Source organism: Marmota monax, unplaced genomic scaffold, assembly GCF_021218885.2.
Source record: "Marmota monax isolate L192 unplaced genomic scaffold, Marmota_monax_Labrador192_F-V1.1 WCK01_AAM20220418_F8-fsc00081, whole genome shotgun sequence".
NCBI lineage: Eukaryota > Metazoa > Chordata > Mammalia > Rodentia > Sciuridae > Marmota > Marmota monax.
In genome coordinates this window covers 3,334,978-3,877,254 of record NW_026695234.1, presented here as the reverse complement: position 1 = coordinate 3,877,254, position 542,277 = coordinate 3,334,978, and the positions used below count along the sequence as shown (strand labels likewise).

At 43.7% G+C, this 542,277-nt stretch overlaps 5 protein-coding genes and 3 long non-coding RNA genes across 21 annotated transcripts; 4 read left to right on the top strand and 4 right to left on the bottom strand.

Annotated features, from left to right (window-relative positions):
* Positions 1 to 36,327: 36,327 nt before the first annotated feature.
* LOC124088930 (uncharacterized) lies at positions 36,328 to 53,443 on the bottom strand. Its single transcript, XR_006850513.2, has 3 exons — positions 53,048 to 53,443; positions 41,394 to 41,467; positions 36,328 to 36,703 (listed from the first exon to the last, which is right to left on the bottom strand). It is a non-coding gene; the product is annotated as an uncharacterized LOC124088930 (long non-coding RNA).
* A 49,905-nt stretch (positions 53,444 to 103,348) lies between these two features.
* Positions 103,349 to 110,663, bottom strand: LOC124088805 (uncharacterized). Its single transcript, XR_006850477.2, has 3 exons — positions 110,548 to 110,663; positions 108,390 to 108,580; positions 103,349 to 103,682 (listed from the first exon to the last, which is right to left on the bottom strand). It is a non-coding gene; the product is annotated as an uncharacterized LOC124088805 (long non-coding RNA).
* A 42,735-nt stretch (positions 110,664 to 153,398) lies between these two features.
* Positions 153,399 to 179,164, bottom strand: Trim29 (tripartite motif containing 29). Of its 3 annotated transcripts, none has more exons than XM_058577146.1 (10): positions 178,181 to 179,164; positions 169,961 to 170,056; positions 168,950 to 169,183; positions 167,396 to 167,594; positions 164,655 to 164,756; positions 162,304 to 162,396; positions 160,162 to 160,257; positions 158,630 to 158,731; positions 157,167 to 157,243; positions 153,399 to 154,486 (listed from the first exon to the last, which is right to left on the bottom strand). In XM_058577146.1, the coding sequence occupies exons 1-10, from the start codon at positions 178,970 to 178,972 to the stop codon at positions 154,424 to 154,426; spliced, it is 1,854 nt and encodes a 617-aa protein (XP_058433129.1). In that variant the 5' UTR covers positions 178,973 to 179,164; the 3' UTR covers positions 153,399 to 154,423. The 3 variants fall into 3 exon arrangements, with proteins under 3 accessions (XP_058433129.1, XP_058433130.1, XP_046294645.1); XM_058577147.1 differs by having other exon boundaries at positions 158,630 to 158,728; XM_046438689.2 differs by lacking the exon at positions 158,630 to 158,731 and having other exon boundaries at positions 153,400 to 154,486; positions 178,181 to 179,162.
* Positions 179,165 to 224,001: 44,837 nt separating this feature from the next.
* Positions 224,002 to 231,659, bottom strand: LOC124088879 (uncharacterized). Its single transcript, XR_006850494.2, has 2 exons — positions 231,537 to 231,659; positions 224,002 to 229,159 (listed from the first exon to the last, which is right to left on the bottom strand). It is a non-coding gene; the product is annotated as an uncharacterized LOC124088879 (long non-coding RNA).
* Positions 231,660 to 255,243: 23,584 nt separating this feature from the next.
* Positions 255,244 to 272,100, top strand: Oaf (out at first homolog). The gene is made up of 4 exons (XM_046438625.2): positions 255,244 to 255,956; positions 268,396 to 268,530; positions 269,365 to 269,545; positions 271,102 to 272,100. Exons 1-4 carry the CDS (start codon positions 255,693 to 255,695, stop codon positions 271,365 to 271,367), a joined length of 846 nt encoding a protein of 281 aa, XP_046294581.1. The 5' UTR covers positions 255,244 to 255,692; the 3' UTR covers positions 271,368 to 272,100.
* A 10,503-nt stretch (positions 272,101 to 282,603) lies between these two features.
* On the top strand, positions 282,604 to 363,706 carry Pou2f3 (POU class 2 homeobox 3). 3 transcript variants are annotated; one of them, XM_046438624.2, is made up of 13 exons: positions 282,606 to 282,761; positions 289,053 to 289,121; positions 310,365 to 310,399; positions 342,418 to 342,522; positions 343,746 to 343,848; positions 346,193 to 346,272; positions 349,015 to 349,197; positions 349,597 to 349,738; positions 351,534 to 351,670; positions 353,308 to 353,469; positions 359,434 to 359,500; positions 361,031 to 361,166; positions 362,237 to 363,706. In XM_046438624.2, the coding sequence occupies exons 1-13, from the start codon at positions 282,734 to 282,736 to the stop codon at positions 362,274 to 362,276; spliced, it is 1,287 nt and encodes a 428-aa protein (XP_046294580.1). In that variant the 5' UTR covers positions 282,606 to 282,733; the 3' UTR covers positions 362,277 to 363,706. The 3 variants fall into 3 exon arrangements, with proteins under 3 accessions (XP_058433080.1, XP_046294580.1, XP_058433079.1); XM_058577096.1 differs by lacking the exon at positions 310,365 to 310,399 and having other exon boundaries at positions 282,693 to 282,761; XM_058577097.1 differs by lacking the exons at positions 359,434 to 359,500; positions 362,237 to 363,706 and having other exon boundaries at positions 282,604 to 282,761; positions 361,031 to 361,150.
* Positions 363,707 to 370,752: 7,046 nt separating this feature from the next.
* Positions 370,753 to 378,331, top strand: Tlcd5 (TLC domain containing 5). Its single transcript, XM_046438727.2, has 3 exons — positions 370,753 to 370,866; positions 373,305 to 373,504; positions 374,789 to 378,331. The coding sequence occupies exons 2-3, from the start codon at positions 373,306 to 373,308 to the stop codon at positions 375,325 to 375,327; spliced, it is 738 nt and encodes a 245-aa protein (XP_046294683.1). The 5' UTR covers positions 370,753 to 370,866; position 373,305; the 3' UTR covers positions 375,328 to 378,331.
* Positions 378,332 to 381,948: 3,617 nt separating this feature from the next.
* Positions 381,949 to 540,953, top strand: Arhgef12 (Rho guanine nucleotide exchange factor 12). 10 transcript variants are annotated; one of them, XM_058577123.1, is made up of 42 exons: positions 381,963 to 382,085; positions 430,949 to 431,089; positions 464,402 to 464,425; positions 465,741 to 465,826; positions 467,534 to 467,590; positions 478,889 to 478,987; positions 479,738 to 479,787; positions 481,849 to 481,906; positions 483,914 to 484,092; positions 485,341 to 485,418; positions 485,613 to 485,732; positions 487,374 to 487,514; positions 492,479 to 492,553; positions 494,948 to 495,040; positions 497,068 to 497,178; positions 497,482 to 497,580; positions 500,493 to 500,535; positions 500,849 to 500,954; positions 502,705 to 502,842; positions 503,579 to 503,611; positions 503,946 to 504,060; positions 504,926 to 505,031; positions 506,339 to 506,551; positions 510,092 to 510,224; positions 511,328 to 511,363; positions 511,687 to 511,841; positions 512,970 to 513,116; positions 514,229 to 514,314; positions 519,069 to 519,194; positions 520,764 to 520,878; positions 523,058 to 523,158; positions 526,377 to 526,454; positions 527,794 to 527,869; positions 528,734 to 528,901; positions 529,694 to 529,781; positions 530,355 to 530,438; positions 530,586 to 530,665; positions 531,065 to 531,298; positions 533,578 to 534,045; positions 535,021 to 535,337; positions 536,362 to 536,431; positions 537,014 to 540,953. In XM_058577123.1, exons 2-42 carry the CDS (start codon positions 431,028 to 431,030, stop codon positions 537,022 to 537,024), a joined length of 4,659 nt encoding a protein of 1,552 aa, XP_058433106.1. In that variant the 5' UTR covers positions 381,963 to 382,085; positions 430,949 to 431,027; the 3' UTR covers positions 537,025 to 540,953. The 10 variants fall into 10 exon arrangements, with proteins under 10 accessions (XP_058433112.1, XP_058433111.1, XP_046294540.1 ...); XM_058577122.1 differs by having other exon boundaries at positions 494,945 to 495,040; XM_058577128.1 differs by lacking the exons at positions 430,949 to 431,089; positions 467,534 to 467,590 and adding an exon at positions 407,715 to 407,815 and having other exon boundaries at positions 381,959 to 382,085; positions 494,945 to 495,040.
* Positions 540,954 to 542,277: the final 1,324 nt, after the last annotated feature.

Below are 542,277 nucleotides of genomic sequence, written 5' to 3'. Positions count from 1 at the left end.
GGAGAGAATAGGGAGGGGAGGAAAGGGAGAAGGAAGGGAGGGGAGGAGAGCAGGGCTCCTCGCACGTAGTAAGGGAATTACTGTTTGATGAAACTTTTGTTGTGACCATCCTTTGTTACAGTGGATCATGGTCTAAGCAACGTGTGTGGCTCCCTGGAGTCCGCACTCTGCTTTGAGGTCAGCGCTGCCCCTGATCTCAGGCAACGTGGGCCAAGGCACTGCACCTTTCAGAAACTCTCTTCACCATCAGAAAATGGGACTGATGCTTCCTGCCTGGGCTGGTCACCTTCCCAGATTTGTTGTGAGTCTGCAATAAGATAAGTTATGTGAAAGTGCTTTATAAACTAAAAACTCCAAGTGAGAATCATTCATTATCACTGGATGATATTCATCTGAAACCTATTCCAAAGACATAACAGAAGAAAAAGGAGGAGGAGGAGGAGGAGGAGAAGGAAGAGGAGGAGGAGGAAAGCTAATGCTTAGATGGTGCTTGCTAGATGTTGCAGGATTGCTGTCCTGTGATGGGCAAAATACAGACCATGGGGAAGGAAGAGGCCATTCTCTTTGGCTAGGGATTTGGGACTGAGCTATTCCCAGGACTGTAATTAGAAAGCTGAGTTACTGGTCCAGCAGCAAATGGCAAGTTACACCCAACACAGATGGTAAAGGTGGGTGCAGGGTCCCTTTGGCACAGGGACAGGTAATCTGGAGTATGGACTGGTTACATTTGTGTGACACCAAAATCCCCAGCAGACAAGTGCTAAAATTTATCTAACCCCTGCTGTAGGACAGAGCAGAAAGAAGCAGCCTTGCTTTGAAGCATGGCGTGGTCCCTCTGCCAGGGAGGAGCCGTGAGATGGGAAACGCTGCCTTTCTTTCCCTAGTCTGTGCGAAGCTGTGTCAGCCTCCCTTGTTCAGAAAAATCAGTTATTGCTCTAGGCCAGGTGCCCAGGGGCACCTCTCCTCCTGGTCAGAGGCTCATGCCCACTTGGGATGGGTGCCTGAAGGAGAAATTCCGGGCCACAATGGGAGGGCTGTGATCAGCCAGCAATTGAAGACCAGCTGCAGGAAATTGGAGCTGCCAATCTCTTAACAATTGGAATGGTTTTTTACACTCTGCATTTCAGGAATGTATGGTAAGTGCTTGGGAATCACAAAGGTCCTATAAGTGCTCAGTATTACAAGTCAAATCCTGTTAACGAAAGTACCATTGCAATGAAACTTTCTGTATGACAAAAGCAATTTCCATGTCCTAGTCGATGGCCCACTTATTTCAAACAATATTCAATGTGCCGACAGTGATAGCTCCCTTCTCTGAGCACTCAGCATGCTGATTGTCCGTCCTGCTCACTCTGTAACCATGTACCATCTTGTACCAGTCACCATTGTTCACTGCGTGTCATCCCTGCCTTCCCGTCTGAATTGAGGTGGTTCTCAAGGACGGGCTGGTCTTAGCTGGGGGGAACGGAGGTGGACTGGTCAGCCCTTCATTAGTTCCTATACTGGATGCTTCAAGCTGTGAAATGCTGACTCTGCTCTCCAGGGCTCACAGGCTGGCAGTGGAAGCAGACAAGTAAACCGCCATTGTGATTCAGAGAGAGAGGCTCATCCCGCAACAGGACTCACCACAGGGATCCATGGAAATACACCTAACACAGACAGATGAGCCAGAAAGACTTCCTGGAGGAAGTGACATCTACAATCACTTGAAAGATGAATGGTCATCTAGGAGCAGAAAGGGAAGGGCCAAGGCAGTGGGGAACCAGACTGGAATTCCAGGTGCTTGGGCCAGCACCATGGATCGTACAGCAGCTCACTTTGATGGAACACGTGCCATTCCCAGGCACGCCATAAAGGTTTTTCGTGTGTTTGTTTGTTTTGGTACTGGGGATCCAACCCAGGGCGCTTTACCACTGAGCCACATCCCTAGCCATTTTCATTTTTTATTTTGAGACAGGGTCTCACTAAGTTGCTTAAGGCCTTGCTAAGTTGCTGAGGCTGACCTCAAATTTGCAATCCTCCTGCCTCAGCCTCCTGAGTTGCTGGGATTACAGGCATGTACCACTTCACCCAGCACGTGATAGAGGTTTATACATATGCTTATCATTGAAGCCTCACATCAACCCCACTATTCCATTCTGCAGATGGGGAAACTGCTGCTTGGGTTAATTTGCACCATCTAAATAGTAGCTGTCATTATTATCATAATCATCACTATTAGCATGACCTTCAAACTCTAAGTCAAAATTCATCTTTTCTGGTGAATTGGGTTTGTGATTAACCTCACTGAATGACAAGGTCACACCGCTAATGATGAGCTGCATTGGGATTGGGAAGTGTTCTTGCACTTTAGAGATGAGAGAAACCACCAAGCTGTGGGGATGGGAACTGGCTCGTCTAGCCCGGTGAGGCAGGAAGGCTGAGTGAGAAGGCAGCTTGGTAAGTGGGGTGGTTTTGAGCGGCAGGAAGGAAGTGGAAAGACATCCATCCAAGTGTCCCAGGTAGGGGAGGACATGGCAGCCTGTGGTTTTGGAGATTCAAGGAAGCACAGCTAAAAGCAGGGAGATGCATTTGGGACTGGGTTCCAATCTAAGCAAGAGATGGGCAGCCTGGAGCCAGGCTTGGTGCAGATGGAGGGGCAGGGAGCACTTCAGGGACGAACTAGATGGCATCCCAGCTGCACGAACTGATGAGGAGGAGAAGGAAGCTGGGACAAGTGGGGTGGGATAGGGAAGAGATGCAATTACAGAGGCTGGCTCCAGGGGAGGGAGAGGGCACCCTGAGGTCAGGAGAGAGGCAGGAGGGGCTGTATAGGTGGCCAGGCTGCTGTGTGGTGGATGTTTGGGTCCAGCAGGAACAAACAGCCCCCTCACCAAAGGTGACACAGCAGTCCCCTGGGGATGGTCTAATGGCCATCAGTTGTAGACAGGCAGGCTGCTTTCCAAATAGTAGGGAGCTGGGGAGTTAGGACCAGAAAGCAAACAACTTTCTAGATCCACATGAGCAGGTTGGCATAGCCAGGAAGGGCTAGGGTTGCTGCTCCAGAGCTTTCTTAGTTCGTTGTGTATTGCTATAACAGAATACCACAGATTGGGTCATTTATAAACAATACAGGTTTGTTTGGCTCACAGTTCTGGAGGCTGAAAGTCCAGTAACAAGGTGCTGGTATTTGGCAAGGGCCTTTGTGTCATGTCATTCCATGATGGAAAGCAGAAGGGTAAGCATGTGCAAGAAGGAGAGAGGGGAGCCAGACCAAACTCGCCCTTCTATCGGGAACCCACTCCTGTGATAATAGCATTCATCCATTAACCCACGAGGCTCTGTCCTCAGGACTTCATCACCTCCAGAAGGAAGTTTCCTGAACATGCTTTTTTAAAAATATTTTTTAGTTGTAGTTGGACACAATACCTTTATTTTATCTATTTATTTTTATGTAGTGCTGAGGATTGAACCCAGGGCCTCGTACATGGCAGGTGAGTGCTCTACTCCTGAGCCACAACCGCAGCCCCTGAAAATGCCTTTTGAGAAACACATTCAAACCACAGTAGAGGTGTTAGCAGGCTCCACGATTAACAGCAGAACCCATCTGATGGTGCACCTGATAAACTGGTGACCACCTGAAGTCCTTCCTGAGAACTGGGGCATCAGGGACTCCACCTAGGATGGCCTTAGACAGGAGCAGGACAAGAAGCAGTGTCCTTGTCCTGGGTGGTTTTATTTCTTCCCCAGAGCGAGGCCCACAGTGGGCACTTGGTAAACATTGTTAAAATCAGAGTCCAGCATTGTATTCCCAAGCACATGCCCCCCTCCAAGTTTTGAAGTTTGGGTATTGACAGTGTGTACTTTGGAAATCCTGGAAGGAGACAAAGTGCTCAAGGGGGTGGTTCTAAAATAGCTAGTGATGCTCCCCAGCCAGTCTGTTGTGGGTTGCAGGAAAAAGAAATATTTCCAGAGATAGTGACATCAGAGTGCTACGGGAAAGCTCTAGAGAATTTAGTGCCTCTGTGTCTCTTCTCCCTCTCATTAGGAGAGAGCAGTGGTGTTTTAAATGCTTTAAAGTGGCTCTTCAGTCAAGGAGGAGTTTATAAAAACCATTTCTGTAGCAGGAGGACAGAGGGCAACAAGGAGCAGCTGGGTATGGGGTTGAGAGGGCCGGGAGGGGAGGCCGAGGAGGCTGGAAGCAGGAGCCGCTGGGCAAACAGGGAAGACCCCTGAGCTCCAGAGTCAGTTGAGGAGGTTCCATCACAAACGGCCGTGGACAGCTTAGAAGCACAGAACAGGGAGGGGCTCAGTGGGTTCATGGCTGGGCTGACGGCTGGCAGGTCTCCACTGGTGGCTTCTCAAGCCCGATTGTAGCATGGTCACTTCAGTCCATACAGAGCCTCTTTAGCAATGAGGTTGGGAACCTGCTCGAGGCAGATGCAGCTTTGCCCTGAGATAACATGACTTGGAAGGCAGAACCTGGCCAGGTGCCCCTCTGGTCAGGTACCCTGGTGCAGAACGACCTGCCCTCCTGCCCACAGCAGTCCAAGGGCATAGGCTGGGCTCCATATTTGTGAAGCACGAAAGCCAGAAAGCAAAACTGGAAATCATGGCAACCCAAGAGAACTGAGGACGTTTTAAATGAAGCCAAAAAAAAAAAAGTCCATTTGAAGATTCAGAAGCAGAGAAAGCTCCTGGTTAGCCAAGGCACAAGGGTGGCAGGGTGGGACCCAAACAATCCTGCCCCCTCTAGAGAAGCTGTCACGGGCAGAGTGCTTGGCCATGCAGGGCAAGTCGGGAGACTCCAATGGAAGGGCCTATACAGAGGAGGCAGCCACAACTCTGAGGTCTCACTATTTGCCCAGGTCTCTCGGCAAGGCAGGGGAGAGTGGGACTTGAACCCAGGTCATCTGTCTTCAAATGCAACCTTTCTCTTAGGCAGCCCCATGCCACCCACATTTCTGCCAACTCTCTACATATCTGCCCCTTTTCATCCAGAGGAGGAATTTATTACCCCTCTCCTCAAATCTGGACTGACTTTGTGACTTGCTTTGACCAACAAAATGTGAAAGTGGCCCCATGGTAGGTCCACATCCTGGTCTAAGACACCCAGGGGCTTCCACTGGAGACCTGGCAGCCTCCGCATCACAGTTGGATGTGGCTTGTTCCCCTGAAGGTGCACCATCAGATGGGTTCTGCTGTTAATCGTGGAGCCTGCTAACACCTCTACTGTGGTTTGACTGCGTTTCTCAAAAGGCATTTTCAGGGGCTGCAGGAGTTGGATCTTCAATATGAGGTGTTAAGAGCGTGGAAACTTAACGCTACCATGTGTTCAGAGGGGAGGGCTTGAGGTGATTGGAGTTGGACAAGATTATATCCTGGTGGCTTTGTAAGAAGACAAAGAGAGAGGCCACCCTGTGATGTCCCACACCACCTGGGAACTCCACTAGCCAGAAAGCCATCACCAGTTTCAGACCCTGGTCCTTTGGACTTCCAGAACCATGAGCCCAAATAAGCCTCTTGAAAATCTACCCTATCTGCAGTATTGTGCTGTTAGTAGCTAAAAACAGACTAACACCCGTGGTGAGAGGCACAGATTTCATGCCTGGCTGGGGGAGATCTCATGAATCAGTGGATCATATGAATCTTTAGATCCCGTGGAGGAGGAGAGGCCTGGCCAGTCCTACAGCCCCTCCAGCTACCTGATAGGCCAGGGAAGCTACATGGTGTTCCAGCCCCCGGCTAAATCCAGCTTCACAAATGACCCAACCTGGCACCCCGCGAAGGAGAAGCCTAGTCGCCCCACAGGACTGTGGAAAATAATAAATCACAGGTGTTTCTTATACAGCACTGGATACCAGGACACTCAATTAGTGCAGACTTCCCTCCTGGGGTCCGCCTGGCTTTGCTAACCGAATGAAACCGGCCAGGATTGATCTACAGAGACTGACTGCCATTCATAATCTCCCTGCTTCTCCAGCCCTGCTGCATAGCTGGGGTACCTTGCCCCTGCTCCAGCTGTCTGGTTGCTTACCTTCGACTGGGAATTCCATGAGGATGGGACCATTCTTTGCTTTGCTTTCTCTCCAGACTTATGGACAATTCTCTATAAAAAAATGTGCTTGGTCATGATATTGGTGGGTCAGTAGGTCCTGGCTGAGTTTTAGGTTAAATGCCCAAATCAGACTCCACTGATAATTCACTGAAAGTGGCTCTCTAGTGAGTGACTTTTTTCGGTAGAATAATTCAGTTTCCTTTTCTACTCTGTTGCTAACTAGGAGAGCTTGGTCCAGCTGGGGAGAGCAGGCTTTTCAGCTTCACTGTATAGGTCTGTGTGTCAGAGTCCATCATGGGCGGCTCAGAGGTTTCGGAGTGCGACCCCACCCCAGCCCGCCCATCCCCTAACTGGCTGTACCTTGTCGAGCACGCTGTGCCCTGGCTAATAATGTGTTGTCATATAAATTAATTACACAATGACTAATGTCAATTTCCCTTTCACCACAGATGACAGAAGGACCGGGGACCAGGGGAGGAGAGAGGAGGAGAGTGGAGGATGGTAAGTGGAGCCATATCTTTCCCACCAACAGAAAACTCCACGGGATCCAGGCACTCCCTGCATTTCTCTACCTTCAGCCGCCCCCATGAGCCTCTGCAGGGAGATTTTTCTGAATAATGGAACATTTTCCTGTTTTAATCAGATGCAATTTTGCAAGCAGTTTTTATGATTTAGCAAGTCCATTAAAACTGGCATTTGTTCTGCTCTGACACTCGAAAGGGGCTCCACAGAGCATAAACATTGGAAATTACTTGTAGGGAAAGACAATATTAAAATTCCCCAGCCTGGGCCTGTTGTCTGAGAAATTCTGTTATCAAGCATCATGCCAGCTACGATCAGAGGCGCTTGAGATAGATGCTGCTTCCTCTTCGTGTGCTAGCTGGGGGCGCTGGAACTCAGGCAGCAATAAAGACGCAATGTTGTTATCATTCAGCATTTGGGGCATTAGGAGAGGAGTGGTCTTAAAGGGAACTCCATGGAAAAGTGGGTCACAAAGTGCAATACCTCGAGGAAGAGGGTGGGTGAGCACAGCTTTAAGGGCAAGCCAGGAAATTACTCTCCTGCCTACAGTGAGTGAAAAGGTCTACTGGCATATAATTAAGAAGGTCAGCTTTGTCAATTTCACTTGTAGTCAATTCTCAATTATCCGTGTACTAACAGATGACCAGGTCAAATGGAAATCCTCCTAGTGCCTGCTCTCTGCTTCCCCCCAGAGTCTCCTTTTCCCATAGAACCAAAGAATAGAAGAGCCACAGCGGTTCTGGCAGCATCTCCACCCTCCCAATCAACACGGAAGCCATAGAAGAAAACATGTAAGGTAAATCCTGGCAAACCAAACTACAGAAAATTAAGAATGTGTGTGCATAACCCACTATTTTAATAATAAACAAAAATTGAAGAAAGCATTTACCTCCAATATTTCAAAATATTAATATCTTTGGAATAAATAATTGATATAGAACCTGATAGGAACATTCTAGGAGCTGAGATGTGTTGGGACTGGGTGAGGAAAATACACACAAAACAGGCAAAGGATGTAAATAACAGTTTATTCCACAAGAAGATTTGGAAAAGGAACATATATTGAGAAGGGCACCCTCCCAATGAAAGAGAAACAAAGCTAACATACTGTTTGGACTTACAGCTAAACATGGAGGATTGAACATGTGTGTTTATTTTCTCTCTCTTCCAAATCTCCACTAAGATGAAAATAAAATACAAAAGAAAACGATAAGCTCACAAGAATCAAAAGAACAGAAAGGGAGACAGCAATAATCAGACATCAGCCACTGGCGGACGATCGAAGGCTGCTGGAGAGGGGTAACTGGGGAGGATACAAAGACAGGGACTTCAGAGAGAGAACAGCCTGGAAGCCTGGCGACTGACTGTGAAGCTCCAAAGGCTCTAGACCTAGAGGGTACTTGGCCCAGGGATGGGCAGGAAAACCCCAGAGGCAGATCCCGCAGGCTTCCTGGGCTGAGAGAAGGATACAGACATTGGGTCATATAGCATTCAAAGTGGAGGAAGAAGGTGCAAGACTTTTGGTTACAGCGAGGTAGTGGTTCAGATAACCAGAATGTGCGCCCGGGTCGAAGACCAAGAAAGGCAGGCAAGCATCCTTCAAATGCATAACTGACTCTTAAAGAGAGTAAGACAATTGACAACAAACCTGAGCAGGAAGTGCTTGACTTTACCAGTATATGGGGCTGATGCTCAGGTGGGACCCAGTGACTGGCACTGGGCTTTCTGAAGAGAAGTGTAAAACTAAGAGCTTTGCATAGATCCTTGATCTTCAAATGACAACATACTCATGAAAAAAATGCAATAGAAAATGTCCACCACTGGTCCAGGAACATGAGAGGAAGTTGGTCTGTTTCAATTTGGTCAAATTCTCACCTGGTTATTTGTAGCCATGGACCAACTCTTCATGCAGATTTGGTCTTTGACTTTACACCAGCTTCTCAATGAAAAAAAAAAGAAAAGAAAAACATGTACACTGATAATATATTAAAAAGCAGTCCTGGATTAGTGATACATTTGGGACTTCTAACATAAGCCAACACAAAATGTCCTTAAAATATCATGTTCTTATGTAAGTTTGCTCAGGATTCCAGAGATAAAGCCCTGTCAAAGATAAGTTTATAATCTAAAATTCAAAAGCACATGAAGAACTTAGGTATTAAAAGGAGGAAGAAAAGGAAAGAAGATTGCCACAAGTCAAGACAGTGATTTTTTTTTTTTTTTTAAGAGAAGGAGTTCTGTCTGGGAAGAGAGGGAAGATGACTCTGGGTGTTGGAGAAATTCTATTTCCTTTTTTTGGTACTAGGATTGAACCCCGAGGCACTTGACCACTGAGCCACATCCCAGCCTTCTTTTGTATTTTATTTAGAGACAGGGTTTCACTTAGGGCCTTGCTAAGTTGCTGAGAGTGACTTGTGATTCTCTGGCCACAGTTTCCTGAGCTGCTGGGGATTACAGGTGTGTGCCAGGATACCCGGCTTTATTTCTTAAACTAATTGAAGACATAAAAGAGGGAATTAAAAACACAAAAAGAAATGAAGAAAACATGAGGTAAATTTGACCCCCCCCCACTAAAAGTTTTAGAAATATGTAGAGTTATTCAAGCCAAAATTCAGTAGGGAGTTTAGATAGTATATTAGGCATGGCTAAAGAGTTAATGAATTAAAAAATAAATCTTAAGAAATTTTCCACAGTGCGGCACAGACTATAAAGAGATTAAAACAATTAGAGATTGAGAGACATGGAGCCTGGAATGAGAATATTCAGTGTATGTTTAGTAGTAGTTTAAAAAGCACAGAATAAAAAGACTAGGAAAGAGGCAATATTCAAAGAGATAATAAGTGAGAATTTTCCAGAATTAGAAATCCTCATATTCAGTAATAGGAAGAATTCAAAGTAGGATACATAAAACTAAATGCATACTTGGTGTGTTAGTCAGCTTTGCATTGCTGTGACACAATATCAGAGATAAGCAACTTAAAAGGAGAAAATGTTTACTTAGGATCAGTTTCAGAGATTTCTGTTCATGATCTCTTGGCCCTGTTGTTTTGGGGCCTGTGATGAGGCAGAACATCATGGTAAAAACATGTGGCACAGGAAAGCTACTCAAGAGAGAGGAAGGATCAGGGCCCTAGTATATCCATCAAGGGTATGCCCCCTGTTAGGGTCTGTAAACAAGTCAGGATGGCGCCTGGCATTTTGTCAGAGGGAGTGGTTTGTGAAGTAACACCACAAGAGATTCCTTATTGGTTGACTGCTGTATCTAGTTTATGTTAATTAAGATAAGCTGTGTGGAATGTATATATACCCCTCCGGTCCTACAATAAACAGCTCCCACTCCTGCTGTATCAATCTATACAAGTTGCTCGTCACCCCCTGGTTATTTTGCTGCAGCTGGACTTCGGCAGATGGTGGCCCGTACCGGGAGCCCCGGGACACTCGGGGGTAAGTTGACGAGGAAAAGCTGCCTGTCCCTAGGTAGGACGGGAGCAAATCTGCTCGTCCCTAGGCAGATAGGGCGAGAGGAAAAATGGCCATTTCGAAAAAATGGAGAGGATTGATGCAGTATGTTTGTGTCTTGTTTTGTCTCAGTGTATTGTATTTGTGATAAAAATATGGAAGAGGTGTTAAGTAAATTGATAAGGGAAAGAGGCACCCCAATGGAACCAAGAATAGTTAGGGCATGTGTTGTTGGAAGCCCAAGAACTCTAGTCAGAAAGAAGAAAGTTCAAAAGAAGAAAGATTATCAGGAAAAAAGTTGCAGCAAAAGGCTATTACTGAATACTTTTCGTTACCGGAGGGTGCGTGAATCAGTGCGGTGGCTGCCAAGTGCTCGAGCTGGTCATGGCGCAGTAAGGACTTTCCAAGCGGTGGCAGCCAGCTCTTCCCTGCCCACCGCCGGGGGAGCGGGACGCCACTGCGAGAGCCCAAATCCAAACCTGACCCGGAGGCACAGTCTCGCAGGCTCTTGCTCCCTGTGCCCAGTGGCAGTTTGAGTCCGGAACACTCCCCAGACTCTCCCCAGGGCCATCTGGGGCTGCCCTGGACACTGCAGGGGGAAGATGGCCCGAGTCCCTGAAGTTTGATCATTTCCAAGGCCAGTAACTACAATGGTTCTCCCACACCTGGAAGCTAATGAGTAATGAGCGCCATTAAGGCTTATTTCAAATGTAAAAAACCTTGAGATAATGTACTAAATTGTTCAAAAGGTTATTTTCTTAGTGCCTGCTGGAATACTACAGGATTTTCTTTAGCATCATTGCCGGAGTTCCTGCCTTCGTCCCAGTGCTGGTAAGGACGAGGATAGAAGAATTTCCAGTGTTGCTGAGAACTGGATGAGACTTCGGATCAAGCTAGCTGCCTGCAGAACTTACCTGGACTGTGAACTTACCTGGACTGTGATTTACTTGGACTGTGAGTTAATCTATTGAGACACTGCTTTACCTGGACTGAGACAACAAACTGTAATCTACAATAAATTGTAACTCGGTATCTTTGCTAACGGTATCATTGCTGGTATAATTTTTCCAAGGGCTTCTTGCATGGAGCCATCAATTGGCTTGGTATTGTGGCATTTTGTATCCTCCCCTTCTGCTTGTAGCAGGTTATTTATGGTGTTTCTGTAAAAACCACTATGGTCATTATTTAAATTAACAAAAGGGGGAAATGTTAGGGTCTGTAAACAAGTCAAGATGGCACCTGGCATTTTGCCAGAGGGAGTGGTTTGTGAAGTAACACCAGCGAGCCATTAAGTGTGGAGATTCCTTATTGGTTGACTGCTGTATCTAGTTTATGTTAATTAAGATAAGCTGTGTGGAATGTATATATACCCCTCCTGTCCTACAATAAACGGCTCCCACTCCTGCTGTATCAATGTACACAAGTTGCTTGTCACCCCCCAGTTATTTTGCTGCAGCCGGACTGCGGCAGCCCCCCAGTGATGTACTTCCTCCAAGTAGACCTCACCTCCTAAAGCTTTTACCACCTCCTAATAGTGCCATCAGCTAGGGACAAAACCCTCTACACATGGGCCTTTCAGAGATATTTAAGATCCAAATCATAGCATACACGTAGCAATATTGTTTTGATGTTTGAAAACAACAGGGGCAAATAAGGTCTTTGAAGCAAGCGGAGATGCTAGGTACAGATTACTTTCAAAGACGCTTGTACTGACTCCAGACTTCTCAAGAACAGTCGTAGACTCCAGAAATTAGTGGAAGAACATATCTAAAGTTCTGAGAGAAAAAAGACTGTTGGCTTTAATTTTATACATGGTGAAATCATTTTTACAAGAGTGAGGGTGAAATAAAGACATTCCCAGATAAACAGTTAGATAAACAGAAGTGTTTAACTTAGAACTTTGCTGCAAGTAACACAATGGAGCAGATGCAAGAAAACAGTAAAAACACAGTATAAAAAAAAAAAGAAAGAAAATCTCATCGAGTGAGGTGGAGCACACTTCTAACCCCAGCGACTCAGGAGGCTGAGGCAGGAGGATTGCCACTTCAAAGTCAGCCTCAACAACTAAGCAAGGCCCTCATAAACTTAGTGAGACCTATTTGAGAATAAAAAAATCTTTAAAAAGGACTGAGGATGTGGCTCAGTGGTGAAGTGTTCCTGGGTTTAATTCCTGGTACCAAAAAAACCCAAAACCAAAAAACATGGATCATGTCAGTAAGTTGAAACAAACCCATGTTGTTAAAAAAGCAAATAATAATAATAGTGAATTAGGGTATATATCAAAGTGGAATTAAAATATGAACAACCTAATATATAAGTTGGGAAAAGTGTGATAGAAGTAGAATGAGTTTTAAGATCCTTGTTTTGTTTGGTAAGAAAATAGAGATTTATTCACTTATGATTTTATGTTAAATATAGATACAAAAACCTTAGGGGAATACACTTAAAAAGTCAAAATATATAAATTCCAAAACAGTAGGCAGAACATGAGAGAAAAAAATATTTTTATAAGCTTCAATTATTCCAATAGAAATCAGAGACAAAGAAAGATGAAGCAAATGAAAAGCAGGTGTGATAGATTGCACTTTCTGAAAATTTCCCCCCAATAATATTTCTAATCCCAACAAGCTATTCCAGGACTTTGATACTACCCATCAAGAGATGGAGTCTGTTACTCCTTCCCCAAACCTGGGAAGGACTTTGTTACTACCTTAACCAATAGAATGTGGTAGAAAAGTACTACTGTCTAGTTTCCGAGCTAGATCATAAAGGAGATACAGCTTCCACTTGGCATTTTCTCTCTCTCTCAAGAATCCTTGCCCTTGAAACTTAGCTGCCATATTGTGAGGAACCTCCAGCCATATGAATAGGCTACCTGAAGGTCATTTGGACCAATAGCTCCAGCTAAAGTTTTGGCAGAGAGTCAGCATCAAACACCAGACGTATGTCAAAGGACAAAATTACAGCAACTGAAAGACCTTATTTGATTTTATTTTGTGATTCTAGAATTGGGCAAAACTTCATTCTATGAAATAGAATAAATTCCCCAATGGGCTAGGTAAAAGAGTTTGATTTTATAAACAGAGAAGTGCTGAGAAAAACAGAAACAAAGAACAGAGAGAGGATTAGTCATAAGTTTCTTTCCCTGTAAGACAGGAACAGAGACAGAATGAGAGAAAAATAACTGATAATAGCTGATCGGTTAACATGAGGTTATATTTTGTGAGGATTAAAGCATGCAAGAATTAAAGCAGAGGGAAATTCGTTGTCGTGCCACTTGGCCTGTTTGGGAAACTTGGCTATCTCTCATTCTCCTGATTGCTCTGAAGGTCAGGAAATGACTTAATTTTCGTTTGGTAACTTGAAACTTTACTACAAATAACTCTGTTTTGACATTTTAAAATATAATTTTATACTTAAGTAATGATTAGTAAGTGTATGTATTTATGGGATGCAGTGTGACAGTTTGATACATGCATATAATGTCTAATAATCACATCAGGGTAACTGTCATGTCTGTCATGTCAGACAATTGTCATTTCTTTCATGTTCAGTCTGGCATGTGGGGACTCAGCACAGGAGCCTAGCTCAAAACAATGGCCTCCTGTAATTTTTTTTTTTTTAATACATATAAGTGAGAGAGTCCTGTGATGATTCCAGTTCTCTGAGGCTTCCAGATAAGGCCTCAAGCATGATGGCGCTATGTACCCTGCCCAGTTCCTGACCCACAGCATCCGTGAGCATCATAAACGGCTGCCTTGTACCGCTAAGTTTGGAGGAATTTGTTATGTAGAAACAATAACTGGAATACAGAGTAAACAAAGGGCTCAAAATACAATGAAAGCATTAAATCCAATCTATAAATAATCACAAAAATGTAAATGGACCAAAGTTACTTGCTAGGTGCTTGTCAGTCCTGACTTTTAAGAAATCTATGTGCTGCTTATAAGAGGCCCATCTTATAAGTAAGGGCAGATAAAGGTTGAACATAACGCATTAGAGTCACATACCAACCTAAAAATACTCACATAGAATTATTTTGTTATATATCAATATACTTTTATTATTAAGAAAAGAGATTGTTACCACATAATATTAAAAGGAACAATTTGCTACGAATATGTAGCGATTCTTAATTGGCATGAAGCTAATAATGTAGACTTCAAATACATGAAGTCAAAACTGGCATAATTTCAAAGAGAACGTTACATATCTAAAATCATAATGATAATTGTAACACAGCTGTCAGCAATTATAATTTAAGCAGATTAAGAGACAAAAGGTTAGAAAAATACAGGCAGCAAACCTGAGCTACATCTAACAAGCGGAGAATACCCATCCTTTCAAACACACACTGCACATCTACAAAACTGGGCCATGGGCAGGTTCCTAACACAAGTCTCAACAAATACCAAGGAACTAATCGCATCTAGGCCGTGCACTTGATCCACAGTGTAATTAAGTGAGAAATAAATTTTAAAGTATTTTTAGAACATCCTATATAAGCATAAATTTAAAGATACCTTTCTATAACTCATGGGTCAAAGAAGAAATAAAAATGGAAATTAGAAAGCATTTAGACCTAAAAGATAATAAAAATGAGACATATCAAAACATGTAAGATGCTCCCTACAGTGGTAATTAGTGAGAAAAACGCAGCTTTAAATGCTTACCTCACAAAATGAGAGTTAGAGAGTTAAGGTTCCACACAAAGAGTTGGAAGAGGAAGTCAGGGTAAAGCCAAAGAAAGTAAAAGGGAGAAGACACGGGAAGGAACTCATGAACCAGTGAGTGTTGTAGGACAGGAGTTCAAAACAAGAGCTGGGTTCTCTGAAGCAATGAGTAAAACAGACAAATTCTGGCAGGGTCAACTGGAGGTGGAGGAGGAGAGAGAGAGGGAGTATGAAGGTAGAAAATGGAGATACAACTTCACATACAACAGAGAACTTTTAAATCATGGTTTATATGAATATTTTTTTATAAATACACTAAGAACGATAGATAAAACCTATAGTTTTCTAGAAAAAATATATACATTTTTCTCAGAAGATATTTAAAAATCAGAATGGGCCTATAACCATTAAATAAATTGAATAAGTAAGAATTTGCCTGTATCCGACCACAATAGCTACCTCTAACAAACATTTGCCGCCGCCAGTGGTTGTGCAGGGAAATTATCCCAACTATCCAAGAAGCAGAGAATCCCAGTCTTATATTCAATTTTCAAACCGGTGTTTCTCAAATCACCTGACTTGTTTAAGTGAAGATTATGATCCCAGACCCTGTGTGAGGGCTTGGGAGTCCACATTTCTAACAAGCTACCAGGGTGTACCAGATACAAGGACTTCTATAAATCAATGAAATAAACAACCCAATAGAAAATGGTAAAAGTCATACACATTCAGTTTACATATGCAGAAACTTGAATGCCAATAAAAAGTTGTCCAAATTGACTGTTTTTAACAAATGCAAACTAAAAACTGGATCCTGTTTCTTACTGAGCAAATCAGCAAATCTGGTATGACGACGATGTGCGCTACCAGCAAAGACAGGGAGCAAGAAAACCCCCTGGTAGAGGAGGCAGCTCGGGGTCATGCACAGGGTTAGCTTACACAGGGCCATGGGCTTGGTCCCAACACCAAAATGAAAGAAAAGCGCCGGGGGAGAGGGAGGAAGAAAGGAAGGAAGGAAGGAAAAGAAAGTTCTTTAATTCTCTAATGGCAGGTGGGAGGATAAATTAATACACCTACTTTGGAGAGCAATTTGACAACATCCAGTGATATTGAAGTAGCATGTTTGCTATTACATAAACACACCATAGATGTCTAGAGAGAATTTTCACATGTGCTCATGGAGAAAAGTACAATCATGTTCAAACTAGCATGGTATGGCAGGGTGAGAAGATGAAAATAATCTAAACCTCCATAAATGGGAGAATGATTGAATAATTAAACATTATATAGCAATAAAGTTATAGGTACAACATTAATAGATCCAAATTTTTGAAAGAAGCAATTTGAAGATTAATAGGTGTGTTCTGATGCCTTTAAATGAAAATACAAAAAATGCAATGCATAGCATGTATCATATTTCATGTAACAAAAGAATAAAAATACACATGGAAGTGAAACATACCAAAGTCTAGAGAGTGACTACAACTGGGGAGGGAGGGGAATGTTTCTGCGTACGAAAGGATGGGATAGGGATATAAGTCAATTGAACACATATTTTATTCCCCCCCGAAAAAAAAAAAAACTTAAAAAAAAAACAGTAAAGGCTCTATAGAGATCATAAGGGAAATTAAGAAGATAATGTACACATACAACAAGAATAGGAGGCTATCAGAAAGAAACAATCAAAACACAAGCACATTTTTTAAATTATCTATTTATATCCCAATTTTTAAAATTTAGTAGAAAGTTAAGAAGATAAGTCAAGGAGATCTTTTCTCAAAGAGAATAAAAAGAAAGAAAAATATGAAAGACAAAGTAAAAGACATAGAGGATCAATTCAGGTATCACATCATCTGATTAAAAGAATTCGGAAAGAAGACAGGGAAATGGGGGAAGGAAATCTTCAGAAAATACTACAAAAGAATTTCTCAGAATTGAAGAGAATATTGACTAATTCTAAGGACTGCTCATGAAAATTTAGAACAACAGAGCTGGAGAAAAGTGGAGTGTGGAGGATGGTGTAACAGGTGAGAGAAGATTCTGGGTCATCTACAAAGAGCTGGAATAGACTGCCATGCACTTCTTACCTGTAATGTAGATGTAAGAAGACATGGGAGGGCTCAGGGGATAGCTCAGTGGTAGAGGGTTTGTCCAGCATGTGTGAAGCCCTGGGTTTAATCACCAGCACCAAAAAAGAAAAAGAAAAGAAAAGAAAAAAGACATTGATTGAAGCAAGCCTTTCACAATCAAATAATTTTCAGCCCAGAAACCTAGCCTCCTATACCTAGGTACAACAGTAGAACAAATATACTTTGAGGCACATGGGACTGAGGTCATTCATCTTGCATGCACTCTGTCTTAGCAATTTACTTGGAGAGTGCTCCCAATAAATTGAACAAATCAGGAGAGAGGAAGAAACGGACTGAAGATATCACTGACTCCATCTCAGGCAAGAAGTAAGGGGCAGCCCCAGGATGGACAGCTGCCTAGACCATCCTGAGGGCACATCCAGATTGGAACAGGTGGACCAAGACAAAATAGCCATAGGAGTTCTATAAAGGCAAACTAATACAAGACCCAGGAAAAGGAATTAGAAACTCCAGAGAGAATCAAAAACCATACAAAAAGGATGCATAACTAATTTGATGAGACAGTAACCTATATTTCCATGAGCAAAGCAATAGACATCATTTATTGATTTTTACCCAAAATAGTAACATTGGAAGGATGAGGAAGGGAGTGAAAGGTGGAATAAGAAAATTAAACACCCAGCCATCATAATGGGATCTATAGATAATGTGTAATCAATAGATAAAGTCAAGATGTATCCTTGAAAACATATTATTTGGAGATATAAAAGTAACTGCCAGAAAAAATAATCAAAAAGATTAAATTGATGGCCCCCAATGAGTAGGACTGAAATTATTGGGAGGGATAGGACCAGGGACTGCTGTATTTCATCATAAGCCCTTTGGTACATTTGGCTTTTAAATTGTTCGTCTTATTTTGATTTTTTTAAAAGCAACCTCATTCAGGTTCTGGCAAGCTTTAAATGCTTCCAGACTAAAGAGATTGCACTCTATTCTGTATGCACAGGGAGCCTGGGAGATTTGGAAACCTAGGAGGGACATAATCAGATGTAGACCCTGGTACAGCAAAGCCCCTCTCCAAGTGGGCCTTCCAGGGCTGAATTCGTTGCCCATGGTGCTGGCAGATCCAATGTATAAACTAATCAAATGCCTAGGGCTACAGCAAAGGAAAGGCACTAACTTTTAAAAATCTGATCTTTTTTACTTCAAACATAATCAAAACCACTTTGATGATAAAAGGTAAAATGTTCTAGACTTGACTTACCCTTATTTTATGGTTTACTATTGATTTATTCTGTATTACATAAGAGAGTTGGGGGTAGGCGTGTCATTCAATTTTTTTTGGTGCTTATGATTTTTAAAGTTTGCAGTTCGACCTTGACTCTAGACATCTTAATCTCTCATATCCCAGGCCCTATAGTTCTACTGACAAAGCCTAAGGTGGTACTGACCTTTACAGCGGCCACATATATGGCTCAAGTTGAGCTCCTTAGTCTAGTTCTCCCTACTTCTCTTCACAAACCACTGTTGAGCCCTGACACCCACTCACCTGTTCTTATGCAATTTATTTGTAGACTCAAGTGTGGTAACTGTAAAATCAAGAGAAACTGTAAAATCACTCCTTAGTTTCCATCCCATATTATACTCAGATATTTCTAAATATTGACCCTATCATCTTTCCCTCCCAACTTTAAGTCGTTCAGAAATTGAATATAGTAGTGTTCTAGGTTTTTTGTTGCCCCCGCCCCGCCCCCTGCATCATGGCCTTCTAAGCCTTTCTATCCATTGGGAGCAGATTGGGTTAAAAAAAAAAAAAAGGAAAAAAGAGCCCTATTGTTCATACCTGAGATTTCTCTAAAAGTCAAGAATCACTCATAGGTTGCAGCTGGAGAAACCTACTGGCTGACAGCTAATGGCTGCTTGGGTCCTGAGCAGAGGAGGATTCGGGAGATGGGCGTAGGTGGGTAGGAAAGGAGAGATGCAATGACTAGCCATGTCTGTCTAGGGTGCAGTGGGGGCAAGGTGCCACTGGTGTCAAGACGCCTTACCCACTCTGAACAGCCTCGAAGCCATTAAATGGTACCATTTGCATTTGTTTTTCCATCTCCTTTCAATCTGCTAAACAGTGCTGTCCTCCAGCCCACATTTCTCTACCTCATTCACAGGTCAAATATACTATGGAATCAATACACATTAAATCCGTAACATTCTCTTTATCTACCAGTCTAGTAACCCTATTAAAGAGGAAAATGAGGTGTTTGGAATGTTTCATTCTTGGTGAACCCGAGGCTGAGTTCCTAATGACAACTACTTTATTTTCTAAAATTGGGTGCAGCATCTTCAGATTCCCTGTCTCCTGGATGTTTCCCAGCCCCCGTGAGTTCTCCACATTTTCAGATCATGGCTGAGATCCTATCAGTAAGTTTTCAGCACCAGGGAAATCAGTCACTTAGACCTGGAGATGTGAGCTGGAAAAGAAACTAAGACTTCCCTTAATATCTCCTTATCCATCAATTACCATGTTTGTGTGTCTCATATTCATTACAAAAATAATGCATGCTTATTATAGAACACCAGGAACAGATGGAAAGATGGAAGAAAAATTATCCATTGTCTCGACTTATTTTCCTTGCATGAATTTTGAGAGCCAGCATCTATGTCATTTTACATAGCCATGATGCAATGTATGTGCAAATTTGTATTGGTTTCCTGGTTTTCCATAATAATATCCTATAAATTTTTCAAGTCAGTATTAATTTTTCATTAGCATAATTTTAATATCTGCATAATATTCTGTCTAGGGGATGTGTTGTGGTTTCCTTAACCATTCTGCTACAGTGTTCCCATAATTTCACAATGCCTGTTCTTTTATGTGTTTCTTACCTGATAAATATGGATTATGTGTGACGCCCTGTGCTGGGAGCTGAGATGCAAAGATGAATGAGGACTTCAGGAAATACACAAATAATGACATTTCCCGCATGAAGAAAACAGCCTGTAGGCAAGTTAGGGAAGTCTCAGCATAAAGGGAGATGGGTGCAGCTCATCGGGAGTTTTGTATGCCAAATAAGCAACCCAAGGACTTGGGGGCTGCAGAAGACCTGCAAGGAACAGCCAGAAATCCTAGGTGGGAGTTCTAGCTCTGCTCTTACAAATTGGGTGACCTTAGGCAATTCATTTCACCTCTTACCCCTTCTGAGTCATTTTCTTTTCCTGACAATTAAAGATGCTAATTGATCTGCTACTTGCTTTTCAGGGTTACCCTGAGAATCAAAGGGAGGTAGTACACATAAGTTTTGTCCACCCTAAATAATACAGAGCACTGTGGTAGAGGCTGGATAAATTCCTGTGGAGTTGAATTTGATTCTCTTTCTCAGAAATTTAGGTGGAAATGGGGGAGGGGGAGGAGAAGACAGGGCAGAGGTGGAGAGTGCCACCCCTCCTAGGCACGTATAGAAGTATGAGTAGAAATTTAGTGAAGCAAGTATGAGACGGAGGCATCCCTGGGTGACACTGATGAATCATATGTAATCCATACATTTATGTACATACACCTCTTGGAAATCTTTTTTGAAAAGTGTCCATTACTTGAAGTCTCCCCACCATGAGAAGAGAACCAATAAGATCTTATTATTGTTCCCATTTTGCACAGGAGAAAACAGAGGCTCTGAGCAGTAAAATACCCTGCCCAAGAGCAGACTGTTAAAAAGCAGAAGTCAGTCTCCCACAGGATGCCCTGGGCTTTTCTTTGTGTTCCTTCAGGCTACACTTGCGCAGACAGAGTTAAAACAGGCAGCCTCTAGCAGGGATGAAAGAACACTGGGAGGTGAAGCCCAGCCCCGGTCAGCATCCTCCTCCTGTTTCCCAGCAATCTCCCTACAGCATGAGGAGCTCTGCCTGTGGACGCCTGGAAGACTTGCAGCGACCCCAGAAACCCAGAAAGAACTGGCTCCCCTGTTTCTCCTAAATTGGACTAAACAGCCCTGGAAGCCAGCAGATGAAAGGGAAACCTTAGGATATTTGATGTGTTGCAACAGTGTAACAGACTCCAAATTGTCTTGGCAAGATCAAACCCCAAGGCTAGGAAGGTAATTCCATCCTAAGGAATGTCTCTTGTTTCTTTGTTCTGGTTTTCACTTCTAATTTCAGGCAACAGGGTAAATAAGCAAACAAAAGTGCTCATGCAAATCTCAGAGTCTCAGGAAGGGGAAGACTTAGGCTCTGACATTCTCTGCATTTTTTGTCCCCAAGCTTTTGGAAGTAACAATTGCCCATTGAGGGGACTTGAGCCACAGATGCCAGGAGAGCCAGACTTTCCTCAGCCAGAACAAAGCCATTCCTGTGAGGTCTAAATTCTGGGCGAGGTTTTGCGGAGTTAGTGCTACACCCGACCTTGCCCTTGCCTGTGCTCCCTTGCTGATTTTCTTAAGGATCAAGTGAGAGCTCTGGGGTCTGGGGGTTCTTTCTGCTTTCCAAGGGCACCTGAGAAGGACACCTGGACAGACCAAAAGTTTTGGTGTCCCATTTGGGGCCCTACAATCAAATCCACTCTTTTCTCCCATCAAGCTGTGGAGTATTAGAAAAATTGCCACACCTTTCTGTGATTTGGCATCTGTAAAGAAAACCATCCCTTGTTCACAACTGGACCCATGTTTGTGCTACTGTCTTAGTTAACCTGTAGGGGGCACCTGTAAGAAGATGGACTCAGAAGGGATCAGTAATGTAATTATCAAAGAAAAAGAGGAAACCTGTAAATGGTACTTGGGTGAATGCGATGGGCATGGACACTGAGGACTGTAATTGTCTTATCTGAGCTGTGTTAGGTGATGAACACTAAAATGATAGCTTCCCCGTGGAGACAAATACAGAGATATGGAACTCTTGGGACCAGCAGGGATGGAATAGGGCCTTCAAGTCCTGGAAGGCTCATCACAGCTGGTAAACCAGATGGCCCAGCTGCATCACATTCCCTGTTTTTCCCTTTTGCTATCCCCAAGTTCCTCATAAAGTATTACTTGAAGCAAATTCCAACTTTGTCTTCCCTGTGCCACGGGGAAGGAAGGGGATTCTGTCCCTCCCCTGAGGCTGAGTGTTAGGGACAGCAGGTTAGGGTTAGCAGCAGTCATACACAAGGATCCCAAAGGGAAGATGACTCTTAGATACAGAGAAGACACGTGGGCCACCCCACCCTCCCCATCATATAGACAATCCTCTCCAATAGCCACTTTGGGCTTTTCTTGTTTTTATTTTTAAAAGATGGCATTTTATAGTAAAATATATAAAAAGTTCATTCCAAATCATTTTCTTCTTCTCGAACAAAGGGACGATGGGAGGGAGTGGCTCTAGGGATGACAGATCATGTAAATATACTGACTTTCATACTTTTATGTTAGCAGCAAGTCCCCCTCCCCCCAAAAAAAATCTTCTTGCAGAGTTACTGCTACACCCGACCTTGCTCTTGATATCAAGATATAAAACTTATCAAAATGAAGGTGTTCAAGTTGAAGAGAAAGATCTGGAAAAGTTTTTCCCAGCTGAACCCTTTCTGTTCCTGTTCCATCCCAAATTATCCCCTGTAGCACTTCCCCAGAATCCCAGGGATCCATGACAACATTTGACAAACATCAATTTTATTCAAATCCTCCATTTATAAATGGGGAAACTCAAGTTTAGAGAAGTGAGGGATCCCACCCGAGGACACACAACTGCTCACTGGTAGACCCCAGTGCAAATGTTCAGAGTACATCCTCCACAATGGAGTGCCATGGCTCACTGGTGTGAGGCCTCTGGGCCTCAAAGTTCTGCAGACAGACAGGTGAGGGCTGGGGCCACTGGATTCCCTTGCTGAGGTTGCTTGGAGACTGCAGGAGCTGAGCAGGATATGATGGGGTTTTCCCATAGTTCTTGTCCACTGAGAGTGACCCTGAGCAACTTCATCACAGTTTGCTGACCGTGACATGCTAGATGTAATCTAGGAGATGCTCCACCACCAGATGTCCATTTGAATTGCCAGGTCAGAATAGGTCACTACCTTTTAGGGCAAGAGGCCCATGAAGTTGCTGGGGACTTTGGGTTTTAAGTGCCCAAGAAGCACGGCACAGACCCCAAGGTGCTGCTAGGTAGGGGTGGGGGCAGGGAGGCTGGGTGGCGTTTCTGGTAGACGCAGCTCTAGACAGTGCTGGACTCTCAGTCTTCACAAACATCAAATACTTGTAAACACTGACAGCTTCTGTGTCCTTTTACTGGCCTCCAAAGTGCAGAATGACTGCTTGATCAGTGCCCTCACCTGCTACAGGTTAAAGCATCTATTTTGAAATACTTGATATGAAAAAGTTTGATAGCATTCAAATCCATTAGCATTATCACTAGATATTTTAACATTACATCTGTCAATGAAAGAAAGGGGACAGCTCTGTGAGAGACTTTAGATGTAATTTCAACTGCTGTAAATTTTTTAATGTGCAGCTGGCTTTTGCACATAAAGCTTCTTGTCAATGGAGATTATCGAGAATCTGAAGAGAATGGTATTAAAAATCTGGATCAAGAATTACATGGAGCCATCAAACGTAAAGCCAGATTTAAAACATTACGTTCAGGAGGAAAATATGAAGTTATCATTTAAAAATTAAAAATTATTTCTAATGTCTAACATCTAAATTCTATGCAAATTTAAATTTTAATATCATCCCTAGAACTTTGCATTTCTATTCACTCCTTCCTCAGCTCTAAGTTGAGAGCCAGGCAGAGAATATATCATTGAGCAAACAGACATTAGGAGTTGACATTCTAATGGAGAGAAGCAAAGAATAAGTAAATAATAAAATAAATAAAGCATGTCAGATCGTGGGAATTAAGGGGGGAAATGAGCAGAGTAAAATAGACTGAGAAAATAAGGTGGTCAGGGCAGGCCTTATTAGAAGGCAACGCTGAGCAAAGATTTGGAAGAGGAAAGGAAGGAAGCCATGCAGACATCTGGGAAAGAGTACCTGGGCAGAGGAAGGAGCAGTGCAAAGGCCCAGAGGCAGAGCAAACTGACAGGTTCACACAACAGGAAGGAGGCCTTTGTAGCTGGAGAGGAGTCCGCACGGGAGAGTGGTAGAAAATGAAGTCATGGAGGTGATGGATGGAGACCGGATTGAGGGTCTCCATCACGTGGGGCATTGTGAGAATGCCTCTGGGTTGGCAGCCACAGGAGATTGAAAGCAAAAGAGTGATATTATCTGTTATATGCTTTGTAAGGATCACTCTGGCCATTGTACTGAGAAAAGCCTCAAAGGGTGGAGATCAGAAATAAGGGGATTAGCCGGGCGTGGTAGCACACACCCACAATTCCAGGAGCTCGACTGGCTGAGGCAGGAGGATCCCAAGTTCAAAGCCAGCCTCAGCAATTTAGCAAGGCCCTAAGCAATTTAGCAAGACCCTACCTCTAAATAAAATATTAAAAAGGCTGGGGATGTGGCTCAGTGGTAATGCACCCTTTGGTTCAATCCCTCATATCTCTACCCCATCCCCCCATCAAAAAAAGAAAACAAGGATTTGTTAGGTTGCCATTGTAAGAACCTGAGGAGGACCTGATGTTGGTTGAAACAAAATGGTCAAAGCAAAGGTGGCAAGTTCATTAACATGAGCTCAGGGTCAAGCCAGAGGGTTTTCTGATATACAACATGTAGGATATGCACATATTTTTGCAATTCAGATAGGCAGACAGACTGTATGGAGGATGGGACCATGAGAGTCGGAGACGACTCTGAAGGCTGGGGAGAACCAGGTAGGGCAGTTGGTTGTGAAGGAGGGGAGAACAGGTGTGCAGGTATCAGTGTACTCTTCCTGAGAAATCTATTGTGTGGTTAAGTGGAGATGTCAAGTAAGCAGTTGGATATAACAGCCTGGAGTTCAAGGGGCTTTTACTGGATTTTTATCATCATAATATGATGTGAACAATGTATCTTTTATACTAATTTTATTTCTATCTATCTATTCATTCATCTATTTTAATCCCCTCAGCTGACCTGTTGACTGTTATCATTTTCTATGAAAAAGTTTGGGGAGCATGGTCCTAGTAGCAAGGGACTCCATCCTGGGCATCCAGGAGCCCTGAGTCCTAATTTTGCTCTATTAGTGTGTAGAACCGATAGTCAGTTGGTGGGCACTACTGTGTGGTTGAACTTGCTATTTCTTCTGGCTTCTATATTCCCTGGCCCCCTAGTATGGATCAAGCCCAAGGGCCTTACAAATGCTAAACTGGCACACTACCACTAAGCCATACCCCTAGCCTTTTTTATTTTTAACTTTGAGATAGGGTCTCACAAAATGACAGTGCTGGCCTTGAAATTGGGATCCTCCTGCCTCAGCCTCTCAAGTCACTGGGATTCCAGGCATGAGCCACACTCCTGGCCTCTATTCTGATTGGCCAGAACCAAGGCCCCACCGGTTTTTCAATAGTTCGATCTTCTCCCCTGATTGTGGTAGAAGGAGAACATGACTTGGAGCCAGGAGATGTAACTTGCCCTTGCTGGGCCTCTTACCAGTGGTGCAGTAGCTGGGAACAGTGGGTTGGTTTGCTGGCTCATCAGGTGTGGCTGCTGAGCTTGGAAACTCCTTTTCAGTGTTGGGAACTCATCACGTGACTCTTGGTCAGAGCCAGAGTCCACCAAAGTGGCCCTGCCTCCTGTAAATGAGGTGTGGCACAGGCTTGCCAACCCTCAGATGATCCCACTTGAGAACTTGGGTGTTAAGGTATAGGAAGGGTTTGAAATGCATTTTTCCTGGCATCCAGTGTCCAGGGCAGTATTCTCCTAAAGACTCTTTGTAGTGTGGTCTTGGCCCTGACCCTGAACATCGTGGTTTGTGCCTGTTTTTTAATCTCCATACACTCTGTGAGCTCTCCATCTCTTTCTCCTGAATTTCCATTCTGTTTTAGTCATCTAGAGTCAGTTTGGGCTGCTTGCTGTCATGAACACCAACTGAAAACCTGACCCAGGGCAGACTATGTACCTATTCTGAGTCTCTGTTTCTCTTTTCTAAAATGAAGATAATGTCTATTGTGCAAAATTCAACTATGACGCAGTAGTTTTTCAAGCACCTAGTACAGTACTAGGCAAACAGCAGACACTGAAATGATGTTACTTCCCAACGATAGAGCTTTCTTTCCCCCAGCTAGCCCTAGTCACTTCATCTTGGCAGTAGAGATGACAGAGGATGCTAATGCATCTTACTGCAGACTGGTTCATAGGTTCATAAGACCTGGCCTGCTTAAAAGGCTAGAGAATCAGGAAGAGGGCACAATTAGGGCAGTTGCAGGCTTGCTGGTGTCAAGAGTCTCGTTAGCTAGTCCATAACTCAGCAGATCGTCATGTCTGTGCCCCTGATTCCTGAGCCTTCTGCAGCATGGGGCTCGCAGCCTCATCCATCAGCCGGCAGTGCAGGCAGCAGACAGGTGCGGCTGCATTGGCCTGAGTCAGCCACGGAGCAGTTAGTTCTGGAGGGAGGCCGAGGCAGCGAGGCGTCGGTTCCACCAGCACCTGGCATCTCCAAGGCTGTATTAGCAGGGGGCTGTCAATCTCCAGGCAGAAAAACAAGAGACTAAAAGGAAAGAAATAATCAAGAATCAGACAGCAACAAGAGAGAGGCAGTGAGAAGCCGGGGGACTATTTTAGGTAATATTTGATAAATCACCTGCCTGACCTGATCTCCTCATAAAGGAGATGCTGTGGAGTTGATGTTCACATTTGACAACTCAGAAAACAGTAGGCTGCAGGGAGGGAGCAGACAAGGCTGGAGGAGTTAGCTGTGTGCTTTCAGAGCAGGTGCCCCCGTGGGGGACCAAGGCTGTTGGTTACAGGCTCACACAGGGCCACACGTGCAGAACTATACACAGGCCTAGAAACATCCACACCCACTGGGCATGAGATGGCCATGCTCATTCTTACACACAGCCACTCATACAGCCACAGGCACGTCCAACCCATGTTTCCACAAGTTACACATGAGACACTGCCCTTACCAGATCAAGGGCAATGGCAGTACACCTTCCTTGGTTAAGGAGCTATCCAGGTGGGCAAGAGAAGACGCCCAGCTGGCAGCAGGCACCTTAATTGTTGGCATTGTAATTTTCCAGAAGTTAGCTGCTCCCTTCTGCATCTTGCTTAGATCTTTGTGCTGCCCCAGGGAACTCCCCGAAGACCTATTTAGTAAGGATAATTAATTTAAATAATAGCCTTCTATGGAAGTGGTAAGATTGATGTTGCAAGAATGTTTCTAGAGTATGAGGTCTGGCTGCCCTATCTTGCATTTCCTAACATCTAAACTGCCTCCTGTCACCCCCAATAGAACCATCTGGGCACAGGTCAGCACCCCAGATCGCCTTCTATAAAATGGGGATGAAACATTACTGCAGTATCTGCAGATTCCACATTTGACAATTCAACCAACTGCAGGCCAAAAATATCTGAGGAAAAAAAATGCATCTGTACTGAACATGTACAGACTTTTTTCTTGTCATTGTTCCCTTGACGATCCAGCATACACCTATTTACATAGCATTTACATTATATTAGATATCATAAGTAGTCTGGAGATGAGGTAAAGTATACAGGAGAATGCGCATAGGTTCAATGCAAATACCACTGTGATATTTTACATCAGGGACTTGAGTATCCATGGATTTTAGCAGCTGCAAGGGGGTCATGAAAGCTATCTCCAACCCCCTGGACACTGAACAATGGCTGCCGTACCTACTTTCATTTCCCTCTCAGGATTGTAATGAAACTAAAATGAGATCGTTAGAGTGTTCTTCATTTTGTCAAATATTAGAGAAGGCTCTGGCTGCCACATAAATCCAGAAGGCCTCAGTTGGGATCCCTCAAGTGACCTCGGGCAGTGTTGAATCTCTGCTCCTTAGTTTTCTCATCTGTTAACTGGAGAGAGCTACTCCTTCCTCTGCTACGGTTTTAATACATGGAGCCCTCAAATGTTCATATATTGAAATCCCTCCCTTCTAGATGATGGCATTAAGAGGTAGAGTCTTTGGGAACCTCATGATTAGGGTTTAGTGCACTTATGAGAGACCTTCCTCTATGTGAGGACACAGTGAGAAGGTGTCATCCATGAGCCAGTAAACAGGCCTCCCCTAGACTCTGAATCTGCCAGCATCTTGATCCGGGACTTCCTGGCCTCCAGAACAGTGAGAAATCACTTCCTGTTGTTTGTGAGCCTATGGCTTTTGTTACAGCAGCCTGACAGACCAAGACAGACTTCTACCCTCTCTACCTTGTTGTTTCTCAGGTCCATTGAGACAGTGCCTGGAAAAGTACTTTATCATTGTAACTTTTATAGAAGTGCAAGTCACACTGGATCACTATGCTGATGATGGCACCCACAGGACCTGGCCTTCCCCACGGTGATGCTGAAGTTAATTGGGGAATGGGCTGGCCACTGGGATGCTGGCACTGTAAGATTTCAGGAGGCCAGTGCCCTTCTAGTACAACATGCAAGAAGTCTAGCAGGGACTAGCACCTGTTGGAAGACGTCACTGGGGCTGTGATGTCTCTGTCCTGGACCTCACAATCAGAAAGGGGACAGACTAGATGTTTCTCCTAGAATTTTGACCACTGTCATAGACTTTACAATAAATCTAATCATACCATTCCTTCCTCTTCCACAGTCCTGGGGATTCTCTATAAAAAAGGGAGACCCTGTACATCTTTGAGAAATGCTAATCCCCATGCCTCCTTGCATCTCCACAGTTCCAACTGCATGATGCCACATGGTGCTTCCAATTCCTGCTCTATAAACAGGGCAGTATTGGCCGTACAAGGAAATGGCGAAAACTCATCCAGAAAGACCCATACAGCCTGAGTGGCAGAACATGGCTCAGCTCGGCTCCTCACAAATGAGACGCTCACCACTGCTCACCAGCCTCGTGGCACATGGGACTTGCTTTCCTGCCTCAGCAAAATGACAAAGGGCCACATGTGAAGGAACGATGAGGACACTCAAGAATGGCAAAATGGAAATCTAGGAATGCCATCTGGAATTCCCCTATAACAAGTATCCCAAAGTTTGTGGTTTTCCATGGCTCACCCAGGGCTCAACCCCAAATAGGTCATAAAGTCCACCAGGCTGCATCCCTCCACCAGAACTCCACCATGCACTCTGCTATCTTTTGGGCCTCCATGAGCTTTTCTGACCAGTGGGAGTAACATTTGTGCCATTGGAATGCCCTGAAAGAATAGATAAAGCATTGTGTGAGAAACCAGGGGTCCCAGCCAGCCTTTCCTGGGCCTCGTCCAGCCAAGGGGAGCTGGGCAGCTGGAGATGCTGTGGCTAACATGTGGGGAGGAAGGGAAGAATGTGCTGAACTGTTCTAACCTCCCCGTGTCTGTGGCTGCCAGATGTGGGGCCTGGTCAGAGCTCGCTCCTGCTCTCTTCTCTAAGGTTTGCCCATCCAGATGCCCCTGATGACCTGGGTCAGGGAGAAGAGACGGACCCCTGAGCCACAGAAAGGACAGCAACAGTGCCACCTTTCATCTCCAAGCCAGTTACTATCTTCCCCATGAGGGAAGATGGTCTGAGCATTTGTTCTTCCCTGAAATGTTTGTTGAGATCAACACGCAGGCGGGTTCAGAGGGAACCATGTAATGGAACATTGTCTTCCAAGTTCTGAGCTGTCTCCCAGGACTCCAGAAGGCCAACCATGGCTGCCTGCCCAGCAAGAGCCCCGTGCAGATCTCTGCAGCGTTGTCAGGATTCTCCCCATCAGTATCAACTCACTCCTCAGCCGGTGGACACACAAATCCTTCCTCTGACCAGGAAGAAATGTGTTGAGGCAGGAAGAACCCTGAACTAGGAAACAGGAATCCCAGGGTTTTGTCCACCTCAGCCACCAATTCATGTGTTAATAAATCCTCTTGTTTAAAATAGGATGAACAATATCCATTGTGCTTGCCTCATGGACTTGAATGAACTAAAGAGGGCAAAGTCATTTTGAACAAGGGATTAAAAGACACAAGCATGAAACATCTATGTTGTGCCAAGTGTCCTCTGCAGCATGGGCATACTTAAAGAGGTAGCTGTTATTGACTCCTTATTACACATGAGATTAAATAATATGCTCCAGGTCTCACAGCCAGTAGATGGTGAGGCCAGATCATCTGGGTCTTACTGCATCCCCGTCACCTGGGAGTTTCAAGAAATGCAAACTCCCAGACTCCATGTCCAATGTAGGAATCAGAGCCTGCATTTAAATAAGATCTCAGCTACCTGCTGGACACAATGTTGATTTTTTCCCCCTAAGTGTTCCGATGCAAGCCCCAGTATGAAGTGCTATGAGCAGCATAATAATAGTGTCATTATTCCAGGGGCAAATTCTCCCTCCAGGAGAAGTTTTTGAAAAACTCATGAATGGCTGAAATGGAAATGTTCTGCCCTCTGTAGTAATTCAGAAAGTTAGAAGCCCCAAGTCCATCTAGGCTTCCCTGCATGGCACCTTTGGACAGCCTGATAGTCACCCTCTTCCCCTACCCACCTTGGCCCGCAGCCAGTTCTCCTTCCCCAGAGATGAGGCAGAAGTCCTGCCTCCTGCCTCCTTAGTTAGTTAGTTCCTTCGTTTGTTAGTTCGGGGACTTTGATGAGTTCTCCAGTTGGAAAGGCTGTTGAAAGTTCCTGGGGCCCAGGAAGGCTTTGAAGCCTTTGCCCTCTGTGGTTAACGCTGCCGGCCCCCCACAGGGTATGATTGGCCCCCGCCCCTCCTTGCTGGGCACAGAAGCCACTCCTGCCGGGTGCCCCCCGTAGGTGACTTGATCTCCAGGCACGAGGCGAGCTGTCAGAGCTGCAGCTGCCTTGGCTGTGCCCCCCGCCCCCCAGGAGCACTCCAGTCATTTAGTTCTGTGACAGGCTTGGAGCCAAAATTAACGGAGCTTCCTGTGGGCCCTCAAAGCTCTCCACCCACTGCTCTGGCTCACTGTCACTCAGTAGAGAGGCAGCAGGGAGCAGGCCCGGGCCCATTCTCCCTGCCCAACACCCTCCTGCTCCAAGAGAACAACACATCTCCCAGGAAGAAGCCAGCTGGGACTGGAGCGGGGAGGGGAACCTTCCCTTGGGTGTTCATGCAGGTTGTGCCCAGCACAAAGGGACAACAGCCGTGGAGCGCTACAGACACAAACACATGGCTAAGGCCTGGGACACCTGAGCCACCTCCCACCCCTGGCTGGCTTCTCAGGGGCTAGGCCAGGTAGGCCAGCCCAGGGAGTGTCTGGTGGTAGTGTAGCCCACAAGCCCAAATCTTGGAGTTGGACACACTTGGGTTCAAGTGAAGGCTTTAATAGTTCACTGTATGTCTTTCAAGGTAGTTACCCTCTCTGAGCCTCAGTTTTCCTATCTGTAAAATGGAGATGATAATGCACAGTAGTACCCACCTTATATAATGAAGACTTAACATACATTAAGAGTTTGGCAGATGTTCATCTGCTAAATGTTAACAATTTTGAAGATGCTCAACAAGTAGTAAGCACTTAATGAACTGTAGCCATCATTATTATTTTTTTAAATATGTATTTTTTAGTTGTAGTTGGACACAGTACCTTTATTTTGTTTATTTTTTTTAATGTGGTGCTGAGAATTGAACCTAGGGCCTCGCACATGCTAGGCGAGCACTCTACTGCTGAGCCACAACCCCAGACCCCCTCCCCGGACCCCTGCTGCCTCATTATTATTTTGTAGGCCTGTGTTAGTTAGCTTTCTGTCACTGTTAACAAGTACCTGAGAGAGCCAACTTATAAAGAGAAAAGGTTCATTGTGGCTTATAGTGTTGGAAGTTGCTGTCCATGGTTGTTGGCACTGTTGCTTTGGGCCTGTGTTGAGGCAGCGTCTTCTGACAGGAGTGTGTGGTAGAGCAAAGCCTCTTCCCTCATGCCCAGGAAGTAAAACTAAAGAGAAAGAAGAAGGGGTTGGGGTCCCAATATCCCCTTCATTCCTTCAAAAATACACCCCAGTGACCTCCCACTAGGCCCCACCTCTTAGTTTCTACTATCAAGCTGAGGCTTAAGTCTTCAACACATGGGTCTCTGGGGAGCATTCCAGATCTAAATTAGAGCAAGGCCTGACCCTGCTTCTGAGCATAGAAGTTAAAAAGAATAAAAAGAAAAGCTATAAGCAAGAGTCAATGAATTTGGTTGCTCCTGCAACAGCCCCTCCTCTGAGAACCTACTGTGTGCAGAGTGTCTCAGTCCATGTAAGCTGCTATGACAAAAATACCACAAACCACGTGGTTTATACACAGCAGAAATTTATTTCTCACAGTCTGGAGGCTGGGAAGTCCAAGATTAAAGCACCAGCAAATTCCATGTCTGGCAAGGGTTCACTTTCAGTTTCATTGATGGCACCTTCTCACTGTGTCCTTGCCTGGAGGAAGAGGCAAACCACAGCCTCCCCTAAGCCGCTTTGATAAGGGCACTGAGTGCAAAGCCCTTATGACTTAATCACTGCCCAAGGGCCCCACCTCCTCATACTGTCACCTTGGGGGTTAGGATTCATTGTATGAACCTGGGGAGGGACACATCCATAGTCCACAGCACAAGATGTTGGGGAGGGGAGGTGTATGCTGAGGTCCAGCTCACAGAGGGAGGGGAGCCTGGTGCACCACCAGTGTAGATTACAGAGGATAAGTGCAGTGGGGGTGGGGGATGCTGCAGAAGCCGGGGGCCACACTCACACAAGTCTGAGGGGCCCTCCTATAGGTTTCTAGGTGGGGGAAATGGCATCAGAACAGAGTCTAAGATGAGTTAATGAAGTCTAGAGGGGCTGGTGGGGCAAGAGGAGGAGGAAGGCGTCACAGGAAGGGCTGAGCAACTTGGCATTCTTGGGGACCTGCAAATGGTCCTCATGTCTGGCACCCAGGGAGGGGTTGGGGGCTTGGGGCAGGGCCAGGAAGCCCAGGACCTTGTGTGTGTGCCCAGAGCACATGGCGCACAGTGGGTCTTAGCAAATACTGTTGCTGAACGAAAGGATAATACTAAGCCTAAGGATTTTAAGCCAGGGAGTCACGTGGTCAGGTTTTTCATTCAGAAAACTCACTCTGGGGTGGTGGAGAGAGGATGTCCAGAGGGGGGCAGCTGACATGACACAGTGACTCAAGGGAAGGTAGACAGGGAGGGTTCAGGGTCATGGTGATCAGGGTGCTGTCATCCCCAGGGTGTCAGGCCCAGGCAGGAGTAGCCATCATAGAGGAAGGATGAGGTGGGATCACCAGGGTAGGGCTAGACTGGCTAAGACACTGTACAGAGATGTGGAAGAACAACCCAAGGGGTGGCAAGTCTGCTGGGTGAGGAAGCAAGGAAGAAAGTTCCAGGCCCTGTCCACAGGCTCCCAGGCTGGGAAAGGCAGAGCAGCCTAGCTACCATCCGTTCTGCGGAGCAAAAGACCACGTCCAGCATCGTGCAGGCCGCCGAGGACAAAGCCGGTGCTAGACTCAGTGTTTGCTGATAAAAATGTCATGAGGCTCTCACTACATGGTTCCGCCTCCCTGGAGGAGAGCCTCCTGAGCAGATGTGTCCTGGAGAAACCCCCTCTGAGGTCACACATTGGTTGACACTCAGTGAAGAGGCAGCAGGGAGAGGACAAAAACGGTGAGAATGGAGATGGACCTCCTGTCCACTGCAATTCCCCTGCAGGACGAATGCTGGGTATGAATTCAAAATCAAAACTCAGCCAGTGGTGCAACATCTCACTTCATCTCCAGCCTTCCAGCAGAGGACTTTTGCATCCTAACAGCTCCCTGGAGTCCCCCTGCCCTTCAGGAGGTCCTGGATTTCCTCCTTAATGATCCCCAGGACAGTTTGAAACCTGTTCCCAGGAGACAGCAGGGACTGAGAGGCACCACCAGCCCCTCCTTCGTGCTTGCAACGAAGGCATCCTGCAAGAAGGAATTCCGTGCTCTTCCACACAACTAGAGACCAGCACCTGTGGGAAAGAAGGCCCAGGTCCTTCAGCAGGTGGCCTGCAAATGAGAGTAGGAGGATGAGCCCGGCATAGGACCAGACAGGAGAGGAAGAGCTGCCCGACAGAGGGCGATGAGCTTGCCCTCCCTTCTCCCAGGCCCCTCTTCCCACCCTCCCAGGTCCCTGCCAGGTCCCTCCCAGGCCACTGACCCCTTTATGCTTCTGCTCTAGGAACCAAGGTTCCAAAGTCCCAAGATGAAGGTACAGTTTAGGCCAGGGAGGATGGGGTGTGCCTTGCAGACACCCTGAGGTCTTAGGCCTCCATCAGAAACATCAGAGACGACCCACTTCCAGAGAGTAAGATCAGAAGGGGACAGACTGTTCCAGCCCACACTACAACCCCTTGTCCTTTCATTCAGTCACTCATTTAACACATTCTAAGCACCTACTGTGTACCTGGCATCAGACCAACCTCTGGGAATGAGCAAAACCGGCAGGGTTCCTGCCCTCAGGAGGCTTCTAGCGGGCACCACTGCACCCAGCTTTGTGCCCTTCTTGGAGCCAGGCAGCAGGGGAGACCCAGTTGAATGGCTAGGACCTCTGCCCTCAGGAGCTCCCCGCAGGGGCACATGAGCTGGTGAGATGTGCTTTGCTCAGCATACACGATAGCCTCTACATCCTAAAAGGAAAGGGTTCCCTCGACCTCCCTCTCCCTCTCTTTTCTTCCAATACCCTTTGTACCTCTTTACTGCATTTTAAAACGATGTCTTGCTCTTTTCAGTTGCAATGGCAGTCCTTCTTGCTCCAGAAACTTCCACTCGTGACTGTAACTCTGAGGAAAGGAGACTGGGGAACTAGGGGCTGGGGCTGGGGCTGGATGGGAAGGTGGCACAGCTCCACCACTTCGATTGTGACCATGGGGCAACACTCTACTCAACCCAGCCTTCTTTTCTCCATGGGGACAATGACTCTTACCAGGTGTGCTGCACAGGGTTGTGAGGACCTCATAAGATACTAAGCAAAGCAATATAACAATGCCTGCCATTCATTGAGTGCCTGCTGTATTTCAGCTCTGGTCAGAGGGCTTTACACCTGATATCTCAGAGAATTCTCCTCTGGACTTGGAAAGGCTGACCAAGGGCCCACATTTCCATGGGTTGAAAGTAGCCAGCTTCACATCTGAACCAGGTTCACTCCGAAGTCCGAAGCCCAAATATCACCAGCACTGCTGTCACCAAAAGCGCTTCACCGAATTGAATCGGGGCCGCAGGAGCCCACAATGAGGATTCCTCTCAGAATGCAGAGTCCTGCATGGAAAGTGCTCCAGGCCACAGTTCCAAGGCCCAGATGCCTCTTCCCTCACCCTGTTCTGGGTGGGGCCTCTCCTCCTCCCCCTGTAGCCCATTCCCTCTACCGAAGGCGGTGGGATGCCCAGGACAGCGCACTGTTGTTGTGAGATTCATTTACTCTAATAAAAGTTGAATCTCCTTGGCTCCATCTCCATCCACAAACCATCAATATTTCAGGACTATTGCTCAGCCCTGGGTGGCAGAAATGGCCCCCTCCGTGTCTGAACAGCGGCTTCCAGTTAAAAGTTCACCACAGAAAATTTGATGCCTAATAAATTGGAGCCTTCCCTGCTTTAAATCATTTTTAAACCACGATTGCCTCACAAAATATAATTATTACAAACTGGTCATTTGTAACAGAGAAATCTCATTAAAGCGATTCCATGCTGGAAAGGCAGGTGGGAGGGGTAGGCGAGGGGGCGGTGGTGGCGGGGGCAGGCGGGGGGCTGAAGGAGCGGGAGGTCTGGGGAAGGCTTGGAGAGGGCCGGGGGATGCTCTTAATTACAGATTGATTATTTCTGGTGATTGAGCATGGAATATAATCAACTCAACATTTCCAGGCTAGAGCAGAAGGGGTAGGAACAGGCAGGGTGACAAGGATTGAGGAAAATTCTAGACTCTTCTATTCTGAGCTAAGCAACTGATTCAGGGATGGGTCAGAGGGGCATGAACCAGGTGGCAGCAGACTCCCCCATCAGACTTCGGCAGGTCCCTGGCCCTGGGAGGTGTCGGTAGGGCTGAGGAGCTGCCTGCCTCATCCACACAGGAAGGAGGCTACTCTAGTGCCAGAAGGGCTGTGGGCAGCTATCAGGGAGACAGGAGGCTGGACTTGGGGTCAAAGGGCCTGGGGTTAATCCCAGCTCTGCTTCTCTGGAGCTGGTCCTGCAGGGAATTGATTCTCCTAAAGCACCCCAAGCCACATTCCCAGTGACTGAAATGGTCATCTTCCAGCCCCATAGGCCTGCGGGGAACCTCACCCTAGGGGAACCTTACCCTAGATGGTGGCATATATGTAAATTACTTTGCTTGGCTCAGAGAAGACTCTGGGAATCTGGCAAACTTGCATTTCCTGACAAAGATTGTGAGAGGTAGAAAGCTGCTGCGGGACCAAGTAGTGGATCCTATGGTGCATGCCTGTCAGCCCAGGGACTTGAGAGGCTGAGGCAAGAGGATCTCAAGTTTGAGGCCAGCCTAGGCAACTTATTCAGACCCTGTCTCAAAATAAAATAAAAAAGACTGGGGATGCAGATCAGTGGTAGAGCATCCTAGGTTCAATTCCCAGTACCCAATCAATCAATAAACAAACAAACAACAAGACACACTTCTCTTCCAGGGAAGGTCCTGGGGGTTTTCTTCTACAGAGGAGGAAGGAGGTTCTGGCCACAGAGAAGCACCTGTGCTGGCTGCCTGGCCGCTGCTGGGCTCTGGGTGTGATCACGTAGTTAGTCAGCATCTTGGGTTTGTTTCTTTGTTGTTTTGTGGTGCTGGGGATTGAACCCAGGGCCTAGCAAGTGCTCTGGGTGGGTGCCTCTGCATGCTGTCCCATTTGGGGGTTTTCATCCTCTTCTGTCACCTATCCTGGGCGCTCTGGTAGGAGCTGGGGAAGCCACAGGCCCATCTCCTCCATGCATCTGGGAGGCTGCAGAAGAGGCCCGGCTGAGAAGATGCGGGGAGGTCCAGAGCCTCCTAGTTCTGGTCCTTAGCTCCAGGCCTATGGAGACCCATGCCTCACGCTCTCCCCTTCCTTCCTCCAGGCCTCTGCCTTCCAGCCTCGTTTCTGAGGTGACATTCAGCAAAGCCCAGAGTGCCTCCTGTCAGCCTTGGTCATGGGCTTGGATTAGCACTCTGAGAGCAGGACCAGAAAGTCCTAACTCCATATGGCCCTCAGGAACCCCAGGTGGAAGCAGCTCACTGCCTCCTGCATCGTGGTGGGAGCCTCAGTCCTCCTTGGAGGGTCCTTAGGAAAGGCGAAAGCCATTCCCAGGGGACAACGGCCTCACAGCTCCAGGAGGAGGCCACTGACTGTCAACCCAGCTTTATGAGAGGCCAAAGAACAGGGACTGAGGGCATGTGGTCATTCATGGGAGCACAGGTGTACAGAGGGCTCCCGAGCATGCCCTCTATCCTGCAGAAGCTTCCTAAGGGCAGGGACACAGATGCTCCATTTTCCTCTGCCCCTGCCCTACCCCTGGCAAAACCTACACAGAGCAGACACAGATCTCCCCAGACACCCTCAAACCAGACTTCCACCATATACTGGGTTTGAGACCATCATTTCCAACTGCGTGGCCTTGAGTAGGTCACTTAACCATGATGGTAACAACTGTTCTGCTTACTTCAGGAGGACACAAGTTTGGCATGGTGGGATTAACAGGAGTTTGTCCATTGTGATCCTCAGTACTGACTAGCCCTGGTCCTGGTGGGGGAACTACAGGGTGCCAGAGAGTGCACCCTCCTTCTTAGAGCTCTGGCCTCTGATTTCTTTGGTCTTCCCTGTCCGACCCCTGGAGAAGGAGGAGGTGTCCAGGCCACGCCTGCCCCAGGGTCTCCACGTCCCACACTTTTCATATCCCTCTGGGATTGGCCAGCCAACACAGCCCCCTATAGTCTGGACAGTTTGCGGGTGGGAGCCACGGGTGGGTAGAAACCAGGAGCCCAGAGAAGTGACACCTGTGAGCATGTTGGAGTGGCCATGGATGCCTGGGTAGGCAGAGGCCTCCCCTGCTCTGAAATAGCTCTACAGCTCTGTGGGGGGTGGGGGGGACAGACCAGTCCACACAGCCGGGAGTGGGAGCTGCCTGAGGGTTGCCAGGGAAACCATGGCTGCGGGAGCCCCCAGCCATTTGCCTCTTCACCATGGAGACAGTGAGCTGTGGGCAGCAAGGGTGGTGGAACAGGTGGCCCCCACCACGGGCTTCAGGAAACCACAGCGCAGCCTCGGCCCATCGCTGGGGGGGGGGGGGGGAGCGACCCTGGGATCAATTTTCCGATTACAAAACCATGTTCAAATGTCAATTCCTTCTCTCCTGCTTGTGAGCTGCCCCTGCCCATTTCATCAATCCATCCCCCTCCTCTCTCCTGTTCCTGGCTAGCGTCTCATGCTAGCACAACTCCGGTCTTTGAAGAATGAAATTTGGCAGCAGTCGAGTGCCTAATATGACCTCATCCTGTCTGGTGTTTTCGGGGAAAAATAAACTTCTGAAAGGGAGATAGGGGTACTTAGGGTGAGAGGCCTGGAAACCCAGCCCCGGTGCCTGTGGGCGTGAGGCCCAGCGTGGGGATGTCCCGGATGTTGGGTGTGGGGCTCTTCTTCTTGCACCAACCCCAGCCCAGCTCATTACTGACTAAGGAAGACCTTCAGCTTGGCCAGCTGGCAGGTTCCCAAAACTCTTCAAACTTCTTGCACCAACACTTCCCTTCTAGTCCTCTTGAGGTGCAGAGAGGTGGCTGCTGCAAAGTGGGTCAGGGGACTCACAGGAGTGGACTACTTATCCACTGTGCCCAGGACAAATGGCTGCCTCTAGGAAGCAAACGTGCCTCCCAGGTCCCCAATCCAACCCTTTCGCACTGCCACCTACATCCCTGCTCTGGATGACCGGGCTCACGAGAGGGGAGAGGTTCTCAGCAGCTCCTCAAAAAACACCCCAGGCCTGCCTCAGAGGGAGAAAAAGCCCCTTTCCATCTTCTCATCCTGCCCCTCCCACTCATCTGCTCCCCAGGCTCCAGAAGTGTTGGGTTTTGTTTGTTAATGTTGATCAAGAGTCATTGGCAATTTCTCCGGATAAACAGAGGACTCGGAGATTTAGACCCATAAAACTCACCAATTTATAGGGAATGGTCCATGCCCTACCTACCTCCTCCTACACCGCTGCCCTGCCCCTCCACTGGGCTCCTCACACAGGGACATGACCATGCCTCTTGACCCCTCCTACTCAGGTACCAGGTGGTCAGCTAAAATGACCTACCCACTTGTCTGTCCCACCCACCCTGGCCGTCTGTCCATCTGCCCATCTGACCGACTCTCAGAAGTATCTCTTGCCCGTTTGATGTTCAAGCCCTTGGTTGTGACAATCATATCTGATCATTAATAATGCAATAATAGAATAGTGACTGGAGAGACACTTGGATAATCAGCTAGCACAGGCTCATTAGTGGCACAGAACAATCACAGCGATGTAATAACAGATCCCAGGAAATTTCAATTAAACCTGGAACTTTGTTAGGGTTTCATTTTATTTTCAGCAAGGAGAAGGACAGTGTAATTGCAATCAACTAAAGACAATGCAAATCTCTTCCAAAAGAGACCCCTTCCCCTGGGTATGTGAGAGAATTAAGCCTCGCTCTTCCTTAGCTCCTGCCCATCTTAATTCTGAGCTGCTTAATGAAATCCTTCTCTGCCCTAAAGAATGTTCCAACTGAGTCTCTGGCTTCACTTAACAACGGGATCATTCTGGCCTCTGGCTGTATGATAAAGAAGCTGATGCTAAGAATTTGCATTTAGTGAGAGCTCAACACGTGCCCAGCACTGTGCTTACTCCTTGATGGGGGTTTTATCATTTAAACCATGATATAGCTTATTGAGGTTCTGATTAATATTATCATCATTTGACCACTGAGTCTCAAAGAAGGTAAGAAACATGCTCTGGGTAACATATTTCTAACTATTAGTGGTGCTGCCAGAATGCAAAGCCAGACTCGCCTAAGTCCAAAGCCCGTGACGGCTTGTACACTCTCTGTTTCATCTCTCTTCTCTCCCTCCTCCTTTTCCTTTTCTCTTCCTCCTTTCCTCCTCCTCCTCCTCCTTTTTTTTTTCCTCTCTCTCTCTCTGTCTGGATTAGGCATCAGGCGAGACTTGAAAATGCTCAAGGAGTGGGGCAACCCAAATACTACACAGCACAGGTCTCTCCTATCAGGTCCTTGGTCTCCAGCCTACAGTGAGCAGCTGGGGAAAGGTTTTCTTGGTTTTTTTTTTTTTTCTTATTTTTTTTCTTTTTTAAAATAGCTTCCCTGAATCGTGCCTCCAAATCAAACCACCTAATCAGAATCTCTGGGGATGGAGCCCAAGCCTTAACATTTCTTCAAGGCTCTTTAGGTTAATTGAAAACCCACTCTGTTGTCCATTTGGAGTGGTGGGTTGCCTGTAGGTTAAACTTACAGGCTTTGGGGCTGGCTCTGGCTTAAGATTTGTGCTATTCATGGCAAAGTATTAACCTATCTCAGTTCCAGTTTCCTCACCTGTTAACCAGGGACCCTATAAGGACCCTGTGAGATGATTGTTGCAAAGTGCTCCGCTGAGTGCTTGGAAAAATGAGCTCTCAGAAAAACTGCTTTAGTTATTTTTTGATTTTTAAGTAAAAATTCTAGTTTTGGGTTGGGACAGACCTGGACTCCAATGCTAGATTTTGGACTTCACTCTGTATGTGGCCTTGAGTTTGACTTCTTTGAGCCTTGTGTTCTCATTGATAAAGAGGGTGCTAATAGTGGCCTCTCAGACAAAGATATAAAAACAAGGTCCCTGATGTTTTCCACTCCAACTACAGCCTGGGTCTCAGCCTGGAGGCCACATGCCCAGCCAGCACAGGGTCAGGTCCAGAGTGTCCCTGTTCCCACAGATTCTGTCTCACACCCAGCCCAGAGGAGCCCTTCCCAGGTGCTCTTGCTTTTTGATAATGAATTTCATCACCCTGAGCTCCACTGCACCAAAAGGACAGGACCCATCATCCACTGCTAGATCAAAGCTGGTCACCCATGGTGGACAACATTGCCACTGACCATGACAAGGGCCATGTGCCATTTGGAGGGAGAGAAGGAAGCACCTCCCTGGGTGAGATCAGAGTGAAGGGCTGTGGAGAGAGGAAGGGATGGAGGTGGTGGGAGGAGAGAAAAGAGAACATATCCCCTCCCTTCTCCCTTTCTCCACCCTCATCCCTCCCAGCTCATTCACACCCTCACCAGGTCCCTGAAACTCTTCAAGGGGTGGCTGTGGCACAGAGACCAGAACTTCTTACAGAAACTATGTATTGGAATTCTGTTGCTGCCCTTGCCAGGTGAACTGCCCAGCAAGCCAGGACACCTTCATCACCACCCACCTGGGGACATGCAGAAGCCCATATCTTCAGGACATTAATGATGTAATTAACTCTGAGTTCAGGTCAGCATAGCCTGGAAGACCCTTTTTCGGTGATTAGAGAAGGGACAGATGGTTCCTGCCCCCCAAAGAGTAATATTAGAGAAAATGAATGAGATTTGACACTGACCTCAGAAGGCACCCCACCCTGCCCCAGGCCCTGGAGGGAAGATGCCCCCTCCCAACTCTGCGCCTCCCTCACCTGGTATTCTGGGCAAGAAGTCGGCCGGTCCTCAGTCCACTCTGAAGTACCCCAAGCTCCATGCAAACGAGAGTCTGTTTGAAGCAAAAAAAAAAAAAAAATCCCTTAGCAATTACCTGGAGAAACAGGATGGAGAGTGCTTGGAACAGAGAGAGGAATTTATTTATTTGTTCTCTGTGCTTTGAGTTAGTTTTAAATTGTCCTCCTATAGATAAAGGCATCTCTCCAACCGCTTAGCCCCAGATCGCAGCAGCTAATCTGCATCCGGTGGATCAAAATAGCCTTCAAACCAGATGGAGACCCAGAGCACACTAGGAAACCAGAACCGGTTCTGAGTACTCAGAGTGGGGATTTAAGAGTCACGAGAAGCCTTCTTGGGATTTTCTGGGGCAAGGGTGGGAGGGTGGGGGGGGTGGGGGACCAGGGATTTCCAGGACCAGGAAGATGCTGGAGGGAGGAGAGAAGCAGTTAAGGAAGGGAAGCGAGAGCTCTCTCGGACACTCTCGTATCATTTTCTTCCAAACTTGAGTGGGAGCAATTATTCAGGGGGTCAAGCTGTCAGTGTGTCTGCGGTACACAGCAGGAGAATGAGGGCTCTGTATGTTTCCCAGAGACAAATGAAGGAGATTGGGGAAGAGGCATAGGCTCTGCAGCCAGACCTGGTGATGTGCCACCAGCAGAATTTTGGATGACATGATTTGCTCTCTTGAGCATCCGCTTCCTGGTCTGTAAATTGAGACTGTACTGTTTATCTCTTAGGGTTTGGGTGAGGATTGAATTAAAGAATGTGGAACGTCCAAGTCCAGGTCTGGCACTTTAGGAACTGATCAAATGTTAGTTCCCAGTCCCCACACCCATTCTCTGGAACCCATCTTTGGGAAGGGTTTTGGAGAGGATGGTAAACTTTTTGCCTGGTGTAGGAGGAGTGGTTCCATTTGGATCCCTGCACAGTCTTGACACAAACTTCAGTCTCCTTTCTGGACCTGCCTGTCCCTCCCTGGACACCAGGGTGATTTTCAGGTCAACAGATGGGCTGCTTGTTTCCAGAGGCAGATCCTGCAGAGGGCAGGGCATGTCGGTTTTGCTTACCTCTGTATGCCCAGCGCCAAGCACGTGCCGGGCACGCAGCGGGCACTCAGCAAGCACCTGCCGATGGAGGGACTGAGTGAATGAGCCATTGCATCAGACCCTCCCTGTGACTGGAAGAGGACAGAGTGCAGGCATGAGTGCTGGCTGATGCCAAGGATGGAGCTTTGGAACAAGGGAAGTGACTATTATGTTGCCTACAAGAACTTCGCAAAATGTTCCCATCTGGCAGCTCCCCAGCCCCAGACCTGAGTCCCTGGCTTAGGTAACATTCAGAAAGAAGTACCAGCCAGGCTGCCCTGTCTTGGGCTGTTTCCTCTGCTTTCCTCTGATCCCCAGTATTCCAGGACCCCCATGGTGGGGGGCAACCAACACACATGGGGCACCCCAGGAGTAGGAGGATCTCCATTAGTACCTGCAGCCTCAGCTTGTTTCCAGAGACCCTTTTGCCCCTGGCCCTTAATAGCCCTTGGAGAGTTGACCCTTCAGTCCTCCCAGTCCTCAAAATGAGGGAGGAGGAGCAGGGAGAAGCTCCAGGCCTTTGAGTCCCTCGGACATCCTCCCACTCAAGTGCTCACACTTCATGTGAGTTGGAGGCAAAGAGAGAATGAGCAGGAAGGGAGGGCAGGCAGCGCTCAGGAGAGAAAGTGTAGGCTGAGGGCTGAGGGGGCAAGAGGACAGCCACATCCCCCCTTGCCATTGCCAGGACTCTGCTGGCCTGAGGACATGAGGGCAACCCCATCCAGGTGCTCCCTGTCTGACCCCAACTGACCCATCAGGCAAAGGGAAGGAGAGTTGGAAAAACGAGCAGCTCTGACTGCTGGCCTCATCTTGACTTTGTGCTTCAGAATCTAAATTGTCTAAAATTTCTCCAGTGAGTCACCTCGAAAATCAAGAACCGGAAGTTAGGGGAAATGCTTTAGTTGAAATACTCTGCCTCTAGCAAACTTAATCTCTGAATTGGGAATAACAGGAATGATTCTGGTGCTGCAGGACCTGGGTCCAGCCTGGGGGTGTCTGTTTGGGCCTGCTCTCCCACGGAGCAGGAGCTCCTTGTGGGCTGGAGTCGAGTCATTAGCAGTTCTGACCTCGTGTGCCCAGCACAAGGCCTGAGAGGTGTTTGGTGTTGGGACAATGGCAGGAAGTGCAGGTGGGAGCAGGTGCTAGATCCCTGGACAGGGTTCCTGCTGGTCCTGGGGATCCTGGAGCCCAGTTCCCACCCTTCTGGTCAGAGCAGAGGAAGGGACTCCAAGACATCCCACCTGAGCCTTACCCTTCTCACCCACCCTGCCCCACCCAGGGCCCCCCTCTGCAACACAGCCCAACACTCCTCACGGCAGGCTGCCCTCCAGGTCCTGGCCTGGCTTCCTGCTCACATGTTTTTCCTCCAGCTGTCCCCTGGGACAGTCAGGACTTAATGAACTGCTGAGTTGCTGAGGTAGCCTTTGATCCCAGCAGTTCAGTGGAAGAAATCAATACAATTAATGGAGAAAATCTAGGTTGCGATGTGGAGATTGGGGTGGGCCTTGTGGCCACGTGCCTGCCTGCCCACCTGCTGGAATCGGAAGAGAAGGCACAGAAGGAATCTGGGCCTGTCTCCCAGGACAGAGCCCTGCCTCTAGGTAGTCAGAACCCTAGGACACTTCCAGACCTGGGCTGGGCAAGGGTCAGAGATGAGAGAGGAGTCTGAATAGGCAGGAAATGCTAGGAAGGAGGGCAGCTGGCTTGGTTGAAGGGAGGCTGGGGAGGGAGAGGGCACAGAGAGGAGAAGATGGGGAGAGGCTGGCGCGGAGCAGAAGAATTAGTGAGCTGCAGCTTGGCAGTTGGCAGTTGGTCCAGTGATCCTTGGAAGCCAGCCTAAAGCCCGTGGAGCTTGAGGTAGATGGTGTGGCAGTAAAGGGCACCACGGGGTCCACTGGGATGGAAATAAGTAAGCAGCGCAGCCCGAGGCCCTGAAAGAAGAGAGCCATGACAGTATGCACCCCACACGGTCCGTCTCGCCCGCCCCATGCCAGCCCCAGGTTTGCCATGCCCCCTGCCCCTCAGCAGGCCCCAGGACGGGCCCTGCTATGATCTGTGGGCATCCTCCATCCTTGGTCACAGTCCCAGCCAGGAACACCTAGGTGGAGCCCCACCCAGCACACTCCGCAGGCTAGCGGGGCCAGCTCTGACACCTGGAGAGGTGAGGGAGAGCTCCGTGAGGCACTCCCTGTCGCAGCCACCTGAACAAGGAGTCTGAGTACACAGATGATCCGCGTCCTCCATTGTCTGCCCCCACCTCACCCCAGGGGGAGGGGGAGGGGCAGGGCAGGTGTTCTGGGGCCTGGAGCCAGAAGACTGTTCTCAGAGGGGCCAGGACGGGGATCTGACGTCAGGGAAAGGTGCCAGCCAAGGGGGTGCGTGCCAGTGGGACTTGGTGGAGGCAAGTCCCAGCAAGGCCACTTGCTCAAGCACCTGAAACCAGCAGCCTTGTTTCCTCCCCAGCTCTGAACCCGGCTGGAGCTCCCTTGGGACTTCCCGCCAAGTCACCCCTGCCCCGGCTAGGGATTGAGATGGGCTCTGTGATGCTTCCCAGGAACTGTGACTCTCATAAGAATAGGACAGACCCTGGGGACTGGGGTCTGCAGTAAGTCTAGAAGAGGTGGCAGAGCTACCATGGCTTTGGCCAAGGCTGCCCAAGTCACACTTTCAAGAGTTGTGATTCACCAAGGCCAGAGTGAGAACTGGCCTCCAACCAGGAGACTCAGTCAGCTACTCAGAGCCTAAACCTAGGGCAAGTCATGGAATCTCTCCAAGCCTCAGTTTCCTCATCTGGAAAATGGGCATGCTATATCCACTTCCCAGGTTCATTGTGAGTATGAATGAAAGCCCAGTCTGGAGTGTGTAGCAAGGTATCCAGGCACCCTCCTCTGTTCTCTTTTCCTCTTTCCTCCTTCCCTCTCCCTTTCTGGATTTCATTTTCCTGAATTGAAAAAAGAAAGATAAACAGAAGTGGTGTCTATTGTGTCTACTCACCCCCCATTTCCAACTCTTAATTCACTTCAATAATCTCTAGTGGCCCAATGGAGCAATCAAACACATTCTGCATAACACCCCTTCACCACACACACACACACACACACACATACACACACACACACACACACACGCTCCAGGCACACGGACTCTGCACCAAAAAATAGAATTTCAGCCCTGGGTGACACTTGCCCTTTGAATTTAGCATTCATAGGTTTTTCAGGAACCGTTCTGACTTACACCTGTTTGTCATCCAAACAGTGACATTTTTAGAATGAAAGTGTTGCCAGGACAACAGGTATAAACCAGGAATGTCCTGGGAACCCTATGAATACTCATCAGGACCTGTTCTATTAAGTGAAGAAACTTCTGCCCAGAACCCTGCCTGGGATGCACATCATCATTCTTAGGAGAGCCCTGCGCCCCAGACCAGGCTCTCTGCCCCTTCCCTGGCCTGTCAACACACAATGCTCGCTTCTTTCTTCACCATCAATTGCTGCCCTAGTGTCACCTATTTGCTTCTCTGTGTCTCATACTCACCGTGAGCAACTTAGGCATGCCAACTCGGCCTGGCATGTAGTAGATGCTCAATAAATGTGTATGGAAAGAAACACCCACCTAGAAGAGAAAGCTAGGCAGAGAGTAGGGGTTAACATAGCTCCTGGAGGGAGCTGGAAGAAATCAGCTTAACAGTAAAGAAGAGAGCTGTTGTTTCCAACCAGGCAAGTCGGAGCATCTTTGGCCCCCTCCCCTCCACCCTCCATGTGCACAACTCTGCGAATGGCACCTGGTGGTTGGCCAGAGCTGACATCTTCATGCCTGCAGGTGACGAGTCAAGAGGACACTGAGTGCTTTGTTGAAATGCTTTCAGAGTTAGAGACTGTACCCAAAAGAGTGAAGGCAATTCAGAACCACCTCCTGGGAGGGTTCCCCATTTCCCCTCCCTGGCATCCAGAGTGGGTCCCCTGTATACTCTAGCCAGCTGCCTGGGTGCTGTCACTTGTCAGTTGACAATGGAGAAGGATGTTTCTCTATTTTCTAGCTCAGATGAGCTTTCGAAGACGCTATCTGGCTGTGATATAAATCCATTGAGAAAGCCCTGGAGGGAGCCCCTGCAAAGCCCTAAATTGGACACTAAAAACAGATAAAAGCCGATGGTTTAAAGGCTTTATGTGAGCTCCATGTGGGGGAAGGAATGAAAACAGGGATTTAGTTTGTCCTCTCCTACCACATACTTGGGGCAGCTGTGGCCTGAGGTCTTAAATACTTTGCGTCCCAATTGCATGGATCTGAGGAGTAAGGAGCCAGTGAGAGACGCAGGCACTCCATCTACACAACAAGCCCTACTCCCCAGTCCCCCTTACCCCTCACCCCACAGCCCTGCTCTGACACCAAGTGCAGGGTCAGGACTAAATGACCGAACGGATGGATCCCAGCCCTGCGCAGCCCCCAGCTGCCCCAGGGAGCACCCAGTGTTTCTGCAGCTCCAGGCCCTGGTCTCCTCGGACCCAGGTGGTGGGTGGCAGGCTAAGCAGAAAGACATTGCTTCCCACCTGGCTTCCACCCCTCTTGCCTCTGCCTTTCTTGGTCACTACCCTGTAGCCAAAGAAAATTTGGAATTTGGGAGAATAGAAAGGCCAGAATGAAAATTCCAGAAGGTTTTAGCCCAACACGCAGCACACAGGGATGTCTGGAGTGACGAAGGACACAGGACAATCTCGTAGCCTCTCTTTGAGGTGAATAATGAAAGCGAGGCTATTCCAATCAAGAGGATAGGCCGTCACTTTCTCCAAATAGAGCCTCAGTGGCTGGAGGGGTAATGCCACTCCTGTTCAACTCAGTGGTTCTCAATCTACACCCTAGAATTTCCCAGGCAGATTTTTTTAATCCCAATGCTCAGGCCATGCCCCAGGCTAATCACTCAGAATTTTAGGGCTGAGACCCAGGCAGCAACATTCAAATTGGTTCCACCATTTTCCAGGTGACTTCACTGTGCATTTAATGTTGGACCACTCTTCTAATCCACTAGGCCTGCTAATGAACACCAGAGGGTAGGATCAAGGGCTCCCATCTTTGTCAAATCCCTTCCCACTCCTGCCTTAACTCCCACCCTTTGATTTAGACCTTTAGTGAAGAGATGTCCATTGATGAAGGTCAAGTTAAGAATCTACCCTTCCCTTCCTACTAGGCAGGGTGAGCCTGACGCAGGTCTAATCTGCATCAAGATTTGCATGGTATGGAAGCAGTTTGAGGTCATGTCAGATCTGGGCGGGAGGCTGGGAGTCATATAAGCCAACCTCCCTCCTATCTTACAGGTGGGGACACAAAAGAGACTGAAAGTGAGATGTCACCCTCACTGAGATGGTCAGTGAGCACTTATCTGAGTCCTGGATTCTGTCCTTTATGCAATAGTGTCTAGCTTGAGGGTTCCAGATCCTTGGGAATTCTAGCTCTTCCATCAAATGCTGAAGGCCTAGAACAGCAAAACCTTCTGATTTCTGAAAACCCCTCTATGAATGCGTTTCCGAGGGAGGAGAAGAGGAAGAGTCATAGCACCATGTTGATCAATGCTATCTAGAACCTTGGTTTTGCCATTTAGAAGCTCTGTGACCTTGAAGTCCATCTTAACCTTTCTGAGTTTCTGTTCTACTTATTTATAAGCTAGGAAAGTATTAATTATCACACAAGGTTGATAAGTAATACTTTGATGAGATTGAGCCTGTCAAGTACTAGGGCCACACCAACAGCTTAGCAAAAGCTACTCATCCCTTCCTTCGCATGTCCTTGTCCTCTCCTAGAATCAAGGAAAAGCTTACTTCTTCCTCTGCAGTGTAGAAATTGTGTCCCCAAAACAACATGGAATCTTGGGGACCTCCCCAAGATAATCTCTTGGGTTACAATAGGAAGCATGGGTTGAGATCCTTCAAGGTTCATAGCGTTGCTCTCAGGAAGTCACACCTCTCAGCAGAAGGTTCTGAGTTCCTGGCTGGCCCTGACCACTTGAGATATGGCATGTTCGTGTCCCTTGTCCTAACTGGCCTGGAATTAAAGGGAAATAGTACGTGATTTTTTTCAACAAGTCACACCTGATGGCCTACTCCATACTGGGGATAAAGGAGGGACGAGCCACACATGGTCCCTGCTCTCCCAGAGATTCCAGGTGAAGACAAACGTTTGACAAATGACTTCAGTTCATTGATGATTTCATCTGATTTTGTGTCCCCACAGTATTCACATATTAAAATCCTGACCCTCAAGTGATAACATTAGGAGGTGGGAGTTTTAGGAGCCCTCATGAATGGAATTAGTACCCTATAAAAGAGGCCCTATTATGGTTAGAATGTGAGGTGTCCCACACAAGCTCACGTGTGAGACCATGCAAGAAGGTTTGGAGGAGAAATGATTTGGGTTATAGCCCTAACCTGATCAGTGGATTGATCCCTGAAGGATTAACTGAGTGGTAACTGGAGGCAGGTGGGCTGTGGCTGGAAGGAGTAGAGAATGGGAGACGTGGTTATGGGGTATATATTGTGTTATCTGGACAGTGGAAATTCTCTCTCTGCTTCCTGATCATCCTGTGAGCTGCTTCCCTACGCCGCACATTCTGCCATGATGTTCAGCCTCACCCGAGCACCAAGGAATGGAGCCCATGGACTGAGACCTCTGAAACTGTGAGTCCCTAAATAAATTTTTCCTCCTCTACAGTTGTTCTGGTCAGGTCTTTTAGTCACAGCAGCAAAAAGCTGAATAAAACAGGCCCCAAGGTTTGCCTTCCCGCTTTCCATCGTGTGAGGACACTGTGGGAAGACGGCTGTATGGACCAGGAAGCAGGCCCCAGCAGACACTGAATTTGCCCGCCCCTTGCTCTTGGATTTACATCTCTAGAACTGTGAGAAGTACATTTCCATGATTTATAAGCTCCCCAGTCGGTGGTATCTTGGCATAGCAGTCCCAATGGACAAAATAAAAATTGTTACCTAGAAGTGCAGGTGCTCCTGTAATGAACACCTAAAAACTGGGGAAGTGGCTTTGGAAGTGGGTAATGGGTAGAGGCTGGAAAGGTTTTGAGGTGCATGCTAGCAAAAGCCTACTCTGCCATGGACCTGTTCTTAAAAAGGCAGGAGAAAGGAAGGCTCAGAAGAAGAGAAGAACCATAAAGAAAATTTCAGTTTTCTTAAAGAATATGTAAGTGTTCATGAATAGAATGTTCAAAGAAATATGGAGGGTAAAGGCCATTCTTATAAGGTCTTAGAAATAAGGGATATAGTATCAGAAATTAGAAGAAGGACAATTTTTATTACAGAGTGGCCAAAAACCTTGGCTGAATTTTGTTCATGTTCTAGTGTTTTCTGGAAATGCTATTTGGCTGAAGAAATTTCTAAGCAAAAGATCGAAGGCATGACTTGGCTTCTCTTCAATGCTTGCAGTAAAATGTTTGAAGAGAGAAATGATTTAAAGATAGAATTTTTAATAAACAGGGAAGTAGGATTTAAAGATTTAGAAAATCCTTAGCCTATTCATGTTGTAAAATTTGAGAACGTGTGTCAGAGAGAAAACACCAAAGTTTGGTCAAAAGGCCAAGTGACCATTTGATAAGGAGATTAGGCATGTATTATCCAGGTGTTATTCATCAAGATAATAGAAGAATGACCCTGAAGACATGTTGGAGATTATTGGAAGTGCCCCTTCTATCTCAGATCCAGAGTGCCAGGCCTGGGAACAGAATGACTTCAAAAAAAAAGCTATAGACACTTGTGGGGCCTGGGGTTTGCTGCCTAGAACCACTCAAGGCTCTGCTCCCACATTCTGGCACAGCCGGCCTCAGCTACCCCAGGTTTGGCTCCAGCAGTTCCAGGAGTGGTGTGGCCTTGATAGTTGCCCCCAGGAGGGCACAAACAGTAAACTGTGGTGTCATCCATGCAGTGCCACCTCTGCCAGTGCACAGAGCACATAAGTCATGTGGCTACCTGCACCTAGAGAGTTCTCGCCAAAGCAAAGCCTAGCGGAGCTGTGGGCAGAGCCCCAGCAGGCCATGCCAGGCTGGGAGAGCTCCTGGCACCAGACTCCACCCCAGGAGAGCTACAGAGCAAAGCTCTGCCCCAGGAAAGTCATGAGGTTAGGACTACCCAGAACCTTGGGGGCCCAGGCCCTGGCCTAGTATGTCTGGAAGATTAACATCAACTCAAAGTAAAAACAGGTCTTAAGATTTAATGTTTGCTCTGCTAAGCTTCAAACTTACTTGGGGCCTATAACTCCTTTCTTCTTCCCTATTCTTCCTTTTGGAATAGGAATATCTGTTCCACTATTGAATTTTGGAAGCACATCATGTTTGATTTCACAGGTTCACAGCTGGAGAGCAGCTTGCTTCAGGATGAATCCTACCTTGCATCTCATCCATATCTGATTTAGATGATATTTACATGAGACCCTGGATTTCAGACTTTAGAGTTGAAATGAGAATAAGGTAAGACTTTGGGGGTTAATGAGGTGGAATGGATATATTTGCATGTGAGAAGGACAAGAATTTGGGGTAGGGGGAGCCAGGAATAGAATGCTAAGGTCAGAATGTTTGCCTCAATTCCAAATTTGCATGGATGAAATCCTAACCCACAAGGCCATGGTGTTAGAAGGTGGGGTGTTTGGTCAGGTGATTAGGTCCTCAGGATAAAGTGGGGTGAATGTTGCGATGGGGGAGAGAGAAGGAGCTTAAGCAGTAAATAAGGAGACTTGCCCAGACTTGGAGGAGGTCAGAGGAACTTCCTGGAGAAGATGACTACTAACTGGAGAACTGAAGAACAGGTAGGACTCATCTATGAGAATTCCAGGGGACAGAATGGTGTTCTTGGCAAAGGGAAGAACACAGGTGGTAAAGACTACAGTGAAAGAGAACGTTGTGTTTTCAAAGATCTGGCAAATTGAGAAGATCTGGCAAAATGAGAATTGTTGAGAGATGAGACTGGAGTTGCAAGAGTCAGATCATGACTCTTCTGGTCCCGTAGTTCTCAAATTGGAGTGTGAATCAGAATCATCAAGAAGGCATGTTAAATATGGATGGCTGGACCCCACTCCAGAATATCTGATTTTCTAGCTGTGAGAAATAGAAAGTTAGGTGGTCCATTTCCTTAGCCTTAATTGGGACATAAGATCCAATTGTAGCCATTTTAACTATAACACTTCCCTTTGCCCACCCCAGTTTTAAAATTAGCCAATCTTGTAGATGATAACCCTGAGCTCCTCCTGTCAGGGCAAGGAACATCGCAGCCTTAGGGATAAAACTAGGAGCACTGCCTGCTCAGGTGCACTTGCTAGCCAGAGGGGAATATGCCCTCTAGCAGAAGTGAAGCTTGCCTTGCCTACACAATTCCAAGCATGTGTCTGAATTCTCACTGCAGATTTCTAACAGCTCTGGTGTGCAGCCTAAGAATTTGCATTTCCTAAACAGCTTCCAGGTGATACTGATCAGTAGTCCCCAGTACCACTTCGTTCTAGGCTGTGTTAAGTAGTGAAGACCTTAGTCTAAAAGAAAGAAGAGTGAAAACATTTTCAGCTCAGGGGGAGACGTATGCTTTTCAGAGATCTTGCCTGGTTGCAGTATAAAGAAAAAAAATGCTGTGGAATGAGTGGGTGCCTGCTGGGAGCTGCTGGGACCCCAATGTGTCTGTGGCTCCCCACTGAAATCACAAGTAGATCTCAGTTGAGAAGACTTTCTGCTCTACTTCAAGATAGAGTCCTCTCTTGGGAGAAATTTTTCCATAGGCCTCTTGTGTTTCTGCATATTGTGCTATTAATTGACTGTTTGGAACAAACTTTTCAAGGATATTTGTATAGCAATCAGCCTTGGGAAATAGAGATTGCGTCTCTTCAAAGCAAAGAGAAATTTAGTTTAGTGTCCAATATAAAAAGACAATGTTTCCTTCTAGGGCAAAATGTAAGCCAGCTTTCTTGCCTATATAAATGCTTCAGGCTTCCAGAGCTCAGAATTATTCTTCAGTAGCATAACACACTGGATTTGCAGGTGTCAGCTGACCATCTCCAGTCACCCTGTAGGAATTGGGGTTTCGGAAATCATGCTAGTGCTGACCCTCTGGCTACTGCTATTGCTGAATGTAATGAAGTCCTTTGTCTCTGACCCAAGAGTCTCATGTCTTCCACCAGCATCCATGAAACTATGGGAGGCTAACTTGTCAGCTTGCAATTGGATAAAATATGAGACTCTCCACATCCTCCTATCTCGATGGACAAAAGTGCAACATCTGCAAGGGAGAGATAAAGAATGTCCACGTGTTTCTGCCCTTTTCAATGTTTTATTACTCAAATCACTTAATACAATTTCATTCTATATGTTCTTAATCAAGGAATGACAATCCTGAATGCTAGGGGCATTGCAATAGACATAATCAATTCAAAGCAAACAATTCTAAGTTAACTCTAAGCACTGCAAACACACTTAATCAAGACAGACCTATTATAGACATTCCCTCTGCATACTTAGCTTAAGTGCTAGATTTAAAGTCTTAAGTCTTAGGTCTCAAGTCCATCAGATGCATACTCACTCAGACCTCAGCGGCCAGGTCAGGAACCGATAGAGGCTTCTCCTGAGGTGGAGTTGACGGCTGGCTGAGGAGACGGTCATAACGACTTTCCCCACCAGAGTCAAGAGGCTGCTGTAGAGTTTGAGAGTGGTGAGGACAACGCAGAGGATCAGGCAGATGAGAAGAGTTGTGATGTCAGTCCAGGCCCTCATCAGGCTCTAGGCTGATGTGCATCAGTGTCGGCTGGCTGAATGTCCTTTTGCTCTATTATTTTTTTTTTAAAGATAGAGTGAGAGAGGGAAGGAGAGAGAGAGAGAGAATTTTTAATATTTATTTTTTAGTTTTCGGCGGACACAACATCTTTGTTTGTATGTGGTGCTGAGGATCGAACCCGGGTCGCACGCATGCCAGGCGAGCGCGCTACCGCTTGAGCCACATCCCCAGCCCTTGCTCTATTATTTATACTAAATTTGGGGGCTTCTCCCACCCTTTGGGTTCCTGTCAGCTGTTAACAGCTTTCCTAGTGACATCCTGCCTCCTAGAGTCAGGACATATGGTCTGGTGTTTTCCACCCTGATACCACACTTCTGACTCTTTATCAGGGTTACAACAAATGACAGGTGACTTCACCCTGACTCTTACAAGGATTGTGGAAAGTGACTTGCTTTTATCAAGCTATGCCTGTTAGACATATTGGAGGGCTCTGTGGCTTGCCTAGTGAGACTGCAGGTTTATTTTAAGATGAAGTTTTAAAACGGAGTTGCTTAGGCTAAGGCCTGAGGCCATCCTGCCCCCTCCCCATCCTACTGCCCCACTCTGCCTCCTTCAGTGGCCTCTCTGGCCGACCTTCCTCTACACACAAAGCACATCAGCCCAGCAGATACGCTGAAATAGTTGTCACAGCCTCCTCCAAGGAGCATTGCAGCAGTATTATCTGCATCCAGGCTCCATGTTTCCCTGCAAGTGGGCTTTCTCTTAGCCTCCCATCCCCAGGAATCCAGTGTCAGAGGGCAATAGCACAGTTTTCTTGACCCACCTTGACCTTGGGTTTTCAAAAATCAATGGGTGCTTTGGCATCCATCGTGGTATTTTATCTTCCAAACCATGCTACAGGGGACTAGCAAAGCTTCATCTCACAGGAAGGGAAACTGAGGTAGGCAGACAGCGAGACTCATTAGCGGGGCAGGACCAACCTCAGACTCTGTGCTCTTTTCACAATGCCATGGTGTTGCTCGTTTTCATGTTTTAATGTCAACCTGAGCCGAGCATGATTAGGTAGGTAAGGCTTGATAGAAGAAAGGGAAAAACCCTATAAAGCAAAAGAGGAATGGTTGGAAATTACATTAGCATTTATGATGGAGAGCTGCCTGTGTGTGCATTTCAACATTTCCAGGCACAGTTCTCACCCAGTGCAGGGAACAGAGCCGTGAGTCATAGTGCACCCTTAAGTAGGGGTGAGGCTTGGGACTGGAGGATGTTCCCTGTTAATAGTCCAGTGGAAAGGAGCGAGCCTCCCAGGTGGTGATGGTGGAGGGGAGGCTGCAGGCTCACTCCAGGTAGCCCGTTGTTTTTGAATTGTAGATTGCCAGGTTTGATTGGAAAGTCAGAAGTCTAGCCAGGCCCCCTGCAGACCTATTTATGTGCAACTGGTCTCCTCTCTGAGAGGAAATAAACATCAGAGACTGACTACCCAACCTGCCTGACACAGCCCTTCCTGTAGCCAAAGCAGCTGCCACGATGGAGCTGAAGCTGAATATTGGGGGGTTGCTGGGACCCTAAACAGCTCCCTGTGTGCTATCTGAATTTCCTTTCCCACCGCCACATGAAACTTTTAGCATCTGCCTCCTGCCCAGCAGCTCCTGTTAAGCCCCATCCCTTCTTTCTCCTCTACCACTTCCGTTTCATCTCTAAATGATCTAATATTAATGTTCTCGTCATTACAGTGTTCAGAGGAAAAGAACGAATTTCGTCCGCAGAGAGAGGGAGTTGAGAAATTAATATAATATTTGTTCAGGATTGATTTCAAGCCGTAATCCTTGCTGCCAGAGAGACCCATCTGTTTAAAACTATCAGACACTAATTACCTAGCTCGTGAACACAATAGCAGGATTGAGGAGTGATGTCCTGATACTCCCCCACACACTTGCAATTTAGCATTGTTATTTATTAGAGGGAAAAAAATCTCTCCGGGAAGACGGATCTCCCATCCTCTTGACTGGCAGAGGCTCCCAGAGGGCTGAGCCCAGCATGAACAGGCCCGGAATTTCTTGATCAAAGAATCCCAGGAACTGCATTCATCTGGCTATAAAGGTCAAATCCATTCCAAATTCATCCCCTCTCCCCTTTCTGACTCAGTCCAGACTCTCCACCAAAGCTCCTTTTTGGTAAGGCTTAATAAAAAGACTCTGGGTAAACCACGGTTCAAAGTGCTGATTCATCCTCGCATCTTCCCTCTCCTTCATCCTCCTGAGGAATCCAACGCCACGGCCTGCAAGGTCTATTTCCACCACCGCCCTCCTTTCCTTTAAAGGCTAGCACGTTATGGACGTCCACCTCTGGTCTCTCTCCCCTTTTAATCAGTATCTGCTTGCAGCTATCATGATCCTTGTCACCAATAGAGATGGAGGAGGAGGGAGAGGAGGAGGAAGGGGAAGAGGAAGGTGGAGGGAGGAGAGGAGGAGGAGGCCCAGGGGAGGAGGATGGGGAGGAGGAGGCAGCTTTGGCATAGCTGATTTAGTTGTTCACCTGTTCAGAAATCTTCAATGGCTCCCCTTGGTCACCAACTAATTGGATATTTAACACCCTCCAAGTTCTAGCCCCGAGGCCTTTCCAGCTGTCCTTGTGACTAGTCTCTTCATTCTGTGAGTGAATAATCTGGATCAAATGAACGGCTCTAGTCTCCACATCCCACATTTGTGGCAGAATGTCTGGCTGTCCTTCCTAGCATTAAGTTCACTCTTACTGCACGAAGGGTTGGAACCCCTCCCGCCCTACAGGATCTCCCCCTCTCCCCAAGCACAGGGCCATGCTTCAGGGCAGCTGTCATTTGCCTAATAAGTTCACATTGGTCCGAGGAGTCTTGAAAACTCATTACAATTGGTGAGCTGTATGGGACCCCTGAACGAGGGGATGCTCATTAACCAAAAGACATGGTTCCTTCTTTTATGAAGAAGAACATGTGCAGCTGGGAAGACAGACCGTAAGTGAAGGATAATTTTGCATTTATGACAGTACCAACTACTACTGCCAAGGGGCTCAGGGTGCTCCTAGGAGGCACACCTAGCCTGGGGTTGGGGACTATCTCTATGAAGAAGCAATGTTTAAGGTTAAGATTATCTAGACAAGGAGAGCAGAACAACACTTTCATTTTTATATTTTATCTGGAAGAAAAAGCATTATTAAGGAGCCTTAGAGACCATACACAGGTTCTGGAAATCTCCCCTTGGTAGAGTTAGAGTTTAAAGAAGGGAAAAAAAAATTAAAGCAAAGAGTGGGAATGGGGACAGAGCCACATGACTGGAAACCAGTAAATGAGTTAGGCAGCTGCTATGGTTCGAAGGTCCCCAAGACCCAGGTGTTAGAGGCCTAGTCCTCCACACAGTGTGGGTAGATGGATCTTTAAGGAGTGAGACCTAGTGAGAGGTTCTTAGGTCAATTGGGGTTGTGCCCTCAAAAGGGATTATGGGACTCCAGTCTCTCTGGCTTCTTGTATCAAAATGTAATCTCCTGTTCCCACTATTGCAATCTCTCATGATGTGACACAGCCAAGAGAGCCCTCTGAGCAGATGCCAGCACCATAACCTCTAAAATTGTGAGCCACATAACCCTCTTTTCTTCACAAGTAGTCTGCTTTGGGTATTTAATTCTAGCAACAAAAAGCTGACAAATTCAGAAATATTATAAGAGTTTATATTTGAGGTGATGATAATCTAGGCTGGAGAGAAGAGATTGGATAAGAGATATTGAGGAAAGAGAATGGCTAGAACTTAATTTCCAATGGGCTGTGGGTTGAAGAAGAGAGAAATTCAATGACTCAGTTTTCTAGGCTCTGGATAAATGGTAGGGTCATAACCAGCAAAGGATGTTTTAGGAGCAAGAATAAATGGGAGGTAGGTCAGAAAAGGAGTTGCAACTTGATTGCACTAAGTCTGACCTACTGGCAAGATATTAGAGGGAATATCCCAGCCCTGTCATGGGACCTGTCATGGTGTTCTTTATAACTGCTCCATCAAGGTACAATTGACATAAGAGCAACTGCATATATTTAAGAGGTAGTTTGACAAGTTCGTGTGTGTGTGTGTGTGTGTGTGTGTGTGTGTGAGAGAGAGAGAGAGAGAGACAGACAGACAGACACAGAGAGAGAGAGAATCACCACAGTAAAAATAGTGCTCCCCCCAAGTTTCCCCAAGCACAATTGTAATCCTTCCCTCCCACCCACTCCCCAGGCAAACCCTGATCTGTTCTGATTATGTTGTGTTTTCTAAAGTTTTACATAAATGAAAGTGTACAGAATATATGTACCTTCTACAGTCTTTTGTGTGTATCTTTTTCATTCAGCACAATTGAGAATCACCCATGTTTTCATGTTTCATTAATTCATCCTTTTTATTAATGAATACTATCCTATTGATTGACTACACCGCAATTTATCTATTCCCCTACTGATGGGCACTTGGGTTGTTTCCAGTTTGGGATTATTAAAAATAAAGCTGCTATGAGCCTCCTTATACAAGTCTTTCACCTGGTGGAAAAACATACATTTTCTTCTCTCTTGGGTAAATACCTACAGTGGATGGTGTATACCATGGTTTCCATAGCCCAGTGAAATTCTGACACTGGTTACTTGACACACATGCCACAGATTAAGGGCACAGTCCCCAGAAAACTGTCCTCACTTCATATGCCAGCTGAAGTTTGGGGATTCCCAAGTTCACCTGCACTTCTTACCAACTGGCTGCTAATTCAGGGGTTCCCACAACTTTTTCCAGCTTTATAATTACCTACACTGATTTATAAAACTCTGGAAAGCATCCATTTATAGATTTATTATAAAGGATACAAGTCAGGACCAACTAACCAAATGAGGAGACACTCTGAGTGAATGCAGAGCTCCCAGGTCCCCTCCTCCCAGAGTCAGGACACGTCACTTCCCCTGTACACCCCTGTGTTCGCCAACCAGGAAGCTCCACTGAGCTTCAGAATCCAGAGTTCTTCCTGGGATCTCACTACGTAGGTGGGATTGGCTGAATCACTAACCTGTGACTGATCTCAACCTCCAGCTCCCTCTCCTCCCTGGAGGAGGCCCTCTACACACTTGGTCTCTCTGGCATGAGCTGCCCCTTTCTGAGTCATCTCCTTGGTGATAAACTCAGGGTGGTCCATGGACCCCCATGAGTAACAAAGACACTTCTATTCATTTGGGAGATTCCAAGGATTTTTAAGTTCCCTTCCAAGAATCAGGATCAAAAATCAGCTAAATTCTTTATTTTATAACCATGGTGTTTATGTTCAATTAATCTTTAATTCATAAATTAATAAATGAATACATGCATAAGTGAATGACCAAGAATAAATTTTCAGTTGCATGTCACTAAGTTCAAACCAAGTAAAATGTTGGCTGTCATATGGGAAAAAATAATTGACAGTGTCAAAGAATGAAGGAAGAGTTTTTAGGTGTTCAACAACCAGGAGTTAAAACCAGGACCTGGGACCATCAGAAATCTGTCTCTTCATCTGTCTATTTGTCTCTATTTCATCTGAAGAAATCCCACAATACCCTGCCAGCTTTTATTCTGCCCCGTGGAAGGAAACTAATATAAATCAACTACTCTTGATTCATAGCTTTATTTCTCTTAGCACAAATTTGTATAAGTTTCCAGGAAGAACTTGAATTGGTCCTATTTGGATTATGTGCTAAATACTTGGACCAATCATTGTCCCAAATAAGGGGGTGACTGCCCAGGCCTGGATCACATGCCCGTCTTTATGACCTGCTACTGTGATTGGCACACCAAAGGAGACCATGAAGATGGGTGCGTCCCCAAAGGGAGAAATGAAAAATAGATAAACAGGAGACATCTACATCGTTTCATGTCTACATAGTGCATTAATATTTAGGAAGGGGTTTCCACATACATTGTCTTGTAACCCTATGAAGTAGGATTGCATTCCACAGTTGAAGATAGGGATCTTGGTAAGATTAAAGGTTCTAAACTAAAAAATGTGAGCTAAAAAAAAAAAGTAACTGAAAATTGTTAACAATGACTAGATCTTTTAATCATGGGTCCAGAAAAATGTGTGTTTGGTTTGTTTTTCATTATCCAGACAGCATTTTTTCCATATTCTTCCATCAATTCGTTTACCTACTAATTGAATGCTTATAATATGTTTGTTATGGGAGCCAACGATGAACAAGACAGTGTCATGCCCTTGTGGAACTTCCAGTGGGGAAAATGGACCAGGAAGGCTAACAGGACTATGAAGGAAATAAAACAGGTTAGCAGGATTGGGGACACTTGGGTAAATGATCAGGGAAGGTCATTAGTCCCAAGAGTGGAATGGACACCACCTGGCTTTGGCTGAGACTTGAGAAAACAAACTCTGCTGCTCAGCATTGATGCTAATGGCTGACCACAGCCCACCCAGAACACCCACCACAGCCTCCAGGGCTATTTCTAACTCCTCAGTGATGAGTTTGCCAGGCTTGAAATGTGGAGGAAACCAGGAGAACAAATGAAGAACCACCAAAACTGCAGCTTGAATTCCTTAAACATAACTAAGGATGATATTTCAGACTCTTCGGAAAAGAAATTCATGGATTCTCCCTGGCAATGGCAACTATTTTCACCTGGCTAGGGTAGTCCGCGGAGGACCTTGTGTGGTCTTCCCAGGGGCAGGAACATGAACTAACTAGGGTCTGTTCCAGCCCTAACCTTTGAAGTTGTGATGAAAACCAAGCCCGTTTCTGGCTCTTGATACAAAGCGAACATAAAGAAAGCAACATTCCCATTCCTTTGGGAAGCCGGCCCAGTCTCTCTGGTAGCCAGGAAGTCATGTAATATATCCATGTCAAAACCAGTGACTGCTCTGGGAGATTATCAAATTAAGATCTTTCAATCGAAATGCCTAATGCTATTGATTAAAGAGCAGACACCAAAAGCAGACCTCCCCTGGCCCTGTGGTTGGATGGATTTATGTTCTTGCTGTGTCTGAACCTTGAGCTAGAACACATCTGGTGCCCCTGGGAACTCCGGACTCGGACAGTAAGCAGAGCCCTCTGTTTTTCTGTAACATTTCCACATCAGCCTCTGTGAGGGGTGGAGGGCTTGCCTGACTCCAGATCCGAACTTCCTGAGCATTCTGTGTGCCCTGATGTTCTCACCCTTTCTGAGTAGCAGTTAATGCCACATGCAAAGCACCCCAGAATAAAGAGCTGGTCATAATGAAGATACCCATCACCTGACTGAACGAATTAATGGTATATTTCATGATTTTGCATTTGGTGCTCTTTGTATTGAAGGAAAAAACCACAGAAAGTGATTGAAATTGACCAGCTGGTCTAAACTATTATAAAAGAACTATTATAAAATAAATATATTTTTCCTTCTACCCTTCAAAAATTCATGGCTGGGCCCTATGACAGAAGACAGGATTACAAGAGAAAAAAACATACAAATGTGTTTAATCTGTGTTCTTCACAAGGAAATGAAGATCCAAAGAATTAGTTAAATCAGGTATTTATTACAGTGGTTTTGAGGGAGAGTGGGCAGTTGTGGAGAAATGTAATAAGGCAGATGATGAGGTGGGGTCTTCCCAGGGGCAGGACCATGGGGGGTGGGACTCAGCAAGTTCTGTCTGTCCAGACTCTTGTCTGTGTCCACTCGTGTCTGGAGAAAGGGACGCTCCTTCCTTCCACATATAGGAAGGGCATCTCACATCAGAAAATGTCCTGTTTCAGGGGAGGGCAGGGAATCCTTCCTAGGGTTTTGACCTGCTTCAGGGGAAGGCCAGAGTGATCCTCCTACTCCTGTCCATTTCTCAGATCCCTTCAGTTTAGGATATTCAGTCTACAAAGACACTATGCTTTGGGTGGCAGGTACTGTTCAAGCGTTCCCACATTTCCTCCAAAGGCCCAGTTCCATGTCATCTCTGTGAGCTGCTCTCCTGAGTCCCCAGGCCCAGCCAGTCGCATTCCTTCCGGGCGGCTTTGCCCCTAGGTGGCATTGTCACTTGGTGCTGCAGTGTGCACGTGTACGCACTTGTCTTCTCCAGGACTTCAAGTGTCCAGGGAAGAAGCTCCACGTTACCTTGATCTCAGTCTTCCCTGTGCTCTGCACAGAGACTGGCGGAGACTAGAAAGTCAGAGATGAGTCATTCTGTGAGAGGATGAATGGGCAGACCCGGGCCTTCCCTCACTTTGAAATCTCTATGCACTGGGTTACAGGTCTGAGAATATGGATCAGAAGCTTGGCCTGGTTCAATGGTATGATGGTCTCACCATCCAATAAACAGTTCCCCCACGCCTGCCCCATGGTGTGCTTTCTCTGAGAAAACGTCTCCATTCCATTCCCACTGGGAATTGCGTAGGAAGAGCAAAAGGTACCAACAGAACCACCACCCGTGGGACCCAAACCAAAGACCTGAGTGAGATGGTTAAGTCATGAAAGAGACAGTGTGCCTTCAGCTGACCTGCCGGACCAGCCTTAGAGATCAGCGGGGGAGCAAGAACATGGCCAGATCCCTCACTTCTACAGGTGAGCCCCTCTGAAACGACAGTGGGCAGGCTTTGGGCTATTGCTATTGGTTCCCATAGGAAAATTCCAAGACAGGGAGCATGGAAGAAGGAACATAGAATTCCTTTTCACACTTCTTCAAACAGGATCTGACTTCTCTCACACCAGCACCCCTCCTCAATCTGTGTAGACTGACTGTGGGACAGTCCTGTGTGGAGGCTGGGATCTCCACCAGCCAGGGGATTGTGAGAGTATCCTAGTATTCTGTTGCCAGGATACTGATCAGACCACCAGAAATGATGTAGAGGCTTCTCCAAGACCTGATTCCAGGCACAGTGATGTCAGTAATTAAAGCTCATTTCTTCCTGACATCAGCAGAGGTCGGTGGTCTCCCACGGAGTAAGGCCAAGCAGAGGCTGCAGGCTGCAGGCCTTTCCTCCCCGAAGGTGGGAGGCAAAGCCAGGTGCAGGAAGAGCTGAATTAAACAATGTCCTGGGGGTGAGAGGGGGGCTGTGATACAAGGAAATGCTCAATCTGACAAAAGGAAAATCAAAGCCCCAAATGATCCCGCAGGGAGGAAAGGTGAGCAAGGGGGAAATGAAATGGAAAACACTGGCAAATTGGAAATCAGGCCCAGAGATGGAGGAAAGGAATTGAAATGCTCTGGAGCAGGGAGACAGTTCCCCAAAGAACTGGTTCTTTCCAGAGAGGACCTGAGATCCCACAGGTCTGAACTTCATCTCCATGGAGTCAGGGGAACCCAACTGCTGCTGCTTCCTCAGCCCAGAGATGGCCCAAGCCAAGACCAATATTTCTGTCATTCTACATGAAGGCCAGTCTGGCAGACCCAGTCACCTCCAAAGATTGGTGGACTCTCTTGCAAATGATGATGTCCTGGTAAGGTAAAGGGCTACCTGGATACTCTGAGACACTTCCACACTCAACTTCAGTGCTGGGGGCCGACACATACTGGACAAAGATACCAGAATGCAGGAGTGGACGCCAAAAAGTTCCATGTCTAAAAGGCTCTCTGTCCTTTGAGAGTCCACTGGGGATTCAGCAATGTCTCCATTTGAAAGACAAGGAAGCACGTTTGCTACACGGATGTTCAGCTGGAATTCTATGCAAGATCTCTCCCCACACTCACCCTAATTTCCTGGGACCCCTAGCACAGCTTTTTGGCTCCTTCCAGCTTTCCAGCCCCCTCACATGATTCAATCTCTGACTTCTGCCCTTGGAAAGGTCTTCTTCATTCTCTGGCTCTCAGCTTCCTCCTACACATGGACCCAACTGCCTCCCGGGTCACCTGGGCACGCTTCCATCATTCGCACTGTCTGCGTCCGACTCCTCTGGGCTGCTTTGTGAATGTCATTAGGCTCTTTCTCATGCTTCCTTGAGCCTGCTTTATTCTGAGGGCCTCACAGGAGCTAGTTTGGGCCTCCTCTTCTTCTGAGGCTTTCTAGAGAAGGCCAGTGCTCCACCAGCTGAGTGACTCCTGGAAGTCTGAACTCCACCAGTGGGACAGATTTTTTCAGGGCTAAATTACTTTGGAGCAGTATCCATGATGTCACCTTTATAAACCCAAATGCTGAGCCCTGAGCTGTCCGTGTTACCTCCTAAGGCTCCCAGGAGGGGGTCTGACTTGAGGTGGATCTCAAATATTCAAAGGGGACTAAAACCTCTGCTGTGAGGAAGTAGGACTTGCTCTGCTTGGAGAGGGAAGCCCTGAGTTTGCCTGCTAACCTCCTCCCAGCTTGGGCCTGGCTGCCATGGGGAAGCATGAGAGGCCTGGGCTCCATGGGGCGCAGAACGAGAACCCAAGTGAATCATCCCAGTGTGGACATAATTCAGCTCAATGGAAGGAAAGCGATGGCACAGTCCAGGGGACCCTGAGTCTTGACACATGCTGAGCATCCTTTTACGAGAAAGGCACAAATGGAATGAGGACCAATTTGTAGAGTTTGGCATGGAATGGGGACAAGAAGACAGCATCAGATGGAAAGGGTATACCAGTGTACCAGAGGACCTTTGAAGTCTCTCCAGCCCTGGGAATCTGACCATTACTATGGAAGATCATGAGCCTCGACAGCAGGAGACTTACTTCAAAGACCTCCAACAATATTTACTCTAATCATGACATCAGAAAATCTGGAAAGAAGTCCAGAGGTCATTTTCTACAACCTCCCCAGCCCTGCCCAACGGCATGAAGTTTCTACAGGACTGCAGCCAGAGGTGGTAGCAGGTTCTGTGTGGCAGGTAGAGTGGAAGGGAGCTTTCTGGGTTGGGCGTCAAACTCCAAAAATGTTGCTGAGAGCCCCACCTTCAGCTCAGGATCTCTGCAGATGTGCTCCCCCCCGTGCTGGAGGGAGAGAGCTTGGCGAGGGAGCCCTGCTCGGCTGGAAGCAGGGCAGCAAGCCCATTGCACTGTGGAGCTGCCTTGCCAGCTGCTGACAGGGGAGGGGCTCGCAGACAGACCGAACCCCTGGAGGGGTGCAAGTCACTCTCAGACAAACACAGGCACTCACAGAGTTTCCTGCGCTCGTGAGCTGTTTGGAAGCTCCTGTCACACGCACTTCGAGCAAAGAGAAAGGAGGCGAGTGGGAATGACGGCTGCGATGGAGGTTGGGCATGTTTCCCCAACGCTGCCGCTGCTCTGTAATTCTCCTCCTTCATTGCGGAAGCTTCCTTTCAAAATAATTGGGGAGCCGTGTGACTCATGATCACAGTGCTTCTGCTCCCCAAGGAGTGAGGAACCGGTGGGCTTGCCGCAGGGCAGCTGGGGGGATTTGCGCCTGGTTGGGGGTGTTCCCAGACCCCCCTGGGGCTGCAGCATGCTGGCTAACACAGGCCTCTGAACCTCAGAAGCATCTGGTGAGCTTTTCACTCTCTGCACAGGTGGTTGGCATCCTGTGGGCACAACCGTAGGATCTCAGAGTGGGCACGGGCCAAATTGTCCTTCTGATGATGGAACAAGAAGATTAACTGGGCTGGGATCCCATTACAGGGAAGTCTGTGATACTGATTAACTCCTGCTGTGACTTTCCCTCAAAGCCCCGTCCCTCCAAGGTCTGGCTCACATGTCAGTCCATGGTCCTCATCATGCCTCTACCTCTAAGTCACAACATACAGGCGTCTTGTTCACTCACCCAGTAGATTCTATGATCCCGGAGGGTATTCTCTGAGCCTTATTAAACCTCCAAGTCTGTGCCCAAGGTTACAACGTGCTCCCGGTCAGGGCAGGGCTGGAACCAGGTGAGCAGGGGAGACCCCAGGTTGTGAAATTCAAGGAGGTCCACACTCTTGGGCTCCCACATGCCCAGATCAGCCCCTGAGAATGAATGCTTTCTAATGATTTAAACCGCCTAGCAGGCTCACACCAGTCCTAGCCCTGGGGAAATGGGAGCGGGAAGGAAAGAATATTAATTGCTGAGAACCAACCAGGTAGAGGCACTACATTATTTCATTTATCCTCAAAGTAATCCTATAAAATAGATACTGACACCCTCATCTATTAAACATGAAGGAACTGAGGCTTGGTACGGGTTTGTGCCTTATTGATGGTCCCAGAAGGAATACCACGGAGCCTGAACTTGAACCCCAGATCTTCCTTCTGCCAAAGCCCTGCTCACTGTACTACACCACACCGCCTCCAGCAAGAGTATGGCTGTGTCCCTGGCCAGGTAACCATGCCTCGGAAAGGAAACTCTTGGAGGGCACTGAGGCCCCACCATTCTAGACAGGAAGAGGGCAGGTGGTGTTCTGTCCAGTGCCCCCAGATCTGGCTCAGTAGGTGTGGCTGGAGCCTGGGAATCTGTTTACCGAGATCTGCAGCTAGTCTCCGTGTACAGGTGGTAGGGACATCGCCTCCCTTTGCAGCACCTTGTGTCACCTCACCATTTAGAACCAGGAAGTCCTCCTTTAGGTCAGCCCTAATCCTCAGGCCTTTTACTGCAAACCCCTTTCCTCCTACCTCGGCCTTCTTGGAGACTCTCTGCATGGGCTTCCAGCCCTGGTGAACAGGCTGCCAAATCATGCTGCTACTGTTAGCACTCGGGGGACCCCTGGGAGCAGCAGCCACCACTAGAGAAGCCTGTTTGGCCAGCGCCCCAGGCTGCAGGAGCCCCAGTAGGGGCCTGGTGCTGCCCCTGTTGCTCTGCACCGAGTTAGAGAGCGCTGAGCGGCAGGCAGATAAGGATGGGGGTCTTTTCTGAATCCCCAGGCATCACTCCTGTGGGTCTCATCTTCATTTCTATACTCCCTTTCCACCGTGTCACCACCAGGGAGTGCAGCCCAGCTGGCCTGGCACCAGGCAGGGAAGGACAGGATGCATGGAGAATGTCAACTAGGGAGAGCTGGTGCCTGGGCCAGCCTGAGGGGCCTCTTGTGCTCCCAGCCACCCCCACCCCTGCAGCAGCGGAGCCAGTGGCAGCCAGAGCCCCAGTCACAGGCCAGACTTCCAGAATGGGGAACAAAGGATCCAGCCCCAGGATGGGTTCCAGGGTGGTGAGATCAGCAGGTGGCCCACGTGGAGCCAACCTGTCTATTCAGAGAAGAGACCAGAGGCCCTCCCAGTAAATTGGACTGGGGGAGGGTTGCCAGCCCCTCCCCGCTACCACCACCCTCATTACCTCACACCTGACCTAAGGCCTCAGGTCACCGTCCTCAGCTGCCCTTCCTGCCCCCAACCCCTCCAGGCCATTCACCTTCCCCGCAGAGCTCCACCTCTGAGCTGGGTTCAACCTGCCCTGCCTCCCTGGCCTGCTCCCACCCTCTTCCGCCTCCGGGTCTGTGCCAGGCCTTGGGAAGATTCTCTGCTGCTCCTCGTGCACCCATATTCTCCCATCTCCTGCCCACCACCCCTGCCCACCCCAGCCCCTGTGCCCACCTCCCACGGTTCTGTTCTTCATCTGCCAACCATCGATTTACCTGCAAGATCCATTTCAAATGTGCCTCCTCCTTCTCCTTCTGTATCTCCTAACCTTTGACCTCCTGGGGCCCTCGGCCTAGTGGTCAGCCATTTGTTTTGCTCCCCTCACACAGCCCAAGTCCATCTGAATTCCATGGGGGTGCAGAGCACTCTACCTGAATCTTTGTATTTCCCCCTCACCCACGGAGCCCCACCATGTCCACAGCTCCTCCCCACATGAGTGTTGTTAATAGACCATAGTTGAGTCCAGATATGAGACTGTCCGTGGGTTTTGATGCTGCAGAAGTTTCTCTCTTTAGAAGATCATCAAAGAAAGGAAGTTCTGCCTCACATCTAGCTTCACTCCACCCTACCTGGGGCCCATTTTCCTTCCTCGGTGGAGATGGATAGCAGTGGATTATCTTCTCTAAAATAATACCCTTCTCAGGCTGAACACTATCATTAAGTCACCTTTGAGCCACCTTTCTTCTTCAGGCTAAATAATCCCACTTCTTTTCATGTGCCTTCAAAATATTCCTCGCCACCCTGTAATTAGCTTGGCAACACTTCTGAATTCTCCCCAAACTCTCACACCCAGAACAAAGAAGAGACTTGATGGTAAAAGGGAAGGAACTGAACTGAGGGCCTACTGTGTGCCCTGACTCCCCCTGACTACACTTAATCTTCCTAACAACCCACAGGTTCTAGTCTCTTTGCCCCATTTTACAGATGAGGAAACAGAAACTCAATAGGGTAGACAGAGCTTCTCAACCTTCCCACTGTGGACACTAGGGGCCAGATGACCCTTTGTTGCGGGGGAGCTGGGGGCTGCCCTGCACACTGTAGGATGTTTAGCAGTGCCCCTGGCGTCTGCCCACTGGATGCCAGGAGCTACATCTTCCCACAACTGTGACAACAAAAAATGTATCCAGATTTTACCAGATGTCCTGGGGCTGGGGAGGGAGGGCAAAATCACCTCCAGCTGAAAACTACTTTGTTAAAGGAATTTTCCAGAAATCAATCAACTCATAAGTAAAAGAGACAAACTCAAATCTGTCAGCTTCAAGGAATTTCCTTCCTATTACCCCCGCACAACCTCCTAAGATAAAGTCTTACCTGGGAAAACAATAGGAGAAAGCCATTATGTTTTCTACTTTTATCACTCCAGATCCCAGCATTTAATTTTCTATATGTGTCACTGGGATCAGCTAATAGATTACTTTGCTCTAAATCTAACCCACACTATGTTTACCCATACTCAATTTGAAAGCATTACCTTGGGTCCACTGTGACCACAGGAACTCCCCCGCTCCCAATCAATTGTTCAGTATCATTGACTTCCGTGTTAGCAGAGAAAATAGGAAACAGATGCCCCTCCTCCTAGAGCAAAAGGTCTAACCCGGGGGCTGGATATACACATGAGCAATTCTCACACTTACTGAGAAATGCACAGACCATTCTGCACTGTCCCTAAGCAGGCTGTTGGAAAGTAGGAACACGACGTCCACAGAGCAGTTGCTGAGACTGAAGATGCCAAACAGTCGGTCTAAGGAGTCAGTTGAGACCAGCCTTTGGCACAGTGAAGATGCTGCCATAAACCGAAGCAGATGAATATTGTGGACAGCGAGTTGTGAGGGGGACGTGCGTACGGATGGGACACAGGGTTATGGAACCAGGTGTCTGTGTGCTGCATTTGCTAATTTGAAACACGAGACTAGACTGGAGCTGCACTGTCCTCTGAAGCAGCCTCCCTGGCCCCACCTCCCCCTCCTCTGTCCCAGATGTCAAGGGTGGGAAGACACCAGCTCGGCACACAGTGAACTTTTCCACCTTGTTCTCCTGGCATCCACCCCAAACCACACCAGGCCTGTGACAGCTCCTGCATTCCCTTCCACCCATCCAAATCTGACTTACCTGCCCTCCTTTCATCCCGCCACCCACTCTCCACCCTGGCAAAGCAGTCGGCTGATCTGACCCAAACACTCCCCCTTTCCCGTCTGCGGTTCCATTTTCTTCTCCATTCTTCCCAACATGCATCTTCAAAGAGGTTGCTCTGTACCAGGCACCATGGAGGGACTGGAGAGCAGCAGGGGACAAAGCAGGCAGAAATCCTTGCCCTCGTCCGGGGCGGGAGACACCGACATTCTGGTCACGGTTGCCACCTGAATGGTTTGGCCTCGCACGTTCCATCTTGAACTTCATAAATTCAGCCCTTCCTTGAGCCTGAGGTCATGTACCTTGCCTCCTCCATGAAGCTCTCCTCTTTCAGCGCAGGCAGTGTCCCTTCTCCTCACTCCCTGTCGACCTGGGCAGCTGTTGCATAGCAGAATCACCTTTTCTTATCCTGGTGTGTCTGTCCTCTCTCCCAACTCAATGTAAGGTCCCAGGAGGGCAGGGACTCTGCTTTATCTCCAGACCTGCAGCCCCTAGCAGAGTGTCTGGCACCGAGAAGCCATAACAGCATATGAGAAAAATAAGAATAATAACTCATCTGGATAGCACGCTTTAAAGGGCCAACCATGGCTTGTGAGTACTGAATACCTATCCGCTCATTTGATCCTGACTACAAGCCTATGGAGCCACTGGGGGCGCACACAGGAAGTGGAAACACAGGTGGAGGTGGCTTGGTGGCGGTGGCAGCGGCAGAACGGCTAATTCCCAGTGCCAGGGGAGCAGAGCAGGTGGATTCAGAGTGAAGCTTTGGAGCAGGACCCGGACTGGAGTCCTGGCTTCGTCACTTACCAGCTGGGTGACCCTGGGCAAGTGGCTTTTCTTTCCTTGGCTTTGTTTCCTTAACTGTAAAATGGGGACAATTATAGTGCCCATGTCTAGAGGTATCTGCCAACCACGTGAACGAACGCAGGCAGCGCACCCCAGCCTACAGTTTGACACTGGAAACACTCAGCGCGTGGTGCCAGCTGTTTTTATTGCTATTATCATGATGCTAGCCCTCTTCCAAGAATCACCCACACCCGCTTCCGGTTCTCCCCCACCCCAACACTTTCTTCCCACCCTCAACTGAGTGGAGGAAAATCTAAGTGCAACGTACTAAGACACACTCTTCCGTTTCTACCTCATTCCTCCTCTTCCAACAAATGAGCTCTGAAACAAAATAGATCCCAGAGCCATCGACAGTAGCCCAGACCCTTGGGACCAGAGAGGGGGTGGAAGCTCTGCTCAGGCGGGCGTTGACAGAGCATTGAGGACTCAGAATCCAGGAGGACAGCCCAGGGAGCCAGGCTGCATGTGAGATGGCTATCGTCTCTTCTCTGCCACTGCGGAAATCAGCTGGGCTCTTTCCTGAGAAATCTGATGCTGCTGTAAAAAATAATAATAATAAAAATGCACAGCAGCTTCAAATGTGGGCATAAAGCGATCTCCCTGGGGAAGCGGCTCTAGTTATGTCCGCTACTAATACTCAGGGTTCGTTCAACAACCGTTTCTTTGTGTTGTTCAGCTCCCCAGCGCACAACCCGTGTTCGATCCGTGTTTTGCAGGGGACCAGGAGTGCTAACCTCCCTGCATTTCTCCTCCTTTCATAGCAGTTGGGATCCATGGCAGCCTTCTTCTCCCGGGCTTTCATCTCTGCATCCCTCCATTTCTGCCTGCAGCAGTGAAGCATCAATTATACACTCCAATTATGTGATTATACATATTTTCACTAATTAATAATAATTCTTGCTACGCATCCCGCCAACTCCCGTTGGAGGACTTCAGAGGGCATTTCAGAGGATAACTGCGGCTTTACCACCTGGGGGGAATGAACTGGGCTATAGAACTCTGGGGATAAAAGGGAAACTGAGGCACCACCATGTACCTTCAGGAAGTCTGTGACAGAGGCAACCACTGAATCTAATACTTGGCTTTGTCTTGGCAGAGGATTTGTTCAAGCAGATGGCCCACTGGATGGGGAGATGGCAGGAAGAAGAAAGTAATTTATTAGCCCAGGGATAGTACTTTGTAGGTGTTCATTTGGCTGTCATTAAGGTTCAAAGTTCCTCTTATTTACAGAAATCTGGATGTTTTGGATACACATTATACTATGACTTCTCCTCTTGAGACTACATGTGGGGAAGGAAAGTGACTTTATGATCTAATAAAAGCTTAGCTCTATTTCCCAGAGTCCTATGCAGGAGGGGACTGGTCTGGTATACTCAGGCAGACGCCTGAAACCCAGAACCAATGAAAACCAAGTGTATCCCTCAATATCATGTCCATTGTCAAATTTAATCCTCAAAACAAGATCGTAAGGCAAATTTTACTGTCCCCATATTACAGAGGAATTCAGTTTCTTAAGAGTGACTTATCCAAAGTCACGCTGACTATAAGTGACACAACTGTGACTAAACCCAGGTTCCAGTACATTCCAGAACCTGTGCCTTTTCCACTGTGTCATGTCGATAGCACAACCAATTAGTGGCAGAAGACTCCAGCACTTTGATGCATATGACAAATCCTGAGCTCTAGGAATCAGAGATAAGCCAAACTGACAAAGAGAACAAGACATTCCACACTTAAGCCGAGTCTTCCTGAAGCCAGATTTCATTTTGATTGGGGCACTTAGACAGCAGTCCTAGTCATCGAAAAAAAAATCAATCAAAGCAGTTTTCAGACTGAACAGACTGGTCAGTTGATGGACCCCACCAGCCCAAATCAATTCGTTCATCCAGACTGAGTTAAAACCTTGGTGCCAGCAAGTTGAGTGATGTTGAGATTCAGCCGCACACTCAGCTGCAGAGACTGTGCAGAACTTGGTCCATTCTATGTGTGGACCAGCTCCTCCCCCATAGCCCGACTGCAAGGGGCTGGGGACAGCAGAGATAGCCAGGAGCCCTGAGCCCTCATAGACTTGGAGAGTCCAGGCAGGCTCAGACCTTATGCCCAGGAACAGCAAACCTAATAAAAGGAAGTGAGGCTCTGAGTCCGCCGCCTGCCACTCTGTCTATCAATGTTTCACCCCAGAGGGATCTGCTCGGCAGGGGAGCCCAACAAGGCAGGAGCCAGGCCCTGAATCATCCTCAGGTCTGAGAACCCTGCCTGTCACTTGCCCTAACTGCTCTGGAAAAATGACAGAATCTCAGCATTCTAGCTCCAGCTCAGAAATGTATGCTCGTCTACAGCTCGTCAGTCCTTTTCATAGAACTGATTTGCTGTACTGTGCACTAATTATCTGCATAATCTTCTATTGCCTCTATTAGAGGTTGAAAGAGTTGGCATTAAGATGCTGTTATACACGAAAAGACATACAAATGGTTCATAAGTACATGAAAAGATGTTCAACATCATTAGTCATCAGGGAAATGCAAATTGAAACCACAATGAGATGCCACTACACACTCATTAGAATGGCTACAATTTAAAAGAAAGGAATTGCAAGTGTTGGCAAGGACGCTGAGCTCTGCGTAGCCCTGCACGGCTCCATGAAGTGGACTCTCAGACATTCTCGGGGGAAAGCAAAATGGTACAACAACCACTTTGGAAGAATAGGCAGTTCATTAAAAAGTTAAATATGCACTTTACCCTAAGACCCACCAATTCCACTTACAGGTATCTACCCATGAGAAACAAAGTTCTGTGTCCACACAAATACCTCTACATGAATGTTCATATCAGACTTCTTTGTAATACTCCAAACTAAAAGCAACCCAAATATTCATGATCAGTAGGAAAATGGATAACAAACCATAGTGCATCTGTGCAATCAATGGAATATTGCTGGGAGTAGGGGGAGGAACCAATTACTCATAAATGCAATAAAATGGATGAATCTCCAAAAAAAATATATGCCAAGTGAAAGAATACAGGCACAAAAGGGTATGTGTTATATGATTCCATTTATCTGAAACTCTAGAAAAGAGAAATCTAATCTCTTGTGGCAAGAAAGCAGATCAGTGATTGCCTGGGACCAGGAGCGACTGGGAGATTGAGTAGGAAGTCGCAGCGGGGATGCTTGGGGGTAATGGAAATGTTTATATCTTGATTGTGGTGGTGGTTTCGTGAGAGTTTCATTCATCAAAACTCACTGAGCTCTAAACGCTTAAAATAGGTCTATAAATTATACCTCAATAAAGTTGGGGGAAGGCCGTGGATAAGATTATTACGAACAACCTCAACTTTGGATTTAAATAGATGACTTGGAGTTAACAGCACTTAAATCTAACCCAAAGTTAAAATAGAACGAATATCAGATAAATGTTCAAAAAGGAACACACACACACACTTATATATACTCAACATACACACGAAGCTTACATGCACTCACAGATACATACACATGCACTCACACACTCCCAGACACACACACACACACACACATGCATACACACAGACACACAGAGGTCACACATATATGCACTTACATGCTATTATGAGACTGTCCTGGGGACCCAGGAATTCCTGAAAACTGCCCCTAACGTGTTTTCTTAAAAGGATGGGCTATATACAACAAAGGAATAAGGCAAGACAAAGAAATGTGGTTTTGTGAGCCCTGGCTTTGTTCTCAAACCTACTACAGAGCTCCTGTGAAAGGTTCCATTTCCTAGATCAGTTTGCCTTGAAAGGCATAAACCAAATAAGCCCCCATCTCTCCTCCTGCTCCCAATACCTACACCCAAGTCTCCCAGTGTGCCCTTCCCATCTACGTGGCACCACCAGCACCAACAAGGAGCCACAGAAGGGCAGTCACCCCTCAGGCATATTTCACTCTCTAGGGCATCAGCCACTGGTCCCAAAGCCTAATCCATGTCAGCTGTGTCCTTACTCTAAAACAGAGCTCAAAGAATCAAATTCCTTCAGGGCCTGCCAGGCAAGGTCAATAAATGGGTGAAATGGGCCACTGTGAGGCAAGAGAGGGAGGGGGAATTGTGTTTGGCCAAGAAACCCTCAAGTCCTGAATAAGAAGAGCACAAGGCCAGAGCTGTCCATTGTTGGTGTTTGGGAATATGGAACCAGTATGGTCAGGATTGCTGGTTTTTTCAAAAGAAGCCAAAAATTCAGACTTCCATATCAACTTCTTAATTTTAGATACTGGCAGCAATAAAAATATTCGAAACATGGCATGAATCAAGCAAAACACACCCAGTCAATGTCCCCTTTGGGCAGAGACCATGGCACTGTGTAAGGGCTGTATTCCCTGAAGAAAGGAATGGGCTTAGCCTTCCAGTCAACGCATGAATCAATTCAACATCCCCAGCAAGTCATTTTCCAGCCCATTCTTAAAATATCCAATGACTGGGAGACTGACCACTCCATCATGGGACTGTGTGTTCTCCCTCCTGTCCCCTTCAGCTGGCTCTGATCATTCCTTCAGGACTCAGCCAAGATGTTACCTACTTTGGGAATCTGTTCCTGATCCCTCATGTCTACCTTGGATACTCCTGATGTGTGTTTCCATGTCCTGTCCCCAGATTTCTCTTATCTCAATTCGGTCCATACTTCAATACATATCTGTCTCCCCCAGGCTGAGAGTTCCTACAAACAGAGATTAAAAAACAGTGGTTAGCACACATAGTAGGTACATCAGCTAGCATTTTCTGATCGCAAGTGATAAAAATTCCATCAGACTCCATTCAATGCTCAGGAAATGTATTCTCCATATAAGTGACCAGGACAGCTCGAGAATGACTTGAGTTGGGGGTTCATACAATGTCAACCACGCCTGTCTCACCAGTCTCTCCTCTGTACTCAACTTCCCTGTCAGCACCCAGGCAGTAGCAAGACAGTGACCAAAAAGAGCTGATCCCAAGTGTATTTGGATACCTCATGAATAATCCCTTTTATAGATGAGTAAATAGAGACTTGAAGATGTAAAGTAGCATGCTCAGGGTCACATAGCTGTGAGTTACAGAAGGGAGGAAGCCAAGTAAACTATTGGCCTCCAGCCCGCGCATTGAACACCATGCAATTGTGCCTTTTTCCTAGTTAGCTCCAGAAGTGGCCTCTTACAGCCAGGCAACTTTGGTTTAAATGGTACAATTACAGGTGGCTGAGAGACATACCACCCTCCTTTATACCACCTGTGATGTCAACAGAATACAGAGGTGGAGGGAGCAGAATAATGTCAAAAAAGAGAAGTGCAACAGGGACACCCATCCATGGCACACCTGGATCTCAACCACTGGCAGAGAGGGGTTCCCTGTCATTTGGTGTGATTTCTGAGCTCTTCCCTGGCCACTGTCCTCCAAGACCACATTCCGTATGGGCAATGGGGAAGATGTAGCCTTTGGAAGCAGCTCTCTACCTGATGGGGTAGTGGGACCCACCAGTTGATTTCCTTGGATGATGAGCATCTTAGATAGGTTATTGGACAGATGGATGTCTCTCTTACTGAAGAATCCTCAGATCTTTGGGAAGTTATTGGTGTCCACCTTCTGTCTGCTCCATAGTTACACCTGAAGCCCCACTGTTCATGAGCCATAGTCTTTGAATGCACAATCTGCCAGTGCTCTGACCAGGCCCCCAGCCAAATCTGGCTGGTCTCCATCTTGACCCCACATCCCTCAGCAAAAACAATGGCCTGGAGGCTGGGAGTGGAGTCTTGGTTCTTTGATCCCAGCTGCTCTGAGCAGGGGGCTCATCACAGGGGGTGCCTGGGAAAGGTCTAGAGGACTCACATGTTTCTGGGTTGCCGCTCTCCTATCTTCTTGGATGCTACTTTTAGTTGGGAAAGATCATTCAGCTTTCTAATTATGCAGGTCTCCACATTTCTGATTCTCAGCTGTTATGGATTTCAGGTCACAAGTAGGGAATGGATGTCTCAGGAGATCTCACCAGGAGCCTAATATAAATGTGGCTGGCTTTCAAGAAAGCCACATTCAACCTAAGCTTGTCACTGTCTACAGGACCTTACTAAAGGTCACTTCTATTTAACAAGGACTTCAACCTTTCAGCCCAGGAACCATGAGTCCTCACCACCCAGGGCTGCCACTCAGCCAACTCCACATGTGTGCTCTGTCACCTGTATACCCCCACTCCTAGAACTAATATCTTCATCCATTTTGTTCAAAATAACAAAGGAAACAAAACCAACACAAGTGAATATAAGTATATGGCCTCATAGATGTGAAAATGCTGAACTGGGGCTCCAAGAACAGCTAGATCCAGGAGCTCATGCAAGCACGGGTGTGGTTTTTTGGTTTCTTGGGTCTGCTGTCTTCCACATTTTGTTTTCTTCTCCGGTGTTCTATGGTTGTGCATGGATCCAGACCCCCCACATCCTCACCAATTATTATCCAGCAGGTTAAAGCTAGAACTTTCTTCTTCAACAGTCAAAGAAAAACTCCAAATCCTTTCTTATTGGTCTAAATTGGTCATACGTCCATTCTTGAAAGAATTACAGATGATCCCTGACTTACAGTGGTTTGACTTAAAGTTTTTTTTTATCTTAACCATGGTACAAAAGAGATACACATTCAATAGAAATCACACTTGGAATTTCACATTTTGATCTTTTACTGGGAGAGCAATGCCATTTGATCCTCTCTTGTGATGCTGGGCAGGGGCAGAGAGCCACAGTTCCTGGGCAGCCCTGTGATCGCGAGTGGAAACAACCACTGTGTTCTGCTGCCAAGATGGGATGTTTCATAGGTTAAGTGTACTCAATGCATTTTCAACCTAATGGTTTTTTCAACTTACAACGGGTTCTTCAGTACATAACTCCATCCTAAGTCAAGCCAGAGAGATCCAGTGCTCTGATTGGCCAGCACGGGTCACATGCCCACCTAGAGGCAGAGTCAACCTTACCCAAAAGACATGGGGTAAGAAAAGGGGACCTCTTCAGAAAGAGTCTGGAGTATGGCCATCTCCTACAAGATGACCCTCCTACACAGATACAGAGGAAGAGATGCTCAAGGTGAGGTGCCGGGGAAGGGGCACAGCTTCAGTGTCCTCTCTGGATTTGTGGTCTTCCAGGAACCTCCTACAGGATGGAGTAGACAAGAAATCTACATGATTGGTGCTCAGCAGATATTCATCTTGTGAGTGAACAAATGAGTGACCAACCCTCTCACCTGAGCAGAAGAGCATTCTGGAAAGAAGGAAGACAGAGCAGTTTTCTTCTCTGCTCAAAGAAGAGCTGGAGATGAGAGCATTCACATGGGTGTATGCCCCTCCGTGGCTTGGGATTACCCACCTCACTGAGGCAGTAGGCAAATGCTGAGCCCTGAGGACCTGTCTGCAGGTAGCCAGTTCTCAATGGTCTGTATGTGGCAGACGCTCCCTGGATTATCCAGGTCAGTCTTTAACCCTAGCCTAGAGTCCCCTGGTACTATGGGATTCCAAACAAAACCCAAGGGGCCAGGCTACATGACTTGAAAGGTCTCTTTCTTCAATAAGCTTTGCCCCATCTACTACCATCCACAGTGCATGCCCAGGGAACGCTGGTTCACTTCCATGACTGTCTGAGCAAAGCAGACAGGAAAGCAAATCCGCTCATGGCAGGAGTCGGCAGGGCGTGGGGCTGGAGTGGGCGGCCATAAAAGTCCTCCCAGAGAAGGGCAGGGGAGGGGATGAAGAGAGGATGATTAATGGGTACAGGGGTGCAGGCAGGATAAGAGGAACAACTCAACGTTCTCTAGCACAGTAGGGTGACTGTGGTTGACAACAACTAATTGGATATTTTCAAATAGCTAGTAGAGAGGGTTTGGAATGTTCCCATCACAAAGAAACAGTAAATGTCTGGGGTGATGGATGTGCCAATTACCCCAATCTGATTGTTACACATTGTATACATGTATTGAAATGTCCCATTGCACCCCATAAATATGCACAATTATTACGTGTCAATTAAAAATAAGAATATATTGAAAAACCACCCCAGACCCAGACCTGGAGATGAGAACATGCACCTGGGTGTATTCCTACTCCGTGACTCAGGGCTGTCCATCCACCTTGCCACCTCCAGCCTCTGGCATGGGTACTAGGATATCACATTCCTGGCCAGTGGTCGCACTGTATGACCAGAGTGTTTGTACTAACTGCCACTGACCATGAGTCCCTTCCAAACTTGCTTAGGGGCCATCATGAGTTGGGTTCCCAGAAGCAAATCCTGAGAAAGGGACACATGTTCAAGGCATTCTTTGGGGGAAGGGGGTGGTTTTTTGGGTGGTGGAACCTGAAGAGACCAGCCAGGTAGTGGGACAGTTGGAACAGGAAAGAAGACAAAGGGACTGGTTTCAGAAGTCCAGCCTCAGCCTGAACCCCTGGAATGCTCTGGAGCGTAGGTTAAACCGCGGAGCTGTTTGCTTTCCCGTCTTGGGGCAAAGGTACTGGGCTGGATTTCCCATACTGCCCTGCCTACTCCCAGGCAGGCTGGGTGGCGAAAAGGAAAGGTCTGTTTTGTCTTTCCTCAGCTCTCAGTCAGCACACAAGGTGTCTGGCCCTGGATGTGTAGGGGGCAGTCCCCACACACCAAGCCATCATTTCTAGAGCAGAGACCAGCTGAGCATCCTCTAATGTTGCATTTAGTTATTTATTTATTGGTACCGGGGATTGAACCCAGGGGCACTTAACCACTGAGCCACGTCCCCAGCCCTTTTTACATTTTATTAGAGTTGCTTAGGGCCTCGATAACTTGCTAAGGCTGACATGATCTCCTGCCTCAGCCTCCTGAGTCGCTGGGATCATAGGTGTGTGCCACCGCGCCCAGCAGCCTTCTCTAATTTAAACCATTTCTGACACCGTCTACCAGGAGGCAGCTCTGATCCCACAGGCGGGGGCCCAGTCCCCAAGACTTCCCTCTTCCACACACCAGATGCCAGTCTCAGCCCCAGGTTGTTTTGCCTTTGCTTCTGGCCAGGAATCACACTATAAATGGGTGTTCCTGCAGCCCCCTACCTGGGTACAATTAAATTGCTTAAGCAGCTCAAGGAATGCAGGGAAACATGGTTCTGGTTTATTATTAAGGAGTCAGAAAGACTGCGGATGAAGAGAGGCTCACAGTGAGGTGCAGGGGAAGGGGCAGGGAGCCTCCATACCCTCTCTGGATGTGTCGTCTTCCAGGAGCCTCTACTGTCTGGAGGCTCCCCAAACCGTGTCCTTGTGGGGTTTTATGGGGACTTCATTGCATAGGCATGAGTGCTAACAGACCTGGTGGGGGAACCCAGCAAGGCCTGTCCGGATTCTTCTTGGCCTCCTCCCTCCAGGGCGTGGGGCCGGGCCCTCTGGAATGAGGAGGGTCAGTAAGAATTCCTTTATGATAAGCTCTAAGACAGGAAGGCAGGAAAGGCCAGAGTGAGAAGAGAGCCTCTAGTTTTTATGGCCTGATTTGGGAAGGGAGTTATGAGTCAGGAATCACGTTCAAAAACAAAACAAAACAAAATACGTGACATAATAACACACACGCCCAGCTGTGGTGCTTCCGGGGCCCAGGAGTGATCCTTGAGGTTCTGTAGGTGTGAACTGCAGGCAGAAGAAGCAGGGACCAGCGCACAGAAGCGGGGACCCAGGCCAGCACCACCTGTGTCTACAACAGAGGAAAAGCCCAGAGGTGTCATCACCTTCCCCAGGCCCCACGGGAGCAGGCAAGTGGGAGCCTCCAGGGCCCCGGGCTCCTAACTTCTAGAAGGTTCCCCCCAGCTCCCCGACTCCTGCCCTTGCTAGTGTGTCATCTCTCCTTGGTTCATCAAGCAGGACACTGGGTGTGAATCTTGCTGGAATCTGCCCCGAACACTCCCCTGCCTCCACCTCAGGGCTTCAGCCTCAGACACTGCTCTGCATCCTGATTTTCCCTGAAACTGCTCTTCTGCCTCCATTTCCTCCTCACCAGATGGATTATAGCAAGTCCGCTTTCTGCATCCATTACGTCACAAATCATTAAGCATATTGACACAAAGTGGAGTGGCCTGGTGATTGCAAAGGGGATAGGTGTTTTTCCATTGCTGAGCAGAAAGTTGCTGTCACCTTGTTCAAATTGTCTAGGGTCCCACACACTCCAGGGGCCAAAAGCCAGTGGCCCCCTTCCTGCTCCTTAGGCTTACGGGGTGGAACAGAGGTCATGGTGGTTGGTCCTCTGCAGGAATCTTTCCCAGGTCACCACTCTGAGAGCTGATCTTCAGAAACCAGAGACAGCAGGGCTTGCCAAAGGGCAGCTCAGCTCTGAATCCATCCAACAGCAAAAGCCGGTTGAACATACAGACATGGCTTCCTCATGTAGGGTGCAGCCCAAGATGCCCTCCTTCAAGGAGCCCAGGATGCCCTCCAAGGCTGTCTCCCCAGCCCCTGCTTCTGGGTATCATTTTCTAACACTGTCTCACTAAGCTCACAATAGCGGCTTGTGGCTCCTATTTTTGTCAGCATTGTATGAGGGAGGCCCAGAGAAGGACAGTGACTCTCCCCAGGTCACACGGCTAAAAAGTACCAAGGGTCGGTTTCCAAACCCAAGACTGTCTGGCTTTGCATTCAGTATCATGCCCACAAAGCTGACTTTTTTGTCTTTCAGCTGAGGTTCTCCCTCTGAAGTCCCACTCAACAGTCCCCAGTATAAGTGCCTTTGGATATTTAAATCAATTCCAATCTATTTGTAACCTAATTCCACCAAAATGAGAGCCATCTCTTTATTTACCCCACGAACAGGTATTTACTAGACCCGCAGGCTTCCTTTTCCAAGATATTCCTTCATGTGTGTTTTTTAACTGTATTTTATTTATTTATTTGTTTACTTATTTATTTTTATGTGGTGCTCAGGATCGAACCCAGGGCCTTGCACATGCAAGGCGGGCGCTCTACCGCTGAGCCACAATCCCAGCCCCTTCATGTTTGTTTTTAACACACGTGGAGGGAGAAGAAAGCAGTGAGGAGGGGGTAATCATGAGATGTGGTAGACCAAGAACGCCCCCACCCCCTGCAGAGGAGACCACTCACATACCCCCAGGACAAGGCCCTCTCCGGTTTTGTGTTGGAGGTGCCTTGTGGGTCTCCTCTGATAGGGGGTGTGGCCTGTGTGCACGGTCCTGGGGTTCCCCCAGCTCCACCTTTCCCTGGTCCCTCCCCACAGGTCCTCCCCACCCTCGTGGCTCACGGGATTCACCCTCACCTCTGTGGGAAGCCCCCACAAGCTCTCCCTGTTGGTCTCTCCCGGGAGGTGCGCAGGTCAGGAGCAGACTCCCACTGCTCCGGCAGAAGCCTCCATGGAAGAATAACTGTGTTGTGATTTTCAAAGGAAATTGAAATCTCCTCTTTACTGCTTTCTAAATGAACCTTATAATTTTTTTCCCTGTCTACAACATCCCTGTGAACTGCCTCCTCTGTGAAGGAGAATGTGGAGATGGCAGGCCACCAGGCTGGGCACGCGCCCCTGGCAGGTCCCTAGCGGGAGGCAGGGTCCACTACTGAGGCCAGGAGCCTCCACCACCAAGCAGCCTCTCCCTCCCCACTCCTTTCCCACAGATCCGAGCCTCTGAAATGGAACCAGCCCTATCAAGCCTTAGGATCAAGCCTGAGTTGTCAAGGGGTTCCTGGGTCAGACCCCCTGGCCTGTCAGCAGGAGCCGGGCTGGGGCAGGAGGAAGACACCATAAGACAGGAATAGCAGGGTTTTCCCGGGTGGGAGCTCTGGAGGGCAGTGGGGGTGTGGTTTAAAGGGTGGGAGGAAGATCATGGGGAGGCTGAGAACAAAAGGGAGCACTGATAGAAAAGTCATAGAAGATTCTAGAAGGGATGCAAGGGGGCTGGGGCAGGGAAGAGAAGGAACCCAATCAAGGGCAGCATGGGCAATGGCAGGCACAGCAATGACTGTCCCTCACAGGTCTGGGCCACACATAAGCCTGAACTTCTCCAGGCCTGCTTTTTGGGGACTGGGGGCAGAGGGTGGGGGCGATAAATGAGGGACACATTGTGGCCTCATTAGGAGCAGGAAGAAAGAAGTAAGTGCAGTCAAGGGGTGAGCCAAGCCATTCCTGTGCCTTGGTGAGAGCCTGTCCCAAGTAACAGGCTCCCTTGAGGTGGCAGTCTTGGCTATCTGGGCTGCAAATCTACCATTTTCCACTACACGCTACTGGCTACTCGTGAAAACAAAGGCGCAATCCTCAGTTAGGTGCAGACCTCTTAGCTTACTGAAGGGCCGACCCACCCCTGTGGCTGTGTGCCGGGGCCAGGGCCAGGGGAGGGCAGAGCCTCACTCAGCACCTTCTCTCCTGTCGGAAAGCTGTGTGCAGGTGGGGACTGGTGCTTCCCTCACGCGTGTGTCGTGGGGTTGCAGGTCTAAGGTCCTTTAGAGATGGGAAGGGCTGCAAGAACAGGACTTGGGGACCTCGCCTCCTGGCAGGAGGACATTGCCTAAGGCAGCAGACTTGCTGAACTGCCTGGTGTCCACCTCAACAGGAGATAGGAAGTTGGGGATGGCAGAGTGGAGCAAGGACACGGGGGTGGGGGGTGGCTTGCCACACCGTGGATGTGATGAGAATGGAGGAACTTTTTGTGGATCAAGGGACACTGCAGAAGGTAGTGGCTTTAGCCACAGGTAGCCTCCCATGAGGACAGCCTGTGAAGCAAAGGGACAGTTCCCCCAATTCAGAGGAGCCAGGATCTTAAAGAGTTGGAAGGAGCTGACTGACCTAGATCTGCAATTTGGAAAGTTTGGTGGCAGGAAATCGGCATTACCCTGAGGAGTAGTGACACCCAGACACCCAGAGCCCCAGTCAGTGGGTCAGTATGTGGTACTAGGCAAATGTCCCTCCCTTCCCTCTCGTCACCTGTGTACCTGGTGAGGGAAGTCACGGGGAAGTTGTCCCCCCCCAATCACTACCAGGGTGGGTGGAGGAGGTGGCGCCCAGCCCCATTCCAGCCCCAGGGCGCAGCTTCCAGTGGGGAAGAAGGTGGATTTCAATCCTCTGGGAGACTGGAGTCTGAGGCTTGATTTATTTATCAGCCAAAAGGAAGCTATAGAGTCTGCCCAAGATGTTGTCAAGGGACAGAAAAGCACACAGTTTCACCAGCCTGCAGTTGAAACAGCAACATGAGAAGAACATTTTAAATAAATATTTCATGTTAATGCCACCAGCCGAATCTAACCTGAATGATAAATCAATTACACAAGGGACAAGGACTCCCTTAGACAAGCTCAGGTACACACACATATTAGAAAGAGACATACGGAATAATAAACAAGGGATGCAGGAGCCCAGGGACATCTAAAGTGAGGCCAAGCTCCCAGGCAGGAGAGCCAAGACCTGCCGGGGAACTGAAGCTGTCCAGTCTCCAGCCAGCCCAGGTCACAGTAGAGATCCTGGCTCTGCCACCTGTCTATGTGAGCTTGGGAGAGCCAGTAAACACCTCTGTGCCTCAGTTTCCTCATCTATAAAGTGGGAGAATAGCTCCTACCCAGGAGATAGGTATGAGGATTAAATGAGTTGATACAGGGACGGGTCTTAGATCAGCACCGGGCTGGCCTTCATCCCTGCCTCTGGCGTCCCACAGTGTGGCTCTCCAAGCCCCTGCATCTCTCTCTTCTCTTCTCCCCTTGCCACCTGCTGACACCTTGCCTGTTGCTGATCCTGCTGAGGGCTCAGAGAGCCTGGATGGAGCTGGTCCGTGGAGATCTTCCCGGGGGTCTGACGGCAGAGCAAGATGGGGACTGATGGACTGTCCCTATGAAGATCCTGCGGGGACACTGCCTCCTGCCTTGTCCACCAGGAACTGGGGAAGCTGGAATCCCTGTTCTGCTCTAGGAGGCTCCTGCTCCTCCAGGGACCTCCAGTTTCATTCTGGAATCTTCTCTGATGCCTCTCCCACCTTGTCAGCCATAGAGAGCACACTGCATCTCAGGCCTCTTTACTCCAGATGGGCAAGGAAATTGTGTCACTAGCCTGGCAGGAACAACATCTAGAGACCACAAAGGGATTTTGCAAACCCCCACCTCTCCCTCCCACTTCCTCCTTGGAAGATACTGGATGGTGTTTGTCTATATTTCTTAGAGTATCCTCCTCCCACCCAGCCACTCAACTGGGGATGCACCAGAGTAAGGAAGATCCATATTTACTGAGCTCACACTAAATGCTCTGCTTGTAGCATTATCTCATTTAATCCATTAGTAGGAGGTCCTGAATGCCCTCAGGGAACTCCTTGGAATTATGGATAGTTTCAGGAAACAAACCCCAGGATTTCAAAGGTTTGAAGACAGCTTCCACTTCCCCTAGCATCCCCTCAACAGTTCTTATTTCTGCCTCTTTCCTGAATGCAGATCATCAACCCTAAACCCTGGAGTCATCTGGGCAGATGTTTTGATAATCGAGGCGAATGCCCTGCCCCTCTGAAGAGAGTCAGGGTAAGAATGCGTTGGCTAGGCAACCCCTGGTGCAGCCCAAAGACTGGGCACCTCTGTTACACCGGTGCCAAGGAAGCTTCCACAGTGGCCTGTTTGTCCCACCTTCTTATTGAACTGATGTAGACCCGTGGAGCAGAGAGGAGAAGTGACTGGCCACAGGTCCCCCGGAGCCTGGTCTCTAGCATCGTGAACTTCCTTCCCACCATGCTCAGCAAAGGTCTCTTCTGTCCTCCAAACCAGCTTGCCCTGGAAGAGCCTTCAAGAGAGATGTCAGATGGCTGAGCTGGTGCTGGGCCCCTCCCCTCCTCAGCCCGCCTCCTTCCTCCCAGGATCCAGCAGCCTCCCTCCACCAGGCCTCAGCCTTGGGCTGTTGCAGAACAGGACAGAACAGAATGCTGGTCCCGCAGCCTCGTCATGCTGAACTGTAATTGCTTGTTTCCCTGCTGCATTCACGCAGGAGAAAAGAGCTCTATTGTAGTCCTGGTGTCCCCAGAGCCCCGCGCAGGGCCTGGCCGAGCCAAGGAGCTCAGTGTTTTCTGGTGAATTCTATAAAGGGACTGAGTTAATGACTTCATTCCTTACTCTTTTTAAGGTATTAGCTGATATTTTAAGGGCAACGCTTAGCCCAAAGGCAAAACATGTTAATGGTGGAATTTTAGCATCCTCGCCTGAGGAGATTTCCTGAAGTTTCTCAAGTCACCTGTAATTGAGTCCTGCAAGCTCCAAGAGAGGCTTTTTCTAGCTCTACTCCCTTGACCATCAGATGGGCCCCGAGACCCTTTCACGTCTCCATGAGGGATCACCAGGCCTCTCCCCTCTTTCTCAGGGTTCCAGGTGGCTCTAGCTGACTGAGGAGCCAGCTCACCTCGGATCCGCTTCCCATCCCTCCTCCTGTCAGCAAACACACCGCCCCAGGCTCTGAACCGACCAGGAGAAGGAGTCTGACAGCCCCATTTAGCAGCCTCTTCCAGGCCTTAGCAGGTGGGGCTGCTCCTACCGGGGCCAGGAGGGACAGGGCCTTTCTTTGGGGGACAGTGAGTGGCAGGCCAGTGACTGGCATCAGAAGCCTCTTGGTGACCTACAACCTAACCAAGCCACTCCTCTCAGCCGTTGGACTTGTAAGAGGGGGATGGACGACAGGAGAGGCAGCCTGCTGGGGTCCCAGGCCCAGCTGAGTAGAAAGGCCGAGGAAGCCTTTCTGAGTGACTGATTCACTGAGCAGGGTGCTGGCGGGAAAGGAAGAAGCCAAGCTATTTCCTGGGCTCCTGCTCTGCCTTGTGAGACAGGCTTACTGCAATACAGGGCCCAGAGTCCCTGTGGCACTTACTTACCCAATGTCTCCCCTTCCCAGCACTCTGGACGTCCCTGGGAGGTGCTATTCAATCCCCTCCCTCCTTTGCTTCTCAGGGAACCCTCAGAGCCTGTCTATCCTTCCTGCTGCCCCCCTGAAAGCATTGAGACTCCAGGACCTGAAAACCTCAAGCTCCTGGGTCCTCATGCACCAATAGCCAACAGGCCCTGAGGCCCTGAGGCCCTCTGTAGAGAGTGCCTGCCTCACTGCACACCATGGCTGCCAGCCTCCCTCAACCCCATGTGGTTTATTCTCTTCTTGGACATCGGAGGCACAGGAAGCCCAGAGCAGTTCAGACACTATCCAGAGTCAAGGCATGCAGCAGAGCCAGGAATCAAATCTGGGCTTCAGAGTTCATCTGTCATTTGTCTTCTATAACCAGAAATCTTCACTCTGGCCAACCCTGAGGGAGAAGTGGGAGGTGGCTTCTGCCCAGTGCTCTCCAGACACCCCAGCAACAAACCAGTGGGGGAGGGCAGGCGTCACCGTAAGCTTCTAGAACAAGATGGGGCTTGAAGAAAGACTCAGGCGAACACTGTCTAGATGAGAAAAATTGGGAATATTTTCATGAGCCTGAGAAATGTACTGGAGTTTAACTCTTAAGGTTAGATTTTTTTCCTGACTTTTTTTTCCTCTCAAGTTTTTGCTACAGAAGAATATTTCACACATACAGAAAACTTCAAAATATAATACAATAATATCCCTCATGCTCACAATTAACATTTTGTCAAGTTTGCTTTGTGTGTGTTCCTAGACTATTTGCGTAAAAGCTACAGACACGAAAACAGTAGCCTCCTAAATTTTAAGACCTTTTCTTTTAAAAACAAGTACATTCTCCTACCAAAATGTCATTGCTACACTTAAGAAAAATCAAAAACTTGCTAATATTATCTAATATCTAGTCCATTTTTAAATTTTGATAATTGTCCCCAAATGTCTTTTATAGATGATTTTTATTTTTATTTTATTTTATTTTTTTAATTTTTTATTGTTGGCTGTTCAAAACATTACATAGTTCTTGATATATCATATTTCACACTTTGATTCAAGTGGGTTATGAGCTCCCATTTTTACCCCATATACAGATTGCAGAATCACATCAGTTACACATCCATTGATTTACATATTAGATGATTTTTAATACCAAACTCCAATCAGAAGTATTTCATCGGGTTGTGACTTTGACTTCTATTTAGTCTCTTCTATCTAAAATTGTCGTCTAAAATGGTCCCTCCATAAACTATACTACAGAGCAAAGTAACAAAAACAGCATAGTATTGGTACCAAAACAGACTGGTAGACCAATGGTACAGAATACAGGACACAGAGACTAACCCATAAAACATGTCAAGAACATGCATTGGAGAAAAGATAGCCTCTTCAATTAATGGTGCCGGGAAAACTGGAAATCCATATGCAATAAAATGAGATTAAACCCCTATCTCTCAACATGCACAAAACTCAACTCAAAATGGACCAAGGACTTAGGAATACAACCGGTGACCCTGCGTCTAACAGAAGAAAAAGTAGGCCCTAATCTCCATCATGTGGGATTAGGCCCCAAATTCCTTAATGACTCCTGTAGTGCAAGAATTAAAATCAAGAATCAATAAATGGGATGAACTCAAACTAAAAAGTTTCTTCTCAGCCAAAGAAACAATCTGTGGGGTGAATAGAGAACCTACCTACATCTTGGGAGCAAATCTTTACCCCTCACACATCAGGTAGAGCATAATCTTTAGGGTATATAAAGAACAGAAAAAGTTAAACACCAAAAATAAATAAATAAATAAAAATAACTTAATAAATGGGCCAAGGACCTGTAGAGACACTTCTCAGAAAAGGATATACAATCAATCAACAAATACATGAAAAAATGTTCATCAACACTAGCAATTAGAGAAATGCAAATCAAAACCACTCTAAGATTTCATCTCACTCCAATCAGAATGGCAACAATTATGAAGACAAACAACAATAAGTGTTGGTGAGGATGTGGGGGAAAAGGCACACTCATACATTGCTGGTGGGACTGCAAATTGGTGCAGCCAATATGGAAAGCAGTATGGAGATTTCTTGGAAAATTGGGAATGGAACCACCATTTGACCCAGCTATCCCTCTCCTCCGTCTATACCCAAAGGACTTAAAAACAGCATACTTCAGGGTCACAGCCACATCAATGTTTATAGCAGCACAATTCACAATAGCTAAACTGTGGAATCAACCTAGATGCCCTTCAGTAGGTGAATGGATAAAACAAAAAAATGTGGCATATATACACAATGGAATATTATTCAGCAATAAAAGAGAATAAAATCATGGCATTCGCAGGTAAATGGATGGAGTTAGAGAAGATAATGCTAAGTGAAGTTAGCCAATCCCCCAAAACCCAAGGCTGAATGTTTTTTTTTGTTGTTGTTGTTTTGTTTGTTTGTTTTTGATATAAGGAGGCTGATTCATAGTGGGGTAGGGAGCAAGAGCATGGGAGGAATAGATGAACTCTATATAGGGCAGAAGGGTTGGAGGGGAAGGGACAGGACATGGGGTTATTAATGATGGTGGAATGTGATGATCATTATTATCCAAAGTACAGGTATGAAGACACGAATTGGTATGAATATATTACGTATACAACCAGAGATATGAAAAATTGTGCTCTATATGTGTAATAAGAATTGTAATGCATTCCACTGTCATATAAAAATTAAAATTGAAATAAAATGGTCCCTCCACCAGTCCCCGCCCCCCACACCCCCGTCATGATATTGATTTTGTTGAAAAGGTCAAACTGGTGGACTTAAGAAATTCCCACTTTCTGATTATTTCCCTGTGGTGCTATTTAACTTGTTACTTTACGTCCTGAATTTCCTGTAGACTGGATGTTAGATCTTGAGTGTGATCAACAATCAAGTCCAAGTTTGTTGGCAAACCAGGCATGGTGGCTCATGCTTGTAATACCAGTAGCTCCAGAGGCCAAGGAAGACTGTAAATTTGAGGCCAGCCTTGGCAATTTAGCAAAGCCCTCAGCAACCTAGTGAGACTCTGTCTCAAAATTAAAAATAAAAAGGACTGAGGAGCTAACTCAGTGGTAAAACTGAGTTCAATCCCTGAGTTCAATCCCCAGTACCCCCCCCCCAAAAAAAAAGAAAGAAAAAAAGTTAGCTTGGGGCTGGGGCTATAGGTCAGTGGTAAAGTGCTTGCTTCAAAAGTGTGAGGCGCTAGGTTCCATCCTCAGCACCACATAAAAAAAATAAATAAATAAAGATACTGCATGTTCATCTACAACTAAATAAATATTTTTTTAAAAAGTTGGCAAGAATACGTTTATAGTAGACAAGATGTCTCTCGTATTCACACCTGTGTATCAGCCCTCTCCTTGAGTGTGAGCTGAATTTTGTGACTGGCTTCTAGTGAAGAGAATACAGCAGACACCAGTTCAGAGATTAGATTATTTTAAAACTGCAGGTTCTGTCTTGAGTTTTTCTCTGTCTGTCTCTTCACCCTGCAGGAAACTAACTCCCCTGTGGAGATCCCAGCTAGCAAGGGGAAAAGTCCTACCCATCACCAGATCTCCCCCACCCCAGTTAAGCCTTCAGATGAGACCCCAGCCCCCGCCAACCACTCAACTGCAACCTATGAGAGACTTTGAGGCAAAGGCTCCCACCCGACCTGTGCCTGGATCACCGACAAGGAGAAGGAGTGCCAGGATCCTTAAGTCACAGAAACTCTGTGGTAATACATATTGCTCGTTTTAAGCTACTGAGTTTTGGGGTATTTGTTTTGTATAGCTTTGGACTGAATGTGTCCTCCCTTTAGACCCCCAAGTTCCTATGTTGAAGCGGTAGCCCCCAGTGTAAATATTTGGAGACAGGCCTTAGGAGGCAATCAGGCTAAAAGAGGTCATAAAAGTGGGGCCCCGGTCTTATAGGACTTTGGCCTTATAAGAAAAAGAAAAGTGTGAGGACCCAGGGAGAATATGGCTTGTCCGCAAGCCAGGAAGAGAGCCCAGCAGAAAGGGAATTGGCAGGCACCTTGATCTGACTTTCCACACTACAGAACTGTGAGAAAATAGATGTCTGTCGTTTGAGCCAACCAGTCTTGTATCTTGCTGTCCCTCCAAGCTACAGGAACACTATTTTGAATTTTAGACACCTAAGAAAAAGTTTGCCAAGGGGACTCTCTCCAGACATCTCTCCACGATTCTTAGAAATCCCTGCTAGACACTTTTAATGGTCAGGGGAAGTGAAGGGAAAGAGTAATGAGGGAAAATGGGCAGGGGGCACTTGAGCAGTCATTTTGTTTCAGGAATGAGCTATACTGGAAAAAGAAACCGAGCCTCCAGACCCCTGAGGTCTGGTCCTCACAGCATTACCAACTTGCTAAGACCAGTGAGCGGGCCCTCCATGTCACATGCAGGTTTGCTATGGGGCCTGGAGAAGATACTGCATGTAGTGGAATGTGGAAAGACACATAGGATAGCATCCCTAGGGCTTGTGCCCCCAGAATCATGTGCCAGAGGAGGACAGGGAGGTGCAGGTGAAGGATCCGAGCATGTGAAGTGTCCTCCCCACAGCTGAGGGCTGTTCACTGGGAGACGGTTGTAAATAACTCAGCACTGCAGTAAGGGAGGGAGGAAGAAATTGGTCCAAGAGAGCTCCCAACTTCCAGCAGGATGCAGAAGGTGGTCAGTGCAGCTCCTCTGGGATACCAGCCTGCAGCCACCTCCATAGCCCAGAGCATATGACATTAACAGCACAATGAATTGGGCAGAGGAAACTGGCTTTGATGCCCACACAACCCCCAGTTTCCAGGACTTGCTCTCTCTCCACTGGGATGGGCTGAATGAAGCTTTCCCACCTCACTTCTCCCGCCCTCCTTCCTGCCTGACTCTATTCCCACCTCTGATTTAAACTTCCTAAAGACAGTTAATCCTGATCAATGGAAACTATTATGGTTGCTTACTCCTGAGCCCTCTGATATTGATGCATGGCAAGAAGGCTTCCTGGGCCTCCACCTGGAGTAATCATACACACTTGGCCTACTTTGAGAAGATTGGAGGCTCCTTACTCCAAATCTTTCCTTCTGCTCAGGTTCAACTCATACTCGCCAGTAGCCACCCCCAGAAACTTCCCATCCCCAGTCCTTTGAGACTAGATGCTGAGGCTCCCTAAAAGCCCATGGCTTAGTGAGCTGGAGGCAAGCATTTCCCATCTCTACAATCAAGATGGTGAAGTGCACCTCAGTGAGTTACTTACACAGGTGCCACCGACCCAGGTCACCGGCAAAGCGCAGAGTGGATCGTTAACAGCCTAAAGGCATGCCAAAGTGCAACAGAGACGCTGGGTGTCTTCTGCCATCAGTCCCTCTCAGCAAAGGAGCCTCACCTGGGTGGGGAGCTGCAGGTGTTTTTCCAGTCTCTGTGAGGCTGGACCTGTCATGCCAGCCCTACGCACGCACGTTCACAGCCATTGTTCAAAAACAACAGGCAGAAATCACTACAAGGAAAGCACAGCCAGCAGGTCCTCAGCCTGCTCAGGAGCCAGGGAGCAGGTTTCCCTGCACACCCTCTCCATCTGAGCACACACAGAACACTCCTACCCATCTCCCTCCACCCTCACGGGAGACCTTCCCCTCAGCTTCTCCCTCCCACCACCTCCACTCACAACACTCAACAGGCCTCACGTCCCTGCCAGGCCCTCGCTTGATCTGAGGAAGTCAGGCTAAGTTCCTGGACTGGCCCACACTTTCCAGAGACACCCTGCTGCACTGTGAGCAGCTGAGGCTCATCTCTGCCTGTCAGCCCTCGCCAGCGTCACACAGTTTTAAGTGCTCCTGTCTTCTGTTCAGCTCAACACACAAGACCTAGTGTTATGAACAGAAGGGTGTTCCCCAAATTTGTATGTTGAAAACTAACCTCCAATGTGCCTATGTTTGGAGATAGGGACTTTAATGAATGTTAAGGCGAGTGGGGAGAGGCCCTGACCCAAAGGATTACTGTCCTTATAGGAAGAAGAAGAGGTATTGGGGATATACACACAGAGAAAAGGCCATGTGAGGACATAGCAAGAAGGCCGCCACCTGCAGGTGAGGAAAGAGGCCACAGGAGAAACCAAACCTACTGGACCTTGATCTGGACTTCAGCCTCCAAAACTGAGAAAATAAGTTTCTGCTGTTTAAGCCACCCAGGGTGTTGTGTTTCGTTGTATCAGCCCTAGCAGACTAATATACCCATATTTACCTATATTTATCCAGACCCAAAGGAAACCAGGGGTATGAAAAGAATAAGGCCTGGCTCCTGTCTGAAGGAGCTTCATAAGAATATGTAAATCTCTGGGCATGGTGGCACACACTATGATCCCAGTCACCCAAGGTGCTGAGACAGGAGGATGGCAAATTCAAGGCCAGCCTGGGCAACATAGCAAGGCCCCGTCTCAAAATAAAAAAAATAAAAAAGGTCTGGGGATGTGGCTCAATGGGAAAGTGCCTCTGGGTTCCAGCTCCAGTACAAAAAAGGAAGGAGGAGGAGGAGGAGGAGGAGAAGACATAAATTAATGAAATAGAATTGAGAATCTGGAAGTAAGTCCTCGCATTTAATAAGCACTCACCTTAGGTGATTTTTCAACACGGATGCCAAGACTATGGTGCTGGAGCTAATGGGCATCTACATGTAAAAGCATGAACTCAGATCACTACCTCACAACATATACCAGAATTAACTCAAATTAAAGGCCTAAATGTAAGAGCTAAAACTATAAAACTCCTAGAAGAAAACATTGGCATTAATCTTTATGGTCTTGGATTAGAGAGTGCTTTTTAGCACAATCAACCAATGAAAAAAATAGATCCATTGGATATCATCAATTAAAACATTTATGCTTCAAAGAACACCAATAAGATAGTATAACTATGATCCACAAAATGAAGAAAATCCTTGCAAATCATGTTCTGATAAGGGACTTGTATCTAGAACATATAAAGAGTTATTAAAACAATAACAATGAGACAAATAAAATTTTCTAATTTAAAAATGGGCAAAGGCTCAAAATAGACTGTTTTCCAAAGAAGACACACAAATGGAAAATAATCACAAGGAAAGATGCTCAGCATCATTAGTCATCAATACAATGCAGATCAAAACCACAAATGAAATAACACTAGGATGGCTGTAATCAAAGAGCGATAATAACCGGCATTGGCAAGGATGTGGAGAATTTGCAGCCCTCATACATTGCTGGTGGGAATGAAAATGAAGCAGCCACTTTGGGAAGCAGGCTGGCAGTCTGGCATGGGGAGACTTGGTTACCATATGATCTGGCAATTCCATTCCTAGGTATTTATACAAGAGAAATAAAAGCATATGTTCAACAACAACTTGGACAGAAATGCTCAGAGCAGCATTATTCATAGCAGCAAAAGGCATAAACAGCCCAAATGTTTCCATTCATCAGCTGATTGTGAAAAGATAAAATGTGGTATATCCTTACCACGGAATAATATTCAGCAACAAAAAGAAATGAAGTACTGATACATACTGTGACATGGAGAAACTCGGAAAACATTATGCCAAGTGAAAGAAACCAATCATAAAGGACCACATATTGCATGACTCCACTTGAATGAAATGTCCAGGATAGGCAAATCTACAGAGACAGGAAGTAGATTTACAGTTATCTAGAACTGGGAGACTGTGTGTGGGTGGGGGTGTGTTTAAGTTTTCTTCTGGGAGTAATAAAAATGTTCTGAAATTTATTGCAGCGATCATCTATGAATGCACTAATCCACTGAATTGTACTCTTTAAATATGTGAATTGTTTTGCATATGAATTATATCTCAATTAAGCTGTTAAAAATATAGTAGGGAGGCTTTCGCTTCTGGAAAAGAGAGTAGATGTACTTTTCTCTGTTTTCTCACTAAGTACAACTGAAAACCCTGAAAATTATATGTAAAGCAAATTTAAGACTCTGAAACATAAAGAGAAGATAGATTTTCCAGGGACCTCAGGACCCAAGCAATGGTGAGTTCTCCAGGTTTCATTTTTTACCTCATATATCCCAGACTTGAAGCAACCTTAAAACACCGACAGAAGCCTGCTGTCTCCAGTAAGACAACAACTTTTAGACAATAACATCTCTACTGCAAATGCCACAGAAAAAACATGGCCCCACTCTCACTTATGCCAAAAAAGGTTTGAGTGAGGAACCTTGACTTCCACCCTTGTAAAGTAGTGACCAAGTACTCCAACTCTGCTGCTGAGGTGAAAGCTGAGTCTTACACTCCGCCTACAAGCCCACCACCAGCCATCCCATGGGATCACAGGGGAGATCACATAGGGACCACCACCATCACACAGTGTCATGGGAGAGGACATGGGGAACCGTGGACTTCCATCCCCACCCAACAGTAATGAAGTGCCTTTCCTCTTCTCCTCTGGGGTGGTACTAGAGGAGGTCTGGTGGAGAGTCAGGACTCTCCCCACTGTCCATTAGTAACAAGGACACACCCACTGTGTTGTCAATGCAGACCACCTGGGAATCTGAAATTCCCATCATTGTCCAGCAAAACAGGGAGCCAGCATCTCAAATCAAGTCTCAACAAAGGCTGAATAGGGATTAGAGACTGCTACCTGCACCTGACAGTAACAATAAATAAACAAGATTCAAATAAGGCCCAGAATCCCATAATATGAAAGTGTCCAGGTTTCAATTGAAATAATTTGTTGTACCAAGAACCAGGAAAATCTCAAACTGAACTATATAATTATAATCAATTAATGCAACACCAAAAGGATGGGGCTATTTGGATTACCTGACAAAAATTTTAAAGTAGCCATGATATTTTAAGAAAATATTTCAGTGAACGATTATAAACAAATTAAAATATAGTATCAGCAAAGAAAGAACACATGTAAGGAACAATCCAGTGGAAATGTTTGAAAAGAAAAACGTAATAATGAAAATGAAAACCCAGTGGATGGGTTCAACAGAAGAATGAAGAGGAGAAAAAAAAAAGTGAGCTGGAAGATAGGAAATAAAAGTTATCCACATGAACAATAGAAAAAACAGATTTTTAAAAACATAAATGCAGCCCCAGGGACCTGTGGGACTATAATAAAAGACCTAATCACATTATCAGAATTCTAGAAGAAGATAAATAAGGTTGAGAAGTTTTCAAGGAAATAATGGTTGGACACTTTTGGAACTTAGCAAGAGACATCAGCCTACAGATTCAAGGATTGTGAACTCCAAACAGAATAAACTCAAAGAAATCCATATAAAGGGGCTGGGATTGTGGCCCAGTGGTAGAGCACTTACCTTGCACATATGAGGCACTGGGTTCGATCCTCAGCACCACCTAAAAATAAAAAAATGAAATGAAGGTATTGTGACCATCTACAACTAAAAGAATATTTAAAAAAAAGAAACCCACATAATGACATATCATAATTAAACTAACAAAAACTAAAGACAAAGAAAACACATCTTAAAATCAATTAGGGGTGAAAAAGGGACAATTTACCTATAGAAAGACGATTTACCGGTATGTAATATAAATTGTAATACATTCTGCTGTCATATATAACAAATTAAAATAAAAATTTTAAAATAATAATAATAAAACATAACCTGCTCTTTAAAAAAAGGAAAAAAGAAAGGAAGGAAGGCAATTTACCTGTAGGCAGAAACTACTGCATTACAGCAGATTTCTTCTATGAAACCATGGAGGACAGAAGGAAATAGAACAATATTTTTCAAGTGCTGAAAGACAAGCACTGTAACCCAGAATCCTATAGGCAGACAAGTAGCCTTTGGGAATGAAAGAAAAATCAGGACATTCTATAATAAGGAAACACGAAGAGAATTTGTCATAAACACCTACCCTAAAGAATGGCTATAAGAAGTTCTTAAACAGAAAGGAAAAGATAATAGAAGGAAACTTGAAACATCAGAAAGGAGAAGGAACAGCAAAAATATGGGTTGACATGGTAGAACCTTCCTTTTTCTCTTGGGTTATCTAAATTATGTTTCGTGGTAGAAGCAAAAAATTATAATAGTCTCTGATGTGATTCTAACTGTATAAAGAGAAAATATTTAAGACATTCAAAACCAGGGGAGGGGTAAATGATGTAAATCTACTTTAATAGATCATCCCACCCAGCAATAGCAGAAAACACGTTTTTTTCAAGTTCCGATAGGTCATATATCAAGATGGCCCATATCCTAGGCCATACAACAAAACTAACAAGAATTGAACAGAATATAGTTTAAAAGAATTGAAAACATACAGAGCATATTTTCCAATTACAATGGAAATTAATAACAGAAAAATAGCAGGGAAATCTCCAAACATTTGAAAATTAAACAACACACTTCTAAACAATGGGTCAAAGAGGTAGTGTCAAAGCAAATTTTAAAAAATGCATTAAATTGAATGAAAATGAAAATACAATAATATTTTCCTTAATGATGGTGATACATTCTGAGAAAAAATGTTGCACTATTTTGTTATGTGAACACATTATAGAGTGTACTTTTAGAAAATAGGACAATATGTTACAGTCTTTGGGACTATTGCCGAATACACAGTCTATCATTTATCCAAGTAGCTCTATAGGGCACAAGACTGAACAGCATATAAAAATGTGCTAAAGGGATACTGAGGAAAATGCTCTTAGCACTAAAAACATGTGTTAGATAAAAGGAAAAGTCTCAAATCCTTTAATCTAAGTTCCTCCCTCAAAAATCTAGAAAAGAAGAGAAAGTAAACCCAAAGAAGGAAATAATGCAAAACAGAGCAAAAGTAATAACACCAAAAAGAAAAAGATAATAGAGAAAATCAATGAAAAAAAAGAGCAGCACTCGAAAAGATCAATAAGGTTGACTGACAACAGATAGGGAGAGAGAGAGGGAGAAAAAGGAAGGTCACGAATTGCAGTATCAGGAATAAAAGGAATCAATTTCTTGGAAAACACGAGTCATCACAGTTCACCCAGATGCAGTAAGAATTGCATTTAAATAATTGCTATACCTCTTGAATTCATAATTTTATATTTTTACTTTTATTTGTTTGTTTGTTTGTTTTTGGTACCAGAGATTGAAACTAAAGGGGCTTAACCACTAAGCCCCATTCCCAGCCCTTTTTACTTTGAGACAGGGTCTTGCTAAGTTGCTTAGGGCCTTCCTAAGTTGCTGAGGCTGGCTTTGAATTTTTGATCCTCCTGCCTTAGCCTCCCAAACCACTGGGATTACAAGTGTGTGCGCCCACGCCTGGCTAAATTTAAATTTTAAAACTCATCCAAAGAGAAATCTCTAGGCCCAAATGACTTCACTGGATAATTCTACTACTGGTTTAAGTAAACGTTAGCACCAGTTGTATGGGGGCGGGAGGCTGAAAAAGAAAGATCTTTCAAGTGATGCAGATGCAGCAAAAGCATTTGACAAAATTCAGTATCCATTAAAGACAAAGGGGAAAAAACTTTCAGATAAATAAGAATAAAGGAAGATGTCCTCAACTTGATAAAGAACATCTACCAAAGACTCCTCAGCCTACATTATGCTTAACTATGGAAGAATGAATGCACACGTAGACACCAAAATTTAAAAATACAAAACCATTTACCATAACTAAAAAAAAAAAATTGCTTAGTTGTAAATGCAACAAAACACGCACTGGACACACCTACTGATAACTATAAATGGAAAAATAAAGTATTCATGGATTGGGAGATTTGACTTAGGAAAGATATTAATTCTCTCCAAAAAATTTTTTTAAAAAGAATTAAAATGAGAAGAAGCAATCTATCCAATTTCAAGATTTGCTATACAGCTATAATAATTAAGACTGATGTATTGTGAGAGGAACAGAAATTTAAATTAATGGACCAGAATTAGATCCACACACTTATCCTTCTGATGAAAATTAGACCCACACATTTATTCATCTGATTTTGACAAAAACATGAAAGCAATTCAGTGGAGCAAAAATAAACTTTTCAACTTATGCTATAGTTTTGCAAGATGTTACCATTAGAGACATAGGGTGAAGGTGCATTACAACTGCATGTGAATCTACAATTATCTCAAAATAAAAAGTCCATTTTTTTTTAAATAGCTCATTGTTATGTTTGGGATATGAAATGTCCCATAAAGACACGTGTGTTGAGGTCCTGGTCCCCAGTGCAGCAATGTCCCAAGGTGGGGCTTTGGAAAGTAAGAGGGTTCTGACCTCAACAATGGATTAATCCATTGACAGTTGACTGGACTACTGGAGGTGTTAGGAACTGTAGGTGGTAGGGCTCAGTTGGAGGCAGTAGGTCACTCCAGACATGTCCTTGGGGATTATATCTTGTCCCTATCCTCTCTCTTTTACTCCTCTCTCTGCTTCCCAGTTGCTCTGAGCTGAGAAACTTTTCCTTTTTTACACCCATCCTCCATGATGTTTCTGCCTTGGAGCCAACCATGAACTAACATCTTTGAAACCATGAGCCAAAATAAACCTTTCCTCCTCTAAGTTGTTTTTCACAGGTGTGTGTGTGTGTGTGTGTGTGTGTGTGTGGTCACTCCGAAGGGGTCCTAGCCTTCTAAGCATGTCAGCAGCTGAGCATGCATCTATGTGGGAATTATCAGGGAACCGTGCCTACTGAAAATGGTGCAGTGAGCCCCTGCAGGGATAAGGGAGGAGCAGATTGTGGTAGGAGGGAGGATAAAATAGGCTCTGCTTCAGACATCTTGTACTTCCGATGCCATGGGTGGAGATTTCTAGATGCCTGGTGCGTCGTGTATGGGTTGTAAGCTCAGAAGAGAAATCTAGACCAAGTTACTCCATACATCTTATATTTGATAGGATACAGATTCAGTCGTTGTTCCCAAACCCCAAAGTCATAGTGGCTTAACAAGATAAGGTTTTGTTCTCATATGTGTAGAGCCTGTGTGGTTTCCTAAGGGGCCAAGGGGCCAGGTTCCTGTCTTTTGCATGTGCATAGTCCAAGATGTCTTGCTACTGCCTGCATTCCAGCCAGAAGAAAAGGCAAGGGAAGGACCAGCTCTTTCCCTTCAGGGAAATAACCCCAAGAAATGCAGACATCACCTCTGCATCCTAGAAATTGGTCAGAAAGGTCCATCTAGCTCAATATAGTCATTATTCCAAGCAGCCAGGAGCACAATTTATTTCTATTATTATGAAAGAAGGGAGAATGAATATTCCAAGACAGCTAGGAGTCCCCACCACACATTCCTGTCAGTAAAGTATTTTTAAAAAACATACCCTTGACTATAAATGTATTTGTTTATAATTAACAGGCATGTCAATATGTATATTAACTAGTTATAAAACTTATTTTTTTTTTACTTTTTAGATTAAAACAAACATAATTCTGTCTTCTTGTACCTCAAAAGATCATTGGGCACATGCCCCCTTAGAGACCACTGCCTAGATTAAAGATATAGATTTATCAGATAGGTAGTGATGGAGGCTCTGGAGCTGAGTAAGACCACCCAAGGAGAAGGCACATAAGGGAGAAGAAAGCTCCAAGGATCAGAATTTGGAGGACATTGATACTGGTATTAATTAGGTTTTTGTCACTGTGATCAAAATACTTGACAACAACTTAGAGGAAGAAAAATCTATTTTGGATCATAGTTTCAGAGGCTCAGTCCTTGAACTCCATTGCTCTGGGCCCAAGGAGAGGCAGAACAACATGGTGGAAAGGTGGAAAGGTGTGGCAGAAGACCACTGCTCTGCTCATGGCAATCAGGAAGTGGGGTGGTGGTGGTGGCGTGTCTCAGGGAAGATTCCAGCCAGAAGAAAGGGCAAGGGAAGGACCAGCTCTTTCCCTGCAGGGAAATAACTCCAAGAAATGCAGACATCATCTCTGCATACTAGATTGGTCAGAAAGGTCCATCTAGCTCAAAGGGAGGCAGGGCAATGTAGTCATTATTCCAGGACACAACCCCAGTGACTCACCTCTAGCCATGCCTACCTGCCTGCAGTTACCTCCCAGTCAGTCCATCTAATCTAGGATGGATTGATGAAGTAACAGCTCTCATAATCCCATCATTTCACCTCTGAATATTTCTGCATTAACACAGGAACTTTTGGGAGACAGCTCATATCCAAACATAACAATATTTAAGAATTGAGCTGCAAGAAAAGAAGCAGGGAGCCACACAGTGGTGCACACTTATTATCCCAGCTACTCAGAAGGCTGAGGCATAAGAATCTACAAGTTCAAGGCCAGCCTAGACAACTCAACAAACTCTGTCTTGAAATAAAACAAAAAGGGCTGGGGATATAGCTCAGTGATAGAGTATTTGCCTAGCAAGTACAAGGCCTTGAGTTGGATCCCCAGTGCTGGAAAAGAAAAGGAAAGAAAAAGAGTGGTCTGAGAAACTGAGTAGGAGCTATCCAATAAATGAAATATCTGGAAATCTGGGGCAGAGTTTCAGGAAAAGTCACGTGGGATGGGGACTAAAAGGGAGCTTTTAATTTACCAGTATGAGGTAATTGGTACCCAGGGTTGACAAGAGAAGAAAACTAGGGTGAAGAGGTAAGAAAAAAATTAATAGTACATTCAATTCTATGACCAGGAAGGAGGCACCCATTGAAGGTTTTTGAGCCTCAGTGAGAGCATTTCTGTGAATTCCAGGAAACAGAGTCTGAAACCCGAGGCCAGCGAGGATGCCCAGAGTTCAAACAGCTTCAATTGAAAGATTTGGCTGAGGAGAAATGAAAATGACCTAGTGGCCAACCTGATCTGGAGACTTATGGAGAAGGAAGGGAAAACGGACTCCAAGGCTGTGAACGCTGGGAGCTGAGAGAGCAGGGGTGCCATGCAGAGAGCACTGTTGGATGAGGTCCTGATGGGTGACAAGCATCATGTGCTTCCCAGAAACGCTTCCTGGAGAGGCTGCTGAAGTGCCCATCCCCACGGCTTGCCCACCTGCAGCAACGCCCACGCCTCCGCTACACAAACTCAAGTTCAGAGCTCCCACTCACTCCCTGGCAGTGCCGACCACATGATTGCCACTCCATGCTGTTCCAGAGCCATGACCAGCCAAGCTGACTTTACCGGGGTACCAGGACAATGGGGTTGTCACTGAGGACAAATGGAGCAACCTCTTTCTGCACAGTGACAAGCTCCCTGGAGTGCCAGCAGCAAGAGCTGTCAGCTGGCCAGAAAATAGGGCATATTGGGGCCACCCTGTGGCTCATCTCCAAGGCAACCCCACACACAACTCCAGGAGTGAGGACAGAGGTCACACTTGCCAGAATCATCCTCAGCCATGGGCACGGCCTTCCTCTCTGGCCTACTTCCCATTGATTAAGATGATCAGGAATTGAGCCAAAGGAAAGAGTTGATCTCTGGAAACATGTGAGGAAGAAGGATGCTGTTCTTAACCACAGCAGTGTCTGTCCCTAAGGAAGGACCGCGACTGTTTGTTCCTCCTGGGCCTCTCCCATGGATTCTGGTCCACTTGGCTTACTGACTGCACTGGAGCAGGAGGCCAGAACCCTCCCTGGGGATGCTCCCTGCTGCTGCTTCAGGCCCCTCATCGGTTGGGTGGAAGTTGGGCTGCAGGACAAGAATGACAGAATTTGGGAAAGTGCTCACTAGTCCTACTTCTTGAACATCCATTCTTGGGGTCTGGATGAGCCTGGGCACCAGGAGACAGGACTGCTGTTCTAACAGCTCCCTCTGAGTTATGTCTGGAGCCAGGCCCAATACTATCCAGGGTGGGGAACCTCAGTGTGGTCCTGGGAATTGGGGAGACCTTCTCCAACATGCTGGCCTGAGGCAGTAGTTGTCCTTGGAGACACTAATGGGGAGAACTACCTACCTCCTCACTGGCAACAAAGGCTTCTTACTGCCCTGGCTGCCTCTAAATTGACACTTCCACCATCAAATTATTTTAAAGATGAAATAGGAAACTATGAATCTCATAAAAATTGATGAGCAAGTTCTGTGGTGCAGGCAAAATAATACTAAAAACCTCAAGGATAATGTAGTTATATGGTGCCCTGAACACATCTGTAGGGCCAATCCTAGATTGCTTGGGCAGCTCAGAGAGTGGAATTTGCTTAACACTTATTATGCTCCAGATGCACCCTCCAAATCTTGATGGAGGAGGAAGAGTTAAAGCCACGAGTGGAAGGTGCTTCCAGCTAAAGAAACAGCTTGTCCAATCAACCAAGTGACAGGAAGCATTCTATGCCATGGGGTTCACACCTCACACCCCAAATTAAATTCAGTTGGCTACAACACAAGGAGGGAGGGAGGGAGGGAGGGAGGGAGAGGATCAGCACTTCCAAAGCCCCTGGGTGAATCCCAGTCAGATCCAGTCTTGTGTGGTAGGGAGCTTGTGTTTTAACCAGAGGGCAACAAGGAGCCATTGAAAGATTTTAAGTAGAGAAGAGACATGATCCGATTTGTTTTAGAATTGTAGCAGGGGGGTTTAAGAGCGTCATGTGGCAGAATAGCTATGAGAGAGAGACTAGCTGTGTCTTGCTTTCTCCACTGTAGCTTCCTGGTAAAGAATGCAAGGTATTCCCACCCCTCCTCCTCCCCCCCCTACCCCAGGAGGGGAGCTGAGCCCTTCTATCTCTGAAGACTGAGCTTTCCCTGACTACAGGGGGGAGCTGGCAGTACTTTCATGTGTTCTGAGGTTAAAAAAAAAAGCCAGGATTTTTTCCCTCTTTGTTTTAGAAGGCCTAGGTCCAGATAGGGCTAGGAATTAAGGAGGGGAATAACAGCACTCAGAGTTTATAAGATGTATAAACACAAGGCTTCAGGAGAGGCTATCTCAGGACTGGTTAGCTATGAGGGAAGGAGAGGAGGGAGTAGAGAATCTGAGTTTTCAAATGGACTCATGTGCTGGGAGCCATTAGCCAAGTAGGTATGACAATTTCCTTGCCAGCGTTTGGGACCTCCTGTTCCTTCCAGCCTGCTCCTTCTGAGCCTGTAAAGACTCACTCAAGGGCCACAAAGCAGAATGCACTCTCACAGCACATCGGCAGCCAGACCCCAGCATCATCAGGGGAGGATTCCCGGAGAGAGTGTGGGAACCTGGCTGTAAGTCAGTTGAGGGCAGCATCACCTTTGTCTGCCCCGCAAGGCCAAGGGCAGAGCGGGCGCTGGTTCCTACCTGTTGACCGGGGTCCTTCAATCCACCAGATTCCTTGCTCATAGCTCTCTCTCTTCAACTCCCAATGCCTCTTGGGAATGCCCTGACAATAACAAAGGTGCTTTCAGAAGCCTCTGTCCCTTTTCCCCATTCTTTAAGCTATTCTCTGCTCCTTCCCTACTTTCTAGTATGCCCAGCCTCCTCCATCTGAGATGGGAATTTGGGAATAAGGGGGAGAGATACTGAGTCTCAAAGGAAGCACCCAGGAAACAATGAAATGCAGGAACGACCTATGAACCACTGAGATGCAGAAAGCACCCCATGAACCCATGAACCGTTGAGCAAAGCAGCCCTGGCCCTGGACCTAAGCTCTTGTCTGCAGAAGTAACTTAAGGGCCATGTGAACTTAGCAGGAAATTGTGTAACTGCCTTGGCTCCATCCCCAGTTCAGCTCCTATCCTCTCTATAAATAATAACAGCGCACACCAACCTGTGGCTCTGTACCTCCGGAGATGGCTCACATTCTCCCTTGAATATGTGTACTTTGCCCCCAAAGGAGTGTCTTTCTTGAGATTGAATATGTATCTATTCGCTCTTGAATATGTATCTACTTTCCTAAATAAGCCTGTCTATGTCTTTGACTGGCGCGTGCTAAAATTGTTTTCTGTCATATGCCAAGAGCCCCACTGGTCAAGAGTCAAGTTCCACCTTGTCTCTGTGAACTCCTTGGATTCTTCTTCAGAGACAGCTCTCTTCCGGTGACACTTCCTCATTGCGGAGTTCATACTTTCTCATTACCTTCCCCAGGGGTAGACACCTCTGAGGGACAGGAGCATATCTGACGCATAGCCTGACGTCCTAGAAGGGTCAGAAGGGAAGCGGTCCGTGGATATACTCAACAAGGACTCACAGTCCAACTCACATGGAAGTCAATACTACACTATTTTTTGTGGAAATAAAAAGCTTTATTGCAAGGTTGACTAGCAAAAAGGACAGAAGCAAAGCTCAAATCTTCTTCTCTGACCAGTTGGCAGTGGGGGAATTTATAGAAAGGGAGAGAGAAGAGGCTGCCTGTCGGTTAGATGGAGAGAAAGGGAAGCTTAAGGGACCTTTTTTCAAGCATAGATGGCCATGCCTCTTCATGTCCCGCGTTGTTCTGCAAGAGGAATTTTGAGCTTGTGACATCAAAAGGTTATTGACCAGACTAATTGGTATCTTTTGTGCATGTCCATTCTCGAAAAGTCAGTTTCAAGCTGGTTGAGTGGATCTGGAGATATTTCCTGAAAAACAACCTGAAGACACTTTGTTACTTAAGCAATTTATGTCCTGGTGTGCCCAGGCCTTAGCTGCTTTCAATGGCAGGAGAATGTAACTAACTTAATAGATCACACTGCTACCGACCAGGCTTTACAATTGCAGTAGGTGGGGTAGTCTGAGGAGGGAGTGTTATCACCTTTTACAGATGAGGAAACTGAGTCCCACGGCATGAAATAACTTGCCCAAGACAACAAATGCAATCAAGTCAGGACTAAATATCTTTGTGCTTCCTTTTTGTGTTCCCCTTCCATCCTCTCAAAAAGCATTTATTGGTTTTCTACTTTGCACCAAACGCTGCACATTTACAAGGGAGTCAAAGAAAAATGTAGCCCTTGCAGGCTAGGCAGAAGACAGACACCAGTAATGGACATACTGGAGGATCCTACAAAGTCCTGTGGGACCTCAGAAAGGGGAGAGGCCCAGCAAGGCTTTCCAGGGAAGGGACCAGGCAGAGAACTGGGCAGAAGGCCATGCTGGCCAAAAGGCCAGTGTGTGTGGAGACACCTGGGCATGAAAGCAGACAACTCGGTTCTCCAGTTGAGCAGAATTCCTGTACACCTCCAAGATGCCCCCCACCAGTATCTAAAGGGTCCGGGCAATGTCCTCCCTACCCTGGTGGATTGTTTAGTTTTTTATTTCTTTTAGTGTTGGGGCGAAGCTCAGGGCCTCATGCGTGCTGGGCAAGCCCCTATCACTGAACCCAGGATCCCCACTTTGGCGGATTTCCAAGGGTGTTGACTGGGGATTGCCCTGGGCTTGACTTCCTAGGGGCGGGCTCTGCCAGTGCCCTAGGTCCTCCTCACAGCTGCGCCCCCCTCTCTCAGCCCGATCTTCAGTTTAGCTAAGCCACTGGATCCCTTTGGGTTTGATACCATCTAATTGGTTGTGGCTAATCCCATATTAACTTCTACTGCAGAAGCTAGAGGGCCTCTCCCACCCTCCATCACGTCCCCGGCCCCTACAGAAGCTGCTGTTATCATGTTTATGAGCCTCCACAGCCACCGACAGGCAAATTTGCATATAAATAACCTGCCAGTACTGGAGGCTGCAAGAGGTACCTGGTAACGACTCTGTTTATTACTCATGGGAGAGAAGAGGAGCACGAAGGCCTTCTGCGCCGGGTGGCCTAGTCGGGATGGCTACATTTCCACCCACTGATTCGCTGAGAAAGGGTCGGTGACCCCCAAACAGCAGAAGAGGAAGAGCTGCAAGCCTCCAGCTCCTCTTCTTTGGGAAACCCTGGCTGAGCAGCGCAAGACTCTCCTTGATACTGAGGATGGACCTGTCTGAAAATTAATTTAAGTGGCCAGGTTTGGCCCTGGGCTTGGTGCAGGTTGGCATACAAGGTAAACAGAGATGGATCAAGTTCTAAAAGAACTTGTCAATTGCAAAGGACATGCCACAGACCTGGCAGGGAGGCACTACCCAACAAAACAGGAAAAGAATGGGGCTTTGGTTAGGGGCCCTATGTGAATGCTTGCAATGAATGGCTTCCTGGAGGAAGGGGATTTGGAACCAGCCCTTGCCTCCCTAGGGGGCAGAGGAAGACAAAGCATCCCAGACTGGCCAGCAAAAGCATGTTACAGGAATGCTTTGAGTGGACTGTTGGGTGGCTGGAAGGAGAGCCAGGAGTCAGCTGTAGGTCCCCACATTACAAAGTTGTGTCTTCATTTCCTAAACCTTGAAGAGAGACCAGCATTAGTGGGGAACTCTGTAGGCTCATGCTATTCTGCTGAAATCTACACTAAAAGTTGATCTCCCCATGGGTTGAGAGTGTAGTTCAGTGACAGAGGACTCACCTAACATGCATGAGGCCTGGGCTCAATCCTTGGCACCGCCCCAGGGTTACCCAAGCTTAATTCAGAACAGAGGCCCCATCCCCAAAAGACTGAGGAATGGAGGTAAATGGCAGTTGGGGCCTTGGAGGGAGGAGGTGGGTTGAGGACAAGTTGGGAAGACTGGAAACCTGTGGTAGAAGTCAACCCACTACACATGTTCTCAAGACAAACAATACCTAGTCCTCAAGTAAGAGGACTCATTGCGTCATTGGCAACACATGGTCCATTCTAACTTCATCTGTAAGTGAGCTGATTACTTTTCCTGTAATCTGTGTCAGCGTTTTTACTTAATCCAGAGGAAAAACAAACTTCTCCTCTTCTGACAGGTGGTAGTTTTTGCACATTGGAGCCGGCCGCCCACCAGTTAGGCTCTTTGCCTCCCTCAAGAGCTGGGAGATGGGAGCACTGTCCCTCTTCCTATTCCCAGATCCCCAAAACATTCATGAGTTGCAAGACTGGCACGAGGCTTTTTTTGGCCATGATGAAAACTGGCAAACATTTAGAAAGGACAGAGAAAGAAATTATGAAAGAGAAAAAGAGAAGGGAAGCAGTCTCTTCCCATATTTTCAACAGGTTGAATTCAGTCTCTTATTTTTAATTTGTATTAGCCCTCCCATAGACTGGGAAGTAACCGGATTATCCTGGAAGAAGCACTGAGCACATCTTGACACCTGGGCTCCAATGCTGTCTTTGCCCTATGCTTATTGAATGGACAGATCAACTTCTCTGCATTGGTTCCTCATCTTTTAAGTGAGAGTTATAATTGCTGCCTCACAAGGACATGAGGAAAAAATGGGACTTTTCCCCCCAATACTAGGGATTGAACCCAGAGATGCTCTACCACTGAGCTACCTTTGCATTTTGAAATAGTGTCTCACTAAGTGGCCCAGGCCAGCCTTGAACTGGAGATCTTCCTGCCTCAGCCTCCCACTAGCTGGGATTAGAGGCTTGCACCACTGCACCCAACTATGAGATCATATTTTAAAGTTACCTCAAATGCAGTATGCTCTTTGAAACATTTATCTTTGAAGTAAATTATATAATATAATGGGGATTGGAACAGTTAGAATGGAGAATAGTTCACCAAATCCCAAAACACTAATACCAGGGATTCCTTTTGAGAGCATCAGAAGCTTCCAGGGTCAATCATTGTAGCTGGTCATAAATTCAGAAAGCTGGTTTCCCTAAGAGGTGTCATGGTCAGAAAATATAAATGAGTTAGGAAGGGTTTAGGACACTCATGAACAGATAGCTGTACTCAGGCTGCTGAAGAAGGGCAGATGTTGGACCTGATCCTAACTCTGAGATTGACAGCTTCTAGGGTAAAGCCTTGCCCATCAAATGTCTTAGAAACACTGCCACATACAAGAGCTAGCCACACAGATGCTGTGTGGGTTAGTGTCGAGGGGATAATTTCTCTATTTCTGTGCTCCATGTCCTGACAGTGCCCCAGATCCCCAAGACAATAGGCTGGATTTGCAGTTGGTACCACTTCTACAGTCCTCTTGCCATTTCTGCCAAAAAGCAGCATTGCATAGCCAGCTCTCTTCCTACACAGCACCTGCCCACCTATGCTCTAGAAAAGTCGCTTCTCTTGAGATAGAGCAAGGAGGTCACAACGGCCATCAGGCCCCAGGCAGACACAGCTTGGAGAGCAACAGTGACAAACATCTTGGCCCTCCGTACTCTCCAGGCCCCCATCTTCTGCACCTATGGGATGCCTTCCCATTGCTGGGGCGATTGGATTCCAGGGAATCAGCCTGTGGGCCCCAGCCGCCATGTTGAAGAACTGCTGATGGCTGGTGTCCTTCAAATTGCAGAGTTTTTCCCAAGGCCCAATAGCATAGCCCTAAGCTAGAGAGAGAGGTGTCTTTTGGTGAAACTGCATTTGGGGGTTTTTGACTATTTGGAGCTGAAGAAGTGTTGAGAAGAGCCATAGGCTATGGTGGTCAGAGATTTCTGGGTTTTCCCATCTGGCTTTGGTGAAGTCATCCCACCTTGGCCAGCGATTGTGGAGGCCGAAAGGAGGAGGCTTCCCCTCCTACCCCCCCCCCCCACCTTCCCACTACTTCTGCCTCTTCCAAAGTCTGAAAGTGGCCAAGCACAGTGGGTGGTACAATGTGCTATGATGGTGGGTGGATGGGGACAGAGAGCAAGTATAGCGACAGCGGGAAGAAGTAGGTTTTCATCTGAGGTGACTTGGGGCATGGAGGGGGCTACTGGAGCAGATGGCAGGATCAGGACAGGGAGATCAGGGTGACAGAGCCAACAGGGAGGGCTAGAGCAGAGCTAAGCCCGGTGCCAGGGGATGATTGAACAGCAGCTCTGGAGGGATTGAAGCGGGAGACAAAGGATTTGTTGCAGAGCCCAGAGCCCTGATGACTAGGGGACGCTTTGATGCCAGAGATAGCAGCAGCTGCAGTGGGCCTGGGGGCAGGGACCAGGGGTGATTTAGCACCTTGGAAGACAGGACAGCAGGACCTGTGCTTCTGGGACAGAGCTGTGGGCTATTGCCATCCATCCCCCACTAAAAGCAGCAGTCGCTGAGAAGGGAGGATGGCAGAGGGAGGGGTGGTGGCCACGGGGATAAGCACAAAAGTGGGTTCCAAATGCAGCCCAGGAGCACGCTCGGCCTGCAGCAGGCAGAGAGATTCCAGAGCAGTTTTACTCAGGGAAAAGGAAGCAAGGTTCAAAGAGAACGTAATGACTTGGCTGAAATAAATAGCTAATTAGCTCCAGATCACTTAGGAAGTTTACAGAAGAACTCATGGAGCAGTCACCAGTCAACAGCCTCCCCTGCCCCCCTGGACACAGGGACGCCCAGCAGAGCCCAAGAGCACATACCAAAGCCAGTAGTCAGCAGCCCAGCTAGACCCTTTTCCTTGCTGCCCAGCCACCTTCATAGGTCATCACTGAGAGGCCGCCTGGCACTAGGGAGAGACAGGCAGGTGGAGACAGGAGCCCAGCATTCAGTCCAGGCTCTGTATCTGCCACCTTAGACACCTTGAATGTCTTCTCCGAGTCCATTTTCTCGACTGAAAAAAGAGCCAAAACCAAACTGACTGCTTCCAGGATTTTTGTGAGAATCAAATGAGAAAAGGTTACGGCACAAATACAGGTAATTATTGTCCATGAGACACCAAGCTTCCTGAGAGAAGGGGGTCTGTATTATTCTCTTTGTACCCCTGCATTTAGCATAAAGCATGGCAAAAATGTTTGTTGAATGTTGATGAGTAAACGGGAACTATTTACTTCTCCAGTGGTACCTCCAGTTATCCACAGATAGACTAAGCCCAGGAAAGGTGGGGGTCCAAGGAATTCAGGTGGGAACCCGGCCCCAAATCAACCTCCAGTCATGTTCAGATGGGTTATCATTTTAACTTAGCCATAGCTTTGTTGTCCTGGAAGGCTTGTCCTGGGGTATTATTTAAATTTTAATGGAGGGGTGATCCAGGAGCCCCACCTTAGGAGTAGAGCTGGGCCCCTCCCTGGGCCTCCCTCTTGTCTTTCCTGTCCCCTTAAGCTTTCTGATTCAGAGATGAGGACAGACAGGGTCACTTTATAACCTCCATGCACTATTCAGTCTGAAATTTGAAGGCCCCACAATATATCAATCTTCTTAAGCCTGCATACACACTCCACATTAATTCTAATTTGGATACAACCAGGAGTTAAGTGGCAGTTGACTAGTTGACATGTTTTGTAGACATGTAATCAAACACTTATTAATTTTGATTTTGCAGTTCACTTTTTGCCTCTTGGGTCCAATCCATTCTTTTTTCAGGTATTGAACATTTCTGGAGGCGCTTGCAAAGGTCAAAGGAGCCAGGCGCCAGGTCCTTTGGATGACAAAGCATCTGGGAGGGGAGCTGGGGGCCCCTGACACCTCATGGTCTCCTAGAGAGGGGAAAATCAGCCTGGCCTATGGCTTTCACACTTTTCCAGGAAAAAGTAATACCGCCGGTTACCAGTGACGAGTCCTGCTCCCTCACATATTGAAATACAACATTAGAGAAGCACGCCAAGACAAGCACATAAAGCAGGTTTATTTAAAAAGGGGTAACATAGACTTCTCCCAGGAGGGAGAAGGGGGCCATAGCTGGTGTCCTGGTATCCTGAGAAGCAAGGCGGTCTGCCTTTTTTATATGTCCTAGGCTTCCTTTGTTCTCCTGCTCTCTTCCCCTTCTCTCTCTCCTTCCTGCATAAGTGACTAGGCCCAGGAGATGCTCCATGGGATGGCCGAAAGGTGAGAAGCAGATGGAGCAGTCCAGGACACATTAGTTAACAACTTTATAACTTCTGTAAGGAGGGGCAATTCCTAGGATAGGTTACTTTAGCAACAGGTTGGAGCAGGGGCAAGTTATCTTGATAGAGTGGAGAAAGGGCTCTGAAGGAATTAACATTGCAAGTCCTCCATTCTCTGGATCTGACCCTTGCCTATCTGCCTAATTCTGGCTTCAAAAGGAGATATGAATTCTGTCCCCAGAAACAGCCGCGATATGCTATATGTGCCTGGGCAAGCTGTCTGACTGTCTAGGCTTCAGGGTTCCCCTTAGAATAGGACTTGAGAAGCAGGGATGGAGCCTCTGGGGAAAGGGAGGTCACCAAGCCTCTTCTGCCCTGAGTCAGAAGATGGGACTGTGAGTGGGCAGGGGGCTCAGGGGCAGTAGGAGCCTGGATACCTGGAAGCTGGGCTGGGGCCCTATCTGTTTTCCCCTGGAAGACAGAGACTCTTTGTCACATGGAGTGAACCAGCCCACCCTCCACTGGCCCTGCAGAACAGGATGGGCCCAGTTGGATTCAAGTCCCATTACATCAGCTCCCTGCAGGCAATGGGCCAAATTTTGGTATCCCCTACCTGTCACGAGCGGTTTCTACAGACTCAGTCTGAGGCACACTCAGACTCAATCAAATCTATTTTATTAATTCTCATCACACTTCAGACACACATCCTGATGCTAAGTCCTTACTGACTCTACACCCAAGGGTCCCAGACACTCACCGTGACGTGTCTTAAGTCTGGTTGCTGGAACTCAATCTGAGCTAGAGGTGTCTGGTGCAGCGGGGACAATAGTGGTAGAGATCTCGGTCTTTCTGTCCGGGTCCTGTTAGCCCTGCCAGCCCCCACATTTAATTCCCACATTTAGTTCTTAGTGTTTAAGTCCCAGTTGTGCTTGCAGTTGATAACTGGGTGGGCCCTGGGGTGTGGGCCCTGGGGTGTATGCCCCAGTGTAGACTTTTACATCAGTATTTTAAGTTTATCTAAGTTCTGCAGTTTATCTAAGTGCTGCAGTTCACATTACATCATGGGCATATTGCTTATAGTCTTTTTTTCTACACACACACTCATTAATATAATCAACAGTCAATAATCCTATAATATTTCTGGTACTCAGTCAGTACTGAAATTCATATATTAAAGCCCAATCCCACTGTGACTCTATTAGGAGAGGCTTTAAGGAAGCAAGTAAGGTTAACTGAGGTCATAAGGGTGGGGCCCTGATCTGATTGAATTAGTATCCCTATAAGAAGAGATAGAAGAGCTCCACCTCCTTCCTCTGCCCCTCCCCTGCTCCCCCTCATCTCTCTATCCCTCTCTCTCTCCATCTTCTGAGAACACAGTGAGAAGGTGGCCATCTGCAAGTCACAAAAAGGGTCCTCACCACAACCCAGACCTTGGCGTTGGCCTTTTAGCCTCCAGAACCTTAAGAATAAATGTCTATAGCTTAAGCCCCCCAGTCTGGTGCTTTGTCAGGGCAATCCTGTAGACCAGACTGTGCTTCCCCCAGATGTTGGGAAAATCACCAGGAGGGAGCCAGTGTTTCACAGTTGCTGTCCAGAGCCCTTAGGGCAAGAAAGAGGAGAGGATCACCACCACTGATTCAGAGTTTATATCAAACCAGGCACTGCTCAAGACATTTTATGTATGTTAATAAACACATTTAATTCTCACAGCTTTAAAATATTGATACTATTAATACCCCCACTTTACAGCTGAGGAAACTGGGGCACAAATTGAGAAGTAATTTGCTCAGGGTCACCCAGCTATAAAACAGCACGGTCTTTGCAGGAGCTCACAGTTCAATCAGCCCGTGAGAGGGAACTGAACCGTGGCTGTACTCAGACATGCATCAAGTGTGTGGGAGATGAGAAGGAAGCTAAGATTGATCCTGCCTTTCAAGGAGTCTTACCAGGAAAAGAAGACAAGCCCCTAAATTCTACAAGGCAGAGACCTGGTCACCACCCATTCCCAGTGTCAGCATGGTTCTCTCAATAAATATTTCTTGAATGATGCATTTAATGATGTATTGGAATATATTATTAGTTTTCTATGGCTACTTCAATAAATTGCTACAAATTAAGTGGCTTAAAACAATGCAAACTTTCTGCCTTTGAGTTCTGTTTACATCATTATCTAAAATGGCTCTTGCTGGGTTAAAGCCACCAGGTGGGCAGGGCTGTGTTTCTTCTAGAGGCTCCGGGGGAGAGTTTCTTGGCTTTTCCAGCTTCTAGAGGATGCCTGCATTCCTTGGGTCATGGCTCCATTCTCCATCTTCAAACCAGAAGTACAGCATCTTTGACTCTTTCCTCTGACTCTGTCCCTCACTCCCCTGACTCACCCATTTACTTCTAAGGAACCCTTCTAAGACCATTGGATGTGTGTGGATCATCCAGAATAATCTCCCTGTCTCACTACTGATTAATAATCTTCATTTCATCTGTGATGTTCATTTCCTTTCCATGTAACGTAACATACCTATAGGTTCTGGTACTTAGAACTTAGACATCTGGGTAGGGGGACCATTAGTCAACTTACCACAAGGGTTTTGACTATGGCAAGTTAACTTCTCTGAGCCTCTAGTTTATTCCCCTAGATTAGGGGTCGTTCCATTTTCCCAAGTGTTCCAACGGACCTGAACTCTCAGTGCCCTCCACGACATGTCCATCTTCCTTGGCCTTCAGCTCCAGTCCTTCAGCAAGTTCTGTCAATGGAACTTCCCAAGTGACTCCCAAATCCTTTTCCCCATTTTTGCTAACAAATTCCAGGTCACCCTTCAATAGCTGCATGCCTGACCAATTGCAGTGACTTTACCCTGTTGTGGGGTAGGTCGCTCAGAAAACACACCAAATCCCAGTTTTGTCCAAATTGAAGAGTATTTAGCTGGCCGTTGACTGCTCCCCACAGGACCCATAACAGACTCTGCAAGGAACAGCCCTGAGCTTGAGCATTTTAGGATATTTAAAGGCAAAAACTGCAAAAACCACATCTGGGTTGACATAGCTGCAAGCAAGCAGGTACAAATGCTAAAACAGCTATTAGCAGAACAACTCAGTCAACCTCATCTTGGGTCTGAGCAGGTGCTAGACAACCGTTGAGCGGGTGATCAGTGGGGGCAATAATCTACTTCAAAGTCATATAGGTCACAAAGACCACCATATCCTGGGTTGAGTACATTTTGTGGGGTACAAAGTACAGAAGACAATATATTTTTTGAATTTAGCAGCTTTCATTTTGCTTTCTCAGAAATGGGTTCTGCAGCTGTCTCTTCACGGAGCAGTAACAGAAAAACTAAGGTGGAGTCTAGGACAGTTGACATGGAGTCCCTACAGCCATACTGCTTGTTCGTATAGCCATACTGACTCCATTCTTGCTACTCCAGCAAGGAACTGTTACAAGTGATCAGGTAGCTTTACCACAGCAGTTGCTATTTAGTGTTGCCAAGTTTGCTATGCCAGGCAACTATTAATGGGGACAGAGGCTGGGCTTTCCCATGGGAGAAGCAATTCTTACATGATACGGAGTCTCAGGGTAAAATGGAGTCTGTTTGGTCATTGCCCGTATGGCCTGGCCCATAACAACCCCACCTCCCAGCACCTACTACGGCCCTTCCTTCACCTCCTCATGACCTTCCCCTCTCCAACAGTCTTGTGCCATCTCCACTCACTCACAGAATCCAGCCCACTGGCTCTGTGTCTGAGATGGGCCCACCTTGATTCCTCCCCACAGTCCTTGCTCCTGGGGTCTTGTCACCCTGCACCCGTCTCATCCTGTACATACGGCTGGTTTCTTCAGTCAGCCTTTGACTTCAAGGTCACCACATCAAAGGGGCTTTCTCTGATGATCCTTTCCAGTGACCCTGACTAGTCCTCTCCCTTCTGTAAGTATCACCCTGTTTTATGTCAGTCTGGGCACATGGAGCCTGGGAGAACTGGGCTTTGGCTAGGTAGTGTCACTTTTCTAACACTAAAGCAATTCCGTAATTCTCCAACTTCAACTGAGCATCCTGCGGTTCAATCCTACCCTGACACTACCACCACTTCAAGGGCTCAATCCCACTAAATGGCCCTCACTTCAGATGCCGGTCACAAGTCCTGGGAACCACCTGTATTGTCTACTAATGGGTTATAAATCAGAGATTCTCACAAACTCCCCTCAGATTCAGTAATTCCCTCAAACATTCTAAAGACTCTCCAGGAACAGTGAAATGGAAGTATGCACAGGATGAGTTTGAAGGGAGGACTTGGGTTCGGGGCTCCTGTGCTCTCTTTAGGACATTCAGCTTCTTGGCCTATCAGTGTGCTCCCCAACCTGGAAGTTCCAACACTGGTGTGGAGTTTTCATAGAAGTTTCCTCACATAGGCAAGGTCGATTCAATCCTCGGTCACCTGGTGACTGAACTCAGTTTCCATCCCTTCTTTCTTCCCCAGAAGGAGGCTGGTGGAGTGGAGTAGAAATTTCTAGGCCTCTAATCCTGGCTCAGTTTTTCTGGCCACGAGGCCACATCCTGGAAGTATCCACAACTCCAGACACACCCATCTGCCTGGCCTAGCTCCCGCCATGAGCGTACAAGGACAATCTTATCACTTAGGAAACTCCAAGAATTTTAGGACCTCTGCCAGGAACAAGGACAAAGACCAAATATGTTTCTCCAAAGTCTCCCCCAGTGCACACGAGGAGTGTGTCACCCAGAGAGACCTTGGCTTCTTTTGGAACTTTTTTTCAGACCAACATCATCCTCTGCTTCACAGGGGTCAGCAGCCCTAAAAGGCAGCCTGGAAAGATGGAAATGAAGACAAATGCTCTTCTGTCTCCCCCCTCCTCACCCCAGAAACCTCCGTGGAGGATCAAGCATCCATCTCCCCTCCACTTCCCAGGCTGAATCTTTGTGTCCGGGGAGAGCGTGCAGACTCTCTATGACCAATAAGGTGCCTAGCCCCGGGAGCTCCCATGGTTTGGGCTAGGTAGATTCCTGATGGGGGCTTCTCTTCCTACTCCTCTCCCTGAGCTTACAGACCTTCCAAGACCCCAGAGGATGGAGAAGTCAGAGCAAGATTCTGGGAACGTGTGAACACAAAGATGGGGGGAAAAATGATCTTTTTTTTTTGATGTGGGGCTTTCTCACCTCCTACCTCTTGGTGATTTTTCTCTCTGGATTTTATAAGCCAGCACAGTTTCTGAGTGAAATCTCATCCATGTGGTCCTGATTCCTTTACACACTGGGAAAAGGTTCATGCATGAAAGAGATGGAGATCCCAAAGGACTCTTTTATTTGATTTAACAAATCCCTTTCAAATTTTTATTTTTTCATTAGGAACAGAAGCTGTGCACTCACAAACCACACACACACACACACACACATACACACACCCAGAGGCACACATACACATCCCTCACTCCTACCTACACCACCACTAGCTTCAGATTCTATACCTCTGTAAGCCCCAAGACCGGAATATTTCCATGAACCAAGAGTTAGGAGACACTTTCCATCTTCTCCATTTAGTGCCTACTGGGAAATTAAAGGGATCTTGGAAGAAATCTCAGAAACTGAGAGGAAGAAGGCAAAGTGTCCCTCCTGCTCCAGGAAGCCAGAATTCCTGCAAGGCCCTCTGTCATCTACGTGCCTCACTCACTCCCCCCACTTTACCCCCAACACACACACACCCATGGCCCTGTGCCAAGGAGAATATCATAAGGACCCTGTGGCTCCAGACCCACATCCACAGCCTAGATTTAATTTCGGTTTTGTTGGGAGGATACTGCCACCAAAGACCTGAAGGGTATGGAGGAGGCCCAAGACAGATCATTGACTTTCCATCCTCTGTGGTGGGCAGGACTTTCTAGAGGCATCTAGGGCAGCCCTCTATTCTCAATGGCAGATGCAGCATCAGATGAATGGACCCCCAGAATAGGAGCCCAGAGACCTCAGTTGTGCCCCAGCTCCCCGGTGACTGCTGAGCCTATTTTCTCCATCTGTGGAAGTCAGTGAAATCCAAATGCTTTACAGGAACAAACGAGAATGGACGCTTTGTAAAGCATTTATGATACTTCGTAAATTGCCGAGTCTTAGGGAAGGGTGAGATATTAGAGGCACCTGTCTTAGATGGTATCAGTAGCAATCCTGTTTGTAAAATCTTGTCAGAGCAAAAGATATGGCAGCTCCTTCCTGCAGGAAAAGCTGTCCCTGTCCCATATCAGTTTGGGAAAGTCCTTCCTTGCATCCAACTGAATTGCTTCTGAAATAAATTTGTCTTTTATGTCTCAAGTGGAACTAAGAATACATGGTGATTGATTTGTCCTGATTGTTGCACGTCGTGCACGCGCTGTGCCCACCCCACCAGGGAAGGATGGTGAGGGAGAGGAAGGCAGGATTCTGGGAGGTTCTCTCTCTCAAGCTTGGACCACATAGAACCTCGAGCCGTGCTCCTTTACCCAAAGAGTCACGGAGGGAAGTTGGACTGCTGGGAGGGAGTTCACTTTCCTCATCAGAAAGAGAAGTCTGAGCAGCTTTGGCTGTTTTTCAAATCAATGGGTGTGAAAGTCCACCCAGAACTGGCTTGTGGAATGTGTCATTTTCGTCTGGGAAATTTGTACCCACTGACCTCATATCTTCCCTGAAGATGTGGGGCTTTCTCACCTCCTACCTCCAATGCAATCTGTATCTGATGTGCTAGCAGACCTCAGCCCCTCAGCCCCATCTGCATCTCTTAGAGCCATTTCCTTCCACTTAGGAGTGAATGATGCTTCCCAGGAGCCGGGCTGATGGGAACCACGCCCACGCCATGTGGTGCTTCCCCTTCTCTCCTGCCCTTTCAGCCCTCAGCCAGCAAACAGAGGCTCTGCTCGCTGATATTTTCAGCCTGACTCTATCTGTACCCACAGTCCAATCACGCAACCCCATCTGGGGGCATAGGAACAGATTTTCTCTTCTAATGGCTTCCTTATCTGAGCTGATGGCTGCCCTCCCTCGGGATCCCGTGGGTAAGAGTGCTGAGCAGAAGACCCCTTGCCTCTCTGCCACTCTGCCCCTCTGCCCCTCCTCACCTCCCTCTCTCTAGGCAGAGGTGCCCAGAGCTGAAAAAGAGCAGGATGAGGGACAGGAGGTGGACTGTGTGGTCCCCTCAGGGCTCTCCCACTCCCGCCAGCTCCATCTCGATTCCATTAACCTCACTCTGTGCACCATGTTAATGGGCTAGGAAGCACCAGTCACCCCCTCTCGCCTGCAGAGAAGAGGGGGTTGCCCTTGTTGCCAACCTCGGAGTGGGCACGGGGTGCTGGGAAGGCAAGACTCAGGGCCCAGGCAGGCCCAGGCGGGCCCTGGCGTGCGACCTGGCTTCCCTGTTCCCTGCCTATAGATGAGGAGCAGCTCTCCCGGGGTGCGGTGATGGACAGCTGCAGTGCTGACGGGGCTGGCAGGAAAATTCCTCATGTTCACTTTCCCCTCCATTGATCCTCAGATCTCCTCCTCAATAGCTAGGGAGACTCCATAATGTGTACTTCCTAAGTGCAGTGAAAGGACCTGTGAATGATAACCCCTTTTATTTGATTAACTCTTCCACATCTGCCATGGGCATCTCGAGTGATGTGCTTGTAAGGCAGAGAAGGCCACGGGCTGTGGGAAACGCCACTCAGCAAGGTCACACATCATAGACATGGGGACCAAAGCCCACTGGTACCTCTGTGGCTCCACCTCGTTTGCAGTCTCCATGCAAATGCCATGTTCCGTCTCGCCATCTCCCAGGGTGAGAGTACACATGGTATTATTGACTGAGGCAGGAGCACAGACTGAGGGGATGGAGCCCGGCGGACCCCAACGTAGCTCCAGTTTAGAGCCTAGTTGGATGTGGGGGGGAATACGATCCCAAGGACATCCAATTCATAGGGTGACCACAGACCTGGGAAATGAACAGGTGCAGGAAGCAATGAGTTCACCAGCCATTAGCTGAGTGCATCGGACTCTCAATGGAACAGAAAAGAAAGAAGCTGTTGGTGGGAGGGGAGAAGTGAGAAGGTCCTGCAGCTCTGGCTGTTCAGGGGCTTTGGAGAACTCTATCCAAAGAGCAACACCTCTTAGAACCTCCATCTCACCCAGTCTTTTAGCCCAAGCCCCAGGAGTGCCCCATGCCACAGCTCCAGTCCTGGAGAATTATCAAGAATATCCTTGCTGGGTGCGGTGGTGCACGCCTGTTATCCCAGCAGCTTGGGAGGCTGAGACAGGAGGATCGCAAGTTCAAAGCCAGCCTCAGCAAAAAGCGAGGCACTAAGCAACTCGGTGAGACCGTCTCTAAATAAAATACAAAAAATAGGGCTGATGATGTGGCTCCATGATTGAATGTCCCTGAGTTCAATCCCTGGTACCAAAAAAAAAAGAATATCTTTGCAATGAGTGTCCGTGCTCTGGCAGCCTGGATAGACTGGGAAACAACACAGGGTTTTGCTAATTTGCCTGATTAAAACTCACATGGGTAGTTTGTCAAGCTGCCAGACTCCAGGGTGCCCTCCCAATGCACCAAATCAGAATCTCCAAGATGGATTAGGAGATGCACCCAGGGTGTTTGAGACCCATGAGGCAGGTCTCAGGGCAAACTTGGGAAGCACCCCCTTATTCCAGCCTCCTTAATTCACCCACTTGAGTCCACAAAATTGAATGTGCAACACTGAGTTGTTTATAAAGAGGATACGTCACCACTCTGAGAGTTGGTGGGGCAAAAGAAGTTGTACTAATTTATTTTTCCCTTTATCTTTCCTCTGGCCCTCAGAAAGAATATTCTAGTAGCTGGAGCAGCTCCCTCAGGACAGATGTACCAGGTGGACTTATGCTTCACTGGACCTCTGCCAACTGTTGAAGAAAGGAAGGAAGTCCTGGTTCTGTGGAACAAACCCCTGGCTGACCCTGAATATTCATTTTTCTTTCTCTGCATGGGAATAGGATTTTAGGTGGACATCTAGAAGCCTCTCTGGCAGCTAGCTGTGGCCATATGACTAACTTATGCCTATGAGATGGGATCAGAAGTGATGAACAAATTACAGATCCAGGCTTATGGGAAAGTAAATGCCGTCCCCTCCCTCTGGACCCTTGCCTCTGGCTGGAACACAGACCTTTCTGGTGGAGCCACTTGAACAGGGCAAATCAGGGATGCCACAGCAACAAGACAGAAAGGGTCTGGGTTCCTATACCATGGAGCTACAGCCTTGTGGCAGGAGAGAGAATACAGTTTAATTTTGTAAAGCCATGTTTGCATCAGAGTCTATCGTAACATTGTTGCAGTTAAACTTGTACCTTAACTTTGGGTCTTAGGCAATTTCCACGCAGGTGCGTTCACCATAGCAAGGTTCAACTCCCGAGAAAGTTCTCCAACCTATCTTGTCCATCAGAACAGAGCCTGCATTCCATGGGTCCTTGTCCCCAGGGCTAGGACACCAGAAGCAGGGGTTGCCTTCCATTGGTACATTCCATTGACATATTCAGTGACCAACTAGTATATTCCACACTCTGAGTGGAGGACTTTAAAAAATTCTTTCCTTTATTCAACAAAGGTATTTTCTTTATAATCATGAAATAAAACAAATAATAATAACAGTCAGAAAAAAACACAAACAGTGAAAAAGTTCTTGTTATTAAACCTCATCTATATAGGATCATTCCAATGGAAGAATTTTAAAAAATAATATTTGGGATAAATAATTGCCTAGTAATTTAATAAGTAAATTTTAATAAAACCTAAGAATTTGCAAATGGCACACCTTAGGCAAATGATAAATGGTGCCAATGACATTACATTTTCTCTTTGGGAGGGATTCATTCTTTAACTTTCAGCAAACAATTAACAGTTAATACTTTAAAAAGAATAATAAATTTTAATTTTAAAGATATTAGAGATATGAGGATAATAATAATTATTTTAAAGATATTTAAATTAAACAAAATATTTTATATATGAACTAAAATTTGCACTTAGAAAACAAAACCACCTTACTTCATAGCTTTCCTTTGCTTCATCATTTTAAATTTTAAACACAGATAAAAATTCCAAGTGGTCCCATAGAAGGACAAAATTGAAATAACTCCATATCTGATTTTTTTGTTTTCAGTGTTGGGGATTGAACCCAGGGCTGCCAGCGTCCTAGGCATGCACAGCTGAGCTACAACCCGGCCCAGCTGGTTATTCTTTAATGTGCTCTACCTGCCCTGTGGATGGAGAGTCTGCTCCTTCAATGCAGGACTGGAGCACCCCAGAGGTAGAGGCAAATTCTATCTGAAGGAGCCCCATTCCCAACAACCAGAGCCTCGATTCAACAATCCCATGGCTCAGAGTCCAGGTGTGTAGGAGGCCGACTGATTAACCAGAAATTCTCTGAATTAACATCCGTGTCTAATAAATAATAATCGATAAGGGCTGGGGTGAAGCTCAGTGGTAGAGGGCTTGCCTAGCTTATGTTCAATTCCTAGGACCACAAAAGGAGAAACAAAGTCATAATGTGCCAAACTAAAGCTTCCATAGCTGTCACTACACTCAACGGGTACAGTGGCAATCCCTAGGACTTAGGCCAACCAAAAACTCCTGGGAGGAATATTTTATCACTGACAATGTTTGGAATTTCCAGTACTTTGGAGTCACAAACAGCAGACTGACCCTCAGGCCGTGTGGATTCTGAATTCTCCACTGGGGGCCCCTCTGCCTGCGCCTGGGCAGACCCCCCTATACACCCCTATAGCCCTGGCCTCTTGCTCTGGCCTCCCTTCATCCACCGCTTTTTCTGCCTTAGAAGGCAAAGTTTGGGCACGCCAGAACCCAAAACACTAGTTTTCAAGTCTTGCCAACCCAAACTTGTTTGTTATTTTTGCTTTATGTCACATATTAGCACTTGCGTTTCATGAATGGGCTGGTGGTTAATTGTCCCTCTTTACTGACCAAAGTAAATAACCACAGTGACATTCCTCAGGAATTCCTGTGCACACTCTTTCACTTGGAGAAGCCTGAGGGTCTTTTGTTCTCAAAGTCGAAAGAGGCTCACTCAAGAGGACAAGGGCCTTTTGCCTGGAATGAGAAGGTCCAGGTGGGGGTGGAGGTGGGAAGGATTGGAAGCCAAGAGGAGGGGGACATGGAGCCAGGAGATGAGAGGGCACAAGCAAGCAGTCCAGGATCAAGGAAGGCAGTTATTGTAAGAGCTAGCTGGGCACTGTGGTGCACCCCTGTAATCCAGTGACTAGGGAGGCTGAGGCTGGAGGACTGTAAATTTGAGGCTAGCCTGGTATCTTAGCCAGCCTATCACAAAATATAAATAAGGAGTGGGGATGTAGCTCAGTAATGTGCCCTGGGTTCAATCCCCATTACCAGAGTAAATAAATAAAGAGCTACTCTTGATCTTTTTTTTTTTTTAATGTTTATTTGTTGTCTCTTTTCATCTATTCCAATATTTGGTAAAATAGGCTCAGGGAGGTTAATTAATATTTGCCACATAGTCTGTCAGCTAGGAAGAGAGGACTTGAACTCATGGCTTGCCCCTTCCCTGTACTGTCCTGTGCTAGCAGGGGCCCAGCCTGGGGGCTGAGATTCACAGGTGGGGGGCACCTGGGGACAGTGTCATGGTAAGTCCAGACAGGCAGGGCAGGCTCTCTCTGTGCCACACCAGGCACAGGTTTGGGGCACAGGTGCCAAAGCAAGTGCCCTGTCTCAGAATTGCTGGCAAGGTCAAGGTCTCATCAGTAGCAAACATAACTTGAAGCTATCCCTGAGCCCAGGATGGAAATAAAGCCTGGCTCCATGTCACAGTGCCAGTGACTGACTGCTTGTGTGTCCCGTCAGATTGTACCGGAGCTGAAACACTCCTGGCTCCTAGCAGCTCGTAGCCATCACAGCAATGTAGAAGAAGGCACTACTCCTGTTTGTCATGGTGTTTGCATAACCAAACCTACTGCTCCGCCAGTCGTGACAAAGTGCAGCTCACGGAATTACCCGCACTGTGTGTGGTAGGTACTGTCTACGTTAGCTTAAGCACTCTTTGGGGTACTGTGCTAACTCCCTGGCCTGGGGCCAAAAGCAGAGCACTATTGAGCACTGAGACCCAGCCAGTCTCATGAGGCACTGAGTTTGTCCTTTTTTAAGAATACCAGGGAAAATGAGAAATTATACCCATTTATGTATGATATGTCAAAGTCCATTCTACCATCATGTGTAACTAATTTTAAAAATTAAAAAAAAAGAAAGAAAAGAAAAAAGAAAACCAGGGATAGCTCTGGAACCTGCCAAGCTGGGGTGAGCCCCAGGCCTGGCAGCCACGTGGCCGCTACGAAGCCAGCTCCTCCAGGGAGTTTGACCGAGCAAGAATAGCAGCAAGGGCACTTCTAGGTAAGCTCCACATCACAGCCCGGCCATGCACAGGTTTTCTAAGACTGAGGCCGAATGCCCAAATGCCTCTTTCTGTCTGAGGTGGTCAGTGAGGCTCAGGAAACTTCCACCATAGCAAATGAACAGCTGAGTAGGGAGTGGGCAGTGGGGTGGTGAACTGGAAGTCAGAGTCGGGGAGGATGGCGATGGGGACATAGGAGCAGGGTGTCCCATGGCCTACTCTCTCCCTCGGGGATCCAAGTCCCCTGGAGTCCCAAGACCTCAGGCCCCGTCTGAGCCCCAGTTACCAGGCGTTTGATCAAAATGCTCTGTGAGTCTCCAGAGCCCAGAGGCAAATCTGTGGGGACAGAGGGAAGGGGAAGAGATAGCCACCTTCTTCAGAGGAGTGGGGCAAGCACAGGAGAAAAGGGCACAAGGCGTGCACAGAGAGCAGAGGAACAAATGCCAATTAATGTGATGCAAACTGGCCATCTGTCAGACTGCAAGGGACAGCTGCATGTGGGGGAGGGGTGGCACCAGTGGTCTCTACAGTGACTCTCTACAGAGTACAACCTGAATGTCACAGGCTTCCACAGCCAGGAAATAAAGCCGAGGTTCTATTTACCTTAATGCCTAAGTCTCAAGGTCCCAAGCCCCCAGCTGTGGGTGGCAGAGAGGGTATAGGCTTTCAGGGAGTCACGGGTTCCCTGAGACTCTTCAGGTAAGTCCCATGTGGACACAGAGGCCTCCTGGCCCTGCTCTCTACTCCTACCCAAGTCCCAGGGCCAAAAGTGTCCCTGAGGTTCCCTTTCTTGGACTTCATTCTCTCTGTGGTTTGTGGCCACCATTCCCCGGTGACCACTGTGGTGAAGCCCAAATTAGTGAACAGAAATGCTGCCTAGGATTTTACCACCCCTGGAAAAGCTGACCCTCAGAAGAGCAGCCCTCTGTATCTATGGGTTCTGCTCCCACAGACCCAACCAACTGTGGATCAAAAAAAATTCTTTTAATTGCATCTGTACTAAACATGTATAGACTTTGTTTTCTTATTGGTCCCTAAACAACATAACAATCTTTACGTAGCATTTAAATTGTATTAGGTATTGTAAGTAATCTAGAGATGACTTAAAGTACCCAGGAGGATGTGTGTAGATTGTATGCAAATATTATGACATTTTATATAAGGGATTTGAGCATCCACAAGGTGTTCATGAGGGGTCCTGAAGCCATAGTCCTGGGATACCAAGAGATGACTGTTACTTTTGTAAAGTCAGAGAGAAAACACTCAGCACAGAGAGCAACGTGAGGTTGGCACCAAAAATGTCACCGAGTAGCCAAGCAGCTTTTCCACAGCCACATTGGGCCCACCTGCTCCCCTGGGCTCTCCATCCATGGTGGTTTTGCCAAAAACCAGCACCAGGACAGGTGCTGTTCCAATGACCCACTGCCCACAAGCCCAACTTCTACCCCAAGTGCATCCCTGACCCCACCTCTCCAGAGATCTATCTGTGCCAGTTCCGCCAGCAACTCTGACTTTGCAAACTGTGAGGATGATGCTTCTCACTAAGTCAAGGGTGCTCACACAGCACAGGTTTCTGAGTGGCCACATGGTCTAGAGATTTCAGTTCATGAGCATATATGTGCCCCTTTATCATATGCCGCATGCCTGTCACCAAGAGGCCGGGTCAGGAAGATGGAAGTATCGACAGTCCCCTATGAAGGTTGAGACCTGTGAGGGGTCTGAACTACTGTTCTAGACACCCTTCTCCCTTGGTAAGTACCCTGTCATCCTCATCCATCAGACATGTTTGTGTCCAGTCCCCAACAGTAGACAAGGTATGTACTTCCATCTCAGGAGCCCCTGGTCCCTGTGCATACACACCAAGAGAAGCACTGCTCAACAATTGCCAGAAACACCCAAACCCCAGCATGGAACAGGGGGTGTAAGGACTGACATCCAGTTTATTATGTGGTCAGGATGCTCCACATCTCATGCTGCACGTAATGCGCATTTAGCAAGATCAAGTTTCTCTAGTGAATGTTTTCATGAAATAAAAGCTCTTCACAGGAGACTGGCTGAACACACCTGGTGTATACACACAGTGGAATACTATGCAGCTGTCCAAAAGTGAAGGAATCACTACGAACTGACAGAGAGCGGGCTCCAGATGTTGGTGGGTTAAAAAAAAGCAAAGCACAAAGAGCATATGCGGTCTGCTATCTTTTGTGTAAGAAATAAGGGAAAATGAGGAATTGAACATATATCTGCTTAAAAAAAAAACAGCAAGAAACACAGGAAGCATAAACTAGAAAATAATGAAGTTGAATACCTCCAAAGAGCAGGAAGGAATTGGGGTGAATGGGACCTGGGAGTATGTGACATTTCTGAGCACACTTTAAAAAAAATAATTTTGACTTTTGAAAGCATGCCAATAATACGCCAACTCAAAAATTAATTTTGTAAAAATAAGAAGAGGGAAAAGACTGAAGTACATGAACCTAATTTCATCTTAAGTGTGATTATAACCACACTGAAGTGGGGGAGAAGAGAAAGAACTAATCTCAGTTAACTGATGAAAATAGTATCTGACCACATACACTCAGTCTGGGGCAGGATAGGCTGTGTGTGTGCTGGGGTGTGGAGGGAAGGGGGTGGGGAAGAAGTGCAAATAAATCCTGAAATCTTTACAGTAGATTTGTTTGTGGTAGTGGAATAAACTGCAGGGTTTTCACATGGAAGAAGGGCCCTTGCAAATAGGGAATGGAGGAAGAGAATCCCATCAGAACATACTTGAATTGGAAGCATTGGTGAGAACTCAGGATTTCTAAAATATGTGTGTCAATGTTTACATACACATGCATAAACACGTATGTGCATGTGCATATGCATGTGTGTATGTATATATATATATATATATATATATATATATATATATATATATATATATATATACATGTGTGCATACATATGTATATTCCTAGCTCTGACCACTGAAAGAGCCAACAATCCAAGACACCTCATTAACAGTGAGCACACCTAATGTCCATATGCTGGCCTCTAATACCATTTCCCACTAAAAGGAACCAGGATTCCAGGACTGGGCAGAGTAGGCAAAGATAAGCCTGAAAGATCTTATTATGCAAAAAAGTAAGAAAATGCTCCCCCCAAATGATGGGGAATGTCACAGAATAGAAGAGTCATATTGGAAGGGCCCAATCTGGGGCAATTTGAGCAACAAAATAATTAACTATAAAAATGAATGTTTAACCATTGGAATAAAGAAGGAATTCATGAGTCCCTATCAATAATAGATATGGAGGGACTAGGGTTGTGGCTCAGTGGTAGAGCGCTTGCCTAGCATGTGTGAGGCACTGGGTTTGATTCTCAGCACCAAGTATAAATAAATGAATAAAATAATTGTTCATCAACATGTAAAAAATATTAAAAAGTAGATAGGGATAGATGGATGGATAGAATAGAGCTTAGAGAGGCAGACAGGAATACTGAAGGCCAACAGGTCAATGTAGAGGGAGTGCTGGAGTTGGGACATTAGTGTTTTGCAATAACCATGACTGGGGAGTCATGAGTCTTTAATGGATATTAAATGTAGGGGAAATTTTGACCAGAAACTTTCTTAAGGTGTCTCCTTACTAGTTACAAAGAAGGGGAAAATAAGAAATAGTAAGGAAATCACACAACACATTGACCAAACAATCTCACCCAGGAGGGACAGGGGGCGTTATCTGCCTCCAGGTGTGATACCCCAAGAAGTACAGAGCATCGCCTATGTTGTGCTGTTACTGTTGTGTTATACTGAAAAAGCATAACCCCAGTCTAATCACAAAGAAACACCAGAAACATACAAAAGAAGAAATGCAGTATTTAAAAAGGGGGCAGGTGCTCTTCCAAAATATCAAAGTCACACATGACAAAGAAAGGCTGAGGATGTTTTTGATTCAAGGAGGCTGAAAGAGACATGAGAAACAAATGCAATGTCTGACCCTAGACCAGATCTATACCACAGGGGGAGATGCCATAAAGGGGATTATTAGATCAAATAAACAACAACAACAACAAATATATATATATATACACATACACATATATACACATACATATAAAACATGGTGATAGATTAGCTAAAAGTAGCATATCAATGCAAATCTATGAAACTGATCACTATACATGTGTATATATATATGTATATATATATATATATATATACATATATATATACACACACATATGTGTGTTGTTTATATAAATATGTATAAAAGAAAATCCTATTTTTAGGAATACACGTTGAAAATTTTAAGGTAAAAAGCTACAATACATACAAAAAGATTCAGAAAAAATATTGTGTGTAAACAAAGTCTACAACTACATATGCATAAATGTATATACATGAGAAAGAATAAACAATAAACGGGATAAACTGCAAATAATAGTTGAATCCAGGTCAAGTGTATATGAATGTTTTTTGCACTAATTTAGTATTGCAATTCTTTGTAAATTTGAAATTATTTTCCAAATAAAATGCCTAACAATGCCTTTGCATTTGCCTTGTTCTTAATTATTTTCTGGCATGTTCTTATGCAATGATAATTTTGACCCTCAGAGCATCTCTGGGAGAAAAGCAGGACAGGCTTTGTTATTGAGGGAGCGAGGCCCAGAGATGGGGATGGCTTGCCCAGGAGCGAATCCTGGCCAATGGAGCTGGGACCTGCCCCTCCGACTGCAAGTCCAGGCGTCTTCTGGGAATATCCACAAACTCTCTCCCCATCAGGCCAGAATCTGTTTGCGGTTGCTGCTAGTGATCTCCCCAGGAGCTAACGAGCTCCTTGACTTCACTTCCATGAGTTTATCCAGCTCCAGCGTCTGTTCTTCCCCATCCCCTTGCCTCCCCAGAGTTACAGCTGACCCTCGAGGGCCGTGCTATCCCATCCCTGAGACATTCTTTCACTTCTGAACTGATTGCACATATTGTAGTGACACCCTCTTTGTTTCTGTTTCCTCTGGGCAGGAGCCAATGTTCTTCGGCCTTGTGGCTGGCTCTGTGAATGGCTGATGGATAAATGACTATGTGGCTGGATGAAGCCTGCTCTTATTTGACCTAAACTCACCTCAATCAAATCTCCAAGTGAGCCTTTCATCATGGAATCGGAATTAAGCAGGATTATCATTAACACCGTCCCGGCTGATGTGCCTTTCTGGCTCCTTCTCCTCCTCCTCACGGAGCGGAGCGTGCAGGTTTTAGGAGCAGCATGGGATTATTTGTACTGCACGAAGAAGAGCTTCCTGTTGTACGTGGTCTAGGGGGCGGGAGGCAGTCAGGCCAACCCCCAGCAAGCAGGTGGGCTAGCAGGAAACTACTACTGAGTCACAGGCCCCCTCTGAGTTCAAGGGCCAGCCCTTTTATAAAATGACATACAATACAGGTGAGGCGACCACCTCCCCCAGGTGAGTAGACCACCAAACACCCAAGGGAGGCGCGTTGTGCACTGGTTTCAGGAAACCTGACTCACTTCTACCTTTCTGGTTCGTTGTACTCAGGAGACAGGGCTGTGATCTCTCTCACACAGTTCTCTGAAGAGTGGAAGAAGATGGAACTTCCAAATAAACCCCTGGATTTGAGACGAGGCTGAAATCTTATTTGAAGGGATTTGCTTTCGATTTCATTTTTTAAAATGCATTTTTAATAACAAGCCTATTCAATCAAAAGGGGGTATTTGACTGCCTGGAACAGCAGTGGGATCTCCCTCAATGTAATTTGGATCCTTTCCTAAACCCGCTTCTTTTGATTCTGCCAGCTTAGATCTCTCCTCAGTCAGTAACTCACAAAGCCTTGTTGTCAATGGTGTGGAAGAATTTCAGTTAGCAGCATCCCTAAAGACACCTCCAGACTCAGCCCTGCAAAGCAGGAGAGGAAGTAAGTCCCTGCAAACTTAGGGCTATGACACAAATGTAGTAAAGGTCAGAGGGGGAAGGACTGTGGAGGCCATAGAGGCCAGGCCCCTCTCCCCACCTGGAGACCCTGGCCAATCTGATAGACCCCCCATGGAGACATGGAGACAGCCTCACCCGGCTCCACTGTCCTTTGTCCTTTCAGAGCAAAAATCTGGAAAAGGTGATGTGCCTCTAGGGCATCTCCCTTCTGGTTTGGGGATCATGGAAAGAGCAATGAGGTGCATTCTTGCTCTCCGATGGGTAAGTCCAGGAGTCTTTAGATTAAAACTCCCAAGAAAACCAGAGACTGTAGTCCTTGGGGTTGGGACGCTCCCAGGTAGCACAGAAGTCAATCCAAAGTCAGAGAGCTCAGGTACTAGAGCTTGGACAGATTCAAGCTGGTTGCAGGGAGATTTTGCACAGATTCCTCAGTTCAGGAGCGGGAGCTGTAATGTTGGCCTGAGATTGTTCCCTCAGCTTGGAGAGCCACAGGAGTGCAGGGGAGAAGGACAGGGCTGCACTGGGGGATCCCGCAGGACCATGGGGAGAGCAGCAGCCCTGAATGAGGTCCTGTGTGGCAGATTGGGAACCAGTACTCTGCAAAAACGAGAGGCACAGAGGGGACCAGGACAGGAGCTGGCTTCGGTTAGTGTCCCTAATGCCACGGTGGGCAGATGAGGCAAGGCTCATACCTAGATTGAGCCAAGTCTGCCTCCCTGTAACTTTGTTCATTGGTACAAATTTGTGACACGTTCAGTTCAATGTTTTCCTAGAAATGTTCTAATCCCAGTAGAGTTTAGATAATCTTGTCATCACGTACACCACCTGCAGTTTAGTGATGAGGAACTAATCTAAGCAGCTGATATCTAAGATTCTACATACTCTGTACGCCTCAGCCAGAGGGATCCTACAAGAGCCCAGAGGTCCCAGCCCTGTGGCTTCCCTCTGCTCCTGGAGAGCTTTCCCAATGGAGGCCAAGCCCAGCGCAATCTGGCCCCGTGATGTCTTGTACCTCATCCTTGTGGTTCTGTCCCTTGTCACCCGCTGCAGCCTTGCAGGTCCCCTCCGGGTCATGGCGCGTGCTGGTCCCCCTGCCTGGTCTTCTCCCAGAGGTCCCCAGGACTCCAGCTCTCACCTCCTTTTGTTCTTGGCTGGAGCAGCATCTTCTCAGAGAGTCCTCCTCTGATCACCCCAGTTTAATTTATGTCACACCCACACCCCCTATGCCCCTCTCCTGACATAGACCACTTGCCATCTGACATGCTAAATGTCTGAATGATCTCCTGGGATCCTGCTCTCCCAGGGGACAGTAAATCTGTTAGGGCTGGGAGCTTGGTCTCCTTCACTCACCACCCACTCGTGAGGACCAAGTTCCTGGCACACAGCAGGTGCTCCAGACACACGTGTTGAATGCAGGGGAATAAGAAGGCAAAGACTGCCAGGCATATGGTGGTGCACACCTGTGATCCCAGCGGCTCGGAAGGCTGAGGCAGGAGGATCCTGAATTCAAAGCCAGCCTCAGCAAAAGCGAGGTGCTGAGCAACTCAGTGAGACCCTGTCTCTAAATAAAATACAAAATAGGGCTGGGGGTGTGGTCGAGTTCCCCTGAGTTCAATCCTCGGTACCCCCCTGCAAGAGAAGGTGAAGACCACTGCTCTCAGCTGGGCTGCTAGCCTGAGCCCCAAATCAGACCACCTTCCAAGCAGGCTTCCGCCCCACCCCGGCTTTGCTCAGCTCCTGCTTCCTGACTTCTCTTCCTGCTTTCTGCCCCGCCCTCCTCCCTTGTCTGCCTCAACTTTGTCCTCATCCATGACAACAGGGGCCCAAGCACTTGGGCCTAACCCCAGCCTGTCCCTTAGTAGTGGATCCACCATCTCCAGAACAAACTTCCTTCACTTGGCAACTTGATTGGTCCCCAATCACCCACTACATTCTTTTTTGGACCAAAAGCAATCTTAATATCTTGAAAAAGAAAAGGTCGGGATTCCACCTCTTGGGTCCCCTCCTTCCTCCGGGAGAAGTCTTTTCTGCTGTCCTTTAATAAACTTCTAATTTCCACTCTGAAAAAAAGAAAAGAAAAGAAAAGAAAAGGTCCTGTTACTATTACATTTAGGCAAAAAAAAAAAAAAAGCCAGTATTTGACCACAACTGATCCTATAACCACAAAGAAGCCTCCTCCAATGGAAGGCTGGTTGGGACAGCAGGGTGTCTTTCTGAGACTGGCCTGCCTATAAGCCTCAGCAGTGAGCAAACCTGATCAGGGCTTCCTCTCAAGAGCCAGAATCAAGGAGAGGCTGACATCAATGTTTAGCTCAATTTATAATAGCTAAGCTATGAAGCCAATCTAAATGCCCTTCAACCGATAAATAAATAAAGAAAATGTGGCATATATACATAATGGAATATTACTCGGCAATAAAGAAGAATGACTTTGTGACATTTGCCAATAAATGGATGGATCTGGAGACTATCATGCTAAGTGAAATAAGTCAATCTCCCCAAACCAAAGGTCAAATGTTTTCTCTGATATGTGGATGCCAACCCACAATAAGGGGTGGAAGGAAGAATAGAAGTTTGTTGGAGTAGACAGGGGGTATGAAGGGATGGGAGAGGAAAAGGAAGAGGGACAACAGCAGAATGAATCTAACACAACTTTCCTATGTTTATATATGAATACACCACAGTGAGTCTCACCATTGTGTATATCCACAAGACTGGGATCCTAATTAGAATAAGATATACTCCATACTTTTTTAATTATATCAAAATGGATTTCATTGTCATGTATAACTACAAAGTACCAATAAAATTAAAAAATAAATAAAGCGGGGAGGCTGTTCCTAAACCAAAGGAACAAGCATCTTCAGAATCATAAAGCACACGAGGACCGGAAGAGAAATTCAGTGGACACATGCTCCATTCTTCCAAGGTAAATCTGACATTAACCACGTGAGCTGGTGTCTAAACAGCCCCATACAGACTGAGGATTTCTCAGGGCAGTAGAGCAAACCAAAACGCCAGTTATCTATTGAAATTTTCAAGGAGACACAGTACCCCTTAGCTTGAAGATGCATTAAGCCTATATTAGGGCTTGGATACAAAGTGTCCCCTGAAGATTCACGTGTTAAAGGCTTGTTCCCCAATGTAGCGAGTCCCCCTGAGGTGGGACTTTTGGGGAGTGATTGATTCATGAAGGCTCTGAAATCATCAATGGATTAATCCATTGATAGCTGAGTGGAGTGTTGGGAGGTGGTGGAAACTCTAGGTGGTGGGGCATGGTTGGAGGAAGTAGTTCACTGGGGGCATGCCCTGGAAAGAGGGCATTTCTTGTCCCCAGCATCACCGCCCCCTCCTCCCTGGCTGCTATATGCTGAGCTTTCCTCCACCTTGCCATTCTGCCATGATGTTCTCCTCCATCTCAGACCCAAAGCAATGGAGCCAACCAACAAGCGTCTGAAACCATGAGCCAGAATAAATCTCTCCTCCTTCAAATTGTCTATGCCATGAATGTTGGTGTCTCACATCTACACAGGGTGGTGGGAGCGGAATGTTCACAGACCTTCCCTTGGAGGCTGTGAGGCTTAAGCAGTCAGATCCCCCACCCCAAGCAGGATCCGTGAAGTTCTACAGACACCGAGGGCTGCCTGCTAGAAAGCTGAGGAGGGAGAACAAACCCCGTCGAGCAATATTCCCAATCACTCTGGGCCAAATTCAGCTGAAATAAGATACTTTTCAAAAACAATTTCTGGGTAAGTGGTGGAGAAAATAAGAACACTCTGGACACGTGGAGCAGAGAAAGGAGCAGCACCCAGTGCAGAGACGGGTCCTCTTCCGCTAGGCGTCAGGCCCAGTGAGCCCGGACAAAGGCGTTCCACACACCTTCACACAGAGCCATCGCTGGGACAATGACTTGTGTGGGTTGTCATGACGATGAAATTGAAACTGGGATAAACAATAGCCACTCAGCCAGCAGCCTCACCTCTGGGCTGACCTGTCATTTTGATAGCAGCTGCCCAGGCCCCTGCACAGACGTCAGGAGATAAGCATCTCTGGGGGAAGGTGGCTAACTAACAGAAGATGGGAATCCACTGGGTCTTTTTGCCCCTTCTTAAGCCAGACTAGAGAATGGAGCATCCTCCCTTAAAAGGTCCCCAGAATCTGGAGAGGGACAACAAAGCCCAGAAAATTAATGCACTGGACCCAAGAACACATAGCATGTCAACAGAAAAGGCAAAGAGCAATGATTTGGAAATCAACCCTCCCTGACTGGGGATAGCACCCCCAAAGCTTGAGAGGTCTCCCAAGCATTCCTCATCAAATCGACAAGGCAACATTTAATTATTGAACTAATAATTGAAAATCCCAGCCAGGCATAGGGTGCCCACGTATAATCTCAGCCACTTGGGAAGTTGAGGCAGGAAGATGGCAATTTCTAGGCAATCCTGACAGCTTAGCAAGACCTGTCTATAAATAAAAAATAAAAATGGCTGAGGAAGTAAGTCAGTGGTAGAGCACTTGCCTAGCATGTGCAAGGCCCTGGGTTCAATGCCCAGGACTGCTAAAGAAGAAGAAGAAGAAAATCCCTTTGAGTTCAAAGGCAAATGCAAGTGCCCAGCTTTGACAGCACTCGGCTCCACCTGCCCTTCCATCTCTGGCTGCCTCAGATACATCTGTAGAGTCTGAGCACCAGGAAAGAGAATAGAATATGCCCCAAAGGGCTCAACTTGGCTTTTAAAAAATGGTATTGTTATTTATATTTAATATCGGCTTCCAAAAAAGCTGCAGATCCTAGGGCACAGTAGAAATGTAAATGCTAACTGATTGTTATTCTTACAGAAACTTAGAATTCAAAAGTTTAATCATCCTTATTAGCATAATTTGGGCGACTTCAGTCCATAACCTTACCCTGGAGTTGATTATTTATGGCGCCTTGAACAGAAGTTGAAAATTAATTTTGATTTAATGTAACAATTCCATCCCCAATATAATTCATAATGCAGATATATTCGTCAAAAATAAATCTGGCCGCTCCCCCAGTTCGGAATAGGAAACCAAGAAAGGGATAGAAAGAGAATCCTTATCTTTTGTTTCTGTATTCATTGTCGCTGTCCCTTCCTTTCCTTGAGTCTGTGCATGCTGAAAGACTAGCTCTAGAATATCAGGATGTTCCAAGAAAAATCTAGAGATGAGGCAGATGGGCCAGGAGGGAGGGGCTCCCCAAGAAGGGACATCCTGTCTCCCCTGAGGGTTTTATCCAAGTCCACTTTCTAACAAGGCTGAGGGAGGAGAATGCCCACAGGGGGCTAGTCTGGTGGACAGCACATCACAGTTCCTACACTGTAGCTCACGGCTGCCTTCCACCCAATCTTTGTGACAGCTGATAGGGGAGCTGGAAACTGAGGCCCCGGGGAAGCTAAGCAACTTGTCCGCATCCCATGGCTTGTAAAAGGCAGCGTGGACCCTGGGATCCTGGGATACCAGTCCATGTACAGTGCTATCGATCTGTCCGCAGATGGAAAGAAAGGTGCCCTGCTGAGCAGCCTGACTCATGCCCCCGAAAGCTGAGTCCCATGGATACCATCAAGGCAGGGCTTAGGGTGACGATGGGAAACAATGCTCCCAGAGCAGGCAGGTGCAATTCCGAAGATGTCATCAGCTTGCCAATTTTTAAGAGCTCAGAAGTGGCATCTATTATCCCTGCAAGAAAAACTTAGAAAATGCAAGTTCCAGACATATGGGGCAAAAGCCCCCTAAGGAACCACTCCTACAGGATGGCATCACAGTCATCCTGGGATCATGGGTAGATCTACCCCACTACATGTAGATTTGCCTGTGCAATGTTCCAACCTCTCTGCTAAGAAAGAACTATGTTTCCATGGGCAGTACCAAGGAGCCAGACTGGCACTGCTGTGGGCTCATTCTCCTTGCTAATTCTGTCTGGGCTGCTGCAGCCGCCCAGACGTGCCAAGTTTTAGTGGCAACAGGTTTGCCTGCCAGTAACCAGCCTCCTCTCCCTCCCCGCCAGGAGCACCTCCAGGCCAGCAATGCCAACCCGCCCCTCTCCATGCCAGGCAGAACTGATGCTGTCTCACCATGGGCAGCAGAGCGGTGTGCCAACAGCCAGAGCCTGGCCCAGTGACTGGCAGGAAGTGACCACATCAGATTCTGCCATTTGGCTCTTTGGCTTCTGCAATGGGGGAAAAAAAAAAAACCTGGCTGGGAAGAGGTAAAATCTGTTGGCAGAAAGATCAGCTTGGGGTCCTCTCGGTCTCAACTCAGTGGGGATAATAACAAGTTGGTATGCCTTCTGTGTGCGTGTGCACGCACATGTGTGTATGTGTGTGTGCCCACGTGTGTGTCCTCGTGCTCAATTACAGATTTGTAACAGCTGTAAAATTAAGATGGAACAAGGCCAAGAGGCTCACTGTGAAAGAGAAAGCACCAGGGCCTTGGATAAATCGTGGCCAATCTTAGACTGGGTCACCACGACACCAGAACAAAGAATTGATTCATTCAATTAAAACAATCAATTGGTTCATCCAATTCAAACAACCACCTGATCCCACCAGTGGGGAAAAAAATGTCAGTCATTAGAGTCTTTGTTGACCAAACACTCAAGGAGCTGGCCAAATTGATGTTTTACCAACTGAAGGTTGTGGTGCTGTGTGGATGTGGGTTTTGCCTCCCTTCTTCCCAGGTACTGCTTTGCTGAAATAAAGGACAATATTTTGGTCTCTCCTGCTTTCATCTCTGAATATGTGTTATGAATAATAACAATAGCAATAATAATAGGTGCACATAAGGACAGGTATGTCTGCTAAGCCAAACGCTCTATGGCATATTTCATATAATTTCCTTCAAATAACCTTCACAACATGCTATGAAATCAGTGTTATTTCAATAGTCCTGACCTTAAAGATGAGAAATTGAGGCTCAGAGCAATTGAATAACCTGCCCAAGACCACACAGCTAGGATGTGACATATCCTAAATGCAGACTCAAATCCAGCCCTTTGTCTTCTTCTTTAAATATTCTCACGTGCATTCTGACATCTCCCCAACTAGAATGTTCTGTCCATGACAGAAGGGACCTTGTCTCTTTTGTTTGTGCCTGGATCTCCACATCCAAAACAGAGCCAGTTCAGGAGCAGAGAACAGACTCCCAATAAATAACTATTGGATGAATTAATCAGCCCCACCTTATCTTTGTCCTGAAACCAAACAGCTCATACCCACCCTCTGAGCTGTAGCCCCAGCACAGAGCCAAGGATGGGTATCGGGGCGTGGCATTCCCAGAGGACAGGGCTGGGGTGTGCCCACTCTCTGCTGCTGCCAGGTTCAGGAGAGGAGAGACATCCACCCCAGTCAGTGCAGGCTCCACACCAGTCATCTGTCTCCTGAGAGGCCCCTGCACTGGGAGCACTCAGTGCCTCTGGCTCCCAGTGTCCCTGCACAGGTGTGCCCACTCCCCTTGCCAAGCAGCTGTTGGAGCAGGTAGCAGATGACCCTGGCATCTTGGCAATCCAGCCAGACAAGTTTCTGCCTGAATTTTGTCTCCACTATTGACTAGTGGAGATGTGGGCGATGGAGTGTTTCTTCTAGTTTCCCATTCCCAACCACACGGGGCCAGGGGGTAGGGATGTGCCCAGGATGGTGGGAAATGCCATTGGAAACATTCATCCTTTGGGCATCAGGAGCTCAGGTCTCTAGTTCATCCCTTTGCTTTCAGACATGCCCACTCACAACTCTCCCAGGACGGATCTGTCTTTCCACGGTCCCCAGGCATGGAGCTGCTGCCATATTACAACTGCTCCTCCATGTTCAGAACAGAGATCCCTCCCAATGGGCAAAGCCAGAAGAGGAGCAATCCAACAGTCTGACGATTCTCTCCAGGGCTCAAGATGGAGCAAGGACCCATTCTCAGTCACCCTCCTGAATATGTATGATGTGGCTGCAGTTGATTTCAAAGGCCCCAGCCTTGCTTCGCCTCCTAGGGACATGAGAAGCTCTGTCCTTCCTTGGCATGGGCAGGAACTCACCAGAGATGAGAAGTTTGCAAGATTAACACCTTGGGCTTGGCAACATGCTTCCTTTTGGAGAAGTAAGCTGTGAGATGAGGGCTTCCATTTTAAGTCTATATTCTAGGTGAGAAATGGAGACTGCATCAGGGCCATTGAGGTTGTTCTAAGCTACCTCTCCTCTCCTCTTTACCCAGGTTCTGGGTCCTGGGGCACAGGGAGAAGAGGAACAGCGGTGAGACCTGCCACGTAGACAGCAGCGTTGCCCACGTGGTGGAAGGTACGGTCACCCAGCCTGCAGCACCCGCGCGCCTTCTGCTCCACAGGGACTAGGACAGGCAGACGGATGTGCTAATGACACTGCTGGCTCATTTTCATTGTTTCACTTGCTTTTCTCCCCAATAACATGAGTGAAATATCAACACACATTCAACGGCGAGTCTCAGGACTTATCAGCCTCCGTAACTCCTCATAATGAATCCCTTTTTACTTACATATATAAATGTAAACAACATGTTGTAAACAACACGATCAACAGTCCCTGATGGTGCAGAGCAGGAGATGGGGTGAGGTGGCCTGAGGCCGGGGTGCCTGTGGGCTGTGGTGAAGACACTAAAGGGGGAGGTAATTGAGGTCCAGCAGGGGACCTAATTTGGGATTTGAAAGGATGCCAATAGCTACATGTAGAGGGGACAAGGATAGAAGAGGAGAAGCCATTTAGGAGGTTCTTGCCAAAAGCCAGGTCACAGGTAACACCTCCCCTAGGTGCTGCCACTGGTAGGGCTCTGGAAGGAGCCAGGAAAAGGTAGAGATGCTCCCAAAGCTGAGCCAACAAGTGCCAGGGCCTTGGGCACTCTGCTCTGTGCCCAGAGAAGCACCCTAAGGACAACTTCTCTTCCAGGACTCCAGAGTGAAAGGCCCAGCCACAGCTAGGGACATCTTGCTCTGGTGGGGGTTGGGAAAGGTAATGAGGAGGTCAAGGATTATCTCTCCCCCCAATATCTGGTGGAGTTACTAAGGGCAGATGGCACCATATGGGACCTAGAGCTGAGACAGAGACAGGAAAGAAGAGGATAATGTCCTCTTGTGTGGACATTGTGCTGTCAAATTTAACAACTGGCTCTCCAGGAAAAATGTGTGTTGGTGCACACGTATGGGGCTGATTTTACTGATACAAAGGATGCGTGGCCCATATTTTACAAACAATAATAAAATATGAAATACCCTTTATTGCAAAGTCCATATAAACAATTGATTCGCATAGAATGCTCTAGATGATTTTTTGCAGGACGCCTGTACTTGTAGCCAGTGATGACTGCGGTTGACAAATGAATGTAGTTCCCACATGAATGTTGGCTGATTTTTTTCATTTACATTATTGGGGGAAAAGACAGTGAAACAACGAAAATATTTGTTGGAAATTCCTCTGTTCATCAGCTACATGAGCGACTTCTTTGCTGCATCAGATAATAGTTTTCACTTAAAGAATGTTTCCTCCATTTGGGGGGCTATTTGCAACATAATAGCTGCAGACACAGCGTACATTGAGGTTTAAGACGCATTATTAAGATTTTTCTCCATCACTTTTTAAAGTCTAGACAAATACAAAACAATAAAGTTCTGATTTACAGCATTTGCCTATTTTCATGTTGTGAATATTTTTACCCTGGCCAATTTCAAGCCAGCCATATAACGTTCCTGAATGTGGCATAGGGAAGAGATGTTTGGTAGGCTGCCCTTATATAGAATTTTCCCCAGACAGATACAGTCCAATGTAAATAACCTCAAGAGCATAGATAATAGTAAAATGCAGTAAAATAATTAGGAAGTAATGAGTTTTGAGTATTTATTACCTTTGTGTTTAATGTAACTTGTTTAATTGTATTTATATAATTTAATTTTAGTAATAGCTATGTTTATCAACCAGCTCACAAAATCACTAGAAATTGAACACTCAACTCTCGTGAGCCCATAGAAGCCGGCTCCTCCATCCGCACAGCACTGATGAGAGGTATCTTCACAGAGATCAGGACTCTGCTGCTGTTAGAAATTGGGGAGACTGAGGCCTCCAGGGTGGGGCAAGTTGCCCAAGGCCCCTGGTAGCTGACATCTTAGGGCAAAGGTGGTCTCAAGGGATGTGTCTGGTTTGGGGACAGAGGAAGCAGAGCCAGAGGAAGCGGTGTCACACAAGGGCAGCGAGGGCTGATGGAGGTTCCTGAGCGTGAGGGTCTTGCCAGCCCATGCCCACGTCACCATCACTGCTCCCCCAGCCTGGAGGATCTTCACCCAAGTCACACAAGCTGTGGCTGATTAACAAATTAGCTGCAAATCACATGCCCAGCAACATAATAACAAGTTTGTCCATGGGGTGGAAACTCTGCCAGTGCCAGCCTCCTCAGCTGGACAGTCAGTCGCAGGGAGTCCGGGGGAGGCTCTGGGCCCCACTGGACCAACAATGCGCTATTGTTTCATTGTCCCAGAATGCAGGGAAGACCAGGAGAGGGTGTGAGAGACAGGTGCTGGCACCTCAAGGATCACAGCTGCCCCTTCCGTGTGGTTAGTACCTGTTCTCCCCGGAACACCCTCCTTTTTCCCTCTGAGTAATCTTAAAGTCCTGGCTCCTCAAGTTCCTTCTGTACCATCAGTGCCTCCAAAATGCCCATTTGATCTTATGATCCTCAAAAGGAGAGCAATAGTAATTCTAAGACCTCCCCAGGCTCCCCAGGCTCCCCAGGCTCCCCAGGCCCACCCAGGTCCTGGATGTTGAGGAAGCAGCTACAATCAGGGAAACTGAGCCGTGGCCTTGAATGGTCACTCTGAATTTGGCCCAACAGAGCAGGCTTCCAGAAGTTCCAGATGCTGAAAGGGGTGAGGGCAGCAAAGACAGTATAGCCAAGAACAGGCCAGAGTGACCCATAGCCTCGCTTTCATGGTTAGGAGGGAGAGTTGGCCCAGCCCACAGTTTTTTGTTTTTTTTTTTTTTTTTTTTTTTGTTGTTGTTTGTTTTTTTCTGAATCCATTAGGTGTGCAATCTTGGACAAGTTAAAAAGTCTCTCTGAACTTCCATTTGATCCATGTTAAAAATGAGTTGATACAATAAATCCTTGGCCTTCATAAACTTAATATGGGCTGTTTGTGTTTAATTGTTTCATGACCTTGCCAGGGCAGCACCCACTGGTGGCCCCTGTTTACTTCTGCAGAAGCCCTTAGTCTGTTGCTTTACTGTCCCTGATAAATGCTTGGGAAGGAGAATCCAGTGTCTGCTTCTGCCCTCCCTGATCCCAGGCCTCAGCACAGAAGCTCAGCCCCTGAATCCCTTCCCACGAGGACCTGGAATCGGGGTTGCTGCTCCTCATGCCCCAGGATCCGTGGCAAGGCACTAGGACCTCCACCCAGGGGTCTATGGCCATGTGGAGCAGTTCTGCTCACAGCCCTGGTGCCCCGGCATTGAGGACCCTTCGTATGGTGACACTCATCACTCATGGGCCTGGAGTCACAGACCTCTGCTCAAATGTCCTTTGCCCACTGCCCGGGCACCTGCCAGCTGCCCGCCCCGCCTCCAGTCCCCCCTCCACCTCCCCAGCTGCTGGCCTCCAACAGCTCAGCACCAGGCCTCAGCCCCAGAAAGGAAGGAGATGAAACTAGGGCCAGCTCAGCCTTGGGCAACTGGGGAAGAGGGCGCAGTAGGAGGTGAGTGGCAGCCCTGGGAAAAGCAGGGCGAGAGTGGCAGATAAAAGGAGGCAGAGACCAGAGTGGGAAGGTAGGCGCGGGAGTGAAATGCTGACACAGCGCTCAGTCTGCGGCTCCTGCCATAAATCACTCAGGGCGGCAGAGCCCTCGCCGTGGGAGGGCGAGGACTCAGAAATCCCAGTCTAAGCTCAGAACCTTCCACCACCGGAGGGCCAGGGGACCACGGGCGGGTCTTTGTTCCTGCCAGAGCTTCAGTTTACCTCATTGCAAAAGGGATGCCAGGTCCCGCCCCCTGGGTCCTGTGCAGAGGCCATGGTGTCTCATCGCTGGGTCCACGTGCAGAGGTGCGTGGATCCGCCACGGGCTCATTGTTAAGTCATTCTTAATCTGACTTGTATTATAATACAGTGATCATTCTAATTGGTTTCAATAAAATTAAAAAATATTTTAAATTAATAAAAAAATAATTTAAAAATTAAAAAAAAAAAACAGCACAGAAATGCGCCTGCTCTGGGGTGCAGTGTCCTAACAGAGGAGGACTCGAAGCATGAACACCATAATCATGGATAGTTTTCTCATCGATTCCCACAATGAAGTCATGCAGGTAAGACAAAATTTTCTTTCCTCCCCCTTTGTTTATTTAACAAAACAGAAATTTCAGGTTCGAAGGGGCAAGGGGGTCTTCCAGGCCATGAAACCAGGTACTGGGGAGCAGAAACCTGAACACAAGGGTCAAGTCTGTTGCTTTACTGTCCCTGATGAATGCTTGGGAAGGAGAATCCAGTGTCTGCATATCTGTTTCCTTTCCCCACCCTGGAGGAGCTGGGAATTGCATTGGATCCTGGAAAGACAGCGATCACGGGACTTTGGGGTTGGGTTTGGCTCCCAGCTATGTGACCTCACCATCCTGGACAATGGAGCCAGACTGCAGCATCACCCACTCCTAGGGGGGCTGAGGTGCATTGGAGGCAATAATGGATACAAAGATGCCGGCACTGATGCTCTGTGAACATTAGCGACTGTGATTATCTTTCCTGTGGTGCAGGAAGAGGGAGCTTCTTACCACCTGGCTTATCTGCCTCCAGAGGCCAAGAGATGGACATGGTGACCTCCCACTTCTCACCCACCTTGAGGAGCCTAGGAAGTGATTTCTCCTTTCCCCCTAAAGGTCCCTCCCTATACAGCCTTTGGGGCTTCTGGCCATAGTCACTGACCTCTCAAATAGTGTTGGGGACACCCCCAGGTGATGGCTATCCTGAGCTGAAACTGGAGGGAAGCAGGGCCTGGGCCCTGGGGAATTATAGGCTGTGTCCTGACCTTGGGCTTGGAGCTGACCCAGAGCAGGATATTGACTTCTCACCAAAGCCAGGATTTAGGAGGAGGTTCAGAGCCATGCAGAGAACATGATCCAACACCTAATCCTGCCCCAGTTTCCTCAGTCATAAGGTGGGGTTCATGGCAGTTCCTCTGAGCAGGGCCCAAATGTGGTCATCTGGAAAAGTGTCCCCCCTGCCTTCAGTCCAGATTAAGCCCAGGACGCCAGGCTCTCCTCCTTCAAGTGACTCTCGCTGGGGAGGAAACTTATCAGGCAGGTCTGATGGGAAAGAGTGGCAGTCACAGGGGCATATGGGATCCTGCCCACTTCTCCAGAGGAGTTGTCTACCCCTCCTGCTGCTGCGATCCTTCAGGCACTGCCCATGCCCCTCTATGGCTGTCTGAATGCCTGCCTCCCTGTGGAGCCATCACCTGTCCCCCAGCCCTACTGCAGAGCCACTTCACTGGCCCTGCTGCACGTGGGTGTCCTGTGCCCCTCAGAAGCCAGCAGGGCCCTCCTGGCCCCGCCTCTTGGCAGCGAGCAGGTCAGGTGACTCGTGGCAGGCTTGGAGGGCTCCACGGCTAAGTGGTGTAATTTAGCCCGGGTTCTGTGTTTTGATTTTGCCCAGCTGCGTCTGTGTGCATTTAGATTAATCCTGTTAGCCGGCGGGGAGCGGAGCCGCCTGCTGTTTATCAAGAGTGCTTGTGCGATTCCCGTTTGATATGCAGCCACCTTCCCTGGGCAGAGCAGGCTCGGGTCTCTTCATCTCTCCTCAGCCACTGGAGAGGCAGAAAGGTCCCCTGAGGGGAATCACTTGGTTCCCCACCCTTGGTCTTGCAAATGGTGGCACAGGGTCTACCAGCCCACAGACCCCTGCACCTGCGCACACCTCCTGGCCCCCCCTCAGTTCCTGCAGAGAGACTTGCTTCCATCGCCAGGACCGTGGACAGGGCTGCTCTGAAGTCCGCAGCAGGTGGGGTGCTCTGGCCCTTCCCCCACTGGATCCAGTTGGCTACTAGGTTGAGGGAGGAAAGTTACAGTGTCCCAGCCCAAGGCTGTCAGTTATAGGACCTCAGGCGCTTCCTGTTTTCCCACCTGGGAGAGGGGTCTAATGAGACCTGTCCTGCTTATGCAGAAGTGTGCCTTCATTGGCTGAACGAACGCCAGAATATCTTGACAGAGCTCTTGCAGGTGTCCACCTTGCCCGGTTCAGGAGCCAGGCAGGGAGGATATGATGGTGGACGTGCGTTCACAGTGGAGTCCTGCTCCTCTTGGCAATTGTATGCTTTGGAATCACCAATGCTCATCAACCCTCTGTTTCTTCATCTGTAAAATGGGGATAATCACAGCTCTGCAGCTGCTCACAGGGTGGACTCCAAGTCCAGGATCCACTGAAGTCAATTTCTGTCCACCAGCTGTACTTTACCCTGTGCATTTTTTTTTTTTGGTACCAAGGATTGAACCCAAGGGTGCTTAACCATTGAGCCATATCCCCAGCCCTTTTTTATTTCTTTATTTTGAGAAAGGGTCTCACGAGTTTCCTTACAGCCTTGCTAAATTGCTGAGGCTGTCTTTGAACCTGGGATCCTCCTGCCTCAGCCTCTTGAGCTGCTGGGATGATAGGCGTGCGCCACAGCACCAGGCTCCTGTGATTTTAATAGAACTCCTTCTGCCATGCTGGCAACTCAGTGAGGGGGGAACTGCACCCAAGGCCACTGATAAGAAGACAGAAGCCAGAGATTCCCACCCTCCCTGTCTGTTCACCTGTCACCTATGTTCTGCCCCAGGGGACACTGAGTGGGTCATTTTTGTCCATCTTCAGAGAATCAAGTTGGTGGTGGGATGAACTCTGCATGGAGGGACAGGGTACTGTGAGGTGGGACAGGGTACAGCCCCTGGGAACTGCACAGCACCAGAGAAACTGCCAGTGGATGGGGACCCCCATCAGAACTCCCCACCCACCGCTGAGAAACCTTCCCCTGCGGAAGGCCATGGCACTGCCAGCCTCCACTGCCTCAACCCCATGTCATCTCTGCACCTCCTGGCTGCGCCCAACAGCACCTCTTCCCCAGAAGGCATTCCTCCAAGGGCTGTCCACTCTCCCGCCCAGGAAAGTCCTCCAAGCAAGGCCCGAGACCTCAAGGTGTCCGCTTGCTGCTGTGCCGTGTCTCCAGCCACCACCTCCACCACACCTCACACTCAGCCTCAAATTTTCTTTGTGGGTTTATCTCCCTTCCTTTTTAAACAGCTTTATTGAGACATAATTCACATAGGACACAATTCACCCATTTAAAGTGTGCACCGCCATGGTTTTTAATATATTCACAGATCTGTGAGTATATCTGTGATCTGTGCAAACTCTGCCACAATCAATCTTAGAACATTTTCATCACTTCAAAAGGAAAAGCCTATGCCACTTAGCCGTCTCCTCTCTGTCCCCTTCCTCCAGCCCAAAGCAGACTGTTCGTCTCCACAGATTTGCTTATTCTGGGCTCTCATATGGATGGGAGTCCCACGCTCCGTGGACTCCTGACTGGCTTATTTCAGTTGGCACAGTGCGTCAAGGCTCCGCCATGGAACATTCTACGGCTGAATCGAGTTGTATGGATCAAATACATTTTATCGGTTCATCAGTTGATGGACATTTTCCTTGTTTTCACTTGGGGCTATTATTAATTATGCTTTCATGAACACTTCTGTACAAGTTGCTTGTGTGGAAATACGTTTTCAACTTTCTTGAATACACAGCTAGGAATGGAATTGCTGGGTCACCTGGTAATTCTACAATTGACCATTTGAGGACCTGCCAGTCTGGTTTCCAAAGTGGCCGCATCATTTGACATTCTCACCAACTGTGTTATGAAGGTTCAAAAAAAATTTTTTTTTTTTACATTCTCACCAATGTTTGTTATCATCCTTTTTTTTTTTTTTGGTATCAGGAATTGAGCCCCAGGGCACTTTAACCACTAAGCTACACCTCCAGCCCTTTTGGTTTTATATTTTAAGACAGGGTCTTGCTAAATTTCTCAGGCCAGCCTCGAACTTGGATCCTCCTGCTTCAGCCTCCTGAGTAGCTGGGAAAACAGGTGTGCGTTGGCACCAGGTTTCACTGTAGCTTTGATGTGTATTCCCCTGATGACTTATAATATAAAGAGTCTTTTTGCTTTTGGGGTTTTTTGTTTGTTTTCAGTTTGTTTGTTTTGCATCATTTTTTCTGTATATCTTCCACAGAGAAATTATATATTCAGATCCTTTGCCTATTTTATAATTAAGTTCTTATTATTGAGTCATAAGTGTTTTTTATGTATCCTAGATAGAAGTCCCTCAGCTCAGATTTGAACAAAATTCTTTCTGCCATGGAGCAAGCGTGGTCCATCCCCCATACAGCTCCTTCCCACTGTCTTCTAGAGGACATCTGAGGCCCAAGGCTTGTGTCCCCTCCGCTGACTCCAACTGACTCAGGAACACAGGCGCTCCCTTCCCCTCACCCACTCATGCTGAAGTCCTCAGGCCCTCTGACCTGGGGACTGAGACTGGGGAGTGCAGCCCACATGTCCAGCCAGCCTCTCCCACTGCAGAGAGCCGGGCCCCCTTCCCAGGGATCAGGGTTTGTGACCACCACAGGGAGATGAGGCCCTCTTCAATGGTGAAGGGGACCCGTGAATACAGGCTTCACAGCTCTGCACAACTCTGCTGACCCATCAGGATCCAGGTGAGAATAGCAGAGCAGTGGCCTGTGGCTGGATGATGGGACAAGGGTACCCCAGGGAACCACTCATTCCAGCAAGCTGAGCCGTCCCACACTAGGTCAGCTCTTCAAGTGACACCATTTCAAAAGTTACCTGTTGTGACCTTGAGGCTTATCTGACCAGAGGGCCTGAGCCCCAGCCCCACTGGAGGTAGGAGGGACCCCCAAGTCCACATCCGCCCAGACCCCTTCCCCATAGAAGTCCTGAGGAGGGGCCCCTTCTGTCCACCCTGGAGAAGTCAGGCTGCAGTGACAGGCCGGCACTGCCCTTCCAGCCTCTAGGACAGGACCTATAGCAGTGTTCTGGAGTCCACGGTGACTACCGGGGCATGAGGAGAACTGAGGGCCTTTAGTTCAAGTGGCATCTACCACTCAGTGTCACATCTGAGAGCCTGGCCGGGGGCGGGGTGACCGGAGCTTGATCCTGCCTCTGCAAGTTACTTCACTGCCAGAAACTTGCATTTTCTGTAAAATGGGATGGCAGTGTGTGTCTCACCTGCCAAGTTGTTTAATTCAGAGGGCTTTTCAAGCCAATTCCCCCAAGGTAGCACACTGTATGGTTCCAATTCATAAATGAAAGGATTAGTGATTGTCGGGTCAGGCAGGAAGAGAGGAGGGAAAAGGAGAAGTAATCTGGTTTGGACCTTTCTTTGGGTGGTGAACCACTGAGCCACATCCCCATCCTCTTTTTTGTATTTTATTTAGAGACAGGGTCTCACTAAGTTGCTTGGAGACTCACTAAGTTGCTGAGGCTGCCTTTGAACTTGCATTCTCCTGCCTCAGCCTCCAGAGTCAATGGGATTACAGGCATGTGCCACCAAGCGGTCCTATCAAGCGGTTCCACCATGATGTTCTGCCTCACTACAGGCCTAAAAGCAACTGGGCCAAGTGATCATGGACTAAAACTTGAACCCAAATAATCCTTTCCTCCTTTAAGTTGATTTCTCTCAGGCATTTAGTCACAGCAATGGAAAACTGACTAACACAAGGAGCCCATGAAAGGGCAACAGCAGAGGTTCTGTAAAGAAATTGCTCTGAATCTTGACCATCAGCAACATCCTGGTCATGATACTGTGCTACGGTTTTGCAATATTGGGGGGAACTGGGTCAAGAGTACACAGGTTCTGTTATTTCTTAAAATAGCATATGAATCTATAATTATCTCAAAATAAAATGTTTAATTGTTTAAAAAGGAAAGTGACTTAAGTAATGTCAGGTGGAGAGTCAGCGTCTCTAACATTAGCTGCTCTTGCTCCTGGTACCCCTGTGGCTCCTCTGTGGACCTGGGAATTGGCGTCATATAAGACCATCAAGGCAAACGGGGAGAGGGCTCAGGTAGGAAGAGCCCGACTGTGGGTTTAGCACCTTTTATTTCTGTGCCTGCTTTGAGTGCTAAATAAATGTGGGAGAGAGGGATGGAGGAGTAATGAACTGAGGATGAATAAATGAATGGATGAATGAATGCATGGATAAATGTTAGCAAAGACCTATTGACCTCTCAGGAAATGAAATGGATTTAAAGCAAAAGGCACTTGGCATAGACCCAGTGACAGTCTCAGCTCTTGGTTGGCCAGCCCAGGCCCCTGCCTTGCTCATCCATGGGTGCTGGGGCAGGCTGTGTGCCTGCAAGGACAGCAGAGAGATGCACTTTAATTAGTGAAAGAGTAAATTACATCGGACCAAGAGAGTCCCGACTTCTCCCGACGGCACAGGGAAAATGGAAGCCTAGCATTTTCAATTTAAGGTTTAGTTAGATAATGCCTATTGGTGCCAGTAGATTACAGAGTGGATATTAAATCCTGCAGGATTTGGAATCGGAGTATACAAGTGGAATCCATAAGTAGGGGGAGGCAGCCAGAAGGAGCTGGCCCGTGGTGCTCAGCTAATGAGACAGTGTCTCTGTGCAGAACTGGGTCCTAAAGTGCCCACTTACTGCTCCAGCTGGGTCCGTGATCACTGGATCCTAGGGGCTGGGCTGGCTTTCCTTAGCAGCTCTTGAGCAGTGTCCCAAGGCTCTGGTCCTGACAGGACCTGCACTTCAGTCACATTCAACCCTTCTTCCTTTCCCTATCCAGTCAGCTCGTATACCACCTGCAAAACTCCTCAAGCATCCCTTCCTCCAGGAAGTCCTACTGAGCTACCCACTTTGATTCCTCTATGGATCAGAGGACCTGGGCTTCCCTGGGGGACCCATTCACCAGCCGTCATCATAAACAAAGACTTACCTTTTTTCTTCATCCCTTGCTCTCTGAAAGCTGTGACCATCACTCTCCTACACCTTGGTTCCCACGCCCAAAGGGGCACCCAACATACATACCCTGCACAGGTGGATTTTGCCTTACGTTTGTATTGATCTCTCAACATTTTTGAACATGTGATGTATTCATGGTACTCGAGAACTCAAGAAGTACAAACAGACCTCCAGGGAGAGTCTCCCTGCTGCGCCTGGAAGCTTCCAGCTCTTCCCTGGGGACCGCCCATCTCTCACATACCCAACCAGGAGCTTTCTCCCCATCCAGGCAGATATGTACATGCGTCTCCCCCTTCTTGACAAAATAGCAGAACGTGACACATATTATTTCCACTCCACTACATTTGCTTTACCACCTTTAGTAGAGACAGATGTTCATCACCTCACACAGGACATCTTCGTGTTCCCAGACCTCTGTGCCCAACCCTGCTCAGAGGCAGGGTGAGCTGGCAGGGCAGGGGCTGGAAGGGTGGGATCCCAGGGCAAGCTTCTCCTCCAGATGGGTGTACAGGGTCCTCTGCGGGGGCTTGGTTCCAGGACCCACATGGTACCCCAATCCAGGGATGCACAAATCCTTACATAAGATGGTGCAGTGATTCTATATAACTACCCACATCCTCCCAGATACTTTCAATCATCTCTAGATTACTTATAACAGCTAATTCAATGTAAATGCTCTGTAAATAGGTATCATTGTTTAGGGAATGATGACAGAAAAATTCTGTCTGTGTCCAGTGCAGGCGTAAATACTCTCTATCTGCAGTTTGTTGAACACACGGGTGCAAAACCTGTGGGTAGGGAGGGCCCACTGCACTTGTAGATGGGCACCTCCGGATGGCTCTGGGGCATTCCTGGTCCAGCAGGTCAGGAACTGGACCCAGGGCCTTGGAGCCTGGGGCCAGGGCATGCACAACAGTGGGGAACGTCAGCCTCCCCAGGGGCCAGTGTGACGTCTCTGGCAGGCCCAGCATGAAGGCTCAGGCTTGGCAAAGGCGGAGCAGGAAAGCTTATTAGTTTAAGCAGGATGAAATGTGTAAATTAATTACCCCAGCCACCCGTGCATGTAGCGGCCAGCCCTGTGCGCAGGGAGTAGAAGCTCTGGTCTCCTGCAATCTGGCTCCCTTGCCAGCTGCAGCCCAGAGGACCTGTGGCTGCATGCCCACCAGGGGAGGAAGGGCCCAGGAGCCACAGCCAGGTGGCCTGGAGGAGATAAGCAGGCTTTTCCCCAGGCCACCACCAATGAAATCAGGAGCCTCCCAGAAACAACAGGGAGGGAGGAAAAGTCCAGCCCTCCGCCTTGCTCTGTTATTAAGCTCCTGTTTACCAAGTGATTACAATGTGCAGGCGCTGTGGTGACCCTTCGCCTGCTTCCTTTCATTTAATCCTCACCAAAAAGAAAGAAAGAAAGAAAGAAATTTGGTCACAAATATTAATCCCATTTTGCAGATGAGAAAACTGAGTATCAGGAAGAAAAATATCTTGTGCCATGGACCAAGATGCTGCCTGGCGGGGTCAGGATTCCAGCCCAAGGGAGCACGCTGCCTCTCACATGGTCATAGAGGAGGGGTGAATTCTGGGGTCAGGTCTCTGCTTCCCCACTGAGCCTACAGCAGAAGTCACCCCTCCCTGGTGTTAGTGTCCCCCGCAGCTGGGACCTGACCCCTCCTCTGCCTACCAGATCTCTGCCCCTAGGAATTTCCCAAACCATGAGATTCAGCTCTGTATCCTGCTTCTGTGTCTGTCTATCCCTCCACCTGTCACAGTCAGTCCCTAATCTATGTCCCAAGCCACCCTCCTAGACCTCCACTGCAGTGCATCCTGAGCCCTTTTCTGAGAGCACTGATCTGATCCTTCCTGTGCCTAGGAAGCCGTCAGGGCACCTGCAGATCCCAGCTCTTTATGCAGCCAAGTTATGGGGCCCTAACCTTGCTGCTCCTGGGCTGGCCTCTGCCCTCCTCACACCCAGGGACAACTCCAAGTCTGGTCTCCCCAGATCTTCCCAGCATGAGTTCCAGCACAGCGGTCCCCTCCTCAGAGAGCACAGCTCCCACCACCCTGTGTAGTGCTCCTGCTTCCCACACCTGGAGGAGCCCACAGCCCATCCACCCTCACCTCCCCCAGGGGATGAGGGGGGACCTTGCGTCCCTGCTTCTTATCACCCCATGTCTTGTCACAACACAGATACAGTCACCCTTGGTGTGCACAGGGGATTGGGTCCAGGTTCCTTCTGTCCCGTGAATATCCAAACCCATAGATGTGCAAGTTCTTTATATAAAAGGATGTCAAATTTGCACACATCCTCCTGTAGGCTTTAAATCATCTCTAGATTACTTATAGCTAATACAATGTAAATGCTCTGTAATTAGTTGTTACACTGTATTGTTTAGGGAATATTGACAAGAAAAATGTCTACATGATCAGTACAGACGCCATTTCTAGTATTTTTATCCACGGTTGTTTGCATCAGGATGCAGAACCTCAGATGCAGAGGGAACATCATATCTGGAAAAGAACAAGGTCTTTTCTCTCCCACTGCTCCTGTCCTGCTCCTCCACAGGACCCTCTGCTCCTCTGTCTCACCTGGGTGTGGGTCATCTAGTCAGTCCTCATCCCTAGGCCAACATGGGAGCCCCAGGCATAGGCTCTGGGGCTGTACCTTCCGCAGCCAGATCAACCTCCTGCAAGCTGCCAATCAAGAATGGGGTTTGCAGCCCATCAGTTCAGCCCACAGAGGGTCTTAACATAATAATGAGACCAAACCTAGAGAAATTTAGAGTTTGGTACCAAAGGCCCACCACAGGCCAGTGAGGAACCTGTCCATATGAGGTTATTTTCCTGATAACCATAAACCCAGCCAAAGACCTCCCATCCCTCCCTCACCCAGCTCCCTGTCGGAGACCCCGGGGGAATCACTCTCATCCCCTGGGGAGGGGCTTTCTGGCTCTCCCACTCACTGCCACATTCTCTTGAAGGAGGGTCTGTTGGCCCCAGAGGTCCGGTTGCCAGCCATCTCTTCTCTCCCTTTGCCTGTTCTTAGCCTCGGCTTTGGCAAGGTGATGAATTAGGAACCAGAAGTTGGCACATCCACCAAGCAATTAGCGTTTATCTCCCTCGTTTATGTGGCTGAACAACAGCTCATTTTCAAACTTAATAGTCAATACTCAGAAAGATAAAATTGACTGGGTCACTCTTGGGGGATGATTTGAGGGCTTGATGGAGAAACAGGCAGGGGTCACGAGGCTGCAGAAATGAACGGGGCATGCCCACCCCACCAGTCCTCAGGCCAGCCCCCCGCAGACAGAGCCAAGGTGGTGCCCACAGAGAGGGGACCTTCCCCCTGTCCTACCTTTGGCCTCCATACCCCTGGTGGGGTCAGGAGCCCACCCTTCACTCCTGCTCAGACTGGAGGTCTGCCATCCTGTGGTCACACATTCCAGTCTAGGACGGAAGGGTCTAGAAGTAGAAGAAAGGGGCTTAGCGCTAGGGCTGTGGAACCCAGTGCTGCTGACCACCGGGGCTGGGGAGGGAGGCAGAGTGCCCATTAACCACGGTAAAATGCTGCCACCTGCTGGTCATGATTCAGAACTGCAGGAGCCCTGGCCCAGGTTCTGTGGCTGGGAAAGACATGGGAAAGGGAAACTAGTCAGATTGCATTCACCCTGTCCCTCCTCAGGTGCAGAAGGCTAAAAAAGATGGGAAACTCAAGCTTCCTCCAAGTTTGAGCTGTTTCACTGTTGCTTTGTTGTTAATTTGACAATAATACTAATGATAATAATATGACCTCTCTATTACTGAGCACTTGCTCTGCAGGTATTTGCACACATTGGTTTTGTTGCTCAAAACATTAAGTTGTTATCCCAACGGAGACTCAGACAGGCTGGGCAGCCTGCCAAGGTCACATAGATGGTGGGTGGCACAGCCAGGATGCCAACAAGGGCCACAGCTGGTGGTCTGGCTCCAGACTACCAGCTGCCCTTGGAAATTTGTCTCGGCCCCAAGAGGGCCCTAGGCGCCCCTCACTGGACACCTTCATGACTCCCCTTTGTTACTCTCACCCTCCTCTCCCACCACCTCCTCCCAGATAATTGCATCTCAGCTTCTGGGACCCGTCCAGAGCTGGGAACCATTCTAGGACAAAATAGAGTCCAGATCCAGGGGTCCAAGAGGACCAGAGCAGAGACTAGAAGATTCTGAGTCCCCCAACCTCCCTCCATTCTGGGCCAGAAGGCTTGGAACCAGAATCTTTGAAGTCAGGTCTAAAGGAGAGTCAGACCACTGGACTGGGCAGGAAGTCCAGGGGATCTGGGAGTACAAACTGCCTGACCCAGTCCTGATCACAGAGCTCCAGTCTGTGACCTATCCCAAGTTTCCAGTCTCTTTCAATTCCCTCATTGTTGTCTCTATTTCACAGACTATGAGAGCTAGGAAAGAGCCCCAGAAATGATCTGGTAAATAGACTTCATCTTATAGATGAAGTAGATCAGGACCAGAGAGGGCAAGTGGCTTGCTCAGATCACACAGCCAGAGGTGACAGAGCCAGGATGCAAACTCAGGTCTCCCAGCCATCCAACCAGAGCTTGCTACTGAGCACAGGGCCACCCCCCACCTCCCTTGTCTGCCAGCAGGCTGCCAATGTCATGCCCAGAACTGCTTACAGCCTTGAGCTGGGTAAGGAGAGGGAATGGGAGCACAAGCCAGCCCTCTGCTCCGGGTCTGGGTCACACCCACAGTGGTGATGGAGTCTTGCTGCGCTCCTTCCTCCTGGGAAGAGCTGCCTCCACCCCCACCCCCCACACCCCCCGCCCCAGCCCTGGGACCTGCCCAAGGCTCCTGTCTTCACCCTCACTGCCGGGGGCAGAGTCTTAAAAACAGGAGAGAGAATTCTTTGACTGCTGTGTAAGCACAGCTCCGAGGGCTGTGGAACCCGCCGGGATTGACTGGGAATGGGATGCTTGGGACATCCTCCCAGTTCCCAGCAGAGCGCCAGGGCCTCCAATCACTGTGGCCTTCCTGACTTCCCATCTTGGACCCTCCACACTGTCGGTGGAGGAGGCCCGGGTCCAGGTCAGGCGGCACCCGGCTGCCCCCACAACTTTCAGCCTGGGGAATCAGCCCAACCTGGTTTCCCAACCAGGGCCAGGTGGGCTTAGGGCAGGGCCCAGAGGAGGCCCTGGGCCTCAGAGTGTAGGCAACATGGGGCCCAAGAGCGTGGCCTCCCCTGTCACAGCCACAAGGACTGCGGGTCCTAAAGGCCAGGAGGCTCCATGACACCTGTGAGCTGGCCCTGCTGGAGCCCTGAAGGGGCACTCCTCAGAGGACACTGCTGGGAAGACCAGCACCTGGGCAGGGGCTGCAGGGAGCAGCAGCCAACCCAGCAGCTCTCTGTCCTCCCTGCTTCCACGGGAGGAGCCCCGGGTGGCCATAGCCACTGTATGGGCCACTGGATCTGGCCACTGTGTGGGCGTATCTCCACCCGGCAGCACCGAGGTCCCCCCTCCCGGGGCCGGCCCTCTCCTGTGCCTGCTGAACCCTCCCCTCTTCTCTCTCTTCCTGTTCTTTTCCCCCCTCCCTTTTCTGGCTTCAAGGAGCCTCCCCCTGGGAATCCCGGCCCCTGGCTTGGACCCAGAGCCTCCAGGGCCCAGCAGCACTGGGAAAGGGAGGAGGGACAGGTCCCCTCGGGAACCCGCAGCAGTGGGCCTGTTCCCAGGGTTGGGGGCTGCTGCTCCTAGTGCAGCGTGAGGACCAGGACAGAGAGGGCCTCGGTGCGCCGGCCACGTCAGAGAGAAGGCCGTGGCTTCTGCATCCTTTTAACCCCCTGGCTCACACACCTCCTCCAGGACGCCTGCCCTGACTGCCCCTCCAGGCCTCTCTGGGCCTCCCAGGGACTGAAAGGCCTCTCCTCCACCAAGCCCAGGATGGAGCTGTCCTCAGGCTCCCCTGCCTCGGAGGCCCTCCCCACACTGAGGAGGCCCCCAGGTCCAGAGTCTCCAATCGGCCTCTACCTCTGGCATCTGAGCATCAGAGGGCTCTGGGTTCCAGGCTCCCCAAGACTCTCTGGGGACCTGGTGCAGGCTGGCCAGAATCCCCAGGCTCCCACCCTTTGTGCTTAATGTCAATCAAGACCTGTTTCAGAAAGTTCCAGTCTCCTGCACCCCAGAGAATCAGCCTGGGGTGGAGAGGGGTGGAGGGAGACCCCAGCGTGCCCCGTCTTCAAGGTGAAAGAGGGAAGATATCCAAAGACTCGGAGCCCTCCAGGGACCCTGGAGAGCCAGTCATTCAACACAAGAGAAATGAGTGACAACGGTTTATTCGGGAGGGGAAAGCCCAAGCTGAAAGTCTGCCACCCCCTGCAAGCTGGCCACCTCGAGCCCCCATTGGAACTGGGGTCAAAGACAACCCCGCCGTGCTGCTCCTGATTTGGTCTGTCTCCCTGAGCCCCGTGGCGTGTGACACAGAGGGCAGTCAGGGGAAGAGGCAGGCTCCCCTTGGGGGCAACGCAAGGTAAACAGCACTGGCCGCTACTAGCCAGTTGGCTGTCCATCGCCGGGGCGAACCATCAATTAGAAGTTAATGAGATTCTAAGGTAAGTGGTACTTCCCTGGCGCGGCCGGGCCAGTAGCTATTTTCATGGGTAGATTATCTCACGTCAGGGAATTGCTCATCCTGGCAGGTGGAGGAGAGAACTCTCTTGGCTACAGTCAACCTGCTCACCCTCTGCGGACCCAGACTCAAAGTGGATATGGCACAGACCCATGGCCCACCCTGTCTTGGGTGAGACCAAGACAGTGGCCTCTCTGTGGCCACGCCTGTAGTTTCTTCCAGGGTGGGGGCTGTTGGTAGGACCCCAGAGGACACAGGGGCCTCTCAACACAAAAGCCCTCTCCTCTCAGGGCCAACCTGCTGGAAAGAAGGCAGGTCTTTGGGGATGGGAGGGAGGCAGCTGCTTCACCAGGCACCAGGTGGAAGAGGCCTGGAGACCACGGGGCCTGGGCAGGAGGGCAGGCTGATACCCCGTGGGCCTCGGTGACCCCACCCCAGAGGAGAAGGGTGGTGGGTCGGAGAGAGAGTGACCCTGTTCTCCCCCTGTGGTGGGTTGGCCTCGGCATAGGAACAAGGGGCCCACCCAAAGTCACCAAGCAAGACGGGGCCTGGGTGAAGTCCTGAGAGGGCTGGCAGGGGGCCGGGGCAGCAGGGAAGGGCCAGGCCACCACCCGGAAGAGCACAGTGGCTTAGAAGGCAGGAACAGCAGGAGCAGCGGAGAGGGCAGGGGTGGCAGTGCCTCATCCCTCGTGCCGGAGCTCAGGGGGCCTCGTTAGAGCCCATCGCGTTGCCTTTGTTGACGTAGAACGGCCGGTAGTGAGACTGTGGGGAGACAGAGAGGTTAGGGAAGCTGACGGCCCCGAGCCCGCCGGCCAGCCCTCCCCACGCCCGGCCCCCTGGAAACAGCAATGGCCCAAACCCCAACAAGTCCAGGGGCCCCGTGGCCAGACCCATGAGATCTATCTACTCAGGGGGCCCCTACTGTCACCAGAATCTGTGAGCTCGGATCCTAACTGGAGTTCACTCCTGCCAGATGGCTGATGCGCTGCAGCCTCCGCCCGCACCAAGGTTGTGGTGCCTTCCACTCCATAAAGCCCAACAACACTGTGCTGAGGGTTTTATATGGACGAACTCGTTTAATTTTTACAACCACCCAATTAAATAGGTTACTGTTATCGTATCCACTTTATAGTCGAGCAAACCAAGGCACAGAGAGGCTAGGCAACTTGCCCAAGGTCACTCAGCAGGTGAGTAAGGGATCCAGGACTGACGCCCCAGCAGCGTGGCTCAGAGTCCACCCCACCTCCCACCCCCAGGCTTCCATATCGCTTCTTGAGTCTCAAGGACTTCAAGCATCTGCTTGTCCCCAACAAAGAAGGTGCAGACAGGCAAACAACTGCACCTGCTCCCCGTGGGCCTGGGCCCCACAGCCCTGGGCTCCCCACAGCCCTGTTGCCTCCCTCAGAGGTATTCAGGGAGCGTCTTCTCGGGACACTGCCAGCGACATCTCTCCCAGTCTTCTCTGTGTATTGCGACTTGTACCAAGCAGTGTCCCCCTCTCCTCCTAACCCCTTTTCCAGGTCCTGAGAATTTAGCTGGTCTTTCAGGATGAAATGCAAAAGCAAAATTTAGCTGTTGCTTGGCCATGTGAACTGTCCCCCTAGAGGTCTCAGGAAGTGGGCTTGTCCCTGAGCTGGGTCAGAGACTGAGCTTGCCCTGCCCACTGACCCCCATACAGAAGACACCACCCTCCCACACCCCCCAGGCTGTTCTCAGCCCCCGCCTGGCCCTGCCTGCCCTGGCCCTGCCCCTCCAGCCAGCACCCTGCCTGCACTTGGTCCGCAGCTGGACTAGGCCCAGAGGGTGCAGGCCTGAGCGTCAGAGCTCAGACCTCGGCTAAACCACTGGTTACCAATGGAAGAAACTGAGACCCAGGGAGACAAAGTCACATGGCTACTCTGCAGGGCTCAAAGCAGAGCTGGGAACAGGTCTCTAACTACCCCCATGCTGGCCTGGACCCCCAAACGGTTCACAAGGTGAAGTGAGTGGCGCTGGGCATGGCAGAAGCCTTTCCTTCAGGAAGGCCAGGTCCGTAACGTGGACTGCAGGTCAGTGAACAGCACCGTCTTAAGAGCCTGGAGTGGTGGGTGAGCAGGAATGTGGCCCCGTGACACCCACAGGTGCCCTCTCTCCATTCCTGCCTGGCTCAGGGGCCTAGCTCCGGAGAGTTAGAAGGGCATGAAATCATCCAAGCCATCTGATTCCTGTTTCAGGTAGAGAAACTGAGGCACAGGGGAGAATGACTCATACAAGGTCACACAGCAGGTTGGCAAGAGGACTGGGGCTGAGGCCAGCCTCTGCCTGCTAGCACCTGGCCCCCTTCTCCCAGCCCTGAGAGCTCGCTGGACACTGGGACCCTGTCCTGCCAGAGTCTCATGTGGTGATGCCCTTTCTCTGCAGGGACCAGGCTCTGGGAAGGTAGGAGGAATGTGGCAGGGAGGCCAAGGGCCGAGTCCCAGAGGAGGAGGCTTCTTTTCCTCTCCTATCTGTTTTTGCAGCGCCGCTGCTGTGGTGCCCCGGGGCCCAGCTCCAAATTACACACGCGATCACTTAACTCCCATCACCAGCAAATTAAAGTTTGTTTCCAATTAAACCAGCCCCAGACACTCTTTGTGGTCCAGAGCGCGTCACCTCCCCATGTTCCAAATGCAAAGATGGCAGGAGCCCAGGGCTCAGGCCTGTTCCCAGCAAACCCCTGATGCTATCCGCACGGCAGAGCCATCGGCGGCTCCTCAGCAGGGCCTGGTGTGGGCCTCAGAGAAAAGCTTCAGGAAGCTGGAGAGCAGCCTGGGAGTCCCTGACCCCCGAGGTCCTGGGCAAGGCTCGGGCACATGAGGTCTAAGGGGCCGAGGGGATCACTAACCCCACAGAGGTTTTCCCACTCCTCCAAGATGCCAGGGCCGGGGTGGCCTGGAGCCCTCGCGGTGCTGCTCTTCTGATGGCCTGGCTTAGGATCATGTTCTACTGAACCCCCAATACGCCTCTTCCTAGCATCCCAGCCTCTCCCACGCCATCTCCCCCACATTATCATCCCAATGGCCTCTGTGCTGTCAGAGCTGGAAAAGTGCCCCAGAGAGGTGGGACCCATCTCCAGGCCTATCCTTTGGAGGAGACTTTTACAGTCTCAGAGCTGGTGGAGGATGAGCCACCAAGTGCAGAATCCAACAGTCACTCACCGAATAAAGAACCAGGTGGCCCACTTCACAGATTAGAAAACTGAGGCCCAGACAGAATGTGCTTACCCAACTCCCTCCCCATAAGCCCTGGATCTCTATGGGTGTTATGGCCACTGCTGCCTCCTCCCCCATGCATGGCCCAGAAAAGGCCTCCTCCTCCCACAGACCCTGGGACATGAAGACCAGTGGCCCTGGGAAACCCCTTCCATGCCCAGGCTTCTGGTCATGCCTGTGCCCAGCTGGTCCCCTGGCAGCATCTTACTCACCAGCACAGACTGCTTGCCGGATTTCCAGGTCTGGGGCTGGGCCTTAGGGGTCTGGCTGCGGATGAGGGAGGGATAGCCTGGGAAGACAGGAGGCTCCGTCAGAGGCAGGACCGGCTGGTAGTGGAGCAGCACAGCTGCTATCTCTAGGACCACCAAGCGCCATCCAGCCCCTTACCCAAGACGGCCACCTGAAGAGGTGTGCAGCAGCCTGGCACTGCCACTGACAACTGAAAACCTGGGGAGGCCAGCCAAAGGAGGAAGCAGGGAGGCAGGCAGAGGAGGAGCCTGCCAAGCAGCAGGCGAGGTGGCCCCAGCCAGGTCAGCACCACACTGCCCTGCAGGGATTTCCACCCACCCACATGGCTCACACCATGGCCCCTCCCCGCCCCACCCCCAGCCCATAGCACTGCCTGCAGAACCTTCCTGCAGGAGGCGCTCCGGACTCCCCAGTGCTGGGAGGATACGAGGCTTCCTCTTTGCCAAGCCCCACTTGTGCCAAGCACCGAGCCAGGCACTTGGCTTGCAGCGGGCTCCTCATTCAGCCCTCCCTGTGTCCGGGAGCTCAGCAGTGTGCCTGACTCGCCCAGCGGGCAAGCAGCGGTCAGGACTGGAAATCAGATTTTGCCAAACTCCAAAACCCTTATGCCTGCTCCTTCCACCAGGCTCCACCGCTCCACGGCCTCTAGCAGGAGACTGGGGCCCACAGAATGGCAGTGAGTTTCCAGGGTGGCTGCCCCCCAGGGTTAGGACAGCAGGCCAAGAGAGGACCAGAGCAGGTGGCACTGCCTGGGCTTGATCAGAAGGTGCCAGCCCCAGGCCCAGCAGCCACTTTCCTTGCCCTTCCCCTCAGTCCAGGGGATCTGTAAGGAGCGCTGGTCCTCAGAACAGGGAAAAGCACTCTCAGCCTTGGCCATCAGCCTGCAGGGACAGGACACCGTCTGGGGAAAAAATAGGCTGTGACTTGGATGCTGAGAAGCTCAGGAAATAAACGGGGTTTGTCCTTGGACAGTCCCCTGTCCAGCAAGACTGTGCCTGCCCCCCTGGGGACAGCCTTCTCCTGCCCTACTCTGCACCAAGATGAGCAGGCCAGGCCCAGATCACCTGCAGCACTTCCCCATGACACTGAGCAAGGTGGCAGGGCAAGGAGACAGAGCCAGGACCCCAGGGTCCTGAGTGGAGATTGAGAGAGGAGGATTCACACCTCACCTCCCAATAACCAGAAAGAAAGGGGGAGGATGGGGCTGGGCAGGGAGGGGTGGCCCAGGGAAGCAACCTTGAGCAGTGGTAGAAATCCAGATAGAGAGTGAGTGAGGGTGGTAGCTGGGGACATGCATCCCTCTGGGGAGGAGGGACCAGGGCACCCTAGAAGTGTCAGAGAACCCCCACAAGGTTCTGGTCATGCCTGTGCCCAGCTGCCCTGGTATGAGAGAGGGAAAAGGAAGGGTTGGAAAACGGGCAGGTACCAGGATTATTTTTAAACAGCCCACTGCGGTCCAGTGGCTTGGAAAACTCGGCAGTGGCCTGTCCCAAGGTGGTGAACTGATAGGGGGTTTTCCCAGTGCCTGCTGGGAGAGAGAGAGGTGTTAGTGGCAAGCACTGGCCAGCAGGTCGGAAGCCCTCACTCCCTGCCGGATCTATTCTGCACGCTCTGTGCTTGGCAGCCCTTTCTCAGGCCCTGGAGCCCGCAGACAGCCCAGGCACTGTCCCCACCTGTGGGCTGCTGACAGAGAGTGGATGGGCTGGGTCCTGGCAGGTTGGGGCTCTCCTGGCACACAGGGCAGCACCTATCTGGAACCCTCTTGAGGGCCATTCCTGAAGGGCTCCACAAACTGATCTGCATGAAAGTAGGAATGTTCTGGGCTCATCCTCCGAGGCATGGGAGTCCCTCCCAGGACCAGGCCTGAGACAGGAGAGTCTGTGCAGGCCCATGGGGCGATGTCAGGAGGCATCCAAACCATGCCCAAGGGTGGCTGTCTTCCGGGCCAGGTGACCTTCAGGCCAGGCTTGACCGAAAGCAAGGAAGATGTCTGCTGGTCAAGACGAGCCCCAGAGCCGCCCAGGCCAAGCTCAGAGACAGGACATGCCCTCCTTTCTGTTCCTTTCTCCTCCACCTGGCTGGTTCAGCCAAGAACCCTGCTCCAGGTATGGGCTGGACTAGCCTGGAAGAGACTGCTGGGTGATAAAGCCACCCTAGAGGCCTCGCTGATGAGTGACTGTCTCACAGCCCCTTCCCTCCTGCTCTCTGCCCACCCCCGGACTGCTGATCCTTTCTTCCAGGCCAGTAATTTGGGTGTCAGAGGAGTTGGGGTACTCTCACCACAGCCCACCAGAGCTGACCCTAGGACCTAACAGGAGAGACGGGAGGGCCCTAGGCCTTCTGTAAACCAGGGTCTGGTTCAAGTCTGCCCCTCAAGATGACCCCAACCCTCTAGGGGGCGGGAGACACCAATCCCTCAGGCTGGCCCAAGAATTCTGGGGAGCACAATAGGCAGGGGGTGTCAGAGTTCAGGGGAAAGAGATCACACCTGGGAGGCCTCGCAGGCATCTGACCCACCTTCTCCAGAGTGGCTCCCTCTGGACTGGCTCTGTAGGATACCGAGGGTGCGCCATGGCCCAGGGGCCTGGGAGTCACTGGGCCCACAAAGTTAAATCATCTCTGCAGCAGGAAGACCCTGCCCTAAGCTCTAGTATCCTGGGCTCATGGCCCATGGGGGCAGGGCACAAGAGTACTGAGGAGTCATCCTTCCCCCACCTGAGTCCTCTTGTCACAGCACATCTTGAGGGACGAGTGTATGACGCAAGGAACCCTGAGAATGCTGGTGTGGCCCAGCCCCATCTTCTGCCCTCCTTACAGCAAAGCTTTTGGCCGTTTTGTTTTGTTTTGTTTCTGGCCAGGACTCTGGTCTCCAGAAGGCGAGGGAGGAAGGCAGGAGAGCGGGCAAAGACAAGCAGGACAGCTGCAGAGGAACAGCAGGCGACCAGCTGGAGGGCTCACCTTTCAGGGAGAAGGAGGAGCTGCCCTGGACTGCGGGCAGGTCATCGGAACTCTGAATGCTGGAGGAGTACTCCCAGACCCGGGAGGTGTAGTTACCTGGCGAGGCAAAGAGAGGCATCAGACCTCAGCGGGGCACAGAGGAGGGAGAGCAAGACCAGGCCACTGCTGATTCTGTGAGTCTCTCCAGCCTCTTGCCACCTCCCAAGACAGGATGCTGATGTCCCTAGTCATGCCTTCCCCCATTTTTCCATCAAAGTTATCTTTTTAAAACTTAAAATGGTCCTGCCCTACCTAAAGGCCACTGTCCTCAGAATAAGGAGCCAAGTCCTTTAAACAGGCCCCCACCACCCTACCCTCTTCCTGGCTGCATCCCCTCCTCTCTGTCCCTCAGCATCCCTCACTTTCTCTCCTGCCTCCTCCCCAAAGTGAAATCATGGAGTGAGTCTTCACGTGTGAGCATCCACACCACCTCCACCAAGTCCACCAAGTCGGGGTGTGCCTCAGCCCTACACCTCACAGCACTTACATTCCCTGTCCTCTGGGATGCAATTACTTAATTAAATCCCAATGGGGCTCCATGGGGCCTGTGGAAATACCTGACTGGCCCTGAACCACACCTGGTGCCTGGCCCAGAGCCCGGCCTCTGAAAGGTGCTCACTGTCTGGTGGATGGTGAATGTATGAGTGACTGAATAAACACATTCCAACACATCCTGAAACTTGGGTACAGAGGCAGCTGATAGAACACCTGGATTCCTGTTTGCCAGGTTGAACAGGCTAACAGATGTTCCTGTGCAAATACGTCCCTGTCATCTAGAGGAGAACGTGGTGGGGAGGTGGTGGGAGGAACAGCAGGGTACCATGAGGATGTCCCAGCCTGGACTTGGGCCCCAGACATGACGAACGCTCTCCAGCCCCTTCTCAGTAGGCCCAGAGCCTCTCCAGTCAGCTCTGCTCTGCAGCAGGGGCCACCGGTCCCTGTGTCCTCTGACATAGCTGCCTGGGGGAGGACAAGGATACCATTTGGGCTCAGTGGTCAGAGGTGCTGGGGCTGGGCCCTCCCTGGTGCACATCCTTCCCACAAGGATCTTGGGAAGCTCCCGTGCCAGGCCTTCATGGCCCAAGACCCTGGGAGACAGAGAACTTGCCCTTTTCTTCTTCCTTCCCTCTCTCTGGCTTTCAATGACTGTTTTCTAGGCTCTTCCACTCTGGGCCCTGAGCTTGCAGCTGTGAGCAGGGCAGATACCACTGCTGCGTATTGCAGATATGGAGGAGAGGGCCGTGGTGGGTCCCAGCTGGGAATCTCATGCTGAACAGAGAGGCCTGGGCATGCCCTGTCCACTCCAATCTCCATGGGCCTGGTCATCACTGAAGTGTCCTTCCAGTGTTGGTATTGCGTCTGGGTAGAACTGGTGGAGCTGGCCTAGTCCCCTTCCTCTCCACACATGGTAGGCAGCACCCAGGAGCCAGGGTCTCCCAAAGCTGGTGTTTACTGAGCACATGGCCCTGTCCTGGCACATAGTGGACCTCTCACCACACGAAACAGAGGGAGACCCTGTGCTTGGCGCCTCCCCCAGGGGAAGGCATGTCCCAGCCCCCATTTCACCTCTTTTGGGTCTTAAGGGATCTCCTGCTCAGCCCATGTGACAGTGGTGGCTCCTGGATTTGCAGGGGTGGCTCCATTTCCTACCATGCCTTCCTTTCCATCCACAGCTAAGCTCATTTGTTTTAACCAACATACAACTTCTCAGTGCAGGAGTACACAAACCAGCAGAGGTCTTCTGCAGAGACACTTGCTGGGAGAGGTCCCCAGACCTTACCCCAGGGGTGCCGCTCACCCTGTTTCCTCCAACTCATCCTCAGGGACAAGAAGAGCACATGGACCCAGGGATCTACAGTGATGCTGAGGTTCCAGCAGCTTCTCTCCAGCCTAACTAATGATGCTGTGTACACCTGTGCACACCCACGTGTAGACACACACACACACACACACACTTCAAGCTCAGTAGAAGCCCATCCTGTCCCAGCTCCCCACATTCATCTTCCTGGGAGCTCCTGGCCCCCACCCCAGCCCTGGCCCCCAGCCCACCTCCGCCTATACCTCACATGAGTTCTGCCCAGCCTTGAGATGAGCCCCTCCTACCTTTGGTGCCATAAAGGTTGTTGAAATTCTTCTGATTGGTCTCCTTGGAGAGGCGGCTGGGGGACCCCGGCTGGTAGGATGTCCGGGCGCCCCCTATGAAGCATACAAGGAAAGCTTGTCATTGCAGAAAGGTGGGTCTGGCTCAACTTGGAGTGCCATAGACTCTAATTTGGGGTCTTGGGCAGGATCCTAAACAGGTCTCCAACTGCCCACCAAGGGACCTGGACTCCACATTAAGAGGAGTCACTGGGTCTAGCATTAGGCTGTCACTTAATTACCATCTAAATGGAGACCCCTTAGGGAGTGAAGAGGCTCAAGGTTCCCTGAGCACTGGGGTTCACCTGGAGAGTCCTGAACATACTAATACATAGGATCACTCTGTTTAGGTGGCCTGGGGGCCATGAGGAGGCTGACAAGCCAACAATTCCCTCCTGAGCCAGTCCCCTGTGCGTGAGAGGAAGGAGAGGCCCTGGTGATGACAGGAGCAGCTGGGCCACTGGCTGAGCGAGGGCTGAGTCACCAGCAGGTGGCCAGGTAATCTGGTACCAGCACAGCACTGTGGCTTACCCCAGGCTATGGGAGCCTTACAGCCCATGAACAAGACAGAGTGGATCAGTATCCCCACTTCCCAGATGCAGAAAATGAGCTCCCGTGTGTGTGTGCCAGGACCCTCCTGTTGGGTCCACCCATTCCACTCCCCAAGCCTGGCCCACCAGGGCCAGCACCAGCCAGTCCTTCTAAACTCCTGCACCTGTGCTGGGGATCCCCTGCACCCTCCTCCTGGGCACACAGCTCCTCATTCAGGGAGCCACCAGACCCACTTCTCCTGAGAAGTCCCAGCACTGCCGGACCTCCCAGGCCCAGGGCCTGGTGACCTTAAGTGGCCTTGTTTCCCTGATATTGACAAATCTCCTTGACTTCTCCCTTGCATCTCCTCTACCCAGCCCTCCAGAAGACAGATGTCCTGCCCCTCCTGTCCCCAATGCAGGGCTCTGCTTACTGTGCTGGGACAGGCATACCGGGAGAACCGGTTTCTTCCACCTACAGATGTCACAGATTGACTCAGAGGGGCAGAGCTGGGAGGGCTTCTAGCCCTGGGGGCAACTGCATCTTCTCAGACATGAACGCTGAAGCCAGATGGAACACTGACCACCCCAGGTCACCCAGACCCTGGGACTCTCCAGGTGACACCTAGGCAGGTTGATTCTTCCCTCCTTGTGGCCTGAAGGGAGGTCACACTGGCCCTCAGTCTCTCACTGAGCAAATAGTCAAGGAGGAGCCATTTGGGGACTCGCTGGGTCAACAGGGCTGATCTAGGGACAAGGGGGAGAGCCACAGGCACCCAACAGTCATATTGGGTCCTTCCGAGGAAAGTGACACTGGGGTTGTCTGGTTAGTGCATTTCATACTCTCACACAACTGGCCCAAAGAGGCAGTGCCCTGGGAAGGGGAGTGGGCACACTGGCTAGGAGGCCTGGCCCACACCAGGAATGTTGAGGAGGGGACTGGGCACCTGGCCACTGGAAGAAGCTCAGGTATTGTTTTCAAATTGGGCTGGGCACAAAGGTTCCTCTCCAGTGAGCTCATTCCTCCAAATCCCCAGCCCCTCCTGTTGTAGGTATGTGAGTGACAGCTCAGAGCCTCGGGTTCACCTTCCCCAGGTCTCCTTCGTCCCCTTCCCAGAGGTCCCCACTCTTCTCCTGGTCCCCCAGTCCCACATGTGCAAGTGTACAACCCCCTCCATCCTGGGCTGATGGCCTGGCACACCCTCCTTTATGTAACAGGCATTGCTGTGGTTTGTTGTTGGTGTCCAAGAATGTGCCAGTGCTCTCCCAGGACAAGGACAGGGAGGCCCTGGTCTAGACCCCACCAGACTGTAACCCGGCAGGCTGGGCTTCTGCAGGACCTAGGGAGAGAAGGTTCAGGGGCCAAGTGGCCAGGTGAGGAACGAGGAGAAGCAGCAGCTGACCCCAGAGGAGGCCCCAGAGAAGGCAGCCCTCCCAGGGCCTGAGCCCTAAGAAACCTAAGTGGAAGCTCCACACAGCTCCAGCCCAGCAGAGGGGAGCGAGAGGCAGGGGCAGGACAAGCTGCCTGGGTCAGGGATGGAGCCCTCTGAGGAGTAGGGTGCTGGGTAATTTGTCATCTAGTTAGTTTACACTTGTCACTTGTGAGGGTGAAAGCAGGTGCTGTTCATAATCACACCAAGACAACAGCCAGGACTTCCCCAGGCATGTTGGAGGTAGTGTCACTCCACCTAAGAGGAACCTGGCTGAGAGTTGCTCCATGGACTCAGGGGGGCTCTTGAGAAGCAAGAGGGGTGCCAGACCTAGGCCAAGGAGGCTTGTCCTTACCCTTGGGTGTGAGGTACATGGAGTATCTCTTCATGGTGTCGGGCGCACTCCACTCGCTCCCGTAGCTGGTTGTGTAGTTGTTGATGTAGCGATGGTCACCACCTGGGCAGAAAGAGGTCAGAAAATGGAGAGGAGGAACTGACCCACTGGGACATGCCTGGCTGGCTGAGAACCCATAGCCCACCCGCTCTGTGCTGGGGACAATCAAGGTCCCACAGCCTCAGAGTGCTGCTCTTCAGTCTTTGGAGTGGGGCAGGGGAAGTCTTGCCTTGAGTCACTCACTCTGTTAGACTGTCCCCTTGTGAGCAAGGTCGTGTGCACAGTACTTTCAGTTTATAAGGGACTATGATATCCATTTCTCATTTGGTCTGTACTTTGACCCTTGAGCAGGTATATAAACCTCTCTCTGTGACAGGTAAGAAAAAAAGGCTCAAGAGATGAGAGAAGCAAATTGACCCATGTCACATAGGTCAAGAAGAGCAACAATGGAGTTTGAGTCCTGATTCCCCACTTCACAGCTCAGCCCCAGTCACTCCTGGCAGTCACAGGTGGTGGATCAAGGTCCCAGTAAAGACTTCCATGGTCCAGGAATCAAGGCAGCTGAGCTCTTAGATGCACCCACCTGAAGACTCTGACCAAAAGAAATCTACCGCTCGATGCTCCACCTCTCCAAGCTGTCCTCCACCCCATTCCTGTCTCCTACTACTTCCCTTTCTTCTACTTTCTCTGTCCTTCCCTTTCTCTCTCTCCTGGGCAAGAGAAGGGAAGTGTGGCTCAGACACATCCTTCCTCTCCAGCCCCTGCATCTAGCAGGTCCTGGCACTCAGCAGTAGTTCAAAGAATAAATGCAGCCAGATGCAGTGGCACATGCCTGTGATCCCAGCAACTCGGCAGGCTGAGGCAGGAGGATCACAAGTTCAAAGCCAGCGTCAGCAACTTAAGAGAGGCCCTAAACAACTTAGCGAGACCCTGTCTCAAAATAAAAAAGGGCTAGGGATATGGCTTTGTGGTTAACCATCCCTGGGTTCAATCCATGGAACCAAAAAAAAAAAAAAAAGAATAAATGCATACACAACAAGGTAGCCCCGCCACCTGCCCACTGACCCAGGATGAAGGTGGCCTGCTGCCTCTTACCCCCTGTCTGTGAGGGTGGGAATGAGTCTACTATCAGGGAGCAGTAGATAGTCACTCCACAGTTCACCTCACCAGCCTCCTATCCACCACCTCTTACAGAAGACACCAAAAATAACAACAGAGGCAAAGGAGGCTCCCCGGGTGACTCCAGGCACAGGTGCAGAGCTGCTGATTCAGCAGCTCCCCTTGCTCTCGGCTGCCACCTCACCACAGACCTTGTAGGGGATGCAGGGTCACACCTGCACAGGGACCAGGCCAGCACCTTCATGACCTAGAAATGGGATGTGAGCAACTGGAAGGCTGGGTGGTTCCTGCAAGGGCCTGGCCATCTTCCCAGGTCTTGTCAAGGTTTGAACCCTGGGACGATGATCACCACACCCATCAACCGATGACACCTTCCAGATGAGAAGACCCAGGGGACTGCATAGCACCCCTGCCCAGCGACCTGCACTTTGAGAACATGCTTCTCTGAGTCTCAGCCTTCTCATCTGTAAAATGCAATGCTCCACAAGGGGACCGTAAAGCAACAGAAGTGAAGAGCTCAGCCCTATGCCCGGGCTTTCAGGGAGCTCAGTCATCTTCTGCCATCTCTATCACCACCAGGAGCACTGCTATTGTCATGAGGAAGAGGCTGTCAGTGCCATTTAAAGTCAAATGATTGTCTTGCTAAAATGTCTTATCTGTCCTCAGGTATAATTGAATGTCCCTTTGTATTTTACAGGGAGGCTGTGTGAAATCACCAAGATATATAGGTGTCCCTGTTCCTGACCCTGGTCAGTGACCTACTCAGCCCCTCTCCTCCTGCAAGAATCCTGAGCTCCATCTAGGATAGACAGGGATTATTTCCTTTAGTGTGCACGGGTGGAAGATCTTAATCAGGCTGCATTCTGAAAACCTCATTCTAAAAGCTGGGCTGGGCTTGGGCCACTGGGTGGGTCCTTGGGGAAAGTGTTCAGGCTTCAGGCCCTAAAGGGACTGGGTAGAAAAAGACTTAATAGGGGTAGTTTCTCAGGTTTGGAGAGTCTGTGAGATGATTCAGTTGACCTCTGCAAGGATAGCATGATTCAGAAGAGGTGCTGATTTCAGGGACACATTGAGTCACAGAGACAGGCTATATCCTGTCGTCCCCAGCCTATCAGGCCAAGTGCAGCCTCTGGGCTCAACACTACTCAACACAGCCATGGTGACAGGTAAGTCCTCCCTCTAAGAACAGGTGCAGTTCTAAGTCACTTCTGCTGGAGTTTGTAAAGCTACCAGCTTGGCATCTAGCCCACACGGCAACAGCATGCACACATCTGCTGGGTTGGGCTGGACAATCAGATGTAGATCTGACTGAAACCAATCCCCAGGTTTGAGAATGATCCACAGAGAGGAGGCACTTATTCAGCCAATGCCCAGGAATCACCCTCCTCTGGAGACCCCTTGTAATAGCTGCAAACTCAATGGGGATTAGAATCCCTGAGCCTGAGTTCAAATCCCCATAAAGGGATGGGTGGATGAAAACCATGAGGGGCCAGCTAGCTAGGTGCCAACCTGCACCAGGAGGCAGGAACTGACCTGGGAGGGAAAAGCTCATGACCTTGGGCCTCCACACAGATGGGACCTACCGTTCTCCATGTGGTTCCTCTCAATGAAGTTACGGCTCAAATCAGCCTTGCACATCTTCTCAACATGGCGCATGCACACGTTGAGCAGGTCATCCTTGAAGTTGCCCAGTGACTGCCCCAGGCCCTCTCCCTCCAGCAGGACATGATAGGTGGGTAGAGGTGGGGGGAGAGAGTAATTGCTCATCAAAGCACCAAATTCCTACCAAGAAAGGAAAGAAGCCATTAGTTTCCTGAGTTTTTCTGGATCTTTTGTCAACAAGGGGGCTCTTATAGCCCAGCTGGAAGACTCAGTGCTGGGAGCCAGAGGAGCTGGGTTCTAAAATCAGCTAATTAACTAGCCTCACTTTTTCTCACTAGGCAAAAGTTCAATTAAAATCTACAGATGCAGCTGGGTGCAGTGGTGTGCACACCTGTAATAGCAGCAGTTCAGGAGGCTGAGGTAGGAAGATCACGTGTTCAAAGCCAACCTCAGCAATTTAGCGAGGCCCTAAGCGACTCAGCAAGATCCTGATAATAAAATATTGAAAAGGGACTTGGATGTGGCTCAATGGTTAAGCTTCCCTGGGTTCAATCCCTGGTACTTAAAAAAAAAAAAAAAAAAGTCCACAGATGCTAACATCCTGATGGCTTTAGCAATCAGATATATGACTCCATGGTTTATACCTCTAATCTGGGTGCAGGATTCCTACATCACAGGGGTTTTTGAGAGGGACACAGGCTACAGTGAGATTCCAGGAGAAAGCAGAAAGAAGTGCAAGGAATTACCAGAGCATTCTGGGTCAGTCTGCAGTTTGGGTGAGACAGGGACCTTCCACCTTTACACGCCTCATTCCATCCTGCCTCTGCACATTCGTGCTTCTCCCCTCCCTTCCCCTCACTGGAGAATCCCTCCTCCTTCTCAAATTCTAAGTGGCCTGCAAGACCTTATTCAGACTCCTTCTCCTGCACAAAGTTGTCCTTAGATTGCTCCAGCCTGCTCACCCTTCCCTGAGTTTCCACAGGCACTTATCTCCTGAGCCACATGCTTTATCATTTAATTACATGTTTTCCTATATTGTTCCCTAATTGTACATGTCTTATCTTCCCAGCTGGATTGCAGCTGCTTGGGGGCAGAAAAACATGTTTTATACTTCTCTATTCACCACAACACCTAATAGAGTCTGGGCATCAAGGAGTGCACAAAACATTCTAGCAGACAGAAAGATGGATGCATAAATAGCCAAACTGACTAGATCAAAGATAACAAGTATGCAGCACTCACACCATTCCTCCCTTATCCACGGCAGACATTACTAATCCACCACAGAACTCCTTCCCACTGTAACCCAGAGCACTGCTAGGACATATCAATTGAAGATGGTACAAGGTGGTGTTTGTGTACCATCTTTAGAGGAGGTAGGGAAATAGATTGGGTGGAAAAATTAAATGGGCAGATGGAAGGAAGCATGGATGGATGGATGGAAGGATGATTAATGAGGATGTGGGAAAGTGGATAGAATGAGAAGGGAGAGGATGGCGGGATTTAGGGACTGAATGGTGGAAGACTGTTTTCACCTGCAGAAATAGCACCGAGTCGCTGATGCTATGAAGCTGTTCCCGGATCTGCTTGTCCTCATGAAGCACCTTGGCCCTCTCGTCCAGGGCATCCACGATCACCTTCACTTGGTCCACAGCATCCTGCTCCCGCTGCTCCAGGGCAGCCCTCACTTCCTCTTTCTGCTTCTCCAGGTCACGCACCAGGTCCCGGAAGTTCTGCTCCAGGATAGCCTTCTCATTGGTGGTGAAGCTCTAGGTCCAGAATCAGAGGAGGGATGAGAGTTTCATTAAGGAAAACTACCTCCCTAGGGGAGCACACCCTTAGGTTCTCAACTCAGGATCAGGGCATTCCCAGAGCCCTAACTTGGCGAGACTGTCTGGCTATGAATCTCATTTAAAGGCATCAAAGAGGGACAGAGATAGCCAGTGTTTTTACAGCCCACCCTTCCTTATCCACCTGTGGCTCCTTCCTCTGGGGGGCCAGGGGTTAACCCAAGCAACCATTCCACACTTGAGTGATTCCCTGTGTGCCTAGACATTCTCCCAAGAGTCAAGGTGTGCTCACTCAAACCCCAACCAGAACAAAACACCAAATCAAAAAGTGTATTGTCTGGCTGTTGGTGTGGCCAGGATCAAGAGACAACGATTTCAGATATGATTTATAAATCCCCAAACCGTGGCAGACATACTTCCAGTCACAGTGGCACAAGTAGAAGAGAAATGGTGTGTATTTGGTGGCTGGGGAGTCTGGGGGGATGGGCAGAGCACACATTAGCAGACACTAGACAACACACTGGAGGGTGGGTCTGGGATGTGCTCTGCTAAGATGATATACAATGAGTGTTAGGTGACAGGTGGGATCCTATCTGGGTGCTAGGTGGGAATGCAAAAGGGTCAGGGAGAGAATCTACAACAAACAAGTGTGGGATGTCACTGAGGGCCAAAACCTTGAACAGGAACCAAGGCCTGCCTCCTCCCAGGCAGGACAGGCAGGGCAAGTGCGGTGAAGGGAGCCTGGGGGCTGCTCACCTTGATGCGGTCCTTCTCCTTTTGCCACTTTTCAGCTTCATCCTCAATCTCAATGATTTTCAGCTGCAGCTGTTCCTTTTGCAGTGACAGCTCTGTCTGCAGGAAAAGAGTCAGGGTTGGAGAAATTGAGAAGAAAGGGGCACAGACACAGAGATCTAGGGCATGGGCCCACCCAGGGATCCAAGTCTCAGGCAGGGCTCACTTGCATCCATTTCTCTGCCCAACAAACATCCCTCAGGACCTCAGACATGCCAGGCTCCATGCCAGACTCCATGCCAGTTACCAAGGGTCAAACACCATCTCCTTGTTCTCAGGTAACTAGGGCTGGCTGCCCTCATCATGCCTTTGTGGGGACTAAACCTCCCTTATCCCTGCACCCAACATGAGTGGGAGGGTGCTCACTTTGGGGGTTCTTGCTCCTTTCAACGGACCTGGGGCCACAGAGGGAGAAAAGAAGAGAACTGAGCCCAACCCAGCCAGGGAGTGTCTTGTGGCTGTAACTGTGTGCAACGTTTCTATGGCATGATGTGGGGTGTGTGTTGCAAGCAGGAACCGGGTTGCCGCCGGCCTGGGCTCTGTCTGGGCAGGCACAGCTATAAACCTGTTTATGGGAAGGAACACATTCTGCAGTTTGGGTGAGACAGGGACTTTTACCTGGGGTCTCTGGAGGAGGAGAAGGCTAGAGAATGAGGCTCGAAGGGTGGAAAAGGCTGGGATGGAGGGAGAGGACCTAGGACCCCTGCCCTCAGGCACATGGATGGTAGGGGTGTAGAGTGGGTTGGGAAGAGTCTCTATCAGGATGTGCTCATATCCACACTTGCCTTCCATGTGGGGAAAGGCCCTTCTCGGAAAAGCATGTCCAACTGAGGCAAGAAGTCAAGGCCAAGGCCACCAGTCTAGTCAAGAGGCACCTCTTTTGTTCTTCTGGGTCTCCTCTAGTGCTTCCAAAGTGCCTTCCAGCATGGAAGACAAGGGGTGATTTCTACCCAATAAGCAAGCAGCCAAGAAGCCTCGGATTGCTCAGGGTCTCCAGGACCACTGGGTTTTGAATGCGGAGGCCTACCTCTTTCTCTAGCCATCTCTCGGGGGAGCTCGTGAGAACAGTCAAGGTTCAACAAACCATGAGGAACATGGGCTCCATCAGCAGGAGTCATGAGCAGCCGGGGCCCAGAGCATCGCCACACAGCACACCTCTGAACATCCCATCAGGCTGAGCAGGGGCCTGTGGGGTATCTGCTGAAAACACCCAGGGAAGTGGATCTGATGGTGCTTAGGTCTTCCTGGCCTTTGAGGAAATGGCACCAGAGGGTGTGGAAGGCATGGGGCATGAGGTACCGAGCTCCCCAGACAGGGAGCCCCTGCCTCCCCACAGCCTGCCCTTCAGCGACCACCACACTGTTGGGCTCCCCATGATCAAGACAAAGACGGGCTGTAGATCCCACAGCATAGAAAATGTCATTACCAGAGATGGAGATGGGTTGTTGAGAGGAGAGGAGCACAAGAAGAGGAGGGTAGGGACTTGGCCCGGTCCCTGGAACAAGGCTGGGAGAAGACACTGTGGTAGTAGAAACTTGATCCTCAGACACTCTGAGGATCCAGAGCTGGAAAGCCCAGAAAACAGGTTGGCAGATCCAGTGGCCAAGACCCTGAGAAGGCCAGGCCTGGGTGGCAGATCTGGGCTCTAGGGAAGAGACCAAGAGGCTGGACAACAGGTCTTTCCCAGGCGACTTTCCCATCCATGAAGAACTCCTGAGTGAGGCTTGAGGTGGGGGAGTGCTGCAAAACTCCCACCACACAGCTGAGGCATCCTAACCTGAAGGATGGAGGAGTTGGCATGTGGAGGAGGAGCACTTCACAAGGGCTGGTGACAGAGAGCAAAAGCACACCCTTTCCCACCCTCAGGCCCAGGCCCAACCCCAGTAAAAGCCCTTTTGCCAGTAAGCGGATGGGTCACCCTTCCATGAAATGAGCTATTGGGGAGTGGGGCATCCAGAAGGGAGCCTGCCCAGAGCACATGATGGGGAATCCAACAGTTAGCATCTGGTAACCGCCACCTACAGGCAAGGGCTTTTGTGAGTTGCTTAACTTCTCTGAGCCTCAGTAGGTCCAACTGTCCCACGGAGGTAGTAAGAGGACCTGCCTCCCATGGAGGATGTGGGATGGAAGATGATCAGGGACTGAAGATCCCAGAAAGCATCTGGCACAGAGAAAGCCTTGACTGAACAATGGTCCCCATCATCATTATTGTCACCATAATTGCAGGAATGAGGACAGAGGGATGGGCAGGTCTGTGGGACATAAGCAAGTGAAGGGAGAGGGCCGACGTGGTCAGGTGAGGTCTCAGGGGTGTTGGGTGGTGATTTCAGCGTATGTCATTGAATTGGGGTTTAGAAGTGGTATGGACACAGTCCAGGCACAGAGAGCAGTGTAAGGGGTACACAGAGGCCGGGAAGTCAAGACATTAGACTGAAAATGCAAAATAAAGGGTTAGATCATGAGTAACTGACGGTGGAAGGATACTAGGGAAACAGAACAGAGGTCAGAAGAGGGGAAGAGGGTAGGCTAAGCACTGCCCGTGGGAGGAGGTTTGACTAGAGAAGGTGAAGGTTAAGGAGCTGAATGTCAGGAGTGAACAGCTGTGCCAAAGGAACACCTAATAGAAGCTGTATGGTCAGCCCACAGGTGAGAAAATGTCTCACTTAGGTGAGCATGGAGGGAAAGAGAAAGGAGGGATGGAGTACAGGGGACCAGGGCACAGAGAGTCCAGTGCTGCCTAGAACATCTGGGCAAAGGCAGAGACAGGTCAGCCCCCTGGGAGTCCATCCTGTGTAAGAGAGGGTGGGGAGAGGGCAGCCAGCTAGCTGAGGTCTGAGAGCTGGAGTATCTGCCAGCAGCCTGGGAGGGGAGGAGAAGAAGTGGCTAGTCTGGACATGTGTAAGGGCAGGGTCAGAAGTGGAGACGAGCTGTCTGCAGCAGTGGGTGGAAGAATCGGCCAGGGTGGAGAGGAGACTGGTCCTCCTTTTCTTTGGGGCACTAGGGAAGTCAGGCTTGGCTGGGAGGGGCCTGGCTCCCATAGCACAGCCAGCAAGATCAGACTTGCAGGGCACAGAGGGTTCTGAAAGGGTCCTGGGACCAGGATCTGTATGCTGCTAGAATGATCCTTTCTCTGGGATGAGTCCTACCCTGTCAAGGAGGAAGGCTCAGGGTAAGAGCTCTACGGATGTCTAAGAAGGCACTTCATGTATGTTTAGCTCTTTGAGACTTATCCTATACAGGAAGTAATAGAACCTGGGAAGTTTCCAAAGATACTTTGTTCTCCTGCAACTCTAGGCGAGGAAAGGAAAAGAACTTTAATTACTAAGTACATACTAAGTGCCAGGAATTTTCTTCTTTTTCAGGGTACTGGGTTGAACCCAGGGCCTCATGCATGCTGGACATGCACTCTACCACTGGGCTACATTCCCAGCCCAGGAATTTTCTTTAATTCTGTAAAAGCCCCCTTTTGCAAAAGTGGCGAGGTCTGAGTCCTCACAGTCAGAAAGAAAGCAGCAGTAAGGTCAAAAGGCAATGACAGGTCTCAGATCCTATTCTTCGACCTTCAGAGGCAATTCCAAAGGTGGTGGTACCAGGTTCTCCTCTAGAACATTGCCCTTCCTCCTTCATTCCTGCTAAACTAAGTCTACCTCATGGACTTCATCAATTCAACCTCTTCTCTTATTACCTCCCTTTTCCTCCCCATACCTTTGCCCGAGGCCCCAGTTTTCTCTCTCCTGATCCTCCCCCTACAGAATGCAGTTGAAGCCCCTGATGTCTGACAGGGCCTCAGCTCTCCACAGTCCCTCCCCTACTCATACCTCCCTCCTGCCTACTTCCTACTCCTCCCTGATTTTTCCCCTTCACCCTGCCTAGGCCTGTCCCTAAATGCTTCCTTTGTTTCGCTCTCCCACACTGGGTTGCATATCTCTCTCTCTCTCTCTCTCTCTCCCTCTCTCTCTCTCTCATACCTGAGATGGCACCTGTGTGGTCCACCCAACCTTGAAATTCTTCGAGGAGTGGAAGAGTCTGGCAATGCCTCAGCCTGGACCAGGCCTTTGGGTAGGTGTTGGCACACCCAAATACTCACCTTGACAGTTGTACCTGCATGGCCCCCAGGGAAGGGGAGATAGACCATGATCTTCCCCTAGTCTGAAATAACCTCATGGGCCGTGGGCTGTGACATTTGCCAAGTGAGTTAGTTAATTGCCAAATTTGTACTTCCAGACAAATGGTAATTATCCAGATAGGAATCTGAAATGCTGGGTAGATTTCCCTGTTTCCGTTCAGATGTCAAATGCCTGATATCAGTGCAACTGCTGGATTGGACACCCCCAGTCCCTTGTGCTTCCTCAGAGCCTCTGGACAGAGGAAGTACAAGCTGGGCCAAGAAAGGGCTCCCCCTGGCAGATGAGCAGGGGGGCCTTTCAGAAGTCACCTCAGCTCCCTGGGTCTTGGTTTCCTCGTGACATTGGACTAGATTTCTGATTCCCACTCTGGCTGCACATCAGAATCCCTGATGTGTAAACATCATAGATTAACATTCAGACCCCAGGCCCCCAATTCCCTGAATCAGAACGTCCTGGGATAAAGCCTGTTAATCTGTGTTTTAATAAGTCATCAAGTGATACCAACCCAAGGACAGCCACCTGGAAGCCACTGAACTCAGTGATCTCAAGGAGACCCTTCCAATTCTATGGGGAGAAAAGGTTTAAAATGGTGGCGAGAAATCCCAGCTTCACCCTCTCCCACACTGTGCCTTGACAAGTCTTTCAGCATCTTTAAACCTGTTTCTTCTATAAAATAGGTACAATTCCCCACCCACAAGACCAGGCATTTGTAACCACGCACACGCCAGGCTCAGCACTAGCACACAGATGTGCTCCACACAGACTGAATTGCTACCTGCCTAGCTGTTGGTCACTTTGCTCCTGATTCCTCTCTCTAAATCTTTTATTTGGTTGTTTCCTCTCAGAATCTGGACAGGTCATCCCACCTCCTGTTTCGTGCCCTTCCCAGAGCAGACATTTCTCCCTGAAAATCTCCTGGGACTGGGTCCAGGGCACCCTGGCCGATAGCCTGGCTCCTCATCTGAAATCTCAGCCCCACTGTCTGTCCAAAGAGCTTGCCTGCCCAGACCAGTATAGCTAGAAACTCAAAGACAAGGGGCATGCAACCCAGCAGTCTGTCAGCTCAGCCTTCCTGGAAGAGTTGGGCAAAAAGATAAGAAATAAAGTCCAGGGCATGGAGAAAGGAATGAACTGAACAAAGCCATGCAGTGGAGACTGGATGAAGCTCCCAGGCTGAGCCCCTCCAAGTGACACTGGCTGGGTGTGATGGGCATGCGTATTACTATGCTGATGATATTGTTACCCCAGAACCTAGGCTGGATGGGGCGGTGCCTCCAGAACAGCCTGTCATCCCCCCAAGACAGGTCCTAACACCCTGGCCTGCTGCATAGGAGGGAACTAGACTAGATGGCAGGGACATTCGACACAGGAAAGGAGATACCTAATCCATTTTCATTTCACTAATTAACCTGTCTTGGAAAATATCCAGAGTTGGAGGGTGGACCAGTTGACATCATGGGACCCCCTTGTGATATTTGGGGTGAGAGGGGAAACATTGTGACATGGGTCTACCAGGGAAAAGACCATCTTATTGCTACAAACAGAGCCAAGTGATCTTTTCAGAGCATGGAGTTTGGGGATAACCAAGGCCCAGGAGGCGAGCACTTGCAGCCATGGGTGTCATCTTCAGCTCTAAGCGACTAACCCACGCTAGGCTGGGTTACCCCACCTGGCCTTCACCAACAGGCCTGCAGAACAGGTTCTTCCCAGGCTCCTTGCAAGAAGCTGTGTGTGGGCTGATGTCTGGGTCTGCAGGAGATGCCTCCCAAGGATGCCAGGATTGACATACTCAGTCCCTCTGATCCATCGACCCAAGACCCCTGCTCTATGCTATACCCCCCACCAACATTCCAGCAGAGCCAGGTCTAGACAAATGGCTTCAGCTTAGTCCCCTGGCTTCTCATCCCTGCTCTGCCTGCATATCCCTGTGCTTCAGGTGCACACATGTGTATACACACAGGCTGCCCAAAGATCCCCATCACAGCCCTGGTCAGAGGATCAGGCATTTTCTCCTAAAGCACACACATCCTGAATTCCATGCCCCCATGCCCTTCCCCTGAGGTGCTCTCAGACATTGGAAGAAGACTTAGGGGGCTTCTTCCTCCCACCAGGATCTTGAACAGGTCCTTTGTTTCTCTGGGCCTGTGTCCTTATCCACAAGGTGCAAGAGGAGGCATTGGGATTTCAAGAATTCCATGAGGCCTGGCTTTCTGTCCTCTGTTTATTGTTTATTTTGTCATTCCATGTTTACTCCCAGCTGCTACTATGTAACTGGGAGGGTGCTCCCCAGTCCTGTTGTGTGTTTGAGCTCTGCCTCCTGACCTACATCATGGAGGCCCCTGGAACCAGAACTTGAAACAAGACCCCAAACCCTCCTGCCCACCTCTTCCACAGGCACTCTGGATGTTCTTAAATGGTGACACCTTTGTTTCAGATGATATTTGGGGCCAACCCTGCATAGAAAACAGGTCAGTAAGTGTGATTTGCTTGCAATAGAAGTGGTAACCTGGATCCTGTGTCTTCTGAGCACCTCCTTGTTCTGGGTACCTCTTGTCACCCTGATTCTTGTCCAAGAATCCTAGGCTCCACAGAGAAATCTAACCCAACCACTCAGCTTCACATAGAGAGAAGCCAAGGCTGAGAGAATGGAAAGGATTTATTCACTGTCCTACCATTACTTAGATATAAAAATCAGGACTAGAATTTGGTCACATTTCCTAAAACTCAGTCTGAGGTTCTGCAATGTCTTTGCTTCTGTGGCTGAAGGTGACTACCTTTTGTTCTTTTTCAACTTTCCAAGTAAGGTCCTTGAGAATGGGTTCCATGGTCATGTCCCACCTCTAGCTCCCCGTACAAAGCAGGGACCAGAGGGAGCGGGGATGTCTTCTTTTGAGGCCAAATGAAGTTTCTGGAAGGGATCTTTGATTCTGTTCCCATCTCGGTCTCATCCCTCCCTGCCCAGGGGTATGAGCAGGAGGTAGAGAGAGAGAGAATAATCGCAAGTTACTGGTCAGAAAAGCTGGGCAGGGAGGGACCCTGTGTTGCCTCATTCTGAGGGGTACAAAAACTCTTGAGAATGCAGAGTTGCCAGCATTGGCCCCCCATAGAGTCCTCCTGCAGTAAGGAGGGCCAGATGGTGGGCTCAGCATCTGTGGGGCAAGAAGCAATGGCCACAGCTGGACTCTCAGCACAGAATATCTTCCCCAGGTGTGCCACATACACAAGCCTCCACTTGCCTCTGCTCTGCCTCATGGAAGTAGCGCATAATCACATACATGGAATTCATGCAAAACAATTACGTATCCCATACACAAATATGTGCAAACATCCACATGCACACATAGACACCCACATGCATAGAAAACACATACGCATTTACCTACGCCCCACCTCCATACAAAATCCAGAAACGTCCACCCACAGGCACAGGCATGTCCACCTGCAACCACACACAAAGCACAGTCAGCCCTGCTGAGCAAAGGATAAAGGAGGCTGGGAGCAAAGTGAAGAACCTGGAGGGAATCACACCGAACAAGGAGCCACTGTCCTGCAAATGCAAACCAGAAGCCAGCCCAAAGGGACAATTTAGTGGCCCCCAAACTCGGTCCTTCCAATATCTTCCTTCACTTGTGACCTATTCCCCAGGGGCCAGTCCTACTCAGGTGGGAAGGGGGTGGAGGGGAGAGAAAGAGAAGGAACAGGAGGAAAAGGAGAGATAACCCTAGCCAGGCAGAGCCCAGTAGAGAGTTCTGCACCATTAGGTCTGACTCTTTGCCTAGACTTGAATGTAACCTATGACCTTGGTCAAGCAATCTTTTCTGAGCCTCTCTTGGCTTATCTAAAAAAATGCCCCTGCCTTCTAAAACTTTAGTTGGTTGGGAGCCACCTCTGATTCCCAGCCGGCAGGTACAGAGGGGAAAGAAATGTTTTCTAAAAGGGCCAAGCCTGGAATGATCTTAAGCCCCCATAGTTAGGAAGCCCCAGGAGGATCAAGGTCAGAGGGCAGGTGAGGGAGGCCAGGTCTGGAGGGACAGCAAACAGCTCAGCACTCAGTTACCTCTTTTTCGGCCTTGGCCTCTTCCACCGTCACGGTGCTGTGGTTCTTGTGCTCCTGGAACATACAAAGGTAGCAGATGCAGGTCTGGTCGGTCTGGCAGAAGAGCTCCATGGTCTTGCCGTGCAGGGGGCACTTGCGGGCCTCGAAGTCCCGGATGGGCTCGAGCAGCTGGTGGTCGCGGAAGGCCGCGCCCTCCAGGTGGGGCTTGAGGTGCAGCTCGCAGAAGGAGGCCTGGCACACCAGGCAGGACTTGACGGCCTTCTGCTTGTTGCCGATGCAGGAATCGCACAGCACCTCCTCGGAGCCCGACTTGGAGCGCAGGAGGCTCCCGTCGGCCCGCGGGTAGCTGTTCCTGCGGACCTCCCCGGGCTCCACGATGGACACCGAGGGCTTCCGGGGCTCCGAGAAGATGGACTTCTTCTCCGAAAAGGTGACGGGCGGCTTCTTGGCGGCCCCCAGCTGGAGCCCCGCGTAGGGCGACCTCCTGCCTTCCGCAGAGTCCATGCTGAAGTAGTTGGAACCCTTGTCATCCACCGACTCCACGAACTGAATGATGGGCCGCCGCCACTCGTTGCCGGAGAACAGGGCGCTCTTTCCCTCCCCCTTCAGGGCGCTGCCCAGGCTCTTGCCCTCGGCCACCTCCCCTCCGTGCCCATGCCCGTTGGCGGTCTTCGTCTCCTTGCCATCGACCTTGGTGCCGTTCTCCAGGCTGCCATTGGGGCCCGACGGGCTGCGGGCGTCCCTAGCTTCAGGGCTCGACCCATTGCTCCTGGAGGCATCTGCGGCTTCCATGGCAGATCACCAAGCTGGTCTGTCTGGCTTGCTGGGACTGCGGTGGGTGACCTCTCAGCGGGTGTCTCTGCAGGGAGTGGGGCAGGCAGCCGCGGGCCCGGGACACACCTGCCCGGAGGAGGAGCTGCAGACGGAGGGGAGGAGCGGCTCAGCCTGACACAACGGGCCAGGGAGAGGCGGTGGCTCCGCCAATTATTCAGGCCCACGCCCTGCACATTCATCCCTAACCTGGTTTTTTAAAGAAGTGTGTTTTTTTTTTTTTTCTCCCCCAGTTTAATTATTTTTCACAACTCAGCAACCAGTTGGGCTGCTTCTATGTGACGCATTTGTTTCTCATCAGGGAAGCGGGAGCCTCTATCCTCAGGTGGACAGGATTTTCTGAGCCCAGCAGCCCCTGGGGCAGAAGCCGAGGTGTCTGCAGAGGGCCACAGGACAGAGGGCTGTTAATTGGGTCACACAAGCCAAATAGCCTTGTAATTTGCGGGGCTGGATTTCACAGGAGACAGACTCCACCTGGGGAGAGTGGAGATGCTTCTCACCCTACGGGGAGATATGGCTTCAATTTGATTTGGATTTTAGGATATGGAGTGATGTGGCCACCTATTATTACCAACTTCCAGGCACTGTCCTAGGTCCTTTACATGTGAATTTATTTAAGCTTCACTTCAATCTGTGCCTTTTTTTTTTTTTTTTTTGGTACCAGGGATTAAACTTAAGAGCATTAATCACTGGGCAAGATTCCCAGCCCTTTTTATTTTTCATTTTGAGACAGGGTCTTGCTAAGTTGTTTAGGGCCTGGCTAAATTGCTGAGACTAGCCTCCAAGTTGTGATCCTCCTTCCTCAGCCACCCAAGTTGCTGAAATTACAGCACTGGGAATACAGACATGTGTCACCGTACCCAGCTCCATCACGCCTTTTGAGTAGTTGAGAAAAATGAAGCTAAGCCAACTTATTGGTGTCAGTCAAGTGGCAGAGCTGGGATTGAACCAAAGACCTTTATGGTTCTCAAGTCCCTTCTTCAGCCTGGGTACCATGAAGCCACCTAAATATCTCTCCACAATATTGTTTCTGAAGTCTTTCTTATCCTGGTGGCCCTAACAAGATACATATGGACCTTAAGAATTTCACCAGAGCATGTCAGAACTTGCTTACATCTAAAGGCCAGAGACACAGTAATGGAGGGAATACAGGCAACACAAGCCAGGTGGCTTGGTCCTTCGGGCTAAAACACTTGAGTCTCACCTTTCTCCACAGTAAGTTTGTTGTGTGACTCAGAAAAATCTTCCCACCTTCCCCAGGCAAGCCATAGGTAATATCCTGCAAAATGAGGTCAGTGCAGTGTGGGATTCAGATGATTCTGCACTCTCCAGAAGAAAAGTGAGAGCTATCCCACTTCTTCCTCTCCCTGAATCCTACAAAAATCCTGGGACCCTCATCTCTCCTGGTCACTTTGTGGGAAGCCAGCACCCACCCACGCACCCCCCACCCCACGACATACACCCAATATAAGGCTATGCCTCTCTGGGCTGCGCTGGTCAGGGTGGAGCAGACAGTGGGTGTGGCTGGAGTGGCAGGTTCAGGGCTGTGCGGAGGGGAGTGGGTTTCCCATCTTTCCTCTCCAATCTAGGTCAGGCTCCAGGAGCCCCCGCCCCTTGGCTCACCAGGCTTTGACAGCTAATCCTTTGCAATAACAGCCCTGGGAACAAGGGCAGAGACAAGGTTAGCTCACAAAGTAGCCAAGTGTTAAGAGGAGGTATGTGTAGGGGTGGGTAGTGCTGACTTCATGATAGGGGTTCCCCTTTACCTGAGGCTCCTGTCCTCAGATTCCACAGGAGCCCCCTCTTGTTCATTAACTGTAAGATCTCATGGGAACTTTTAGGATGAGGAATCCCTTTCTCAAAAAGCTTGAGCTCTTAGCCAGACTTGGTGGTACATGCGGATAATTTCAGCAGCTTGGGAAGTTGAGGCAGGAGGATCACAAGTTCAAGGCCAGCTTCAGCAACTTAGCAAGGCCCTAAGAAACTTAGCAAGACTCTGCCCCAAAATAAAAAGTAAAAAGGGCTGGGAATGCGGCTCAGTGGTTAAGCACCCCTGAGTTTTTTCCCCAAAAGGGGAAAAAAAATCTGGGCTTTTGCCTGAAGCTGGAGCCGGAGGGAGAGAGCAAAGCATTCTTCTGGTCTGGGGTTGGGACATGCACCTCCCTCTTCCCCTGAGAAGGTCCTTTACCCTGGGAGAATACACTATAAGAATAAAAGAAAAGAGAGGACAAGAAGACACAGAAGGCCAGAGGAGTCCAGGTAAAGATTCAATATCAATGCTGGCTGAGCCTGGCAGGCCTCTGCTAGACCTTAGAGTTCATGTACCTGCCATGCAGCAATCTCCATGAATTTTCTGAACCTTAGGAATAAGTTGACAGAGAGAAGATGCCCAGAAAACACTTGTGTGTAGATGGATAGATGGACATATGGACAGAAGGAAGAAATAAAAATTAGATGGATATGAATGGAAACGGATGAATGATGGATAGGAGTTAGGTAGTAAGGGATGAGTGGGTGGAGAGAGAATGGATGGAAGGAAGGAAGAAAACAAACAGATGGAGAATTGGATAAAATAATAGAACAAAAAGAAGAAAGGAAAGATGGAGGGAAAGGGGGAGGAAGGAATATAAGTAGGAAGGAGAGAGAAAAGAGAAAGGTGTATACACAGTAGGTAATGGAGTGGATTGCAGGTGTGTGCTAGTGGAAGCTTAGCAACTGGCTCTTCCAGGATGAAAAAAAAAAATACTGGTTTCTAGTGTTTTCGAATTTCTGCACCCTGGCCAATCTCAAGGTACCATTGAGAGGCATGCTGGGAAAAGAAGCACAGCTACCATCCTAAGCCAAAGTGAGCCCATTCCAACACAACCTGGGAGGACCAGCAGATGATGATCGAGGCAGGTGAATGGACCACAGGAGGAAGGATAGAAGGATGCTGGAGAGTGCCCATTTCAGTTGTCCTAAGGGAAGGAAGCAGGTTTCAGTGCTTCAAGGCAGATGGGAAGAGGTATGGTTCTGTCTTCTAGGAGGCTGTCCCACGGAGCCCACAACCTTTATCGCTGCAACCTCCCTGTCTGTCCTACTCAGAAAGCATTTAGCTCAGACCACCAGTGCCCTTTACTATTCATTCATTCACATCTTTACTGCACAGTCTACCATGACCAGGTGGTAAGCAAGGACTGGTCAGACAGCCAGAAATGAGTTGCCCATCTTGCCACTGGGGTTGTCAGTCCAGTGGGAAAAGAGATCAGTAAGCAAATAGCTTGAATTTGGAGTTAACAATGAATAAGAGAAATATGTGCAAGGGCTTGAGCTGCCCAGAGGAGTGACAGCTCAGGACAACCTGAGAGAGGCCTGTCTCTCCAACCAGGCTGGGCAGGGCTGGATGTCCACGCTCAGAAGTATCCTCCCCGCCAGACAGAGGTGGGCGGCCTTTGCTTTGACTCAGCAGAAAGTTTATTCAGTTGAACTCTCAGCTGGTGTAGACTGATTGGTCTTTTGGTCTTCATGTGCTAGAAGGCAGGCTTCCCCTCCTGTGTGGGGCTATTCACCTCAAATACCTGGTGGAAAGTAGATTCTCCTGTGATCCCCAAAAATTCCAATGCCAAAAAGAACTCCCTAGAGAAAGAAATCAAAGAAACATTGTCTTTCCAGTTCCAGTCCAAGTCCTTAGACCACCTCTGTTCCCACCACTCCCCAAAGAGGCAAGGGCTTCCACACTCTAGTTCTGAGGTCTGAGGTGGACATCAAGGACCCTCCAGGGACGGCGATGGTTCCTCAAGCTCCCCCAGGTCCCTCTCTCTGGCTTTGCCCACTGAAGAACCTGACTATGCACAAAGTCCCCTGCGAGGCTCCTGCCCTTCACCAGCTCAACTCCACTGCACCGCTTCCCTGAAAGGATGTTTCTTGGTGGCCCCCAGATCTTATTTGTCACATGCCAACTGGCAAAAAAAATCTCCAAAGGCTATCAGATCTACCACTGTGACTGACAGAGGACCTCAAAGCAGAGGGAACTTTTCATTTTAAAAAGCCTTGAAAGAAAGAAAGGGATTCAGTGACCCCCCCCCCTCAGGAGATCATCTCCCACCCTATTCTGTTCTCCCTCTGCAACCCGAGGGACTCTAGCTGCTGGCCCCGACCTCATCCCTAAAGGACCAGGAGGAAGGAGGAGCTGGCAGGTGTGGCTTCCAGAGAAAAATCCTTATGAAGCAGAGGCGACTTCTACCTGTTCTCTTGGGCTCTCTCAGATCAGGTGTGGCCTGCCAGCCAGCCCCCACGGAGTCCTCTCCCACGCCCTCCCCCAGCCAGCCCCAGGCTTCCTCCCAAGCTTCCTTCATTAGACATCTTACAGCCATTCTCCTCCCCTCCTGGCAGCCTCCCTTGATTCAGCAGGTGGAGCAGCCTCACCCACCCACTGCAGTGGCCCGGTAACACCTATCACCAATCATCTTCTCATGAAAGAGGAAACCCCTTAAAAGGGAAAAAAATAACCTCCTCCACCTTCCCTGGAACCCCAGGATTGGAGGAGAGCAACCACCAGTTTTATCCCCCTGCCGAAAAAAAAAAATATGTATATATATATATATATATATATATATATATATATATATAGCCTTTAAAAGACCTAGGAGGAAAATGATTTCACAGCCTCTCTCATCTGTTTATTTCAAGCATTAGAACTATTTGCTGCAGGCAGTTCTTCTTTGAGTCTAACTTAAACACTCTAGAAATGACAGTTTACTATGCAGTTGATGTTGAGGAACTGAGCCTTTGGTTCTGCCAAGGATGAGCTGAGAATCAATGAGGAGGGCTCTGGTTGGGTCCTAATGTCTCTGTGGTTCTTTTAAGGTCATGGTAACTTTGTTCTCTTAGAGTGCCTCTAGCTACAGACAGCGCAGGGAGCCTGCAGTGGTTTGACATTTTATAGTAATAATAAAATGTCTGAAGTCTAATTTTCTCATTTATGCTAGCCTAATACAACAAAGTTTATCCTGAAACCCGGGAATGGGGGTTTCAATCACGGATTAAGAAGAACTCTTTGGATTGAGAAGTACTGTTCCTGCTATCATAATTCCCTTCTCGAAGCACTTTAAAAGCAGGACTGATTTCTACCTGCCTAGAATATTTTAGGTGCGGAGGGGGAGGCAAAGGAACAAACATGCATAGCACATCTCCAGGGACCCAGGCATGGTCCCAACCCTGGGATGCGAGGAGAAAGGAGACACTAGCTCCATGCTCAAGGGGTCCCTCGGGATTCAAGCAATAACCCTCTCCCCCAACCCCAAGAACTACCCTGTGATCTTTCCAGGTCTTTGTCCCCTGAGAATACACTGGATCCCAAAGTGGCTCTCAGGTAAGCAGAAACCGGGTGGGGCCTCCCTGAGGTAGGGGGTCAGGCCTGGGGCTGGTGGCGAAATCTGACTGATCCACGATGGTTCCCCAAGACCCCTTCCTCAGCACCTCGTCAACACTAGCCAGGAAAAATGCCCCCTGCATCAGGCCAGCCTCTGTCCGTGGCTCTCTACCAACACCATCAAGGATGCCGTGCTGTTAAGCGCTGTCACCTGGCTAAGCCGTGAGAGTCAGTTATCTAACACTAATCTAGGTGTTGCCTTGAAAGTATTCATCCGAGTGGTTAACACCTACAGCCAGCTGACCTTAAATGAAGATTACCCTCAGTGACAGTGACATGGGTGCGCCTCATCTCATCAGCCCAAAGGCCTTAAGAGTTAAAGACTGAAGTTTCTCCAAAGAAAACGTTCTGCCTCCCACAGCAGCATCAGCTCCAGCCCAGATTCCCCCCTGGTAGCATACCCCCTGGATTTCAGGCTCGCCAGCCCTACAATCACCTGAGCCAGTTTGTGGAAATAAATTTCTTCATAGAAATACATATCCTGCTGGTTCCATTTCACGGTGGAATTTGACTTTTTGCCCCCACAGCCCAGCTTCGGCTCCCTGGGGCCTGAACAGCTTCTCAATGAGAGAGGAGCTTCCCTGAGGGCCCATAGGTCTGGCTCTCTGTGGGGACGGTAGGAATTGAGGTGACAGCAGCAGGCCAGGGAGCATGGGTGCAGGAGCCCAGGGACTTTCCTGTGTGAATTTGGGCAGGTTACTTAAACTCTCTCCGCTGGTTTCCATGCCTGCAAACGAAGTTGCTCCTCACTCCCTGGCCAGACTACTGAGGGATTAAGAAGGTCATCATTGTGCAGAGCATCAAAAGTTTAACTTTTGGTTTGGTTTTTGTTTAACTTATGGCTTTGAAGGAAAATGAGCAGGGTTTTCCTCTGCTGGAGGAGGAATGGGGAAGGGCTTCGCAAAGAAGAATTGACCAGTTAGTTTCCTTCCTGTTCTTGCAGCTGGGGAGGGTGAGGCTCACAACCCTCTGCTCGTGGCTCTTCTGACGGCATGTCCCAGGTCACTCTTAGCTGTAAAATTCTGTGATTATAGGGCTGCATCCTACAATACACAGAAACAAAAGCAGCAGAGATAATTAAAGACTTAAAAAATAGGACCTGAGAGGAAAGGGTTAAAGGTGGTGGAATTATTTAGCCTGAAGAAGGAGTAGTTTCCTAACACCCTACCTAAGCTAGGGAGGGATGTTTGGATGCAGGCCTAACCAGCTTCCCTCTATCCCTCTAGAGGGAAAATTTGAGAGGAAACTGGCTAACAGGCGCAAGAAGGACAGAAGTTAGATTGCAGTGTGTCTGCCTTGCTGAGATAGCATCCATGCTTTCTATCTGTGTTGGAAACAGATTGGATGACCTCTGGGTTCTCTTCCTGCTATTTGAATTCTAGAAGCTAATCTTTACAAAATTGCAAGAGATAGGAGGAAAAAGACAGGTGGACAGAGCAAACTGAACATGGGTATGGGAGAGGGATGCTGGCCCAGGGGCATTCCACTGACTCTGGGCACAATGGAGTCACCAGGGAAGCCCCAAGGTCATGAAGGCTATTCGGAGTGAAGTCTGTGCTCCAGGCTGGCTCCTCTGACGCCAGAAGATGCCCTCCTCCCCGTTCCTTTCACACACAAGCTGCCCAGGTGCAGGTAATGCTGATCTCCCAGGAAGAATGTGATGTTTTTCTCATCCTGAGCCTGGGACTCAGCCAGGCCTCTCCTGTAAGAACCTCCGCCTCATCAGCATTACTTCGTTGGAACAGCAATGCTAGTTACTGTTTTGGTTGAGGGCCTCCTCTCTGCCAGGTACTCCCCCAGGGCCACCCAGCAGAGCCGGGAGTCAGCCCTGAGCTATTCACCCCTGCCATCTGAACTTCACTTCTGACCACGAGATAACATTATCCCCATCTTAATCAAGAGGAAATAAGACTGAGTTGAGCTAATTGCCCTCAGTCACTCAGTATCAACCAAAGAAGCCAGGTGTTCCAGCTCCAAAACATTTCCCCTCCTGAGAACAGTGGTGCATTTCCACTTGCTGCAGCATTTTCATCTCTAGGGTTAGAGAGAGAGATCCCTGGGAGGCTCTCCAGTGAGTGGCAGACAAGGGTCACTCACCTGTCCATCAGAGGGACTGGACAGAATAAAAATAAATAGCATTTTCATCATTATTTGCTAAGCATGTACCAAGCAAGGTACCTGGCACAAACCCCTGACATGGGTCTCCCAGTCAGTCCTCCCGTAATTTGAAGTGATGCTCTCCCCCATTTTAAAGAAACTGACACAGAAAGGTTACGTAAATTGCCCAAGTCACAAGAATTAATAACTAGCAGAACTGGGTTTTGAACTCCACATAATCTCACGCTAGAACTTTCTCTCTAATCCTTTAAACTATGCTGGCAATTTTCTTCCTCCTGGCTGAGCAGGCTAACTGATTTTAAAGTCAAACAGCTACCTTTGTGATGTCTCTAACAATTCTTTCCAAGTCCTCCATGTTCTTCCAGTCTCCATCTCTGGGAAGGTCACTCGTAGCCAGTCACCACCGCATGACTGCCCCTGCACATACCTTGGCCTCCGGAGCTCAGGAATCCAGAGAGGCCCTTCTCCAGGAGGAGGCTGTGTAGTCAGAATCCTGGCCTGTCCCCGGCAAGGCCTGGCTTCTCATGTACGGCCTCACCCGGGGGCACAGCTAAGCCCAAGGCCAGAACCAGACTCAGAGCCCAACCAAAACTTGACCCAGAGCCAGAGGACTCCCTGAGAGCAGGAGGAGACAACCTGAGCCCACAGCGGCAGAAGGAAGGTGTGAGTCACATGGAAGGCAATGAGGCCAGCTCTGCCTGAGTCACTGTCCAGCCTGAGGCCCCTGGTGAAGAAGACAGCCTAGTGAGAGGGACACGGAGGCCCCAGCATAGCACTGTCCTCCTGGAGTGGAGTCTTTGCTGCTCCTACTCCAGGAGAGGCCAGTGACCCCCCTGGAGTCCTCCTGATCCATACAGGGATGGGGAGCTCTGGGAGGCTGGACGAGGCTGCTTCTGGCAGGGAGGTTACTGGCTCTCCAGGCTCCTCTCTTGCTGGACCCCCCCCCCTTCACTGCCCCTCCAAGGAGTGCACATCCTAAAGCCATCCCCCATGCTGTTCCTGTGCCCCCCCACCCATTTTGGTTTTTAGCTTAGTTGGCATTTCCTCTAGAATTAGTACTGGACCTCCTCACTCCAATCTAGGCTGAGTGAGCCCCACAGCTTTCCCAAGGACTCCAGGAACAGTCCCTGACCATAATGTCATAATGTATCGTGACCATCTGTTTATGCCACTTCCACCACCAGACCATAACCCAGGCTCATCTCTATGGCCACAGCATCAACACGGCACCCAGCAAACAATGGATGTTCAATAAATATCCCTTGAGTTCACGGATGGTTAAAAGAGAACAAAGGTGAGCACAGAGCACGGGCATCTCCTAGGTACTGTCCCTAAGCCAGCGTTTCCAGAGCAGTGCCAGGTGCTCAGCTGGTTCCTGGCAAAAGCGAGTCAGGTGCAAGGGCTGGGTGCTGACAGTGCAGTGAGGCTGTCACCCGTCAGCTGGGAGCCAGGGAAGAGGTGGAGGGCTGGGTGGGGCAGAGTGCAGGACTGGGAACCAGAGCCAGACTTCCCTGTACTCTGAGAGTTTTCAGGGAAACCAGGTGGAGGTGACAAGTCAGGGCCACACAGCCTGTCTGCCCTGTTACCGGTGCTGGCTCTCAGACAATAATGCAGCAAAGCATCGCCTGTCACCTGCTTCCCTGTCTGGGGAGACATACGGGTGGAGGAGTGGAGCAGAGCAAGGGACAAGGAGAAACGGCAAGAAGCACCTTGGCGGGGGGGGGGGGGGGGGGGGCAAGCCCCCTCTATATCATCTCCCTCAAAGTCAGGGACAGATGCCATGGAGCTCCAGGATAAATCTGGAGCCACCTGGACAAAGGGTAATTGAGGCAAAGAAGGGATCTAGGCAGATGGGAGAGAGGAAAACAGGGAGTTCAGGAAGGAGAACAAGAGGGAGCAAAGAGAACAAGAACCCCAGCAGAGGGAGAGGGGGGCAGATTCCACGGAGAGAGCTTATGTCAGCCGCACTTCACAGCCTACAAAACCTCTCCCCAGCCTCGCCTCGCACCAACACATCAGCCCTGGGAGGTATAATTATCCTTTTCTTCCCCTTTATTTTATTTCACTTTTTATTATGGAAAACTTAAAAAATACACCAAGTAAACATAATAGTATAATTTAAATCCCTGGGTGCCCATCACCCTGCTTCAACAACCATCCCACTTTGCCATTCTCATTTCCTCCTACTTTTACCCACTCGGTTTTTTATTGTTTTTGACATTACTATGTTTTAGGAAAATTTACATACATTAAAATGTACAAATATTAGCTGTACCGTGTTGATAAATGTTTATCTCCAAGTACCCCACATGCCTATCATAATAGGCACATTACCACCTCACCGCAAAATTCTCTCATTCTTTCAGAGTCAATCTCACCACCCACCTCCACTCCAGACTAACCTAGTTTCCAAATATAGATCTGTAGTGCCTAATCTAGAACTTGACATGAGTGGAGTCACGTGACATGTGCTGCTTACTTAGTGCCCTGCTTTTTTCCTCAGTATTACGTTTTTGAGATTCGTCTGTCTTGATGCACAGGAGTCATTTCTTGGGACCCCGCTGTGTGACTACACTGGAATTTGTCTAGCAATTCTGATGTTGAGCGTTTGGATTGTTTCTGGTGTGTGACTATCGTAAATAAACCTTCTATGAATGTTTGGTTTTGTGAGCATGTTTTCATTTCTCTTGGATAAATACCTAGGAGTGGAATTACCATGTCAAACAGTAGATGTCTGTTGGACTTTATGGGAAACAAACCTGGTTTCAAAGCAGCTGCCCTACTTCGCCTTCCTGCCAGCAGCGCGGAGACATCCCAGTTGCTCCAGGGACCCATCAGTGCTGAGTTGTTATTAGGCTTTTTAAATTTAGTCATTCTGGCGCGTGTGTAGTAGCTTCTCTTTTTAGTTACCTAATGGCTAACAATGTCAAGCAGTGTTTTGTGTACATATTGACACTCGTGTATTTTCTTTTCGAAGTATCTATTCAAGTCTTTTGTCCATTTTTAATAGGGTTGCTTATTTGTTTATTTATTTGTGCTTAGGCTTGAACCCAGACTCTTCCATATGCCAAGTCTACCACTCAGCTTCACCCCCAACCCCTATTGTCGAATCATAGGAGTTCTTTGTATATTTTGGTGGCTCTGAGTCTTTATCAGATATGTGGATATTTTCTTCAAATTTGTGGCTTGCCTCTTAATTTTCTTAATGGTATCCTTTTATTGGAGTTATTGAAGTATAGATTATATAAAACATAATTAATACAACATAAATTACATAAGGCATAGTATCCATGAATCAATTTTAAATGTACCAATCAATGAGTTTCAGACAAATATATTCAGTCATGAAACCACCCTGAGAAGCAAGATACAGAAACGTTCCTGTTGCTCCAGAAACTTTCCTCATGGTCCCTTGTGGTAAATCAACTACTGCTAGCCCCTAGAAATCACTGATCTGCTTTCTGACACCAGATTTTTGCCTTTTCTAGAATTTCACATTAATGGAAACTTACAGTATATAATCTTTTTTTGCCTGCCTTCTTTCACTTAGCAAAACGTTGTTGAGATTCATCAGGGTTGTTGCCTGGATACGTGGTTCCTTTTTAATATCAGATAGTATTCCATTGTAAGGAGAGTGTGTAACTTATTTATTCATTCACTTTTACGGACATTTGTCTTTGTTTCACCTTGGGGTATTATAGATAGAGCTGCTGTGAATAATTACATAAGTGTCACTGAGTGATTATTTTTATTACTCTGGATAAGTACCTGGAAGTGGATTTACTGGGTTATAGTAAGAGGGTTAACTTATAGGTAACTATCAAAACTGTTTCCTGAAGTGGCTGTGCTATTTTGCATTCGCTCCAACAAATCATACGGCTCTCTGTTGTTTCTCATCTTGCCAACATAGGGTGTAATCAGTCTTTTAAAAATTTTAGCCATTCAAGTAGTTGTGTGGTATCTCGGTGTGATTGTAAAGCTTATTTATCACATGATTAATGATGTTGAGCATCCTTTCATGTGCCTATTTGTCATTTGCTTACCTTTAGTGGAGAAATGTCACTCCAGAGCTTTTGCCCAGTTCTTAATCAGACTGATTGTCTTCTTACTGAACAGAAAGAAATTTTGTAAAAATATTCTGTAGCCAAGTACTTGTTAGATAAATGTTTCGCAAATATTTTCAACCCCTACTTTCTTAGCCAGGTCTTTTTAAAAACAAGAGTTTTTCATTTTGATGGACTCCAATTTATTGATTTATTGTTGTTGTAGGTTGTGTTTTCTATGTTTGACTTAGGATATTATTTATTTATTTATTGGTACTGGAGATTGAACTCAGGGATACTTTTACCACTGAACTATATCCCCAGCCCTTTTTATTTTTATTATTCTATCGCTACATGTTAAAAAAATACTATTATTTCCACCATTGAATTACCTTAGCATCTTTGTGAAAAAAATCTATTAACCATATATGCATAAATCTATTTCCAGACTCTCTATTCTATTCCAGTGATCTAAATATGTATTCTGTACTACAATTATCTAACAAGTACTCATTTTATTGTAGGTTTTGAAATAAAGTAATAAGTTTCCTAGACTTTTCTTTGTTCTTCATATTTTTTGTAGTTATTGTAGACTTTGATGTTTCTATATAAATTTTAGAATCAGCTGATCAGTTTCTCAAAAATACTGCTGTGATTTTGACTGAGGATACATTAAAACTGAAAACCAATTCAGGGAGATATTGAAAATATCAAGTCTTCTTGTCTATGAATATGGTATATCTCTGTGTTTATTTAAATCTGCTTTAATTTCTCCCAGCTGTGTTTTGTGGTTTTCAATGTATTGTATAAATTTTGCTAATTTCCCCCAAGTGTTTCATGCCTTTATGCTACATAAATGTCATTTTCAATTAAAATTCCCAATTGTTAGTTTCTAGTATATAGAATACAATTAATTTTTGCATATTTAACTCTAACATTGCTAACCTCACTTATTTCTAGTTTCTTAGCTTATTTGTGGATTTCTTAAGACTTTCTAAGTGGAAAATTTTGTTGTCTGTAAAGACAGTTTTTAATCTTCTTATCCAAGCAATATGCCCTGTGTTTCTTTATCTTGAATTATTGCACTAAGACCTCTGGTAAACTTTTGTCTATAAGCAGTTATAATAGACTTCCTTTCCTTGTTCCTGAGAAGAAAAATGTTCAGTCTTTCACAACTAAGTATGATATTAGCTGTAGGATTCTTTTTATAGATGCCCTTTTCCAGATTGGGTAAGTTCCCATCTGTTCCCAAATTGCTAAGACTATATCATTATGAATCTATGTTGAATTTTGTCAAAAACTTTGCCTACTCCTATTGATATGATCCCATTCAAATGAATGTGAAGAATGTGAAGAAATCTTTTTAGGTTCTTTTTTTACGGGATAACAGTTTCCTATTCCTGACATAACTAACTTAGTGAATAAAAACACGAATTCATTATTTGGTGATTCTGGAGATCAAAAGCCCAAATGAATCTAATGAAGCTAAAAACAAGGTGTTGACAGGGCTGCATTCCTTCTGGAAGCTCTAGGAGAATCCATTTTCTTGTCTTTTCCAGTTTCTAAAGGGTGCCCACATTCTTTGGTTCATTTGTCATTTCCATCTTCGAAGCCAGCAATTGTGTCAGTTAAATCAGTCCAATCCCTATTTTTTTTCCCTCTTCTTGATTGAACCCAGGGGCATTTAGCCACTGATACATATCTCTAGCCCTCCAATACCTAATTCTGACATCACAGATCTCTTCATCTGACTTTCACCCCCCTGCCTCCTCTCTTCATGTATAAGGACCCTTGTGATTATATTGGGCCCACCCAGGTAATCCACTGTCTCCACCTCCTTAACTCAATCACTTCTGCAAAACCAATTGGCTATGTAAAATAGCTTATTTAAAGGTTCTGGAGAGTAGGAGATAAATATTCTGCTAATTGCCTGTGGTAAAGTGTAGATGGACTTTTCTTTAAATTATGATGAAAAAGCAACCAACAACACAATTGTTAAATGTACCATCTTAGCCATTAATTGTTCAATAGTGTTATCTGTATTCACATAGTCATATGATAGATCTCTAGAACTTTTTTATCTTTCAAAACTGAGACATAACTATTGAACAATTCCTGTTTATTTTCCCCTCTTCCCAGCTCCTGGAAACCACCATTCTACTTTCTGTTTCAATTATTTTGACCGCTCTAGATGTGTTATGTAAGCAGAATCATATAGCATTTGTCCTTTGGTTACTACTTATTTCAGTCAGTACAATGTCTTCAAGAGTCATCCAAGTTATGTATAATTTTACTTTTGAATATTTAATCAATATTGAATTTCTAGGACAAATGCTATTTTATCATGATTTATTATAGCTTTTATATATTGCTGAATTTGATTTGCTAAAAATTTTGTTAAGAATTTTGGTATTTGACTGGGCCCAGTGGTGCATGCCTGTAATCCCAGTGGCTCAGGAGGCTAAGACAGGAGGATCGTGAGTTCAAAGTCAGCCTCAGCACAAAGCAAGGTGCTAATCAACTCAGTTGAGACCTTGTCTCTAAATAAAATACAAAATAGGGCTGGGGATGTGGCTCAGTGGTTGAGTGTCCCTGAGTTCAATACCCAGTACAAAAAAAAAAAAAAAAAGGAAAGAGAATTCAGTATCTGGAGCCTGGTCCATGTCTGTAATCCCAGGTACTCAGGAGATGGGAGTATCACAACTTCAAGGCCAGCCTGGGCAACTTGGTGAGACCCTTTCTCAAAAAAAAAGGGGGGGGGGGGTGCTGGGGGTGTAGTTCAGTGATAGAATCCTCAGTATGCCACCACCACCAAAAAAAAAAGAACGAAAGAAAGAATTTCTATATCTCTTCTTGAAGAATTGTAGTTGGTAGTTTGTTTTTGTTTTGTTTTATTTTTCCATATAATGTCTTTGCCTAGTTTGGTATCCATGTAATACTGGACTCCTAAAATAAACTTGAAAGTGTTCCCTCCTCTTCTATTTTCTGTAACAGTTGTTTATAAAAAGAAGTATTAGTTTTTCCTTAAATGTGTAGTATCCCAGAATTGGCTTTGACTCTCCTGCTCATGAAAACCTATTGTAAATTTTTAGGAATTTTGTGAATGAGTTGTTTGACAAAGCCATAATTTAAAGTTCAATACACTTCCAGGTGCAGTGGCAGGTCTGGCAAAGTAGCTCAGTGGCAGAGTACCATGGATTTGAACCCCAGTACCACAAAAAATAAAAAAGACTTTCATCCATATGGCCTTCTTCTGCCCGCCTCTTCCCTGCTCCATGATCAGTGGCATTAATGCCCTGAAACTGGTCATAGTGGGAATATTTACCATGGAAATTGGCAAATACTGTAAAACAGGGATTTTTTTTTTCTCTTGTGAGCGAGATATAAAACATGCATTAATGAAATCATCTGATCCTGGAGTCTCCTTTATAGGAAGGGTTTATTTTTTAACTATGAATTTAATTCACTTAATAGGTATAGGGTATTCAAATTATTTATTTATTATTGAGTGACCTTTACAATTTCTGTTTGAGGAATATTTTCTGTTTTGTGTAGGTTGCTGAATTTACTGGCATATAGTTGCTCATAAAATTCCCTTTTTTTTTTCCACTATCTTTTTAGATCTGAAGGGACACGATCTCTTTCATTCTTGATATTGGTAATTTGTATCTTCTCCCTTAGTTCCGTCAGGCTAGTGTGTTATCAATGGCATTAATCTTTCTGTGGTATAAGGCCTAAGAGTAAGGTCCAGAATTGCATGCTGCCTTGACATCTGGTGAAACTGAGGGCCTCATCCAGTCTAACCATGAGTTTCCCTCCTGACTTCTCTGTGATAAATGTCCCCTGGGCAAATGCTCTTCATCAAGAGGACCAGGTACAATTGCTTATCCACAAATAGCAAGATAATTCCTTGATGGCCCTTAGAATTATTCAAACAAGCCAATCACTTCTTCCTGCAGGAACCATGGGGCACCCTTCTCCTCTTGGTACTGCCTCCCAGAGCCTCTGATTAGCTCTGCTCCCAAGTATAACCCCCATGTAGTTGTTCATCTCTGTTGCCAATTATAACACCCCTGTATGCTATGCTGTATCTTTCCCACCCTGGCTGTGTGCATATGTGACTAATAAACTTTTCTTCTCATCTATCCAGTGTCAGGTATTGTATGTTCAACCACTCCCATAACCCTAGAGTAGGAATCCCTCACCAACTGGGTGAATAGGAGACAATTAAAATTATTTCCAAAGAATAAGTTTGGGATTTTGCAAACCTTTCTGTTTCTTTCTCTTTTCCCCTTATTTCATTGATTTCTGCTAACATCTTTTTATTTCCCTCATTGTTTAATTGCATTTAATTTTCTCTTTTTTCTAGTTTCTTTTGGTAGACACTCAGATGGTTTATTTGAAAACATTTTTTCTAATAAGTATAATGAGCACTTGATGCTATTTGTTTTTTGTGTTTTGTTTTGTCTTGTTTTGTTCTGTGGTACCAGGAATTGATCCCAGGGGGCACTTATTCACTAAACTACAATCCCAGCCATTTTATTTTGAGTGAGGGTTTTGCTAAGTTGTTAAAGGCCTCGCTAAGTTGCTGAGGCTGGCTTTGAACTTGCAATCCTCCTACCTCAGGCTCCCAAGCCACCAGGATTACAAGAGTGTACCACCATGCCTGGCAATGCTAATTATATCTAAGCACATACCATTTAACTGCATACCAGAAATTTTATATATTATGTGTATACTTTTTTATAGGAATAAAAAACATTTTCTAATTATCTTTTTGATTCAGTTTATTTAGAAGTATATTGTCTAATTTCCAAATACTTAGTGGATTTTCCATATACATTTTGGTTATTGATTTCTATCTTTATTTCACTGGGTCAGAGAACATACTTTATATGATTTCATACTTCTTAAATCATATACCTGTTTTATAGCCCAGAACAATGTATATCTTAGTAAATCTTCCCTGTACACTTGGAAAGAATGTGTATTCTGCTTTCATTGGGTACAGTGCTCTATAAATGTCAATTCAATCAAGGCAATAAATGTTGTTCAAACCTTCAGTACCCCAACTGATATCTTTTCCAGTCATTCTATTAGTTGAGTGTTGAAATCTACAACTATAATTATAAATTTGCTCATTTCTCTTTCAGATCTATCAGTTTTCACTACATATAGTTTGAAACTCTGTAATTAAATTTAGGATCTGTGCTAGTCAGCTTTTCATCACCATGACCAAAATACCTGCCATAAACAACTTAAAGGAGGAAAATATATTTTGACTCCCGGTATCAGAGGTTTCAGTCATGGTCGGCCAACTCCATTGCTTTGGGCTGAAGTGGGGAAGAACATCATGGCAGATGGAAGCTGCTCAGCTCATGGTAGACAGGAAACCAAGAGAGAGTGAGCAAGTAAGGGACTAGGGACAAGCTACAGTCCCCAGAGCCATTTGCCTAGTGACCTACTTCCTCCAACCATGTCCCCACCTGCAGGTAGTTTCCACCTCCTCTTAGTAGTCCATTCAAACTATTAATCCATCTGTAGATTAATGCACTGATGAAGCTGCATTTTCCATGATCCAATCACTAACCCAAAGCCCCTCCTGGACATTGCTGCACTGGGGACCAAGTCTTCAACACTTGAGCTTTAGGAGGACATTTCAGATCCAAACTAAAACAGGATCTTTGTGTAGTATTAATTATTTTATCCATTTTTCAATGTGAATATTTCTCTTTGTTCTTTATAATGTTCTTTGTTATGAAGTCTACTTTGAACAATATTAATATAGTCTCCCTAATATCTTATCAGAGTTTGCATGGCATGTATTTTCACATAATTTTACTTTTAATTAATTTATATATTTATATCTAGAATTTATGTTCTGTAAACAACATATATCTTGAATCTCACCTTTTTATTCAATCTAACTATCTCTGAAATTTAATTGAGGTATTTAGACCATTTACATTAACTGTAATTATCACTTTTGCTAGATATAATCCTACCTTCTTCATATTTATTTATTATTAGTCCAATTTGTTCTATTGTCTTTCTTTTCTGACTTTTTGGGGAATAATTGAGCATTTTTTGATTATTCCTTTCTATCTCCACAAGTGGTATATTAGTTGTTTCTCTTTATTTTAATTTTAGTAGTTGTACTAAACTTTATAATGTGCTTTTTAACTTATTATAAATAAGTTAAAAATATTTATCATTTCACATATTGTTTAAAATGGAGGTCAGTAAACTTTTTTTTTTTTTTTTTGGTACCTGGGATTGAACCCAGGGATACTCAACCACTGAACTAGCCTTTTTTAATTTTCATTTTGAGATAGGTTCTCCCTAAGTTGCTTAGGTCCTCACTAAGTTGCTGAGGTAGGCTTTGACATTGCAATCCTCCTGCCTCAGCCTTGCAAGCCACTTTGATCACAGGCATGCACTAGCATGCCTAGCTCAGTAAACATGTTTGTGGAAAAGGTCACATAGTAAATATCAAGCACTGTGGGCTGTTAAGTTTCTGTTGCAATACTCAGTTTGTGACTGTGGAAATAATAGCCACAGCCTATACATAAATGAATTAGCATCGCTGTGTTGCAATAAAATTATTTTTACAAACACTGAAATTTGAATTTTATATAATTTCACATGTTACAACATATTATTCATCATTTGATTTTTTCCAACTATTTAAAAATATAAAACTACTCAACTTGTGGGCCATCAAACATAGATGGCTAAATTTATCTGGCAGGTCAACTCCTATTTTAAAAGCTTTATAACAATATACATCCCCTCCTTCTGTTACATAGTTGTCACATAATTTCACTTCTACATATTATAAACTCAAAATATATTATCATTATTTTTGCTTCAAAAATCCTATTAAACTTTTTAATAGCTCAGTGATAGAGCACCTGCCTATCATGCATAGAGCCCTGGATTCTCTTCTCATCACTGAAAAAGAAAAAAAAAACAACTCTTTATCATCACTGAAAAAAACTATTGAAAAAAATATATATATATATACCCTCATATCTATTATTTTCAGTGCTTTTTATTTCTTTAGGTAGATTCAGATTTCCATCTGGCATTATTTGTCTTCTGCCTGAGACATTCCTTTACTTTTTTTTTTGGTGGGGGGGGGCGGGTAGTGTGATTCTATTGGCAATGAATTTTCTGTTTCTGTTTGTCTGAAGATCCTATATTGCATCTTCATTTTTAAAAGATATTTAACTTTCTGTAGCTGTCTAGCTTTCAAAGATTGGTTTTTGTATTTATTTTCCTTGCAGTATTCTAAAGATGTTGCACTCTTAATCTGGCTTGCATTTTTTGACAATAACTGTCATTCTGATCTTTGTGCTCTGTGCAAAATATCTTTTTCTCTGCCTACTTTTAAGATATTTTCTTTATCACTGACTATATCACATTAGAATGTGCCTCTGTCAATTTTTTTCATCTTTATTTTACTAGATCTATTGAACTTTTTGGATCTGTGGGTTTATACGTTTTTATCAAATTTGAGGACATTGTAGTTATGAATATTTCAAAAATTTTTATTCCTCTCCTCAATCCTCTCCTTGTGAGAGTTCAATTATACCTGTAATCAGATTGTTTCACCTTGTTCCATAAGTCACTAGAGTTCATTTTTTAACCCAGCATCTTTCTCTCTGTGATTCACTTTTTATATTTCTGGATCTTCAAGTTCATTGATCCTTTCCTCTGCAGTTTCTTATCTGTTAATCTCAGTCACTGTATTTTTCACTTCAGACATTATATTTTTCCACTCTAGAAGGTTCACTGGAGTTTTTTATATTGTTCATTTCTCTCTCCTTATGAGCATAGTGTCCTCTATAGTCTTCAACCTATAAAACATATTTATAACTCTTAGTATTATTGTCTGTTAATTTCATTGTATATGCTTTTCTTTTGCTTGATTTATCTACTGATTATGGCTTATATTTCTCCATTTTTATTCATGTAAATTTTTTTAAGATGTTTATTTTTATTTTATGTGGTGCTGAGGATCGAACCCAGGGCTGCATACATGCTGGGTGAGCGCTCTACCGCTGAGCCACAACCCCAGCCATGTAAATTTTTATAATGCTAGCCATTATGAATTTTGTGTCTTGAATGCTGGATTTTGTCATATTCCTTTTAGGTGTTTTGAACTTTCCTCTGGTGCACAGTTAAGCTGGGGCCTTTCAAGCTTTATGTTGAAGCTTTGTAAAAGTAGGCCCGCTGCAGCCTTTAAACTAGAATTAATTCCATAGCTATTGATTCAATACTATTAACACAATAGCCTTCTGAACATTCTATCCAAGGACATTGTAGTTAGTTATGTCTTATGGATTATAAGGCTTTCAACTCTGACTGGTAGAAACACAAGTTCTTAGAAGTTCTGTGTAAGCTCTAGAAACTGTTCTGCTCATTCCTGCTTGGTGATTCTTCTCAGCTTTGGGTCATTTCCTCTCAGACATTGCAAACCAATAGCCAAAGACTCAGGGCCCGCGGGTGCTGGCATCAGAGCTCTGTGTTTCTGTGGATAGCTCTCTTCTCTTTGGTACTCTGCCTTGAACGTTCTAGCATCTTGGCTTCCCTGAAATCCAGCCACCTCCTCCTCAATTCAGCGAGACCATCAGTTCTGTTTAGCTTCTCTGTTCTTGCTCTGTGACCTAGAAACTTCCTCCGTGGAATACATTGAAGCAATTGTAGGACATTCTTCATTCACTCCCTTCTCTCAGTGGTCAGAGCCTTGCACTGACTATTGTCTAGTATCTGAAAAACATTATTTATTTTGTCCAATTTTCTAGTTGTTTAAAATGGAAAGGTAAATCTGGTCCCTATTATTCCATCATGCTGAAAGTAGAAGTGTGTATTGTTGAGCAAAGGGTTTTTTTTTTTATTTTAATGGAGTATAATTCATCATTTTTTTCTTTCGTGGTTTTTGATGTCTAGATTCTGTTCTAGACATCTTCGAGTAACTTTGAGTCTCAAAAATATTCTCCTGTGCTTTCAAAAACCTCATAGATTTAGCTGCTATATTTAGATTCATGACCCAACTCTAATTAATTTTTTAATATATGATGTAAGGTTTAGGGGTCAAAGTTAATTTTTTTTCTGTATAAAGATGTCCAATTATTTCTGCACCATTTGTTGAAAGATTTTCTTTTCTCCATAGAATTGCTTTGGTACCTCTGTCCAAAATCAATTACCTGTGATTACTAATGCAAGTCTGTTTCTAGATTCTCTATTGGGTTTTATTGATCTACTTGTCTATATGCCAATACAACACTGTCTTAATTGCTATGGCTTTATAGTAAAGTCTTAAAGCAATATAGTACAGATTCTTCTGCTTTGTTTTTCTTTTACAAGATTATGTTGGCTTTGTACTTTCATATACTTTCAAAATAAACCTGTAAAATACTACCAGCAAAGCCTTTTAGGATCATGAGTGAAATTACATTAAATTTATAAATTAATTTGGCAAAAAATATATCTTAATATTGAGTCTTCCTATTCATAAGTGGTGGCACATCTTTCTATTTATTTAGGTACTCTTTAATTTTTCTCAGCATTATGTTGTTGTTTTTTAATTTTCAGTGTACAATTTTTGCATAGCTTTTGCTAAGGCTTCCTTAAGTATTTTTTAAATAATTCTATTATTTGATATTTTCCCTTTTCCAGCTACTTCTCCAATTGTTAGTATGTAGAAACATGATTTATTTGTAATATTGACTTTGTATCCTGCAATCTTTCTAAATTCACTTATTAATTTTAGTAGATTTTTATCAACATAAACTATCGTGTCATCTGTGAATACATAATGTTTATTTTTTCCTTTCCCGTATCCATTTCTTTTTCTTGCCTTGTTTCAAAGGCTGTGATCTTCAGCATGATCTTCATCAGCAGTGAAGTTTTCTTGATCTATGGAAAAAGTGTTTAATCTTTCATCAGAAAGGATTATTTTAACTAGTTTTTTCATAGATGACTTTTGTATTATTCATCTTTTGTCACTGTGACCAAAATACCTAACAAGAACAACTTAGAGTTGGTAAAGTTTATTTTGGTTCATAGTTTAAGAGGTCTCAGTCCATGATGGCCAAATGCATTGCTCTAGGCAGAAGTGAGGCAGACTAACATGATCCAAGGGCAGGGTGGAGGAAAGTTGTTTAGCCTATGACAGATAGAAAAGCAGCAGCCAGGGACAGTATATATAATCCCCAAGGCACGCTTATAGTGTCCTATTTCCTCCAACCACTCCCCACCTGTCCATAGCTACCACCTACTAATCCATTCAACTTATTGATCCACCAAAAGGATTGATCCACTGATTAGGTTATAGCTATTATAATCTAATCATTGTACCTCTGAACATTCATGCATTAATACAGGAACTTTGGGGGTACATCTCATATCTAAACCATAACACATTTTATCAGATTGAAAGTCTTTCATTTTCCTAGTTTTCTAAAAGTTTTGACCATGAATGGGTAGAATTTTTTTCAAATGTTTTTGTGCATTTATTGATATAATAGTGTAGAGATCCAGTTTGACTTGACTAACACCATCTTGGTTATAACTACCATTTTACCCACCAGGTGAACCTGCACCCATTCTAAACCCTATAAACAGTCATTAAGATAGTCAACCAGGGGCTGGGATTGTGGCTCAGTGGTATAGCCCTTGCCTAGCATGTGTGAGGCCCTGGGTTTGATCCTTAGCACCACATTAAATAAATAAATAAATTTATTTATTTTTTAAAAAAAGATACCCAGCCAAAGTCAGATGTGGTGGCACATGTGTATAATCCCAGTGACTCAGGAGGCTGAGGCAGGAGGATAGCAAGTTCAGGGCCAGCCTGGAAAACCCTGTCTCAAAGCAAAAGATAAAACAGGGCTGGAGATATACCTCAGTGGTAGAGTTCTTGAGAAAGCCCAGGTACATTCTGGTTAACTGAGGCCCAACTTTGTCTAGCTTAGCATATAAACCCCTTCCTTCTGCCTTGGAATGTGGCATCCTCCTGTCTTGCTGCCCAAGACACACTTCCATAGTGTGTCCATAAGTTCCTGGTAAATTGCCTTTTGTGCAGTTCTGGACATGGCCGCCTCTTTCTTCAGTCTCAGTACCTTCCACTTTGGGCAGCTGGTTCTCATACATCAGGTTTCTCTGAAACTAATAACATGAATCTTCTCCTTAATTCTGTAAGAAAAGTGGGTTACATTAATTGATTTATAAATATAAAACGGATAGGCCTCATTAGTCAGATGATATATAGTCTTTTTTTATACATATAATCCTTAACTTGCAAAGGTTTCACTTGTGATTTTTTTGACTTTATGTTGGTAGGAAAGTGACATACATCAGTAAAAAACCACACTTCAAATTTTGAGTTCTGATCTTTTCCTGAGCTAATGATATTCGTGCAGCTCAATACTCCCATGATGACGGGCAGCAGCAGTGGACCGAGATCCAGTCAGCCACTGACTGGAATACAGGTCACTGACACTCCAAAGCATACGGCACTGTTCAGCTCTGATATCAGCAGGTTGGACATAGTAAACCCATTTTTTAAATTTATAATATTTTCAACTTACGATGAGTTTTTTGAGACATAATGAGAATTTATTGACATAAGTTGAGAAACATATTATTGGATTCAGTTTGAAATTATATAGCTTTATATAATTCATGGGTCAAAGAAAAAGCTAAAACACAAATTAAAAAGTATCGCCCTCCCTCTTAGCCCCTGGCCAGTGTGAGATGAGCTTCTTTCCTCTGTCCTACCCTTCAGCCACGATATCCTGCTTCACCTGGGGCCCAGAGCAATGGACTCAGCTGGTCTATGGAGTCTGAAACTATGAGCTTCTAGAAAGAAAGAGAGAAAGAAAGAAGGAAGGAAGGAAATAAGGAAGGAAGGAAGGATTGAGTGAGTATTTTGAAGTTGGGTGCAGTGTTGTTGCATGCCTATAATTCTGGCAACTTGGGAGACTGAGGCAGCAGGTTGGTAAATTTGAAGCCAAACTAGACAATTTAGCGAGATTCTGTCTCAAAATAAAATATAAATACAAAATACTGGGGATATCTATAGCTCTGTGGTAGAGTGCCCTGGGTTCAATCCATAATACCAAAAGCAAAAAGGTATTTTGATCTAAATGATAGTGAAAACATGACATATCAAAAATTTATTTAATTTGTTCAAGGCACAGTGGCTCATGCCTGTAATCTCAGCGACTCAGGAGGTTGGGATAGTAGGATCACGAGTTCAAAGCCAGCCTCAGCAACAGTAAGACACTAAGCAACTCAGTGGGACCCTGTCTCTAAATGAAATGCAAAAAAAAAAAAAAAAAAAGGGTTGGGAATGTGGCTCAGTGGTTGAGTGCCCCTGAGTTCAATCCCTGGTACAAAAATAAATAAGTAAATAAACCAGCCTCAGGATCTTAGAGAAAAATAGAGTTGCCCTAAAGCAACTCAGAGAGACCCTAGCTCTAAATAAAATACAAAAAAGGGCTGGAGATGTGGTTCTGTGGTTAAGTGCCCCTGAGTTCAATCCCCAGTACCAATAAGAATAAGAATAAGAATAAGAATAAATAAATAAGGCAGGGAATGTAGCTCAGTGGTAAAGCACCTGTGGCTTAAATTCCCAGTACAGAAACAAGGTGGATGGGGGGCGGGAGTTCTACTTAATTTGTAAACATTTGAAAATTTTCTAAATATTTATTGATTTCTAATTTAATTCCATTTTGGTCAGAAAACATTCTCCGTACTCTTGAAATGTATTGAACTTTATGTTTTACCCACCATCTGGCTCACCGTGGTGAATGTTTCCGTATACTTGGGTGGAATGAGGGTTCAGCAGTGGTCCTGTGTGGGATTCCATAAAAGTCAGTTGAGTCAAAGGGTCAGTAGTAGGATTCAGATCTTCTCTATTCTAACTGAATTTTTGTCTAACTATGCTATCAATTATTGAGAAGAAAGTGATAAAATCTGCAAACTGAGATTGTGAATTTGTCTATTTTTCTCTTTTGTTCTGTCAGTTTTTGCTTCGTGCATTTTGAAGCCCTGTTATTAGTTTCGGTACAGACTTCCATAATTGTTATGACTCGATTTTAGAACACATTTATAATTATTATGCTTCCTTAATTTCTGACCCTTTTGTCGTTATGAAATATCACTTTCATTTCTGGTAATAATCCTGTCTTGAAGTCTGTTTTGTTTGGTATTAATATCATTACTACAGCGTTTTGATGATTTATGTTTGAACGGTGTCAGAGTTCATCCAGAGAAACAGACCCTACTGGAGAGCTGTACATAGATATATTGGCAGGGGGATGTGTGGAGAAGTAGGGGGAATGAAGGTTAAGGAATTGGTTTATGTGACTGTGGGCTGGCAAGTCGGAAATCTGTGGGGGTAGGGGGCCAGCTGGCAACTCACCAGCAGGAACTGAGTCTGTATTCCACAGGCAGAATTTCCTCTTTCTCAGTTTTGCTTTTAAAGCCTTTTAGCTAATCAGATGAAACCCACCCAAATGCTGGAAAATAATTTCAAACTTTAAGTCATGTGGGTATTGATGTTAACCACATCTACAATATACCTTCACAGTAACAACTGGATTAGGGTTGAATTGAGCAAATGAGTACTACATCTAAGCCAAATTGGCACATAAAATTAACCATCACAGCTGGGCACGGTGGGACATACCTGTAATCCCAGTGGCTAGGGAGGCTGAGGCAGGAGGATCGAAATTTCAAAGCCAGCTTCATCAACTTAGTGAGGCCCTAAGCAACTTAGCAAGACCCTGTCTTAAAAAAATAAAAAGGGCTGGGGTTGTGGCTCAATGGTTAATCCCCCCTGGGTTCAATCCCCAGTACCAAAAACAACAACAACAACAAAACAAAGAAACTAACAATCACAAATGATTAACTTTTTTCTATCCTTCCACTTTCAAATTGTTTGGTTCTGCATTTAAGGTGTCCTTCTTACAGTCAGTACACACTTGGTTCCAGACTCTTAATCTAGTCATATAATCTACACCTTTTAATTAAAGTGTTTAATTCATTCGTTTTATCAATAATCACATCAAATGACATTTAATTACATCAAATGATATTTGATGTGATTATTGATAAATTTGCATTTAGGTTTGCTATTTTCTATTTGTTTTCTATTTCTTTCATTTGTTCCATTCCTTTACTCCTCCTTTTCTGATTTATTTGCAACTAATCAAATATTTTTAAATTTTTTATTTTAATTTCTGTATTAGCTTTTTGGCTATTTTTCTTTGCATTTTCAGAAGTTGTTCTAGGTATTATAATGTGTTATTTTTTATGGGTGCATTGTAACTATACATATAGTGGGATTCATTCTGTCATATTCACACATGCACATAGCATAATATGTTCAATCCTATTCCTCTCCCCCTATAATATGCACCTTTAATTTACAAAAATGTTAATATTATAGTGGTTCACATGAAATATAGGAATCTTGAAATGTATAGTTTTATGTACATTTACCCCCTTCTTCTCATGGACTTTTAGTAATTCATATTAACTTACAAAGATAATAAGGCCCTCACTACTAGTATTATAATTTTTATTTTAAACAGTCATATGTCTTTTATAGAATGCAAGAAAGGATAAGATAATATATCTTTTATATTTACCCACCTATTTATCGTGTCTGATAGTCCTTGGTTTTCCTGAAAATCTGAGTTACCATTCGCTGCCATTTCCCTTCAACCTAAAAAATTCCTCTAACATTTCTTATAGTGTAGTTGTGCTGCTAATGAATTTTCTTTATTTTTATCTTGAAATTTATTTTGTCTTCGTTTTAAAGTCAGTTTTGCTGAATTGAGTTGGCAGGATTTTGTTGTTTTGTTTGAGCATCTTAAAGATGTTGTTTGGAACTGGGCACAGTGGCGCATTCCAGTAATCCCAATAACTAGGGAGGCTGAGGCAGGAGGATCACAAATTCAAGGCCAGCCTCAGCAACTTACAGAGACCCTGCCTCAAAATAAAATAATTAAAAGGGCTGAGGAGGTAGCTCAGTAGTAGAGCACCCATGAGTTCAATCCCTAGTACTGCAAAAAATAAAATAAAGATGCTGCTGAGTTGTGTTGTGGCCTCTATCACTTCTTATGGGAAGTCAGTCGTCATCTGTATCTCCTCCAGGGATGCTTTCAGCATGTCCTCTTATCTGTGGACGTAAGCAGTTTGGTCCTCAGGTGCGTAGGTGGGGTTTTCTGTTTTTTTCTTGCTTGGGGTTCACTGAGATTCTCAGATCTCTTAAGTTGATATCTTTCACCAAATTCATAAATTCTTTGGTCATTTTTTTTAATATTTGCTGATTCATTCTCTCATCCCTTTCCTTTTTTAACTCCATTTAGATTCTTCATAGAATGCTTTAACACAGCAAAAAGCTAAGACAACTACTAGATACAGACATATACTTATTAAAGCAAAAAGAGGGAATTGGAAAGGGGTATATATCCCCCAAAGTTAATCTTAAAATAACCCTTTTTACTCTAAACTTTTTAAATTTGGATTCATCAGGACTTAGTGCTGCGGAAAGGCATATGTATCCAAAAAATGTACATAAGCCTAAAGTACTTTGGAAAGATATTCTAACAGGACAATGGAAAGGTCCTGACCCAGTGATTGTCTGGAGTCGGGGGTCTGTTTGTGTTTTTCCACAGGGAGAACAGCAGCCCATTTGGATTCCAGAGAGATTAACTAAAACAGTTTCTACAGATCGAAAAGAAGATGATTTGACTCAAATCCATAACAGTTGATATCCAGAACTCCAGCTTGGCCATTCTTACATCTGCGACAGTGATTAACCAGGATGCTTTTTTCAATAGCTATTTTATTATTGCATTTTTCCACATCATAAGGTTCTATTTTTATTTTTTGAGCTCATACAAACCTAGGTTAATGTTTTTCTGATCAGTTTTATTTTTTGACTGTGGAGTTTTTAAACATTGCAATGGAGATTTCACCTAGGTAAAGCTACAAGGCCTTTACTATTTTCTTATGTGTTGTACGTTTGTGTACACTCTTGTGTTTTGTGTTGTATGTCTGTATGTGCGTATGTCCATATTTCTTATATGAGGAGCGCTCATGAAAAAATGGATCCGAATTATTATTTTTTTATTCACGTGATTTAAATGGTTTAATTTAAATTATGTAAACAGCTGTTAAGGATTGTTTTTAAAGGTGGTTAACAGATCTGTTTGTTTACTAGTTTAAATTAGGTAAAAGGCTGTTAAGCATTGTTTTTAAAGTAGGTTAACAGATCTGTTTGTTTACTTTCACCTTTCCTTTTCATTATATTTAATAATTCTTTTCAGGATAATGTCTCTTTAGCATCATTGCCAGAATTCCTATCTCCATCCCAGTGCCAGTGAAGAACTCAACAAGTAATGCTCAATCAAAGAGTCAACTTACTTTGGGAGGAAACGGATTTTGGGAGGAAATGGACATATTGATAGATTCCTCTGCTTTGAACTGCTTGCAGAACTTGCCTGGACTATGTAACTATCGTTTGGTGCAGCGAATTGTGGTAATGCTGGCATATCTTTGCTGATGGTGTCACTAGTGATGCAATTTTTATTTCCTTGCCAGCGCACCCCATGTTAATTGTGGTAGTGCTGACATATCTTTGCTGATGGTGTCACCAGTGATGCAATTTTTCCCAAGGAGCCGTCAATTGGCTTGGTGTCGTGGCATTTCTGTATCCTCCTCCCTTCTGCTAGTGATGGTCTAAAATTTGGGGGCCAATGGCTTATGCTGGACCGGTAGTCAGTGACGGGTATGATCCAATTGCAGTGGTATCAACCTAAGACAGGAGGCTGACGCCTAAAGGTCAGTTTTCCGATGACGGGTAAGAACCATATGTTGAATTGGACAACCTACCAGGCACGGTCCATAAGCCACATTAACCTCACTCCCCCACTGGCACCAAGGCCAAATTTGGGGGCCAACAGAGGTGAGGCAAAGAACCTCACCCCCCCCACTGGTGCATAGACCTATCCACAAGTATGGCTGTATGCTGGACCGGTAGTCAGTGACGGGTATGATTCAATTGCAGTGGTATCAACCTAAGACAGGAGGCTGACGCCTAAAGGTCAGTTTTCCGATGACGGGTAAGAACCATATGTTGAATTGGACAACCTACCAGGCACGGTCCTTAAGCCACATTGCTTGTTGTTTAATTAATCAGAAGGGGGGAGATGCTGGGAGCCATTAGCCAAGTAGGTATGACAATTTCCTTGCCAGCGTACCCCATGTTGCAGTGACATTGAATGTACATGACCTTGCTCAAGGACCAAGGCAGATTAGGGTGTTCCCGGTTTTAAGATAATCTTGTTTAGGGCATTCCCAGTTTAGGTTCCAGGTTTAAGGTTTAAGATTATTCCTGCTGGGACCTGCAAAAAACTCTTCAATTTTCTTTAGTATTTTTATCTTTGTTCTTCCAACAGAATAGTCTCTATTAGTCTATTTACAAGTTCACTAACTCTGTTTCCTGACATCTATAATTTGCTGTTAAGTCCTTCCAGTGATGTTTTATTTCATCTGTTGGTATTTTTAGATCTAGAATTTCCATTTGGTTCTTTCATTATAGTATTTTTTGTCATTTTTTCCATCTGTTCATTCATAATTAAAATATTTTCTTTCAAATTCTCAAATACATTGTAACAACTGCTTTAAAATCTTTAATAATTGCGATAACTGTATCATCTCAGGGCTGTGATCAACTGATTTTTAAATTGAGTGTGGATAATGTTTTCCTATTTCTTTGCATGTCTAGTGAGTGCTGATTAAATACTTATGAATGATTTGTTATAGAGACTCTGGGTTCTGTTGTATTTATGTGAATGGTCATTCTATTATTATTATTATTCTATATTCTATTATTATTCTAGCTCTCAGTTAACTTGGAGGGAATCAAACTCCAAACTGTCTTCCCTATGGTGAGCAACATCTGATATCTTTGCTCGGTTCTTTCAGCTTCTAGTTGTCACTTTTTTGCAAGGGTCGCCTTTGTATTTGATAGTTTTAACTTAATAACTTAGCCATCAGCCAAGGGTTTGAGCCACTTTTATATGGATAGATTTTATAAAGACTTTGGATTTCAACTGCTCTTCAATACCTTCCCTTTCAGCTCCCCTCCCCAATTTTCTGGTTGTTCCACCCAAACACTTCACACTAGTAAGCCCGCAGATTCTACTCCTAGATTCACTCATCATGGTGTGCCTTCACAAAAAGGCTGCACACTCACAAACATCATTTCTTGCAAATCATTTTTATTACTTCCTTTTATTTGTTCTTTTTAGTTATACATGACAATAGAATGCATTTTGACATATTATACATGCATCCCTATTCTTGCAGTTGTACATGATGTGGAGTTACTGGCCATGTATTTACATGTGAATGCAGGAAAGTTACATCCAATTCATTCTCCTGTCTTTCCCACTCCCACCTCCCGCGCCCCAGGTCATTTTTTTGCTTTTAGTCATTCTCCAATGTCTTCAAATAATCGTTTTTCTTTTTTAATGATGGTCAAAGGGCTAGTGGCATAACTCAGTGGTAGAGCACCTGCCTAACATGCACAAGGCCCTGGGTTCCAGCCCCAGCACTTAACAAAGTAATAATAATTAAATTAAATTTCAAAAATTATAAAATTTTAATTATAAATAATAATTAAATTAAATTTTAAAAATTTGTCTGGATTTTATAATTGCTATCTGCTCCAGGTGGCTGTTTGGGGTTGGAAAGTTAGTCCAACAAAGCCATTTTTAGACTACTGGAAAACAGAACTTTAGTATCCCTTTTACATAGTTGGAAACTGAGGCCCAGAGAGAAGTGATATACCTGGCCCAAAGTCTTGCAGCTAACAATCAACTCCAATATACAGGTCTTGCCACAGTTGGATGGTGGGAGGGCCTATCCTTTTCTGTTCTGAAATGCCTCTTCTCACCTATAACAGAGGGGTGTGGGGGATGAACACTCCACTGTTCATGAGTTGAGCTTGCTTTTTTCATCCACTGTCAGCACAACTGATGAGGTGTGATGGGGCTTTTGGCCACACCAGTGCTGAACAGTGATGCTGGTAGTGAGGAGGTCACCAGCAGCAGCAGCCTGGACATGGCAGGTGCTTGTTGTTTACCAGTTGTACAGGGAAGGCAGAGAACTGGAAATGGGATCTGGGAGCACGAGTGCTGAGGGCAGCTCTCAATCTGGCACATAACCAATGATAAGAGAACTGGGACCACTCTAATGGTTGCTCTGAACTTCAGTTTCCTATGTGTATAGGTGAATGATAATTCACAGGATCATGGTGTTGTTCTGAAGATCAAAGAGAAGAGTGTTTGTGTGTGTGTGCACTATAATTTTGTGAAATTGAGTCCTCATTGTCATCAGTGCCTGGTGAGGATGGCAGGTGGTGAACCTGGCCACATGCATACAGTGGTTTTTGCCAGCAATGAGGACAGAGGGAAGCCTCCAGGGGTAATCCTCCAAGAGTTAACCTGGGTAGTAACTACAAAGGAAAGGTATAGAGGTGACCCAAGAGATGGCCCATAAATATGAAGCTGAAAAGATGCAGAAACCTAAAAGTTCAGTCACAGGAACAAAGGTATGTGCAGAGAAGCAGAACTGACTATACTCAGAACTAGAAATAAGAAATACAAATGTTTGATGCACATCCTGTATGGAGAAAGATTGTGGGAATCAAAAATCAATGGGTTAGCCAGGTGCAGAGGCACATGCCTATAGTCCCAGCAACCCCAGAGGCAAGGCAGGAGTTTTGCAAGTTCAAAGTCAGCCTCAGCAACTTAGTAAGACCCTTTTCAAAAAACACAAAAGAGGGTTTGGGGCTGTAGCTCAGTGGTAAAGTGCCTGCCTCGCACATGTGAGACACTGGGTTCAATCCTCAGCTACCCTCAGCACTCATGTTCCCAGATCCCATTTCCAGTTCTCTGCCTTCCCTGTGCAACTGATAACCAAAAAGAAAAAAAAATAGAAAGGGGTGGGGATGTAGCACAGTGGTGGAGTGCTCCTGATATGGAAAAAAAGAAAAAGTGGTGGATGGCAGAGAGCCAGAAAAAAGAAGAAAGAGGATGTTTCCGTGTCATCTCACAGTTCCTTGGGAGACCAGAGGAGACCTGCCATATACCTGGAGAACAGAGACATTCCAGGTACCAGAGAGGCATTTTCCAACTGTTGGAAAGGGGCAGATCATCAGGCCTCACTAAGGACTTCCTGGTGACAGTTGTCAATAATGGATGAACCATCATGTGTTCTGATTACAAGCCCAATGAGAAGACATAATCTGCCTCCCAGAGAAGAACCATATTTGGCAGATCCAAATACTGCCCTCTCATTATGTAGTTCATTATGTAGTAGCTAACATGCTTGGCACAGGCACTGTTCTGACCCCTATGTGTGTGTACCAAACTTCACAATTGTAAGGATGTCTCACAACAACACTGTGAGGGCTGCATGCACGACATTGCCATTGTGCCTTCTCTTTCAGTCTCCCAGAGGTCTGATTATCATGAATCAGTTCCCTGGAGATGGACTGCCTCAGGTCATGCTGACAGGATAGGGTGCAGGGTCTGAAAACAGGAAACAGATCCCAAATTGTGGTGATCCCGTCCCCCCATACATATACTAGGTTTACAGCCTGTTGAGGGTTTGACATGGGGTCCTATGGGCACATGGCTGTGGGCCTGGTGACAGTGATTATGGTTACAGCTTAGTGGTGGTGTGGCAAATTGGGACCTAGCCTTAGGACAGGCACATCATGACTTGGGGAAAGAGTCTACGTCCAACAAGTAATGACTTGAGGAGGCTACAAGGAGTGAGGAAGGGATACACAAGACCTGAATCCCACAAACCTAAAATTCTCTAGATCTGCATGTGTGTGACCCTGTGGCTGCCACCACCCTGATGCTCTCCCTACAGTGACTCTGGCTCGTTCGGATCCGATGTCCATATAGAAGCCAGAGGAATCTTTCTGAAACATAAACTTGATCTTCATACAAAGAAACACACACACACACACACACACACACAGAGAGAGAGAGAGAGAGAGAGAGAGAGAGAGAGACCCTCTTCAACCTAAATCCCTTCATGGCCTCCGGTTGCTCTCAGGATGGAGTCCAAGTCCTTCAGAGGGTCCAAAGCCCCGCAGCCTGGCCCCACCTTGCATGCTCAGGATTTAGCAGTAGGAGTTTAGGGGATGAGTGACCGTCCTGGGCCAGGACGCATCCTAAAGCCTCCTTAGCTGGTGAAACAGATCAAAGGAGTCCAGTCAGGTTCAAGTGCTTCCTGCAGTTACAAAGCACTACACAAGCGGTGGGCGTCGTTCACACCCAAGAGGAGGGCAGGAAGGATGCCAGCAAGGGCCCCGGCAAAGAGAGCAAGGGCCTGGCAAGCGGGGCGAGGTCGGGCGCGGCGGGACGCGGAGGGGCGCGCGCCCCCGTGCGGCGAGGGGTGACGCAGCCGTGGAGCCGGGCTGTGGGAAGCCGGCGGCACCCAGGCTCTCAGCGCTGCCGGGGCCTGCCCCAGCTCGCTGGGCTTTGATGGCAGCTCCCGCCCGCCACAAAGGCCTGTTTCCTGGCCCGCGCGGGAACGGGCTTTATGACCGCCCGCGGGTTCCCTGCAGCGGCACAAGGCTGCTCTGAAATCCACTGTCCAGCGATCCCTCCCGTGTGGGCTGGTGTTGAGCTCTGTTCTGGGCTCTGCTGTGAGACCTATTTGGGTGTCAAGGTTCCTGTCCCTGGGTCCGTGTCCCTGCCCCTAGGACCCCTCCTGTCTTTGTGAGGAGGCACCATGTTGAACTAATTCATTTCCCGTCCCTAGCACCAACAAGTGTGGTTCAGAGCAGGTAGTTAGCAAAGGCTCGCTTAAGGGACATATGAGCTCACTTAACGCTCCCAAGTACCCTCTGCAAGGGCCATTTATTATCATTATTGCTTTAATGAGGAACCTGGGGCCCAGGGAGGTCACCTGCCCAGCATCATGCCACGTAGAAGTGAGCAGCAGGTGCAGGGATGCTGAATGGATAAAATGGACTTCTGAAGGGAGCTTCCCTGAGCTGGGTGAGTTTTAAATCGCCAGCTCCAGGGCAGAGAGCCCACCCTGAGACAGACTGAGCCCACCCAAAGAGCATCAAAGCAATCAGAGAAGGAGTGGGCTGCTTGTGCCCGGCACCCAAGAGCATAGTGGCAGCTGTTGAAATGGAGTCTGCTATACTGAGCACCTGGCACCTGGCAGGATTCGGACACCAAGTGACTCCCTGCTGGGGCTGCTCTAAGGACAAGCTTCCTATCTCTTTTTCAACATGAAAATGATAAATGGCGCATTGGAGCAAGGCGATGAGCTGCTGTCAACTAGAGGCTTCCCAGGACCCCAGACCACTGGGAGAACCAGGTGTGAGACAATCGTCTTGACCACACACCTGTAACCATGTCTTGCACACTGATGTATCCTGCCTCAGGTCAGACTCTGTTCTTGGAGACAGGACTATGCAGCCTCCAACCCCTCTCTAAGAGTGTTCGCCTTCAAAGGGGTCTGACAACACTGGTTCTTTCCTCACAAATTCCCCCCATCTTTTTAAGTCCCCACTGCCCAGTAGGTCCTGAAGCTTCCTGCCCCCAACTCTCCCCCCACTGACTGCATAGCGCCACTTTCTGTGGAGTCAAACTTCACTATTCCTTATGCAGACTGTTGGGCACCGTGAAGGAAAGTATGGCTGTGGCGTTGGGTGACCTGGGTTCAACTCCCAGCTCCACTGTCTTCTTGCTGTGTGACCTTGGGCCAGTTCCTCTGTTTCTCTGTCTCCGTTTCTCATTGGTAAAATGGACGGAGTGCTGAATCTGTGTCATGGGGTTGTTGGGAGGGCTAGTGGGCTCACTGCTGCTGGCACAAGGAAGATCAGAGGGGGTGTTAGCTAACCTTCTCCATATCACACATGACTCAGCAACTTCACTCTCACCCATCCTGTCCTGACACTCAGCTCTCAGCCTGAATCAGCACCTTTGGCAAACCCATGGCATGGGCACATGGCAGAGTGGGCAGGACTCTAAGGAGGACTTACTGGCTACCCAGAATTGTCACTGAGTACAGCTGGGATTTGGTCTGGGCATTTGAGGGCCAAGGAGTTCGCAATGTATTCTTTACTTGCTGTGTCCACAGTGTATCAGGACAGTAGGTTCAAGCCACTGGCCAATGGGGACCAGCTCTGAGGTGGTCATCTGAGCCCCCTAGTCTGTCTCCTTCCTTTATCTTCTATCACCGAATGTGCCCAGCAGAGATTTCTGTGCCACTCAGTCTCTTCTAGAATCCAGCTACAGTCCCTCTTGCCAGTTTACTCAGGGCACTCTGGCCTGAGAGGTGTGAAGGATGGATCCTCACCCTCCTTGCCCTCTCCCAGGGCAGTTGGTCATACTGAGGAGGGAGGCGTTCCTGAACATAGAGTGAGCATATAAGGAGAACTACAAACTCAGGGCACCTCAGTCTTCCTCTGGGATCAGGAGCCTGGCACCCAGACAGACGCCCCACAGCTCAGACTGACCAACTCCAGGTGTAACCCCTAAGGGTGGGCAGCCCAGGATCCTGTGCCTACATCCTGAGTTTCCTTATCCCTAACAGAGGTGCACAAACACATCCACATACAGACAAGCCCTGCAGCAGCAGCCTGTGAAAGGTCTCAGGACCAGAGGAAAGCCAGGCCAGCAGTTGCCTTAGCCAGAGCTCTAAGACCCTGGCCTGGTGGCCTGGCCTCCCAGGGTTCTAGCATATTCCAAGTGAGGTCCCATACTGACTCTGGATGGGCTGCCAGCACAGGAGACCACCCTATCCCCCAGGGACCTGAATCAAACTAGGACCCAACCAGCGACTACTTATTCTGTCCATTTTATTTTTCACCCCTGCTATTTCCTCTGAGAGATGAAAGGAGGAAATGAGGTTTGCTAGCAGGGCAGCTCTCCTGAACACAACCAGGGCACCAAAGCAGGGTCACAGATGTACAGGCTTGCACTTGTCCTCTTGTCCCTAACAATTCCCTAGGACTGTCCTTAGAGAATGAAGAATAGCAGGGAAGGAAAGCTGTCCAGTGACAGGTGTCCTGCAGCAGCTCAGGTGGGTGGGCTGGTTGGGGCAGTGTCTGAACTTCAGTCCCACAGCCCCGTATCCTTTGGCCAGTTCAGTGGTTCAGTCTTGTCCAGGCCACAAGGACCACTGGAGCCTATGATCCTCTTTGAAATGGAAGGGAGACAGTCCCCCTCCATACCAAGGACGAGTCCTGCAGGAATGTAGGTGAAGGGGCCAAGAAGGAACAGGAGAACCCAAGAGCATCACCCACCCACCAGAGATCTTGCTCTCTCATTGGCTGGAGTGGCATGCCAGGTGTGACTGATCAACTACCTCTTACCCCACCTGCTGTGAGGTCTATCTCCCCTTGTGAGGAGGGTTCACGTGGGCTTGGGGTCCAAGCTCTCCTGCAAGGTAGGTCCCTGACTAGCTATGAGACATTGGGCAAGATGTCTCTACGAACAGCTGAACTTTACTTGGCTCTTATTCCATGCCAGACCTTGGGATAAGCACTTGCTGCCACCTCTGTGGCACCCCTGTGGCTTCCAGAGGTCATGTAAGTTGCTGGTTAGTGGAACTGGAAGGTGGGCAGTGGCCGAGACTGGGCCCCTGTTGCATGCTGAAGGTAGCATTGGCATGTCGACTTCCCAGAGCTTCTGTGAGAAGCCAAGGAGATCCATCTGGAAAGCCCCGGCCAGCACAGGGCTGACTGGAATCAGGCTCCCTCCTGGTTCTTCTGCTCCATCACCTTTCATGGGGAGCCAAAATGTGGTTCCTCGTTCTCACCACAGGGTGTCTCCACACCACTGCTCAACCAGTCGCCCAGGGCCGGCCAGTTCTTAGCACTTCATGGCTCTGGCTCAATCCTGGCTGCTACTCTAGTGGATCTCCTCCTGTTTTGTCTTCATTGGACACAGGCCCTGACTCCTGGGAGCCTGAGGACTGCCACGACCCATCCATACCCCTGCTCCATTGGATTCGGCTGAGTGGCCTGGAACAGCAGTTGCTTTCATATAGGACCCCATTCTGCGGATCCCTGGGGAGCCTCCTCTCTGACCTCCTCCAAGTTCCAAGTTCCCCCACCACTTTGGCATCTTGTAGGGAGTCTCAGGTATCAGCACCTCAGTCCCCAGAGAGTCATGATGAATGCATTTTTAGGGGGCTGGGGTTGTGGCTCAGTGGTAGAGCACTTGCCCAGCATGCATGAGGCACTGGGTTCAATCCCAACACCACATAAACAAACTAAGTAAAGAAAATAAAGGTATTGTGTCCATCTACAACTAAAAATATATATTTTTTAAAAATGAATTTTTAGGAAATTCTGGAATCTCCAGGATGGCCATGAGTAGCCTAGAGACAGGCTCATGCCACCTGCTCAGGGTGGCATAGTAACTGCTGACCTCTGTATTGCTTCCTGTTCTATACACCTGCATTTTCCTGAACCTTCCCCTGTGATGATAATCTAAAGAGCCATAATTTTCTCCTTTTGGAAGATTCAATGAGACTAGGTAGGGGAAAAACATTTGTAAATTCTTTATTCCAATATAAATGTTGGTTGCCAAAGACAAGGAAACTGAGGCCCCACAAGGTTAAATGACTTTTCCAAAAGCAAGTCAGTGTGAAAATCGGTGCAACCACTCTGGAAAGCAGTATGGAGATTCCTCAGAAAACTTGGAATGGAACAACCGTTTGACTGAGTTATCCCACTGCTCAGTATGTACTCAAAGGACTTCATATCAGCATACTACAGTGACACAGCCACATCAATGTTTATAGCAGCTCAATTCACAATAGGTAAGCTATGAAACCAACTTAGGAGCCCGTCAACAAATGAATGGGTAAAGAAAGTGTGAGATATACATATATATATATATATATATATATAAATATAATGGAATATTACTCAGCCATAAAGGAGAACAAAATTTTGGCATTGGCCAGTAAATGGATGGAGCTGGAGAATATCATGCTAAGTGAAATAAGCCAATCCCAAAGAACCAAAGACTGAATGTTTTTTGTTTTGCTGTTGCTGTTGTTGGGTTTTTTGTTTTTGTTTTGTTGTTGTTGTTTTGCTATGTGGATACTAACTCACAATTGGGGGAGCTAGGGAAGAACAGAGGTACTTTGGATTAGGCAGAGGGTAGTGAAGGGAGGGGAGGGGGATTGGGGGAGGAAGGATAGTAGAATGAATTGGATATTATTATACTATGCGCATATATGATTATATGAGTGGTGTAATTCTACATCATGTACAACCAGAAGAATGAGAAGTTATGCTCCATTTATGTATGATGTGTCAAAATGCTTTCTACTGCCATGTATAACTAATTAGAATAAATTAAAAAAAAAAAAAGCAAGTCAGTGGTGGCCCCAGGAGAGGAGCTCAGGCCTCCTGATCCCAACCTAGTGATTCTCCCAAGAAACTGCACTTAACTCTGGAATGGCCTCCTCTGTGTGCCCCTAGTCCAGGGTGATGGAGAGGCAGCAGATCAGAGGTACCAGGAGGAAGAGGAAGCCAGGGGTGCAGGGTTGAGGGAGCCAGGGGTGCAGGGTTGAGGGAGCCTGGAGCCAGCGTGGCCAACAGGAACTAACAAGCAGTAGTAGAAGAGGAGGCCAGGGAGGCGTCTGGCTTTGATTAGGCTCCCAAGGCCATCAGGAGAATCAGACTCTGGAGATTGGTTGACTTCACAGGGGACAGATGGCCTCAATTATAGGGACTTTCATGAGCAGAGGGATGTTTCCCACAGTGCCTCTGAAAGGGTTGCACCGGGGACCTCCTTCCTAGCCGCCAGGATCAATCCCCTCTGCTCTGACTCCTGCGCTTCCCTGCCTGCAGCACAGGACCCACCCCCAGCCCACCAGGACCTGAGAGGACATGCCACCACCCACAGGGAACAAACACCTTCTGCTCACTCCACAGGAGCCACATCAGGACAAACCAACACCTGCCCAACAATTCATGAGCAGCCAGCTGGATGAGCATAGCCATGTCCCATCCGTCCCCAAGCTGACATGGGATCTGGGACAGTCATCAGATCACATCCTTGATGGTGAGGGGCTTGTTGACCTTCCTGTCCAAATGCTTCCCCAGAGACCCAGGGCCACATGGCTAATGGAACTCAGCACTGGACTTGGACCCTAGACTCTCTAATTCTTGAACCAGTACCTTCTAAGGACCATACTCCATCATCACGTGGCCTCTCTGGTCTCAGTTTTGTCATCTAACCTTTGATGCCTCTGGCCTCCCTCATAGCTGAAAGGCAACAAAATTGGTTGCAAAAGGCTTTTAAAAATTAGAACCACGGTGCAAGTGATTAGCATTACTGCAGCTTCAGGAGCAGAGGTGGAGCACCCCAGGATGGCCTGCTCTGTGGAGAAGCTCAGCAGATGCCCAGTGTGGGGGAGGGGGTGTCCTGTTCTTTGCAGTTCTGCTCAGGAGCAAGCAGCATTAGAGGATGGAGTGCTCTGCAAGAAAAGAAAACCAGGCACAATGGCGCACACCTGTGACCCCAGCAGCTTGGGAGGCTGAGGCAGGAGGACTGAGAGTTCAAAGCCAGCCTCAGCTATTTATCAGGCGCTAAGCAACTCAGGGAGACCCTGTCCTCTAAATAAACTACAAAAAGGGGCTGGAGATGGGGCTCAGTGTCCCTGGGTTCAATCCCCAGTACTAGAAGACAGAAAACCATCTCTTCATGTCCTCCAAAGCCCATCAGAAATGATTTTCAATTTACCCCGAGGGGGAATTACCCACGCCATTGCATCACTTTCCTACACAGGGGAGGGGACAGGGATGTAGGTTGATAACCCACTCACCCACCACTTTGGAGAAGATCTTGGCTCATCATAAAACAATCTGAGCAGTTCCTGTTAAACTGAAGGTACTTACCTCTGTGGCAGTAATCCCTCTTCCAGAAAGTACCCCATGTATGTGTACAGGGCTGACCACTACAGTTTTCACTGTAATAACAAAAGACTGAAAACAACTTAAAAGCCCTTCATTAGAGGATGAGAAAGATAAACTGTGGTCCCCATTCTGTACAGTACTAGGCAAAAAGTGAAATAGATTTATATGTGTACATAAATGATTATGTATATATAAGTGAAATAGATTTATATGAAAATCTCTGAGATAGATTGTTAAGAGCAAGTCACATATGGAAAAGTGTATACAATATGTTCCCCTAAAATGGCAAAAAAAAAAAAGACAAGAGGCACATACAACACATATTTTTTTTATTTTATTTTTGCAGTACTGGGAATTGAACAAAGGGCCTTACACATGATAGCAAGCTCTCAGACACTGAACTACACCCTGGCCAGAATATTTTTAAATGATACGCAAATGCTGATAATACTAAATTGCCTGCATTTGGGGAGATAGGTGGCCTGCAGTAAAGGGGGACTTAGTTTTCATTATGCTTCTACTTTAGCATATAAGCGTGTGCTGCTTTTTCAGTCAAATGGAGGAGGAAGAAGTGGAGGAGGAAGGAGAAAGAGGAAGTAGAGATGGGAAACCGTCTGCCTGGGCTTAACCATACTTCTCAGTTCCATCCACCTTCCAACTTCCAGATCTCATCCCTGCTCCCTTCCCCCAACTCTGACCCGCTGCAGCCTCTGTGCCTCAGTTTCCACCTAGTCATCGCCCCTGGGGGCAGCTCCCCTTCATTCTGTAGGGACCAAGGGCTGCCTTTCATGCCAAGCCACAGAAGCTTCAAGGGTCCCCACACAGGACCTCAAATGCTTGGAGGAGGGGAGTTGCCCCAGGTGGAGTCCGGTGAGCAAGCCAAGGGGCTTGGTTTCCTATTAAGTGCGTGGAAGGAGTGGCTGTTAAACACCAAGCTTCAAAGAGCTTAGGATTTTCAAAAATCGCTTTTGGGGAATATGCAGCTTTTATTGGAGGTGTCAGACATTAACGAGGTTCTGGATCTTTCCCAGCCTGGTGAGCACTCTCTCTCTCTCTCTTCTCCGCCCCCACTCATTCCATCAACCAGCTAGCCCCTCTTTGATCAATCCAGAGAGGTTGGGGGTTCAAGGGGTACTCCTGTCCCCGTCCACAACCCACCTCCTCCCCTTCTCCCTTCTCACTTCAGAAGCTGAGAGAAGCAAGGGGAGGGCAGTGGGAACCCAGGGAAGGGCTGGGGAGCAGGTTCAGACAGAGCAAAGAGGCCAACCTTGCTCCCGCTCCTCCAGGAAGGGTTTCATGGCAAAGAATTAGGAGAGCTGGCCTGCCCTCTGCCAGCCCAGACACAAAACCCTCAGCACACACGTGCTGCCTCTGGAAATGATCAGGCTTTTATATATTTGAGATCCTTAAACAGGAGGAGTTGTAGAAGCTCCATTTTTGTCCCAACATGTCATTACAAATGAGTTTTTCTTGACGACATTTTTAATGCTGGTTCATTTCTCAGTGTTAGAATGTACGTAGTGAGCTTGAAATGTAAGTAGTGCGTCCAAAATAGAAGGGCATCATCCACTTCAACTGGAATAGATGACACATTCAAGAATATGGGTGAGGGGCTGGGGGTGTAGCTCAGTTGGTAGAGTGCTTGTCTCGCTAGCACAAGGCCGTGGGTTCAATCCCCAGCACCAAAAAAAAAAAAAAAAGTGTATGGAATGAATGCATGAATTCATGTTTGCCTGTAGGAATGAATGAATGACCCTGCTTTACGTTCATCTTTGTTTATAAAATGAAAGCATTAAATATTAGATACTTGGTGAGATTAGACCTCTACATTTAGAAATTATTCCTTATTCCAGTTGGCTGGGCCTTGGAATAACTGGGAAAAGTATTATGAGCTGTTAGTTTTTTATTTTTGTGGATGGAACCCAGGGTCTTACACATGCTTGGCAAGTGCCCTCCTACTGAGCAACATCCGCGCCCTATACTAAGAGTCTTCAGGAAAAGGAACCTTACCTTGTTCATCCTCAATAAACTATGGATGGCTGGATGCACAGGTGAATGGGTGGGTGAGTAGAATAAAACATAATATGGTGATCCCTGGAGATATAGGGAAACAAGAAGACAACCATATATCAAAATTTAGTCAGTCCTGCCTGAGGCAGGAAGATGGACAAAATAACCTCTTGGCTATGTTTCCAGTCCAATCATCGGTGCCAGAATGGGCATTGAGGAATATGTGAATCCAGATCCTGAACATATCTTATTCCTTTGGTCTCCCTCAAGTCATTCCTTGCTAACCTGAACAGCCTTCAGGGAATTCAGTCTCTCACATGTGTGTGTGGATGGTCATCTCTACCACTACTAGCCCCCTGGATCCTCCTTCTGCTCCCAGTAACCATGGGGACTCGCCAGTCACCCACCACCAGGATTTAGTGTTTCTCTATCCCATCTCAGCAAGATCCCCTGCAAGAAAATAGGGGATGAGTTCTAGCCTTTTTCTGGATAACTTCTTCCTGGAGAATGGGTCCCAGGTCAACTATGGAGAGCTAAAATGGAGATATGCAAGGCCTATTGGTTCATCTCACTGGAGGATCAGGCAGGTCTGAACAGCAACACACAACACAACCTCCAAAGAAAGTTCCATTTCTTATTTTATTTTTTGTTTTTCCTTTTTCCAGGACTGGCGATTCAACCCAGTGGTACTGTTCCACTGAGCTACATCCCTGGTCCTTTTTATTTTTTATTTTGAAACAAGGTCTTGCTGAGGCTGGCCTCATACTTGCAATCCTTCTGCCTCAGCCTCCTGTATAGCTGAATAGCCTATAAAAGCGTGTGCCACAGGGCCCGGCAAAAGGGCTGATTTCTTACAAATTCCAACAAAGAAGACCTTGAGACAGAGTTCTGTCCCATTCCCTTGCAGACCTGTTGGTCTTGCTCTTTGATTTCCTGTCCTTTAGGAAACTACAGTCTCTTTTTTCCCATCACCTGGACCACATCACTCCCATATTTCCATCTTTTTCTAACCCAGAGTTTGGCCACTTGCTCATGCACACCCTCCCCTGGGCAGCAGCAGCTGGCTCAGGAGAGCAGCAGTGGCCCTCTGGAGCCCTCAGGCTCCCACAGAGAGCAGCAGCCAATGTCCTCCTCAGGCCGGGAACAGGCGTGTCTACATCCACCATGAGCACTGGTGGGTTTTTCCCTCAGCACCTGGTTCTCACCAGGGGAAGGCCACTGCTCCCAGCTTGTCTCTGACTCTGCCCCTTATAAAACAGCATCCCAGCATTCGTTCACTCAGGAGCATCACCCCTTCCCAAGCTTAGCTCACAGGGCAGCGTCACCACGTTCATCATTGAGGGTTCTTAGCATCTGGAATGACTAATTTGATTTTTAATAATTCCTATTGTCCCCTGATGAGAGGAAGGAGGCTGCCAGGTTGTCCATTCTGCCATTATGAGAGGTCTCATTTTGGATGGCCCATCCAATTAGGCCCTCTCTGGGAGGGGGATGGAAGGTTGCACTGTCCTCAAGATGTCCCATAGGAACAGAGCTGGATGCCGTGGTGTGCACGCCTGTAATCCCAGCTACTGGGGAGGCCAAGGCAGGAGGATCACAAGTTTAAGGCTAGCCTGGACAACTGAGCAAGACCCTAGATCAAAATTTTTTTTGAAAATTTAAAAGGCTGGGAATACATTCAGTTGTAGAGTTCTTGCTAATGGATGTGAGGCCCTGGACTCAGTCCCCAGTATTAGAAAAGAAAAAAGAATGAGAAAGAGGAGAAAGGGAGGGAAGGGAAAAGAAAAAGACAACGAAAGCCAGCTGGGGAAAATGTGTCCCAACTCTCCAACATCTCCAGTCGGTATTTATGAATGGCTGATACCTTCTCTTTTACCCAGAATGCTCTTCACACTGTGTCTTCTAATCCAACCCCCACGCCCCACCATTGTACAGTTCAGGAGAGTGAAGTCCAAAGATTGCCCAGGGTCCTGTACTTGGTAAAAGGCTGGTTGAGCCTAGAGCACAGGCTCCCTGACCCCCTCTTTCTCCACTTTACCATTGCAAACACTTTTACATTTTCAACTAGAAGCCACGTCGTTGCCATGACTGCCACTATGCCAGGTGACAGTGATGAAACCACTTTCCTCTTCCCCCGGGCAGGGCAGAAGCTAGGTTCTGAAGCTGCAGAGCCAAACATTGGCATTTGGGTGGGGGTGGGGGGGTACCAGGGATTGAACTCAAGGGCACTCAGCCCCTGAGCCACATTCCCCAGCCCTATTTTGCATTTTATGTAGAGTCTCATTGAGTTGCTTAGTGCCTCACTTTTGCTGAGGCTGGCTTTGAACTCTTGATCCTCCTGCCTCAGCCTCCCAAACCACTGGAATTACAGGCATGCACCACCATGCTGGGCTAACACTGTCATTTCTGATTCCATGAAGCTTAGGGGGAAAAAAAAAAAAAAAAAAAAAAACATGTCGTGAGCAAAAACAGTCCACTTCTGAGGCAGTCACACACAGTTGAAAATACAAACCCCATACAAGAACACACGTGCATATGCCACACAGATATCTGTATTGAGAGTGTAAAGGGATGAGCGTGGGCTCTGGATTCAGGTGGACTTGATTCATTTCCCAGAGCTAACATTATTGGCTTTGAGTCTGTAAGTAAATTACCAGATCCTTCTAAGCCTTTGTACGCAAAATGGGGAAATTAACACTCATTCAAAGACGTCAAAAAGCTCAACATGAACCAGGCCAGGTGCAGCTGCATGCATGCCTGTAAGCCCGGCTACTTGGGAGGCTGAAGCAGGAGGATCACATGTTCAAGGTTAGTCTGGGCAACTTAGCAAGACTGGCTCCAAATTAAAAATTTTAAAGGGCTTGAGATGTAACTCACTGATAAAGCACCTCTGGGTTTAGTCTCCTCTACTGAAAGGGCAGGGGCAGTTGAGCCAGAGGCCAGAGAAGGAATGGAGGAATATGAGGAGTGAGAGACAGAGGGGGTCCTAATGGGAAGATACTTGGAAACCTCAGATAATGATCTAAGAAGTCATACTGCAGAAATTATTCACTAGAATGCACAAACCCCAGAAGAAAGTTCAAATTCTTTTCTCCTTATGATCTGGATACCCAGCCCAGGTCCCCTCCCTCTGAAGAATCCTTCCCATTCGTCACCACCCTATTGTGTCTTCAAGACTTGGCCAGAGGACTCTCCAGCTGTCTCCCTTCCACCAGGCTTTCTCATCTCCCCACACAGGGTCCTGTGCCAGACCAAGCAGCCACCCACAGACAGGCAGACCTGAAACAAGCCTGGGCTTTCTGGCCTGAGCCAGGCCTCATCAGGGCCCACTGCAGAAAGTGAAGCTGAGAGAGAGGCTAACAGAGAAGGCTGCAGGGATTCATCTGCCACTGAGAGTTTTCTAAAGTACAGGGTGGGAAGGGGGCCGGGCCGAAGCATGCCCTGTGTCTGTCTATGCAAAGACCAAAGACAAAATTGAGTCAGATGCCAAGGTCACTGAACAGATAAACTAGGGTGAGTCCAGAGCCACTGTCCAGGACAAAGAGAGATGGAGGTGGGGGCTGATGTGCAGAAGCCAGTGAAAGCCAGAGAGAGAAGCTTGGCATTGATGAGATGGACAGCCACAGGCCCCCTGGACATCAAGCCAGGGGCTGAGTCAGCCACCCAAGCTGGAGGCGGCAGGAGGACAACTGGGCTAAAACAGGCCTCTTCAGAAACAAGCGGGGGCGGGAGCTGGCCATGAGGGAAACGGAGGCAGCTACATCAAGCAGGCCCCCGTGAGAAGCTCGAGTGTTAGTGGCCCCAGCACTCTTCCCCGTTCCCAGGGAATGGAGCACAGGACAGCTTTGATCCCTGCAGTATGAAGCATCATCACGGGGGCGGGCAGCCCTCCGTCCAGGGAGCCTGAACCTGTCCTCTTCCACTGCCTTATAAAAGTGGCCCTTCCCCCACTCCCGCTCTTCCTTGTGCAACATCCTGGGTTCTCCTCGGCCCCAGCTTCCCCACGACACCCCACCTGCACACTCCCTTTCTTATCCCGGCATGCTGAGCTCAGCCTCTCCCCCTGACTCAGCACCCAGCGAAGCCGCCTCATCCCACCTAGAAAGGCACAAACACACTCCCTTTGAAGGTTTCTCATGACAACGCAGGTTCCCTGGTTGTGTGACCTGAGGAACGCCATGTCATCTATCTGCCCTGTTCCCTGAGGGACATGAAGGAGGTTCCTGCCAACCCCTATACTCTGTGTCCCCCATGGTTGGGGTGTTAGTAGGTTGGGGTCTTCTGCAGTCTAGATACTGAGCCAAAGAGTCTTTGAGGCAGTTGAAGTTCAGAGAGGTTAAGGACCCAAGTTTGCACAGCCAGGCAGCACCTGAGCAGGATTTAGAACTGTGCTGTTTGCCTCAGACTGGGTACACAGCAGCCCAGCAATCATTGGTTGAATTGTTGGATAAATCTCCTAACAGTGAAGATGGGAGAAACTCAATAGAATCCGCTGGCTAATACGGCTCAGGGTCTCCACAGCCTAGGTATTAGTAATGCTTCCCCCAGGGGGGGACGATCTCCCCAAACCAAACTGCGTCTACTCCTAGAATGTGTTCACTCACCTTAGCCCTTCTCTCCGGCTTGGAAAAACACGTTCTATATAAGTTCCTCCTGAGCAACAACTGTGAGGATGGTGGGCACTGAAATGTTTTGGTTTTTTATTGTTGTTTTGATGGTTTTGTTTTGTTTTATTTGGGTACTAGGGATTGAACCTAGAGGTATTTAACCACTGAGCTACATCTCCACTCCTTTTTATTTGTTCTTTTAAGGCAGAGTCACACTAAGTTGGTTAGAGCTTTGCTAAATTCCTGAGGTTGGCCTCAAACTCTCAATCCTCTTCTCTCAGCCTCCCTGGCCTCTGGGTTTACAGGCGTGTGCCACCACATGGCACCTGGCATCACTGAACTGTTCTCTAGGAAATTCCAGCACTGCCAATATCCCCTCCAGGTCCTCATGCAAGACCTTGATCCTTGCTTGGAGTGACAGGCAAGGGCAAATCGGCCCCCTCCTGCTTGCTCCACAGCAGGCCCCTGCAGCCAACCCGGAGTGAGGTCAGAAGCCTGGGGCTGGGAAGTTCTGGCTGCCCAGGCTTAATTCAGAAGAAAGTTGCCCCCACCAGCCTGGGCCTCAGCTTTCTCCTGTTAATTGAGATAATGACCCAGCTCCCAGGGCTGCTTCCAGCTTGAAAGGGGCTTTGAGATGCTGGGATGAAAGGAACAGGGCTGAGCACAAAGCTCCCTGCAAGCTGTCCCAGAGTGGGAGGCTGGCCCGGCCTTCCCAGCCCCTGCTGAGTCACTTCCTCCTCCCTCCTGGCAGGACTTGGCCTCTGTAATCCAGGCACAGTAATCCCCTTCAGGACAGTCGTTGGGGTGCACGTGGGGGGAATCCCACAGTCTGTAGGACATAGGTTGGGCTTGAACCTCAATTCACCACCTCCTGGGTTGGGGAGGGAGGCGCTGCTGGCCTTGGTGCAGGTGGGGACGCTGTCCCACATTCTTAGCTTCCTGACTCTCCTGACGTGTCTGGGAGCGCTAGGTGGCTGAGCAATGAGCATCCTTTGTTACACTCGGAGAAGCTGAGGAACAAAGAGCAGAGGAGCCTTCCCAAAGCGGAGGAGCACATCTGAGGAAAGCAGAGCTGAAGCCCTCGGGCTCCTTCCCATGGGGCAGCCAGGCCTCAGGTCACTCTCTCATTTAATTGTGGCGCCCTCCAGTGAGCTCACAGCATTTTTATGTGCTTTGGTTACCAGAAGGTGATGGTTGCATAGATGTGGTCTTGGCCTTCAAGGAATTTCTCCCTCTGCTAGACCAGTACCTCTTTAGTTCCTAGAGGATCACTAGATATCTTGGGATTAAAACAATAAAATTGAATTGAAAAGCCTGGCACAGTGAACACACGCCTGTAAGCCCAGCACCTCAGAAGATTGAGGCAGGAGGATTGCAAATTCAAGGCCAGCCTCAGCAACTTAGCAAGACCCTCAGCAGCTTAGTGAGAACTTGTCTCAGAATAAAAAATAAAAAGGAATAGAGATGTCGCTTCATGGCAAAGTATCCCTGGGTTCCATCCCAGATACAAATTTAAAAAAAAAAAAAAAACACAAAACTGGGTGTTGAGCAAAGGAATGAGGTCTTCTGGAAGGTCAAAGGCAAAGAGGTGAGAGCTGCTAAGGAGTAGGGTGTCCAGGGTGGCCTGGCCAACGGACCAGAACTACAAGATCCAGCAGAAAATTCTCCAGCTGGTCTGCGGTTGGTACCATGGGGCCGAGCTCCCCTAACCCAGCTCCTTCAGAGTCTCATGACCTCAGGGAACTAAAATTTTTGTACCTCCCAAGGATCTAGGATTCCTTCCCCTTCAGCATTCAGACATGAAATTAATATTGAGCCACGGCCTGCTTTGGAACAGATTTTGTTCGGTGCAAAAAGAAGGCATGGACCCTGCCCTCAGAGTAGAGAAGAACCACATGCAGGTGACCAGACTACAAGTGGCATGTGCTGAGATGGAAGGCACCACAGCTGCAGGCTGTGGGGCCAGGAAGGAAGGACTGGAGGGGGCAAAGCCGTGAAGGCTGTCACTGGTACTTAGACCCTCCTCTTTCCAGTTTTGAGGCATCTCTCCCCAGTTTGAGGGCTGCCATGTGGTTCTTTAAACCAGCCAGACCTTGCTGGAGTCACCCCAGGCTCCTAGCAGTTTGTTCCATTGGGATCTTTCCCACAAAATTGAGCAAACACTCATGAAGTCTTAGGACAGCATCGAACTCACAGCAAGCATCTCTTCGGGTTTGTTCCTTTGCTCCTGGTACTTCCAAGTCTATCCTTACTAGAAAGCAATGCAGAGTGTTGGTGTGGACCGTAAAGAACTCTCCAAAGCAAGGGTGGTTAAACCCCAGAACCGCAGCGTGAGGGAGACTATGCAATGGCTTTAAAACAGAGCTGGTGCTGGCTGCCCAGCTGCTTGACGTGGCTTGGGAAGTCCGGCCTGGAGACAGAGGGCTTGCTGCAAAGACCTTGCAGATTTGCTCTGGGCTGGGACAGACCTGAAGGCTGCAAGGGAGGGCACGGTAAGGAGTAGGCGTGTGAGAGGCCCTTGGGGTTGTTTTCCTATTTTTCTGGGCACTGGGGCTCAAGGCTCGCTCCTCTTGGCACTGGTCCTTGCTGGGCGCCGGCTCCAGCTTGTTAGTTTTAACTGGAGCAATTTCCTTTGAACTCAGCTTGAATTAGCATCACCATGGCGATGGATCAGGGTTTTCACAAGTCGACCTGGTCTTCACCTTTGAGCAATTAGTTCGAAGAAGAAAAGAAGGGGGAAGGAGGGGGGGAGATAAAAGATAGGGAGAAAAAATGGGGAGGAAGGAAAGGAGAAAGCAAGATGAGTGGGAAAGGAAGAAGAAATTAATGGAGTAGGAAAAGGCAAAAGATGAAGAGGGGGAGATGGAATGTGAGAAGGCTGGAGAGGAGCTGGAGGAGGTGGGAGGAAGAGGGGATGATGCAGAAGCCAAGGAACATTCTGTGCACCCCACCAGGCTTAGCCCAGGGACTTAGAACATCTACTTCCGGGCCTTCCCAGCCCTTCCCAGCCCTTCCCATGGCCCCACCTACTGGGAGAAGAGAGAGAAGCAGGAGAAAACTGAATACTAGACCCAGGTTACAAAGAAAAGTACCTGATTTTCTATTTCTAGGAAAAAGGACATTGAAATTTCGATGGGGGTTGCACTGAACTGCAGATCGCATTGGGAAATATGGAGATTTTAGCTGTATTAATTATTCCGATTCCAATCCATGAACAGGGGATCTCTTTCCATTTACTTCTGTCTTCTTTAATCCACATTTCATTGTTTTTATTACACGAGTCTTTCTCTTCCTTGGTTAAATTTATTCCTAAGTATTTTTTGTAGCCATTGTAAATGGAGTTGTTCTCTTAATTTCTCTACATTTAGTTTTTCACAAAATTCCTTGTTGGCAAATAGAAACGTTCCTGATTTGTGTGTGTTGGTTTTTGTACACTGCGATGAATTCTAACGGTTTTGTAACGGACTCCTTATAGCTTCCTACTCATGTGATCATATCAGCAGTGATAGTTTCACTTCTTCCTTTCCTATTGAATGTCTTCAATTTCTTCTCTTGCCTAATTGCCCACCCCACACCCAGTCACCCTTAGGTAGCAAGCTTACTTTCAGCCCCTATTTTTCTGCAAGGACCACCCAAGTATGAGACAAGAACAGGCGCTCAGGGCCTGACGACTGAGGTGGGGCCTCAGATTCCCTGTGTACTTGCCCTATGGCTTGGACAAGCCACCACCTCTGTAAAATGGCCATCGTGGCTTCTCCTCCTTGACTTGAGGCCTTTCTCTGAGAGAACAGATTCCACGTGGGCTCTGTGGGGTCCTTGCTTGCCTGCTTGGTGGTTCTCACTGGTCTGGCAGCTTCAGGAAGGCAGCAAGTCGGTCTTCACCATTGGTGAATTCCAAACACCAGCACAGTGCCTGGCACACATTCTGCAGTGCATTAGCGAATGGATGAATGGCTGTTGTTTTCCAAAAATGGGTTGTAAGAGCAGAGAAAAGGGAATAGTAAATTAGAATTTGATAAAGGGAGGGTCTCTCTTCAAGACTTGTCTGTCCCCACTGCCTCCAGGAAGCCCTCCTCAACTTGCCACTCCTCCCCGCCTCCCAGGGCCCCTGCAGCCATCCCTATCGCCATGCAGTGGACTCGTTGATTGGCTCCTTCGTTGCCCCAGCTGTCAGGCCCAGTGAGCAGAGACTGTGTTATTGCCCACTTCCTTGCTTATTCCAAAATAAGTCTCTGCTCTAGAAATGTTTCTGAATGTATGAACCTGAGGATTCCAGCACAGAGCCAGGTGTCCCCCTCTTCCAGGCCAGTGAAGGCAGGTCCTGGAGAAACAAATGCATAAACAGAGGGAAGGCTGAATGGAAAACAGGAAGAAGAGAGGGGAGGGGGTATGGAGAACAGGGGCTCTTGAGAGCCATGGTTATATCTGCTTTGCCAAGAACTGAGGAGGAAAGATGTCTCCTGGGCCACCCCAGAACTCTGGTTACTGAGGACGCAGGACATTGAAGGAAATGACCCTCTGTCTATTCTCTGTGGGAGGATCAGATTGTGGCAGAGAGGATCCCAGGTGGAGGGGAGATGGGGTGCCCAACCTCATCAAGGACCCCCAAAAAAGATCCCAGGCAGGCTTGTTGAGACGACTAGAAAATATTACTGTCCTAGAACCAAGTCTCCTCTTGGCATGCCCCCACCATTGGATGATTTGGGGCTCTCCTTTCATCTCTCCTGAGGTGCACCATGCCCCACGTAGCCTAGCAGCATGGTGAGCAAAGACCAGAAGGCGGGATTCGACGCAGACCCTGCTTCTTAGCTGACCGCTATCATGATAGGCATTAGCAAGTGCATACCCTCTCAAGGGCTCTGGCTCCCCAACTGTGAAGTGGGGCTAAAGATAGTCCCTGTCTCATTTGGTTGTTGTGAGGACTGAATGATATAATGCTTATAGAGCACCGAGCACGTCCCAGCACGGTCAAAGCTAGTCTCGTTCTTCCCCCAGGTAAAATCGAAGGAAAACCTTCTCCTGGCACCTCCATTTCATCCATCCGTCCACCCCCAAATAAGTGAGCAACCTTGCTTTTCTGAAGAACTCCACACAGTCACTATCTCTGTGGGTCTTAAGAATTGCCCACTTTCAGCCAGGCACGATGGCACACTCCTGTAATCCCAGAGGCTCAGGAGGCTGAAGCAGGAGGATCTCAAGTTTGAGACCAGCCGCAGCAACTTAGCAAGGTCCTAAGTAAATTAGTGAGACCCTGTATCTAAATAAAAATTTTTTAAAAGGGCTGGGATGTGGCTCAATGGTTAAGCACCCCTGGGTTCAATCCCCAGTACCAAAAAAAGAATTGATTCCCCTCTCCCTGCCCCGCACTCTTTGGCCCCCTTTACATCCCTCCCTTTGCTCTTCTAGTGGCTCTTGCAGCTCTCACCCCAGCTCTTGCTTCTTTTCCCAAGTCCTGCCTTTGGCCTCTCTGTCTCGCCCTCCCCTTTCCTCCTCTCTGCTCATTATATAAAAAAGAAATCTTTCTAAATACGCCAAACATGCACTCATCCCCCAAGGACCCCAGCCTAGCACAAAGGGCTGGTTCTTTCGGGCTGCTCTATGTGGCCTCCTTCTTGCCCACTGCCTTTGAATCGTGGCCTCATTCACATGACTGGAAGGGCTAACGGGGCATTTTCCCATGTGGCTGGGTGGGGAGGAGGGCTGGGGGCCGCGAGGCTGGAGACCAGCAGCTTAGACTCTTCCCCAAATTTGGCTCATTCACAAGAGGAAAAACAAACTGCTTCCTGGATATCATGAATAATTCCTGGAACCTAAAGGTGTCTATCAGATTTGCAGAAAAGATTCAGGTTAGAGCCAGGCACAGTGGCACACGACTGGAATCCCAGCGGCTTGGAAGGCTGAGGCAGGAGGATTGAGAGTTCAAAGCCAGCCTCTGCAAAAACCAGGTGTAAGCAACTCAGTGAAACTGTGTTTAAATAAAATTCAAAATAGGGCTGCGGATGTGGCTCCGTGGCCCAGTGCCCCTGAGTTCAATCCCAGGTATCCAAAAAAAAAAAAAAAAAAAAAAGATTCAGATTAGAAATGGGGAAGATTGTGTAGACCAAACCAACAGCCACTGTGTGAAAGGGTGGGTCTTTAGAACATCTGGCTTTCTTCCTGGGATGGGTTGGGATCTCTCTGGCATGGAGGCAGAGATGGGCTTTGTGGTCCCTGGGAGACCCTCTGGCTGAGAGCAGCCCTGGGATTCTTGAGGGCTCCCAGGGTTCCCTGTGTTCCACCCCACCCCCACCCCCACCCTGTGCTTTCTGGCCAAGTCCCTGGGAGCACTGACCTAGGGCACTTGCAGCTCTTCCCCTCCAAAGCCCAGATGACCTTGTTCCAGCTGAGTCTAGAAAAACACCCTTGTGACGCACCCCAGGCTGGGGGAAGGGAGACGAAGAAGAGAGGGGCGCACCCATGGCCTTGCAGTCCCAGACAGCACCCAGCCTTCTCACAGAGGGTGCAGGACAGGCTCTCAGGGCCAGCCTAGGCCTTGCACGGGCTCTGCCTCTTGGCTGTGGAATTACCTGGGCCCTAGCGAGGTGAGGGGGACGGCCTTGGCCTCAGCATTCCCCTGCCCTCAAGTCCTAAGTTCTGAATTTCCCAGTCTCTCCCCTGCATTTTCCCTCAGCACCTCCCCTCCCTTTCCACCTCACCCCACCCCAGAGCAGCTGGGCTGCTGGAAGTCCATGGTGTTTCTGAGTTAATCAAAAACTCCTGTACTTTGCTCTTGAACTGAGGCCATCATTCCTTTGTCCCTGGGGCAGTGGGGTCAGCTTGCCCTTTCCTAGCTTAAACTATTTAGAAGAGTAAAGGGGAAAGTGGAAGAAGGAGAGGGGATTAACATCCATCAGGGGCCCCTGCTAACTCTCAGGCCCTGAACTGGGCACTGGGCAAACACTGGCCTCCAGTCGTCTAATAGATTGGTGTCTCCATTTTGCATTTAGGAACCTGAGGTGCAAAGCTTGGGGAAGCTTGCCCCCAACCTCACAAAGAGGAAATGAAGGACAGAGAGTGCTTTGAGGCTCCCAGTGGAGTTTCAAGGGTGTTTTAACCCATGAATTGGGTTATAAAATTCCACAATTGTTTAGGACAGAAAGTTGAAAATAGCTGATGGTCCAACTTGGAAGAAAGGGGTGGGAAGGGCTGCAGGGAGGCAGGGTCTGCAGACAGCCTGGGCTCCCAGCCAGAGGGAGAGCCCCAGGAGGACTGGCAAGGCCTGAGAGAGTGCAGATTACTTGGGCCTAAGGCCACCACCAAGACAGGACTGTGGGAGGATGGAGGCGGTTGAAGGGGAGGCCCAGAACTGGTCTGGAGAATCCTGGTCTAGACTGAAAAGATTAGGAGAGGCCAAGAACAACAAACTCATCCCCATGTGGGCCAGCAGAGCCTTAAAACTGGTGCCCTCCAAAGCAAGGCCGGCTTAGGTGGCACAGACCTGTCCCTGCCCACTCCAACACCTGCTCCCTTGGTCTCCCAACCCTGGGAATCCCACAGTGGGACACCTGGCATTGAATAGCCATTCCTTCTGCTTTCTTCCACTTTACCCCCCCCCTCCACTCTCCCTTATCTTCGACTGTCCCTCCCCCACAAGCCCTAAAGAGCAAATTCCTATCCTGACCATGAAGATTTGCTGGAATCTGGGAGGCCTGGGGATAAGGGAGAAGATGGGGCCAGAGGAAAGAGGGAGGCAGAAGGAGGAGCCAGAAGAGGGGGCAGAAGGAGGGTGCAGTGTTGGGGACTGAGGAAGGATGAGTTCCTGACAGGGGTGGAGGGAAGAGGGAAGACTGGTAAGATGAGTGGCCCCAGAACTTCCTGGGCTTCTGGAAAGATCTGGGGTGCAGGAACAGAAGGAGGGTAAGAGGCAGGTCAGAATTGGGCGTCCTCGATTCCCCTGTCCTCCCCTGCCCTACAGAGGGACATGTAATACAGCTGAGGGCCCAGCCTCTGTCAGGGAAAGGGCATGATGGGGAAGAACAGGGACCTTCCCAGGCTGCGGAGTACTCAGGTCTCCCAGGGGAGGGCAGGCCTTGCCCAAAGTTGAGTGTTGGGGCTCTGACTGGCTCGAGGTGGGTTTCTGTAGGAGGCTGGAGATGAGTCACGCCTTCTCCCATGCCTCGGGGTTGCGAGTGGGCGTGCTGAGTCACCATGTGCTGTCCTGCGTGTCTGGGGCTGTAGATGGAGCTTGTGGGTGACAGGTTCAAGGATGCTGCTTCTGTGCACTGCGAGGGGCCTCCAGGGCTGGAGGAGCCAAGCTTGTGCCAAGTGTGCTCTTCAAATATGCCAGCATACCTGTGTGCACTAAGTCCTCTGTGCCACCTCATCCATTCCATGTCTGTGCCTCTGTGAGTCCTCCTGAAATCAAGTGTGTGCCAGAGTGTGTCTGCATGTGTGGGTGTGTGCATACAGGGACAGTGGGGGGTTATCTGTCTATAGCAACAGGACCTGACCCTGCAAATATGGGGAAGGATGGAATGGGGGCCACCGTGTGCACCCATGTGCTCCAAATGCAAGCAAACTCCAGTTCCTGAGTTTCCAGCTGTCCCAGCTAAACTGTGTACAGATGTGCACTCCTCAGCTACTGCCATAAACAGACCTCCCAGGATTTTTCCAGAGGAAATGCAGAAATATTTTGGTGTCTGCTCTGGGCAGTAGAAAAGAGAGTGGGGATGGGGCTTGAGGAGAGGGCTTCAAACCTGAGGGAACTGAAAAGGCAAGTGCAACCCCCAAAAGCCATCAGGGGATGGGGAGGGGGGTGCACCGATGGCTTCCAGCTGTGGGGTCTTCACAGCTGGGGGAGGGCCTAACTGCCAGGGATGCTGGCCCCACAGAGCCCTGGCCACAGCTGCTCCACCTTCCCTGTCCCCGTCTGCACCTCGGCCCCTCATTGGGGGTCGGGGGGGTTCACCACAGGCACACAGGCATCCCAGCCACTGCCACACCATCACCCAGCCAAACACAGCATGCACACCACAGCAGCCCCCAGCCCCCATGCACATCACCACTGCGTTCACATATACATTCACTCAGCCTCTCACACACCTACACTCACTGTTCAGAACCACACTCAGCACACCAACACCCCCACTGCACACATGCTCGAAACCACAGCCGTCCCACAGCCATCCCACACCCGCCCCTACACCTTATCAAAGTACATGTCCCAGGACAACCCTCCCCCATCACACACACACACAGAGCTACACAGTTCAGAATTTTCGAAGCCAAGGAAGAGGCATTGTGTTGTTTTTAGCCCCCTCATCAAAGCAAACCATTTAAAGGTTTAAAAGAAGGTTGCCAGGCACACCTATAATCCCAGCAACTCAGGTGGCTGAGGCAGGAGGGTCACAAGTTTGAGGCCAGCCTCAGCAATTTAACAAGGCTCTAAACAACTTAGCTTTCCTAACTTAAAAAACAAAAAGGGCTGAAGATGTGGCTCAGTGGTTAAGCATCCCTGGTTCAATCTCTACTATCAAAAAAAAAAAAAAGAATGGGACACATCCCTGACCCTGGGTTTACTTTAACCCACCCATCACTGCCCCCACCCGCTGGGGAAATGGATTCTTCCATTCAACTGTACCCCATCCCCAGGCCTGATCCTCACCAGGGTTAGAAGTAGCTCTCTTTTCAGTTAATGACCCTGGGGCTCAGCCCTTGTAGCTCTTCTCCCTTGAAGGAAGAGAGACCGTTGCACGGTTTCCCTGATAAACCCCATCGAGCAGCAGCTCCGTGCATTGGCATGTGCCAGGCGAGAGGGAGGTACAGGCTTGCTCTGGCCCTGCGCTCAGCTCTGCAGCAGGGGTGGATGCTGCCTACAGAACAGGACACTCTATACCTTCCCTCAGAGGAAAGGGAACAAAGTGGTCTGGAGTCCAGTGTGGGGTGGGGGGAACCTGCCAGACCAGGAGTTGTGGTAGGCGGGCTTCCTGGAGGAGGTGGCCTCTGGGAGGCCTTAAGCAACATGTATCTGTGCAGATCAGGGAGTAGGGAGCAGAATTGGAGCTCATTCCAACCCCACAGAACCCCCTAGCACATCCCCCTGTTTTATTGTATTCGCAGCACATCTGAATTCATCTTATTTGCATATCTGTTTTTATCTGTCTCCACCCCTACAGTGAAAGCAAAGGTTTCCTGTGCCTTGTCCACTGCACTTAATGCCTGTGTCTCCAGCTCCTAGAAAAGTGTCTTGGGTCCAGGCACAGTGGCGCACCCCCGTAATCCCAGCAGCTTGAGAGGCTAAGGCAGGAGGATCGCAAGTTCAAAGCCAGTCTCAGCAACTGTGAGGTGCTAAGCAACTCAGTGAGACCCTCTCCTCAATACAAAATAGGGCTGGGGATGTGGCTCAGTGGTTGACAGCCTTTGAGTTCAATGCCCGTTACCCTCCCCCAAAAGAAGAGTGTCTAGGGTTCTTTAAGGGGAGGGAGGGAGGAAGGAAGGATGGGAGGCAAGGAGGGAGAAAACCCCATGTGCCAAAGCTTGGGGATCTGGAGGTCAGTGTGGCAGAAGTAAGAGGGTGGCGGGCCTTGAAGGTCAGGCTGTGGAAGGGGACTCAACATCCTGCAGTGGGAGCCACAGGGTATATGAGCAGGGGAGTCATGTGTACAGACCAGTGTATCCCAGGCCTAGCCAGTCAGTGCAAAATCCCCTTGGCCATGAGACATCTGGTCTCAGATGTCCCCAGCTGATAGGCAAACACTATATAGTAACAGGATATATGACTTTTAGCATTGAAGTTCCTACATGAACCTATTATAGCATTACAGTTTACATTATAAGGGTGGGGACAGATAAAAACAGATGATCAGATAAACAGGAAAAGTTCAGATACACCTTCTCTCCTTAGCTTCACCCTCAGGTCAGCCAGTGGGAACCAGTCCCAGATGGAAACTGGTTATGATGTAAAGGTCTAGTTTTGGGGGATCATTTAAGGTACATGCAAAGAGTGAGGGTCCAATTCATAAGAGGGAGGTGGCTTGATCACTCCTCCCTTCCCAGGAGCCTCCTTTACCCTTTTGGGGTGTGGACAAAGCCAGAAACCAGGCCTAACTCTTGGTAGAGAAAAGCGTACTTGGTTTTAGGACCAAAGACTAGGTGACTTTCACAAGTGACTGGGACAGACAGAGACTAATGAAAAGGGTTTTGTGAGCCACCTGCTGCCCACTTTCCAAAGCTGGTCAGGATGAATGCTCTGGGAGGTTTCATCTGGAACTGTCTCCAGTTGGAGGAGGGCTTTTATCTCCTATCCCGCTGTCCTGGGAGGGAGGCCTAGCAGTGCCAATCAGGAGCTCCAGGGTTTTGTATGGGCTTTTAGCAGGGCTGTTCTGGGTAAGCTGAGCTCATGGCCACCTCAGCTGCCCCAGTGGAACCATCTGAAGACTCTCCCGCCCTCCAACCCCCAGGCCTAGAGCCCACAGCTTGAAGCCTCATTGGAGCGACAGCCCTATCTGCAGATCCCCAGCCCTGGGCAAGGAGGAGGGATCCTGGACTCTGGTTGGACCCACAGAGACACCTCTGGAGCAGGGTATCTGGTACCTCTATTGGAGTCTCAGGATCCTGGAGAAAAGGACACAGCAGGAGAGGGATCCAGCTGGAGAGCATGGTAGGGCTGGGCGTGGGCTGCACTGGACAGCTCTGCTACTGTGAGCAGCTCAGCTCCACCTTCTGCACCTCAGTGACCTCATCTGCAAAATGAAGAAGTCATGGCCACTCTGCCTCCTTCAGAAGGATGCCAGGAAAGGGAAGGGGTGTGTGCTGCACACATGGAGACCACCAGGCCTTTCCCTCCTCTCTGTGGCACATAGTGTGGCAGCACAAGGGATTTGAAAGGCCCTGTGTTCAGAATTAATTAGGAGGTTCTTGCTCTTGACAACTGCCCAGGGCCTGAGTCCCAACTCCTCCATTCACCATGTAGGTGACTGTGGACCTGACCCCTCAGCTCTCTAAGACCCTGAGACCGTCCTCATGGTTGTTTGTTTGTTTGTTGTTAGTTTGTTTGTTTGTTTTTGGGTTTTTTGTACCAGGATTGAACCCAGGGATGCTTACCACTGATCTACAACCCCGGCCATTATTATTATTATTATTATTACTACTATTAATATTATTATTTTAAATTTTGAGATAGGGTCTCACTAAGTTGCTGAGGGCCTCACTAAGTTGTTGAGACTGACTTTGAACTTGTGATCCTCCTGCCCCAGCCTCCTGCTGGGATTACAGGCGAGTGTAATCTCACTGGGATTACAAGCGAGTGCCACCATGCCTGGTGAATCCCCTGGTCTTTGAGGTGGGAGGAGCAAGGGTTGGTGCCCAGGGATTGCTAAAATGCTTTCACATTCTGCCTTTGTTCCCTGGGGCCTCCAGGGACTCCTGGTTCCAAATCCTCCTTCTGTCCCATCTCACTCTGGGGAAGAGGAGACTGGGCTCCCAGTGGTGAGCGCACTGACAGGCTGCAGCTGAGGATAGCTTCAGGTGGGGACAGAGGCTCACCAAGTGGCAGGGACAGCCAAGATGCAAAGCGCACCTTCCACTGCTGCTTGTGTGAATGGGCAAGAGATGGAGGCTGAGGGGCCAATGGGCGGCTGCTCTGGGTTCTGGGGCTGCGCATCCTCTGTTCAGTCCTTCAGTTTCCTTCACCCATCTGCTTATAGGGCACACTCAGAGAGCCACTGTGTGTGCCGAGCACAGTTGGAATAAAGACATGAGTGCATTCACAGCCTCTTGGGAGATGTAAACAGAGAGTTCCCACACAGCATGAACAGTGCTGGGACAGCAGCCTCGCAGGGTGCTCTGCAAGTACTGGGTGCCACTGTGTGTGTGTCGGGGAGTGTCTGGAAGAAGAGCCTGAGCACAGCCAAGTGGGAATGCTCTCCCCCCCAGCCCTTGTAGTCGGCTTGCTGAGATGATGAGAAAATACAGAAATTGCTTGGTGTCCAACAGCTTAGGGGGTGGTAAGAACAAAATACCCGAGAGAAAGGTTACTGGATGGGATAATTAATGTTTTGCTACAAAGGAAAATATTAGTGTGTGTTGCTCAGCATGCAAACACCTCAACTAACAAAACGGCTCAGAGAAAACAAGCAGAACAGCAGGATTTTTCTCACAAAGATTAAAAAAAAATATAAGGAAGAGAAGAGACAGCAGTCACAAACATATTCCCACGACTGGAAGAACATTCCCCACCAGGTGAGGAAACCGAGGCCCAGCTCAAGTATGGGTCTGGGAGCTCAGTGGTAGAGCTCTCACCCATCATGTGTGAGGCACTGGGTTCCATCCTCAGCACCACATAAATACATACATACATACATACATAGATAAATAAATAAATCGTGTCCATTTAGAAATATATATATATATATATATATATATATATATATATATATATATATATATATAAAATTGTGTATATATTTAATTATATATATATTTTAAAAATGGGTCTTGCTGCTGCCCCTTCCTGCATGACATCAGCCCTTGGCACACAGACCTGCCCTTGCTCCTGTCATCCTGGTTACTGGGGCAAGGAGTTTTCTTCACACATTAGTTGAACATCCTAAGGGACAAGAGTCTTTCTTTTTCTTTTTGTGGCTCTGGGGATGGAAATCAAGGCCCTGTGCATGTTAGGCAAGCACTTTGCCACTGAGTGACATCACTAGCCACCTGAGCCCTGGGCACAGAAGATTTCCAATTGGCGGGGTACACTCAGCAGGTGTTACTTCTAGACACCTGCCTTCTCCCCGAGGGAGTCTCATCTTCTCAGGGAAGGCTGCATATCTCCCAGCTCATGTCCCCAGGGGAAGAGCTAGCTTAATAAGAGAAAGTAAAAGAGTTATATTTGTTTCTCTGTGTGTGAGCTATAAGCATGTGTTCAGAATCTCCAGGTGATGGGATGAACCCCCAAAAGCCACTTTTTGAATTGATGCCAAAGCTGACTAAGAGCTGCCAATGAATGCTAAACAAACCCACGAGAACCAAGATGGCACCTGCTTGGTTTGTCTCCAGACTTGCAGCTCTTCCCCAGGTGCAGTTCCAAGGCCACCACTCCTCAGGAGGACTCCAGCATTAGACTCCGATCTAGAATTAAATGTGTGAAAGTAGAATCAGGTTGGGATCTCCAGAGACAAAACTTTAGGAAGAGCCTTCTTTCTACTCCTATCTCCAGAGAGCTCTGGGGTTGGCCTGAGGGAAAGGCTACAGACAGGCTTGTGGCTGTGGCAGCAAGATGCTGACCTTGAACTCACCCTGACTACTACCAAATCAGTCCCAGAGTCCAGGCAGTACTCAACTGTGTGGGGACCAGATGGAGCATCAGATAGCCAGAAAGGTCCAGGGGTCCCTTACTTTTTACTGGGCCAGGACTGGGGCTGGGTCTTGCCAACCTTTTGTGCTCAAGGGAGACTCAGAGCCAGCAGTCCCTGCTGTATGGGGCCTATAGAAAGAGGTTCAATTGGCCACTGTGGCTGCTCCTGGCAGGGGCTGATGGTGTCTGTAGCTCTGGCTCTGAGACCTGTGGTCACCCTGAGGTGTTCCTCCACCAGAGTTGCCTGCTCCCTCTCTGGCCATCAGCGTGTCACATATGGTCACCATTCTCCCCTCCTTGCTTCCCCCTGTTTGCATGCCAGGTGTGACACCCTTCTCATGGGTGTTTATGTCACTATGGGAACACAACAGGCAGGTCTTTAGCCTGCTGAGTTTTCCACTGTGGACCCCTCAGGTCAGGGTCAGGGATTCTGCCACATTCCATAGAGTGGACAGTGACTACAGCATGTGCCCTCAAAGTCAGAGTGGTCCTGGATTCGGGTCTCAGCTTTGTTCGACGCTATGTGATCTTTTTTTGCCCCCCAGTACTGGGGATTGAACCCAGGGCCTCTCACATGCTAAACAACTGCTCTGCTACTGAGCTAGCCCCTAATCCCTTTTTATTTTGAGACAGGATCTTGCTTTTACCCAGGCTGGCCTTGAACTTGTGGTCCTTCTGCCTCTGCCTCCTAAGTAGCTGGAATTATAGGCATGCACCACTGTACCCAGCCTACTATGTGATCTTTTTTTTTTTTTAATATTTTTTTAAATATGGTGTGTGATTTAGTTGTTGATGGACCTTTATTTTATTTATTTGTATGTGGTGCTGAGAATCGAACCCAGTGCCTCATGCATGCTAGGCAAGCGCTCTACCTCTGAGCCATAACCCCAGCCCCCTACTATGTGATCTTGACAATTGCTTTAAACTTTCCCCAAGAAGAAACAGCAAAAAATGTTTGTTTCATAGATTTGTTTTATTAAGAGAGACCATCTCAATAACAAATAAACAAGCAAACACATCTTGTTAATGTTAGCTCCCTTCTTAACTCAGTCTCCTAGAAATCAGACTTTAAGAGGTACATATGCATTTATTGGGTGAACCCCTGTGGGGGAATGAAGGGAGCAGGCCTGGGTTGGAGAGAAGCTGGGCTACTGCAGTTGTGGCCAAGGACTTGGCCAACCCTTTGCAGAGCTCTGGAGCTGGGGAGGGCCTGCACAGAGGTCCTGCACTAAGGCAAGGGGACTGAACCTTTACTCCCCAAAGCAGCTGTCATTGGATGCAAGGTCCCCTACCTTGAGGGGGACATAACCTTGGGCAATGTAGTTCCCTTAAGCTAAGGGCCATTCCCAGGGGACGGAGCTGTGGGCCTTCTCAGTCATCACTGTGCAGTTGGGGCCATGAGTATCTCCATCGCAAAGGACATTCTTGGCCAGGCACCCAGATACTCACTGCAACTTCTGTTCTCTCTCCCTCTACTCCAAACCTAATACCAGTTTCTGAGAAGTGAACTCAACTTCCTTTAGCTGGGAACAAGAAGCCCACATTCCTGTTTGGGTCCAAACCCTTGCATTGAAGTGTAGATTTAGACAAGTCTTTTCATTTCTTCTGCCCACAGCTTTCTCCTTTTTAAATAGGATCTCACGACCCCTCTGCCTTCCTCGGGGGGGGGGGGGGGGGGGGGGGGGGAGGTAAAATGCCCTAATGCAAACTGTGAAGTGCTTGGACACCTACGGCATCATTACAACATGGAAACCTCACACAACACAATGTCTAAAGCAGTCCTAACCCCTGTTTATTCTTTTATGTGTCTCCTCAGTCCATTCCTTCCTGTCAGGCTGTGTCCTTTTGAAAGGTGAAGGAAATAGATCTCCCTCACCAGGGACTCATCCTGAGGGACCTTCCTGGAAGGCCCCGGAAACCACTGTTCCAGGTCTGGTGAGAAAAGTGATGGGTGTGTGGTCAGTAGGGCCGGAGCCCTGGATGCTGCCCTTGGAGAGAAGGTTGGACTCAGAACTGGCTTTCACAAGAGGTGAGGGCATGGGGTGTCAGGATAAGAGACTGTGGGTCCCAGGGGCAAGAGTGTTCCCTCTGAGTCCTGGTTGATTGGTTGGCCATGTCCTGGTGGGGAAGCAGGTGGCCTCCCCTCCTCACTTCACCCCTGCTCCTACCCCTCAGGAAGTCTCAGCCTCCTCAAGGAGTAAGCCCCAGAAGCATCCTCATGAATTGCAGGACTGTCTCTACCTGCGTGTGTGTCTCCCCGGCCATCCACAGTGGGGAAGGTCATGCTCTCCTCCCCAAGCCAGCCTTCTGGGCATCATTTCTGGATGTTTCAAAGCCTAGTTTTATTGCTTTTCCTTTCAATTGATTGTGCTGGACTCTTGTCACAAGCACTAGAGAACAAAGCCTGTTGTCCCCTAGTTGAATCATAGACCATTTCACCCAATTTAATTTCTGCATTCCCACGCCCAATCTCTTTTTCTCTAAGCCCTTTTGGTTGGGAGGAAGGAGGGATGAGAGAGGCCCTCAAAGAAAACGCAATCTCTAACACCAGTACCCTCCATGGCAGCAGCTCCCAAACATGGGTATGCACGAGAATTGCCGGGGGAGTTTGTTAAATACACAGATGGTCATGCCCACCCCGCAAGTCTTTGATGCCTCTTTGGCCATCAGCATGTCACATATGGTCACCATTCTCCCCTCCTTGCTTCCCCCTGTGTGACACCCTTCTCATCGATGTTTATGTCACTATGGGAACACAACAGGCAGGTCTTTAGCCCACCCTGCAAGTCCATATTTCACCAAGCACACCCTTCAGCTGCCAGCTCTTTGCACAGCTGTGACTGATGGCCCCTGAGGGTCCCAATTGATTTGAAAGTCTACACACCCACACGGTGGAGTCTGCCTAAGCCAGTTCTTTGCTGCAGCTGCAAGTCTACAATGATGGAGCAAAAGAAGCCTGAATTTGCCAGTCGCGGAGGCACATGCCTGTAATTCCAGGGCCTCAGGAGGCTGAGTTCAAAGCCAGCCTCAGCAAAAGTGAGGCGCTAAGCAACTCGGTGAGACCCTGTCTCTAAATAAAATACAAAGTAGGGCTAGGGATGTGGCTCAGTAGTTGAATGCTCCTGAGTTCAACTTCCTGTATCCCCGCCCCGCCCCCCAAAAAGGCCTGAATTCGAACAAGACCACTCTAGAGAAGTGGTTCTCAAAGTGCATGACATTGGAAATGCAGATTCTTAGGCCTCCTCTCAGATTTGCTGAAACAGGGCTTCTGCTGATGTGGGGCTCCCACGGCGGGGCCCACCATGCATGATTTAACAAGCACTCAAGGGACCCTGAAGCACACTGATACTCAAGGCCAAGAGGAAGGCTGAAGGAATTCTCTGGCCTGCTCATTCTCCTTCATTCACACTTTCAGGAGAACATGATTGCCTTCAACCTTCCTCGGAATGGGGTGGCCACTAGCACCCAGGGCCTGAGAGCAAAGGTGGGGTGGCCTCCCAGCCTATGTCTGAGGTTCCTGGTGTAGGTGAGGAGGAGGGAGTCTAGAATGATCCCAGGAGAAGGTTCTAGAATGCAGCCTGCCTGGGGTTCCCAGGGAAGGAGAGACCTGGGCTACACCATAGACCCTAAAGCAAAGGGGTGGTGCTTCCACTACAGACAGCACACTCTGCCCTCTCCACTCCAAACCCGGCCTCCCACCAGTGTTTCACTTCCTAGGAGGAAAAAAGCAACACCCATACTCAGTCCTGGAAAGTTAGGTGACTGTCCTAAGGTCCCTCGGCGACTAACTCCAGAGTCAGGCACAAAGGAATTCAGGCACGGTGGCACAGCACTTGCTGAAGCAAGAAGATCACAATTTTAAGGCCAGCTTCAGCAACTTAAGCAACTTGACTAAAAATTAAAATCCTGTCTAAAAATACAAAGGAAGGGTGTAGCTCAGTGGTACAGCACCCCTGGGTTGAATTACCAGTATAAGGAAGGAATGAAAGAAGGGAGGGAAGGAAGGGAGGGAGGGAGGGAGGGAGGGAGGGAGGGAGGAAGGAAGGAAGGGAGGGAGGAAGGGAGGGAGGGAGGGAGGGAGGAAGGAAAGCTGAAAATAAATCTGTTTCTGGGCAGTGATGGGGTGGGGGGACCTGGGAATCATTTAGTCACTCAACAATTCGTACCTGCACACCACCAGAAATGGTCTGTGCTTTCTACTTGGGTTTTCACATCAAGCTTTGGTGGGCGACCTTTCCGGTTCTCTATTGAAGGAAAATTGAGGCTTCCTTTTTCTTTCTTTCTTTTTTTTTTTTTGTTTTTGTTTGTTTTGTTTTTTGTTACTGAGGATTGAACTTAGGACTCTCTACCACTGAGCTACCCACCCAGCCTTTTTTAAATTATTTTTTTAAACTTTGAAACAGGGTCTCACTGAGTTGCTGAGGCTGGCCTCAAACTTGTTGTCCTCCCACCTCAGCCTCCTGAGTCTCTGGGATTACAGATGTGTCCACCATGCCAGGCTTAAACTGAGGTTTTTTAAAGTAGAAGCAACTCTTCCAAGGCCCACAGCTTGGAAGCAAGTAGTAGAGACAAGATATGAATTCGGGTGATGGGTTATAAACCCAGAGACTGACCCCCAGATGTCTGATCACAGGAGAACTGACAAAACCTTAATGGCCAAAGCCAACAGCTTCTCTTGTCCCTGGGAAAGCCCCTAGTCATTCCCCCAAGGACAAAAACCAACTCTGATTCCTAGTGCCAGCCTCAGCCCAAGAGAATGTGCAGAAAGGGCAGAGGACAATCAACTGTAGGCAGGGCTTTGGCTGTGCCCTTTGGATTCACTAGGCCCTAGGGCCTGGCTCAGAACCCCCATCCCCCTCCTCTGGCCTTAGCTCCTTCCCCACCCCCAGTTCAGCACAGCCTTGGGCAGGGAGGGCCCCACCATTAGTTCCAGACACCACGTCTCCTCTATTTATGGTTTTTTTCTTTGCTTCTGCGGTTCTCCCTGGATGAATGCCCCCTTTCCCTGGATTTACAGCATCCTCCCGAGGTGGGGTTGATGTCACTTTAATGAGAGTTACAGCTGCCTTGGACTGTGACTTCTGCATTCCAATTTACTGCCTGGCCTCAGAGCCCAGCAGGGCTTCTCCCAGGCAGGGAGGGGTGGCTGCAAGCTGGCCCTGGGATGGGGTGGGGGCTGAGGAACTGCAGCCTCCCCTGCCTCCAGAGACACCCCACCCCCAGCTCTGAACTGGGGCTCCAGGCTCTTTGGTGGATCTCCAGCAAGGGGGGGGGGGGGAGTTGTGCAGACTTAACCCTATAAATCTGGGAAGAGAAAGTTCAAAATTTTTCCAACCCCACCCCCACCTCACTCCGCCCCACCTTCCACCCCCTGAGAATCAAAGTTTTGAGGCAGTGGACTGAGGGCTGAAGAAGGTGGGGGCATTCACAGAAAGCCTGTTGTTCCCTAGTTGAATCCAGATGTGGAGAAGAGAGGGGGAGTCGGGAGAGGGAGAGTGCGCCGGAGGCAGCCTGAGGGAGGATGGGAGAGGAGGAGGGAAAGGGGAAAACATAACTTCCTGCCAGAGCCAGACTCTGGGACCCCCCCCCCCACCTACCCACCCACCCAATCCTTTCTGCATTTCAAGGCTTTCTCCTTGGAATCTCCAAGTATAACCCCGAATTGCCCTCCATTGTCTCTAATTAATAAATTCGAGGTGATATTGTCAATGGATCACGTACATAAGTATGGAAAAAAACTGCTGCCATTTGTAGAGAATTTACTCAGTAACTATAGCTGTGCAGCTGAGGCCAGGCTCTGCTACAGACCCTTGGGAAAGCCACTGCCTGACCCTGGCCTAGGGACAGAGTGGAGTATTTCACTTAATTCTCATGATAATCCAACAGAATAGGAATCTTTACATCCATTATACTAAGAACCAAAGCTTTAAAAAGTTAGTTAAACCGCTTGTCCAAGCCACTGCTAGAAAGTGGCAGGCCCGGCTCAGAACTGGCCTGTGGGCTCCACAGCCCTGCCATGCCACCCATTCTGGAGTTAAAGCACTTACCCATCTCTCAGCAAGTCAGACATCTGAGGGAGGGTGACTGAGGCCTATCAGTTCCAAGAAACCTGCAGTTTGCTCAGAGTGGCCCCACACTCACGCCTGGAAATAGGCTCCTGGGACAAGACCTTGGCCCCTGTGTTACTAATGGTCCAGCCGGGAAAGCCCCTGTTCCCCTTTAGGTGGGAGGAGTCCAGGGCAAAGGAGACCAGCACTACCCAGGAGGGCACAAGGTGACAGGTCTCCCAAAGGCTGGGGACATGGAGAGGAGAAAGGCCTGTGCCCACCCTGCCTTATCTCCCCAGGAACAGGAAGTTCATGATAAGGTCCAAAGTCACAGCTGGGAGAGGGAGCTGAGGTCTGTTGCAGGGTGAATGTCTGCACTGCCAGCGCCTCTGCTGGACCCAATCTAGAGGCAAATACCTGGCCCTGGGCAAGAGGCCTAGGGGGCTACGCAGGGCTGTGTGGTCATAGCAGGCTCTGGAGAAAAGAGTTTAGATTTTGGAGTCAGACGGCCTAGATGTGGCCCTAGTTCTGCCACTCTCCAGTGTAACCTTGGCCTAAAGCCTGTGTTGTGCTTCACTTTCCTCCTCTGGGCAAGGTGGGAAATAATTGTCCCCTCTGCTGAAGTCAGGCGGGACAGAAGTGTGCTGCTGCAGTGGAAGGTGCTCAGGAGCTGTGGGCTGTTCTCTATTCTGTCCCCTCCCCTCCAACTCCAGGCCTCAGTCTCCTTGTGTTTATTCTGGGTAGAAAGATCCTTTTGAATAAAACCACTTGGTTCCCCCAGACCTCTCATTCTAGGGACCCAAGGGATCATAGAGGTATTAATTAGCAAAGCCTCAAGACAGGCCCAGACGGAGAGGGAGCCTCGTTAACGTTAATTGGTACCATCAGATCTTTGCCCAGTCAGGAGGGAACAGTGCATGCCGGGTAGCCTCTCTGCCCTCCGGGTTCACAATCTGCCCAGGACTGTGCACCCAGAGCAGCTGCAGTATAGTGGGCAGCTCCTGCCTCCCTCGCCCCTTGCAAGGCTCACCCTGTGAGAAAGATAGCCAGGGGACAGCAAAGGACAGGGCTACCATCACCTATGCAAGGGTCAGGACCGTGTTCTTGGGTCATACAACATTCTTTGAATGTAACCATGATGGGGGCCTTTTACTGTGTACCAATATCAAGGGCTGCACCTGGGAGGAGATGCCAGTAGAGCAGTGGTTCTCAAAACTAATTTAATGAGCCTAGGGATCCTGTTTAAAATGCATAGTCATAAGCAATGCCCTGGGTGACTGAATCCAGGAACCAGTTTTTTTGTTGTTTTGTTTGGTGCCTCTGCCACTGGGCTACATACACCCTCAACTCCCAGGAACCTGTGTTGGTAACAGCTCTGCAGAACACACTTTAAGTCACACAGGAATGACATTTGTATGTCCAATATTACTTAGTGCCAAACCATGCACACCATAGCTATGCAAGAGATGCTGGCTGATAGAATGAATGAGGGAGAGGGGAAGTAAAAGCCTAAGAGACTATGAATGGTTCTGTAGAATCTGGGTGCAAGATCAGTCTTCCTCCAGGATTCCCTCTCAGGGAAGAGGTGGACCCTTTATCTCTAGTCCATTCCCTTTTGTGGTTGGGACAAGACTTTCCTACTGAAGTTGCAAGTTGCTGTCTAAATTCTAAGGAAAGTTTAAGTTTGAGCAGAAGAAACACCATAGAGTCATTCTCCCACCTCATACCCAGGCTGAGAGGTCAGGGATCCCTGAGAATTCTACTTGCACAAAAATGCAAATATACACAAAGGGTTACCTATAACTCCAGAGTTCTCGGCCCTGTAGCTCTCTGGGGCTAAGGATCCTTGCAGTGGTGTCCTTTGATCTGTGAGTCACTTTTAATAGTAGGGAGCTGGACAAAGGGGAGGGAAGCTCAAAGGAGGGTCAGGTGCACAAGGGAGGGGCTGCCAGGACTTTGCCCCTAGGGGTTGGAAGTCAAGGTTTATCCCACCCAAGGTCTTGGGTTTGAAAACTACTCTGGTCCCCTCTGACCAGTTCAAGGGCCTCCTGAAGTTAGTGTACCCTACTTCCTGAGGAAGCAAAAAATAAAAAAATAAAAAAATAAAAAGGAAATCATGACTGCGCCTTGCTCAAAGGTTTGTCTGGGATTTGCTAAGATTTCATGAAAAACTTATGATAGTCTCCTACAGAATCTTAACACATATAAACAATTTCTATTATGGGCCACACTCTTCTGATTTGCACTATATATATATAGGTAAGAGATCTTGCATTCAAATTCTCAGAACCATTCATAGTCTCTTAGTCTTTTACTTCTCCTCTCCCTCATTCATAGGTAAGAGAAGCTGTCCACAATGAGGACAAGGTGGAAATTTTACATTTAAGTCAAAAAGAACTGTATTGTACATGAGAAAGAACTTTCTAGTTCAAAGCTGGCTGAGATCTGATATTTGTAACTGAGTCCCCTCGGGACAGTATGGGGTATTTTTTTCTTCCAAACATTAAAAAGAGAGATGGGGTAGGGGGCTTCTAGATATAAACCTGGCTGGAGGTATGGATTATGCCATAGGCTTCAATCTCTGCAAAAAGCATCAGAATCACAATTCATAGTCTCCTTTTAAATATTTTCTACAAGATCATATAGGAGAAAAATAATAACAACGATTAGAGTAAGCTGTCGACTGTTTATACCGTGGTGCGCTCTATAAGACACTTATCTAATAAATGATGTATCTATTAAAAATGATATGTAGACTACACTAAAACATGGAAATACATGTATGAAATCACACTGAGAAAAGGAGAACAGGAAATACAAGACACACAGTGATACTTCATTAAAGCCACAAAGCTACGGAGATCATTTGAAATAAAAATTGGCTGGTTTTAGTCTCTCAAACCCATTACTTGCATTAAAAAAAAATAGTATGAATAGGCAGAGCACAAAGGATTTTTACACAAGTGAAACCATTCTATATGATACAATAATGACACATTTGTCACAAAGGGTGACACAATGCACAATGATAGATCGGACCCTAATGTGAACTGTGAACTTGGGGTGTGTCAACATAGGTTCATCTGCTCTAACAAATATGTCACTCTTGCTGGGGATGTTGAGGGCGGCGGAGGGGGGGCGGGACTCAAAAGGTACATGGAAACACTGTACTTTTCATCCCAATTTTGCTTTGAACCTAAAACTGTTCTAAAAAATAAAGTCCATTTTTCAAAAATTTTAAGTCCTCTTGAGATATTAATTAGAAATGCACTCAATGTATGCATATCTTTTTAGCATAATAATCAATAAACATGGTATTATATTTCCATTTGAACAGAAAAATAAAAGAACTTTTTTAAAAAAGTAAACATAGGGCTGGGATATAGCTCAGTTGGTAGACTGCTTGCCTCACATGCACAAGGCCCTGGGTTCAATCCCCAGCACTAATAATAATAATAATAATAATAATAATAATAATTAATAAATAAAAAGTAAAAAGATAGTGACAGAGCCTGATTTGGGAGGAGGGTGTTCCCTTTTCTATTAGATATGGAAGAGGGGCCTGATCCTCCCTCTGGGGTAATATTAAGCCCTTCTTAGACTTAGACTCTGATGATACCATCAGCCGGATAGCAATTCAGAGAAGTAAAAGGGACCCACAGCAACTGTGATAGGAAAAAGGAGACAAGTTCATGGCTCTGGCCAGATATGGCCCCTGTCCAGGATCTAGGCCCAACCTGCCCATACTCAGGTTGTCTCATACCAAGCCATAACATGCATTTCCATTTTGCAAGAGCAGTAAAAAACAGAACTGAAAATCCAATTGCTTTTTTTTTAATTTAAGTAATAAACTTCCTCGGGGCTTTGCATAAAAAATATTTAATAATTAAAATGTCATCAACACAAGGCACATAGACCCTGTCAGTTCTGTCCCCTTGCTGCATGTGGTCTAAGGTCTGCATTAGACCTTAGGGCATCAACTCTGCAGAGTAATGGGTGAGGCTCTTCTGTAAGTTCTCTGAGCATGAGTCCTAGTGATGGGACTGTGGGGACATGAAAGATAAGGACAGAAACTTATGCCTCCCTGTTCTGTATGTACTCTGTGTTTTCCAGGAGGCAGGAAGAACCCTGGAATCTGAAAGCAGCCTGAGATCCTCCATTCTGATGAAGTAGCCTAGCCTACCCTGGGAGGGCCCTCTTCTCCACGGACCGAATGACCAAGAAGATTCTCAGGGCAGACACTGCACCTTTGGTTCTCTCCCCCATAGCACAGTGCCAGGTACTTAGGGCTGTGGAAGGTATGGTTATTGAGCACCCTAGTTCAGGGCTAGTGCACAGGGCACCATGCTGGGCATGACATAGATACAAAGAGGAGCCAGGTCGAGCACACAGAGACTCTAAGAGAAGGAAGGAAATGGAAGCTCTGCACAGCATCTGAGGAGGAGATTAGGCCTAGCTTGAGAATGCCAGGCTTCCCATCTGAGTGGCACCACTAGCAGCTGGCCTCAGTTCTTTCATACCCTCTGGTTTCAAGTGAAAAGTACCTGAAGAACTACCAGAAAAGCAATCTTAAGACTTCTCCTGCAGGCTTCTCAATCCCAATTCATGGTACCCCCAACTGCCCTGTCCAGAACCAGGCATTGTCCTTGGCTCTTCCCTCTAACTCGCCCCCTTCTAAGTCCTAAGAAACATCAAATCCTACTTCTAGATTCTACAGCCCGAGCTGGAGCCCAGCACCTCCCTACACCCTGACTGCCATCCCCACGGTCCAGCCCACTATCACTTCCCATCTGGATGGCTACAATCCATTTCCACCATCTTCTTAAAATACGAGTTTGATCATGTCACCTGCTTACATAACACCTTTCAAAGACTGCTCACTGCTTTTAGGAAAACAAAACCAAACCCCAATGCTAGCCTTGCCTACAAGGTCCTGCATTGCTTGCCAAACTCTCTTGCTTAATTTCAAGCAACTGTTCTTTTTCAGCTTCTTGATCAAATTTCTGGCAAGTCCACCAGACTCAGGTCCTGTACACCGGTTGTTCCCTTTGCCTGAAACATTCTCTTTGCTGATCAATTCTGATTCATCCCCCCCCCCCCATGACTGAATATTGAACCCACAGCTTTGTGCATTCTAGGCAAGCACTCTACTACCAAGCTATCCCGGCAGCCCTTTCCAGTTTTTATTTTGAGTCAGGGTCTCTCCAAGTTGCCAAGGATAGCCTTGGACTTGTGATCTCCCTGCCTCAGCCTCCAGAGTAGCCTGATTTATCTTTAAAGTTTAGACTGTACCCAGCAAAGCCTTTCAAAGAAGGCCTCCTGGTCTAAGCTAAAGTCCCCTCTTATGCTCCATGGTACCAGTTATAGCAACTATAATTTTACTTTTGCCATAACTTTTTTTTTTTAACCCAGGGATGCTCTACCACTGATCTACACCTCCAGCCCTTTATAAAAATATTTTTAAATTTAAGACAGGAACTTGCTAAGTTGCCCAGTCTGGCCTCAAACTTGAAAACCTCCTGCCTCAGCCTCCCGAGTAGCTGGGATTATAGAATTGCACCACTGACCTTGGCTGATTTTGCCATAATTTTTCTAAATGCATGTTTCCCTTGCAGCTAGCAGTCCCGTTGCAGGATAAGGAATAGCTATGCCTGCTTTGATTCACTGTTGTGTCTGCTGCATCCGGCACAGTAACTCACTCTGTGCTACAAGACTGACTGACTGAATGAATGAATGAATGAATGAATGAGCATCCAGGAGGTGGAGCATGGAAGAACTAGCATGGAAGAGGGGATGATTAGGTTTGGGACCTGCCAGAGTCATGGGCCTGGGATCAATGAGTTCAGACCTGCCTTCACTTGCAGTTTAGATCATTCAGGTCTCCTTTTCCCTCTTGAAGGTTATTGATGCAGCCCCCCTCCATCTAAATGTCCCCCCACCTGGATTTCTGCCTGGGAAGAAGGGCTTCCCGTGGCCATCCTGCCTGCTTTTCCCTTTCCACTCTTCATTCCTCCACTGTTTCTCCAGCAGGTTTCTCATCACACCCTCGACTGATGTAACTATGTAGCCATGTGATTCCATAAACCTAATGTGCTCAGGCAGTGAAGTGTTTGGAGCTTTGTAGTGGGCCTTGAGAGATAGAGGATGAACCTCCCCACCCTATCCTGCCTTCTCCCTCAGACTCAAAGCACAAATTGCCTGCCCTATCTGCAGAGACCCAGTAAGGAAGGGAAGATTGTAACCCAAAGCAAATAGCCACCCTGGGAAAACATCAAGAAAAGTCTTTCCATGTTGCAAAGGCAAGCTGCCTCTCCTGCTGCCCCCATCTGCCCATAGAGGCCATTTATTCGATTTCCCTTTCACCCTTTTATATGCCCTGTCATCACCTGCTTTCCTGTCACAGGCTGTGAGATGGCACGGGGTTTCTCTTTCTACCAAATGGAGGCACACCCACACCAAAAGAAAATGGGAAGTGCCTCCCCAGGTTTTGCTGCCCACTTCCCAGTTTTAGAGATCTCAAACAGCATAAAACTGAAAGACCTAAAAAGTATAAAGGACAAACTGTTTATGAACAAGTGGTTTTCTATGCATAGAGGGGAAAACTGGCATGTGTAGTCAAACAGGGATTTAGTATTTGAGACAGTGAAAAAGAATTAACAGTTATCAAATAATAATAGCTACTATTAAGCAGGCCCATGCTTGAGGAACACTTTGAAGAGTGATTGATACACAATATTGCATTTAATTTCAAAATAACCCAGCAAGGAAAGCATTTACATGTCCATTTTACAGATGAAGAAAGAGGCTCACGGAATCACACAGCTCATGCCTGGCCAAGCTCCAAGCCTGAGATCCTGATGCCCTTGCTTTGTACCAGTACTAGAAACTGCTCTCCCAGGGCCAGTGGTGAAAAAGGAAAGGAAATTGGTTTATGGCATGGCAGAGGGCTCAAGATTAGACATAAAGAACTTTCTGACAATGAGGGCTGTTTGGTTGTAGTCAGGGTAATTAGGCTTGTTAGAGCTTTCCCTCCGAGGGCCTTTACATGCAAGATGAATGGATGCTTCTATGCCTGGGTGGTTTAAGGGAAGCGCTCTGTGTTCCCAGCACGGGGCTAGCCTGTTTGAACTAACAGCCTCACTGGGGATACAAGATTGCCACACATGAAACCGTTAGATAACAGGAAAAGATAGCACAGGATGTGTGCCCAAAATGGACTGGAAGAAAGCAAGGGTTACAGACAGGCAGAAGCTACTGTGGTTAAAAGCAAAGGCTTTGTGGTCAGGCAGACTCCCTGGCAAACACAGCTGGTTCTGCTACCTGTGTGACCTTGGGTATGTTACTCAACCTCTCTAAGCTTTGGCTTCTTAGTCATTAAAATAAGGCTAAGAATAAAACCTTTTGGGGAGGTGGGGGTTGCTAGGAAAATTAAATAAGATGACCCATGTAAAAGATCTGGCACAGAACCTGGATATAAGAGAATTAGTGGTAGCTGTTATAATAATTACTATTATTGTTTGAGTCCAGAGGCAGGAGAGAGCAGAGTGGTTTAGAGTTATAGATCAGTCAGTAGTTGAGAAAGTCTTGCTGAGAAACTTGAGTTCTGATCTGAATCTTGAGGACTTACATTAAGTTAAAAGGAAGGAAGAGTGACAGAAGTAGATGGGACTCATGGAATGGAGATTTCATTGTTCACTATCATTCTAAAAGAAAAATCCAACTGGACACAGTTGTACACACCTATAAATCCCAGCAATTCAGGAGGCTGAGGGAAGAGGATGGCAATTTGAGGCCAGCCTCAGTAACTTAGCAAGGCTCTCAGCAACTTAGTGAGATCCTGTCTCAAAATAAAAAACAAAAAGGACTGGGGATGTAGCTTAGCGGTAAAGTGCCCATGGGTTCAGTCCCCAAAACCAAACAAGAAGAAAGAAAGAAAAGGAAAAAAATGAACAAAAATCTGTTTTGATCTGTGGTCGAAGTAGAGAAAGAAGTTGATTATGGGCAAGAGGTTGAGGAAGAGGTGAGGTCTTCCACACTTTTTTCCAAAGTAAAGTTTGAATGGAGACAAAGCCTCAGAGACCTAAAAATGAAAGTGGACATCCAGAGTTCTTTGGCTACTTCTCTGGGTTCTTGGGGTATGTGCTGGGGCAGGGGAGGTCAGGGACCTGGAAACGTGGCTGAGCACAGAGCTGGTGATGGTGGGTGGGATAGGACCTGAAACGGGAAGTTAGAAAATAAGGGCAAGGCCCTTGATGACTGTGTGGCTGACTCAGGAGGGAAGACCTAGCTTTAAGGCAGTGTTGACATCTAGCATCCAGTCAGAGGGAGGCCAGTTTTGAGACCCTGAGCATCTCTCATCTTCAGTACTGTCAGCTCAGGGTGGGAGTCCCTGGAGGAGCAGTCCAGTTATTGTCTAGCAGTCTGCCTCATCTCCCCAAGGTGAAGATCAAGTGCTAAAGGGCCAGGTGGCTTCCCAGGAAAGATGCTCTGCATTTTAGATCCTTTATGTTTAACCTTCTGTCAAGTGCCAACTGTCACTCTTGATATAATCAAGTATCATATGGGCCCTTGTCAACAATGCTGAATTTCTGTTCTTTTCCCTAGGGTTTCAGTCTATAAGTGTAAATACCTAAAAATGTGTTTTTAGCAAGCATTCAAGTGATTCTTGAGGTAAGACAAATTTGGAAAACCATGAATTAGGTATAATCTCAAATCCCCTTCAGTCCTAAATTTAGGCAACAGAATGTAACAGGAAGGGCTCTGCCTTGGTAGTAAGAGGTGGACTCTGGCAGCCCACAGGGCACTGAGTGGGGACACCCTAGGAGGGAAGAAGGCTGCCATCAATATTCCAGAGAAAACAGGGGATCTAGCACAAACAAGTGAAAATGAGTATATGGGAACAATAGGTTCTGAACATCCCCCTTGGGCTTTGCAAGGGGCTGGCAGTACTGCAGCAACCCAATATTCACAGGGGGATACTGAAGTGCAAAGTATATTTAAAACATGCCCAAATGACACAGTTAAGCAGAGGCAGCCATTTCCAGATTCCCCGGACCAGCTCACTGGTGGGGTGCATGGCAGGGCAGGCATATCTTCTCACGGCTTGTGGGTGAGTTACTGATGTGAAGCGCCAGTGTCCAGTGTCTCCAGTGACTTGAAATCTACATTTCCTTGGATGAGCTCCATCTGTTACCTGGAAAGAGCAAGGACTCCGAGGAAGTGGGCTGGACCTAGGAAAGGCCATGAACTGGGGAGAAGAGGGAGACTGGACTGAAAAAGAAAGCTGAACAGGGATTCACAAAATATGGGCGTTTTGAGGGTCTCGTCTACTCGGTAGCCTCTCTTTATCTCGCACCTGACCTGAGTCAAGGCTGGGCAAGAACCCCTGCTACACGCTAGACCTAGGGCAGGAAAAAGGCGGAGTGAGACACGAGGTATGATTTTGCAGACGCTTTTGAGAAACTTGCTGTGTCAGAAAAACTAAAGGACCAAACAAAACCCCTTAAAATCCAAGCCCGATTATTTCATCCACGTGGCACAAGAACAAGCCAAAAAAAAAAAAAAGAGGGGTGGGGGAAGAGTCTCCCGTCCCGCCCCTGCTGGGAGGAAGGGATTTGCTGCTAGGGCAAACTCCTGACACAGCCGGGGCGCGGCGGGAGGGACACTGAGAGAACCCTTTCCCACAAAGCCGCCGGCGGCAGTCCCCTCTCCCCGCCCCCTCCCCCCGGGCCGCCGCGGGCCCTTTAAGGGCCGAGAGGTGCGCGGTCTCTTTAAGGCAGGTCCTGGTGGTTTCTGTTTTCTGAAGGAAGTGACGGGGGGTGGGATTGAATGAAAAGTGCAAAACCGAGTCTCGAGCGCCGGAGTCGGGGGCGCGGGAGCCGCGGCGCGGGGCTGGGGGCGGGCCGGGGGCGCCGTCTCGGACTCGAGCCACCGGGCGCGGCTGAGGGCCGTCCACGTGCGTCCGCGCCACGTCGCGGGCGATCTCGCCGCAGGGTCCCTTGGAAGAGCGGTCCCAGGCGCCCCGAGCGAGCCCCTAACTTGGGGCCAAGTTTGTCAGCGCCTCTCCCCGCCCCCACGCGGCGCGCCAGGGCCGCGGCGGCCCCCGGGGATGCCCGCCCCCGGTCGCCGTGATGTCCCCACGAAGCTGCCCGCGCAGCAGCTGCTACTGCTGCCGCTACTGCTGCTGCTGGGGTCGCCGCGCTGCGTGGGCGCGGGAGTGGGCGCTCCCGCCGAGCTACGGGTCCGCGTGCGGCTGCCCGACGGCCAGGTGACCGAGGAAAGCCTACAGGCGGACAGCGACGCCGACAGCATCAGCCTGGAGCTGCGCAAGCCGGATGGCACCCTGGTCTCCTTCACTGCGGACTTCAAGAAGGTGAGGTCCCCTTGCTCGCTGGGTAGGACCTGCGAGCCCAGAGCCTCCCCTCGGGGGCTCAGGCACACCTGAGTCTGCAGATGGGAAGACCCGGGCCAAGAGGGAAACGAGACTTGTTCAAGGTCAGGCAGGTTCTTCCCTATACCCCATTGCCCCGCTCCCCAACGCCCAGACCCGCCAGGTCATTCTCAGTGAACTGCTGCTGCTTCCTCCACCAGCTTCCCAGCCTTTCAGCACTTGTCTCTAGGTAGGGGCCCCCCTTCTCGTGCCTTGGCCAGCTCTGTCCCTCCGGCCTCCTCCCGCTCTCCTAGCTGATCCTCCTTCAAAAGTTCCTGTTAACAGCTCCTCCCTTTAATTTCTCTGTGCTCCAGAGAGGAGAATCCCAGGAGAGGTATCAGGCATCCTGGGTTCTCCCCATGTTGCTGTGTGGTCTAGAGCAACAGACAATGAGGTGACTGTACAGGGCAATGTGGTGACTTTGAGGGCTCCCAGCTCTGACACTTTGAGATCCCTGAACCACTTCTCCCTATTTCACTTTCCTGGGAAGAGCAGAGTGCCCCTCCCAAGCCAAGGAGAAGTTCTTCCTCTTTGGCCTGGAAGGCCTGGAAGCTTACAGCTGGAGGACTTGGGGAGAGACCCCCAAGTGAGGCCCTTCATTCTGGAAGAGGTGCCACCCTTTACCCTGCCTGGCTGGGGCTGGCCAACCCCATATTTGGGTCCAGATTGCTTGTAGGGGTTCAGAGATGAGCCTCTACTCAATGTGTGAATGTGTTGTGGAGAGGACCAGAAGGGGTACGTACAGTGGAGGTGCTTGGGTGTTCATCAGGACATGTATCTGGAAGGGCACTGGGTGACTAACAGTGACCCAGCAGCAGGAAATGGTGTCAAAGAGAGTCTCCTGATCTCCTACCTCCATCCCCTTCCCTAGTAACAAAAAGGCCCTGTGTAGCTCTGTCTCTAGGGGGCACAGAAATGGGGTGGATTAGATGACTGTGCTGCTGTGGAAGCCAGGGCCAGGGCTGACCACCTCTCCCTCCTCCCTCCTAGAGATTGGGAGCTGGCCTGGGACTTTGGGAGCGTAGGGGTAGAATTTGGGGAGTTGGCTAAGAATCCAGTGAGATTGCCATGGATAGTAGGCATCAAGAAGATCCAGTGGAAGGTAGAATCGCGGGTAAGGCTCCACTTCTGATCTTTCCCAGGACCACCAAGTTGTCACTGTCATAGGCCTTAGCTGGTGGGGGAGCTGTCACAGATGGGAAAACTTACTCCTCAGGCCCAAACTAGATTGGTAGCTCAGATGGAGGTAGGAAAGATGAGTTTTTGTGAGGAGAAATGGAAGTTGATAGGGCCTGAACATCCCTTGTGTCCACCTGAATTTCAGGGGAATTTTTTCGATGATGTTTTCTGCTTGGAAAACCCAAAGTGGCTGAGTTCATCAGCAGTCAGGAATCAAATTCTCCCTCTAAGCCCTTTGACCTTAGAGGTGAGCCTCAGGCCAGGCTGTGTATGTCTGGAAGGCTACTCTATTCACTGGCCAAATACTGTGGCTACCCTGGAACCCTGGATACTTGCCCATCTTTGGGACCTCTCCAGTACCAAGGCTGAGGCTGTGCCCAGGGCTGTGAAAGCCAGGGGCTGGGCTGGCTGCGGTGGGTGGGGTTGCACTTTTACAGCCTCTGGCTACAGCTGGAAGGTTTTTTTTATTGCTGGGCCCTGAAGGGAAAGGAGAAGGAGAGCCCAGCTGTAATAGGGGTGGTGGTGGCTGTCTGTGGGGGTGAGGGCCTGGGGCCCGAGACTGAGTATTATGGGGGGCACCCAACTGCCCAGTAAGAGAGTGCATTTGAGCTGATGGCAAGCGACTCATTTTAATCCTCAAGAGTGGTTCAAACCTTCAGCCAGGTTTCTGATGTCTGTTTTTCAGGTTAGCCTCTGACCCAGAAGCTGGCTCTTCACACCCGCCCTTGGCATCTCCAATTTCATCAGCAAGGGGGGGATTTGGTAGCGGAAGGCACAAAAGGGAACCAGCTCCAAGGCCCCTCCAACTCCAGGCTTCTCTGGGGCAGGGTGGCATTGGGGTGTACAGGGATTAGGAAAGCATAGTCTACCCACCTCTGTCCACGTCTCCATCAGCCAAATCCCGCCCCAGCCCTTTCAGTCCCTTCTGCTGGCTCACTTCTCAAGGTCTCATACCTCATAGTCTTTGGCAGATTTCCACCACAAATTTCTTTCTAGAAGTAATGATTTTTCCTGTAAGAAAAAGGCCTGGAACTTGTGATTTTGTGTTTTGTGTACCAAAGCCATTTTGGGGTGGTTTGGGAAAAGTTCTGAATTCACCGAGACAGTAATGTTTGCCATCTAATCACCTTTGGGAGAGACAGTCCTGATCTAATGAGACAGGCCTGGTTATTACCACTCTAGCTGGTTAATCCCAAGCCAGCTCTTCCATCTGTCTGAGCCTTCATTAAGAAATGTAGAAAGCGGTCACTCACAGCCCCCTCTTGGCTATTGGCACCTGAAGAGGGCCCACTTCACTCTTCTGCATCAGAATACTTAGGTGCTCAGGAAATAGAGAAGCTTTGCTTTGCTAATTGTGGCTCTAAGCATTATCCATCATCCTCCCTGCCATCATCACCTTGGGCTCAAAGGGGTCAAATGACTGACCTGAGGTCACAAAAGTCAGTGCCAAGGTCGGAAGGGACTTGAGTCCCTCATCATCACCTTGGAGCTCTTTGGATCTCCAAAATTGCTGGCCAGTACCTCTGGTCTGGAGTGACCATCCTTGTCCTAGACGCAGGGCCACAGTAAATCCCCCTGTGCTAGACAGAACACAGCCCTGTCCTGCTGATCCCAGCCCCCAACCAGCCCCCTCTCTCCAGCACCTCCCAGCTCCCAGGTTTTGGTTCCAGTACCATCTGACTGTCCCCCACTCTGCCATTGTGGACCTGCCACTGGAACCCAGGCTGGGTTCTCAGATTCCATGATTAGTGTGGAGTGTCATATGGTTGTCATGTGTCACTACAAGCCTTGCCTTAGGCTGACTGAGCCACCAGGCTGACTGAGCCAAAGCTCTGAAAGAATGTCATGCTTTACTCAGAGGCTCCCAAGCTTTACTGCACAGTAGAATCACCTGGGGACTTTTGAAAACTTCCCATGCGTAGGTGGCACTCCTTCCTCATGGAATCCGAGGGTGCACTCAGGCAGTGGTATTTTTTAAAGAAATCCAGGTGATTGCAGTGGGCAGCAAAGTCTGGGAACCTCTTGGCCTAGCTGCTGCAGGGAAACAGAGGGCACCTGAAGGAAGAACCAGGTTGGACTGTGAAGTGAAAGTGAGCCTAAATTTAGCCACATATTTGAAACCCAATGCTCTACCCCTAATTAACCCTAGGGCTTGGCTTTGGTGCTGGGGCTGGAACCCAGGACCTCAAACCTGCTGAGCATGGGTTCCACTGCTTACCTACATCCACAGCCCCCCATGTGTTGTAGGCAACACGTATACTGTAGGCCTAATTCTCTGCCCTGGGTACCCAAACTTTAATTCCTAATATACACTCAACAGGCAATAATAGTCTTCTATATAATCCAGATCCTATATATGTAATTAGACCTGTGTGTTCATAACCATTGGGCATGTCTAATAACAGGCATGTCACCATCCCCAGTCTCTCACCTGGATGCTTGTCTCACAGCTCTCTTGGTCCCCTCTCCCCCAGCTCCTGTCCCTGTCCAAGCTCTCATTTGCCTCTGTCCCCTAGTCTGAGTGTCCAAAAGCTGGGGAAAGGATGAGTCATGTTCCAGGCAGCCCGGTTTGGTGCTGGCCGGATGGGGAGGGTGGGGCTGAAAGATATGAACAAAGTCATGTGTGACTGCATCAGGCGGGTGGGTACATGGGATGGGAAGGAGACACTCTGAAAGTGAGGGAGTAGGGGGTCATGGGGGCCCTTGGGCTGGAGTCTTGGAGGGAAGACCCAAATTAGGGAGCCACATAGCACTGGGGATGAGTTCAGCATCACAACGAAGGGACAGGGACCAGGGAAGATTGAAAACTTGTACCCTGCCCTGGGCACTGATGGGAAAGTAGGAGCCAGAGGAAAGAACTGTCCAGGGAGTGTCGGGGTTCCTGTCCTGGGGCTCTTGGTCTGGAGGGCAACCCAGAAAGCCACGAGATATAGTCAGTGAGGATTTGCAAGGTGCACCCAGCCATGGTGCTGCTTGAGCCTGTTTATTCCAAGGGATGTCACATCACAGCAGAGGCTTTGGGGGCTTAGCAACCCTCTACCCTGTGTTAGATCCCCTATGGTTTGGCATGGAGGCATGTGGTAGAAGGGAAGTCTCCATAGGGATCAGAGGGCAGTAGAAGTGCTTTCAAAGGAGACCCAGAACTTTCTGGAACACAGGGCCTTTTCTCAGGAATTTATGCGAAATCTACAAACAGGCTTGTGTATGTCTGACCCGTCCCTCCTCTGCACCTGAGGAACTCCTCCTTAGATCAGGATCAGCAGTCCTGCCTGGAAGTTCAAGTGTGCTACCTGCACCTTGACCAGCATTTCCCACCCCCAAGTGCTATGTCCCAGCAGGGTACTATGAAAGACCCCAGGCCAGCCATGAACATCACCACCTGGAGACAATGGTGTGGGCTGCTGGAGAGACAGTGGGGAGAGAAAGAGGTGGAGTTCTTCCTCTCTGTCCCTAACCTACAGAAGTAGTGCTGAATAAGCTGGGTTAGATGCCTGTTCCCCAGACAGGCAGGCAGAGGGCCCAGCTGGGAGATTGCTCACTTGTCTGCCGTCATCCACTGAGCAGGCCTTCAGATAGCACTCGTGGCTTGTGTAGGTCCTCAGCACTACATCGTGAGGCACTGATTGCCTCCAGGGTGCAGATTGCATACTGAGCTCAGCAGTCGCTTTGACAAGATCAAAAAGGTAGTGATCCAGGATTATGACCCAGGGATCCTGTCACTATATCCCAACCTCCTGGACTTTGGTGGCACCCTGAGTGTATCCTTCCAGAAGGCTGAAGGACCCTGGGTGGCGGGGGGAAGGAGGAGGCTGAGAAGATCTAGGTGCACAGGAACAAATATGTAAATTCTCTTCTGTATGGACTTGGGCTAGGCTCCTGCTCCCCAAGTTCATTATGCCCAGTGGATGGGGTATGGAGTCTTTGGCAGTGTATAGGACCCTTCCTTCCCTGGATGACCTCTAGGGAGGGAGAGATGGGGCAATGCTTTTACAAAATATGTCACAGATACTTATCGATCACTCACTGTGTACATTTTACTGCCGTTTACCAACTGTGTGACTTCACAAGTCTCTTAACCTCTCTGAGCCCCAGACTCCTTGCCTGCAGCCAGGGACACAGTGTGATGCTCAAGGCTGCCAGAAGTGACTTAGAGGACCTTTGCAGAGCAGAGGCTGGCATAGGTGCCTGAGGAGTGCAGTGCAGAGCCAGGCAGCTGAGCAGGCCCTTCCTCTCAGCTCTCCTCCCTCAGGCATTAAGCATAAGCCACCTTTTTTTTTCAGTTTCAGGGACCAAAGCATCATGAGGAGCTTCTGTTCTTTAAGTTGGCAAATGTTTAAGCACCTGCCATTGGGGATTCAGATAAAGGGCAGAGAACAAGGGAGGCTTCGGGGCTGGACTCTAAGTGAGGAAAGTGTGGAGCCCCATCTCAGGAGCCCTGAGTCAGCAGGACAGTGGGGCGCACTTGATCCACATAAAGCCTCGCATTGTTCCCTGGGGCACTCAGGAGAGTGGTGACCTTTGGGATTTGGCTGACAGAGCATGAGGGGCTTTGGGGCGGGCTGTGGCTAGTGGTTGCACTAATACCCAGTAACAAGAATCCCCTGTCGGGGCCTGCCCCTGAGGTGCAGCTTCTCTCACCTTAGTCCCTGGGCACTGGTCTGGATTGGGGTTGAGCACATCTGCCCCAATTTCCGTGAGAGAGCCTGGCCAGGGCATCCAGGGTGTTCCTGTGTCTGCCATGAGGCAGCCACACGGGGCTGGAAGGACCCTGGCTGTCTCTCCAAGCCAGTCTCTTCCTCTCTCTCCCCTCCCCAGCCCAGTGAAACTGGCTCCTCTCTAGCCATGAAGCAGCCCCAGCCAGGAGCAAAGGAATAAATATTTAGATTGGCTCAGTCTGGGCCTCAGAATCACGCGCTCTGGTGATGATGGGAAGGAGACCAGGATGACAGAGGACCCTCCCAGGAGACAGCAAGCACCAGATGTCCAGGAGTAAGGGGATTGGGAGGGGACAAGCTGCTTCCCTTGGGCCCCAGAGCAATGGCCCCTGCCCTGGGCTGTCACTGTGGGCTGGGAGGGGACATGGGGAAAGGCATTTCTGATGCCCCTGTCCCCTTAGTTTCTCTCTGCTCTGGTGGCAGGATGGCAGCAGAGTCTGAAACCAGGAATCTTGCCACCCACTGCCCAGAAGCTAGGAGCTGGTGACAGGGAGGCAGCTGGGAGTGTCAGCACAAAGGGATGGAGAGGGTAAGGAGAGGCTGATGGGCTGGAGCTGAGGTCGAGTGTGGGGTGAGCACGTGTGGCAGGGTGGGGGGAGTTGTCAGGCTGTAGGGGAGACAGGGTGTGTGGGAGCTGGAACTGGAGATGCTGGCTTGAGATCTAGGGGATTCAGACAGGGAGGAGGGTGTTGGAGACTGAGGAAATGTGTGACCCGAGCCCACAGGGGTTGGGAGAGACTGTCTCTGCAAGAAAGGGGTGAGGTGGCATCTTAGGAGAGACTGAGGAAGACAGGAGCCAGGTGAGCACCTGCATATGAGGGAGAGCAGGAGCCGCCAGGTCGGGTGGAAGTGGCTATGAGGGACAGAGAGATATAGGACTAGCAAGTCTATGTGAAAGACAAAAGATGTATGTGGCCCATGAGTTGGGGGGAGCAGGTGACAGTCTAGTGTGGGTTGCGATTAGACTTGCCTATGCATAACATAAAATTCCAAATAATAGTGTTTGAAGCAAAAAAGTGTGTTCCCCTCGTTCCGGTCTCATCTCAGTCTGGAAGACAGCTGTGGGGGCACGTGTGCCCGGGCTCCCTCTGCAGTGCTGCTTTCCCTCCCTCCAGGAAGCTTTCTCCGGGCCTCTCGCCAGGGAGGTGGCATTGAGGACCTTGCACTGGGTATCTGTGTCCCAAGTCTTTTCTAGGACAGCTCTGTGCCATCTCTTACATGTTCACCTGGAACCCCAGCACAGCTGAGCCAAAGCAGCCTTCTCTTGGGGACACTGTATCCTGCCAAAGAGATAGCAGGACAGGAAGAGGACAGAGAGAAACGGAGTATCCAGAGAAGTTAGCTACGCAGGGAGCTAACAGTCCAGGTCACTGGACTGAGAATCGGGAGGCCTGGACTTCTGGTTCTGGCTCTGTGGCTATGTGACTTGTGAAGGTCACTTTCCCTGCTGGAACCTCACTGGGCCATGAAGTAGATGATCCCCTAAACCTTCTGGAAACCAAAGTAGCAGCTGTAGGACTACCAGCCTGTAGGAGCCCAGCTGTAGGCAAGGCCAATAAGAGATGGTCTGATGGAGCTGACAGCTCTAGGAAATCCATTTGCTCACCCAGCCATCAAGTGTGGAGCCGAGCTGTGTGCCAGACCCTGAGGCTATTGCATAAATAAGATGGAGCCATTACACTTGAGCCAGGGTCAGATCACAGAGGGACTGGATCACTTGTTGCCTGGGCCGAAGATATAGAATGAGAACAGGGCCCACTGCAAATAAAATACTGCAGCCTCAAGAAGCTGGGTCTGGAAGGGAAGACAGGTGAGGAGGACAGTCCACACATTGGGATTGGCGCCAGGGGTGGCTTTGCTGGAGTCTGGTGTGGGCAGCAACAGGAAGAAGCCTGAGCAGGTGATGTATGTGACTGGGGCTAAAGGAGGGTGGACAGATGGGAACAGGGCAACCCAGCAGAGGAATCACTCATGGGAATTCCCAAGGGGTCCCATGGTGCAGCGCCTGGGAACTGCAATCTCTTCACTTCAGTGTGGAGCTAATCAAGAGTTGCTGTGGGTGGGAACCCGGGGTGCCTGCCTCTGGGGGTATGCTTATGGAGAGAACAAAGGGAGCTTTAAAGGGCCCTGGGCAGCCCAGGTGACAGCAGAGAGGAATGATGGGGGGGACTGTTAGGAGACCCTCACACCTCCCTTTCTTCTCTAAATATCCCCCTCTTTACTGAAAGGTTCTCCCTCCATCCCAGCCTCATCCTTTGCCTCCATAGCACTCAAATATCAGCCTTTCCTGGGAGTCCCCTAAAGACAGGGACCTTCTTAGCTTTGGCTATTTCCCTGCCCAGCCTTGTGCTTGTGAAAGTCCTGCCCCAAGTCATGTTAATTAGTGACTTTCCATTAATCTGCTGGTTACTTGCAAGCCACAGAGGACTCCTCTGACTTGTCTGAGCCTCCAGTGCATCTGTAGAAGAGAGCTCTTCATTACTTTATAGGCTGGGATTAAATTACAGTGGGAGCGAGGCAAGCAAAGTGAGGGCTTGCAGCCACAAGACGAGAACTGAGCCCAGCCCACTGTGACCCGAGAACTTTCACTCATAGCAATCCTTCAAGGTAGATACTGCTGTTTCGATCACTTTGCAGGTGTGGAAACTGTGGTACAGAGAGCCTAAGCAAGTTCCCCTAAGGATATGTGGCTAATGGTGGCAAGGCCAGGATCTGGGATCTTTGCACTACTGTGATGTCCTGGAACCTACCAACTCCTTATTACAACTACAGACGAGGACTTCAGCAAACACGGTCTCTGGGGCTCACCTGCCACGCCCTCCACATGCCCAGGTTCTGGCCCTGGTTGCTGTATGTTCCCATGTTTTCCTGATGGGCTAGAGGTTCCTGGTTACTCAGGGGAGAAGGAACCTTGTGGAGCCCTCCTGTCCTGGAAGTCCAGCCTGCATTCTGACCCTGAGGTACCTGCCTCCAGCGCCTGCCATGGGCTCCCACCCATGTTATGCCATCTGCCATGGGCTTTAGACCCTGGGTGAATCATCCTAGGGGACTCCTGAGAGACAAGAAAGGCTAGGAGCCAGATTTCCATCTGGCCAGATGTTCTTTAAGCTGGGGGACTTCTTTACCCTATCCTTCCATCTGTTCTGAAGAAAAGAGCCCTGGAACTTTGCTAGTGAGTCAGATGTAGGGAGTAGGTAGAAGGGACACAGGTCACGATAATGGAGCCCTGAAACCTAAGAGTCAGATCCAGAGACTAGGGCTGCCTACTTCCTCCCTGAGGCTGCAAGGGAATGTGGTTTTCAGGAGAAAGAACTTAAAAAAAACCCAGAGAATTCAGAGTGTAGAGGTCTTGAATAGGGCCCGCAGGTTGGTTAGAAGGATATTCCTGCCTCATTCCTTCTTATTTGCATGATTTGTTCGTCACTTAGTGTGAGCAGGAGCTGCCCCAGTACAGAAAGCTTAAGCAAGTTTATGAAGACTTATGCACTCCTGCCAGATGGGCATGATGGGAAGAAGGAATCAAGTTCTAATCCTGCCTCTGCCACTCTAGCTGAGTGACCACCAACAGACCACACCTCCTCTGTGGGCCTGAGCCTGTTTTCTCAGCTGAACATCAGAGTGATTAGCCTCATTGATCTAGGAGGCAAGTGTGCATTGTGGTTAAGAGACCTCAGGCTTTGGATTCAGACTAGACTGCCTGGGTGAAAGTCCTGGCTACCTTCTCTCACAGCCTGTGACCTTGATCAAGTTACCCAGTCCAAACTTGGTAATAGAGTTCTGTTGTGCAAGGATTTTGATCCTGCTTGATCCATAATAATTATTTCTCCCTTCCAGTTATAGACTTCAGTAACTCTTTGTCCTACACAGAGAGACAGAGGGAAATCATCTTTCTCAATCCCCGCCCCCCACATTAGGTTCTCATTTTTGTAGCATTTTGTTGTTGTCATTGCTATGATTGTTTAATATAGACACAGGGAGAAAGTTTAAGCAAATTTCTTTCACCCCTTTGCTGTAAAGATTCAAACACATTCTCCTGCTAGTGGTGGGCAAGTGATGTCACTAAGCAATGAGACCCCTTAGCAGTCCTCAGACCACAGGGTAGTGCACATACAATGGAGAAGACATGAACATCCAGACAGGGTTTGTTTTAAAGGGTCATAGGTGAAAATACCAGGGGGGTGGATTTTTGGATCCTGCCTGGGGGATCCAGTCAGGGACATCTGCCTGACTCATTCTGGCAGGAGAAGTCTGGTGTCAAGTCTCACCTGGCAGGAATTGAGCCCGGAGTGGAATATGCCACCCGTGTCCTCACCTCCAGTGTCCCCTCAGCCAACCCGAGTGAATGAAAGATCAGATGACCCAGGCTGGCAGGAAAAGGAGATGCCAGCATTGTGACCCAAGAAGGGATTTCCTGTCAAGGGGAAGTAGAGCTCTGATTCACCATCTCCACAAGTCTCTGGGATCATAAGGAACCTGATGGGACCTTCCTCAGTTTCCCTTTCCGGAAAATCAACCTATATGCTTGCACGCCACATTGTTCCAGAAATCATTTACAGCTAAAGGAAGTAAAAGCAACCCCCTGCAGAATTGCAGGGTGGCAGAAGCACACAGGGATTTCGGAGATCTTAGGCAGCCATTTGTTGCAGAGGATCTGCAACCTTTTTTTTTTTTTTTTTTTATTGGTTGTTCAAAACATTACAAAGCTCATGATATATCATCTTTCATACATTTGACTCAATTGGGTTATGAACTCCCATTTTTACCCCAAATACAAATTGTAGAATCACATCGGTTACACACTCACATTTTTACATAATGGCATATTAGTGACTGTTGTATTCTGATACCTTTCCTTTCCCCTACTATCCCCCCTCCCCTCCGATCTGCAGCCTTTACCAGTCACTGCAGTGGTGACAGTAACCACAGTTAGCACGTGCTGAGCGCTTACTGCTTCCAAGTGACAACCTATCAGGCAAATGTGTTCTTCCTGTTTCACAAGTGAAGCTTAGAGAAGTCGTGGGTAACCTAGGGTACCAGCTAATACATTGCAGCTTTGGGGTGAAATGTGGGCCCCTGCTGTCTACATCCAGGAGAACACTTGGTCTCTGATCTCAAAAACCCTTATACTCTAGCAGGGGTATATTAAGCACTGAATGAATCAGGGCTCTCTCAGCAGGGGATGCCCCAGGCACAAGCATTGAAAGATGAATGACTGCCCAAGGCTGTATATAAGTGCCTGTGCAGGGAGGGGGCGGTTCTCAGCCAACAGTCATGGAAGCCAGGGTGTGTCTATGGCAGGAAGGGTCTTGACAGACACAAACCACTTTTACTGGGACTTGCTAACTTCACACTGGGAGCAGAATTAACTGAGGCACAGAGTGGTTAAGAACTATGGGGGGATGGGAGTAAGGGGTGCAGGTGGGTGGAGCAGAGGGTTCCAGCAGTAGCCAGATTGGAAAGGGACCTTTTTTCCTCTACCCCCTTCTAGGCTCCCCCATTCACTCAGTGAGTCAGTAACAGGAAGGAGCTCTTGGCCTGCTGATCATGCCATTAGTACCCCCTAGGGAAAGGGGAAGTGGGGAGGGAAAGGTGAGCCATCCCAGCTCCCCCTGACCGGAAGGGAAGGCAGCAACAGCTGCAGCCTGCCCTTGACACAGCCCTGTCCCCACTAGCCCTAAAACGAGAGGTGGGTGGCCAGGAGTCTGGCTAATCAGAAGCACCAGGGCCATTTGGAGATCTGTCCTCAAGCCTGCTGAATAAGGTCAGAGAGAAGCTCTGGAATCTGACTTGTGAAAGCGCAGTCCCTCCCTGTGATGCCCTGGTCAGGTGGTAGCAGCTGCTCCACCCAGTAGAAGCCTCAGCTCTGAACAAACCAGATGCCAAAAAGAGATGTTATTGGGCTGGGGATGTAGCTCAGTGGTAGAGAACTTCCCTTGCGTACAAGGCCCTGGGTTTGATCCTCAGCATTGCAAAAAAGAAAACAGACAAAAAAAAAGAGGTACTGTCTTCTTCAAGGTGAAGCTCTATACTGTCAAAGGGTTCTTTGGTTTTGGGGGTTTGGCTTTTTTTGGGGGCAGGGATTGAACCTAGGGATACTTAACCACTGAGCCACATCCCGGCCCTTTTTAATATTTTATTTAGAGACAAGGTCTCACTAAGTTGCTGAGGTTGGCTTTGAATTTGCAATCCTCCTGCCTTAGCCTCTTGAGCCTCTGGGGTTATAGGTGTGCACTAACAGGCCTGGCTAAAGGATTCTTTCTGATGGGTTCACTTTGTCAATTTCCCAGAAAGCTTTGGAACCTTTGGATGGAGGTCTTTCTTTTAAGTCATGAGATTAAATGGGAAAGGTGAAGTCCTAAGGCAGAAGAGGAAGGTGTCTATTGTGGGTATCCAGGTGCCCTTTTCTCCAGGGCTTGAGCTGGAATGGAAGGCTGGAATGGATTCCCCTTCTCTCCATCTGTGTCCCATCCTCCTGCTCTTCCCTTCAGGATGTGAAGATCTTCCGGGCCCTGATCCTGGGGGAGCTGGAAAAGGGGCAGAGTCAATTCCAGGCCCTCTGTTTTGTCACCCGACTGCACCACAATGAGATCATCCCCAGTGAGGCCATGGCCAAGCTACGGCAGGTGAGTACCACCCTGGACTGCCCTGGCCAGTTGCTGACTCAGAACCCCCATGTTTTTAGAGACAGGGTCTCAGTAAGTTGCTTAGGGCCTCACTAAGTTGGTAAAGCTGGCTATGAACTTGGGATCTTCCTGCCTCAGCCTCTAGACCCAATGTGATTACAGGTATGTATCACCATACCCATAAGCTGGTGACATTGGACACGTTACCTTACCCTCAGAGCCTCAATTTTCTTATTAAGGGAATGAGTTATAAGAGAGAATGTAGTGAGAAAATACTTGTCATGTGCTCAGCACGACCTTCACAGCCCTACAACCTGCTGACCTGGTGCTGGCCCCCTAGACCCCAGTCCTCTGGTGGCTTCATCTGAACTGCCTGGCCTACCAACAGGCCTGCCCCATGACTTCCTCCCCTCCCTTTCACCTGCCCTTCCCAGAGAGACTCAGCTCTCTGGGTGTGGTTAGCACATGACAAGGGCTGGAGTGTAGCTTAGTGGCAGAGGGGTACAAGGCACTGGGTTCCATCCCTAGCACTGCAGAAAAATAAATAAATAAATAAATAAATAAACCTGACCTGAGAGATAATTTACCCTGGGACAACTGGCCTGCCCACCTCCACCTCCCAGGAGCACCATAGAATAGGCCATCCGGCTCCAGCGGTCAGCTGGAGAGCAGTTCATTCTGGATAGAAGCTGCAAGACCTCACTGCCCTCTGCAGTTTCAGGGGTGTAGCTGGGTGCCCCTTGACTGCCAGCCGGGGCTCTCAGGGATTATGGGAGATCTGGGCAGGGAGCACTCCAAGGCCAGGTAGGAGTGGCTCCTGTCCTCTACACACAGAAAAACCCACGGGCAGTGAGGCAGGCTGAGGAGATGCGGGGCCTGGAACAGCTGCACATGGACATAGCCGTGAACTTCAGCCAGGGTGGCCTGCTGAGTCCCCATCTTCACAACGTATGTGCTGAGGCCGCAGATGCCATTTACACCCGCCAGGAGGATGTCCGGTTCTGGCTGGAACAAGGTCAGTTAGTTGCTGGGCCCTGTCTGCAGCACAGCAGAGAGAAGGGGGTGGAGGGACATCACAGATGGTCGAAGGGGCACCTCACTGAGGGGCTCCTTCATTTGTTCAGGAGATGTTTATTGAGCACCTGCAGAGATGAGTCAACCTGGGGTCAGAGATGTAGATGCCTAATTCCTGTTCCTAGGAGCTTCCTGGGCAGGGCTGGCGGAGGGGGCTAGATTGACACAGCTTTAAGTCTGGCAGAGTGCATAATAATGAGCCCGGACATTCAGGGGTGGAACCTCTAAGCCTTGCTGTAATCAGTCCAGGAAGGCTTCCTAGAGAAGTGGTGCCTGTGTAGCTGTCAGTAAGTGTCATCCAGATGAAAGGGACTCATTCCAGAAGGGACACAGGGACTGCCAGACCCTTCAGAGGGAGATTCTCCGACTCTCCCCCATATCCCTGCCCTTGGGACACAGACCTTCCATCATGAGAGGGGATCACAGGCACCCATTCTTCCTTGCCTGCCTCTGCTGCTGCCTCCCAGAAATCAGTTTTGCACCATCCCCGGTGCCAGTGTCTCCCCCATGATTCTTGATATCTCTCCCCATGATCCCTGGGACCTGCCCACAGCTCTGTGCTGTCCCTGTGTGAATTCAACACTGGCCCAGCTCTCTGTGCCCTTCCCAGGACTGCCCTCAGGTCCTCTATGTGGGAGGAACAGGAAAACATCACCATTCCAGCTCCTGGCCCCTGATCTCTCCACCCAGCCTCCTGAGCCTAGAGAAATGCGTGCTGTTCCCTGGGGGGGACTGGATTGAGAGATGCTCATAGGGCTAGCCATGCCTGGCTCACCACTTCCCCATGTGCTGTGCCCCAAACTAAGGTATAAGCCTGACACTAATACCCCACAGAAGCTGTCCCTCCCACAGTCCCTGAGCAGAGCCTGGCCCAGCCCCTGCCATCTCCTCGTCTATGGGCAGGTTTGGGCTGTCCCCTCCCTGCTTAGCCCTACTCAGATACCATCTCCCTTAAGAAGCTGAAGCTGTCCTGATTTCCTCCCCAGTCTCCCCAGCACCTCTGTTTTGACACACTCCAGTACAGTGGTGTTTTAAAGCCAAGTACAAATTTGAAGTGAGACCTGACTCTCTCCCTTTTTTTTTTTTTTGGTACCAGGGATTGGAGCCACATCCCCAGCCCTTTTTAATATTTTGCTGGAGATAGGGTCTTGCTAAGTTGCTGAGGCTGACTTTGAACTTGCAATCCTCCTGCCTCAGCCTCTTGAGCCACTGGAATTACAGGCATGTGCCACCGTGCCTGGCTCTGTCCCAGTTTTCTAATCTGTGAGATGGGTGACAATGCTTAGCTCATGGGTGAAGGAAAGAGGTACTGAATGTAGAATCCCTGACACATAGTTGGGACTCAATAGATGAAGGTGATTGTGACTCAGTGCCTCCCACTTACCTCCATACACCCAAAGGAGCTTGGGAAGGGGGTGACTAAAGAGGCTGGGGGGTGGGCTGCAGCCTGCAGCTAGGATGCCTCCTCCCTCTCTCATCCTTGCCTTTCTCCCCCAGGTGTGGACAGCTCTGTCTTCGAGGCTCTACCCAAGGCATCTGAACAGATGGAACTGCCTCGCTGCAGGCTGGTGGGGGACCGTGGGAAGCCCTGCACCTGCCGCTATGGCCTGAGCCTGGCCTGGTACCCCTGCATGCTCAAGTACTGCCACAGCCGTGAGCGGCCCACGCCGTACAAGTGTGGCATCCGAAGCTGTCAGAAGAACTATAACTTTGACTTCTATGTGCCCCAGAGGCAACTGTGTCTCTGGGATGAGGACCCCTAGCAGGGCTGCTCTGGGCCCGGCCACCAAAGGAGGTGGCAACCCTACCTAAGGCCTTAAGTTCCCTTCCCCCACTCTGGCCCTGAAGCCTCGGCCTGCCTGCCTCTTGCATGACTGTGAAAGGGGTGGGACAGCAGGGTCATTCATGAAGGCAGCCCCCTCCCACCCTGTGCCTTCCTTGGAGGCAGGGAGAGACAAAGCTAGTTCTCCACACTTGCCCCCTTCCCCTCCTCATCTCCCCTGAAGTGTTCACTTTCAAGCAACCAAAATGTGACAGCCTAGAATTCAGCTCTTCAAAGGATTAGATCCTAAAAGGAGTCTCTGCCTATTATCCCATCTCCCCACTCATGACTAGAAGGAGCTGGCCTTGCCACACCTTCCTATTCCCCACCAATGAAAGGATCTGCACCTCCAAAGAGGTGCTCTTGGGGACCCATGTCACAGCCCCTGTGCCAGATCCCATGCATTCTTCTTTCTCACAAGGCCAGGCCAGGTGTGGGGCTGAGCAGACGCCTACCACCCCTGACACTGACCACATGTGCCTTTCCCCAGACCTGGACTTTGCCCCTGGAGCGGGCATCCCCTCTTCCTCCCTCTAAACAGAAATATTTTTGTAAGGTTCTGGAGCAGGGAGGGAGTATGAAGTACAAGGAAAACTTGAATTCCAGATTTTTAATACAAAGTATTTATCATTTGTACCATAAATAAAAGTTTTAAATTTTTACTTGACACACTAGACCCAGAGATCAAAGAGAAATTTTATCCACTACTGCCACCTGGTGTCAGACGTGTCCTCCTATATGATCAGTGACCCATCTGGGGACAGCACCTTCTAAAGTACCTACCGTATGCTCTATCACTTGGGAAAGGGATAGGTGTGAGGGAGGGTGGTATCAGGGAAGGATAGAATAAAACTTGTGCACTCAAGAGATTGAGAGACAAGGGGTTGAGGTCTGGCTTAGTGTAGTAATACATTTGCCTAGAATGTGCCAGGCCTTAAGTTCCACCCCCAGCATTGGGAAGAAGAAAAAAAAAGGAGACTTTGAAACAAGCCATCCAGCATTCAAATTAAGGGAACCAACCTAAGTGCTCTTCAACAGATAAAGAGATGTCCCCATATGGATAGAAACTACAAGACCTGACTGCTCTCTGCAGTTGCTACACAAGGCCTTGCTACATATTTGCTGTGCAATCTTGGGTCAAGTTACTTTACTCTCTGTGCCTCAGTTATAACATAATCCTAATTTGTAAGATTTAAAGTGACTTCATACACGTCAAGTGCCTATCACTCAGTGAGTGTCCTTAGCCTTTGTTATTAATGTGGCTACCATTGGTGAAAAGATCAGACATTGCCTCATCCATGAACCTGAGACCACCAAAGCAGACATGGAAGGCTCTTCACTTCCCCAGCATCTTCCAGTATAAAACGGCTGCCACAGGAAGTGCTGGGCCGGTGCTGGCAGCCAGAAGGAGGGATGTATGGGTTGTGTTGAGTGGAGAAGGCTTCTTGGAAGAGATGGGTTTAGGTTGAGGCTGAAAGATGACAACAGTTTGGCCAAGTTGACGAAAGAGGGTTTCATTGGTCCTTCAGGAGACCCAGCTCCTTAGGAGGGAGCATGTAGGGTACCCATCCTTCCTTCAAGGTCTTGAGGAGGAAGCGGGGTTTGTGGAGCTTTCCCCTCTACCTGGTCCTGCATCTCTAGAACAGGCTGTGTGCAGAAGAGAGTGTTGCTGTGGAAGCCAAGCTGTCATGGCTGTGGTCAGGCGGAGTGTCCATGGAGGTAGCCTTGGGGGGACATGCCGCCTTCTAAGCATTCAAGGACCTGCTGCAACCTCCCCAAGGGTTGATGGAGGGAGGTGCACACAGCATTTTTTCCCTTCCTTCTTCTGCCCAACCTGAGACCTCAGTCCTGAGCCCCAACCATGCTCAAGGTAGAAGAGGAGATACTTGGAGAAGGCCCATTCCACCCTATGTGTAGAGCCTGCAGGATATACACCTTCAAAACACCTTTTTATTTTTTTAAATTGTTTTCAAGATTTGAAGGCCTCGGGGGATGGGATGTAACTCAGTGGTAGAGCGCTTGCCCAGCATATGTGAGGTACTGGGTTCCACCCTTAGCACTATATAAAAATAAATAAATAAAATAAAGGTCCATCATCAACAACAACTAAAATTTGTATATATAGACTGGGGGTGTAGCTCATCCCCTGGGTTCAATCCCCAGTACTAAGGGATTTCCCAAGAGTTTGAGGCTGACCTTCATTCTCAACAAAGTAGACACCTCCCAAGGGTGCCACATTCCAGGGGCAAATAATAGCCCACCATTGCATTGCAAACCTCCCTCCCAGCCTTGGGCCCACTCCCAGTGCCTAGAATTCCACCCAAAAGTCTGCTGCTGAGATTCTCACATTTTTGTGTTCATCACAATCATACAGGAACTTGTTAAAGCAGGTACAGATGGTCAGCCATTTGAGTCCCAAGGAGATGAGGCTGTACTCATTATCCTCAGGAGGCTTTTGTAGCCATGTGGAAATTCCCAGGACAGGTGATATAATCAGTGGTCATTTCTCTGTGGCACTTTAGGGCTTACAAAGTATCTTCATATGCATTAGCCCATTGGCTCCTGGCAGGGATTCTGGAACATTTTACAGGTGTGGCTCACCTATACAAGTTGTGTGACTTGCCCAAGGTCAGACAGCTAGTGACAAAGCTGGGATCTGACCCCAGGCCATCTTTCTCTATGCCACTTCCTAAATCATATAGGTCATCAGATGGATCATCTAGAGCCTCCAAGAGCACAGCTCACCTAAGGGAGGGAGACATGGGTTTGATGGGGGGGATGAGAAACCCCCCTTTGGGAGCACCAGCTCCCAGTACTAGCTATGTGGGGGTGAAGAGGGACCCAGGCTTCCCCGGTACCAAAGTTAGCAGGAAAAGATTCCTGTCTGCTTCTCTTTTGAGGGAAGGTGCCCTCCAGGGAGACCGAGGCCCAGACCTCCCTGGTGCCTCTTGGAACCAGAGAGGATGAGAATAGTATCTGGAAGTCCTGGCAGCATGGCCGGGCTGGGCTGGGCCCTACCTGGGGTTTTCTCCAGGCTTCTCTCTCTGCATCTCATGAGCCAAGGGAGGTCTTAGGAAGGGGAACGATGAGGGCTACAGTTAGGGACCTCTGCCCAGTCTTCATGGAATAGAAGAGGCTGGCATAAAAGGGGGCAGAAGCCACTCTGGAGAACCAAAGCTTGAAGAACCAAAGCCCATCAAGGGACTGGGGGGGCATGAGCCACCTCAGCATCCAGGCACCAAGGCCCAGCAGAACCAGCCTGTGGCCTCTGCCCTCCAGGGTGATGTCCACATCCTCCTGACTGACTGACCCTGGCTGCTTTGACCCTGGCTCTTGCTGCATGTCATGCTGTGAAAGATCCTGATTCCTAAGCAGGAGGAGGCAGGATGGAGTGATGATCCATTTATTATTATTATTATTATTATTATTATTATTATTATTATTATTATTATTTTGGTGGTGCTGGGGATTGAATCCAGGCTTTGTGCATGCTAGGCAAGCACTCTACCAACTAAGCTATATCCCCAGCCCGATCCATTCTTTAAAAAAAAAAAATTGTTCTTTTTAGATATATGTTACAGTAGAGTGTATTTTGACATTATACCTACACGGAGTGTAACTTATTTGGGGGGGTGGTACTGGGGATTGAACTCAGGGACACTCAGCCACTGAGCCCCATCCCCAGCCCTATTTTGTATTTTATTTAGAGACAGAGTCTCACTGAGTTGCTTAGTGCCTTGCTTTTGCTGAGGCTGGCTTTGAACTCGCCATCCTCCTGCCTCAGCCTCCCAAGCCACTGGGATTACAGGCACCACTGCACCCTGATTCTAATTAGGATCTCATTCTTGTGGTTGTACATGATATGGAGTTTCACTGGTTGTGTATTCAGATATGAGCATAGGAAAGTTATGTTCAGTTCATTCTACGGTTTTCCCTATTCCCATCCATTCCCTTCGCTTCCTTCCCCTTTGTCTAATCCAATGAACTTCTGTTCTTCCCTGCCCTGATTTATTGTGTGTCAGCATCTGCATATCAGACAGAACATTCATCCTTTGGTTTGGGGGGTTGGCTTATTTCACTTAGCATGTGTTTTGTCAGTTATTTCAATGCTGTGACTAAAAGATTTGACCAGAACAATTGTAGAGAAGGAAAAGTTTATTTGAGGGCTCATGGTTTCAGAGGTCTTAGTACATAGAAGGCCGACTCCATTCCTCATGGCTCGAGGTGCAGCTGATCATGGCAGGAGAGGGTGGAGGAGGGAAGCAGCTCACATCATGGTGATCAGAAAGCAGAGAGAGAGTCTCCACTCTCCAGATACAAAATATATACCCACGCCCCCAATTAACCACTTCCTCCAGCCACATCCTACCTACCTCTAGTTACCACTCAGTTAATCCCTTTGGGATTAATTTACTGATTAGGTTGACTCTCACAATCCAATCATTTCTCCTCTGAACCTTCTTGCATTGTCTCATACATGAGCTTTTGGGAGACACCTCATATCCAAATCATAATGGTATAATAGTCTCCAGTTTCATCCATTTACCAGCAAAAGTCATAAAAGTCATTCTTTTTTATGACTGAGTAATAGTCCATTGTGTATATATGCCACATTTTCTTTATCCCTTCATGTGTTGAAGAGCACCTAAGTTGGTTTCATAGATTACCTACTGTTAATTGAGCTGCTATAAACATTGATGTGACCATGTCTTTTGGGTATATGCTGAGGGAATAAACCAGGTATAAACTGGGTCAAATGGTTTCATTCCAAATTTTCTGAGGAACCTCCATACTGCTTTCCAGAGTGGTTGCACCAATTTGCAGTTCCACCAGCAATGTATGAGTGTACTTTTCTCCCCACATCCTCACCAACACTTATTGTTGCTACTATTCTTGATAATTGTCATTCTGACTGGAGTGAGATGGAATCTCTGTGTAGTTTTAATTTGCAGTTCTCTAATTGCTAGATATGTTGAACATTTTTTCATGTATTTGTTGACCATTCACATTTCTCCTTCTGTGAGGTGCCTGTTCAGTTCTTCTGTTTTATTGATTGCGTTATTTGATTGTATCTATGTGTGTGTGTGAAATTTTTGGAGTTCTTTACATATCCCAGAGATTAATGCTCTGAGCTGCAGGTAGAAAAGATTTTCTCCCATTTGTAGGTGCTCTCTCTTCACATGATGATCTATTCTTAGCTCACTTCTTTCTTTTTTCTTTTTTTTTTTTTTAACTAGGGATTGAACCCAGGGGCACTTGACCATTGAGCCACATCCCTAAACCTTTTTATTTTTTAATATAGGTTCTCACTAAATTGCTTAGGACCTCACTAAGTTGTTGAGGCTGGTTTTGAACTTATGATCTTCCTACTTCAGCCTCCCAAATTGCTGGGATTACAGGTGTACGCCACCATGCTCGGCTAGCTCCCTTCTTTCCTTCATCACAGAGAGCAGAAGGCTGGGATACTGCACCTCTCTCTGACCTTCATCCACTCTGGCCTGTCCAGAAGTCTCTCCTGTAATGGGAGAAGTGTCCCTTCTCCCCCACCCTCAGGATCTGAATCCCAGCCCCTTACTTGGGGACCTACTTCTCTGGAATACCATCCCCTCTTCCTCTTCTACTTCTCTCTTCCCTACCTCCTTTCCATCAGCCCTGCCTGGCAGTATTGGACTCTTTCCCATCTTAAGAACAACATTAAATATGCCTCAAACCCAAGTTCCTCTCCACCTCCGTCCTGCTTCTCCCGGCTCCGTCACAGCCTCCTCTCAACACTTCCCAATGTGGGACTCAAGGCTGTGCTGCAATTGGCCGTGATGTGTGTCACAGACAGCTGGTAGTGGCATCAGTGAACTATCTCCACCTGTCCAAGTCACAGCAGGTCCGTGGTCCTCCCTGCGGAACTGTCACCACCTCACCATTCCTGCTTTTCCACGTCGCATACACAGTCCTTCCCTGTAGTGCCCGGACATCCATGCACCCTCTGGTGTGTCAGGGGCTCTCTTTGTGTGTATCACTCCCTCCCCTCTTAGCTAGGATCTCAGCTTAGATGTTTCTTCCTCCAGAAAGCCCTTCCTCATGCCCACCACCAGATTTGGACAAGGTTTGCGCCACAGCAGGTCCCCCTAGCACCCTCCACTTCCCAGTAGGGGAGGTGTCAAAGAATGAGGGATGTGCTCACTGGCCCACAAGTACCAACAGATGGATCTTCCCGGGGGCAGGGGCAATTTTCATTACATTCCCTGCTCCTAGCTCTAGTGTGTACTCAGTTCAACTTTGGATGGATGAATAAATGGCTGCTGATCCCCTTTGTGTGTGGGTGCAGGGCAGACATGCAGCCCAGCAGCTCAAGGGCAGTGGAGAGGTATGACATGTTAATGGCAGAGGTGTCCAGTTACAGGACAGACAGCTGGGGGCTCCTGTCTCTGTGTCAACTAAGCCGAACCAAGCCTACTGATACCAGCGGGGTTCTGTGGAGGCCCAGCTTCTGGTGGGCAGCAGGGACTGGAGACCATACAGTGATCTGAATATAGAAGTCAATATCTCCTGCTTGCCTGAACCTGGGGTCCTCACCTAGGGTTCCCCCAGCCACAGGTGCATTCCTGGGTGGAGACCTCTCCAGCTTTATAGGTAGGGGTGCAAAAAATCAGGATCACATGAATGGATTGCCACCAGAGGGCGCGCTGGGCCTAGACTTGCGCTGAACGTGCAGATGGACAGAAACCTGAGGAGGCCTACCTGGCCTGAAGTGGGCTGAGAGCCAGGAAAGGGCTCTGCCGAAGGTGCAATTAGGAAGGTCTAGCTCAGGCTCAATGCTGAATTCAAGGTAAAATAATAATAATAATAATAATAATAATAATAATAATGTTGACTGGAAAACAGAGCCATATTATTTTCACCTATTATTCCAAAACTTCAAGGGCAAAATGGCCATGGGTGAAGGCCAGGAGATGCAGAGAGGCGGGGTCTCAGCACCAGGGACATCAGAACAGGGAATAGCTCTGTATCCTGACTCCCGCATACTTTTCTGTCCACTCCCCAGACGCAATCGCTTTATCCTGGTTCCCAGAACACCTCTCATTTTGTCACCCTGGCACTAACCCCTTTGCCAACCTTCTGCAATAAGCCTCCTGGCGCTGATGCCATCAGGTTTCCAGGTATGATTCAAAACACCTGGAAGTTCTTCCTGGCCTCTACCTTTTTATATCTGCTTTTTGGAGGGAAGTCTGAGCTTAGATCCACTTGCTCTGATTGCCCCAAGGCAGGGAGTGACCCCCCACCCTGCATCCCCACACTCTGGTCCGCATGGCCTATCTGGCAGATAGAAGAAGCTAGAAGGTACTTGTTGCTTGGTGGCCTTCCAGGACTCCTCTTTCTCCTCCCTCTCCCAGCCCTGACAACTCAATCCAGCCGACATGACAGGAAATGGGAGTGTGAGCAGGCCTGCAGACCAGATGGCCACTTTTGCCCACAGAGGGAGAAACAGGGCCATGGCCATCTCCCTTCTGCCATCATACTCTCCAGGTTAAGGTCATTTCCAGCCCTCGTGGTGGGAAGGGGAACCCCAGCTCTTACATTCTTTTGGCCTTGAAACAAAAGAAGCTGATCCTATGCTCAAGGGGAAATAAAGCCTGGGGGGAGTTTGTGACTCCCCCACAGTAGGGTCAGATGTCACACCAGAAGGTCCCAGAGGACCTGGATAGGGATCAGAGTGGATCACCATTTCAGAACTACTGTGTCCCTGTGTAAAACTTTGGCTACTCTCTGAAAAACTCCTCCAGCTGTTGAGAGAGGGTGGGGTTAAGGAGGGAGCAGTAATTTGCACTGTATTTGCATTTCATTTGCATATCACTCTTTTGATGTCCAAAGGCACTGAAATTTCCTGTCTTTGCTTCTTTTCCCTTTCTTTCCTCTGTTCCTCTTTAACTTCCAGGCAGCCTCCTATCTCTCTCTTCCCCACAGCTTTTCCTCTGCAGAGCTAACAGTTCCTTGAAGTTATTAGGCCTGGGGGGCAGCTTCCCCACCAGCCCAGAACTCAAAAATCTGGTTTCATGGAGACTACTGTGCTGGGAAAGAGGAGTGGGGGGATAAGGGGTCTTTCACACTTGCAATTCAGTTCATCTAATTAAAATGATTATTAAGCGAATCAGAGAAAGAGGGAATAGAAATTGTCTCTCTCTGGCTCCATACACACACACATCACACACACACACACACACACACACACACACACAGAGACTTTCAAGACCCAGGAAATGCACAAGCAGGGAAAAGAGGTGGTCCTCTGTTCAGCCTTCCACTAGGTCTGTGACCTGGGGCAAGTCCCTCTTGCTCTGGGCCTCAGGTTCTGTGAGACAGGGGCAGATGATATCTAGGTTCTTCAAGTTATATGATAATAAAAGGAAGGGAAGAGAAGGGAAGGCTCAGAAGCTGCAGGGCAAGATTAAAGCACTGTCTGCTTCTAAATCCCAACCTTGCCATCCACTGTTAACCTCCCTGAACCTCAGTTTCCTTGTCTATAAAAGGGGTCTAATGATCGTACTTTCCTTGTAAATTTGTGCTGACTAAAAAAGACAGCACGTGTTCAATTGTGGCACAGTTCTTGGCATGTAGGAAGCACTTAACCAATATTTATTGAAATGCATGAGCGAATGGCTGAACCTGAGGTAATACCTGCCACTCTCACCACCCTGACCCCATCCCTCCCATCTTCCTAGCTCCCTGCCCCATGTTTGAAACCCAAAGGTTTGCTTCCAACTGTAGACTTGCAAGTGCCTATCTCTTTCTCAGTGTCCCCCTCCCCAAGAACTCTATCTCCCCTTATTCTCACCCCTCAGAATTCCAGGTTGCTGGAGCCCCAGAGACCTTTGAACATCATCAGATACCAGCTTCTCTGGCTTCTGGAAAACTAAACCCAAGAGGAAAAATATGTGACTTTGCACATGGAAAAGTGCAACAGGTCCCAGATAGGGTGTCAGAAAACTAGACCCTAGGTGCACATAGCCATGCAAATGATATGCAAATAGAGATATGGAAATCACAAGTATACTGGGGTATATTAATTTCAGGCAGGCCTTTTTCTAGGACCATGGCAGGTGAGTGCAGTTGTAGATAAGACATGGACCTCAGGGAAGGGACCAAACATGAAGTGGGGGAGGGGAGGGAAAGGAGGATAGTGGGGAGGGAAGGAAGGGACAAAGGCTAAGAGTGTCCTTACAGGGACCCCTGGGGTCACTTGAGCCTCCAAGAAGTCTTTGCTGATCTCTTCCCCTAATAAGAACCAGAAGGAACAAAAAGAAGATCCCTCTCTTCTTTCCAGGACAGGAGAGGTGGACAAGACTGGCGCTATGCAGAAGCACTTAAGCATTTCCTGTTCCTCCAGGACTCTGGCAACACCCACTGAACATCTTTTGTCTCTTTCAAAATTTTATTTTTCTTGCAGTGTTGGCTATTGAACCCAAGCGTGCTCTACCACGGAGCTACATCCCCAGCCCTTTTTGTTTTATTTTGGGACAGAGTCTCGCTAACTTGCCCAGGCTGGCCTCAAACTTGCTGTCATTCTGCCTCAGCTGCTGGGCACTAAACACCTTCTAATGCCTGGTATGTGCCCAACAGTGTTCTAGGTACTTGGAAGAGGGGCAATAAAATGAACAGCCAGGGGGTAGCCTAAGGAGAGACTCACATAACACTCCACAAAGGCTATTAAGAACACTGAAATATCCTAGTAATTCAGAAAAAGATCAGATCACTTTCTACTTTAAAAGGAGGGGACATATGAATGGTGGGCAGACGGAGTAGACAGCAGTGCTTTTAGGTCAGGAGCTCCCACACTGACTGCGTAACATGGGAAGTCAAACTTCTGACACCTCATTTTTTCCATCTGTAATGGAAATAATAATGGTACAATTTACTGGTTATGTGCACTAAATGAGATCTAAAGGTATCAAAGATGCCTTAAACTGTTGGTCAGCACCATGCGGGGCACATAGTGAAAGCGCAATAAATGCTCGGTATTGTATTAGGAATTATCAGGGTGTACATTCCAGGAGAAAAGAACGTTGTAAACAAGGCCTAGAGGCAGAAAAGCCCAGGACCTGCTCTGTGAGCAGAAAATAGACCTTGGCAGTAAGGGGATGGGAGGTTGATAGGGTGTCCTCTGGAAAGTAAGGCGGGGCCTTATCCTCCTGATTGCACGTGTCTTTCTGAACTTTCATGCAGGTGGTCCCTTTTCCTTGGAATCATTTATTGGCCCCTGAAGAGAGGAGGAAAGAGGATGGGTGGGGTCTTGGGCAATGAGTTTATGATGGGTGCTGCAAAGAGACTAGAATGGGAGTCCAGAGACCTGATTCCAGCCAGACTCTGTTACTGGGGAATCCTGTACCATTGGACAAGTCACAAGCTTTGGAAAGTGGCTGTCACCACAACCCCCCAGCACTGGCATATAATCTCCACATCCATTTCTCATAGAGTCTCACAGCAACCTGAAACCTAGAGGCAGGGAATGGCAGGCAAGGGGCAGTTGTCCTCCACTGGAAAATGTGATAATAAGCTGGGGGCCATCCAAGTCCCACAATATTGAGCGAGAGCATTGGGGACTAGGTGAGCTTGGACACCTGCTTAACCCACATAGATGCCCATTTTGCTCTGTCCCTGCCCGGTTTTACCAACGAGTAACCTAAGTTCAGGGAGGTGAAGAGCCTGTCCCATACCGCACAGCTGGGAAGCGCTTGAAAGGAAGGATTCCAACACCAGATTCTTTCCAGAACACCCGCAAGGCTTCTCCAAACACTCCAGGTTCCTCGCAGGCTTACTCTTTGGGAGCCTGTCCAGACAGAAGCTCAGGCCCGGCTGGATACCCCGGCAGAGTTCCTAAAAAGGGCGCGCTGGACCGCTGCGGGTGTGGTGGGGAGGGGCCGCCAAGCCGGGTCCCGGCAGACAGGTGTTCTGCAGGGTCGGACCCGCCCCGGCAGCACCCAGACCCCCTCGCCAGGCCCCCAGCTCCCCCGTATGCAAATGCTGCTTTGCATAGGCCCAAGGCCAGGCGCGGGGGCCCTGCCAGGGGGCGTGGCCAGCGGCCCCCGCCCCGCGCCGCGTGCTCACCTCGGGAGTGTGGCAATCCAGGCCGCGCCGAGTGCTGGCCGGGCCGGAGCAGCGGAGCGCGCGACGGCTGTGGCGAAGGCTCCGGCAGCGGCTCCCGCGGCAGCGGCGGCCGGGGGCGGGAGGAAGGAGACCCTGGCTTCCCAGGGAGCCCGGCTGGGGCAGACGCGAGGGGCCTGGGGAGGCACTGGCTTTGGCCCCGCCTGGGGCAGGATGGTGAATCTGGAGTCCGCGCACCCAGGTGAGGGGCGGAGGGAGTTCTGACAGGTGTCACTGCGCGCGGAAAGGGGTGAAGGAGAGGGACACCAGGGGGCGACGGGGGCCGGAGGGGGACTTATTCCCCAGCGGCCAGGAGAGGGCAGTGTGGATAGCGGGTCGTCTTGGGGCGGGAGTGGGTTGCTGTCTGGGGAACTAAAGGGAATAAGTCTGGGATAAGGAACCTTGGAAAAGAAAGAGGGTGAGGGCGTGGGGCACTCGTGAAGCCCCAGACCTGGGGAGCCGGCATTGCAAGGGACTTGGGTGTGCTGAATTGCTATAGTCCCATGATGTGGCAGGAGATGGGTGGTTCGCTCCCTCAGCCAGGGGTGTGGACCTGGGAGTGTATACGTGAAGAAAATACGTGTATCCACATGCTACACCTTTGGTGTCCGGGCACCTATGTGAAATGGAGGCAAAGTGGGCATTTGTTGGGGGAGGCTTAGAAGAAGTGGGTGGGGTGGGGCAATTATAGAGGCACACCTGGGGGCATGTGCCATACTGCACGCGTATTGATTAGGACTTGTGCAAGCATGTATCTGTGTGTGTGTCTCGGAGGAATATTTACCTGTCCCCATGTGTCCTGGAAGACGTGGTGGAGCAGACCCTAGAAGTGGAATGTTGTAGGGACTGAAAATACTTGCACATGCATTCCAGGTGTGTCTGCAAGTGTGGGAGGTGTGCCCACTCACATGCTCTGCAGGTTTTTGCTGTGCTCTAGGCTAGGTGCATGATGGGCCTGTGTGCCAGAGGGGGTGGTGACATTTACATCCTCTGGGTCCCATGTCCCATGACCTCCTTTCCTGAGGCTGGGCACGCAGGACGTGGAAAACCATTGCCAGGAGTCCATTTTCCCTGAGTGAATGAACATGGGCATAGAGTGAACCATGATCCCTCCATTTACCCCGCTGATCCCTATTCCACAGCTATGCTGGGACAGTGGGTTGGGCTTGGGGGTGAGGTTGAGGGTGAGGGTGAGCGGTGAGCAAATAACAAAGTGAAGAAAACTATCTGACTTGCCAGGTGCTGTGGTGCATACCTGTAATCTCAGTGACTACGGAGAGTGTGGCAGGAGGATCACCAGTTCGAGGCCCACCTTGGCAACTTAGTGAGACCCTATCTCAAAATAAAATACAATAAAAAGAAAGGACTGTGGATGTAGCTCAGTGGTAAAGTGCCCATGGGTTCTGTCCCCAGTACTGGAGGTGGGGGGTAGGGGTTGTGGGAGAAATCTGTACTTGGCTTGGTCACCTCAAACCCAGCACCTTGTCTCAAAGTGGCCAGGACCAAGTGATCTTTATTTAGAATTTCAAGGTTGCTAAGGGTTTCGTTTTTTGCTTGCACTCCTTTCTCGAAGAATTGTGAGGAGGAGGACGAGGCAACTCCTGACCCACCCTAAGGAAAAGAGCAGGCTGAAGGCCCTTTCTGGGTCCTACCAATCCTGAAAACAAGTGGCAGTGGATACTCAGGGGAGCTGGGGAGCTCACTTCCTCAAGCACTGTTTCCCAGCAGGCCTGAGTGAAAGGCTGGCTGGCAGAGAGGGTTGATATTCAGTGGCTCCCCAGGACGTGCCAGGAAGGCCTAGGTGAGACTGAAGGAACCATCCAGCTGGGTGTCATCCAGTATCTGAGGAAAGTCTGTTTCCAGACCCTGTGGTTTCGACCTCGGGGGTGGGGGGTGCCTGGAGCAGATCCCCTAGACAGCTGTTTTTCCTTCTTCTGCTTCCTGCTGAGAAGGCCAGGGTTCAAATAGGAACAAGACTCCTACAAAGGTGGGCCCCTGGAGCTGGTGGGGAGTTCTTCAGGACCAAGATCAGAGACTTCCTGGGGGTTTTCCACCTCCTCATCTACTGGAAGCTCCTGCTATGGGGAAATGGGAGGAGGTGGGACAGCTGGGACCTGGTAGGGAAGCAGCCTAGGGGTTAAGAGTGTCTAGTGGATGGCAGGAGAGGAAGTGAGGTGGAAGAGAGGCCCAAGCCCCCATGGCTTCCCCTGGAGCCAGCTCTGGGCTGAAGCTTCCCAGATAACAGCTTCACCCCCTTCTCCTGATGGCCAGGATGCCAGGCACAAAGACGTCCTCCACCTTGGGGCAGGTTCATCTCTCTATGGTCACTCGCTGCTCATTTTTCAGTCCATCTCCCCTCAGGGCTGTTGGGCCACGCTGTAATAGTTCTTAGTCTTGGCTCTTCTGAGCTATCTAGTTTCCCTTCAGGGCACCTCCAATGGGTCCCTCAATTTGAAACTTTCTGTGCAGTTTTTGATTGGGTTTTCTTGGTGGATTTTTCAGTTCAAGGTCATCTTTGTAGGGCCTTTCTGAATGGGCCCTGCTGTGCATGTGGGGGTCCCTCTTCCCTCTATGCATTGTCATATTATGGGCCCCTCTCTAAGGTTCTTTAGGATTCTCTTTGTAGAAAGTTAGTCTCTCTCGAGTACCATGTTTTTCCCACCATAATGATCCAGTATCCTGGTGATCCTTGATAAAAAGGACTTCCCCTGTGAATTGCTAGTCCTGGGGCCTGGGACCTCCTCCTTGATTGATTTACTAGGACATTTTAGATGAGGGAAGGAAGCAGAATAAGAGCACACAGTCGAGGGCATAGCCTGCCCCCTGGTCGGTTCACACAGCTCCACTAGGTCTGTAGCCCCTGAGTCAGTGCCGTCTTCTTTCTCTGATAACCTGTGTGCAAGCCATGACTCAGGTTTGCTTGGAGCTTTAGCACTTTGTACTTTACAAACTATCTCTCATATAGGAACACTAAGACCTGAGTAGGCAAGAGGCCACCAGACACAGGGGCTCCCAGCCAAGGAGGGGCACCCCACTCTTAGGCCAAAAACAGGCTGTGAGACCAGTCAGTCAGCTATGGAGGGAAGGACAGGGAGAAATGGTTTGAATCCAGCAGAGGGGGAATACCTGGTTAGCTCCAGGGTGTGTGTCTGTTTCTGCGCTTCTGTCTGTGAGCTATTCACCATCAGGGTTGGGAAAGAGGGGTTGAGCATCTCAAAGTCAGTTAGAACTCAGGAATGACATGTGGGTCATATGGCCTGATTATGGGAGAGAAAAGAATAGAGAAGGAATCTCCTCCAGGGGAGAGTTGGGGCTTTGGCTAGCTCAGAAGTGGGACTGGCAGGTTCCTTAAAATTTCCCTGGTAGAAGCACTCCCAACAGCTTATGAGGGAGGATCCAGGTAGAAGATTCAGTCCTTTCCAATGACATGAAAATGGGTACCAAGTGAGACATGTTGGGCTTCTGCTTTCCTAGAGTAACCTTGTCCCAGGAGGTTTTCTGGGCACTGTGGTCACTCAGCCTGTTAACAGCCAGCAACCTGGGGGAAGAATGCCTCTGGGGCTTTCCTTCCCATTCACAGATTTTAAGGAGGGGCTTCTCCTTCAAGGCCACAGCTCAGGGAGGTCTAGGGCAGCTTTAGGGCATGATGGTTCTGGCTAAGGCAGATGAGGGTCTGGGCTCTTACACAGCACAGCTGAGCCTCCCCAGGGAAGGGAGTGATGGCAAGGAGCCTACTCAGTAGGGCTGAGATAAGAACACAGAGAATCCTGGCCCCACCCCACACCTCTCTCACTGCCTCCTGGCAAGTGCTGTTCAACAGGTGAAGGGTTAAGCGTCCCAGCGAGTTTCGGTGTTGGCCCATTTTTAGGCTGAGACACAAGCGCTTGTCTCACCCATCAGCCTCAGCCTCCTACCCAACAAGAACAGGTTCTGGGTATCTTAGCATCCTATGGGACTGAAGGAGAGGTTTTACAGGTCATCTTGCCTTGTCCCTCCAAGCAGACTCAAATCCCTGTCCAAGCCTAAAGTACTATGATGTTGCAGAGCCCTGGCAGAGTGGAGGGTCTTCTGATGCCTTCAAAACTGACCTTTAGACATAAAAACTAAAGTTCAAGCTAACTTAAAAGATGAATGAGAAAGGCTCTGGGTATACTTAAAAGTGATGTAGGGAATGGGTGTTGGAAGAGTTTGGGTTACAAGTATAATATTCTGGCTTAGCTCAAAGAGTTTCCTTTTAAAGGCAGGAGTTTGAAATAAGTTGATTCAGAGACTCTGATCATCACCCCGGCTTCCCTGCCTCTCAACCTTTCCCTGTCCCCTTGAACACTTCTCCTATGAAGGCAGAATTTGGAGGATGTTAATGATCCTTAGGTCAAGAACAAGTTACAAAGTTGCCAAGACAGAAAACCAAAGCTGTTTCTGATAATGGGAAGGAGGCTGAGAGAGGGGCAGGACAAGGAGGCCAGAGAGGAAGGGCAAAGTCAGTGTCTGTTGGATTAGTGTTTTTATTAGGTGCTTACTTTGTTTTTATTCATTATTTCATTTAATTCTCATAGTAACCCTGGGAGGTATTTTTCATTATCCCCCTTTTTTTATTTAGATGAGAAAATTGTCATTCACATATGTATCTAGAGTGATGGGCCAGGGATTAAACCCAGATTTGTCTGACGCCCAGATTCCTGCTCTGACTCCCAGATTCCTGCTCTGACTCCCAGCTCTACTGAAGCAGGTTAAAACCAGCAAAGGGAGAGAACTTCCACCCTGTGCCTTCCAGGCAGTCTCTGATTGTGGGGTTTTCTCAACCCTGTTGAAGAATCCCCGCAGTGCAGTATGAGCTCAGGTCTATGTTGGGCAATGCCCAGGTTCCAGGGATCACCAGCACTGCAGAGGTGGGGGAAAAAGTGAAGCCCACTTCTCCGTTGGAGCAGAAGTGAGCAACCACAGAGGCCCTTTGCAGATAAGTTCAGGTGTCTCACACTGATCGTTCTGCATGCTCATGCACGGCAGACAGTACAGCTTGAAATCGAAGCAGGAAGGACTGAAGTCAGGCTCAAGAAATGTCCAGGTGCAATGCCCAGGAGGTCCATATGGTTGCAGGGTCTCCACTAAGTGCATCCCCAATGTCTGGGGAGGGCTTCATGGAGCACCAAGTATTTACCAAGGAGTTCTCATTCAATCGACAGGTCTCATAGAACTCCTAGGGTCGTCTTAGTCCCCCCCACCACTGACTCCTGGAGTGTTCTTGACTCCCCTTCTTCCCATCGTGCTTGGTACCTCAGTTACAACACCCAGCAGGTGTAAATCTCTGCCAGAGCCACACACAATCACTGCCCTTTAAAAACATAGGCTTTCTCCCCTCTTTTCCTGAGGCAGAAGTCCAGCCTTTCCCCTCATTCTGATCATCTCCAGACCTCAGACATCCAGACTGCCAACTGTCAGATTACCTGATGCAAATTAAGGCTGCCTTCTTGAGTGGGATTGGCTGGGGAGCCGACTATGCAAATTGGCTCACCAAGACTATCAGGTTTGAAAGAGTTAAAGTGCTGCCCTAGAGAAGAGGGTGAGGGTGAAAGGGGGGGTCACCCTGATTTGAATAAAATATTCTTCTGTCTTTAATAGCTTCAGTATTTGGGTGGTTTAATAAGGAGAGGAGTCCAGAGAGTTAGTTCAAAGTTGCCTCTTTCCTTGCCTCTGCTGACCCGGGAGGAGACTTAGGGGCCTCATAGGTGGTGGCAGCTGACTGTTATGGGTAAATGTTTAATTTATTAAAATGAAGCAGGGCGGGAGAGGCCAGACCAGCCAGGCTTGGGGGGCTGATAATGGGGCCCTGTGTAGGTATGTTTTCTCAGCAGGGCAGTGACACACTGCCACCCCTTTCTCACTGAGCAAGTTGAAGGAGTAGAAGAGAAGGTAAGGGTCTCCAAAGAACAGGATCTTCAACACGAGTGACACAGGAGCTAGGGTTTGATCCCTAGAGGGTGCACTGATCTCTGAGTTAGGCAGAGAACTGGGGACCTAAGATGAGATGGGTAAACTTTTGTTCACAGGTACCTTCCTGGGTAGAGCAGGGCAGGGAGGAGAGAGATTTCTGGTGCTACTTTAAAGAAATAAAACAAATCTCCCAAGTCCCAAAGAAAATGAAGGTTGGTAATGGGAAGGGCTCCGCACCCTACCTCAATGCCCCTCCCCTTGTTACATTTTTGCCAACTGAGTCTTGGTGGTAGAAGGAAGTAGCAATGATGCAAAAGGTGAGACCCTGCAATAGCAATGGAGAGGGGGAGGAAGACAAGGAGAGGAGGCAGGCACGGGAGGAGGGGATTTGTGCCCCTAAGCTTATGAATATTCTAATGATTGTATGTTCGGGAATCAGGAATTTGAAAGTCTGATGGTTGTTGTAATTACACATTCATCTTTGCTGTTTAGTTAAAGCCACATATGTCATAGCAAGAAAAATTGTGACCTGTTATTAAAATCAGTTGTGTTTTCTCTGCAGATATCAAGATGAGTGGGGATGTAGCAGATTCCACTGACGCTCGAGGTGCTCTCAGCCACGTGGAACCAGGTAAGGGGCTTCTCTTCTGGGGATGGAACAGGCTAGCAGGGTATGGGAGGAAGTTGTTGGAAAATGTCCAGCAGGATAATGTCTGTTCTTGCTTGGTCTTTCATCCAGTCTTAGAAAGCAAGTAGATTCTCTGTGATCTGAAATGGGACCCTGGAGCTTTTACAGAGGTTTGTTCCAGACCCAGATACTGGTCTCACTGGAACAAACCTCTGTAATGAAGTCAGGAAAGAGCCAGATTCTTAAGAAAACAAAACCAAATCAAAAAAGTTAGGAGGGCAATTCCCTTTTTCAGTGTTGGGGATGGGTGTCAGGGGCCTTGCACATGCTAGGCAAGTGCTGTACCACTAAGCTAGACCCTCAGACCTGTGATTCATTTTGAGATGCCAGTCCAACATGGCTAGAAGCAGCAGGCTGTGTTTCCAGTTGCCACTGACTAACTTAAGGTAGAGACTTCTTTTGGTAGATGGAACCAGGGTCTTTTAGCCCCATATTTCTCAATAGTCCTTATTTCTTTATGCATTTATATTTGTATGTATTGGTACTGGAGATTGAACCCAGGAGTGCTTTACCACTGAGCTACATCCCCAACCCTTTATTATTTATTTATTTAGAGACAGGGTCTTCCAAAATTGCCCAGCCTGACCCTGAACTTGTGATCTTCCTGCCTCAGCCTCCTAAATTGCTGGGATTACAGGAATGCACCATCACACCCAGCTTAACAGTCCTTAAGAAACTAATCAAAGAAGCCCATGCACAAATGTTCCCTTCCAAATAGAGTGTGTGTGGATGGTAAATATGCTCAGAGAAGAGGACTTGATACCTAGAGATAATTTTACTTTATTTTAGAAAAGAAAGGAGACAGAAAAGATTGGGAAGAAAGTTTCACAGCTCTCTTCCTTTTCCCTCCATAACCCAAGCTTTGGTTTGAAAACTCTATGTAATTAAAGAGAATTTACAGAAAGATAAGTAGAAATTGTAACTCCACCAAATAATTTTAATAGCATCCCAACAAGACCTCAATTAGCCTTTCATCTGGATCATTAGAGACATAGAAATTAGAAGAGAATCAATGTCCCCTAAAGCTAAAGTCTTTTTCAAGTCTTCTGGAATCCTCTAGTTCCATTCTTGAAGCTGAAAGACCTGGGATCAGAGACAAGATAGTTGGGAAGCCTTGGAGGTTCATCTGCAAGATGCATTTTCCATAAGCTTTCCTGTTCTCCAAATTATTATTGAAATAGTATCTACTTGCATGCAGTACACATATAACTACAGGTAGCTACAATCTGGGGTATGTACTGGGGATTGGGGATTAAACCCAGGGGATGTTTACCACTGAGCTACATCCCCAGTTCTTTTTACTTTTTATTCTGAGATAGGTCTCTCTGAGTTGCTGAGGGTCTCACTAAGTTGCCCAGGCTGACCTCGAACTTGCAATCCTCCTGCCTCGGTCTCCCAAGTGGTTGGGAATGCAGGCATGAGCTAGCCTGCGTGGTTCCAGTCTTTCTATTTGCTTTGTATGGAAGAACCGCTGAGGATAGTGGCATCCATTTTTCAATGGCTTTACTAGCTGGTTATGGTTTACTAAGATCTGTGGTGGAGAGTACCTGTTCTTCCCAGTTGAGAAGAAATTTTCTTTTAATCTCAAGAATCTGAGATCAGTTCAGCTGGAGAGTGATGGGCATAGTGCCCACACTGACACTCTTCCCTTGGAGAAAAATCAGCCCAGGAGCCACGATCCTGAGGAATTTGGGTTGCTCTTTCCTGGAAGCAGGCTGGCCAGAGCCAACTCTTTTCACCTGGGCCCTATTACCTGGGACACGTCTAAGCAAGTGTCCATGTGGGTAAAGACCACACTTAACACTGGCACAGGGGCTTTGTCATCAATTACCCTGAGCAAGTCAGGGGACTAGTACTAAGCGTAAGAACGAGTTGCACAGAACCCTGGAAGGTGAGCCAGAAAAGGGGTGGGGATCCAATCCTGGGAGGAGCTTAGGAAGGTTGATGTGTTACAGACCATCTGAACAAATTCTGACTTCATGAGACAGTGGGAGTTATGCACAAAGTAGTTAAGGAAGAAAGAGTCCAGACATAGGTTAGGACCCACAGAATCTGAATATCGTCAAGGGATACTGCCAAGGTACCATGTGACTTCAGACCAGCCACTGTGCCCTCTTAGGAGGCAGGAACAGATGAGCTTTGAAAAGTATGGATTTAGAATCAAACAGACCTTGGAGAAATGAGCATCTCTGCTGCTTACTGGCTATGTGACCTAATCATTTATCCTTTTCTCTTCTGTAAAGAGGGAAGATTAATGCTCGTCTTAGAAAGTGGGCTGAGAGTTACTCGAGATGATATCTAAAGCCCTTAGCATAGGCTTGGTGCAGGGCAGCTGTGATCATTATTGCTTCTAATGGCCTCATTAAGATGCTGCGATTTTATAATATACAAAATGGGCATCACTGCCAAGTGCTCTTGGAACACAAGTGGCTGGGGTGCCCTGTTCCCCTTCACTCACAGTAAGTGGATCCTCCTCATGGATTGGTTTTGTTCACTCATCCTTTCTGTGTGGTTCCTTCTCAACTGAAAAGAAACAGCGATGTCTGCAACTTTTGTGTGGGCTACAGCTTTACGATGCCCCTCCACATTTTCCTTCAGGGCTCAGCTCCTAGCTAGTAGCATCAATGCCTAGGTGATTCTCAAATTACTGTATGTTTTTAAGGGCAAGAAAAAAGAAGTAGCTAATTACAGTAACCAAACTTCCTGGAAAGTCACTCTGACTCATTTTTTTTTTTTTTAACAGAGGAAAGCTTATTATGAGTTACAATGGTTACCAACTTGGTTTAATGGCTTCCTTTGAATTTTTAAAAGACACATTCGCCTTCCCAGCAGTGCATGAATTAATGGGTGGTTTGTGTCTGGGTTTTAAAGGAACTATAAACAAAGATGACCTAGAAAGCCCATGTTCCATGAGAGCACCCCAGGGTTGTGTGAAATCCCCAAGGGGCACTAGGGGTGGGAGCTACGAAAATGAAACGAAATTCCCCATCCACATTGGCCAGGAGTGCCAAGGAGAGAGTTCTCAGGCCCAACACAGACCTCCCAGTTGGTGGGGACCTGGCAAGACAGTTCATCCTCCCTTCTCCTCCAACACAGAAGAGAATAAATTGTCCAAGAACTTAGGCAACACTAGGGACCAGGCAGAGGTTCCAGAACCCTTGTCCTCACCACAATCCCCACACACACATACAGAAGAGAGAAGTTCTTTCTGCGTTGCTCAACTATTAACTTTTCTGTCCTTCCTAATATCTGCCCACCTGTTACTACTTCTCCTTCACTTTTGGAGCTGACAGTATTTATCTGTTCTCAATTAAGGACTTGAAAAGAATATAGCCTTACTCACATTTCAAAATCCCCCAGGCTGAAACTGACAGTCCCCAAGCATGGATCCAGCTCACCCTGTGACTTTTTAATCCCACGTCTCACATCTAGTCTCAAACACAAGAGAAAACATGAAGAACTCAGGAGCAAGGGGAAAAAAACCAGTGACATTTGCAGAGCCTGCTTCCCAGACTGGGCACATGTGGGCAATCTTATGTGCATCATCTCATTTAATTCTCACAATAAGCCTAGGAGACAGAGGCATTATTGTCTCCTTTTTCACTGATGAGGAAATGGTGGCCAAGTGTGAGAAACTAACTTGCCCGGGGTTGCACAGCTTATAACCAGGAACCTAATTCAGGCCTTTGTGATTCTGCCAGGTTCTTCTCTATAAAGGAGGGGTTTGGACTCGATCGTCTCTAAGGGCTGAATTGCAAAAGCTGCATGCTCGGCTCTGCTCCTCAGAACTTTCTCCCATCCATCATGTGCACGTCTCGTGTTGGTGTGTAGTTTCCCAAGTACTGAGCTCTCCCATGGTTTCCCTCAGCCACTCCCTGTTGGTTCCCTTCTTTCCTTTCCTCCTCCTCCTCCTCCTCCTCCTCCTCCTCCTCCTCCTCCCCCTCCTCCTCCTCCTTTTACTGTGTGAGGGCTCCAATCCTCTTCTCTGACCTAACTGGCAGTTCCTTTACCATTTATGGAGCACCACTCTGGGTCAGACCCTGGGCTCAGAAAGATGAGGAGGAGTCCCTGTCCTCAAGGAGCAATTGGCCTAGGGCAGGGATTCATGACTGCTTGGTCGATAGCGACAACTTGTGTCGGTGGTGAGCGCATTCCCAAACTCATCATGCATCTGGCCTTTACAATGGCTCTGTGAGAGTAGGTGTTATTATCCCACTTTGCAGGTGAGGAAATAGAGGCTGGCAGTGAGAAAGAGGATTAGCTGATATTTCCAAGGACCCTGAACTGGAAGATGATAGAATGAAGCCTGGATCTTTCTAGTCACTTTTTTCCTAAAGGTGATGCTGGGAAGACTGGGGACCAGCACTGGGAACCTAGGACAGAGGATGTTAAAGGATCACATCTAGCCTCAAACACAAGATCAGGGTGGATGCCAAAATGGTGGAGGTGTCAGGGCTGGAGGGGACCCAAGTCACCTGATCTAGTCCAAGTAGCAGAAGCTGTTTGAACTAAAGCTCCCTGCTTGCTGGAGAGGAGAGGAGAAGGACTGGGGCCAGCTGCCTCCCTCTCTGAACTGTGGAGGTTGAAGATCTAGCCCAGGAGAGAACATTTTCCTTCTCTTCTCCCTCCTGGTCTCCCCATCCCACATCAGGGTCCTAGCCCCTCACCCCTCTGCAGGCTCAGTTGTCATTTGACAGAGGGAGTGCAGTGGGGTTCCAAATCCAGGTGGCCAAGGAGCCAGTGCCCTGGTACCCTTGTCTTGCTGGGTAAAGAAGAGCTCCAAGAGGGGAGCCCAGGAGAAGAAAGGGGACACTAGAGGTGAGGAAGGGGCCTGGACTTTGTCATTCAGCCCTACCTGTTGCCCTTCCTTCCTGACCTCAGTTCTCCTGAGGTAGAATGACAACCATCAGTCCCCAGTGCAGAAGGGATACCAAGGAGAGTCAGCAGCGTGGGGACCCTTTTGCAGAAAGTCTTATTGCCTGACTCTTGGAACTTCCAGTGTGGTTTTAAGCAGGAGGGATGTGGTTTTATAGGGATGCACCATGGGGGCACAGAAAATTAGCAAGTCTCTCCTAAGGTTCTGGAGAAAGAGTGGGTGACTGACTGAAAACTGAACAGCACTCACAGTCAAGGGTCAGCTCATTTCTGGGTCTCAGGGTCTCTACTCTCCTGAGTTCCCAAGAAAATAAACTGAGGATTGCAACCAAGAGGTGAAGTTCTGGGTAGGATCAGGCAGATGATTCTAAGATGAGTGTGGTTTTCATCCAGATGTTAATAAAACTCCGAACCCAGGCCAGGCAAGTGCTTTACCTTTGGACACATCCCCAGCCCTAAAACTAGTCTTTCAATGGCAGAGAGGACAGAAGATATCAAGGAAGCACTTGAGGGACTGGTGAGACTCAGGAGAAGGCCTAGTGAAGTCTCCTATTGACAGTCTTTCTAAATGAGGCTCGTGTGTGAGCACCTGCAGGCACGTGCACTTGTGCGTCTTCCCTTTTTATGATGAAATGACAGACTGGGTATGAGAGCACTTTGAAAAGAGTACACCACCATTTAAAGACAATCCATTATTACATCAATAATTATTGGAACCTGGGTGTGGTAGCACACACCTGTAATCCCAGCAACTCCGGAGGCTGAGACAAGAGGATCGCAAGTTCAAGGCCAACCTCAGCAAATTAGTGAGGCCCTAAGCAACTTAGCAAGACCCTGTCTCAAAATAAAAAGGGCTGAGGGATGTAGCTCAGTGGTTAAGTGCCCCTGGGTTCAATCCCCAGCAATGCCCCCGCCCCCACCAAAACAAATAATTATCTGAAAAAATCAGGGGACAAAGTGAAGCTCTGTCAATGAGTCCCCAAGACTTGAGTTTCCTCATAGTAATTGGGGGATAAAGTAAATAGATGGGAATAAGATGAAAAGATGGGCAAGGTGGTTGCCTGCGCCATCCCTCTCCTCTCCGGAAGAGCAGAATGAAGCCGCAGCCTCCAGATCTTGAGGGGAATTAATAATGGATTCCTGAGGATATAAAGATTCTGGAAGGACATCTTGTCCATCCTTGGAAAATGAGAGAATCTTCTCTTCTAGAGATTTCTTTTTTCTCACCTATCTTTCATCCCTTAAAAAATGCCAAGCCTCCACAATTTCTCTTGGCTACTTTCCGCCCCCCGCCCCAGTACTAGGGATTTTCCAGGGTCTCACATATGCTAGGCAAGTGCTTTCTCACTGACCTGTGTCCCCCAACCCTTTTTTAAAGTTTTATTTTGAGACAAGGTCTCACTAAATTTCCCCAACTGACCTTGAACTTGAGATCCTCCTGTCTCAGCCTCCCAAGGAGCTGGGATTGCAGACGTGCACCATCATGCTCAGCCAAGGCTACCTATTCTTATATGATACAATCCTTAGTGCCTGGAAGTTCTTTCTTATCTCTCACCTAAGATCCCTATGCTGCAACATACACACATTGCCTTTTGTTTTGGCCTACTAAAACCAGAGTGGCTTGCATCCTGCCTTGCTTCCAATTTCTGTGACAGGGAAATTAAAAGGTAGTGATTCACCCACTTCAGACTGTGGCTCCGTATGTTGGAGATCTCAAGAGAGTGGCCCATGGTGCCAGGAAGTGCCCAGCTCTAAGACACAGAGAGCCTTAGCAAGTAAAATGGTCACAATGGCAGCTCACACCTGTGTCATGATTTCCAACCACAGGAACTTTGTCATCCATGGATTCCCACCCCAACCCACAGGGTAGACAGGACAGGATCATACTGCTCAGATAAGCCATGAGTGGCTGGGCGGTCCTACCCAATGCCATTCTGTCTTCTCCTTGAAGGTCTTTTTAAGGAAATAGCCCCCTGAGACCCCAGCTGCCACCTCTGCAGCCCCCAGAAGAACATGGACTCCCTTTTCTTTCCAACTTAAGAGGGTATATAGGTGAGGGAGATGATGGGCCATCATCCATGGGCCTTCTTTTACCATTGGGGTTCCCCTCGGTCCCTCAGTGGTCACTCCCACTTCAGTCTCTGTGGAGGACAGTTGTTTTCACTTCCAGTCTGTTGGAGACCAGCACCCAGCCCCATGGTGCGTGATTAGTGTGAAACTCGTTACCCGCCACGCACTTTCAACAGCACCCAAACTGGTGTGTAGCAAGTTCAACAGGGAGACCCTATAATCGCCTGCTTGCGTGTGATTAGGTCTCTACATTCTTACTCTGTTTGCATGTGTCTGACTCGGGACCTTAACAAACAGCCTGCAGACCAGCCTTGGTGGTTAGGCCACACTTGGAGGCGTGCCACCTTAGAGGAGTTTGCGTTCATAAAGTCTGTCCCTTCCCTTGACATCCCATGAGCAATGGCTACATCTTACCCAAGCGACCTCCTTGGCCTTTCTCCTGCTCCTGTTCTAGAGATGATTGGAGGTGATGATGGGGGCCCAGCAGGAGAGGGAGGCTCCAGTGGGTCCTTTGCTGACTTGGAGGAGTGACATCCCCGCCCCCTAACACAGCACACCCGGAGGCTGGACACTGAGCAGTGTCCAGAGACTCAGGCCACTGCAGCTCCCAGGGCTTTACGCCTTCACTAAGGCCCCAAAATTGCCAGCCTGAGCTGTGAGTAAATGGGTTCACCCTCCTTCTCAAGAAACAATTAGCGCAGCGAACACCAGGTGTGGGAAAGTGCTGAGTAAGAGCACAAAGAATTTAAAGAGAGCTGAGCACCTGAATTAGGATGAGTCTTAGGGGCTTGAGAAGCAGCCCAGACACAGGCAGCTAAAATTCGGTTACAGTTTGTCCTGCCTCACACCCAAGTGTGCGTGCACACACACAGGGATGCACAAACTCACACTCCTCAAAACTCCACCTCAAACCCAGGGGCACACCTGCAGGCTGTCTTTCTTTTCTGGTCCACGAGGTTCTCTCAAAGGCAGGCTTGGGTCCTCCAGCGGGTGTGAGAGATGGGAGGTGGCACTTCAGGCCAGCATTTGTTAGTGGGTCTCTGTGTTTAGACCCCTCCCCCGTGGGAAGTCTTGTCTAGGTTGCCCCCCATCCATCCTTGTACTCAAGGGGGAGAAGCAGCAGAAAGGACAAGGACAGAAAGGACACCCAGTTTTTCTCTCATGTGCACTCTCCACAGCCTTTGGTTTTGGGGGACAGTGGCCAATTTAGAGTTCAGTATACTTGGAAGGGAACTTGCATGCAATCATCCCAGTCCCCCTCTTATGAGTGCCAGGGCACAGCAGGGTAGGCCAGGGCAGGGCAGGCCAGGGTGTGGTCAGAGCATGACCAGAGCCCTTAACAGTGGCTGGATTTTATGTCCAGGGGCTTCGGCCACCAGCAGTTAAAGTGCCTGTCTGGGTTTTCCATGGACTGGTGAGCTCATGGTGAGCACAGGGTCATAGTAGGATGACAGGAAGGAGACTCAGGGAGAGCAGGCCTTTGTGCCAAGCCGGGAGTTTGGGAAACAGAGCTGCAGACATCTCCCCAAAAGCACCCAAGCAGTTGTTGACTCAAACAATAATAGGTGTTCATTTGCATGGCATTTACATACAGGTTCCATGGAGCTCCTTTCATCTCCTACTATGGACTCCAACAAAGTCCTGCCACCTTGTCTGGGGCTTTGTTGTTTCCCCAGGCTCCAGAGCCTGCACACACACCATTAATGTGTTTGGTTAGCCCAGCCTGGCAAAACCAGCAGTTGGTCTTATCTGGGTGTGCCTGGTCCAGGTTTACTGGAGAGGTAGCCCAAACAGGTGGCCCAAGGGGCACCCAGTTAAGGTTGCCCCAATTACCTGCAGTCAGTTCCAGCAAAACCCCCAGTAGGGAGCTTGTCCATCCCCTACCCCTGCTCAAACTGGGAAGAGGAACAAAAAAATCTAAGCCAGGGAGCCCAGAGAGGTGCAGAAAGGAAAGGAAACCTGGTGGTTGCTATGACGATGGGGTCTCTGTGCCCCATTTGCATAGGGCTCTGATTTCCATACTGCAGGGTGAATTTCCATATCCCTGCCTCAGAGCCTGTTGGGGTGGGGAGAGGGAGAGGGGAGAGGTCATTTGAAATTCAAATGAGGATGATTAAGGTTTTCTTGAGGAGGAAAGTGTGGACAAAAGGGGTTAAGCCAGCTGACAAACGTGGGCTCCTGGCTCAAAGTTATCAAAGAGAGGTGTGCCCTTGGCTGGCTCCCCTGCCAGCCCATGCCACCGGTCCCTGGAGACCTGCTGGTGGTGGGAGGAATCCACTCCAAGACGGGTGCTGTGACTTCTGCCTTGCAGGAGAATCCTCGGGGTCACCCCTCTTGCACCTGGGTGCAGTTTAGACTCTCAGTGCCCTAAAGATATTTGAGCTCGAGGGTAAGGACCACTGAGTGAGTTCTAGTCCTGGGGTCAGGCCAGTCTTCCTCTGGTGACACAGACTAGTCATCTCAGGTTTTTAATTGGAGAAATGATCTCAGTACTTTCTTGTTGGACTGAGGAGGTGGGAAGACATCTAGGCTCATCTTTACCACCCACCTGCAACCTTCCCTAGGTCTCTTCCCCTCTTCAGGCCTGAGTCTAGGCATCAGATGAAGAGTCTGAAGTTGAGGGTCTCTGCCACCCTTCCAGGCGTCCTTTCTACACAGCAGTTAGCATGTGCTAGACCCTTGGAAGGATGTGAATTGCTGCACCCTTAGGCTTCTCTACTTGTTAGAAAGGACTCCTCTGCTCCTGTAGCCCACTCTGACCTTGGGGTCATTATTTAAAGGCTCACTGCTCAGTTTTTTCACCTATAAAATGGGGATATTAAGAGCACCTACCTGGCAGCTGTGAATGAGCTGGAATTTGTAAAGTACCTGGCACTGTGCCTGCCGCCTTAGTAATGCTGTTTATTATTATTTGTCTCTGGAGAACCAAGTGTTCACAGGGTGGATTCAGTGCCTCACAGCCAATTCAGGCGCCTCGGCTTGCAGTATGGACTGTCTCCTGAGCAGGTGGCCTGTGAGTTCACTCCTGTTCAGCACAGTGTCATGTCCATCCATGTCCAGAACTCAAGTTGGAACCTTGCTTTGGTGATAGACTCTACCAGAGCTAAGTGGTCACCTCACGGAATCCATCCCAAGGAGATGCATCTGTCAAATCAACCCCTGTGGGCTGTTTATGTTGATCCTAGTTCAAGTTTGTCTTCATTACTTACTTTTTTGTGTAAAACTCCACAAGTACAAACCTAGGTAAGCACTCTACTAGTAAGCTACATCCCAGCCCCCTTTTTTTTTTCTTTTTTAATTGCAGGGCATGGGTACTCAGGATTGAATCCAGGGTGCTCAACCACTGAGCCATACCCCCAACCCTTTTTTACCTTTTATTTTGAGACAGGATCTCTCTAAGTTATCAAGGCTAGTCTGGAACTTGCTATCCTCCTGCCTCAGCCTCCCTAGTCACTGGAATTACAGGCATGAGCCACCACACCTGGTTCTCTAGACTCCTTCTAAGACCTGGTGCCATCTCCCTAGGATGTTCCTCCCACCCAGCGCCCCCATCATGCTGTCCATTTTGGGCCTCTGTGATGATGACTGCAGCATCAATATGTGGCCAACAGGCAATCCAGGGGCAGAGCAAGGGAGCTCTAGAGAGCCCCATCTATAGCTCAGATGGAGAAGAAATATAGATTCTATTTCCTATCAAATTAGAAGAGGAGTTGCTGAGGAGTCATAGAATACATAGACTACAATGGGAATTTGGAGGATACCTGGCTTCTCTTTAGCAAAAGGGTGGCATGGCCCCAGGCAATCAGTGGAAAGAGAATGGAGAACCCACTTTGGGTTCCATCTTATGAATGTGCATGAAGAGGACAATCATGGGGACACTCAATAGGCCATGTCACAAAAGGAAGTCCTGAGGATGATCATGTGAACCCTGCTGTTCTGTCCCTCAAGCTAGAGAAGTAGAAGCTTTAAATCATGAAAACCCCCAAATCTACAGACTGTCATAGTCTGGAGGGAAGTAGAAAGATCATCCAGTCCTAGGGTAGTAAATGGGTGTCTTCAGCAGAGCCAAGGCTGATTGTTGGTAGTGATCGCATCAAACTGAGTTTAGGAAAAGGAAAGGGATGCCAAGTTCAATTAGCGATGTCTGTCCTGGGCACAGCTTGTGTGCCCATATACATATATGAGATTTTGCGTCTGCTAAACCAATGCTCTTCCCATAGTCCATATTTAATTTTTTTCTTTTTCCGTAGCACTAAGGGTTGAACCCAGGGCTGCTTTACCTGTGAGCTACATCCTCAGATCTTTTTATGTTTTTAATTTTGATATAGAGTCTCTATAAATTGCCCAGGCTGGCCTCAGAACTGCTATCTTCCTGCCTCAGCCTCCCAAGTAGCTGGGATTATAGGCATGTCCCCCTGAGCCCAGCTCCCGCAGTCCATCTGAGTCCTCCTGTGCCCTGTCCTTCAGGACCAACTTCAAGGACTGGCCTCAGGTTCCTCCTGGATATTTTCTCACCCCTAACAAGGAAGCAGCAGGAAAGGGTACAGAAACTTTTTAACACTTAAGGGAAGTTGAAGCCTAAGGAAGTTAAGCTACTTGCTCTAAGTGTGGCATAAAATAGCCTTTGAAGTGATCCCAGAGCCCCATTTACTATGTGTTCTCTGGACAGAACTCTGATCATCAGACTATACTTCCCAGTTCCCCAGAGGCATCTTAAGTACCAAAAAATGTAGACATAATGTGTGGGGAGGTTCCCTGGAAAAAAGTCTGGTTTTAACTGGATTAAATGACCACACTGGAAGTCCCTGGGCCTACCCTGGTGGCTGGCTGCTCAGGAGTGTTTCCAAGGACCTGGCACTTAAAATAATCTCTATCCCAGGAAGTGCCAGCAAGTTTCCAAGTGGTCATAAAGTGTCACTGGAAACCTTATTGTGTTCTACCAGGGAGCAGAGCGGCTGAGAGGAGAATAGTCCAGATGTGGGAGAGGCCAAACCTCCTTGCTGAATGCTGTCTGCATTGTTTACCAGGCAGAAGTGAAAAATCCTGCTTGAACAGTTCTGGGTTCCTGCTTCCACCTCCCTCGCTCAGAGAATTACTCCCCAGGCAAACTCACATCCAGGGCTGCCAAAGCTATGCAAATCACTCTCTCGCAAGGCCAGGCTGTTGGTTCAGAACTGAGGTGGGGAAGTGGGTGGCCTCCCTGGGGGCCCATGCCTAGCTCCGGGGGTTGGGGGGCCTGGCCAGGCAATGCCGGTCATTGCTGATCCAGTGTCCACCAGGTGCTAGGGGGAAGAGAGGTGGAGGGGACAGTTGCTCTTCACAGTGAGCCTTGGACTTCTTATTGCATTGGGCATTATGACCATGCTGGCTTAAAGGGATTTTACTCTTGGCTCCCCAAGAATTCATTATACCTTTTATTCTCTTTTGATCACATTAGCCCAAACTCTGTATAACAGGTTTCTCTTCATATTTAACCCGAATCCTTCCAACTGTAGAGCTGTGGCCCCTTCCTTTTTTGGGAGCTGGTAAGTAGAGATGAACAGTCCTGGGTACTGTGAGGGACCGGAAGTGGCTGAGTCTCAGGAGCTAAGTCAGGCCTTGGATGAGTCCTCAGCAGACATTGTTCCAGGTTGAGAGCTGGGAGCCATGGAGTCATGCTGGAGTGGGAAGTCAAAGCACAGTGGGGCTGGACACCTGGGTTTTTTGTCTTTCTCTGAGGATCCTTCCCAACTCACACTCATGCTTTAAAAGCTCAGTTTCTTTAAGCTTGTTGAGACTCCATTTCCTCATCTGTGAAATGGGGTAAATAATAAAACTTTGTCTTCCCATGTGCTAGAAACTGCCTGGATGATCTCCTGAGGTCCCTCCTGGGCCATGAACCTGGGATCCCAGGTATTTGCCATTTGCCTATTTTCTTGCTATGAAAGCTTTTAACCTGAAGATTCACAGGGGTTCATAAAAGCTAAAAGAGGCACAGAGAGACCCTGGCAGGTGGCTCTTCCAGCTTGGCACAGAGTTCACCATGTGCCCACCAAATAGGGGACTTTGAAGCTTCCTTTGTGAGCACTTTCTGCCCCACCACTCCCCTCTTGTGCACTTAATCTTTCATTTGTGTGCCAAACAAACAGAAGGGAGAGGGACAGTGAAGAATTCTTTGGTCCTCTCTGCGCCTCTCTGCAGACACAGCACGGCACACGGTGGCCAGCTTCTGGGAGAAGAAGAAAAAGCCCTGGTGCATTTCAGTCAACTGCATTGAATCCCAGGATGTTAGCGATGGAGAGGATTTTATAGAGCCCTCCCGTTAATGCTATGGAATTGTCCCATCAAAAAGACAGTAGAATGAATAGGATGTAACTTTTCTATGTTCACATATGAATACACAACCAGTGCAGCTCCACATGGTGTACAACCACAAGAATGGGAAGTTATACCCTGGATGTGTATGATATGTCAGAATACACTTTGTTGTCATGTATAACGAAAAAGAGCAAATAAAAAAAAATTGTTCCATCAATTCAAAAACTGCTACTGTCCCAGCCCCCAAGTAAGTAGCCTCTGCTTGAATATTTCTAGGGATGGGGAGCTCCACCCACAAGAAACTGCAGGCTTCACCATTGGACAACTCTGCCTTTTACAAAATGCATCCTTACACTGAGTTGCTTCCCTATTGTTTCCACCATTAGTGCTTGTTCTGCTTCTTGAAGCCACAAGCTAAGCCTGCTTCTGTTCCCTGTGAATATTTGGGGAGGAAGGAAAAGTTCACTGACATTTATTTCTTACTATGTACCAGGCGCTGTGCCAGATGCTTTCAAATGTTCCCTCATTGAAATTCTCTTTAACTTTTATTTTGAAAAATTTTAGTCATATGGAAAAGAGGAAAAAACAGTTTAATGAACCAACATCTACTATCATATGGATTTAATAATTAACATTTTGCTATATCTGCTTCATCCATTTTTCTGCAGTGCTTTATTTATAACTTTATTTTCCTTTTAAACTTCTTTTTTGGTGCTGGGGATTGAACCCAAGGTCGTTTTACCACTGAGCCCCATCCTTAGCCCTTTTTATTTTTATTTTGAGATATGGTCTTGCTAGGTTACCCAGGGCCTTGCTAAATTGCTGAGGCTGGCTTCGAACTTGTGATCCTTCTTCCTCAGCCTCCCAGTCACTGGGGTTACAGGTGTGCACCACCACGCCAGCTTAATTTTTTTTATTGTGAACATTTTCAAACACACACAGAAACAGAGACAAATCCAGCAAGGCCCCATATACTCATCACCCACTCTGAACCACCATCACATTTCTGCCATTCTTGTTGCTAGAATGTTCTTTTATAAATTATATGGGCATTATAGCACTCAGTCCTAAATTAGAAGTATGCATCTCTAAAGCATAAACATTTTCTTTCTTAAGCACAATATCATTATTTATAAGACTAATACCTTGTTTAATTCTCAAGACAATTTTGATAGTTAAATATCTTAAAATATGCCTACTTGAATTTTCAACTGCCATATATATCAGCTATGGTTATCTGTATTTTGGGTTTCGGTTTAAGGGTGATTATTGGTGTTGCTGAAGAAAGTCTTTTTCTGACTTCACATTGCAGCAGATGGTCTTAAAAGTGGGGCGTATTTCTGAGCAATTTTGACTACTTTAGCTGACTCTCCATTATGAATTAGAAAAGCAGATTTCCAGGTGACATTATTTGTTAAAATAGAATTTCCTAACAAAAAACAAATATTTAGTTTGCTTTTAAAACATTTTGTTGTTGTGGTGGTGGTGGTGGTGGTGGTAAAAATTATAAACATAAAATTTACCAATTTAACCATTACTAAGTATATAGTTTGGCCTTTCCTATCTTTGTCTTAAATATGTAATTTTTTAACTATATAGTTATAAAATACATGCAAGGATTTCTATCAGAATCCTGATCCAATATATACTTTTATGTATTGCTTTCTGCTTTCTGCCTTGAGTCACTTCCAAATCCATCAGTATCTCTCCTGTTTATTGCCTAAGCTATTGATTAAAGTTTAATGCTCAGGTTTTCTGGGTCAGATATGGGGTGTAGTAGATTATTGGGAATATCATGTGAGTCGAAGAGTCGAGAAATATGAACTCTTGTCCTGATTCAGGTTCTCCGAGGCTGCATGACTGCAAGGTGTTTTCCCTTCTGGGATTGGATCTAGCCTGGACTCTAAAAAGAATGTTCCTGGCCATGTGTGTCCTCCTCTGTCTTTCCTGCAAGTGGCAAAAGAGGCTCCCAAAAGGAGACCCAGGACTTGAAATCAAATGAGGATTTTGCAGATGTGATAAGGGCTGTTTTCTTAGGTTGAATAGAAAGTTAGCTTTTGTAGCAGTTTCTCAGTCATTTGGATCCGTTAAACAAAGCCATTCAGCACCTACTACTCGCCAGGCATGGCGTTAGGCCTTCTAGATGAATAAGGTGATAACAACCCTGGCCACTGGGAGGAGCCCACAGTCTCAGGAGGGAAACTGACTTGTAGACCACTGGCTGAAAAATGTGGCGTGTCCTGTAAGTGACAGAAAGAAGAGGCAGGAAATAAGAGGAAGCTATCTTTTCATTTGCTCTGGAAAAGTGTCATGGTAGATGTGATGTTTGAGTTGAGTCTTGAAAGAAAAGTAAATATTTTCTAGATAAGAGAAGGGGAAGAGAAAGACATTCCAATCTGAGGGAATAGCACCTGGAAAATCCCTAACAAAATCCTTAAATCCCTCCAGACCAGGCTCTGCCTGTTTGGGGACAGACCCAGGATGTCTGGAGCCCAGCTCCACAGTCACGCAGTGCTTCCCAATTGACAAGAGTCACCATTGTTTTCCCACTCAAGCCTGAGGCTCGAGTGTCAGTATCCTGGGAATGGCATAATATGGAAATATGACCTTATTTTACCCTGGAGAAGCCTGAGCCTTCAGGAGGTAGGTCCCTGCTTTGACCAAGATCACATAGTTTGGGGGGTGATGGTGTTTGGACTTGAACTCTAGTTTTTTGACATCAAGTCCCAAGACTCCTTTCAAGTACATCTTGCTGTTCCTCTGTACCTTAAAGGGTGGAAAGCATTTTAAGGGGTAGAAGGACTTTTCTGGTTAGTACACTCTGATCATGGTCTCCCTTCCTTTATCTAGGAAACAGAAGCATCCTTCTCATTATTTTGGGAATGGCTTTCCAGTCACCTTAATCTGGAGCACTGGGGCAGCAGCCAAGTCCCAGGTCACAGCCTGCAGTTCTAGGGTGCCACTTCCCAGGCTTTCCTGTAGACTGGGTGGGGAAGGTCCAGGCAGAACTAGTCCAGTGGACTGTAGGAGAGCAACAAGAGCCAGTGTGCGGGGAAGGGAGGGCTGAGGCGGCTCCCTCCAGCCAGATCTGGATAGTCAGTCAACAGTTTCATCAGATTAAGAGCTCAGTGCCTTCCTGTGTCTCAACCTAGACTCCTGCAGGGTCTGAGCACCTGCTAGTCGGCTGGGAGCCATGAGGGAAGCTGTCTCTCCCAAGAACACACTTTCCTGCTTTATAGGGGAAGCCCAATAGGAATAGAAGTAGCTTGGGGCAACTGACTCCTTATCAAGTGTCTAAGGGTTGAACTACATCTACTCTCTGCTCTCTTGGAACTTCCTGGGAGGCCCTGGCTGGCCCTGTACTTCTCTTCCAGAGAGTCAGTTAGTCCTAGGAAAAAGTAAAAAAAAAGTGCTAGGTAGAGATCACCATGCAGGTAAAGTAGATTTGATGAGGAGGGAAACTCCATCCCCAGGCGCTGATCATGGTGAACGGCCCCTTGAGAAAGACCATGACAATTTCTAAGTGAGAGAAAGTATTGCTTTTGTTGGCCGGCGAGTTGTAAAAGCAAAGGTGCTTGCCCACCTGTTCATTTTCTTCTGTAAACCTCACCAACAGCATTCCAGTGGCTCTCACGGAGATCAAAAGCAAAGACTTGTTTAGCTGACCCTCTCCAAGCCACACTGGGCTCTTGTCTCAGTGATTTTCTTTCTAGGTCTTGTTCACGAGTATAGGTGTACACCCTCTGAAAACACCTTCTCTTATCTTCCAGAACACCATACTTCCCTGGTCTTCCTTCCCCTTGAATGTTCTCTCTCTCTCTCAGTCCCATTTACTGGCTCCTCCTCATTCCAACCTGTACCCTTTTTATTCATCTGGACTCAGTATCTTTGTAACCTCAGCTAAGTTCTGTGGCTTTAAATACCATTAAAAAAAAAAAAAAACAGGCATGGTTGCACACACCTGTAATCCCAGCAACTCGGGAGACTGAGGCAAGAGAATTGCAAATTTGAGGTCAGCCTGCACGGCTTAGTGAGACCCTGGCTTAAAATACAATGTAATTAATGGTTTGGAAGGCTGAGGCAGGAGGATCTCAAGTTCAAAGCCAGCCTCAGCAACTTAGTGAGGCCCTAAGCAACTCAGCGAGGCCCTGTCTTTAAATAAAATATAAAAAAGGATTGGGGATGTAGCTCAGTGGTTAAGTACCCCTAGGTTCAATCCTGGGTACCACAAAACAGATAGATAGATAGATAGACAGACAGACAGACAGACTGACTGACTACATAAAGTGTAATAAAATGGAGACTGGAGATGAAACTCCGTGGTGGAGTGCCCAGGGTTCAAACCATGCACATAAATAGATAAGTAAATACCACTAAAAGCTGATAGCTACCCAATTATACTTCCTGACCTCACTCTTGCCCTAAGTCCAAACACATTTTCCCACCTCTACTGGAATATCTAATTGTCACGTCAAACTTAACATATCCAAAACATGCCTTTTGGTCTTCTCCCACCAGTCTGCCCCTCCCTGAGTCCCCCCATCTCAGTGACGGTGCCCCTCACTCCGTCACTCTGATCCTCCCCTTTGCACTCCACAGCCCCTCCAGCCATCCTGTCAGTCATAGGCTCAAGATGCACCCTCCACCCAGGCCCTCTCACTGCCTCACCGCCCTGTCCAGCCCACGGCCATTCTCACCTGGGCCTCCCCAGCGCCTTCCCAGCTAGTCTCCTTTGGGCTCCTTTGCCCCGCTCCTGCCCATCCATGCAGGTTTGAAGACTTACCTCAGACCTGCGACTCCTCTGCTCCGTGGCTCACTGCCTTTCTTGGACTACCAGCTGCAGTCTGACCCACCATGACCTGACCCATATCACCTCACCTGGGCTTCCTCTCTCCAATCACATGCATCCCATTATATCCCCATGTCAGGCAAGCCTGTTCCTGCTTCAGGACCCTCCTTCTGTCTGGGATGATCTTCCCTCAGACCTCCAAAAGGTTGGGACCTCACCTTATTCAGTAAAAATGTCACCTCCCTTGAGTGGCCCCTCCTTCCCAAACCATCCTGCTTTTTTTTGGGGGGGGGGTGAGAATTGAACCCAGGACCTCACACATGCTGAGCAAATGCTCTACTACGGAGCTCCCACCCAGCCCCCATCCTGCTTCTGAACATCGTCCCCCTACCCTGTCCTGTTGTTCTGTATGGCAATCATCTTTGAATGAAATTGTGTATCTGTTTGTTTATTCCTTTTATGTCTCCTTACCAAGAAAAGCAACTCCATGAGACCATCTTCTTCCATCTTCTCCAACATTGTATTCTGGTGTCTGGCACCTGCCGTGTATATATTTTTTTCTTTTTGGAGGGGGGATGATTGGCAACCCCTTTTTAAAATTTTTTTTCCTTTGTTCTAATTAGTTATACATGACAGTAGAATGCATTTTGACACATCCTACTGCTCAGCAAATATTTATTGAATTAATGAATTTGCTTCTTGTCAAATCTTTAAAAATTACTCTTTGTCAGGCCAACTATACAATGTCACATTAGGATTTTTTTTTATAAGATAAATGTAATTTTCCCTTTCTACCCATGTAAGCACAACTATTTTAGTATGGGGGAGGCCCTTCATGACTATAGCTCCCCTCACCCATTTTAACATTGTCTTAGCTAATCTCAACATCAGGCTTCTGTTAGAGGTCATTTTGTGTTCACCATAGTCCTCCTTCGGGGGTGGGGGGCCCTGGCCCTTCATCCTGCAGGCCCAGCTGTTCTCGAGATGCCCTATAGGACTGGGATGTGCATCCCTGGCATCCCTGGAACAGAGCAGAGAGAAAGGGGCTTAGGTTGACGCTCTAGAGGATTCTCTTAGATCCCATTCATTAAATTCTCAGGCACTTCTTGAGCCTCGGATCTGTGTTAAAAACTGTGGTCATTCTGTGGCCATGAAAGACACAAAATAGGTGTCACTGTCCTGTTCCAAGGAATTCACAGCGTAGTGGGAGAGGAAAACATGCAAATGAATAAGGAGTCACACAGTGAGTACAGGTGGCCAGTTGAGAGGTCTCCTGGATCCCAGAAGGGAGAGGGACTGACCCTGCACAAGGGAACAGTGTGTGGGAACATGGGAACATCTGGACACAAATGAGCCTTCCATGAGGTCAGAGCTCAGGGTATCTAGGAGGGAGTAAGGCAGGGCTTTGAGCAGCAGGAGGCCATGTGGAAAGGTAGGTGGAAAACAGGACCAGAGGGGTTCACACTAGCTAGGGAATTGGAACTTTATGCCAAAGCTTTCATTAGAGCTCTGATTTGCTCATCATTTGTTTATTCATTCATTCTACCAATATATTTTGAGTACCTATTATATGCTAAACATGGTGCTAGGCTCTGGGTGCACTGTATTAAATAGTCATTTTCTTTACAGTTATTGAGTCAGTAATCCATGCGACCCAAAGGAAGAAAGTTGTATGACAGCTCCTTCCCTGGAGAGCAATACGAAGAAAACTATATGACTGCAAAAGAAATAATTCCTCAAGTGATAGGTCTATGTTTAAGCAAATCATGGTAATTCATATAATGGAACATTATATAGACATTAAATTTTGGAGGGGAGGGTACTGGGGATTGAACTCAGGGGCACTTAACCACTGAGCCACATCCTCAGCCCCATTTTTTATTTTATTTAGAGACAGGATCTCATTGAGTTGCTTAGTGCCTTGCTTTGTGCTGAGGCTGGCTTTGAGCTCACGATCCTCCTGCCTCAGCCTCCTGAGCTGCTAGGATTACAGGCGTGCACCACCATGCCTGGCTTTATATAGACATCAAAATGAGGTTTATGAGCATTAAAAAAAATTCATGTTCCCTTTTTTTTTTTCCTTTTGGTACTGGAGATTGAATCCAGGGTGTTCTACCACTGAGCTACATCCCTAGTTCTTTTTATTTTTTTATTTTGAAACAGATCTCACTTAGTTTCTTAGGCCCTTGCTAAGTTACTGAGGCTAGCCTCAAACTCTCAATCCTCCTTCCTCAGTCTCCCAAGTCACTGGGATACAAGTGTGTGCCACCACATCCAGGTCCTTTAAAAATTTTTATTTTTTTGAGACAGGGTCTTGCCTAGTTGCCCAGGTGGCCTTGGTTTCCTGAGCCGCATCATGCGTACACCACCATGCCTGGCTTTCATGTTCCGTGATAATGTAGAAGATCTATTTTTGACGTGCTTTCTGGAAAAAGCAGGGTAAAATCTATATGCAGTGGTATATCTCCATGAAGAAAAACAAGCTTAAAAAAGACTAAACGTACGATGTTGTTAGTTATGGCTGCCTCTCGGCAGAGCAGTTCTCTATTTAGATTTTTTTTCTGTTCCCCAAAATATAAGCACATATTTACTTTATCAGTGTAACATTTATTGTAAAAGGAAAAAGATGACAAAACAAGAAATGGAAGTGTGGAGGAGTGGGACAGATGCCTGTCCTCCGAGTTGGATCAGGCATCAGCGTCCTTGGAGGGGTCACCTAGTGGGAGGCCTTTGTGCCTTAGGGCAGCTCCTTTAGGAACTGTGGCTGGCTTCTCAGTGCTCCTCCATGGAGGGGCATCACGGCCGCCCTAGGGCGGGTCCTGCGCAGGACATCTGTGCAGGACGGCCGTGTGCAGCTGAAGGAGGCTTGGTCCAGTTAGCTGTTCTCCCCGAAGACCCTGTCTGGCATTGTGGCCTTGTACAAATTAGCCTGCCCTCCAGGGCAATCCTGGCTGTCCACCTCCCTGGAGGAGACTCTCCCAAGATGCTTTCAGAAAACAGGACGAACAGGAGGATCCTGGCTCTAGGGGCAGCCGGAACCCCTTTGTGAAATAAAGACACACTCACCTCAAACTGCTGTTCTTCCTCTAACAGTCACCTCTTCCAATCCTGCGAGCAGCGAATATACATGTATATAAATATTTTGTCTCTTTCAGGAAATGATCGAAATGGCCTAGATTTCAACAGACAGGTAAGAACTTGATTTATCCTATATAAATTTGGGGGGTTTCAGGTGTGGGGAATACAAAGATTAAGTTCAGAGGAGAATATTCACAGACACTTAGCTTTCAGGATTAAGGGATCCTGAATCCAGCCCCCTGCATCAACCATAATCAGATATTAGGCTCTCCTCTTAGAATTCCCTCCACAGTTCCAAACAGTGGAGCAGCCATTTAGGGTGCATGCCACATGTAGTCCAGAAATCTAGGACAACGGTTCTTTCTGTCCAGGCTTGGCCTGATGGCCTCTTGGTGAGTCTGTTGGTGAGGGCTGACTACATGGAGAGGAATGTGTGGAGCTGCAAAGGACAGAGGGCCTAGCTGTCCTGGGGGCACTCCTGATTGGGAGCAAGTGATAGGGACCATGATAGGGAAACAGAGAGAGCCCAGAGGGAGCACGTAACCAGGCTGGGGACAAAGCAGACACTGCATGCTGCCTTGGAAGGCAACTAAGGTGGGTGAGCCTAAACCTAGTTAGAGAGAGCTCGGGGCAGGGGGAGGTGGTGTTGGAAACCTCACAGGGCTGATGGACGTGGATGGAGGAGGAGAAGGGTGAAGCCAAAGCAGAAGATTTGCCCTGGGGGTTTCAGGCTACCGAGGAGCCTGGGTGGGGGGGACTAGGACCAGGTGTGGTATCCCAGCAGAGGGTGGGAATGGGAAGAGTTTGCAGAGAGGAGAGAGTGTAAGCTGCTGCCAAGCAGAAAGCAGTAATGAGGGATCCCAGAGAGAGGAAGGAGGCGAGGATCAAGTACAGAGTCAGAAACCCTGGGCTTGGGTCCCATTTCTGCCACTAACTAGCTACATAACCTTGGCTTAATATTTTTTAGCCTGAGTTTTCTCGGCTGAAAAATTAATTTATTCCATCAGTTACAGAAGAGGCACCTACGATATGCCAGGTATGGGAATACAGAGAAAAATTAAGACATGGGTTCTGTGCTGAAGGAGCCCAAAATCTAGCACCAAAAGAGGGTGGGCAAATATATGGGGAGAGGAGGCTGAGAGACTCTATTTCTTAAATTACAGATTAATTAAATTTTATTTAGTAATTTTTAAAAGTACAATTATTAACATCTTTTGGGTATAAATTGATGGGATTCACTGTGATGTTCACGTGCATGCATATATCCTATATTCCTTATGTCCCTCCACCTCTCTGATAGCCTCTGCTCCTCCCCACTCTCCCTGTCCTCTTTCCCCTTCCCTCATAGCCCCTCTTCTGCTTTCGGATCAATATTTTTTTACGTTTCCACATATGGGAGAGAACATGTACTACTTGTATTTTTGTGTTTGGCTGATTTAGCTTAACATCATGTCTTCCACTTCCATCCACTTTCCTACAAATGACTGGATTCGTTCCTCTGTATGGCTTAGTAATATTGCATTGTGAGAGACTTTTAGTGGATAATTATAATATCATCATTTGTGTTACTCCACGGGTAAAAAGTCAAACAGAAGTGGGAAGAGTTAGTTCTTCCTGGGAGCTCAGGATGGGCTTTGTGGAGGAGATGGTATCTGAAGATGGCTCTGAGGGCTGAGTAGGGAGGGATTTGTCAGGCATAGAAGAATGGCATGGAGAAGACAGAAAGAGGTAAGGGAAGACCATCCCAATGCGAGGGTGCGTCAATCACTTGGGCTCCTTCCCTTCATGCTAGTATTCTTTTTTTTTTGATACCAGAGATTGAACTCAAGGGCACTTAGCCACTGAGCCACCTCCCAGCCCTATTTTTTATTTTATTTAGAGACAGGGACACACTGAGTTGTTCAGAGCCTTGCTAAATTGCTGAGGCTGGCTTTGAATTCGCAGTCCTCCTATCTCAGCCTCCCTAACAGCTGAAATTATAGACATGCACCACCAAGTCGAGTCATGGTAATATTCTGAGTCCAGGTTTGGATAGAAGTGCAAGATGGCGTAGCAGATCAAACAGAGATATTAATTCGACATATTCTCCTCCTCCTTTATCTGTAGAGTGATCTGAAGTCACTAATAATGTTTCCTAAAAGGCCATTGATTCTAGGTACATCCTGCACAATCAGAGAAGGGAATAATCTTGAGTTCTAAGCCCAAACATAGGCAGACAATGTGTGCCATTTTGTTTATCAGGAAGGCTAGGAAATTTGCCAACAAATAAAGACCAACTATTCTCCCCCTCTACTTGAGACCTATAACAGAGATAGGCTTCACTAAAGAAAGATCTAGGTTAGCTATGAGGAAGGACTTCCAGCCAATGAAATTTGTTAAACCCTGGAACAACTACCAAGGGAGGGAACTATAGAATCAGCTTCTCACTTAAGGTCTTTAAATGGGAGACAGATTCTTATCTAAGAGATGTTTTGGCCAGGTTTGCCTCGGGGGTGGAAGGATGCTGAAGATTTCCAGGTAATCTGTGATCCTGAAGGAGAGTGCCAAGTGGGTTGGGACCTGGGCTACGCCCCATGTACTATGTCCTGAGGACTCAGGACCCCCCAGCCCAGGGCACACCTCTCATTCCCCTAGGCCTTGGAGGGAAGCATAGGGAGGAGACTCTATCCCACACCAACATGTGGCCACACCTGCCCTCCCAGAGGTGACCAGCTACACAGGTCCAGTGGCTTTGGCTGCTTGTGTGATCCTTCTGAAGCTGGAGAAACCCTGGTGCTGGGGACCAGGCTAGGAGCAGCCCTTCTGGCCCTAGACTGGCTGCAGGGAGGCCGCTGACTCTTTGGACTGACTCTGGAGCAGACTCGCCTGAGTTCATTTCCCTTGGATGAGCCTTGGGGGTTGTCCCCCCACCTGAGAGGGGGGTGGAGTCCTCATAGCTCACAAGAACAGACCCAGCAGATCTGTCCTTTGGAAGGAGTTTGGGGGAGAGACTAGTCATGCTCTTCTCTGCACCCAATCACATCTGCAGCCTCTCTCAGGCTCCACCTCCTCCCTCTGTCTGACCCTCTGTCAACACCCACATGCTCATCTTCAGACCAGCTCACCTCCAGGCTTACAGGTGGGCACTGGGCCTCTCCTTGGGAGTCTTGCCCTCATGTTTCACAGCAAAGGAAGTCAACCTACGTTTGCTGAGCAATAGGCTCTGGGCAAGGTGCTTTGAGCACTGTAATCTCATTTCTTTTTTACTGTAAACCAGTGAGGTAACTATATGTTACTATCCCTGTTTTGCAGGTGAGGAAACTGCCTCCCAGGCAGCCTCTCAGCAAGTTTTAAAGATGAAATAACTTGATGAAGGTCACACAGTTGGTCAACTGGCTGGGTCAGGATTTGAACCCACATCTCTGAACGGTGGAACCCATTTTTCCCATGATGCCTTGCTGCATCCTCCTCTGCAGTCTCTCAGCCTCCCTCTCCCTTTACATACACACAGCTCCTGGGGAGAGGCCTGGGAGTCAGACACTGAGTGTGACTTCACTGTGACTAAGTAGGAAGAAACGAGGAGAGGGAGTAGGGAGGGGAAGAAAGCACCGTTGTGGAGGAACAGCCTCTGTGTCAGACACAGACGAGGGGTGGGCAAACGCGGGGAGCCAAAGAAGAGCCACTGCCCTTGGTGAGGCTCCCATCAGGAGTGGGTGCAATCAGGAGCTGCAGCCGGGGCGGGGTCAACTACAGTCCCCAGGTTGTGCGGCTGTGGCTCATCCAACCTTCATGGCCCTTCCAAGCTGAGCCTTTAGCTGCTTCCTGGTTCCAGGAAGAGCCTAAGCTTGTTCTGGGGACAATTGTGGTGAGGCAGAAGGATCCAGAAGCAGGGCTACCCCTTAGCCTCCAGGGCGGGTAAGGCAGAGTGGAGTGGCAACAGTCTCCTGGATGGAGACTCAGAATTCGTGGCTTTCAGGGCTGTTTGCCCCTCACAGTCGCTGTACTTATGTAGACCTCTTCTTTCTGGGTCTCAATTTCCTCATGAATAAAAGGAGGATGTTTGGATGAGATGATCCCTAAGACCCTTACAGTCTGTGTGCCATGGTGCCATCTTATCCCTCCTGCCACGTTCTGACTGATTAGTTGAACTCTGACTTCCACTCACCTTTTATTTATTTATTTTTCTTGAAAGAGAAATGTGGAAGAGGATCACTCTGATCTGTAGAAAGGGAGGGGAGAAAGCTGGGTGCTGTGGTGCACACTTGTAATCTCAGGGACTCAGGAGGCTGAGGCTGAAGGATCACAAGGTTGAGGCCAGCCTGGACAACCTCCTGAGGCTCTGTGCCAAATGAAAAAATAAAAAGGGCTGGGAATGTAGCTCAGTAGTAGAGTATTTCTGGTTCAGACTCCACTACCTCAAAGAGAGAGAGAGAGAGAGAGAGAGAGAGAGAGAGAGAGAGAGAGAGAGAGAAATGAGGGGAAATAGTTTCAAGGCCACATTTCCAGCATTTAGGATCATGTGTGATCCAGTGAAAAGCACCATTTGAAATATTGGAGTAAAGACACAGCAGGCCACATCTGGGGCCATCCATTTATTCCTTGAATATTTATCCATTCTTTCTTGCTAAATTGACAGTGTTATTTGTAAGATAAAATGCAATATATATATACAGTGAATTCTATAAGAGACATAAGAATACAGAGCTCTGGGGTGCTGCCTAAGGACATCATAAAATCAGTGGTGTTGCCAAAAGCTTGGTCCTTGTCTCGGATGCCAATCCAGTAACGAGGACATGGTTTTGAGAAAAAGGAAGAAGAAAATTTATGACTTTTCTAGCAAAGGAGAAGCACAGGGGTCTCCTGTCCCAGAGACGGTGATTCTGCCCATTAGCAGGAACAGGGAGCTTTTATAGAGGTGATTCAAAGGCTGCTTTTCGCATGCTCTCTGTTGGAGTTGTAATCCACTTGTTAATTTGGGAGAAAGTCATTTCTGAGATCTTCTGGTACCATGCCCAAAGTCTGGATTACTTCGTTCCTATGATTGGTGTGTACTCAAGGACAGATGAATCTGCCTAGGATAGGGAAGAAAGGTCATCCTGTTTCCCCTGAGATTAGGTAGGGGATAGATTAGGGAGGAACAGGGAGAGAGGAAGAGAAAGAAACATGTCCTTTTTAAAAATAAGTTGCAGTGGCAGAGCAGCAAGGGCTATATTCAAAGCATAAAGTGGACCACTGTTACAGTGTAAAGGAAAAGTAGAGCTTTGACTGACAGGAAGGGGCAAGAAGAATGTTCCCAGTATAACACAGTGACTGTGAAGCCTCACTAGTGAAAAGGGCCCAGCTTTGGGGAACCATGGGAAGGTCAGCAGGGAATGAGTTGGTGGAAGATGGGGCTGGAGCCGTGGACCACAGTGGCCAGATTAGGAGGAGCTCTGAATGCCCAGGGAAGAAGTTTGGAGTTTACTCTGTGGCAGTAGGGAGCCACGGGGCATTTTCAAGCAGGACTAGTTTGATTACTGGAGGAGTGCTGAGAGGGGTGTGGGTGAGGAGGGAAGGGAGGATGATGAAGGACTGATTGAGAGGCTGGATGGAACTGTTGGATACTGAAGTGGGCTGTGTAAGGGCAGGGATTCTAGCAAGAAGTTAAGTATACAAACAGAACCAAGTTTAAATCCCGGCTTTGTAATACCTGACTGTGTGACCTTGGGCCAGTTCTTCCACCTCTGTTGGCCTCAATCTCCTCATCTATAAAATAGAAAGAATAATGTTATCTAGCTCACAAGGTAGTTGTAAGGGTCAAACAAATGTGAACATGTGTGTGTGTGTGTGTGTGTGTGTGTGCCTCTTAACACAAGAGTCTAGAAAGTCACTCTGTACTTATTTTCTTTTGTTACTGTAGCAGTAGGCATGGAGAGAACCAGATGTGAGAGCTGCGAGAGAAGATTAGGACAATTTTTTTTTTTTTTTTATTATTATTATTATTTTTTAATATTTACCTTTTTTAGTTTTCAGCGGACACAACATCTTTGTTTGTATGTGGTGCTGAGAATCGAACCCGGGCCGCAAGCATGCCAGGCGAGCATGCTACCGCTTGAGCCACATCCCCAGCCCAGATTAGGACAATTTTTACAACAGGTTAGATGTAGACAGCAAAGGATGGGGACTGATCCAATGTGATCTCGAAATTTCTTTCTTGAGATGCTGAGCATTAGTGAGACTGAATTCAGAGATCAAGAGGACAGGAGATGGAGCAAACTTGTCCAAATGGTGAGAAGAGAAAGAGGGATAGATAATGAGCTGTAGGTGTCCCGTACGTGGTAAGAAATTTCAATATGGAGCCCAGGAGACAGGTCAGGACTGAAGCTGTATGCTCAGAGGTCCCGCTGAGCCATGTTACATGAAATGATGGGAAAGAGGAGGGAAGGTCACCCAGGTGTGCAGAGTGGGAGAAGGACCAAGAGCAGATCAGGAGAGGGAATACTTAGGGGACAGCCTGAGGAGGGTGCCTGAAGATGACACTCAGAAGGAATGGTAAAAAGGACAGGAGGAGAGCCATGCCCACAGAGAAGAAGGTGGCAAGAGCCAATAGCACCAGAGAATGTAGAAATGTTGCAGAGTTCAAAGTCTGAAAGTGGGCTAGCAGATTGAACAGCAGGGAAAACGGTGATGGCTTTATTGTCGTGTCTGCAGTGTCCACAGGGAGAGCAGATGCCAGGCAGCTGCAGTTGGAGGGTGAGTGGAGTTGAGGAAATGATGGAGACAAGAATTGCAGGATTCCCTTTCAAGAAAGGAGATGATGAAGAGATGGAGGTGTTGGCCTCAAAGGAGAGTGTGGAGAGAAGGCTTTGGGGGCTAGGGAGACTTGGGAGGGGTACAGAGGAGATGTAGTAGGTCAGAGAGGACATAGTGGTGGCAGAATCCAGGGGAGGGTTTAGCCTAGAAGAGGAGGAGGGCTCTTCTGAGAGGGAAGGAGGCGGGGCACCCTGTCTGTGAGTTCAGGAACCTAGGGCAATGCTAGGTTCTCAAGGAGTTCCTTCACTCAATTTCCTGTTCTTTGGGCCAACAGCTAACTGCAGAAGAACATTGGGAGTAGAATTGCCTTAAAGGGACTTGGGGATCTCAATGACAGGTGCACAGCTATATAGCCTCACGCCTGCTCTGTTCTGGTGATTTCTGGATCTCTCATTATCTTGGGCCATGGTTTCCATCAGATAAGGGCAGGATTTCATGTATTCATGTTGAATATTGTCTTGCTCAAAGACCTCCCGAAAGTTCTGGGAGCCCTGACAAGTCTGAAGCAATTTGGCAGGTGTCCTTGTCTCTGTTTCTTGCTCACAGAGTTGAGAATCACTGGTCTGATCTTCTCAGCCCCAGGTTTGGGGGCGTTCTAAACTCACCTGACATATACAGTTCTCCTGTGCTCTTCTCTGGCCCCCAGGCCAGCTCCTCCAAAGCAGTTGCCCTGGTGTGCCCCTATGTAGCATTTAGTTTTAAACCAACTGGGATTTTTCTTTCTTTTTTCTTGAATACAACAGAGTAATAACCATGATTCTCTGGTTGTTCCTGGTGCTCACTGATTCATGATATGTAATTGGCTCTATGGAGTGTCTTCTCTAAAATCAACAAGATTCAGCCCTCTGGGTGTAGTGGTGCACACCTGTACTCCCAGCAGTTTGGAGGATGAGGCAGGAGGATCACAAGTTTGAAGCCAGCTTCAGCAATTTAGTGAGACCTTAAGCAACTTAGTGATATCCTGTCTCAAAAAATAAAAAGGGCTGAGGATGTGGCTCAGTGGTTAAGCACCCCTAGGTTCAATCCCCAGTGCCAAAACAAACCCCAAAACCAAGATTCAGCCCAAGGAATAGTCTCTGAGGAACCAGAATGATGGAGAGGCTTCTCTTGGGAGGCCCATGATGGAGACATGGGGCAGCAGAACCAGGCTGTCAAGTGCACAGCGAGATGATGGCAGAGAAAGCCCAGACCCCCACCCCAGGGATGCCCAGGAGCAGCTGGTACTGCGTGTGGAAGGGAATTAACTGATGGGTTTGGTTATTTAGTTCCATAAACCCGTATATGAGCTGGATACTAAGGAGTACAACATGGCGCCTGTTCATAGGAGCTTCCAGTCCTGTGAGAAAGAAAATGGAAGGGAGGTTGCAGAGGTTAGAGAGGGCCCCTGAACACAATGATGCCCACGGGGCTGGCTCAGGAAGTCTAAAGGAGCCACACGGGTGGATCCAGCCTCCAGGTAGTGGGTCCAACATGCCAGAATGAGACCCAGACTTCCTGTGAAAGACTTGGGAGGCTGAGAATTATGGATGTCAAAATTCTCATTTCTCTGAGGACTGTTTCCTTCTGCTGCCAGACCCAGCCTTTAGTCCTGTACTTCCAGGTAGAGGCAGGATTACTGGGGGAGGAAAAGTGGGCTAAAAGAGAGAAGGGGAGTGGTGGTGCACACCTGTAATCCCAGCGGCTTGGGAAGCTGAAGCAGGAGGATCGGGAGTTGAAAGCCAGTCTCAGCAACTTAGAGAGGCCCTAAGGATTTAGGGAGACCCTGTCTCTAAATTAAAAAAAAAAATGGGGCTGAGGATGTGGCTCCATGGTTAAGCACCCCTGGGTTTAATCCCCAGTATCAAAAAAAGAAAAAGAAATAAGGGGGTGAGGAGCCTGCCAGCCACATTTTGTCAATCCTAAGTAGTGAGGGTTTTAGGATACCAGTGCATTACAGTCTCCCCACCCCAAATATAGCAAAGCAATTGTAGATAGAGGAGCCTGATAGATGAAGTGTGTTGGAGAGGGGGTGTCTCTGCATGGCCACAATAAGATTTCTAAGACCTCACTGTAAAATTAAACACATGCACTAGTCACAGAGAGAACCAGAAGAGAGGAGACCTGAAAGTCCCTGTTAGTGCACAGGAAGATCTAAAAAGTGGACCCAGAAGGGGCCAAGCCAGCCCTCATTCCACCGCCTACACATACTTCCTTCTAAACCTGTTCTCCTCCTTATCAGACCTACTGTCCTTTTTAACAAGGATTTTGAAAAGCCCCTTTAAAATGAAATTTATAGAAAATATAAACAAAAATCAGCAAGATGTTCTAATTTGAATGAAAAGGAGAAAGCAAAATCTTTTTTTGTGTGTGCGTGTATGTGGTGCTAGGGATTGAACCCAGAGCCTTGTGCATGTGAGGCAAGCACTTTACCAACTGAGCTATATCCCCAGCCCCAAAGTCATTTATAATGACAGAATATGTATTTTAGTAAATAAATTCTTGGGCACACTCCCCCAGAAGGATCAATGGGATAATGGGATATTTATGCTTCTATAAATGTGACAGCACGAACAGACTGGTATCAATATGCTCTATTGGCAGCTCAAAAGCCATGATTTAGGGCTGGGGGTGTATGTGGTAGAGCATGTGCTTAGCATGTACAAGGCCCTGAGTTTCATCACCAGCACCACCAAAAAAAAAAAAAAAAAGAAAGAAAAGAAAAAAGCCATTATTTTCCAAAGTGTTAAACAGCCCTTGGTAAAATGCTAAACAAAATAACACAATTTTTTCCCTAATACAAAAAACAACATCCATGAGCCCTGGGGAAAGTGTATACTGAGTATATATATTTTGTTTTTGTATTAAAAAATGGAATGAGTTGTAGACTATTATGATTAAAGGCAGGCTATTTGGCACAAATGGCCTGGTGGGGCATTTGAAAACCATGTAAAAGTTAATCAAGACATAAGTGTTTCTCATTTGGTGCTCTCTTCTGCAGTGTAAGATGTCTAGGACTCACCCTCTGCCCAGTGAATGCAAACAGAGCCTCCTAATGATTAAGACAGAAAAAAACATCCCATACATTTCAGAAAACATGTCCCAAGGTAGCTATCACCTCCAGTGAGAATAACTGATCTTGACTCACCAAGGACATGTCACCTCTCCTGCCAGGAGTTCCGAGGATTAGATATAACTCTGGCTGCAGACCTTTCACAGAGAGATAGAAGGCATTGAGACACCATGCACAGGGGAATGACCCTGGAGGTAACACACACAGCCCTGCCCTCCAAGAGCCCCACTTGCTATTCAGTGAGGGAGATGGCCCTGAAAAGTTCCTAAAAATGTCAAGAGTGAGGCATGTGAACTAGGGCCACCTGTGCAGGAAATAAGCTGGCCTGACTGGCTGGCTAAATAGGTGTGGAACAGAATTTTCAGGCAGGAGATAATTGGCAAGATTAAATGACTCTCTCCTCCAAAATGATTTCCCCATTGCAGTCATAATATAATGGTAATAAAATACTTATTGAACTTTGGCTGTGCAGCATGCATGGAGTACAAACTGCTATACATACATTATTTCTTTCTATCTTTTCTTTTTCTTTTTTTTTTTTTTTTTTGTGTGTGGGGGTACCAGGGATTGAACTCAGGGACATCAGAGGTACTGGACCACTGAGCCATATCCCCAGCCCTATTTTGTATTTTAAATTACAGACAGGGTCTCACTGAGTTTTTTAGCACCTTGTCATTGCTGAGGCTGGCTTTGAATTCTCACTCCTCCTGCCTCAGCCTCTCAAGCCGCTGGGATTACAGGAGTGCGCCACCGAGCCTGGCCATTATTTCTTTTAATAATGACAGCAATCCTTTAAAATAGTTGGTATTATCCCCGATCTATAGATAAGGCACAGAGAGGTTAAGGGATTTTCTCATAGTCACATTGTCCACAAATGGGGAAGTCTGAATGTAGAGCCCAGCCTGCTGCCTCCCAGCTTCATGGTTCTGCCTACCACACGACCTGCACATCTTCTTGGTGGTGGAACCAGACGGCTCCTACTGGTTAATTCCTCTGTCTCAGCTTCCTCATCCAATGATGAGAACAGTAATAGTACCTATTTCCTAGGTTGTTATAACAACAATTAATATGGTTAAAGTACTTAGAATAGTCTCTGGCACACAGTAATCTGACAATAAACATCAGCTCTTAATATTTTCTGATGAATGGGAATCTAGCACTTTCCCCTCTTCTCTCCCTGTTGGCTACTTTGCTGGGTGTGTACCACGTTGGATGGGCTGTTGATGTTTCTTTTTTTTAATATTTATTTTTTAGTTATAGGTGGATACAATATCTTTATTTTATATCTGTGTGGTGCTGAGGATCGAACCCAGTGCCTCATGCATGCTAGGCAAGTGCTATACTACTTCTGAGCCACAGTGCCAGCCCTGTAGATGTTTCTTGAAAGGTCACTTTTTTCTGGGATCCATCATCTTCTGACACAAGCCCCACCATCCTCCCCAAGCTTGGGCGGGGAAACAATGATAAATGCATTTGCTTTTGGAGGTATGGAAACCATCTCCCTTTGCCAGCCGTACTTGGTGCTTTGGCCTGAAGCTCAGGTGTTAGCTACTTCCTGTTTGTAGCCTGGGCAACAATCCCAGTACCAAGTGGACCAAGCCTTGTGGAGAACAGCAGCAGAGAGGGGCAGGAGCAGCTGTCTGGGTTCTCTGAAGGCTTGTCCTTAGTAATTGCTGGTTTATCAGATACCACAAGCCATAAAAAGCCCGTCTGCAGTGTGGGATCTGGGACCTAGCTGGTTCAGGCTCCAGTACTGCCATGAGTCTGTGGATACATTCTGGAATGTTCCTCTTAGCTCGGGTGTAAGTTGATGAACAATGAGGATTAAAGAGAGAGAGAAAGGCATCCAAGTTTTTTCCCTTATTCTATAATCATAAAGAAGTAGGTTCTTGGGGCTGGGGTTGTGGCTCAGTCTTTGAATGCACTAGGTTTGATTCTCAGCACCATATTAAAAATAAATAGTAGGTTCTTGGTACTGGAGGGTTTAGCTCAGAGGTAGAGTGCTTGGCTAGCATGCATGAAAACCTGGGTTCAATTCCCAGCACCATGAAAGAGAGAAGGGGGGGGGCAGAGAAAGAGAGAGAGAAAGAGAGAAGTACAAAAATGTGGATTCTCTTTGGAGATGTCAGTGAGTTGCCTTTGGTGGATACAGAGGCTGATAAAACTAAAGACTCAAAGCAGGGCCATCCCAACCCTTTCTGTTACAGGAGTCCCTTTGGAAAATGGGCTCTTAAAAGGGAAGCTAGATTTGATCCCAAACCATAATGGGAGAAATTAATACCATTTATTGGTATTAATAGTTTATAACAGGCCCTGGAATGAATACTTTACAAGTAGTCGCTTGTTAAAAACTTATAGCAACCCAAAGAAATAGGTGTTATAATTCTCATTTTCCAAATGAGAAAACTGAGGCTGGGAGCAGTCCAGTGACATGCTTAGAGCCAGGATTCAAAATGAGGTTGATGTGGTGTGCCCAGCTCTTTACATAGGTCATATCTTATTTGATATTACTTAATCCTTACAACAGCCCAGTGAGGTAAGCATTGTTATTTCCATTATATAGCTGAGGAAACTATAGCTCAAAGAAGTTAAGTAACCTGTCCAAGGTGGAGCTCAGATGTAAGACAGGCCCGGCTGACTCCACCATACCAGCTGCTTTAGAGAAAGAGAAGACGGGGAGAAAGAGGGAAGGAGACTCCCGCAAATGAGACACGACCTAATGTTACCAGAGCCCCTCATTTGCTGTATCTGGTCCTTTTCCACATTTCCAGAGCCCTCTCACTCGTACCAACTCCTGCAGACCTCTCACGAATGGGACTTGCCAGCTAGGAAGGCAGAGATAATATCTGCAGGGAGGGTTGGCAGGCGAAGGGTGGGTGGAGAAGGGTTCCCACCCAGAGAGGGTTCCGTGGCCCTGCAGAGAGCCACCTCCCTGTGCCTGTGCGTGAGAAGGGAGCAGGGAGGAGAGCGGTGTTTGCACCAGTGTGTGCCTGCAGGGCAGGGGCGGGACCTGCTTTCCCTCTGCCCCCAAGTCACAGAGGGCTATCAAGGCAGCTCTAGTAACTGGCAGAATATACTTCTCCAAGAATCACAGCTTCCTCTGAAAATAACATTTCTACCTCAAGCGTCCCCTGGGCCTGCCTGTGAGTGGCTTCTGAAGCTGCCCTTGGGCTCTGGTGCTGTTTCTCTTAACATGCACAGTTCCCTACCTACTTTGAGGTCACCTCTCATTTTAAGTCTATCCGCTTGACACTTTTACAAGGATTCCTTTAAGCCAATACTTTTTTCTCTCTCATAAGAACTGTGGGGCATGGGCATTACTGTTCTCATTTAACAGATAAGGGAACTGAAGCTCAGAATGGCCATGTGACATGCAGTTAAGTTGAAGAGCTGGGACTTAATCCATTCACCTTTATTTAGTGCCTGCTTATCTAAGTACTGGTGCATTGTCTCCAGATCTAGCTTGTTCCACTGATGGCTGCTGCCTCGCTCTCCTATGCTTGCCCTCCTGTCTCCCAATCCCTGAGGATCCTTAGTTCACACCCCATTTTGCTTCTCGCTGTTAGTAGCCCCTCCCCTGCACTGGCGCTGTCTAATATCACCTTCCGTATCCTTGGTTAGTGTGGACAGCTGCAGGGTATCCCTGGTTCCAGCCCTGTGGAGGTCAGTGTGGGGAGCTATGTGGTCTCTCTCCAAGCCTCAGTTCCCCCTCTGCAAAATGGGGTGAAACAACATCAAATGTATAATGTTGCTAGGAAAAGAACTGAGATTTTGAGTGTTAAGTGTGCAACACACTTAAAGTCCTCAATAAATGTGTTATTGTCCTTGTTTCAAGAATTTTGCAGCAATATGGGTTCTGATTGCTCCATTTCACTTTGTTCTGCTGCCAGTTTGCCCCTTCTTCTCAGTCTTGCCCTGAGGGGACTCTGGAGACCAGCTGGCAGCTCTGCTCAGATCCCCCACCTGGCCTTCCTCTCAGTGTTCTTACCTGTGCCCCTGCACCAGACTCAGCCCATTCCTAGAGCAATGATGAGAGATGTGCCAGGCTCTGTCTATGCCAGGTAAATACAGGCATACCTCACTGGACCTAAGAGGATAGCTTTTGAAATTTTGAATACAGAGCAGCTTTGTAAATGAATTATTATTTTTCCTTACCAAAAGAGCCTGTGTTAAAAATTAAAAATTAGACTAGCTGGGCACAGTGGCATGCACCTGTAATTCTAGCTACTGGGGAGGCTAAGGCACAGCATCAAGAGTTCAAGGTCAACCTTGGCAACTTAGCAAGACCCTGTCTCAAAATAAAAAGGATATTTTAATGGTAGACTACCCCTGGATTTAATCTACAGTATAATCAATCAATCAATATTAGTCTGAATCTTTTCAGACAAAGAATGCCTCTTTATGGTTAATTGGAGCCAATCTTTACTATTGTGTTTGCTTCAAGAGAATTACATGTTGCAGTATGTGATGATGCATAGGCATAATCCCAGCTGTAGGGGAGGCTGAGACAGGAGGATCAAAAGTTCAAGGCTAGCCTCAGCATTTAGCAAGACACAGTCTCAAAATAAATAGGGTAGGGGATGTGGCTCAGTAATAGGGCACTCCTGGGGTCAATCTCCAGTACTGCAAAATAAAACTAAATAAATAAAAACAAGAAAGGCAGAAAAAAATTATATGTTAATCTTACTTTTTCCCCCCTTGATGTCATCTTAAAGATAGTGTATGACCCTAACAAGATTTTTTTTTTTTTTTTTGGTACTGCAGATTGAACCCAGGGGTGCTCTACTTGTGAAGTCCATCCTTGCACCCCACCCTCTGATTTTTTTTTAATTTTGAGATGGGTCTCACAAATTGCCTAAGCCTAGGCTGGCCTCAGACTTGCCTGCCATCCTCCTTCCTCAGCCTTCCAAGTCACTTTGGGATTACAGGAGTGTACCATGGTGCCAGACCCTAACAAGGACATTTTGAAAACTTAATCTAGGTCGCTGCTGTGAATGGGCTCATCTGAAGCCTTGGAGGCAGGTTTTAGGCTAGTTATGTAGGTAGTACACTGAGACCTAAACACATTTGGATCCCCACCTCTGGGCATGTAGACATCGGGTCCTACAGAAGCCAGTGGTAGAGGGCTTTGTGCTCCTAGCTCTGGGCTGGCACCCTGGCACTGAAAGGAGTGATCAAACTGAACATATACTCTAAGGCCAGAGGTGCCAGGCCAGAAAGGATTGACACCCTCTGTCCAGGAAGGGAAGCCTGACACTGCAAGACAAAGAGTCCCTTCCTCGGTCTCTGACAGGAAGCAAAACACTTCCCTTCTGAGGATTTGGTGCTTCCCCTATGTTGGCTGGGCAGCATCCTGGCTAACAGGACACTCTCTAGAGCCTGGCCTTGCCCCCATGGCCTGGGAGGGATGGGCAGCTTCCTGGCATAAAACAAGATGAAGGGCAGCAGGGCTTGGGGTTTGCCTAGAATGTGGCAACTCAGCAGGGGCCTCGTTTCCCTAGGGTGGGCTGCCCTGTTCTGCATCTTCCACAGGCAGGTAGCTCTCTGAGGGAATGGGAACCGGAGTCAGACTTCACCAGAGGCCTCCAGTCCCCCTCTTTCCTGAGCCCAAGGACTCCCTAGTACTGCCCAGGTCCTTGTTAGAAGCAAGGAGAACCTGTTTTGAAATAAGGAGAGCCTGAAGGCAGAGGGAAACAGAGAAGGTGGCATCTCGACTCTGCTTTGCCTGAGCCCTGGCCCAGCCCCCACCTCTCCATCTCAATATCTGCTGTCAAGCTCCGTGCATCTTCCCAAACTCAGCTCACAGTTCTCATTCTGCACATGGCCCTCCAGGACTACCCCCTCCACCTTCTGCACATCGATGGGCCTCTGCTGTGTGCGCATGTGTCTTCCAACCAGGCAGTGGAACATTGGAGGAAAGGGTCTAGACATATTTATTTTAGTAGAACAGGGCCCAGCACAGAGTAGACATACTATCTGTGTTTCCCAAATAAGTACGTGGACAGACAATTGGAATGAACCTGCCCATCTACCCACCTACCCTTTATCCTGGGGGGCCATGGATCCCACTCCCCTCTGCCTTTCATTTGGCTCTGCTCCCTGTTGTCTTTTCCCCTAGCCAGTGCTCCACAGAAACTCACCCCTTTTCCCAGGAGGTGGGCTTTTGGGGTTTATGTAAATAGAAATGAGTGGGCTCCATTGAGTCTGCTCTGGTAAATATTTCCCAACTCTGCCACTCGCTGGCTGTTGGCTTGGGTTGCTGGGTGCTAGGCCCTTGTCTCTAGGGACCCATGGTTTGTGCATAGGAGTCTGGCCAATCTAGTGTGAGATTGGAGCTAACTGTCCCCAGCCAGAGCAAGACCCTTTATAAAACCCTTTAAGGAGTAATGAGGCTCTGCCTGGTCCACCCGCTCCTGGCCATTGTAATAGCGACTCTGTGGTTGAGGGCACCCATAACACCTGTTATCACAATGACTTTATTTTTCATAAACCATGAAGATGATTTTGTGTTAACTCTAACTCCGGGATGCAGAGACACACACACTCTCAGGGCTAAAGTGTCCTCAGATCCTGGCCCTGTTCTTAGCAGTGCTTCCCAGAGCTCCCTATTTGGCACCAGGACTTGCTTCTTTCCCCCTTTATCCTGCAATTGACATGTTTATTCATCATTATAATGTCTCATGACTCAGTTTTCACTGTCTGCAGTGAAATTCAAATAGGAGAAAATATAGTGAATTTTTATAAAGCTGAATATATTCTATTTTTACCAATCAAGATTTTGCATTTTTTGGTGTTAATGTATTTATTTTACATAATGAAACAATGGTGTTGATGATGTTAGTAAATTTAATATTCTTATTTGACAAAAAATAAAGACCTCGCCAAAAAAAAAGAAAAGGAAGGAGGGAGGGAGGGAGGAAGGAAGGAAGGAAGGAAAAGATTTGCTAGTGATGAACCTCAGAGGCCCAGGAACGAGTGGCTTTTGGCTACCTCGTATAATAGTTCTGCTGCTGACACCCTTGTCTCATGGCCTGTAGCCCCGCATCTCTGCCAGACCACCTAGAAGTCCGCCTACTCCAACTTCCAGAGTAAAAGGTTAGGAGTTCTCTCTCTCCTGTTAGCACCTGTCTCTCCCTGGGGGCATCCCTACCTGCTTCTGCTCCAGGCCTGGCCCATCCCCTTTCCCATGACAGCCCCTCAATATTTGAGAAGAATCTCATCCCCAGATCTTCCCTTTTCAATGTAAATATTCTGAATTCCATAGATAATTCCACACATTATGTTTCTGATTGCCTTCCTTAAAGCAATTAGATGCATAAAACATGAGTACTTTCTTGTTGTAAAAAATTTAATACTAGGGGCTGGGACTGTGGCTTAGCAGTAGAGCACTCGCCTAGCTCAGGCGGGACCTAGGTGGGACCCGGGTGGGACCCGGTTCAATTCTCAGCACCACATAAAAATAAAGGCATTGTGTTGTGTCCATCTACAAAAAAAGATATATTCTCTCTCTTTCTCTCTCTCTCTCTCTCTCAAAAAAAAAAAATAAATAAAATTAAAATAGAGATAAGAAGAAAGACTTCATCCCAGTTCAGTCTCAATCCTCTTCTCAAAGGTCATTCCTGTTACCAGTGTAGTTAATTTTTTACAAGATTTTTTTCTCTGCATGTAGTATAAATGAAAATTCATAAATGCTTGTGAAATTTAAAAAATACATACACACATATAAAGTACATGGCATGTTATTTTTTGCAACTTTCTAAATTTAAAAATAAGAAAAGATTTATAGATTTTTTAAAATATATTTATTTTTTAGTTATATTTGGACAGAATACCTTTATTTTATTTATTTATTTTAATGTGGTGCTGAGGATAGAACCCAGGGCCTCGCCCATGTTAGGCAAATGCTCTACTTCTGAGTCACAACCCTGGCCCCAATTTATAGATTTTTTTTATGGTATAATAAATGAGTTATGATTTTTGTTAATGATCACGTATTATTCTATCATTTTTCATTCCCCTATTGATGGTTATTAGGTTGCTGGAAAAAAATTATTTTTTTCTACAATGCTCATTTGAACTCCTTGACCTTGTTTGTGCCTTGTTGCCTTTAACTGCACATGCTCTGGTTTGCCAGTAACCCTCTTTAAAATTGGCATTCCAGGTATATAACTCTCAGGGTTCAGATGAGATCTGGCTAGGCCAGAGCACATGCCACCATCCATCCACTTACTCATTTAACTCCATTTTATTGAACAGGCACTATTTCTTTATTGTGCCCTGATTTCCATTCATGCCAGCTGCAAATAAGGAGGTAACAGGGCTTGCCTCCATGAAATGAACATGATTGAGTAAGGGAACCTCCCTCAGTTAGGGCTCTCTACTTCTGTTAGTACAGTTTATGCTACAGATTCTTTTTTTAAAATATTTATTCTTAAGTTTTAGGTGGACCCAATTTCTTTAGCTTACATTTATGTGGTGCTGAGGATCGAACCCAGTGCCTGTGCATGCTAGGTGAGCACTCTACCATTGAGCCACAACCCCAGCGCCCATATGCTACAGATTCTTTAAAGATAATTGTGTCACATCATCAACTTACATGTTCTTCGAGTCCATTAATACATCTCAAGTTTCTTTTACTACAAACTGTTGTCTTGACTTGTGCAGTTAATTCTCATATTCTAAGGATTTTTACCTTTATTTCTGCTTTTTATCGTGTTCTTTTCTTTTTTTAAGGAATCAATAAACCAAATTAAGACATTTTATTCACATTTAAATAGATTCACATATGAAGGGACTAAACCAACCAGTCATTAGGGCTGTGGCATCTTTCTGATGTATATAAGTAATTCAGTGAAGATTAAGGATGTTGTGCTTTAGGATATGTTTTTTTTTTTTTTTTTTTTTGGTCAGTAACTAACATAAAATACTTAGGGTTTAATAAATATTTTCTCTTTTCCAAATTCATGTTTGGCCAGATTAGTTTCTATATTTTTGTATTCTAGTAGAGTTTTATCTTGTTTTAATACTTGTTGAGGGGAGAACCTATTTTATCTTGAGAGACATCATTTAGTGCTACCTTTCAAAATTTGCACTTGTGTAAATGCAGATGCTTGGTGAAGCTCTGTGGTGTAAGGAATGCCTTCCCTTTAGATCATGTGCCAGAAAGGAAAAATTCAGCATGTGTGTAAACTACTGTCTGTTCTGTCTGTTAGAAGCAACAGGAAAGAGCCCAGGAGCGAGCCACAGTCCATTTAGGTCCTTTGAAAGTTGAATTCTTGTCAGTTCTTAACTTTGCTTAATTAATCTTCTCCCCTTTGTTTTATTTTATTTTTTTCAGGGTTAAAATTAGAGGGATAAACATTTTTGCTTTTCCAGCTCTCTGTTTGAATCTTGATGTCTGGGCAAAGTACTTAGAAGGGCCTGCTCCTCATAGAGATTTGATAAGTATATAAGCATTATGTTCATCCAAGTTCCCGCTAACGTTCATAGCAAGGCTGGACCACAGGCAGAGGGAGCACTGTGGCCTGCCGCTGGAGACATTTCTCCTGGGAGGTGGTATTCTATTATCTTTCAACCCTATCGCAGTCCGTTTGACCCCATATTGATCTCCAGGAACAATATGTACGTAGAAGTATACATATGGACATGTTCTAATCATAACATCTGCCTAATCCCCCATTCTAGGAATTTTACATGAAAGGCTATGAACTTAGTTTGGGGCGACTTCTTAAGTCATGTGACACGGTGGAAAAGGGGTTGATTTTGAATCTAGTCAGACCATGGTTCAGATTCCAGCTCTGCCATTTCCTAGCTGTGTGGACTTGAGAAATCATTTGTCTTTCCCGAGACCCCCTTTTCCTATATTTGAGGATTGTTGATGATATTTAACATCATCAACATTTAACATTATTCGTTATGTTAACATAATCTTCATATAGGTTTAGTGACAAAAATAAGGAAAGCCCTCCCTAGAACAGGCTTCGTGGACATTTAGCCCTAACCCGTGAGGCATGGGCAAGTACCAGAGATTATTTCCCTTTTGTAAGTAGGGAAACTGAGATACAGGTGGAATATCCCTAATCCAAAATCCAAAATGCTCCAAAATCCAAACTGTTTTAAGAGCCAACATGATACCACAAATGGAAAACTCCATTGTTCTTGAGCGAAGGGTTGCAGTCAAAACACAGGTACACGCAAATGTCTTACCAAATTACCTTCGGGCTGTATGTATAAGGTGTATATGAAATGTAAATGAACTTGGTTTAAGACTTGGGTCCCATCCCCAAGATATCTCAATGGGTATATGTAAACATTCTAAAACTGGAAAAAAAAAATCTGAAATTCTAAGCATTTCTGATTCCAAGCATTTTGAATAAAGGTTACTCAAACTGTATGACAAGAAGAGTGTCCCCTGATTCAAGTCCACTCAACTCAGCCTTTTGGTAACAAATTTGGTAGCTGCTCCTCACCCTTGGTGAATTTAGTTTAAAATGCCAATTGCCTGGGTTCAACCAACCATGTGACTCTAGGCCTGTCCCAAGTTAATAGGGTTAACAGAAGAGGCTGCGCTCAGTAAAAATGACACCCCAGGGCAAGTCCAGGGTTAGGGGGGATAGGGATGCTGTGTTACCTCGCCTATCTGGAGAGCCTCACTTATTTAGAACCTGGCAGAGAGAAAGAGCAGGGCAAAACCAAACCTCAAGTCAGGCCCTTTGTCAGAGCCTCAAACTTTTGTTTTAGGGACAATTATAATGATTCTGCTTTTTAATCAACATTCTGTTTTTTCCAGCCCTTAGCAGTAAAAGCTGAAAATTTAAGCTGGAATGGGGGCTGGAAGCACACCACCAACAGCAGAGGAAAACCCTACTGTGAGATAGGAGTCAAACATTTGGGGGGAAAACAACTCAGAGGGAGAGTAAGAGCGGGAGCGAGAGAGAAGGGAGGAGGAGGAGGAGGGGGAAGGAAGGTAGGAGGGAGAGAGGGAAGGAGAAAGGAAAGGAAGGAGGAGAAAGAAAGGAAGGAAGAGCAATCAGTCTGGGGACATGGAGTACATTGCCAACAGAGGCCAAACACTTCAGTGTCCCTGAGGGTGTGATTGCTTTCCAAAGTAGTTTGAAATTATGACTATGAGTCATTGACTAAATTGGCTTTCAGGTGCTCTTTAAGAGAAAATAGGGATGTATATAATACCTTCTAGCAAGATCTCTATTCAAAAAGAAACCAATATATAGCTATTCAAAATAGAAATAAAAGGTTTTGGAGCTTTAAGGGAGAGATTTCAGTGACTTTGAAAATCTATTTATTTATGAAGACTTCCTCAGAAGAAAGGCTTTGCAAGGAAACGTTGACTGTTCAGTCATATGATGTGGGTTCCATGTGGGTTCTCCTGCCAGCCTGCTGTATGCCTGGGACAAATCCCTTACCTTTCATGAATCTCGTTTTCCCAATGTTATTCCTTAACATTATCCACCTTTCCAACCTTCTGGGAGTAGTCTGAAAATCCACAGAAGTGGTGCGTTTGAAAGTGCTTTGTAAACTGCACATGACGGAAATGTACACGACAGTCCCCAGGCCACATCCCATGTGTGACGGTCTGCTGGGATGCAGGGACTCAGGAGGTGGTGAGACAAGGAGCTGGATTCCCAGTTGTCAGTTTAAACACATATGTATTTTAAAACATGTGTGCATTGTATACACACACTTATGCAAATGTGTGTCATTTGTTTATTTTAAATGACGTGACTTTGAACCTCTCAAGGCATCCTTTACCAGGAGCAAAGAGGAAACTCCAATTAACTTAAGCTCCTTGGAAATGATAAAATCCCATATAGCTATATGATAACAGTTTTTCATCTTCAAATTTATTTTAATGATATATACAGGAGTTAACAAATTACAATTAAAACAGAATCAGTTATGTTAATTCCATATAACTTAAAATTGTGAAATTCTGCAAGGTAAAAACAACAAGTTCATTTACACAAAAAAAAGTATTATTTCAGTCTCGTGATGGTATCTTAAAATTTTTGACATAGGCTTTTTGTGAAAAGCATCTTATAAAAACTTAAAGACCTGATCAATCAGTTAATACATTATTAGGAAAGACAATAAACATTATTAGTAAAATGAGGTTACAAGTAATTAATTTTAAAATTACACCAGGTACAGGGTTGAACATAGTCTTATGAAATAAATGTTTTGTTAGGAAAATAGTTTTTTTTTTTTTTAAATTTTTAATATTTATTTCTCAGTTTTCGGCGGACACAACATCTTTGTTTGTATGTGGTGCTGAGGATCGAACCCGGGCCGCACGCATGCCAGGCGAGTGCGCTACCACTTGAGCCACATCCCCAGCCCAGGAAAATAGTTTTGAAAAAGATCTCATATTGAAGCCATGTATTAATTGGCCGTGTATTAATTGAATCAGATTATATAAATCAATAGTTATAATAGTTATATAAATGTAACTATTATAATTATTATAACTATTATAATGAATAGTTTATTTAACTAAAGAAAACAGGCCTATCCTTTGTTATGTTCATAAATAGTACTCACATATAGTCTTTATATGTAAGTGAAGAAAAACTTCAACATAAAACCATACATTGCCAATCCACTTATTATGGTTAAAATAGTTTTTAATCTACATATTAAATTGCACTGATGAAAAGTCCAATTTAAATCACAATCAACCAGCATAAGTATTTAAGCTGAGCATTGTTGTGAATAATAGTAAAAAAAAAAAAAAGTTTATTTTTATGTGACATTTTGAATGCTTACTGCTATAATTTAAAATGAGTACTTAGCTTTTAAAATTCAAGCTGACAATAATGGCTTAGTAGTAGAGTGCTTACCTGGCATGCATGAGGCCCTGGGTTCAGTCCCTAGCACTAAAAATAAATAAATAAATAAATAAAAATTTTTAAAAAATCAAACATTGCAGAAATATATAATGTAAAAATCAAGAACCCCACATGCTTTCCACTCCAGCTACTGCTAGCAGTTTGGCTGAGGCTCCTTTAGACTTTTTTTTTCTGTACTTGTGCTTTTTGTCCTTCAGGCATTGAACAGAGAATTCCTGGAATCCTTTGTTATAAAGATAAATCTGTAGGGGTGGAATAGTATTTTCTGTCCTAAAAGCACTCCATTCTGCCTCTTCCTCTGCGTGCCTTCTGTTTTGGCCTCAGGTACGTGCTCATCAGTTCTCACCTAGGCTATTGCTGTAGACAGCTTTTTACTTAGTTGTCTGCTTGAAAGAACAGACCTGTGCTCTTCAAATCCCTGTTCCACGAGGCTACTGGGAGAACCAAATTAACACTACATGCCCCTCCCTTTTCTCCAGTCACACTTGGCCCCCAGAGTTCCTCTTGTCCTTGGTCCCCCTGCTCTCCCCTGCCCCTCCCACCCACCACAGCAGCAGCCCCCAGTAGCCTGGCGTTCCTGAGTAGGAAGTGGCTGTCCGTCCTCTGTGGTGCCCTGGGCCTGGGATGCCCCTCTTTACCTTCTCTGCCTGGCAAACCCCTCTTCATCCTTCAGGGCTGCTCAGAAAAGACTTTCCTTCTTTTTTCTGCCTCCTTCCTTTTTCTCTAGCTGTCCTCCTCCCTGACATGGTAATTACCCTTTTCTATGCTGCCCTGTACTGACTTCTGATCCTTAGAAGTATCAACCTGCTGGAGGTGACTTTTTTTTTTTTTTTTTGTACCAGGGATTGAACCCAGGGGCACTTAACCACTGAGCCATATCTCCAATGAGCTTTTTTTTTTTTAATTTGTAGTTGTAGATGGACAGAATGCCTTTATTTTATTTGTTAATTGTTATGTGGTGCTAAGGATTGAACCCAGTGCCTCATGCATGCTAGGCAAGTGCCCTGCCAATGAGCTATAGCCCCAGACCTTTCCAACTGTTTTAAAAATTTTTATTTTGAGACAAGGTCTTGCTAAATTGCTTATGATCTCACTAAGTTGCTGAGGCTGGCTTTGAACTTATGATCCTCTTGCCTCAGCCTCCATAGTCTCTGGGGTTACAGGTATATGCCACCATTCCCTGTTGGAGGTGACTATTGACTTGAGAGGTCTCCTAGTTAAACTCAGACCTCTCTATCTTTATGTCCCTAGTGCCTTTTAATATACAGTGGGTGCTTCTTAAATGTTTGTTGAATGTGTTCAGTGATAAAAGGTAGGAAATCTCTGTTTAACACATCACCTGGAAGACCACCTACTCCCTGGGCATCAGAGCATCAAATGGTGATGTTTCACTTTATTTGGGTGCCAAAAGAATGCAAGGAACAAGGGACCTCATATTTACTGGAACACTTCTAAAAGATGAAAAATAACAAGGAAAAACACTTTTCATTTATCCAGTGTTCTGACTTTCAGCATTTTTGCATTTTGGAAATGCTAAAGAGAATCTCATTTAAACTTGTCAAAACTTTACTTTCAATAACTACTTAGGCCACATATGTGTGTAAAAGTTCCAGGCTACAATTGTGGAAGTATTTAACCCACTATGCACCATGCACAAAAACAATGTATGTAGTAGACAAAAGAAGCAGGAGTCCACAAACACATCTTAGTAGCTTCTAGGGGTTCCAAAATTAAAGGTGGGAGCTGCCTCACAGCATGGTACAGGTAGAAGACAGGGTGAGGGAAGGGGGGGATGTGGAGGCCAGAGAGCCAAGTAGGAAGTCAGGCTCTGCCCTTTCCAGCTCTGTGACATCAGGCATGTTGCTTAAGTTCTCTGGGCCTTGGTTCCCATATCTGTCAGAATGATTTGATAGCTTGCCTAGCATGTGTTGAGGCCCTGGGTTCAATCCCCAGAACTACAAAAACAAACAAAAAATGATTTGATAAGATTACTTCTCTCATTGAATTGTCTTGAAGAGTAAATGATGATGATGTTAGAAAATGATTTTAGTCTTTAAATTACTTTGAAAGTATCATTTTCTGTCTTTCTTGAGCTGATGCTCATGGACCTAATCTGTGTAGTGCTTCATAACTGTAGGTTGGTGTTACGTGTGTGTGTGTATCCTGGTCAGTCAGGACACCTGCACTTCTTTCCAGTGTGTCCTTTGGAACCCCATAGTAAAGTACACTCTAGGGTGAAGAATCCATGGCCAGCCTGGTCCTTCTCTTTGTCCTCGTAACCCCTCTTCCTCATAATGAGGGAGGGAGAGAGCAATTATCAAACCCCTGGAGTTCATTTCTATGTGAGAATCAAGGAAATTCAGAATGCTAGTTCCAAAGTCAAGTGCATTCTGTGACCATATCAGGTGGATGTGTGATTCATCTGAATCTGAACCTGACCCTGGAAAGAAATCGAGAACTCGGAGTCGAAATCTTTCTTTTGGCTGAGTCTAAATCTTGTTAGGGCAACAGGGTTAGGGCTACTGCTCAGTTGTTACAGAAGCCAGAAGAGGCAACAGCATGAGCTATAGAAATAGAATATAGAAATGTGCCGCAGTGCAGTGGAACGAACTGAATACTGGATGAGGAGTTAGAAGACCTGTCCTAACTGGCCCTAGCTTGGTTGCAACTGTGTGTGTCTCTGAGCAAGTTACTTTACCTCTCTGGGCTTCAGGAGTCACATATAAAATGAACAGGTGCTATCTATATTTCCTTCCAGTTCTAAAGGGCAAAGAAGGAAATCAACACTTTCTGGATTTTTTTTTTCACTGCTGGAGAGAAAACCCAGGGTCACACATGCTAAGCAAGTGCTCTGCCACCGAGCTACATCCCCAGCCTTAATCAATACTTTTAAAATATCTGCCATGTACCTGGCACAACCTGCAGGCTACCTTAAAAATTTACACTTCAAGTATTTTGTTACACAGAGTAAGCAAGAGTCAGGGTTATGGAAAAGAGTTATGGAATCAGAAAGACTTGAATTGAAATCTCAGCTCTGTTGTTTACCAGCAATGTGACTTTAAGCAGTTTTCTTAACATAAAACTGCAAGCTTTAGTCTTCTTCTGTAAAATGGGTCTAGTAATATACTAAACATTCTTACAGGCTCACAAGTCTATTCCTACTCTCTCTTTTTATACATTACAAATTTCTTTACTAGATTGTAATGGGAAACAAGGGTCAAGACACCAAGATCTGGAAGCAACATTTTATCAGTGATACCATGACCCATAGGGATTGTTCCCAAAGTCTGAGCCCCGGGTACAGCAAGGCTTTTGCTTTTATATATAAGCAAGTTTTGGGTGCATCGAAGCAAGGGAGTTGGTGCAATTCTATTGGGGGTGCACTTTAAATTCCTCATGTGAGTACAAGCTTGTCAACAAGATCACATCTCATCTGTTTCCCTCCTTTTGTGGAGGAATGATCTTGGCCTAGAAAAATGAATGAAATAATGTTAGATCATGCAATTAATTAGAGGCAGGGATGACACTGAAGCCAGGTGCCTTGGTTCAGGATGAGCCTTGTGGTTGTTTGCTGGGATTTTTTTCCCTCATTCTCAGCTCTGGAAGGGACGCAATGACCTTCCATGATAAGCAGCCCACATGTATGTAACAGAACCCAGAGTGACGATGCGCTGCCTCCACACACTAGACCTTCCCAAGAAGAGCCACTGGACATGGAGATAGTCCTTGGAGTATGGTGCTCAGCATTTTTCTTCCTGCCTCACCCCCACCTCCTGTCATTTTTACTCATTTAGGGGTGGAGGAGCCCTCTGTGTGGGCCAGTCGAAAGGTCTATATGGTATTCCCTCCCAGCAAAAGAACTGGAGTGGGCAGCTCTGTCTTCTTGTTTACCAGTGAACCACCAGGAGAATCAGGGTACTCTGGTTTGAAGGAGTCAGGGCCACCAAAGGGAACTCCCATTGATGCAGCTCCCTGTTGGAGGGGACACTGAATGTATCCAGACAGAGCAGTATAGCAGTGTGCTGGCTAAAATCAATCACGTCCTGGAAACATTCCTGGACACCAGGAAACATTTGAGAGGGTGTGTCCTCCATGAGGCAAAGCCCCTTTCTAGAGTGTTTAAGCCTGAATTCACATCTAGATGGAGAAGAAAACTTTCATAAGACTAAAATGATGGGGGTTTTTCAAGCATGTGTAAGCACAGCATTGCTATGTCCCAAGCACTAGTGCCAAAGCATTAAACAGCATGACTGGTAAGCCTGTTGCATTTCCAGCATAGGCACAAGCAGGAAACACAGGATATCCTTTTAGAAAGCTGTTTTTCAGGGGTGGCAACACTGTGTGGCTCCAGCTTCTGAAGGAGCACTTTAAAATTTATTTTTAATTTTCTTTTTTTTTTTTTTTGGTACTAGGGATTGAACTCAGGGGCACTCAACCACTGAGCAATATCTGCAACCCCATTTTATATTTTATTTAGAGACAGGGTCTCACTGAGTTGCTTAGCATCTCACTTTTGCTGAGACTAGTTTTGAACTTGAGATCCTCCTGCCTCAGCCTCCTGAGCTGCCGTGATTACAGGCATGCACCACTGCGCTCAGATGCATTTGTGTCCTGTGTCTCCTCTCTTCATCCCACTTTTGCGTGAAAGTTTGATGTTCTCAGTGAGATGATCCTATTTTGCACAGACAAAGGTGTATCCAGGCTGCCGGATCTTAGGTTGACTCAGAGACCAGAGACTGGATGAGGCGATCTCCCTGGGCACTTCCTGGAGGATTCAAGGAGGCAGGGTCTGTGGGCTCTTACAGAACAACCAAGAGCCCAGAGAGAGGAGAATCTCCCAAGCAAAAATGTAGCTGGGCTAGGTGTAGCTCAGTGGCAGAGCATTTGCCAAACATGAGTGAGGCCCTGGGCTCGATCCCCAGTACTGCAAAAGAAAGAAAGAAAGAAAAAAATAGCATGCAACCAACATTCACCTGTATGGGGTACTTTCAGCCCTGAGGTGAGTTACCTGCCTGCCCCATTACACCACTTGGAATATATTTTTAGAATGTTTGCAAGAGGAACGCACTTGCCAGCTCTTTATGGATCAGTTACAAAACAGAAACTCTTCCTCACTGCTAGGGAGAAATATAGAAGGGGGGAGAAATAAAGAAAGAAAGAAAGAAAAAAAAAAAGCCTTGCCTGTAATTGAAGGCAGGTCGGGAGATGTTCACGCTTTGAAATGCTCCTTCTTGTGAAATGTTTATGAAACACTTTCCACAACGAGTTATGCAACTAGGACAACAGCTTTGATCATTTTCATCACCAGTGATATATTCATTAGTGTTGGACTCTTCCCCCCCCATCCCGGGAGGGCATGTGAAAATGTCCTGGGGAGGGGTCTAAAGAAAAGTACCCCTAAAGGCCCCCCAAAAGGCAGGCAATGGGGAGGCCCAGGCATATGTTTGGAACGGAACACCACTTTCCCCCTCATTTGTGGTCTTCTCTCTTTTCCTATTTCTGGGCCATTTTCTGGTTCTGTCTGGTGGAGTGAGCACCAGGAGTTTTGCCGGCATCTGGCTGCATAACTTCCTACCCATTTCTGAAGCTCCCTGGGGCTCTGTGAGATGGGAAGCAGAGCCCTGTCCTCATCCTCTGGGCTGGAAGGCAGAGCCCAGAAGGGAATGTGTGAAGGGCTTCCACCTCCTCAGAAGGGGCTCCCGCCTTCCAGAAGGAGCTTCTGCTTTCCACAGTAAGTGCAGTCAGAGAGTTCACTGGGATTAGAAAAGATAATCATTCATGATACCTTTTCACCTCCCTGGTCACTGCCCAAGACTCAGTGTAACACCTTTCCTCAGCACAGTGGGCGGAGAAGATCCTAGACTAATAAACCTTGTCTGGTCGGAGGACCGTGCTTCGTGTCTGGGACAGAGCAGAGCGTGCCATGGTGGCCCCTGTCCCCAGGGATTAGCCATTCCAGGTAGAGCCCAGAGAAATATTCCACTTGTGTGAGAAAAACTGCCAGAGAGACCCTGGAGGGGATCTTCGTGGTTCCAGGCAGGCTGTGGGTTTGGTTGGGTTTTCACAAGTACGGGGGAAATTGGGTTTTCGTCCAATTCGCCTGCGGTTCTCACCTTAGAAGTCAATGGGATCCAACAGAAGTCTCTCTATCTCATCTTCCAGATCCACAGCCAACACCCAGTTGCCTGGAAAGGTTCCAACCTTTTCCACTCTACAGCTGTGAAAGGGGATTTTTTGGATTAGAGAAGACTTTATTTCTTGATTTCTTAGTTTCTTAGCCCTTGAGAGTGTTCACAGGTATGCAGGAGGCAGTACCCTCTCCTTTCCCCTTCCTATTCCAGTTCTGCATTTTTTTTCGTTTTCTTTTTTCTTTTTGGTACCAGGGATTGAACCCAGGGGCCTTTAGCCACTGAGTCACATCCCTAGCCATTTTTTATATTTTATTTGGAGACAGGGTCTTGCTGAATTGCTGAGGATGGCTTTGAACTTGGGTTCCTCCTACCTCGGCCTCTGGAGCTGCTGGGATTACAAGTACATGCCACTGTGCTCTGAGCCCACGGAGCAAAGCCGCGATTTTATTTCTTTGTGGTGCTGGGGTTGAACCCAGTGAGTGCTACGCCCCCCCAGTCAGCAAAGCTGAAATTTTAAAACTTATCATCCAGAAAGAGGTCTCCTTGTTGTCTTTCAATTTGGCCAGTTTAGGATTGTCTTCTTTGGGGGTTACCATTAGCACCTCACCCCCGAGGGTGAGGAATTAGAAAAAATAATAGAGTAGAAAGTCAGTGAAGCCAGGAAAAAAATCCAAAGTGGAATACACAGAGTTGTCAGAAAGCCCCATGTCACACCCAAGGGACTTCTACTACAAGAGCACTTCATTTTCAGAAGTGGGAGGTCAGGAGTGTCCCCCAAAGGAGTTTGGAAGGCAATCGATCCAGAAAGCAGATGAAAGGGTGAGTCTTCTTTTATGGTGGCTCTGGTTTCTGAAATTAAGTGTTGCAGGAGGACCTGGCAGGGATTCTAACAGATAGTGCCTGGGTTGGAAGCAAAGCACATGTTTTCAAGCTCTGTCACGGCTGCACCTCCTTATCTCTCCATTGCGCATAATGACTCTGTAAAGGAACCTCCGCCACTTGCCTCCAAGCTGGAGCTGAGCCAGGTTGCTGGAGGCGCTTCCACCAGCAAGATTTCACCTCCAGCTTTTCACGTTTTCCCTGGTCCCAGTCCTCCGTCCTGCCTCCCCCAGCACCCCCCACCCCCCTCCCCCACCTCGGGGGTAGAGATGCCCTGGTGTGAGAGAGGGACAGAGCAGGGATGGGAGCTGGAGGTCAAGCCTTTTCTTTTCTCAGAGCAAACCTTAAAGCTCTTGTGGTGGTTGTTTTGAGATAAGTAGTTTATCGTCTATTTCTAGTTTTAAAAAACCTGCTTACAAGTGTTTCCAGGAACCTAGGATGTGGAAACTCTAATTTCTGGGTGCAGAACTCTGGCACTAGCACTTCTTAAAGGTGCCTAGAGTGAGTGATATGCAGAGCTCAAGGGGCGTGGGGGTGGGGCGAAGGGGGGCTCACTGGAGACCACTCACATACCAAAACTTTTGAGATTTCAGAAAGTTACTTTCTGTCCTCATAGTGCGACTGTCCATCTCGCTTTCTCCTCTTTGTTTCCCAGGTTCCAGGATGGTCTCAAAAAATAAAGACTGTGCCTGTGAGAGCCAGCTTCTTACCATTTTCCAGGGATTTTCAGTGTCCTCTTGGATCTGCTTCACCCGAGAACACTGCAGGAACCTGGACTAGCCACGCTGCCAAATGCACGGGGAGAAAGGCAGAGAAACCATGTAGTCTTTGCAAAACTGATGGGGAAACTGAGTCCCATAAAGGCAGAGTGATTGCTCAAGATTCCCTAAATTAGAGTCGGAGTCAGGCTTGGAAACGGGGACAACCTCGCTCCCTGTCCAGTGTCTTCCTTGCCTTATCTTATTGGAGTCCTCTGCAGAGGTGGATTTTTGTCTTTTATTCAATTAACATTCCTTAATCAGAATTAATTGATATTAATTCTGCCCTTGGTCTCCAGTGTCACTCGGGAGAACTTTTCTAACTGTCCTAACTGTCCTACTGAAGTGTTCCAAAGTGTCATTCTCTATGGGGATGAAGCACAAATACAGCTGTTAGTCTCAACTTTTTACTTGGGTTAAAATAATTCCGACAGGAGAGATGCGGATGCCAGTGATATTCCCACTGTAGATCAAGAAAGTGGTTTCTGTCATAATCTCTATGGCCATTTCCATCTGGGTAGGGGACAACCAGCTGTCCTATTCAAAGGGTCTTGTCAATGTCTTTTATAAGGTGTGGTCTAGATCCTGTGCTTTTTGCCATATTATATGAATTCAAAGTCACTTGGCTCCCCTCCCAGTGGACTTCCTGAAAGGCTATAAGAGAGTAGTTTTCCTGGGGTGGAGCACCTCCTGCCCTGCCCCAGGACACCTGGGAAGCCCACAGGTGGGTGGTTGGTGTGTCACTGAAGGGTGGTGGAGCCTGGAGAGAGCTGGAAAGCACCACAGGCCCTGAAGGCTGCAATTGCAGCAGTGGCTGTGAAGAAGACATGTCCCCACCTGTAGGGAGGCAAGCAAATTGTCCCCAGAGCCACACAGGCCAAGAGGACCCCTACAGAGGCAACTTAGCACAGAGAGAGGAGAAGAAGAGATCAAGGGAAGCCATGTTCTCTAGATCAGTAGTTTCCAGAGTAGGTATTCATGGATAGGCTTCCACAGGAAAATAAAAAAGACTTGGGGAAATCAAAAACGGTTGCCATTTCTTCACCATTTGTGTGTATGTTCTTCTGAGGTTCTGATCTACACTTCCATCCCTTTTCATTTTGAGAAAGAATCTTTCTAAATTTCCCAGGCTGGTGTCAAATTTGTGATCCTCCTGCCTCAGCCTTCTGAGTCCCTGGGATTACAGGCATGCACCACTGTGCCGGGCCAATGCTTTATTCTTTGGAGTGGAGAATTTTTAAAAATATCATTCAGGATTACCATCATTTCATTAAAAAAATCCTAATAGCTTCTCCGCTAAGGAAAAAAAATCCCATCTCAGAAGTTACCAGAATTTCATCCATTGAGCTTTATTTTGAAGTCACTACAACATCCTGGTTTTTCTCATTTGAATGAGGAAGAGCATTAATCACCCTCAGCACAGCGTTGGGGCACCGCCATCCTAAGCAGGCTCCCTGTCTTGCAGAGCAGTGCGCCAGAGTCCAGTGGCTACACACATGTCCCTGACCAGCTGCCCTGCCCAAGGGCATCCACTGGCAGGGGCTGAGCTAGTGGATATGGGCAAGTTTTTTCCTCTCCAGGTTGTCCCTCCTCTCCTAGCTTTGTCTTCTCCACATTTCCATTTCTGCCCATCTGTAGAGACCCAGAGCTGACACTCCTTCCACCTCTGCTTGCAGATTAAAACGGAGGACCTCAGTGACTCCCTGCAGCAGACCCTCTCCCACCGGCCATGCCACCTGAGCCAAGGACCTGCCATGATGTCTGGGAACCAAATGTCTGGGGTGAGTATCAACCCATGCCAGGGAATCCTGATTTTTTTCAGTGGGCCAGTGAGTTTAATCCAATCCCTCTACAAAATCTAGACTTCTACACTGGGCACTTTGTGAATCTATTTGGGTCTGAAGAATCCCCTGTAGGCAATGGGAGGAAATCTAGGAAGCCTGGAGAAAGGGGAGGGGCACCCCCAAATAGTCCATGAAAGGTAAATCCTGGCTAAGAATGTGGAGAGGCAGGTCTCTACCTCCATGGGACAAAAGGACCCAGTCTTGCCAACATGAAGGACTTAACAGCTATGCTACTGGTGCCTCAGGGCAGTCTGTGGTGACAGATACAGCCACAGAAGTTTTCTGTCCCTAGTGGACAGAAAGGTTATATGTCAAAACCAAACTAGGATGGAGTGCTGGTGCCGGAAGAGAGGCGTACTAAGACAGTAACAGTACAGGTCTTAGCTGGTGTTCCTGGGGCCAGCTCTTTTCTCAGTTTGGGTCACCTGGGGAAGAAAGAGCCACCCTTGTCCCAGAAATTGCGGCATTTCTTCACCCCTTCCTTCAGCAAGGGTTACCAAATCTCTCCACACAGACTTAAGCTCAACCCTGTAGGGGTACCGAGCCCTGGAGTCTGGGTCACAGAAGACTCCCAGATTCCCCAAAGGTTGGGATTGCTATTTCTGCCTGAGCTGGTGAGAGAAATCCAGGGTAAATGGACTTTCTGTTGAACCAAATTGGTTTTATTAAGAACTCCATAGCTTGCCCCATCTCCCAACTCCCTCCTCAATAATGTCTAGAAAGACTCAGATGTGGAAATGGCTAAAGCATGGCTTTGGGCATAATCAAGTGACGTGTGGTTAAAAAATAAACAAAAGACACTTGGGACTGCATGCCATTTCTAGGATAAATCTTTCAGACATGGGCAATACCCAGTGTTGGCCCTTGGGGCATTTACAGTTGTGAGACACAGTTGACACACAGACAAATTAAATCATGAGGCCAGAATTAAGTGCATTGCGAGGACTGCGGGGCTGAGCAGGGAAGTGTAACAGCACCTGCTGCATCAGCGGAGTAGCTACTGTGTGCCATGTGCCGGGGACACATGGTAGCATGAGACAAGGTCACTGCCTGCAAACTTCAACTCTGAACACGGAGGGCCTGGGTGGGCCGCAGGCTGAGGGAGCTAGGGTCCCCAGGCTTGTAAATTCTGCTCTGTTTGTGCCTCTTCCCTCCTGCAGGACATGGCTTCTCTCCATCCGCTCCAGCAGCTCGTGCTGGTCCCCGGCCACTTGCAGTCTGTTTCTCAGTTCCTGCTTTCTCAGACCCAGCCTGGGCAGCAAGGTGAGAACCTGGGAGTTCCGCAGAGCCCGAGTCCGGTCGGGTACTACTGCTGCCAGCTGGGTCCTGGACACAGGGAACTGCTTACCCCTCTAGTGTTCAGATCAGTTTGTCAGGCTTGAGGATAGGCTCCTGGCAGTGCCTCTGCAGGTTTAGTGCCTTCCCTACTGCCCCTGCCCAGCCTCTTGCCAGGACTGGCCCACCATCTCAGTTTCATGGAGAGTTGAGACTGAAAGCGCAGGAGTGGTGGGTGGGCAGGGGTACAGGGAAGGAGGAGCCACCTGGGAAGTGCCGTATGCAGATACATCCTGATTCCTGGGCAGTCTTGCCAGACTAATGCAGACTTTGACCTCCTGAAGCCTGGCTGGGATTTTATTTGGATGGAGCAGCAGTGCCTCCCACAGGCTATAGAAGGCTTTTCAGGTTGTCTTTTGCAGATATGTCACTCCCAGGGAGCTTCTCTCTGGCCAAGAGCAAACAAACTATGCTCTTAATCATGATAACTAACATTTCTTGAGCACAATGTGCTAGGGGTTCTGCTAAGTGATGTTCCTGACTTATTCCTTAGAATAACCTTGTAGGGTAGGCAGTTGCATTATGTCTCTGATGACCTACTGGGAAGTTCCAGAGCAGTCTGAGATCTTTGCTCTTGGCCATCACACTACACTGCTTCTCCCACTCCCATCTCCACCAACTAGGGCTGAAAATGGTGGATAAAGTATAAATTTTTGCCAGTTTTACAAAACCCAAGTAGAGGATTTGAAATTCCAGACTCCAAACAAAATGCAAATCTGCCTTCCATCATTAGCACCTGCCCAGATTGTAGTCCCTATACTTAGTGTTTAAGGCATCTTGGAATATCATTAGGATGAACAGGAACATATTTGAACCTTCAAGTGTTTATTTCAGCTAAACAGTACACATCATAGGAATAGGAAGATAACATAATTCAATGTTTGCGGAAGACAAGAGAGTGACATGAAAATGTCCCAGACACATAACCAGTGAGTTTTGTATATGATGCAAGAAGAGGGGGGAAATTTAAAATTTTGAGTCAGAATAGCTCATTACTTAAAAAAAAATCACTCACTATCTGTGTATCCTTGGGGAAATTCACCTAACGTATCTAAACTTCTATTTCTTTCTCCCTAAAAAAGAAAGAATACTAAAACACTACTTCCCAAGGTTATTGAGAATTACTTGAAATAATGCAGGTGAGAAGACTTTGTACATTTCACAGTGCAATATCAAGTTAGAGTTGCTATTGGTACTAAGTCTCAGGGTTCCTAATAAGAGCTTTATTGCCTATTTATTTATTTATGAGGTATAGATAGATAGCTTTATTTATTTTTATGTGGGGCTGAAGATTGGACCCAGTGCCTCACATGTGCTAGGCAAGCGCTCTACCACTGAGCCGTAACCTCAGCCCAGCCTATTTATTTTAATAAGGAACAATTATCCCCTGACTTTTCATGCCTGAAGAGCATAAAGGTCAACATCAGCAGATGCAGAACATCAATGACCCCAAACAGCCTAGGGACAACAGACACCCCAGGGTGCTTCTTTGGGGTGATTGGGGTGACCTGCCCACCCCATTGTCTGCTTTGCCAGTTTGATAGTCCCACCCCTGCTGTGAGAGTTTGGAATTCCAGTTGCAGGTTTCTGGAGGTTGGGGGTCACCTATCATGGCCACCAACAGGCAGAGCCTTTATGGACATGGAGAAAGAAGGAGAAAGAGGTCCCCAGGCAGTGCCGCAGGTGTTACCTTACCACCCAAGGGAGTGTCCTTCCCCTCTTTCTGCCCTTCCTCCCAACTAAACAGTGTCCTGGTTGGCCAGAAGACTCTGACCAATGGCCCACTGCCCTTCAGAGCTGCATGGCGCCATCTTCTTGGTCTGACATTCCTGCAGATTCAGCATGGCCTTTTGTAGCCATCCCAGTTACTTCCCCGCAGGAAAAACTGAAATTCTCATCTCCTGCTGAGATTCTCAGACATAGCCCTGCACCCTGCCCTCCGGGTTCCTCAGCCCTGCTAGTCAGATCCCAGCCTAGATTGGCTTGACCCTCCTTAGCCTTTGTGCCTCTCCAGGCAGGCAGACAAGCGGAAGGACTGGTTTGGGGACTGCTGTTTACATCTCTGTTTATCCCTGTGTCTGGTTTGCCTCCGCCTGTATGTGGCAATACCTGGCAGTGCCTATGGGGGCCTCTCCACAGGGCTTGAGGAGGGTCCAGAGACTTGATCAGTAGCAGGTGAGGGGACAGTATTCCTTGGCTCCAGGGTTGAGCGTGTCCTTCAGAGGGCCTGGTATTTATTGTTTCTTCCTTTGTCTGTCCCCCTTTTACTCAGGTCTGCAGCCAAATCTTCTCCCCTTTCCACAACAGAACAGCCTCATCCTCCCACAGACGGGGCCTGGCCTTGCATCCCAGGTAAACACCACATTCCTCCTGTTTCCTCTCGGAATGTCTTAGCTCTAGGCAGAGTTCAGCTCATTGGGGTTTCCCTATCCCTTTACTAGGGTACTTACTCCTCTGGGAAAAGGAACCAGCCAGGCACTGCAGCATAGAGAAATCCAAGGTGCAGTTAGGGGAGACGGTTTTCTCATGGTCACTATAGTGAGGCTAGAATGAGAACCCAAGGGTTCCAACTCCCACTCTAACCTGCTGCGTGTTGCAGGCCCTAGCAGCTCTCCTCTGAAGACCAGGAGTCATCTAGCTCCCCAGGTATGGCAAGGTGACCACCATGTCTCCCTGGGTGCTCTCAAGCCCCAAGAAGTAGAGTTGAGTACTGTAGGCTTGATGTCCTGGACTACAAAGCCCGTGTCTCTCACCTCAGGTCCACTGTTCCAGACTATGTCCTGCGGTGGGCTCATGTCTGGGTTTAGGAGAGAGGCCATTTGCAGAGCTACCATTGTTCCACACAGTGCCTGTTTGCCACTTAGGGAAAAAAAAGATACCTCTTTATCTGGCTAGCTGCAGCTTCGTGCCAGGTGTGTGGCTTGGCAACAGCAGCAGTGGCTCTATCTACTCCCTCATCTGGGCTCTCCTATGAAGTGGCAGGACTTGTCTCTCTACAGATGGATGGGATGGTTGGAAGTGACCGCAGACACCTACAGTGTCCTTTCTCTGTGCTAAGATCCCCATGGCTTCTTAAGGGCCCTAGATTTGCCAAGGGCTAGTGGAGGAGTGGAAGCAGGAGACGCCACCTAGTGGTTAAAAGAAATGGTGACACCAGAATGGTGAACTACACCTTACCTCCTCCTGGCTGCTTCCAGAGTCTCATGGTCATAGACTTGGATCTGGAAGAGGCCCTAGTGAGAATTCAAGATAAATTCTTTCATCTTCTAACATTTGATCATGAAGAAACTGGTTGCAGAGAAACCATTTAGAAGATAATATATTGAGATCGTGGTAGTTGGTGTGGGATGGTGCACCTGTAGTCCCAGGGCTACTTGGGATTTTACTGGGGCAAGAGGTTCACTTGAACCCAGAAGTTCAAAGACAGCCTGGGCAACATAGTAAGACCTCATCTCAAAAAAAAAAAAAGAAGAAGAAGATTGTTCTGGAGGGTAATAAGGGATTATCTTAGAGTTATGGTAATAAGAATAGAGAGAAGGAATGGGTAAGAAGATGTTTGAGAAGTTGAAGCTATGCTATTTGATAACTAATTTTTAAAATTGTTGTACCGGAGGTTAAACCCAGGGGCACTTAACCACTGAGCAACATCCCCAGCTCTTTTTTGTATTTTATTTAAAGACAGGCTCTCACTGAGTTGCTTAGGCCTCACTAAGTTACTAAGACTAGCTTTCAACTTGTGATCCTCCTGCCTCAGCCTCCTGAGCTGCTGGGATTACAGGCATTCACTGACCAGCTTGGTAACTGATGTGATGTGAAGGGGATGGGGGAGGAAAATGGTCTAGCAGAGAACTCAATAAGTATTTGTCAAATGAAAGAACAAATAATGAAAAGAAAGGTTCAAAGAAGACTGAGACTTTGCCTTGAAGGTCCAGTGTATGCCACCTCCCTGCCCATCCTCTCCCTGCAAAACAGGGACCACTCCATGATGGTTTTCAATCCATTCTGTTTAAAAGACTTTTCTTGGGGAAAAGAGTCCTTAACTTGCCTCTGGTTCTTTTCTCCTCTTCACCATAAGGATGCCCACCTGACTGGTAACCCTGAATATCTTTGGGAGAGAGGAGTTAGCTCAGTTTTGGAAAAGAGAATACCGGGAAGCAGAGAGAAAGTGGATCTAGCCTGAGTTGTCCACATGGGCAGTAGCCTCTGAGCTGACACAGTGCCTGGCCCCCTAGATGTGGATTGCACTCCATCTTTGTGGAATCAGAGTTGTTTCAAGATTGGATTTCTGACCCTCGAACAGGCAGATTTAAGAGTACATTTCCCTCCAAAAACAGACTAAAGAAAGTATTTCCTGGGGGCTGGGGTTGTGGCTCAGTGGTAGATCGCTTGCCTAGCATGTGTGAGGCACAGGGTTCAATCCTCAGCACAGCATAAAAATAGAGGTATTGTGTCCGTCTACAACTAAAAAAAAATATTTTAAAAGAGTATTTCCTGACAACCACAAATGAGATCAAAGCACATTTAGATTGTACTGATAAATATAGCTTTGATTAAAATCAAAACACTCTTGCAAGAGAAAATGGTGGTGTAGAAAGTAAAGTAGTGCTCATGGAGTTCGAGACCATGTGGAAGTTCTGTTAAAGCCATGAGTTCCCGATATCCTCTGTTATCTTCAGTTGGTGCCTGTTGGACACCTCAAGTTACCTTGCTTATGGAAAAACACAGACAAGGTAAACACCTTTTTTCTTGTCCCATTCTGAGATTTGTTTTTGGAATCTCTGTAAACAACCTTGCAAGCTCCTTTTATGGTGGAAAACTGAAAGGAGGAAATAACTGCTCAAACAGTGAGTCATGGACCAAAACCCAGAAAGCCACCTCCCTATCCTGAACTCCTGTGGTTTCTGCCCCAGGTAGCCCAGTTATTTGATATATCATTATAGAAACTCCATGTTCCACTTCCACACCATTACTAATACAGGACAAAATGTATCCAAGCCATCCTCTAATGGGACCTGTAAGTAACAAACTCCACAGAGAATGTTCTTCAGCCTGTTGAATCTTTGTGGACCTGCTTGGTATATGTTCCCCTACCAGGCAGTTGGGCGCCCTGGGCTGCCAGGATCCTCTTTAGAACCCCATCTGGAAGCATCACAGCATCTCCCAGTGCCTAAGCATCTACCCAACTCTGGAGGGGCCGATGAGCCTAGTGACCTCGAGGAGCTGGAAAAGTTTGCCAAGACCTTCAAGCAGAGGCGCATTAAGCTGGGCTTCACACAGGTTTGATTTGGGGGCAGGAGATGGAAAGAGTGAAGTTGAGAGAGGGGGAATGGGACTTCCAAAGTGCAGGATTCAAGAGCCACCTGAGGCTCCATGTGTTTGGAACAAGCCCTTCATGACCCTGAGTTCCCCGAGAAGAGAGCACAGTTATCAGTAGTGGGGCAACTGAGGACATTGTTGGTGGGGGAGGAGAGGAAGGAAGGCCCGGAAAGGACACAGTCTATTCCGAGTCTAAGGACATATGTTCCTCTACCAGGCAGTGGGAAAAGATTTAGAAAGGAGCTGAAGTCATGGGTGGGTACTTATGGTGTTGCTGGATGTGTGATGGGGCCAGTGTGGTGGGGATACAGGCAACAGGAGCCTGTCCATCACACCCCTCCTTCTCGGTCCCCTGTGCAGGGCGATGTAGGCTTGGCGATGGGAAAGCTGTATGGCAACGACTTCAGCCAGACCACCATCTCACGGTTCGAGGCCCTCAACCTGAGCTTCAAGAACATGTGCAAGCTCAAGCCGTTACTAGAGAAGTGGCTGAATGATGCGGGTAGGTCTGGAAGAGGGGACGTGGAGGGGAACCTAGACGGGGCCTTAGGAATCATTCCAGTGATGTGTGTATGTGCGGGGCTTTAGAGATTGCAGAAATAGCACCCCTTTCTCCTCCTCCTGATTCTAGAATGAATTGAGAAATAAGACACAGGAGATAGGCAAGTAGAGATGACAGGATCAGCTTTATTACTGAGAAAGCCCTTTGTGGGACATGACTTTAGGTCTGTAGCCATGAAGATGTGCTCCCAGGTCATTCCACTTCCTATCCCAGAGCCACCCAGCTTAGACCTTAGGACAGTTCCCTGGAGGTAAATCTGGGTCTGCAGGGCAGATACACTTACCCAGATTGCTCTCTAGAGTAGGTCTAGAGAGATAGGACAATCGGGCTTCAAGGGACTCACTGGGATGGGGAGACCACAGCACAGCACAAGGTCTTCCTTAGACACTTCTGGAGTAGGTTTTAAGGGACAGGCAGCAATTTCCATCTAGACTGGCCCAAGTATGCAGGAGGATCCATGAGGATCAGTCTTTCTGAGAGGTCAAGGATGTAAGCCAAGGGGCCAGGTGTTTGGGACAATGCCAGAAGAGTTTGGTGTCAGGGTGAGCATAGGACAGGGTTTCTCAATCCGGCAATATAGACATTTGTGGCCAGACAATTCTTTGTTGTGGGGACTGGCCTATACACTGCAGAATAGTTAACAGCCACCTGCCCTGGATTGAGACACCTCAAAATGTCTCCAGCACTGCCAAGTGTCCCCTGGGGAGTGGTGGTGCAGTGGCCCCTATTTGAGAACCCCTGGTCTAGGTGAAGAGGGCAGGCAGGGAAGGGTGGACAGCCAGAGTGGGTATGTGACCCTCATTGAAGTCCCTCTATGCAGAAGCTTGGGAGGGAGCAAGGAAGTCCTCCCCCATCAGGCCAGCTCTGAGACAACTTCTACTGAAGCACTGAAGTAGAAGAAATGATCAGAGTTGCTGGGTGTAGGGTCACACACCTGTAATCCCAGCTAATTGGGAGGCTGAAGCAGGAGGATCATAAGTTCAAGGCCAGCCTAAACTTAGCAAGACCCTGGCTCAAAATAAAAAGGGGTGGGGATATAGCTCAGTGGTAGAGTGAACCCGAGTTCAAGCCCCAGTACCTAAATGAATAAATGAATAAATAAATAAAAGAGAGAGAGAGAGAGAGAGAGAGAGAGAGAGAGAGAGAAAGAGAAGAGAGAGAGAGAGAAGAAGAAAAGAAACGACTAGAGGGCCCGAGAATCTTTGAGAAAGGGCCTGTGGATCATCTCAGAGTGACCCCGACTGATGCTTCAGTCCTTCCTAAGGCATAACCCTCCTGTCCAGTTACAGCCTTAGCATCAGCACTCTTGCTGACCAACAAATGGCTTCAATACAAACATTCTGCCACCAAGTACCAGTGTCTTTGGCTCAGAATGCCATTTTACTTGGTGTTCACATCCAGACATATCTCTAAGAAACAAAGTCGCCAATGTTACTTGGATCTCTGCCCGTGCCCACTCACACCCACACATGCCGTTCATGTCCGGACTTCCCTGAACCATGACCGCAAACACTGGAGACTGTGGTGAGAGGCAGGAGGACCTTTGCCCAGAGCAACGAGAAGAAGCAGGATCTTGGTCTGTTCTGGGTCCCCTGTTGCGGGAGGGGGCCCGTTCTGAAAGAGCTACTGCAGAACCCACTGGGAAGGGCTGTTGGACCTCGAGTCCACCGTGGCAGGGCCTGACCCCCTGTGCATCCCCTTCTCTGAGCTTCTTTTGCTCCTGTGCCTCCCTCAGAGTCCTCTCCATCAGACCCCTCGGTGAGCGCACCTAACTCCTACCCCACCCTCAGCGAAGTGTTTGGCAGGAAGAGGAAGAAACGGACCAGCATCGAGACCAACATCCGCCTGACTCTGGAGAAGAGATTTCAAGATGTGAGCAGCCCCCTCTGTGAGAGTGGGTGGGCCGGCCACTCAGGTGGACGAGGAGGCACCACAGGGCTGGGAGGCTGGGCCCTGGGCACCAGCTCTTTCCCAGCACACCTGTCACATCACCTTCTGTCTCCAAGTGCCCCGGGATTTGAGTGGAAGGCTGCCCTTCACCTAGGGTTCCAGAAACATCTCCCCACCACTGAACCTTTGTGTTCTGACATTTATTTGGAATCCATTGTCCCTCTCACTAGGAGGAATATAGAGTCCCAGGAGATTGTGTCCAATCAGGGTAAAGGTAAAAAATCAGGGTGTCCTATATAAACTCCATCTTTTTAAAGATAAATTTTGCATTTTTAAAATTAGAAAGATAATAAAGTTTCATCCTAAACAATTTGGAAAATACAGGGAAAGAAATAGAAAAAAATGTACCCTCCAGTGCTCTCTGAATATATGTTCTTCTATTCCCTTTTCCTGTGCACATTTAAGTGCTTGTGACCATATTGTGCACTTGTTATCATATTATATGTGTTTATGAACTTTTGTGACAAAAGCATGTGGAAGCTATGGACCCCACCGGGAGCCAGGGAACAGAAGCCCAAGAGCTTCCAGCCAGGATCTCTCAGATTCCAGCCTCCAGAGCCATGCTTGGTACCACCCGCCTCTGAGGCCCAGGCTCTCACCCAACCTTATAGGCCTGAGCCTGAGATTGCCACCCCGCTAGCAGATCCCCCAGTGCATTTGGCTCAGGGACTTGATGGCTGCATCCTGCTGGCAGGATTCCCAAAGCTGGCATTCCCTTCTCAGAACAGGACAGTATGGGGTGGTTGCAGAAGTGTGGAGAGAGGGGCTCAACCACAGACTGGAGCTGGGTTGATGGCACAAGCCTGTAATCCCTGCTGCTTGGGAGGCTGAGACAGGAGGATTACAAGTTCAAAGCCAGTCTCAGCAACTTAATGAGGCCCTAAACAACTTAGCAAGACCCTGTCTCTAAATAAAATATATATATAGGGCTGGGAATGTGGTTCAGTGGTTGAGTGCCTCTGGGTCTGGGTTCAATTCCCAGCACCAAAACATAAAAACAGACCTGGGTGGCGGGGCCTGAACGAGCATGATGACCTTATATTCTTGCACAGCTACCCTGAAGATGTGACAAGGGCACGAGTTTTAGCTTCCTCCTCTCCTTGTAAGAGATGACAAGAGGAAGGATATCAGGTTCTGAGAAAGCATGGGTTCTGGGGATTCTGCTCCCCACCCCACGTAGCTCACACTGGACCTCTGTCCTCAGAGCTGCTCCCGAGGGAAGGAGCGAGAGCCGAGACCTGCTGTTATGGAGCCTCTACTCTGTCAGTTCTTTGCTTGGCAATTTATATACATTTTCTCGTTTAATCCTCACCATAACCTTCCATGATGGGCATTATTGTTCTTATTTCATAGATAAGACTGAAGCTCAGGTAGGGTAATAAAGTTTCCCAAAGACACACAGTATGTAGTGATTAAGAGGATTCCCATCCTAGAACTGACTCTAAAGCTTCTGATCCATATATTGTTCAATCCTGCTTCTTTGGAACATCTATCCCTCATCCCTGATTCTTGATTCTGTTCCCTTCTGCTGATCACATTCTGTCCCTTCATCCCTGTAGAACCCTAAACCCAGTTCAGAAGAGATCTCCATGATTGCAGAGCAGCTGTCCATGGAGAAGGAGGTGGTGAGGGTCTGGTTCTGCAACCGACGCCAGAAGGAGAAGCGAATCAACTGCCCTGTGGCCACACCCATCAAGTCACCTGTCTACAGCTCCCGAATGGTAAGTGGCCATGAACCAAGTTGCCTGCCAGGTGCTTGTGGGCAGTGCAGGGGGATGGGGGGGGGGCGACACAGAGTTACCTGCACCCTGGGAAGGTGGTGGTTGGTGGGGCGCAGGATATGCAGTACATAAATAAGCAAGGAGATGCTGAGTGTAATATATAACATAAAGAAGACCAGAAGGGCAACGGGGTGTAAAGTGATGGGTGGGAGGATTTTTAAGAGTGGGATTAGCGAGGACCTCTTTGTTAAGGTAGCATTTGAGCAGAGGTCTAAGTGTTGCGAGGAAATGAAATACGTGGATATCTGGGGGAAAGAGGGACCCAGGCAGAGGGCCAACAAGTAAAAGATGCCGCCTGTTCCAGGAGCAGCAAGGAAGCCATTGTGCCTGGGGCAGAGCGAGGAGAGGAAGGAAGGAGGCCACGGAGTAGCTGGGAGAAGTAGCAGGGAGCAGACTCCCCAGGGTCTCGGAGTCCACCAAAGGACCTGAGATTCTAGTTTCAATAAAGCGAGAGATAGTTGGAGAGTCCCGCAGGGAAGTCTGAGCAGGTTGACATGGGCTTCTGCATGGAGAGTGACCTGAGTGGAGGCGAGGAGAATTATGGTCATCAGCCTGAGAGAGGTAGAGGCTTGGCTGGAGTGGTAGCCATGGTGACGGGGGTGAGACATGGTAGGACTTTGCATAAACTTCAGCTGTGGAGCCAACAGGATGTGCCAGTGACTCAGTAGGGACTGTGAGGAAAGGAGCAAAGGTGACTTTAAAGGTTTTGGAAACTGTGCAGCTGGTTGGGAGGCCCCATCAGCTTTAGAGATGAAGATGGCAGGAAAAGCAGGCTTGAGGGACAAAAGAACTTGAGAATTTTTAGGCGGTTTTATTAAGTTGGATATGCTATTAGGCATCCAAGAGGAACTGGGGAGTTAAGTCTGTGACTCTGGTGTCCAAGGGAGAAGTCAGGGTGGGAATAATTTGGAGTTTCAGGAATATATGTGGAAATTTGGGGGATAGGGAGTATCTTCTCCATGCAGGGGGACACGGGATCTGGATGGCAGGGGAGAAGGTTTTCTCCCCTATCTCTGGGACGGTGATGGTTGAAGGTCAAGAAAGTTGACGATGATGATGTCCTTGGGTCTTCTAGCACCTACTGTGGTTGAAATTCAGCCTTGTTGGACCACTCCTCAGTATTTAACCTAAAAAATTAAAATCAGCACACTATAGTGATACCTGCACACCCATGTACATAGCATCACGGTTCACAGTAGCCAAACTGTGGAACCAGCTAGTGTCCATCAATGGATGAATGGATAAAGAAAATGTGGTATACCTATATAATGGAGTTTTATTCAGCCATAAAGAAGAATGAAATTATGTCATTTGAGGAAAATGGATGGAACTCGACAACATTGTTAAGGGAAGTAAGCCAACTCAGAATGTCAAGAGTTGTATGTTTTCTCTCATGTGGAAGCTAGAGAGGAAAAAGGAAAAGAAATGTGGGAGAGGATCTCATGAAAATAGAAGGGCCATCAGTAGAGGAAAGGGACCAAGGAGAGGGAGGAGGGAGGAAAAGGGGAAATACTGGGGAATGATGTCGGCCAAATTATGTTGTTATATGGCGTTATATGTATGGCTATGCAACAACAAATTCTACCATCATATATAATTATAATGCACCAATAATCAAAATTGAAAAAAAAATCAGCCTTATCAGGGTGAGACACAGCAATTTCATAAAAATTATACCACTATTGAGTTTTCACCAAACATCTGTTGACCACCTACTATATGTTGGTCTTTGTGCTGAGAGCTGGTTATCTTTTTCTAACCACGAAAAGATAAATACCGTTTGTTCCCTGTCCCAGAGGACCTTGCTGCCTAGCAGAGGAGGCAGACAGATAAACAAAGGATGAACAACAACATGATCATTTCTCTAGCACTTACTAACAGACCTTGGGAGATGACGGTTAGGGACACTTCTCCAAGGAGATCATTAATACCTGAGCTCAGTCTAAAAGGGCAGGAAGGAATGAGAGGCGGGGAAGTGTGAGGCGGAGCTCTCCGGGGAGAGCAGGAAAGCAGCGATGTGGAGCAGATCATATGGCTCATTCACCCAACGAATGGTCCCAAGAGGAGGAGCCTTGAAAGACTAGGCTGGGTTGATCAGCAGGGGGCCAGATAATGAAGGATGGTGTGTGGACTTAAATGAAGGTTTGCTGGGAGGCTGAGGCAGGAGGATTGCAAGTTCAAAGCCAGCCTCAGCAACTAAGTGAGGCCCTAAGCAACTCAGGAAGACCCTGTCTCTAAATAAAATACAAAATAGGGCTTAGGATGTAGTTCAATGGTTGAGTCCCCCTGAGTTCAATCCCTGGTATAAAAAAAAGAAAGAAAGAAAAAGAAAAAAGAAAAAAAAAGAAGCGAAGGTTTGGGAGAATCATTGAAGAATTTCAAGCAGGGCATTGGCTCCGAGTGATGGCTCTGACTGCAGGATAAAGGGTGGCTTGAGGGATATAATATGCACTGTAGAGAGAACAGACAGGATGTGAGCGCAGTTATCCAACGCAGTTATCCAGAGGAGAAATGAGGGTGAAGCAAGCCGTGGCACAAAAGAGATTCGAATGAGAAACTGAAGGTTGTGGTTAATAAATCAAAAGCTGGCTGGGAGCAGGAAGGGTGAGGAAGGACAGAGAAACTTTTGAGGAGATTCTGAGCATTCAGGCTGGGCTGGGGCAGGGGTAGATAGCAGCGTCCTATGGGAAACTGGACAGTGGAGAGGAGCTGGTTTGGGAGTGGGGAAAAGTGATGGTTTCGCTTTGTACATCTAAGCAAGAATGTCCCTGGGCACTGGAATGATGGGTCTGGAGGTCAGAAGAGAAGCCGGGATGGAGACCTGGACAGGGCAGTCACAAGCACACAGGCCAAGCTTGAAATCCTGGGAGAGAAGATGTTTCCCTGTGAAGCTTGTATGGAGGGAGTAAAGAGGAAGGTCCACACCCCAACCCCGCGTACCCCAACCCCGCGTACCCCCAGCAGAGAAGGAGGACCAGGGACAGAAATTGAGAAGGAAGAGCCAGAAAAGTCCAAGAAATTGCAAGCAGGTGGTGTGAGAGGTGTGAACAGGGGCGAGCCTGTAGGCGAGTCACAGGAACACATGTGAAAGTCACTTAAATCAGAATGGTATCCTGGAGAGTAGATCCCCTCATGTTTGAAGAAGAGATTAGGAATTAGCAAAAACTGCATACAAGAGGAAGGAGCAGCTTGCGAGAAGCCCTGCAGTTATAAAACAGCATGACGCCTTTGGGGAATCACACATATTTCAGTCTGGCTCCAGCCAAGGGTTTGCGATTAAAAATTAGAAAGGTTGGTGAGGGCTGGAAAATGATGTGTCATGGATTCTGCATTACCCTGAAAGCCACAAGGAACCGCTGAATATTTTAAGTTGGAAATAACATGGTAGCCATTCATCATTGCTTCTTCAAGTATTCACTGCATGCTTGGTACTAGGGATACCATGGTGTACAACATACATGTGATTCCTGCTTACAGAAAACACACTGAATAAATGCTGTTGTGATGGGTGTCAAAGAGGATGTGCAGGTGTTTAAGGACTCACCTCGTCCAGGGTGTCAAAGGCTTCCCTGAGAAATGATGTTTAAACCGACCTCATAAAAAAGAATGGCACTATTGATATGAATGGGGAAAAGTGTCTGAGTTGGGGGGTTTAGGCAGGAGCAACCATAGGAAAGAACCTTTTAGGCAGAGGAGAGAGTATATGCAAAGGCCCTGAGTCTGGCAGGGATGGGGAGAAGAGGAATCATAAAGATTGGAATGGGGGAAGCCCAGGAGCAAAACAGTGTGAATGAGGAGGCTGGAGTGGGAGGCAGGAGTGGGCATTTGTAGGGCATTGGAGGCCATGTTAAGGAACTTGGTCCATGCCATAAGAGCTTTGGGACCTTTGAAGGGGCTTTGGTTAGAAAATGTAGGAGGCAGGTCTCACAGTGGTTCACTTCCACCCAGGACACCAACATGGGAGGAAGGGTGAGTGAGCTTCATTTGTTATTGTCATTCCCTGATCACATTTTTTTGAGGATCTGCAACTCCCAGGCCTGGGTGAAGGCACTAGTGATACAGCAGAGAACTGCACAGGCATTGCCCTGCCCTCACGAGGCCTGCAGCCACAGGTCACACACACATGATAACACACGTACACGTGATGTCCTTCTCTTTTTCCCCTGTCTCCACAAGACAAGGACATGATTTCTTCTGCTTCTGATGTGAAATGATCTCCAAAATATATAGTTAATTTAGAAAAAGGAAAAAGACAAAATGGTGCACACCAGTGTGGGCATAATTTTGGTTACCATATTTATAAACAATAAAAAAGGAGCCAGGTGCATTGCTATACACTACCACCCCAGCTACTCAGGAGACTGAGGTAGGAGGACTGCAAGTTCAAGGTCAGCCTAGGCAACGTAGTGAGGCCCTGTTTCAAAATAAAAGGGCCAGGATATATCTCAGGGGTAAGGTACATGTGTACATGAGACCCTGGGTTCAATCCCCAGTACAGAAAAAGGGGCGGGCAACATATATATGTCTGTATGTTTGCAGATGCACAGCCTGGCTTCAGAAGGAGACAGGAGCTGGGAGCGGATCACAGTGACTAAAAACATTATTATTTGTTTGAAAACAACAACAACAAATTTCTCAGGTGTGGCAGCAAGGAGGGAGATTACTGATTATATCTCTCAGCACTCAGCCACCCCTCCCAAACTGTGCCCCAGCCTGTCTCCACCCTCCTCAGATCCCCAGACTACTGAGGAGGCTCATTGTAAAAGGAAAGGTAAATGCAAGAGGTGAGAACCATTGCTGATTAATTAGGAAATGAGAACATGCTGCATCCTGTTAGGACAGGCTGTTCCAAACCTGGGAGGGGAGGAGTATCACATCACAGGCCCCTGGCAGAACTGTCTGTCAATATCCATTGAAAACTCTGGTTAGAGCTCCCGCGTCAGCTTGAGAAGGATCAGGGAGTGAAAGCATGCAGAGTTCAGCTCAGAAGACGAGTTGAAAACCATCTAGAGGTGTGCATCGGTAGAGAGCATTTTCCTTTAGGAAGGAAGGAAACTAACCTTTACAAGCTGGCCCTCTTTGCCAGCCATTGGGTTGGAAGCTTTATGGACATTATCTCATTAAATCTTAATTAAAAGGGAGATGTTCCTGCTACTTTACAGATGAGAAAACTGAATCTCTGTGGGGTTGAATAACTTGCCTGGACTCATGCAGATGATGGATGAGGGGCCAGGTCTTCCGCCCAGATCCATCCATTCTGTTATATCTTGTTCTAGGGTAGTGACAGTGATGGGGAGCTCAAACTCAGTTATCTTAAATCCCTTTCTGATCTCAGACTTGATGATGCTATAGGGTCTCCAGGGCAAAATAAAAAGCTGCAGAGATCAACATTCAATTCCTCCGGTTGTCTCTGGAGAATCTGTGGTGCATTCACCCATCAGGGGGGGTTGGCCAGAAGCAGGGTAGCTAGGGCTGCACTCCACTGCCCTGAACTCAGGCAGGGTTTTCTCAGGAAGGGAGAAGTGGGAACTGGAAATGAGGCAGCAGCTGGCAGCATCTGCCTAAGCATAGCCCTGAGGCTTGCTCATTTCACCACCAGGACACTCAGGCAAGGCACCTTCAGCCTGGCAGTGTCAAAGAAACCTTGCTGAGGCACAGCAGTGTGGGGGAAGGCAGGGTGTCAGGACCAGGGAGCTTCCAGGACAGACCAGGGCTAGAGCTGGATTGGGCAGTACGTGGTCCATAGGCCTTCTTATAAGAAGAATGGGGTGTAGGTTTGGGGAATAGGAAATCAATGAAGTCAAGCCCTGGTCTCTGCAGTCTGGAACCCAGCATGTTGGGAGTAGGACCCAAGGTTGGAAAAGGGAGTGGGAGTGGATACTTACAGCCTCTCTTGCCTTTCAGGTCTCTCCCTCAGGGACTTTGGGCCCCCTCACTGTCCCTCCTGTCCACAGCACTATGCCTGGAACAGGTGAGCTTAAAAATAATGTTTCTAGATAGCTCCATAATTCCTTTAGATAACAGGATATTAGAACCAGAAAGGATTTCTTTTAGTTCTAATATCGTGTTATCTAAAGGAGAACTAGCATCCCATAAATGCACTTCAAGGGACATTAAAATCCATGCCGAGAACAGGATTCCATGATCAAATAAATTTGGAAAGTTCTGGGTAAGAAAAGTTTAGACAAATGTGTTTGTTTTAATGGCAGCACTTCTCAGCAATCAAACACATACTACATTGCAAAATGAGTTATAGAGAAGGCAGAAGGAAGGCAGGGTTTTCCATTACTAATTTTATTTTTTATTTTGAGACAAGGCCTTGCTAAGTTGCTGAGGCTGACTCAAACTTGCAATCCTCGTGCCTCAGCCTCCCGAGTCATTAGGATTAGAGGTGTGTGTCACCACACCTGGCTCAAACTAATTTTTAACAGGATTCTATTTTTCAAAAACCACCTGTAGCATTTCAGAGAACCAGAGATGTTGGTGATATGTCCAAATATGCCCAGGACAACCAAAGGGGCTGCTTCATATCCTGCCATAATTATCATAATTATTTTTTTTTCTTTTGGCACCAGGGATTGAACCCGGTGGTGCTTAATAGCTACATCCCCAGTCTATTTTATTTTTTCTTATATTTTGAGACAGGGTTTTGCTAAGTTGTTTAGGACTTCACTAAGTTGCTGAGACTGGCTTTGAATTTGTGATTCTCCTGCCTCAATCTCCTAAGCCACTGGGATTATAGGTATATACCACCACACCAAGCTCTCTCTTCCATTTTTAAAAGTGTCTTAGTTTGATGGTAAAATGTAGGTCACCCTATGCATAAAACACAGTTTGGGAAACCCAAACACAAGAATTCCATTTAGTCCAAATCTGCTATTTTACAGAGGACAAAAAAGAGTTTATGGAAGTGAAACAGGTTGGCACAGGCCACAGAACTGCTTAGTAAATGACCCAGGACCAAGATGAGACTCAAGTCCCCTTCCTCCTGGTTTAGCACTCTTTCAAGCAGATCACATGCCTTTTCTTGGGTGGAGAGGGAAAAACTAGAGTCATTAGTTATGTGCTTGGATTGTCTTTTTCCCTGTATGCTTCTCTTTCTTTCCTCCTCTCTTCTTTTCCTATGTTTCTTATTCTTTTTCCCCTCTCACCTCTTGGTCTAGGGCTACAGATGCCCAGCCCAGGGTGTGTCGTGAAGTAGGATGATTTTGGCATCTATCCTCCTTGCATTTGGCAAGTCTTGAACTTGCAGAACCAGCCACACTGCTCTTGAGGGCCTGGGCTGCAGAGAGCATCTGCCATCAGAGTCTCTCTGGGGACAGGTCAGGCCAGCAGGTGGACATTGATGCTAATGCCATAGGAAGTGGGGCAGATGGGTAGGGGAAGGGTGAAGTCCCTTTGGGGATATACCAGGAAGTCAGGTGTTAAAAAGGCCATATCACAAGGTCCCAGGATCCAACAGCATTCATTTCCCTCTATTTTTGCCTCTCCTTGTCCTTAGTAACGTCATCCTGTTCCCCTGGGAACAACAGCAGGCCTTCGTCTCCTGGCTCAGGACTCCACGCCAGCAGTCCCACGGTGTCTCAAAATAACTCCAAAGCAGCCATGAACTCCTCCTCCAGCTTTAACTCCTCAGGGTAAGACCCAGGGGGAGAGTGCAGAGGCAGCCGGCAAGGCCCAGGGGCATGTGAGGAGTTGGACCAGTGCCTTGGGACAGAGAGCTTGTCATAGGACTGGAACAGAGGAATGGGCTGGCAGGGAGAGGACAGAGTGGACAACTAGACTGGACCATATCCCTAGGGAGCAGGGATTTTAAAATTAAACTGCAGCCAGGGGGCTGTCCTAGGAAGGAGCTGATGTCAACAAAGCCAAAATTTCCATCCTCACTTGGACAATGGAAATTTCCAAGCCATCCTGTCAGAAAGGACCAGGTCTTCTGCTGGCTTAGGGGCACGCTGGTCCGTGTCAGGAACCCGGTTCTCAGGATGTTCTGACGCGAGCCAAGAGCTTAAGCACAAAGAACACCCTGGGCTTTAGGCATGGATGACACCAGGAAGGAGGGAGGTGATGCCATCCCCTATTCCCACTGCCGCCTGGGCAGCAGTGGGGACAGCAGCCTCCAGGGCTTTGGTTCGTGAGCCAAAGAATCTACTCTAGAAAGGATTCTCAGAGCACATGCCTTGAGAGTGTGTCCTAGTTAAGAACAAAACAGAGATTTGAAAGTTGGGCTCTAGGTTCCAGACCTGAACTTGTAGGAAGAGATGCATCTGCTTGTCCCAATCCAGGTGGTTCAACAAGACAGTCAGCTTTTACTGGCCAATTGTGGTGTAGTCCCCAAAGCTGGAATTCCCCTGGTACCAGAGATATATATATATATATATATATATATATATATATATATATATATATATATATATATATATATATAGAGAGAGAGAGAGAGAGAGAGAGAAACACCAAATAATATATTATTAGGAGCTTTACAAAATTACTTTGAGGTATGAGACATATTGGAAAGTATACAATTCAGTGGGGTTTTTTTTTGTGTGTATTACCAAGGTCATTCAACCATTACCATTACCTAGTTCCAGAACATTTTCATTTCACCCCAGAAAAACCCCTATATGTGTTAGTGGTCGCTCCCATTTCCATCTTTTCCAAGCACATTAGTTACTTTATGATAGACCTGTTTCCTTCTTCCTTCCAGATCTTGGTACCGATGGAATCATCCCACCTACCTCCACTGAGACCAGAACGTTCCTCCTGCTGCACCTGGCCCTGTATGACCCCCCACCCGCAAGGAAAGGAGCCACGCCCTCTCTATGTGGACAGATTACTTTCAGAAGCGTGGAAGAAAAGCCCCACTATGAGTGAACCCAGACTCTGGCCTTCTTCAGGAGCAAGGGCTTCCAGAGAGCCAAACTGTGATAGAGCCATGTGCTGACTCTAATGCTCTTGAAATACATCTCCCTCCCAGGAGGTTTCCGTTTTCACCGTCTTTGCCTGTGCCCTGAGCTTCTACCATGACTTCACCAAGGCAATAGTCCTTCAGAGAAAAGGACTTCTTGTCATTATTCTCCAACTCATCCATGGGATTCTGGGGACAGCCATTTGCCTGGTGTGCCATACTGCCAGTGACAATGGTTTTGATTTTGAACTTAGCCACAATCCCAAACTGATCCCAAAATCTGTGGAAAGATTTGAATCCTGTCTCTACCAAAGCCTGATGGTTTCTCTGTTTAGTAGTTTTCCCAGTGATTCACCATTTCACCCTATTTTCTTTTTAAGCTCACCCTTCTTTCTTTCTACAAACAGATCCATTCTCTCTCTCTCTCTCTCTCTCTCTCTCTCTCTCTCTCTCTCTGTCTCTCTCTCTCTTTTGGGTGGGGGATACAGGGGATTGAACCCAGGGGAACTCTACAAAAACTGAGCTATATTGCTAGTTCTTTTTTATTTTTAATTTTGAGACAGGATCTCACAAAGTTGCCCAGGCTGGTCTTGAACTTGTGATCCTCCTGCCTCAGCCTCCCAAATTGCTGGGATTACAGGCATGTGCCACACCCAGCCAGCTCCATCCATTCTTGCATTCTCCAAGTACCTTCCTCTCTACAGATGGCTGAGCCACCATCTGTCCCCTGGGCATGCTGCTCTGCCCCCTGGTGCTCTTCTGTTGGCTCACATCTACCCCAGAGTTCAAGAGCACTTGCTCTCCCTCTCTTTCCCGTGTTTCTCCTTAGCCCACCCTCCCTCTTTCTCCTGGCTACATAAAAGGAAGAACCCAAGAGCAAACACACAAATGTTGTTGGCAACCTGTACATAGTGCTTTCCTGGTTTTACATTATGTTCTTCTCTCCTTAATGTGGAATTTTCCAGAAAGATGTTTAACTCAGGTGTGAATTTTGAAGATGTCTCTGTAACATTTTATCTTCTTAAAAAAAAAAAAAAAAGAAAAAAGGAAAAAATACCAAAGTGTGAAATACTTCCAGAGTTCCCTCTCAGGCTGGGAATCTGCTGACTTTTTTTGGGAATATTATCTATCTCTAGAGTCTCCTTTGTGGGCTATAACATGAAGCCATCCCAGAAATGGTCACTTTTTTTCTTTTTTTTTAAAGACTGCGTATCCAGGAAACTGTTGAGACCCAAAGGAATCTCTCGGTTTCTAAATAAATCTGTATAGTGATGATATAAACCATGTCATCATTGGTAGAAGAGGTTTGGATCACCGTGTTGTGCCTTTTCGTTGTGAGGAGTGGGAAAGGGGAGGGGATATGAGTGCATATAAAGAAATGGGGTGAGAAGAATGATTCAAATTGGTACATGAAGTGTATTGCCCCCAAAGGGGAGGCTAAAGATGGCCTATGTTAACACAGGGCCCTAACGAGTTCAGAGTTCTTACTTCCTGGGATACAACTATCTTGGGACACAGTAGGCAAGAATTATTTTCCTCATTTTGTAAGTGGGACAATGGTGAATATTTAAGACCAAGTCACTCAGAGACTCCAGAGGTGGAGCTGAGGCGAATCTCTCTTATCTCAGATGTCCTGAACATTAATTATAATTTATTCACAACATGAAACCTTAGAAATTTAAGGCAGAGTAAATTTCAAAACCATATATATGAAGAAGGTTGAGATGCAGACAAGGAATCCTTGTGTTTTTTCTTAGTTGAATAAAAACTTAAGTAGCTACACATCTGGGCATAGTGACACAAACCTGTAATCCCAGTGACTCTGGAGACTGACAGGAGGATTGAAGTTCTAGACTCAGAAATGTAGCAAGACCCTGTTTCAAAATAAAAGGGACTGGGGATGTTGCTCAGTGGTAAAGCACCCCTAGGTAATGGTGAATGGGGAAAAACTAGAATTAGTATTAAACAGTTGTTGCAAATAGTAACATCCACATGAGAAACCTACACATAAATCCTTAGGAGTGGACTCCTCCGGATGTTTGAATAGGGCTTACTCTAAGACTTGTAGTTCATGCCATGAGGTAGGAGAAAGGCTATTGGTAGCAGCTACTTTCTCAAGAAAAAGATCCACAACCACAAGAATGGGACCCTATTTAGAATAAATTATACTCCACCACCCAAAAAAAAAAAAAAAGGCGCAAGAGAGAGAGAGAAGAAGAAGAAGAAGGGGGGAAAAAGATCTAGTTAAAATCAGTGAGCTGAAAGTTGGTCTCTTGCACTGTCCCCAAACTCTGGTTTTCATCCAAGGGCTCATGGTTGGGTTTTTTTTTTTTTTGTTTTTTTTTTTTGGTACCCAGCATTGAATCCAGGGATGCTTAACCACTGAGCCACATTCCCAGCATGTCCCCCACCCCACATTTATTTTTTTATTTTGAGACAGGGTCTTGCTAAATTGCTGAGGCTAGCTTTGAATTCATAATTCTCTTGCCTCAGCCTCCTGAGTCACTGGGAGTGTAGGCATGCACAGCCATACCCAGCAGCCCATGATTTTTATGAAAAACAGAATTGTAGCCTAATTGTTCCATCTCTGTAGGTTCCATTGACTGGGACATTTGCTGCACAGAGTCTAACCTGGAAGTGAGTACAGATTTAACTTTCATGTCTGCATGATTCTGTGAAATCCATAATTCCAGGGAAGTTGACTGGAAGTTTGGTTAGTTTCTTCAGCATCTGTTTATAGATAAGAATCTAAGGGCAACAACCAATCATTGTTAGTGGGGAAAGAAAAGAGGAAAAGATTGTTACTGTTGCTTTTCAAATTTTATTTCATTCTTTGTTTGATCTTTAGTTCACTCAAAGCTGGTGAGTACAACTGTGGGCTCCTAAGGCAAAGGATTTTTGGTTCAATTCAGGGAAGGCACTTATTAACCCCAGGTCTCAAATCAGAAAGTCTGCCCGGAGGCCTAAATTTCTGGGTGCAGTGATCCCCTCTATGGGTACTTTGCATGCTCCTGGTATATCTTTGGGGGTTCCTCTGCTCCCATAGATTCTGTGTGTGTGTGTGGGTGTGTGTGTATGTGTCGAAAGAGGTGCTATTAATAATTACTCGGAGGTGGATTGTCTTTAAATGCCAGTATATATTCAACCACACCAATCATCAAATATAAACAATTAATACAAAAAGTGTTGGGTGTGTGGGAGCACCCCAACTACAATTCAAAGCACGCTAATTAAACACTATAAGCAAATCACACAATCCTAGGCTAACCACAAGCCCCAAAATACCTCCAATGCCACGTGACTTCTCTTACCCAAAGAGCAGACTTGTCCTTGTCTGGTGGTTCTCTCCAGCCAATGGCTGGATGTCAGAGAATGGTGGAATCAGTCCGGGACAGTCAGCAAGGTGGCCAGTCTCACTGATGTCCTTGGAGCAAAAAATCTTTAATGTGGCAGGACAAGCAATTTAAATACAGTTCTAAGTTGGTGGTGTACATTTGTGATTAGTTCCACCCAGTGAAAGTCAATGTCCATTGTTACGTCTGGTGAGGTGATATAATTGCAACTGGGCATGTTCTTCGTGCATGTCCATGGAGCTGTGCTCCCTATCAGTTGTAACCAGTCATTGCTAAACTTGCCTATAGCTAGTGTCCTTTACAGCTCCTTATCAATTGCAAGCAGACATGACTAAGCATGTCAATGGCTGCTGTTCCTTATGGCCAGCAACTTAGTGAATCCCAGCATGTCCCAGCATGTCTATGGCAGATGCTCCTTACAGTGTGGAAGGGGACCCTTGGAGTTGAGGCTTATTTTTTTTCTCAGTGTCCCCATACTTAACGTTGTGCCTGCCTCATAATAGGCAATTAAGATTTTTTTTAAGTTAGATATGGTCCTTTTTCTTTTGTCCTTTATTTATTTATCTTTATGTGTTGCTGAGGATCAAACACAGGGTGAGGCAAGTGCTCTACCATGAGATACAACTCCAGCCCAGGCAATTAAGATTTTTAAAGTAGAATTTCTTTTATTTTCTCTAAACAACTTCTAATATTCTCTACTGTGGTAGGGGATACAAATGCAAAACATAGTATACATATTAGGAGACCTAGTCCAGTTAGTACCATATCTTGGTGGTTAGGAGCATGAACCCCTAAATTATCTTCCCTGAGATCATGCCCACCTATGCTTCCTATTTTTTTTTTAGTTGTTGAAGGACCTTTATTTTATTTATATGTGGTGCTGAGACTCGAACCCAGTGCCTTGCACATGTAGGTAAGTACTTTGCTTCTGAGCCACAATCTCAGCCTCCTTTGCTTCGTATTAATCATGTCACTTTGGGAAAATTCTCTCCTGTTCTGTGCCTTAATTTCTCACCTGTAAAATGGATGTAAAAACAGATCCCATTCCTTAATGTTATGATGAGGATCGAATGAATTAGTATTTGAACAATGTTTGAATTATGTCTGGTGAGTTAATAAGGCAATGCTGTATAAGTGTTGTCAGTGTTATTGTGATTATTGGGTCATTGTTATTAAATCAGTGAAAAGTTTCCTGTTCTCTGCTCTCCCTAATAGCCCAAATCTTTCCCGGGGGATTCCAGTATTAACAAGGATCTGTTTTGGTGGAACAGAGGTTGTGGCCAAAGATATATAAATTAATAAAGTTTAATCCCAGGTTATGGTGCTTGAACCTGGAATCCTAGTCACCCAAGCCTAAAGGACAGGTGCCTTCCTTAATCACCTCAGCCTTTGGACTCCTGAAGGCTTTAACACTCTATTCTTTTATGGAAAATGGTGGCAACAAAAAGAAAGTCCCAAATGCAGATACAAAAAGATGAAAAAAAAAATACTACAATCAAAACAAACAGGGGAAAGGTTGAGATTTGCATACTATCCATTTACTGAAATGAATCTTAGGATGTTTTCTTTCTTCAGGGTATCATCACCTTTTATTAGGTCTATCCCAACACATTTGTAACAGGTCTTCTCCAATTCATCTTATAGTGATTTGTTAAAATTTAAAATTTAGTCATGTCTGCTTGCAATTTGTTAAAATTCAAATTCTGGTTTAGTAGTTCCAGAGCAGGGTTCTCAATTCTGCACATCTGAATTGCAGGGGGTGGGGGTGGGGGATAAAAATAGTTGATACACAGAACTTCTGATTCACTTTGATGTATGGACGGGACATCAGGATTTAAAAAATCTCCTAAAATCCCAGGCACCATGGTATACCCTGTAATTCCAGTATGGGAAGTTGAGGTAGGAGGATCATAAGTTCAAAGCCAATCTCAGCAATTTAGTGAGGCTAAGCAACTTAGTGAAGTTCTAAGCAACTTAGTGAGATCCTTCCTGTCTCACAATAAAAAAAAAATCTATAATTATTTCAATATTAATTCTATTGGCCAGGTGCAGTGGGGAATTCCTGAAATCCTAGTGGCTTGGGAGGCGGAGGCAGGAGGATAGCAAGTTCAAAGCCAGCCTCAGTAACTTAGTGATGCCCTAAACAATTTAGTGAAACCCTATCTCAAAATAAAATATATTTTAGAGAAAGGGCTGGGCATGTGGTTCAGTGGTTAAGTGCCCCTGAGTTCAACCCCTAGTATTCCACCCCAACCCCTACAAAAACAACAACAAAAATCTATTGTCATATATAAATGAAAAAAGAACCAATAAAAAACTGTGACCAAATTTTAAAAAATACAATAAACAAAAAATAAATAAATAAAAGGATTGGGGATGCTGGGGATGTGGTTCAGGGGTTAAGAGCACCTGTATTCAATAGCTGGTAACAATAAACAAATAAATGCAAGCTCCACAAACATTTTTTCTGTGTGATCAAGGTTGAGAACAACTGCCTAAATGTGTGTACAAATCATTGGAACCTTGTTAAAATGCAAATCCTGGTTTAGTAGTTCCAGAATTATGGTCTGATTATGTGTTTCTAATGAACTGCCAGGCAATGCAGATTCTGCTTGCCCACAGACCACACTTTAAGTAGCACAAGCTTGGAGAGCATGGTAATATAATTCCCTTGCTCAATAAAATTGGTGGGTGTGGTGATGCATCCCTGTAACCCCAGCTACTTGGTGAGTGGGGCAGAGGGATCGAAAGTTCAAGTTCAGCCTGGGCAACTTAGCCCCCATCTCAAAATAAAATGTCTAGGAATGTAGCTCAGTGGTAGAGCACCCTTGAGTTCAATCTCCAGTACATATGTACATATATAAAATCATAGGCATCTGCTGGGCCTATGATTATATATATTACACCTGTAATACTAGAAGTTGGGAAGCTGAGGCAGGAGAGTTTTGAGTTCAAACCAGCCTCAGCAATTTAGTGAGGCCCTAAGCAAATCAGTGACACCCTGTCTCTAAATAAAATATAAAAAAAGGGCTGGGGAGGCTGGGGTTGTGGCTCAGCAGTAGAGCACTCACCTAGCTTGTGCGAGGTGCTGGGTTCAATCCTCAGCACCACATAAAAATAAGTAAATAAAATAAAGGTATTGTGTTCAAGTACAACCAAAAAATATTTAAGAGGTGGGGGGTCTGAGGATGTGGCTCAATGGTTAAGTGCCCCCCTGAGTTCCATCTCTGATACAAAAAAAAAAAAAAAAAACCAACCAAACAAACAAAAACACATAGGTTTCCTCTTTTCCGTGTAAGAAGATCTCCAACCCCGCTGCCTGGCATCATAGAAGCAGTAAATGCCCTCTAACATCATTGGTTCTCAAATGCAATTGATCATCTGAATGACCTAGGGCAGGTAGAAAAATCTACAGATTCCTGGATCCCCCGCCAAACTTATTAAATCACAATATTCAAGGTGACATCTGCATAAGGGTATTTTGAAAACACTTTCCAAGTAGTATGCATTGTAAACAAACTTTAGGTACTTCAACATGCTTTCAATATAGTTTTCCATTATTCAGTCAACAAACATTAATTGCACCTGCACTAGGGGGGAAAAGATGAAAATAGTGCCACCCTTACCTTTGAGGGGTTGGCAATATAAATGACCTAATGAGAAGATTTAATATTCCCAATGCATAAACACATCTGCTAAAGGTTTTGTCTTTTGAAGAATGTGTGGGTCCTCAGTACCCCATCATTGTTCATCTTGATCAAAAGGACAGACAACCTCCTTACCCCTTTGAGTTTTCATAGTTCTCTCTTTGAACTTGCTCTCCTTCTCCTTGGTATTAAAATAGACCCAAAGAGGAACAAGGATTTACCCAAAGTGAAATAAAAACAATATATCATATTTATATGGTGACTTCTGCGTCCCTTTTGTTCTATGCACATTACAGATGTAATTTTAAAAAATTCTCTTAATAGGCTGATATGGTGGTGCACACCTATAATCTCAGCCACTAGGGAGGCTGAGGCAGAAGGATCCCAATACAAGGCTAACCTCTGCTGGATGAGCACTCCTGGATTCTATCCCTGGTATAAACAAACAAACAAACAAACACCCGCCCAATTATGACATAGGTATTATTACTGTCCCTACTCTGTAAACAAGAAAAGGGAGAGACAAAAGAACCAAAGGCAGAACTTTTTCTCTGATATGCTGATGCTAACTCACAATAAGGGGGGCAATGCCCAGGGAAGAAAAGAGTCCATTTGAATTAGAGGGGAGGGAAAGGAGGAAAGGGGTGTGGGGCAGGAAGGATAGTAGAAGGAATCATTACCCTATGTGTATATACAATTACAAAACCAGTGTAACTCTACATCATGTACAACCAGAAGATTGAGAAGCTATACTCCATTTATGTATGAAGTGTCAAAATGCATCCCACTGTCATGTATAACTACTTAGAACAAAAATAAATAAATAAAAAATATTTTTAAAAAACGAAAAGGGAGAGACAGGAAAATAACCCACCCAAAAGCATATCCAGCAGGATTTACTCTTAAGCCTAGGCTGCACTGAAATTAGTGTAACTTCTAATTCCTGGGTCTGAGCATCTTCCCGGTAACCAATCATACGAGTGCTGCTTCACACCTCAGATTCAAGCATTAGGGAAGGATTGTGTTGCATCACTCACAGTGCCTGGTCGGGGTGCAAGCGCTTAGTAGGCGCTCGATAAATGGTAAGTAGATAGGGTGAGCCACCGTGGAAAGGGAGGAATGGATGGATGATGATTTCAACCAACCAACCAAGCAGCAGCCTGCGGCCTCGCTACCACTAGATCGCCCCCCCCCCTTGCCCCAAATAGGAGGACCCTCCATCCAGTTCTCCTTCTGAGTGACCCTCATCCAGCTGCGGCTCTGCGCTCTGTCCTCCCAGCCAGCAGGTGCCCCCAGGCCCCTGGCTCCTCCTCCTCCTCCTCTGTCACAGTCTCGTCCTCTCCCCCTCCTTCTGCTGCTTCCTGTTGCTGCGGCCCGGGCCTGGGTTGTGGGCGCCGAGGCGCCGGAGGCTTCCCGGTGCGCTCCGCAGGTAACCGCGCGGGCGTGCCGCCCGGCGGGTTGGGTACCGTCTGGCTCGGGCGCGGGGGTCCCAGCCCGTGCGGCCCGTGGAAGGGACCGAGGCGGGCGGGCGGCAGGGCCGGCCTGGCCTCGGGCCGGGAGGGACTCCTCCTGCCCGTGGGAGCCGGGGCCTCTGCGCCAGGCTCCGGGCGCCCGGCCGGGTGCCGGGATAACGGTCCAGGGCTCCGGGGCTCGGCGCCGGGCGTGGCCGCCTGCTGCAGGCGCGGCGGAGCGGGGATGTCACGGCGCTCTGCTCGCAGCCGGCCACGCCTGCTCCGAGAAGGAGCCAGCCCCTCGCCCTCCTCGCCTGCCCGGCCTGGGGCGCCCGCCGCCGCAGAGGAGCCTCGGCTTCCGAACCGCCAGGGCCATCGAGAGACCCCCAGTTCATCCACAACGCCGGCACCCAGACACGCAGCTCCCAAGGTCACAGAGTTGCATCTGCCATTTACAAATGTCCCTTCTTTGCTCTGGTGTGCCAGGGAATTAGGATTCAGAGAAGAGGACTCTAAAAATACTAATCGCCATGTCCAAACTGATCCGCCTTACTGGCCGTGACTCTGGCCTTCAAAAGGAAATAAGGGGAACCCTTCTTTTCATTCCTAATACTTTGTCTTTCTGTTCCTTGCTCTGAAAATTGGCCTTGAAGTTTTGCAAAATTTGTCTTAGAACTCCATGTCAGAGCTGGACTGGACTAGAGAGTTCTCCAAGTCCTTTTTTTTTTTCTTTCCTCCCGTTTATCTTCTGTTTTGTTTTTGTTTTAGGAAAAACAGTCTCTGCCATTGAAGTGATTTGCCCACACTCATGCTGCTAGCTTAGGGCAGAGACCCAATGAAACTTAGGTCTTTTATGGACACCTGCTGTTTTCTTGAATGGAAATCTGATTTCAGATGAAAGCTGTACAGAACTTGACCTTCATAAAGTCCTCTCTGGATAACATTCTTGGGAGTGTCTTGTGTATTGAAGTGTGTTGGTCCACAGATACTATTTCACTTGTCAGAATAGGGTTAAGCACTAAGAGTAGCCATGCAGAAAATTCCTGCTGAGATGAGACAGATACCTGAAATACTTTTGACTTTTTTTTTATTTGTATTTTCAACAGAGGAGCTAGTGAATATTAATAATGGCATCTTGGTCATTTTTGGATTTTATTTCTGTATGGCCAAATTCACTCAATAGTTGTTCTTTTTTTTTTCCCAATAGTTGTTCTTGTCCAAACTTAAATTAAGTAAAAATTCCAAAGTGTAACTTTATGATTTTTGTTTCATTTTTTTAACTGAATAATTGCCTTACAGGTTTTTTTTTTTTTTTTTTTTTTACATCTCAATAAAAACTCCTCTTGTGCCTCAAAATTCTTGTTCCCTAGTGGTTGATTTGGATTTCAGAATAGACTACAACTTGGATTTTTCCAGACACCCTTCCAGGATGTCTGGACTCTTGGTTCAGTTCTATATTTTAGTTTACCTCAAATTTTGATTTTCACTGATAAACCCGTGACCCAAATCCAAACCTCAGCTGAATTTAGTTTCAGCTTAAAACCACATGAAACTGTCACATGTCATGTGACTTCTAGCAGAAACCAAAGTGTTGTGCTTTTTCATGAGAACTATGCACTGAGATTTTTGAGATGTGAATACATCATCAGATATATGTACTGTATTTTCTGGGTATTATTGTCAAAGGTTGGTCATTGCCAGAGGGTTATTGTTGACATCTGCTCATTATAATATGTTGTTTTAGTCAGCATTTGTGTCACTGTGGCCAAAATACTTGACAAGAAAACTTTGAGGGGGAAAAATGTATTTTGGCTCACGATATCAGAGGTCTCAGTCCATAGATGGTTGACTCCATTGTTTTGGATCCAAGATGAGGAAGAACATGGTGGGGAAGGATGTGACAGAGGACAACCAGGAAGCAGAGAAAAAGAGAGAAAGGGATCTGTGAAGGGTGCACCCTTCCAGAGCACGCCCCCAGTGACCCATCTCTTCCAGCCATGCCCCACCAGCCTACAGTGACCACCCATTTAGTCCATTCCAACCAGGATGGACTGATTAGGTCACAGCTCTCACAATTCAATCATTCCATCTCTGATCATTCCTGTATTAGCAGACGAGCTTTGGGGGGACATCTCCTATACAAACCATAACGTATGATATTAGAATGCAGTTCCCAGTTTCATTTACAGTTTTCACCACTGGCCAACATGTTATCTCTAAGGACCCTGGAGTGGTACATATATAGCCATACTGCAATAGAAGATTCTTGTATATGTAGACAAGGAAGAAGCATTTCAGTAAAAGCGCTGCTTTTGAACTATTCGATAACAGTAATGAGGACCTGTATACAGAACACCCCAGTGCTGTTTTCTTAGGGTGCATCCACTGTTCTCTGGTTTTGGTCTTTTTGTCATAGGATGGCAGTGGCAATGTGTCTGCAGGTGCTGTGCAGTCTCTGTGGCTGGCTCTCGATCTATGCATCTTTCTGTCACCTGAATAAGCACCGAAGCTATGAGTGGAGCTGCCGACTGGTGACGTTCACCCATGGAGTCCTCTCTATAGTCCTTTCAGCTTATATTGGCTTCATCGATGGTCCTTGGCCTTTTACCCACCCAGGTAGGTAGAGGACATTAGGAATCTTTCCATAGCGATTCATGATTTCGGGGGTAGTTTTAGAGGAATGGGATCAAGGTGGTGGAAGATGTGTTGGTTTCTTCTGAGGCCTCTCTCCTTGGCTGGTAGATGGCTGCCCTCTCATATGGTCACCCCGCTGTGTTTGTGTGTGTGTCCTAATCTCTTATAAAGACATCGATCATAATGGATTAGGGATCACCCAGATGACCCTATTTGAACTGAGTTACCTTCTTAAAGGTCCCATCTCTAAATATTGTCACATTTTGAGGTACAAGAGGCTAGAGCTTTAACATAAGAATTTGGGGAACACAATTCAACCCACAATTCCACTGGAATATTAAATATTAAATATAATATAAATATATTATATTAAATATAATATAAATTCCATAGATTTTTTAAAAAAATTTCCTTAGATTCCCAAATTGAGTGTCCAAGTTTTCCCCAAATCTGTCAAATTGAGGTGAAAGGGTTTTTTAAGCTTTGTTTTATATGATGGTTCTTAATGGTTTCAAGCATATCAGATTCTTGCACCCTATGTGCTTGGACATGGGAATATCCTAATTTGGGGGGTTCTTTCCAGAGTCTGCTTTCAAAATGGTTAGTGCTACTAGTGTCCAATAACTTAATCCATTAAGTTAAGAAATTTATCTGACATTTAGGACAGAATGACCCAAGTGTGGAAATAGATCTTTATCTGGTTAAAGAAAAGAGGAAAGCCAGGCATAGTGGCCTCTTGCCTGTAATCCCAGCAACTCAGGAGGCCAAGGCAGTAGGATTGCAACTTTGAGGCCAGCCTCAGCAATTGAGTGAGGCTCTAAGCAACTAAAAATAATGTCTCAAAATAAAAAAATAAAAAAGGAACCTTAGCTCAGTGGTAAAGCTCCTAGGTTCAATCCCCAGTACCAAGAAAAAAATTTAAATTAAAAAAATAAAAGAGGAAAAAATCCTTGATTTTAATTGGAAGAACATACTGACTTGATTTTATAGTGTTCTATAGAGAGGACCCTGAGATTATTGACTGCGGAGAACACTCCTTGTTCTGATTCATTAGAACGGCATTTTCTGGGGCCAACATCATTCAGTTTGATAAAGATCAAGGTTTTAGATTTTAGTCTTTGTTGTTATCATTCAAAAGCTTGCGCCTGCCATAATTTTTTGTATCCTTCAGTGATTCTGTAAGGTTTGAAAGAACAATGTAGGATCACTGTGCAAGATGGCACAATCCCCAATTACTCAATTTGCTTCTGTCTTGGTTTGTTTCAGGCTCACCCAACACACCTCTCCAAGTTCACGTTCTCTGTCTCACCTTGGGCTACTTCATTTTCGACTTGGGCTGGTGTATCTACTTCCAGTCTGAGGGTGCCCTGATGCTGGCTCACCATACACTGAGTATCTTGGGCATTATCATGGCCCTGGTGCTTGGGGAGTCAGGCACAGAAGTCAATGCAGTCCTTTTTGGAAGTGAGATCACCAACCCCTTGCTCCAGATACGCTGGTTTCTCCGTGAAACAGGACACTATCACAGTTTCACTGGAGATGTGGTGGATTTCCTTTTTGTGGCTCTGTTCACTGGAGTGAGGATTGGTGTAGGAGCTCGCCTGCTTTTCTGTGAAATGGTCTCCCCCACACCCAAGTGGTTTGTGAAAGTCGGGGGAGTAGCGATGTATGCTGTGTCTTGGTGTTTTATGTTTAGCATCTGGCGTTTTGCATGGAAGAAAAGCATCAAGAAGTACCATGCCTGGAGAAGGAGGCGGAGTGAGGAACGGCAGCTAAAACATAATGGACATCTCAAAACACACTAGCCAAGGCTTGCTTCCGATATTGGATCGGACTGAGTCAGCCATGGGAACTAGGTCGGAAATCTGACTGTCGTGGAATCATGCTCATAACAAATTTCGGTTTCAAAAAAGGGCTAAATTTATTGATCACTTTGGTCAGTCTTCAAGCCTAGCATATACAGTATTAAAACAGTAACTTCTACAATGGCACAGTTGTGGAAAGTGAGAATCCTCAGTGATTGCTGGGAAGATGTCAGGATCATGAGGTAAGAACTACTGGCGTTTTCAAAACACAGTGACCTTGGGTCCTCTTATCCTTGGGAAGCATGATATTCAGATAGCCTTGAAAGAAACTGGAAGAAGTTTAGTACTGTTTCTTGTTCCTTTGGGAATTTCTTCAGCATATACTTGTTCCTGCTTTTCATGTAGCCCATTTATTTAAGTTCATTCCATGTACTATAAAGTGAGGGACATTCAGAAAGAGATGTACATTTGGCATTCTGAGCACTGATCGGAGAATTGGATCTGCTTAAACAAAACGTGATAAGAGGTGAGTGAAACTGGCAGTGGTAGGTGGTCACTTCCTGAACCTCCCTGTGCCCGCTGTGTTGGAGGTCCCCAAGACTACCCCCTGGGTTCCATAATTTACTAGGAGGACTTAGAGGGCTCAACATACAGTCTCACTCACAACTTTGATTTATGATAGTAAAAGGATACAAAGTAAAATTATCAAAGGGAAAAGGCACCTGGGACCAAGGGAAACCAGACACAAACTTCTAGAGTCTTCTTCCATTTGGATCACACAGGATGTGCTTAATTCTTCTGGAAATATTTTGTGACAACATATGAGAAATATTGCCTATCACGGAAAGTTATTAAAGACTCAGTGCCTAAGATTTCTACTGGCGACTGGTCATATAGGCAGCCTCTTGGCATGTAGCAAGATTCAAGATTCCCAAAAGGAAAACAGCATTCAGCACAAGCCCTGTTGTTCCCACACACACACAAAAATAAGGGACAATGAGCCAGTCTTTTAAAATTTTATTATTATGATGATTATTATTTACTTTTTGGTATTAAGGATGGAACCCAGGGGGTCTTTTCCACTGAGCTATATCTCTAGCCCTTCTAATTTTGAGACAGATTCTTCCTTAAATTGCTGAGGGTCTTGCTAAGTTGCTGAGGCTGGCCTCAAGTTTGTGATCACCCTGCCTCAATCTCTTGAATCATTGGGATAATAGGCATGTGTCACCATGCCCAGCTGAGCCAGGCTTATCAGTGAATGGTGAGAGCCCTTCATAATCTAAGTTCCCAGATGCCCATCAAGGGCCAACCTTGTAGGCCTTTCCGAGAAGAGCAGGTCGGGTCTGTTACATTAACTTTTTTTGCACAAAAATCATAAGAGCCAGAACTTTGGATATGAGATGAATGAGGTGTGGGTAGATTTACTGAGTCCTGTTGTACGGGTTTTGCCCAACCAGGAAAACTATGCCAGTTCTCGGGGCTTTTGTGCATTAATCTCCTAGGCATGAGAGGCCATGACTAAATTCCATAGGGATTTACCATGTGGATTCCACTGTGCTTGAGATGGGAGTTCAGGTTTCAGCTCTGAGTACGTGTTGCAAACTAGAACCAAAGACTTTTTAATGTGTGGCCTCAGGGTGATAAGGCTAATTTCTTTTCTTTTTTGCATTTCAGGTACGTTCCCTTTTAGTACTCTTACTACTTGTTGTCCTTTCTCTAAAACTGGTGCCAGTCTCTAAGAACAAACTAAAATGACAAGGCCAGTCTTGGAAGGGAATTTTTTTTTTTTTTTTAGTGTGATAATCTTTAATCTCACATAGGAGGAACATAAATACGAATTTAGAACAAGGGGTTAGGAATCAAGAATTCCTGAGTTTACTTTAACTGATTTTGCTATTCCCTTGCCAGATCATTTAAGCATGTCACTTGTCTACTCTTGTTCTCAATTTAAACCCCAGGTGAATGAATGAAATACTCTGTATTTCACAGAGATATTATGTGGCATTTTGTTAATGGAGGCCTTTAATGTAGGGTTTTTATGAAAAAGATGAAGTAGTATTTATTTATGTATTTATTGCTTATTTATTTTTACCATCTTATTTGATCAATGGTGATTGGTTAATCCGTTGGTGAGTAAGCAAATAGTGCTACTGAAGTCAAGGTCAACAGGAAGTATCAGTCCATGGCCACTGGAGATACTAACCTAATAAGTGGTCTTGAAAATGAAAATCATTGGCCTCAGAAACTGAGGACAGGGAAGCTCTAATACTGCATAAAGTTATTACTGCAAAGGAAAAAGTAACTTTAAAGGCACATTAAAACGACTGTAATTTAGTTAAAGAGTTTTGCTGGACATTGAAATAATCTGACAGCGTCTCCACCTCTTTATGATTAGTATCCCTAAAATGTTGGTGAACTTCTTTCCAGCAAAATTGTGGGCAAAGTAGGATGTGGGGGAATGCTGATTTCAGCAAAAGCCTAGCAGAAAAGAGTGGCTTGGCGCATGAACTTAAAATAAAAAGAAAAAGCTGGCTGTTGAATTTTGGCACTCTGCAACCTGTTCCATACCAGACAAATGAATAGGCTTAATCTGGTACCAGTTCTTTTCTCCCTTACCCATCAGACGTAAAGGGATTGCAGATCTTGCTGTTGGGGTACTCTCATGGGAATGTGTTTGTTTTTGTTTCATAATGAGAAATCTGAATAAATGCTGGGTGGGGGGGATCCCTCATTTCAGCTCTTTTGGTTTTGTGCTAATAACTGAAGAAATTTCTCTGGGAGAAAAGTGTGAAATGAAGATGACTCAGCAGTTAAGGTGTTGAGTTTTTGCACTACAAGTAGATAAAGGGCTAATTAACCTGTGGTCTGGCCTGACAAAATGAAGTACTCATTTGCATTTGGATTACTATGTAATAATAACTAACACTGCTCAAGAAGGATTTATATTTCGATAAGATTTGTACTAAATTTTATAAAAAATAAAATAACATTTTATAAATTCAGAGTCTGCCCTTATGTCTTTGTTGAGTTTTGCCAAGAAGTTACAAAATAAATAAAAAGAGGAAAGAAGCCCAGTAGTTGCCTTTGACTTATAGAAATGTTGATTCCTGTTTACATTTACTGGTAAAATATCTCTAATCTGCTGTTTAACATTAATCATTCCTACAATATTTTTATTTGGGGGAGAGGCAATAACCAACATACAGAAAAGAGTTTGCCAAAAGAGGAAGAACTTAATTCTTTCTAGTTCTGCCACCTGTTTGGGCAGTTCCCTTGAATATGATGATGTTGAATGGGTCCTTGAAGACAGAGCTTCTGGCCATCTCAAGGCCTGAACTTCCAGGGCCTGTAACAGTCCTTGACACATAGTAGGTACATAATAAGCATGCTGAAAAACTGGATGACAGAATGAGGATGTGGTTTAGAATAACTCCTATTGGAAAAACCTCTCAAAGAGTCTGATTAGTGGTCTGGGTCACCACTGTCACTTTTCTGGGCATAGGACTCTAACCTAAGGGAGAGTATTCTATGTGGGCCAGCTTGACTCTTCTGAAGAACTTTCATACACAGAGTCTTTAGAATAGTGGCTCTACCAAAACTGTAAGTTGTTGCTTTTATCACTAGTGTTTTGTGGGTGATTATAGAGATTTTCATTATTAAAAAAAAGTGTAGGGGGCTAGGGTTGTAGCTCAGTGGTGGAGTGCTTGCTTAGCATGTGTGAGGCACTGGGTTCACCACATAAAACACCACATAAAAATACTGTGTGTTCATCTACAGCTAAAAAAATTTTTTAAAAGTGTAGTTCTGGGATGAATAACCATTAGTTTTTCAATTCTTTTTTTAACCATCTTCTGAAGCTTTCCCACAGCCTTCTTTGCTCACAGCTAGAACCTTAGGTCTGTTAAGTTTGGAAGGATCTTGACAGCCCTTTGCCAAGAGGTTTTGTATGCAAGGAAGAGAAGGTGAATTAGGAAACTTTCCCAGTTTGTTTTATTCCTGAAGCTTAAGTACTGAGGCACACTTGAATGGAAGATGGGAACTCATTTTTAAAATGCATTTGATGAGTCATGGGGTCCAATTCTTTGCATATGTATATTGTAACATTGTTAGAATAAGGGAAAACAAGACATTTAGTACATTTATGGACAATTTCTTAAGTTAGGGGATAAGGTGTGTATTTTGCCGAATATGGACCAATGGTGAACTCATTCTAGTTATGTATAGAAACAATTTAACTGGGAGTCTCCAGAATAGAATTGTCATGTTGGGATGCACCAGCAGGTGGCAATGTGTCCAGGTCTAATCATAGGAAAGTGGCTTGGAACCCTAATCTGCCTCTATTCTTTCCAAAAATAAACATTACAAAATTAGCTGGCTGTGCCCTGAACTTTAAAAAAAAAAAATCCAGCAAAAGGAGAGTCATCATTGGCTCTGTTTATCTTTTCTATTTTTTTTTTTTTTTTTTTTTTTACCCCTTTCGAACGTCAGCTTGAACTCATGCATCTATTCAGGGATAATGATCCTTTCATGAACTGTTGTGGAATGACTTTTAGAAACAGCATTGTTAAGAGGTAATTGTTTCCTCTCTCCACATCCACTGTTTATTAGACTGGATTTCCACAAAATGGCTGAAAGTCTCTTTACCACCGACGCAGGTTTAATCTCAGAAGTCAGAAAAGAGTTGGATAAAAGGGATAGCTACTTTACACAGGAAGATTGGAGAACTATATTTGTATGTGGTACTCCAATTGTCACAATGCTGAATAATTTCATCATAAAACTAGATAGTTATCTAAAGTGTCTACCCTGTACAGAAAGAAACCAGAAAAATAATTAAAATTAAGAAGGCTTCAGAGAGAACCGGATGCTATTTACTGAATACTTATACTTTATTTTCTTCTCTCTCTTTCCACAACAAGCTTGTTAAGTCGCTATGGAAAACACCATGCTTCCTCAATTTGGCAAATAATACACTTCGTTTTGCCAAGGCAAAACAGCCTAAAAGCAATATTTATACCAAGAAACGCTGGCCCTAGTCCCCAAATCCTTTCTTGCCAGCCCTTCGGACCTCCCTCTTCCAGCCCAACCCTGGCAGCCAAGGCTTGTGCGTGACGGGCTTCCTTGGAGGACGAGGCCAGCAGGTGCCTCAGGTGAGCGGTCATCGCCAAAACTTGTCTATGCTGGGGTTTGTTCCACGAGAGAAGGAGGCACCCGGACCTGAGCTCGCGTCCAGCAGTCAAAAGCATGTGATAAATGTTGTCAGGAAATATGAATAAGTACATCCTCCTCAGGAATAAAAGTTTCCAGGACAAGTGGGGCGGATAATATCAAAGACCCTATATCGTGAACTCCTTGGGATTGGAGAGAATGCTCCTTGAAGGTCGGCTGTGTTAAAGCCGACTCGGTGCAAGTCATTTTCGAAGGTGCACACCCCAAGCACTCAGAGGGCCGGAGAAACGAGGCGCCCTGGGTGGGATTCCCAGGACCAGTGGGCTGCCACTTCCCTCGGGCCCGCAGAACTACTTTTTCGCTCCCTCGAATATGGCTCGGCGGAGGCGTCCGCGCGAGGGCGGCGCGAAACCGAGACGGCGCGCGGGCGGCGGATGCGGGGCGCCGGCGGCGCGGCGGAGGGATCCCGGTGAGGCGGCTTCCCGAAGTCAGAGGGGAGGAGGCCCAAAAAGTCGGCGGGGGAGGGGACGAGCTTGCTCCTTCGCTCGCTCGCGGTGGACGCGCCGGGGCCAGGGAAGACAGAACCGGAACCGGAACCCCGGCGCGCGCTCGTAATTGTCGCGCGGCCCCCACCGCCCGCGGCCTCCTCCGCCCTCCACGCGCGCTCCCGTGAGGGCCCCCAGGACCCGGCGTGCCGGCCTTGCGTTGGGAGTGCTGCAGTCGCCGCCGCCGCCGCTGCCGCCGCCGCTCCCGCTCCTGGGCCGGGGCTTCCAGGCCGGGCCAGACGGGGACTTCAGCTCCTCGCGGGAATCGTCGCCTGCCGGAGTGTCGGGGAGGAGCCGCCGCCTCCGGTGCGGACTGCGGAAGAGTCCGGGCCTTAAAGGGATGGGGAGCAGCCTGCGGCGCTGAGAGACCCGGTTCCTGTCACCTGGGGCTGCGGGACCCCCTCCCCCTCAGCACCCGCGACTAGACCCTGCGCTTGGATCCTGGTGGGGGCTGCGAGAAAGACCAGAGGGGCCCTGGGCCCGGGGACATGGGGCTGCTCGAGACCGGCGCGGGACGGCCCGAGACTCGGCCGAGAGTGCGGCCGCGAGCCGCCGGCAGTCCCAGATAGAGAGCCGGGGCCAGAAGGTCCGGTCCTGCCGCGGCTGGCAGTTCGAGGCCCGGCGACTCCGGAGCAGTAGGCGACGCCCGTCCCTGAGCCAGTTCCACCCCAGCCCCGGAGGGATTCTCAGGTCCCCTCCCCACGGCTCGCGGACTTCCCTCTGTGACGAAGTTTTCTCCTTGTGCCTTCTGGAGGATTTTATCGCTAGCTCTAGAACTGCCTTCCGCTGACTCTCTGGGTTTGTTTTGGGAAATAACTTGTTTTGCTCCAATCCGCATTCCCTTTCCTTGACCCTCATCAATCGGATGTTCTAGATGACTGAATGGAGTTTTGAGTTGGACTTTTGTGTCCCCGCCGGAATCGGGCCTGATCCTAGAGCACTGGGGGTGGGGTGGAGGTGTTACCTTAAAATGCAAGTTGGATAAAAGGAGGACCTCTCGCCAAGGGCCCCAATGAGTGGCACACAGTCGACTATCACGGACAGGTGGGTATGAATTCCTCCTTTGCTTAGCCTCGCTGGATTTGGCCCGATCCAACAGGAAAGTCAGTGATGGCAGATTGCCTTTGGCGGTGAAGTTGACAGGCATAGGAAAAAGGAGCTGTGCAATTAGTCTAGGGGTTCGGCCAAGTTATCCGGTTGATTGAATTTGGAAATGTAGTGCTTTTTGGAGAGAAACTTTCCCCGAGAAGAGTTAGGGGAAACCACGATTGTGTTTTTCTGTCTAAAGTGTGCATTAGAATTCTGTACCCATCTTGAAGCAAGAGGAAGGTCATTTTGGGTGAAGGTCAGTTCTTGAAGTCCATGGGTATTGGTGCATCATTGGATTTACTTCTTAAACATTGTTACATTTTTGAAATTTCTATCCTTGGACTTAATTTTCAGCCTGCTGCATGGTGATTTGTGAACTTGATCTCTTTTGAGTGTTGACCCGAAGTGTTTAATTATTAATTGTCTAATAATTTTCCAGAATGTTGACATTGCCAGTAAATCAAAGGCTCTTGCCGGAGGCAGAATCCAGGAGCTGAAAGCAATGAGGGAAAAAACTGTGGGACTTGCCTTTAATTATATATTTTCATATTTCATCTCCCAGAAACATTTAAGTTTAAGGGATGGAAACTCTAAGCAAGGCGCAAGCATGGCAATTGGATTTTGTTTACTTATCAATGTTGCAGGATGGTGTGTATAGATTATGTGTGGTTGAACTGGAGTTCCCTTAGTCTTTAAGAGTTAATCATAAGTTAAGGGATAAAAGCATATTGGTTCCTTTACCACATTTTATTTCTGAATTTAGTTAGGACTATATTACTCCCAAATTTCAGTCAGCTCACTTTTATATTGAAGTCGGCCTTCAAACTATTACATCATAAAAATAGATCAAATAACTTGAATTTAAAGGCAAATCTCAGGTGAAGAGTGCAACAATAGTGTTCCTTCAGAAAGTAGTTTAATTTCCTAATAAGAGGGTTTCACCCAATTGTAAGACTCATTTGTTGATTTTAAAAGGGCCAAATTCCATTATCATACCATAACAGCTACTCCAGAAACAGAACTTCCTCTTCCTGTTGATGGCTTTGCAGTGTCACATGAATGTTCACCTAAAAGATTCCATTAAATATTTAAACTATTTGTTTATCCATTGCATATTTTGGTAAGTGGGCTTTCATTTTCAGTGAATAAATTTTTAATTTTTCTGAGAATACACTTCACATGAGTAGTGTGTTCTTGTTTTATTCTAGTTATCCCTATTTCTTTTCCTTTGAGGGTGTTTTGCTTCTGAGAAATCACTTTCACGGGTGTGTGGATAATTGTTTTCCTGGTCCACTCAATTCTTGCCCTTTTCGTTGGACATGTAGACAAGAAGTCTTACTAGGAATTGATGTGGTGTTGATTTTCATTGAGGTGCTGGGTGTTTAATTTGTAGAAACAAAACTTAGGGTTACCAACTGATTCCTTACAAAAGTCACTTAAAAGCCCCCAAGAAATGATATTTCTTAAGCATTGCTTCTCAGGTGTCTCATTTTTTGGAAATAAAATCTTGGGATTTGTGTCCTTTTTTTGTAAATTAGATAGTGTAATAATATTTAATAGCCATGCAATTACTGAAAGCCTGTTCTTTGCCAGACATTGGGCTGGGCACAAAAGATAATTATTTTAAGATTAATCTTTAAATTGTTTTGAGGATTAACAATGGTCTAGGTGCTGCTCAATGAGGTAATTTTTATTTTAAATTTATTTTTAATTTTTAAATATTAATTGTTTTGGTAGTGGGGATTGAACCCAGGGATGCTTGAACCACTGAGCCAATGTCCCCAGCCCTTTCTATTTTGAGACAGGGTCTGGATAAGTTGCTCAGGCCTCACTAAGTTGCTGAGGCTGGCCTCAAACTTGCAATCCTCCTGCCTCAGCCTCCTGAGTCACTGGGATTACAGGTGTGTACCACTGCACCTGGCTTATTTTTTTTAAACATACTATTTTTTTTTTTTTTAGTACTGGGGATTGAACTCAGGAACACTCTACCCCTAAGCTATGTCCTCAGTTCTTTTTTTCATTTTGAGTCAGGGTCTCATTAAGTTGCTGAGGGTCTTGCAAAATTGCTGAGGCTAGCCTCTAATTTCCAATCCTCCTGCCTCAGCCTTCTGAGTCACTGGGGTTACAGGCTTGTGACACTGTGCATGGCCTTTGACATATTTTTCTAAAAGGTAAAGAAACAAATCAGAAGCTGCTTAATTTTGCTGAGAACTGTTTCTTAGGAATTTATTCTAATATTTTAAAAATGGGAATTATTATATGACTTTTTTTTAAACACACCTTATCACCTTATTCTATAAAAAATTAAGCAGCCATTTCTCTTCAAGAGAGTGATTCCTGATTTGAATATACATTGAGGTGAGATCTGGAAGTAATGGTTTTGGTATTATTTCTATGCCAGGGTGCCTTAACAAAATTATAAATGTAGAATAATTTCTAGCTTCCTCTCAACCCTACCTATTTCATTTTTTTCCCCCACTATCTGGCTCTAATTTGTGCTGGGTGTATTTTACTGATTCTGGGACTATTGGCAAATTAATAGTGCCAGTGTAGCTTTTTAGAGATCCTTTCAAGTTTGAAGTACTCTATGTGGTATGGCTTTGTTCTGTAGAGTGTACAGAACCACCAGGCCAGCTGTGTGAGTTGGAGTTCTTTCATTGTGGTGCTTCTGACTACAGAGTCTGTCTGTCCTCAGTTGAAATCAGACTAGCTGGTTTTGGGCGTTGTTCTGTTTTGCAGTTTGTGGCAGGCGACACATGGCTGAACAAGATAAGAAGGGTTTTATTCTTGTGTTAGGGACGTGCTGGGGCTGGGATGGAATTCAGCTATGTTTAGTCTCTGATTGGTCACTTTGGATACTTAGAACTCTGTTACATCCTGTTATTATTTTGCAGTTAAATTAACACATTCATTTGCTCCTTTCTTTCCCCCTTTTTCTTTTACTCTTCAAACCACTTTTTTTTTTTTTTTAAACTTAAAAAACTCAAACTACATTCATGGTAGCTATTGTTTCTATGTGGTATATCTGAGCAGCTTTAAAAAAAAAAAATCTGGGACCAAGGATGTAGCTCAGTGGATGAGTGTGCTTTGCCTGTGATGTACAAGGTCCTGGGTTCAGTCCCCAGTACCACCACCAAAACAAACAAAAACAAAAAAACAACAACAAAAAATTAAGTCATTGATGTATGTATACCTTCTGGTCGCTTGCTTTGTAACTTCTATGAAAACCAGAAGACTATATAAGTTTTCAATATTTAGAATGAGCATTTGAAAAGTGGTAGAAATGTCTGATTGCTGGTTTTTAGTCTACATTAATTGCAGCCTTCAGACCTAAAGTATATCCTAATTGTTTCTAATCTTCCTTTCTTGCCTTTCTTCTATTCCTGAGAGCTTTTCCATGCTATGATAATTAGAGTTTCTTTTGAGGGATAATAAGGAGAGAGTTCTCTTTCAGTGGACTCCATAAATGATTTTATGACAGATTCCATAACTGAATTTTCAAGTACAGGACAGGGCAGGAAAGTTATAAGGGTCTTCCTTGAAATAAATGGATCTTTGTTTTGTCTGTGACTTATGGATTTTTCTTGTTTTTGATTTGTAGATAAAGTTTTTTGATTGTAATGGAATTTTCTTAGCACTGAAATCAGCTTTAAGCTTGTTTAACTCAAGCAAACTTTTAAAGTGAATGTGGAGACCTGTAACTTTATATGCATGTACTAAGTAATTAGCATTTTTATTCAGGATACTTTTTCTGCCACAGTTGCCATATAATAATGCTTTTGGCTAAAAAAAGAATTCATACTTGTCTGCTGTATTTAAGGTTGTATGAGTCATTATCTGCAAGGTGAAATTACTTGTAACATTTTCTTGTAAAGCTAGTCGGTTGATTAACACAAAATTGAAATAGGGGATAAGGATCACAGTGCTAACTTTGCAGTATTTTATTTTTTAGTTTAGTTTTTTTTTTTGGGGGGGGGGGTACTGAGAATTGAAACCAGGAGTGCATTACCAGTGAGATACATCCCCAGCTTTTTCTTTTTTTTTCTTTTTTTAAAATTTGTTTTATTTTGAGACATGCTCTGGCTAAGTTTCTTAGGGTCTAAGTTGCTAAGGCTGCCCTCAAACTTGCCAACCTCAAGCTTGAGATCCTCATGCTTCAGTCTCCCTAGTTGCTGGGGTTATGGGCATGTGCCACCGTGTTGGGCCTGCATTGTTTTATTTTTGTATTTTAGTTCATTATAAAATCTTGGTTCATATAGGAATGCAGTAGTGCATCCACTTGTACATTTTTCTATGAGTCCATATATAGAGTACAAAGCAAATTTTTAAAAAGTATTAAGTCATGTAGTTTTACTAATGGCACACTTTTAAGAAATTTATTCTTTGAATTGACAAGAGAAATTTTATTTGAAATCATTTCAAAAGTATGTTAACCTGGTGCTACCACTTAATCACTTCTGTGGTTCCCAGTTGTCAACATATAGTCTATAATTTTGAGTTGACATGTAGGTTTATTTTTGTTTTTTTCTAAAAACTACTTTTGAATTTTCAAAAAAAAAAAAAAAAAACAAAGTATGAGGCAGATGTTCATGGAACCTATAAATTTTACATTGTAGATATTCTGTGAGCAAACAATTGGAAAAACAAATCTTTGAGTATACATATGTGATTGCCATGGGTCACAGAAATAGCAGGATATTTGAATGGTTCACCAGAGATAATTTGAGGCATTCTTCTGCAGCTAATAATTTTATCTTATTATAGACACTTATTACCATGCTAGGGGTCTTGCTCAGTGGTAGAGTGCTTAGCTAGCATGCAAGAGGCCCTGGACTCTGTACTCAGGACCACACACACATATTAAAAAAAAAAGTTATATAATCGTTTCTCTCCTAGAAAGTGGCCTGCCATGTTTTCAGAAATATGGAACAGAATTAACTTCATTTGGTCTCATCTGTTAAAACTTGGTTTTTATGATGTTTTAAAGCTTAATTTGAAGACATGCTCCTTTCCTTTTTAGTAATTTCCTAACCTTCAAAATAGGGCCATTTGAATAGAAATCTTAAAACCAATAAAATTATAATTTTATTTTTTTGTTTTGAATAAAATATGTTCATGTATGCAATGGTATCCTATGGTATTGTAATTTTTATTTATTTATTTAGTGTTTGCAATATTTTCAGTTCAACATTAAGGGCAGATCCTGTGTTTGTCATTACACAGTAAGACAACATGGAGTTTAAGAAAAGATAATAAAACAGGAAAGGACAGGCCCAAGATTTTAACCTGGATTATCTGACTTTCAAGTTGCCCATTTTTCATTTTAAATTATTGTCTTTTTATGTGTATTATTTTTCTGTTATATTTTAATTACTTTCCAAATTCACCAACCTCACTTGGATTTTTCTCTTGCAGGATTCTTTCTTTCTGGTACTCATCTATACTAACTTTAAATATCTGCCTCCAGAGATAAAGTGTCTATCACTTCCTCAGGAGACTGAACAGAAAACTGATAGGTCTTAGGAAGATTTTCCTGATCTTTTTTGTTTGTTTATTTGTTTTGGCACCAGGGATTAAACCTAGAGGCACTTAACCACTGAGCCACATCCCTGGCCCTATTTATTTATTTATTTTTTTGAGACAGGATAGGTTACCCAGGGCTTTGCAAAATTGCTGGGGCCAGCTTTGAACTTGGGATGCTCCTGCCTCAGCCTCCCGAACTGCTGGGATTATAGGCATGTGCCACTGCATCTGGCTGATTTTCCTGATCTTTAACCCAAACTTTTCTATTTTCCTTTCTTCCTCCATCATCATCACCACCACCACCACCACCACCACCCCCCCCTGGGGATTGAACCCAGGGGTGCTTTACCACTGAGTTAGTTGTAAACTAACTTTTAAAAAAAAAATTTAATTTTTAAATTTGAGACGGGGCCTCACTAAATTGCTGAGGCTGTCTTTGAACTTGTGATCCTCCTGTCTCAGGCTCCTGAGTCCCTGAGATTATGGGTGTGTGTGTCACCGTGCCAGCTCAAACTTAACTTTTGGATTTTCCTGTACTTATATGTTCTTGCTATCCTAAGCTACATAATGCTCTCTTCCTCTTTAATGTTTATATGACTAAATGGTTCAAACAGTTATTCATCACTATTTCCATTCCACTACCTTCCTTATTTTTTGCTTAGCTACATTGTATATTTTCTGTTGATCCATTGTCTAAAAATCAACCTGTCTCTGTTAATATTGTATTAGCTTTTTCCAGTTGCTCTTCTAGAACAATTTTTTTCTTTAGTTTCTCTCCTAGTACAAAATATAATATTCTGTATTTTATCTTTATTTATTTATTTATTATTTTTTGGGTACTGGGGATGAACTTGGGGGCATTCAACCACTGAGCCACATCCCCAGACCTGTTTATGTTTTACTTAGAGACATCATCTCACTGAATTGCTTAGCACCTTGCTGTTGCTGAGGCTAGCTTGAACTCACCATCCTCCTATCTCAACCTCCTAAACTGCTGGGATTACAGGCATGCACCACTGTGCCAAGCTTGACCCATATTTTAGAGAAGCAAAAATTTTACAGTGATTCAGAAGTCTTTGATTCAGGAATAACCAAAAATTACCAGGTAGAAAGATTTTCAGTTTTAATTAACTTTTATTTCATGTCATTTGCGATGTTAAGGATTGAACTCAGGGCCTTACACATCCTAGTCAAGGACTCTACCACTGAGGCACATCCTCAGCCCCAGTTTTATTTTAGGTAGTTTTCAGAATTAATGTAAGAAATGTAGCAATCAAATGAAACAAACATATAAATAGTATAATTAACAAGTCAACTAAACAATTACTGACATCATAGAAGTCTTCTTTCCAAACTTATGATTTCAAATAAGTGCCCTTAATGTAACAGATGTTTTAATTATATGACAAAAAAGTAGACTATAGAAATTTTAAGTGTTAGGAATCAGTCAGGCGGTTGGGTTGTGGCTCAGTGGTAGAGTGTTTGCGTAGCATGTGTGAGGCACTGGGTTTAATTCTTAGCACTGTATGTTAATAAATATAAAAATAAAAGTCCATCAACAACTAATAAAAATATATATTTTAAATTAGTTAGATGTGAGATAAAACATCTTTGAAGTGAAGATATGACTGTAGCTTTAAGATAAAATATCTGTTGTAATATTGTGCGATACATCCGAAAATTGTTACTTTTCCAGTGTTTTTTTTTCCAGTCTGTTACCTTAGATTGTATGTTGTTTTTTCTTTGTTTCATTGTTTTACCTTTTTGTCTCCTGTTATTTATTTCTGTTAGTGAAACTGCCTGCAATGTTTAGCAGTATTTTTTCCAGCAAAATATATAATTCAAATTGAAATATTTTACTTTGATGCCTTTATATTTGTAAGAATTGTTACTAATGACAACACTATATCAGAAAAAATGCATAAACTAATACTTAAGATTATAGAACTCTTGATTGTTTTATCTGTAGACTGTTTTCTTTGATACTAATTGAGTATAAGATTATTTACATGGATATCTTTATGTTTTGTTAGTTATTTTAGAATTTTGGAAACATGCCAAATTTAGAGAATTTTACTTTTTAATTTATAGTGTCTGGGATATCAAGATAGCCATATATGAAAGATATTTCTAAGACTTCAAGAGAATTTTATGAAATCAAGACTGAAATAATTTTTATTTTTTTTAATCTGTAAAGATAATACATAAATTGATGCTGAAGGTCAGATTCTGTGCTCAAGTTACATAAGCATGTGTGGCGTTGACTTTTATTCAAGAAGAGACTAAGTTTACCTTATTGAGTTAACATGCACCAGCACAGCTGACAGATTCATACCAAAACAGGATCTTTTACTAATTCGAATGCTGAGTCCTGGTTTTTAAAATTATAATCACATGACAGGCCTGGGTGGTTTCCCAGTGTTTAGAAACAAGCAAATCTAATGGCCAGTGAAAAATTGTTTCCTATCTTGGGACTGTGAGTTCATGCAGAAATTAGAAGTATATAAGAAAATTTGGTTTAGTTAATGCTTATACTCTGAAAAATAAAACCAAAAATAAAGATAATGCTCTCAGACCACTGTTTTGCTCAAATATTACATATAAATGCTGATTTTCATTTCATACATTTAAAAGAGCAGAGAGGATTTTGTAGATTTTCCATGAATTCTGAAAATGTAGATTATTTTGTTGTACAGAAACTGTTGGAGACTATCAGTATCTGAAGGAACTGTACCTGAAATTGATCACATAATGCTGAATATGATTATATGTTGTCTGTAAGAATAGGATCTCTCTCCAGTACACTTTAACATACATAGGAAATTCTATGAAGGTGTATAACCATATTCTTCTATAGATTTTAGATGGGTTATCTGCCTGTGTTACAGACACAAGCTGATATATTGTGGTTTGCCCAGTGTAGCTTCTGTGGTTTACTCAGAGGAAGTGGTTCTTGTGGGTGAAGGTCTGATCCTTTTAGAGATTGTTGGTGGTACATGCACTGTCAGCTTATTTCCTGTATTACTGGCTGTTTGGGCAAGACCTTCTCAGGGCAAGTAAGTACTACTGAAGGGGTATTTAAATATTTGTAGTGGTAGGTAGATTATGTTGTATAATATCTATCTCTCCAGTGATGGGAAGATTAAAATAATGTTTGTAAAGTGCTTTGAGATCCTAGAATGAAAAATGAAGACATAGTCATTTTTGCAGGTTACTGCTATGTATACTGCTCAATCGAAGTAAGAACATGTAATAAAATGTTGTTCTATCAAACTTGATTTCTGTAACAATTGAAGTGTTGTTTAATTTCCAAAGAGTCAAAGGCCAGCTGCAGTGGTGCACTCCTGTAATCCCAGCTGCTCATGAGGCTGAGGTAGGAGGATTGCAAGTATGAGGCCTGTCTCAAATAAAAAATAAAAAGGTGTCTGGGGGTGTGGCTCAGTGGTAGAGCAGTTGCCTAGCATGTGTGAGGCACTGGATTCTATCCTCAGCACCATGAATAAACAAACAAACAAACAAATAGTATTGTGTCCATCTACAACTAAAAAATACTAAAAAAAAAAAAAAAAAAAAAGAAATAAAAGGCCAGGGGATATATCTAATATCTCTAGGTTCAGTCCTCAGTACTGATAAATAGGAAAAGTCGTAACTAGAATTTTTCCTTCTTTTTTCTTTCAATTCTCCTTTTAAATTTTACCCTACATAATTTAACTTAGTAGAGTATCTTGTATATGATACTGGTTAAGGCCTATTCAGAAAACAACAGAGCAAATTTATTCATCAGTTTTATTGGAATACTAAAATAATGAAATTTAGAGATTTTCCTTTTGAGACCAGTAGCTATGCTATCCATATACAAAACCCTATATTTGCTTTGCTGAAGTCTGAAAATAAACAAAATGATAGAATTGAATATGTCGTATGCCTTATTTTGGGGTATGTAGAGAGGAGGCTTTCTTTAAATATGAATTGTCAATTTTTTCGTTCCTCGAGGGTAGGAGGATAATTCTTAGTCATTTTAAAGTAATTATTTGCTTTACTTTCTTCGATTCTTTTTTAATATGGAAAAGCATAAGGAAGAAAAAAATGGCTTAAATGATCCAACTGCTAAATGTTTCTGCTCAGGTTAAATATACAACACACAGAAAATTCAAATAATATGTAATGGTATTAAATAAAAAGTTTTCTTTTGATCTTGCTTCTATCCCAATGCATTCGTTAGTTCTTAGATACTCTCCTCAGTGGTAACTACACTTATTGGTCTATATCCAAAACATTTAAAAAATATGCCACCCTCTCATTTTAATATTTTTTTACATCTGTATTCCCATAGTAGGTGGACCTATCAGCTTTTGCTAGATTATGCTGCCATATCAACATCTTCAAACTGTAGTGTCAGGATTGGCTGCAGCATTGCTTCATGTGTCTTATTTTGGAACCCTGAGTGAAGAAACATTACCTGCCTAGGATACGCCATTATCTTGGCAGAATAAAATAGCAAAGAAAACTGATGCAAATATTAGTTTATATCACTCAGTCATGGTGTACATCATGTCAGCTCAAATGTCATTGATTGAAAAAAGGTAATATGGTCAAACTGATTGTTTCTGAGGTAGGAATATATACTCCTCCCACAGGTGGCATTATAAGTCACATGGTAATGGGTAAGGGCATGTAATCCTATTAAGGAAGGAAAGAGAAAGTTGAATAATTAAGGACAATAATATAATGTACCATAGGAGGTGCTCCATAAATGCTTGTTTCATGGGTTGTTTTGAGTCTGTGAACAATTTTTTAGCTTTTTTTTTTTTAAGTGGAAAATTTTTAAGCATATACAAAAGTACAGAGAATGGTATGTTGAACGTTCCCATCATTAATTTCAACAATTATTAATGCATGGACAGTCTAGGTTTATCTATTTCTTTTGTTCTAAGTCCCTAAGGAATTATTTTGAAACAGTTTCTAGATATCATAATTTTACCCATAAATATTTTACTGAGTATCTCCAAAAGATGATGTCTGAAAATGTAACTTCTTATAGTAAATTCTCACTGTATTATGGTTTGAGGTCCTGGGGCTGTAGGCTGATAGGTGTCAAGTGGGAGAGGATGTTCATGGAGTGTATCTGGAATTTGATAGTGAGGGCTTGTTTTGATTTCATTTTGAAATTTCTGGAGGAGGCTTACAATAGAATGTCATCTATTTTCCAGCCTTTACTCCACTTTAGAGTGAGTGTGTGTGTAGCAGAAGCAGGTAATTAACCTCTGGAAAAAATAACATTGCAACAGATTTGATTTGCAGGAGGTTTCATTTCTCACTGAGCCTCTATTGGGATGATGCCAGTTGAAAGGAATCCCAGCTCTTAATGGCTCCAGCTCTTCTGGGAGCTCTCAGTCAGTGATGTTATTTACTCTGGAGAAGAACATCAGAATCATTTATAAAAATTCTGTGCTCACCTATGCTATTTGTTACACTGAGAAAGGGTCTGTCATATCTTCAAGGCAATCTCTAAGATGATATAAAAGTAAGAAAGTAATTTTATCTAATTTTAGTTTAGAAATCATTAAAGCCACCCACTTTCAGCAGCTCGAGTTAATTTATTAGAGCACCCGAAAGCCGCCATTTTGGATTCTAGATGTCAGTGTCATCAGTAAGTTTACTTGTCATTTCCATGGTTGTAGGGTGCAAGAGGTATTATGTTATAGATGTAAGATTATTATCAGTTTTATAGGATGTTTTCTTTTGGGGGAAATAGTGGCAAGCAAATTAAAGAGATAATCCCCTTTTCAGTTTATGGATTGGTAGGTGACAATGAGGTAGTCAAAGAGTTTACATAGCTTAGTGTATATATAAATTATTGTATATAACACAATGAAAGTATCTTAGTATTACTGTCAAATTTATTTTCTTAATTGGCTTGTCACTGTGCATAGAGACACTTAGATTAGTCTTTATAGGTATTAGCCTTAGTTAGATAAAAGTTATATTGTTAAATTTATTTCAGAATCTTTTTAGGAAGTATAGGAAAAAAATGGTCATAACTGGCTTATAAATAAAATTATTTAAATTTGGGTTTTTCTTGCCATTGAGTTGATTCTGTCTTTGGTTGTGTGGGAAAATATAGTCTATTGAAAATATAAAAAACTGCATTTCCCCCGTGGAGAATAACTCTTTGGTTTGCTGTTTTTCTTATTATTTTTCTATTTTATCACAATTGAAAACATTATTTTTTAGAGATAATAATTTGTCAGTACCTTTGTTAAGAAAATGTACTTTAGTTGCATTTCAGTTTTATTTGCTAGTAGGTAATTTGGGGAAAGGTTTGTGGTTTCTAATTAACTGTATTTACCCAGAAATCCTATATGATTAGAATTCTTGTGACAGTGTTTAAAGTAAATTGGGTGTGTTGCCTGGATGTGAACAGTAAAAAAAAAAAAAAAAAAGAGAGAGAGAGTGAGAGAGAGGGGAGAGAGAGAGGGGGGGAGAGAGTGAGAGAGGGGGGGAGAGGGAGGGAGGGAGGGAGGGAGAGAGAGAGAGAGAGAGAGAAGCTTCCTACCATGCAATTATAGTTTAATAGCATACAGTGTATTAGTCTATTTACAAAAATGGGAATTAAGTCACATATGCCCAAATATTACTAATTATATTAATTCTGACTCCCCTGTCAGGAGTTTTCTTGAGTATTCTTTAAAAAATATATATATTTAAATTGTAGATGGACATAATACCTTTATTTTATTTATTTATCTTTTTATGTGGTACTAAGGATCAAACCCAGGGCTTCAAACATGCTAGGCATACTCTCTACCACTGAACCACAACTCTAACCCCAAGATAATTCTTTTTGTCAGAGATAAAAAGTACCTTTTAACATGAAATCTGTTTCAGCTCTGAATTTAATATATGAGGGTGTGTGTATGTGTTTATTCTTTGCTCTTAGAAGAGAAGTAGAAAGGAACTGAATGAGGATGATGTTAGTGTCTGGATTTTGGTGTCAGATTTGTTCTGTTATTTACTAGCTGGGAGACCTTAGGCAAATTTTCTTTTCTGAACAGCAGTTTAGTTTTCTCATCTATAAAATATGGGAGTATACTTATTTTGAAGAGTTGTTGTGAAGATTAAATAAGAAAGTGTTTTAAGTATCTGGCACATAGTTAAAGGTAAGCCATAGTAGCTGTTACTGTTTAAAACCTCAGAAATTAGTTATGTTTTCCTAAGCCTTACATCTATGCTTTTGAAATGATTTTGAATTCACATGTATTTTCAGCTGCTGCTGCTGGAAAGATAATTATTCTCTTCCCCACTTGCTGTGATAATTACCTTATCTTTTATATTTATAATTATAGACTATTTTTTAATTATTTTATTTTTATGCAATGCTAAGGATGAACCTAGGGCCTCACACATGCTAGGCAAGTGCTTTGCCACTAAGCTACAGTCCCAGCCCAAAATTATAGGTTATTCTTTAGAATTCAGGTGTATTTGGAAGTGATGAATAGATTTTTAAAAGTTCAGATTGTAGACTAGTTACAACTCTTAATAATAATAAAAGAAGATGGCCGCGAATAGAGTGCATCACACCCCGTGTACCGTGACACTGCGCAGGTGAATAACGAGTTAGAACCACAAAAAGCTATCTTGTCAGGAATTTACAGCAAAATCGGGGTGCACCGAAACCTAGAGGAAGGATTTCCATCACCGAGGACCGGTTATTGAGTCTGAAACGCGACCCAACTGTGCTACTGGAGATCCAGGCTGACTGATCCGCCGCTCACCACGCGGCCCGCCCCGTGGCTACAGACGGCGGGGCGCCGCCGAGAAGCGACCAGCAAGCAGAGAGAAATGGTGCTACGGATTCTGTGGAGTCCTGCCGGCTGTGCCCTCACTGAGCTCCGGTCTGAGTTCGGGGTTTGAGACGGGGAAGGAAGCGGTCCAGTTCTATCCCCCACAACGGAAAGTCCACCAAGGAAGCCAGCGGCCACCATCTTGGAGAGCTGATGTCACCACTGCCAGTTTCCGACAGATTGCAACAATAAAACAGGTGTGCGTTACTCAGCCCATCTCCCATACAGTGGGGAATTTGCATAAAATCTCTCCCAGGCTTTCCGGAGGAGGGATTATCAGAATGAGCCTGCATAGAGACGCGGGGAAAGGTAGAGACACCTGACCTCCAAATCCCTCTCCCATCAGCGGCGAAAACGAAACCTGTCTTGACAGCTCTGGGGGAGGGGCGAGCTGAAAAAATCAAAACAATAGGGTGCCGATTCCCAATAGCCACCCTCCACACCCAGCAAACCGCAGGCCCAGAGTACAGTTTGAACTGCCGAGAGGCATCACACAGGGGAAGGCCGGGCTAGCAGGAGAAGCCAGGGGACTAGAGGCCAGGCCCGCGTGACTGGGCCGCTGGAGACCGCCCGCTGGCGACCGCCAGCGCGACTGGGCAGCTAGAGACCACCCGCCCGCACCGCCGGCGACTGCCAGCGGCCCCCGCGACTGGGCGGCTGGAGACCAGCGGTTGGAGACTGACCGCCTGCCCACCGGCGACCGGGCGGCTAGACCCCAAGGTGCGGCCCAGCAGGTACGGCGCAGAGACTCTAGGAAGAGGTCTATAGCCAGGCCTTCATGAACTAGACAACCAGGAGCTGAAACCAAGCAGAGACAGACCAGTCCCACCCCTCCCTTCGGACACCCCTGCAAGGAGCCTGGGGCCCGCCATAGCAGAGAGGTGACGTCACGGGAGTTCGGCCGACGGAATTCCTTCCCAGCGGAATCCACTTTAGCAGGAGAGAGCAGAAACACAGCAATCAAACAGAGCTGGAAAGTAACGTGAACAACATGAAAAAACAAGGGAAAAAAGGATTACAAACAGTGCAGGACAACTTAAATGTACAGGAGGACCTAGAAGCATCAGAAACATGGATAGAGAAAGAACTCAAGGCATACCTAACTCAGATGGAATGGAATATTAGAGAAGACATGAGACAGCAAGTCCAAGCAATGAAAGTATATTTTGAAAACGAATTAAACAAATTCAAATGGCAAAGAACGAGCTTTACCAGGAGATAGAGATTTTAAAAAAAAATCAAACAGTAATCCTAGAAATGCAGGAAACTATAAACCAAATTAAAAACTCAAAAGAGAATATTACAAATAGACTAGATCAAGTAGAAGTCAGAACATCAGATAATGAAGACAAAGTTTATCAACTTGAAAAGAATATAGTCAACACAGAAGGATGCTTAAATCTCACGAGCAATCTATTCAAGAGATATGGGATGTCATAAAAAAACCAAACTTGAGAGTCATCGGGATAGAACAAGGTATAGAGGTTCAAACCAAAGGAATGGACAACCTATTAAATGAAATAATTCTAGAAAACTTCCCAGAGATGAAAGATGGAATGGATTGTCAAATCCTGGAAGCTTACAGGACCCCAAACATTCAAAACCGTAATAGACCAATTCTAAGACATATAATTATGAAGATAGCCAACATACAGAACAAGGAGAGAATATTAAAAGCTACGAGAGAAAGGAGGCAGATTACATTCAGGGGTAAACCAATTAGGTTAACGACTGATTTTTCATCACAGACTTTGAAAGCGAGAAGATCCTGGAACAATGTATTTCAAACGCTGAAAAATAATGGATTCCAACCAAGAATACTGTATCCAGCAAAATTAAGCTTCAGATTTGACAATGAAATTAAAATATTTCATGATAAACAAAAGCTAAAAGAATTCGCAGCCAGAAAACCAGCACTGCAAAGCATTTTGAGCAAAATACTACAAGAAGAGGAATTGAAAAATAGTGCCCAAAACTAACAGTGGGAGGTATCTCAGTAAAGGGGGAGAAAAATAACCAAAGAGGAAAAACTAGCCAAACTAAAATAAATAAATAAATAAACATGACTGGAAGTATAAACCATATTTCAATTGTAACCTTAAATGTTAATGGCCTAAATTCACCAATCAAGAGACATAGGCTAGTAACCTGGATTAAAAAAACAAATCCAACAATATGCTGCCTTCAAGAGACACATATGATAGGAAAAGACACACACAGGCTGAAGGTGAAAGGTTGGGAAAAATCATACCACTCACATGGCCCTCGGAAGCAAGCGGGAGTGGCCATACTCATATCGAATAAAATCAACTTCAAACCTAAGTTAATCAAAAGGGATAAAGAAGGACACTATATACTGTTAAAAGGAACCATCCACCAACAAGACATAACAATTATCAATTTGTATGCACCAAACAATGGTGCTGCAACGTTCATAAAACAAACTCTCCTCAAGTTCAAGAGTCAAATAGACCACAACACAATAATTATGGGTGACTTCAACACACCGCTCTCTCCATTGGACAGATCCTCCAGACAAAAGCTGAATGAAGAAACTATAGAACTCAATAACACAATCAATAACCTAGACTTAACCGACATATATAGAATATATCAACCATCATCAAGTGGATACACGTTCTTCTCAGCAGCACATGGATCCTACTCAAAGATAGACCATATATTATGCCATAGGGCAACTCTTAGTAAATATATAGGTGTGGAGATAATACCATGCACCATGTCTGATCATAATGGAATGAAACTGGAAATCAATGATAAAAGAAGGAAGGAAAAATCCTGCATCACCTGGAAAATGAACAATATGTTACTGAATGATCAGTGGGTTACAGAAGACATAAAGGAGGAAATAAAAAAATTCTTAGAGATAAATGACAATACAGACACAACATACCGGAATATATGGGACACAATGAAAGTATTTTTAAGAGGGAAATTCATTTCCTGGAGTTCTTTCCTCAAAAAAAGAAAAAAACCAACAAATAAATGAACTCACACTATACCTCAAAACCCTAGAAAAGGAAGAGCAAAACAACAGCAAATGTAGTAGAAGACAAGAAATAATTAAAATCAGAGCAGAAATCAACGAAATTGAAACCAAAAAAAAATTGAAAAAATTGATAAAACTAAAAGTTGGTTCTTTGAAAAAATAAATAAGATCGACAGGCCCTTAGCCATGCTAACGAAGAGAAGAAGAGAGAGAACTCAAATTACTAACATACGGGGTGAAATAGGCAGTATCACAACAGACACCACAGAAATACAGAAGATAATTAGAAAGTATTTTGAAACCCTATATTCCAATAAAATAGAAGATAGTGAAGATATCGATAAATTTCTTAAGTCATACGATCTGCCCAGATTGAGTCAGGAAGACACACACAATTTAAACAGACCAATAACCAAGGAAGAAATAGAAGAAGCCATCAAAAGACTACCAACTAAGAAAAGCCCTGGACCGGATGGGTATACAGCAGAGTTTTACAAAACCTTCAAAGAAGAATTAATACCAGTACTTTTCAAGCTATTTCAAGAAATAGAAAAATAAGGAGCTCTTCCAAATTCATTCTATGAGGCCAACATCACCCTGATCCCGAAACCAGACAAAGACACTTCAAAGAAAGAAAACTATAGACCAATATCTCTAATGAACTTGGATGCAAAAATTCTCAATAAAATCCTGGCGAATCGAATACAAAAGCATATCAAAAAAATTGTGCACCATGATCAAGTAGGATTCATCCCTGGGATGCAAGGTTGGTTCAATATACGGAAATCAATAAATGCTATTCACTACATCAATAGACTTAAAGATAAGAACCATATGATCATCTCGATAGATTCAGAAAAAGCATTGGACAAAGTACAGCATCCCTTTATGTTCAAAACACTAGAAAAACTAGGGATAACAGGAACTTACCTCAACATTGTAAAAGCTATATATGCTAAACCTCAGGCTAGCATCATCCAAAATGGAGAAAAACTGAAGGCATTCCCTCTAAAATCTGGAACAAGACAAGGATGCCCTCTCTCACCACTTCTATTCAATTTAGTTCTTGAAATACTAGCCAGAGCAATTAGACAGACAAAAGAAATTAAAGGCATAAAAAGAGGAAAAGAAGAACTTAAATTATCACTATTTGTGGATGATATGATAATATATCTAACAGACCCAAAAGGGTCTACAAAGAAACTGCTAGAGTTAATAAATGAATTCAGCAAAGTGGCAGGGTATAAAATCAACACGCATAAATCAAAGGCATTCCTGTATATCAGCAACAAAACTTCTGAAATGGAAATGAGGAAAACCACTCCATTCACAATATCCTCAAAGAAAATAAGATACTTGGGAATCAACCTAACAAAAGAGGTGAAAGATTTATACAATGAAAACAAAGAACCCTAAAGAGAGAGATAGAAGATCTTAGAAGATGGAAAAATGTACCCTGTTCATGGATAGGCAGAACTAACATCATCAAAATGGCGATATTACCCAAAGTTCTGTACAGGTTTAATGCGATGCCAATCAAAATCCCAACGGCATTTCTTGTAGAAATAGATAAAGCAATCATGAAATTCATATGGAAAAACAAAAGACCCAGAATAGCAAAGTCAATTCTAAGCAGGAAGTGTGAATCTGGAGGTATAGCGATACCAGATTTCAAACTGTACTACAGAGCAATAGTAAAAAAAACAGCATGGTACTGGTACCAAAACAGGTGGGTGGACCAATGGTACAGAATAGAGGACACAGAGACCAATCCACAAAATTACAACTATCTTATATTTGATAAAGGGGCTAAAAGCCTGCAATGGAGGAAGGATAGCATCTTCAACAAATGATGCTGGGAAAACTGGAAATCCATATGCAACAAAATGAAGCTGAACCCCTTTCTCTCGCCGTGCACAAAAGTTAACTCAAAATGGATCAAAGAGCTTGATATCAAATCAGAGACTCTGCGCCTGATAGAAGAAAAAGTTGGCTCCGATCTACGTATTGTGGGGTTGGGCTCCAAATTCCTTAATATGACGCCCATAGCCCAAGAGTTAATAACAAGAATAAACAAATGGGACTTACTTAAACTAAAAAGGTTTTTCTCAGCAAGAGAAACAATAAGAGAGGTAAATAGAGAGCCTACATCCTGGGAACAAATTTTTACCCCTCACACTTCAGATAGAGCCCTAATATCCAGAATATACAAAGAACTCAAAAAATTAAACAATAAGATAACAAATAACCCAATCAACAAATGGGCCAAGGACCTGAACAGACACTTCTCAGAGGAGGACATACAATCAATCAATAAGTACATAAAAAAATGCTCACCATCTCTAGCAGTCAGAGAAATGCAAATCAAAACCACCCTAAGATACCATCTTACTCCAGTAAGATTGGCAGCCATTATGAAGTCAAACAACAATAAGTGCTGGCAAGGATGTGGGGAAAAGGGTACACTTGTACACTGCTGATGGGACTGCAAATTGGTGAGGCCAATTTGGAAAGTAGTATGGAGATTCCTGGGAAAGCTGGGAAATGGATCCACCATTTGACCCAGCTATCGCCCTTCTCGGGCTATTCCCTGAGGATCTTAAAGGAGCGTACTATAGGGATATTGCCACATCAATGATCATAGCAGCACAATTCACAAGAGCTAGACTGTGGAACCAACCTAGATGCCCTTCAATAGATGAATGGATAAAAAAAATGTGGCATTTATACACAATGGAGTATTACACGGCACTAAAAAATGACAAAATCATGGAATTTGCAGGGAAATGGATGGCATTAGAGCAGATTATGCTAAGCGAAGCTAGCCAATCCTTAAAAAACAAATGCCAAATGTCTTCCTTGATATAAAGAGAGCAACTAAGAACAGAACAGGGAGGAAGAGCATGAGGAAAAGATTAACATTAAACAGAGACGAGTGGGGGGAGAGAAAGGGAGAGAAGGGATATTGTATGGAAATGGTAGGAGACCCTCAGTGTTACACAAAATTACATATAAGAGGTTGTGAGGGGAAAGGGGCGGGGAAACAAGGGAGAGAATTGAACAACAGCAGATGAGGTAGAGAGGGAAGATGGGAGGGGAGGGGAGGGGGGATAGTAGGGGATAGGAAAGTTAGCAGAATACAACAGTCACTAATATGCCGTTTTGTAAAAATGTGAATGTGTAACCGATGTGATTCTGCAATTTGTATTTGGGGTAAAAATGGGAGTTCATAACCCACTTGAGATGATATGTCATGAGCTTTGTAATGTTTTGAACAACCAGTAAAAAAAAAAAATGCACTGAGGAGCTGGGGCTGTAGCTCAGAAATAGAGCGCTTACCTCTCATGTGTGGGGCACTGGGTTTGATCCTCAGTACCACATAAAAATAAATAAAAGTATTGTAACCATCTAAAACTAAGAAAATATTTTTTAAAAAATGTATGAAGAGCCAGGCATGGTGACACACTCCTGTGAGTCCAGTGACTCAGAAGTTTGAAACAGGAGATTGCAAGTTCAAAGCCAACCTTAGCAACTTAGTGAGGCCCTGAGTACCTTAGTGAGACACTGTCTCTAAATAAAACATAAAAATGGCTGGGGATGTGGCTCAGTGGCAAAATACCCCTGGGTTCACTTCCCAGTACCAAACAAACAAACCAGACAAAAATAATATGTATGGAAAGTAATCAAAAGAAAACATTATGATACATGATAACACCAGTTATTTCCAAATGGTGGAATTACTGGTGATTTTGGTCTTATTCTTTTCCTATTCTGTGCTTTATAAATCTTTATAATGCACATGAATTAATTTTATTATGAGAAAAAAAATAGTTATTTAAAATATCTTGACAAATGTAGCAAATGTATTAAAACATTCAAAGAAACAAAATAGCTAACACTGGATAACAAAAAATAAGAATGGCACATTTTTCTCAATAACAACACTGGAGCCCCAAAGATAATTAGAAGAATTAATGTTTTCTAATCTTTGTGTGAACTCAATTATCAATCAAATGTGAAGATTTTTTTTTAAAGACCTTTTTATTTATGCAGGTACTCAAAGAAAAAGTATCTTTCCCATGGTATCATTTCTTAGGAAGTTCTTGGAGGATGTATCCAAGCAAAATGAGAAAGTAAACCAAAAAAAAAAAAAAAAAAAAAAGAAGAAGAAGAAGAAGATATGAGATTCAGAGATTAGAGAAGAAAAGTCACAGGATCACAGCTGGGTCCAGACCCATAGAGTAAAAATCAAGATCCCCAGTCTTAAGGAAGAAAATGAAAATTTTGAGAGAGAGGGAAAAAAATGTCATATTTTTACAGACTAGTGGATCATTTGTTATAATATTTAAGGGAAAAACAAATGAATGTTGAAATTACACATATGAAAACACAAGGAAGGTACATTCACTCTAAGGAAAAGTACAATGCAAGAAAGGACATGTAACAAGAACATAGTACTTTGTAACTTTTGTAAATATTTAGTTGTCATAGTGAAGTAAATATTGATTATGGATCTCTCCCCAAATATCAATATATCAACTATATTTGGGAAATAGCTAGATGGGAAAGTGGTATAAGAGAGATAAAACTTTAATATGAAATCAACAGATAATGTCTGAAATAGAAAATTCAAGATGTAGTAGTATAAAATTATTTAGGGAAATGAAGGTACTACCAGAAGCAACAATCAAAAGAGTTAAAAATAAAAACAGCCCTTGTTCTAAAAAATAATAATAATAATAATAAAAAACATGGGTAAGATGTTTAGAATTAACAGTTCACTTTTACACTCCATCCCAGCCAGAGCACCATAAAGTGATTGCTGGCCACTTTTTTTTTTTTTTTTTTTTAGAAACTTTATTTTTTTATAACTTTATTTTTTTTTTTATGTGGCGCTGAGTATCGAACCCGGGGCCTTGAATGTGCAAGGTGAGTGCTCTTCTACTGAGCCATAACCCCAGTACTGACAGTCACTTTTATATCTGTCTTTGGTCACTCAAAATTTGTGCATTTTTGTATTTTTCAATATTACTTCATTTGTTTACTCATTCAGTAAATATCGAATGCCTGCTCTTTGTAGGTCGTTGTTGTGGCAGTTATTTTTGAACTTTTGCTATCTGCTGAATTATAGCTATACATTCAAAAATTTACCCCTAAGAGTGATATTTATCGATTAGTGCTGAAGATTAAAGCAAAAAGTTTCATTTGGGGGATATAGTGGTATGAGAACATAATTAATAGTTAAATTGATGTTATTTTTCAAATTAAAAAAAAAAACATTTCGTATCACATACTGTCCTTTTTTTTTTTCTTTTTAACTTATTTTTCAGTTGGATTACATTTTAGTGAGTTAACCACAATGGAAAGGGTGTTGGTGTTAATTGAAATTTAAAGAGGGTTAGATGCCCATTTCCTTTGGCTTTTTTTTTTTTTTTTTTTGGTGGTGGTGCTGGGGATTGAACCCAGGGCCTGTGGATGCAAAGCAAGTACTCTACCAACTGAGCTATATGCTGTATCAAGCCCTGATGCCTATTTCTTTTTGATAGAGGAAATCACCTTTTACTGATTAGGCATTTTCGTTTCTTTAAGGTGAACTCTCTCATGGATTTCTTTAAGTAGCAGTCCTGTAAGTCTGTGCTTTGAACATGTAGTGAAGAGATGATAAACATGGGAATAGTTTGGTCCATGAAGGATTCTGGTTTGATTAGCAAGATAATGTTCAAATCACAATGACTCTTTGCTCTATTTTAGATTTTGAAAGGTGGTAAGAGGTAATATAGGTGAAAATGAGCATTTAAAAATAAAATTTAATCTTATAATGCAACTTGGGGTATAGAAAAGAATATTTGGATACTCAAGTAATGGGCAGTGTTAGAGGTATTTTCTGTATTTTTAAATATAGCTAACTATATGTAAGTTAAATGTTGTCTCCCTTTCAAACTGAGAAAAATAAGGCTCTAAGAAGTTTACTAACATACTGAATGTAACGTAGTTTCTAAAAAGAAGAGTTGAAATTACAACTCATTGATTCCCTTTTGAAATTTAAAAAATTTTGGGGGGTAGTAATGGTCTCAGTTTTGCTTATTTTTTATATTTATTTTTCAATTTTTTAGGTGGATACAATATCTTTTTTTTTTAAATTTTTATGTGGTGCTGGGGATCTAACCCAGTGCCCCATTCATACAAGGCCAATTGTCTACCACTGAGCCACAACCCCAGCCCGTCAGTTCTGCTTATTTTGATTGGCTTATTCAGATTCGTCAGTTGATCTTTTGATCTAATTGAATGGAACTGAGAAAATGTATTTTGTCTTCCACAACAGTATTAAAAATAGTCTTCACATTATAATTTTATAATTGTATCTTCTTTCTGCTCATAATCTATTTATCTATCCCCTCTTCCATTTCTGATGCAAGGATTTTTTTTTATCTAATTTCTTCTAAAGAAGGCTACATTTAGACTAGATGTTATTAATTGCTTTAAATATAAACAGGTCTTTATATATTGGATTGTTTTGGAACTTAATCTGTGTTGCTTATAAGTAATTTTCCATTACAATTATTCTAAAGTTCTTTTAAGAAATTTAAGGTCTAGCTAATACAAGTTTTACATTTTTTAGTATTATAGGAACACAAAGCAAACAGGAAGTGACCCCCAAATTTATTATACTGAATATGTAAGGTGGGGGAGGTGAAGGCAGCAACTGCCTTTTAGTTGTAGATGATCAGGCCTTTGTGAAGCCTAAGTGAGTAATAAGTAAATTGGGTTGCATTTTTTTTTTTTTAAGCCAGAATCTATGTTTAGCTAAGTGGCAATGGAGATTAAATAAACAAAAAACAGTCTTGTTAGCATAGTGATCTTCTCCTTTTATTATTTAGTTTATATTTTCTACCATTTAAAGACTATATAGGTATAGATTCATATATAGGTGTAAATTTGTATAAGTATAGATTAATTTTCTGAGCCACAAAACCTTGTTACTTTTTTTTAATCTTCATGTCTTCTGTGTGAATTTTTTCCTATTACTGTAGCATGAATTATTTCAGTCTAGCCATGTACGCCACAACATGGAGAGAAAAAGTGTGTGATTTTTTTTTTTTTAATTTTAGCCCAACACTTTTTAACCATAAATTGTTTTTTATACATTTTCTTAGTGACTCCAGAAAATCTAGAACAGACTTGGCAGATAGTTGTTTTAAAAAGAAAGCCCATAAATGAAGTCTTCTGCCCAGTAAGTATTGTTGTTAGGAGGTAAAAGACTAAAGCATTGTAATTTGAGAATTTTACTATGTTTAAGATTTACCAAGAGGCTACTTGCAAAAAGGCAGTGCTCTTGGAAGCATTCTTATGGATGTGGAGAGTTTATAGCCCTTAGGGAGATCTACAGACATCCGCTATGCTGAGTTCTGGGAAGCTGCTTTTTCCCATGCTTGCAGCCTCCCTGTGGGGTAAAGGTCTGTTAATTTTGCATAAATATTTACCATATCTCATTTTAGCTAGCATTGCTTCCTCACACTGTTAGCAGTGAGGAGACCTTTGCTTATCCAGCTTGAAAAATTTACTGTTATCAATATGACTCATCTGGAGAATGTTCTGTTTTCTTTGAGGGTTGACAAACTTAAAAAGTCAAATTGGAAAAATTATGAGGGGGTAAATAATATATAGTCAATAAATAATTTGGTTATTATAGATACATTTATCAGTGCTCATTGTCCCAAATTTATTTTTTGAGACGAGGTTATCACCACAAACAGTATAATTCACTTCTAACAAATTGTCACATTTAACAAATTATTTTTTTTAATAACTTTATTTTATTTATTTATTTATATGTGGTGCTGAGGATCGAACCCAAGGCTTTGCATGTGCGAGGAGAGCGCTCTACCTCTGAGCCATAACCCGAGCCCCTAACAAATTATTTCTTTAGTGTTGTATGAAAACACTAGTGGCTTACATTTGCATTTACTATACTTTTACGACTATTTTCTCACCTATTGACAATAACTAGCTTCCACATATAAAGCATTATCCTAGATGCTTTACAAATATTATAGTTTATACATATAATAACCCAACAAGTCACATGTTAGTCACATTTTACAGAGAGGAAAATTCTTACATTCAAAGATGTGAATTTACTGGTCTAGTATTTTCCAGTGAGAACTTTTTTGGAACAAGGTTTAAAATCCAGGTCTTTCAACTCTTGGTTCACTGTATTTGCTACTGCACACAATTTTATATAGCTATCTTTTTTTGTGAAGTTAAATATCAACACAAATCCAAAGTTTAAATTTCAAATGAGAAGAGTAAACCAAAGATTATTTTAGTTTCTTTTGATATAAATTATAGCAGAAGTTTCTAAATTGTGTTCCATAGAAGCTCCAGGATACTTTATTAAAGAGTCTAATTTTTTTGTCTTATGAGCTGGAACCTTGCATTCAGGCACTCAAGGCAAAGATAGAATGTAAAATAGAGTTACTGAGAAATCCCAAGGTTTTTATTCTTATTTGTTATTTTATTATTCATTATTATTTTTATTATAATTTTAAAATGGCCTAATCCATTTTATTCATTTATTTTATAAGTCAAAATAGCCTAAAATTTGCAATTTCATGATTTATCCTAGGAACTGTCTAACAATATGAGTACATATTCAATCTTGTTATTACTTGGAAAGCTTCTGTTTTCCAGTTTTTGTGTTTTCTTCCCTCTCTTTTGCCTTCTGTTTCCCTTCTACCCCATATCCTTTTACATGTACTCTTGCCTTTATTGTCACCACCAGATTTATAATCTCCACTGTGTTACTTTGTGTAGGTTCTCTGTTCTTCATCCTTTTATATATTTTTGACCAGATCTTTTTGCAATGCCCAATAATTTTCTGACGAGGTAGTAGATCCTTGTAATAATCATTAATCTCTCCATTCAAAATCACATTTATTAAGTAAAAATTATGTGCTAGCCACTCTACCATTTTATACATATTTTAATCCTCACAACGACCTCATGAGGTAATAAATTTTATAATCTCCATTTTATAGGGAAAGAAATAGAAACTTAGGAAGTTTAAGTGGTATGTGTATTGAGTGGTAAAATTTGGAATTTGGATTTCTTTTTTTCTTTTTTTTTTTTTTTTGGTATATAGGATTGAACTCAGTAGGCACTTGTCCACTGAGCCACATCCTCAGCCCTATTTTGTATTTTATTTAGAGACAGGTTCTCACTGACTTGCTTAACACCCCATCATTGGTGAGGCTGGTTTGGAACTCATGATCCTCCTGTCTCAGCCTCCCGAGCTTCTGGGATTACAGGTATGCGCCACTGTGTATTTCATTTTTTAATTCGTCTTAATAGTTATACATTAGGATTTATTTTGACATAAATGCATAGAATATAATTTGTTCCATTTCAGTTTCCAGTACTTACCCTTACTTATCCTCCATTCCTTCCTTCCCCATTCTCTTTACTGTGTGTGTATATATATAATATTATACATATTGTATATATATAATATATAGTATATATTATATACCTATATGTATATATAATATAGTCTATATTATACATATATTACTATATATAGTAATATATATACATACATTACTATACATATATATCATATATACTATACATATATATTATATATTATATATAATATACATATATATTATATAGTATACATATATTACTATATATAATATATAATATGTTAGTATATATTATATAATACATATTAGAGCATTTATTATATATTACTATATATACTATAAATATGTTATATGTATATATTACTACATATAATATATATAGTATATATACTATATATTACTATATAATATATTATACATATATTACCATATATAATATATTATACATATATTACTGTATATGTACTAAGATAATGCTGCAGTCTGGCTGGCTGGGCAAAATAACCGGGGGGTGACGAACAACTTGTGTAGATTGATACAGCAGGAGTGGAAATCGTTTATTGTAGGACAACAGAGGTATTTATACATTCCACACAGCTTATCTAATTAACATAAACTCGATACAGCAGTCAACCAATAAGGAATCTCCACACTTAATGGCTCGCTGGCATTACTTCACAAATCACTCCCTCTGGCAAAATGCCAGGCGCCATCCAGACTTGTTTACAGACTCTAACATTTGCCAGGCGCCATCCTGACTTGTTTACAGACTCTAACAAGATAATAGTATTAATATGTATATATATTATACATATATTACTATATGTATATAATAATATATATACATACATTACTATACATATATATTACTATATATTATATATATATTTAAGTTTCTCTGTGAGAAGACTGTTTTTGGTCAGTTAGCAATAAAGTGACCTTTGTTTGGATTATAACTAAGATGAGATCATTAGGACACATCCATTTTAAAATTTTGTATATATTATATAATACATATTATAACATTTATTATATATTACTATATATAACTAAATGTATGCATATATTACTATATATACACTATATAATGTATATACATATACTATATATTACTATATATAATATATATTATACATATATTATTATGTACATACTATGATGATAGTGTTAATATGGATACTAACATGGACATTTTAGGCAAAAAGAAGGGATGTTATGTGTGGGATATTGCTAGGACATGAAGTTGTGATGAAGTGAAGTGGTGAGAAACGAGACTGGAAGGCCATTTAGAATGGTCTTGAATGCAGTTAAGGAACTTGCCTTTATCCTGTAGACTATTTCCCATACTTAGATTATTTGTATACCACCTTAATGGTCTGCTATAGTCTTATAAGCCCTGAACTATTAGTTCATTAATGTTTTTCTCTAAGTAACGTTACATTTTAATATCCATTTCCAAAAGAAACATCAAATAGAAAACCAATATTGTTTACCACATATAAATGGCAACAGTAGAAAAAGTACAGTTATTAAATTTAAAAAATTGAAAAATGAAATAGATACAGTAGTGCATTCTTTGATTTACAGTTTGCCTACCTGAATTTAAGTTTGTCTGTGAGAAGACTATTTTTGGTCAGTTAGCAATAAAGTGACCTTTGTTTGGATTATAACTAAGATGAGATCAGTAAGACACATGCATTTTAAAATTTTGATTGTAACATCAAGAATTCAAACTCAAGTTTTTGTAGTTGGAAAGATTGTAATTCAGTTAATGTTCTACACTGGTATATCGTTAAATACTAATAAAAATTAACTTTTTATTCTGAGAAGCCTTCTAAGGTCATCTTTAGATTCTGTTTATCTATGTATCTCATAGTTCTAGTTTTATGGTTATCTTGTTCACTTCGTTTTGTATGTAAAAATATTCAGATTTGTCAGTATGAATTTAAGTTGGTCACATGAGCAATCTATTTGCCCAGATGTATCTATTTGGAAAGCTTGTCTCCGTCATACAGATGATGTCACAGTTGAAGACTTCTTCCAGAAATATTTGTAATTCTTCCTGAATGTGTTGATGGATGTGTAAAGAGTTTTTCACTCTTTCTGCCAAACACTATATGTAGTTCCATTTTTGAAGTTAGGTGAGGAATACTTATTATAAGATTTTTAATAAATGGTTTTGAGCTGTAATAGGTGACAAAAAGCATCCAAAGTGTTAGAGATGATACAAAACTGCAAAGAAAGAGTCTCATGCTTAATGTTAAAATAAAAAGTTTGAAATGTCTCAGAACATTGGAGACAACATGGGGTAAAGATGTATAGTCGTTTAGGTATTCATGAATTTCTGCAACATCAATGGAGGCTAAGCCTTATTAGGTTTTGGAAGAAGTGACTGATATATTTGAGTAGTAGTAGGAGAAACAGTGGTTGAACTCACATACATAGTCTTATTTAGTTTAATTGACTTACTTCATTTGTTCTGTAGATCATGGCTTTATCCACAGTAGGCTAAATGCTTGTGGAGCTATTCTATAGTATGTCTCAATACTTCTTTCTGTTTGGATTGTGGTAATCTCAGCTTGTGGTATTGGAATTAGATAGTTTAATTAAATATTATGAAAACTGATGAAATAAGAACACAAAAGGAGGTTCTATCTATGAAAACTGATTTTTATGTGATTTGAAAATATGAATAGAGATTTGTCATTGAAGAAATTGCTGTCAAATTAGCTGGGGATTAAAAAAAACAATTACTAGCTCTTTGGGGAAAAGATATACTCTAGGTTTTTGTGAACATCTTTTGTTTCTTGATCCATTGTAAGGAAACTAAGAGGGAAATTATAACTATTGTATTTTAGTATAGCTTATCCAAGAGACATAATGGGGCCCTCATGATTATCTCACTTAAAGGAAAAGCTTTGATCCTATATTCAAAAATTGGAAAATGCTTATACATTTATATATTTTAAGTTGAAATAAGGTAAAACCTATGTTTTTAAATAATTTTCTGTTTTAAATCTCATCACCTCTCCTATCTCCACACCCCCAGTCCAGAGTTTGAATCCATGGATGCTCTACTACTAAGCTATATGTACATGTAACCCTTTTTATTTTTTTTATTTTGAGACAGAGTTTTGTTAAGTTGCTCAGTTGGCCTTGAATTTGTGCTCTTTCCTGCCTCAGCCTCCTGAGTCACTGGGATTACAGGTGTGCCCCACTGTGCCTGGCTGTTAACTGTTCTTTTCTGTTAAATGACCAGCCACTGGAACCAGTGGATTGGATAGGATAATTTCTGCTGTGTGACTAAAGTCATGTCATGACTTAAAGAGATTTTTAGAAGAATATGAAATGTCTCCTATTTGAGACTGCTATAATGAGCAGACTATAAGTGTGATTTACTGTTCCTGGTCCCAGGAATGTTTTACTTTCATTTCATTTTTTAATATTTTGAATTTGAATGATAATTTACACATTTTTTCCTCTACTATTATCTTCTGTTTTGTCACATAGTACTGATTTCCTATTTAAATAAAGTTTCTTTTGGAAATGAAAATGTTAAAGAAGAACATTAAGTTCCTAATGGTTCAGGGCTTATGTGACTGTGGCAAATCATTAAAATGGCATTTAAGCAGGGGAAACAACACCTTATAGGATAAAGGCAAGTTTCTTAACTCGCATTTAAGACCACTTATTACTAAGCCTTTAACTTCTCTAGTCTTACCACTTCCCCTTGTCACAGACTGTTGATCAAGTAGGAACTGCCTCCCCTCCAAGACAGGTCCCAAACCAGATTGAGAAGGTCATAGTGCCATAGCATAAGGCCAAATCATGGGTAACAACCAGAAAATTTCAGAAAAATTCCCAAGATCATGCCAACCTGTGCTGGGGACTTCATTTTAATTTTTTAATATTAATTACAGTTTAAATGAATACTTAACACCCAAAGTGGAGAATTATAGTAAAGTACTCTTTCCATCCTTTGCTTTTCAGCATATAAATTCGTTTAAACCTTACAGAAAATAATTTGACATATAGTGCAAAATCCTAAGAAATATTTGAACATTTTGAATTTAGTAAGGTCATTTTGAGTAAATATCTCAAGATATTAAAGAAATCAAGATTTAGCTGTAGTTTTTATACAGAGATATCAACCTCAGCTTTATTTGTAGTAGAAGTAGAGGAACCAGTCTAAGTCTAGTGCCTCTGAAGAGGTAGATCTAGGAACTGTGATGGCAAGGAGCTCCCAAATAACTCTTATGTTATTTGATAGAATATGTGCAAGCATTAAAGATATTTTAAAATAAGGCTTACTGCACAAGTGTCCATGATATGAGGAGGAGATAAAACTTGAAAGTTAATGCTTTTTAATTTATTTTCTTGCTTTTTGTACTGGGGATGGAACCCAGGGGTGTTTTCCAATTGAGTTACATCCCCAGTTCATCCCCTTTTTAAAAAACTTTGTGATAGCGTCTCACTAAGTTGCTTAGGGTCTCCCTAAGTGGCTGAGACTGGCCTCGAACTTGGTGATCCTCCTGCCTCAGCCTCTTGAGTCGCTGAGATTGCAGGTATATGCCACTGTGCCCAGCTATAATGCCCTCATTTCTTTTTTAAATATGCTGCCTTTATCCTAATGCCATTTTTAAAAATAGAACCCAGGGCCTTATGCATGACAGGCCAACACACTACTTCTGAGCTGTATTCCTAGCTTCAATTGTGCTTTAAAAAAAGGTACATATAATGCTTTAAAGAAAAAGACTTCTAAGACATGTACTACATTTAATTGCTGTTACTGGATTGTGAGATTATGGATGATTTTTGTTTTATTCTTTTATGCTTATATTTTATAGGCTTCCAGTAAAAAATATTGTGTGTGTGTGTGTAATCTTTTGTTATGAGAACCTTTTTACTGAAAACTTTGTTTTTATTTTATCCTTATTTTAATAAAAAATGGTATGTAGTCTGATAGATGATTAGAGGGAAGTAATTATTGAGACTAGGAATGCAGATGGAAAAATCCAGTGGTACATATAAGAAATTCCTGAACTAGGGCAGTGGTGATAGTAAAATTAGAGATGACTATAATGAGCAATATGAAAGGAAAAAGAGTGGTGTCTAGGGTGACTCTTAAGTTTCTGGATGTTTGATGTAAATGTAATGAATTTGAGATGAAAAATTTAGCTCTTAAAAAGTATTACTTGAGGAGTATTTAAATTTAGTGAGGTCATTAACAACTTCAGATTTATTTTTTCTTATAATTTTGGCTCTTTAAATCCTATGTTGTCAAAGATCCTATTTCAAATTTGTTAAGGGAAAAAAGGACAAATAGTTTGAAGATGTGTTAATATCATCTTATAGATCGTGAGTTGGTTGATCTGGTTATCTTAATAAAGACTGGCTGATTTGCTCATCAGTTTATGTGCACCTGTAACAATATTCTTAGTTGAAAAAGAGCACTTCGCAACTAGAGAAGAATAATTTTTAGTTAAATTTATGGAAATTATTCATATTCTTGGTAGAACTTCCAAAAGCAACAACAAAAAGGCAGAAAAGTGATCCCATGAACTATTCCTCTATTGCGAGGCAAAAGTTCAATTAAAAATAGAAAACAATACCAAATAGCTCTTCCTTGAGGACCCCAAATTTATTTTAAATTTAGATGTGTTTGCTTTGGTCTTTTCATGCCATGCTGTGGGCAATGAAAATACTGAGTGAAAACTGTGTTGTAGCAATTCAGACTGACTGTTTAGTTCCCTGTTTTTTTTCTAAAGAATTGGCTGATGTCTTCCTATTTCTGGCTATGAGCAACAGGTAAATTAACATGACCACAGTCTGATTCCAATATTGTGACTCAAATTACTTAATTCTAAACTTGCCCGTCTTTCTAGCCCTAAGGTCACATGTCACTATATTTCTATCCAACACAGGAGGGTAGAATAATAAGTAGAGAGAAAAAAGTTTTAGCCAGTCATTGCTACAATGGCAAAGTAGAGTTAGATAGTTTTAACAAGCTTAATTGCTGTCCATCAGACATCTTGTATTTGTTTTGATGTTTACACAAGTAGGAATCATAATGTGGGAAAAAAGAGTAGATGATCCAGGATTCTGATAATCACATCTTAAAATTGTTATGATTTATGAATAGCTTTGAAACTTCCTATGGTTTGGGGGAAAATGTGTCAATAGGAGTTTTTCCAAGTATTATAAAGCAGCATAAAAACAATTTCTATTGCTTAGGTTCTTTTTTTTTAAATAGATTTTTTAAAAAATAAATGACAGCGGAATGCATTACAATTCTTATTATACAAATACAGCACAATTTTTCATAAGTCTGGTTGTATATAAAATATGTTCATACCAATTCGTGTCTTCATACATGTATTTTGGATAATGATGTCCATCATATTCCACCATCCTTGCTAAACCCTTGTCCCCTTCCTTTCCCTCTCACCCCTCTGCGCTATCTGGAGTTCGTGTTTTCAATAATTAAAAAAAAAAAACCTGTTAGAATATTTCTGTGATGATAAAAGCAATACCCAGAGATTCCATTGTGTCCCTATAGTATGCTGTTTTTAAGTACTTTGGGTATAGTCCGAGGAGAGGGATAGCTGGGTCAAATGGTGGTTCCATTTCCAGATTTCCAAGGAATCTCCATACTGCTTTCCATATTGGCTGCACCAATTTGCAGTCCCACCAGCAGTGTATGAGTGTACCTTTTCCCCCACATCCTCGACAACACTTATTGTTGTTTGTATGCATAATAGCTGCCGTTCTAACTGGAGTGATATGATATCTTAGAATAGTTTTGATTTACATTTCTCTAATTGCTAGAGATGAATGAGCATTTTTTCATATATTCGTTGATTGATTGTATCTCCTCTTCTGAGAAGTGTTTGTTCAGGTCCTTGGCCCATTTGTTGATTGGGTTATTTGTTTTTTTGGTGCTTAGCTTTTTGAGTTCTTTATATACTCTAGAGATTTGTACTCTATCTGATGTGTGAGGGATAAAAATTTTGCTCTCAGGATGTAGGCTGTCTGTTCACCTCACAGATTGTTTCTTTTGCTGAGAAGAAACTTTTTACTTTGATTCCATCCCATTTATTGATTCTTGGTTTTAATTCTTGCGCTATAGGAGTCTTATTAAGGAAGTTGGGGCCTGATCACACATGGTGAAGATTAGGGCCTACTTTTTCTTCTGTTAGATGCAGAGTCTCTGGTTTAATTCCTAGGTCCTTGATCCATTTTGAGTTAAGTTTTGTGCTTGGTGAGAGATAGGGGTTTAATTTCATTTTGTTGCATATGGATTTCCAGTTTTCCCAGCACCATTTGTTGAAGATGCTATTTTTTCTCCAGTGCATGTTTTTGGCACCTTTGTCTAATATAAGATAATAGCAGCACAATTCACAATAGCTAAACTGTGGAGCCAACCTAGATGCCCTTCAGTGAATAAATGCATAAAAAATGTGGCATATATACACAATGGAATTTTACTCAGCAATAAAAGAGAATAAAATCCTTGCATTTGTGGGTAAATGGATGGCATTGGAGAAGATGATGCTAAGTGAAGTTAGTCAATCCCAAAAAAACAAATGCTGAATGTTTTCTCTGATGTAAGGAGGCTGACTCATGGTAGGGTAGGGAGTGGGGGAGCATGGGAGAAATAGATGAATTCTAGATAGGGAAGGAGGAGAGGGAGGAAAAGGGAGCTGGCAGGGGATTACCAAGGATGGTGGAATGTGATAGACATCATTATCCAAAGTACATGTATGAAGACATGAATTGGGTTTCAAAATACTTTATGTACAAACAGAGATATGAAAAATTGTGGTCTATATGTGTAATAAGAATTGTAATGCATTCCGCTATTATTTTTTATTTATTTAAAAAAATAAATAAAAAAAGATTCCATTGTGGAATAAGAGAAGAAAACTGCTGTGGATTTAAAATAGTAACAGTATTTTATTAAAGGGTATCAGTATTTATTTATTACCTGAGACATCCTGAGTACTGGGCTATCTATGTACCTGTCTTATCTAATTTTTACAACATTCTTAGTTTAATCACCTGTGAGGAAATTGAGGTTCAGTAACCTGCTCAAGATCCTATGGATGTGTAGGTTTTGACCTTACTCTAACTAGTACCAAAACCCATTCTTTTTTCTATTTTTGTTTCCCTTTTAGAGGCTTTTTATAAGTAGATGTCATCTAGCCCTTAAATAGTTTTTATTTGCCAGCATTTATAATACAGGTGGTTATTCTTTAGTGGCTAAAAAAGAGGAGTTGGAGATAGTGTTTAGCTATCTCCATGTTGCAGTATCATCTTACATAGTGACTAATGAGTAAATTACTGTACACTCAAATCTTTTGGTTTAATTGAAAACTTGTAAATTTCAGAGATAAGGGAGATCAAACAGGTATTAGTTTTAGAGAATCAGTGGCTTAAGCCCCTTAAGCATTACTTTTATAATGCTATCTTCATTAATTTGAGTGGCATAGTTTTAACAAAAACAGTTTATTTGGGTTATATAAAAGTGTTCTTTAAGCTAATTCTACATTTTAAAAAGTTAGGCTTTCTCAGTATTATTAAACAAGTTTAAAGACATAAGATTTTAAGACATCTAAGTTTTAAAATTTCTTTTCCTCTTCATTTTACTTCATTGTGAAATACAGCAAAGCATAAGACCAAAAAAAAAAAAAAATGAAATAATGAACATCTGTGTACCTATTTATCTGGCATCATTTTTTGAATGGGGAGAGGTGAAGAAATAAAAGTTACAGATAAAGTTGAGGCTCTACTTGGTACTTCTTTTTAGTTCTATTCTTTCCCTTTCTAGAAGTAAACACTACTGTAAATTTGGTGTTTATTGCTTCCATATATGTTTAATGCTTTTGATACATAGTTATGCATCTTTAAACATTATAGATTTTTCTTACAAATTTTATACTTTGTAAAATTTGAATCCCTGTTATATCCTGAATTTCTTTTATTTTTAAAAAATATTTTAGTGCATTATATACATAATGAACTAGTTTTGTGAATACAATATTAATAAACTACTAATTATTATGATAAACATTGTTGATAAATGTTAACAAAATGTTGTGAATATGGTATGAGGAGGGATTGAATTTTGTTTTTTCTTATGGATAACCAGTTGTGTCCCATTACACTATACGTTTCTTTTCCCTATTGATTTGCAGTGCCATCTTTGTCATACGTAATGTTAACATAATTTGTGGGTTGGTTTTGTCTCTCTTTCACTGATATGACTATTTCTATGCCAACACCAAACTGTCTGAATTACTTTCTCTCTATAAGCATAGCCAGTTCCCTTACTAGTTTTTTCTTCTTCAGAATTTTCATTGATATTGTTGGCTTTTTTTTTTTTCCTGAAGAATTTTGGGATCAGCTTGTCAGTTTCATTAACAGCTTTAATGAATTTTTAAAATTGAAATTGTATTGCATATTTAATTTAGTGTGGAGAAAATGGACATCTTTATGATATTGTCTTTTTGTACATGAACATGATTTTTTTTTTTAGTAATTTCAGGTCTTACTTTATAATAATTATGGTAATTCTTCTTCAATAGTAATTTGTGGTTTTATCCATAGAAGTCTTAAAATAAAAGACTCTTTGGTAGGATTATTCCTAGGTACTTAATGATTTTCAGTACCATTATGAATGATTGGTCAATCTCTTTCCTTCATTTTTTGCCTTTCTTATTTTCTTCATTTCTTCCTTCCCTTCCTCCATTCCCATCCTTTCTTTTTTTTCCTCCCCTGTCCTTTCCTCCATTATCATCTGAGATATATATATATATATATATATATATATATATATATATATATTTGAATATTTTGTTTTAGTTGGACACAATACCTTTATTTTATTTTTATGTGGTGCTGAGGATCTAACCCAGCACCCTATATATGCTAGGCAAGCATTCTACTGCTGACCTACAACCCAGCCCCTTATCATCTGATGTTTTAATTTAATGTTGTCTTGGCTGAAAGTTCCATTTAAGGTAGTATGATACAGATGAAAGTATATGGTCAGAATGTCTAGAAATGAGCCCTACCTTTGTTCTTCAAAAATTATTTGATAATTAAGTCATTTCTTCTGAGCCCTGTTCCCTAATCTGTATAGGGAGAATAATGTTTACACTTATACTATTTCCGTCACAAATCAAATGAGGTATGTGTGAGGTTTTTACCTAATTAAAAATTTAAATGCAAAAAGGAGTTATTAATGGAGGAGAAAAGTCCATTTACTCCAACTCAGACTGTAGGTATTTTTAAAAATTTACATTGTGAAAGGAAAATATCTTGAATATATAACTTAAAAATTAAATTAAAAATTACAGTGCTTGGGTGGAAGTTAGAGCACCTCATCTGCTCTACATGTGTAAGGCCTTGGGTTCAATCACCAGCAGCCCCCAAAATAAAACAAAAAATTACAATACTTATACCCAGGCTCCTAAAAAAAAAAAAAAAAAAAAAAAGGATGTGTAGTGGTTTCTAATAATGCACATGTATGAACAAACACAATTAAAGATGTTAAAATAAGGACTGAGGTTATATCTCAGTGGTAAAACCCTGAGTTTGATTCTCATCAGCACACAAAATAATTAAATACAAATTAAGTTATTACAGTGAGATAAATGCAAATGTGATAATAATGAAGGCTGCTATAGCCATTTGTTTAAATCTGTCTGCTTTTGGAATGCTGTGGGAAAATGGTAAATAAGATTTGGTTCTCTTGGTAGATATATTTCTCCCTTGTAACAAGTATTATTTTTCTGATGTTAAGTTCTTAAAATGTCGTGCTGTTCTCAGAGGAGCATGCCTGTAATCCCCGCTATTCCAAAGGTTGAGGCAAGAGGATCATAAGTTTGAGGTTAGAAAGTCAATTTAGCCAGAGCCTGCCTCAAAATAAAAAGGGCTGGGAATATAGCTCATTGGTAGAGCGCCCCTGGGTTTAATCCCCATTACTGTGTGTGTGCCCACGTGCACAGAAAGAAAAGGAGACAGAATTAAAAAAAAAAGTTCATGTGAGTTTCAAGATAACATCGGAGACATATCTGCTGTAACATTTTCGTAAGTGAGAGATCAATGTTTTGTTAGCTTTTATAATGACCATTAACAGAAAAACTGAGGGATAACATAAAGCACAATTTACCAAAACAGATTCTTTTTAGGAAAACTAAGCTAATGTTACAGTCTAAGTTTTGAGGCACTAATTTGGATTATCATCTACCGCAAGTGATAGCTTCCAGTATTTTTATATTAAATATGAACTTTTGAATATTAGAATTTTTGGTGAAATCTCTAAGGCCACTAGACTTTTTTAAGGGAACATTAGATAAATAGTAATCACAACAAGGTAATGCCTGTGATTAAAATAAAGTCACTGCTTTCTCTTTTTAATTTGTTGATAATAGCTGGCTGCTTGCTGATCTGCTTTAATCAAAATACTTACATTTTCTAATAGATGTTCTATCTTTAACTTTGGCATCAAGATTATTTAATGCCCCTGAATTGTAGTTATTTTGTGCTTTAGCACACATTGTGTCATACATTGGTCCAGTACAAAGTTCTTTGGGACAGACCTTTCTACAGTTGTTGTTAAGCAATTTGCTTTGTGGGGTTCAAGTGTGGTCTCAAATACATTTTGGTCTTCTCTAGGCAAATGACCAGTGCAGTATAGGAATCCTTATTTTGTTAACTCCTTGCATTCGAAAGATTTACTTACTGAAAACTGAAATGCTGTTTTAGATGGTAAGACAGGTGCTCATTTTTTTTTTTTTTTTTGAGAAAGAGAGAGAGATAATTTTTTAATATTTATTTTTTTAGTTTTCGGTGGATACAACATCTTTTTTTTATTTTTTTATGTGGTGCTGAGGATCGAACCCAGCACCCCATGCATGCCAGGCCAGCATGTACCGCTTGAGCCACATCCCCAGCCCAAGGTGCTCATTTTTTGTGGGCCTTTCCCCACAAAATTTTAACTTTTTGTAGAAAGCCGGCAGGATTTACTGTCAGATAGTCCTGGGTTCAGATCCTAGCCCTACCATTTGTTTGTTGAGTGACCTTGAAAAAAGTTACATAGATTCTCTAACTCAGCTTTTGTCTCATTACCCCTTCATATCTATTCTAATATCTACTTTAAGGGACTTTGGATGGTTGCTTTTTAAAAATTATTAAACTTTAGCTTTATGATGATTTTTTAAAAGAGCAATCTACCAGAGGGACCTACCCCTAAATTAAAAATAAATACAGGCTAAAAAAAAAGATTCAGGATTAATCTAATCTCAACAGGAATTTTTCTTAGCAGTTTTTAAAAGTGTAACAAGTGAATGAAAATATTATATAAAATTTCAGACATGCATAAAAATTAGAATAACTTAATTAACCTTCAGTAACCTTTTATCAACTTGAGTAATAAAAGTGCCTTTTAATCTTTTACAGCCATATAAGATATAAAGTAACAAGATACTTCCCCTTTCCCACTTGTTTGATTTGATTTACTAGTGGTAACCACCATTAAATTTCTTTATACAAATTAAGATACCCAAGATGTGCTATTTTTTAACTTGAAAATTTTATTTAGCAGTGTACTTTAGAAATGATTTATTTCTATGTGAGTGCCTATAGTCTGTGGTTATACAGTATTTTGATGGCTGTATAATTATTTGTTTAACCGGTAAGATGATGTGTGGAAGGACTTTGGTTTTTTTCCTCACATCTTCTCCCCTGTATTCTCTACAGTGAGCAACTATTGCTCCCTCATATTTTTTAGTTTTCCCCCATTTTCTCTACAATGAGAAACTCTTATATTGATAATGGTGGCAACTTAAAAACTTATTTTAACAAATAATTAAAATATGGAAAAAATTTTTATGGATGCCCACAACAGAATGTCTTTCCTTTATTGTTCTTTCTTTAAATGTAATTCAGTATACTGGGCTGAGTGGTGCACTCTTGTAATCCCAGTGACTTGGGAGGCTGATGCAAGAAGATTGCAAGTTCAAAGTCAGCATAGGCAACTTAGTGAGACCCTGTCTCAAAATAAAAATAACAAAAAGGGCTGGAGATATAGCTCAGTGGTACAGTGCCCCTGGGTTTAATCACCAGTATCAAAAATAAATAAATAAATAGTTCATTTATTCCAGTGGTTCACATTAACTGCTGCACAGCTCTTCCTGTTTCTCATCTTTTGAGCATGTAGCTGTTGTTTAGTGCAAGAGAGATGCTTTGACTTTTAGATATGCTTTTCTCACAAAAAGGAAGTGTTTGCTTAGTTAAAATTTAAAAAGAAAGTCTAATAATTATGGTATTGCTATGTTATTTTATTTTTAGGGAAGAAATAGTCATTCTTTTTGATTTAATCATCTATAAAGTGTAGGGTGATACTTCTGGGGATCTAGCTGGGTTACTTTGTAGGGACAAGTACATGTATCAACATTATACTTGATAGAAACAGCTTTTTTGATCTGCTGAATATCTGAGCTGGTCTTTGTGACTGCCTTCGAAGGTTTACTCTTTAATCAATAGCTTTATTTATCTAAATATGGAATTTAAATATGTCTGGTGATAAAGGTGATTTCCTCTGCTACAACATAGCACACATTAATTTCTAGTATGCAAAACTGACCATGTAAGTTTTTGTTTAATGGTCTCAGTCCTTATGTAGTTGTAAACTCAGAGAAAAAAAATCAAAAAATATATTTCTCTTTAAATTACTACCTATATGTTGGTTACAGCAAAAAACTTGTTTTTAATGAGTGATACATTAAGTCAAATATATTTGTGATTCAAATTACTGTCATAGCTCTATTAAGTTAAAATTCACCACACAATACACTGTATTTTGAAATTTCAAAAATTTTTATATTACCTCTCTATTTAAAAGGGTACACTAGTGATTTACCCATCAACCCTTTTCAGGCTTGTAAAAGAAACAGGAGAGATTGGCATTTCACTTTAATTTTCCAGTTAAGGTTGGGAAAGAGGAGATAAATGGCTTATAGAGCTAAGGGAGAAGATAATTTCAACTCAAATAAGCATGCTCAGAATGATCCTGTTTCTATCCTTCCTCCTCCCACAATTAGCCACTGTGTGTGTCTCAGGTGTTAAGCAAAGTTAGTATATTCACCATGGAAACTGTGAACATTAACAACTGGTTTTACTTTGAAACTTATACAGCAAACACCAAAGAGTAAGTTGTTGCTATAATCCACGGGAGTCTTGAAATTGACGTCAAAACCATGAGTACAGCTGTATAAGCAGTAGGAAAGAATATTTTTAACATCTCTGTTACATCATCTTTTGGCTTTTCCTTTTAGTTTTTTCCTCTTCCATTATACTAAATTTAAAGGGGGAAGGCTGTATAATATATTTTTTTATCCGAAATTATTGTTATATTCTTTAAAATAGCAGCTGTACAGTTCTTTTCTTGGTTTCCTTCCCTTTGCAGCTTTCCCTGTAGTATTTCAATTTCTTATGATGAGGGGTGTGCGTGCGTGCGTGTGTGTGTGTGTGTGTAGTACTAGAAATTGAATACACATCCTAGGTAAGTGCTCTACCACTGAGCTATATCCCCAGTCTATTTTAAAGACATTTTTATTTTAAGAGAATAAAATAAGATCCCACTAAGTTGCCTAGGCTGGCCTTGAACTTGTGATCCTCCTGCCTCAGCCTCCTAAGTAGCTGGAGTTACAGGTCTGTAGCACCATGCTTGTCAGACTTCTTTGGTTTTTGATGGCCTTGACAGTTCTGAGGAGTACTAGTCAGGTATATTGTAAAATGAGAATTCATCTAAAGAATTTTTCATATGATTTGACTGGAGTTATGGGTAATGGTAGGAATGTAGCTCAGTGATAGAGCAGTTGCTTAGCACGTGGGAGGCCCTGGGGTATACCCACAGCAATGTATAAAACAACAAAACTAGAATAAGTGTTGTTGGAAGATCCATCTTTGTCACCTCATATTGAGGGTACTGTTAGCAGGATTTGTGACAGTTGATGATGACTTTGATTACCTGGCTGTTTTAAGTCAGCTTTTCATTACTGTGACCAAATATTGACAACAGCTGACTCCATTATTCTTGGCCCAAAGGGAGGCAGAATATCATGGTGGAAGGAGCAACTCAGGACTTGGCAACCAGGAAGGAAAGAGAGAAGAAAGAAGAGAGAGAGCGAGCATGCGCTCCACTCACCAGGGACAAAATATAAACTTCAAAGCATCCCCTTCCCCCAGTGACCTGCTTCCTCCAGCTGTAACCTGGCTACAATTACCACCCAGTTAATCCACATCAGTGGATTAAACCACAGATTACGTTGCAACTCATCATTAGTTCATCTCTGAACATTTTTGCTTTGTCTCAAACATAAATTTTGGGGGACACCTCATATCCAAACCATAACACTGGCCAAAGTAGTATTTATCAGTTTTTTTTCTACTTTAAAGTACTAGAATGTTCTGATAGGACTATCCTAGTTTGGTGAATTGTTATGCTACTTTTGCTTAGGTTTTATGTATTGTAAGGTTATCACATTGATATATTCTGCTCAATGAAATGTTAAATATTTTTACAGATAACATTCAGAGACAAGAATCGAATTTTTAAAGTGTTCAGCCTTTCCAAGTCTACTTTGAAATAAAGGTGTGCTTTCTTGTGAAATTCTAAAGATTTTAAATTTATTTAAAGGAATAATTTAGGTTTTAATAATTTAGGAAGTTAAAAGAAGCTGGTCAATTTGACATCTGTTTAAATTCTAGACACCTAGACTTATTCCCTTCATTTTATCTTTGTTTAAAAAAGAAACTATTTGAGATATTATTTACACACAGTGAAGTTCACTCATTCTAAGTGTATACTTTGATGAGATTTGATAAGTGTATAGTTTTTAAGCATCAATACCATAATTAAGACATGTAACATTTCTGTCATCCCAAAAAGTTCTTTCTTGCACCTTTTCATTCAATACTTTGCAACCTTCTGTTACAATAGCTTTGCCTTTTCCACTTAATGTAAATAAAGTCATTTCCAGTGTGTAATCACAGTGATGGGATTGTGTGCAAGAGGGAAAGATCATGTTAGAATGAGAAGCCAGAGAAGGGGCTGCTAGTCTTACTGTTTTGTTTTGTATTGTTGGTACTGGGATTGAACCCAGAATGCTTAACCACTGAGTCACATCCTCAGCCCTTTTTATTTTTTATTTTGAGATAGGGTCTTGCCAAGTTGCTTAGGACCTCACTAAGTTACTGAGTTTGGCTTTGAATTTGGCTATCCTCCTTCCTCAGCCTCCTGTGCTGAAACTGGTTCATTAGATATGTTTTGAGAATATTTCTCCTGGTTTGTAGTTAATGCTTTTATTTCATTAACAATGCCTTTCACTTTTTTTTTTTTGGTCAGAGTGCAGAAGTTATTAATTTGAATGATGTTCAGTATATTAACTTTTTCTGTCCATAATATTCTTTTTATTTTATTTTATTTTTTAAAATTTTTTATTGTTGGTTGTTCAAAACATTACATAGTTCTTGACATATCATATTTCACACTTTGATTCAAGTGGGTTATGAACTCCCATTTTTACCCCGTATACAGATTGCGGAATCATATCAGTTACACATCCATTGATTTACATGTTGCCATACTAGTGTCTGTTGTATTCTGCTGCCTTTCCTATCCTCTACTATCCCCCCTCCCCTCCCCTCCCCTCCTCTCTTCTCTCTCTACCCCCTCTACTGTCATTCATTTCTCCCCCTTGTATTATTTTTCCCTTTCCCCTCACTTCCTCTTGTATGTAATTTTGTATAACCCTGAGGGTCTCCTTCCATCTCCATGCAATTTCCCTTCTCTCTCCCTTTCCCTCCCACCTCTCATCCCTGTTTAATGTTAATGTTCTTCTCATGCTCTTCGTCCCTACTCTGTTCCCAGTTACTCTCCTTATATCAAAGAAGACATTTGGCATTTGTTTTTTAGGGATTGGCTAGCTTCACTTAGCATAATCTGCTCTAATGCCATCCATTTCCCTGCAAATTCTATGATTTTGTCATTTTTTAATGCAGAGTAATACTCCATTGTGTATAAATGCCACATTTTTTTTATCGATTCGTCTATTGAAGGGCATCTAGGTTGGTTCCACAGTCTTGCTATTGTGAATTGTGCTGCTATGAACATCGATGTAGCAGTGTCCCTGTAGCATGCTCTTTTTAGGTCTTTAGGGAATAGACCGAGAAGGGGTATAGCTGGGTCAAATGGTGGTTCCATTCCCAGCTTTCCAAGAAATCTCCATACTGCTTTCCAAATTGGCCTCACAAATTTGCAGTCCCACCAGCAATGTACAAGTGTACCCTTTTCCCCACATCCTCGCCAGCACTTGTTGTTGTTTGACTTCATAATGGCTGCCAATCTTACTGGAGTGAGATGGTATCTTAGGGTGGTTTTGATTTGCATTTCTCTGACTGCTAGAGATGGTGAGCATTTTTTCATGTACTTGTTGATTGATTGTATGTCCTCCTCTGAGAAGTGTCTGTTCAGGTCCTTGGCCCATTTGTTGATTGGGTTATTTGTTATCTTATTGTCTAATTTTTTGAGTTCTTTGTATACTCTGGATATTAAGGCTCTATCTGAAGTGTGAGAAGTAAAGATTTGTTCCCAGGATGTAGGCTCCCTATTTACCTCTCTTATTGTTTCTTTTGCTGAGAAAAAACTTTTTAGTTTAAGTAAGTCCCATTTGTTGATTCTAGTTATTAACTTTTGTGCTATGGGTGTCCTATTGAGGAATTTGGAGCCCGACCCCACAGTATGTAGATTGTAGCCAACTTTTTCTTCTATCAGACGGCATGTCTCTGATTTGATATCAAGCTCCTTGATCCATTTTGAATTAACTTTTGTGTATGGCGAGAGAAAGGGATTCAGTTTCATTTTGTTGCATATGGATTTCCAGTTTTCCCAGCACCATTTGTTGAAGATGCTATCCTTCCTCCATTGCATGCTTTTAGCCCCTTTATCAAATATAAGATAGTTGTAGTTTTGTGGATTGGTTTCTGTGTCCTCTATTCTGTACCATTGGTCCACCCACCTGTTTTGGTACCAGTACCATGCTGTTTTTGTTACTATCGCTCTGTAGTATAGTTTGAAGTCTGATATCGCTATACCGCCTGATTCACACTTCCTGCTTAGCATTGTTTTTGCTATTCTGGGTCTTTTATTTTTCCATATGAATTTCATGATTGCTTTCTCTATTTCTACAAGAAATGCCGTTGGGATTTTGATTGGCATTGCATTAAACCTATAGAGAACTTTTGGTAATATCGCCATTTTGATGATGTTAGTTCTGCCTATCCATGAACAGGGTATATTTTTCCATCTTCTAAGATCTTCTTCTATTTCTCTCTTTAGGGTTCTGTAGTTTTCATTGTATAAGTCTTTCACCTCTTTTGTTAGGTTGATTCCCAAGTATTTTATTTTATTTGAGGATATTGTGAATGGAGTGGTTGTCCTCATTTCCATTTCAGCGGATTTGTCGCTGATATACAGGAATGCCTTTGATTTATGCAAGTTGATTTTATAGCCTGCCACTTTGCTGAATTCATTTATTAGCTCTAATAGTTTCTTTGTAGACCCTTTTGGGTCTGCTAGGTATAGAATCATGTCACCTGCAAATAGTGATAATTTAAGTTCTTCTTTTCCTATTTTTATGCCTTTAATTTCTTTCGTCTAATTGCTCTGGCCAGTGTTTTGAGAACTATGTTGAACAGAAGTGGTGAGAGAGGGCATCCCTGTCTTGTTCCAGATTTTAGAGGGAATGCCTTCAATTTTTCTCCATTCAGAATGATGCTAGCCTGAGGCTTAGCATAGATTGCTTTTACAATATTGAGGTATGTTCCTGTTATCCCTAGTTTTTCTAGAGTTTTGAACATAAACGGATGCTGTATTTTGTCGAATGCTTTTTCCGCATCTATCGAGATGATCATATGGTTCTTATTTTTAAGTCTATTGATGTGGTGAATAACATTTATTGATTTCCGTATATTGAACCAGCCTTGCATCCCAGGGATGAATCCTACTTGATCATGGTGCACAATTTTTTTTGATATGTTTTTGTATCCGATTCGCCAGAATTTTATTGAGGATTTTTGCATCTAGGTTCATTAGAGATATTGGTCTGTAGTTTTCTTTCTTTGAAGTGTCTTTGTCTGGTTTAGGTATCAGGGTGATGTTGTCCTCATAGAATGAATTTGGAAGTTCTCCCTCTTTTTCTATTTCCTGAAGTAGCTTCAAAAGTATTGGTATTAGTTCCTCTTTAAAGGTTTTGTAAAACTCTGCTGTATACCCATCCGGTCCTGGGCTTTTCTTAGTTGGTAGTCTTTTGATGGTTTCTTCTATTTCCTCAATTGATACTGGTCTGTTTAGGTTGTCTATATCCTCCTGACTCAATCTGGGCAGATCATATGACTTCAGAAATTTATCGATGCCTTCACTATCTTCTAATTTATTGGAGTATAAGGATTCAAAATAATTTCTGATTATCTTCTGTATTTCTGAAGTGTCTGTTGTGATATTGCCTTTTTCATCCCGTATGCTAGTAATTTGAGTTATCTCTCTTCTTCTCTTCATTAGCATGGCTAACGGTCTGTCGATTTTATTTATTTTTTCAAAGAACCAACTTTTAGTTTTGTCAATTTTTTCAATTGTTTCTTTTGTTTCGATTTCATTAATTTCAGCTCTGATTTTAATTATTTCTTGCCTTCTACTTCTTTTGCTGTTGTTTTTCTCTTCTTTTTCTAGGATTTTGAGATGAAGTATGAGATCATTTATTTGTTGGTTTTTCCTTTTTTTAAGGAATGAACTCCAAGCAATGAATTTTCCTCGTAGCACTGCTTTCATCATGTCCCATAGATTCCGATATGTTGTGTCTGTGTTTTCATTTATCTCTAAGAATTTTTTAATTTCCTCCTTGATGTCTTCTATAACCCATTGATCATTCAGTAACCTATTGTTCATTCTCCAAGTGATGCATGATTTTTACTTCCTTCTTTTATCGTTGATTTTCAGTTTCTTTCCATTATGATCAGATAAGATGCATGGTATTATCTCTACTCCTTTATATTGTCTAAGAGTTTTCCTGTGACATAATATATGATCTATTTTTGAGAAGGATCCATGTGCTGCTGAAAAAAAAGTCTAACTGCTTGATGTTGGGTGGTATATTCTATATATGTCAATTAAGTCTAGGTTATTAATTGTGTTATTGAGTTCTATAATTTCCTTATTCAACTTTTGTTTGGAAGATCTGTCCAGTGGCGAGAGAGGTGTGTTGAAGTCTTCCATGATTATTGTATGGTGGTCTATTAGACTCTTGAGCTTGAGAAGAGTTTGTTTGGTGAACATAGCTGCACCATTTTTGGGGCATATATATTTATGATTGTTATGTCTTGTTGGTGTATGGTTCCCTTGAGCAGTATGTAGTGTCCCTCTTTATCCCTTTTGATTAACTTTGGCTTGAAATCTATTTTATTTGATATGAGTATGGATACTCCTGCTTGTTTCCAAAGTCCATATGAGTGATATGATTTTTCCCAACCTTTCACCTTCAGCCTATGTATGTCTTTTCCTATCAAATGCGTCTCCTGTAGGCAGCATATTGTTGGGTCTTGTTTTGTGATCCATTCTACTAGCCTGTGTCTCTTAATTGGTGAGTTTAAGCCATTAACATTTAGGGTTATTATTGAGATATGGGTTGTTCTTCCAGCCATATTTGTTTATTTCTGTTACTAAACATGGTTTGTTTTCCTTTTTGATTATTTTCCCCCCCTTTACTGTCCTACCTCCCACTGTTGGTTTTCATTGTTATTTTCCATTTCCTCTTCCTGTAATGCTTTGGCGAGGATGTTTTGAAGAGATGGTTTTCTAGCTGCAAATTCTTTAAACTTTTGTTTATCGTGGAAGGTTTTAATTTCATCTTCCATCCTGAAGCTTAATTTCGCTGGATACACAATTCTTGGTTGGAACCCATTTTCTTTCAGTGTTTGAAATATGTTATTCCAGGATCTTCTAGCTTTCAGAGTCTGTGTTGAAAGATCAGCTGTTATCCTGATTGGCTTACCCCTAAATGTAATCTGCTTCCTTTCTCTTGTAGCTTTTAAAATTCTCTCCTTATTCTGTATGTTGGGCATCTTCATTATAATGTGTCTAGGTGTGGATCTCTTATGATTTTGCACATTCGGCGTCCTGTAGGCTTCTAGGATTTGGGATTCTGTCTCATTCTTCAAGTCTGGGAAGTTTTCTCGTATTATTTCATTGAATAGATTGCTCATTCCTTTGGTTTGGAGCTCTATACCTTCCTGTATCCCAATGACTCTTAAGTTTGGTCTCTTTATGTTATCCCATATTTCTTGGATGTTCTGCTCATGGTTTCTTAACAGTCTTGCTGAGCTGTCTATGTTCTTTTCCAGTTGAAATACTTTGTCTTCATTGTCTGATGTTCTATCTTCTAAGTGTTCTACTCTGCTGGTAGTATTCTCAATTGAGTTTTTAAGTTGGTTTATTGCTTCCTGCATTTCTAGGATTTCTTTTTGTTTGTTTTTTATAACCTCTATCTCCCTGTATAGTTGATCTTTTGCTGCCTGGATTTGTTTGTGTAATTCATTGTCGAAGTGATCTTTCATTGTCTGATTTTGCTGTCTAATGTCTTCCTTGAGACTCCAGATCATCTGAAGCATGTATATCCTGAATTCTTTATCTGACATTCCATCTGCTGCAGCTGTTACCTCTTCTAAAGTTGAGTTGACCTGCATTGCTTGTGGTCCTTTCTTTCCTTGTCTTTTCATATTGCTTGCGTTTCTTTCTGCTTGGTGAAACTGTTGTGTTTTTGAAAAATATTTCCCCCTATATATTTATATTGCTCTTGTATAGTTGAAAAGTCTCCCTTGCAGGGTTGGGCGGCGGTCTGCTTACCTTGCAGGCACGGGCGGCGGCTGTGCTCTGCCCCTCCTCCAATTGGTGTGACTTGTCTACCACACCCGCGGACCGCTGGGCCTGTTCCAGGCGCGGGCGAAGGCTGTGCTCTGCTCCTACTCTAATTGGGGTGATGTGCTTACCACCCCGGCAGGCTGTTGGGCCTGTTCCACCGGTCGGTCGCAGGTCTGCCTACCTTGCGGGAACGGGCGGCGGCTCTGCTCTGCCCCTACTCCAAATGGGGTGACGTGTCTGTCGCGCCGGTAGGCCACTGGGCCTGTTCCGCTGGTCGGTCGCAGATCTGCCTACCTTTCGGGCGCGGGTGGCGGCTCTGCTCTGCCCCTACTCCAATTGGGGTGTCGTGACTACCATGCCGGCAGGTTGCTGGGCCTGTTCCGGGCGCGGGCGGTGGCTCTGCTCTGCCCCTACTCCAATTGGGGTGACGTGTGTACCACACCGGCAGACCGCTGGGCCTGATCCGCCAGTCTGTCGCAGGTCTGCCTACCTTGCAGGCGCGGGCGGCAGCTCTGCCCTGCCCCTCCTACCACGCCCACGGTCTGCTGGGCCTGTTCTGCCGGTCGGTCGCAGGTCTGCCTACCTTGCGGGCGCGGGTGGCAGCTCTGCTCTGCCCCTACTCCAATTGGGGTTAAGTGACTACCACACTGGCGGGCCGCTGGGCCTGATCCGGGCGCGGGCGAAGGCTCTGCTCTACCCCTACTCCAGTTGGGGTGACGTGTGTACTACACTGGCAGGCCGCTGGGCCTGATCCGCCAGTCTGTCGCAGGTCTGCCTACCTTGCAGGCGCGGGCGGCAGCTCTGCCCTGCCCCTCCTACCACGCCCACGGTCTGCTGGGCCTGTTCTGCCGGTCGGTCGCAGGTCTGCCTACCTTGTGGGCGCGGGTGGCGGCTCTGCTCTGCCCCTACTCCAATTGGGGTCACGCCGGTGGGCCGCTGGTCCTGTTCCGGGCGCGGGCGGCGGCTCTGCTCTGCCCCTCTGGCTTGATGATAAAGTGAGAGATACTCGGGTGTTTGTGACTCACTTTCTTTACCAGGAGACCAACTGTTTCTGTCGCCGATGGTATCGAAGAAGTGCTCTCCTCCGCCGCTTTCTGATGACATCAGATCTCTGCCATGTTGGTATCCCATGCGAATGGCAGCATTTCGTTCCCTTTGCCGGGTGACCAAAACAACGGGTGAGTCCTGACCGGCCCTCACAAGCCCCGTCTCAGTCCTGTTGCCACTGCCTATGAAGGCTCGGTTGGTATTTACCTCCACTGTATTCAGCAGGACCCGGACTGAGAAGCAGTTTCCGCGGATTCTTTAGCCCTGGGCCAGAGCAGTTCCGGGAGCCGGAATTCGGCCGCTCCGTGCTCAGTGTATGTTCTGATAGGAGCAGGCTCCAAGAAGCAGTTTCCGCGGGTTAATTAGCACTGAGCCTGAGTAAGTTGTCTGCGAGCCGCAGGCGAATGGCAGCCTGAAATTACCTGTTCTATGGCTGAATGACCTGTGATCAGTCGAAAACAGGGATGGTGACGTCAGCTCTCCAAGATGGTGGCCGCTGGCTTCCTCTGTGGTCTGACCGGTGTGGAGAACCGAATTGGACCGCTTCCTTACCCCGTCTCAAACCTAGAATTCAGCACTTAGTACGGTGATTGCACAGCTGGCAGAAGCCCACCGAAACTGCAGCGCTGTATCTTTGCGTTGCTATCTCCTCCCAGCGCACGCCGAAGACTCTAGCTGCGGGGCGATTTGCTGAATAAGCAGTGTGACCCTCCGTGCGGACAAATCTCTCGCGTTTGAGCCCCCATAGCTGATCCTCGTGCGATGGAAATCCTTCCTCTAGGTTTTGGAGCACTCCAATTTTGCTGGAAATTCCTAACAAGATAGCTTTTAGCCTTTCTCACTCGTCATTCTCCCACACAGTGACGCAGTACACGGGGGTAATGCACTCCCTTCGCCACCATCTTGAAAAAGCCCCATAGTATTCTTTTTATCAGTGTGCTTATCTGTATATCTTGATTACCTTAGTTTTATCTTAAATCTTGAAATAACATAATGTAAGACTCTCAGCCTTGTTGTTTTCCTAAGAATTATTTTGGCTTGTTTAGGTCTTTGCATTTTCATATGAATATTAGAATAAGCATACTCGTTTCTGTTTAAAGATTTCAATTAAGGTTGTGTTAAATCCAGATGAGCTTGGGGAGAATTGACATCTTAAATTTAGTCTTGCTGTGCATGGGCATAATATCTCTCTCCATTTAAGTAATCATCTTTAATTTTCAGAAGATTTTAGAGTTTTAAGCATATATGTATTGCATATATTTCATCCCTATATACTTAATGTGTTTTGAAGTTATCATAAATGGTATTCATATGTTCATTTTAATTGTTTATTGTGTCCATATAGAAATACATTTATTTTTGTATATCGAGTTTATCTACTATTACCTTACTAAACTTAATTATTAGTTCAATTAGTTTTTCTTATAGATCTCTGAATGTAGATGATCATGTCATTTGTGATTAAAGGCAATTTTGCCTCTTTGTTTCCAGTCTGTTATGGGAGCAATGAGGTCTGTTATGGGGGCAATGACCAGCATCTCATTGGGGGGGTTCTTCTTCCTGCTGAGGAGGGTGTAAACCACCTGAAAACTTAAAAGTCTGAAATAATTAGTGAAGAACAAAAGACAAAGAGTCAGAAATGTATTTACAAAAGCAGAGCCCCCTGATAGGTCCATTCCACACGACAGCTGGAAGTAGACAAAGGAAAGATGTCTCCAGTGGTTTATTTAAGGGGGTATATCAAAGACAGGGATAAGATTTAGGGGCAGAGTCTTGCTTTGTGGTATCTTATAGTCAGCAGGTTGATTGGCATCTTGGCAGCACATCCATCTCAGGTGCTGTATGGGACATGGCAGAGCAGGATGGAAATTCACAATGTGTCATTCCCAGATACCAGATGTTCTTATCACTAGGCTCAATGCACGGTGATTCACATGCAGCCCATGGATGGATCGCAACAGTCTATAATCTTTAAAGAAAAAAAAAATTTGAGGTTAAATTTTTTGTTGTTGTTATTGATCTAATTAGTTATACGTGACGGTAGAATGCATTTTGACACATCATACGTAAGTAAAGTATAACTTCTCATTCTTCTAGTTGTATATAATATGGAGTTACACCAGTCATGTAATCCAATATGCACATGTAATCTTATTTATATGTTTTCATTATCTTGCTCATTTAGCTAAAATGTTTTTAAAATTGGAGAGCTCAGATCTGTAGACATTTTTGCCTTGTTCTTGATCTTAGTGGAAAATATTCAATATTTTATCACTAAGTAGAATGTTGAATGTTTGTTTTTCATAGATGACCTTTATCAGTTTGGAGAAATATCCTTCTATTTACAGTTTGTGAGAAATTTTATTGTTAACAGCTATTGAATTTTGTCAAAAGTTGTTTCTGTATCTATTGAGATGATCATACAGTTATTCCTTTTTAGACTGATTTTTTGAATGTTGAACCAACCTTGCATTATTTGGATAAACCCCATTTGGTCAATATGTATTGTCTTTTAATATTGTTTTGCTAATATTTGAACAAAGATTTTTGCATCTTTGTTCATGAGAGGGATATTGTTTTTAGTTTTCTAGTAATGTCTGCCTCATTTGGTATCAGGGTAGCCATGGTCTCAGAAAATGAGTTTATAAGTGTTGTCTGTTTTCAAAAAGAGTGTGTCTTCTCCTTTAAGGGTTTATTGTTGTTTTTGTTTTTTAAGTGCTGGGAATTGAACCCAGAGCTTGGTACATGCTAAGCAAGCATTCTCCAACTGAATCCTGTTTCCTCCTTTGAATACTTACAAGAATTCACCAGTGAAGGTGAATTCATCTGAGAGTGGAGTTTTATTTGTAGAAAAATTTCTAACTCACAATTGAAATCTTCACCCCATAAGTGTATCCACTATTCTTACTTCTAGCACCACAGACTAATTGTTCAGTAAACTTTTTACTTTAGAATCATTTTAGAATAGTACTGAGAGTTTGTGTACCCCACCCTTAATTTTCCTCTTTGTTCCTCAAGTACTATAATACATCTATCAAAACTAAGAAACTGACATTGATACATTACTAGTAACTTTATTTGGATTTCATCAGCTTTTCCATTAATAGCCTCTTACTATTCCAGGATCAAATCCAGGATATCACATTGCATTTAGTTTTCGCATTTCACTGTCTTCTTGAGTGTGATAGTTTCTCAGTCTTTCTTTGACCTCGACTGTCTTGAGAATTACTGGGCAGGTAGTTTGTAGAATGTCCCCCAGTCTAGATTTGCTGCTGTTTCTTACATTAGACTAGGGTTATATAATTTTGGAAAGAATCCCACAGAGGTGAAATGCCCTTTTCATCTTTTCACATCAGGGGTACCTGATGCCCACATGACTTCACTGCTGCTGTTAATCACTACTTGGTTAAAGTACTGTTTGTTGGCCAAATTTCTTCATTTTAAAATGATTCTTTTTTTACTTTCTGTTTTTTAGAAAAAAGTTATTAAGTCTAACTCTCACACTGGGAAGCAGGAAGTATCTACATGAGATTTGAGATCTTTCTGAAAGGAAGATTTATGTCTTGCCTCTCATTTGTTTATTCAGCCATTATTTCAGTATGGACTCATGTATATTAATTCTATACTTTTAGTTCTAATCTACTGCTATGTTTCTATTTTGTTGCTTAGATCTTTTACTATTGGGACGGGTTTCAGCTTGGTGCTTGGGTGTCCCTTTCAAATGTCTTTATCTTTATTTTTTGAGCACTCCCTTACTTTATGGTACTATAAGATACGCCAGGCTCACCTTATATTTCCTTTGGCCTAGCTGTAGAATCAGCCATATCCCTAAGGAGCTATAATTTCTTTATTGAGAATTATATTTAGAAACTAAAATTGGTGCTGGATATGTTCATTACTGTTGGGATGACATTGCTTTTAGGCCTATCTGAGGGAACAGAGCTATGTTATATGTGTCTATATACTAACCCATGTATGTGCACACATGTTTCATTGTTTTTGTACCTACCTATTTGTGTGTGTGTGTGTGTGTGTGTATGTATGTATATATATTTTTAATTTATTTTTTAGTTGTAGTTTGACATAATACCTTTATTTTATTTTTATGTGGTGCTGAGGATCCAACCCAGGGCCTCGCACGTGCTAGGTGAGCGCTCTACTGCTGAGCCACAACCCCAGCCCAACATGGGCTTATTTTGATGTCTTCAATTTTAATCCAGCACCGCAGGATTCAGTCTAGTTGTCTTTCCTTGCTTTTCTGTGATTTTCATTCTGACAGTAAAAAACATTATCCATTTACTTATTTGTTCAGTCCAAACTGCCCAAGAAAAACAATTTCAGAATTATTAATCTGTACCTGTGGAGAAATAAAATTTCCAATTAGAGCCCAGTGTTTATGTACAGTATCTTTTGTCATTAGCCTTACAATTTCAAGTCAAAACACCATTAAAGGGCTGAGATTGTGGCTCAGCAGTAGTGCGCTCACCTAGCATGAGCGGGGCCCAGGTTTGATCCTTAGCACCACATAAAAATAAAGGCATTGTGTTGTGTCCATCTACACCTAAAAAATAAATATTAAAAAAAAACCCATTAAAGTTAGGGCAGCTCCTTTTTTTAAATTACCACATTTCAGTGTGCAATTATGATATACTTTTTTTTATAATGCAGTTAGTCATTTAAAGCAATACACATTTCATTTTGGGATCTTCTGACATTTGGTTGATTTTTGTTGTTGTTCAGTTAGCATTTATGGAAGTTCACTTTTCATAATGTGCAGTTCTATAGGTTTGGACAGATGCATAGTGTCATGTATCCACTGCTGTATATGTAAAACAGATTCTGCATCCCCACATGTTTCCTTGTGTATTCCCTATATAGTCAACCACTCTTCGCTTCTCTAATTCTTGGTAATTACTAATCTGTTTCCTGTCCCTATACTATACATTTTCCAGAGTATAATGTGAATGGAGCAATTCAGTATAATCATTGAATTTGTGTATGGCTTCTTTCAATTAGTAAAAATACATTTAAGATTCACCCAGGATGTGTGAATTAACAGTTCAGTATTTTTTTTGAGGGGGGGGAGGGTGTAGCAGGGATTGAACTCAGGGACACTCAACCATTGAGCCACATCCCCAGCCCTGTTTTGTATTTTATTTAAAGACAGGGTCTCACTGAGTTGCTTAGCGCCTTATTTTTGCTGAGATTGGCTTTAAACTTGTGATCCTCCTGCCTCAGCCTCTGTTGAAGGGTCTTCTGTTATATGAATGAACCATAGTTTATCTTTCCATTTTCCCATTACAGGATATCTTTGTTGCTTGCTGTTTTTATTATTTATGAGTAAAGCTGCTATAAATGTCCCTGGACAGGTTTTTGGGTAGGCATGTAAATTTTCAGATCCACTTGGATCAACACCTTAAGAGTCATATGCAGGTCATATGATGAGTCTGTATTTAACTGTTGACTGCTTTTGTTCTTATGTGGAGAAATGCAGGATGTCCTCTTTTTCATCTAGTTTCTTTCTCTTAAATTGTTTGTGATCTCTGTCTCTATTGTTGATTCATATTCTAATGTATGAAAATATCTCAATTTTAAATTCATTCTACAGATGGACAATTAGGTGGTCTCTAGGTTGGGACTATTACTAATTATGCTGTTAAGAACATTCATGGGAGGCTGGTGGTAGAGTGCTTGTCTAGCATGTGTGAGGCATTGGGTATGAGTCTCAGCACTGCATATAAATAAATGAATAAAATAAAGGTACATCAACATCTAATAAATATATGTATTTTTAAAAATTCACGTACCTGTCTTTGCATCAGCAAATGTAGACTTTTTTTCCTAAGTGTGGAATTGCTGGGCAGCTTTAGTTAATACTGCCAGACAATTTTCTATGGTGACTGAACCAATTTAAATTCTTACCAGCAGTATGTTAGGGTCCTGGTGCTCCATATCTTAGTGAATATCGTGTATATTTTCTTTCTGTCCCCCCCCCCCGCCATTTTAATATACATTTTCTTAAAGTTGAGCAGCTTTTTATATGTGTTACTGGTTATTTGGATTTTCAGGGATATTGAGAAGGTTTAAAGTTCCTTCTGGTCTCTGAAAATGTTGGGTTTGGAAGTAGGGGTGGGTTCCATTTAAAAAGATAGTAAGAGAAACAGTGTCCTTGAGGATAGTCAAGTTTTAATCAAGGCAAGGAAGTTGAAGTGCATACTATAAAGAAATTGAGAATGTAAAACTATTTGGTTTGTTATGAAAGAGTTCTAGGGTACTCAGAGAAACAGTTTAGTGGAGAGAGGAGTAGTGGCAGATTTTGTTAGACGAGGGGTGTTACATGTTTAACAGGTAACTCAAATTTTGTTTGGTGACTTATGATGATAAAGATGTTGAGATATGAAATAGGTTGACTTCAAATTCTAAACTGACATGTGGATTGAAATTGCTTTATCTATGTAGGCTAACAGATGTTTTAACCTATGGGGAACTTCATGACTCTTAGATGGGCTCCTCAGAAAGTGCTAAGCATCAGAGGAGCAGAAGACTGCAGGATTGGTGGTAGAAATCTGTTGATATCAGTAGTCAGTAATCTAGTCTGACTTGTTTCTTTTTTTTTTCTCTTTTAAATTTGTTTTAATTAGTTACACATGACAGTACAATGATCTTGACATATCATACATTTGAATCAGATGGGGTATAATTTCTCATTTTTCTGAGTGTGCAGGGTTGTAGAATCATTTTGGTCATACAGTCATATATATATATATATATATATATATATATACACACAGCAATAATAATGTCTATTTTATTCTCTGTCCTTCACTCCCCCCCTTCCCTGCCCCTCCACTCCCATCACTTCTCTCTACCCAATCTAATGTGACACACTTCTTTTTTTTTTTTTTTCCTCACATCATCATATGTGTATTCTGTATAACATTGAGGGTCTCCTTCCATCTTCCATGCAATTCCCCTTCTCCCTCCCCTTCCCTCCCACCTCTCTTCCCTATTTAGTGGTAATCTTCTTCTCATGCTCTTCCTCCCTACTCCATTTTGAGTCACCCCCCCCCCCTTATATCAGAGAAAACATTCGGAATTTGTTTTTTGGGGATTGGCTAACTTCGCATAATCTTCTCTAATGCCATCCATTTCCCTGCAAATGCCATGATCTTGTTATTTTTTAGTGCTGAGTAATATTTCATTGTATATAAATGCCACATTTTTTTAAATCCATTCATCCATTGAAGGGCATCTAGGTTGGTTCCACAGTCTAGCTATTGTGAATTGTGCTGCTATAAACATTGATGTGGCTGTGTCCCTATAGTATGCTGTTTTTAGGTCTTTGGGGTATAGTCTGAGAAGAGGAATAGCTGGGTCAAATGGTGGTTCCATTCTCAGCTTTCCAAGGAATCTCCATACTGCTTTCCAAATTGGCTGCACCAATTTGCAGTCCCACCAGCAATGTATGAGTGTACCTATTTCCGAGCATCCTCGCCAGCACTTGATGTTGTTTGATTCATAATGGCTGCCATTCTCACTGGAGTGAGATGGTATCTTAGAGTAGTTTTAATTTGCATTTCTCTGATTGCTAGAGATGGTGAGCATTTTTTCATGTATTTGTTGATTGATTGTATATCCTCTTCTGAGAAATGTCTGTTCAGGTCTTTGGCCCATTTGTTGATTGGGTTATTTGTTTTATTGTTTAACTTTTTGAGTTCTTTGTATACCCTAGAGATTAGAGCTCTATCAGAAGTGTGAGGGGTAAAAATTTGTTCCCAGGATGTAGGCTCCCTATTCACCTCACCACACATTATTTCTCTTGCTGAGAAAAAACTTTTTAGTTTGAATTCATCCCATTTGTTGATCTTGGTTTTAACTCTTGTGCTATAGGTGTCTTATTAAGGAATTTGGGGCCTGACCCCATGTGATGAAGATTAGGCTTGTTTCTTTAGCAGATCAAGGCTGTTTTCTTTAATCACTAACTACTAATTTATTAAGTACTTAAACCATAAGTTCATGAAATCAATTTTTTTTTAGAGAGAGAGAGGGAATTTTTAAATATTTATTTTTCTTTAGTTTTTGGCGGACACAACATCTTTATTTGTATGTGGTGCTGAGGATCGAACCCAGCGCTGCGCGCATGCCAGGCGAGCGCGCTACCGCTTGAGCCACATCCCCAGCCCAGTAAATCAATTTTTTAATATTGCCCAGTGAACATTATTTTGAAGATCTTAAAGATATATAGAAAAGTACATATGTATAAATGCACAGATATATTTTTTTCCTAAAACAAACTACATTTGTCAAGATGTGGTTTCCTTGGAAGCTGATTCTTAATACATCACTATAGTTCTGAGGTCCTGTGAATTCCTTTATAAAGTCACAGAATCTTCGGTTATTATTTATGTATGTTAGCTAAATTATTGGAATTTAACTTGAAATTAGGTTTAGTTACTTGTTCCAAGGAATATGTTTCATAAAACAAAGCCTATTTTTCCATTCATTACTAATATATTTATCCCAGAAATTACATGCAGTGCATGTCAAATTGCCAAGCTGGGTTGATGCTGCAGAAAAGGAAAGTAGAGGCTAATGAGTTTTCCTAGTATGGCAATGCATTTATTAGAGAACAGTGTTTGAGGCAGATTACTGTTTTTAACAAAATTACAGGGTTTGTAGGGATTAGATTGAATGAGTGTGTCTCTTACCACCCTCCTTCTATTGTAAGTGGCAAGTATTCTAGTTAAGGAAGTGCTAGGCATGGTAATGCCTGGGGCAGAGTTAGAGACCTGGGAAGATTTACAACAATCAAACACAAACAGACAGAATAGCATGAAGAAATTTCAATCCTCCCAGCCTTGCTTACAAACTTAATTAGACTTATTGGGGCAGAAAATACCCCCTCCCCCCATTTTTATCTGTTTCTCTTCCACTCCCACCTTCTATCCCAGATTCTTTTGAAGAGGTCATACTACCAACAAAAGGGGACCTCCCCACCCCCCAAATGCTAACATTTGGTTTATTTGGCTTTAGGGAAAGGAGCATTAATGATAACAAATTTTTAAGATATTTGAGAGACTCCATTTTATGTACTCAGGAAATTTCACATTTAAAAATCATACTATATTCAGAATCAAAATTGCTTTTGTAGCTCTATAATTAGATCTTCCGGAAGTATTTTTAATTGGGAGTTGTTTGGCCTGCTCTCTTAAAAAACTGTCAGCTGAATTTTAACTTTCTCTGTCATTTATGTGTGTTTTATGGTATAATCTAGGGAAATATATGTGGATGCTATTCTCTGCCTTTCCATTAGCTGTGCTGTGTTGGGCTTCAGATGATGATGGTAGATGATTGGGGGTGGGAGAAGAGGTGGGGTTTCTTCTTATCATCCCTCTGTGGTCAGTAAAATTATCCGACAAATGCCTTTCAAAGGATGTGGAATGTATGTATAAAGGAAAAGCCTAGGATTGCTAAGGGAGTGGTGTGTTTGGTGAGGATTTCATTCTCTACTCCATGGAAACAAGCCTTTTGAGCTTCTACTCGTCTGCTGATTTGTCTGGTGATCCAGGTAATCTATAGCAGTCTTTGTTTTCTTGGTCATATATGAAATGTGGCAAAATGGTAGAAAAATAGCTTCAGTGAAAGGGATGTACCTATAACAGAAATGAAATTAAACAAGGAAAAGGATATCTTTACATAATTCATTATTATTTCTTACAATAGCTTTTTAAACACTCCCTTCCCCGTTATTTTAAAAAAGCCTATTTGACCTAAAGGAAGAAAATTCCTAGTTTTGAAAACCCATGCCTTAATTGCTTAGCCTGAGAACAAAGGTTTTAACATACAGCATTGCAGGAATATCTTTATTCAGAAGGATAGGAAGCAGCATCCTTCTATTAACCTTTTTAGAACTGAACTGGCATAATGGCTCTTGAGTCTTAGCTGGGGACTTTGACTTATTATTCTGTGAATTGTGATTTAATTATCTCAAGCTTCGGGATGATTGTTTCCCTTTGATGCCCAAGGGACCATGATTGGGACATGGGGGGCAGGGATTCATCTTTGAGTGGGGGAAGGGAGTGTTTTTACAGAGTAATCTTCCTGATTTTTTTTCCATTTGAAACTAAATTAAAATATATAATAATTTGGAAAAGGTTATATCCATAGCACCAAGTGTTCTTTTATTAATTTGAATTATTTTGTCCTTTATTCAGTTGGTGATATTTTTGCTCATCAACTAAAATGCTGATTGTAAATATGAAGAAGCTGCTGAAAAGCTCTGATGGCATCAGAATTGCATTCTACCCCTGTACTCCCCATTACATCTGTAAATAGAGGAGCTGAGGCATGAATGTGAATAATAGAAGTGATACAAAATGCTTTTCTCCAAAGGTGTTTTTCATAGAGGAAGTGATTTTTGGTGGACAGAAGGACAAGACTATAATTTATAAAATTAAAATGTTTATTTAGTGCTGCAGACTTTCCTGCAGACAGGTTGAAAACATTTGAACCATATTATAAAGCTTTATTAATTATCTCTATCACATTGATATGAATTATCATACTGTTTGTTGCATTTTTAAAACTGGATGACCTTAAGAAGTAAATTTACATGCTTATTGATATTGAGCATTTACATTATGCTAGGTACCTTAGATGTATACAAGTTTTATAGTCTAGTAGAGGTATCAAGAAACTCATGCAGATGATATACCATTTTGGTGCTAAAGTATTGGTTATATGTTTATGTACTGACATGTAGGTGTTTTATATAAGCTGCTATATTTATTCCTCATAACAATCAAGTACAAAATTATCCTCATCTTCTTTAATAGATGAGAAAATTTAATTTTAAGAGGATAAAGTAATTTATCATTAGTAACAAAGCCATGAAGTGGAATAGTCTAGGACAGTCAGACTCAGAGCTCATTCCATTGTATATATGCACAGATTAAAGCATTTTATCACCTTTATTTGACCTCACAGTAATGTCGGTGGAGTGACCAGAGGTAGGGATCCTAGTCTCTGCCAAAAACTGAGTGACTGAGTAAATTATTTAGAATTATCTATAAAGTGTGAGGGTTGAACAAGTTAATGTAAAATTCAGTTATAACATTATATAATATGTGCCTATGGAAACAAGTATTGCTGCTTTAGAGTTTTTATTTATTTATTTATAAATATATTTTAGTTGTTGATGGGCCTTTATTTTATTTATACGCGGTGCTGAGATTCGAACCCAGGGCCTCACACATGCCAGGCAAGCACTCTACCACTGAGCCACGATCCCAGCCCCATAGAGTTTTTATTATAAATATATTTAGTTTCTATTACTGATCTTTTATAACTTGCTCTGATTTCTTTGGGTAGAGAGAGGGGATAACTGGGATGCAGTCATCTTCTAACATATTGCATACAACATATGTTTAATCATCAAGATCATTATTGTCTATGGTTTTCCTTCTTCCTTTTCCCAAATATATCACAAGGACCTAGAGTGGTGCCTGACTACATAGTGTGCAGTTATAGATTGGTAGAATATATAAATGACTCAATACTGTTTTAACAATAGAAGATTCTCTTGGGCCTAAAATTATTCATCTTACTATTGCAACGATCCTTTATGGCATTAATGTGTATAAAAATCTTGAAAAGAAGAAAGCCTATAAAACAAGTTTAGTCAAGTAATCTTAAGTTTGCTATACAAAATTATTGCAGCTTTGTAACTTGATAACCATGTATTTATCTATTATTGTGTTTAATGAATTACTAATACATTATTAGATGCTTTCATTATGCCAGGAAAAGCACAGTAACAAAGTTCCCTTTTGGCAAATTTACCTGTTGATTTATGTATACTCTCAAATCCTTTTAAATTTATAATGGGTTGAAAATATTCAGACCGTAGAGTCTTTTACTCATAAGATGCTTCATGAAGAATAACATAAAGTTTCTCTAACTGTTGATGAACATTTGGATTGTTTCAAGTTTTATACTGTTAGTATCAGTTACTATAGCTGGATGAGGTGGTGAACACCAGTAATCCCTGAGACTCAGGAGATTGAGGCAGGAGGATTGCAAATTTGAGGCCACCTCAGCAGTGTATTGAGGCCCACCTGTAGTAAGTCTTAAAATTAAGTAGTTTTAGTTATCCAACTTTGTTCTTATTTTTCAAGATTGTTGGTTCTCCCAAGATGTTTTCATTTCCATATGAACTTTAGAATCAGCTTGTCAGTTTCTTTCAAGAAAGCCTTTTGGGATTTTGATTGGAAAGGTATTGAATCTGTTGATCAGTCTGGGGATAATGATATCTTACAGTAATGATTTTTCAATTTGCAAATATGGCACCTCTATTTAGGTCTTAATTGTTCTCAGCCATGTCTTTAAGTTTTCAGTATACAAGTCTTACACATATTTTGTTAGATTTCTCTCTAAATATTTAATATTTTTGCTATTATAAATGAATTTTTCTTTTTGTTTATTGCTAGTATGGAAATAATAACTGATTTAAAAAAAATTTTAGTTGTAGATGGACAGCATGCCTTTATTTGTTTAGTTTTTGATGTGGTGCTAAGGATCGAACTGCCTCAGCCCCTACAACTGATTATTGATCTCATGTCTTGCAACCTTGCTAAATGCGTTAATCATAATTTTTTGTTTACATAAGGTTTTCTGTAAAAACCATTATTTAGTCTGTGAATAGAGACAGTTTAATTTCTTCCTTTCCAATCTGTATGCCTTTATTTTTATGGCTTTATTACACTGGCTAGAATGGCACAGTATTGAGTAAAAGTGAAGAGACAACACTGTGCTATTCCTGATTATAGAGAAAAAGCATTCAGTTTTTCACCATTAAGTGTGATGTTAACTGTAGTTTTTTTGTTGTTGATAGTTTTTTTTTTTCTTGTTGAGCTTCTTATGAATGTTTACTGGAAGGACTAGAAATATAGATTGTAATGAAGTAAAAATCTTATAAAAGAGAAGATTACATTTACATTTGTTTAAGAGAGACCTTCAGAGTAATTTACAATATAATACTCTTTTAAATGGGTAAATTCTCCCACTCCCAATTTTTTGCATTGCCAAAGAAGTCATAACTAAACATTTTCAATATTTTTTTTTGTGCTATGTAACAGTTGTGACATAAATTTGAATTTAAAATACTTTATAAGAACACAGGGAAGTAGAAACTATAGGTATATGATAAGAACTTTTAAACTTGTTTTCTTAAGTTTATAAATTTTTATGATTCCATAAAAATATGAGTAAAGTCATATAACTTTAGAAGGATTTCAGATTTGGTCTATCCTTTATACTTTACGGATGATGTTAAGTATATTTTCTAGGGAAATCTTTTTTATTATTTGTCTTGCCACATTGATGTCATCCAAATCTGAATTTCCAGATCAGATCTCTCCCCTAAATTCAAGTCCTTAATAGATAACTCCACCAGTGTCCTACAGGGACCTTGACAGACAAAACTTTTCTCCCAATCCTGCTCTTGCATTTCTTTTCCTGCTGAGTAGCATAGTAAAATGTTTTATCATCTAACCCTGATCCTGGGAGTTCCTTTTTCTTCTTCATTTTTCTAAGTCTACTGGAGGTTCAGTGCTTATTTCCATAATATTCTTTATTATATTTATCCCTTTTTCTTGTTAACCCTGATTTTGCTCTCATTTAGTTCATCATTTAAAAAAAAAAAAAACCTGTACTATTATAATTTTCTAATTGGTTTCCCTTCCACCATTTTCCTGTGTTACTCACCCATTCTCTATGCTGTTTGCATGTGTAAAATCCAGATGGGATCATATTACTGCCTGGTTTAAAACCTGTCAGTATGCCTGTATTGTCTTTAGTAGTGATTATTTGGAGGAGGGATGTTATGGACCTATGTTGAGTCTCTCCAGAAACTCCTTAATCCCCAGCCCTAACCTCAAGGTTCAGGGGTTCTTTTTACATACCAAAATTTAAATTCTTTGTATGGTCTATTGACCTGAATTGATTGTATTACTGCTTATTTCTCTATACATCTTTAGGCTCCAACTGCCCAATTCTGATACTGCAGTAATACTGAGCTACTTGCATTTTCTCCAAACACATAGTCATGCAATTCTCCCTTTTTAGAATATTTGCTTGTCTTCTTCCTTGGTTGAATTATTAATTTTTATAGAGTTATTTTAAGAGCTGTTCCATGTGCGTGGTTTTTACTATGTGCTTATAGAACTGTCTGATGATACAGACTAACATGAAACACAAGTATAGGATGTGGTAGGTAGTATTAAAAAAGAGAATAGGATAATTATGGGAGATGATAACAGGAGGGCTCTAACTCAGATTGGGGAGCATAGAGAAAAGGTCTTTCTGAACTAGCAAGCTTTAAGGGCAGGGAAAGAGTCCTAGATAGACCAGCATGAGAGAGATCCTGTTGGGGGATGGAATGCATGTGAGGCAGTAAAGGAAGGCCACTATGGCTAAAGCATAGTCAGTGAACAGGAGAGTGATAGTTGGGGTTAGAAAGGTAATGAGAGCTATATTTGGCCCTTGTATCTCATATTTGTAAGTGCAGTAGAAAGCTGTTGAAGGAAATTTAAACAGGAGAGAGACACAAGGTTTGTGTTTTGAAATTGTATGATCACTATATGGAAAAATGAATTGGAGGATGTATGCAAGAATAGAAGGGGCAAGACCTGTAAACTATTGCAATAGGCTAGGCCTGACAAGGTGAATAGTTCTAAGCTAGCAATGGAAACTGTCAGAAAAAGATATATTTGAGATATGTATTAAGGATAAAATAATTTCATTATGATGGCAAATCACCAGGAACATACAGAAAAGTTTTATTTATTCTTGTGTCTTCAGACTTTAGAGAGTACCTGATATGGTGTTCTATAATTATTGTTGGATAGATGGAGAGAGGGTATTAGATATGGGTACTGAGGGAGAGAAAGATGTCAGTAATGATTTCTAGATTCTTATCTAGGTCAGCTGAGTGGATGGTGGTCTACTTATTGAGATAGAAAATCAGTTTTGGGGGACAAAGTAAGGATTTAGTTTTGAATTTATTGAATTTGAGATGCCATGCTGTATCTAAATGAATATACCCAGAATGCTACTGGCTTGAGCCTAGAATGCTGCTGGTATGAACTCAGAAAACAGAACAAGTCTAACTGCCCATGTTCGTATCCATTCTTTCATTACACACTTATTTCTTGAGTACCTAATCCTTAGCACCATCCTAGAATATAGTGGTGAGCCAGAGGACCCTGCTGTTATATTCCAGTGGGGTGGATGAGAGTATAGGGAGATGCCAGACTCTCATTTTTTAAAAAAACCATTTGTCAAGTACCTACTTTGTACAGATGTACCAAATGGGGTATAGTGAGGGTACAAAGTTAAGACAAGTTCTCTCTTGAGAAAGCACTAGTGTTTTGCTAGATGAGGTGGAGATAGCTTTTGTTAAAAGTATTTTGTTTATTGGTATCTGTATGGTACTCGATCCAGTGCTTACCCTCAATCCTTTTACCGTAACTTCTATATTCTTAAGTTATTTTGATTGAGTCTTATTGTATGGATTTTTATCTTCGAGTCCCCCCCCCCCAATCTCTGAGAAGGGCTGTGGCTGCTTCATTTCCTTCTCTGAGTATTTCTTATATTGCTGTTTCCAGTATGAAAAAAAAAAAAAGTTGAGGGCGAAAGTAAAAAGAAGAAGAAAAAAAAGAAAGAAATTTTAGACATTGTTATCATCATTTTCTCATATTTGAGTCTTCTGGCATGTTAGTAAGTCTTTATGGAGAAATATTGAGACCAGCTTAATATTTCCCTCTTGCACATGACTCCTCCTCCTACTCCTCTCCCTTCTTGCTCCTCCCTCTTCTCCCCCCTCTTCTCCCCTCCTTCCTCCTTCTTCATGCTCATATAGCTCTTTATTTTAAAATCTTAAGTTTTCATAACTTAAGCAGTGTATATGTTAGCATTGATTGTTTTGTATCTGTTTTTCTAGGACACAGTGTGCCCTTTCAATCTTCAGAATCAAATCATTTTGTAGTTTTTGGAATTTTTCTCTATTATTTTTGCAAATTTATTTTTATTTCCTATAAAACACAATATTTAAGACTTTCGAGCTATAAGGTCTGGGTTTACATCTTACCTTCTCTGCTTATTCATTGACGTTGGACAATTTCCTTAATCTTTTTGTGTCTTAGTTTATTCAATTACAAGATAGGGATAATAATAGTACTTAACATTAAATGAGGTAATATATGTAATGCAGGTATAATAGTAATATGTTAAGTGCTCACTGTTAGCTGTTATTACTAACTATGTCATTTTTCTGTTGTTCTTTTTTGTCAATTTACAAATAGCAAAATGCTTGAGGACACATTGTTTTCTGTGTTATGAGTTGGTGACAGTTTCCCTTTCCACATCTTATCTACTTTACCTCCAGAAGCATACTAAATCTTGAAGTGTGCCAGTTCTGGATCTTTACAATCTACACACCTCCATATGCCTTCTGAATCCAAGGATAGTTGGCATCTGCATTTCAGGTCTGTGATCCTTATGTTTAGGGAGTTGTGTTTCCTGTCAAAATCTACCAGGACTTCCTTGATCTTGATCCACAACTTAATAGATTTGGCAAGTATGTTTTGTAGTTAGTGTTTTGAGGTTTTAATAATGTCCTTCTTTCTTTAAAGATTAGTTTTTCCCCTTCTAATTTTGCTTTTAGACTTGATTAAAAGTAATTTAATCTGTATTTAGGAGCCAGTAGTTTTCTGTTCAGGTAGAAGTATGTTTGTCTTCGGATGTATAGCTGGCAAGTTGCCCATCTAGTAAATTAGATATTAACTGAATTCTCTACTGAGTTTTGGGATGTGGAAATGCAGATTCTGTAGCACTGGGAGATGAAATGCCTTGTAATTATTACTAAATCTAATTTTATGACTTCTACTTATGTAAAAACATTGGGTTAACTATAAAAAATTACCCAAAGGGAAGTCAGTAATATCTGTTGTAAGGTGGTTGCCCAGATGTGAAGAGTAGGGGTTCTAGTTAAACAGTGAGGTTTTAAATCCAAGCTCCTTCATCTGCTAGTTAGTAAATTATAGTTACTTAATCTTTTGGAACTTCACATTTCTCTTCTATAAAATCAGGCTAAAAATAACACCTATTTCACAACATTATTATTAGAGTTAAAAGAACTAATACATAGACAGTATTTAAAGTAGAGACCCTGAAGTACTCAAGTAAACTACTCAATTTTTAACTATTATTGTCATGGCTTTATTTTTTTTATGCATTCTTATTATGGATACTGAATGGTATGTGTTTGGAGCAGTCAGCCTTTCATAATTTTGGACTCAAACGTAGCTTGAAGCTTTGGAGTGTTTTTCAACTAATCATTCTTAAATCATTGAGTATTTTTCAGAAACACGAAGCCCAGAAAAAAATGGCACAGCTTGTTGTATTTTTCTTTATCTCTATAATTTATGCTTATTATAGCCTGTTTTTCTCCTCTTCCTATGTAAGTTAAGCAGAATAAGAATTAAGAAACCTGTGTTTTGATGATGAGCTCATTTTAATTAGGGTTTAAGCTCTGATAGAAAATAGAGTTCCCTTAATGGTGAATTTGGTCGCTTCCCATCCTCCACCCTCCTAGGAAGACTTTTTTTCAGGAACTGAATAGCTCTATCTAGCAGGGTCTTCCTGCCTTTGGCAGTGGAACCATACAAAGGCCACATTGAGCATAGCTGCTGGGGAAACCCTTTTTCCTTTTCTGGCCTGTAAATGCTGTTCTGTTTCTGTGAAAAGCCCTGACATCAGCTCTTGGAAAAATCCAAATACTTGTGTTAGAACAGGGCAAATCACTTGCCTGGGCAGAGATTAATAGCTGAACTATACTTCTAAGTTTATCAAATACCTCCCAGTTGTGTCACACTTTTTAAAAAATATTAAATCTGTGAGACATTATCTAGAGAAATTGATGTAGGCATTATCTAGAGAAATTGATGTAGAAAGGACAACATAACAGCTACCCCTCATTCTTTGCTAATTTCTCTTTAATTTAGTCTTTTTTTCATGAATATGATCTACCTTGAAGATAATGTAGAATTCTTGCTTGAGAGATCAGAGAAGTGAAAGAATCTGTCAATATTACACACTTTATGCTGTGTTCTCTATATATTAGGTACTTGGTAAGTATTTGATGACATTTGGGGTAAAATACGTTGTTACTGTAAACAAGACTGAACCTGACTTTCTTAGTGTTCAAAGCTGTGTGATACGAAGGTTTATCCATCTATTAGTGTTCCTTTAAGACAAAATGAGACCATAATTAAAATTCTCTAGTGGTTTTCTACTATATTATGAATAAAATCTGAACTTGTTTTCATGATATACACATTCTTACATTTTTCTGGCCCCTCATTTGACTATTACTCTTTTTGATCATTCTCTCCACTAAAGCCACCGTGGACTTTGTATTTCTCAAATATTCTGCTGCTTATCGTTTGTAACCATGGGCAAGCTTTTTCCATTACCTATAACTCTCCCGTCCCTGATCTTCTCAGGGTTTGGTCCTTCACCTCATTTGGGTTTCAGAGGTCTTCTTTGAATAAACTGAATTACCCCATATAGTTACAGTCACATCTTTTTAATTTTTCTCATATCACTTATCACTATTTGAAATTCTTTGATACAGTTGTTTACTTGCTTACAATCTGTCTTCTTCCTATAGACTATAAGTGTCTTGAGAGCAAGGGCCTTCCTTATCTCTGCACTGCTAAATAGCCTCCAGTGTCTAGAACAGTGCCTGGCACAGAGTGGCATCTGTGTCACTTAGTATGCGTTTAGCTGCCTGTAATAGGAAACCAAGTCAAACTGATTTAAGTATAACACATTTACTGGCTCACGTAAAAAGGACGTCCAGAAGTAGGCTTTAGGAGTTTTTGATTTAGTGGTTTAACTATGTCAAGGGTCCAGTCATTTTCTATCTTTTTATCAGTATCAACTTTGTACTAAACTAGTCTTTAAGGATGAATATTAAGAGTACAGAAGTTACTTTCATAGATGCTTCCAGTGAATATACTTTCTAATCTTATTGCTTCTTTCTGAACCAGTCACTTATTGAAGGATAGAATCACCATTAGACCAAAAAATTGTTGTTGCAAATGGGATCAGCTCCCCTTGAGTCATCTTGGCTTTGAGGGGAGTGGTAGATAATTAAAAAAAAAATAGGAGTTTGCTTAGGAAGGCTGTGGTTTCTAGATCAGAAATTATTTATATCCCATGTAATTCTTAATGAAAATTTCTTGAATAAATGAATTCATATGGTAAATGTATTGAATTAAGTATATTCTGAACATTGCACTATACTAGTTAATTAGAACACAAAATCAAATAGAACATGGTTCATGTCTTCAGATAATTTAGTAAGTCAGACTAATTAATAGAGTATTCAAATTGTTTTAAAAATCAATTAATTGATTTACATAATCTTTTAAAAAGGCAAAAAGAGAGAAAAGGGGAAACAAAGAACAGGTAAGACAAATAAAAAACTAATAGCAAAATTATAGACTTAAACTAGACATATCAGTAATCTCATTTAAGGTGGTCTAAACACCCTAATTAAAAGGCAGAGAGTATAAGATTGAAGTAATGAAGCTCAACATACACTGCTCTCAAGAATCGTTACCTTAAAATAAAGACACACATGGTTTAAAAGTAAAATAATGGAGAAAGATATGTCATATTGACATAAATCAAAGGAAAACTGGAGAACTAAAGTGACTATATTAATATCAGATAAAGTAGCTTTAAGAGCATAGACTGTTACTTGGAATGAAAACATCATTCCATAATGATAAAAAGGATCAATTTAAAAAGAAAACATAATAACATTTCTAAACCTTTATATACCTTGTAACAGCTTCAAAACTAACAAAGGCAATTAGACAAATCTGCCATCATTGTCATATTGCCAGAGATTTCACTATCAATAATTGATAGAAATAACTAAACTCAGAAAGGACATAAAATAGTTAAACAATATTGTTGATCAGTTTGATCTAATTACATCGTTGGAACATTCCAGCCAACAACATAATACATTTTTTTCTTATTGAGAGGGTGCGTGGAATATTCGCTGAGATGGCATATTTGGGGCTATAAATAAGTTTCAGTAAATTTAAAGAATTCAGGTCATACAAAAATATGTTTTCTGATTTCTGTGGAATTAAATTAGAGATCAATAAAAGAAAGATCTCTGGAAAAATCTACAAATATTTAGAATTTAAATAACACAATTCTAAATTATCCCAGGGTCAAAGAAGAAATCAAAAAGGGAAATAGGAAAGTATTTTGTATCGAATGAAAATGAAAATACAACAAATCAGAATTTGAAAACACAATACATCAGAATTTGTGGGGTGCCGCTAAAGCACTACATAGAAATTTATAGACATTAAACACCTATTAGAAAGAGGGAAGGTCTAAAATCAGTGACATCAACTTCCATTTAAGAAACTACAAAAAGAAGAGCAAGTTTAAACCAAAGTAAACACAAGAAAAGAATTAATAAAGATTAGAGCAGGAGTCAAAGAAAAAGAACACAGAGAAACAATAGAGAAAATTAACCTAAAACCTTGTTCTTTAAACATGATTAATAAAATTATTAAACCTTTAGCCAGGCTGATCAAGAATAAAAGTGAGAAGGCAAACATTACCAACATCAGGAATGAAAGAAAAGATTCATGGCACAGATTCCATAGATATTAAAAGGACAGTAGTGAACATTATGAATGACTTTATGCTAGTAAATTGTTTAGATGGAGTATGGTTGGGAATTTTATAAATTCCAACTATATATTATAATATGTAAGTACATAAATATACCTATGTATATTGTATATACATAGATATGAAAAATACAAAAAAACCTATACTGTACTGTGTGTACATATATATTATATAATATGTGTTATATAATATATGTTATATTACACACACACACACACATACATATACATATCTACCATGTAAGGTTTAACCTATGTGTATAAGGTTGGTTTGATACTGCAAACAGTTTGAGTCAATCTAAGTAAATTAGTTGTAGATGGTAGGAACTAGTTTGCTCACTCAGGGAAGGTGAACCAGGGAAGACAAACCCTGTGGTACTGGATTAGAATCAAATATCAGTATGAACTTATATTTAGCTTTTAGCAGTAGATACTGAAATAATTATAGATCTCTCTCTCTCTCTCTCTCTCTACACACACACACACACACACACACAGGATAAACACTAATTTCTTAGCTCTGTCTGTTAGTAGAGCTTAGGAATGGTGCCATCTCACTAACAGTGGACACATTTGGCCATTGGATCTTGGTTTCTAAATACCATTCTCCAGTAAAATGGTATCTAGGAAAAATGGTGATTATAGGGTTGGAATAGGAAAAAATGTTCTTATATTTTCTGGCACTATAATGAGCCTAGAGCACCTTTAGTGCCAGAAACAAGGAAGTGCTAAAAATACACAAGGGTGAGGGAGTGTCAAAGGGATGTAGGTGCCAACCCGAAAGAACTCTCAATGGCTTAAGTTGGAACAATTTGAACAGAAAAATAAATGACGTATTGGAATAAAAGTATAAAATAAGTATATATGTGCTTATACTGATATAAATGACTGCATAAATATATGGATGAGAAGACACAAATCTTCCTTACTGAAAAATTCCAGTAGCTTAATACTCTCAAATCCTAAGGTGGGTTGGACTTAGTGACTTGCTTCTAAAGAATGAAGAATGATGAGGGGAAAACAGTAACTTCACAGGGAGAAGCCTCACAAGCAGTTACTTAACAAGATGACCAAGGTAAATATCATAGTTATATTCATGTTGATAACCTGTACCCCCTGATAGGTGATAAAAAGGGCACTTCACCTTTGTGGTATTGCAGAAATAGGCCTATACATATATGGACAACCATTTTTAAACAAATGGTGCTGGAATTGTTGGATATCCACATGCAAAAAGAAAAAGTAAACTTATATCAATACTTTATGCCCTATGCAAAAATTATTGCAAAATGTATTGTATACTGAAAAACTAACTGAAAGATCAATAAACTTTAGAAGAAGATGTAGGGGACAATTTTTATTACCTTGGGTCAGGCAACGGTTTTTTATATGTGACATTAAAGCTCCTGCACACATATATTTTCCAAATGAAGTCACACTGACAGGTACTAGGGCTTAGGGCTTTAATCTTTGAAGGATACAGTTCAACCAATAGCAAATGTAATTTGTTCCCAATTAAGGATTATTTTCCTGTTTAAGATAGGCAAATTGAGAATCTCTATACACCTTTTCATGTACTGTATCTTCTACATCCATGCTTAGTCTTTTCTAATATATCAGTGTTATGGTTAATAAAACACAAATTCCTCTGAAGATATTATGAATTTATTCTAGCTTTTGTCATTTATTCAATTTGTGGATTGTTTATCTGTAGCATATTATGCGAGTTCCTGTTTTTGTTTTTATTTTTAGCAGAAATAGGGAGTCTTACCACTTTGTGCCATATCTTGTTAGTTGGGCACCAAAATAATGTTACCCTGGCCCTTTGTTTTATAAGATCTGATGCCAAAATAGCTCCTTCAGGTTCTACTGCTGTCTCTTTCCATAAAAGTTAGTCATGAGTACATGAAATTGAGTGAGAGGATAAGTGTATGCTCTTTTCTATTTACTTAGAACCTACACAGACTCCTGTTATTTCTAATTCATCTCCCGTGTGGATTCCTTGATCTAAATGAACTAATTCATCCTAAGGAAAAAAATCAAGGGTGAAGTGTAGGATTTGAGTTACAGGGATATTTTTTTACAACATTATTATGCTGAAAAACTGGACCCAGCCTAAATATGTACAAAAGGAAATTTGTTAAATTAATTAAATAGCCATATTATAAGAACTTGCAATCAAAAAATATTTACAGCTCTGTTTTTCAATTTTTTTTTATTCAAATATGTTTATTTATGACTTCATTTGTCATTTTGGGAGTATAAGATCCAATACGATGACAATGAGATTTAATAAACTATAAAATAATTAAGCAAATAATTTGTTAATACTTTGAAATCAAACATAGCTTAAAACATGTGATAAATATAATTTATAGATTGCAAAAAAATTAAAAAATTTACCTAAATACTATTTTTTAAAATTTGGTTGATTTTATTACTGGCAGGAACACTTTCAAAACTTTTTATGATAATGGTAGGAATACTTAGGAGATAATATTGAACATAAACATGATTATATTTAAGCAGACAGGCATATAGGAAGCTGAAATAAAATCCATTTTTTAATTAGAAGCATATCATATTTCTATTCATTATCAAATCTTTTGTTTTGTTTGGAAGTTCCGAATATAAAAATAAAGCTAACCAGTTCTGATACATGCTCCAGAAGGGCCTTCTTATGAACCCCTAGGATTTCATGGAGCATATTTAAAACCGATGCTATAGTGAAATATTTAGTGATGTAAAATATGTTGTTTTATTAAGTTAAAGTTACAATATATCCAGTATTCTTTAATTTTCATAAAAGAACTTTTGTACACTGTATACAGAAATCTATGTATAGAAAAATAAAATGTGCTTTATATACAAAAATTGCTGAATCTGAGTTTATGGGTGATTCTTGTTTTCTATTTTATTTTTAATTTTTAAAATATTATTCATGTATTTCTTTGAGTATAAAGAAAAAGAGACATTTTTCATAATAAAAAGTAGAGAAGCATTGCTTGTATGCCAGCCTGCCTGCCATCTGTCCTTCCTCCCTCCCTCCTTCCCTTCCTTCCTAGTACTAGGGATAAAACTCAGGGCTTCATGCATGCTGAGCAAGGGTTCAACCACTGCACAACATTCCCAGCCCTTTTTATTTTTTTATTGTGAGGCAGGGTCTTGCTCAGGCTGGCCTTGAACTTGTACTCCTGATTCAGCCTCCAGAATTGTTGGAATTTTAGGTGTGTGCCACCACACCCAGCTGGAAACTTCACATATTAGAAAGATAAATCCCATTTTTCAATCCCTTAGGAAAAGAGATTATCTTGAAAATGTAATAATGTTATTAGTTTACTTAGGATCAGTAGTTCTATGTGTTTAGTATATTAAGATAAGCCACATATTTAGCAGCTAAGGGAGAGCATGGAACTTGAATGTCAAAATGAACTGAACTTTTAGAACAGTGGTTCCCAATTCTGGAATGCTATAAGAAGAATGTCAGAATCATTAAGAGTGGGGTGTGGTGGTGTACTCCGGTAGTCCCTGCTAGTTGAGAGCCTGAGGCAGGAGGATGGCAGCCTGGGCAACTGACACCCTGTCTCAAAGTTTGAATAAGTAGGGAGGGGCGTTGGGGATATATCTATGTTGTAGAGCACTTGCCTACCATGTATGAGAACCTGAGCTCAATTTCCAGCATCGAAATAAAAAAAAGAAAAAGAAATAAAGACACCTTGTGCCCAATCCTCTCAAATTCAGTGCTGTGGTGAACCGTTGTACTGTTGAACATATACCCCTGTTTTAATTCCTTTGTTTGGGGTCAAGAAAAAAAATTTTGTAGCAGAAAGTTTGAAATGGAATGCATATAACTAATTCTTTCACCTTTCCCCCGTAAAAATGAGGTGTTTTTCCCTCTATGTAGTGGTATGAAGGCAAGAAGTGTGGTTCTGTGATAAAATAAGTGGATAGCTAGCTAATTCTGATTGAGGAGTTGTTAATATTTGACATGAGAAAAAAATATTTTAAATAAAAATATCTTTAGTAGAAAACCAAGAATTGCTTTTAATGTATTCCATAAATTAACATTAATATAACATGTTATATATATTTTATATCATATACAAGTTTATAGTATATAAAATGCACAAATGTTTTATATACACATGCGTGCACACGCGCTCTCTCTCTCTCTCTCTCTCTCTCTCTCTCTCTCTCTCTCTCTCTCTTTCTGAATAGATCCAGTAAAAATATTTTAATGAAAAAAAATTTCCTCAAGAAGAGAACAAAGTAATTTCTTTGGATGTCTAGAGTGGTGTTTTGTTTTTTTTTTTTTGGTACCAGGGATTGAACTCAGGGGCACTTGACCACTGAGGCACATCCCCAGCTCTATTTTGTATTTTATTTAGACAGGGTCTCACTGAGTTGCTTAGTGCCCCGCTTTTGCTGAGGCTGGCATTGAACTTCAGATTTTCCTGTCTCAGCCTCCTGAGCCACTGGGATTACAGTGTGTACCACCATGCCTGGCTCAAGTGTGTTTTATAGAAGATTTAATTGTAATGCTATTGGTTGTGGTCAGTTTTTTTAGTTTTATTTTGTCTTTATATTTTATATTATATATTCATACAGTGTCTTAAGTTTTATGTATTTATGGAGAAACACTTGCCAGTTGAGGGACATGATGACCTAAATTTAGAGATATATAGCCAAAAGACTTATCCATAATGCATTTCTTTTTTTTTTAAAATATTTTTTGTTGTAGAAAGACACAACACCTTTATTTTATTTGTTTATTTTTATGTGGTGCTGGGGATCGAACCCAGTGCCTTATGAATGCTAGGCAAGCACTCTACCACTGAACCACAACCCTGGCCCCTCCATAATGCATTTCTTATGTAATTAAAAATTAAAGTAGAAGACATGAAATATGCTCAATCTTTATTCCATTAGAGTTCTACATGAAAAATATATGACCTTTTTCTTTTTGCACAATAGATGTATATTGGTTTAGTTCTAGTTTTGAACAATTTTAGAGCACAGGGGAGAAAACTTAAGTTTATATTTTTCTGATTTCCTGTGCTTCCTTCTCCTGTGAATTCTGGGCAAGTCCTCATCTGTTTAGCTTTCTGATATAGGCCTGGCTGTGATCATGCTTCTTTGTACTTCATAGATTAAGTGCATACCATGTACAGTACCTGAAGATAAGCAGGGATCTTGAATACTCTGTGGTTTGGAGGCTAGTGTAAATATGGTTGGTTTTCCTCATCAGATTTTAGAACTAAAACATTCCTTTTTCTGTAATTAATTGCTTCTTTGTAAGAAATGTTTATGAATTTGTAAGATAAACTCATGATTTTTTTTTTTTTTTTTGGCACTGGGGATTAAGCTCATGGGCACTCAACCACTGAGCCACATCCCCAACCACATTTTGTATTTTATTAGAATCTCACTGAGTTGTGCCTCACTGTTGCTGAGGCTGGCTTTGAATTCATGATCCTCCTGTCTCAGCCTCCTGAGCCTCTAGGATTATAGGCATTTAAAAAATTCTTTTTCCTTGCTACAGATTGCTATTCTTATGGATATTTTAGATTTCTTCTTTCTTAACTAATGCAACCAAACTACAAATATACTTGCAATTTCAAGTGAAATGTAGAAATCTAGAGTAGAACTCTTTTATATTAGAAGATATGCTAGCTATATTTATTTTAAAAAGTGAAATAATTGACATTATTTTTTAATTTTACATTGTAATAAAATTTTCAAGTTCACATTGAAAAGTAATTACTGTGTATTGGTGCTTGTCTCCATTGCACTTCAGTGGTGCTGGTAAAAGCTAAAACTGTCTAATTTTTCAGAAGCACAGTTGTGTCTTTTAGCAAATTTGTACAAAGCAGATTATCTTAACAAATTTTGCTCAACAATTCTCACGCATTTTACAAAATGTTAACAATGTATTTTATATAAAATTTGGCTGGGAATAGTGCCCCCAATTCTGATTAAGTGAACATTTTTCTTATTATTTTTACCACCATAACTTGAAATAAGGCAATGTAAAATGAGATTAAGATTTAAACCTCCCTGTCTTTTTTTTTGGTAAATCATGAGGTCATTTTGTAGAATTCAGGTTATTTTATTTGTTTAATGATGTTAATACTTCTTCCATAAGCCTGAATTTGTTGGTTTGAATGATGTTTAATAGAATGAGGATACCTGTTTAAGCATGTTTGAACTATTTTTTTTCTTGGCAGTTCTTTTTACCCAGCTTTTTGAAATGAAAGAAATTATGTAAGGTAATACTGATAGTCCATATCTCAAAAGAAAGTCATTTAGAAATCTTCTAGGAAATGTTCACAAAGGTAATAATTTCCCAGATTATCCATAATAGAATGAAAGCCTTTAATAGCCATTATAGTCATTGCTAATTATTTCCCCACTTTAGAGATAACAACCAATATCCAATTTATAATAGCTCTGGCTGAAAGAATGAAAATTATTTTTAAAAATTTAGGGCTGGGGTTGTAGCTCAGTGGTAGAGCACTTGCCTAGCATTTGTGAGGTACTGGGTTTGATCCTCAGCACCACATATAAATAAATAAGTACAAATAAACATCAATCAACAACTAAAGAGTTTTTTAAAAAATCTATTATTTGTCAAAATACACCCAGAAAATAAGAGAGCTTTACTAAGGATCTTTGGGTGTTTAAATTCTTCAGTAGCAATGGTGGTATACTAATCTATATAGAAGTTAATTTGAGAAATTACATTACATTATAGTGAATCATTTTTGGATTTTATATCAGAAATGAGCTCGTTGATTCTTGTCATTCTGTGGTTTGTATTGCAAGGTACAGAGCTTTAAAGCTAAAAACACCATGAAAAATTCTCCATGAGTCATTCTGTCAGCTGTAGCTTCTGCTTTACAGTCCATTTGGTATAGCTAATGTTTTATTGGCAGCTCTCCTAACCAGTTTTTGCTCTCTGGATCTATATGCTAATAATAAAGTATCTCGGTAATATGGACAGTTCTTCCCTTTCTCCTTCTCCTCCTTCTGTCACCAACCTCCTTCCTCCTCCTCCCTGCCCCCTCCTCCTTCCTTTCTTTTTTTTGTCGGTTCCATAACCTTAGCTCTGTTGATGACTCTAGGCTGGACAGACAAGTTATAAAATGTTGGTGGTGAAAGTATGAACTATATTTTTTTGCTCTCGGGCATGGGTGGTGGTCATCTACTACTTTTCATTCTGTGATCTTATTGTCCATAGATCTAAAGATTGAATTAACAGTTCAGCTACTGTTGGCACTATGTGCTAAATACTGTACTTTTTATGTTTTGCAGACAAATGCTCTTTTAGCTGTTATTTTGTTAAAAATGACATAATACTAGATCAAACTGGTTCAGATTCTAATTTAGTTCCAAATTTGAAGTATTATACTTTAGGCTGTTTAAATTATTTTATAGATAAAGATCCAACCTGTGGAATGTCTTAATATTCAGTCTTGCTATTTTAAAGGCAGTGAGGATATAAAGGACTTCTTTGCTAATAAATGGTGGGTATGGTCAACACAGTTTCACTAGTTTGAAAGAAAAAAAAAAATCACTGATGCTACCTGCCAGGAAAATTAAAGTTTAGATTTTAACCTGATCTTTTTCTTTTTTAAAACTCTATGGCAGGTGAGAAGTTTATTAACTTGAGTATTGATGTAAATTTTATGTACTATGACTTGGTGAGTTAAATCTATGGTTTTCATCACTGGCTTTGAATTCTGCATTTCTGTACATTTTACAAATTTTTACTAAAAACCTATTCTGAGTATTAAATTGAGTTTTCTATTTCACTTGAATTCAAGCCACTAATGTTCAGATTTTATTTCTGTTCTTCCTAATAGCTAATAATTAAGTGGCATGTTATGCTAGGCATTGTTTTTCATTTTCTAATTTAATCCTCAAAACAAATTTGTGAGGTAAGTACTAGTATTATCTTTGCTTTATAGGTGATGCCTAGAGAGGTTAAGCAACTTGTAATTTTAAGCTCCTATTAAACTGTGAAGCTAGAATATGAACTCAGTTGTTATTTTCTGAGGAGTTCCCTGCACCCAATTCTTGAAATTACATGGAATTTTGATTGACTAAAATAATCAATAATACTTTATTCTAATCCCATCCTGCCCATTTCTGACTTCTGCACTGATATGTATCAACATTTTTATGAGGGCTGAATGTCAGAATTAACTTATTATCTAATTTGAAGTTTTTCGTTAGCTTAATTGTTATTTACTGTGCAGTTTTTCTGTCTAGTAATTCTCCTCACTGGATTGGATTCCAATAAAATGGTGTTGTATTTCATGGATCTGAAGGTATAGTACCCTGCCTTCCTACCGCCAAACACACATACACACATTATAACATGCTCAAATTGGGATGTATGTTACAGTGGAATTCTTAATAATTCTAAATTATTCTAACATTATTTGGCTGCTAATAATCTTGGCAACTATTCAGTGTAGATAAAATTTCCTTAATTATGTCTCCCTCATTTCAGTCATCTCTTATTTAGAAGAACCCTCTATATTCCCAAATTTTCTATTAAAACTAAAAATATGGAGAAAAATTTCTAATCCCTTGGAGGAAAGAGAAGGACAAAAATTGGAGTGTGATGTCCTCATTCTTATGTGGTTTCACAGCACTTTTTACTGGAGTATTGTCAAGGCTAGTTCTTTATTCATTAAAACGTATGATTTCTTATAAACAGTTTATTACAATATGTGACAACACAGAAACTTGGTGACCCTTTGAAATTTCTTTTTAATCCAAAGGGAAAATTCTGTTTAATAATCTTTAATCTTAAAGGAATATGCCAATTATAAATGCCCCCCTCCATCCCATACACATGTACAAGCTTTTCTTTCCTATTCATTTTTTACTGGATATTTAATTAACAATCACATTCTCCTCTACACTGAAATAACATATTAGGAGGGGGTGAAGGAAGACCTCTAATATATTGCTGCCTTGAACTTTAATATTAGAGCTCAGAGCTAGGAAAGGGCATTCTGAATCTAGTAAAGGAATGTATTCTAAACATTTAAGACGCTTGTTTGGGGGCTGGGGATGTGGCTCAAGCGGTAGCGCGCTTGCCTGGCGTGCCTGCGGCCCGGGTTCGATCCTCAGCACCACATACAAACAAAGATGTTGTGTCCGCCGAAAACTAAAAAATAAATATTAAAATTCTCTCTCTCTCTCTCTCTCTCTCTCTCTCTTAAAAAAAAAAAGACGCTTGTTTGGGATTTCTGGGATTCAACTATGCTTTAAATAGGAAAATAAAAGTAAGGGCATCTAGTCTGATCTCAGTGACTCAAATTCCTGATAATCCTTTCCATTTTTTTCATCATGATTCTTAATACTGGTATTTTGACTTTGATATACAGAAAAATGCATAACATATATGAGATGTTCATTATTTGCTTATGTACCTAACCTAGTATTTTCCTTTTTTTTATTTTATTGGTTCCTTTTAGTTATACATACAGTAGAATTTATTTTGATATAATTATACAAGCATGGAATATATCTCATTCTATTTAGGACCCCATTCTTATAGTTGTACACTATGGAGGGATTGACTATTGTGTATTCATATATGAACATAGGAAAATTATTTCCAATTCATTCCTCTTTCTTTCCTTTTCCTTTCCCCTTCCTTCTCTGTATTCCCCTTTGTCTAATCTACTGAGTATCTATTTGAAAGCCAGACAGGTTTCACTAGGCACCTCTAATGTTATGTTACCATTCAAATACAGCTGTTCCATGCAAACATATAAACAAAGGAGATTTTATGATTAGACTATGTGGTGGACAGAGACTTGAGAATATAGGATTTTGTTCTCCAAAATTTGTATCATATGAGGCTAATGTTGAACAGGGCCACTTTTTAGCTTTCTGATCTGCCTCTCTGTGGCATTTGTTAGTATTTATTTTCTTCTCTCCCTTGGCTGCTTTTCTGATTGATCATCTTAAACTCTCTCATTGGCTTTCATCTCCATTCTCAATTCTGCATCTGTTAGTCATGTTATGTCCCGCCCCCGCCAAGGATTTGCACCTTGGCAATTTTCTGTGACTTGCTATTGCAGATTGCTGTGACCATCAATAGGTTGATGAATCAAATTTACAACTGTGGCCCCAGGCTTTTCTTGGGGATTATGGCTTCCTACTTCTGGCTCTCTGATTATATCTCTGTCTTAGTATTCAGAAGCTGGTAGAAATTTTACAAAACTATAGGATTATCTCAATTTTCTTATCACAAATAGAAAGATAATAAAATAGGCTGTTGACAGTGTTATTTATGGTGTATATGCATATGTTTGTATATTTATGTATATATTTGCATATTGTATGTGCATATTTGGTTTTGCATATACTTTGAAGTGGAATTCAGAAAAATATTGATTTAAAAATTTTTTATTTGAAAAATTATTTTTTATTTGTCTTTTATGGATGTAGTAAGTCCATTACGATAAGCAAGTTTTACTGTGATGGTTTTTGTGCTTTATCTTTTTGTTTTGTTGTCTCTTTACACTCCTTTTCCATTCTCCTGTAAGGGAAAATATTTCAGGAAACTGGGTTACTGTCAGTAATCTGGGAACTTCCAGGATTCTTTGCCAGTCCCCCTAGATGTTGTAGATCCTGACGCAAGTAGCATTGTTTTAGGGAAGGAGTTTTTATAATGCTGTAAGGCAGAGTGGTTAGCTAAGGTTGATAACTGCAAGTGTGTTATCCTTTGCAGATCAGTTGGAAATCCTTTTCTGCCAATTTGTATACATATCTATAAATTAAAAAACATGTTTCCATTCCTTCCCACATCCTCCCAGCAAGCATATTTGGACTACATAGGAACTCCTGCTTCTGAAGATTTGGTTGTCTTTTATAATTGGTATAGTCCCTAGAGTGGCATCCTCTTTCTTGTCCCAGAAACTCCCTTCCTTGTTACTGCTAAATTCATTGTGTGTTCACATGCCATCACTTATTAGGGAAATTTTTAGATTTGTTGTCTTTTTCTGTGGACACTTTGTGTGTGTGTGTGTGTGTGTGTAGGGGGGGTTGGTGCTGGAGATTGAACCCAGGGCTTTGTGCATGCGAGGCAGGCACTCTACCAACTGAGCTACATCCCCAGCCCACTGTGGACACTTTTGACTTAAATAGTAGTTAAAGGGAATTGTAACTAAATTTGTCTTTCAAGGTTTTTTTTTTTTTTTTTTTAAACAAAACAAAACAAAACAACCTCCATCCAAATAAAAATATAGTCATCCAAGTATCATTGCTTTATGTTTGTTACTATCTTTTATTAATAGCCTTTTAAAAAACTCTACTTTTACTGATGTTCTTAGTAAAGCACTCACTGTTCTTACTACCTAAATAATCTTTATAAAAAATATCATAGGTTGAAATAATGGGAAGATATTTGACTTAGTGTTTATGTGTAGCATCAAATGCTTATCAAGAAGTCTCTTAATATTTCTTTAAAAGGAAGACAACCAGGAGGAAATGCTTTGGTTCTTGCAGTTTACAGAATCTTCAGAAAAACAAATAAAACAAAAAAGTATCCTTTGCATTCTACTTTTGAAACTTAAAAAAAAATTATGTATGTATGTATGTATACATGCATGCATGTAGTACTAGGAATCAAACCTAGGGCCTTACACATGCTAGGCAAACACTCTACCACCAAGCTACATTCTTAGCCCTTCTTATTTTATTTGGAGACAGGGTCTTTCAAAGTTGCCCAGGCTGGCCTTGAACTTGTGATTTTCCTGTCTTAGCCTTCTGAGTAGCTGGGATTATAGGCATGTGCTACCATGCCTGACTAGAATGTATTGTTAATAGCTAACAGTACTACCTGGGTAATTTTACAAAAAAAAAAAAAAAGAATTCTCTAAGTAAAGCTAAACATAAATAACTGAGGATCATGATTTTTGTTGTTGTTGTTGTTGTTTATACCAGTGATTGAACCCAGGGCCTTGCACATGCTAGGCAAGCTCTCTACTACTGAGCTCCATCCCAGCTTTTTAAAAATTTTATTTTGATACAGGGTCTCTGAATTGCCAGACAGCCCTGAACTTAAAACCTTCCTGTCTTAGCCTCCCAAATAGCTGGATTATAGGTGTGTACCACCATGCCCAAATTCTATGATTTGATCTTAATCAAAGGGTAAATACAGATCCATAGTGCAATAATCAGCATCCAGATATTTTGGGAAGTGGGAGGTTTCCTTGGATTTTTTTTTTAAAAAGTTATTCTCAGGGACAACTGGTAGTTAATGCACTTATACTTTAAGATTAAACAGATTAGGGGCTGAGGTTGTGGCTTAGCGGTACAGTGCTTGCCTAGCATGCACCAGGCACTGGATTGGATCCTCAGCACCATATAAATGTAAAAGAAAGATATTGTGTCCACCTAAAACCAAAATATAAATATTTAGGAAAAAAGGTTTAAAAAATTAAAGATATTTTTAAAAATTGTGTCTCACCTCTTATTCTACCTGTTTGTTGAATCTTTCTTTAGGAAAGCTAACATAAGATTTAAAATCTTTATTCTGGTTTAGTATAATTAATAAATTTAATAACAGAATCCTACCAGCGAAGTAATTACAGACATCCTTTTTTTTTTTCCCCTCTCTTATAGGTTTCCCCTCAAAAAACCTATAAGGTAAGTTGTTCATTTGCACTTCATTCTAAAATTTAGGTTAAATTTTAATTGAAAGCATTCCTTTGGAATTACAGGGATTTTTATGGGTTTTGAGAATGTGTATTTAAGTAATAAAGAATTTCATAATGCTTCACAAATTTAAAATGTAACAGGTGTTGTGTATTTTTTCTGGAACAGCATTGTTTTGATAATATTTTCAGTGTTTTTAATACAAGCATTTAAAAAGTTTGTTCAAATTGATATTTAAGGTCACTCCCTATGAAGAGATTTAATTTTAAAATCTGCTTGTGACTGTTTTGAATTGTGAGTTGTTTGTAAGGTGAAAATGGATTGCTAGCTACCTTTAATGAACTTTTTGTACTAGTTTAGTCTTAATTAATTCAAGACAATAAATAAAAACATCCAAAATGTTCAGATTTGTGTCTATATATTTATTAATTTCCTGGGGAAGAGATATCTCTTTTCTTTCTCATCTTAATTATTATAATAAATATTATTTTAAATGTAATATGTTATTCCCAATTATTACAGTATGTTTATCATTTTTACTGACTGAATTTTCCAGGATAACAGTGCAATTAATTAATAGTATATATGTCATGTATATACACACACACATATATATGTATATATATGTGCCATAGTAGTATATGTGTCATAGTTAGGGTCTTATTTGTTGTCTAGCCATTATCTGATCAGTATAATTGATTAGGCCTTAGAAAAAATAATAATTTTGGTGTCATCTTCTGCCTGAAGATGGTTGGCTAAGATTTCTGTGGCTAAAACTATGTAGGCAGGCTTAAAGTGAGGCTTGCCTAAGTTTGGTTTGTTTTTATTAACTGTTCTCATGCATGCTGTATTTATACGGTGATTTTGAACTTGACTATAGTGTGTGTGCATGTGCATGCACATATATATACATATAGATGTATATATTGGGTTAAGGAATGTGTTTATTCCATTTAGGCTCCATTTTCTTATCCATTAAATGGAAATGATAGTGATTAACCTGTGAAAACCACAAAAAACTGTAAGCAATTATTTCTAAAAATAAAATAAGACTTCAGTAATGAATACTATTTTTATTATTTGAAAGCACTTTTATAACAAGTAAATAGACTATGTATTAAACATAGTATAGATTGGATTTTAAAACCTTTTGAAAAATATAAACTAGAGAGGCTTATGAAGCTGTATAAGGTAAACTAGTTTTCCGAGTTTCCTTTGTAAAATATGCTTTTGGGATTTTTAAAGTTAAGTTTTTATTCTAATGCTTTACTTCTTGTAAGTATTTGGTTGCTTTGATTTAATTTAGGCATGGAAGTATTTTGAACCGAGAGTCACCAACAGATAAGAAGCAGAAAGTTGAACGCAGTGCATCACATGACTTTGACCCCACAGGTAAAAACACTAGTTGGGAATATTGAGAATAGTGAATATGAGAATAATACTGTTTAAGTTACCTGAACTCCTCAGGAGTATTTGTTTGATCTGCTAGTACTCTCTGTATACTCCTGTTATACAATATCAGATCTTTGCATTCAATAGGAATGCCTGCATTTTTGACTTTTAACACTATAGATTCCACTATGGAAACATTATTATAGAGTATATTTTTAAAAATGATGAAAAGAAATGGGTATATCATAATTGAAGATTTGAGTCACACCAAGGACTTTTGTTGAGATGAATCATGGGGTGTAGGGATGTAACTCAGGAATAGAGTGCTAGCCTAGCATATCTAAGGCCCTGGGTTTGATCCCTAATACCACCACCACCACAAAAACAAAACCACAACAAAACAACAACAAAAAAAAACCCCAGAACACACACACACACACACACACACACATGAATTATGGTATGAATGGTAGTATGTCATAAAATCAAGGTTATAACAACTACAAACTTTTGGAGTAATTTAAAAATTCATATATGATCATAGGGAATGTGAGTATTAGAGAAAATGCAATTTTATAAATTTAATGATTATCTTTTTAGGGTAAACAAATGATCAAATATCCCTTTTCTTCAGTCAGAAATTATTATTACCTCAGGGAGCTGTCTTTCAGCCTCTGTAGTGTTAATCTTTCCTAGAATTTTCATGTTAGCATACTTTGTATTCTTAATGCTGTTCATATAGATTGAATTCCTTTTATAAAATATAGGCTTTTCTTTTTGCTTCCTCCTTGTAAACTCAGTATTTAATTTATAAAAATTGCTTAATAGTTTTGCTTTTGTCATTTGAAATTGAAACATGTTCTTTGATCACATAGTGTTTTATTTAGTTTTACAAAAGATAAAGCAAGTAATCTCAGATAAATAAATATAGTGTCTTAAGATATCTTTACTTAGAAATGTAATTTTAAATATTTAACAGTGATATGTTTTGTATATGATTAAAATGTTTCATACTTTTAGTATATGTGCCTCTTTTATTTTGAAAACATATTGTAAATATTATCTAGGAAAACTACGAAGTGGATAGCTAATAATTTACCTTCATATTGGATAGTAGGTAAAAGGTAATTTCAGTCATTGATTTAGGAGTTTTGGGAAGTAGGAATAATAATGTCAGCTATGGATCTCCATAAAGAGAGAATTCTCTGACACCTAATTTTGAAGTCATGGGGTTCAGAACCTTTCACTGATATGAGTAGTTACAATTGTCTTGCTAATAAGTCATAAGTTTCTGCCCTATATTCATTAAAATATTATAGTCTTTTTAAATTTGTTCTGTATTCCTCTGTGATATCCTCATCTCCAAAGACAGATTTAACAAAGAAGTATGTTACTTTGTAATGAGATTATTATAGCTTTTAGTGCTTTTGGCATCTCTCCCAGTTACAGATGATGTATTTTGTGGACTATTTATGTGTTGTTTTGTTTGACTGTAGTTTTATTGCACTGTCATTTCTTTGATAAATCTTTAAATATGTCATTACCTGTGCTATTCATGACTGTTCTAAATGCTATCATCTGTGATGTTCATACTTTGTTTGCACGATTTAACTTGATCATGATTCATTCTTTTTTCCCCATGAATTTTTCCCCTTACGTTGGTCTCCATATTTTCTATATCTCTCCTTTTCTCCCGCTCTTGTGCAGATAGTTCCTCCAAGAAGACAAAGTCTAGTTCAGAGGAGAGTAGATCCGAGATATATGGTAAGCTAATGTAGCTAATTCAGCCTTGCACCTTTGGAGCTTGCTTCATGCTGTTTCATTTTGTTTTTTGTAACTGCATCCTTTCTTGTGTTTGCTCTGCATGGCATGATCTACTGCAGGGAAAGGGAGCCTGGGGTTCTAATGTGGCTGTGATGTGGAAGCCTAAGATTGCTAGAAACTAACATTGAAGATTAAGAATAGGCCACATTACCCATCTTGCCTTTCATCCTGTATATTTTAGGAAAGTGATTGTCTCTAATATGTTTGGGTCTGGTTCCTCCAAATAACGTGGACTGGCTTTGAATTCTTGGCATCTTCTTCCTATGTCTTGTTTGCTATTTGGATTATGTAGAGTTTAAGCAGTTAATGTTAAATATTTTCCTCTAAGTGTATTACTATATTAGCAGATCTGTGGAATGTTTATTTTTAATTGCTTCATCACCTGGAAGAATCATTCTTATGGAATGTATCCATAATAGCAAAAATATAGAAGTATTTTATTTTGGTCCTTGAAGAATTTGTGCCTTTCCGAAATTTCCCTGAAGCTTATTCTGAATGTGGAAATTTCAAAATGATAACTTGAAAATAATCTTCATAAAGAATAAGCTTAACCTTAATGGTCAGCTCTTTTGTAATAGATGATGAAAACATTAATATTTTAAACCGTATCCTATCTTTCAGAGATTAAAAAAAACATATTTGTAGAAATTTCCTTTTCCTTTGCAGTTTTACCTGCTTACTTCTCTTATTTTGGCACCTAATAAGTTTTTCGAGAAAAGTGAATAGGAGAGGCATTACCTGGAAGTAAGACTTTTAAAGTATTCTCTGAAAAAATAACATACTTCTTTTTAGGAAAATTTCAAATTCAGCCTCAAGAAAATAAAAACCCAAATCTTTTGTAATAGAGTTGATCAAATGAAAGTTTACCTAGATGTAGGTGTTTCCTAGTTTGAAGTATATGAGAGGAAAACATATGCAACTGCCCCTTCCTCTTTTAAAACATCTTCCTACAATTGAGCCCATAATATCTGATACTGTTTAATATTATGAAGGCTCAGTGTTTGGTTCTAAATTAGTTAATGATATCTACATTAGATATATAAGCCGTAGTTTTTTACTTGACTTTTTCTGTGTAGTTTGACAGACAACGTATAGAAGGCCTTGTGGCATGTAAATTTTATGTGCTTTCTTTTCCTCCAAAGTATGGCTTCCAATGAATAAGAAATATAACTTCCCAATTCCTGTACCCTCTCTTTCTGTTATATGTAAATAGCTTCCTATGGTTTAGTCTGTCCTTGGAAACATCAACACTGTTCTGATAGTTCCAGTCTTTCATAGTAGCCTTTGTAGTATGTTTCATCTTCCTCACCATTTTCCTAGATATGTGGTTTGTATGTAGTTACTTGTTGTTTGCTTTGGATGAGGGCAAAAATTTAGGAATCTATGACAAGAAATATTATACTAATATTTTCCTTACCAGTGATAGGAATATTACACTAGTTTAGACACGCTGTTAGCTTGGTAATGATAGAAGCATTTTAAGTGGTAGTTGGGAAGTGAGGTGTGGCTCCGTAAGAACCCTTGAAATACCTTTTTTGGAAGGAACTGAGCCACTGGTCCTCAAAAAAGCATTCCTCAGAGCGACGAATTGATTAGAGTTAGTGAGTTAGCGTGCTAATGTAACTCTTTCACATTACAAATGTTTTATCAACTGTATGGATAGACTTATGTAGACGGTATGCAGTTAGTGTGGGTAGAAAAGATACTCAAAGGTGTCATGGAAAGACTGGAAATGTGACAATATGTCTGAGAAGAGTCATAGCTACTGGGGGACTTTCTGCTTTAGTGTATGGTCTTATTTCAAGCCTACTTCAGACTTTTGAGGAATAAACAGTACAGTCTGAGTAATCCCTTATCTGAAATACTAGAGACCAGAAGTGTTTCAGATTTCTAAAGTTTTTGGATTTTGGAATATGAGGATATACGTAACTCATTATCTTGGGCTTGGGACCTAAGTCTAAACATGAAATTCACTTATGTTTCATATATGCCTATATACATAGCCTGAAGATAATTTTATATAATATTTTAAATAATTTTGATTGTTTTGACTGAGACTTATCATATGAGGTCAAGTGTGCAGCTTCCCACTTCCAGTTTCTTGTTCAAGAGGTTTAAGATTTAGAAACATTTTGTATTTCAGGTTTTTGGATTAGGATTATCAACCTGAACTTTAAATATCTTGGTTTGGGTACTTCATAGTTTATGTATTTTTAAAAAATGCATATATTTTTCTTAATCAGACTTCTCACATCTTTCAAAAGAAAAGTTCTTGTTTGATTTTTGCTCCCATCAAGTTGTTCCTCTTTTTTTAGTGTTTTTTTAAATATATTTTTTAATTGTAGATGGACACAATACCTTTATTTTATTTATTTATTTTATAAATAAATAAATAAATAAATATTTGGTGTTGAAGATAGAACCCAGGGCCTCGCACATGCAAGGCAAGCGCTCTGCCGCTGAGTCACAACCCTTGTCCTTCTTCAGCCTTTTTAAAAAAAAATATATATATATTTTTTAGTTATAGTTGAAATAATATCTTTATTTATTTATTTATTTTTATGTGGTGCTGAGGATTGAACCCAGCACCTCACATGTGCCAGGCGAGCACTTTACCGCTGAGCCCCAGCCCCAGCCCCCTTCAGCCTTTTGAAGAGTGTTCTACATGAACCTTCTGTGTCCTTATAATTCTTTCATTTCTTAACCTCTTATAAACTGACTTCTGAACTCATGCTATCTGAACTATGAACCAAGACATCCTGCTTGAAAAATCCATTAGCTTTTTCTTGGTTCTTACCTTCCTTCTGAACCATTTGGCAATGCAGTTACTTTTCCTTGTTTTCTATATTTCATCAATTTGGCTTTTTTTTTTTAATCTTTGTAATTGTCTTGTCTTTGTGTACTGATTGCTTTTTACTTCTTGTCTTATACTGTTTCTGTTCCTAATCTTTCTTCTAGCTGCCAGTCACGTTTTAATTGTTTGTGGTATACTTTCACTCTAAGTCACCCTCAAATTCAGAATGACCAGAGATCAATCTTCCTCTTGATTTACCTAATTCTTTCAATGACACTATAGTTCTTCCATTTACTTCCTCTTATTTCCTTATAGTCATCTTTTACTTCTCATTGTTTTTCAACTGTTTTCTCCTGTTTTTCAACTATTTGCCAGGCCACCTTGTTTTATACCATCTCAGTGTTTTTTATCCCTCACTCTGATTCCATCCCCACTGCCTTGTTTAGTTTTGCATGCCATGAGACTTTTTTAATAGGTTCATAACTTTGTTTAACTTCAGTTTCACATTTATTCACTTCCTTGTCTTTATTTTTCTATATTCTGCCTTGACTCATGAGATTAATATTATTAAAATAAGTATTTGGTCATTTACTTGTTAATAAAGTACAAATAGTTATTAAGATATGTAATAATTTGTTTCTAAATTATTACTTAATCTACTAGTATTCACCTAAAGGTACCAGACGCTCTTCCAAATTTTGCATTCTTCAACTATATCTTGATATTATACCTTTGCTCAGTTCATATACTGTTGTCTTGAATGATTGGTTTATGTCCTGTAATTTAGAATCCCATCCATCCTTTAAGGCTCAGTTCAAATACTGATACATAATTATAGTTAAATAGGAGGAATAAGTTTAACAGATCTATTGTTCCTTGTGATTAGTGACAATATGTTATATTCTTGAAAAATGCCGAGAGAGTGGATGTGGAGTGTTCTTACAGAAAATGATAACTATATGATTTAATACATTTGCTAATTAGTTAAATATTTACAAACTGTAGAATAGTTAAATCTAAAATTTTTATTATACACTATAAACACATACAATTTTATCTGTCAATTAAAAAATACTGTCTTTTCACAGGGCTTTTCCGAGGCTGCTCAGCTAATTTTGTTGTTTCTGAATTTAACATCCAGCTTTGTGTCTGGTTATTTGCATCTATATTTATATTTGCACCCTCTATGGTACCTGGCTCTTTGGAGAGGTACCTTTTTCTCAATTTTATTGTTTCAAACCCATTACCCTATTACCTTCCTTTTTTTAAAAAAAATTATATATTCTAATTTGTTAGACATGACAGCAGAATGCATTTCAATTCATAATATAGATATAGAGCACAATTTTTCATTACTCTGATTGTACACAAAGTAGAGTCATACCACTTGTGTCTTCATACATGTACTTAGGATAATGATGTCCATCTCATTTCACTGTCTTTCTTACCCCTATCCCCCTCCCTTCCCTCCTTCCCTTTGCCCTATATAAAGTTCCTCCGTTTCTCCCATGTTCCCCCCACCCCACTCCCATTATGGATCAGCATCCACATATCAGAGAAAACATTCGGCCTTTGGGTTTTTGGAATTGGCTTACTTCACTTTTAGCATCATGTTCTCCAACTCCATCCATTTACCTGAAAATGCCATGATTTTATTCTCTTTTAATGCTGAGTAATGTTCCAGTGGATATATATACACCACAGTTTCTTTATCTATTGAAGAGCATCTAGGTTGGTTCCACAATTTAGCTATTGTGAATTGTACTGTGGAGAGTTACTTTCTTAAGTGTGTTTCAAGTGAATGATTGCTGAATTTGAAATCAAGTATTTTAGTATACAGAAGTGATAGAATAACATCTTGGCCCATCTTAATTGGCTCTTTCTTCCCTTCTGAAAAAGTATAAAGTAGATGTACAAGTAACTTAGAAAAGAGACTTATAACTGGGTGTGGTGGTACATGCCTGTAATCCCAGTGACTCCAGAGGCTGAGACCAGAGAATCACAAGTTTAAGACTAGCCTCACACTTTAGTGAGACTCTTGTCTCAGGTATAAAAAGGGCTGCGGATGTAGCTCAGCAGTAGAGTGCACCGAGGTTCATTTCCCAGTAGGGCCCCCCCCCCAAAAAAAAAATAAAAGAAAAGCAACTTGTTTCTGATAGTGGTCTAAAAGAATGAAATCAGTATACTTGGAACTTGAGGCTCCTCTTTCTGGCAGCATTGTGCATTTAGAATGCAGAGGCTTCTTAATCAAAGGATTATCTGAGGACTTACTCATAAAACATGTATGTCTGGCAGCAGTTTAAAAATGAGCTGTTTTTATTAGGTTGCACATGGTTTTTCTTCACACCCTTCCCCGAAGCTAATTCTTAAGAAGTGAGACTTAAAGAAGTTTGGTCATGTAATAAAAGAAAAGGCGAAGAAAAACTAAAAATGTGTGCTCTCTAAGGCGAAAGTAGCATAAGGAGATTTAGCATGTTGCCTTACATATTTAACACTCCATTTTCATTAATTTACTATCTGGCACTGTAGCTCTGACCTTTTTAAAAAATATAGTGAAATATGACAATACTGTCTCTCTCTCTCTCTCTCTCTCTCTCTCTCTTTTTTTTTTTTTTTTTTTTTTTTTTTGCGGTGCTGGGGATTGAACCAAGGACCTTGTGCATGTGAGGCAAGCACTCTACTGACTGAGCTACATGCCCAGCCCCTCAAATTTTTCAGAATACGTATTTTCACTTTTTCTTCTTCACTCCAAAGCATTACAAAGATTTACTTTTTTTTCACCTTCAAAATATTATCACTGAAAATTACCTATTGAGCAACAAATAGTCTTTTTGTGTTGGTTTCATATGCCACGTTATTTGTAACAAAAAAGTCCTTTGTTATGAAAGGGGAATAAAATTTAGGAAGGAATAATTTATGTAAATTTAGCAGAATATTTTTATTTCACTGAGAATAAGCATGATATCAGTTTATTGGCTTCCAGGGGGAAATATCAAGGCAGGAAATTTAAAAAAATTAAGTAGAGGGGTTAGTTTGGGGTAGATTGGGGATCAAATTGTTTTTGTTGGAATTTTGCCAGACCAGAGATTAATTAGTGTCCTTACAGAATTATTTATTTACTTTGCATGGTCTTTAGGACTCTGATTTTCTTATTTAAAAATAATTGGGTATGATTTATTTCAAATTTCTTTTATGTAAAATAAATTCAGATTTATTTAGTGATGCTTTATTGAACACCTATTATATGCCAAGCACTGTGCTAAAGAATAGAAAAACAACTAATAGGAGTCTATACTTGCTTTCTACACATTCATAGGCTAGTAGAAAAGAAAGCTTTGCAATACCTTTTGATAAATGCATTTAGAGATACACTTACTCACCAATACCACATATATACTTAAAAAATAAATATCTGTGAACAGTCTTCATGTGACACCAAGAACCATGGGGGTGAAAAAATATTACTTTGATAAGAGTTTCAAGGAAGTTGAAGCCTTTTTACTGTCTTCTTCTTAAACATACTCTGTCTCTATATAAAGTGCTGGGATACAGCTTACATCCAAGTGTTTGTGTGATTTTGTAAAACTCATTCAGAGATGTACATATTTGTATGATAGTTAGATTGATAAACTTTATCATAGTGAGGGATTTAGCAACAAAACAAAACCATGGCCTTCAACCAGAAAAAGTAAAATTGATAAATGTTAGTTTGGGGATTTTTTAATTCATGAAATTCAAAATGTCTGTTTTGGTGTTAGATTCCACCTTTCTCTTACTCTTCTTTTTATAACATATAGGGCCTCTTGTCTGTACCATAATCTGATTCTTAGTTAGATATTCATTGTTTGTTTCCCGACTAAAAATGTAAGTTCTTTGAGAGCAAAGACTTCTAGTAGTTTTCTGTTTGTTTTTATCTTTACAGCACCTGCAGACTGCAGTGTTAACTAACTAGTAGATGAATACTCAAACAAATTTGCTAAAACAAAAGTAGGTTTTTTGGTCAAGGACTTTGCTATAATGTAATAATTTAGTCAGTGTTGATGATTTCATTCTTACAGAAGGTGGAATTTCCCCTGAAGTGGGTCAGAATAGCTTCTGTTCTACAAGTAGATCATGTATCTCTAGAACAAAGAAAAAAATTTGATTTGATTGTGAGTGGGAGGTAACATCATAGAAGAGAGCATTTGAGATTGGATTTCTGAATTATGACTTAGTTTTCCCTTTATTATGACATAAATCTAAATTTATGCAGATGGCACAGATTAACAAGGCAATAGGGTATTATAATAATTATTATTAGTAATAATAATAATATAATAATTAATTTGAATTCATAGATTCTGAACTGATTACATGTTTAAAATGTAAAGTACATTCTTTTTGTGGAGGTCTAGTAATTCTTATGTGTTGAAGTACACTAGAGTCTCAGATTAGCAAGTAGACTTAGAAGAACAAAAGTGAATCATATTTTGGGGATGTAGAGAAGAGAAAGATGAATAGATGTGTGCTTAGCTTTTTTCCCTTTTACTCTTTATCCCTTGTACCTCATTATCTCCTTGATACAGAATTAAGAGAGAAGTTTATCAGGCTGGAACTATTATGAATTGGAAAAAGCAAATTTACAGTATTCTGTAAATAATGTATGCAGTAATCCTAATATATTAACCCGTAGCAGCCTCTTAGGACCCTAGACATATTTGTAAAAGTAATTATGATTTTTTTTCTTTTTAATCACTTCCCTCTCTGGACTTCCACTCATCTCTAGACTCCTCTACTTTTCTGAATTTCATTAGCAATTTTTAAAAAATTTCTTCTGTGCCAGAATACATGCCAATTTCTGAACTAAAATAGTGAACAAGATATAGCACTCTGCACTTTTGAAGCATATAATAATGAGGGAATAAAACCAAATACCATCAATGTTCATTGATGGTGACATGATGTGATAGGAGTAAATAGAGGTGCAGGGGGAGTTTACATGAGGATATTTAGGTAAAGTTTTTTGGTTTTGTTTTTCTCCTGGCTGTACTAGGGATTGAACCCAGAGCCCCGTGCATGCTAGATAAATGCCTTGTACTGAGCTACATCTTCAGCCCTAGGAGAAGCTTTTAAGAGGATACGATTTGTTTCTTGACTTTTTGCTGTCCTTCATCTTCTAGAGAAGATAAAAGAAGCCTTGCTCTTGACAATTTCCCTTCTCTCTTTCTTCCCCATCCAAAACATGAATGAGGATTGATTGTCCTGAGAATCATTTGCATTAATGATTAGAGTATATTAATGTAAAAGTATTCGTATTTGGTTTTTAATGGTGACATGGATAGATGGGTAATACATTTTTGTTTTTTGAACTGGTAGCTTTCTCACTGAGCTAAATCCCCAGCCCTTTTTATTTTGAGTTAGGGTTTCCCTTAGTTGCTTAGGGCCTTACTAGGTTGCTGTGGCTGGCCTTGAACTTGTGACCTTCCTGTCTCAGCCTCCTGAGCCTTTGGGATTATAGGAGTACCCACTGCACTCAGCTAGATGGTTAATATATTTCCGAGCAGCAAACTCCAAGGGCAATGTCCCTAATCATAACAATATAAGAGCTAACATTTCTGAACCCTTTCTGTTTGTGAGGCATTGAGCTAAGTACTTTATATATGTTATATTAACTTTATATAGTTTATACCCTTCTGATTTGTGGTTTTTCTGATTACTTGAAGGAGGCCATTGAACAGATGAAAGAGTTTGAATTCTTATAGTCTATTTCTCTTCACCCTCATTACAATTTACTGTTTTGTGGGAGTGGTGAATTTGTGAAAACAAATACTGCTTAGTACTTAGTAATCTCTAGAGTGATGGCTAACAAGTTGTTTAATGTTGAAAACCAGTTTTATTGAAATAAGAATGACTAATTTTAAGTGTGAGGTTTGAAGAGTTTTGACAAATGAATATACTCATGCCATACCTTAATTAAGATATAGAACATTTCCATCACCCCAGAAAGTTCCTTTGTTTCTCTTTGTAGTCATTCTCACTCCTCTCCTCCGCAATCACTATTCTGCTTTTTTGTTTCTGTACTTTAGGTTTTCCTCTTTGCATTTAAATCATATAATGTGTACCCTCTTTTGTATTTGGCTTGTTTTGATTAGTATATAATGTTTTTGTGATTCATCCATGTTTGTTGTATATGTGAGTAGTTTTTTTTTTTTTTTTCTCCTTGCTAGGTAATTTTTTAGTATGGTTAGACCTACAATATGTTTATCCATTTATCTGTTGATGGACATTTGAGACTTTTTGTGCATATGAATTTTCATTACTTGGGAATGAAATTGCTTGCTGGTTCATATGTAAATTATGTTTAACTTTATGCAAAATTTTCAAACTGTTTTCCCAAGGGTTTGTACACTCCCACCAACAATGTTGTGAGAGTTCCAGCGGCTCCATATCCTTACTAACATTTGTTATCATCAGTCTTTTTATTTTTAGCCATTCTGGTTGGTAGAAAATAATTTCGTTGTGGTTTTAATTTGCATTTTCCTGATGATGGCAGATGTTAAAGCACTTTTGCATTGTGCTTTTTGGCTGTTGGTATATCTTTCTTTGTGATATGCTTATTTAAATATTTTGCTCCTTTTAAAATTTGTCTTCCATTGTTGAACTGTAGAGTTGCTTTTTAAGATATAATCTGGATACAGGCTCTTTGTCAGATATTTGTACTATATTGTGAATATTTTTCTCCCAGTCTGTGACTTGGCTTTTCATTTTTGTATCAGTGTGCTTTTAGAGAGCAAATGTTTTTCAAAGTTTTGAGACCAGTTTACCAGATTTTTCTTTTACAGTTGGTTCCCTTTTTCTACTAAGAGATCTATGCCTATCCTTGGATCTTGAAGATTCTATGTTTTTTTCTGGAAAGTTTTAGCTTTTATGTTTAGGTTCATGGTCTGGTTTTGGTTTTGTTTTTCATGATGCTGGGGATCAAATCCAGGGACTTGCACATGCTAGGTAAGGGCTCTGCCACTGAGCTACATGCCCAGCCCTCATGATCTGTTTTAAATTAGTCTTTGTGTGGGATATGAGTTTGAGGTTCATGTTTTCTATATGGGGATCCTGTTATTACTAGTCTTTTGTACTTCATAGGCTCACATACTCATAGTGCATCATTATCAGCAAGCATATACAATGGTAAGAATATATTATTAATATATTAAACCTATCCTTTGTACATCAGATTTATTTAAAAGATTGTGGTTCTTGGTATAAAAATCTTTATTTAAAAGAAGTGTTTGTTTTTCTAATCATCTTTTTCTTTGTTATTTTATATGTTGTGTGTGTGTGTGTGTGTGTGTATTTTTCCTGTAAAACTGAAAATATACAGTCTGTCCAGTGCAGAGTTTAGGAACTTCAGATTTGATCCTTTATAAAAACAAGTAATCAGGGTTCTAGTCTGAAATGTTCCTCTTTCTTTGGTTGAGCCCTTTTTTCTCTCACCTTGCCTGCACAGTTTTAAGTAGAAGGGAACAAATTGTCCTGTAGGAGTCAGGTGAATATATGAAAAACATGAAAGGATAGGTTGGGCCCATAGGTTCGTTTTCTTTTCTGTTTTTTTTTTTTTTTGTGTGTGTGTGTGGTGCTGGAGATTGAAACCCAAGGCCTTGTGCATACTAGGAAAGTGCTGTTTTACTAGGCTGTATCCTCAGCCCTCTTTTCTGCTTTTTTTCTCCTCTTTTATTTATTTGTTTATCACAGTATGGGATATTGAACCCAGGGACACTTTGCTACTGAGTTATTATATCCCCAGCGCTTTTTAAATATTTTAATTTGAGACAGGGTCTTGCTAAGTTGCTGGAGCTGGCCTTGCACTTGTGATCCTCCGGCCTTATCTTCCCAAATATTTGGGATCACTGGTGTGTGCTACAGTGCCCAGCTTTCTTTTTGTTTTTTCTATGAGCCAGAGTTTTTCTTCCCTTGAACTCTTTCCTTCTTCAGGTATTCTGTAAGCACCCCCTTTCTTTGTTTCTATTTTCCTGAGTATATTTTATTGAGGTTAAGATTGAATTTCTCTGGAATTAGATACTCCTGGCCTCATGTCCTGTAGTCTTCAATTTTCTTAGGTGAAACACCAATTAGAGTACAGTGGTGTAGGATTTTATATTACAAATAATTAGCATATGTGTGGGTGGACTTTCCTTTTAATTGTCCCATCTCTAATACTTTCTTTTCCAGTTTATCATCACTGTTTTTAATCCTGGAACAATTCTACTTTACTTCTCTAATGAGAAGACAATATTTGTGACTCTTGTGATATTATTGTTTTATTTATGGGTTGGTGTTTTTATAATATGTGAGTTTCATGAGCTATGTACATTTCTTTAGATAGAAAACAGTTCATTACGAAAATATAATCATTACCTTTTTCTCTCTATTTTCTCTCTCTCTCTCTTTACTCTGTGGATCTTGTATAGGTCTTGTTCAGCGTTGTGTAATCATCCAGAAAGATGACAATGGATTTGGGCTGACAGTCAGTGGAGACAATCCAGTCTTCGTACAGTCTGTGAAAGAAGGCAAGGCATTTTTAAAAATAGTTCTATTATTTGGAAGCAAACAGTAAGAATAGAAAAGTTTAAATAGTGTCTGTTGCCCAGAATAGAATAATTGCAGGGATTGCAGGTCATAAGGACTATTGTACTAGATTTATCTATAGTGTTAAGGAACGAATTAACCATAGTTGAATTTCTTTATACTTCATAGAAAGAAAACAGTTCTTAGTTTTAGAAATCATGTTACTCCTTGATCATGACACTTGATGTGTCATCACTTTTAGAAGTCTGTAGAATTCATTTCTTCATAACACTAGTGATATTTTGCTAAGGATAAAGAGATGGTAATGGGCTCAAAACTATCAATTCTTTTTCCCAAATGATAATGATATCACCTTTTGCTATTACCATATATTGAATACTTCCTTTATGTGGAGGGATGTAATTCGAGGTAGGGTTTTTTTTGGGGGCGGGGGAGTGAGTGCTGGGGATCAAACCCAGGGCCTTGTGCATGCAAGGCAGGCACTCTACCAACGGAGCTGAATCTCCAGTCCATTGAGGTGGATATTTTTTGTCCCCATTTTTTAGGTGATACTGAGGCTTAGAGTAAAAAAACAAAATAAGTCTGAGTCACAGAAATAGTGAGTGGCAGTGGCAGGATTTGAATAAGTACATCTGACTTTAAGCCTGTGTTTTTAACTGCTTTGCTACACTTCCTCTTTTATCAATGAATATAAATGAATCAATATATTATGTAATTAATTTTTTATACAGATGGAGCAGCCATGCGGGCTGGAGTACAGACAGGTGATCGAATCATCAAGGTAAGGAAAAGACTATTACAGCACTCATGGTAAGATTATAAAACAACATGTACTAGCTATATAGTTTTTTCCACTAGGATTTTTATAAAAAGAAGCACATTATATGTAGATCCATTAACTGTAAAACCCTATTTCATTTCTTTTAAATTAATGTTACCTTTTACTGAATGGCATAATGAAAGACTTGAATAAGTAGGCATGTATGTTCTTAAGTAGGAGAATAACTCCCTATGTTATATAGATCATTTCTGTCCAGATTAATTGTAAGCAAGAAAGTCTTGTCAAATATATAGAGTGCTGGGAATTTAACTCAATGGTGGAGTGCTTGCTTACCATGCAGAAGACCCTGGGTTCAATCCTTAGCACCACACACACACAAAAATAATAAATAAATTATATACACACACTCGTGTGTGTGTGTGTGTGTGTGTGTATGTATGTGTATAAAACTTATGTGTGTTATATATATATAGCTTATATGCATAAAATTGTGGCAGTGTATTACTTGCCAAATTGATTGTTCTTACAGATGAACTTTACAAAGTTTTAGCTAAAGAAAAAGTGTGTTATATAAATGAGAGAAAGAAAGAATTGATTAATTTTGAGTATGTCATTCTAGTCTAGAAGTAGACTTGGTATAGATGTAGACCAGTAGAACACAATGGAGAATTCAAAAACAGGTCTTGAATTCTGACCAGCAGAAATAGAATAGATTTGTGAGTAATTACACTTGAAACAATTGACTTGTTTACCTAAAATCAAATTATTTTACAAGAAAAGACTCCATGAACATATTTTACAAAAATAATTTGGGAAAAATCTTGAATGTGTTGTACAATATGATATCCTTATTTAAAAAGCACTTTTAAATTACTAAGAAAATAATAATTCTAATAGAAAAATAGGCAAAGAATTTCATCAGCAATTTCATAAAGTAATTGGAATAAATAGCATATTGATTAGGATATTTTCAACTTAAGTGATTTAGTTAATTTGAAATTAAAGTGATAAGTGAAAAATATATTTGGTTGTAAGGAAATTTACAAGATTGCTAATCCATAGTTGGCATAGTTTGGGCATGATAAATGGCTTCTCTCATAAGCTTGAATAGAAACTTAGTTGAATACTTATTAAAAAAAAAAACCTTTAAGAAAGTATCTAAATGCTGACTAACAATTTTGCTTTTAAGAACTTACCTGAAGAGATAAGTTTGCAAACATGAAGTGATATGTGCACAGGAAAATTGGTTTTGCCTGTATCACACCAAAAACTTGTGAACAATCTAAATTGTGCGTAAACTGAGGGTTGGAGAAACTACATTTTTAGTTGCAGCCTTTAGAAAGAATAGATTAGGTCTACCTGAATCTTTATTGAAAGATATATTAGTACAATGGAAAAAAAGAAGTTATATTATGTATGTATGTGTGCAGTTCATATAGTGTTGTATGCTAGATGAGTGTCTCAAAGATTAGATATCATAGTTAAATGTGACATATCTGGGGTGCTTTTGTATTCGAACTTTAACATTACCTCAGAGAAAGAAATTAATGTTAAATCCATGTTTGATATTTTTACCTTTATTTATTTAGTTTAGTGGAGGCTTTGTATAACTTTTTTTTAACATATAACCTGTCTAAAAATTAATTTTCATGGTAAAGATTAGGTCATATTTGGAAAACTAAAAGTAAATTGTGTATCATTATGGAAACATTACTTTTTAATCATGTTTTGATTTATTATAACTTTGAAAAATCAGTGAACTTGTAATTAAAAGCAGAGATTTTTTTTTTCCTAATTACAGTAGTTCTTCACTGTGAAGGATTTTTAAATCTGTTTCATGGCATATTTTGTCATATGTCATGGTGAGTAAGTTGTAATTTAAATAGAGGACTGATTTTGTGTTCAAGTTCATTTTGTTGCTGAATACACTTTATAGACAAGTGATCAAAGCACATTTTGAACCAAATATATACATATTTTGATGTAACTGTTATAATTAGAGTACGTACCCATTGTCTCAATAGGATGTATCTGGCATACACTATTTTCATTTTCTTATAGGTGAATGGAACTCTGGTGACTCATTCAAACCATTTGGAGGTGGTGAAGCTAATCAAATGTAAGTGAATGTTATTTTCAATTTTAATTGTTTTTTTAAACCCTTAGAATGAGGATCAGTAAACATTTTCTATAATAGGGCAAATAGCAAATATTTTAGGCTTTGCGAGCCATGTAGTTTATTTACTGTTAGACTCTGTCATTGTAGCACAAAAGCAGCCATAGAACATATGTAAATGAATGGATGTGGCTGTTTCAGTTAAATTTTATTTATCAAAACAGTTTGTGGGCCAGATTTAGCCCCTTGGCTGGAATTTTCCAATCCCTACATTGAAGGAAGGACTAAGGTAAAAACTTATAACTTACTAATAATTATCTTCTGTCAACTCCATGTATGTGGTTGATTATATCCTTGTAGTTCTTTTTTTTTTTTTAAAGAGAGAGAGAATTTTTTTTTAATATTTATTTTTTAGTCTTCGGTGAACACAACATCTTTATTTTATTTTTATGTGGTTCCGAGGATTGAACCCAGTGCCCCGCACATGCCAGGCGAGCGCGCTACTGCTTGAGCCACATCCCCAGCCCTATCCTTGTAGTTCTTGATAATATTGAATACATATATTTGAAAGACAAATTGTTATGCATGCATCCCCTGAGATAGAGGAGGTTGAGAAATCAGACACAATGGCCTGATGAACTGAATGGAACTTTAGAAATCATGTAGCACATTTACTTGCCCTCAGGGAAGTAAATGATTATATAACCCAGAATAGTGGCTTCACAAAGTTTAGGGTTAAGAATTGGTGATCTTCAGGTTCAGATGTGTAGTGCCCCTGCATTTATTTCTTCATAGTGAAATTGGGGTTCAAGTCAATGAGAGTTTGCAACTAACTAGCTCTAAGTACTTCAGGGTCAAAGTGATAGTACTTCTCCACCTGGTAGTGAGACATGGGTAGGCCAGACCCCATTGCTTGTAGGACCCATTTTCCTATCTGCAAAGGGAGGAGATAGAGTTCAGTTACCCCTCTGAGCTTTGCTTGCAAGTGATAGCAGTACGTATTTGGGAATCTCAGAAGTGAGTGAAGTTTGGGCTCCATACTTTATATTTCCCTAGCTTCAGTTTGACTTTCTTGTTACCATTTAACTCCACCTGCTTTCCAAGTAAGGTGATAGATGACTTTCTTGACAGAGCAATAAGACCAAAAAATGTTAACAAGTATTTATACTTTCCTCACCTGCAACATAGCATTTGTGACTATTTAGTTAACAAAAATAGTTTTTAGAACCTTATACATTATGAAATAATTGATAATGAGTTTATTGGGAGGATTAAATTGGGAAGCAAGTGTGAAATACATTTAAAAGTTGTATTGAAGAACTTGATTAAAAGGTTTTATCATTAAAAAACCAGTTTAGCTAGAAAGTCATTTATTTGGAACATTTCATTTCTTTTTGATGCTAGGTAAATAATGTTGAGTCTTTGTGTTATAATTTTTCTGTCTATATTTTTTCCCTCTCATGTGTCTAGTGAATTTTTCTGTCTACTCTTCCAACTTTTTTCAGTTACAACTCTCTGCTTGTTGTGTTTTTCCCTGTTTTTGTGGGATATTATTTGGTCATATTCATTTTGTAAAGTTATTTTGAAATTGTGCCATTACATTCTAAAATGTCAATTAAACCCTGCCTAATTAGTGTCATCTTCAAATATGATGATTTTAAACATTTACATTTAGGAAATTAGTTGAACTTATCTATTAGTAGTTGGTTGATGTTAATCATCTCTAAATTGGGAAAGTATATTCTTGGGATTGTAAATTTTGTTTTCTTTTAATTAGTCTGATCTTATGAGTAATTTCCTATAGAAAAGTATATTTTTTTTCAATTTTTAGGGCAGTCATTAAAGAGATTGTATTATTTTTCTGTGGAGACATGATTAGTGGATGATGGGACTTTCTCACGTAACTGGAGTTTTAGAACTGTCAAAGATTAAGTAGTGAAATGCTATATAAAGTTTCTTGACGATGTTATTTTCCTTCCCTTTCTCTTTCTCCCATCTCTACACCCCAAGCTGGTTCCTATGTAGCTCTCACTGTTCAGGGACGCCCTCCTGGGTCGCCCCAGATTCCACTTGCTGACTCTGAAGTAGAACCATCAGTCATTGGACATATGTCTCCCATCATGACATCCCCTCACTCACCTGGAGCATCTGGGAATATGGAGCGAATCACTAGTCCTGTGCTCATGGGGGTAAGAGTAGGAAAATTTCTTAGTAAATGCTCAATTGTATAAAGATTTCTTTATTTGATATTAAGAGTTTTGAGGTATTGAACTGATTGACAGATTTAAGTTCAAGATTCTAGAAAATAATTTCCTAATATGAAATTGTGTAGTAATGTGGAAGATTGCAGAGTATTGTCATGGCAAATTTAATTCAAATAATAAACACCTATGTATACAAAATAATGTGTCACCCCCCAAAATATAATTAAGATATTCTCTGTTCCAGGTCTTTAGTCATCTTCTAATGTATAATTTAAGAAGACAGAAGCTTTTTGTTTGTTAATTGTTGTCTCCCTGAACCTGAAATATTACTTGACATATAATAGGTGTTTAATAATAAACCTTCATTGAGATTGAATCAAGAATAGACAAGCAATCATAATACAAAAGCAGAATGCATGTAGGGTGAGGGTAAAAATATTAAGTTCTATGAGAGTTCAAAGGAGGAAGAAAGTACATCCAGTTGTGATAAAGAAAGCTTTCATAGAAGGGTTTTATTTGAATTGAACTTTGTAAAACAGGTGACATTTAAGTGGTGGTAATAGGAAAGTAACCCATGTAAAGGAAGTAGGATAAACAGATACAAAGAGCCAAGAAAGCACCAAATATTTCAGGAAGCACTCAGGACTTTTGTTTGGTTGATACCTGTTCAAGTAAATGGTAGAAGATGAGCTTGAAAAAAGTAAGTTGCCTATGTATGTTTCACAATTATCAGACTGATTAACCCGTGTAATTGGATAAGCAGTAAGATTCCATTCAACATTCTTTTGAGCAAGTGAGTGAAATGATTGTAACAGGATTATAGGAAGATTAAATTGGTAAAATATTAAAGAGTTGTGAAACAAGGAGGAATTAGGGAATTGTCTTCATATTTCAGGCAGGAAGTACTGGGAGTTGAGCCATGCAAAGGAATCCAAAGGAAGGAAGTATAAGATACTGTTTATGTAATGAAGGCAATTTCAGTTTTCCAACTAATATTAGTAATGTTCTTGTAAGTTCTCTTTAGTAAAAATGAAATGGAAGGGCAGAAATGTCCTTGTAATTTTTTATCCTTAAGAATTGATCTAAATACCCATCTTCATAACTGCAGGAATGAAGAAAATCCTAAAAGTACTGATAGCTAGAACTGAGGCAGAACATTTTCTATATTGTTTTCTCTGTTTTTAGCTTCACTCTCCACATGTTGGTTTTTTTGTTCATTTTCTCTTTTTCCAGGAAGAAAATAATGTGGTTCATAACCAGAAAGTAGAAATTCTGAGAAAAATGTTGCAGAAAGAACAGGAACGGCTACAGGTAACTAAAGTAGAAATGGGGGCTGTTTACAGGCCAGTAAAAATGTGAGTGGGCATAGTTGAGTTGGTGTTTATCATAATCACAGTCCCGTAGAATTGTAAGCAGTTCCATCAACTATTTTATTGATTAATAATGAACTTTTTCTATATTTTCATGGCATAATTAATCCTCAAAATATTTTTATAACTTTTCAGTTATTGCAGGAAGATTACAACCGAACACCTGCCCAAAGATTGCTAAAAGAGATCCAAGAAGCCAAGAAACACATTCCTCAGCTGCAAGAGCAGTTATCCAAAGCCACAGGCTCTGCTCAGGTAGCATCACTATGAAAAATGCTACCCAACTTTTTGTAGGAAAATTTTCTTCTGGGAATGTGTCAGAAAATGTTGCAGTTGCCTTTTTAAAGTGGTTTTTCGAACACAGGACGAGATGTCCTATGTAGAATATTACAAAAGTAATGATTAGCAAAAATAAATAAGGGCTTCTGATTGTTTGCTTACTCATATCATGTTTCTTTGTTCCATAATTTTAAAAGAACCCAGTGCTTTTGCTTTGATGTAATAAACTACAAAAATGTATTTAGATAAATATATTTGCATTTTTGTGGTTCATTTTGCCATCTTGAAACAGAATGGCAGTAAATATGTTTTTAAACAGGGACATAAGATTTTGCACAGTGACAGACATTGTACTAAATATACATGCAAGCATTCTCTAATTTGCACAACATCCCTTTGAGGTGAGATACTATTGTTTTCTTCCATTTTACGAATGTAGTTTAAAAATCTTAGATAAGCAACTTTCTGAACTAGTACAGTTCAGAAGTGATAGAATTGGGATTCAAACCCAGTCTGAGGATTTCAAAACACATTTATAATAATATAGTCTTAGTGACTATATTTTTATTTTAATTTAAAAATAGACAACCAGGTCCGCTATTATGTAAAATTATAATGCAACAATAAAAGGGGAAAAAAATAAAAATAGATTTACATAGAATTTGCTATATAGGTATGTTATGCAGATAATGGTCTCATTAGAAAAAAATAGCTCAGCATTTGTATGTCAACCAGATGTATTTTGTAATGTTCATATGTAGGATGTATAAAGCTTCTTATATTTTATCTGAAAGAAAAATGGGACAAATTTTGCTTTAGCCATTTAAAATGTGAAAAAGCTGATGATCTATCACTTCTTGAATTAGGCTGAAGTGAAAACCACATAGTAATAGAACTAAAAGGGTTCTTTGAGATCATCTAGGCTAATCTCATTTTCAAATGAAAAATCATGTTGAGAAAACTAGGGCTGAACTGTTTAAATGGACATATTCAAGGTCACAAAGTATGTAGGTCTCCTTTTTGTATCAATGTACTTTTCATTACACAGTGTTTTTCATTACTTTTAATTTTGCTATGTCACATTTTGAGTATTATGCTGGAGTAATGTTGACAGTTTCACATTATTATTATTGAGCGAAGGCCACGGTCTTACCCTGTTTGAACAGTAAAATGTAGTTCCTTATTTAAAAGCTTAACATTAACTTATGTTATAGCAATTGTCCCAGAATTTGCAATTCATTGTAACTCCGAAGCATTGAAAGGTAGTTAACCAGAAGTTATAGTGTAAATAATTCTTTACTTATAGATGTATAATGTAAATTTACATATGTGTGTGTGTGTGTGTGTGTGTGTGTATGTATTTCTTGGCTACATTTGGAAATTGAAACTTTTGTTCTCTTCACTAAAATATCCCTTTTCCTGTCTTTATGGTCATTCCATCTTAAGATCATAGAGTTAGTAGTTACTAATTTTTTTTTTGAATTGTAGAACAGTAAGTATTCTTGATCACATTAGTATTCAACCTTTAGCAGTCTACATGTTGGTTTCTTTGTTTAGCCAGTAATGAACATTCTCTTTTACATGTTTGTATGTGTGTCCTCCTTTCTTCTCTTTTAGGATGGAGCTGTAGTTATACCCTCCAGGCCTTTAGGTGATGCCTTAACAGGCAGTGAGGCAGAAATAGAACCTGGAGATGGACTGGGCAGGACAGACTGGAGCACTGGAGATGCATCTCGGCCTAGTAGTGACAATGCAGATGTAAGCATTAAGTTTTCTAAATCTTGATCTTCTTGTACTCTCCTTACAGCTCCTTTCTTGATTTAATTTTAAGTTATGTGAATTAGAAGTGTTATCTTTATACTTAGTTACTACCATCCCAGTGTTTAATGTAGCAATTTGATGAACAGAAATTCTGGATACTATTGGATATGAAATGTAAAGTTCAGAATTCATTTTTTCCCTCAGACACCAATTGCCAAGTTTTTCTCTTGCAGGAATGGAATTTCCCAGTAGGCTTCTTGTTTGTGGGTAGAGAAGTTAATAATGCCAGTGTTTTTAACTGAACCAGGAGGCCAACTGTTGATATCTTTAAGAGCATGTTAATATTCCATTTGTGGTTAGAGTGACTCAGGCTTGAATCACAGGGCATTTTGCCATTACAAAGAGGAAAAACCTTAGTTCTGTTGGATAGCTTTCAGTTAATAGTACAGGTTTAATAACAGCACTTTCTTGATTAACTCAGAGACTATCAGGTGAACATGGGTCTTTGTTTAGAAGATGGTAATAAAATATATTAAGTTGAATATGTTGTAGCACCATGGCCACATTGATGTTAAAAGCCAATTTCAGCATTATTTATTCATCAGTACTCTCTTAGAAGCATGAAGCAACAGGAAAAAGACTTAAAAATAGGTTACTTTCTTTAAAAGTGAATGAGGGAGGTAGTCTGAGCCAGTGTCTTTGTAGCTATGGATCATAAAAATCAAGTTAGTAAATTGTGATGAATAGATAACATATTTTTTAAAGACTAGAAATGGAAATAAATGTGCTTTGTATATAGAAGGTTTTATTTCTTGTGACTTTGTTGTATACACACATACACATGTAAGTGATGGTAAACTGTGTAAGGTTTTTATCTTAATGAAAGTTGTGATTAAAAAAAAATTTGAGAGTCACTGTATAAACCATTATTCAGGTTACCTTTTTTTTTTGATACTAGGGATTGAACCCAGGGGTGTTTAACCACTGACCACATCTACAGTTCTTTTTGTATTTTTTATTTTGAGACAGGGTTTCACTAAGTGGTGAGTCAGGCCTGGAACTTATAATCCTCCTTCCTCAGGGATATCAGGGTCAAACAATTCCTCTTGAGTCTCTCTGGAATTGCAGACAGACATGGTGGGCTCAGGTTGCCTTTTGAAGGTTAGACCCAATGACTCAGTTCCTCATTCAAGGTAAATTTGAAAACTTTTTGTTCTGTGATAGGAGTCTAATGATTGGGTAAAAGGTTTTAATAGAAACTTTCAATTTGCTGGGGGGAGGGTGTGGGGGATTGAACTCAGGGTCACTTGACCACTGAGCCACATCCCCAGCCCTATTTTGTATTTTATTTGGAGACAGAGTCTCACTGAGTTGCTTAGCATCTCGCTTTTGCTGAGGCTGGCTTTGAACTCAGAATCTTTGTGCCTTAGCCTCCTGAGCTGCTGGGATTATAGGCATGCGCCACCACTCATGGCAGCGGAAACTTTCAATTTTGACTCAAGAAAAAAATTATAATAGCTAACATTTATTGGTCATACATACCATACGTTAGTGTTTTATATTCCTTATCTTAGTTAAACTAATTCTCAAAACAGCCTTATGAAGTAGTATGATTGTTACTGTAACTTTATGAAAGAAAAACTGAGACCAAAGGGAATTAATTGATTTGCCAAACTTATCCAGTTAATAAACGATCTACCTCTGTCTAGTTCCAAAGTACCAGCACTCTCAATATAAACAACATTATTAAAGTATGAAAACACATACCATTTGGGGAGAGCAGTGAAAATTTTAGAGCAACCTAGTGTGTTAGGGTTATGGATGAAGTGGCTTGAGATTATCTTGAGTAGAGGCTATAAAAGCTTCAGCTTAGATAGCAGTGCTACTTGGGAATATTTCTTATATTTGTTTTTTTATTATTTGTTTATTGTTCTCTGTTTTTATGGTTTGTCTACCATTAAGAAGTTCCTTGAGAGCATAGACACTCTTATGTGACTTCATGTTTCCAAAGAATAGGTATTCAGAGCAAGCGATACCTATGAGAAATTTGCATTTTATCTTTTATTTAGAGAAATGTTACAATAAAATCTGTGGCTTAGAAGTATAACTTTATGAAACAGTGAGTTAATTGGTAAGTATAGGTAACAGGCATTCCATTGAATTAAGACTGGCATGTAATTGATATTTTGTAATATTCAATGAACAACAAAATGAATGAGTCAAGTGTTTAGGTTTTATCTTGCATGCAGATGAGGGGCACCATCAGAAACATGTCAGTGTAAAAAATAAATTGCAGTATAGAAACAGGGAGATCTGTAAGAAATGAAAATTGCTTGACTGAATTAGAACATAACAAATGTAAGTAGAATAGCTGACAGTTAACATTTATTGAATACCTACTTTCTGCCAGAAGTTGTACCTAATGGTATACATATATTTTTAATTCTCACTAAAGATGAGGTATTAGGGCAAAACAAATACATGAATATTGTGGAAAATGATGAGAATTCTTACAAGTGTTAGTTTGAGGCTAAAGATGTTCTGCTTTTAGCTTATGGATTTCCATGTTTGTTTCCATTGTACTGTAATAAGTTTGGAGGAACCGGTTTGTTTTCTTAACTTTTGAATCACTGACTTTAATTTTTTTGAGGTTTCTTTTCCTTCCTTTAAAATAGTATACTCTGGTATTTGTGATACTATCATTATTAAAAATTTCTGCTTTTGCTCACTTACTGGAGGTTTTAAAGAATGCTCACATAACACTGTTCTCAAGATAAGGAACTGGGTCCCACATCATTATCCAAAATTCAGAGCATCTGCTTCTGGGTTTCAATTTCTGAATTTTTTTTTTGAAAATTACCATGCACATTCAAAAATATTCCTGTCATGTCGCTGATAATTCAGTCTCAGCAGTCATCAACATGTACCCAAACTTGTTTTGTATGTAACTTCTATTCTCCATACCCTTCAAACACTGAGTTATTTTAAAGTAAAGACTATTTCATTAATGTGTCTTCGAAAGACTTGATGTTTAAAAAATGTAACTATGATATCATTATCAAACCGTAAGAATTAATATTTTCTTAATATATGCTTTGATACTCATCTTTAAAAATCTTTTTATAGTTTATTTGAATTAGGATTCAGTCAAGGATTTCATGTTGTCTTTGGTTGATAAGTCATTGTAGTAGGACTCTGTTGGTAAAAGAAATTGGGTCATATACCAGTAAAACAACTCCCTTTTCAATTGTATTCACAGTGTTATGTAACCTGTTCCTCTATCTTTATTTCCCGAAAACTGATGGTTTGATCTAGAGTCTTGATCAGATTAAGGTGTGATTTTTGGCAGGAACATTTTGTTGGTGGTTCTGTGTACATCTCTTTATGTCACATTAGGAAGTGAATGTCTGGTTGTCTTACTGTGTTTCTAAATTTGTTAAAGGTGTTCATTCAGAGGAGGAACTTCATTACAGAGTTCCCTATCAGACTTTTACATAATGTTTTTATGTGCCATTGGTGACCTAAATGTCCAGATTCATGATGTAATTAGGGGTTTCAGAAGAATGATTTTGTAATTTTATCATTATTTTTTAAATTTGGTACTAGGAATTAAACTCAAAGGCACTTAACCACTGAGCCATATCCCTAGCCCTTTGTTATATTTTATATAGAGACAGGATCTCACTGAGTTGCTTTTGGTCCTGATAAGTTGCTGAGGTTTGATCCTCCTGCCTTAGCCTGCCAAGCTGCTGGGATTACAGGCATGTGCCACCACCCCTGGCTCTTTCTATAGTATTTATTATATGGAATTATTTTATAGGGAACGATTTTCCCTTTCAGGTGTTTAGGTTTCCCTAAAATATAGCTTATACAGAAAATGCAGGATAAATATTTTTTCCCTGATTGTTTTCAGAAGAGTTGATTCCCTAACGTTCCAAGGGTGACCGGTGAGGAGAGAGAGAGAAAGAGAGAGGGGAGGGGGAGAGAATATGAATGAATTAATGTAATATTTTGAACTAAGAGATTCTAACAAGAGTTACCCTGTTTTTGGAATGTGAGAGTGCCTTCAGGTTGTTTCTTTTGTTGCTTTGACTTGATTCTTCAGTATCTTTGATAGTTTTTTTTGCTTTTTATGTTGGAATTATTCTAATCTTATCTTTATAAGCTCCAGAGTTATCTGTTTCTTTAAGGTGGGCCATACATTTGAAGCTACTGTGATATATTGATATCTCTATATCTATATCTATATACACACACACACACACACACACACACACATATTCATACGTACACATGATGATAGATAACGTCTGTCTTCCCAGTGGCTTTCACACACAAGTTCTTGTTCCTCCTTTTCATTTCCTCTGAGGAATGGCTGTATTGCTTTGGAGTTCCAAATTTTCCCAGAATTGAATTTTCTGCATGTCATAATATAGTTTGTATTTTATATTGTCATCCCTATATAAATAGGGCAAAAGAGTTTTTTATTTGTTGGTTGGTTTGTTTTTTGAGCTAGTGGAGAGTGAACCTAAGCTCATACTAGGCAAGTACTCCACCACTAAGTTGTAGCCCCAGCCCTAGGCAAAATGCTTTTAATTTGAAAAGAAAGGATAGTTGGAAAAGGCAGAGGTTAGAGAAGATGAATAGAATTTGATTTTGACATAATGCATTTGAAGTATGTAATGTATCTAGTTAGAGTTATTTGGTAGAAGTTAGGTAAAACTGTTTTATTGGTTCTGTATTTTTTATCAACATAAAACTGAAAAGCTGAGGGATTAAGTGACTTTCTAAAGTCAGGAAAAACATAGTAGAGTCAAGTATTGTATGAAAGTTATTTAATAGTTTTAAATATAAACATGAAATTCAGAATGCTATTTAAAAAAAAAAAATACTGTTTTTCCTTATTGTCTTTTGGTGAGCCTGTTGAAATGAACTGAATAGTTTTTTTTCCCTCCCATTAGAGTCCCAAGAGTGGCATGAAAGAGAAGATTTATCTAGAGGAAAGCCCAGAGAAAAGTGAAGCAATTCAGGACACTGTGAGTATGAAATCCATAAAGTGAATTTTTTTTTTTTAACCTTTTCTTCTTGTTTTTTTCCTTCTTCTCTTCCCTACTCTTCTCTCTCCTTTTCCTTCCCCCTCCCGCTGTCCACCTTCTGTGGTGCTGGACAGTCACAGGGCCTTGTGCATGATAGGCAAGCCCTCTATCATTGAACCACATCCCCAGCCTCTTAACTTTTCTTTAGCTATTCATATACATAGAATTTACAATATTTTTTGTCTGTGACTGGCCTACTTCAGTTAGCATAATATCTTCATATTGTAGCATGTGACAAAATTTCCTTCCTTTTTAAGAATGAACAATATTCCCCAATTATGTGCTACTTTTTGTTTATTCATTCACCCAGCACAATGAATACTTGGGTTTCTTCTACCTTTGGCTGTTGTAAATAAGGGTGCTCTGCTTTCAGTTCTTTTGGGTATATACCTAGAAGTGCAATTATTGGATCTTACATATTTTAATTGAATGCTTTTAGTATTCTGATTTTACTTTTAAATTAGATTTGCTTGAAGTTTTTTGTTTGGTTGGTTTTGGTACTAGAGATAGAACCCAGAAGGGCTTAACCACTGAGTCACATTCTTAGCCTTTTTTATTTTTTATTTTGAGACAGGAACACACTAAGTTGCTGAGTCTGGCTTTGAACTTGCAATCCTCCTGCCTCAGTCTCCTGAGTCTCTGGGATTACAGGCGTGTGCCATCATGGTCAGCTTGTTTGAAGTTTTATAGTAAAATATTTAATGAATTTTGTGACACATTGATTTTTAGCAACATAAGAATTATTGAAAAGCAGACATCAAATCACTTATAAAATTAAAATTTGACTACTGTTCTAAACAAATTTCTGTTCTTTTACCCGAATTTTTAAAAATAAAAATCTTGAAGTTAGAGAAATAAAAAAGTAATTAATTTAAAAAAAAAAGGCAGAGTAAGAGCATTTAGGAGATGCAGTATCATAACATACTTAAGGAAGAAAAACTACAGATACATACTATCCACTCAATTTATAATTTGTGGATTAATTTACATATAGACAACTTTAATTTCTTATGCAGACAATTCCTAAACCAATATGGCTCCACCCTTCTTTGCCAAGGTCCAGATCTTGCATGTTCAGGTGCTGTCAGTTTTCCAATATTTACTTATCTTAATCTTATATAGTCTTTTATTTTACTGTTTATGGTCTTCAAACATCACATTTTGCGTTAATGCCTCTGTACTGCCTTTTTAATGCTAAATCCTATTTTGTGAGAAGACAAACAGACGAATTATTGCATGGCATGATATCTGCCAGCCTACGGTTTCCTTTTGTAATTTGGTTATTTTTGTTTCTGTAGCAATGTTTGTGATATTACTTTTAAATGTTATTGTAATATACCAGTGATTTTTAACTAGGAGTGATTTTTGCCCTGTAGGGGACATTTGACAGTCAGTGCCTGGAAGTACTTTTGATTATCACACCTGGAAAGTTGCACCTGTCATCTAGTTGCTGAGTAGAAGTTAGGGATGCTGCTAACCATCATACAATGCACAGGACAACCCCATAGCAAAGAATTATTTGGCCCAAAATGTCAATAATGACAGAGTTGAGAAACCCTGCATTATACACTTATAAAAATGAATTCAAAATGACAAAATAGGGCTCGGTGAGAGATTTTAATTATGTTTTCAATGAAAATTTTTGATTTGTACTTCTCAGGTCTATTAACCTCTGCTAAATTTGTCTTTCTGCTCTCATTTTTTCTTTGTCCTGTTATCTTTATCTTCATTTTTTTTTTTTTTTTGAATTAAGAATGGAACCTAAGGCTCTGTACCACTGAGCCATACCCCTAGCCTCCCCACCACCATTTTTTTGAGAGAAGTTCTAAATTGCTAAGGCTGGCCTCAAACTTGTGATCTTCCTGCCTCAGTCTCCTGAGTTTCTGTGATTACAGGTGTGCACCACCATGCTGGGCTGTCCTCATTCACTTTTGTTTTTAAGTTTTTTGTAACCTTATAAGCTGATTTTATGTCTTTATGTAAAAGGTATAATTTAATAACTGAGGTATATAGCAATTAATTAGAACCAGATAACCAAAAGTACAGTGAAAAAAGAGTATTTATTATTTTAAGGGTCAATAATAGTTTCCCCTCTTTCCCCAAGAAATTATCAGTACTACTGTGCTCATTTTTTTTTCTTTTTTTTTTTACTGGAGTGGTATTATGGCCTTAAAAATTTGAGAAGCACTGGTTTGAAAATAAAGTACCTTAAAGAAAATAAACAAAAAGAACTCCTACTCATAAGTGAACCATTATCTTTTTGATGATTTGGCTTTGTTCTTTTTCTGAATTTGACCACCTGATAATTTTTCTGTTTTTCTTTTCTGTTAGCAGGACACTCAGTCACTTGTTGGGAGTCCCTCAACCCGTGTTGCACCTCATATAATTGGAGCAGAGGATGATGATTTTGGTACTGAGCATGAACAGGTAATGACTTTTTTCTAAAAAATCAATTTTTGACATTCTGAGATGTCTCATTTGTTGCAAAAATAAACATTTTCTGGAGATTAAAATAACATTTGTAAGGATTTGAAATTAATCTTAGAACTAACTTTGCTTATTTTAGCTTTGGCCAGTGGAAACAATGAAAGTTTTTTTTTTTTTTTTTAATTTTCTCCAAGGCCATAAGAGTTAGGTCATTGATTTATACCTAAATTTTTCATTTTGTTTTGGAGGTGAGATGTTATTGAATATTTAATATTTTAAAAACTTTAAAAATTCCAGTTATTCATTTATGGTATATAGAAATATCTGGCTTAATTCTTGTCCTTGTATTCTAGGAGCTTCTTAATAGTTTTGGTGATTTTTCTACATAAAAAACTACACTATCTTTTTCTAGTTTCCAGTCTTTGCATTTAAAAAAATATATATTTTTTATATTGGTACCGGTAACTGAACTCCAGGGCACTTTACTACCGAGCTGCATCCCCAGTCCTTTGTTAATTTTTTATTTTGAGACAGGGCCTTGCTAAATTGCTTAGGGCCTTGTTAAGTTACTAAGACTGACCTTGAACTTTCAGTCCTCCTGCCATGGCCTCTGGGATTACAAGTATATGCCACCATGCCCAGCTGTATCATTTCACTTCTTTTTTTATTGTGGTAGTAGAAGTTGAACCCAGGGTTTTGTGCGTACTAGACAAGTGTTGTACCACTGAGCTACATCTCCAACCCTTTTTATTTTTATTTTGAGACAGAGTCTCACCAGGTTGCCCAGGTTGGCTCCAGTCTTGCAATCCTCTTGCCTCAGCCTCCTGAGTAGCTGGGATTACAGGTGTGCAACACCATGCTGGTCAATCTGTGTATCTTCCCCCCCTCCCCTTGTTCTTGCCTTTATTGCGCTGGTGAGGACTTATAGTATGAGGTTGAATTGAAATGGTGAGAAATCCTTGCCTTATTCCTGTTCTTAGGAAGAAGCATTCAGTCCTTCATCATTGAGTGTGTTAGCTATAGGTATTTTTGTAGCTGCTCTTTGTTAGGTTAAGGATTATTAAATAAAAAACTATTCCAGGTTTGCTGTGAGTTTTCATCATGACTAGATGTTGAATTTTGTTGAAAACCTGAGATGATCGTATGGTTTTTAAACATTTAGTCTAGCAGATTACATTGATTAATATTAGAATGTTGAACCAGCCTTGTATTTCTAGAAAGAACTCCAGTCAAATCATGTGCTATCCCTTTTTTATATTGTATGTAATTCGCTTTTATTTTTGCCAAAATTTTTTGCCTCTGTATGCATGAGGGATAATGGTCTAGAATTTCACTTTTTGTAATATCTTGTCTGATTTTGATAGTCAGATAGTGCTGACCTTGTGAATGATTTGGGAAGTGATCTCCTATTTTTGGGCAGATACTATGTAGAATTGGTATTTTTTTTACACTGTATTTTTTATTTGTTATTATTTGTTTATATTAACTTTCTTCTCTATATAAATGTGAAAAGTCATGTGGAAATTGTAATGCTAGTTTGTCTTTAAGTTTAATTATTATCTATTTTCTATGTTCAGAGTATTTAGGGATTATACAAATGACAATATGTTAACTTAAAATCATACAGCTCCATTTTACACTCTCTTTCTGTGATTAGCCCTAAAGCAAAGAAAAACATCTCTCCATTGTTGAGCAAAAAACTTTTCTACATTTTCAGGAATTTTATTTGTTTTCACATACTGATTTGAAGATAGTATGTGCTCCTACATGATCATTTCCTGAACTTCCATTCTCCTAAAATGGTCTGTCTTCTGATCCCAGGAAATGATTAATTTTCAGAGGAAGAAATTCAGATTCCATGGCCTATCTTGCTAATAACTTTTAGTGGAATTTTTAAAATATTGAGTTTTTTTTTTTTTAAATAGGGAGATCAAAGTGAAATTTGGATAGTTGTGATTAGTTGAACTTATATTGCATTTCATATTTGTATGTCAGAGTTATTGATGTATGATTTTTTCTTCCTCTAGATCAATGGGCAGTGCAGCTGTTTCCAGAGCATTGAGTTGCTAAAATCTCGCCCTGCTCACTTGGCTGTTTTCTTACACCATGTAGTTTCCCAGTTTGACCCTGCAACATTGGTAACTTATTTTGCAATTTAACTGATTCAGTCTTTATATTGAACCTTTTTTTTTTAATAGAACTTTTCATATTTACAAGATTTCACATATATACTTCTTTTAGTTTTCCAAACACATAAAGGCAGATATGAAAGATACTTAAAATGTTATTAATTCACTTTTTAAAGACTTGATTACATGGTAAAAACTATATTGTTGATGGTGACATGCCTGTTCCAAACATTCCTGTTCAGTAAGGATCTAGCAGGTTACCTTTTTTGGTGATTTTTCACTTTGTCTTTTCCTTTTCTTTCTCTGCAACAGCTCTGTTATCTCTATTCAGACCTGTACAAACAGACCAATTCCAAAGAAACTCGTCGCATCTTTCTTGAGTTTCATCAGTTCTTCCTGGATCGATCTGCAGTAAGTTTAAATGTTAATATTATCTTTGCTTTAGTACATTGATTTATTGTCCTGCTGTTTCCAGTAGTCCTTCCCATTTTTTGGACTTTTTTGTGCTTTTAAATATCTGTATTATATCTCAACTATTGATTACTTTTTACAATAATTTCTAAATTAATTTTGGGCATATGAATTCTCACAGTAGATTTTAGGGGATTATATATGTATACTTATGCTTTTATAAGTGCATAATTAGAAACAGGGAATGAAAAAAACATATAAAATAAGTATAAAATAAGCTAGTCCTAATATATATTTATATTCTAGTGTGGTGTATATACACACATATATATATATATGATACACACACATACATACACACATTTATTTGTTAGTATTCCAAGGGATAATAATTGTATAATTGAAATCTGTATGGCCTCTTTGAAGCTTAGAGGCACAAATTTAACTAAAAAGTGGCAGGCAAAAATCTCACATACTGAGATTAATGATAATAGGGCTTTATTTTTACTAATAGAAATGTCAGTAGGGGTTTTAAACTAGTAAGTTTTATTGTTAGCCTTGCTAGAAGCAAAAAGCACTTAGCCCTTAATGCTTCAATGGGTGTTCATGCTGCCTGGATTGCACCCTTTCATGTTTCAGTTTTCTTAGACAAGTACTTCATACCTTTTCTCTCCTAACACGTGTATCACTTCCTGTTCTAGCTTTTTCTCAGCTGATGACCTTTTTGTTTCTCTGCAGAAGTTAAAGTATAGAAAAAAGAACTTCTACAAGTTATGTCACATACTTCCATCATATAATGTACTCAGCCCTTTGTCCGGATACTGTTGAGGAATTGTACAAACTCTATCCATGGCCAGCTCTCCCTTTTTTACCCAGTGTATTTCCTTATAACTTCTCAGAGAACTTGCTCTAGCTATTATTTCCCTGCTCTCTTGCATTGTTGATTTTTTTTCCCTATTGAATCATTACATTAACATGTAAAACATTGTTTTTTCTTTTATTTTAGAATAAACATACACATTTTGATCGTACTTCTCCCTCCAGCTCCTGCCTCATTTTCTCTGTATTCCTTTACAAAGTTGTCTACATACTTTTGTATTGCTAAATATACTTTCCTTTTCCACAAGGCCTTTCCTGACCAGCTTTCTAAATCTCACTCCCTTCGCTGTAACTTCTTCTGTGTTGTTTTTGTCTCTAGGACTTATAGTTTATTTATTAATTTTATTTGTGTGTATACTTGCTCTCCTGACCTGAATATAAGCTTCAATAAGACTATTTGTATGATGCAGTATCTCTAACACTGAAGTTTCTGATACATATCTATTCAGTGAATTATACTGCCATTGTTTTCATACATCACTTTTGTTAAAATAGCTTATTGTCATGAAGAAATGACAGAATATTTAAGTATGTTTAAATTTTTTATTTTTTAAGAGAGCTCCAGGCTAAGTCAAAACTATACTTTGCTGCTCATGATCTATGAGTATATCAACGTTAAAGAATAAGAAGGATTGGTTAATTTACTAATTATTCTTTAATGCTACAGGTCATATTTATTCATATAGATATCCACATATACAAATTAAATTTTATTTTTTTGTACTTGTACTAGAAAGACTTTTAAGAAAAATGATTTGAGCTACTGCTTGGCAACATAAAGAGAAAGTTTTGCAGTCCGTTTCATTATTCTTAAAGTGAATATGAGAGATCATAATTTTTTAGCAGTGACTTATTTTCAAAACTTAAAACTTGATAACTTTATGGGAATCATTTAATTTCTGGAAGTATATCACTGAAATAGGTATTCGATACTTTATGAGAATGAAGAGGCTAAGATATTTCTTCTAAATACAGAGTAATAAAGTTTTCTCTCAAACTGTTGGAGGGGAAACACAATAATCTGTTTGCTTGTGAGACCAACAACTGTAGTTATCATGGGGAAAATCCTAGCTATAAGAAGTAAATTCTAAGACCTTCAATTTAGTTAATTCAATAGCAAAAACTATAGATGATTACTGATTAAAAACTCAACATTCGGCTGGGGATGTGGCTCAAGCGGTAGCGCGCTTGCCTGGCATGCGTGCGCCCCGGGTTCGATCTTCAGCACCACATACAAACAAAGATGTTGTGTCCACCAAAAACTAAAAAATAAATATTAAAAATTCTCTCTCTCTCTCTCTCTAAAAAAAAAAAACTCAACATTGACATCCAATACTTTCTCACTGGAAGTGTGACTAAATAAAAACCCTACAGATTTTTAACTTTACATTGAAAAATAATTGGAAGTCTGTAGGGTGAGCATCTCAAATCCAGGAAATAAACCTCACAGTTAGATGAGTCACTTTTTCCTATGACAACATACACATAGTTTAGGTTTTACCGATTTTAATTCAAGTGCTATATAACTTGTTGTATTAACTAATGATTTTAGGAAACCAAAGCCAAGCCTGGTAAGTGGTGCGTGCCTGTAATCCCAGAGATTGGGAGGCCTAGGCAGGATTGAAAGTTCAAGGCCAACCCCTGTGATTTAGCAAGACCCTATCTTATAATAAAAAATAGAAATAAAAAATAGAGTGTGCTGGGGATATCACAATGGTAGAGCACCCCTGAGTTAAATCGCCAGTACCAGAAAGAAAGAAAAAAAGGAAATCAGAATCGGTCTATTCATTAGGAACAAGTATGACACTGAAACATTCAGTCATGTAAGTGAAAGAACTGTAGATATTTCCTTCATACCACAAAACTGGGAAAAGGGCTTGTTTTTAAGTTTAAACAATAGAACACTCTGGGGCTATGAGATCTGAATGAGTAAATGAGCTCATTTGTGAATATGCCTGTCAGAGTAGGTATCCTTGTTTTATCCATTTATACAAATACTTAAGCTGTTTCACCTTTGTTGGATTTTGTTTTAGCATCTGAAGGTTTCTGTTCCTGAAGAAATATCTGTAGATCTAGGTAAGTTTGGAGCCCCGACATCCTGCAGAATTTTACTATGCCTCTTTGTATGTAGCTCAACTCAGTTCTAAAGGTTTTATCTAATGCTTAGTAACTGGTTAAATCCCTGAATTACAATAGAAGGAGAGTGTATAATAAATTTTAGGGGAAATGAAATCTGAATTCTGAGATCAAATGCAGGAACTGCACTAAGAATTTCTTTTTGGGGTTCTCCATGATAAATTGATACAAAGTAACATTGCTATGTTGCCAGTGAACTTATGTTGTAGAGGACATACCTTTGGATCAAATAATTCCTTTCTTCTTTATGCAGAAAAGAGGAGACCTGAACTTATTCCTGAGGATCTACATCGTCACTATATCCAAACTATGCAAGAAAGAGTCCACCCAGAAGTTCAGAAGCATTTAGAAGATTTTCGGTAAGCTTAGTGTACATAAAACCTTATGTGGTCATTCTGAATTAATTTTTCTTAAATAGGAAAAGTTGCACATTAAAAACTTCACTTATCAATTAAGTAAACTAGGTGGTCTTATCCCTGTTATTGAATAGGAAAAAAGTATGGAGATGTCTCAAAAGATTAGGAATGGAACTACCGTATGACCCAGTCATCCCACTCCTTGGTATTTATCCAGAAGATCTAAGATCAGTATATATAGTGATACATGAATATCAGTATTTATAGCAGCACATCCTACAACACTCAAGTTATAGAACAATCCTAGATGCCCATCACTAGATGAATGGATAAAGAAAACGTGTGGTGTGTGTATATACACACACATATACATACACATGTACATACACACATACACACACACACACACACACAGTGGAGTTCTCAGACACAAAGAAGAATGAAATTATGTCATTTGCTGGTAAACGGATGAAACTGGAGAACATCATGCTAAGTGAAATCATACAGAATCAAAAAGTTGAAGGTTGAATGTTTTCTCTCATGTGGAAGCTAGAGAGATATAAGAAATAAAAAAGGGGAAATCTCATGAAAATAGAAGGGAGAACAATAGAGTTAGAAGCAGAGGACCAAGGATGAGGGAGAAGGGGAGGCAAAGGAGAAAAACTGGGGAGTAACATTGACCAAATTATGCCATGTGCTTGTATGAATATATCACAGTGCATTCCAATTTTAATATTTAATTAATTTTTTAAATTCATATATGACGGCGGAATGCATTACAATTCTTATTACACATATAGAGCACAATTTTTTATATCTCTGGTTGTAAACAAAGTATATTCACACCAATTCGTGTTTTCACACATGTACTTTGGATAATGACATCCATCTCATTCCACTATCATTTCTAACCCCATACCCCCTACCTTCCCCTCCCACCCTTCTGTCCTATCTAGAATTCCTCTATTCCTCCCAAGCTCCCTCTCTATACCCAACTATGAATTAGCCTCCTTATATCAGAGAAAACATTCAGCATTTGGTTTTTTGGGATTGGCTAACTTCACTTAGCATTACTTTCTCTAACTCCATCCATTTACCTGCAAACAATTTTATATATAACTATAACACACAAATTAGAAGGAAGATCAATAAAGTAGAGGAATAGGATCAGGGTAAGGGAGGAAGGTACAGAAGGATATAATACTAGGGATTGAAATGGAGAAAGCATTGTCAATATGTCAATCCCACTATTATATGTGACTACAATGTATTTATTTATTTATTTATTTATTTGAGGTAGAGGCGATATCTTTTTTTTTTCTTTTTTTAAATATTTATTTTTTACTTATAGGTGGACACATATCTTTATTTTTTTTAGAGGCAATATCTTTATTTTGTTTTTTTAATGTGGTGCTGAAGATTGAACCCAGTGCCTCATGCATGGTAGGCGAAGTGCTCTACCTCTGAGCCACAACCTCAGACATCTGGAGTCAAAGGGTTAGAGTGGAACTGAGAGTCTACAGTCTACCTTCTGTGTCCTTTCAAGATTTGAGCTCAGTATTGTGTCTGTGCTAGGTATATTCTTTCAGGATATGTATCTTTGAGTGATTGCCTCTAAAATTTTGGCATTCTAGGTGATGTGACATTTTGCCTGTTCCTAGAAATGTATAGCTATGGAGACTTTGAGAAACATCTACAGAGGGAGATGGTTTTCCCCTAGGCTACCTCAGGAGATTTCTCCTATTCCCTTTAGGCAGAAACGTAGTATGGGACTGACCTTGGCTGAAAGTGAGCTGACTAAACTTGATGCAGAGCGAGACAAGGACCGGGTAATTTTGGAGAAGGAGCGGGCATGTGCAGAACAGATCGTTGCCAAAATTGAAGAAGTGTTGTAAGTAATAGAAGTATATGTGGAAAAGTTAATATTGCTTGAAGTACTCCAGACAGATTTAAAAGGGCAGTCAGTATATAAGAGGAAGTGTTTATTTTGTTATAAAACTTCAAAAACTATGATTTTTTCCCCCTGACATTTCATTTTAGAAAAAGTTCTTAGATTGTGAATGTAGCTCATTGGTAGAGGATTTGCCTGGGATGTGCAGGATCTTGATTTGATCCCCAACCCTCCCCACCCCCCCACCCCCCCGCCACACACACACACACACACACACACACCATACACAGTTCTTGCATTTCTTTTTCTGGATGTTGGTAAATGAATAACACTGGAATTTCTAATCAGTGATCCAAACCAGGTGAATACTTTCATTGATTTTAACTCATAGACTTTGGAAATATTTCTTATGGTAAAACATGTACAATTGATGAGTGCAAAAATGGTAGAATTCCTTTGGGGATTAGGGTTCTCTTGATATTTTACTCTAGATGACGTTTATTCTGTTAGATGTCCATGATATGGTTTATTTATCTCTTCTGATTTATATGTGCATGGGTCTCTCTGCCATACTTTGTTTAATCTCATTTACTATTCTCTCCATAGTTCTGTTCTTTTTCTTTACTGGTGGGGTACAAAGCATTTGGTTTTGTTCTGTTGTTTCAGGTGTCTTAAGTTCAATAGCAAAATTTTAATTAAACTTATATGTTTTATTTTTAAACATTTGTACTTTTAGGTTGACTGCTCAGGCTGTAGAAGAAGAAAAGAGGTAACATAATTATTCTGACCCCCCACCCCGAGAATTTTAAGAAAAAAGGAAACTTTCTTTTCTCATATGAGCCTTAAATTACAATTGATTTCTTTTTAACTTAAAAATGTACTGTGGTTTCCCCCTGGTGGCCTTGTGTTATATTTGATTAATATTCTAGTGATAAATGAGTAGAAACTTTGTGTGCAGTGAATAAATCCTAAATTTTTTTTTCCTTTTTGCTTAATTAATTTTAATAATTCCATTGTTGGGTTGGGGTTTTGGAAATCATTTGATGTCTTTATTCATACTGACCCTCCATTCTCAGAAGTCTTATTTTTATTTAATTCTCCAGTTCCACAATGCAGTATGTTATTCTCATGTATATGAAGCATTTGGGAGTAAAAGTGAAAGAACCTCGAAATCTGGAGCACAAGCGGGGTCGGATTGGATTCCTTCCAAAAATCAAGGTGAGACTTGGGAGGCTGAGGCAGGAGGAACACAGGTTTACGTTCAGCTTCAGCAACATAGCAAGGACCTAACTAAGCAACTTAGTGGGACCTTGTCTCAAAATAAAAAATAAAAAGGGCTCAGTGGTTAAGCACCCCTGGGTTTAATCCCTAACACACACACACACACAAAGATGAAAACTGGAATGATAAAAAAGTGATCAGGGCTCAGTACTTCTTTACATTCGTTGCACTGTTTTCCTGCCTTTTAATATTTGCTGAATCAGCACATTAGCACTAGGCATAACAATAGGTAGATATGGTCCCTATTGTCAAGAAACTAGTGATAAAGATATGTAAGCTTATTATTAATTAGTGTGAAACATGAAAATAGCAGTTTATACAGAGCGCCTTCCCCAAATGTTATTGCCTTATACTTTTAGGGTACCTGTAATAGTTTGTAATCACTTGTGTTTTGTTTCATGTTGCCAGATTTTAAAACTCTATGAGGTCAAAGACTTTTCTCTTTATTATATCCCCAGCTTTTATCATAGTGCTTTCACATTATAAAATTGTTGGATGGATGAATGAATTGTTTAGAACAAACTCCTGGTAAATGTGTAAATTCACCCAGTTAATAATAAGCTCCTGGTAAAACTACCCTTTTATTTCCTAAAATTATTATCTCTAAAGGGCTTGAAAAGACATCTTGAAGTTGAGGTATCCATAATACTATGTACCAGCCTCTGAGAAGTATTGTGTGTGTGTGTGTGTGTGTGTGTGTGTGTTTGTAGTAGCCATTAGAATTACATTTATGTGTTCAAAAGCAGCAAAAGAAATCTTCTATAGGGTTTCTCTTATCTCTTTGATTATATCTCAACTCTAGCAAAGTATGAAGAAAGATAGAGAAGGCGAAGAAAAAGGGAAGCGAAGAGGATTCCCTAGCATTCTAGGACCCCCAAGGAGACCAAGTCGTCATGACAATAGTGCAAGTATGTTGAAGTTTGAAATGCTGCGTTCCCTCTATTCCATGCAGTGTTTACATCAGACTCATTGGCTAGAATGGGTGGCTGGAAGAAGGTGTTCTTGAGATGATGTCACTGAACTTCCAACATAGTTTATTTCCCTTCAGTGCTGTTTCTAATCTTAGTACCCCTATGTTGTTGGGTAATTGTCATAAGCATCTTTAATGGCAGTATTCTGTTAGATGTCCATGATATGATTTTACTTATCTCTTCTGATTTTGTTTGCATTCAAGTTTTGTTTGTTAAATTTAAAAAACAATATGTGCATGGATCTCTCTGTCATACTTTGTTTAGTCTCATTTACTACTCTCTTTGTAGTTCTGTTTCTTTACCTTTTCATTGTGCTTTATTTTCTGATCTCCTTCTACCTCAGTCCCTAGCCTAGTAGAGAGAGATCAGATCACTAAAGAGGGTTGCAGGAGAATTAGGGATAGTGGTACTCTGGGAAGAGCAACTGGATCATGTAGTGCTTCCTGTCTTGGACAGTACCACATTTGAAATTACTGGCATGCTGGAGGTAGAAGTGGAGTTGTGGAACAGTGATACCTAGTGTCCTCCATGATGTGGAATTCTCACTGAAATGCCAGTAGTGCCCTGATTGAGAAATACTGAGAGGAGGTTGACCTGGAGGTTTCCACAGATGCTGTCATGATCTCCAAGGGATACAGAGGAAGTTTTCGGAATTTGGAAAGATGTTAGGATGTACAATGCTGTGGATGATAACCTGAGTGCCTGCAACTCATATAGTGATGCATGTGAATAAGGATAATGAACAGAATAGGGATAATTTTGTATGGTCTGAGGCATATTGTGATAATGAAGTTGTGTTAGGAAAAAAGTGGAATGGGGCTTGCTAAGCATCACAGAGATTAAGGGCTTCTTTTTCATTCTTAATAAATGATACAGCTACATGTCTACTTATCTCTGTCTCAGCATCCCCACCCCACATCACTCTCTCATCTCCTTTACTCATGATCCTTCTTCTGCCACATCCTCTTACCTTCAGATTTTACCTTCTCACTCCCTTTTCTGTTCATCCTCCATCTCCTTATTTCCCTCCTCCATCTTCCTCTCCCTTTCTCTTGTTGCCCACCTCTCTTTCTTTCCCTTCCACTCCCTTCTTTATTTTTCTCTGTGCTTTGCTCTGTATAATAATTTATTTTATGTTTTTCTAGGGCCCATATTCCAGGCATTTTTTTTGCTGGATATTTTTATTTCCTCTTTTTTTAAAGTTGTTTAGCAACACAGATTATTAACTGTCATTTTCTGTTCAGTTGGCAGGGCCATGGAACTACAGAAGCCACGCCATCCTAAGCATTTATCCACACCTTCATCTGTGAGTCCAGAACCCCAGGACTCTGCTAAGGTGCGGCCATGTGGCTTAGCAAATGAAGGAACAGACACTGGATACCTTCCTGTCAATTCCGTGTCCTCTGTGGCTTCAGGGTCCACTCTTTCCCAAGAAGGAGGGAAAGAGAATGATATAGGTGAGCCAGTGCTATAGTTCAGCTTAACTTGGTGTCAAGATTTTTAAACAAATATACTAATTGTACAGTGGAGAGGCGGATTCTTTTAATCATGACTGAGTCCCCGTTTAATTTGATTTTAACATTTTAATAATCTCTAACCCATGACAAATTTATGCTGAATGATAATTTGTAGTTCCCATTCATCCAAAAAAAAAAAAACAAAAAACAAAAAACTGAGCTCTCTGTCAGACATTAGCTTTGTACCAGAAGTCAGCATACAATAATCATAGGCAGGTGCTTGCCCAATGCAGCTAGTTATATGGGGGAAATAGTCAAGGAAGTGAAAAATTCAGATTGTGCCAAGTCTAAGAAAGAAAGGTAAGAGAGGAATAGAGGGAACTGGGCAGTAGTTAGATGCAGATATGGGGGATGGGATATTCTAAAGAAGACTTTAAAAATCTGAGATCCTCGTGATTTTTTAAAATGTTTAATGAGAAGCCTGCAGAGAAAAGAGATTGACTATGTGGCAGAGAGTATAAGCAAGAGAACAAAGTTTCAAGATGGCAAGAAGAGATGAGGTGTTGAGTGTATATAAAGGGCAAGGTTACTAGCTGAAGGCGAGGTTTTAGTTAGATGGGCAAGGGGATTTGTAAAGAAGGAAAAGAAGTAATTGCAGGAGAAAATTAGGAAAGCAACTTATTACCATATTTCTTTATACTTGTTATAATGAAGGATTTCTTAAGCAAGCAAGCTGGGAGACCAGCTGGTTTTATTTGGAGAAGGGAATGCCCATCTATACTAGTGTTTCTTAAGGCTGTTCCATTTCTGATGATGACATGATCAAGGATGAGAGTGTGGGAGTGGTCAGTAAGATATCATAGAGGAGGTTACTAAGGATGAAGAAGGCAGAGAACCAAGGAGCCAGGAGTTTGAATAGCTTAATATACATATATTTGGAGGTCACCTAGTATGATTTCAGCATGGAAAAGAGAAGGATGAGCCAGCAGCCAAATGTTTAGGGCTGCTAGATGATTGTTGTGAGGAGGGAGAACATCTGATAATATCCAGAGAGTGAGTACTTCAGTGGTGCAAATAATTTTACAAGAAGGCAGCAAGATAATAATCTAAAAGTTATGTAGGGAAAAGGAAGGCTATTCATCATATCTCCACCTTGAAGTACACAGTGTAAGACAGAAACATTAGTTTTTGAAAGGATTGGGGCAGTAAACAGTTTTCTATTTAAGGCAAGGAAGTGTGAGGGTAACATTTGGAGAACTGTTGGGATTTTGTCAGGTATGGATATCTGAAGGTGTTAGATTGAGTGTATTCATATTTCATGGCTTCCATGACTCATTGAAATTAAAAAATAGTAGGAAAGATATTAAAAATCATAAAGAGAAAGATAGTAGAGGAAGGGATTATGTTTTTAACAAATATTTGAGAGATTGAAAGTGGACAAGACTGTTCTAAGGGATAAAACAATGTAAAGGAAGTCAGAGCCTATAATTTGTTTAAGGAATCCAATGTAGAAGCCATTCTATCCATTGAAACCCTGGGGAGACTTTGGGCTCAGAGTTAGTGTGTGTAATGGAGTACATAAGTAAGAAATAGAGCTGCAGTGATGAATACACTGAATAATAATAATAATAATAATGTAATCAAAACAACTGTGTCAGCACCTTCTGACCCCTTTTAGTAGTCTGTTATTTATGGACAAGAAGAGACTCAGTGAGCTCTTTTTCAAAGAAATTGGGTGAATTGTGTAGGGAGAGTTACATTTTTCATGGAGTTGATGCCCTGGAATTCCAACATTTGGGCACCTGTAAAGCCAGATAATAGGCTTGCCAGTGACACACCCTGCTTCGGGCCCTCAACTAGAACAGAGCTGTTTCCATACAAAAGAAAGCCAGATAAGCTGCCTGGTCTTTCATTCTTAAATATGAATATCACTATTCACTCTTGGAAAAATCTGCATATGAGAGTCAAGACCTAGTATAATATATAATACCAGATACATTAAACAATGGCACAAAGAAAGAATACAAACCAAATAGGAAAACTGCCCCTAGAAAGAAAATATACTTTTTGGTAATAGACAAGAACTTTTAAAAATACTTCTAAATTAAGTAGTATATTTTGAGACATTAAAGAAGCTATCAAATCTATAATGCAAGAAATGGATTCTGTGAAAAAAGGAGAGACAAGCTGAACCTGGGCCCATAATCTCAGTGATTGAAGAGACTCAGGAAAGAGGATCACAGTTCATGGCCAGCTTTAACAATTTAGTGAGACTTTGTCTCAGAATAAAAACTTAAAAGGGTTGGGGATGTAGCTCAGTGGTAAAGTGCCCCTGGGTTCAATCCCCAGTACTCCCCATCCAAAAAATATTAATATAACCATTAAATACAGTACAATGACTATTGCATAGTCATGAATCACTTTGTGATAAATTACTCCAAACCTTAATGGCTTAACACAAAATTCTTTATTATCTCACCTTTTTGGTGAGTGAAAAATGTGACAGCAGCTTAGCTGGGTGGTTTTGGCATCTGGTCTCTTTAAAGGATGAGACCCCCTTCTTAATGTCTCAGCTCCTTACCACATGGATTTCTCCAAAGAGCTGCTTTAGTGTTTCATGACGTAGTAGCTGATTTTCCCCAGAATGATCTGATAGAGAGGACAAGAAGAAAGCCGACAATCTTAGTCTATTGGTACACACTGCTACTTCTGCAAGTTAGACCCAAGTCCTTGAATCTGGCCCATACTTTAGGAGAGAGGAAGCAAGATCTACTCCCGAAGGGAGGATTATCAGAGTGTTTGTGGATGTATTTTCAAACCACCACAGCTTCCAATGTTTAAAGTAGAAAATAAGTTATAGAAAATAACTATAAAGGTCTTATACATAAGCAAGTTAAGATGGCTAGGCTATCACTAGACAATGTTATCTTTTGGGACCATTGTATTTATGGTCCATTGTTGGTTGAAATGTTATGTGGCACATGATTATATGTAATGAGTGATTTAAAAAAAATCTATACCTAAAATGTCCTCAGAAACATCAGTGCACCAAGAATAAATGCTAAAAGCTTTTAAGACAAAGGAAATGGTGATTATGCTGCTTCACATTTCTTATAACACTGCTAGGACACAAAAGAGCAATTCCTTCAACTTACTGAAAGAAAACAGTTTAGACTTTTCATTTTGCCCCCACCTAAACTTTCCATCAAATATGAGGAAAGGATAAAGACATTTCCAGATGTGTAAGGATCCAAAGTTTAAGCAAAATGCATCTTTAACATTATTTGAGACTACATAACTCTACAAATCTCCTTGTCCATCTAACTAAAACCTCGCCTTCAGCTAGTAACCTTGCACTTTATATACATTCAATACCTCATCTCTTTTTGCCGTCTTGAAACTTTGTTCTATTGCTTATACTCTCTGCCACATTGTCAATCTCTTTTCTCTGCTGGCTTCTCATTAAACATTTAAAAAAATCTCCAGGGTCTCATATTTTTAAAGTCTTCACTTTCAATGTCTGACTTCTGTTTTTTTCAGGATCAAAACAAGTCGGAGAAACACCAGCATCTGGAGACTCATTGGATGGCACACCTCGTACTCCCAATACCATCTTTGATTTCCCACCTCCTGCATTAGACCAAGTGCAGGAGGAGGAGTTTGAAGTAGAAAGGTAATTCGAAAGAAGATCCGAAAAAGTTTAGGGCATAGCTTAAAGTTTTTTGAATTATATTCTACTTGTGTACTATCTAGCATTTTTCCTTATATAGAACTAGCACTTGTTGGTAGTAAATATTAGATAGGTACTGAAATTTTTCTTCTGTTCATTTTACATTAAATACATCCTATTTCTGAGAGAATTGTTTGTCTAGCCATTGGAGTTTGACCCAGTTTTCAGTATCTTTGATATGAACTCCTTGATATCCATTATTTTTTTTTTCTGGTTGACTCTTTTTTTTTTTTTTTAATAGCAGTACTATTTATTCAGAAAACTAGAAATTACCCAAATGTTCATCAACATAGAATGAATAAAAAAGACATTCGTTTTCTGATATGTGGTCACAAAATAGAATGACATAGAGCAAGGAAAATGAAAGATTGACAGCTATGAGCAACCATGTGAATGAGTCTCACATACCGTATTGAATAAAAGAAACTTAGACATGAAAAAATTATACTGTATCATTATAATATGTAGAGCTCAAAAATAGGCAAAATGAATCTGTGGTGTTAAAGTGCTTTACTTTGGGGGCACAGGGAGTTCCAACAAGTGGAAGGAGGTGAAAAGGGAACTTCTATTTGCTGTTAGTATTCAGTTTGTTGACTAGCTGCTGTTTATACAAAAAAGTAGTCCAATTTGTGAAAATTCATTGTTCTGTATATTTATAATTTATGCATTTTTTTAATAAAAAGTTGGAAAAAGATTAGAAGGATCTATTCCAAAATGCTAATAGTAAATATATCTGGTTGGTAGGAACATGGATTTTTCTAAAAAGTTTTTTGACATATTCATATATATCCCAATTTATAATAATCATGTCTTGTTATTTCAGTCTGAATAAAGTATTATTAAAATGCTTAAAAATGAATTAAGTCTAATCAATTATTACAATTTTGGATAAAAGGAAATAAATATTAAAATTGGAACTGTAACTACCACAAGAATTTTCTATATAATTATAGTATTCCTTCGAGTACCAATCCCTTGTAAAAATGTTATGTATTTTCTGGATTCAAAATTGTATGTCATGTTGACTCTATTCTCCACTGTTTTAGGGTGATGGAACATGGGACACCAAAGCCCTTTAGAAAGTAAGTAAATCTTAAGTAGCTTTGAATAAAGGCACATTTTAAGAAATAGAGCTTTTCCCCCCTAAAGTTCCAATCTTAAAGGAAAAGAAGCCCTGTACACAAATCTGTTAAATTGTATAAAGTTTTTAATATGCACATATAATTCAAAAGATATACATTAAGGTGTATATAACATTTATAAGCTGTTTTGTAGAACAGGAAGTTATTTTAGGCTTTTTGATCAATTGCAGAAATCTGACTGATTACCGTAATCTTAAGACTTGTGTAGCTTCACATTATCCACTTGAAGTCCTCAAACAGAATTTATCATTTTTCTTTGTTAGGTTTGACAGCATAGCCTTTGGAGAAAGTCAAAGTGAGGATGAACAATTTGAAAATGACCTAGAGACAGATCCACCCAACTGGCAGCAGCTTGTTAGTAGAGAAGTGTTACTGGGACTCAAACCTTCTGAGATCAAAAGACAGGAAGTGATTAATGGTGAGTTTAATTGTTTTTGTCATTCATGTATATTGAGTTTTATCAGAATAAAGCAAATCCCTCAACCCTGGAGTGTGCTTCAGTTTCTCTTACCCCTTTGTTTTAAACAAAGATGGAATTAAATTAGATAAATGATCCTTGAACGCTTCAACTCAAAAAATGCAAATGGTATTATAATTCTTATTGATAACTTAATAGGAAAGAATGTTTAACCTTCAAGATATTCAGGATCCATAGCATTATAGTTTAGAGTTGATGAATCATTGAGATACTTATCCCATCACTTTACTTTCAGATTAAATTATTTTTTATGCAGAAATTATAAATAGGAAGCTAAAAAGCCCAATGGGATTAGTTGAGTTAATTAAGATTATATAGCCAATGGGCTCGGGATGTGACTCAAGTGGTAGCGTGCTTGCCTAGCATGCGAGAGGCACTGGGTTTGATCCTCAGCACCACATAAAAATAAAATAAAGATATTGTGTCCATCTAAAACTAAAAAATAAATATTAAAAAAAAGATCATATAGCCCATAAGTGAAAAGGGGAAAACTAGGATCTATGTCCTTTCAAACCCTGGTTCAGCATTCTTTAGTTACTCCAATATGTTTGTGACAGATATGTGGCACGAATACTGTATCCTTATCCCTAGAATGTCATTTGAATAAATACCCTCCCTGTCTCTGACAACATTACAACATAGTGAAGTTACAGTCTAGTTCCATAAATGAGAGTTTGTAGGAAAATTAGATAGCCAAAAGTACTGTTATTTCTGAAGAAGGCTCAAGCTAAAGGCTGTATGGTATTGAGGCTTTCAGTTTTCTAATATTGTCATTTTGATATGTAGATATTATAAATGGAAGAGTAGAGTATACTTAACTTTTAAGTACAAAATTGTTTTGAAGGATATTTTTCATTTGTTCACATTTAACTCAGAATCACTATGTTGGAGAATTTCATGGAATCAAAGTGATTTGCTAAGTAAATGCTAAATATTATTTAACTCATTTGCTACCTAATTCCAGCTAAAAGGCTCTATTTAGTCCCATGGAATTATTCTAAGTGAGGAAATAACTCATATCTCCCCTCCCCCATTTCTTTCCTTTTTTTTTTTTTTTTTTTTGCTTAGAATTGTTCTACACCGAGAGAGCTCATGTTCGAACATTGAAGGTTCTTGATCAAGTATTCTATCAGCGAGTATCCAGAGAAGGAATTCTTTCACCTTCAGAACTACGAAAGATTTTTTCAAACTTGGAAGATATTCTTCAACTTCATGGTAAGAGAAACTGACGTGATCTTTGCCCCTACATTTCCAATAGAGAAAAGATTGGGAGTCTATAAGGCAGTTCTTAGGCGCTTTTATATAATTTCATGTAATTTTGTAAATGTATCCATGTTAGCATTTCTGAAGTTATATATGAGCACATAATATAAATGAAGAAATGATGGAATTTTGACTAGATCCTTTTGCCCTACAGTCATCAAGCTTTGTATATGAAGTGTTATCATAGGGCTTCAGGTCTAAAGTCAGCACTTAAGCTTAAAAACATGAAAAGTCAAAATTACCCTTAAACATTTCTTATCAATTTCAATATAAAAGGTTTTGAACATATGTGTCCCATGTCCTAATACATGTAGAAGTAGGTTTTGTAAATAGCAATACACAATATGGAATCCCATAGTATGATAAATTTTAGGCATTGCTTTATTGTATTGTTGCTTGATACATATTTTGTAAATATACAAAAATTCAACCTGTGTCTTTCCCTGTTTGAATAATCTACTTTTATAGATAGTAGTAGGATATTCCTAGTAGGATATTCTGCTCTTTGTAGGTTACTATTTCTCTAAATTTCCAATCTCTCTTTGTCAAGAATATTATCATTTCCCACCAACACCTATCAACCAAATTGATGTTCTTTACAACTTTTTGGGTAATGTTAGGTCCCATCAGAATGCATTGATAACTTTAGGCCTGATTATATCTGTTGCCTATAAACAGGACACATTTTGAAAGGAACAGTGAGCACAATCAGCACTGTTGATACTTAAGTTCTTTTTGAGCATGATTATGAAGATGAAGTCCTGAGGTTAAATGATGTTTGATGCTACTGCACTATATTTAATATACTAGTTTCTAAAAATGTTGTTTGATGCTTTAACAGTAAAAACACTTTTCAGACACTGTTTTACAGTCTCTGGATGCATAAGCGTATGTTCAGATTTTTGTTTACAGAGATTAGAAGGAGTTGTGCTATTCTGAAAATTTTGTTTTTGAAAACTTAGCTATCAATCAAAATTTTTTAGATTGTGTATTAAACTTTTTTAGGTTGTGTACTAAATTTTTCTTTTTTAAAATTTTTATTTAATTTTTTTTCTTTTATTTAGTTGGGCTGAATGAACAAATGAAGGCTGTTCGAAAGAGGAATGAGACCTCTGTTATTGATCACATTGGGGAAGATCTGTTGACCTGGGTAAGGAAAATTTTTTAATGTTTTTAGAGACATTTGATGATAAGATTCAAGGTCAAGTCTTTCTAAATATGCAAACCCATCCAGTTTGCAAAGTTAATGAAAAGCTGAAAAGGGTTTAGAGTGTGGATATTCTTGATTAATATGTACTAATCAATGCTCAAACTAAGTGCTATATTTTATTGAAATAAATATACTGGTCCTTTGTGTTTTAAAAACTGGTAAAATGGTTCTTAAATAATTTATATCCTTGTCAAGAGGTAATTCCATCTGAAAAAATAATTTTCAGGGCTTTGGAGTTAATGCACATTAAAAAATATTGCCACACACACAAAAAAAAATAATTTAAGTGGTACAGAATTTTAGCCATCTTCTGTTGTTCAGATCTTGAAATTATACTCTGAGACAATTGTATATCCATGATTGCTCTCACAATAGTAGAAAAGTGAAAATTACTTAATTTTATGAACAGTATGAGGAAGGAGTCCAAAGGCTGTAGTAGTTTTTTTGTCAAATTCCATCTTTCTAACTCTGTGAATATATACTGTACAGTGCTGTGAAAGGAGCTAGTGGCAATCAAAACATACATGTCTCCTGCCTTCACAGAACGTAAGTTATTTAATGCAAGATGAGTACAAAAAAAGGGGGAAAAACACAAGTTGTTATGGGAATGTATAGCAGAGGGACCTAAACTTGAACGTATTGAAAACCTTCTTGAGGAAGGCATTTGATTTAAACTTTTTTTAAAATTTTTTAATTTACATATGACAGCGGAATGCATTACAATTCTTATTACACACATAGAGCACAATTTTTCATATCATAGTATATTCAAACCAATTGTGTCTTTATACTTGTACTTTGGATAATAATGGTCATCACATCCCACCATCATCACTATGTAGTTAAGGCTGTGAATTACAATAAAGTCTATGTGATTTAGTTCTCAAATTTTAACATAGACTGAATAAGAATGTTTTAAAATAGGCACACAGAAGTGTGTGTGTGTGTGTGTGTGTGTGTGTATGGTTCTTGAGGAAATGCCATGAGATTTTAGTAATTCTAAAATTGTAACTTTTAAAAAGATTAGAGAATAGAAAGCTAACTAAAACAATGTTTATCTTACTGCTTTCTTGGTGGTGAGAAATGGCTCAGAATCTCATAATCTATTTAAAAGACCTCTTTTTTAATCACTTGACTCAGAACAGGAGCTATAAATCCTAATCCAGTTTTACCTTGCACTTTCCATCTTAGACCCACGTTAGAATTATTGTTATTAAGGATATTTAATTTCTTTGAAAAATTCAACTTATTCTATGGCTACCCTGTGATAATGTGACTCATTTCCCTGCCCCCCCGCCCCCCCCCCTTTTTGGTGTGTTATTGGGAACTGAACCCAGGGGCACTCTACCATTGAGTTATCTGCTTGGGATATCCCCAGCCCTTTTTATATTTTGATACAGAGTAAATTGCCTAGGATGGTCTCAAACTTGCATTCCTCCTGTTGTAACCCCCTTAGTAACTGGAATTGTAGGGTGTGCCATTATGCCCAGCTTCATCTTGTTTCTTGATCTCAGTGTAGGCAATGAAAATTATAACTGAGTGGTTTCACTGTATGCTATTAACTTGAAACAGAAAATCAAAAATTTTATAAGACCATCATTTCATTTTATAGTATCACAGAGTATAGCATCATTTCTATGTCAAACTTTGATTAAAAGGTTGTAAGGTGTATGGATTTAAGATATTGCACCTTGATTCCCAAGCAGATTCATTGGCATCTCCTATAAATAAGGTTTAAGACCTAGTGTCAAGTGATGTTTATCATTAATAAGATACACACGTGCAATTGATCCTCTTATCACAGCCCATTAGACTGCATAAATCTGTATGGCAAAAGAAAATAGAGAAATATATGAACAAAGAGCGACAAAAACGTTATTTTAGAACACATAAAAAGAAGTGTATTTTTGGCCATTATAGTATATCTATTAAAAGTTGAGTTAAAACAGAATGCAATAATCATTTTGATTTATTAATGGTTACATAACGAAGGTTCATTTGGGGGAAAGCAGTGGTTAGAAATTCTAAAAGCAAAAATCATAAGCAAACCTTTAGATTTAGATTTTTTTTTTTTTAAATCAGTGCTGGGGACTCAACCCATAGCCTTACACATGCTGAGAATATGCTCTGTTACTGAGCTATGCTCCTAGTCTCTTCCTGCTATTTTTTTTTTAATTTTAATTTTTAAATTTTGAGTCAGGGTCTTGCTAAGTTGATTAGGACCTTGCTAAGTTGCTGATGCTGGTATTACAGGTGTGCACTACTCCACCCAGCTCTGCTGTTTTTTGAAAATAATTTTGGAGAGTCTATCTTGTATTGGTCCCTTAGGATCACATAAACTACTTGAAAAATTACTATAAAACTGCTTCAGATTGGTGACATTATTTTCTTTTGAAAACCCAGAGGATTTTTGTTTTGTTTTGTTTTGTTTTGTGGTGCTTTGATCAACAAACATACCAAAAAAGCTGCCAGTCTGATCTTGATACATGTTGATAGTCATATTTATTTTTTTATTTTTACAATGCTGAATATTGGACCTAGGGCCTTGCATACGCTAGGCAAGCTCTCAACCCCTAAGCTAAATGTCATAGTTAGAATAGAATAAGAATATAAAGTTTGACCTATTAAATATCAATCTGTATGTGACCTACTTGAAGAAAAGAATATATATACAGATATACTATAAAGGAACTTTTTACAAAATATCTTCATTTACAGACTTTTTGGGAAAATGACTTTAAATAGAAGATTGTATGAGAAACCTCTTTATAAACCATAAAACAAGACTGGTGCTATAGCTCAATAGTAGAGCACTTGCCTGTCATGCATGAGACCCTGGGTTCAATCACCAGTAATACTGAAAAAAAAATCATAAAGCAATTTTTGTGTGAAAAATTATGCTTTCTAATCAATATTTTAAATTTGTAAATTTGTTATATATGACAGAATTCTAAATGATTATTATTATTTTGGGTACTGAGGATTGAATCCAAGGGCGCTTAACTACTGAGCCACATCCCTAGCCCTTTTTTGTATTTTATTTAGAGACAGGGTCTCACTGAGTTACTTAGAGCCTTGCTAAGTTGCTGAAACTGGCTTTGAACTTATTTAAAGAATTTTTAATTGGTTGTTCAAAACATTACAAAGCTCTTGACATATCATATTTCATACATTAGATTCAAGTGGGTTATGAACTCCCATTTTTACCCCAAATACAGATTGCAGAATCACATCGGTTACACATCCACATTTTTACATAATGCCATATTAGTAACTGTTGTATTCTGCTACCTTTCCTATCCTCTACTATCCCCCCTTCCCTCCCCTCCCATCTTCTCTCTCCACCCCATCTACTGTAATTCATTTCTCTCCTTGTTTTGTAAGAACACCCTATTAATGAAGTACTTGTTAGGTGTTTCATCAAATTTTAAAATTCTAAACTGGGTGTGGTGGTGCACACCTATAATCCCAGCATCATGGGAGGCTGAGGCAGGAGGATGAGTTCAAAGCCAGTTTCAACAACTTAGCAAGGCTCTAAGTAACTCAGTGAGACCCTGTCTCTAAATAAAATACAAAAAAGGGCTGGGGATGTGGCTCAGTGGTTAAACGCCCCTGGATTCAATCCTCAGTACCAAAAATAATAATAATCATTTAGAATTCTGTCATATATAACAAATTTATAAATTAAAAATATTGATTAAAAAGCATAATTTTTCACAAGAGGTTCATAAGCTCATAGCTTCCCCCGCCCCAACAAAGCCAACTCTGGCCTCTGCACAAATGTAGCAGTAATTAATTTAATCTCTTCGCTGCTTTTAGTCACAGCGTATTTCATAGTTAGTAGGAAAACAAGCTAGTGTCCTAAGGATTTGTTTCCTGGAGCAGTAAAAATGTAATTCTTGTAAAGGTGTCAGGGTCTGTGAAAATGAAATTTTAATCTGAGTCTCCAGGCATTTTGTGTCTCGTATTCTCCAAATGTCACCCTCCCTCCCTTTTTTTAAAGTCAAATAACAATTTTATTATTAATAAAATGAAATTTAAGATGAAAACATCATAATGGGCAAAAGATGGATATTGTATATTTGTACTGCACATAAATATCTAGTTCTGTAAGGATAAGGATTATCTATTTTATTTGTCCAAATGTCTATCCTTTCCATTGTTCTTTGATCCTTCTTGATGCTCCATGATTAGTTTCCTGTTTGAAGACCTTTACCATTCTTTAAGGGTAAGTCTGATAGAAGCTAATTATTTTAGTTTCCATTCATCTGAGAATATCTAAATTTCTTCATTTCTGAAGGTTAGCTTCAATAGATATGCAATGCATGTTTGACAATTCTTTTCCTTGAAGTTGACAGCACTTGAAAAATATTCTATTTCCTTTTTGCCTTCATCAAATGTCACCTTTCTATCTGATTTAGTAGTGGTGTGGGCTGAAAGGTAACAAGTTATGATAAGTTACCAGCAAGAAAACATTGATGTCCTGTCAGAAAAGGCCTGGATGTGTCAGGGTCAGACCTTTCCTAATGGAGAGCTATTGATACTGCACATAAATATCTAGTTCTATATTTGTTGTCAATTGAGAATACATTCTACTAGAATGTTGAAAGGATCATGGTTGTCTCTTATTTTGCATGGCCTTGTATAAGCTCTGTATCTCATTCTCTATTGTTTTCTTTTCATTCTTGGTACAGTTCAGTGGACCAGGAGAGGAGAAGTTGAAACATGCTGCTGCTACGTTTTGCAGTAATCAACCTTTCGCTCTGGAAATGATCAAGTCTCGTCAGAAAAAGGACTCTCGATTCCAGACATTTGTGCAAGTGAGTTGAATGAAAATAATGCAAGTTTTTAACTATTACCGAATAAACTTGGAGAATCCTGACTTAGACTGTCTTTTACAGGATTACATTTTTGTTAACATTTAAAATAACAATATTTATCTCTTAAATTATTGGAAGCATAAAAATAATTTTGGAATGATGAACAAAAAAAAATATATGTCAGGATTAAAATACTTGATGTAGAAATCCACATTACCATAGAGATTTTATCAGGAATTTGTCCATATATATATATTATTAAAAGAATATTGTTAAAACATTAAAATGGGCTTATATCGGGTCCAAGGAAGACTATAACAGCAGTCATACTCACTGGGGTAGGTGTTTACATTGGTATAGATAAGAGTTGATAACTACAGCCCATAGGTAAATTATCCAGCCTTATGCCTATTTTTAAAAATAAAGTTTAATTGGAACACAGTTGTATTTATTTTGTATTGTATAATATACATTAAGTGACCACTTAATGCAAATTTATTGTCTCACAGCTTTTGTTGTTTAGGAATATGACCACAATTTAGCTAGATCCTGTTTTCAGGGTCAAAATGTTAGCTAGAGCCACAGTTCTCATCTAAGACTCGGGAATCTCTTCTAAGCTCACTGGTTGTTCGAATTCATTTCCTTAAAAATGAATAACTGAGGTCCTTGCCTTCCTTTAGTTGTTGGCTAGGGAGCAATCTCCTATAGAATGTTTCTCTTTATCATATGATCCCCAGTTTACAGCTACAGATAGATGTTTGTTTTCTTCCAGACTATTAGGAATGGAGATCTCTGACCCAGGTTTCTTTTCAAGTCTTTTCTGATTAAGTCAGACCCACCTGGGGGTAATATCCTTTGTGATTAACTCACAGGCAACTGATAGTTAGTAAGCTAATCATAGGAATGGTATGCCTGTTTATTCATGGATTTCATCCACTCAGTGGGATAGGATTATGCAGAGTGTTTCCACCAAAATATGGAAATCTTGGAGTCCATCTTAGAGATTTTATTTTTGTTGTTGTTGTACTACATAAAGCAATGTTCATTCATTTATAAATTGTCTGTGGCTGCTTTTTTGCTAAAACAGCAGGGTCAAGTAATTTTAAGAGAGACTGACCTTCAAAACCTAAATATTTACTAACTGGCACATTACTGAATGTTTGTAGACTTCTGATATAGATAAGCTGTCATGTCCAGACTGGTGATCCATTGTGCCTACTTGAAATGGCAGATAACAAAGAAGTTAACCAACTTTTAATAGGAATGCCAGTCAGGAAAGTGTACTTACATTTTTTGAATAGGTGAACATAAAGCAGTTTTAACACAGGAAGGTAATTGTTAGTTGATTGTGGATGCTGTCAGTTAGTGCTTAAACAGGTAGCAGAAACCATTGATAACAGGCTTTCTTCCCCCTATGTGAGATTAGAGGAGAAAGCAGAATCGTAGTGTGGCAATGATGTGTCTTGTTATTTTTTGTCTTGATTTAATAACCAGAATGTTATAGGTACTTATGTGGTACAATGTACTGCCTAATAAGAGTACATATTCATTTATTTCTTTTAATTTTAGGATGCTGAGAGTAATCCACTTTGTCGTCGTCTTCAGCTGAAAGATATCATTCCCACCCAAATGCAGAGGCTTACTAAATACCCACTTCTTTTGGATAACATTGCCAAATACACAGGTACAGCATTCTCCCTGAAATAAAAAAAGCCAAGAACAACAAAAAAAAGAAAGAAAGAAAAAGAATATGTCCTGCTAAGTAATCTCTCACAGCATCCTGATGCTTGGAGTTGGATTTTCTAAAAAAAATCTAATCCAGTCTTCTTTAGACTGTTGGATTTAATGTATCCATTAGTAGCTATAGTGAGAGTTTGGCAAACTGTGGGGATTATGGTCCAAATCAGGAACACTGCCTAGTTTTACAAATAAAGTTTTATTAAACACAGCTTACACAGCCTTACCTATCTGTTTACATACTGTCTCTGCCAGCTTTTATACTGCAATAGCAGTGTTGAGTAGTTGCAAGAGAGGCCATTTAGTCTGTAAAGTATAAAACAATTATCTGATTTTTTATAGAAAAATTTGTCCATCCTCATTCGAGCATATGTATTTGTTTGAAGAACATCTGTATTGGGTTGAAGAGATGTTTTGTATCTATATATGTAGTTCTACTAAGTTAAACCAATGTGCTATCATCATTCCAGCTCCTGTTTTGAAACATGAAGTGAATCTGAGTTTCTCAGTTTAGCTTTAGGCTCTCCTACTTTTTTTGAATTAATATTTGTACAATCTAATTCCTATTTCTATGTCTGAGAATTTGCATAATTGAGAAACATTCGTACCCGTTAATTTTTATACCTTATTATATCTGTTCAGTATAGCTGGACCATTGTTGACTATAATTCTGAATGTTCTGATTTTGGTATCTCTTAGGCAAAATGTAGCCTCAGCACATTTTGGTGAACTTTATCTTCTATTTTAATGATATAAACATTGTAATTGATTTTCTTTCTTTAGATATAATCTCAAATTCAAAGAAACTTGTTTTGGAATTTTTTTGAATTGTGTTACTTAAAAAATATTGCTTTAACAGGGCCACTGGACATAATTATATAGGCTCTGCTCTATGAAATTCTAGGGGGAAAAGAGGGTCCTGTTTTATATAGCTTACAAAGTGAGTTGAGACCTTCCCCCTGTAGTGTGTAATATTATGATCATTATATTTTATGTAATGCATAATTTCTGAATTTAGGGTTCTATATTATGGTTTCTTTTTAAAGATGAAAACTTATGTTTTAAAGTACTGTCATCAGGTGTTTTCCCAAAAGATCTAAAATTGGCATACTATATAAAGCAACATAGCCATATCAATGTGTTTATAGCAGCACAATTCACACTACCCAAATTATGGAATTTACCCAGTTGAGCCCATCAATAGATGAATGGATTAAGAAATTATGGTGTGTATATATACACAATGAAGTTCTATTCAGCCATTAAAAAGTGATATCATGGTGTTCACTGGTAAATGGATGGTAATGGAGAATATCGAGCCAAGTGAAATAAGCCAAATTCAGAAACTTAAAGGTGGAATGTTTTATCTCATATGCGGAAGCTAGAGTAAAATAAAGGAAAGGGGGAGGGAAGGATAAGATTATATAAGGAACCAGTCAAATGCATTAATTAATAGAAAATCTAAAGGAAGTCTAGTGTAGTAGAGGCAGGTGGGGAAGGAACAGAAGGGAAAAGGGTGGAGGAAGGGGGATCATGAACTGAAATTGACTTCATGCATGTATGAGTTTTTTGGGATGAACCCAACTACTATTACAACCATAAAGCTCTATTAAAAACAAATCCAAGTTGTATGCCACTTACAAGCCTATATTTATAAGTTTGAGAGAGTACAATAAAGAAAACTATTTAAGAAATAGATTCTGATTTCTTTATCAAAAAGGGTTTTAAATAATGAGTTAAATATACAATTTGTTTAGGCTGTATTTTTTACACTATGTATGTTGATATGTAGTAATTCTTGAACCAGGTTAAAATAATAAATTATTTCAATACTGTAAAATTTTTCATCTGAATATATCTAGTTTTTTGTTAGAAAACTTCAAATAAAAAAAATTCTTGGTCACAAAAAAAAAAAAATAAAATATTGTTATCAGAGGTCTCACCTATTCAAAGACTATCCAAATCAAGATTCTGCCATACATTTTAACCTAGCATAAAAATATTTAGGGTCTTAGTATGTTCTTATGAACTGTTGAAATAAGATGAAATCTCATGTATATATTTATATATTTTTTCTTTTTTTAATTTTTCCTATTTTACATTCTGAATTTCTTCCCCATATTTAGAATGGCCAATGGAAAGAGAGAAGGTGAAGAAAGCTGCTGATCACTGTCGTCAGATCTTAAATTATGTAAATCAGGCTGTCAAGGAGGCAGAAAACAAACAGGTAAAAAGGAAAAGCAAGAAGATAAGGATGGCATTGAAAGAATATTAAATTCATATTACCTAGGATCTTTGAAATTATCATTACATGATTGATGGGCAAGGACATTTGTTAGCTTTACATCTATACATGTAGTATGTGAGTCCAGATTTTTTTTTTTTTAAGTACTAGAGATTGAACCCAGGAGTGTTTTACCACTGAGCTACATCCCAAGCATTTTTTTATTTTTTATTTTGAGACACAGTCTTGCTAATTTGCCAAGGATCTTCCAGTGTTGCTGAGGCTGGCCTCAAACTTGTAATTTTTCTTTCTCAGCCTCCTGAGTCACTGGGATTATAGGCATGTGCCATCACTCCCAGAAGTTCAGATCAACTTGTTATATCAGAGTTGTATTTGACTCTTTTGAACATCTCTTGCTGTTTGTTTATTCATTTATCTATTCTGTGGAACATACACTGTAGGCTGGGAGCAAGTCTAGAGGGATTAAGAAATTGAGCACAATAACTCTCCACATTGAACATTTATCTAGTAGAATCAAAAGGCATTTAACAGATTTTAGTACAAGCATTTTGAGTCAGTATTGGTAACTGTATGAAGGAGAATTTAAGGATACTATCAGTAAGTATCTCACTAGGAGGCCTAACCTTGTTTTGAGATGTTAGAATGACTTTCAGAAAAAGTTCCCTAGAGGAATTGAAGTTTGAATCAAGTTTGGAAGGATGAGTAGAAGTGAGTCAAAAGAACATGGAAAGGGACAACCTACAGGTATAGAGAGCAAGCAGTATGTGTGACATAAAAGCAAGTCCAGTCTGTTTGAGTAACAACTGTTAGATCAATGTGGATCGTGCCTATAAAGTAGTGAGAGTACTATAAAATGAGGTAAGGTAGGCCAGAGGCAAACAACAGAGGGTTCTTTCAACCATGTTAAAGACTTTGATTTTTATTCCAAGAACAATAGGAATTTATTATAGACATGAAGACCTTGGAGGTGTGTAGATTTTTACTGGGAGGTTTCATTCATACTCCTATGTGGAGAGTGGGTTGAAAGAGGTAGGTTTTAAATGAGAGATACAAGTTAGGGGTCTGACCATAGTCCAGAATAACTGATGGTGGCTCTGAGAGAGACAGGAATTGGAGGAATATTTAGGAGATGAAATTGGCAGGATTTGGTGATTGATTCAGAGAAAGATTTGAGGAGAGGCTATGTCAAGAATAAACACAGGTTTCTGGCTTGCATATGTGGATGGTCAGGAGGAGTGGAGATAGATCTGAGGAGGTGGAGAGATGCAGTAATTAGTTATCTATGTGGGTCCATCTTTAAGAGGACTGTACTGAAGATAAATTTTCAGATTTTGAATATACAGAGGCTAATTGAACCCATGGAAATGAGTGTAATATCTTAGGAGCTAAGTATGGTGACAGCTTTGTTGGTGAGGCTGTAGAACAACAGTGTAGGTACTTTCTAATGTATTGTTTGGAGGGTAAAAAGATAAAACCTAAGGGAAATTTGGCAATGTTTGTCTAAATTAAATGCACATACCCTTTGACCCATTTCAAGAGAAATGAACAAACAGACTTACCGGAATGTTTATGGCAGCTTTATTCATAACAACTAAGAATTCATCAGATGGAGAGTGGATAAACCAACTGTGGTGTAGTCATAAAATAGAATACTGCCAGGAGATAAAAAGGAGTGAATCTCACATTATGCTGATTGGAAAGAAACCAGACACAAAGGAATACTTATATATAAATAACTATTTATATAAACTTCTAAGAGGCCAAATTAATCTATGGTAGGAAAAGTATCAGAAAAATGGGAATGTGGAGGTTAACTGGGAAGAAGTAGAAGGAAACTTTCTGGGGTGATGGTAATATTTCATATCTTGATAGAAGTTTGAATTGCATGGGTATATGCATTTATCAAATATTATGTAAAGATACACTTAAAATATGTGCACTTCACCTTATTAAATTTTACTTAAAGAACTCTACACAGATATTGAACTTCTGTTTATGAAATGCATGCTGCAGTATTTAGGGGAGGTGTATACTTAGATCTATGATTTTGAAATGCATCCAAAAGACAAAATGGATTGATTTGATAGATACAGGAAGAATTGATGGATAAATATGTAATAAAACAAAACAAGTGTTAATTGTGGAATGTAGGTAGTGGGTATGCAGGTATTCATAACACAATTTCAAACTTTTCTGTGTATTCGGAAATTTCATAATGTTGAAGAAAAATGCACATAACCTTTGATTCAGTGTTTTTATCTGGAAATTTATCCTGAAGATATATATGCACAAGTGTACAAAGGCATATGTTTAAGGTCTTTCTATTACAGTATTATTTGTTATTAGAGAAGACTGATAGTCACCAAAATGCCTATTAGTAAGAGGTGATTAAATTATAGTTCATTCAGTTAAATATTATACATAGTCTTTGAAAAAACATGAGACTTATCTCTATATATGTGCTAATATGGAACAATCTCCAAAATATATTTCCTATCACCTACCCCTTCTAATACACACACACACATGAAATACATATATTAATCTGCCAATTGAATGAAGAATACCAGAAAAATAGATGTGTGAATATATTATACTACCACATCTTAAAAGCGTGTGTATACACACATAACACACACGGTTGTATATACATGTATTCTCTTTGAATAAGATTTTTCTTAATGGCCATCCAAGAAATAGATATTAGTGCTTTCTTTAGAGACAATTGGGAATAGAGAGAGGGCAAAAGAACAGGGTTGTTTGCCATACTAACCTTCAGAAATTTGTACTATCTGTATGATTTACATATTCAGAAGTATAAGATGGTTAAAGGCCAATGAGTTTGAAAAGAAGATTGAGAAGGGACAGGCAAGGAGGAGGAAGGAAAACTATTCCTGAATGTTTTTCTGCAAAATGCCTTTCGTATTTAAGAAATTTTATGCAGGTTATTTGAATGTAAACTTTATTCCACTTTCAAGACAGAGAGTGTTAATAATAGTTGAATATAAATGGTATGTGTTATGTTAATAGAGTATAATAATGCTAAAGCCAAAGAGGTGTTTTAAGAAAGAATGGTTGTTAGTTATGTCTAGTGTTGCAGTGAGCTCAGTTCAACACAGATTAATTATGTCCACTTGATGTGGAAACAGAGAGGTCATTGATGACCAAAGCAGTAACCTTGGCTCCATCCTGATTTTCAGCGCTTGGAAGATTATCAGCGTCGCCTTGATACCTCCAATCTGAAGTTATCAGAGTATCCAAATGTTGAAGAGCTCAGGGTGAGAGATGGTCTAATCATAATTTTAAAAATAAAATAGAATGTACTAAAGACCTGGCAGGTAATTAACATCTTAGTGGGAATATTCATCACTTGAAGGAGTTCTATATCATAGATTATCTTTATTTATGATTTTATTCTGCTTTTTAAATGTCTTATCTGTGTAAGAATTATTTTTGTCTTTAGATCATTTTGTGAAAAACTATAATTTTACATGACAGGAATTGTCAGGAGACTAAGGAACACTAATTATTAGTAATATTACTGTATTCTTTCTCTCTCTCTTTTTTTAAACTATTTATTTATTTATTTATAATGGTGCTGGGCACATGCTAGGCAATCACTCTACCATTGAGCTACATCCCTGGCCCATTTTATTATGTTCTATAGCTTGTTTACTACAAGAACTTTCCAGATGATTGAATAAAGCAGAATAACTTAATTATTTTTCTGTGAAGCTCTTGAAAAATATAAAAACTTGAAACCATTGCAGGAATAATAGTATTTTCTAATTGCATCACTTGTATGTGGACTTTTATACTAATAAACTTTTTAGGCGCGATGAATCTTTTTTATACCATTTCATTAAGTGGTTGTTTTGGCAGATTCGTTTGGTGACTATTTAAAATAGATTTCTGTGTCACATGTAACAGTTTATCAAGAAGCATGCTAATGTACTTATTCCATTGACTTCCAAAAAGGTTTTCCGAGAGCTGCTAATGCTAAAAAATGATTCTCTTACTAAAAAGCTACTGATTTTAGAGTAAGCATGAATAATAGTACTTGGACTTTTCATGGTGAATGCTGTGCCTTAAAGCTTTATTTGCAATTAGAACCTTTGAACTCAGAAGCCTCTTATAGATAAGCATGTACATCACCCTCATCCGGTTATTGCAGTTAAGAGATGGATTGGGAATGAGTTGGTTTACTGCTTGTAATTTCGTTATCATAAGCTATTATCTCTTTGGAGTGAGAGTTGAAAGATAATACTCTTGAATGTTTTTCTCCAAGATGCCTTTCCTATTTAAGAGATTTTATGTAGGTTAATTTTTTTAAAGTTTTTTAAAATTATACTTTAAATTGTTTTGCACACTGGGGACACACACACACACACACACACACACACACACAGAGGGTGCGGGGGAGGGGGAGAGATAGAGAGAAGCAGGTTACTTGAATGTAAACTATTCCATTTTCAAGACAGAGAGCATAATAATAGTTGAATGTAAATGGTATTCATTATATTAAGAATGTTTTGAAAAGAAACAGAATATTATACAGAATACCTTCTCATTGAGTGCTTGGAAATAATTTGCGTGTAACTTTCTTTTCTTTGGCAGAATTTGGATTTAACAAAAAGGAAGATGATTCATGAAGGACCATTGGTTTGGAAGGTGAATAGAGACAAAAGTATTGGTGAGTCTGATATTATCTGTCAGTTTTGAGAAGAGTGGAAAAAGGAAAAGAATAAGAATTTCATTTTACCAAAGGGAAGAAGAAAGAACCATTTACAATTTTCCCTTAAGAGAGTTAGCAGTGCTATTTAGAGGACTTCTATTTGTGTTATTTGTTATATATATGTGTGTGTGTGAAATATTCATTTAGGAATGCAGCAGAAAACTTTTTCATGATTCGGTCCCATTTCCATCATTATTGTATTCTAATGAATCTTTATAATCAGCTTTTTTTTTAGACCATTACCTCTCAAATTATATGTGGTGAGAGAATATTGTTCTTTAGTTCTATTGGTTACAGACTCACTTTGGTAAAATACAATAAAAATTAAAAAAGAAAGAAAGAAAGAAAGAAAGAAAGAAAGAAATCACAGGGCTGGGGATATTGTTCAATGACAGAATGCTTACCTAGCATGAGTAAGGCCCTTGGTTGATCCCCAGTACAGAGAGAAAGGAAGGAAGAGAGGGAGGGAGGAAGGAATACCAATGTCAATTTTCAAATTTATTAGCTTTATCAGAAATAAAATTTCTCAACCAGGTACAGAGGTGTGCACTTGTAATCCCAGTGGCTTTAGGAGGCTGAGGCAGGAGGATTGCAAGTTCAAGGCCGGTCTTAGCAACTTAGTGAGGCACTTAGCAACTCAGCAAGACCCTGCCTCTAATAAAATATTTAAAAAGGGCTAGGGATGTGACTCAGTGGTTAAGCACCCCTGGGTTCAATCCCCAGTATGGAGAAAAAAAAAATTTCTTTGTGACATTCTTTTAAAGTTTATTAAACATATCTCAGTTTCTGTACTTATTACCTTTTCTACATCTTTATTTCTAGATCTGTACACATTGCTGCTGGAGGACATTCTTGTTTTGTTACAAAAACAGGATGATAGGCTGGTGTTAAGGTGTCATAGTAAGATTCTGGCATCTACAGCTGATAGCAAACACACATTTAGTCCTGTCATTAAGTTGAATACAGTGTTGGTTCGACAAGTGGCAACGGGTGAGTATGTCCACCAAAGGATAGTAACCTCCAGATGAATTATGAAGTTGCATCAGTAGTCACTGTTGTTTAATTAGCACAATTGGCTATTCTTAGGCAAATGAAATACAGTTTATTTACTGTTTAGAAAGGAAATTTAAAGTTTATACCCCCAAATTACTTGGGATGCCTAGATTCTCTGAGTGATTTCTGCATTTAGAAATTTTTTTGCAGTTATTTTGGTCTTTATTCTGTGTTCAAATCATTGATAAATGCCAATGAAGATAGTGCATTGAGAGGTAATCCCAATGAGAAGACTTTCATTAGAGTGGTATGTTTTTTGATAACTGAAGAGGTGTGTGTAGTTTGGGTTTATTAAAGCCAGTTTAGGTTGGCAAGTTGTATTTTAACTGTATTACAATGATCCTTTTCAAAACTTGTTAGTTATATGAAGGCAAAGTAAATTTATGATATCTTTTTTCTCAATACTCACTGAATGTTATTGACAACTTAGCAAAGGGGCAATTCAAAATAAATGCAAAAGAATAATAGCATTCAGTTTAGTAATTTAGATTTTGACATCTTTTTCTAACTATTGTGGAATTTAGTGTTAATTTTTATAATCTTTGTTCTATTGAAGTGTAACATATATAGTAAAACATACAGTAAGTTGCTCATAATTAAAATGTACAGCTTGATGAATTTTTGCAATGTGAGCATATTCAACCTTTATCTAAATTAAGACCCTAGAAATATCCCTTATGAACTCTCTAGATCATATTAGTAAGTAAGTTTTGTTTTGTTCTTTTCCAGACAACAAAGCTTTATTTGTCATCTCCATGTCAGACAACGGAGCCCAAATTTATGAATTGGTGGCACAGACAGTCTCTGAAAAGACTGTGTATGTATTAGATTTAGCTTCTTTGTTCTAATTAACATTTTTTATTATCCCAAGGATAATATTCCATGAACTTGTTTTTATAATAGACTTTATAAACCAAAATCTATATTGAAACTAAGCACTTCTTCTATATCCTTTTTTTTTTTTTTTTTTTAATGTGGTGCTGGGGATTGAACCCAGGGCCTTTTGAATGCAAGGCAAACACTCTACCAACTTAGCTATATCCCCAGCTCTCCTCTATATTCTCTTAGAAACATTCCTCTAAGAACTTGTTCCTTTTAACATTGATGTCTTTTGATTCTGTTCTATTACAAGTAAATTTTCTAAAGAAAAATTTCTCAGAAGTATCAAGTGAATTGTTTTACTGGGTAATATGCCCATGTTGTTAGAATTTTCTTTCAAGGGTGATTTTGGAATCTTAACTTAATAGTGTGTTGCCAGAATAATAGTCTCTGGCAGAGTGGGGAGTTTTTGGTTCGGTCAGTTTGGTTTTTGTTTCACTTTTATTTTTGCTTTCTGAGTGTATTTCTTTTTTCCTTCTTGTATTTTGGATTTCTTTCAAACTTCACGAAGCTGGCAGGACCTAATCTGTCGAATGGCTGCATCAGTGAAGGAGCAATCCACAAAGCCAATTCCATTACAGTCACCAGCTTGCGAGTAAGTGTTCCCTAGTGTTGTAATAGGACTTATTTTGTAGTTTGGGTTAGAAAAGAGATGGGTAATTCTTATATTTGTTTGCAGTGATGTTTAGGTACCTCATGAAGCTGAAAGATTGTTGTTGTTGTTGTTGTTTTCTTCCTACAGAGGAGACAATGATGAAGAAGAACCACCAAAATTAAAAGTAGAACAGCATGGCATTTCAGTCACTGGTCTACAAAGTCCAGGTAAACTTATCTCTTAGGATAAGAATGGGGGCTGAGGATGTAGCTAGCTAAGTGGTAGAATGCTTGTCTAGCATGCATGAGGTTCTGGGTTCAGTCCTCAGCACCATCAAACACAAAAACTGATAAGAATGAACAAATGTAGCCTATTACCTATTGAAATTACCTAAAGAAAGTTTGAAACTTTTGGTTTACACAGTTGCTGGCATCAGCTATACAATTTAACAAACTCAACTTGTAAACTTTCTGTGTGCCAGTATAACATTGCTTTATGTGCTGTGTATTTTACTTGATGCTTTGTAACTTATGTGCTCTTTTTTTCTAAGTATTTTCTGAATGCTTCATGTTAAAAGTTAAACTTTTTGTTGAAATATACTCTACCTTTTCTGTTCCACTAAACAGACAGAGATTTGGGATTAGAGTCTCCCTTAATATCATCAAAACCTCAGTCTCATTCACTGAGTATCTCTGGGAAATCAGAGGCAGATGATCTTTTTGTGACTGAGGGACAGTTTGCAAAGGAACAGCATACAGATGGGACACTAAAGGAAAGTGGAGAAAATTATCAAATAACAATCCCAGATCCAAACTTGCCTGTCTCAGAAGAACGGTGGGCATTGGATGCACTAAGGAATTGTAAGTTCTATTCATAAATTACTGCAGATACCTATTAAGTACCAGCATTCTATAATGTACTGAACAGCCATTTAGGAAGAATCCAAAGGTGTTTAAACTTTTCCCTTCAAGATATTTACAGTCTATTTGGAAAGATGATAGAAACCCCTACCCACCCTACCTGTACCTTTTTAAGGAAACATTCAAACAGTAACAATGCAGGTATGTCAGAATTGATTTGGGTTAGAATGATCAGAGAAAGGCATTAGAGAACAAGAAAGATGTGATTATTGTCTTGAAGGATGGGTAAGATTCAGACAGGTGCATAGAATAGAAGCCATTTAGACCAGAATACTGGTAAGACCAAAAGCATCAGCAGGAAACTGTGCAAGTGTTCAGAGACAGTAAGCAGACTAACTGGCCTATGGTAGAGGCTGTAAGTTACAGGACTATGGGAAAAGTTGAAAAGATAAAAAAAATGTGCTGTTCAGCCTAGCCATTGTGAACTTTGAATACCAAATTGGGCACTCTATACTTCAAGGATAGCATATTACCATGTTTTAAGAGCCTTTTCAAACTACACATATTCTTCTACCTTTCTCATGGAAATTATCATATTATCTACCACAGATTATTGCCGCACACAAACCCCACTCTATTAATTGCCCCCTTCCCTCTCTGGACTGGTTGAGAATCACTGTTACAAATAGGAAGATACATCTCTCAGGTGTAATAAGGTGGGGAAAAGTCCAAGAACAGTTGGTATAGCTGTAGAGAACCATTTGAGGTTTTTAAACTAGGGTATAAATGAAAAAAGATTAATTGAGCTAAAAATCATACAAGGATTTGAAGAGAAAGAGGCTTGGAGTGATATGCTTACTAAGTAAGTTATTATAGTAGTCCGGATTTGAGCCTGAAAGGGTTTGGACTAGAATGGTTTTAGGAGTAGAAATGAAGTTAAGGAATCATTAAATACTTAGAGCGTTTGACTTATTTGGATGTGAGGGCAAAGGAAAGCAAAAATGTAAAGATAATTTCAATATTCTAGTCAGAATACCACCTTCCCTACCTCTTTTTGCCCCACTTGATGATTTGGCACAGATTATGGGCTCCATTTTAAGTCATGTCAACATTTAGATAATGAGTGGCAAACCATTCAAGAGAAAGTGAGTAGCACAAAGTTGGCATTTCAGGGAGATATTTGAGTGTCAACACCATAAGAATTCATGACACCTCTCAGGAAGTGAATGTAGTGAAAGACAGAAGAGAGGGTTAGACACTCAGACACATGTGGAAACTAATTTCCTAAAGAAACATAAGATAGAAATTAAGCCCAGGATGAAAGTAGGAAATTAGCTAAAGTTATTTAAAAGCTAAGGATTGAGCCCAGGGGCACTTAACCACTGAGCCACATCTCCAGCCTTTATTTTGAGACAGGGTCTCATTAAGTTGCTTAGGGCCTCTTTAGGTTGATGAGGCTGGTTTTGAGCTTACATCCTCTTGCTTCAGCCTCCTGACTGCTAAATTACAGGTATGCACTGATGCGCCCTTCTAGTCTTGGTGATCTCTGATAGTTTGACTAACATTGCCCTAGAACTCTGTCATTGTACGAGTGACTTCAACATAAATTTATTAGTTCATTCATAGTTTAATTGGTTCTTATTTTCTACAACATATAGAAGCTATACAGCTAGTAAGATAATTTTTAAAAACCAGATGAATATCTTCTTATCTTTGGAAATTAGATACACTACTACCAAAAAATAGGAATTAAATTATTACAGGGCAATTTTATTTTCTTCTTCACCATGTAGGGAGATTCTTTGTATTATTAATAATGATAAATGTTCTATGTGGCTAATAAAACTAGAAAAAATAATGCCTATGTATATAGTGTTCTCCTGGAAAAATCAGAAATTTTAGCTTTTTTTGTTTGTCTAGTTTAGACAGCCTTTCAACATCCTTAAGTACCTTTTGAGTTTTAGTCCACTTATATAGAAAACAAAATAGAGACATGATGTTGGTGTTTGGGTTTTTTTTCTAAAGAGGAGTACCTCCCTATTCATGATGCTTAACTCTTGTTGAGTCTAGTTTAATGTTAACTCATTTGTAGAAGATGATGCTTTTTTTTTTAAGGTTATTGTATAAAATGGGTATTTTGGCAACATGTTATTAAAAGGTGCTTAGATTTGGAGATGATTGGAAACTCAGCTAACTGATTCTGGCTGTCTGAGGCTATGGTTATAAATATGCTTTCCTTTTTTTTTTTTTTTTCTCTTTCCCCCATTCTAAATCTTTAGTGGGTCTGTTGAAGCAGTTGCTGGTACAGCAGCTAGGTTTGACTGAGAAGAACACTCAGGAAGACTGGCAGCGTTTCCCAAGTTACAGGATAACCTCTCAGGGGGTGCAGGCAGATAGTGAAATCCAGAACTCTGAAAATACAAAGGCTTATCCTGGTGAAGGACAGATGCCCTTTAGAACTGGAACTGGTGACATTGCAGCTTGTTACAGTCCACGGACTTCAACTGAATCTTCTGCTCCACGGGATTCAGTGGTACTGGCATCCCAAGATAGCCAGGCAAGTAACATTTTAGTAATGGACCACATGATTATGACCCCAGAGATGCCTGCCACAGAGCCAGAAGGGGGTCTTGATGAGAGTGGAGAGCACTTTTTTGATGCCCGTGAAGCACATAGTGATGATAATCCATCAGAAGGTGATGGAGCAGTTAAAAAGGAGGAGAAGGATGTTAATTTACGCATCTCAGGCAAGTTTCTTTCACATTTAAACTTTGATTTTGATTATTGTTAATGTTTTGTATGCTGGAATGAATGTTATTTGTGTTTGCATATATGCCTACATGTGTATAGTACATATTCCTCATTCAATAAATAATTCCTGAATCTACTTATACCAGACCTCATGCTAGGGGCTAAGAGATACAACAGTATATAAAATGCAGAAAAAGTCTCCTCATGAAGCTTGAGTACTAGTAGGGGAAAGAGTAATGGTAAATAAGAAAACAAATTAAGGGCTGGGATTGTGGCTTAGCAGTAGAGTGCTCACCTAGCATGTGTGAGGCCCTGGGTTTGACCCTCAGCACCACATAGAAATAAATATATAGAATGAAGGTATTGTGTCCAACTACTTCTAAAAACTAAATGTTAAAAAAAAAAAAAAAACAAGTAGATGTCAGATAGTGAGAAGCATTAGAAAGAAAAATGTTGGGATACAGGGGTACAGAGTAATGAGGCAGATAGGGATTGGAAAGAGGACCTCTGTCAAGTAGTACCTGATTAAATGAGGGAAAAGCCACGTGGATACCTGGGAGCAGTGTTGGCGCAGAGAGCAGAGGAGTCAAAGCTGCATGTCAGGAACAGGCTTTTTGTATTTATGGAGGTTTTACAGGGCAGGAAGAAAACGGTAAGAAACCAAGTAAGAGAGGTATTTGGCAGGGGAGGTGGTGACAAGATCATATAGGGACTTTGTTTTTAGCTCTAAACTTTTAAAATGCCAACTAATATGAAATTATTCACAGGTTACCTTGAAAGCTTGCCAGGTTTAGCTTTAATCTGAAGTGAGAAAATTCTGATGGATTTAAAACTAAGCTTGGGTGTTAATGGCTTTTCCCTTTGTTAATAGCATTTCAGATTGTCAGCATATAACCCCGTCTCTATTTTCTATTTTCTGATGTCCTGATAGCAGTACTAATCTCATCTAACTATTCTGACTCCATCAATAGGAAACTGTTTGATCCTCGATGGCTATGAAACGGTGCAGGAGAGCTCCACAGATGAGGAGGTTGCTTCCTCATTTACCCTGCAGCCTGTGACAGGCATCCCTTCTATGGACTCCACTCACCATCAGCAGCATTCTCCCCAGAATGCTCATTCTGATGGGGCAGGTTCGCCATTCACCCCAGAATTCCTGGTCCAGCGGCGCTGGGGAACTATGGAAGATTCCTGTTTTGAGATCCAGAGCCCCTCCTCTTATACAGATTCACAAAGCCAGATCATGGAGTACATTCATAAGATAGAGGCTGACCTTGAACACTTAAAGGTACTTCCCACTTGAGCATCCACAAGACTTGATTATAAGAAACACATTTATCAGAGAGGATGTATGGAATGACTGAAATGCTCATGTTGATAAACTTTTTCAGGTTCTAAAACCATATGTTTTCTTTGACCATTTTCATGAGTAAGCATGGATAAAAAGCTAAGATCGATACTGTTTATTTTGTGACAAATCAAAAAGAATAGAAAAAGTTGTAGTTCTATAACTATGGTTTATGTGGGTTTCTCAAGAAGCTTAAAGTGCTTGGGGCAGCTGGCTGCCCTCCATCAGATGACAGTAACAGTAAGCTGAGCTGGGTGGTGCTTACACAGTTGTGAATCTCAGCAGGGAAATGCTCTGACTTGCTGTAACCTGTTAATTATCTGTGACTCACTAAGTAATGTTGGTAGTTTCCCAGATGCCAGGATGGGTAGAATTGGCTTCAGTGGCTTCTGTAATCCAGAAACTTGAACATTAATGCAATTCTTTAAAACTAGTAATTGAAGTTATTACCGTTTCAAAACTGACTTGTGTGGCCTATTCAGGTTGAGTAGGACCCTATTCAGGTTGGCCCCTAGTAGACAACACTACTAGAGCCCACGTGCTTTTTCCTGACATCGTTTAGTTGGAAGGCTTTAGGGATAGATTTAAAGTGTTCTTAGCCTTTTAGCTCAAGACTGGTCTCCCTTAGCTTTTCTTTTAATTTCATATGATAGATTTTCACCTCTTCATATGATTATATGTGATATCATCCTATGGCTGATGAGATGAGATAGCCAGAAAACCACTGTGGGCAAGTTGTTTATATAGTTTATGCCACAGGGGGTGGGGCCATTTTCAGGGTGACTCCTGTGATAGGAGAATTGCCTTTACTGGGTATCCCCCTCTGCTTTCATTTTACATGGGAAAGTTTTAAGCTATTAATTCAAGGAAGAAATGGGAAAAGGAAATTTACTTTTTGCCCCTGCTAACAAAATTTGTTTTTCTTATAATGTCCAAATGAAAAAACTGTGGTTTTGTTTTACAGAAGGTGGAAGAAAGTTATACCATTCTTTGCCAAAGGCTGGCTGGATCAGCCCTCACAGACAAGCACTCAGGTATGTGAAATTATGGGTTCCCAACTTTAGCATCATCCTGCCTGAACAGTACATTGAATGAAATGATTTATTATTCTTTAAAATGAAAACCTTCCTAGATTCCATTTCTTTTCTGTCTTTAAAAACTATTTGTTTTTAAACATCATAAATCAAGCAAAAGCTCTTGTCTGCTGACTCTGCTATTCTTTCTTGCAAAAGAACTGCAGTTGTCAGTTCCCATGCTATACTCTCTTCCTTCTCTCTCTCCACCTTTTCGAAAGCAGAAGGTGGAGCTGTGGGAGGTCTGGTAAATCACAGATTCAGGGTGAGATGTGCTGGTGTGACTCCCTTATATGGAGGGTTGTTCCTCAGGTCCTGCTGTGCTTTCATGCCTCTTCTGACAGGGACAGTGTCTCCCCTTGACTGCGGTTGGGTCTGTTCAGTGCAGCAGTTTATATTTATTTGCTTGTATGCTTTTGGGTATGCTTTTATGCTTTTTTGATTCAGAAACAAATGTATAACCATGCCTACAGATTTCATGGTATTCTTTGCAGTGTTCATTTGTTTTTAAGCAGATTTCCACATATCTTTATGTTTTCTCAGATAAAAGTTAAAAGCTGAGTGTCCTGGAGGTGACTGCAGGTTGTTGGATTTTGAGCATTGGCCTTGTATCAACCACATCCTGGTTCCAGTGTGGACACAGAGAGAGTGTGACAGAGGAACTGCCTGTGAACCACTTGGGATTAACCATGTCCTGAGGTGCCCAGAGCAGGACTAGTTCGTCACAGTCTGGCAGCTGCACTGGTCTGTCAGTGAGGGAACGTCTATTCTCTCACTCTCCTCTCCTCACTGTCGGAAAGTCGTTTTGATTCAGAACAAAAACCAAATGTATAGAGCTTTGGGTGTAGGATATGAAATTGTACTTAGACATAAGAAAAAGAAAATCAGATGTATTTATTTGACTTCATCCGTATTTGAAAGCACATTTTAATTTTTATTTGCCTTGTTTTATTTTAATTGAGTAGTGAGAGTTCTGGCCCTTTGTATTTAGTACACCCAAGGATCAATTGCTCCTGAAGTGAAAAGGTCAGGATGGGGTATTAGGAGGTTGGGTAGAGAGGAGATGAAGCAGAGGGAGGAAAAGCATCTTATCTTCACTAATTGTGTTCCATACTCTCTGCTGTGCAGCAGGCTGATTTTCTGAGGGTCACCTCAAAGGCATGGTGGTCCCTATGTGCAGAAGATGTGAGCTATGTGCTGCCCAGAGGTCAGAGAGTAGTGGGCTTCCTCCTACCTTAATGCAAGCACTGCTTCTCTGTAGCTGGAATATACCCCCAATTAACAGGAATCCTCAACATACTAAATAGCAGGCACTTGAAAATGGGTGTATTCTCTTCTGTTGTCATCTTTTCTAATGAGGGTTGGGATTTGGGAGGGAGAGGAAAGCAAATTTTTTATTTTCTTGACTATAAATTTGTTATTCTTGGTATTGTTTCATTTTTATAATTCTACATTAGACTTTGGCACTTGTAAAATCATTCCTGCAGATTAAGCAGGAAGTAAGAACAAATAAATGGAAATGCTTCAGTGGTGGTGGGGGTTGCTAAGGAAGGGTGGGATGGGGGTGGGTAAAGAGTTTGGGAAGGTTATCTAAAATGAATCACTACTGAGTTGAACCATGGCTATCTTAAGCCACGGGTACTGCTGATTATAAGGCCAGTAAAATATTAGTACCTGGAGGTTTGACTCTAATTTTTTGCACTGATGGTGCCAAAGGGCTCTTTGAGTCACGAGGAGAGCCAGGGTGGAGTGAAAAAGATGTGGTGGAGGAGGCAGAACTGCTCACACCAGCTCCAGAATCACTTCCTCTGACCTCACTGCCACAACTCTGTCCAAACTGGGCCATGACTGACCTTAGGAATTGCAGACCAGAGCATACACTGGATACTGCAGGCAAAGTGTTGGTAACTGCCTGCTCTAGGATGAATAGCAGTATTGGCAGCACCTACAGAGGATATATATGTCAGAATTATAACTTGAGAACTCCTTCATTTATATTGGCTTTCTGTGGTTTTCTTTGTACATTAGGTAAATGTATTTCTGGAGTATTTTGCCAACTAAAATGAATTCATTTGTCAAAGTTGTAAATTCTGTTAATAAAGAAGGAGTTCACTCATTGTTCACATCTTTCAGTAGTGCCCTCTGAACTCTGTGGGTAATCAGGATGTAATTTTTTTCTTCGCTGCAGCCCCCTTCCTCAAAAACAGAAGCTTTCTCACCACAAATGGTGAGGATTCCCAACTACTTCTATAAACACCACTACAACTTAACAAGCTTATTTATCTGCATCCAGATTCCTGTTTCTGTCCTTTCAAAACTGATCTATGTTTTTAGGTAGATCAACTTGGATCTTTGTACCTCATCTATAAATTGAAATTATATTTCAAGTCATAGGCCAAGTATAATTTAACTCAGAATGAAATTGAAAATGTTTAGAGGCAGAAGCTAACAAATAAGTGAAGCTTGGAATTTGGAACTTTTCTGTATCTCTTAGGAGAAGCAAGTAGAAACCAAATGGTTACATTGTGCTGCTGGAAATAGTGTAGTCACTTCCAATAAAAAGGGTTAAACCTGTAGCCACTTGACACTAAAACCTTCAGGAGAAAGACACTACAGGGTCATTACATAATTCTTTAGCACTCAAGAAGGTTGTAAGTTAGCAAAGTTTGGGTTTCTCTTCTAGTTCAGCCAGTATTTTGTTCTTAGTAATTATTTACTTCTCTTTTCTTGCAATTTAGCCTTTCCTTGGCTAAACAGGCCTAACTGGAAAAATACTTTGACTGTAGCTCTAGTACTTTGAAATACATTCATGCCCCAAGATAAAGTTAATTCTGAAATCCATCCTACTACTTTTAGTGTTCTTTTGACCTTACCATCCTAATTTCTTCCCTTCTCCTTCCTAACCTGACCTCCCACACTTTGATTTCATTTTGGCCATTATAATCACATCTGTTTGACTTTCATATTATATCTCTCCCCCTTCAGGGAAGATAGAATTAGATATTCCTCCTGACTTTGAGTGAAATTGGTTACCATTAAAGGATTTTTCTCAAAGTTACATAACTAGAAGTTGGAATCTGCTGTTGTACTGAGGAGTGTGATGGAGGCAGACAACAACCTTCCCTAAGCCAGAAAGTTACATGTTGGCTATGGAAGTGACCTGCACTGATACTCTGTTCTCTCCTGTGGGCTTACTGGCTCTTTTACTGTTAAGTGGCAAATTACATTTGGAGGGTCTCCTTCCTTTTTAGAGAATAGACTTAATCAAGGCAAATCAGCAATCCCCCAAAGTGCTATAATTTAAAATCAGATTATTGCCATGACCGTATGTTTTTGTGTAATTTAAAATCAGCTAACTTGAACTTCCTGAGCTATGTTGACTTTTAGAACCTAAATTGTAATTCTTACATTGCATGGGAGGTAGATTTCCTAAGATTTTTGGCTTTCTTTCCCACAAAACAACTTCTAATGACTATTAGGATGAATCCCCTTTTAAAAATTTTTGTTTGTTTGTTTGTTTTGGGGGGAGAAAGAAGTGACTGTGGTAATACAGAAGAAAGGCCTTTTTTTTCCCTCTTTTAATTATTTAGAAGCTAAAAGAATTACATTTCCTGTGAGTTTTCTTTTACTCGCATCTTTTTTTTTTTTTCTTTGATGTTAGTAAACTTGGCACATTTCTTGAGGTGTTGGTATCTCACACTGGAAGTCCTCTTCTCTGAAGTTGATATGATGTTATTTGGAACTACTAGAGCTTTGGTCATGGTTTCCTTTCCTGCATGTCACAGAGGGCACCATTGAGAACTGTGTGCATAGGACCTCAAAATACAAAATTAGCAGGAACTTATAGCAGCTAACTGTGGGCTAGCCTACCCTCCCCCCAGTAGTACAATTTTTGTTTTTTAAATCATGTTTTTCTGACATTTCTGCACCCTTTTCAGAGTGATCTGCAAAATTATTCTTCCTTTAAGAAGAGTTCCTTTTGTCTTGTACCTTATGCCTTCCCCACTGGAACTGAGGGTTTTGATAATAAATTAGTAGGAAAAAAAAAATGTTCTTCCTAGAAGGAAGCCTCCCTGCCATTCCCAGGTGCCAACTGCTAAGCAGGTATACTGCAAAAATGGTAACTGTAACGTGCACACTGTTGGTTATTTTTAATAAGCCTCTTCCTACTAGAACATTTTATTTTCCTTGTTCACCATACAATCATGTACTCTTTAACAGAAATTGCTTTTAAAAAATCTGGAAATATCTTTTAAAAACTTTATTAATAATCATGTATTTTTACTGATCACATTTTGAAATGCCTAAAAGACTTTATTGTTCTAATTATCCAGATGTACCTTTGTAAAATAGCTCTTTTATGAACTAGCTGTTAAGGCTGTATGTTTCTGGAACAAAATATTGGTCATCTAAAATCTTTCTGTTTTCTGGGGTTTGGGAAAATAGAAAATAAGAGTTCAAATATTAAATAAGCTTAAAGGAACCAGTATGTGACTTTTTATTTGAACACATTCTTCATTTACCTTATACAATTTATTTAGAGAAGTCAAGGAGTCAAAGATCCTTTAACTAACTCATCTTACTGACGGTGACTCTCATACATCTTCCCACTTGTTGGAGCATGTTTCCTCTGGTTGGTTGATCTCTGTAACGTGGACTTCCATGCTAATGATTACCCTAGCACTGGTCATGGTTTCCTTCCCTGCATGGCACAGAGGGCACCTAGAAGTGGGGCAGCTTTGTTGCTGTTTTTAAAATATATTTATTAAGACATAATTCATACATCATACAGTTCTTCCCTTTAAAGTATATACTCCCATGGGTTTTGGTATATTACATTATTAATTTCTTAAAATTTTGGTAAAATATATGTAATATAAAATTTGCCATTTCTACCATTTTTAAGTGTACAATTCAGTAGGATTAATGGGCCAGCTTTTATGGTTCACTTGAAGATAACTCTAGTTTAATACTACGTACATGAAAAATATGATGTCTTTATTATCATTCCTATCACCAGTGCTGAGCTTCCTAACTTACCAGTTTTTCTATGCTTTTAAGGTGCCATTTCAACTTAGAAAGCTCACTGACTTTTGGTATTTTCTGTATTTTGGTTTGGAAATAAAGTTGTAATTTGACTTATTTTGAGATAGTGTTTTAGTTTTCAGGCATTTAGGGGCACATTTGGCTGGTAGACCTAAGCAGCATAACAAAAAATGCCATTTTAATATTTTGTAAGATCTTTTAAACCTATTAAAAATTAAGATGAGTTAAAAGTTAAGTATGTAAATATTTATACTCTTAGCTCTGTAAGAAATGAACTTATTTTACTCTTAGTTCTGTTTATAAGCATGTGTGTGTGTGTTTGGTAAAACAAATAATATAGCATTCCTATTTGCTCTCAGCCATCTTCTCATGGAATGGAGAAAACAAAACTGTTGGCATTTGAGCAGTCACTTCTACTTTTTATTGCTCTCTTTCAAGCCAAATGACAGTTTTACCAAAGGTTTAATACCAATTTCAAAGATAAGAGGCTCTACTCTTATTTTTAAACTGTGTTTAAAAGTTGCCTTTTAATGAAATTTGATGTCATCTTGATATTTTATGATGAAATATTACAAATAGCTAGATTTAAGTGTTTCCCTCCCTCTACCCCTGGAATGTCAGCAATAATTCTTTTTACTAACTGAAAACACTCCCTCAATTTTAGCTGTCAGGGAATCTGTTTGTTTCCACCTGTTACTGTTAGTGAGAAATCATCATTCCTTACGCACTGGCAGAGGTCTTGGTTTGAAAGCATTAAGGTA

What these genes read in the sequence shown, in the direction of transcription:
- Trim29 (XM_058577146.1), bottom strand. Translation starts at nt 178,972, where the DNA reads ATGGAAGCCGCAGATGCCTCCAGGAGCAATGGGTCGAGCCCTGAAGCT. An exon ending in AGGCCAAGGCCGAAAAAGAG is followed by an intron (nt 170,057 to 178,180) that starts GTAACTGAGTGC and finishes CTTTTCCTGCAG; the next exon opens with ACAGAGCTGTCACTGCAAAA. An exon ending in CTCCTCCTTCTCCCTGAAAG is followed by an intron (nt 158,732 to 160,161) that starts GTGAGCCCTCCA and finishes TCTCTCTCCCAG; the next exon opens with CAGGCACTGGGAAAACCCCC.
- Oaf (XM_046438625.2), top strand. Translation starts at nt 255,693, where the DNA reads ATGCCCGCCCCCGGTCGCCGTGATGTCCCCACGAAGCTGCCCGCGCAG. An exon ending in TCACTGCGGACTTCAAGAAG is followed by an intron (nt 255,957 to 268,395) that starts GTGAGGTCCCCT and finishes TCTTCCCTTCAG; the next exon opens with GATGTGAAGATCTTCCGGGC. An exon ending in CCGGTTCTGGCTGGAACAAG is followed by an intron (nt 269,546 to 271,101) that starts GTCAGTTAGTTG and finishes TTTCTCCCCCAG; the next exon opens with GTGTGGACAGCTCTGTCTTC.
- Pou2f3 (XM_046438624.2), top strand. Translation starts at nt 282,734, where the DNA reads ATGGTGAATCTGGAGTCCGCGCACCCAG. An exon ending in TGGAGAAGAGATTTCAAGAT is followed by an intron (nt 351,671 to 353,307) that starts GTGAGCAGCCCC and finishes TCATCCCTGTAG; the next exon opens with AACCCTAAACCCAGTTCAGA. An exon ending in CAGCACTATGCCTGGAACAG is followed by an intron (nt 359,501 to 361,030) that starts GTGAGCTTAAAA and finishes CCTTGTCCTTAG; the next exon opens with TAACGTCATCCTGTTCCCCT.
- Tlcd5 (XM_046438727.2), top strand. Translation starts at nt 373,306, where the DNA reads ATGGCAGTGGCAATGTGTCTGCAGGTGCTGTGCAGTCTCTGTGGCTGG. An exon ending in TTGGCCTTTTACCCACCCAG is followed by an intron (nt 373,505 to 374,788) that starts GTAGGTAGAGGA and finishes GGTTTGTTTCAG; the next exon opens with GCTCACCCAACACACCTCTC.
- Arhgef12 (XM_058577122.1), top strand. Translation starts at nt 431,028, where the DNA reads ATGTTGGTATCCCATGCGAATGGCAGCATTTCGTTCCCTTTGCCGGGT. An exon ending in CGTACAGTCTGTGAAAGAAG is followed by an intron (nt 478,988 to 479,737) that starts GCAAGGCATTTT and finishes TTTTTTATACAG; the next exon opens with ATGGAGCAGCCATGCGGGCT. An exon ending in CTGACCTTGAACACTTAAAG is followed by an intron (nt 535,338 to 536,361) that starts GTACTTCCCACT and finishes TTTGTTTTACAG; the next exon opens with AAGGTGGAAGAAAGTTATAC.